At 54.1% G+C, this 449,717-nt stretch overlaps 8 protein-coding genes, 2 long non-coding RNA genes and 1 pseudogene across 29 annotated transcripts; 7 read left to right on the plus strand and 4 right to left on the minus strand.

The window, feature by feature from the left end:
- Window positions 1–6,651: 6,651 nt before the first annotated feature.
- Window positions 6,652–7,386, plus strand: LOC122234618. The gene is made up of 2 exons (XR_006212460.1): window positions 6,652–7,154; window positions 7,255–7,386. It is a non-coding gene; the product is annotated as an uncharacterized LOC122234618 (long non-coding RNA).
- Window positions 7,387–7,745: 359 nt separating this feature from the next.
- On the plus strand, window positions 7,746–9,127 carry LOC122234619. Its single transcript, XR_006212461.1, has 3 exons — window positions 7,746–8,108; window positions 8,372–8,571; window positions 8,678–9,127. It is a non-coding gene; the product is annotated as an uncharacterized LOC122234619 (long non-coding RNA).
- Window positions 9,128–10,714: 1,587 nt separating this feature from the next.
- On the plus strand, window positions 10,715–11,192 carry PRM3 (protamine 3). Its single transcript, XM_015535176.2, has one exon. The coding sequence runs from the start codon at window positions 10,811–10,813 to the stop codon at window positions 11,102–11,104; it is 294 nt and encodes a 97-aa protein (XP_015390662.1). The 5' UTR covers window positions 10,715–10,810; the 3' UTR covers window positions 11,105–11,192.
- Window positions 11,193–14,476: 3,284 nt separating this feature from the next.
- TNP2 (transition protein 2) lies at window positions 14,477–15,880 on the plus strand. The gene is made up of 2 exons (XM_007076868.2): window positions 14,477–14,890; window positions 15,716–15,880. Exons 1-2 carry the CDS (start codon window positions 14,554–14,556, stop codon window positions 15,730–15,732), a joined length of 354 nt encoding a protein of 117 aa, XP_007076930.2. The 5' UTR covers window positions 14,477–14,553; the 3' UTR covers window positions 15,733–15,880.
- An 8,340-nt stretch (window positions 15,881–24,220) lies between these two features.
- On the plus strand, window positions 24,221–27,640 carry SOCS1 (suppressor of cytokine signaling 1). The gene is made up of 2 exons (XM_042971754.1): window positions 24,221–24,805; window positions 26,501–27,640. Exon 2 carries the CDS (start codon window positions 26,551–26,553, stop codon window positions 27,199–27,201), a length of 651 nt encoding a protein of 216 aa, XP_042827688.1. The 5' UTR covers window positions 24,221–24,805; window positions 26,501–26,550; the 3' UTR covers window positions 27,202–27,640.
- Window positions 27,641–74,368: 46,728 nt separating this feature from the next.
- Window positions 74,369–275,988, minus strand: CLEC16A (C-type lectin domain containing 16A). Of its 10 annotated transcripts, none has more exons than XM_042971415.1 (24): window positions 275,718–275,988; window positions 264,071–264,199; window positions 260,682–260,815; window positions 253,431–253,579; window positions 250,290–250,395; window positions 248,431–248,554; window positions 244,608–244,782; window positions 243,036–243,089; window positions 240,826–240,939; window positions 225,187–225,418; window positions 212,025–212,154; window positions 208,087–208,187; window positions 195,309–195,431; window positions 191,989–192,098; window positions 191,196–191,240; window positions 188,549–188,599; window positions 185,167–185,295; window positions 176,664–176,784; window positions 128,311–128,462; window positions 125,381–125,585; window positions 123,520–123,684; window positions 87,782–87,943; window positions 81,317–81,434; window positions 77,930–78,053 (listed from the first exon to the last, which is right to left on the minus strand). In XM_042971415.1, the coding sequence occupies exons 1-24, from the start codon at window positions 275,795–275,797 to the stop codon at window positions 78,020–78,022; spliced, it is 2,943 nt and encodes a 980-aa protein (XP_042827349.1). In that variant the 5' UTR covers window positions 275,798–275,988; the 3' UTR covers window positions 77,930–78,019. The 10 variants fall into 10 exon arrangements, with proteins under 10 accessions (XP_042827346.1, XP_042827345.1, XP_042827348.1 ...); XM_042971417.1 differs by having other exon boundaries at window positions 77,969–78,053; window positions 81,317–81,438; XM_042971413.1 differs by lacking the exon at window positions 77,930–78,053 and adding an exon at window positions 79,413–80,334.
- LOC102967187 lies at window positions 258,866–260,675 on the minus strand (annotated as a pseudogene).
- A 2,151-nt stretch (window positions 275,989–278,139) lies between the features above and the next one.
- DEXI (Dexi homolog) lies at window positions 278,140–290,869 on the plus strand. Its single transcript, XM_007076894.3, has 2 exons — window positions 278,140–279,081; window positions 290,191–290,869. Exon 1 carries the CDS (start codon window positions 278,645–278,647, stop codon window positions 278,930–278,932), a length of 288 nt encoding a protein of 95 aa, XP_007076956.2. The 5' UTR covers window positions 278,140–278,644; the 3' UTR covers window positions 278,933–279,081; window positions 290,191–290,869.
- A 3,277-nt stretch (window positions 290,870–294,146) lies between these two features.
- CIITA (class II major histocompatibility complex transactivator) lies at window positions 294,147–339,988 on the minus strand. 8 transcript variants are annotated; one of them, XM_042971247.1, is made up of 20 exons: window positions 339,643–339,982; window positions 316,802–316,945; window positions 316,468–316,563; window positions 314,208–314,270; window positions 313,952–314,026; window positions 311,579–311,623; window positions 310,857–311,009; window positions 310,294–310,428; window positions 308,844–309,008; window positions 308,266–308,334; window positions 305,866–307,516; window positions 304,887–305,045; window positions 303,930–304,001; window positions 301,328–301,408; window positions 300,664–300,756; window positions 299,015–299,101; window positions 296,541–296,624; window positions 296,275–296,358; window positions 295,571–295,668; window positions 294,147–294,830 (listed from the first exon to the last, which is right to left on the minus strand). In XM_042971247.1, exons 1-19 carry the CDS (start codon window positions 339,923–339,925, stop codon window positions 295,593–295,595), a joined length of 3,615 nt encoding a protein of 1,204 aa, XP_042827181.1. In that variant the 5' UTR covers window positions 339,926–339,982; the 3' UTR covers window positions 294,147–294,830; window positions 295,571–295,592. The 8 variants fall into 8 exon arrangements, with proteins under 8 accessions (XP_042827181.1, XP_042827180.1, XP_042827184.1 ...); XM_042971246.1 differs by having other exon boundaries at window positions 295,562–295,668; window positions 339,643–339,981; XM_042971250.1 differs by lacking the exon at window positions 339,643–339,982 and adding an exon at window positions 331,923–332,170 and having other exon boundaries at window positions 295,562–295,668.
- Window positions 339,989–387,641: 47,653 nt separating this feature from the next.
- On the plus strand, window positions 387,642–415,665 carry TVP23A (trans-golgi network vesicle protein 23 homolog A). Its single transcript, XM_042971340.1, has 7 exons — window positions 387,642–387,719; window positions 387,976–388,055; window positions 413,073–413,217; window positions 413,732–413,821; window positions 413,979–414,107; window positions 415,095–415,223; window positions 415,606–415,665. The coding sequence occupies exons 1-7, from the start codon at window positions 387,711–387,713 to the stop codon at window positions 415,663–415,665; spliced, it is 642 nt and encodes a 213-aa protein (XP_042827274.1). The 5' UTR covers window positions 387,642–387,710.
- NUBP1 (nucleotide binding protein 1) lies at window positions 401,376–436,706 on the minus strand. 4 transcript variants are annotated; one of them, XR_006212349.1, is made up of 13 exons: window positions 436,614–436,706; window positions 436,431–436,535; window positions 434,568–434,701; window positions 427,985–428,053; window positions 425,453–425,485; window positions 424,325–424,415; window positions 423,551–423,705; window positions 420,865–420,975; window positions 420,487–420,589; window positions 417,185–417,268; window positions 416,459–416,625; window positions 410,379–410,497; window positions 409,776–410,191 (listed from the first exon to the last, which is right to left on the minus strand). XR_006212349.1 is itself a non-coding variant. In XM_007076882.3 (11 exons), the coding sequence occupies exons 1-11, from the start codon at window positions 436,630–436,632 to the stop codon at window positions 416,567–416,569; spliced, it is 963 nt and encodes a 320-aa protein (XP_007076944.1). In that variant the 5' UTR covers window positions 436,633–436,706; the 3' UTR covers window positions 416,372–416,566. The 4 variants fall into 4 exon arrangements, 1 of the variants encoding a protein (XP_007076944.1); XR_006212351.1 differs by lacking the exons at window positions 409,776–410,191; window positions 410,379–410,497 and adding an exon at window positions 401,376–401,608; XR_006212350.1 differs by lacking the exons at window positions 409,776–410,191; window positions 410,379–410,497 and adding an exon at window positions 401,376–401,614.
- Between the last annotated feature and the right edge of the window lie 13,011 nt (window positions 436,707–449,717).

Below are 449,717 nucleotides of genomic sequence, written 5' to 3' on the forward strand. Positions count from 1 at the left end.
TGTCTGTGTGCAGAGCGTGACATGGGGCTCGATCCTTAACCGTGAGATCATGACCTGAGCCAAAACCAAGAGCTGGATGCTCAACTGACCGAGCCACCCAGGCACCCCAGAAATGCCTCGTGTTTCACATCTGGTTACTTGAACCACAGGCCTAACTTGGGCACACTGCCTCCTGAAATGACTCTCAACTGACTGAACGTCAGGACTGAGACTGGTTTGTTGAGATAAAACTATCTGCCAACTCAACTTCTGGACAGTGACATTTCTTGGAGAAGTTTCAAAAGTGGGACTGTAGGAGAGCAAAATCGGCCGCCCCAAACTGTGTCTTTTCGTCATGCGGGTTATTGTAGGCTGATTTTTTTTTTTATGTTTATTTATTTTTGAGAGACAGAGCATGAGCAGGAGAGGAGCAGAGAGAAAGGGAGACACAGAATCAGAAGCAGGCTCCAGGCTCTGAGCCGTCAGCACAGAGCCCGATGCAGGGCTTGGACTGGTGAACCACGAGATCGTGACCTGAGCCAAGGTCGGACGCTTAACCGACTGAACCACCCTAGGTGCCCTAGGCCAATTATTTTTAAGAAACAGAAGGCTCAGGAAGAAACTCTGACCATCCCCCTAACTGTCTAAAAGGATTTAGACAGAAGACCTGCTGTGGGAAGGGAGCTGTCCCCACAGACAACTACAACATAGTATGAAGGAAGGCTCTACATGCCGTATAAGCCTGGATTGCCTGACGGCCCGTGGGCCTCCTGTTCTTATGGGGCCCCTGCACATATGTATAACTAAACTTTATTTTCTCCTGTTGATCTGTCTCATGTCAATTTAAGTCAGCCAAAAGAACCTTGAAGGGTAGAGACGAAGAAGATTTTTGTTACCTAAACAAAAAAGGACACGCTTACTGAAAAGAACTCGTGCCGCTCAGCTGGATGGAGTGAGCTGTGGGTGGCCCCTTCCACCAGCCCTGCTCTTTCTAAAGAATGGATAAACGTCTAATCAGGGCTTCTGCCCCAGAGAAGACGGGAACAGATATTTTTCCGGAGAAGACACGCACGCAGATGGCCAATGGGCCCGGGGGAGATGAGTTGGCATCACCCCTCGTCAAGGAAATGCACATCGGAACCATGGGGACATGCAGCCTCGCCCCAGTCTGAATGGCTAGTGTTAGACGAGAGACAACGGGTGTTGGCGAGGGTGTAGGCCAAAGGGACGCCTGCGCTCAGCAGGTGGGAGTGTTGGCTGGCGTAGCCATCCATCCATGATGATGATGGAACCGTCATCACGTTCGCTGCAGCATTATTTATGGTAGCCAAGATACGGAAACAAAGCGCTCATAAATGGGTAAAGACGATGTGGTGTATTCAGTGTAGAAAAAAGAACGGGATCTTGCCATTTGTGACAACGTGGATGGACCCCGAGGACATAATGCTAAGTGACGTGAGTCAGAGAAAAACAAATGCCATATGATCTCACTTATGTGTGAAATCTAGAAAGAACAAAAAGACAAGCTTCTGGACACAGATTGGTGGCGGGGGCGATGGCGGAAGGGGGTCAAAGGGTGCGGACTTCCAGGTATAAAATACATGCTCACACAAAGACTTTATGCGAGAATGTAAAAAGCCGCTTTATTCGTAATAGATTGCATGTCTGTGTGTCCCACCCCAATTCATACATTGAAGCCTCACCCCCAATGGGATGGTGTTAGGAGGTGGGGACTTTGGCAGTCAACTAGGTCATGAGGGTGGAGACCCCATGCATGGGATTCGTGCCCTTATAAGAAGAGATCCCAGGGTCACTAAGCCTCTGACTCTTGATTTTGGCTCAGGTCGTGATCTCCACGTTCATGAGTTCAAGCCCTCGTGAGGCTCCATGCTGATGGTGTGGGGCTTCCTTGGGATTCTCTCTCTCTCCCCTCCCTCTCTCTCTCCCTCTCTCTCTGCCCTTCCCTACCCACCCCCTCTCAAAATGAATTATTTTTTTTAATGCCAAAAAAATTTTTAATGCCCTAGTTTGGGGGAAACTGGGTGAGAGGTATATGGAAAAAGTAACCCCCTCTCCAACTCTTCCCAACAGAAAAAGCTTATTAAAGAAAAAATAAATAACCTCACAGCTAAATGGTGGGACCATGGCACACAACAACTGCTCAGACAATACGGAAATGGGTACCGTTTCCCATTATTTTGTCCTGATCACGGAAATGACTCAACATTCAGCAATGCCCTTAGGTTCATAAATTCTAAGCAATACAAAAACTGATAAAATAGAAAGTGAAACTTACCATAATTCCACACCCCCCCCCCCACTGCTAAATCCATGAATTATATTCTGGACTGTTCCCTACCCCTACGCAAACACTTATTTTAAATTTTTCTACGGACGTGAGATGACGTGTCGCATTCCAGTAATTTGGTCACTGTCGATAGACTCTGGATTTCCTTTTGCATCAAGGTCACCCTACCGGGCTCCTCTACCTGAACGGCCATGAGCTGTTCTGCAACACGAATGTAGCAACTCAGCCACCATTTCCTTAAGACGGACTTTAAGTTATTGCCAATTTTCTCCCTGCAAGCCGCACCCTTGTGAGCACGCTCAGAATTTCTGCAGGACAGACCCCCCCCCCGCCCCCCCCCGCCCCCCCCCCCCCCCCCCGGCCCCGGTGGCAGAATTATAAGTGCAATGGCACATCGATAAGGAGTCACCTGACTGCCACATTGCCCTGACTGTCCCCAGAATCGGCTGGCTCCGCCCCTCCCTAAGGCAGCGGTGGGTGTGATACCCCCCACGCCCGCCTTCACCTCCCTGGTGACTCTGCCCTCAATCAAGGCGGCCATGGGTGGCCACTGTGACATCACAGATGGCGGGGGCTGGGGGGTGGGGGTGGGACAGGACAGCACCTGAAGGGATGCTCCCGGACGTCCTGCTGAGATTCAGCGTGTGTTTGATATGGCAGATCGGGGGCGGCGGGCAGGGAGAGGGTGTGCGACATTTCAAACGTCACACGACGGTACCACGCGCGTTTCATGTTTGGAAAATGACAGTCAAAGAGTTTTATCCTAAAAGCACCCATTTACCAATCACTTCTTCAACACATGTTTGGGTTTCTTCTGTGTGCCGGGTCACTCACAGTAGGAGGCTTGTCACGGTGAACAAAATTCCGTTCCCGACCTCCCGGAACTTGTGTCCTACCTGGAGATAAAGAGCAAACGCGGCGAGTAGAGGCTAGCGGCAAGCGCTACGTTCCGCAGGGTAACAGCCAGCTGCTCGAACAAAACCCCGACATTTCAGATCCAGTGGAGCCCCAGGGGCCCACCTCCTTTCCCCGCCCTTACGACCTATTTGTCCGGTGATCTGATTCACGCAGGGTCTCCTCGGCTAAACCCGAAGGCTTTCTTTCCGTTCCAAGCTTTTCCTGTCCCGCTGCCAGGCCTTCGAACCAACGGACCCCCCGGTTAAGTCTCCGCTCACGCGTCCCCTCCTCAGAGTGGCGCTTCTTAGACCCTGTGCGTGAGCTTCCTGCCAGCCACCCTGCCCACCGCCAGCCGCCGCGTCCCTCCAGCCCTGCGACAGAGGGAGAGGGGGACACTAAAGAATCGTCCTCCCCTTCCACTCCCCTTCCTGCAGCAGCCCCCCGACTCGACCCCCAGGCCTGCCTTGCGCCCCACAGGCCACATGGTCAGCTCCCCCATGGCGTGGGGACAGAAGGGGAGGGGGGTCACTCCCGGGCCAAGGCAGTTAGTTAGAAACAGAGGAGCCTCCTCTACGCTCTCTCCCTGCGTGCGGGGGCTGGACACAGAGGTCAGGACGCCCTCCACGCTGCGTGTCCAAGAAGGCTGAGCTCAGCCCGCAGCCCTGAACGACTGTGTGCTACAGAGCCACCGGCCCCCTCCCCAAAGGGACACCCACACTGCACAGATGTTGGCACAGCTGGTTCCTTATCACTCAGCCCTCGGCTCAAACATCACCTCCTCAAGAGGACTCTCCCAGGGGCGCCTGGGTGGCTCAGTCGGTTAAGCGTCCGACTTCGGCTCAGGTCAGGATCTCGCGGTCCGAGAGTTCGAGTCCCGCATCGGGCTCTGTGCTGACAGCTCAGAGCCTGGAGCCTGCTTCGGATTCTGTGTCTCCCTCTCTCTCTTTGCCCCTCCCCCACTCCGTCTCTCTCTGTCTCTCAAAAATAAATGTTAAAAATAAATTTTTTTTAATCAGATCTATACATGAGTCATTGAATGAAAAGGTACTGTGAACTCCCTTCGTGCCAGGTGTAGCTCTCTTAGTCATTTGGTGGACTTTAGCTTCTAATTCATGGTTTTCCCACCTTGTGGGTTGGGGAGTAGGGTTCTGGAAGTTTCTGGCTGCACCCCCTCTGGAGCAAAATGCACTAACTATCTACTGGCCTGTCTCTCCCTCCAAAGAACCCAGCTTTATCCCCAGGGGCAGGATGCTCTTGAAGTAAGACAAATGATCAGAAGGGAAGTTGCTGGGTGGGGTGTCTGGGAAAGCTCTTTATAGAGTAACGACTCCTTTTGCCCCCCTCCTCCTCTTCCCTGTTGCTTGGACAGTGGATATGGGTGAATTTCCAGCAGGGCTGAGGCTAGCCCTGAGTGTGCTTTTGTTCGAATTAGAAAAAAGACTTCTACTGTGAGCAATGAGAAAACAGCTCCTGTGGGCAGAAGCCTGCCTGTGTGTGCTGGGCCTGGCTTGGCAAGCAGAGCACGGGCTGGATTTCAGTCCCCATTCAATCCCTTTGAGGGCTTTGAGCAGTACACAAAATGCACAACGGTCCACGGTGGCCCTGGCTTTGGACTAAGAGGCAACCTTGGGAACGGAAAGCACTTGTTGAGGGTAGAGCCAAAGATAAAAGAAGCCCAAGGCCCTTCGGAAAGGGGGAGCCCCTACACCAGCCCTGGAAGGCCTTCCTCCCGGGCCCTCTTCCTTTTGTTTTAAAAAATAGTTTTAGAAATTGATTTTGAAATAATTTCAAAGTTCCAGAAAAGCTGCAAAAACCATACAAAGAACCACCTTCACCCAGACTGGTCAAGGGTTAACATTCTATTCCATTTACCCCACTACACCCTCTCCCTCTTTCCCCATGCAGATACCTGTCCATCGCTACTGCTGTTTTTCTGAATCACTTGAGAGCATCTGGCGAAACAGTGCCCCTCATGCCCAAATGTTCCAGTCTGTGAATCCCCAAAACAAGGACACGATCTGCCCAACAACCTCTGACTTTTTTTTTTTAATGCTTATTTATTTTTGAGACAGAGAGAGACAGAGCATGAGAGGGGGAGGGTCAGAGAGAGAGAGGGAGACACAGAGTCTAAAGCGGGCTCCAGGCTCTGAGCTGTCGGCACAGAGCCCGACGCGGGGCTCGAACTCACAGACCGCGAGATCATGACCTGAGCCGAAGTCGGGCGCTCAACTGACTGAGCCACCCGGGCGTCCCAGCACTTCTAACTTCTTAAGTAAAATGTAAAACTCACATCCAGAAGTCAGGTACGTTGGTTTTCGGTTATAACTAACCAAATCTAATGCTAACGGCTACCCTCTTTATCCCTCAAACTCATGCGGGTCGCAGGAAAGATCACACAAAGCTCAGAGTGGGCTGGCCCTGTCTTGCCCAAGCTCGCCCGCGCTCTCTGCCCCACCCACGGGGGTCTCCTTCAATTCCATACACTTGGCAAGCACCTCTCAGCCCCTGGACTTTCGTTTTTTCAATCGAGGTGAAATTCACGTACTGTAAAATTCACCACCGTATGTTTTGGTTTGTGTTGTAAGTAGGTTCCACCCCCAGCACGGAGCCCAACGCGGGCTGAGCTCATGACCCTGAGATAAAGGCCCCGGCCGAGATCAGGAGTCGGACGTTGAACGGACGGGGCCACCCCAGTGCCCCCAATTTCACCATCTTAAAGTGGCTCAGGGGGGCCTGGCCTGGGTGGCTCAGTCAATTAAGCGTCTGGCTCTTGATCCTGGCTCGCGTCATGATCTCATGGTTTCGTGAGCTGGAGCCCTGCATCTGGCTCTGTGCTGATGGCCCGGCGCCTCCTTGGGCTTCTCTCTCTCTCCTTCTCTCTCTGCACACCCCCCACCCATGCTCTCCCTTTCTCTCTCTCTCTCTCTCAACATAAATCAACTCTAAAAAAAGTGATCCAGGGACATTTTGTGTGTTCACACTGTCATGTAACCACCACCACCGAGTTCCAAAAATTTTCGTCATCCAAAAGGAAGCCCTGTGCCCACCAGGCAGCCCTCAACGGTTCCCTGGTGCCAAGTAACCACTGATCGACTTGTGTGTTTATGGATGTCGCTCTTCTGGACCCTTCATATCAATGGAACCCAGGCCGTGTGCTGCCTCTGGACCTCACAGCTGCTGTTCCCGCTCCCGACATGCTTTTCCCTCCCCCGACCCTGACTCAACCTTCAGCAATTCACTTTACCAGCAAACCCCTGGGCAGGTTTCCTATCACCTCCCTGAGGTCGGCTTCCCCCCAACCTATACCCTTGTAAAAAAAACCTCGGGTTTCCCTTCTCAGCATTTTCCACAATCTTAATTATTCCGTGTGGTTCCTTCAGGTTTCCCAGTTAGAGGATAAAGTCGATTAGGCAGCAACACGTCTGCCTTATTTATCGCGGTATGCCAGGGCCTAGCCCAGAATCGAGCACATACTAGGTGTCCAATAATTTTTTTGGTTGTTGACTGACTGACTGAGTGCCCCTGACAGAGAAGTCCTCTTGTCTCCCCTCGCCGGTGACCTGGGGTTGGGGGGGGGTGGGGAGTGACCCCGTGCGCCAGGCCGGGCCAGGCCCCACCCTGCCCTCACCAAGGGCCTCCCACACGCCCATATATGGACGCGATCAGGACAGCTCTGGCAGGGTCTGTGAGGTCAAGGCCTCTGTGCCCTCACAATGCCCAGGGACCCCCCTGTGTCTATAAGAGGCCCACAAGCCGGGCCCCCGGCTCACAGCTCACCAAGTTCCACCTGCTCACAGGTTGGCTGGCTCGACCAAGATAGACCCCCTGCCCTGAGCATCCCGGCCGGATCCATCTAGAGCCATGGCCAGATACAGATGCTGCCGCAGCCACAGCAGGAGCAGGTGCCGTCGCCGCAGACGCCGATGCCACAGACGAAGGAGGCGATGTTGTAGGAGGCCGAGGAAGAGAGGTGAAGGGGCGCGCCCCGGGGCGGGGTGGGGGGTGCGGTGGGGCCGGGCCGGGGATCCCCCAGCCCCGCTGAAACTCCCCCTCCCCGGTTCCCTCCGCAGTGTGTTCCCGCCGCTACAGGGTGGGGAGGTGCAGGAGAAGATGATCCACGCACGGGGTACCGGTCCACCACTCCTGCCCGAAATTCTACCAGCCAGTCAAGACCGACCTGCCGCCTCTGAACATGCCACCAACACCATGACCTGAACAGGAGCCTGCTAACGAACAATGCCACCTGTCAATAAATGTTGAAAAAAAAAAAAGAATCGCGCCCTCGTCTCTCTGTCTTGACGGGGGTTCGGGGTGGGGGGGGATGCCGGGAAGAGGGGACACGAGCGGCGGTCACTGGATCTGGCTCCAAGCTCTCTGTTCCGCCCCGGTCACCACCAAAATCTGCTCCCGCGCCGGCCGGCCCTTTGTGAGTCCCACCGGGGACGGGGGCGGGGGCGGGTCCTGCTGGCGTCGGAGGGCTTCTCCCTGGCTCTGGACTTGCTCCCTGCCCCGCCCCCGGAGAGCCGGGGAAATGCAGCTCCTGCTCAAGGTTTCACTACACCCCAAGTGCCCAGGTGTCTTCTGTTTGAGAACAATGCTGCCGAGACAGCACTGAATGTCTCCCTAGTTCAGGGCACGAGAAAACTTGCCCGTCTCCTCTTGGCCCCTCAACCCACATGATGCACCGGGGGCTTAAAACCCCAGTGAGATGTGGACATTGTTCACGATGGGTTGGGAGACTCTGAGTCTGCTTGGCTCAGTCAGATCCTGGCAAAGCCCAGGGCATTTCGTCAGTCGCAGGGAGCTCGGTGAGAAAGTGACCGCAGAAATGTCGTGGCCGTGACTTCCCTTTATTGAGTGCCATACATTCATCACGTCTGGGGCTCACACTGCAAGATGGGCATAAATGACCCGGTCTTTTCAGGTAAGGACACAGAATGGGACCGAACCCGCTTGCCTGACCCCACGTATCTGACTGTATACGGGCAGGATGGCAGGACGGCTGGACGCAGAACACCCCCTCACTTCCCGGGGCATTTACACTTAGGGCGGCACTAAACAGCATATGAATACTCGGGTGGGATCAAGCCCTCTGTACTGGTTTCCTAAAGAGCCGCTGTTAACAAATCCCCACAAACTTCATTGCTTAAAACGCAAATTTATTATCTTGAATTGGGTTTTCTGGAGGCTCCAGGGGAGAAGAACCAGTTCCCTCATCTTTGGCAGCTCCTAGAAGCCACCTGCATTCCCACACGGACCCAGCCAGAAAGTCCCCCTGCACCTAAGGTGATGTCCACAGGGTTAGAGGTCGGACAGTTGCTCCCACATTCTGGATTTTACTGGGATCCAAAGGACAGTGAGGCCCAGGAGAAAGGAAGATGGCACAGGTGGAGGGGAGCACCACCCGGGCTGGAGGGGAGCACCGCCTGGGGTGGGAAGGGGGCGGAAGGCCAAGGGCACAGACTGATGCCCAGCCTTGCCCCGTATTTGCAGAGTGACCTAGAGCAAGCCACATCACCTCTTCATGGGAAGCAGGAATTGGAAAGTAAATGAATGCAGTAACAACCCATCCAAAACCCCAGGTCGCGGCACAGCCCCAGGGTGGGGAGGAAGCTTCAGGAACGAGTGCGTGAGAATGACACCGGCTGAGATGGATTTGTACCAAATGTTAGCACTGTCCCTGTGGCCTGAGGGACCCACACACATTTTTTAGGCAAGGCAAGGGGGTGGCCCTGCCGGCTGTGAAGGGACTGGCCAGCGTGGGAACAATGGTAGGGTGGGGCCCCCGAGTCACAGTGGGGGGCCCCCTTTATATATAAGCCCGCAAAGAGCGGCCAGCAGACCAGACCAACATTGACGGCAAGAGCAGGCGGGCAGGCCTCAACCCTCCTCCCCTACCCCCAAGGCCAGCCGTGCCCTCAGCCTAAGGCACCTGCCCCGGGACCATGGTCCGATGCTGCAGGAAGAGTCCGAGCGAACACCCACAGCAGGGGCGGGCGCACGGCCAGCATGAGTGCCAGGACAAGGAGCAGGAGCAGGCCGTGAACGCAGAGGACATCCAGGTGGACCAGAGGACCCACAAAGACTGCTGCTGCAGACACAGGCGCTCTTCCCAAAGGCGGCGGTACAGGGCCCGCAGGAGGCGGAGATGCTCCTGCCGGAGGAGAAGGAGCCAGAGAGGTGCCTGCAGGTCCAGAACCGGAGGTGCGGCCAGTCTCCGCCCCTGATGCGCCCAGGCTGGCACGGGAACCCCACCCCCGGGAGGCACCCCCCCCCCAGCCCCACTCCTGACCCGCCCAGGGTGGCCCTGGGACCCCACCCCGTGACACCCGAGTCCTGTCCCCAGAGCCCTGTAACCAGGACTCTTTTCCAAAAGGCCACAGAAGGGTCAGGACAAGGAGGTGCCAGAGGAGACACTAAACCTTCCGGGGTCCATCACACCCCTGGATGGAAATCAAGGAAAAGTCACCCGCCAGAGAACCACCCGGTGAGACCAAAGCAATCCCCTGACGTTGGATGCTCCTTGCCAGCCCACAACATCTTGACTGAAATGCACCAAAGTCATCTGTCAAATAAAGCTTGAGATAATAAATTTGCTGTCCAGTCTCCCTCAGGCACAGATAAAAAAAGTGAACAAAATAAACGGTATCCTCCCGTTACCCAGAGTGGGCAAGGGTGTGCTGGGTGGCTGGGGAATGGGAAGCAGGTCTGGCATGCTCCAGCAAGAGGCGCTGGACTGAGGGAGGCCTTGGGGGCCACTAGAAATATTTTTTAATTTTGTGAGAGAGACAGAGCATGTGCAGGGGAGGGGCTTGAACTCACTGACCGTGCGATTGTGACCTGAGCCAAAGTCGGATGCTTCACCGACTGAGCCGCCCAGGTGCCCCTCGAACTCTTTGGACATTACCACAAATTTTAAATCCCTGTCGTCAGGGCCATGCTCCCTCCGGAGCAGAAAAAGGCAAGAGCTCAGAAATGACTCCTCACCCCCCTCCCATGCACCCTGTGCTGAAATCGTGTGCTATGGGCACGTGCACAAAGACTTGTGACCACAAACAGGAAAACTTCTAGTCTTCCAGAAGTACAGCTTATACACAGGGCACAAGTTATAAGTACACCTGTGCAGCCCTCCCCGCCGCCCCCCCCCCCCGCCTCCACCGCCAGGTCAAGGAACCAGACATTTCCAGCCTCTCTCCTCCCTCAAGCCAACTGCCCCCCAAAGTAACCACTATTCTAACCCATCCTCACATAATGTCAACGGCTCTCTGGGGCTGGGTATTTCTGGAATGTGGGGAGGAGCCTATGTGTTCTCCTGCTTCTGGAAATTCTATCCCCAACTGTCATCTCAGCTAAAAGGGGGACTTTTGCCAGCACAAATGAGGCAAGGTGGCCGGCCTGGAACTCTGACTCCGTCCTGGCCTGTAGGTGGTGGAACCTCGAGGGGGCTGCTGGTGGCTGAGGTCTGAGACAGGTGTCAGCCCAGACTCGGGTGTCCGAGGGCGGGGGGCGGGGCTCCAGGGGCCCCTTTGTGATGTCAGCGCCCTGCCTACTGTCCTCACAGCCCCTCCACTCCCCCCATCTCCAGTGGCCTTCCCTCCTAGTCTGGAGAGGCAGCCAACGCGGGCAATGGGTTCCCGCTGTGCCAAGCTCAGCACTGGCCACGGCCGGGGCTACGAATCCCCCATGAAGAAGCTCATGGCCTGCGTGAGTCAGGATAACTTCTCCTTGTCGTCCGAGGGGGAGGGAGAAGAGGGGGGAGAGGAGGAGGAGGACGAGGAGGAGGAAGAGGAGGAGGACGAGGAGGAGCTCCCAGTGCAGGGCAAGCTGCTGCTGATAGAGGCCGAGCGGCAGGAGAAGGAGGGTGCAGAAGAAGAGCCTGCGGCCCAGCAGAGCCCCGAGCCCAAGCAGACGCACTCCTGACCCACGACGGTGGCCCAGGAAGAGATTCCCACCACTGTTCCGGCGAGAAGAACTTTCTGAAAAGAGTCAATAAAAAGTCTCCCAAGGACTTCGCCTCTCTGGTCTCTCCAACCCCACGCCTGCAGTGCTGCGTGTGTGTGTGTGCGAGCGTGTGCATGTGCGAGCATGCGCCCGTGTGTGCGTAGGGACGGGGAAGAGCAGGGGTCAGGGACCCCTGTTCCTGGTGTCCAGCTGGAAGTTCTCAGGAGGCCCACGCCCCCGTGGCTTCTCAACCACCCTCCCCTGCCTCGGCGGGTAGGAAAAGTGGTAGCCAGGACTGGAAGCTGGCCAGGTCTGTCGGAAATGTCGCTGGGGTCACGGTGGCTGTCTCTGGCCGCCCTGGCCCCGGTTCTGGGGTCAGAGCACATGGAGGGGCCTCCAGTCCTCAGCCACTGACGCTGCTGAAGTCAGGGTGACCACCTGTGCTCCCCGCCGCCAAAGGCTCACGTCTGCCTTCATCAAGGGGTCCAGCTGCCAATGTTCCCATCACAGCAATGGGCAGTGGGAGCCCAGAGAAGGTGCCAGATCCAGACGCAGACCCGGGCCCTTACTCTGGCCTTCAAGAAGCATTGGAACGCGTCTGTTGCCACTCTTGCCCTGGCTCTCTTAACCCTGCTGTTGCCAAAAGGAATAACCAGTGAGGTCTCACCCCCTTCCCTCGGTCCCCCGAGCACCAGGCTCCTGGGCCCGAGAAGGATCCTGGTGGGGGCTGCTGGAGACGGGAGTGCGAGGTGGACAGTATTTCCAGAAGATTCTCAGTGCAAGGAGAGGCCCTGACTTACTCGAAGGGGAGGCCACCGCTGAGGCCCGGAGCAGGCAGAGGGCATGTGATGTCGGGAGGAAGAGACCCTGCTGTCCAGGGCCCCCAACTCCATGCCCCGACCAAGGAACCCGGTGAGCCGGTTCCGTCCCTCTGTCCACGCCCCATAGGTCCGCCTGCCCAGTCATCTGCCCGCAAACATCCCCGTCGAGCCCCTGCTGCATACCAGGCACCATGCCAGGCTTGATGGGCCCTGAGTTGAATAAAACACAGACTCTATCTCACTAGGTACTGGAGGGCCGGGAAGTGGGGAGTCAGCAGTGGAGGGTGGTCAGGAGGGGGGAGGGAAGGGGGGAGGAGAGTGGGGAGAGGGGAGGATGGGGGAGACAGTCCAGAGACCCACAGCCAGTCTTGACAGAGTGGCCCAGCATTGAGAACCCAACTAGCCCCACTGAGCTCACACAAACAGAGCCACCAGGACAGAGAGGGCCACGCGGGCCCTCCGTGACTGAAAGGCAGGACTAGAAGGGGCCAGACCTGGACTGGAATCCTGGCTCGGCCACTGACGAACTGTAGGACTCTGGGCTGGTCTCTCAACCTCTCTGAGCCCGTTTCCCCTTTGTTAAACATAATAATGAGACACCCACCTTCCAGGGTGCATTAGTTTCTTAGGGCTGCTATAATAAATTATTACGGATTTGGTGGCTTAAGACAATGGAGATTTATTCTCTCATAGTCTGGAGGCCAGAGGCATGAAATTAAGGTGTCAACAAGGTCACACCCCCTCCGGAGGTCCTAGGGGAGAATCCTTCCTGCCTCGTTCGGCACACAGGGGCCCCAGGACTTCCTTGGCTTGTGGTCAAGTACCCTCATGGGCTCTGCCCCCACCTGGTTTTTCTCCCTGTGTCTCGTCTCTGTCATAACGACACTTGTCACTGGATTTGGGGCCCACCTGGATAATCCAGGATGCCCTCAAGATCCTTAATTTACTTACATCTGCAAAGATCCACGACAGGTTCCAGGGGTTAGGACGTAGACATATCTTTGCGGGGGGGGGGCACCATTCAGTCTACCGCACAGCGTCCCTGGGAGGCTGGAGGGCAGGGCTGCCTACAGAAAACGTGGGGCCCGGAGGCCAGCCACACAGGAAGCGCTCAGTAGACGAGAGCGGCTTTCGCCACGACTGACGGGACATGCTTAGTAATAACCTGCGACAAAAGCAGGTGGTAGCAAAGCCTCACAACAAGAGGCAAAGCTGTGCATGACCAACAGAGAGAAGCGGGGGTTGGCTGGGGGGGCTGCTGGGGGCGGGGAGGACAGAGGGTGTGGCGTGGCAGCAGGAAATGGGAGCTACAGGCTGAGCGGCCAAGAGCAAAGCCCACGGGCATTGGCCAAGGTGTGGGGGGAGGTAGGCGGCTGCGGACGGAGCACCGAACGGACGAGCGAGCTCCGACGGGGCTGTGTGCAAACGCAGGCACCGGCTTTCTGCTCTAGGAGCTGGGAGGTCTGAGCCGGGCCAGGGTGGTGATTCCAACTGGATGGCGGGGCTCCACCATCAAGGAGGGGAGCAGGGTGAGGATCAGGGAGTCAGGAGAGAGGCAGGCTCTCAAGGCGACCATGCAGTCAGGCTCACAAGAATGCGGCGAAGGAAGGAAAGACATCCCTTTGTTAGATGAGGAAACCGAGCCTTGAAAACCAAAACACGCTACCCAAGATCGGACATAAGCCCAAACCGGCGTTAGAACCAGGTTCTAAATCCCCCAGCTTGAAACATGGCTGGGGAGGTGAGCTCACCAGGCAGACCACCCATCAGTCCATCCGGTACTCTTAACCGCCGTGCGGTAAGCCATCCAGTCGACTCGACGTCTGCCCACCTGCCCGTCTGGCTGTACACCAGTCATCCACCCGACGGGCTGCCCACGAGGCCAGCCAACTGCACCAGGGTCAGAGAGGTGCTCCTGACTTCCACGCTGCGTGGGGGGAATACGGAAGCACACTGGGGATGCTCAGACAGCGGGTATGGAGGTCCTTCTGGGGGCTGGCCCGGAGCCAACCACTGGACGTAGATTCTCTAATTCATCTGATGTCCCGGGAGATCGGTATTCTTATTGCCCCCGTTCTACAAAAGCCAGAGGAAAGCAAGCAGCAGATCAGGGATATGGACCCAGCTCCACCTGACCCCAGGGTCCCTACCGCCTTTTTTTTTGAAGTTTTGTTTATTTTTGAGAGAGACGGAGACAGCGCGAGTGGGGGAGGGGCAGAGAGGGAGGGAGAGAATCCCAAGCAGGCTCCATGCTGTCAGCGCAGAGCCCGATGTGGGGCTCGACCCCACGGACTGTGAAATCATGACCTGAGCCGAAACCAAGAGTCGGACGCTTAACCGACTGAGCCACCTAGGCGCCCCAAGGGTCCCTACTTTTAGCCAACAGATGGGACTCTCCCAGGGCGCCCCTGAAAGCGGCCCCCCCCCGGGGTGAAGGCAAGGGGCAGGGGCTTTGTCCCAGCCTGGCCACATCTGTCACACCCCGGTGGCCTGTGGCATCACAATCAGCCCCAATTATATAAGCAGGGGCTGCCGGGGCCTCTGTAAAGCCGGGCGTGCTGCGAGAGGAGAAGGAGGAGGCCTCTGCCCCTCCAAGCGTGGCCTCCCATGGACACCAAGACGCAGAGCCTTCCCATCACCCACACCCAGCCCCACAGCAACTCTCGGCCCCAAAGCCACACCTGCAGCCAGTGCTGCGGCCGGAGCCGGAGCCGGAGCCGGAGCTCCGGCCACAGCCCAACCGGCCACCAGAGCCAGAGTCCAGACCCCAGCCCACCGCCGAGGCACCAAAAACACAGCATGCGCTCCCACCACTGCCCCCCGCGACCCACCACTCGTTCCTGCAGCTACCCCAAGAACAGAAAGAATTCGGGAGGAAAGGTGAAAAAGAGGAAGGCGGCCAAGAGGAGCCAGCAGGTGTATAAAACAAAGAGGCGGAACTCAGGTACCTTTCAAGCAGGTGGGGAAGGGCCACAGGACCCTCCCCTCCCCCCTCCCCGACCCCAGACGAGGGAGAGCAGCCCAGCTGGACCTTAGGGGGAGCGAGGTAAAGGCTACAGCCTCTAAGCCAGAGCACAGAGGAACCACAGGCAAGGGTGGCCAAGGCGAGGAGACTAGGGAGGTTGTATAGGTGACGCACTGATGGACTAGCTCTTCAGATAGAGTGGGATGATGGGCAGGGTGGCCAGATTGTGGGTTAGCTAGATGGGTGGATGTGAGGCTGGCTGGGTAAACCACTCATTAGAAGGTTGGTCCATAGAGGATTGGGTGACCAAGGTTAGGTGGCTGAGTGGACAGAGGGAGCAAGGGATAGACTGCATCCCCGTCCCCCAACCCCCATGGCTGGTGAATGGATGGTGCATGGGTTGGGCATAGTTTGACAGCTGCAGGAAGAAAGTTGAATTGGTTGATGATGGGCTAGGTGGGTAGATGAGCAGATGAGTGGATGGATAAAAGGGTAGATGAACTGACTGGTCAACTGGAAGCCTGACTGCACCGTGGAAGGAAGACGTTTGGACGGACAGACTGAATGGGTAGCCTGGATCCGGTTTAGTGAAAGGACGTTGGGTAATAGAGGGACTGGGTGAATTCATGGATGGTTGGGTGATAAGTGGGACAAATGGACGGATTCACAGAAGGCAAGAGGAGGTTGACAGTCTAAGCTCCACCCACACCCCCCCCGTATTTAGTTGCTGATGAGCAGTCCAAAACCCAAAGGAGGCAGCGACGCATTCCCAGTTAAAGGTCCTCTCCCCTTCCCATCCCTCAGGGCGGAAATACAACTGAGACAGCACCCCATGGCTTGTTCCTGCATTGGCTGCACCCAAATGAGAAATGCCATCGCGCACTAGAAGGAAGTCAAACTTTTTGCAGGAACGCATTATTACAGTGATTTCTATGCAACGTTGATTAAAGCTTGTACGCTGGATGACCATTCCTGGAGTTGGCGTCTTGGTTTCACGAGAGGGGGCACGTGGTTGGGGGGCCTGGCTTGGAAGCTCAAAGCAGGAAGAGGCTGTGTAAGGAGCAGGGGCGTGGCTCGCGCCGGGACCTCGCGGAAGCGTGCGAACCAACACGAGCACAGGAGCAGAAACTAAGGCGGGCTGGACACCCCAAGAAGCTGGGAAGCAGACGGGCGGAGCCCTCCTCGGCCCTGTACCTCCCACCTCGGTGCACACACACCCGGGATGCCCACAGGCCCACATGTTCATGTGACCCACGTGCCGTAGCCAGCACACAAGAGTGGCAGAAGACAGGCGAGGGGAGGGGTCGGGAATGTGCATTTTGAAGTCCAGAGCACCCCGAGTTTGAACCCTGGCTCCCGCTTCCCTGCTGGTGACGCTCCACAACTTAGCTAAGGGCCCAGGTACGTTCTGGGGCTGTGCTGGGCTCCGGGAACACAGAGGACACACAGGGCCCTGTCCAGAACATTCTGGGCCAAAGGAAGAGTGTGTGGTGGTGGGGCAGTGCCAGGCGGGGGCCAGGTCCTGCGGGGGTTTGCACCGGGAGCCTGGCCGTTCAAGTCACAGCAGGGTCTTAACAGGGTCCTGTGCTCGCTGCCGTGTGGAGACAGAGCTACAGGGAACAGAAGAGCCGGCACAGAGGGAACAGCCATCTGGAATCAGTCTCCTCCTCTGGAGGTGTCGAGGGTGTGAAGGGGCACGCAGGCCTCACACTTTGCACATAGTAGGCACTGAAGGAGCCTTTGCAAAAATAATAAGGCAGACGAAGTACCAGATGGAGGGAATGGTTAGGGCCCCATGTAAATTACCACAAGTGGCTTAGGGTCAGACCCAAGTTCCTCCGAGACCACCCCCGCTCCACATCTAACTGGGTAATCATTTCTCCCCTCACAGTCCAGCAGCCCCGTCACTGCCTGGGAAAGTACCCAGCACAGCACTGGGCACATGGATGCTTGGGATTCCCTTTTGTGTTTCACTGGGCATCTGGGCTAACGGAACCGAGGGGAACCTGTGGAGACGGGTCAGGCGTGGAAGTGCTCGGGGGGTCTGCCGTAGACGGCAAGGAACCAGGAGGGGGCCTTTCAGCGGTAAAGTGCCATCACACTGTATGTCAATTACAGCAAGGCTGACTTTTGCGGGACAGTGGCAGGACCCGGAAGGTCCCCCCTCAGATCTCTGCTGTGCGGCTTTAGAGAGTCATTTTCCCTCTCTGTGCCCTGGTCTCATCTCCCGAGGAGTTACCTGGAGGGGGTGGGGATGTTCCCCGAAATAATGCAGTACAGGGTCAGGTACACAGTGTGTACTTCCTGGGCCCCTGTCCTCCCCACAGCAGGGAGATGTTCCAGGTTGGGACCACGTACCTATGAGAGGATGTGGGGAGGGCCCAGGCGGGCTGGGGAAATTACCATTTACTGAGCACCTATGAGGTGCCAGACGCTTTGACATAAATGTTTCCACTGAATCCACACACCTAAGGCAGGAGACATTACCGCTCCCATGTTATAGATGAAGAAGCTGAGACTCAGAGGTAAAATGGTTTGATAAGGTCTGCAGGAAGGCAGGTGTGAGATCAGACGTTTATGTTTTGCCCCAAACCACCTGGTTTCCTATTAAAAAATGTAAGGCCACATGATGCCATGATAGTCACGGACACCTCAGGGCAGAAGAGTTTGGGGAGCCCTTCTGGGGAGCACACTTTAAGGGAGCAGGTGGAGACAGAGGTCAGGGACTTTAAGTCCCACTCACCAAAGGACCTCCCTATTCCCTGGGCAGTGTCCTTTTATGATATGATCACTGAAGGCAGGAGATCTATTGTGGAGACACAATCTCTGTAATAAGAGAAAGTAGGAAGCCGACAGACTGGGTCACATGTTCCCATGTTTCCAACACTCAGAAAAAAGTTTCACAAGCACACACACACACAGAGATGACCAGTCACATAGACAAAGGGCTCGCCCTTCGAGCCCACTCAGACACGGAGAGAAATTAGGTTTACATGTGAACTCCTTAGCGTGCGCACACACACACACACACACACACACACACACACACCCCTCTTCACATGCCGGCAGGCACTCACAGGCACACGGCGCCCCTCTCGCGCAGACACCGATGACAAGAGGAAAAACAGCAAACCACAGGCTCATTCTTTTACTTGCTTGGTTTCAGGTGGGGAGGCAACAGTTCGGGGGCAGGTCTGCTGGAAACCCAAATTCAGGAAACAGAAACAGCCGCTTTGTTCAGCCACTGGGAAGGTTATGCAGATTCTGAAGGCAACATATCTTGCCTTTCCGGTTGAGAGATTTCATTTGGGTGGGATATTGGGGGTGCGGGGTAGCCTGAGAAATGCCGGGACACAGCCTCGCCTGTGGTGGGGCTGCCATTCCTAAGGGGCCCTGGGGGTCGCTCGGGGGACCCAGCAGTCCTGGGGCACATCCTGGGTTGAGACGCCCCGTCTGAGTACAATTCAGGAGGAAAAATACTGAAACTCTGTAGCCGTACAGACCCAGATTCAAATCCCAGCTCCCTCACTCCCTCGCTGGACGACCCTGGGCCTGGCTCTTAACCTCTCTGAGCCTTATTTGCCTCTCGTACTTTGCGAGGAGGTCCAAGGGGCCCCCTGCTCTTGACTGCTGTATCCCCAGCACCTAGCCCGGGGGCCTATCAGGAGCTCAGTGCACATTCGTTGACTCGGTTAAGAAAAGGAGCAGGCATTAAGGCAACAGCGAGACGCCACCTGTGTGCCCACTGCACGGGCAAAAATGGCAAAGGATGGGTAATAACCAGTGCTGGTGAGGGTAAGGGAAGCAGAGACGGTTGGCTGTGGCTGCTGAGGGCATGATGGTGGTCACACACGCTGGCAGACAAACCAGGCGGCGTCTATTAACATTTGAAGCGCGCAAGGTGTTTCTCACACGTGTGCCGAGAGGAGGCCCAGGGAGGTGCAGGGTCACACTGGTTTGTGAGAGCCAAAAACTGGCAATAACTCACGGGGCGCCTGGGTGGCTCGGTCGGTCGAGCATCCGGCTCTGGCTCACGTCATGATCTCATAGTTTGTGAGTTCGAGCCCCGCGTTGGGATTCTGTCTCTCCTTCTCTCTGCCCCTCCCCAGCTTGTGCGTGCCCTCTCTCTCTCTCTCTCTCAAAATAAACTTCGTTTTTTAAATGTTAAAAAAAAAAAAGAATGGGGGTTGATCTCTCTATTCGGATGGCCGGCAGATGTCATTGGGTGAAAAGAACAAGATGGGGAAAGATCTATCATTTACAGAACAAAGCAGCCTACAAAAAACAACACTGTTTTTATGGGGCAGGGGGCGGAGGGGAAGCACGACATAAGTGCCCACAGAAAGATCTGAAAGTGCAGAGACCAAGCCGGTGCCTGGGGTTACGTCCAGGGAGGGAAAGTGCTTTAATTATTCTATCCAAGGAAACGGAAGAGTAAGTCGAGGAGAAAAACGAAATGAGCATCGGCGAAGCATCCAGCAGGTGCTCGGCAAAGTTTTGCTGACCTTGAAGGGAGAGGGTACAGGTGCGGCGATTATAAACTGAGCACAGAGAACCCATGATTATAAACTGACTGCTCTCCGGCCCACGTTTCTGGGCCTGGTGGTCCAGCCAAGGTGGCCCAGAAGGCTCTCCCCAGAGGCACTCATCATCGCAGGGCAGGGAAAGGCCAAGGACAGCACACGGCCTTCTCCCAGCCAAGCCTCTGCCTATAAACCCTTCCTGCTTAGCCTCATCTCCTGCCACCTGCCACTCGGGTCCTCAGAGTTTTGTCTCCAGGCCTCTGCCTGTGCCGTGCGCCTCCAGAAGCACACTCCCTTCTTGTCCCTTGGCCACGTCCTCCCTGGTCTTTCAAACTCGGGTCCAGGATCACCTCGTCCCAGAGGCCGCTCGGGGCCCTGCCGGCCTGGCCGGGTGCCTCTTCTGTGCCAGCGGGCACCGGGCCTCCCAGGTCACGGGCCACTGTCGAGCCTCCGGAGACGAGATGCCTCCCGAACCTGAGAACGGGGCCCAATTCAAGCCACGGTACCTGCCGTTGGCAGTAGCTTTCTCACAGTGAGCAGCGGGGTGAGGTGAGGAGTCATCCTTGGCCCCGACTCCCGATGTCCCGGCCGGCTGTGCGTGTTTCCGTGTCCGGTTTCACAGCTTTTACACGTTCTCTTTTGCCCTCTGTCCACTGCCAAACGGAACTGCCAGGCCCGCCATGCTTGGAGTTCGTGAGGGTTCTTGGGGCCTCTGGATTAAGTCCATTTGCCCGAAGCCATCACACTTACTGGGGGTGGCCTGGGGGAGCTGGGCCTGGAACCAGGTATGTCTGGGCTCCGTGACCAACGCGCTCAGATATCCTCTTTCCTGCCCCTCCTATTTCGGAGTTATTAATACAATAGCCCCTACTTTCTGCCTACACTTCATCTCTGACCTACCTCTTTCCCCACCTGTCGCAGGGGGATAAAGAGACCGCTGGAAGGTTCTCATCAAGTCTCCCCAGGACCAGGGAGGAGCCCTCCTGTTGTCACTTTGGAGTCCAGTCACCAGCTCGTGCTACCCCTCCTGGCCTGTCGGCCTCCTCTGCTGTAGAGGAGAGCCTTCTCCTTGGACTCGAGGGTCCCGAGGGGCGCACGCGTTCCCTGGAAGCCACGATCATTCCCGCTGTCGGGACCGGCTGGGACCAGGTTCCACGCCCCACAGTGAAGCAGGGGCCTCTCCAGACAGAGGCCTCAGGTGGGGCTCAGCCTCTCCGAAACTCCTGTTCACGTTCCACCAGCTCGCTGAGTAGCGCTCTTCTCCTCTGGTAAATGAGGGCACCTAATTACTGCCACCTCATAAGACCGTGGGAAAGAGCAAGTAAGACAATATGCCAAAAAGTTGTCACCCGGCCCAGAGCTGGGGGCCCGGTAAACTGTGATTCCTCTCCCAAGGTCTCCCGGGAAGTGAGGGCTGACCCCCAGGACTCAGGCCTTGGACTCCCCAAGCAGTGTTCTCTCTTACAATGTCCCCCGGCTGTCCCTTGGTACTGGTTTTGCACCCACTTGGGGGAACTAGGGTGGTGACACCCTGGCGGGTCAGGGACAGTTGTGAGGTATGTCCCAAGGCCTCTAGTGCAGGTTATTGTGGCTAAAGACCCAGCTGTCTGGAAGGTCAGAAGCCAGAGGGTTCTTTCCACATCCAATCCTACAGTATTTCCTGGGCCTCAAGGACTGGCTCCAGCCGTCAGGGTGAAATCCAAGTCCTTCCCACCTCCTATCCGGGACCCGCCGGACAGACTGGACCCCTGCCAACCCCTGTGCTAAAGCACAGGTGAACCCCTGCACTCACCCCCCCTTGCTGTCTACACCAACACTACGCCCTCTCTCGGGTCCTCACACACGCCTATCATTCCCACTGCAGGGCCTTTGCATGAACTGCTTGATCTCTGTGCCTGGAGTCACCTTCAGCCCACTTTTAGAAAGACCTCAACTCCGTCACCATCCAAAAGGCTTTCTCTGCCCGATCTCACTCTTGCCCCAAACCTGCATACCTCTCGTCGCTCCCTGTCCCCACGTTTATTTCCCCCGTGGCACTTAGCACAGCGTGAAATGCTTATGTGAATTCCCTGCCTCCTGTCTGTCTGCCTGAAGACCCCTGAGTTCCCAGTACCTGGCAGACAGCGGGCACTCGACAACTAACCTGCTGAATGAATACTGAAGGAGGGAAATAGATGCGCTCTTACCCCATCCTGCAGATAGGCAAACTGAGGCACAGAGAAACCAAGAAGCTTGCCCCAGGTCCCGTGCTCATTAAGTGACAGGTTTAAACCCAGGCTGATGGTTAGCCGTCTCCACGATATAAGCCCCACTGCTCGGGGCTCCCCAGAGGCACTGCCTCCCATGGGAACCCGGGCTGCTGCCACAGGTTGGAGGCAGGCGGGATGGAGGAACACCGGGGCAGAGGACAACTTCAGGATCGCATGCCCTAGCCAGGGACAGCTTTTCCCGGCAGAACTTGGCCAAAGCTGGAAAGAGAAGCTGAAACACTGAGCCCTGTGGGCCAGGATTTTGATTCCCCACTGCTGCCGGCTGGGGCCCCACATGTCAGGCTGCCGCGCAGCAAGCTGTGGACAGACGGCTGTCCCAACTGCCCTGTGACAAGAAGTCGCTTGTGCCAAGCACCTTCTCTGCTGGGCACTCTGCTTTCGGCTCGGTGTGCACTGCTGCTCTGCCAGGGGCAGAACTTTCAGGGACTGTTTCGCAGACGGGGCAGACAAGGCCCAGAGAAGGCAAGCTGCTTGCCTAAGGTCACACAGCTGGGAAGCAGCAGGCGTGGGATCGGAACGCAACCCTGTCTTGACGTGGAGCCTGAGCTCCTCGGGGCTCCCGCGCTGCCCAGCTTCCTGCGAGCCTGGGGCCAGTCCTCCGGGGAGAAATGCCAAGAAGGCAGATGCCTGTCAGTCAACCGATTTCTTTTTCCCTTTTGGTATCTGGATTTGGTTTCGTTTTGAAGTCAGGGCTTCAGAAAATGAAACCAAAGCTAGAGTGGCTGTCCTGTTGGTGGTAAGTGTCCTGGCCGTGTGCTCAGTGATTTGAGTCTGAGTCACCACGGCTTTCACAAACAGGATCTGGTCAGGGTGGAGGATGGGGCCGAGCCCACTGTACGGGCAAGAAATTGGCGCTCAAGGATGAATTCAGAGCCACAGAGGGCGAGGTGGAGGCCTAGACGCTGACACCTGGGGCCTCCTCAAGCTCCGAAGTGAGAGGGAAGCTGGCAGAACCGTCCCCACTCCTCCCCAGGCAGGCTCAGGATACAGATGAATCTCTGATTTCTCTGGCATCTACTGTTTTTCTAGCAGGCAGACCAGGATTTGAGATCACCAGGAGGAACTGGGGGAGGGAGCTCACAGCACGGTGGACACGGGTGAAAGCTTTGGGGGGTCTGATATATCCTGCAGCTCTGCCCCTTCTGAGCTGTGTGCCCCAAGGCAAGCGATTCCCCTTCTGAGCCTCAGTTTCTCTGTCTGCAAAATGGGAAGATTAGATTGTTACGCCAATCCAATGATCTAAGGACTGTAAAGCATGTGGCACACAGTCACCTCAGGCCAATACGTCACAGGTATGAGTCAATGGGATGGAGGAGGGGGGCTTCCTTCACAGGCATGGGTGGGAGTGTGGCAACAAGACGGGGCTGTGAGAAGGGGGTCCCAGACCCCAAGGAAAGGGGTGGCTCTCCCATAGAGCCATCGAAGCTGCCAGTGGGGGTTAAGGGGGCATACGGACCATCAGCTATTTATAGATTTCCCTCTGCCCAGAGGCCTGCTGAGGAGACTGTTGGCAGGAAGACAGATCATACAGGAGCCAGCCCAGCCTGGCCTTCTCTGGGCCCAGACCACCCCCCCCAGTTCAGGTGAGAGGGAAGCGCTACCCTTTCCCACTGCCAGCATCCAGAGCCCTGGTTTATCCCCACAAAACTCTCGTCCTTCTGCTTCGCCCATGCCTTCTCTGGCCTGTGGCCCTTGGGTTAGGGCTTCTAAAGTGGACACAGGGATGGGGTGCTTGGGTGGCTCAGTCGGTTAAGTGACTTCAGCTCAGGTCATAATCTCATGGTTCGTGAGTTCAGGCCCCGCGTGGGGCTCTGTGCTGACAGCTCGGAGCCTGGAGCCTGCTTCAGGTTCTGTGTCTCCCTCTCTCTGCCCCTCCCCCACTCATGCATGTGCACGTGCGCACGCTCTCTCTTTCAAAAATAAATATTAAAAAGGGGCGCCTGGGTGGCTCAGTCGGTTAAGTGTCCAACTTTGGCTCAGGTCATGATCTCGCGGTCCGTGAGTTCGAGCCCCGCATCGGGCTCTGTGCTGACAGCTCAGACCCTGGAGCTTGCTTCGGATTCTGTGTCTCCCTCTCCCTCTGCTCCTCGGCCACCTGCGCTCAGTCTCTCACTCTCAAAATTAAATAAACATTAAAAAAAATTGAAACAGACACGGCATGAAGCCACGTGGCTACAGGATCTAACACGCTGCCCGCAGGCACCCTCAGAGGAACAGAACAAGACCGAACACCTGCTGAATGCTTATCATTACGAGGGATGGCTCTGAGTGCTTGACCCATAATCCCTATAATCCCTGCTGCTAGGAAGGAGGTACTATTTTTGTTTCTGTTTCACGCATGGAGAAACCATTAATTACACGCTCAGAATCACAAGGCTGGAAAGTGGTACAGGTGAACTGGAATCCATGTAGTCTGGGTCCAAAGTCAGACTTTTAGCCACTACCTTTTTTTTTTTTTTCCACCCCCCACCACAGGACACAGCACCAGCAGGTAGGTGCTCTGGAATACCACAGCACCTGACCACTGGCACATGCACGTCTCCACACCTTGTCTCCCACCTCCTTGCACACTAACGCATGCACACACACACACATATGTATATACACACTCACAACACGGGACAACTACGTTAGTGACCAATACCAGCTCCTGCCAACATGAATTCCGGGAGCTGATGGGGTCCTAAGCAAGGCTGGTTCTGGGCCATCCCCTTGTGTTTAAGAGGAAACGTGGGCAGCCTGGGGCCAGGGAAGGAGAGCACCAAGGGGATGGGCGGGAGGACCTAGAACCCATTAGGGCTTCAAGGAGACGAGAGGGCTGGGCTGCAGTCTGAGAACGGCCTGTAGAGGGCAGTATGTGCCAGCGGGAGGCCACTCGCCAAGCCCCCAGCCAGGTCAGTCTTCTGCGTAACCCCTGAAGAGTCTGGGACTAACGACGCACTAGCCCCGACCCTCATTAGTTCTTTCTTGCCTTCAAAAATACACGTACCAACCAGGCACGTACTCCGTGCTTCTCCACGACAGACAAAGTCACCGGATCACGCACACGGATGTACAAAGTATAGCTGGCACCATCAAGCCCCCATGATCCCAAACCAGAGGTATGAGTGCGGGGTGGCGGCAGTGGCGGCAGATGCTTGACCGAGTAGCGGGAGAGGACTCTGTAAGGTAGTAGTTGGGGGAGAGGAGGGCAGGCCAGGAAAACTCAAGGTAGGTTTTTGGAATCATCACATCAATGAACCATCTTTTCATCCAGCTCCAAAGTGCGTCTGAAGGTGCCCAGCTGTTTCTCTCCCCAAAATAAGAGAGGAGGGCATGCTCATCCAGAACCCCACCCCTCATCTGCCAGTCGCTGCAGATCACAACCCCTCCGCGGGGCCTCAGTTTCTCCAGCTGTCCCCTGGCGGGGAAGCGGAGCCAAAGCTGCCCTTAACGGCCCCGCCCGGTTTCCGAGGAACTCGGATCCGCAGTCGAGGCGCCTTTCTCGCGCTTCCGAAGGGTTCCTCTGAAGCCTGTGGTCAGGCCGCCGCTTCCTGGGAAGCCCAAGCCAAGACCAGGGCCAGTGACGGGCTGGGAGGGGTGCGGGAGGACAGCCGTCCGAGGGTTTGGGGCTGCGGGCGGCAGGGGGACGGCGGGAGCAGCCCCAAGGGGTCCGGGGCCGGATCTCCAGGTGGGACCCCAGAATCGGGAGGTGGGGCCTGGCTACAGGGGAGTGGAGGACAGAGATCTACCGGAGACGGGTGCCGAGATACCTGGTGGGGGGAGGGGAGAGGGGTGTGTCGGAGCCAGTCCAGTGTATATACTAAAAGGGCTTGGCTGCAGAAATCTGCGCCCTAGGGCAGTAGTGGGGGCAAAAGTAGGGGCTCCAGGTGCAAAGGGGGCATCGGAATGGCAGGGGGTCCAGAGCCCTTGATGGAGGGGTCCTAGGATGGGTGTGAGGCTGGGTCAGGGGAGGGGGGTGCCTCCCCGCGGAGGGTCCCTGATGGCGTGCGAAAGGTCGAACTCGCGTGGCCCGCGCCTCGCTCCACCGCCGAAAAAGAAACCGAAAGTGGCGCGGAAGGGCGGGGCCTGCAGCCTTAGGGGGCGGAGCCGCCGCCAGCGGGCCCCACCTCCTACCCAGTTTAAAATAAAAGACTGGTGCAGGGGCGGGCGCGGAGCAGAGCGAGCTGCGGCCGTGGCAGCTGCACGGCTCCCGGCCCCGGAGCATGCGCGAGAGCCGCCCCGGAGCCCCCCGCCGCCCCGCCCGCGGCGCCCCGCGCCCCGCCGCCAGGTGAGCCGGGCACTGGGCAAGGAAGCGGGAGGGAGAGGGGAAGACAGGACAGGAAAGGACGGCCGGGTGTCAGGCCGGCCTCGGGGGCCGCATGATGGGGTCGCGGCCGCCACGCCCCTGGCCCCCGCCGGCCCCACCCTAGCAGCCCCCCGCGCGCGGGGTTCCCGCAGCGCAGCTTCTCTGCCTTGGTCCAAACCGCCCGGACGAGGCGCCAGTCCCCGGCCTGGCCAGCAGGCGGCGGCCGCGAGGCGGCGAGCCGAGGGCCCGGTGGCCGCAGTCGGGGCAGGTTGCTCCCCGCACCTCTCTTCACGCCCCCCTCTCTCACCCAAACTCTGAGCGACCTGGCGGCCGGACTCCGCCCCTGCCGGGCCCCCAACCGCCTGGAGGAGCTCCGCGGACGGGGAGGCCCGTTTGCTAGCTGAGCCCCCTGAGGCTCCCGGGGGCCGCGCCGACTCGCTCCTGCGCCCCTCGGCCCTTTCGGACGGGCCCGCCCCGACTCTCGGCTCACCGCCCGTGTCTCCCCCAGCGCACCCCCGGACGCTATGGCCCACCCCTCCGGCCGGCCCCGCGTGTAGGATGGTAGCACACAACCAGGTGGCAGCCGACAATGCAATCTCCACGGCAGCAGAGTCCCGACGGCGGCCAGAGCCTTCCTCGTCCTCGTCCCCGCCCTCGCCCTCGGCGGCGCCCGCGGTCCCCGCGCGCCCGCGGCCCTGCCCGGCGGCCCCGGCCCCGGCCCCCGGCGACACTCACTTCCGCACGTTCCGCTCTCACGCCGAGTACCGGCGCATCACCCGAGCCAGCGCGCTGCTCGACGCCTGCGGCTTCTACTGGGGGCCCCTGAGCGTGCACGGGGCGCACGAGCGGCTGCGCGCCGAGCCCGTGGGCACCTTCCTGGTGCGCGACAGCCGCCAGCGGAACTGCTTCTTCGCCCTCAGCGTGAAGATGGCCTCGGGCCCCACGAGCATCCGCGTGCACTTCCAGGCCGGCCGCTTCCACCTGGACGGCAGCCGCGAGAGCTTCGACTGCCTCTTCGAGCTGCTGGAGCACTACGTGGCGGCGCCGCGCCGCATGCTCGGGGCCCCGCTGCGCCAGCGCCGCGTGCGGCCGCTGCAGGAGCTGTGTCGCCAGCGCATCGTGGCCACCGTGGGCCGCGAGAACCTGGCGCGCATCCCCCTCAACCCCGTCCTCCGCGACTACTTGAGCTCCTTCCCCTTCCAGATCTGACCGGCCTCGCACGCAGCATTAACTCGAACGCCTTGTTATTATTTTGTATTATTAATTATTATTTCCCTGGAACCACGTGGGTGCCCTCCCCACCTGGGTTGGAGGGAGCGGGTGTGGGGGCGAGGCGCCTCCCCCTCTCCGCTGGAGACGAGGCCGCAGACCCCTCCCCATGTCTTGGGGGCGGGGGCGCACCCCCCACCCCCCCGGTGCTCCCTCTGGATCTCCCTGGTTGTTGTACCAGCTTAACTGTGTATGGGGCCAGGACCTGAATTTGTACCTCCTACCTCTTCATGTTTACATATACCTAGTATCTTTGCACAAACCAGGGGTTGGGGGAGGGTCTCTGGCTTTATTTTTCTGCTGTGCAGAATCCTATTTTATATTTTTTACAGCCAGTTTAGGTAATAAACTTTATTATGAAAGTTTTTTTTTTAAAAGAAAAAAGGTTTCTAGAGCGTGTGCTTTGCTCCCAGGATTTCCCCGGGGTTCTGAACGGGTCCACGGCAGAGTGGTCCTAAGACTGATGGGTTTGGCTGGAGGTGGAGTGTGACCTGTGCCCTGTGGCCGGGGGACCTGCATGGTTCCAGCCCTCAGGGGGAGAGGAGCAGCCGGTCCAGCGTTGGTGTTTCGTGTGGGGTAAAATGGCAGCTCCGTGTTTGAGCCCTTAACGTGTGCCTTGCCCTGTTCTGGGTTTTCCATGCCTCAATCAGACGAGCCTATGAAGCAAGACTCTTCTCATTTTTCCAGAGGAGAAAAGCAAGGCAGGGGGTGAATGTGCCTGTGGCCGTTCCCATGTCAGAGAAGACACCTGGGCGTCTTGTGGCTGTCCACCCAGAATCTGTCTGAAATGGATGACAGAGAGGAAACTTCTTTCATTCTGTGACCACAAAGACTTCCAGGAAGGTGGCGGGGGGGTGGGGGCTTGATGAGTTTTTGGAAGAGGAGGGGCACATTCTGAGACTCAGCCTTGGCGGCGGCGGGGTGGAGGGGCATTTTAGGTGGGGTGGGGGATACAGGACTGGGCCTGACTTCCTTCTTCCCATCCCGTTCTGTCTCGTGTACTTTTTCGGTGAACACCCAACCTGGAGCCAGAAAACTGCTTTGTGGTCTGTGGTGGCAGGAGGGCCCTGCTCGCGGCTTTGGGCAATTCCCTTGGCCTCTCAGGGCCTCAGTGTCTTACCTCTAAAATGGGTTTGCTGGAGGAGGTAGCCCTCAGCAGCAGGTGCCTAGGTGCATCGCGGACACAGGTGAGGCGTTCAGGAGCTGGGGGAGGGAACGAGCGCTCCAGGACGCTGTGGGGCTGGCCCGCCCGGCCAGGAAGTGCCCGTGACACGGGCTTTACGGCTACTCCTGTGTTGGTGGGTTGGTGGGTGGCCTGATGGATAAGCCATGCTGGCAACTGGGCGGCCCCACCTGGTGAACCGAGTCACTTTTGGGTTTAGGGTTCAGCAACCTCACGGACGTGTCGCGCTTCATTTTTAGAAGTTAGACCGGCCCTCTGCAGCCTTGGACGTGCTTATGATGGAGTGTCCTAATATTTAATAATACCTTTCAGACTTGAAAGTGCAACGTAAAACTAACTTGCTGGAGAACTGGAACAGCCCAGGCCTGTCTTGGGGATGAAACAGGTTCCAGCCCTCAAGGTTAAGGGTGGCCTGGAGAGATTTAGGATCTGAGAGAGCCTTGGCAATTGCCTCCTTACAATAAGGTGGGGCGGGAGGGAGGGGTCTCGGCTCTGTGCCCCCAAGGAGAGACTGCTTTTCTCTTCACCACCTCCCTGCCCTTCCTTCATGGCTGCGTGGATCCCCTTGTGACTTTCCCGGTCGCCGGCCCAGCTCGGGCAGTTCCTGGAGAAATCCAAGAAGGCGATGCTGGGGTATACCACAGACGCTCAGGGAGCACTTGCTGTAGGCGGGGTCCTGTGCTAGCTTGTTGAATCCTCACCGCTGGTCTGTGAGTTAGACACCTCTCTCCCATTTTACAGAGAGGAAAACTGAGGCTCAAGAGAGGCAAAGCAGGGCACACGATTGGTGGCGAGGCCCGCGCTTCAGACTGGGTACCGGCTGGGAGGCTGGATATCAGCAGGCAACACAGCCTGCCCGCGAGGGCCTAATATTTATCTATGGCGGTAAGCGTGCAGGTGCCATTCGAGGCCCCTCGCATCTACGCGCAAACACGACCCCCAGCCTTGTGATTTGGCCTTGTGACTTAGGTCCTGTTAACATCCCCATGTGACAGACGGGGAAACAGGTCCTCATCTAAAGAGAAACGAGTTCACAATAGTTTCAGGGCTTTTTCAGCTTCCTAGAAAAAAAAATTTTTTTTTTTTTTAAATTGCATCCTCCCAACACAAACCCATTCCCCTTATAAAACCTGGAACAGAACGGCTAAGAATAAAGGCCCCTCTGATCACATTCCCCAGAGGGGGCCCCTTCTCTTTGTGAGTCATTTTTTAAAGAAGCTACGCTAACATATGTACAGTGACCTGAAGTGACCCCAAAGCCCCCGGGAGCTGCACTCCGCCCCTTGTGGCTGCGATCTTGTGCACACAGCACGGCTGCAGAGGAAAAGGGCTGGGGGTGGGGGTGGGGTGGGGGAGGTGGCAATAGAGAAGCAATGTGTGTGCCATGTGGCTTCCCTGGCGGTGCAGAGTCTGTGTCTCTCTCAAACCTCAGCTTCATGATTCAGCAGCACTGACGTCAATTTACAAGAATGAAAAGTGATAGGAGGGACTGTGTGGGGCGGGGGCCGGGTGGGGGGCCCAGGTGCGGCCGGGAGGGGGTGAGCTGGGCACACAGTGTGGCGCACACAGAACACAGGCAAGCAGCAGATCTGGAGAGTGGCAGGGACGGGTCTTGGACCTGCGGCAAAGCCACCCCTGGGCCGGGGACTCTGGTCCCCGTTTTCGAGATGAGGAAATGGAGGCTCAGAGAAGTACAGTCACTTACTCGGGGTCACACAGCTCGAAAGTGATAGCCAAGACTGGCACCAGGTCCGTCCCACTCTAAAGGCAGTCGGGTTCTTACAGAGGGGAGGAGGGAATATTCATGGGCCTCATGGCCACCTGCTTGGTCCTCCCACCCTCATGAGCAGACGGGTTACTGCCCCACAGACAGGAGGGCTGAGCCTCTCGCTGGGGTCAAGACTGCGCAGAAGCTGGCAATGTCTCCGAATGACGCAGCGCTCACTACGTGATCGCTGAGCTCCGCACAGCGCACGTTCCCGAAGCCCCTACTATGTTCCAGGCGTTACTGTGAGCCCGAAGGATACGGGAATGAACGGTTCCTGCTCCCCTAGCGTTCATGTCCAGGCGTCCAGAGCCTCAGGTGGTAAATAGCAACACAAGAAACTAAAGGAACAAGAACATTCCAAGCAGTGACAGTACTCGGATTAGAGGTCAACAAGGTGGTTGGCCAGTGAGTGGGACTATGCTAGAAAGCGAGCTCAGGAAGGCTCCTATGAGGGGACACTGAAATCCTGCCTGGAATGACAGGAGGAGATAGCCCAGAGGCCACAGTGCAGGCAGAGGGAACCGCGGGGCCATCTCAGGAAACCAGTTCAGCCCGTCAGAGAGCAAGGGCTGGCCAGGCTGGAGGGGATGGGATGGGGTCAAGTGCAGGAGATGAGATGAAACAGGTGGGCAGGGGCCCTACAGGCCATGGCGAGGACGGGGGTCTGACATGTGACGAGGAGCCCGGGGTGACCTGATGGAGTCTGTGTCGTGACCAGACTCTGACTGACTGCCAGGTAGCGACAGACTAAGGCAGGGAGGGAGGCCTGGGGAGATCACTTCAGGCTTCTTGCCTTATGATGTGTGTACTCAGGAGGGGGTGGCATGGGGGAGCAGCTTATTCTTTTTTTCCTTGTTAATGTTTCATTTATTTTTGAGAGCGAGAGAGACAGAGCATGAACGGGGGAGGGTCAGAGAGAGGGGGAGACACAGAATCCGAAGCAGGCTCCAGGCTCCGAGCTGTCGGCACAGAGCCCGACGCGGGGCTCGAACCCACGAACCTTGAGGTCATGACCTGAGCCGAAGTGGGACACTTAACCGACTGAGCCACCCAGGCGCCCCAGGAGTGGCTTGTTTTTTAACCAGAGCCCTCAGCTCTGGGCAGCCAGGCAAGGCAGGGACAGCCGCAGGACCGGCCTGGCTGAATGCTGAGTGTGGCCCAGGCCTGGAGTGACAAGCCCTGGACAGGCCTCAGTCAGAAACCCCAAGCCTGGGTCTGGCCCCCCAGGCTCCAGTGAGGGGCTTCCCGGAGCACGACCGGTGCAGGGCGGGGGCAGAGCCGGCCTCGACGCTGGGGAAGGGGTGCAGAGCACCCAGAGGAGGTGGTGAGGCGCCTGACGCGGCCGACGCGGCCCGTGTTCCCTGCAGGCAGGCTTTGGAGCCCCGTCACCTGGGCAGCCCCCACCTGGCCTCCGCCACCATCATCCAGAGACTCCCCAGGGCTCAACATGGACTCGGCCTGATTCTGGGCGAAGGGGGCGGGGCTCAAGGTCCGGCAGAGAGTGCAGTTTTCAACCAAGCAAATTCACACAGGGGCAGCGGTGGCCGAGGTGGGCGCTCAAACCGCCCCCTCCCAACCGTGGTCTTGGCCCTGAGACCGGGCTGGCAGAAGACCTCATGGGCAGTTCGGATTCCGGCTCTCCCCTGAGCGCTTCCCCACAGTACCAACTACCCCCCTCCCCAACCCCGGCCGCACACTCACAGGCCCCGTGTGGGGTCCAAGCCGCAGTCCTCCCACGCTCCCGCTGTGCTCAGGAGGACGCCCCCTACCCACAAGGCCTCGCGAGGCCTGCAGGTGGCCCACGTGCCTGGCCGCCACACTCACCGCTCCCTTCTGCCCCCGGGACTTCGCACACGCCGGGCCGCGCTCCTGGTACGTCGTGGGTGGCTTGCCGGCCTGGGCACTGGCTCCCGCGCCCGAGAACCCCGAGGGGCTCCCGCGCTCCCCAGCAGCCACAAGCAGCCACGAGCAGCCACGTGCTGCGCGCCCGTGACGTCACCGCTCCTCGTCACCTGCAGGCAATGGACGGGGCCGCAGGCCCAGCTCTGTGGGCGGTGCTCTTCGCCTCCGCTTGGTCCTAACGCCGCCAGGTGCGGGCTGCGGGCGGGCCGTCTTGGGGCTCCCAGGGCTGTGACAGTACCCCTGAGGCCCGCAAGGTCTGGTTATGCCAGATCCAGGCCTTAAGAGGCGGTTCTCGCCACCTACTCCAGTCCTGGGGGACCAAGAAGCACTTGCACCCGATCCCAGCCCACACCGACCCTTGCCTGCCCCAGCTCGCCCGGCCCTTACCTTCCTCGCTTGGAAACAACGGCTAGCTGTACCCGCCCTGTAGGTGAAGTTAAATAAAGGGGTGCCTATAAAGCGCTTCACACGTGATAGTATCTAGTAAAGGGGGCTGGCCCTCTCCGCTTCTCAATTCTTGAATTTCTATTGTCTTGAAATATGGCCATTTCCTAAGCACCTCATGGGTGTTAACACTTCACCCGGGCTGCAAGGCAAGTCTGGAGCGGGTCCCAGAAGGGTGAGGGAATCGCCCCCATCCCTGCAGGTATAAATGGCTAAGGCGCTCTGACTGCAGGAACTTGACGCCCAAGCCCATGATCTTACCCACTGCGATGCTCAACCGCTCCTATGTTTATGCTTCGTCTCTGACACTGAGGACCACCCTGGAGGACGTTCAGAGCCACAGGAGCGGCCAGGGCTCGGAGCATCTCACTTGCCTGCCCGTTCCCCACAGCACAGGCCGGGAAGTCAAGAGAGGCGGTGGGTTGGTAACAGGTGCAAGACTGCATGAGAATTTGGTCAGGAGAACAGCCAGGGCCCCTTGATCAGAAGGGACCCTGGTCAGTGGCTCTGGGGGCAGCCCTTGGCAGGTGGGGGATTGGGATGCCTGATGAGGACGGGTAAGGTTAGGGATGCTGTGAGCCACATCTCTGCTGGATCCTGTGCAAGAGCAGGGCTGGAAGGGAGACATTCAGGGCTGGCCCCGCCTGGGGGCCTGCAGGGGCCTGTGTGGTGAGACATGTATTTCCTACCACACCTGGGTGCATCCGGGAAAGGCAGCCAGAGAGGTATGATGAGGCAGAGGAGGGCACAGGCCTGTGTCAGCCAGCCTCGGAGGGCCCCTCCCCACCGATGTTTTTCTCTGGGAGGCAGCTTGGAGGAGCAGAGAGAGCCGGACCCCGGGACCTGGGTTCGAGTCCTGACCCTGTGGACGGTGTGACTGTGGTGGCTTCATCCACGAAATGAAAATTAGACCCACTCTGTCCTGCTTCACGGGGTCTGGAGGATCCAGGATATAATATAAGTAGAAACAAAATGGATCACCATCCAAATATAGGAATCACAAGAATAACTATTATTTTGCATCACACACACTTCCCAGGTCTGTGGAATTGGCATGGCCGTTAAAGTAGGCAGACCTGGTTTTTTTTTTTTTCTCAGCTTGCCATTTATTAACATCAGCGGCTCCCTGCTCACCACCATCAAATGCTCCCTGGACGCTGGGCATCGTTCTGCATAATTCCTACACAGTATCTCATCTAATCCTTACAAGAACCCTATGAAACAGGTGTCATTATTATTACCCTCATTTTGCAGATGAGGAAACTGAGGCACAGAGAGGTTAAATATAGTGCCCAGGGTCCCACAGCAGGCAGGTAGTGGAGCCCAGGGGATTCTCACCTGGGGAATTCTGATTTTCCAGCCATTTCTCCATTTGAAGCTCCAGGCCGAGGTGGTTAAACCGTCAGACACTGGAGCTCCCCGTTTATGATTTTTGCCAAGTCTATCCAGGTTCCGGCTGTTCTGTTATTCAGTTATTATTTTCTTCAAATCAAGTCACTTGGTTTCCTTAAGTAAGCTTTATTTACGGGGAAATGTATCACTAACACACACAGAAAGCCACAAAGCGGTGAACTCTAAAAAAATGCACTGGGGGCACCTGGGCGGCTCAGTCGCCTGAGCACTCGACCTCAGCTCAGGTCATGATCTTACCGTTCCGGTTCCCGAGTTCGAGCCCCGCATCAGACTCTGTGCTGACAGCTCAGAGCCTGCAGCCTCCTTCAGATTCTGTGTCTCCCTCTCTGTCTCTGCCCCTCCCCTGCTCACTCTCTGTCTCTCTCTGTCTCTCTCTCTCTCTCTCAAAAATAAATGAACATTAAAAATTTTTTAAAAAAGAAAATGAAAATAAAAAATTCAGTGACATCCAAACAATGTTTGAATTGTAGCTGGATCTTGGTGTGTTTGCTCTGCTGGGAGAGAAGGTCTGCTCTGTGTTTGCTCAGGAGAGAGGGAGGAAAGGAGAGACAGGGAGAGAGAGAGGGAGGGAAGTGTCCAATGTCAGAGAGAAATATATATATGTGCATCCAAAGCACCAACAGCTCCCATCTCAGATCTTCTGACCTTAAGCAGAAAGATCACAAGAGAATGAAAATAGGAAATTGTTGTTGCACGGCAAGGGGAAGGCTCAATGTTTTATAAAAGTGTTCTTGGGTCCTGCCTGAAATCGTCTTCTAGAGATTCTCCAGGACACCTGTCCCACACCGGGGAAACACTGCCCAGTGTGACTGCCAGCTGTGTGGCCTGGGCACGCAGTCCCTTCACTGACTCTGAGCCTCACTTGGGAAACGGGTCAAGTGTCTGGATCTCAAAGGACACAGAGGAACAAAAGGAACTGGTCATATACATACATAATATATATATTTTTTAAGTTTGTTTATTTAGAGAGAAAGAGAGGGTGTGCCGGTGAGCAGGAGAAGGGCAGAGAGAGAAGGAGAGAGAGAATCCCACGCAGGCTCCACACTGTCAGCACAGAGCCCAGTGTGGGGCTCGATCCCACGAACTGTGAGATCATGACCTGAGCCGAAACCAAGATTCGGACGCCCAACTGACTGAACCGCCCAGGCACCCCTGAAAGGGAGCGATTATAAACTGTTAAGCACAGAGCACGAGCTCATTAAGAGGCAGGAGTGGGCAGGGCAGGCTGGGCCCGGTATCAGACGATGCTAAAAGTGAACCCAGCCCAGGCTCCTTAGTGCCATCGGTCTCTTCTTTGTTCTCCTTACCAGCTTGGTGACAGGAAGGGCCACAGTTCCTGGAAGGTGAGTCAAAGTGAAACTACCTCCCGTCCAGCCAGGAAGGGCCTGCCAGGCTCCCCCGGCCGGGTGGGCAGGGCTGTGGGGGCAGGGGGCAGAATGCACCCTCAAGCCTTCAAGTGAGCTTCCCCTTTACTGAATTCGAGATGGGGAAACTGAGGACCAGACATGGAGGCCTGAGCCCCCTTTGTAGGCACCAGGGAGGGAATTGGGTGTGATGGCCCATATCGAAGGTTTCATCACCTCACACTGCTGGTCATATACACCCTTAGCTCCCACTGCAAATGAGTGTTACTCTTAGCTCCCCCTTATCTAGCACTTTCTAGGTAGGTACCGTTCTATTGTCTCATTTTACAGACAAGGCACCCGGGGCCACTAGACGTTAAGTTCCTTGTCTACAATCTCACAGGTATTAAAAGTAGTGGGGGCACTTGGGGGGCTCAGTCAGTTAAGCGTCCGACTTCGGCTCAGGTCACGATCTCACTGTCCGTGGGTTCGAGCCCCGCATCGGGCTCTGTGCTGACAGCTCAGAGCCTGGGGCCTGCTTCGGATTTGTGTCTCTGGCTCTCGCTGCCCCTCCCCCATTCACGCTCTGTCCTGTCTCTCTCTCTCTCTCTCTCTCAAAAATGAATAAACATTAAAAAAAAAAAAAAGTAGTAGAGGGAGCGTTTGAACCACGTAGAATGAATCCAGAGCACCTCAGTGGCTCCTAACTGCTAGCTACTAAAATATGACCCCTTTCCCAGGGGCTCTGAAGTCCCCTCACCACCTGGCCCCGAGGTACGTTTCTAGTCCCACAACCTTCCCTTCACATTCCCCATCTCGTTTCATCAGCCTCAATTTCTCATTTCTCAGGCCTTTTGGGCCACCTAGAAAGAAGCCTTTGATGTTTCTCTTGCTTCCTTTTTCACTCCGCAAACTCCTATTCGACCTTCAAAGCCCAGCCCAGTCCTCACTTCCCCCAGCAAGTCCTCCTTGACTCTGCGGAGCCCCCACTGCCTTTGTGAAAGCCCACGTCAGAGCGCCGAGAGATTTGCTCTGTCTTCTACGCTGCGAGTGTCAGCAAGACAGGGCACTTGTTAGCTGTGTGGTACAAGCAAGTTACTTAGCCTCTCTGTGCCTTAGTTTCCCCATTACTATCATCGCTATCTCTCAGGACTGGGAGGGGAGTAACGCATTAATATCTTAAAATGCTCAGAAGCACGTGTCGGACAAAGTTCTCTAGCAATGGAATGACGGTCCCATGGTGAGTACATATGCCAGGCTAAACTGGGGAGCAATGGAAAGAGAGAAGGATTTTCCAGGGCGTGCAGCTGTAGGAGGCTGTAGGTGCAGGCGTGCCGCCCCGGTGCCCCCCGCTCCCACCCCCCCCCCACCCCCCCACCCCCGTATGTCAGGCACAAGACTGGCAAAAATTATCTTACATGTTTATTTCAATGTGCATTCGGGAAAAATGTACCGCATCAAACATGAGATGTTATGGCTATTATCAGCTGAGACAACACTAAAGGAGGTATTTAGATTTTTTAAAAGTTGGGTGAGGGGCATTTGGGTAGAAAATGTGGTAAACATTGTCTTAGGTGAATAGTGGGGTTTGAGAAAGGCAGGACAAATACAAGAAAAAAAAAAAAAAACGGGAGAGACAGATGGGGAGGGGCCAAAGAGACGGGGGAGGGGCCAGAGCCAGGGGGAAGGGCCAGAGAGACAGGCGGGAGGGGAGGGGCCAGAGAGGTGGGGGAGGGGCCAGAGACAAGGGGAGGGCTGGAGAGAGGAGGAAAGGGACCGAGTCCCAGGTAGAGAGAAGGAGCCAGAGACAGACTAGGAGCCACAGTGGGCAGGGGAGAGGACGGAAGGGGAGGGGAGAAGAAAGATGAGAAGGAAAAAAAGGACAGAGAACAGAGAGGGCCTAAGAATAAAAGAAAGGACCCCTGGATGGATGGAGAGTGAGTGAGTGAAGAAATAAATAATCCAAGGCATGTATAAAATAAAGAGCAAAGGAATGTAGGGGAAACGTTGGCCAAGCAGGGCGGCAGGCCCTTAGCCCTCCAGCCCCTAACCCTGCCCTCACAGCTTCGTGCCTGGGGCCCTGCAGGACCCCTCTGGGCTACAGGCCTGGTCCGTGCCCTGAAGTGGTGACTGTGTCCTTGACCCTCCACCCTAGGAAGCCGAGCCTGCCACACCCTCCCCTCCCAACCCAGAACGTCAGGCACCTTCTGCACTCCAGCCCCGAAAACTGAAAGCAAAAGCCATCCTGAGCTTTGCCCCAGCCTTCCTGTTCGTCTGCTGGTTTCTTAGAAATCAGCTGCCTGGGCTTCCAGCTGCCGTCTGGACTTCATCCCTCACCCGATGGCCCTCTCGCCCTGGTGGGTGCCACGCTACCTGAGAGACAGGGCCGGAGGCCTGTGCTGGGGCAGGGGGACCCCAGGAGGCATGGGGGTCATGCCTCCACCCCATGGACGTTTATTCATGCTTCTTAAGGGCTAAGCTTCATAAACTCTGGGCGGTGCAAAGTTAGGAGGACTTAAGGAGGGTTGCTGGGTCTCCGGATCCAGGCCCCGACAGGAAGATGGCTGTGGGGTTTGTGGGAGACACCTAGAGGACAATCACTCACTGGGCCCAGGAATCATGGGGAGGAGGGTGCATCAGACGCAGAATCAGGGAAGGCTTCCTGGAGGGGTTGCCGGCACAGTCTTCAAGTGTGAGTGGGACGGGGTTCACCTGGGCAGCCTCCATGGGAAAGGGCGTCTGAGGCAGAGGGAACAGCGTATTCAAAGTGACCTGCGTCGTTCCCCACGATCCTTATGTAACGTCTCCCGAGTAGGCGCGTGGCTCCGTCTTTTGCAGGTGAACAAACTAAGACTCAAGGACGTGTTGTCATTTATCTGCCCGGGACTCGCAGCTAGAGGGCAGGTCCGGAGGCAGCCCGTGTGCCCAGCGGCTCCCGAGCAACCCTCAAAGAGTACTCGGATCCTCACCATACCTGTGGCGCTCAGAGCCCTCCCTCTGCCCCAGGCTCCTGGGGCTCCCACACACTTCGTTTAAATCCTCGACGCCGCTCTGTGGGAGGGAAACTAAGGCCCACGGAGGTAAAGTGGTCTGCCTAGGTCACACAAGCTGCTGCTGGGGCAGATTTAGGATTCGCACCCGGGTGTGGGGGGCCTCTTCTTACGTGAAGCATCTTACAGAACGCGGACCTGAGCTGACAGTCTCTGTCCCCACATTCTAAGGACATGGAGGGGACAGAGAGTGCAAAGTCTCAGAGGCTGGAAAGCAGGGATCCAAACTGGCCACAGGCGGAGGGACGCCAGACACGGCCCGTCAGAGTTCCCCATGCCTGAATCAGTAGGCACGAGACTGAAGCTGGACCGATCAGAGACCCTTCTGGGGCTTTTCTGCTGAAATAAACAGAGCCCCCCCACCTCCGGCCAGCCATGGTGGCAACAGAGATGAAGAGAAGGAACACAAGACGGACCCTTTATACACCATGTGAACCCTGTATCCAGCCGCACCTGAACTCCACCTCTGGTTACACAAACCACAAAGTTTCCTTTCTGGCTTCTCCCTGTTGGAGTTATGTGTCCGTCCCGAGTAGTCAGAGTTTAAAGAGAAGCAAGGGTCAGGGGGCAGGTCTGGCTGGAGGGAAGGGTGAGCCGGTGACATGGAACCGGGAGTCCTGAAGCCTCCCATCTGGAAGAGGAAAGATGAGTTTTGCCAGGATCTGGGGCCCACAGTGATCCCCACTCTCCCTGGAGTCTGCCCTTGGGGAAAGCCGGACCGCGGACGCTTTCACGGCTCCCGCTTCCCGGTGGTTGTTAATAACCGACGTGTTGTGTGTGTGTGTGTGTTTTTTTTTACTTTGGAAAAAAAAATTCCACACTGAAAAAAACCCATTTCCTTCCCATTTTTTAAAACGGACTATTTTTAGAGCAGTTTACATTGAAATTGAGTGGAAAGGAGAGTTTCCATATACCCACCGCCCCCGACACAACAGCCTCCTCTACCAACATCACAAACCAGTCCACGTTCTTTCTTAATGTCCACATTCGTTTTTCAATTTTTAAAAGAATCTACCCGTGATGGATTAAGTACTATATATAAATATACATATGTGTGTGCGTGTATATATATATATATACATATTTCCTGATTTCTACAGATACGTGCATTTTTTTCTCAAAAAAAGAAAAAAAAAGACACCATTCTTGGTGACCCATATTGCAAACCACTTTTTCCACTTAGCTTTCACGGGCAGCCTTCCAGATCGCTCGGCGACAAGGTAGGGATGATCATGCCCGTGTGAACAGTGAGGCAGCGCGGAACAGGGAAGGGACCCGGTGTTGACACATTTCATGGGATGCTCTCAAGGCTCCGCTGAGGATCTGTTCCCTTTTCACGGACGGGAAAAGTGCAGTTCAGAGAAAGGAAGTTACTCCAGCGAGGGGTGGGCGCGGGGGTGGGGGAGGGGCCGCTGGTCAGCAGCCCTGGAAACTTTGTCCTGAGAGGTAGGGAGGCTGGTCCTCCTCCAGGAAGCCCTCAGAGCCGACGGCGTCAACCTGCATCAGTCAGATTGCTGCTTCTGGGGACACGCTGCTGCCTGGAACCTTCCAGGAGCCGTCTGGTGCAGCAACGCTTTATGCCTCTGGCTCGTTCACACGCCTGACTGTGCGCTCAGGAGCTGCTGTGTCCCAGGCACCGCTGACGGCTGCACGCACACAGTCTCGATTAATCCGTCTCACCACCCTAGAGGGGTAGGGCTGTGATCATCCCCGCTTCTCAGATGAGGAAACTGAGGCCCAGAAAAGTGACATGACTTGCCCGGGGTCACACGGCTAATATGTGGCAAAACCACAACGAGACGTCAGTGAGTTTTGAATCCAGACGGAAGCCTCAACGTCCAGGCTGGGTCTCTGACTTTGTGAGTTGTTAACTACACACACACACACACACACACACACGCATGCCAACCGGCTGACTGGTCTTGAGTGGTGCCCCACAGAGCTCCAGCCTCCGCTGTGTCCTGCCTTCCGCCTTCCTGGACGGCTTCCAGAGACGGTCGACAGCCTGCCTCTTGCCAAGACGGTGCGCCCATTCGCTGGGCGAGAGTCGGAATCCCAAACAAGTCCTGGATTGAGACGGGCAGGTGCAGAGGTGAAATTGAAGACGTTCGTGGGCAGTCCCGCGTGGCGGTAAAAGGAATCAATTGCCCCCCGGACAGGGTGACTTCTAGCCTCAGCGCTGGAGTTGAGGCCAAGCTCGGGATGACCGGTGAGCTCAGTCCAGTGTGACAGCAGCTGCCGTGTGCGTGAATGTTTTGTCCTCCCGTCATCCCTGCCCGGGGCATGTGCTCGGGAATCGCGGGCGACACTGAGTGTGGGTGGCAGTGAAGAAGGCTGACACTCGTCCTGGGCACGCGCCTCGCGCTCAGGAAATGCAAGTCGCTGCGGGCTGGAAAGGGGAGAACGAGCCCAAGCACTGGCGTTGGCATGCGTGTGCCACGATCGTCACTGGTGACATACGATCAGCTAGGAGATATAAAGTTGGTACCGTGATATACTCTAAGGGCTAGTCTCTATCTTTCTTTTCTGTTTTAGAGACAGAGAGAGAAGCCGCACGAGCAGGAGAGAGGGGCAGAGGGAGAGGGAGAGAGAATCTTCAGCAGGCGACTTGGTGTCAGCACAGACCTCCGCCCTGGGGGACTCGATGCCACCATCCTGGGATGTTGACGTGAGCCGAAATCAAGAGTCAGGGGCTCAACCCACTGAGCCACCTGGACACCCAGGTGCCCCTCTTTTAATTCTTGAAACAAACTTCCAGGCTAATCCTGTTTTGGGCTGAATCACACGAACCTGCTGCTTTTGTTAAGTCAAGAGACAGAAGTACCAGCAACTTCTACAGTTCGACCCACTGGCACCTTCACTGTGCCATTAAACCGCCCCTGGCAGGGCCTGGAGGTTTCTGCCCGCTCAGGGGACTCAGCTTGCGTCCCTGGCTTCTCCTCTTCACTCATCCTCTCCTTCTGCCCCCCCCCCACCCCCGGGCACCCACCACCCCGCCCCACTGCGGCAGGGTCTATCTTGGCTGCAGGGGTTTCTGTGAACTGAGGAAGTGACTTAGTCCGAGTCATCGTAGCCACGCACAGATAACAGCATCCATGACCTCGCCCCTGCCAAAGCGGGATTTCACGCCCTTGTCTGGATTCCCAAGGCTCCAAGTAGCAAGACAAAAATCAACGGGGTGCCTGGCTGCCTCGTGGCCCCCGCCCACCGGACAGATGAAATAGGGCAGGAGGTTTGTGTCCATTTACTGCCGGTAACACTGAGGCCCATGTACGCCTGGCCTGATTGCCAGTTGCCCGTGTCGCAGGGCAGGGAGGAGAGGGGAGGGTTTCTGGATGCCCCGGGGGGTCCCGGCCTTGTTCAGCCCAGCCCAAGCATCACAGAGGCTGTCAGGAGGATGCTCTGGACCCCCTGTGCCCGCTGCTCCTGGGGCGTTGCCAAGCTGCGGGCCGAGCTGCAGGGGCGCAGGCCGGAGCGTGGGGGGGGGGGGCGCGTTTCCAGGTAGTCAGACTGAGATGGGGGGCGGCGGCTGCGGGGACAGCGGAGGAGGAAAGGGGCAGCCAGTCCCGGCGCTCACAGCGGCTCTTCGGGGAAGCCGCCCAGTCGGAGTTCCAGGAAACGATAACGCTTGTTGAAACCTCTTTCTTGTGGCCTGGTCGCGTCACATGGCTTGGTGGGGACAAACGTCAGGCAGGGCCACCGCTCTGGGCTGGCTCGCACCCTGCCAGCTGCCGCCACCCTCCACGCTCCCCAGAGGCTAAGGGGGCAGGAGGGGGCCGGGCAGGAAGGCAGGTACCTGCAGGACCCCCAGCGACACACACACCTGGCACAGGCAGGAAGCAGGTGTATTGTCCTCCCCTCCCCAGCTCCCCTGTCCGTTCTCCTCCCCCTCTCCCCTCCCACCCTCCTGTGGCTGCTTCAGCCTCCGACTCCCATCCAGCAAATGGGCTGAAGATTCCTAGGCCAAGGGCTGCCCTGAACGCATACGGCAGGTGCCGAGGAAGAATTTAGAAATTCTCTGCCACTGGCCCACGAAGGCATTCTCCATCCCAGCACTGTTGCCTTTCGGGGCTGGGTCATCCTTGGCGGTGGGGGCTGGCCTGTGTATTGTAGCATCCCTGGGATCCACCCACTAGAGACCAGTAATATCCATAGCCGCCCCCCCTGCCACGCCCCTCCAGTTGCGACACCAGAAAAAAATCTCCAGGCACAGCCAAATGTTCCGTGAGGGACAAAGCCCTGAACTACATTCACTACTCAGCACATAGGAGGTCCTGAGAAATTCGCAGGTCTTCAACCTTGGCAGAGAGCATGTCTGGTTAATTATACCCCACCACCTGGCATCGGGCGGGGGGGTGTCAGGGGATAATCTGGGAAGCCCTCAGCCCTCCAATCTTTAGCAACCTCTCACCACACACCCTTGATAAACATACCATCTAAATAAAAGCTGTTCAGGAGGACTTCGACTTGAGGGTGACAGGCTGAGTTGGGGGGGGGGCGGGCCTGACACAGGGGTGAAGGAAAAGGCCACAGGCCTGCCAGCAAGGCACCCCTTCCCCTATCCCCCTGCTTGGTGCCTGCAAGCCAGCAGCCCTGCTCCCCACCCCACCCCACCCCACCCCACCCCACAGGGGGCTGGGGATTGTCTTCAGAGAAAGCAGCCTGCCCAGGAGAAGACACTTCCCCTGCTGACTCTGGGATCCCACAACGACAGCCAGCCCCTGCCCAGTCTCCTGGGTGAGACTCATCTGTCCACGCGTCCTGCCCACCAGTGTGGAACTTCAATACCCTGTTCTCAGCTCCCTGTGCCTTCATACGAACTCACGGCCAAGGACCCCTGGACACTCGAGCTGGCGTGTCAAATGAGCAGGGGCGCCTGGGTGGCTCAGTCAGTGAGGAGCTGGGAAAATCAAGATGACAAGAAACCCCCAGAGAAATAACCCATGTTGCCTCTCTAAGACAAGAACACGAGGCTTTGCCAAGGAACATTCAGATATTAGCGCCAGAGCAGAAGGTTCCGGAAATATCCGGAAAAGCAAAGAGATCGAAAATACGAGACACTGGATGAGAAAACGAGAGCGTTATTCCACAAGCCGTCGCAGCAGACTCGTCGGAGTTAAAGAGGGAACAGGGAAGACGGAGGGAAGAAAGGTCCTAAAACTGAAAGACGGGAGCTTCCGTGTTGGAATAACTCATCAACTACTGCGTTCGTATTTCATTTCTGCGGAACAAATTACCCCAACTTTTAGCGGTTACGGCAGCCAGAATCCTAAGACAGCCCTGTCATTTCCCGCCACCCTGCCGGATCCCCAGGACGCGCGCAGACTGGATTCTGCCCGTGGGATTGTGTTATGGGGCGAGGCTGGCTCTACAGAAGGGGCATTACCCAGCGGCACTGACTGAATGACACGAAGCCTTTCCCCTGGCTGGTGCCGGAGGGGAGGCGGTCAGAGGTTTGAAGCACAAGAGGTTCCCCAGTCACTGTCGCCGGAATGGGCGGACCAGAGGTCACCTTGAGAAGCGAAGCAGCCCTCGGCTGATAGTCGGCAAGGAAATGGGGGCCCCAGTCCGACAACCACAGGGACTGACTTTTGCCAAAGTCGAGAACGAGCTTGGAAGCAGAGATGGGGAGTCACCTTCCACGAGAAAGATCAGAATAGGACCAAGAGGGATCAAAACAGCAGCCTCAAAGGACCCAGCACGCCTCTCCCGGGTCTGAGGAATGCTCTTTTGTCCCCAGCTCGCACCCTAATAACAGTCGTGCCCAAATCGCCCCTGGGATCTTAGGCTCAAGCACCAGGGGCCCAAGGCGGGGAGCTCACAGAGGGTCTGGGGTCTGAATCGAATGTAAAAGAGAGTCTGACCCCTGGACGGTGAGGGACGCTGTCCTCTCTGGGCTGGTCCAGTCCCTGGGGTTCCCTGCTGTCATCTGCCGGCTGCTCAGAAGGCCTTTGTCCACTTGGGTGACCCTTGGTGACCCATGGCTCTGCTCCAAGTCTCTGTGGCTCTGCCTGTCACGTGCCACCAGCAGAGGACACACGAGACTTCGCAGAGGTAGCAGGAGGGAATGCGCTCTGAATCTGGCCCTGTGTCAGGCCCTGTCTGGCAGCTTCCGGAGCAGGGACGTGATGGAGGATGGGGCAATCTGAGGCCGGGGCTGTGACGTGAGTCCTGGTCCCGAAGTTCAAGGCCTGGAATCTGCGAGCTTCGAGTCCCATCATGGCTGCTGGCCAAGAGCCAGCTGGGAAACTTGCTGGGAGCGAGTTTCCTTCCCTGAGCTGGTAAACAGGGGTCACACTGGCATTCACCGCACAGGGTCACGTATGTGCTCGTTCTCTCAGCCAACATTTATTGAGCACCTACTACGTGCCAGGCATCCTTCCTGGCTCTGAGTTCTTAGCAGAGACAAAAACAGACCAAGTCTCCTACCCTCGAGGATCTTATAGTCTGGCAGGGAGAGACACAGACCCTAACTATTAACCATACAAAGAAAGGTTCCAGATGCAGCTAGGTGCTGGCGGGAGGGCTAGCAGGTGCCAGGTGCGGGTTGCCGTATATTTGGACGGCCGGGGGAGCCTTTCTGAGAAGCAGGTAGCTAAAAGAGGTGAGTGAGCTACCTATTTGCATATGGTAAGAACATTCCAGGCAGAAACAAGAGCAGGTGCAAAGGTCCTGAGGCAGCATGTTCAAAGAAAGAGGCAAGCGTGGCCGGTGCGGTGTGAGTAAGGAGGTGAACAGTAGATGAGGCCAGAGAGGTGGGGGCGGTATTATGAAGGGCTCGTGGATCCTTCAAAGGGGTTTGGTCTTTACTCAGGGTGGGATGGAAGCATGGGGGTGCTCTGAGCAGAGGAGCTTGCTGGGAGTGTTAAATGAGGTACATCTAGAGTTTTCAACTTGCTATTATTAAGCACCGACCATGCAAAAGGTAGGTTTTGTTTCTCCATCTCGTGCAGAGCCACGTAAGGCTCAGAGAGGTTAGGAGACTTGCCTGGGGCAGCACAGTAACTTCTGAACCCAGACTGACGGCCGCTGGTTCAACCATCGGGGCCGAGTGTTTGGTACAGTGGGCAGGTGGTGATCTCAGGGACAAACGGAAGGGCAGAAGCTTGGGTTCCGCCCTGGGGACCCTCGAGCATCGCCAAAGAGAAAAGCCTGGGGCCCCTGAGCTCTGAGCTGGCCCGTTCCAGCAGAGAAGGTTTACAGAGTTCAAAAGAGGTCCCAGGGCATCAGGGAGGACGCCTCTGGTCCAAGCAACAGGAAGCTCGGCGTAGAGTGGGTGTCTGGACGGGCTGATTCAGCAGTGCCACACGGCCGCCCTGGACGCAGCCCCCTTCCACGTCTCTGCTCCAACATCTCGGCACTGGTTGCACCTGAGGAAGGTCCTAGGATGGCTGATGCGGGTCCAGTTACCACATCTGGAAGAAAAACAAAAGCCTTCTTTCCCTGGGGCTCCCTCTTAGGGGCAAAGAAACCCCCAGCAGGCTTTCCTCGTGTCTCATTGGCTAGAATTGGGCCATCTGCCCATTGCGGAAGCCGTCTCGGACGTGGGGCTTGAACTTCCTTAGTTGACACGAAATAAGCATGGGATTGAACAAAATCCATCAGAGCGAACAAAATCCCCTCCATTCCTCCCTGGATCCATGCCTTTGATGATATGACCTAGCTGTTCTTCCCATGAAGAAGTCAGTATCCCCATCCTCCGAACCTGGGCTGCTTTAGCCAAGAGGAAGCAACAAAGGTGACAAACTGCCACTGTGCCACTCCCTTGCCTAGGCCACCTTCTGGCTTCCACCCCGCAGGGAGAACAAGCCTGAGCCGGCCTGCTGGATGATGACAGGTCACACGGAGCAGAGAGGGACCCGTCCGAGCAGAGGCTCTCCCCGAGATCAGCCCCCGCTGGGTGCGCCAGCCAAGATCAGCCTAGCCCTGCCCGGACCAGAAGAACCACTCAGCTGAGCCACAGACTCATAAGCGATACATAGTAAATGCTTATTGTTTGAAGCCACTCATTCTGGAACGTTGGTTACGCAGCAATAGCTAACTGATACAGGGGACCGAAGCCTCAGTTGTTGCCTACTCGCTGGAGGCGAGGCCTTTTAGCGGGCCAGGAAATGTCACTTATTCATTGACATTCCTCCCGCTCCATGTAGGCTCTGTGCCGGATGCAAGAAACTCACGGACGGACAAGGTCTGCCTTCTGCCTCAGAGAGCCGGACTTGTCAGCTGGAGCTGAGAGGCTTCCAGTGGCTTCCGCCCGCTTGGGGAGCAGGGCCTGACCGAGGTTTAGCAGGCTGTATGATCTGCTCCTGAAGACCAGCCTCATTCTCTCCCCCTCCTCCCAACCCCCTGCCCCTGGGCCTTTGCACCTGCCAGCTTCTCCCTCTGGACTGCCGGGGCCCACCTTCCGTGACTTATGTACACCCTGGAAACTCAGCTCAGGTGCCCCCTCCCCCAGGAGCCTTCCCGGAACCACTTCCCACCCGAGTCAAGGGCCCCTCGAGGCTCCCACAGCCCCCTGGGTTTCTTTTAGCTCTGCTTTCATCATCGTGCGTCGTGGCTGTCGATCCTCAGTCCAGATGCCTCACTTCACAGATGTGAAAACTGAGGCCCGCAGAAAGGGGAAGTGACTTGCCCACGGCGGAGCAGAGCTGGGGCCCAGCCCGGGGCTGTCTCGGCCGCCCCCACCCCTGCAGTTTTTGCTGTTTTTCTTTCTCAGCAGCCCGAGCCTCGGGGCGGGGGGGGGGGGGGTAGGGGCACAGTCCAGTCCGGGGTGGGGGCGGGGCGGAAGGCTAGTTGTGCTTCCCCCCCCCCCCCACCGTGTGGTCCCCTCGCAGGGGACACTCTCCCAGGAGCCTCCACCCTCCAACAGCCCCACAGGGTGGACACATCAGCACCTGCTTTCCGGACGGGGACATGAGGCTCAGAGGGAAGAGGCTTGCCAAGGTCACCCAGCCAGGGACGGACGGACGGACGACTGAGACCCGGACCTGCCTGTGCCTTGCCTCTGGCCTCCGTGGCTTGGGGGCTAAGGCGTGGGGAGAGAGGGGCATGGAGGGAAAGCTGAGGCGGGCGGCAAGGGGGAGCGCGGGATGTCGGGGAACCACCGAGGCAGGAAGAGGCAGAGCAGAAAGTGAAAGGGGCCGGAGGCCGAGAATAGCTGTGGGTGACAACCGTGGGGACTACAGTGCCGCCAGAAAGAGAAACCAGGCTGGGTTCCAGGGAGGGAGTGGATGCCACTCCCTGCCTGGGGAGGTGACCCCGGGCCTGGGGAGCCGTGCGGGGGGGGGGGGCTGTGAAGTGGAGGGAGGCAGGGGGCATGAGGGAGGGGGGGTGGGGAGCCTCGGGGGGTGTAGGTGGGGGAAGCGGGTGTCTACCTGGCCGGGGACCTGGTGGACGCCCCAAGCTGTGGGAATGGAGTCGGAGGTGACGGGGCTGTCTGGGGGAGGGGAGGTGGCTGCGGACTCCTGCGCCCCCTGTATCTGCCACCGTGAGCTTGGAGGGTCCGCTGGGTGACAAAACGGCCTGTGAAGCCAGAGCCCGGGGCCGCAGAGAGAACCCTATGTGCTCGGGGGCCCCGTGTCCGGATGGCGCCGTTCCCCGGGTAGGCAGCCTGGGCTCCCTCCGAACGCTGCGGCCGGCTGCTGTGCGACCTCGGGCAGGTCGCTTGGCCCCTCTGGGCCCCTGTGTGCCAGGGCCCTCCTCCAGGGGGCTGTCCTGAGGGTTAGCTGAGCGAGTACCTCTAAAGCACATGGAGCGGCTCAGAGAGAGTGCTCCACAAACAGCTTCCCTTGCACTCTGTCGCCTCCACCGACGGGCTGTCACACACCCGCGGAAAGTCCCTCCGCGGTGGGACTGGTACGAGAGCAGAGGCTTGGTTTTGGTCACGGCTGTGTCTCCAGTGCCCGGCATACAGCAGGTGCCCGATAAACACTTGTGGCAAGAAGGGAGGGAGGAAGGAGAGAGGCAGGGAGAGGCAGTGTCCCCCACTGCCTTCGGGTACGGGACGTCCATTCTGTTGCTCTGTATTTTATGCTTTTGCACATTGCCTCGCACCCCTGAGATTCTTTGGGGAAAAAAGAAACCGTTTTCATGGAGAGCCGGGAGAGGAGGTGTCTTGGAATCTATGAGGGTCTTTCAGCTCGGGAGGCCCCGAGGACCCACCCCCCTCCCCAGTGCCCCCTGCCCCGCCCTCGCTGGGAGCATCAGAGACAGGCCACCAGGCGGTGGGGAGGGTGGGGGAGGTGACAGGAAGCTTGTCAGGACAGGCTGTCCCCAATGTACTGAGAACCTCGGAGCAAGACGACCCGCTGTTCAGGGCTCAGATCTTCGTGTCCCGGCCCCACCCTCCCGGGGAGGCGGGGGGGGGGGGGAAGTGTCACCAGCGTCCAGGGTGGGGACCTCTGCCCCGGCCTGAGGATCTTGTGGCTCTTCTGATCTCTACACGGAACCCGGGGCCAGCTTGCTTTCCAGGAACGCTTCCTGCAACGGCGGGTGATGGCTCACGGCCAAGGTCGAGGAGGGCTGTGTGACCTCGGACAGATGGCTCCCCTCTCGGGGCCTCGGCGTCCTCACCTGCAAGACAAAGAGAAGAGGGCCGCACGCAGGATCGCCTCACCATCAACTATCTTTTAAAATTCTGCAGCAAATGCACGACATATAAGTCCCCATGCTAAAGCGGGCATTTGCAGAGTGGTACAATCATCACCCGTGCCTGGTTCCAGAACATTTTCGTCACCCCGAAATAAAATCCCGTCTGACTTCTTTCACTCACCACGATGCCTGGGAGCTTTAGCCTTGCCCTCACCCAGAGCGGGAACCTGTCCTTTTTCACCGCTGGGTAATATTCCTCCACAGGGCTGCGCCCACTGTGTGTCCATTCTCCCACTGGTGGCCACGAGGGCTGTGTCCAGTCGGGGAGGCTATTGTGGCCATGCTGCTCCGAGCCATGCTGCTTAGAACATCCTTGCACCCGCCCGTGGGGGACGGGAGCGCTCGGGTCCGGGGGTTAACCCGCAGGGGTGGGATCGCTGGGGCCCGAAGGCCGTGCACGGTCAGCCACAGTGGCTCCTGCCAGTTTTCCAGAGGGACGGAATGGCCTCTGTCCTCCCCAGCGGTGCTCAGCGGGGCTCTGCACCCCAGACTACACTCGGCGGGGTCAGCCTCGCTGATTTTAGTTCTCCCATTCTGAGTTACCACTCCTTTATTTATTTACTTAGTTGTTTGCTTGTTTATGTATTTATTTATTGAGAGAGAGAGTACATTTATTTAGAGGCAGGGGGGGCACACAAGCAGGGGAGGGGCAGAGAGAGAGGGAGGGACAGAGAGAGAATCCCAAGCAGGCTCCACACCACCAGCGCAGAGCCCGATGCGGGGCTCGAGCGCCAGCCGGGAGATCATGACCTGAGCCGAAACCAAGAGACAGACGCTTAACCGGCTGAGCCCTCCAGGTACCCCATCACCACATCAAAAATGGCAAGACAATACTTTGCACATCTTCTGAAGCAAACAGAGAACTATTTCCAAAGTGAGCTTTAACCCCGAGGATAGTAAGAGGTGACACACACCAGTTCCCCCACCCCAGCCCTGGGCCAAGCACCATACAAGCACTAACCCCTGGAATCCACACAAGCATCCTGAGCTCTGGTTATTATCTCCATCTCACTGATATGGAGACGGAGGCACAGAAGAGGTTACGTGGGTTGCCTAGATCACAGATTCAGCAAGAGGCAGCTTAGTCTCAGGTAAAGGAATCCTCGACCTTGGCCATAGCTTGGCCTCCAAACCCTCTCCCAGCTTGAGTTCATACAATTTTTTTCATGTCTATTTTTGAAAGAGAGAGAGAGACAGAGCCTGAGCAGGGGGCAGGTAAAGAGGGAATCAGAAGAATCCGAAGCAGGCTCCAGGCTCCAGGCTCTGAGCCATCAGTACAGAGCCCGATGCGGGGCTTGAACTCACGAACCGTGAGATCATGACCTGAGCCGAATCAGATGTTCAACGGACTGAGCCACCCAGGCGTCCCTCCTCCAGCTTGATTTCAGAAAGGATGGACCCTGACCCGCAGCCCCACCCACCCCTACCACACGTCCCCATACACCATAGACACTCATGCACATGCACACTCACTCACACACCACACTCTTACACACACACACACACACACACACACAGGCTTTAGACAGCAGAGCCTTGTCTGTGACACTCCTACAAAAGGCAGGTGGCAGTTAAAGGGACATTTTGCCACCATGCCAACCCCTTCATCCCACCCCCACCCGTCCTCAAGTCTGAGATGGGTCCGGTGGGAACGATGCCCGGTGGGCAGCCCCTGGCAGGCCGGGCGATCGGCCGCAGGGCTCACTCCCCGGGAAGTCTGTGAGGTGGGATGCCACCCCTATTTTACGGGGGAGGAAATCAGGGCCCAGAGCAGAAAGCCACTTGGCCTGTTGTCTCCTGCCCGAGGTGGCATTTAGACAGCGGCCATGCTGGGCACTCGCTTGTGCCATCAGACCCGCCCGCACTCACCCCTGTGTGGAGCTGAGCCACGTTGCTCAGGCTGCCTTGGCCACGGGCTGTGATCGAGCCCTGCCATTGGGAGGGGCGGCAGGGGACTGGAAGATGGCGGGAAGGGTGTTCCTCTGTCTCTTTCGGGGGGGACCTTTGGCAGCAGCTGGGACTTCTCTGTGGCACCAGTTCCTGTGACAAAGTCTCTTCACACTAGCCTGGGAGGCCCCAGCTCCTGGGCTCCCAGGCACTGTCTCTACCTGTTCCCCTTTGGGAAAAAGGGTGCTCACCTCCGGGGGTCACATGGCTCATGCTGACCTTTTTCCTTTGTTTGAAATAGCTGCCGTGGTCTCTGTTTTCCTGACCAACACGCTGCAGGGATTTGAACTCGGATCATCGGACCCCCGAGACGGCAGGTGTAACCGTGACGCAACGCTGCCCCTGACTCGAGCCACCCGTGGAAGCGTGTCCGCATCCCTGATGATGGCCCTGGTGCGTCTGTCTCTGGTGCGTCGCTGATGTCTAGTAGAGCTGAGCTGCAGTTCCACCCGCTGCCAGCAGGGGCGGGGTGTCCCACCTGCTTTGACAGAATTATTCTTTTTCTTAAAAAAAAAAATGTTTTTTAATGTTTTTGAGAGAGAGAGATAGAGCGTGAGCAGGGGAGGCGCAGAGAGAGAGGGAGACACAGCTTCTGAAGAAGGCTCCAGGCTCCGAGCTGTCAGCACAGAGCCCGACGTGGGGCTCGCACTCACGGACTGTGAGATCACGCTCTGAGCTGACCATGACATCACGACGTGAGCCGAAGTGGGACGCCCAACCGACTGAGACCCTCAGGCGCCCCCTGGAATTTTTCTGCTTGGAGAGCTTTCCTGCTGCTGAAGGAAGGAATACCTTCATCTGTTTGCTAATCAGAGGGGTCACGAAGGGCTGGGAAGAAACTCTGTCCAGCCGAGACTCTCAGCGAACAGAGTTCCTGGCAAGGATAGAGAACCGACACGTCCCTCTTGGACTAAACTACGTCGGCAGAGGGAGGGAACGCATAACTTCCAAGTGGCTTTTGCCAAAGAGAGCTCGCAGAGGTCCCAGGCATGGGCCTCCTGACCTAACGCAGCGTGTTCTTTGGATCTAGAAACTCTGTATGGTTGGAATTCTATAGGGCACGTTTGGGACGGTGCGTTGATTCCCTCCTTCGATGGCCCTGTGCCTGGCGGGGGGGGGGGTGGGAGGGAGGGGTGTCTGGAGTCAGGAAAACCCAGGTGAGCACCTCAGCTCTTTCGTCACCGGCCGAGAGGTCACTCAGCCTGAGTTTTACTCCTCCAGGTAGACCGGAAATCATTCCGGTACAAAGGCAGTCGCCTCAGCTCCCACGGTAACAGCAAAGGATGCAGAATGACCCAAAGAGGGGACTCAGTAGGGGACTGGATAAATAAACCGGGGTGCACCCACAGGCCACACTGTGCAGTTGAAAAACGTAACGCCCCTGGGGCGCCTGGGTGGCTCGCTTGGTTGAGGGTCCAGCTCTTGATTTTGGCTTGGGTTACGATCCCGCTGTTTGTGGGATCAAGCCCCGTGTTGGGCTCTAGGCTGACAGTGCAGAGGCTGCTTGGGATTCTCTCTCTCACCCTCTCTCTCTCTCTCCCCACCCCCCACTCATTCTGTCTCTCTCTCTCTCTCTCTCTCTCAAAATAAATACAATCAACATTAAAAAATAAAATAAAACAAAACAGGGGCGCCTGGGTGGCTCTGCCTGTTAGGCGTCCAACGTCAGCTCAGGGCCTGATCTCACAGTTCGTGAGTTCGAGCCCCGCGTCGGGCTCTGTGCTGACAGCTCGGAGCCCGGAGCCTGCTTTCGGATTCTGTGCCTCCCTCTCTCTCGCTGCCCCTCCTCCGCTCGCGCTCTGGGTGTCTCTCTCTCAAAAATGAATAAACCTTTAAAAAAAAATTAAAAACAGACAAAAGAAAACATAAAGCCACTCTCTGTGCATCGATCTAGAACTATTCTGGAGACCACTGTTCGGTGGGGAAAAAGAAAGCAAGGTGTAGGACGATATGTGGGGTAGGCTGCCTCCAGGCGACCCACGGTATTTCTTACGCCCTGGGGTTCGGGCCCCCGCGTGGTCCTCTCCCGCCTCGGGTTGGTCTGTGTCGTTAGTTTGTGCCTTCTGAGGCTAGGTCATACAAGGTAGTGTGGCTTCTACCTGCCCCCCTTTCGACTCGCTCACTTCTGAGGGAGCCAGCAGCTGCGTCGTGAGGCCACTCAAGCCTCCGTGGCCTCCCGCCAACGGCCACATTCGGGTGCCATCTCGGACGCGGCTTCCGCATCCCTCGCGGAGCCTGTGCAAGGTCACGGCCCCGGCCGACATCTTGACTGCAGCCGCCTCGTGCGGGACCCTGAGCCCGAACCGCCCTGCTGGGCTGTTCCCAAGTTGCCGACCCTCGGGAACTGCCAGCTGATGAAGGTTCGTTGGTATTTCAAGCTGCTAAGCGTTGGGGTAACTTGTTACGCGGCAGCAGATACGCGGTGTGTCCGATGCGTAACCGTTCTTGGAGGAAACATTTTTTTTTTTAATGTTTATTTCTTTGAGAAAGCGAGAGCAAGTGGGGGAGGGGCAGAGAGCAAGGGGGAGAGAGAATCCTAAGCAGGTTCCACGCTGTCAGCGCAGAGCCCGACGCGGGGCTCAAACTCGCCAGCCGTGAGATCATGAACTACCACCAACCGAATGTCAGAGAAGTAAGCAACAACGCAGCCAGCCCTCGGAGCAGCTGCCGGGATTATTCATGCCACAAATATCTCTCCAGCTGCCAGAAGGCTTCCCCCCCCATCGCCCCGCCGCCTCGAGTATGCGTGGCTGAACCTGCAGCAAGCTTTTACGGAGAAGAGGAGAGGCTGGGGTTGCCACTCACGTCGGGGCCCCACCACGGACTGGCTGTGTGCCTTCGGGCAGGTCAGTTGACGTCTCTGAGCTTCAGTTCGCTTCTCTGAAAACTGAGGGTCACGAGCACCACTGGAGCCCAACTGCTCAGCCGAGGGCCAGCCACGGCGGAAACACTTCATAGATGTGGCTTGTTATCACCGACGGGATTCAAGGATCCTGCCGTGGAGCCCCCCCAGCCCCACCCCTGGAGGCGGGCTGCGGCAGGTGGCCCTCAGGGGAAGGTAGGAGCTGAGTGGAGGGTTATGAAGGCCAGGGGGGACCCGAGGGAGAGAGAGACCCCACCCCGGGAACACCTGCCCACCGAGCCCCCCCTCCCCCCCGCCCCATCTGGTTCCGGCACGGGACCTGCGGGTGGGACAGCCCATGCCTGCAGCAGCCTGCGCCCCCCATCAGGGCCCGGGGGGGTAAGGGCAGAGCTCCGGCTCCAGAAGGAAGGGGTGCAACCTCTCCCCGGCCCCGGGGTGTGCCGCTGGGCTGTGGCCCCGCCCCAGGCCTCCCCAGCCAGGAGGGGCAGGGCAGGGGCCCACCCAGCACGAGGAACCCTCCGAAGGGCGGGAGGGTTGAGGGGTCCGTGGAGCCCTGAGCTTGGCCGTCTCCCCCTCCGGTGCCGGGAAGCGTGTGTGGATGACAGGCACCCGAGCTCTGCGATGACTCCACGGGGTGCTGGGGTGGAGGGTGGGGGAGACCGGGGAAATTCCCACATGGGAAATCTGGGCATCGGGCTGCCGGAGCAGAAAGGTGTCAGGAAGCTGGGCCGAGGCTCTGTATCGAAGCGTGACTTCGGCGAATCCTGAGGCACCGCCCCCCCCACCCCTCCCCCTCCGGCCGCCCAGTGGGCGCACCCCCGGGGCGCTGTGGGGGTTTATGGGCTGCCTGGGATCAAAGCAGAGATGGCGGGAGGGGTGGCCCACCCCCTGCCCCGGATGGGGGGAGCGGCTCCCTCGGGTTGCTCTGCTCGTGACTCATGCTTTCTGGGACCAGCCTTGTCCCTGGGGAGGCACTTTCCAGGAAGGTCCCCCTCTGGCCCCCTCTGCCCTGTGCAGATTTCCACACCGCGGCCACACCCGGCCCGGGCCAGCAAAAGGCTGGTCAGCGCCCCGCTGGGAGGGGAGCCTGGCTGGGACGGGGGGCACCTTTTTTTCCTGGATGGTGAAGCGCCCGGTGCACCATGGACGACGTGCCCCACACACCGCCTTGTGCATAAGGACACATGGGGGTCACCCGCCCCCGTTCAGTGATCCCAGTCCAGAGCCCCCCATCTCGGGACAGCCTCCGAAGCCGACACCTGGACTCAACCCCTCCCTTCCTCTCGGCCCCCTGATCCGATCAGCGACTGTCCTCATGCGGATTGCCTCGAAGCAGACCGGAGAGGAAGGTTCTGCGTGTTCCCAGGAAGGAGGCTTAGCAAGGGGACGGACCCCACAGAGGGGCTCGCGCTGCAGCAGGGAGGGTCCCCCTGTGGGGGTTCTGATCAGGGCAAGTGAGTTGGAGGGTTTACACCCCCACGTCCCCCGTCTCTGGGGGCATGAATCCCCGCCTCTCTGGCTCTCCATGGAGCCAGCAGGGGACGCGGCTGGGACAAAGAGGGACAGGTGCCAGCTGCTGCGGAGACGGGTCCCGGTCCCGGGAGGCACGGGCGCAGGGCCGGGGAATCCAGGCGGGGCACCCACAGAGCCACTGCAGCTGCCCAGCCTGCTCCCTGTGGCCTCCGATTGTTTCTGAAAGACGTTGCCTTCTCTCCTCCCCCACAGCTGCCCTCGTCTCTCACTGGGATGCCCGGGGGGCCTCCTAACTGGGCCCCCTGCCTCCCTCCGGCCCCACGAACCACTGTCCACATAGCAGTGGGGACTTTCGGGGTCTCAGAGGCTCCGGGGCTCAACTGCCTCCAAGTTCGGTGGCAGAATGAAGGTGACGTGCAAGAATGAAGTGGGGGGGGGCTGTACAAGCCCACAGGGAACCCTTTAGACTGAGGCCGGGGCAGCCACGGGTGGTGGGGGGCATGGGACTCCGCCCAGCCCCGCGGGCCTGGACCCCGGACATGACCACCAGCAAGGCAGGACAGAGACGGGCACTGTGACGGGGGGGGGGGGGGGGCGGGGGGGGCAGGTTTGAGATGGGGGCAAGGCTGTGCTCACTGGCTCACTGTGGGGAGAGTCGGGGGTTGTTGGGGGAGGAGCGGGGACCATCCATCCCAGAAAGCTCCTTACTGTTGCTTCCGGGAGCCCCCGGGCCACTGGGGCAAACAAGCAGGTGGCCCAGCGCCCCAGGGCCCACGGTGGGAGGGGGAGAGTTTCCTCAAGGTAGGAAGGGGGATCAGAGGGTGGGGGGCTCAAAGGTGACCCAACCTGCGGTGTCCTCCCGCCCCCCAGGGTCCCCAGTGCAATATCTGGTCTCTTCGCCACCTCACTCTTCCTCCCTCGTCAACCCTGTAGGACAGGAGGCGCTGGCCCTGCTGCGGGCGGGCATCCGGGAAGGCTTCCTGGAGGTGTGGATGCTGTGCTTGAAGGATGAATAGAAGTAAGAGAAACAAAAGGAGAGGCAACGCCTTCTCCGGAAGAGACAGCAGCTTGAGCCAAGCCACAGACGCACAGGAGGGAGCGCTGAGGAGTTCCGGTGCCACGTGGGGCACCTGCGAGGCAGGGGTGCCAAGGGACGAGGCCGCTGGGGTGACAGGGGCCTGACTACGGGCCGGCTGTGGGGCCCGGATTTGAGCGGGGCTCGGTGCCAGGGCCGTGGAGTGATGTGGTCAGATGTGAGCTTGGACGGTGGCACCTGATGCGGGAGGCTGGGCCCCGAGGCCGCTGAGGCAGCAGGGACAGGAGTTGGGGGGGGGGGGGGTCGGGAGGCCCAGGGGCCGGTGCCAGTGAGCCCCTGGTGCTGGGTGTGGCCAGCTGATTGGAAGAGAGGCGACTGCCAGGCAAGGCCTCGGGCCCACCTGGTCTGGCGTCCTCAGTTTCCTCATTTGTAGCCCAGGGGGTGGGGTGGGGTGGCCTCTGGGACAGGGATCGTGAGCCAGCAAGGTCACCCCTGCTTCCTGCTCCCCACCTGCCAGCTAGGGACGCTGCTGCTGGCATCCGAGGCCGGTCCAGGTGGCCTGGAGACGGCTGGCCCGCCCCGGCCGGGAGCCTCCCTCATCCAGGGCCGAGGGAGAAAAGGGATCTTAGCCATTTACGGCCCCGCCTCTTGCAGGGTGGAGGGGGGTGTGCCCCTGGGGCCAGGTTTCTCAGGACAATCGATGCCATCATTCCGGGAAGCTCGCTCCCGGAGAGGCCCTGGTCCCCCCCCACACACACATTTGCATAGCCACAGTAACAGGAAACAGGACTCCGTGTTGCCTCATCAGCACTGGCTGGGCCTGGCCGGTCCGCTCCCGGCTCAGCTCCGATGACCCAGCCTGGGCGGCCCGCACCCCCACCCCCAGCCCAGCCCTCAGCTCTGCAGGAGCCCCAGCTGGGCGCCCTGAGCGGCAGCCGGACAGGTGGCCGGATACGCACACCTGGACGTCAGGCGGGGACACTCTCAGCGGGCCAGCTGCGTTTCCAGGGAAAAGAGGAAGGAGCCATGAGCGGGGACAGCTGGGTGCTCCCCTGGGGTCAAAGGGCGCCAAGCTATCACCGAACCGTCCCGGTTCCCAGAAACGCTGGGTAGACTTTCCTCTTGCAGGAAGTGTGCCTCTTGGCTACCTGGCCCGTCTGTTCCTTCCCAGCTTCCCGCAGCTCCTTTCCCGAAAGCAAGCCGGACTTTGCGCAGGAAGCCCGTGTCTCGGATGCCCCCAGGAGGTGCCAGGCAAGGCTCAGACCTCCGTGGGCTCGGCTGGGCTCAGAAACCAGGAGAGCGAGGGCGTAGCCTCATCAGCGCCGGGTGGACTCGGGACCCCGGGCCGTCTGGACCTCAGTCTCCCCACCTGACAACAGGGATGCCCGTGGGCACCTCTCAGGGTTGGCGAGGAGGAGGGGACGGTGAGTGGGGGGGCGTCAGAGAAAAGCCAGTTACTGGAACTCTAGGGTTCGCACCCCCCTTGGGCGCCAGCGCTCCGGAGCTCTTCATGGCAACAGTTGAAAAATCAAATTCTGAGATCTGATGAAGCGTGGAGGGTGGGCGCTCTCTGAGATGTTCTGCAGACACAGCCGGGACTGGGTTCGGATCCTGACTCTGGGTCACCGAGCAGGCTCCTTAGCGTCCTTGAGGCTCAGTGTCCGGGTCTGTAAAATGGGGATAAATGGGGGTGCCCTTCCTCCCTCCCCCAGGGTGGACAGGGACCGCATCGGGTGGACACGAGAGGGCCCCGGTGAGAGGAGATGTGTGATAGGGCCAGGTCTGCGGTCCTCAGAGAGATCAGAGTTGAGCAGAGGGGACTAGAAACACCAAGTCTTAGTATACGAGGAATCTGAGGAAGGAGAATGCCCGGCGGGGACATCCAGGGAGGCTTCCTGGAGGAGGGGGTGTCTGAGCTGGTCTTGAGGACCAAAACAGGTTTGCAAACGAGGGTAGCAGGGCAGTCGTCCTGGGCACTCACTGTGCCTCCCCCCAGACCCTCCCTTGCCCCAGGGCTCCTGACCACCCCCCCCCCCCACCTACGCGCTGCCACTCTCTCCCTTGCTCTGGGGTCTTCAGACCCCCATCCATGGGGACACCCCTTTCCCGTGACATGGGAGCCACTATCACAGACAAAGCAGGACAGCTTGGCGGCGCCACGCCTGGTGCCTTTGGCTCCGATTTCTGATTCTGACTCCACTTCCCGGAGCTGTGTGACTCTGGACAGGTTACTCAACCTCTCTGGTTGTTCTTGGCTTCCGGGAAGATAGGGAAAGGGCAAGCAGCCTCTGCTCACGCCTTGTGGGGATGCCTCCTGGACACTCCGTGTGCGAGGCCCTTAGTTAAGCACGGCGCCCCACAGACAGACCAGAGACGCCCCACCCATGGTGTGAGGGGCAACGGTGGCTGTGGTAGTGTTCCTTGAGCCCTGAATTCACGGTCTGGGGAGCGAAGGGTTCGCTTGTGACCACAGTGAGGAAGAGGCAGAGGGAGAACCGCTCCAGGCCTGCCTCCTCCCGTCCCCACCCCTTCCAGAGAATGCCTCTGAATCTCCTTGACTGTGGCTGGTCTCCAAATTCCCAGAACCACCTGGGGCTGGGGGGCCCACGTGCGTGCCTTCGGCCCGTGAGTCCCAGCACCCTAGAAAGGCACCCTCGGGGGAGAAAACCACACTCAGGGCGGCGCTGCCCTCTCCCTGGGTCCCCTTCCCGTGTGCGGATGAATGCCGCAGGGAGGCTGTGCGGACCCGTCTAGCGAGGGCCACCACTGGGGACCGAGGGGCCCCCTGGATGGAGGGGGCAGGACGGAGGCACAACCGCCTCACTCCCGAAGAGGCCCCAGTGAAAAAGCAAGAAAGCCCCAGCCTCAGCCTCCAACTGCTCAAATCCCCAGCACCAAATTCCCCTGTGGCGGGGGTGGCCGCAGGTGGACTTCTGTCCCCAGAGCCCTCGCCACAAGCCTCCTTGCTTCTCTTGTTTGAAACAAGGTTTTCACGTTTATTTATCTCTGAAAGACAGAGACAGACAGAGCGTGAGCAGGGGAGGAGCAGAGAGAGAGGGAGACAGAACCCGCAGCAGGTGCCAGGCTCCGAGCCGTCAGCACAGAGCCCGACGCGGGGCTCGAACTCGCGAGCCGTGAGATCGTGACCTCAGCCGAAGTCGGACGCTCAACCGACTGAGCCACCCAGGCGCCCCAAGCCTCCTTATTTCTGCCCCTCTTCCCCAAGTGCTCCCTGAGGACGTCCCAGTCCCAGGAGGCAGCGCTGTCCCCCCTCCCAGCCCCCTGTCCCGGCTGCTCAGGGGCTCACAGCCTCAGCTTCCCGCAAAAGGCCGGGAGCGAGACCACCAGCAGGAGCGACAGACAGTGCAGCTGGTCAGCCGTGCAGGTCGGAACCAGGTGTCACCTGGGCAAGGTCACGGGCTTCCACCCCGTGCCCGCCCCTGGTGGGAGGAAGAGCCCTGACCGCGGAAGAGAGCAGCGCCCTCGGTTGGGTGCCTGGCTACGTTTATTGCGGTGGGTGGGGCTGACTGTGGGGTGGGACCTCAGCGCCCAGAAGCTCGGCCAGAGCCCCCCAGGGATCCGCGAGGCCCCTGACGTGGGCCAGACACTCCTTGCCGCGTCTTCGATTCTCATTTCTCCCGAACAGCCCTGATTCGTGGTCCGGTGGGGCCGGGAAGGGCTGGGAGGGGACCCTGTGAGTTGGAGGCCCCGAGGCCGCCCGCAGGGAAGGTGACTCAGGGGAGATCCTGCTCGGTCCCTTGGTGTGTTCCCTGGGGTGGGGGTGATTAAGCGGAGAGTCACGGTGAGCGGGGAGCACCAGCCTGGCCTCTGACCTCCTCCTTCGACTCGGGGCTGGCCGCCCGCCCCGTCTCCGCAGGGCCGGGAGGCGGGTACTGCCCCTTTTGCCATTGATTCACGTTTCTCGCCGTCCATTCACGGAGTTGGATCAATCGAAGCGGCTCATTCAGGCGACTCATCAGCTGGGCCGGCCGTTCATTCATCAGTAATAAGGCCAGCAAGCCTTCTGTGCGCCGTGCTCCGGGCAGCTGCCGTGTCAAGGGCAGGCCCCCCAGGCCCCAGGAGGAGGGCTCTCATTGCCCCCTTTATACAGACAGGACGATGGAGGCCACCGTCCCTGCTGGGTTGGGGACGCCCCTCTGTAACAGCCGGAGGGCAGTTCAACCCAGCTCGTGTGAAAAGGGAAGCCGTGACTGGGTCCGCCTTGCCTCAGACCATGTGACATGTGAGGGCTGGGACCTAGGTGGCTGCTGTGACCCTGGGTGACTGCTGCGACCCCGGTGACCACCGCGACCCCAGGTGACTCCCGTGACTCTGGGTGGCCACTGAGCCCCCCCACCGCCAGAAAGACCGCCGTGCCCCCGGGTGGCCACCATGCGCGTGGATGGCTGGGGTGACCGCCATGCACGTGGATGGCTGGGGTGACTGCCATGCCCCCAGGTGACTGCCGTGACCCCAGGGGGCCACCGCACCCCTGGGACCCTCACAGGCTTCCTCATGCTCCGCTCTTGGAGATTTGCTTCATGAAGGCCAACCGTCCCTTGAGGCTCCCCCCCCCCCACCCCAAACCTGCTTTCCCTCCCACCCGCAGGAAGTCCAGCAGCTTCCCTCCAGTTCCCGGAGAACTTCCAGAAACTTCCAGTGTTCCAGCTGTCTCTCCTCTGCACGTGCCCGAGACCCAGGTGAAACACTCAGCCCTTCCTTAAACTCAGAACCAAGCCCACACCCCCACGAGGCACTGGGGAGCAGCAGGGGCTTCCCAGGGTCCGGGGGTGTAGACAGACGGGTCGGCGGCAGGGGTGTGGCTGTGATGTAGATCGACAACCCCACAGCAGATGGCAGAGCGGCCGAACCCTCTAGTAGAGACCACCCAGGGGAGGGTCCTCCTGCAAGGTGCGGTTTCTCTGGCAGCTTCTAAGGGTCACGGGGAGCTCGCCTCGAGCGGGGAGATTCGGGGCGCCCCTGCCTCAGGGTGGGAAGTTTCCCCGCGGGACCCTGTCAGGTTGGCGTTGGCTGGTGCTCCATGGGGTTCACCAGCGGGACGTGGGTTTTCCTAGCGGCGCTTGGACTCGACATGGCAGCAAACCAGGGTGGTACCGATCCAGATCCCGGGCCGCCTGCCCCGGCCCTGCCCTGCATGTCCTAGACTCAGTTTCTCCCCAGAGACGTCCCCTCCCTAGGGTGCACTGCGTCCCCAGGCCAGTGGGCAGAGCGGAGCCCCCTTTCCTGGAGGGCGAGCTCTTCGAAGTCCTGCCTTCATGCTGGTGCCCTGTTCCTGCCCCCTCCACGTTCCGTTCCAGAAAAGCTCACTTTTAGGTCGTGTCCACTTTACCTTGAATTCCTTTTTTTTTCATTAAAGTTTATTTATTTTGAGAGGCACCCCTTGAATTCCTTCTTTATCCCTGGGTCCTGGGATTTCCCTTTCTTTCTTTTAAGCTTAACAATATCTATTTTAAAATTAGTCCTAGGGCCACCCGGGTGGGCTCATTCAGTTGAGCATCTGACTCTCGATGTCGGCTCCGGTCACGATCTCGAGGCACGGAGCCTGCTTGGGACTTTCTCTCTACCTCTCTCTCTGCCCCTCCCCTGCTCTCTCTCTCTCCCAAAATAAACAAACATTAAAAAAAATTAAAATTAGTCGTATTTATTTTACTTTATCCCCCTAACCACCTTCCCCCCCAAGGGCTTCAGGGTAAAGTCGAGCCTCCTTGGAACGGCCCTGCCAGCCCCACGCTGGACTTCATGTGATTTACACAGTTCCAGGAAAGCGGCTGTGTCCACGAACCAGATGGAGAAACTGAGGCACAGAGAGGGGTACGAGGAGCCTGCTTGGTGTGGCCAGCAGAGGTCCACGCCTCCTGCTCTACCCACATCCCGGGTGCCAGGCAGAGGGCCGGGACCCGCAGGAGCCCTGCCCGAGGCTGCCTGACCACTCCCTCCGTCCCCAGAGGTGGACGCGTGTCAGGGCCTGCCAGGATCCACTGGAACCGGTGCCCAGCAGGTAAACATTGGCGTGGCCCTTCCTTCTAGGAACAGGCTTCCTTCAAAGCGGCGGGCAAGGTCCCGCCCATCACGGCTCCCCCCCCCCCCCCCCCCCCCCCCCCCCCGCCCCGGCTGGGCCACTCCCTGTCCCAGGGCTACCTGGACGGCAGCACTGAGAATCCCGGTTTTGCCAGCGAGGACGTGCGTTCACGGGGTGAGATCCTGGGCTCTGAGGGCAGAAGGACTGGGTCCCGGCCCCTGCTCTGCCCTGAGCAGCTCGGGGCCCTCGGGCTGGTTGCCGTCCCCCTCGGGCCCTTGGCTTGCCCGTCTGTACAATGGGCCGGATAACAGCTCCCACTTGGTGAGAGGGAGAGGCCCGGTAGGAAGGTGCTTGGCGGATTCTTATGTTAACCTCTCTGGGCCTCGGTTTCCTCCTCTGTGACATGGGGAAATGGCAGGGCCTCCCCACAGGGTCGGGAGGAGGAAGGAAGGAGCCATCGTGGGCTCAACGCTGGGACAGGGCCAGGCAGCGGTGCGGGCTGCGGATGCTGACTGGGATTATGGGTGCAACCCGGATGGCAGAGAACCTTCTCTTCTCGCTCGCCAGCCTCTCAGGGCGCAAATGCAGTCTCTCCTTCAGGCTAACTCTCCCAGGGCGCCTTGTGTTGGGTTCTTCCCCACGCTGTCCCCTTTCCCGGGCTAACAACCTGGGGAGACAGTACCTTCTGTGACTCTGATGGGCCCCGCCCCGCCCCCTCCCCACCCAGCCCTGGGCGTCCTGTCCAGGTGGCATCTATCTGTCCAGCTGTGGTGTTCACTCCGGGCAGCGGGCTCCCCTGGGGCGCGGGAGACGTCACTCGGGGCCCCCGGCTCTCCTCTCCTCCTGCTCCGGGGCCTTGCTTTGACTCGCGACATGTGAGTAGATGTCATCTGTCCCCTCTGCGCTGATGCACGGAGCTGCCCCGGGGAGGCTCCATCAGTTCACGTGGGTCTCAAGGCCACGGCCGTGGCCGCCTCCGGGTCGCCCCGAGGTTCTGCCCGCCGAGAAGCAGGACGCCGGCCTCCTCTGCTGTCAGCTGTGTCCCTCCATTTTTGGGGGGGCTGCTGCGACCCCACACCCTCCTCCCTTCCCCGGCTGAGCCGGGGTGCTCTCGCGTCTTTCCCCTCCAACCACAGATTTGATCTCTGTTGAGCGTTCTTCTCTTTTCGACAGGGGACATCGTACAGTATTTGTCTTCCCCTGTCTGACTCTCTAGGTTCATCCGGGTTGTCACACACAGCAGGATTTCTTTTCTTTTTTTTTTTTTTACGGCATGGTGTGTAGGGAATGCATTTTCCTCCCCCACCGACCCATCGGTGGTCACTTAGGTTGCTTCCGTGTCTTGGGAATAACGCCGCGGGGACCGTTGGGCAGGCAGGGATCGTTCTGACACAGCGATCGCATTTTCTCTGGATAAACACCCAGAAGTGGGGTTGCCGGATCATGGGGTGGTTTTCCGTGTAAATTTTCGAGGACGCTCCGTGGTCTTTTCCATGGTGCCCCTACCGGTTTACATTCCTACAGCGGTGCACCGGGGTCCCTTTGCCCCACACCCTTGCCAGCACTTGATGTCTCGTCTTTGTGATGACAGCAATGCCGACAGGTGTGATGTGGTATCCTGTTGTGAGGTTGACAAATTCATTTTATTTAATTATTTATTTTTAACTTTTTTTTTTTTTAATGAGACAGAGAGAGACAGAGCCTGAACAGGGGAGGGTCAGAGAGAGAGGGAGACACAGAATCCGAAGCAGGCTCCAGGCTCCGAGCCGTCAGCACAGATCCCGACGCGGGGCTCGAACTCACGAACCGCGAGATCACGACCAGGGCTGAAGTCAGACGCTTAACCGATGAGCCACCCAGGCGCCCCTATTTTTTTTTTTTTATCTTTAAGTTTATTTATTTATTTATTTTGAGAGAGAGAGACAGAACGAGAACGAATGGAGGAGGGGCAGAGAGAGAAGGAGACAGAATCCCAAGCAGCCCGACGCGGAGCTCGAACTGCCGAAAAGCGGGATCGTGACCTGGGCAGAAATCAAGAGCTGGACGCTTAACCAACGGAGCCACCGAGATGCCCCAACACATTTATTTTAAACCCAACACTTTGAAAGGCTGATTTTAACTGAAAAGGACATTTCACACTATTGCCACATGTGGAACACTGGTCTGGCCTGCCTGGTGGGGACTGAAAGAAAGTACGTGCAGGGAAAACCCAAGGAAATAGTCACTCTGGCTGCAGAGGCTGCCTGTTGAAGGGAAGACGGCGGGCGGCCAATGTCTAAAAGTCTATCAAAGACAGAGAAGCACTCAGTGGACACGTGCTTTTTGCCCGAGGGCAGAGATGGACGGGGTGGCTCCCGGCCCCGTGGTCTGAGGTTACGCAGCAGCCGGGGGCCCCCCCTGGAGTCGGAGACCCATGACACCCGTTCCTCGGCCATCGTTCAGCACTTCGCGGAGCAGAGGGTCGGTGTGCGAGCACCGCGGGGGGGGGGGGGCAGCCCCTCGCCGCCCCTCCCCCGCCGGAGTGCCAGGCTTGCCCTCTGGCGCCGTGGGAAGACGTCTGAACTTGCACTTGCCAGGAGGAGACCCCGAGGCTCAGAGGCGGGAAGGCACTGCCCTTGGTCACACAGAAAGTTGATTTTGGAGCCAGGAGGTGAGCCTGGGTCCGTCCGAGCCCAAGGTCTCTATGCATGCACGTGTCAGCACGTGTGTGTGTGTGTGTGTGTGTGTGCGCGTGTGTATGTGCGTGTGTGTGCGTGTGGAGAGCCCTCGCGGCAAAGCTACAGGGACCTGTCACATTGGTGAGCTTGACTTCCGGCAACTGCCCCCTAATTGGCCTCGGGCCTCATCTCACCCTGATTTGTGACCTCCAAGCAGCAACCTGGGTGGTCCTGTTAAAACCCAGGTCATGACATGGCCCCCCTCTCGTCAGAGTCCTCCCAGGGCTACACGCCCCCCCCCCCCGCCCCCAGCCAGAGAAAAGTCCTCGTCCCCTCGTGGCCTCCCAGGACCCCAGGTCTGTCCCATCATCTCTGTCTCCATCCCTCGCCCCTCTCCAGCCACCCAGCACCCACAGTCCCTCCAACATGCCCCAGGGCCTTTGCACCGGCCTTTCCCCCCACCTGGGATACTCTTACCCTCAGACATCCCTTCCCTACCTCCTTTCTTGGCACAACCTTCCCTGATATCCCTGTTTAAAACCGCAGCCCCCCGCGGGGCACTTGGGTGGCTCAGTCGGTTAACCATCTGACATGGGCTCAGGTCATGATCTCGCGACTCGTGAGTTTGAGCCCCGCGTCGGGCTCTGTGCTGACAGCTCGGAGCCTGGAGCCTGCTTCGGATTCTGCGTCCCCCTCCCTCTCTGCACCCCCCCCCCCCCCCCCCCCCCACGCTCTGTTTCTGTCTCAAAAATAAACGTTAGGAAACAAAAAAACCCTGCAGCCCCTTCCTCTCCTCACTGGCTGGCCCAACCCTAATCCCCAGCTCTATCAGTATTTCCCTGTGCACTCAGGGCTTGCTGGGTCTGGCAGAATTTATGTACGTATTTATTTATTTCCTTTCTCGCCTGCCTGCCCCTGCTGGGAGGTCAGCTCCACGGGGCATGGAGCTTTTGGTCCAACTCGTTCACTGCTGCCTCCCCAGGGCCTGGAACGCAGTAGGTGCTCAATCAGTGCTTGCTGAATATAAGTTCAAGCGGCAGACAAAGTGAAATCTCCCTCCCTGCCCACTGGGGCCTCCCAGGGAGAGGCCGGAGGGCAGGGGGGCTTTGCAGTCACCTCTTCTTGGTGACAGGTGCCACCAAGGCCAGGCAGAGGGGACAGTTCCTGAGGGATTTGGGCAGCAGGTACCCCAAAGGACTGTTGCCACCTGGGGCAGATTGGCAAGAAACCCGGAGTTGATAAAGCGAGGGAGATAAGCAGGTTCTCGAGAAAGGAGTGAGATAGGGCCAGGCTGCAAATGGTTCCTGTGAATTCTCTGAGCAGGAGAACGGGGCGGGGGGGGGGGGGGGGGGCGGGGCGTATTCCCTGCCCCAGCAGCTGGAGCTGGTGAGGCCCAGCTCAGGCCCAGGGGACGTCGGCAGGGGTGGGGTGGGGGGGTGGGGACTTCCGGCCTTGCTCTCTTAGAGGCAGACTCGACTCCAACACTTCTCGGCTGGATGACCTTGGACTTTGGGTTCCTCATCTGTAAAATGAGGATAATCATGAGAGCAGCGTGGTAAGGTTTGGGGAGGGTAAACTGAGATCGGGCGTGTGAATCACTTAGCTGGGCTTGGCCTGCAGGACGTCGTTGCTGGGGTGGTGCACCACCACTTAGCAGCTGTGTGACCCTGGGCAAGTCAGGCAGCCTCTCTGGGCTGGGTCTCTCAGTTGCCTGTCTGTAAAAGAGCATAGTGCCAACCTTATAGGTTGTTGGGGGGAGCTTCTCAGCACCTGAGAGAGGCTCAAAATGTGCTGGTCCCCTGGGGCCGGGAGGCTGGGTGGGTGGGGGCTCATGTGCCTCAGAGATTCTGCCCCCGGCTGCACCAGACTTGCAAATGGTACGGCCAGAATCAACCACGGCGGGACCGACTAGGGGCAGGTGGTGGGGGGGTGGGGAGTGGCGACCGGCCCCAGGGATGTGAAGGATGGAGAGGGGAACGCCAAGGAAGCTCCACAGAGGAGGTGAGCTCTGAGCTGCTGGTGAGTGGGAAGGATGTCAAAACTGACGGCACCCGGGGCGCCCGGGGGGCTCCGTCGGTTAAGCGTCCGACTTCGGCACAGGTCACGATCTCTCGGCTTGTGAGTTCGAGCCCCGTGTCGGGGCCGAGGGACAGCCTGGAGCCTGCTTCAGATTCTGTTTCTCTCTCTCTCTCTCTCTCTCTCTCTCTCTCTCTCTCTCTCTCGATCTCTCAAGAAAACCCAAAAACCAAAAACCAAAAAAACCCTTAAAACAGACAACACTCAGTGCTGGGGATGCTGCGGGTGAAATGGCACCTTGCCGCCGGGGGCGCCAATGCTCCGGCCTTTTTGGAAAGTTTGCAGCCAGAACCTCAAAGTGATTTCTGCTTCCACGACCTGGTGATCCCCATGCTCAGAACGTCTTGTAGGGACTGATGATATAAAATGTGGACAAGGGCTTGTGTATCAAGATGTTCACGGTAGGGTGATTCAAACCGATGAAAGTGGAAGCAACATCCGGCACCACTGCTTTGACGTTCTTTGGAAATGGAGCTTCCAGTAACACGGGGAAACGCTGACACCAGGGGGGCTAAGTGTTAAAAGCAGGATGTGAGGTTACACCCACTGTATTATTTCAATCGCTAAAAGGCATAGAAAAAAGCCCGGAAGGGACTCTGCCAGCATCCCACCAGGGGGTGGTCCCTTCGTGGGAAGACGATGGAAAACACGATTTTTCTGTACTTTGCCATATTGTCACCAAAGCTGTGCAATTCGTTGGCAAATCAGTGCAATGGAGAAAAAGACAAAAATTGAACACATCGGGGGCCCCTGGGTGGCTCAGCCAGTTGAGTGTCTGAGCTCAGGTCATAATCTCACTGTTGGTGAGTTCAAGCCCCACGTCGGGCTCTGTGCCGACAGTGCAGAGCCTGCTTGGGATTCTCTCCCTCCCTCCCTCCCTCTCTCTCTCTGCCCCTCCCCTGCTCAGGTGCATGCTCTTTCTCGGTCTCAAAATAAATAAAACAAAAAAATAAAATGCTTCCGAATCAAACCGGACTTCAAAAGCCGAAGGAGGAGAGACAGGGGCACTCCTTTCCACAGCAGTGCTATTCAGTCTCCAAAAGGGTGACACTAGCCAGCAGCCATCGGGAGACAATGCATAACGACAAGTGTACCATCCATATAACCGTGCCCTGCTCAGTCTGGCAGGGGCTGAGATGCTGACACGGGCTACAGCGTGGAAGGAGCCGGTCACAGAAGGTCACATACTGCACGACGTCCCCTGCAGGAAACTGAACAGGCCAGCCCGTAGGGGCAGGAAGGTCTGGGGGGGGGGGGGGGGGGGGGGGGGGGTAGGCAGGGAGGGGAGTGGCTGCTGAGTGGGCCTGGGGTTTCCTTTCGGGGTGAGGAAAACACTGTCCAACTAGATACAGGTGGTGGTGACACCCCACAGTGAACGAACCTGAAGCTGAGGAGTTGTTCGCTTGAACCTGACTCTCTTTTTTTTAATGTTTATTTTTGAGAGGGGGGAGGGGCAGAGAGAGCAGGAGACACAGAATCCAAAGCAGGCTCCAGGCAGGTTTGAGCTGTCAGCACAGAGCCCGACACGGGGCTCGAACCCACGAACTGTGAGATGGTGACCTGAATCGAAGTCGGAGGCTTAACCGACGGAGCCCCCCAGGCGCCCCGAACATGATCCATTCCACGTTGTGTGAATTTCACCTCAATGAAGAACAAGAAGGAGAAACAGCCGAAGAAAGAGTGAGTCCCCAGAGGACATTCCTGTGGCGGTGTGCCCTCATGTTTTTGCTGTCACTGACATTTTTGGGGACCGGCCCGGAGGGAAGCAGAACAAGAGAAAGTGAAAGACCAACGGTAGCCATGGAGTATTTCTCGGGGAGGGGGGAGACCCCAGAGGGTGGCCTCAGTTTACTCCCAGGCGCTGGATGGGTCCCACATGGATTGGCTCGTCCAGCAAATCAGGGGACAGGACGGTGGGCAGACAGACGGGGAGGGCTGGGCTCCCCGGGCCTGACACAGGGGTTGCACACTCGGGGGGGGCAAAGAAAAAATCACTCTGTGGCCACCGGTAACCATGGCTGAGCCCAGGCTCAGCCTGGCTGAGCTCAGTTTGGAACGGGGGCCCGTAGTCCCCAGATTTGATTTTTCGAGAGAAGCCACGAATCTAGGTATTTATCGGAGATCTCCATTTCGAAAATGACGGTTCGGTGCTTCTTTAAGCGCCCGCGCAGGTCACACACAACACGCGGGTAGGCTGCATCGGGTGGTGAGTCACCAGTTTGCAACCCCTGGTTTAACCGGCGCAGACGATGTCTGGGGCCCAGGAACACCTCCCCGCGTCGGCCTCGGAGGCCAGGCCCCCCGGCCCGCCAGCTCCCTACCTCGGGCATCCGATCTTCGGGGCAAAGCAGGGCTGACCGGGGGGCCACATGGGCTCCCACGCAGGGTGGCTGGGGAAGCCGGGCCACTCTCACCCTGGAACGAGTTCAGCCAACAGGGCGGGAGCGTCAGTGGATAGGCGCTGACCTTCTGTCCTCTCTGAGGTCGTTCTGTGAACTTCTGCACGGGGTCCACGGCGGGGCCTGGGCGCCAGATCCCCGCAGCGGTGACCAGTCCAGCCGCACCTCGTTCGCCAGCCTCCCCACTGCCTTCTCTGCCCTTCTGTCGCTCCAGCCCGGCTCCCACCCCTGCTTCCAGGGATCACGCACCGAAAAGCCAGCTGCCAGCCATGTCCTTACCTCTGGCTCTGTTCTCAGCGTTCCGCACACTAGAACAATGGGACTTGGAATAACAGAAACAGAAATAGCTCAGGGTGTGACAAGTGCCAGGAAGGAAACAGGTGGACACTGATGGAAGAAAGCAGGGGACAGCTGACGAGGCTGCTGTGGCGTGGGTGACCAGAGGAGGGCCTATCCTGGGAAAAGAGCTCGGGTCTTCTGGACGTGGCTGCGGTGAGGGACGGAGCGTGGCCAAGGCTCGTTCTCATCTTGACTGCCCTCCAGAGTCGCCTTGGGGCCTCAGAGGGAATCCAGGGCTCGGCCACACCCCAGAGGCGCTGGCTCCCTGGGAAGGGCAGGGCCATCAGCTGTTTTCCAAAGCTCCTCTTTGACTCCAGCTCGGCTGCTGGTGGGGACCTCGGGCCAGGTGACTCTAGGCCGGGTGCTGAGTGCTTGGCTTCCCTGTCCCCACTATACACCTAAGGTCCCTGCCAGGGAGGGTCCCGGGTTCAACCACGCACTCAGGGCCGAGGGGCTGAGACCGGTCTGCTGGCTCCGAAGCCATTGGTCCTGCGAGGGGCTTCAGTGGAGGCAGGGTTGGCAGCTCAGGCACCTGGGGAGGGCCGGGGGACACAACTTCCAATGGTGGCAAAGTAGAGTCCTCAAATGCTCCTGTCCTTGTCAGCTGGCCCTGGCAGATTCTTTCAAAGGTCCCTGGCTTTGCGATTTTGGGACTGCGTCCAAGAATGGCTCCATCCATCCATCCATCCATCCATCCATCCATCCATCCATCCAACGCACGTTCATAGACAGCCCACAGCATGCCCTGTATTCAGCCTCAGGGAGACTGGGTCAAACAAGACATAATCCTTGCCTCTAGGTGAGTCTACTGGAAAAGGAAGATAAAAAAAACAGCCAATCAACCAACCCTGGTTGGAGCCACACTGTGACCAGTGGTCTGTGTATGCCACGGCAGCATCTTCGATCTGGTGGCCCGGAGATGATGTTAAGGGGTACAAGGGCACTGACTTCAGTAACAGAGTCCCAGAGTAAGGTTCTGCCTCTCTTTGATCAGCTCTTCTGATCCTGTCAAAGAGAAAGCCTTGGTTGGGTGCTAGGAGGTCCCTAACATGAGCTGGTCGCCCTGCATACAGAGAGAGGGTGGGCCTTGGGCTCAGAGCCCAAAGTAGGTAATGGGAGGTGGTTAAAATGTAATCATATGGAGGGGCACCTCGGTGGCTCAATCAGTTGAGTGTCTCTTGATTTTGGCTCAAGTCACGATCCCAGGGTCGTGGGACTGAGCCCCCACATTGGGCTCCACACTCAGCATGGAGCCTGCTTAAGATTCTCCCTCTGTCTCTCTCTCACTCTCTCACTCTCCCCTCCCCTGGTTGTGCATGCTCTCTTCTGAAAAGAAATAAAAATGAAAAAAAAAAAAGGAATCATGTTTTTGCTTATTGTATTTACTTGTATGTTATCTTGAATTTCTGGCAAATATAGTGGGTTGAATGGTCACCTCCCACCCTCAAAAGATATGTCCACATCCTACCCCCCAGTACCTGGGGACATGACCTTACTTGGAAACAGTGTCCTTGTATATGTTAAGAAGTTAAGCATCTCTAGGTGAGATCATCCTGGATCAGACAGGGTCCTAAATCAAGCAACTGGTGTCCTCGTAAGAGAAAGGGGGCTTGACACTGAGGGACAAAGGAAGGACAGCGTGGAGACAGAGGCAGAGACTGGAGCGAGGCGGCCATACGTCATGAACACTGGGAACGCCAGCAACATTCGAAGCCAGGAGGGAGGTAGGGAACGGCCTCTCCCTTTGAGCCCCCAGAGGAAGTCAGCCCACATGACCCCTTGATTTCAGACCTCCGGTCTCTAGAATCGTGTAAGGACCTCTCTGTTGTTTGCAGCCACCGAATTGTGGTCATTTGTTACGATGGCCCCAGGAAACACATACAGTGAGTGGTATTGGTTTTGTGTCTTGTTCCCAGGGGTGAAGTCAGTCCCTTTTAAATACAGTAAAACCTTGGTTTGCAGGCATGATTTGCTCCTGAAACATGCCTGTCATCCGAAGCACTCAGATCGAATTGTGAACGGTTGAATCACATCGAGTATCAAATCGAATTGTGATCGGTTGTGACCATGTGACGCTCAGTGTCCCATGCTGCTCGCATGGCAAGATGTCCCTCGTTGATCAAGTTAAAGTTTGTTGGAAACGTGTGCTCGTCTTGCAGAAGGCTCACAGAACAAGGTGCTTGCCATCCGAGGTTTTACTACACTGGAAGGATAAGGTTAGTGCGGAGCTGAAGCGACGTTCGGGTGTCAGGTGTGTGTGTGTGTTCCGGGGGGCACAGGCCGCTGTCCTGGAGGGAAATCGGGCCGAGCTGCGTGACGTGTGGCCCGGGAGCAGGGTGGGCCCAGGGCCTTGGCACCGGGGTTTGGGGCGGGTGAGGTGTCTCAAGGGCACGGGAGGGCTCACGCTGCCCGTCCGCACACTCGAGAGTAAATTCCTGGGAAGCCCCGTGTGTTCCCGTCTTGGTGATTCAGACCTATCTTCCTTCGGAGAGGAGCGCTTCAGATGTTGAAGGTTTTTTCCCACGGCTCTGAGGCGCCACGGGGCGTGAGGACAGGAGGGGAAGGGGGTTTCCAGCAGGCGGCCGCCGAGCAGCCATCTTCCCTGAGTGCAGGGCTCAAGGGCAGCATGCTGCCTGCCCGTGGCTTCCCTGCCTTTCCACGTTCCAGGTGGCACCGGGAGATGCAGGGACAGGCCTGCTGGGCACCTCCACCAGGGCAGACCCCCTGCCCCCCCCCCCCCCGGGGACGCTGGGCCACTTCGTGCCAGAGGGCCCCCAATGCTCTGGGTGAAGCCTCTGCTGAGGGCGCTCCCCAGCTGCCTTACAGACAAGAACCAGAGACTGGGAGAGCCAAGTGGCTGGCCCCAGGCCCCCAAACGAGACCCAGGCCTCTCCCGGGTTTTGAGCCTGGGCTGGGAAGGCGGTGGGGGAAGCTGCCACCGAGGGCGTCATGCCCAGAGCCCCCCAGGCCCCCAGGCCGCCTGCACTTGGCCTGTGTGACTCCCTCCGGCCTAACCACCCACAAGGCGGGCTCCTGTCTTTGCAGACGAGGAAACCCAAGCACAGAGAGGTGACCTGGCCGTGGCCACAAGGCTGGTGAGTGCCAGAGTCTGGTTCTAGATTCTGCCTCCTGACGAGAAGCTGGCATCTCCCTAAGAGCCAGGAGGCAGAGGAGGAAAGAGCCACCTCTCTGTACCCATGTGCACCGTGCAAAGGGCCTTCAGCCAGACAGCACCTCGGGGTCCCGCTGACTAGGTCTGGGGTCGTGACGGTGGACAAGTGTGCCAGATGGTTCCAGCACCCATTCATCCAAGAACTACTGCCTCAACTCCTTCTTCCTGTAAACAGCCCAAAGACACTTGGCCCGGCAGCCAGGGTCTCAGAGTGCGTGGGCAGCACAAAGCACACAGGCCTGGGCTTGTGCTCCAGGGTCCTTGGGAAGGGTGCTGAGCCCCACTGGGCCTCCGTTTCTTCACGTGGGTGAAAGCAGTGCTGTGCTGTGGAGGGGCCCTGGCTGGCACCGGCCCCTCACCACTCACTCCCGGTGCCGGTCTCCACAATGCGGGGGCCTGGCCCTTGGCTGGCCGAGAGACACCCACTTGAGGGAGTCCCCCAGTAGCTGCTATCCCCAGTTCCACCCACCCTGAGGCCTGTCTTCCCCCTTTTCTGGGAGTATCCTTCCAGCAAGTTCCTTTTCCTAAACCGAAGTCATCGAAACACATGAGTGACCGTGTGCCTGCCAGGCAGGGCTACTATGGGGATGGCTGAGGCCGCAGGCCAGGTGTGGCCCGGCACCGGGCACCCAGCAGGCCACGGTGCAGGGCACGATCCAGCCTCGACCCAGGGAACCCCATGCCTTTGCAGCCCCAGCCTCGTGGGCAGGCTTCCTAGGAGCTAAGCCACGCCCTCAGCAGCAGCGGTCACCTTCGACCAGAGATGCTGCAACCCTCGACACAAAGGGGGGGGGGGTGACCGTTTATATTCCGGGGTCACTTCGAGTTTTACCTCATGGCCCAGAAGGTCCCGGCTGTTTCTGAGCCAGGTTTAAGCTGGAGAGCCTGTGAACCCATCCCCAGAGCTCACACTGGTGCACACAGTCTTCTGGAACAGGGCCTGTCCCAGGGCTGACTTCAGCAGACTCTGTCCTCGGTGGGGAGCACTTCCTGCTTCCCGTGGCCAGTGACACGTGCAAGTGGTGACAGAGAGGCTCCCCAAGCTCGTCCTATGAGGTAGGGCCGTAATGGCCCCATTCCACAGATGCAGAACCAGAGGCGTGGAGGGAGAGCCTCCTGCCGACAGCACGGGCCAATCTCATTGCGCCCGGCTAGGCCCGGAGCACCGCCTGAATGCGGCCAGCTCCCTCTCGGGAACCGGGGAATACCTGGCCAGGGTGGGGGCGGGGAGGGCCCCCAGCTGCCACACCCCCACCACGCAGCCGCAACGGGCCAAGGGGGTCAGGCCGCAGAGAACCTTCCCCCTTTGCAGGGTCACGGCCTCGCCACCGCAGCACCACGGAGCAGCCACGTTCTTGGTAACTTTTTCTGTTTTATTGCCAAGTTCAAATTTACCAGGAAGTTCCAGTTTTCATTTCCACCCTCGTGTTGGGAGCCCACCAAGCATGAGTCACGCTGGCGACAGCAGGTTCTTCCCTGGAACGGTCCCTTGGCCCAGAAGCGGGAGGTTTCTCAAGCCCTGCTCTGCCTTGGGCCGAGAATTATTTACATATTTTCACCTCAGAGGAACATAAGGAACCCTGATAGTTTATGCCCAATGTCAACATGACTACATTAAATATTTCTTATTTATTGCATCTAGAAAAGATGAGAATCCGTTCACCCCGTGCCTTTATTTCTAACAGTGCGTCGTGAGACTTTAGGGAAATCTAGTGTATGTCTTTAACGAGGGCTGTCCCTTCCCTCCCGCCTGGGGGTCTTGTTAATTCAGGTGTTTGGGTGGGGGGCTGCCCTCTGCAGAGAGCGGGGTGGGGTTGGGGGGGGGGCAGACAGGCCAGAGGGAGGAGAAGGGAGCAAAGGCCTGCAGTGAGGCAGGCCGTGTCCCGGCCCCTCATCTGCCCCGCATTCCTGCTGTGGCTTTGGGGCTGGTCCTGGGGAGCCCCTGGCCTCACCCCGCCCCACCCTCAGGGAGAGGTGCCCTGGCTCGCTCGGGCCCTTAAGCTGGAAGGACGTATGCTTCTCTCCACAGCAACTTTCACAGCTGAGGTTTGGGGGTTTAGGCGGCGAGCCCTGCCCCTGGCTTGGCAAACTTACTGGGCCCAATGGACTTGAGGCAGGTGGGCTTGGCCCCTCTCTCTGTAGGGACACGGAGATTGTAGGCTGGGTGGGCTTGCCGAGGAGTCCAGAAGGTTTGTGGTCCCCACTCCTGCTCTGCCAGGATTCCCCGCTCTGCCTCCCTCTGCCCGACGCTGGGGTCCAAGTGCCCTCTGCCTGGGCTGGCCTGCCTGGGAGCACCCCGCTCTTAGGCTTGCGGGGTGCTCCTGAAGACGCGGCCGTGCCCAATGCCGCCACGATGGTCAAGACCCAGCCCTCTGATGGTCCTTCATCAGAGCCAACCTCCTCTGGACCCCAGACCTCCTCGCACAAAGCTGTATGCCGCCCCCTCACCAGCAAGGTGCCTGGGAGCCCCTGCTCAAAGGAAGTCCCCACCCCACACCTACAGGTGTCCCACCGAGGTCGCAGGACCCACATCGCAAGCCCACCTCTGGGAGAGGCCTGCCCTTGGCAATCAACACCCTTGCTCAGCTGCTGCTGGAGGCTGGGCTGTGTTCCCGTCTCCCAGCCCCGACAATGCTGCCGCAGGGCCCCCGAGGCATGCTGTGCTCCCATCTCTCCTCCAGGGCTCAGTGGCCACAAAGCCACTTGGAGCCATGGGATTTCTGGTGGCAGGCTGGCGATCCCAGGGCGGGGGGGCGGGGGACCTGCATGGGCTTGTTTTTCCCAATAACGCCCCCGGGCTGGGAAGTTACTCGCCTTCTACTTCTGCCCCACAGCCCCTGCCAAACCAGGGAGCCAGCCTGCTCTTACGTCCCAGCAAAAAATCACATAGAACACAGGACTGCTGACATGCCCTTTCTCCTCCCCTGACCCCTTCCATCCCTTCTGCCTTTCCCTCCTGGGTGGGGGGGAGGGGGGCCCTGCTGATGGGTCATGGCTTGTCCCTCCTCCTGGGGCCCCCAGAATTACTGTCTGAATGGCCTCCTTTCCCGAGCTGGGTCTCTTCCCTGTTGAAGCGGGGTAGGCACACCCACCCAGAGGGCTTCTGATGATGGAGAGCCCCGTCCCCACGGGCACCGTGCCCCTCCTCTGCGGGACCACCGTGTTTCTTTCAGGAGGAGGAGACCTGGCCTCGGCAGGCCCTTCTTCACCAGCAGGATGAGGGAAGCCAGGGAGACCCGCGGTCCTTGAATAGGTAGACTGTGAGGGCTCAGAGCGCCTCCCCAGGCCGCCCGACACCCGGGCCCATGTGTGCTGGGACTCCCGGGGCACAGAGGAGGAGAGTCTGGAGGGTCTCAGCGCTGACCGGAGAGAGGTGAGGGTTGCATGGCTGCACCTGGCCAAGTAGGCGCTTTCTCAGATACGTCGGGGAACCGGCCTGCACGCGTCCAGCTCAAATGGAGAAGCCACTGGGTGGGGGTGGGGGATGGGGTTCATCTTTAAAAATAAGCTTTTGTTTCTGCAGCGGCAGCCGGGAGGAAGGGCGGTGGACCGGAGTTCCCTGGACAGCTCCTCGAACTGGGGCGCGACCCCGCAGCGGGCGTCTCCCCACACTCCCGCCTGGGCGAACACACATGGTGGGGACACGGGCCACGCACAGGACAGCTTCCGTGGCCTTTCCTTTCCATCCCGGCCGCACGGTCCCAAGCGGTTCTTTCTAGACAGAGAGAGACGGCGAGATCTGAAGGTGAAGCTGGGCAGCAGCCCTGACTGGTGTCGGTCCGGAGAGACGAAGGATGGGTCCTGAGTGGGGAGCTGGCCGCACCGGCCCCTTTCCCGGGCAGGCGTTTCAGGAAACGCAAGGCCCCGTGGCTACCACGCCTGAGAAACCTCTGGCCCTCTCAGCTCCGTGTGTACCTGAGAATACGTGGGGTCTCCTTTACTGTTGTTGAAAAAATAATCTAAACTTTCCAGGAAGGTCCTTGAATCATTCCACAGGCTTGCGGAGTTAGCGAGTCATAGAGAAATAAGAAAACGGAGAAAGCCAGACTGAGAACTTTAGAACAAAACGCTGGGAAGTTCAAGGGAAGACGAAAATGAAATCTTAACAGTAACATCGCATGTCTAACATGACGCCAAACCTCAGGGTTGAGGATTTTTTTTTTTTTGGACTTTTTTTTTTTTTTTAAATACACGCTTTTTAAATAAATGCTTTTCATCTGCTGCCGAAAGCGGAAATAAATATCCAAAGGAGATGCTTATCCAAGTTTGTTTCTCTACAAATTCCTACCCAAAGTGACTTGGTCCGCTTCTTCTGTGCACACCAGGCATGGCGGCCAAGGAGCTTCCAGACCGGAGCGGCCGGCTGATGATGAGAGGGTGCGGGGGTCCTGCCACCCCAGGGTCACCGGGCTCAGAGACCGGGAGGCCAACCTCCTCCCGTCCCCTGGGTTCACTGGGGTGTCTCCACCGGGTCCAGCCTGCTCTCCCAAGAGGCGCCAAGTGAAACAGGAATTCAAAATGGAGCAAAGGAGCACAGGAATGGGTGCAGAGATGGTTCCGGGGCCGCGGGGACCGGGGTGCTCCTGATGTGTCTCTGGGTCAGCAGTACTGGGTCCCTGCCGGCGGGGCCACACACACACACACACACACACACACACACACACACACACACATGGGGAGGCCACCCGGCGCCCGCTCAGTGCTCAGCGGGGCCCGCTGGCTCCTCGCCCGGCGTCGCCGTGCCCGCTGCGGGCGTCACAGGTGGTGGGGGGATGCCGGGGAGGGTGCGGAGGCTGTGGGAGTCGACAGGAGGGACGAGGGTCAGCGACTCCACGCTCAGTGTGTCGGCAGTGTCCTCACAGAGCAGGGAGATGGTGGGCTGCCGGGCGGGGATGAGGCTGGGGGACAGGTTGGCTGTCTCCACGTCTGTGCTCCTCGCCAGGCTCTTGCCGGGCCGGGCGTCTGCTTCTGTTTCACTGACGATCACCAGCTGGCTGGGAAGTTTAGGCTGAGGCTGTTCCGTAGTGACGGGGTCGTCTGGGTGGGGGCGGGGGGGGGGGGGCAGAGAGAACAGGAGTACTGAGTTCTGAGATACTCTGCTCACGCGGGCACCCTCTGTCCCGTCCTGAACAAAGGCCCGGGGAAAGCCCGGTGGGAGACGGTGGTGTGGGGGGAACGGCTTGTCTCCACTTCCTCCGTCTGGGGACACAGGAGCTGGAAGCTCCAGTCTGACCTAGGCCTGGGGAGAAATCTGTCGGGGCCCAGGGTTCCTCTGACTTGTGAGGTGAGAGAAAAATTAGGGGCTCGTGCAGAATCGACGAGTGGATTATGGAGCTGGGAAACGGCCCAGGCAGGATCTCCGTCAGGGAGAGTCTTGGAGCCCCTGCCTGACGATGAATACATGTTCGGGGAGGAGATGGGCTTGGATGTGCTTATCACTTCAGGCCATTTCCGGAGCTTACACCTGGTGACGTTTACCCAAGAGGGGACTCGCTGCAGTATTTAAAAAAAAAGAAAAAAAAAGGGAATTCTCTAGAACTTTTCAGCTTGCAAAACCAAACCAAAACCTCAGACTGCTCCTTCTCGGAGAGCCGAGTTAGCAGTCAGAAAGGGGCTGTTACTGCCCCGGGGGCCACTCCTACCCTAACGGTCTCTATAGGGGTCATGGAGAGAGACCAGGCAGGAGGAGGGCAGGAGAAGCTCCGCCCAGCAGTTATTTTTGGAGCGGCAATTTCTTTGTTTTTGGTGCTTTTCAAAATCATTGATGAGATTACAAACAAATGGTCGCTTTGCTTTCCAATGACGAGTGTACCTGGGCGGGAACGGTGGTGGCTGGGGCTGGGCTGGGGGCTCACAGCGGAAAACATCTTCCCGGCTTCCGGGAGTGTCGGCAAGAAAGCTGTGGGCATCTCGCTTGGAAAGCAAACATCGCATTTGTACAGATCTCGGGGTCAACAAGCCATCCGCAGAAGATGCTGATGGGAGGGTGCTGAGCCCTGAGGCCCCCTGGGCCCTGGGAAGGATGGTCGACACAGTTTGTTCCATGGGATTCCAGTTTTTTGGTTTTGTTTTTTTTTTTAAGGCAAGCCAAAACAAAACAGAACTGCAAACTGAACATACAGCAAAAGAATGGGAAAACCAAGAGCAAAATAAAACCGAAGGGCGTATAGAATGGGAGGCAGGAGAGAAGGAGGCTCCCCATCGTGGAGAGAAAGCACAAGCAACAGACTGAGTGTCCCAAAGAATACGGAGAATTTCTTTCCCCAAGGCTCCTGGGCAAGACAAGCTCTCAAAGATCCCTGTTTATTCCTTCCTAAAGCCTTTTGGTTTTCTTTCCTTTTATTTTTATTTTTATTGTTATTATTATTATTATTTTGATTTTTTTCTTTTAAGAGAAATAAGGCCCAGAGAAAACCACCGCATAGGGCTTTGGGTCTGTCCTTGCTCTGTGCTGGGTTACAGAGGTGGCTGTGAGCACCAGTGGAAAACGTGATTCAGGGTGCGAGCTGAGCCCAGAAATGCTGAGTCAACACTCCACGCGCATTCTGGTTTCTCCGAATCTCCGTGAATTTGCTCCACTCGGCCAGGACCCTTGTGGCATGGGCCGCCCGCTTGCAAGGCGCAGGCTCCCGGGTGCTGGTCAGAGCCTACGGTTCCCTTCGGGGGGCTCACCTGCTCTGGCAGGCTTCCACCACGCTTCCAGAAGAGGGGAGCAGGACTACGGGCCCGTGTCCGGATCCACATGTGAGCTTAGCTGCTGACAAGGCAGTTAAGAGAGGACTAATTCTCCAAATGGCACTTTTGTGCCGTCTGGAGACTGAGCTGTGGAGTATTTCCTTCACTCTTCTCCAAACTTCTATGTAAGAGTCTGCATTTGCATGCAGATATTCAAAAAAGCTGGCAAATCTCTTTCCCTGATCCCTAGCGGGGTTTTTGGTGATGAGAATAATCAAGGATACGGGAAATTTGCCACCAAATGTATTAAAAAACCAACCAGCCAACTAACAATACAATAGCACACACACAAAATTGGTTTCTTCAAGAAAAGAACCAACAGTTTTATTAAGAGGGTCGGGTTTTTTTTCCCTTAAAAATAGCCTTTTTCAATTTTTTATGGGAAAAAATAACCTTTTGCCGATCACCCACAACATTTTTTTTTTTTTTTTAAACTAAAAATGAGAACTTTCTCACCAGGGAAAAATTACCCCTCGGGGACCTATTTTCTCGCCCAGTGCTGGGCTGTGAAGGTTACTGCTGAACTCTTGCTTTTGCTGGCCTGCTGGTTTTCAGCTCGAAGGCCACAAGTAGGGGCCTGGCCCTGAAAATGAAAGATTCGGAGAACATTCTGGTTTCCTGGCTAGGAGCCGGGGAGAAGCGTGGAGGCCTGAGCAGAAGTCCTGGACGTCCAGGTTTCCGTGAGAGATGCTGGGCCTCCCACGGCTCTGCCCTTAGCTGACACCAAGGCAGCGGGTCCCCACGTCCCTGGCCAGCACCCTCAGAAGCTGATCCCCGGCTCCGGGGCAGGGGCTCAGCTGGCCCTTGTCAAGTGACATTTTCCAGGAAATCTTTGGGGTTGTGTGCTCAGGCTGGGAGAGTTGGGGGGGGGGGGGTTGTGCAGCAGAGCATAGCAGGTCGAGGGCAGAGCTCAGAGAAAGCAGCTTTTAAATGCAAAAGAAGGCAAAAGGCCCCTGGCTGGCAAGCACCACAGCCAAGCAGGAGGTGCGTGTGGGAAACCCTGAAAGAAACTTTGGGAAGGTGGGAGAGGGAGCATCCGTGGACCCCAGGGCGCAAGCAGCATCGGCAGCTACCTGGAGGACTGCGTGTAAGAAGCGGGGACAAGGGAGTCACCACCCATCAGTGCTCACGAAGGAGCTGCTTTGGCCTCTGGCTGAGGCGGGACTGAATCTACTGCTGAGCTTTGAGCAAAGCTGTGGAGGGGGGGAGGGAGGGGGAGCCGGGGGGTGGAGTGGGGCGCAGGGAGGTAAAAAAGGAAAAGAAAAAAGAAACTAATTGAATTCTTGGTCGCTTTTTGCAAATTCTACTGCTCGACCTTGGTGGCCAAATCCAGGGGGCCCTGTGACGACTGGACTGGAGAACCCCCACCAGCTGGGCGGACGGTGTTTCCAGGGCTGCCGGGGCTCGAGGGAGGGTCGGAGGGGAGGGGGTTCGGTCCTCAGCGGAGGCGAGGCCGGAAGGAGAAGGGAAGCTGGGGAAATGGCCGCTTGGAGGGGGGCTCGCAGCCCTGGTCCCCGGAGGCCCGGCGAGGCCGCGGGCCGCGCAGGCTAATGGGCGAGACCTGCCTGAATTGCCTGCGAGAGCTGCCGTGAGCGCTGCCGTTCGAAGCACTAAACCCAGTGGCCGCCGTGACTGTCGGCCTCCGACAGGCTGAACACTCGCCGGCGTCCTTTCCTGCCACTCCTGACTAGAGGGAAACACAGCGACAGGTCACAGACAGCCTTTAACAACGGGACAGAGAAAGGGCGCACGGAGAGGGGCGCAGAGCAGCGGCGGACGCCAGGCGTGGACGAGCGCGCAAGGGGAGCGTGGCAGGGTCCCAGCGGGTGCCCATGACAGCTGGGGGGGGAGGGGCGTGGTGCCCGAATGGACGAAGCCCCCAACTCCGCCCCACCAGGACGAGGTGCTGTCGGGACGGCCGGGGACCCGACCGTTTGCCCGCACGTGGGGCTCAGTCGAGGATAAAGATGGTGAAGGTTCAGTCCCGCTGGAAAGGAAAGGCTTGGGGTCATCAGTGACACGGGGTGTCGGGGAGGAAACCTCCAGGGACAGAAGAACAGAACTGCCTGTCAGCACCCCATGCGAACCAGCAGTTGGGACGAAAGCCCTGCGTCCCCAGGACAGTGTGAAGAAGGGCGTGTGGTTGGGGGACGGGAGCCGAGCCGGCTAATGAAACAAGCAGATTTCTGGGCCCAACTGATGAGGCCAGTGGTCCCTGCCGTCACCACACTAAAGCCAGCGGTGCAGCTCCTCACGCTCTGGGAAAGAGCCCTGGACGGGCGAGGCGCTCCTGGACCCCCCCCCCCCCCCCGGCCCCGCAGGGCTCCGCTCTCCGGAAGACACGCGGCTGGTCTGAACCTTTGGAACCCCCCCCCCCCCCCCCCCCCCCCCCGAGAAGGAGCCTCAGCAGGAGGGCCCGAGACCAAGGTGCCGAGAGGCGGGGGGCAGGTTGCAACGGCTGCAACAAAAATGTGAGGAGCATCTCCTCGGGAAGGAAGGAGCCATATCTGTGACTCGCACTTGGGATTAGAGCAGAGCTGAAAATTAATGCCGCTATGTGACTATACCTAATGCCACTGCACTATGGGCTTAACAACGGTTAACATGGTTCACACTTTCTGGTATGTACATTCACCGCAGTAAGAAGAAACATCGTGGCGAAGATTGGGGAGAAAAGATCACACGCATGGCTCAGGCGATCTGTCCTTAAAGTCCTGCCTGACTGGTAACCGGGCTTGGTCACACACAGGTCTTGGGCTGTGTGGCCCCCACTGGGCCCAGATGGGACCTGGTGAAGGCCATGTGTTCAGACAGCCCAGGGAGCAGGGGAGGATCAGGAGGCCAGGACCCCACCCCTGCCAGGTGGCGACAATCGGCCTCCAGGAGCCCACCCCTTCCTTCTTCCTATAAAACCCCAGAGAAAAGTCAAAGTGCGCCATAATTCCAGGGGCCTGGCCGACGGACGACGGAAAGAGCAGGCTGGCCTTTACCCTGACTTCGTTTTGTAAGAGACGGTCTTTCCTCCTCAAAGCCGCTCACCCAGGACGTGTGTGAAACACAACCGAGCTGGCCACTGAACTCTTGTCGGAGAAGTGTTCTTACCAGAGCCCCACACAGAGCGGAGGTGTACCAGCATGCGTGTGAGCGACCGTGCACGGGAGTGTGCGAGTGTGCATTCACCTGTGTGGGTGGGTGCGTGCGAGGGACCGCTGTAACCCAGGAGGTAGTTCTGAAGTATTCCTACTCGCCCTTCATCTGGTTCCAAATGGGGTCAATGTCCTCTTTCCTGCTGTATGTTCTCTGCAATTTCAGCTTCTCAAATGAAGTGTTTAAGAAAAGAAGCCCTGCTAATTCCATCCCTGTAATTTTCTCACTGGGGAACAAGCTGAGGCCTATCAAGCCGGCTGCACTGGACGAGCGGGTGATGAGACGCCAGGTTCTGGACGCTTCCGCGGCCCAGGGCACCACCTCTCCTCAGGAAGGCTCAGGGGTCTGCCTGCACGTCAACTCACACATCAGGCGTTAGAACTGGACAATAATTCTCTGGGCACGGCCTTAACAGGGAAAAGACAACGAAAACTAAATACCCTTGCTGCCATTCCTTCCGGTTGGTTTCTCTGGTTACTGGGAAACACACTTGTGACCTTTCCTTCCACTGGGGGTGTCTCTTGGCCCTGATGAGAGCCCCAGCCCCTCTGAAAAAGCCACTCACAAGCATCCACACTCTATATCTGGCATGTGAGGGAGACTCAGAAGCAGGCGCTCCCAGCACAGAGGGCAAACCAGGGTCCAGGCGGGTCCCTTCTCCCTGCGGCGAGGGGCCCTCGGCCAGCACTGGGCCACAGGCCTCAGCCCTCATGGGCACATGGGCTGTCCCTCAAAAACAGACTATATCTGGAAAGACAGAATTTATAGTTAGACCCCAGGGAGAGAACAAAAGCAATCTTCTTGTCTCGTGCCAGATGCCGGGCTTAGCCTGGGTGGGCCTGCGTGAGTTCCAAAGGCCACCTCCTCACAGACCCCGTCCCATGAACCCCTCAGCCTCCGGCTTCCTTTTCCAATGCTCGGTCATCTGACAGAACCTGGCCTCCCCCACACGTCGCTACCCTCTATCCCCAGGGCCTGCGCACAGCAGGGACTCCACAAAAGCCTGTCCAGTGAGAAAACGTTAATCGTTAATCGGGGGATGGGGTCTCTAGGCTGGCACAGAGAAGTCCCAAGAGAGACTGGGCCTGAGGGCCACTCCTGGAGGCACCCTAGTGAGATCAGCTCTGACATCCACAGAAGCTGAGTCAGTCAGACTCAAGACCCCCTGGGAAGCTGAGAGAATCTGTGTTTGGGACAAACAAGGACCTCTTGCAAACCCAGGCAGAAAATTTCAGGTCCCCCGGGCCGGACAGAGGGTGGAGGTGGAAAACAACCCAGTATCAAGAGGGTTCCACGCCCTCATTTGGGGATGAACCCATGTGGGCTGGCAGAGGAGACGTGGCCATCTGTAGTCCATTGCTGATTCGGGGGAACTGCCAGGCTTCCCCCCGACAGGGGCCACCCAGCCCAGCCTTGCTGACTGCGGCTGCACAGTTACCAGGGTCCTGTGGGCCGTGGCTTTTCCTTTGGGTTCTGGACCAACCACGCACACTGGAAGGAGACAGGCATGTACTTCACGGGCCGCCCCCAACCGACATCTGAACCCCGGTCTCTGGAGCGCCACACGGAGGCACCGGAGACAGATTCAGGAGCTGCGTGGATATTCTGCTGGGCTCTCTCGGAAGGCGGGACATGGGTTCTGGAGTCGCCCAGGCTGGAGCTCACGTGTGGGATCCTCTACTTGCGGGCTGCACCGTGGTGGCTGAGCTCTGGGATCTTTCTGAGCCTCCGGGGTTTTCAGCTGCACAGTGTGAGGGGCAGGGTGGCAGGTCTCAACGAGAGGGCATCTGTCAAGTGTTTACGAGCACAGTGCTTGGCCCGTGGGGGGTCAGGGGGCTCGCTGGGGAGGTACAGCCACCGGGGCCCATGGGCAGGTCCACGCCGCGTACCAAGTACACACCGAAAAGGCCGTGTAGGGAGTTCCCAAGCCACAGCGACTGCTAAGACAGTGAGAAGGTCACCCCTGGCTTTCAGGGACATTCTTGGAGCATTCTGGGTTTCAAAACCACAGAGACATGGAAAACTGGGCCTGTCTTGTCCCCTGACGGATGGCGTCTCTCGTATGCTTCCCCGACCGAACACCTGACCGTACAAAGTGTGGCTTCCAGAGCAGAGGCCACTGGAGCTAATTCCGGCTGTGAAGGGCCTAGCAGCTGCACCGGGAACTTCCTGGACTCACAGGCTCTGGAAATACAGGGGGAGGAATGCTTCTGATTCCACACTGTGTCCTCAAAAACCACTTGGAGGACAAGTGGCCCCTTGACTGGGCTGCAGCTGTTGTCTGCTGTCCGGGCCGGGTGGGCTGTGGGGGGGAGGCCCTGGCCCATCCTGGTGCCCGGCCAGCCCTCCAGGGACGCTGCCTGGGGCCGACCATGGCCGGGCCCCGCGGGCGGGGAGTCTGGTGCAGAGGCAGCACAGGGCCGGCCTTTGCCGGTCAGGAGCCCGAACGCTGAGGCCCCGCTCCAGGCCGATATCAAACCAGGAAACTGGCCGAAAAGCACCCGTCCCGACCAAACCTGCCTCCCTTCCACCCTCCGCTTCCTGTTCCGCACGGCCTGGTAAGATGCCAGGCAGACGCTGGAACCATCTGCGTAGGCCTGCTCTTATGAGGAACACGGAACCCTTATGTGCTGCTCTCTGCCTGGACCCAGGAGGCTGAAGCCCGGCCTGGAAGTCTGTCATGGAGAAACTAACGGACTCCTGGAGCCGGGGCCCTGTGGCGGGGAGGAGCTCGCGGGTTCTGATGCTGTTTCTAGGCATCGAGAGCTGGGTCCTCAGTTAAGAGCGAAGTACAAGACGCCTGACAGGCGGGCCCTTCGTCGGGGGGTGAGTTATTTCAGCGCCTGCAGACATGTAGGCAGGCTGGGCCGCAGGCTTTTACTGTCAGGCAAGCATAAAAAATGGGGACTCGTGCACTTGCCTCGGCAGGCCTGCGGGGACGCCCCGAACGGGGGCAGACACCCAGGAGAGCCTGACCGTCACGTATCGACTGGAACTGCCTCGCTACCTGACAGCCAGGCTGACAGCCGCTGTGTTTGTCAGATGAGAAGACCTGTCATTGGCACCGTGCAGGGGATGGTGGGGGTGGGGACGGAGGGGCTGAGGGAGGCCAAGAGAGAAGAAACTCGCATTCTGGGGACCCTGAACCTCCGGGGGAAGGCACAGAGCGGAGCCCCAGGGGGCCACGCTCAGGTGAGTCTGTAAACAGAGGCCCATTTTGATGATTTGGGTCTTTGCCGGTTTTAGTTTTAGACTAAGAAGCACACGGCTCGTTTGTTTAGCCGTTGTCTGTGCTTCCCAAGAATGAAAGCAAGGGATACGTAGCTCCACCAGGAAGAGACCTCATGTGTGTCTGGATGCACACGACACGGACACGGCAACGTGCACAGGCAGGCAGCACGTGGGCGCACACACAAGCAGACGAACACACGGCCCTGGTCCCCAGAGCCGGTTCGAGACCAGGCTTCAGAGGGAGGGGGAGGGCCGTTCCGGGCTTCTGGAGAAAGCTCCGTCTGGACGTCCCGCTACAGGCCTGGGAATGGCAGCCACACATGCAGCCAAGCTCGGATCAGGCTCAGAAGGAGCTCAGACAAGGCGGCTGCCTCCCTAGAGCTGGGGCGGTGGCGGGGCCGGGGGTGGGGGGAGGCGTGGAGCAGGTGCCGAGTGGAAGGGGGTCTAAGTGAGGTGGCTTGAGGGTGACCCCGCTGCCTGGGCCTCGTGAATGTCAATAGTAGATGGACGTAATGGATGCTCGAGGGAGGAGGGGGGCTGCAGGCAGGACGCTGAGATGCCCTGGGCCACAGGCGCGGAGATCGGGCTGGGTTAACCCTTTGCTGGGGGATGGAGAGGCTGAAGATTCCGGAGAAGAGTGGGCCCCGAAGGAGATCTTGGGCTTTGGTGCTGAGGGGACGACATCCAGGGGCCCTTAATTTCCTGGTACCACAGGGGCAGGTGGCTTTTATCAAGCTCCATCCATCCACAACCTAACTAGAGTTTGGTGAGGCGCCCCTGGAACGTGATAGGCGAGGAATGTGGACGGGACCCTGAAGGAACAGCGAAGCACGAGGAGGGTCCCCAAATGAGGGTACAGACCAGAGTCACTGGGGGCTGCCCAAATCAGAGACGCCCGGGGCCCTCCAGACCCACAGAGTTGTGCTGCTGGGGTGGGAAGCCTCGCGCACCATCAAGGCCACCACCAGCAACCGCCCCCCCGCCCTCCGTGCCCTGCTCCTCTGGCTGCGTGGTGGGGCCACGATGCTCAGGAAAAAAGCCTGGTGCCCTCCTCCTGGGATCTCACACAGCACGGTGAGGCGCTCGCGTGACCCACTCACACGTCTCACCGCGGACGCCCCGTTCGCGGGGTCTGCCCGTGCTATGTCTGCACCTGTACGAGGTCCAGGAAGGCGAGATGTGCCTCCAGCACATGCTGACGGACTCTCGAGAGGTGGGCCCTGGGCACAGACGACTGGACTGCACCATTTACAGAGGAGACTGGTACGGTATGAAGGCAAGAAAAAATTAGCAGGGACGCAATTCTTCCGCCAGTTGGAAACAATCTCGTTGGGGAGACCCCTCCTTGTGGGGGTGACAACGGGGCGCATTCAGACTCGGCCGCTCGCCATGTGTCCCCTCCAGCTGTGCGGTCAGGTGAGGGGGGTCAGCGGGGGAGGCCAGCCTGCACAAGGAGTGACTCCTTCCCTGCCGGGAGCTAAACCAGTCGGCCTGTGGGCCACGCCCCATCAGAACGAACCCAGAACCCGGAGCGGCAGTGTCCCCAGACATGGAGGCGAGGAGGAGCTGGGGGTCAGCAGTCTTGACACTGAGGGATCACAGAGCTCCCCGAGGCACCGCCCCTCCCCCGCCCCACGTCACGCGGGCAATACCTGCCGGGCTCTGGATGGCGGAAGGGGTGGACAACAAGCTGGCGCCTCCAGAGTCACAGTGGCTGGTGCTCCCGCTGCCGCTGGGGCTCCCGCTGGCAGACGGCGGTGGCGAGGACAGGGACGGCGAGCTGTGCTGGTTTATGCACTGGGCCACGGCAAAGCCTGCAAGACAGGCGGGGAGGTGACCAAGCAGGAAGAAACACGCTGGCCCGGCAGGAGGGGCGCCGTGCTCCCCAACTGCGTGTGAGACCCCCTGGGGCAAGCCCGCACCTCAAAGGTGGGGCAGGGAGCCTTAAGGCAAAACCAACCCAACCCGGCGCCCTGAAAGTCTGGGTCCGCTCCCCAGAGTGAGCTGACCTCTCTGGTCACACCTGGACACGCTTCAGAGCTGTTTCAAGGAGGAGGGCGCAGCCGGCCGTAGAGCTGAGGGCCGCGAGCCATAAATCTGAGCGCTTGACGCTGGCTCAGCAACGGGCTGGCTGTGCCCTTGAAGGGAACGCGCAGCCTTGGGGCTTCAGAGGCATCGTGGTGAAGTCCACGCAGGGATGTGAGACACCCTCACGGCAAAGTCTTGGGGCCCTTGCGAACGCCCCTGAGTTCTGTCCAAGGCAGGCCACTGGGCGGGAGGGGGAGGAGCCCCCCGGACTCTCCCTGTCCCAGATTTTGCCCCGCTCTGGAGGCTCTGGTGAAAGGCGCCCGTACGTGGGGCTCCACCCCGCCCTTGGAGCGGCTCTGGGTTGAGAGACGGGGACCGCACGTTTGTGAGGCCCGCGAGCGCCACACTTCGGAGACACTCAAGAGCTCTACTCACCACGCGGACGCGGAAGCACACGCGGCCAGCACCACCCTCCGACTGCGGGCTGGGGGTATCACGACCAGGTTCTCGTCACCGCACTGCAGTGGGGGTATAGCGGGGCGCGGGGCACGGGGCACGCGGGGAGAGCAGAGTGTTCTTTATGGCGAGAGGAGCCCCTTTTACAGGGATGTGTGCTTTCTGTCTGCAGACCGTGGCTTCTGCCATTTTCACAGCCTGCTTTTCTCAAGGCCCGTAGCTTCTGATTTTACTCACTAAACGCACGAAGTTCCCATGGAACAAAGGCCTTGCTGACGAGCCCAGGGGACTACATGGACCATGGTGGCTCCTGCTTCAGCCCCCACGAGCTGGGCAGGACCCTGGTCAAGCTGCTTCTGCCCCGTAATTCAGAAGCGGCACCAAATCGGAATGGGAATTGGGGGGCAAGTCCTCCTAGGTGAGAGGGGGGACCCCAACCTCCTGGCCAACCACGTCAAAGCTCTCCACTCCGTAAGCATGCCCGCCCCAGCCAGCCCCAAATCTCATTCGCGCCACCTGCACTGGCTGAACTTCATAGTGCCTGGCTCCCGCTGACACGTCTTCCAGAAGGTTCTCTAGGCCCTGACCTCACCTTTCTCAGAACTCAAGAAGGCGGCAGGGGGGTCAAGCAGCAGTCAGCAAACTACAGCCCACTGTTTTGTAAATAAAGTTCACCTGGAGCACAGCCACGGTTCCTTGCTTGCATACTTAGTCTGTGGTGGCTTTCGAGCTACACTGGCCACACGGAGTAGGGGCCACATGGCCTGCAAAGCCTGAAATATTTTACCCTCTGGCCCTTGACCGAAGCAGCACACGGAGCCTGGACTCTGGTGCCAGGAAAGCTTGGGTTCTACCCCCGATCCGATCCGCTCACTTACCAGCCCGCGGGGCGAGTAACCGTACTGTCCTGAGCCCCTTCCCTTCACCCACCGGTGGGCAAACATGGGCCTGGCTGGGGCGGGGTGGGGGTGGGGGGTGGGAACCTGCTGCTTCGTCCCCGCTTAGGACTAGGGGGAACCGGTACCCGGCCCCTGCGGAGGAGCTATTTGGTATTAATGTTTGTGTGAAGTTATTTTTGCCTGAGGATTGGCTCCTTAAAAACTGGGTCTTTATTATCTTATTTTGATGTGACTTTTTAGTGATTTTTATTTGAGTACAGTTGACACCCAGTGTTCCATTAGTTTCAGGTGTACAACTTAGCGACGAGTCAAGGTTCTACATTATGCTGTGCTCAGCACAAGTGAGGCTACCTTCTGCCCTGTTATATCGTCACATCGCTATTATAACATTCTTTATTCTTTACGCTCTGCTTTTTGTTCCCGTGACTTAACTCGTTCCCTAACTGGAGGCCCGTACCTCCCGCTCCCCTGCACCCACTCTACTCAACCCCTACTCCCCTCCCCTCGGGCGGGCAGGGTCTGTATTTCTACCCCGAGCCAGGCCCTCCGGGCTGTGCAATGTAAGGGCAGGTGGATGTGAGGCCTTGTGGGAGCGGGCTGGGTATTCGCCAGCTTCTCTTTCGTGGCGGACACGACTCCCCATCCCCGGCCTACTGCGCAGGTTTGCTTGCAGGGAGCGCAGGCCGGACGCGCTGGAGTTCCCAGCGAGATGCCGTTACGCGATACACTGTGTCTGTGGCGGAGGGGGAGGCTCGGATGAACTCCGGCAGACGTCGAGGCGAATCCAGACGCCAGGCAGGAAGATTCCCAGGGGGCAATCAGCCGCAGCCCCACAGCACGGGCTTTATAGCTGCTTACTTCTTAATCACTTCAAGCGGTAAACCCCCAAGTTTACAAGCTGTTAACTTGACTCGAAAATGAATCACGCCTTAACAAATCAAAACGTCAAGATGGCTTTTCCCGAGCTGCGCATTTATCGGCGCGACGAACACCGGGGCCGCCAAGAGTGGTAACAGGGTCGGGACTCAGCCTTTTACGCTTCCGACGATGCCCTGGCCGGAATGAACTGACAGCGTGGCCATCACTAAGGTGGTCACCTACCTCTTCTCTTAAGACAACGTCTTCTCTCTCCTGCTCTTTAAAGCCCTGGCTTATGCCCTGGGGCATGTGGGGCAGCAGACAAGGTGATGAAATTCAGCCAGGAGACTAAAGCTCCTTCGTGTGGGGAAGGGGTCAGGGTCAGGCCATAGATCGACCGTAAATACTGCAGACATTTCGTACGTGCCGTGAATTAAACAGACAGAAAAAAAAAAAAAAATCACCAACTTCTGATCCCACCTGTCGGCAGGGTCTAGCTAGGCGGAGGCAACTGAATACATCCTTCCCTTGCTTGTTGCTGTGCACACGGCCCTCCCTCCTCTGCCCTGCTGTGTACTCCTCTCTCCCCGCCCCCTGGCACTGGGGACCCAGAAAGGCTCAGGGACGTTTTCTTTTCTTTTTGCCAGGTGCCCAGATTCTCCCTGTCATTTCAAGGGGCTCCTTCCCAGATGGAAGTGGCAGCCACTTTGAGAGCCAGTGTGACCAGTCAGAGGGTCAGGAAGGCTCTGGAAAGAACTCTGGGGCCGGAGCACCTTGCCGCCGCTTTTTGCTCCATCTCTGCGAGGCGGTTCTTGGTGAATCAACGTCGGCGGAGGTGCCCAGGGGCTTTCTGGGCACGAGTCAAACGCACATGGATGCCAAGTACTTGCAGACGCAGACGTGCCAGACCTGGGACAAGGGCACAGGCAGAGAGGCCTCTGTGAGATCGCCTCCAGCAGATAAAATTCCTGGCTCTCCCTGAGGATGGCTCAAGAACAGCCTGCGCAACGCGTATCAAAGGCCATAGGATTTTCACACCATCTGATGGATTCCACGTCTAGAACTTTATGCTGTGGAAAGCACGTGGGTGGACCCACAGAGGGAACGATACGGATGTTGGAAGCACTGATGTGTGTACGAAATGCCCAACAACACGGAAAGGTCAAATGAACTTGGATACGTCTAGGCGATGAAACCCTCTGCTGCAGTTAAAAATGCTGATTTGAGGGGCACCCGGGGGGGCTCAGTCAGATAAGCGTCTGACTTCGGCTCGGGTCACGATCTCGCTGTTTGTGGGTGGGAGCCCCGCATCGGGCTCTGTGCTGACAGCTCGGAGCCTGGAGCCGGTCTCCCTCTCTCTCTGCCCCTACCCCACTCAATGCTCTCTCTCTCTCTCCAAATAAATAAATAAACATTAAAAACAATTTTCTAAAAAACGCTGGTTGGAGAGAAGATGAACGCTGGAGGAAAACGCCGGACACAGTAAACGAGCAAAGATTAGAAAAAGCATGTCCCACATGTTTCTGTTATTGTAAAAAAAAAAAAAAAAAAAATCAGGCTCTGTCTCCCTCCTTGCAGAGATTGCAGGGATCAAAGCTAAAGTCATGGGTTTTATTACGAGAGTTCTTGTTTCCATTTTTGTGTTTGTCTGATTTTTTTTTTTCAAGATTCTGACTATGATTATTATTTTATACCAGAAAAAGAAGGGAGGGTGAAGGTGGGGACAGGACCTGGGCAGGCTCAAGCTCCCGGGGCCCTAACACACCCCTGGGATCTGTCCTGGCCTCCAAAGCTCTCTCCCCCAGACTAACTGCCTCCGCGAAAACCAGGGCGAGGCGCGGTGCTCCCAGAGCAGGCAGCGTTCTAATGGCGAGACGCGTCCCCTGCTTTCCAGGAGCGCGGGGGTCACAGGGGCAGGCCCAGGTCTTCCTCCCGCCCTCTGGCCCCCTTCTGCCAGTTATTCTGGGAAAATGAACTCATGAGTAACTCTCTGGCTTTGTCAAGCACACAAATACCACAAAAAGGTCAGCCTTCTATTTTAGGCCCACTGATAGAAGGAGCACTGGGCTGGGAGTCAGAACTGCAAGTCTGGTCCAAGCTCTGCCCAAATGGCTTCGCGACCTCTCCTCTGTGGGTCTCCACATCTTTATGTGAAAAACAAGACAGTAAGTGAGAATCTCTTGGCTTAAATGGTCAATACTTTTTACCTACAAACACACATATGATCTGAGCACTGTGACCTTTTTGGGAGCAGGCAAAGGAGAAGACGCTGAAAACTATATGTTGAATACACACCCCACTCTCTGGAAAGGACAGCCACTAAAGCTTTCCCTGGGGAGAAGCAGGTTGCTAAGTGAGTCAGGGTCCAGAGCTGGCCGACAGCAGCCCAGGGGGCTCACAGATGTGTCTTGTTTCTCTCACACCAGGCTTACGGTCTTCTTGTTTTACACTGGGAGATTTTTACATACAAATCTGGACTTCTGGCTTTTTCAAAGACAGAAAGATCCGGGGACGCCTGGGTGGCTCGGCTGGGCGTCCGACTTTGGTTCAGGTCATGATCTCATGGTTCGTGGGTTCGAGCCCCACATCAGGCTCTGTGCTGTTGGTGCAGGGCCCGCTTTGGATCCTCTGTCTCCCTCTCTCTCTCCCCCTCAAAAAAAATTTAATAAATAAATAAAAATTAAAACAAATAGGAAGATCTGGCAGTATGGGGCCCCAGTCCCACATGGCAGCAACGGGAGTGGGGAGCAGACTCCCTCCCCCCAACCTGACTTGCTTTGTGCTCCCAGGTGTCTGGTTGTTACACTCTACTTATGCCCAGATTCTTGGTCAAAGAACTTCCCCGGGACTCAGAGAAGTTCCAGACCCCACAGACCTTTTGTGTCGGCTCCTTCCCCAAACCCTCCCCGCTATGGGATCACTGGCAGGGCATTTGACACGGTGCTGCCTGCCTCCAGCGGCCCGCGTGGGTCCTCAGACCGAGCGACAAGGACCACTCACTCTCTGCCTCAGCTGCGATCTTCCCTTGGTTTAGAAGTCGTCTGTGCCTCTTTTCTGGCTTCATAAATCCTTTCCCCATTCCCTAAAGGTCAGGGACAGCCTGGGCAAGAGTTTCTGCCGCGAGCACGGTTAACTATTCTCTCGTCTGGCTCCTGCAGCCTGCCTCACCGGCTCTACAGGAGTGGCCCTCCCGAGTAGGGCCCTTCCCTGCATAGATGACCCTTCCCTGCATAGATGCCTAGGTGGTTTGTACAACGTTCCTCACTTAACGGGTAACACCTGGGATCCTCTGGGGTCCAGAGGGATTTGGACAGTATTTCTGAGACTATGAGTTGTCTCCAAACACCCAATTTCCCCTTCATTAGTTACAGGACCTGGCAGCTGGGCCTGGCCATGGGGCTAAGCTGTGGACAATGAGACAGAAATGAAAGTGGCACGTCGGATTTTCAGGAAGCCTCCTCCACTGTGCTTCTTGAAACATGGATGTGATAGCTGGAACTCCAGCAGCTGTCTTGGACCACGAGGATGAATCACATATTAGAGATGACAGCACGGAGCCGGTAGAGGTTTGGGTCCCTCACGCTTTGTGCCGTATTTGACGATCTCCACTTCCTCTACTTGAGAGGGAAATAAACATCTCGTCGGGATCTTTCTTTACTGTGTAGTCGAACCTAATCTTAACTGACAGTTGCAAAAAAGCTTTGTTAGTGCAGGGATGTAAGCCGAGCTTTGCAGGGGCAGGGACTAGCTGGTCTCCAGAGCTGGTGGAGGGAAAGCCGGTCTGCGCTTTCTGGGGGATGCTGGGAGCGGCGGGGTGAGCAGAGAGAAGGAAAGGGGGTAACTGAGATGGGAGAGGTGAACTTCCTCACAACCACCTCCACCAATCTTTGGGAAACGCTCCTTCAACTCTTTCCTTGTGAGGTTCAAGTGGATTTTTTAGGTGGAAACCAGGGAAGGGACCGAGTTTCCATCTAGGTTCACACCAGGCCAGGCAGAGATCATGCAAGAGGGCCCAGATCTGAGAGACCAGAAGGTGGGAAGGCTTGCACGTATGCAGCTGGAGAACTGGGGGGTGGGAACCAAAGGTTTCCTAAATCTCTGAGGGGCAGGGAGGTCCCAGCTGACCTCTGTCATCTGCCAAGTGCTTGTGCAGTGTTGCAATGCAATTCCTCGGGGGACATCGCTTACGTGCCACCACTTCTGGTTAAAACCTAGACGATGAGAGAACTACGGCGGCAACCGGGGGATTCCACAGGGACCCCGCGGACAGCTGAAGGGGAAGGAACCCGGCTGGCCCGCCTACAGCTCACCCAGGAGGGATTCGGCACTCTGCTAAATGGCACGCGCCTCGCCCCACTGCCTCAACCCCTACAGATGCTCTTATGTACTACCTGCTTCCAGGAAGGATTTGAGGAGGCTTAGATTTTATGTTATTTTTTTTAAGTTGACTTACTTATTTTGAGAGAGAGAGAGAGAGAGAGAGAGAGAGAGAGAGAGAGAGGGAGAGGGGTGGGGTGGCGTGGGGCACAGAGAGGGAGAGACAGAATCCCAAGCAGGCTCTGTGTTGACCGCAGAGAGCCCGACACAAGGCTCGAACGCACAAACCGCGAGATCGTGACCTGAGCTGAAGTCGGACGCTTAACCGACCGAGCCACCCAGGCACCTCAGTGGCTTAGATTTTAAAACCCAAACCCGAATGCCATAGATACTGAATGCTGAAAGCCACTGAAACACAAACTGAATGATGAGAGTCTACCACTGAAAGGCAGGTGGAAACTGAAAAAGTGCCCCAGAACAGCTGCTGGCTATGGGAAGCTGACCTCACCTGTTTGGCTCTGTGCTTCCTGGGAGCCAAGACCTCAAGGAAAAGCTTCCCCAGTGACCTCACTCTTGTGACACACAGGTTCGCATGCAAGGTTCCTGTCTCTACCCCCTCCTGGAAGACGCCGCTGTCTGCCTGGACATGGGGCCCCATTCTGGAAATGTAATGGCACCTCACGGAGCTTTTCAAACGTCTCTCCCTCACTGTACACGAGCTAAAAGCAGAACCGCCCCAGCTGCAGGGTGCCTTGCCAGGGGTGGGCTTCTGCTGGCTCTTCTGGACACCGGTGCAGGTCCTACCTTTGAACCTCAGAGACACAGCAGGCGGGTCCCTCAGAGCCTGAAGGCTACGGGCCGCAAGCCCGGGCACGGCAGGGCCAGGCCGGTAACGTCGGTGAACGAGGAGGGGCCGTCTCGAAGGGTGAACGGCCCTCCCCACCCGCCACCTGTCTTCCCTTCTTTGGTTATGATGTGGGCTAGTTCCCTTCTGTCACGAAAAGAAACCCATCATGTGGACACTCGGCCGCTGCGTTGGGGGCGGGGGGCAGAAGGGACTGGTCAAGCGCCCGGAGCAAGCGGGAAAGTGAAGCTCCCCAGCCCCTCCCGACCGCCGCTGCCTGAGAGCACTGGCCTTCGCCTGGCCGCGGTTTCCTGTTCTGCCGGGGAAGCTGGATATGCGGATTTTACGTAAAACCTCCTGATTTTCAGTAGCGTTGACAACTTAATTCAAGTTCCATGTTTTAAACAAGCAGCAGACCACCCCAGCCGAGGGAACCAAGGGCGCCCCCCACCTGTGTGGGCCGTGAGCACGTGTGGCCGAGCACCTGCCATGAGGATTCTGCGTCCGGACTACGTGACTCGGGGGCACTACGGTCTCATGAAGCTGTGCCTCACAAAGGCCCAGGCTTTTTCAGGAAAGAGCTCTAAGATTTTGAGGGGGAAAGCGGCCTGCCCTGGCAAAAGCCAGGATTTACTCATGCTCGTTCCACACCGAGAAGCAGAAAATGAAGCCTGCTGAGGGCCGATTCAGGAGAAGCAACCTGTGCATTTTTGGCGTTCTCCAATGTGAATGAGGCCCATGGGGCCAGGTGCCCCCAGCTGGCCTTTTCGTGACAGGTTTTCACGACACAGCGTTCGTGTTTTCTCACCGCCCCAGCGTTGCTGGGAAACGGTCACACATCGGCATGCCTTGTGACCTCCTCACGCAAGGAACCGAAGACAGCAAGCATGGCCGCCGCAGAGTTTCTTCCCTGGATGGTTCCTTCCATCCAGGACGGTTCCTGGATGGTTTCCTCCCTGGATGGTTCTGCCCTTTCCCCTCCCAGTGCAGTCTGACAGGTGTCCGGGCGGGAGGAGGGCTAAGGAGAACTGAGTTTGGAGCCTCAGCCTGCCGGGGGCCCTGGGCAGACCCCAGAGTCCACAGGGTAGGGCCGACAGACCACACGGAGCTTTCTCGTCCACGCTGTGGACTCAGGAGGCTGGCTCTGAAGCCCACCCCCGGAAAGAGGAGAGTGACGCCCAAGGGTGGTGGGGGCTGGGGGCCATGGAGTCGGGGGCCACACCAGAAAAGCCAGATTACCCCACAAGTCTTCCAAGAGCGTGTGCGTGGGGGACTGAGGAGGCAGGGTTCAGATTCAAGCCCAAGAGTAGCACACCCACAACGGGCCAGGCCAGGCCTGGGTGCCCACCCATGGCTCTTCCAAAGAATGCACACAAAATGAAAGCATCTACCAACACGGGTGCCGGGTTCAGAACCCTGCGGGCCAGCAGGACCCTTGGGGCGTCCCCCACAGCTCCCTCCCTTACTGCGAGGACTCTGAGGTGAGGGTGGAAGACGCGGGAATCTGCCCACAGACCCTTCCGGTTTCCCTTCATGACGAACCACACGTGATTTTCTGCTACAGGGGTGTGTGCACAAAGCTCTGGGCTTTAGGGGTGATCTCCGGGCTTCCCCCCGACAGGCCCCTGAGACCGTTTCTGATTTGCTTCATGTGCACCTCCTGTCTGGTCCAGGGGGCAAATCAGGAGCCTGGGAAATGGGGCATTTCTAACGCCTCCTTTGAGCCGAGCCTGAGCAACGGCACCACGGGTCACGTGACCTCTAGATCAGTGACCGGCTGCACCTGAAAACGCCACAAGACTTTTATTTCTGGCTGCATTGAAAGGGGTAACGTGTCCAACGTACAAAAATAGCTGGGACTTGCAGAATCTTTTGGCCTATAGCTTTGCATCCATGGACAAATCCTCTTGGATTCTAAGGACTATACTTGAAAACCTGCAGAAAGGAAAAAACGGCCTTTCAGTATCTTGCTTTCTTTTTGTGCCGTCTCTGCCCCGGCCTTGGCCCTCAAAGTGGTTTTGCTCCCAGGTGAAGCCTGCCTGAGTGGGCCACTACCGACCAGGGAGGCGAAGCCTCGATGGCCCCCTGGCTGCCAGGGAGCGTCTGGGCCGTGTGAACGCCAGCACCTTGCTGTGCCGGCACCCTTTTCGCTGTCTTGAACATGGGACCCTCTCCAGGCCACGGAGGGTCGGCGGCATGTGGGGGGCACGGGGGCACTAGGTCTCTTGAGAGGCTCTTATGGCGGCATCACCTCGCTCTGGAGTTTTAAAACCGAAGGCTGCCGGGATTTGGACTTCATTCCCGAGGCCCGGGCCCCCGCCGCGCCCAGCCCCCTGCCCTTTCTGGTGGTATTACCGTCTGTACATTAGCAAGCAGAGAGCTCCCCAACACTCTCTCAGCAAAGGCATTAGAAAACTCAGCAGTGGCCATCTCGACTGCCTCTCTACTAAGGCAGGAACCAGGGCTGAAAGAGCAGGGAGAGGGAGGCGGATTAGACAGTTGTCAGGGCGGAGGGGTCACCGACCCCTGACTCCTGCGGTCCCAGCGCCCGACGGGGCAGAAGCTGGAGCCACTGGCCAGGGCGGGGGTGGGTCACCTTGCTGGCAAAGGATGCCTCCCCCACCCCCACCCCCCCATCCCCCCACCGCGGCTCTCGCCAGCCTTGGGAGCGCCTGGTTCTTTCTGCTGAATTGTTCGTCTCCCCAGCCGTGCTCTGTGCGCTCGGGCCACAGCAGGGTTAGGGCCACGCCGACGTGCACGCCCGCCTCGTGTGTTCTACAGAGTGGCGGTGTGCACGAGGGCCAGGGAATGCGTGTGGGTCTTCTGCAGAAGGCGCGTGCCCTCGGCACAGACTTAATAAATACGCTCCCAAAGCAGAGCCCCACACCCGCGGCCCCATTGGCGCGTGCACTTTGCGAGGACCCGGGCTCCGCAGAGTCGGGTGGTTAACTTCGGCAGCCGGGCCACGTCACCAAAGCCCCTCCTACCGGGTGCTTTAACGGATCGGGGTTGGGCCCCACCAGCAGATGACGACGTCCCGTTCCACGTCATCTACAAAAAGAACTGGAGACACTCTCTCCAAGTACGCGAGTCCGACAGAATCAGTGTGTCCAGAGCCGTACAGAGATCGCGGTGGAAGGGGGCCCAGAACAATCTTCAAAAGCCATAACCCAGGTCCTCGAGTGGACAGGGACTTTATCGGCTTCTGTCACGGCACACCCGCGGGACACAGGCAAGCGGGCAGCTGTGCACACAGCTCTGTCATCCGTGAGGGAGGAGCCTCGAGATCACACGCTTGGCTCTGGGCCCGTAGGTCCCACTCCAGGCACGGGGCATGGGGCACAGGGTGGAGAAAGAGCCCGGGGTCTGGCCGCCCCACGCGGACGTGCAAGTACAGGGGGGCCGCTTCACGCTGCAGGCCGGTGTGCGCTCCCGTGTCAAGGGGGTGACAGCAGCACACCTGGCCGAATGCGATGACACAGGTCACGTGTTCAGGTGGTGCTGGCCGTTCTGATTACTTAACGGACATGCGTCGCACCTAGACCTCGGGTCCAATGAGGCAAGAATTGAGGATTTTCATCTTTGACTTTTCTTTTTTCCTTTTTACATAAAAAAAATTTTTTTAACGTTTATTTTGTTTTTTTTGAGAGAGAGAGACAGACAGAGTGTGAGCAGGGGAGGGGCAGAGACAGAGGGGGACATGGAACCTGAAGCAGGCTCCAGGCTCTGAGCTGTCAGCACAGAGCCTGACGCAGGGCTCACGACCTGAGCCAAAGTCGGATGCTTTGAGCCACCCAGGTGCCCCTCCCGTGTCTGTGTGTCTTTCCTTACCCGCGGGGGGTCTGTCTCTTGGCTCTCTAGAGAAAACGGCACGACACAAAGCAAGCTTCTTCCTCCTGTGCTCAGTTGTGACCAAAGATCTTAGGAGTCAATGAAGACAAAGTTCAAGAGATGTATATGCAAACTGTAGATAAGAGGATGGGATTCTTGTTATTTTCATCAGGAGCCTTAGAATCTCATCGGTCACGTTTGGGTTCAAGACACGCGTGCCTGTGTTCTGTCTTTGCTTAGGTGGAGCTGAACGCAAGTGTCCTTTTGAAAGATGTGCGCTGGGAAACACTCACGGGAGGAAGGGGAGGTGACAGCCACCTGGGCCTCTGAACGAGTGGCTTTCCCCGGATCTCTGTTCCTCGGTCCCCATCACATCCCGTGTACGTCCGTGTGTAGGTCTGTGTGTCAGTGCAAGCACACGCGTGCTCCCTCCCCAGCTTACAGTCATCTTTTCGTTTCTAAAAGGCAACTGCTTCCAAAAAACGCTTGGAAATGATTTTGGCACTTAAGGGGGCGTGTGTCTTCTCAACAGAAAGCTCCGGGCAAGGGGGCTTGCGAGGCCTTGGAGGGGGCTTCTCTGATGGGCCCCACTTGCCCTGCTTTCTCTTTGTGCTTCCCTGCAAATGCTAAGCTAATGTGTTCGACGCTGAAATCACCCAGGCTATTCTGCATTTGTAGTTTTCACTTATTTTTTTTTTAGTATTATTAATATTTCATCATAAAAGTATTGATTTCCTTTAACTAAGAGACTTTAAAGTTTGCTGCATCCTTAAGCATGATTTTATTATGTCTTGGGGCCAAATGTTTTTTCCTCCCCCCGCCAAAGGAATGCTTTTCCTTTCACATAATGTGTGTCGAGAAGAAAAAAGGAATTGATTCACAGAATTCTGCATTCTAGGCAACTTTTAAGGAACGTATCTAGTAGGTACACTGGATAGACATCTCCTAAACGTGAGCACGGGGTCTCACTGCTGAGCCTTTTTGTTAGAGGTAAGAGCCCGAGCACAAAATTTGTGTTAACATGAGTCAGCTCTAAGAGGAGCTGAAATGGGGCAATTATGACAACTCCAGAGATGACCTTGAAGCTTAAGAAACTCCTCACGGGTACCCCAGGATTCATCGAAGCCCCACTTCTCCCGCGGTCTTCCCTCTTCCTTTCAGAAAGCCAACAGCAAATGAGAAGACGTCCTGCGGGAATAGGTTGCTTAGCAGAGGTTTCGTCTCCCTCCCATGTGGGGCCCCGGTGTCAGAGTCTGGCTGTGGACACAAGCAAAGGGCGCCCGGGTTTCACAGGACCTGTCCAGGAAGCAGGCGGAGGGCACTAACTGGCAAACCAAATGAAGCGCTCTGAAATGTTTAAATATTGAACATCCTCCTTCTCCTTCCTCCACATTCATTATTAAGTGGGACCCACACATCACTGTGCGCCTCGATTTCACTTCTTCCCAAGAATCCATGACCCAGTGGACAGTGCTCGGGGCGGGCGAGTGGGGGTGGGGCTGAGATTTGGGTTTTTTTTTCTTTCATATCCTCGCTGGAAATCCTTTACGGTCAGCTTGTTTTTAGAGCCATGAATTCCTGGAAACGTCTCAGCCTTTCAATGACCCCTGGCGCCCGAATGCAGATGATTAGTGCCCCAAATATTGACAGACCGGACTTTTTTTCCCCTTCCCAACAAGGGAGCAGTGTCAGAGCGAGGCAGTGCAGAAGATGCTGCGGCCACCGGACAAGTGAGGCTGCACCAACGTCACTCACACAGGCGATCTATTATTTGGGACCCTGTGGCTCCCTCGGCCTCACCTAGGTAGGAACAGCGCCCACCGTGCCAATGTCCGAAGTGCCCGGTTTAAAACAAAAAAATCTGTCTACAGCTACTGGATGTCCTTTGCTCAGCTATGAGACACGGGGAGGGAGGCTGGTAGTGACACAAAGCACATCAGATGTCAGCAGTCTGGGCCCGCCGCCAGAAAACTCAAGAGCCGGGCCCGGCGTCACTCCTTGCGAAGAGGAACCTTCGGGACTGGAAAGATAAACCTAAATAAAATCTTTCCATAAAACAAGGCAGCACCTTTTCTTGGGAACAAACAAAGGGGGGCCAGGGCAGGCCATCCGTCACGCCCGTGCGGAGAGCGGCCGCCCTCCTTTGGAGCTGCCCGCGGGGTGAGCTGGTTGCAAGCAGTCGCTGTTCTTGGGCTTTTATCTGTTCAAGTGAAATCGTCCCAAATGACCGGCCTACGGCTTCCACTTTCTTTTAAAAGACAGTACTACATTTGAGATCGATGTTTTCCCCTGAAATGCTGGCTAAATTTATCCTTCCCTGCATCCTGCTCTCTGGTCTCTGCACGAAGCTGGCGAGAGCAACGCCGGCCCGGCCTTGCTGAGTGAAGCGTCTGTCTTGCAACGCTCCCTCGCAGCTGGGAGCGCTCAAGCACCCAGCCCTGCCTGTCCCTTTGGTCACCATGGACACCAAGCCCCCAGGTCTCCTAAGGGTTCCTCTGCTTCCTCACTCTCTGAAGTCCCTGTGAATCAAGGCCCCGGCTCCCCGAGTTCTTTACCCCAGCTCTCCCAATCTACCCCGAAAAGCCATCGGGTTGGCTGGCTTTCAATGGCTCTAGAGGACCCCCTCCCTGGCCGGCCCCCGCCCCCCCAAAGCGGCTGAGTGCTCATTATTGGATTGCCTTTTGAAGCAGCGGGACGACGGAGGCTGCCGTGGGCTTCGCGGGCTGAACTAAACCAGAGAACTTACTTCTCTCTCCTGGTCTGGCTTGGCAAGCTGCCCTGTGAGTGAAATGTCACTGATTGATTTAGTGCCTGATGCCCAGAAAGCCCAGTATTTCTGAAATCTTTATTCCCTATATGCGGTTGCAAGAGAACATGCCCTAAACAGACACTTTGAGCTCCGGCTTCTGTTTTGCTGTTAACCTGTGGACTCTCTTTTTGGCAGGAGTAAGAGATAAAATAGAAATGAGGCTGGACAGAGGAACGCACGCGGCCAGGCCGGCAGGCAGGCGCATGCGTGCTGGGAGGACGGTTCTGCCTGGAGGCACCATGCGGCTGGCCTGTCTGGAGAGCCGTGCTGAGCGCAAGTGTGGGGTACAGGTGTGGGCAGCTGGGCACCCCTTGCCCCACTCCACTTTCTGGACAGCAACCTGGCAAGGCATTGTCAGGAGCCTTCAACAGGGGCATTCTTGCAGACTCTAAGAAGCGGTTTCCAAAGGAGTAACCGGAAGCGTGGACAAAGATTTCTGTACAAGGGTGGTCATCACAGAGCGAGGCATAGTGCACCAGAAACGACCTAAGCAGCCAGCGTAAATGGCCTGGCTAGGTCAATTTCGGCTAAACTTCAGACCGTCAAGAGTTGAACTGTGTCTCCCCCCAAATCCTCATGCTAAAGCCCTTATTCCTCAGAACATGGCCTTATTTGGAAACGAGGTCATCCGCAGACAGGAGTAGTTGAGACGGGGTCTTAAGGGGTGGGCTCTAATGCCTTAGGAAAAGGGACGGCGTGGACACAGAGCTGTGCCGGGGACAGCTGCGTGGGAAGACGAAGGCACACATCGGGGTGACCCCTGCAGGAGCCAAGGAGCAACGAGACTGCCGGCCAGCAAAACGCCAGACGGGGGACGTGATTCTGCCATGACAGCGATGGTGTTAAGAACAAAACCCCACAACCCAGCAGCTCTGATCCTGGGCTGCACGTGTGCACAGAAAGGTGCATCCGAGGATGCCCACGGCAGCGCTGCCCGGGAGAGTGAAAATCTAGAAATGACCCAACGCCCAAAGACACCCCCGCACCCACACTGCACGGCCAGGGAAAGGAATGAGCGAAATCTGTACCCACTGACACGGAAAGCTTTTCACTCACAGTGGTGTCCGAAAATTAAGTTGCAGAAGGATAATCAGGATTAGAATTATTTTCAGGTTTAAGAAAAAGTTGGGGGGGGGTGAACCCACAGCATAAGACAATTACAGATCCATGACTTCTTATCCTAAATCCTTGAGGCCAGACATGTTTTTATTTATTTAGTTAGTTTTTATTTATTTTGAGAGAGAGAGAGAGAGAGAGAGAGAGAGAGAGAGAGAGAGAGAGGGAGAGAGAGAGAGAGGGAGAGAGAGAGAGAGGGAGAGAGAGAGAGAGGGAGAGAGAGAGAGAGGGAGGGAGAGAGAGAGAGAGAGAGAGAGAGAGGGAGGGAGAGAGAGGGAGAGAGAGAGAGAGGAGGGACAGAGAGACGGAGAGAGAATCCCATGCAGGCTCTGCCAGCACAGAGCTCCATGCGGGGCTTGAACCCACAAAGCCATGAGATCATGACCTGAGCTGAAACAGCTTAACCGACTGAGCCACCCAGGCGCCACAGGCCAGATGTGTTTTAAAGCTTAGAATCTTTAAGGGTTAAAGGGCCATGTGGCACACACATATACGTTAAGTCACACCCTTGGCTGGTCTCAGGCAGCCAAAGCCCCAAATATTGCATTTCTGCAAGAAATAAAACACATATATTCACAATAAATGGCATCTGCGACTCTTACAAATAACTCACAAATAGTTCAAGGCAGATTCCGCCACCAAGTGAGTTAGGAAAAATCTTTTTTTTTCCCCCCAGTGCTGTTTGGGCTTCAGAATTGCAGAGAAGGTTATGGGCACACGCAGAGAATGCAACGGCACACAGAAGGCTCTGGAAGGAGAGAAGCCAAACTGTGGGATGTCTGGGGAAGGGTGGGAACAGGGAAGAGTATTTAAAGGGGACTTAAGTCCCATTTGTAATGATATGATTTTTTCTTCTTTTTTTTTTTTTAATGAAGAATCCACTCACGTATTTCTTGGGTGGCTAAAAATCAGGGAAAAAAGAGAAGACACAGATGGGAAGAAAGCGGAAATATTTACAATGCGTTTCTCTCTGGCGGCAGGACTGTGGGGGTTTTTTTCTTCCTGTCCCTCTACGGTTTGCATCGATAATCTTCCACGTCCAGATACGAGCGCACACATGAACAGAGCGGGCCTGCGGTGAAGGCAGGACAGCCGACTGGTGACCGGCCCCGTCCCTCTCTGTCATCGGCAGCTCATCCCCAGGGCCTTGGCGGCCTCGAAGGGCAGCTCTGGGACCCGCCGTCACCACCGCCCCCAGGTCGCTCCTGCTCGGAGACTCTGCGCGCCTCCATCACCGCGAGACACGGCCCCTCCCCGGGGGGCTGCTCACACCCCGGCCACTTTGATTCATCATCTCACTTACTCTCTCTGTCCTTTATTTTTCTGCCCTCGTTGGCCTTTGATTGCTTTTCGGGAGTTTATCATATTGAACTTTTATCCCCTTCCAGGAAACTCTATTCTGTTTTTTTTCTTCCCTGCCACAATTAATAAATAATCGTGAGAGCACTTCTTTGGACAGAAGCACATCCCAGACGGAACTGCCGGACTGTGTCTTTTGGGCCCCTCTGGGCCTGTGAAGGGCACATCGCCTGTCATGGAGAAGGGGCATTTCAGTCTGTCGCCGCACCGGGGGGCAGGGAGGGCGCCAGCGGGGTTCACATTGCGCACATTCTTGACCCTCCAAGACTGCTGTGCTCGCCCGGCCATCCTCCAGGGGGAGGCCGGGCAGGACGAGTGCTGGCCGGGAGGGGGGCACTCAGCGCCGGGGTACAGCCAGGGAAACAGAGTGCAGGGCTGTGGAGACAGGTGGGTTCAAATCCCAGCCTGCTGCGGATGGCCTGTGCGGCCTTGAGCCGCCTTTTCCCTGGGTGCAGTAGGAGAAGGCAATCCCCACCTCACGCATGGCAGACGTGCACAGAGCCACGCTTAGCACAGGCACTGGCGTGTACCAACTGCTTGCCACACGGGAGCCGGCCCCACTAGATGGTAGCACCAGCCACGGCTCTGAGCATTTGTCTCTGGACAACCTTCACCCCTTTCTGCCACTAGCCCTCATCATCTCTCAGCCTTTGGGATCCGATTTGTAATAAGCTTTAAAAAAATGTTTATTATTTTTGCGACAGAGAGAGACAGAGCATGAACGGGGCGGGGCAGAGAGAGAGAGGGAGGCACAGAATCCGAAGCAGGCTCTGGGCTCCGAGTTGTCGGCACAGAGCCCGACGCGGGGCTCGAACCCACGAACCTCAAGATTGTGACCTGAGCCCAAGTCGGACGCTCAGCCGACCGGGCCACCCAGGCGCCCCGAGGGATCATCTTTTTAAAAAGTCCCTGGAGGAGCTGGACAGAGTGGCCGACGTTTCGTCTGCCGGCACCAGGAAGCGACTCCTGAGCGACGAACAGGTGGTGTTCACCTGTTTTCTCTCTCAAACGCGTAACACAAACTGCTGGCCACTTCAGAGATTTTCGACAAATGCTCGAAGCGGTGATTCTAATACCTACTTTCTTTCCCAGAAGTCTTGCTTCTGAGGTCAGACCACAAACAATAGAGATTTCTGGAAAGGTATGAAATACAAACTTATCTCATAATTTACAGGAAAGGAAAGGGAACAAGAGGCTATTTTACCAGTAAGAGCGGAGTATTTTCTTCAAAGTCAAAAGTAATTGGAAAAAAAAGGCAAATTTTAGGGAAGAGGGAGGGTGCCAGGTGAGTCTGGATTGCATCAAGGTTTCCAGATTATTCCTGTGTTGTGCGTTCCAATCCGCCTCCCCCCCCCCCCAATATCCAATATCTGGACCACTTTAAGGAAAATGCTGCATAAACTGGACCATTTTATGATGAAACTAGGATGCAAATGAGAGAACCTGGTCTTTAGAGAACAATGACAGCTTTGGGACAGCCTGAGTAGTTTAGAACTGTTTTAAAAAATACGACAGCTTTACCAAGCCATACTTCACACACTGGACAATCTACGCATTTTCAAGGTACAATCCAGTGATTTTTAGTCTACTCACAGAAATGTGCAATCCCACTACACCGCCCCCTTCTAACTAGTTACGATTATGACTTGTAGCAAGGGGGTTACGAACACATGTACCCCCAGCTCCGCTGAATGAACCTTGCAAAATCCCTCCCACTCACACGGAAAGAGACGTGCTGGGAAGGACCAGGCACCTTCCTGGGAAATAGGGCCAGACTCGGCACCACTCTCATCTGGCCAGGGCGGAAAGTGACAACAGAGGGGAATTCTGTGCCCAAACTGGTGGCAGGCTATCACCCGGACAGCATTGTTTTCATTCTTTGGGGATCTGGGCAGCCTGTGGGCCCAGGCGTCAACAGCTCTCCCGTCTGTGTGGCCTCCTGTCTGGGATGGATTCCTGCCCAGCTCTGCTTCTCCACTTCCTCCCAGGTCAACAACCCTCCCTCGGAGATGCTTTCCTGGACTCTCTGTCCCGGTCGGATCCCTTTGTGGCATAGTATCCTAGCTCTCAGCTGATGCCTTCAGGGCCCTGGCCATGTTTGGCATCTACGGGATCCTCAGGGCCTGGGAGCTCCAAAGGGGACTGGTCTGTTCAGCATACCCCTGGGTCCACAGTGAACAATGTCTAGCACGTAAAGGGGGTATTGAAGATTTGGTGGTTCCATCCATCCATCGATCTCTCTCTCTTCCTCTCCGTACACCCACCCACCCATCCCATGCATCCTTCCATGTATCCATCCACCCACCTGCCCATCCATCCATCTACCCACCCACCCGTCCAGGACTTCCCAAGCACCATCTGTATGGTACCCCATCCCAGTGAAGCTCCGGGAGCTGGGCAATTAGCAGAAAACAAAACACAGTGTCGGCTCTCTTGGAGCTACAGTTCAATAATGGGCTGGGGAAGGACGGGGTGCGGGGTAGGCAGACAACGAAGAAAGGGAAGACACTGGGAGGAAATGAGTGTTCTGACGAGAACTGAGCGGGACAGGGGTACCTGGAGTGCCGGGAGTAGGGCAGGGCTGTGATGTGCACAGGCTGCTCAGGAAGAGCCCGGAGACAGAGAAGTCTGGGGAACAATCCTAAGGCAGTGAGGACAGAGCCACACACGTACCTGGGACGACAGTGCTCAGTGCAGGGGATGGAAAGCAGGGCATGCCCGGCCACATCAAGGCTCGGCCAGAGGCTCCTGTGGCCACCCTGGAGTTCGTCAGGGGGACAGTGGAGAGGGGTGAGGTCTAGAGGGTCTAGATTGTGTGGGACCCCGGGGGCCACTGTAAGGAGTTTGTCTTTCGAGTGAAATGGGAGCCAGTGATGGATTTAGGCAGAAGACACACATGATCTGACTTATACCTGAAAAGGATCTTTCTAGCTATGGTGCTGGGAACATACTGAAGAGGCAGAGATTGTGAAGGCCAAGGTCAGGAGTCAGCAAACAACATCCTGCAGGCCAAATCCCAAATCAGGCAATGGGCCTGTTTTTCTAAGTGAAGTTTCACTGGAAGTGGCCACACCTGCTCATTTACATATTATACAAGGTGCTTTGGCTGCAAAGGCAGTCAGGCTGTGACAAAGACCGCGTGGCCGGCAAAGCCTAAAATATTGACTGCCTGGCCCTTTAAGAAAAGTGAGCCAACCCCAGCCTAGGAGATGGGTACAGGGGTGGGAGGGACTGGATTCTGACCACATTTCCGAGGTGAGGTGCGCTAACAGGCCGGGTGAGCTTTAGCCCTGGAGTGCATGAGTGCTCTGTGTGAGAACTTGTTTCCAGCGGCTGCTTCTTTCCAGCTAAGTATAGGTCATCAGATCCCATGGGCAGCCCAGCCTGGGGCCGATCCCTGGGAATGACGGTCTTCCCGCTCCCAGGGCTGTGGGAGCCCTGGTCAGTTTGGAGGGCAGCCGTAAACACCTGCGCCCTCCTTCCCCGACTTGGAGCCCATGAGCGGCCCCTGTGGCCTCGGTGATGAAGTCCAAGATGGTCAACCCTGCGCAGGAGGTCATTCCCAGGTGGCCTCATCTCCTGCCCCACACATCTCAGGCTGCTTGCGGGACCCACACGCGTACCACGGTTTTCACAGCCCAGAGCCTGCCATCTTCCCAGGATGCCCCGTGTTTAACCTGGCCCATCTGTCAAGACCTCCTTCCAGAACCTTCCTTGCCCTCCAATTCTGGTTGGGCCGGTGCCCCTGTGGGGCTCCCACACCATTGCAGTGAGGCTCAGACTGTGTATTGAGAGCGCGACAGGTGTCCTGGAAGTGTGATGAACACCGGCCTCTCCTGAAACCGGGCCCAGGGCAGCAGATGTATCTGCTCCCAAACTCTGAAGGCCCGGGCAGCCCTCACTCGCTGCTCTGATGGGAGAGAGCCGGTCTGGACGCAAGCCCCGCTCTCCAGGCCGTCAATCCATCTCTGTGCTACAGGTGACGGAGCTGGTAACAGGGGTGCATCAGATCTACGCAGGAGGGACCTCGGTCACGGTGGGCCCCATGCCGCACAACCCAGCGGTAAGAGTGCGGTGAGGATGGGCGGATTAAAGAAACGACAATCAGGCCACGGCATTTCACCCCAGGGGTCGCCCAGACTCTCTTGTAAAGCCACCTGAGAGAAATTCAGTGAGATGCCTTCCTCTCTCATAGCGTTCTCAAGACCGGAGGGCTTTTAGAACAAGTCAGGGAGCCTCACAAAACACCAGTGACCCTCTCCTCACTTTAACTGGGCTGCACCTGGCATGGACACGGGGGCTTTTCAAATGCTCTCAAGGCGATTCTAGAAACGCGTAGCCAGGGCGGGACTCCATGCTGCTAAAAGGCTGTGCTGCTGCCCCCAGGAAACCACAAGGGCGGGTGCCGTGGGCCTCTCCAGCTGAGTGAGGGTGTCCTAGGCGGCTGACTTCCTGACCACCCAGCTGGACAGGCCCACCTGCCCGCAGAGCAAGGAGCTGCCCCAAAGGCCAGGCCGAGCTGAGCAGGCCCCGCTGCCTCTGGCCACAGCAGAACGAGGCCACTCTCCAACCTGAGGCTGGAGGGACGCCCCCGACGCCGCCTGGAGCGCTGGGCCTCTCTCTCCGCTCCTTGGGGAAGGCACTGCTGTGCCTTGTGTGTGATGCAGTCCTGACCAAGGCTCAGGGGGGTGCTTCCTCTAAGCTCGACGGAGCGGGGTCCGGAGCCAAGCTGAGGGGTTTGCTGAAAAAGTGCTGAGCGCCAGGGATAGGACGCACTTGCAAAGTATGGTTTTGGGCTTCCAGCTGTTTGCGAATTAGAGGTCGGGAACTTAGAATTCTCGCCCAATGGGCCTGTTGGCCACGGGATCCTGATCCTTCCGGCAGGCCTCTAAGCCACATGAGCGATAACACAGGACAGGGAGGAAGAGTAACAACCAGGACGTGGAGAAGAGGGAGCCCGGCAAGGGCGCGGGCTGGGGTCAGGCGGAGGTAGGCGGGCGCTGGGGATGCTGACCTGCTGTGCAAGTCCAGGTAAGCCCCCCAGGCTGAGGAAACTTTGACTGCAAAGTGAGCGTAAGCCTGCCGCTCCCTAGGCTCACAAGGCGAGATAACGAACCCACGGAGCAGGCCTGGTACAGAGTTCGGAGCACAAAAGGTGGCCCATCGATGGCAGCAGCAATGGGGAGCCTGGCCTCTGTCACAGTGATGGGAGCCGGGGAGCGCCCTCACTCTGTGCTCAGCTCCCCTGCACACGCCGTCCCCTGCCTGGAACACCTCGTCCCCGCCCATCCAGTTTGCTCCAAGGAATCCTCCCGCCCTCAGCCCCCACCACGTACCCAGGGAAGCCTCCCTGATCCCCGCAGGCTCCCTAGCAGTGGCTAATCATTTACTGGTACAAACGGATGAATAAGGCCTGTTCTTTTTACCAGACTGCGAGCTCCGTGTGGCAGGGCCAGGGGTGTCTGGTAGGCTCCTGGCTGTTACCTCAAACCCAAGCCCAGCACCTGCCACACAGCAGACGCTCGGTGCACGCAGCCTGAACAACAGAATACATGAAAAGGTGAACTTCATGGCCTTCCACAGAAGCCCATCTTTGGGGGGCCATGATGGCAACGAGATGCAGAACTCCCCAAACTCACATGCAGGGGCCCCTGTGTTCAGCTGGTGCACAAGCGTTTCCCACTGCAGGTCGGCGCCTTATTATTGTTACTTTGAAGCGTTCTGGCGGAGAGCCAGCCCAGGCTGCGAAAAGCAGGAGAATAAGCTGTTAATGCCTCACACCTACTGGGCAGATGTCAACTGGCCCGGGGAAGCCTAGACAACCACTTAGTGCTGCCAGCCAAGCGGAGGCATCTCGGGCCTGATTTATCAGCGCGCCTCCACAGGCATGCTCAGAAAACCCTTCCCGGCCCGGGAGCGAAGACGGCTCAGGGACCACGTGTGAAGGGCTGAAGTTGAGAACATGGCCTCCCGGCTTTCAAACGTGGCTGTGCCAAGGCAAGCCTAAGGATTTCTTCAGGTCCCCGGGCCCCCAGGAGGATCCCAGGACAGGGGACTGAGTAGGCCGCGGGGTGAGGTGGCCAAGGAGTGGGTTTCGGCAGCACCCGGGACCACTGTGTGACCCGGGGCAGGTGACTTAACCTCTCTGGGCCTCACATCCCTCACACGTTAAGCAGGGATAGTAACAGGGCCTTCCTCCTCCCCAGGCGGTTGTGATCCCCATCGTGGAGACACCTGGCCAGATGCTGGTGACATGGTGAGCCACAGGAAACGCTCTTCCGTGGTGCGCAAGCCACGCAGACCTTTCCACCTGACGATGGCAAAGCACACTGCGGCTTCTCGGAGGTACGACCCGGACGGTCACCTTGCCTCTTGGGACTCGGCTTCCCCCTTCCCCTGCCCTCAGGGCGTTACTGGGAGTGCCGGTGGGAAAGGCCTTCCCGACCCTACGGTGCTAGCTACACACCTCGCGGGGACAGCGCCATCCTCACGAGCAGATGGCCCTGGGCCTCTAGGTGGCTCGCCTGTCAGCGAACGCCCCCTCCCAGTGACCTGTGGAACAGGGACGCCCCATTTGTACGTCTGCCTCCCCCCCATAGGCTGCCAGCTGCACGAAGACGGGAACGGAGCTGCAAGGGGTGCTCCGTGCGCAATGGCTGGGAGATGCGCGGTGGCTCAGGTGGCCCTGGCTTTGGCGGCTCTAGCAGGGCGGGCACCCGGAAGCCCCCTCGACTGGCAGAGCCCCAGAGCACCAGCCAGAACAGCTGTGAGTGACCTGTAGGGGCTGGGCCAGCTGCCCTGCAAGGGGCGAGAGCCCCGGCCAGGAGGCCCAAAGTGCTGGCCCGCACCGTGCCCACCCCACCCCCCGAGGGCACAACTTGGCCAGGGTGCTCTAGCCCTCAGGGCCCCGGCCTCTCCTCTTCGATGTCAGCGACGGTTACTTACTGGGGCATCGTGAGGCACCTCACAGGTGCCCTGGGCCAAGCTCCCGCCCTTGGGAGGCAGGTTCTATCAGGAGCCCCGTTTTATAGAAGAAGAAACTGAGGCTCAGGGAGCCTTCCAGAACTTCCTGACAGCAATGGGTCAGTGCCAAAAAAGCTGGGTAGGCTAACTCCAGGGCATGTGCCCCAAACCTCCTCACGGCAAGAACGCCCTGGGAGGGCCGGAGCATGGTTTAAACAGCACGGTGGCATCCACCCTTCTGGCATATAGCGGACGTCCAAACGGTGGTAGCTTGTAAGCTGCTTGAAGCTGTGGGTGTCCCAGCAGGCACGAGGGGCCCCTCTGCCGACCCAGTGGGGACAGAAGTCGCTACGGGGGGCCTTCGGCATCTGCTCTCTGCTAGGGTGGCGTGGAGAGGTCAGAGAGGGCGTAGCGAGCAGGCCATGCCTCCACTAGGCCCCGGGCACTGTTTCAGGAGAACAGAACGCTGCTCTGAGCTGTGGGACATTTTCCTTGGGCATCGGGCTGGAAATCTGTTGCTTTCTTTTCTTTTAAGCATTTTTCCAGAACGTCCAAGATGTTATAAATGTCAACTATTTCAGAACATTCTCCAGGATACGAAGGGTAAGGGTGGGAGGAGTGTTTGGGGAGGCTCTTTCCATCAACACCGACTCTTCCTGCCACTGGACTGACCCAATGATTTAGGAGGACCTGTTCCATCCAAGAGGCTGGAGTGCATGTGGTACCCAGTACCTCAGGTTCAACTGTCAGCCTGTGAAGTCAGCATACTCAGAAAGCCACAACAAAGGGCAGCGTTATCTCAGAAGCAACAAAGAACCTTCACGTCAACTTAGCAAGAAAGGAAAGAACACCCAACAAGAGATAACCTTTTTCTCAGGAAGCAGGTAGAAACATTACAAAGAACAGGAGTCTGAAACCAGGCTCAGTCTCTCTGGGACCCTGGAGAAGGGGCTTCTGCGTTGGAGTCTTGGTCGCCCCGGCCGCAGAAGTGGGATTAGCGACATGACGGTTTTTACACACTTCTCTCTTTATCTTATGTAAAGCAACTAGTCTAGTACCTAGCAAGCACAGAGCAGGCATTCAATAAATGGGACTCTCATCCTGGGGCCTTAAAAAAGTCTGTGAAGCTACAAGTATACCGCACATGGCAAGCACCTGAATTTTTACCAAACTTGCAAATATTTTCAGAGGAGTCCTTGCAAATCAGAGCCCAAACTTCGTATTTCACACAGCTGAAGCGCCTACTGCCCGAATCATGTGAATTCAAGGACCTGAGTTCATAGCAGGAAGCAATGGAGACAAACTAAAACAATTCATCGGCCCTGCTTCGATGGGCTTTGGGGTATCTTTTGGCGGTCGCTCCGGGGCTTAAGGAACGGGCTGTTTAAGTGGGAAGAGATGTCACAAGACAGCTGTTCCTGCCACACTGGGATAATATTGACTTTTGGCCCTCTGGGAATTTGAGATGTTGAACAAATAATAGTCTGTATGTGTTTCTGGAGAAAAGCACATTCATACAAAATGCCATGGCTGGCCAGCCACAAATAAAGGGAGCTGTATTGAGTCATGGGATGCTGGCTACAGAGAGGAAAGAATCGAAGAAAGTCCTAACCTCAGTGGAGAAGCCAGGAGGTCAGAGGAGAACCTACTGGGGGTCCCATCATACCATCATGTCCTGTCTGGGATGACAAGCCAAGAGGTGGGTCAGCGAGCCCTTGGAGGCCCCCCGCTCGCTCCTGGGAACCGTTCCAATCATCACAGCTCCTGAAGGCCTCCTGGATAGAACACTACCCACAAGCAATGAGGATTTTGCTCGGGCAGAAGTTGGGATCACCAAAATGCCCTCGCGGGCTAAATGAGAGGAGAGGGTTCAGACATAAAGTGAGAGTCCTTGATATTTTGCCTTAAGCTAGCCCTGGGCCTCCCCCTCCCTCCACCCACGTGCTTCATTGGTCACCCAAGTCCAGTTGGGGCCACGGCCCTAGATATTTCTGGACTCACTTCATGGTTACTTACTCCAGGGAAATCCTTGTGCAAGGGTGTGCAGAGGCGCTCGTTATTTGTCAAGGGCAAAAAACTGGCCACAACCTAAACATCCATCAATGGGGGACTGGCTAAATAAACTGGTGTGCCCACATGATGGATTGCTCTGCAGGAATAAAAACGAAAGCGGGCACTCTCACGAACAGGGAAGAAAAATCTAAGACACAGTGTTGAGTGAAAATGGCGTTCGTTTATGTCAAGAAATAAAAGGGCAACGCAGTAGGCCAGCACAAGCATAGCACGGAAACACGCAGAAAGGGATATGGAAGGACATGCACCAAGCTGAGGAAGGGAGAAGCTCTGCAGAAAGACTTTCTCATCCTTCCCAAGGGCAGAGCACCACCTACAACACAGTTGGTGGGGGGGGTGCCATCGGAAGGGCTGAGAGCATCTTGGGTCTCTCTCCTGCCCACCCCCTTCTCCTCTGCCTTTCCTGACTCCAGTAAAGCAAAAGCCAAGCCCCCTGCCTCCTCGCTCCTTGGCCTTGGCACCTTCAAGGGCTTCCTATTGTTTCCCAAGGTAAAATTTCAACTCCTCAGCAGGCAGAAGCCCTCAGGCGCTCTGACCCCACTGGGCTTTCTAGCCTGTCTCCCTATCACTGTCCCTCATTTGCGAGTGCTCTTTCTCTCTCAAAATAAATAAACTTAAAAAAAAATTTTTTTTAATTAAAAAAAAGGGGCACCTGGGTGGCTCAGTCAGTTGAGCGTCCAACTTTGGCTGAGGTCATGATCTCACGGCTCGTGAGTTCAAGCCCCGCGTCGGGCTCTCTGGTGAGAGCTCAGAGCCTGGAGCCTGCTTCAGATTATGTGTCTCTCTCTTTCCCTGCCTCTCCCTCACTCATGCTCTGTCTCTCTCTCTCTCTCTCTCTTTCTCTCTCTCCAAAGTAAATAAACATCAAACAATTTTTTTCAAAAAAATGCCAGCTCTTCCTTCATCTGTCCCCCTTTCCCTTCTCTCCCTGGTGGTCCCCTACCTGGGCCCTAGGGGCTGCCACGCTCTGAAGAGGCCACGAAGGAACGGGCAGAGAGGAAAGGGACGTGTGGAGGACCCAGTGACTCCCTCCTCTCTGTGAACACTCAGCACTATTCTTGTGTCCCATGCCAGCCTTCTGCTCTGGTTCCTCTCACCCTTAGGAGGGTCCCCGTGAAGTGACAACTCTCGTTTTAGCCATCTGCACACTCAGTGATGCCACTCGGTTGGCACCTCATGCTCTTGGGTCCCAAGGCAGGCACCATGAATGGGTCTTGGGAAGTGGTAAAGTGGTTCTCAAACCCAGTTCCAGGGGGGACCCTAGGGTTCCCTAGGCTAGTCAGAGACATTTTCAGACAAACATCAAACCAACGTGGTCTTTTTCCAATTCCCAGCTAAAATTAAGGGCCGGGGTCTTCTCTGTTTCTGAGTTTTACCCCACAAACGAGCCTTTGATCCTCATCATTTGCTATCACTCGTCTGTTAACGAGAATTTGCAGTTGGTAAAAACAAATGACTCAGCAGCAAAAAAACAAACATCCATAGAAGAAAGAGGCTCATCAAGTTTCTTCACATAATTTTATGGATTTTTCCTTCGGACGCAGACCCCTGCATCCACAGAATACAGTCATGTTTTCTACTGGTTTCCATGCTCCTGGCCCACACGACTGAATGGAATATAATAAAAGTTCTCAGAGTTCCCAAAGCACAGCTGGTTCCCAGGTGTTCTGCCCCTGAATAATCTTCAGGACTGAAGGCTTGGGCTCACGGAGTGGGCCAGGCACTCTCCTTCCCGTGCTCAGGTTTCCTTGTCCGCAGAGTGACCGACGGTGCCAGCCTCCCAGGCCCAGTGTGTGGGTCAGCGAGAACTAAGTGATGGCAGTCAGTACCATGGGGGAGTGGGCACGTGCTGGGCTGGGGCGCTGGGGACGGATCTCCCCTCTTCTCTGGCCCTGGCTCTGCCTCCAGGAGCTGTGGGGCCCTGGCACATCACAGCACCGGAATCCTCCTGGCCCTTCTGCAGGAGGCAAATTCTGCCCCCGCGTTTTATCAGTACCTGATGACAAGCCTTTCTAAATGAGCAAATCTGTACAACTGTGCTGTGTCTTTGGGACGTGCAGCACAGGGAGCTGCTGGGTGATTAACTTCGTGCAAACTGATTGAATGCGTAGAGAGCGAACCTATTATTTGGGGTCCCAAGGGTCAACCGTGACTAATAACAATGACAATAAAAAATACCGAGAGCCTAACCTTCACTGCACACCGCACACGCGTGAGGCATCGTTCTGGGCACTTAGGTGAATTAACTCCTTTCATGCTCACGACAGCCTGATGAGGTGGGTCACATTTTCATCCCCGCTTCTTTTCCCCTTTTTAATTGCGGTAACACACACATACCATAAAGTTGACCCTCTTAACTATTTTTTAGTGCATAGTTCAGTAGTGTTAAGTACACTCATTTTTTTTTTACACGAATAAACAGGTGCTGGCCCAAGGCCACGTAACGGGTAGAAGGTGGAGGGAGGACTTGAACCCAGACTGTCTGCTCCAGGGATGGGCTAAGCCACCTCCTTCTGCTGACCCTTACCCGGGCAAACACTGCTGCTGAGACCAGAAACCCATGCCGGACAAACGGAAAGAACGACGGGCAGGGACGCTGGATGTGTTTCACGGACACCTCAGGGTAGAGAAGTTTAGTGCATCTTGTCTCTTCTCGGTCCTCTTCCACTTTTTCCAGCTGCCCTACAATAAACGCTCGGCTCGTCCTAGGAAGTCTGACAGGACGAGGAACCGGCAGGAGCCGCGTCCTCCAGGGCAGGCACAGGCGTGGGCCGACGCGCACACACAGGCACTCGGCTGTGCCACCTGCTCTGACACATGCCCGCCCATTCCCTGCTGCCAGCGAGGCTGCCCCTCGGGGGCCCACCGGGACCTACGGAAGCCCAAGGGCAGAGTGAAGCCGGGGCTTGGCCTCCTCCCACAGCATCCTGCCCAGGCTCTCCGCTCTCTTCTCCACGAGCAAACGGAGCGGCGTTCCCTTGGGTGCACAAGGCTCCTGGGCACACGGTTGCTTTGACAGTCGGAGGTGGCCAATGACCCCGAAAAGTGAAGCAACACTCAATTCTTTGGAACTCTTTCCTCCTCCTGCCTCCACCCCCAGAGAGGCTCATCTGGGGCCCGAGGCTGGGTCCGCCCGCTGCGCAGCGTTTCGCAAGAGGGCTCCTCAGACACCGAGTGCTAGTGTGTGCACTGGGAAAGCGTCCAGATCTTGGGGCACGTTCCAGGTGAGGGAGCCTCGTGGGCCCTGACTCAGGAACGTGGCTCCTTCGGGGCTGTGTGCTCCCAGCTGCACAACGAGCTCACACTCCCTCTTGGCGGCTTCCCCGGGGGCTCCAACAAGAGGTGTGGAAAGCAGGGACCCTAGGACTCAGCTCAGGGATGAGTTCTGAGTGGGACCTGATCCCCACACCTCCGACCCAACCACGCAAGGGCTACTCTCTTAGAGACCTCTGCCAGAGAGCTCTGAAGAGAGCTCAGATCCTGATTTTACACAGGCAACATTTTTAAGTTTCAATTCTGCTTTTTGCTCTTGATAGACTGGGAACAAATAAATCTATGCCATGATGGGGTCTTTACGCGGCCCCAAGCTCTACCCAGTTTGGAAGTGGTGGTTGCGGGGGGTGGGGGGGAGCGTCTTTCCAGACAGCTGCTTTGCAGGTTTATCCCTGATGCGAGGTGGGGCTTGGAGTGTGTGAGTGCTGCGCATAAGATGGGAATGGGGAATGATCTATCTATGCCAGGGCCGCCCGGCAGGCCCCTCCCTCTCTAATGGGGGTCTGTCTTGCCGACCTCTGGAGACAAGTGGGATTTAGAAGCAGGCAGTGCAGGTACGGCTCTCAGCCTGCCCTGTGTGAGCTCCGCAGCCTTGGTCCAAGACTTGGTTTCCCGTATGTAGAACAGGGCAAGCCACACCAGCTCCCAGCATTATCCAGAGCACGGAATTAACACATACAGAATTAACACGGAATTAACTGTGCCTGGCACAGTAAATTCTTCCGGTCAAACTCTACGCTATGCTCCCAGAAACAGATGATGTTTTCTGCTCAAAACACCCAGAGCAGGGCGCCTGGGTGGCTCAGTTGGTTAAGTGTCCAACTCTTGACCTCGGCTCAGGTCATGATATCCCGTTTGTGGGCTTGAGCCCCGCGTCGAGCTCTACAACTGGCAGCGTGGAGCCTGCTTGGGATTCTGTCTCCCTCTCCCTCTGCCCCTCCCCCACTCACGCTCTCTCTTAAACTTAACACACACACACACACACAAAGGTGTGAAGGTCAGAATGAAGTTTCTGTAAGTCACTGACCCAGTGGCTAGAGTCTCTGGCCAGGGATCCGAAGGCTCGGGAGGGGTTAACAGGGGGTTGAGAAGATTGGAGGAAGGTGCCAGGAGGCTCTCCTTCCTGTCTGACTCCAGAAAGGGCGTTTCTTTTGCCTTGGGGAGCCGGGAGGAGAGAAGTGGCTCCAGTTTTCTAATCGGAAACAAGAAAAATAACAGGCCTAAAAAATTAGTTTCTGGGAAACACTGTCATGAGATGACATTAGCACCTAGTACGTTATCCCAGGAGAGGAGGAAGGACTGAGGTCTATGAATTAAACATTGATTTTTTTTTTTTTTTGGCTGTCAGTTGGAGGCTTCGTGGTCAGCGCGGCTGACTCTGAGCACACTGCGATCTCTGCGTTCTCCCTCAGTTACTCAGCTGCCAGAGGCTGGCTCTGGAACTAAGCTGCCTTTCCACGGAACTTTTAAATGTTCTGGGTCAGTGACCGATAGGGCCGGTTTGTTTGCCTTTCATAAAGATAACACTCGTGGAAAACGCTACACTCCCCCTGTGCTCAGGGATTTAAATGTTTGCCCAGAGACAAATGGTGGCCTGGACCCAGCAGGGACAAGAAGTAGGGACCAGAGAGGAAAGTGGGACGTCCCTGGTGGGATGAAGTCTGACTCTGTGGCTGGCATCCTGAGCCACCACCACCAACTGATGCAGGTGTCAGGGCCGGGAGCAAGACAGCAACGCCCCTGCCGCAGTTCACGGTCTGATGGGAAGACAGGACACTGAACAGCTCATCCAGCCCAGCCTCCATCCACCAATCCACGTCCCCGCCCGCATTCGACAGTCACTGGGCACCTGCTCACTAAGCATCGGCGGTGGAGGGCAAGCCGAACAGTGCCCCGGAGCCTTCCAAGCCAGCGCGGAGCAAGCGACACAGCCGGGAAGACAAATGGGTCAACTGCAGTGGATGGCAAGGGCTCGGGAGGCCGTGGGAAAGGCATTCTACTCCGACAGAGATACCCCGACGGACTGCAAACAGGTGTTCAAATAAAAACTTCCACGTGCATGCTCGCAGCAGCACCGAACACACTTGCCAAAAGGTGGAACCCAGCCACGTGGCCGTCAACGGCGCGAGAATGGACGAATGAAAAGCAGTCTGTCCACACGGGGGAAGCTCGGACACACGCTACCACGTGGAGGAACCTCCACGCAAATGTGATGCTCAGGGAAAGAGACCAGACACAAAGGGCTACACACCATACAATGTATACGAACATCCAGAAAAGAGCAGTCCATAGAGCCAGGAAGCAGAGCGGTGGTGGCCAGGGGCTGGGGAAGGGCGAATGGGGAGGGAGGGCCCAGGGGAACGGGCATTTATTTGCGGGGGGATCAAGGTATTTTGGAACTAGCACAGGTGGTGGTGGCACAAGACCATGAACGTACTAAGTGCCACTGAATCACACGCTTTCTTTTCTGTTATGTGAATTTCACCTCAATTAAAGAAAACCAGCTGTGCCTGGGGGCAGGGGAGGCCCCTGAGCAGGTATCTGATCAGAGTCCTGAGCGCTGAGAAGGAACCAGCCGTGCTGTGTGTGGAAAGATGCCCTTGCGGTCTAGTTTTGGACACCCTGCCTCCCTTGGCAGATTCTGGCAATCGGCGGTCTCTGAGGGCTGGTGGGACAAGGCCTCGAGGGCACCAACGGTGGAGGGCCGCCCCTCGAAGGCAGACTCTAGATCTGGTCACGCCTGCCCACCGGGACACACTGTTTGCTGATGACCGCCCCCTGCCCCGGCCAGGCGGGCACCCACGCCTCTGCCCTCGCAGAGCTGAGCTGAGCTGAGCTGAACCTGCCGCAGGGGCGAGGGCCAGGAACATAAAACCGGCCAATAAATAGGATTTGTGATTTCTCTCCAAGCCCAGTGGAAAAAGAGAAATATACCAAAGTGGCTAGTCACCTAAGAGCCCTGATTTATATTCTACTTTAGTATCTCTTCCAAGGAAATGGAGGGTGTATTTTCATTAAATATAATCATTTACAGCTGGTAAGGGGGAGACACACAGCTCTGTGACCATCACCTGGCCGGCAGATAAAATGGGAAGGGTGGCAAGACAGAGTCAGCCCCTCTGGCAGTCACCCAGAACTGTTTTCCCCATTGTGAAGGATCCCCTCTGGGCAGGAGAGGAGTGGGCATCCCACCCAGGTTTTGCAATCATGTGGCCCATGGCAAGGGACACAGAACAAGACCATTTCCAAAAGGTGGGGGGTGGGGAGACAGCGCTGCACTCATGAGCCCGGAGGCGGCCGTGGCACCACGGCATCAGAGGCCAACCCAGGCCATGCTTTGGAAGCCCCCCTCCGGCCCCACCCCTTGGCTTCTGAAAACTTCCAAGGTGAGGGCGACGAAACCCGGCTGATGCGCAATGGCTCCAAGTCTATCGCATGGGTGCATGTGCCCTGCCCGGGGGGAACATCTCGTTCACTTTGGTGACAGAAATTAAGCGGGAGAATGCTTCCGATCTTCCGGGGTCTCGGTTCCCTTGTGTCCCTTGCTTAGTCCAAGCGCCACAGACCGAACCACCCAAGGTCTATATAAACTATAGCTCTTCGGGATCCTCGATATTTTTTTTACGGGTATAAAGGGGACCCGAGGCCCAAACTCTGCAAAGTGCTGACTTCAAGGAGCAGCAGGGGCCGGTGTGGCCGGGGGGTGGGTGGGGTGGGGGTGGGGGGTGGTGGGATGAAGGAAGCTGGGTGGCTGCGTCTGAGAGGCCAGCTGGGGCCCGTTTCACAACCACCACGCAGGACCAGAGTGAGAGATCTGGGTTTTGTTCCAAGTACAACCGGAAGCTACCGGAGGGTTGCAGGGAGGGGCATGATGTGATGTGACTTATGTTCTAGAAAGATCCCTCTGGCCGAAGGGCAGTGGTGAGGGTGGAAGCCTGAGAAGCTGAGGATACTGCTCCACGATCTAGGGAGAGGGCAGCTGGCTGGCACAGGGAGGTGTCTTCTGGAAGCAGAGCAGGCCAGCAGGGGTGGGACGGTGAAGAGGAGGACCAAGGATGATTCCAGATGCTGGGCGGCTGTGGGGCAGGCTGAGACAGCCAGTGGTGAGGAGGGGAAGGGTGGGGAGAGCTCCCCTCCCTCTCTCTGAGTCACGCTGAGGCTTGGGGATCTCACTTGCTGGTCGGGCCACGAGGGAAGGGAAGGCCACGAGGCCTCTCTACCCAAGGGCCCAGAGCAGCTGCCCCCAGGGCCACATCTGTGAGAGTGTCCCCACTCCCCACACCACACCCGAGTGGCACTTCCAGAGGCTGTCAGGGGACAGATACAGGGAAGGGGCGGAGGGCCAGCTTCGGCAGCTACCTTTGACCCTCCACAGTCCCAACTGGCTCTACCTTAAATACCAGACCCTGGGGCCAGTAGCAGGGCAGTGGGCAACCCCCCCCCCCGCCCCCCCGCCACCACTGGGCAGGCCCAGGCCACAGGAGACAGGCCCATACCCCCAGCATTGGATGACCTCACTTCTCCCTGGGAGCCCAGGGCGGGTAGGAGCACTTGGTAATAAGTCATTGTAAAGCGTTCTGCAAACAAGAGAGATGATTATGCAGATGCTGAAGAATGTGACACTTGGCTCTATTTATTTATTTACACTTGCCTTGTCCAAATAGGACTGAACGGAAGTAATGCCCAGGTTTTTCTTTTTAACCTGTTCGTTCCCAAGAAGAAACCCGAATGATGCTAACGAAATTATTTCTTCGTATGATGTTATATGTCAATTAGATCTCAATTTAAAAAATCACAAGGCGGTGCTTATAGAAATGCTATAATAAATTACAACTCTGTGGAAAGAAAGAAAGAAAGAAAGAAAGAAAGAAAGAAAGAAAGAAAGAAAGAAAGAAAGAAAGAAAGAAAGAAAGAAAGAGAAAGGAAGGAAGGAAGGAAGGAATAAAGAAACGATTTCCTACCAAGGCAATCTACATTTAACCTAGACTCATGGCCATTATTTATGTTTACTTAGCAACCATCTCTACAGAACATGACACAGCCTGAACAAGCTTTGACAAAGGACCCTCCAGACCCTGGAAAAGGCAGCATCACGTCGCATTTCGTAGCTGAAAACAAAAGCGGTGTCACCATCAGCCTTAGAGACTAAGACGGGTCTTAAGAATGAAAACGGTCCAGGCAGTGGGTGGCAGCGTGAGCCGGTGCACTGTCCCAGAGCACATGTTGGGACTACCTGTGTCAAGACGAAAAGCCTCCCCTTGGACCCGGCTAAGAATGTGTCCCACAGACAGTCGAGATTTGCACACTTCTACCGAGACCCCCCAAGGATGTTCAATGACACTGGAGGAGCAAAACGATGGAAGTGACCCAAACACCTGCCAATACAAAACGTTATGAGACATGTTTCTGGTCCAGCCATGTGCTAAAATAACATGTAAGAGTTCATCGTCACCTAGCATGAAGTGAGTCTATGTGCGTTGACGTGGAACACCAAAGTATCCGTGAAAAAAGGCAAGGGGCAGAATCACATAGATGGTATGACTCCGCGTGTAAAAATAGACCGGAAAAACGTGTATGGCATACAAACGAACATTTCTGGAAGCACAGGCAAGAAACTGTTCACAGTGATTACTTCTGGGGGCAAAGCTGACTTATTTCTCATTTTATCACGTCCTGTTTATATCTTAAAATACCACATACTTACAACGTACATATTTCTAAAAAGAATTAATGCAATCAAAGAACGAATATAGAATAAATCATGGAGCAGAAGGAAAACAAGGACCCTGACTTGGGACAGGTCCCGATCGCTGCGTTTTAAATCAACAACTCATCTTCCATCAATAGCCGCTTTTGAAAACATTCTGCAACATTTCAGTGCGAGTTCGAAACCCTAACACGCTTGCAGGGGGCCGCCTGGCCAACTTCGGGAAGTTCTGCAATCAAGAGCGAGGCTCTCTTTCGAAGGACTGGGTGCACGTGGACTTATCTTAGACACACTGGAACAGGAAGGGGAGAGGCTGCCAGCCCTTGGGAGGAGCAAGCGGCACTCGAACTTTCTTTTCATGTTTCTCTTTTCTGGGGAGATGAGCTCTGGAGGAAGTGGGAGCGGTGCTCCCAGCCCCCACAGGGAAGGCCCTGGCACAGCCCTCTCTGTGCTCTCCTTTCTTCAGGGGTTGGAACAGGAACCATGCACACGGCCTCGCTCGTCATCCCGCCTGGAGAAGGAGAGGACTCCCCCACGGCCTCATTACTAACAATCTGAGCATTTCCAAGAAACTCCCAAGAAAGCTCTCAGTCTTAATTCTGAGAAATTCTTCCACATCCCCAGAAAATCTCTGGAAAACCAAACCCAGGCGGCAGAACACCAAACAGAAAGCCAAGATTTATTTCTAGGGCTTGTGTCGCATCTTGAGCTATCCTTTGACGAATTCTAAGAAACGGGTACTTCCGGCCGCCCGGATTCCGACACGGGAAGGGAAGCTTGCTCACACAGACTCAACAGACAAGGTCCCGGAACCCTGGGGCGGGGGCGCGAGGCGGCGCAGGGTCGGGGCGGCTTACCTGGCACCTTGTCCACGGACGCGAACACGGAGCGCTGCACGGTGGGGTCGCTGCTGCCCCGGCGGCACTGGTCGTAGAAGCGGAAAGGCAGGTGCTGGGAGGAAGAGGAGCCGAGTCTAAACCCCAGGACGTCGGTCGTCGGCTGGATCGGGAGGTCCAGGAGGGCTATGTTCAAACAACACCGTGGTTCAGGCTCGTCACATGGGCCGGGGGTGTAGATGCTGGGGCCGCAGCCGGAGCGGCCGCGGCCCCTGCCGGGCACATCGCGTGGATGGCGTCAAGCAGGCGGCCGGCGGCCTCGAGCTGGGGAGACCGGCGCGACACCGAGGTCCCGCCTGAGCTCAGGACACAGCCGGTGCCTCGCGAGGGATTCAGAAATGGACGCTGGCCAGTGTCCACCTCGGACCCTTGGCTTCCACAGGCAAAAAGACCCTCAGCGAGGCTTCGCTGCGGGTACGACTTCAGACCGCAAAGCAAACGGGGCCAATTCTGCCCTGAAAGTTCAGACACGTACACGCGCACGGGGAGGTGCGTGTGAGGGAGAACACATCCGCGCGTGCGCCTGTGTATTTATGAGTTTGTGCTTATCTGTCACGGTTGCTATCTTCCCTCCCAGAAACAAATCTCATGATAGAGCAATTTGGAGGGGCTTTTTAAAATCAATTGAAGGCATACCCGAGGCGTTCATTCTAACAGCCACTTTACGGCATAATTCTCAATTTTCAGATGAAATATTTAGCCTTCGTGCCAGCGCTGAGAAATTGCTTTACATTAAAAAAAAAAAAAAAAAAAAAACAACAACAACCCTCTACAAATAAATCTTAAGAGGAAGGACGGAATGATTTAAGTCACTTTGCACATTACAAAATGCTTCTGTAATGATTTCATAGGCCAAGTTTCAGCTAAGCGAGAAAACAAGGGACGCATGGGACACAGGCCTGTGCAAATCAACGGAGCACGCACGGTAAGTAACGCAATCCAGGGCGTCCAGAAACCCGGCCCGCCAAGGGTTTATTTTTAGGTAATCCCTTTAGAAAGCACCCCTCCTCCTCCCTCACTGGGCTGGAACTGCTCCCAGCAGCCACACCAGGATGACCACTGGTGCTCGAACTGAAAGGCGTTGGTGTCTGGAGAACGGCTATTTATAATTTGGGGAGTTGATAGAATGCCTGCTCCCCCGGGGGAACGCCGTGCCATTGGCCCTGGTGAACGGAATGCCCTCGGTACAGAGCCTTTATTTCTAAGAAAGCTCGGGCCTTCCTGCCCAGGGCGGCGCAAGGCCTCATCACACGTTCACCACAGCCCCTGTGAAACGGACGACTTCCAAATTTAGTGCTGGGTCATCGTGGCGCCCTCACCAAGCAGGGCTGCCTCTCAGGAGAGTTGGAGGGAGGGGGCGAGGGATGGGCTTTCAGGAGGAAGTTCCGCACCGGGCTTCTGTCAACCAGCTGTGCGTGTGACTTTGGGCAAGTCAGAGAGCCTCAGTTTACTCTTCTGTAAAATGCACAGGACAGACCCTCCTGATCTTATTAAGGGTTAAGGATCCAGAGTAGCAGAGGAATGTCCAAGCCTTTTGTACACGTAAGCTAGAAGATTCCTGTGTGTGGGAAGCGAACAGCTGTCCCAAAACGACACCTGTCTGTTCAGGGCCTCTTGCTCGTTCGGGGAGGGTTCTCCTCCCCTCCACGTGGCCCTAGAAACTCTCTAGAAATCACACACCTGGGAAAGGGGAGAGTCTGAGCAGATCCTCTGTTCTGTCACCACAACACGAGTAACTCCTCTAAGCCACACGTGTCCTCCCCGAGCGGTCAGCGTGCGAGCCCGAGGGCCCTGGGGACATCCGCCAGGGCCGGCCACTCACCGGCTATTCTCTGCATCTTCATGCGCCTCGCCTGGATGCGGCCCTTGGCCAGGCGCTGCTTGGCGATGATGCAGCGGATGTGGTCCGAGAAGACGAAGGTGGCCTGGAGGATGGGGAAGGGCTTGGAGTGGGGGCTGGACGCAGGCTTGTGGATGGTGATGTTCAGGGCGCGGCTGTCGTCCTCCACGCCGGTCACCTGCATGTCCTGTGGGGGAAGTGGCAAAAGCAAGGGTGTTCGTTACGTTCGGGAGGAGGGTGGCGGCTCAGAAGCCGTGGGATCCGTGTCTCATCAAGAAAGCGGTTCCCTGGCACTGACTTGGTCAGAAGAGCACACGACTCTTGGTCTTGGGGTCATGAGTTCAAGCCCTACGGTGGGTGTAGAGACTACTTAAATAAATAAATGGGGAGGTTTTTCTTTTTAATGTTTATTTTTGAGAGAGAGAGAGAGAGACAGAGAGAGCACGACTGGGGGAGGAAGGGAGGGAGAGAGAGACACAGACACGCACACACACACACACACAGAATCCAAAGCAGGCTCCAGGCTCTGAGCTGTCAGCAGACAGCCTGACACGGGGCTCAAACTCACAAACTGTGAGATCATGACCTGAGCCGAAGTTGGATGCTTAACCGACTGAGCCACCCAGGCGCCCCAATAAATAGTTTTTAAAAAAGAAAGAAAGAAAGAATAAAAAAGAAAAGAATAGAAAAGGAGTTTCCCCAAATTCCCCCAACTCTGCTTTTGCCCGAAAAGAGCAGCCTCCCAAACCAGACCAGGCCTCGCGAACAGGACATGGCAGGCAACACAGGTGCTCACGGGGAGCCCGCGCTGGCTGGGACCCTGCCCCCGAGGACATGGGCTTGCTAGGGAATAAACGGGCGCACTGGCCTCTCCAAGGGACCTCCAATAGCCGGACTGTGGCAGTCCTTCCTCACTTCTGAGAATACTGGAGACAACAACCCAAAATGCCTGTCGCCATTGGCCATGGTCTGAGATACGTGCACTCATCTACTGACCAGCTTCTTCCTGGCTTCTTTTCAGAAGGGGGGGATCCCTGACACCCACACGCACGTCTCTGAAGAATTTCTGGTCCCTAACAGAGAATGCTAATCCAAGAAGGGACAGGGAGGGCCACTCAGCAGGCAGTGAAGGAAGCTGCATTTGAAGGGTGTAGAAGAAACTCGCCCATAGCAAGCGTCATAAGGATGAATCCCTCTAAAACCTCAGAAAGGATTTTCTGTATAAAGAATCTGCGTCGCACAAGAGTTTGAGGTGATGCAAGATAAAGGCACGAGGCGAGACAGACGTGGAAGTCAGACGTGCTGGAGGAGGTGGGGAACATGAGCTAAAAAGGCTCACGAAGTACGACGGTCGTGTTTGTGGGCATTAAATCGGGCACAGGGTCCTTGGAAATAGTACCTGCCTCAAAATGTGGCAGCAGATTAGATGGGGTGTTCCACATTTAAGGCGGAGAACCTGGCACACAGGAGTGGCCTGACAAGTAAGTAGCAGCTACTGGAAGGCGACCAAAAGGAAAGGTTGATGTGGCTTTCGTCGTCTGACGGAGGACACGTATTAATCCTTCGAGGGAGAAAAACACTTTACTGACACTCAATTCTAAAGGAAATTGATCATAAGTCTAGATACGTAAGACGTACTAAGTCACCTAACGGACAACCTCTTACAGGGTAGTCTTTTTTTTTTTTTAAATGGAAGATTCTTCGTCGAGTTTCTCGCATCCCCCTCTGTAAAAGACCTTTTTTAAAGGGAGAGATCTTCAAAAAGAGGAGGCTGGGGAGAAGGTTGCAACAGCATCCTGGAACACGTGGGCGACTCCCTTAGAGAGCGGGATGCTGACAGTGGGTCACACTGTGCAGAGGGGGGAACGCAGGTCAGCCTGGGCGAGACCTTGCCGGCGACCACGCACTGCCCAGCAAGGGAACGGCCTGCCTTGGAGCAGGGCACGTCTCGGACCTGGAAGGTTCTGCTGCATATCTGGGGACGGGGCGGGGGGGGGGGGAGGGGTGTGTGTGTGTGACAGGGGGTGGGGACTGGAAGGCTGTTTTCAACACTGCTGGTTCTTCCTTTCATTCAGTTATGGAGCTGACATTAGTCACCTGCCAATAAGAAAACCCACAAACCATACGAAAACCCACGTCCCAACTTGCGTTTGGCGACTTAGAGCCCATGCCTCCTAGAAAAGGGGTGAGGACGAGGCCACGCTCCTAAACTGTCAGTGGCAACAATCGCTTTAGAGAGGAATCTGGCAGCGTCTATAAACGCTGAAAATAGGCACGCCCCAGCTTCTTGGAGACCGCCTAGGGAAGCCCTCGCTTGCACGTGGAAATAAGGACGGTTCTCTTCGAGGCAGCATTGTCTGTAAAGGTAACGATCTGGCGACAGCCACGGGGCACTGGCTAACTGTGCCTCAGCTCGGTCACACAGCAGTGAAAAGAACATCAGAGAGCCTGCACATAATACGCGGTCAGCTCTAAGACATATATCTCCTGGGGGGGCGGGGGGAGTTTAGAATACGCTCATCGTGACACTATTAAACACACACACACACACACACACACACACACACACACACACACACACACTCTCTCTCTCTCTCTCTCTCTCAAGTACGTGTTTATAAACAGCATGTGCGGTTATATTTATATGTGCGTTTATTTATATGTGCAGCAGCTCTGGAAGGCCCATACTGATAATGCAGGAGAAAGTTTAAGAATAGAGGGTTTGGGTCAAAGCACACTTGACCCTTATCTGTGCAGTATTTTCATTTTTTTTTCAATAACAATCTGTTCATGTAGTCCTTGTGTCATCAGAAATTAACCGTAGAGACAGATGATTCGTGTGTGTGTGTGTGTGTGTGTATGTGTGTGCACAGCCAGCCAAGAAGAGCTCCCAGGCTTCCTGGCCATCATACCTGCAGCAGGCCTGCGAACTTGACCACTCCCCAGCCAAGCCTGGACACATCGGGTTCCACTAAGCTCATCTGGTAAATATCGACAGCCAGGAATCGCTGGACCATCCCGCCATCCTTGGTGATCACGGTGCACGCGATCAGGTCACTGTTGTCTGTGAACAGGGAGAGGGAGAACAAAATGAGGGGCAGTCCAGCGGCCCAGTCTGACGGAGACGGGCGCTCAGACTGACTCGCTGGGCGGCAGCGTTTGGCGGGCAGAGTCCAGATCTGGAGGCACACACACACCTGAGACTGAGGCCCTCCCCTGAGTCTCGCGGGGCGACCTGGGATGATGCCCACCCCTCTCAAAGTGATGGCTGAGTAAGGTACGTAAGGCATTATTAGTACAATGTTTACCACACACCAGGCGCTCAAACTGTAGCTAAGAAAACTCAACTGAGAATCCTGGTAACGTTTCAGTGCTTCCTTGCAGACAGATGATGGGTGGCAAGCTGTGACGATGTTTGCCTGAATTAAGGGAAGGCGCAGGAGAACAAGAGTGCCCTGCTTGGTTCTAGAACTGTCATACTTCCAATCTGGTGTCTGGCAACTGAGAGCTGACCTTTGTACTAGATGCTGTGTGATTCTGGGCAAGGCACTTGGCCCCTGTGAACCAGAGTTTTCCATCTGTATGATGGGAATAATCTCCCTTATTCTGAGATGCTTGGTGCTTCATGTATACACACACACACACACACACACACACACACACACATATTTTTTTTTTTTTTTTTTGAGAGAGTGAGCGAGACAGGATCTTAAGCAGGCTCCATGCTCAGCACAGACCCCAACAGTGGGCTAGGCTCCACGACCCTGGAATCATGACTAGGGCTGAAATCAAGAGTCGGACACTCAACCGACGGAGCCACCCAGGCTCCCCAAGATGTTTTGTGCTTTAAAGGAGAACCGCATTTAACACAGAATCCTTACCGTGTGCTGGGCCCCTTCTCTTACTTGGAAATCATCCTCAAATTCGAGGTCTAACTTAGTGCCTGTCCTTGATGGCTTTGACATCACCAGAGTAAGACAGGACCGTTAAATCTACTGTCTGCTTTGAATTGCCTCCAATGGAATCCTCTGCCAAATTTTTTTTTTTTTAAATAGCCCAAACAGGAAACAACCTAAATGTCCCCAAACAGGGGAAAAATTTGAGTATGATTTTTTTTCCCATCACATGCAAAATTATCTACCCATTTAAAAATTATGTTTAACCAAACTGTGAACAATAGTTGCCTATGGAAAGGGAAGTGAGAATGGTCGGCGGGGGGTGGGGGGGCGGGGGGAGTGCATATGCGGGGTGGGGGCATCGATGGCAGAACTTAAATCTTTGTACTATATAGCACTGTATTCCTTGAAATTATTTTAAATCGCTATTTTTTGAGACAGAACATGGGAGGAAGGGAAGGGCAGAAAGAGAGGGGGAGAGAGAGAATCCCAAGCAGTCTTCTTGCTCAGTGCAGAGCCTGACTCGGGGCTTAAACCCACGAACCGTGAGATCACGACCTGAGCCGAAACCAAGAGTCGGAGGCTCAAGCGACTGAGTCACCCAGGCGCCCCTCCTTGAAATTATTTTAAAATGAGAAATTACTCAAGATGTACTCTTCAAGTACATATTAAAAACCCAAGTATAAAATCCTATTTACAAATAATTGCAACGGCATTGGAAAAGCCACTGAAATTTGAAATGGAAGAGGAAAAGAACTGTATTATTCTGATTTTGATGCTGTTGTTTTTTAAAGAAGCATCCCTACAAAGAAAACACAAATGCAGAAAATAAAACGGAAACATGAGGAGACGTTTCTGATGACAAGAATTGTAGATGGGTTTTTTTTCTTCTTCTTGGAAGCAGCTTTACGGAGTTATAATTCATATACCATAAAATGCACCCATTTTAAGCGTACAGCTGGAGTTTTAGCAAATTTACAGCTGTGAGTTACTACATTCCAGCTGTGTGATACCTGAAGCGCCCCAGTGGGTTCTGTCGAGAGCACTGTAACCACATATCTGGCTTACGTTATTGGAGGCGGGTGGGTGGGGGAGGGGAGGGAAGGTTACAGAGACAGGAGAACTCTTGGCCCCAGACGCACGTGATGACGAACCTGGGCTCAGGTATTCCCCAAGGATTTACCCCCCCCCCCCCCATTTTTACTCTCCATTAAGATCTAGGAAGGACAGGGAAACTCCTCTCCTCTCTCAGCACCACCTTCCTATATACAGCCCCGTTTTAACCCTCTGAAAGTTAATCCGTTTGGGATTGCGGCTTCACGGGGATGGCTTCCTCTGGGCTTTTAAGGGCTTCATGTCTCTGTGCATTCTCCCAGGGGTAGGCCCACCTAGGACGGCCAGCAGCCCCATGGCAAACACCAACACCAGGTGGGATTAACCCTCGACTTTCTTCATACTCTGTGGCAAGGATCTTGCCCCCTTTCCCAACAACCCAGCCAAGCACCTTAGAAGATTTCTAAAAATTATTTCATCCACAATGTCTAATGTCCCTACTGGCCCTCTGTATTCAGAAGTGGAAGCCAGCATGCCCATTGTTTCCAGCATGTTCTTTGCAGTATGTAGAGTTTATTTTCTTCACTCGGGACTTAAAACGTTTTCCTCAACGACAAGGTTTTACTTTTCTATGTAGAAAACAAAACGGTGAGGGATGCTTTTTCTTTCCCTTTCCCCTTTCTCCCATCCCCTGCCCCCCCCCAACAAGCAGGAAGGCGGAATCCTAGGATTTCTTCTCTCTTCACATCCACAGAGGATGTGCCCCTCACGGCGTGACCGGGGAAGGCAGACACAGCTGTGGTGGCAATGGGCAATGTCAACGGGGTTTTGTCTGAAACAGTGGGATTTGGGCGCAGGCACCACCCTCATAAAGCCTGGGGTCCTTGAGAGCTTCGGGGGGCCAAAAAGGGACTCACTATCTCTGCCCCCAAGAACAAAAAAGGAAGGACAAAACCCCAAAGCGGAACAACGTTCAGAAATGCAATTGAGACATCAACCCCCCCTCCCTCTCCCCGTGAGGCATTTCATAAGAAAAGTAAAAGGCAACCGTCCCCGGGGAGCCAGGACCTCCAGAGTGGGGGAGCCTCTGGCTTTTCAGAAGCTTTGGGGGCACCTAAGGGAAAACAAAGTGGGGTCCTCAGGGAGACCAGGCAATGCTGTGGGGGCTCGTCTGTGGGCCTCCTGGTGTCATCTTGGGGAACTCCTCCCCCGCCCCACCACAGCCCTCTGCTGCTCCCACACTGGCTATGGGTATTCTCATCTAAAGCCCTGGGGACAGGGGCTGTCTGCTCATCTCTGGATGTCTTGGGGGGAGGGGGGCCCAGGGGAGGGGCTGCTGAACGGAACCCAGTCCCACCCACGGTCTAGTCCGAGGGCTGCTGCCTTCACGCAGGCACCCTGGATTTTGCTCCACTACAGAGGGGCCATCAGGGTGGAGGTACTGGGAGGGATGTGGGGACATGGGGAGGACTGTCAGGGTGTGGTGATCCCATGAACCTCCCTGCCTGACCCCCAGGAACAGCCTGTGGCCCCGGGCAGCACGGGCACTGCCCCGATCTTGCTGCCCATGTGAACCTCCTGGGTCCCGCCCCTACCAACTCTACTTTTTCAAAAGGGGTGGAGCCTAGGGTTCTAGTTTAAAATTTTACAGGGGAGCCTGGGTGGCTCAGCTGCTTAAACATCCGACTTCGGCTCAGGTCATGATCTTACCATTCTTGAGTTTGGGGCCGGCACCAAGCTCTGTGCTGACAGCTCAGAGCCTGGAGCCTGCCTCGGCTCCTCTGTCTCCCTCCCTCTCTGCCCCTCCCCCACTCGCTCGCTCTCTTTCGCAAAAAAATAAAACAATAAAATCTAAAATGATAATAAAATAAAATAAATAAATACATAAAAATAAAAATTTACAGGAAGTCGCCAGAAGACAACATAGGGGAATCCTCATGTGATCTTGGGGGCAGGGCAGGGTTTTCTTAAAAAAGAAGTACGAGGGGCACCTGGGTGGCTCAGTCGGTGAAGCATCCGACTTCAGCTCAGGTCATGATCTCACGGTTTATGAGTTCAAGCCCTGCACTGGTCTCAGTGCTGACAGCTCAGAGCCTGGAGCCTGCTTCCAATTCTGTGTCTCCCTCTCTCTCCGCCCCTCCCCTGCTTGCACTTTGTCTCTCTCTCAAAAATAACCATTAAAAAATAAATAAATAAAAAAGAAGAATCAACACATACAAAAAATAAATGAATACAAGATAGGCAAACTGATTACAGCAATGTTAACACTTAACTCCCATATAACAAGTGACTTTATAGGCCGGGCAAAACAGTTGCAAAATACCTCTAAGAGACAAATGATCTTGCAGCAAATGGTGAAGGAGTCCCAGGGGCCATTCAGAGACAGGAGAATGGGGGCAGCCAGTAAACACACAACAAGGTGCTCGGCCTCACGAGAACACAGGGAAAAAGTTTTAAGCAAGACACCACCTTCTACCCATCGACGGGGAGGTGACAGTGGTGAGGACACAGAAAAACTGACAAAGATTTCCCAAGAGCTCTAGGAGAACAAATTAACATAGACATTTTGAAAGGGCAAATTAGCATTCTTTATTTAAAGTGAAACTTTCACACCACATGACCTGGCAACTGGTATGTTCCCAAGAAAAACACACACGAGGGCCAAGAGGCATGAACAAGTATGGTGATGGCAGGATTTGGGTCTAGAGTGACCCAAATGTCCTACAATAAGGGATAGCCTAAAACAAACAAACAAACAAAAAACAAATAACCCAAACAAACAAACAAAAAAAAACACAAAAAACGTGCACGTTCATTCAGCGCAAAAACATGGCAACAACAAGGAACGACTCAGATTCCCGGCAATTTCAACACGGTCAAGTCTCAAGAACATACTGTTGACTGGAAAAAGCAAGCTGCAGCCTGACATGCACAGTGTTAACGCAATTTGTGTAAAATTAAACCTCGCCAAACCGTGCCGTGTATGTTCTATGGGTTCCAGCATGTGGGTGGTAAAAGAGAGAGTGTTAGGAAAACGTCTGGCAGGGTGCACAGTGATTGCCTTTTTGGAGGGGATGAGGTGGGATTAAGGGTGAGGGGGTCAAGGTCATTTTATGCTGTCTGTGGTAGCAAAGAGGAAAGTGAATCTCTTTCCACGTCCCTCCACAAGGGGCCTCGGGCCCTTCTGGGGCCCGACAAGGGTTGGGAAGCAGCACCAGGCTGAGCTGTTGGCCTGGGGGCTCTGCCTGATCTGGAAGGCGGTGACAATCATCACGAACTGAGCGACGACAAGAAGCTGGGGTCTCTCCAACGGCCCCTCTGGGTACACAGGCATGCACATTTCCAAACCGACCGGAAGATGTGTGTGAGCCCGAGAAATCCGGTCAGGCATCGTCCTAGGCGGCCAGACCGAGAAGCACAAGGCTAGCCAGTGCCCCCAGCGTGCTCAGGACCACAGAACACAGCGGAGGCCAAGTCTGCAACTGGGAAGAGACGGCACCCTACAGACACAGGGAGGACAGAGGTCTCCATCGAAGCCCAGGGCCCCGGAGGTGTGGCTTGCCTCCTGGTGGGGCCTCGCTCCAGGGAGACAGGACCGGCCCCCCTACTCCCGGGCACTCACTGCTTCTGTTCCCTTTCTTTGCCATTTTATTTGAAGATATTTAGAGGGTCCTTCTCTTTGCATAACACATTCCTGCGCTCCCACTGAAAAAGCTGTGACCTTCTTGACAGAGGATCATTAAGTCTCCCCTGTCCACCCCCCACCAGAGGCAACCACCATCCCGGTTTATGGGCATCCACCCCCAGCGCATTTCCAAGTGTGGCGACGCTCTCCCCGCCTTGTCCGTCAGTCACAAAGGGGAGGGAGCACAGCACGTGCTCGGCCTCATGCTCCTGCCACGTACCCATGCATTTCGGTGACACATTTGAACACAGGCCCCCCTCACTCCTGGTCACAGCCACGCTCTCTAATGACTCTCTGACCGAACAGCTCCCCAGCTGATGGTCATTCAGGTTGTTCATAAGCTTTGCAGCAACAGAGGAAGGAAACCTCCTTGTCCGTATGTGCACGTGAGAGTAAATCTATAGCAGCAAAGGAGGGCCTATGCTTCCTTCTCTTGAAGGCACTCACGTTCTACTAAAATAAATTTATTTAAAAAGGAAACGTCATATCATTACCATGAGCGAAAAACCAGATTTATGATAAATTGACTGTGAAACAGATTGAGACCCTTTTATTAAATTGTAGCCGAAAGCCTGCTCTTTGGATTCAAAGAGAGACCCAAGAGTTCTACAAGTTCAAAGACAAACTAGAGCCAATCTGAGACCTCCCTGATATAATCGAAGGAACCAGAGGGGCAGTGAAATGGGTTTTCTTATGGACTGTTCCTTTTTTTTTTTTTTTTTTAAGTTTATTTATTTCTCTGAGAGAAAGAGCACACGCATAAGTAGGGAAGGGGCAGAGTGAGAGAGAGAGAGAGAGAGAGAGAGAGAGAGAGAGATTGAGAGAGAGAGAGAGAGAGAGAGAGAGAATCCCAAGCAGGCTCCGTGCTGTCAGCTCAGAGCCTGATGCACGGGGCTTGAACCCATGAACCATAGGATCTTGACCTCAGCAGATATCAAGAGTTAGATGCTTAACTGACTGAGCCCCCAGGGGCTCCCTTATGGACCATTCTTTCCAGCACCAACCCCACCTTACACACTCTTCTTAGAGTGAGGCCTTGGCCCTCTTCCCACCAAGTGCTGGGGTCTATGTCCTTTCTCCTGGAACCTGGGTGGGCCTCTGCGACCGCCTGGACCGAAAGACAACAGTCGACGTGATCCCACGTGGTTTCCAAGGCAAGGTCTCCAAACGCCCTTGGAACCAACTTATCCACCATGCTCTGCAGAAGCCCAAGCAGCCACACGGACACCCGCAGACACAGAGCAAGACCCGGGGCCCAACTTGCCAGCCCCCGGCTGATGCCACGTGGAGCGGAGTAGCGCTGCTGAGCCCCGCTGGGCAAATTATAGACCTGTGAGCAACATGAGTGACCCTAGCTGTTGGAGGTGACCCAAGCCGCTCACTTCTAGGGGTGGTTGTCACTCAGTGGTGAAGAACTGCACGAGTGGTCACCGTGATGGACTGTAATCGTGTGCGGAATCCAGGCACTCCCGAGACGCTGACTTCCTCCGGCGCCACCAAGAGACCGCACACCGTGTCCTGGAAGACTAATCTGGAGAAACAGCTCGGGGCTGGCCAAGCGGGACGCGGGAAAGGTTCTGCAGGGTTTAGCGGCATGGACGGAAAGCAAGGCAGACATGTTCCTGCAGAAGGCGTCGAGGGAGAGGAGGAGAAACGGAACACGTGTGAAGGAGCCACCTTACCACGAAGCACAGGATCGGTACAAGCATCTTGGGCTTGGGGCCGTGGGACCCGGCCTCAAATTCAAGCTCTGCCACTAACAACTATGTGACGCTAAAGCCACTTCCTTCTGTAGGTCCCAGGTTCCTCCCTTAGGAAATCGAGACCTAACCCTTGCAGGGCCGTCGAGGGGATGGGGGAGAGGCCCGGGGCCACTCGGCTCGCAGGGCCCGGCGCGCGTCACGGACACCAGCTGGGCGGCCTTCACCAGCCACGGCTGCTGCCTGGTGGCACCCTAGCTCTCGGGAGCCACGATTCTCTAGTCAGAGCCCTCCGGCCCGGGGCAAAGTCACGCCTTCTGAATGGAGGCTGGAGGGACAAAATGATTCGTGGTCTTGGGTTGTTTCTCAGAACTGCTACGGGCTCACGGGTAGGTGAGTGACAAGGGCCCCTGGCCTCTCTGAGGGCCTCCCCCCCCAATCCGTGGTTGTCCCTCTAACCTGTCACTCTCCACTGCATCTACCCAACTCACCCCCGACCATGCCCCATTGCCTGCCAATATCCCATCTATCCCTTCCCTCCTGGTTGAGGCCCGCTTCCTGTCTAGACATAAGAAGGCCCTAAGAAGGCAGGGCCCTGGCCGGTCTCTTCACTGCTGTGTACCCCCAGGAAGGTTCTGGGCAGGGGGAGGCACTGAAGAAGTCTTTGTCAACGAGATGGAGGGATGCCAGTGTCTTTTGGTCCTCCGGTTTGGAGGCAAAGGACTTCCCGACCAGCTGTCATTTCAGTTTCTGGGCTGAGGCCTTCCTCCACGGCTCCCCCCGACAGGCCGTGGCTCATTACTGAGCAATAAGTGGGGCTGATTGACTTTTGCTGTATTTAAATAATCCCTTCATGATAAAATATGGAAGCCAATACGGTAATTTAATTCTTGGCGTTGGTGGCTCCAAATGCATTTAGAAGCGAAGTCTTGATCCTTACGGTGGGATTTCTAGGCCGGCTGAATCCCGGCGCTTTGAAATCTAATACTCTGGGCTTTAGAGTCAATTCTTGGAACGCCACCACAGCTGGAGTTTAGATTAGCAACTCCGTATCACTACCAAGCCTCTCAGGCTCCTGCTGTTAACCAGAGGTCAGGACGGGTCCCCGGATTCCTTGAGGAAGGCAGGCCACCCTGGGATTCCTAGACACCGGGCCCATCGCGAGACTTCACAGCTGATAGGAGACCAGGATTTCTTGGTGCACAGAAAGCCACATGACTGCTTTCTCGAGGAATGCGGGGTCCAAGAGTGGCCTGGCTTTCTATTCTAGGATCTGTAGGCGTGCCTGGGATCAGAGAGGCTAAGATTAGTTAAAATGGGATTACGGACCCTCCCCGGAGTCAATGGCTCTGTCCAGTGGGGATTTGGTCCTCTATAATTGCATACGGAAAGACTGTCAGGGCTGGGGTTGAGGGTAGGGGACCCCTATCGGCGGCTGCTGGCCTCATGACAACGTGTGTGGAGGGCTCCTGTATAGATGCCGGGCACTGAGTTCCCACTTGACATGCTCCCCAGGATCCTGTAAGGTGGGTTCACCACAGAGGACACAAACGCAGGACATCAAGTAACCTCCCAAGGACACATGACTGATAATGACACGTGCAACAGGAAGCCGGAGTGAACATGGGACCTTCCCACCATCCGGAACAAGCTGATTGTAACCCGGATCCCAGTCCTGTGGATGCGGCCAGAGAGAGGACCGATCCTCGTTTCCCTCAGAAAGGGGGTATCCCCAACCTGGGCTAGCTCCTGAGGATGCAGGACGCTGGCTGGCTCTGGCAGGGGGACAGTCAGATGGCCCGGGCTCTCGACAGAAAGGCCCCAGGGGTTCTCGTCTCCCGGTGGCTGACATCGCGGAGCCACCCACGTGGTCCTGGACCGTTCTCGCGAAGTTTCCCCTTCACCGGGCACTTGGTGGCCCCCTCAAGTGGCAGACCTGGGCCCTTCTCTAGGGGAAGGACAAAAACCGCTTCTCTTTCACCCTGGAGGCTCCCCCTTCCTGCCACGGAAGGTAGACTCATGCTGGGCACTCAGGCCGCCCCTCAGGCTCCGTTCAGGAGCAGGGATACGGTGGGAGCAAGGTAAGCCGAGCCCAGGGGCTCACGGGGTCTCCACACTCGCACACAGATGGCAACCCTCTGGAGCTGTCCGACGCTCTGAAAACTGGCCTGTGTGAGACACAGAAGGTGCTCTATGGCAGTGAATAAAGCTTTGACAGGGGCTCCAGGGAAAGCCAGCCTGGCACGGCTCCCCGATGACAGAATGCAGCTGAGGGGAGAGGCCTTAACTGACCAGCAATGCATGGCTGGGAAGCGACTGATGACTCACCGGGCTCAGGCTGGCTCTCCGGGGGGCCTGGGGGAAGAGTTAGACGCAGGCCCCCGGGGCGGTCCATCAGAAGCCCGGCGGGGAAGGGCGGTCCATCTCCCAGTGTCACCACTCCGTCAACATGCACTACCAAAATGAAAACGACAGACGCGCTGGGGCGTAAGAGATCACACACGCAAGTCCCGAGGGCTCTGAAAAGGGTGCCTCGTGCTGGGGGCAGACAGGCACCGGGCCCTGGCAAATTCTACAGACCCACCCTAGGAGAATGGTCTTGCATGAGCAACCCCAGACCTTCCTGAGCCTGATTAATGCCAGGGGGAGACTCCAGGCAAGACCCGGGACATTCTGATGTCAAAACAAGAATGAGAGTCAACTGTTTCCGCGTAGGGTGCGAACAAGCACACTCAATTAGCTTGGCTGCTTCTCCTGGCAGTCAGATCAATCCTTTGAAGAAAATTAAGTAACCGTTTCTCCATCAACCCACGGACAGCTTATGGGTTATTTGCTCCAAGTAGCAATCAATTACTTTGTCTTCTTTGAAGCTCCCTAAAGCCTTCCTTCCCAGCACAGCTTGGGGGCAGCTGTAAAGTGCTATGCTTCCTGGATGGAGAGCAGGTCTTGGAACATTTCTACCACCAGGCACAGGAGTCAGGTCCCTTCAAGAACAAAGGGAAAAAAAAAAACGCACCGGTGATGGTCCCCTGATGTGCAAAGGGATGCAGATATTAGGACAGGTGCCGGAATCCAGTCACCCGCGGAAACTGTAACCGAGCGCTGGCTCTAGATTTCCACCAGGTCAGCGGGGCTGCCCCAACAGCTGCCACGCTCACCACCTGGCCTTGGGCCCCCTCTCCACGCACCCCTACCAAGAGCACCAAGAGGCGAGCGCCTGAAGCCCTGCTCAGATACCTCTGCGGTCTCGTGCTGCATTCCGACTCTGCCTCTCCCGTAACCACGGCTCTCGACGCGGGGGAGCCACGTGGGGACAGCCACGCGCCAGGCGTCGGGGGCTGCCCGCCTGGAGAGGAGGCGTAGCCCTGCCACTTCCTGGTTGCGGTGACCCCGGGCACGTGACCCGGGGCACACGGCGGCCTCATCTGTAGGCCAGGGTAATAAACCGACTTTATGGCTCCACTTGGTGATGCGTGTGCTGACGTACTGAGGGAGAAGGGTACCGAGGCCTGCAATGTGTCACACGTTGAAACAAAGAAAAGAAGGAAAGCGGTGGTGGATGGAGAAGCAGATACGCGATCAAACGCGCAGAGCGGAAGGGTGGTGGGAGAACCGTTCGGTGTCACCTATCACCGCAAGGCCGTCTGCTGTGCGATTCGTTCAAGTCGGCGGTGTGCTGGACTGTTTTCAGAATAAAACGCCGGGGGCTGAACGGACCTGCTCGGGTTGTCAGGGAAGTCACACAAGCACACAGCGGCGTCGGGACACGGGGCTGGGCAATCAACGGCGCCTACGATGTGATTCTTCACCGACCCCCTGTGTATCACGCTTAATGCGGTTACTGTAGCTCGTCACCCATAGCGCTCTTTCTAGTGATCCCTGACCTTGCAGAATCTTACCATCACCCCGTGGACTCCAGGGCCGCCAAGGACATGACGTCCATGCCGACTGTGTTGATATGGGGCGGGGGGGGGGGGGGTCTGTCATATGTTCATTCAGCAATTACTCAAGCAACGATGTGTCATTGTCTTCGTGACTGTAAATGACCCCAGAGCAACAACCAACTGGAAGGAAGGCACTGGTGCCTTTTCAGACAGGGAAGCCTGAGGCGTGGGGGAGGCTGGCTGTCTGTCCTAGGTGCCCACAGGGTGGGGACAGTCCTAGGCTGGGGACAGTCCTGGGCTGGGGCTCAGCTCCATCTGCTTCCAGAGGAGGGGTTTTCCATGGCCACTTCCTTTCTCTTGCTTGAAAAGCACACGCCATGTCTAGTAAAATAACGTGACCTATTTTCACAAGGTGGCCAAGAAAACCCATCACATGTCTTCACCTTTCCCCCTTGAGAATTTCAAGAGACTTTCTTCTTGGGAGAACAAAAAGGGAGTAATCTGACTTTTCTTGTTCCCTCTCGCCTAGACGTGAGTGTGTGTGTGTGTGGGGGGGGGGGGTGGGGAGCTCCCTCTGACTGCTCGAGACATCAGGAGGACTTTTTTTGTTGTTGCAACTTGCAAAAAAGCCTTATTCCCTGTTCCTTCTTTGTACTAAAGCAAGTTCACAGACAGACAACTTGGTGAAAACGTAATTCCCAGAAACAGAATCCAAATGAGCAGCAATTCCAAGTAGAGCGTGGCACATCCTCTTTCTTATCAAGAGTGACACAGGGGCTGCCACCAGAGGCACCGCGATCTGATCGTTATAATGCACTGGCGACCACACTTATCTCCCAGAATGCCGCATTTGCATGGCACACTGCATAATTTCCTCTCTGAAAATGGCCCTGTTTAGCACGAGTAAATACAGTTACCTAACTCTGAGGCAGCCGAATGGAATACTTGAGACTTCCAAGAAAAGATTTGAATACCTAAGCTCTCCGCTGCACACTGAGAGACAGACGGACACAGAGTCGACTTGCAGCTTTCGGTATGGCTCCCTCCGGCCTGCTACCACTCAGCAGCCTAGCAGCTGATGCAGAAGCCCCAGTGCCCCTCCCCCCACCCCGTGATTCCTCTGCTCTGGGCCCCCCCACCCCCACCCCAGGATGTGGTCAGGCTGACCTGGGCTCGGATCAAGGCTCTGCCTCTCCCTTGTTCTGTTCCTCCACCTGGTCTTTGCCCGGTGGCTCCTACGTGCCAGGCACCGGGCGACATAACTCTCACGCAGTGAAGGAGGAGGAGTCCTTGCTCCGGTGACCTTTCTGAGCCCCAGGTGTTTTCCCCTCATCTGAAGAATGGATTCACCACTTGCTTCACAGCGGCTCTGTGAGGAGCAGAGGAGATGAGGTACAGAAAAATCCTGCGATTTCTCTCCACGAGCATGATTGTGTGGGCACATCTTTCTTCCTTCAGATAGAAGGTTCTCGGAGACAGGGTCAAACCTTCTCTTTCCCCTGACAGTTCATCAGAAAAGTGCACAAGGGTATTCTGGTGAGCAGATCCTGACCCAAGGGACTGTCCCTCCCTGGGCTAGGGAGAGTCCTCCTGACAGGGAATACGAGCTAGAGCATTTTCCCCAAAACCTGTGGGGTTTATACTGTTAATACCACTAGAAAAGGCATCTGTGGGGCATCTGTGCACCCACGGGTGCTGACTAGAATTCAGAGAACTCTTCTGGTCCATGACTCTGAGTTTGATTTTCGAGGCCCTTCCTGGGTGGGGGATGTTCTCTCTTGCTAAGAGTCGACCCAGACCCTGGATGCAAGCAGGCCAGCTGTGGAAGAAGAAAATGGCTTCGTAGCTGGAACCACTGACACCCGCTTTTCCCTTCACTGTCTCAGACTTTCCATTCAAACATTTCTGGGGCATGTTTCCTTGGTGCCACACCCCGTGCTTGACCAAGCGGGCCACAGAGATACACAAGACCTGCCCCCTCAGGAGCTCCTGCTCACTTGGGGAGACCAAGCAAGTAACAATCGCATAGAATCTGACAAAGGCCGTGGCAGGGGGGAAAAAGGCCAGAAGAGGAGTCAGGGAAGGCTTCCTGCAGGAGGTGACATTTTGAACCGCATTCTCCAAGAAGCCCAGACACCTGCCAGAACCGAGCTGAGGCCCCTCTCCGGAGGGCTTGCCGGCTCCTCAGATACTTTCTGACCCTTCCTGGCCCCGCACAGGCTTCCCGGTTTCTGCTAATCCTTTGGGGTTTCCAGGCTCTGCGTTATTTTGGCTGGAATGGCCCGCATTCCCTTGCCTACCACTTGGGTCCTCCCTCCACATCTGTCCCTTCTCTGGACGCTTCCTAGCACCCTAGAGCAGCACAGCCTCAGGGCGAGGAGCACGGGTGGGGGACCCCGGCACGCTGCTGGCTACCCTCGGGTCCTCGGGTCTCTCACCCGGCAAGCGGGGTGGGAACGGCACTTTCCCGGAAGGGCTGCCATGAGCACTAAGGACACCCGTCCGGGGCTAGAAGAGCCCCCCGCACTCGGGAACCATACAATTGTTCCGAGTTCAGAGCAGCGAGCGCGGGCGGGGGTTGGTGAGGACAGAGGGGTGGGAGCAAGGAGAATCCCAGCAGGGCACTTAGGAGGCTTCGGGGCCTCAGTGGAGGCAACTGACCTTTCTGGGTGGGGCCTGAGTTTCCTTCTCCCTCAAATGAAGAGACGGGGTCTAAACCGCACGGCTCTTTTCTGATGGGAAAGAAGGTCTAAATTTCACACCAGGGGACACATTTACGGCCGTTTGGCAGAAATTAGTTCACAGAGTGAATGCTTACCGGCAGAGCAGTCTGATTTTTAATTAGCTTGTGGGAATTCCGTATACATCAAACATTAAAGTAAAATATGGGAGGCCTCTGGTGGAGACAAGCCATACCTTGGGGCTTAAACAAAAGCTGTATACTTCACACACCAAACTGCCTGCTTTTAATCGCTCGTGCTCAAACGGAGTATCAGTAAAACGTTTGGCCCTGGGACAACACTTCCAAGGCACGGGATTTAAAGGGATACGGTTACTATGAAACCAAGTCTGATCAGCCCAACTCTGTATCATCCCACGCACCCAATCACCTGGGCATCTTTACATCATTAAGCTGTTTTGAGCCAAATAAGAATTGAGAATCTCAACTATTTTTCCCTCCGAGGTTTTCTTCTTTGAGGAGGGAACTTGGAACGACGCCAGTAAATTCACGAAGAATCAGAGAAGGGGACTCATTCATTCTACTTTGGTTATTCCAGGCAGGCGGGTCCTCACACAGACTGGGAGGATGTGGGGTCAGCAGAAGCGGGGGCATGTGTCGTGAATCAGAGACAGGTGGGGACAAGGTGAGTTTGAGAAACTTCCGTCCGGCGGGGCTGCAGTGTGTGGAACAGGCAGAGGGGCCGGGGTGGGAGGTGAAGGCTCCAGAGGCTGCGGGCTGGTCAGCAAGGGCTGTTTATTCAAGCCATGCCGCCAAGGAGTATAAACAGATGTCCAGGAAATGGGAGCTAACGGAGGGTTGTCATGGCAACTGAAGGTTTTCCCTGTGATTATTTACTGAAACTTAATTCGGGTCTTTAATTGGAAGTTTATAATGAAGAGCCAGTCTGGGTCTTACAGGATACGTGAAAAAAGGGCTCACCAAGGACATACAGAGAATTCACAAGATTTCCCGGTCATGTCATTTTTTATTATCATTATTAATTCAACAAATATTTACTGTGTCTCTGCTTTGTGCCAAGCACAGTCCCAGGTACTAAGGATGCAGGGGTGAAAGAGAAGGTCCCTGCCCTATGCAGCTTATAGTCTGGTGAGTGCAGTCAGACCACAAAGGAAGAACTGAAATAAATCTATTAGTAGGAATTGTACTAACACAATGGGAAGGGAATGCTTAACCTGCTGTACAGTCTTTTCAAAAGTTCATTTGCAAGTCCTACAGTTAAAGAGACTGGTTTCGAGGGGCGCCTGGGTGGCTCAGTTGGTTGAGTGTCTGACTTCGGCTCAGGTCAGGATCTCATGACCAGTGGGTTCAAGCCCCGCGTCGGGCTCTCTGCTGACAGCTCAGAGCCTGGAGCCTGCCTCAGATTCTGTGTCTCACTCTCTCTCTCTCTGCCCCTTAACCACTCGTACTCTCTCTCTTAAAAATAAACATTAAAAAATTACAAAAAAAAAAAAAAAAAAAAGACTGGTTTCGAAAGCTCCTTTGGCAAATCCTGCAAAAAGACTTTTCCAAAAGTTCCGCTTACAAACGCACACTTATACCAATGTCAAATAATAACAGTTACAGCTCGTAGAACATTTTTATAAGCACTCGGCTCTGTGCTAAGCCCTCAAAACAATCCAAGGAGGAAGGTGCTATTATCACCTGCCGGTTACCGATGAGGAAACGGAGACCCTGACGGGGTTACTGACTTGCCCAAGGTGGTGACACTGTGATTTTCAGTAAAGGTCAGTTCCCAGGACGCCAGGCAGGAAATGCCCATCGTGAGTCAGGGCCAAGTTCCTCCACACACTCGAAACCAACCCCCGGTCGTATAAAAAGGATTCTGTGGGTCACGCTCTGCGCTCAGTTACGTGAATCCGGACCAGCGGAGGAGATGGTGTTTGACCACCCGTGCCCATCTCTTGGCAGAGGAAATCTGCCACCAGGGACAGGGAATGGTTCAAGAATGACAGAGATCTTGGCAGAATGGTAGGAGGGAACAGAAGGTGCCAAGAAAGCCCAGCCCGTAGGAGCGGAGAGCCCCACACATCTTCCTCTTTGCCATAGCGTGGCCGGTGCTGAAAACCCCGTACCTTCTTAAGCTTGAGGCACAGGGCATGTTCTCAGAGCTAGGATGCCAGAGGTTCAAATGTGTTAGGCAAGAGGGAAGCAAAGAAAAGGCCTTTATTTGAAAGCTTGCCAGGCTGTCTCCTGGTAAGTTAGAAGAAAGCCCAGGCAGAGGAAGGAACGGCCAGGCTGCAGAGACCTGCCCGGTCGCTGGGCAGGGGTGCAGCCATGCCTCTGACCGCCCACCCCCCCGCCCCACCCCCAAGAATCACAGGCCCCACCGTTTCTACTGCCTGCCACGTGCTGGGTGTTTACACACAGTGCGGGCTCTGGGCCTCCACTTCCCCATCTGTAAATAGGGGCGATAACAGCACTTAGCACTTATTCCCCAGGCACTGGGGAATAAGCCGGCGGAGGTCAGCGCCCAGCACACATCGTGGTTCTTGTCATCACTGCTTCACCTGCCTCCGGGCCACATACGGGGGTATTTACGGCTTGGCAGGAGCAGGATTCCGAAAAGACTCCCCAAACCTGCGCTCTTCCTGCTTCCTGAGCCCGTCCCTCCCCCACCCGACGGCGCTGCCCAACAGGACTTCGCGCACGGAGGGAAACGTCCTGCGTGCGTACTGTCTGGGGACAGGAGCCGCCAGCCACAGGCAGCTGTTCCAGTGAAAATGAAGTAAAATGAAAATGTTCGTTCTTTGTTGTGCTGACCACCCAGGACCCCGAGCCTCTCAATGGGCCAGGTATGGTTGAGGGGCAGAAACTTTAGTTTTATTCACACTGAATGTGCCCGTCACTCGCTGAATAGACAGCTGCATGCAGGCAGTGGGAACCGAGAAGAAAGGAGTCCCGAGCACTGTGTGGGCTTGTGAGAAACGGCCTGGCTTCAACTCCGGCTAGAAGCTCTGTGTGAAAATGACCTGTCTCGGGAAAGCCGGGGGACAGGAGACGGCGTGACCCTGGGCCGGGGAGCTCCCTGACCCAGAAAGGATGGCTCTCGGCTCACTCAGCGTGGGAGCCTCAGCGCCCACGTGTCAGCCCCATGGCCCCTGCAGATCCCACAGAGGGACACATCCCACCCAGCTCTCTGGAGCACTGGGGATGATGGCACGGCCACGGTCACAGCACCCCTCGGCTCACTCCTGGGCCATCTGCTTCTCTCCGGCGAGGCCTCTGAGGACACACAAGGTTTGGGTGTTCGCTGCCCGGGTGTCTCTGCGTCCTGGCCTCCACATGGGGCTGGGCGCAGCAGAGGGGCAGGAGAGGCCCGTGGGAGAAACAAGCTGCCAAGTTCCTCCCACACACCTAGCCCTTGGAACGACAGCTGGAAAGGCTGCCACGAAGACATCCACCACGGAAGGAGACCCGGTGCTCACGGTGAGGGCCACTGAGAGCCTGACGCGCCCAGGCACCGGCGGTCAGTGCAGGTCTCAGGACTCTGGACTCAGGGGCAGGCCCGGCAGAGGGTGGACAGAGCCCCGACACGATTATGAAGGTTACACTGAGGCTCCTTACTCCTGGCTCTTCAAGGAGAAGCTCTGTAGCCGAGCCCACCCTCCTTGCTGAGGAGCCTGACAGTTTTCCCAGGGGGAAAGGGACTCAGCGGCGACACAGGCCGGGGTGGACATACCTGGTGGCTGTTTAGACTGTCCCGTGGTCCTCCTGTCCCGGGCGTGCACAGGCAACCTTCCCGGCAGGCGGGCTCACGGTCCCTTCTACAGAGAGGAGGCTGAGCAGCACGTGGTTCGGACGCTCTGCGTCTCCTTAAACTGGGTGGGTTTTGTTTTGCGAGCGGGCACTGAGTATCCTGATGGTCACCGTGAGAGGCCTCAGCTAAACCTTACAGCGATGGCTCCCAACTTGGCTGCATATGGAATCTCTTGGGGATTTTTAAAACTACCGATGCCAGCTCCCACTCTGGGCAGTCTGATTTCAGCAGTACGGGGCGCGAGCCGGGCGCGGGGCACCTACCCTGCGCGGGGCACGCGCCAGGCATGGGGAATCTGCTCTGCAGCAAAGCTGCAGACCACTGCCTTCTAGCGTCATCTGAGGGGGCTGGCACCCCTCCCCACTCCCCTGGCCCAGCTTTGGGGAGACAGCCTTGGCCAAGGCCACACCTGATCAACAATGAGCTCAGCCTTGCTGGAGAGGCTCGTGCACCTGCATGAGCATGCAAGGAACCTGCAGCCCGCTGCTCACTGAAAACAAAATGGAACACAAAACCCCTTCCTTTATCTTACTCTGAGACACTGGGGCAAGATGTTACAGGGCCTTCACAAAACAGATGTCCACCGGGGCCAGAAAGCTGGCGAGTTTCTCAGGCACAGTGAGGGCACACTGAAAAAACACCAGTAAATACACGAAGCTATAAAGCCATCCCAGGTCTGACGGATTGCTTACAGCATCCTTGGGAGTTAATTACAACAGCCCTGAACTGGGTCCTATATGTCAGTGCTCTCTGCCATTAATGATTCAAGTAAAGAAAGACGTAAAATAATAGGGCAGGGAAAGAAATTAATTGAGCTAAGCCTTTTAAAAATATTTCTGATACATCAAATTCTAATTAAAGATTAACACACACAATGGAAATATTAAAAGGCACTTACAAAGGCCCCCGGAACACAGTGAGAGCACGAAATCTGGCAAGGGTGAGGGGACTGGTTAAATCTTTCAGATAAGGATTGGTAAGGGATGGGAGGCATTTCCTTACAGCTGTGGATTTAAATCAGGAAAACAGCCCTGGGTTACTCACACTGTTGTTCCAAGCTACAGCTTTCCTGGAGGGCAACTTGGCCACAGGGAAAGAAAACCTTTCAACTGGGCTTGCCCTTGAACCTCCAAGTCCACGTCTAGAATCTCTGTGGCCTCGCAGGAATTCAGCTATAGGGAAGTTCACAGAGAGAGAGAGAGAGCGACAGAGAGGGAGGGACGGAGAGGGAGAGAGAGTGTGTGTAGGGGGCTTAAATGAGGAAAAACTCACCAATTAAGAGGAACATAAATCTTAGCAGACCCTCATCATTGGGTATTACAGAGTCAGTAGGGGAAAATGCTGTTAAAACCGTGTTTCATTTTTGTACCACCCTAAGGATTTTTCCATAGTTGTTCCATCTGTCCCTCCCTTTTAACTTCTATGTATTTTAAAAGGAAACTCTGTATCATTTACACAAGTGCAAAATTAGCATCATCTGTCAACAAGGGGCACAACTATTCATCCGGACTAAACATTCACAGGTGTACCACCCAAGCCATCACGGGGTGGGAGGGGCACCTTGACAAGGACAGCTGAGAAGGACGGCCGAGGACGTGAAAAACAGAACTTACCAAACAGCATGCACAGAACGACCTTGTTACGTGTAAATAACGCAAACTCATGGTTATCTCTGGGTTATGGTAGGATTACAAGCAATCTCTATTTTCTAAACTTTCTACAGGAGCCAATAATACTTTCATAATAAAAAAAATTTTTTTTAATATTTATTTTTGAGAAAGAGAGAGAGAGAGAGAGAGAGAGAGAGAGAGAGAGAGAGAGAGAGGGAGATAGCGAGCGAGCACAAATAGGGGAGAGGCAGAGAGAAAGGGGGACATTGCATCCGAAGTGGGCTCTGTGCTGATAGCAGCCAGCCTGTTCTGGGGCTTGAACTATGAACCGTGAGATCCTGACCTGAGCCTTAGTCAGATGCTTAACTGACTGAGCCACCCAGGTGCCCAAAATGTTTTTAAACTTTAGTGGTCCTGTATTTCTCCTATCGGTCCCTATGTTCTTCTTGGGATATGGCTCTGGAAGGACACACACCTGACTAAAACCTGGTTATGTCTGGGGAAGTGGGGCTGGAGGGGAGGCATCACCTAGTTTTGCTTTCTCACAAGGACAATGTATTTGTACGGTATTTGCGTAATTAGAAGTTACTGAAAACCATGAACTGCCCTTTGGGGCCAGTCTTAGATCATTGCCATGCTTCTAGCTTCTGTGTTTCTTGACCATCAGATGGCATGTAGCCGACTGCCAGGCCTCTGCTCCGGAGGATGGTCCTACTGGGCACACAGCTGACCTAGAGAGGATGCCAGGCCCGATCACAGTAAAGACAAGCAAGCGGAGACAGCTGAGGACCCAGGGCTAGAAGACGATATGGCCAGGCTGGGGTCAGGGCCCATACTGCCTCCAACCTTTACGGGGGCTTTTTCCTGTTCCTTCTGGTTCATTCTCTGCTCCCCTTTCTTCCTGCCACCCTCCCTGTCTTTCTTCTTTCTGGGTTTCGCTCTTAGAGCATGGCCTAGAAAAGGCAAGCTTTCCACGTTCCATAACATTACCGCCCACTTTTTCCTGCTATTTACATCAAAGATCCCAAGATCACACATTTGAAACAGAATGTCATTTAAAAGATTACCAACTTAAAAAAAAAAAAAAAAAAAAGATTTGCAACCGTTCAAAGAAGAAACAAGTCATGGAAAATCTGACTTTCATTCTGGTTCTGCTTGATCACACCTCCCAAGAAGAAAGGAGAAACTTCAAAGGAATCCCGGGGACCGAGGGAGCCCAGAGCCTCGAAAGGTTATGTGCTATGCCGTGCAAATTCACCGGTGGACCACTTTTTCCACCCTGATGAGGGGTGCCATGTTCAAAGGCCCACAGCCCCTCTAAAGTGGCCCCCACTGCTTCATAATAAGGATAACTTGATTCATTCTACAGACTTTATCGATTTAAATGTGATTCATGTAAAATTCATGGCAACCACGCAGAGCTAACTTTTTACAGTTGAGTTATATTATGAACTATACACAGCAGAGGCTGTAGGGAAATGAGAGAAGGCATATTTGGGCAGTGGGGGCCAAGGCAGGCATGCAGGGCCCCGAAGGAAAAAGCGGGGGGGAGGGTTATTTTCTAAAGAACTCAGATGCACACGAGATGCACAAGGTCAGTTCTCAAGAAGGGAAATGGCTGGTTATGTGTGGTCAGCTGTGGCAACAAGAACTTGGACTGGGGGCGGGGAGGGAGTGCCTGAAAAGGCCTCAACCTTGAGCGGCCTGGGCCTCCTGTGGGACTCAGAGGCCCCTGCCTGAGCAGCTGGTGCCTGGGGGGCCCGTTAAGCCACAAAAGCGCCGTCTGCCTCCTCCCACAAACCCTGCACCTGCAGGTGAAGCCTGGCCTTCGTGGATCGGGTAGGGGCCCTTCAAACTGTTTACTGTAATCACACACCAGGCTGGAAACTTCTCAGGCAAGGCCCGACCGGGACTGGCGTGGACCTTCTGGGTCAAGCCCCTGGAATCCCTGACTCACGTCACCTTTGAGTTTTCCTTTGAGGCCCTGGAGCCTGCGTCTTGTGCCACTCAAAGGTGACACAGCAGTGGGGCCCGTTACAAGGTGGTTCATTAGGACCCAGGCTGGGAAGGGCCCTACAGAGCCAGCAGGCTCCCCAGACAAAAGGCTGAGGCTGGGGTGTCCCTTAGAAGAATGGGATCAGTCGTATTTCCCGAAGCCACAGCTATAAAAGAAGATAGAAATAAACCGCCACGGCCCTGAGTGGGCCGGGGAGACCTGCCCATCATTCAAAGGCGCTGGCCCCCACTCCTCCCTCTCTGACAGGTGTCCAGGCCAGGGGCCGCCGCTATCACCCTCCGGCTCCAGGTGCAGTGGGAGGTGCCTCCCCTAGTCCCCGCCTCCAGGCCGGCTACCTCCTGGGTGCCCGCGCCTATGGCTGTGAAAGTGGCCATTCTGGAGCACACATCCCAGGGTGCCACGCCTCTGCTTGAGGCACAGCTTGCCCTTCCTTCCGAGGGTACCCCCTCTCGCCGCCACCATGCTCTCTGTGCCCTCTGCTCTCCCGCCCGAGATGCCGCTCGGCCCTGGGGCCCGTCCTGCCCTTCTCTGGACACACTGTGCCTCCTGCCTGGCGTGCTCCCGCCCACCCCTGAATGCCTGGCTGATGTTTCCTTCTTCAGAAGTAAGCTTACTTTTAAGAGAGATTTAGGTGGTGGCTACCCAGTGCCAGGCAGCATGCAAGCAGAGAGGCCGATCTGCCACTGCCCTCCTTCCACTCAGGGAAGCAGAGAAGAGACAAGGACCACCAGGTCACGCTCCACGGACGGTAATGACAGCTGCCAGGTGCTGGGCATTCACACTACAGGCCAGGTGCTGGACCAGGCACTTCCTGCTCTGTTACGGAGGAATCCTCACGATAGCCCTGTTTTACAAATGAGGAAACGGAGGTCCGCAGAGTTTAAGGAACTTGCCTGGAGTCCTATCACTAACCGATGATAGACCTGGAGCTCAAACCCCTGACAGACTGACTCTGGAAGGAAGCCCTGCTCATACCACTGTGCCCAGAGCAAAAGAACGACAGGAAGAAAAAAAGAAAGGAAAGCACAAGTTTTGTGGAGGGGCGGGGGTGGGGTGGGGTGGGGGGTGGGGGGGGGTGGGACGGGGAAGTGTTCAAATGTTCAAATTTCCATTTGCAAATCAACTTCCAAGGAAATTCTGGAAATGCCCGCAAGCCAGGGAAAGGCCTAAGCGAGTTTTCAAAGAGCTCACTTCCAGCCGTATATGCTGGGCTCCTGTGTATCAGCCCCAACCAGGCCCTCCAGCGAGGAGGGAAGCATTCCGACCAAGGGAACCCACGGCAGTACCAGCTGCCATGTGACATGGCTGGGGACTGCCCCCAGGGGGTCAGAACACCCTTGCTTGGGACCGGGTACATGGGTACCCCTTTCCTGCAAAGAAAGGTAGGTCCTTTAGAAAGGGGACAGGCCGCGGCTCAGTCACCAAAGGCCCAGCAGGTCACATTCTGCAGCCGTCATAAAACTCTGGCTCACATGTCACAGAGGCTTGCCGTGTTTCAGGCACTGTGCTTGGGGCCCTCCTGACAATTTTCATTTTCCAGATGAAGGAAACTCAGGCTCACGCTCAGTGTCATGCCAAAGTCATCTGGTGGGAAGTGGCAGAGCTGGCTCGAGGGCCTCCGGCTGGCGGCCGGCCTCCGGGGCACACCGCTCACCCTCCGCCTCCTCCTGCCCCTGCAGCAGGGCCCCTCCCTATGTGACCTGGGGGACCGGGCTCTGCCCACCCCAAAGTGGCCCTCTTCCTCGAGTGCCTGACACTGAACAGGCCAGAGAGCTTTCACTGAAAGGCACACACAGCTTCCTTCCACCCTCTGGAGTAAGTGATTTCTTCCTCCGCACAGGCTCCCAGTCTCCTGTTTCTTTTAATAGAAGCAGTTCACAGTGCGAGGTGGGGCAGATATAAACATAGAAGGAAAAAGTGCTTACCGCAGGACTTTACTAAGAAAGGAGGCCGGAAGCTTTAAAAGCAAAATCCATCGGACCCCCAAGTCACAGGACTGCGGATTCGCTGGCAGTGGGGCAGGGGAGGGAGGGCAGGGAGGTCAGGGGGGTGGGGAGGTACTGGAAATGGCCCGCCAGCATCCCACTGTTCCCCGAGGATGCTCATGGTGCCAGGATTCTGGTTCTGGTCCCCCACGCTGTCTTTCCTGACCAGTCCCCGAGCACCATCCGGCAAAGCCACAGACATGGGAAAGGAAAGGCGCGCTCCTAAAGCTCTTGAAGCCAAGGATGTCGACGGGGACAGGACATCGACGGGCAGCCCGCGGGACTGACGAGCCTTCATTCTCACGAGGCAGGGCCCCTTCTGTGCTTCTGAGGAGCCAGATTCACGCAGGGGACGTACGCTTTCATGAGACGGGGATCTGGCCAGGAGCCAAGCATATTTCTGGTACTATTTTAAAACTAACATCTGCCGGGCGGAAGACCGGGAACGTCTGAACGGATATTCGGAGAGCGAAGAATGACAGAGGTTTGAGAGGACACAGCTGTGTGTCCTTTAAACACGGATGAGAGAGAGAGTCAGCAATTCCAGCTGTGGGGCTTTTGCAGCACCCCTTTGATGTGCTGAGACAGGGACGGTGGGGGAGACCACAGGGCTGCTTGGTTGCGATGGCACAGTGGGCTGTGGGGGGGGGGGGGGCTGCTGAACCCAGGCTGGGAGCTGGACCCGCGCTCCCTAGCAAGTGGCCTTGCCCTTCTCTGAGCTGGGTCTTCCCACAGGCCGCTTGGGATCTGGGAGGTGGGACTCCCGCGGCTCCCTCTGAATACTCAGGCAGGCTGACAGTGCTTCGGGGCTGGCTGTGTTTCCGTCCCCGAGGTCACACTGACACAGATTCAGAAGGCTCGTGGTGGCTGGGGAGGGGGAGGGTGGAGGCCATGGGCACCCCTTATACTGCCAGCAAGAGGCCCCGGGGGTCCGGCTGCTTTGGTGAAGGTCAGTCTGACGGCAGCTCGCACAGCATCAAGACAGCGACCTCTCACCTGACCCTTTCGCAGCTAGGATTCCCTCCCACCACCGCACGGCACTTGTGAACGGAGCGGGTCCAGAGGCCCGACTCTCCCGGTTCTTTGGGACGGTGGACACCTGGAATCGGTTCACACACCCATCGGTGGGGGCGGCTGCAGGAGGGCGGCGCTCAGGGCACTTCTGTTTAATGCAACAACGCGCAGACGAGTTCCACCCATGTCTCCCACCCGTGTCTCCCAACACAGGAGAGCCCCCGCTTTTTTTTTTTTAAACATTTTCTTAAATGTTTATTTATTTTTGAGAGACAGACACAGAGCGTGAGCAGGCAAGGGGCAGAGAGGGGGAGACACAGAATCCGAAGCAGGCTCCAGGCTCTGAGCTGTCAGCACAGAGCCCGACGCGGGGCTCGAACTCATGAACCGCGAGATCATGACCTGAGCTGAAGTCGGCCGCTTAACCGACTGAGCCACCCAGGCGCCCCAGGAGAGCCCCACTTTTAACTGCAAAAACCCAAGCTGTGGACCAAGCTGTACGTGGTCCATTTGTGTAAAAACTACAGGGACAGTCACATATTTGACAACTATTTATCACGTGCCTACTAAGTGCCAGGCCCCATGTCGGGCTGGGCTGATGGTGGTGAGGGAGACAAGTCTGTGTGCACAGGCACGAACTTATTTCAGGGCAGGTACAGGGAACAGGATCTACGAGGGCACGTGTCTGGAGCGAGCTGGGGTCGCCGCGGGAGTGGCTGGGGGCTCGGGGAAGGCCGGCTGCGGGAAGGTTGGGAGGTGGAAGGGGCACTTTCATTTTTTACACAACGTACCGACTCAGGTTTTTACAACGCGAATGTGCCTCCTTATTGTTCGGTGACGTGAGGTTACTGACTCGATGGCAGGACCTCTGCCTGACTGGGCCCAGGACAGGTACCCACTGTGTGGGTGGACGAGGGGCCACAGATGGCATGATGAACGGGCCAATTTTCCACCCAATGCCAAGGTTTCGACTGTGCATTGTTTCCAGGCCCTTAGGAAAAGAGCAGGTGCGCAGGGCACTAAATCGAGCAGCCCATCAGTCTACTCTGGAGCCTGGAGCGGTGCATCAGAGGGCAAAGGACCCCCTGGCAGGGCTCGGCAGGGGTCACTGTGGGCCTTCTCCAAGCAGCCCTCTCTGGGTGTGAGAAAACACAGAGGTTTTCGGGGCCCGTTCTCCATCCCCAATTCAACGTGGGTGGCCGGTCCCACCACGTCCTAGCCACGTACCCTGGCACCAAGGCGAGACTCTGTCCTCAAGGGCGCAAAACGAAGACGTTACCTGCTTCAAAGATGCAGAAAGTTTCCACAAGAATGCCCCCGACCCCCACCTCAGTGAACCTATGTAAAAGGGGACCAATGAATTGAGGTGCGTCCCCGAACGCCTGGAGCTTTGCATCAAACGCGACCCTGCGCCAATTTATCTGCATTTTCAGTATCTATCCGTGTGACTGTGATACATAATTTGTATGTATTCTCTGCTTCCCTCAACGGTTGATGAGGCAGGAGTAAAACGTTCTTCCCCGGGGCGAACTGGGAATCCTGGGTTGAATCTTACTATTACTGAAACCCAGCCTTCTAAACTAACCCTCAACCAAGCAAAATCTGTCCACGTTTAATATCTCTAGGTGGCCATAAAACAAAACAAAACACCAAAGTAGTTTAGCGTTCACTTGATAAATTAAGAACAACAGTGCTGGACATTAAACGTGGTTTCACAAACTGCCTCTGTCTTGCTGCTCTAGGATGAAAATTACAGCCTGACCCCTAGGGAGGGAGAGGCTTCTTCCTGGACGCCCTGGGCACCAGCCGGGGCCGTGTGGACAGGCAGGGTCCCAGAGGCAGCTGACAAGTAAACCATATGTGCAGCCCCTAGGGGACGTGAGAGGGTTTGAGAAGGCACGCGTGTGAATGGTTGCTTTTATTTTGGTCATTCTGTATTTATCTCCATGTGCAGTAAGGAAAACACACACTGGGCTTATGGATCCCCACATTTCATGGGTCCAGGTGAGGATTCGCCCTGCCTACCCTGGCCCCAGGAGGGAGAAACTGTGACGATGTTAAAATATATATATATATTAAATCAATGATAATACAGTAGGTTCTCTGACACGGCCAACCTCTCCGAGGTGGTGCTTGAATGCCGCCAGTGGGCGGGGGGCGCTGGCACCTGGACACAGAAATGTCTCTGCAGAGCTGGGATGGGCATGAATTGAATGGAAGAGACAGGGCAGCACCGATTCAGAAGAGGACGCCAGGCTTTGGAAGGGCAGGGACTGGGAGCACCCAGGCGGTCACGCCCGTCTCTCTTAGGCAGGGGTACAAAGCGACCCGGCTGCCGCTGCTCTCGGACCTGCACACGTGACACGTCTCGGCGAAGTCTGTAACAGGGAAATCCGCTACCCGGGACTCACTCTCCCCAGGACTCATCACAGCAAAGCACTGTAAAGACAATGTGACTCTCCCACAGAGCCCCTCCTAAGGATACTTCGAAAGGGGGGAACGGTTACCATCCCTGTGGTACAAGTGACGTTAAGTGACCTGCTCAGGGCGCAGAGACAGGAAGTGAGCCGCGAGGGGCCGCAGGGCCCATGCTCCAAACCACCACACCTACGACCCTACCCCTCAGGCCCTGGTGCGAGCCCAGGGACCCCGACTTGAGCCTTCTCCTCGGCTTGGAGCTTTTGTGCAGAAGCCAAAGTTCCCCAGACGGAATCTTCATGGAAACCAAGCCCAAGAACGACGGCAGTGAAGGCAGGAGGGCACTTTCAACAGAGTGGCTCTGTGCTTTACATACGTGGTCTTACATTATCCTCCTGACACCCCTGGTGAGAATCCGTTATTTATTATCCTCCCCACCCCCGCCTCCTGCACAAGGGAGGAGATTGAAAACCTGAGAGGCGAGGTCACTTTCCACGGCACACAGCCACCAAGTGGCAGAGCCAGAAATAAGACCCAGGCCAGCCGGCCCCCAAAGCTCCCGTTCACATCCACCCTGCTCTCCAGCCTCCCTCACCACGCAGGCCTCAGCCTCGTGACCCGTGTTACTAGCTCTCTGGGTGCAAATCAGTCCCGAGCCCCCACAGGGGCAGGCCACCAAAATGCCCAAGATGTGTTCACGCTCTCCCAGCTTCCCTCTTTTCCGGCAGTGGTACTGGGGCGCCAGGGTAACCCAAGGTCAGCTCTGGGCCTTCCCCCGGCACCTGCTGCTCAGCCAGCGACAGGGATGGCTCAGGAACATGATCGCGTGCAAATTACGGCCACATCCCGTCCCTCCCACCTGGCCTCCACAGGCCTGGTCCGTCTCAGCCCAGCCCGGAATTTGCCTCATGTTTCAAAATGGGTCCAGGCAGGCCCTAATTCACCGAGGTCCTCCCTTTCTCTTTCAGTCTGTCTTTGTGCCTCCGTCACTGCCAGCTCCCCAGCTTTCTTTCTGGGTCAGCAGGGGGCAGGCCTGGGTGTCCCCGATCCCCAAACGCCAGCTGCTGACCTCAAGAGGTTCCCAGGGACCAGCAGAGAGGGTGTGCACTCTTGAACGTGGCCGAGACCTTCACCGGATGCCGAGCAGCCATGCCCTCCCCACCCCACACCTGGGAGCCAGGGAGGCAGTCGGGCATCCCTATGGGGCAGGAGGGCCTGGGGGGGGGGGGGCGGTGGTCAGGGCCCTCTGGCTCTTTCACTCCCCTCTGCCCCTCGTGCTAGGACGTGGGTGCCCTTCCCACTGGTGGAGCCTCCACCAACCTGGTCCCTGAGTGATGTGGGGAGCGAGGTACCCACCCCCCCGCCACCGCCCCCCGCAGACCCCTGTAGTGCCAGAGAGGTCTGTGTTGGGTTAAGCCAGCCTGGCCTGACCCGAAGAATAGAGCCCATGACACCTGACACTGGGGTCCCACACACAGTGGGATGAAACCCCTGGAGGTAACGCCACGAAGGTGTCCTTGGCTCTGGCATCCCAAAGCACATCGGCAACAACCGAGTGTTTGTCACACGCATTCCCCCTTAGGGCCACTGTTAGGGTGTCGGGCCTCGTGACTCTCATCTTGCAGATGGGAGAGCAGAGACGTGTAAAGATGAAGGGGGCAGCTGAGGCCTCGTGGCGAGTGACAAGTGTGTCTGCCCTCCCTGGGGGCTCACTCCGAGGCAAGTTTTCTCTCTCCTTCACTAAAATTGTCAGGCCGTTTGTTTTTTATAAGCCACAGATGTGCCCTCTGACCATCCAATTAAGGCTTGCGCTGTGAAAGCGGGTCTGTCCTGTTACGTTCTGACAGCCGGGACAAAAGCCCCTGCCCGTGGTCCCAGCAGGAGCGGCGACAAGGGCTTCGCAGCCCCGTCCGTGGAGGAGCCCTGCGCTTGGCCCAGCTGAGAACGGGTGCTGGAGAGGTGCATTTCAGGGCCCCCTAGACGACGACAGGCTCTGGGAAGAGGGGCTCTGGGGCTGGCTCCCTTCCCCCACCCCTGACAAAGGCACCTGCCTGCTCTCTCCGCAGAAGAACTGATTTATACGCAGGGCCAGGAGAGGCCTCCCAAACCAGGGCCCACACGGCTGTGAGTTATTCCAGCCGACGCACAGCCATCTGGCCGCGGGCCCTCTTTGCCTCCAGAATTGATGGCGCGGTATTAATTTTCCTCGAGGGAATCACCATCCCTGCCTGGGCTGCTGCTTCCTCAGCAGCATCTTCCAGGGGGGCTGCACAAGGGCGGGCATTTCAAGTGACTGGAAGGAACATGAGGTAGAATGCACTGTGATTTACTAGGTATTCTGACGTACCGACGGATCTTTAAGAGTTTCAGATCGCCTCTGCGCACAATGTGGGTGACTCACAAAGGCCGGCGAGTTCCAAAGACTAACGCTGGGCCCTCGAATCCAGCCTCGAGCTCCTTCCGACTTCCCAGTGAGAAGAGACACCAAGCCGGTGTGAGGAACGATGTCAGATGTTTGTGGGACGGCACGTTTACAAGGATGCCCACGTGCCCTTGGAATCACGGCCTGGGGTGTGAAAACAAGGCCAGTGTCCTCATTTATGGGCCCTGCTCCTAAGCCACTTCGCCACCTCCATCCCTCCCTCGCCAGCAAATCTTCACCGGGTGCCCACTGCGCTGTCAGCAACAGGTTCAACTGTGAAGAGTGAGGGTTTCCGCCCCCAGGCACCTCGGTACCCACGCCAATCAAATAACCACACGAACTCAGAAAAGCACAAATGGTGGCCAACGCCACGAAGACAGTGAGAACCCAAAGAGGTTTTGCTGGGAGGTGAGCTATGTGCAGAGGTCTACAGGATGCCGGGGAGATGGCCAAGCAAAGGGACCGCGGTGGCGGAAGAGATCGTCCCAGACAGAGGGGCAGGCTCGTGCGACAGTCAGAAGCAGAGGGGAGCAGCGCCGCGGACCGGAAACAGAGGAGGGCAGCTGGGTCCCAGAGAGAGCAGTGTGGCTGGAGAGCGGCTGAGGATCAGACCGCTCAGGCCCGAGGGCCCGGGGGGTCTCGGGCCTCGACCCTGACAACGCACAGAGAGACAGCGAGGGAGCGCGGAGCTTGCGGGGGCTGCCAACGGGGGCTATGTGTGCCTGCCTCCTGGGCCGGGTGAAAAGCCCGGTGCCCGTTTCCATCCCTGGCCGAGCACAAGCACACACAAGCCAATCAGAGCCGTCCCTTCTCCCTCGGAAGGGCACACCCCATGGCAGGTTCCCCTCAGACGGCCCGCCCGGCCCTCCCTGCCGACAGAGGAGCTCCCCAGGCAGGACCGGGGGCTGGGGCTCAGGGCCGAGGCACCGTGTTTATTCCGGGCTCACAGCCCCACCTTCCACCGCAACCGGCATGGGGGAAGCTGGAGGTGTCATTACATGCGCCGCGGAAGAACCAGGCTTCAGGTGGGGACTGGCCAGGTGGCGTCAGGACGGATCAGAGGTCGGGGAGCGGGGGGCTTGCTGGGTGTGAGCCTGGGAGCCGGAGCGCAGTGGGCCGGGGTCAGGTGCTGGTGGGAACTCTCCCGGCGGGGGGACCTCTAAACGTACATCCTCAGGCAGCACTTGGCAGACGGGTGAGCCGCCAGGGAGGGGCGGCTTCTGCCACCCCCACGCTCCAGGCTGACTTTGAGTCTGCAGGACTTCTCAGAGCCTTTGACTGGGTTCTCCAGGAAGTCGCTGCTATCGCAAGGGGCTGGGGCCAGGAGTTAAACCTGAAGACTTGCCGGGGGAGGAGCTGCGACCAACGGGGAGCCCCCACCATCTCTGTAACTGGGCAAAGAAACCCTTGATGTGCAGCTGACGGTCTACCTCCCACAGTTTCCAAAGCTACACACAGTCTCACGCCCACACACGACCTAACAGCCAAACCGGGATGGAGATTTGCCAAACATGGAAGTTTTAAATCTTGGTGTCCAGGGTGGGAGGGAACCGCTCCCCTGGAGCCCGCTGTGAGCGAGCGACCTCAGGAGGGGTGCGTCCCTTTGGTTTCACGAGAAGAGGCAGAGCCCCTCATCTCTGTGCCCAGGGTCCCGTCGGGCACACGGTAGGGCTTCAGCAGCAGGCTGCTGATCACATTCAGAGTCCTTCCCGACTCTCCAGCAAACCCATCAAGTTAAGCCTTGCCGAGTCTCACCGTCAACCCCAAGGTCTCACCCAAACGAGTACTTGTCCGTGGTGTCACCCAGGGCCACGTACGGGGCGGGGATGGGAGCTGTCACTTATTTTCGAGAGAAACTTTCTTCACAGCAGGCAGAGAAGCGAAAGGCTGGACCTGGGTCTTGGGGAAGGGTGGCCCGGATGGGGAAGTGGTACCACCCGTGAGCCCACGGTCTCAGCCCGAAGGGGTGAACGACGCTGTGCGAGGGGGGTCTGGATTTCCACAAAGCGAGTGACTGCGCTTTCCTGTGACATGCACACACGTACGTGTGTGCGCGTACACAGGTCGTATCCAAGGCTACTGTGGGTTTCTGTTTTAGCGACAGCCATCAAAATCGAGGGAAGCATCTGCAGAATTTGCGGAACCTCAGTTCCCATACGTTATACTTAGGGCCTAAACCAGAATGTTTTTCCACCAAGGTCAACAATGTTCTCATGTCTTGAAACAAAACAAAACACATTTATTTTATTTCATTTTCAAATCCAACCACTTGAGTCCATGACTAACGTTCTGCAACAGACCGTTTAATGACTGGAACTATCTGATCCTTTCCTGGAGAAAGGTCCCTCTCCAAGCCAAACTGGGACTTTTGATTAAAATGCCTTCTGGCCCAAACTCGCTGGAGACAACCACCATCCTCAGCTCTGCCTGCACTACCGGTGTGCAAGAACAAAAAGAAAGGGCCCCGGGGGCCTGAGGACCCAAGGGAGTGGTGCCTTGTGTGTGTGGGGGTGGGGGGGGGGGGTGGGGGGAGGTCTGACATTTGAGCTTTTTAGGGCAAAAGGAGAGTTGTGGGGAGAAGTGAGCCTGGGTTGCCTGGGAGACCACCAACCATGGGAAGAGCCCCAGCAGCAGGAACCGGGGGACAGACAGACAAAACTGGCAGAAAAGGCAGGAAGTGGCTGGGTGCCCGGAACTGGGGGAGACAGCTTGGGGAATGTCAGTGGGCAGAAATCAGGGACATCCCGGGGATAGTGGCTGGGAGTGGGGAGACACAGAGAGAAGAGTCTTAGCCTGTACCACTAAAATAGGGCCCTATGGGCATGCCGCAGCCCTCCGTGGGGCGGGAAGGTCAGAAGGACCTGCCAAGGATGTGGCAGGGGGCAGGGCCCAGGACCCAAGAACATCCAGGGGACAAATGTCCTACCCTGTGCATCTGCTATTGGTTCTTGGAGGCTCCTTCACGCAGGGTGTCACGCAGAGCTCCCGCCCACCTCTCTGTCCCCATCTCCTGCCACTTTCTGCATCCCACCTGTGGTACCTAGAATGATGGCCTCTGAAGGTGGCATGCTTTGATTCCAGAAACCTGTGAACGTGCTCCCTTATAAGAGGATTTTCACAGATGTGATGAAATTAAGGACCTTGAGATGGGGAGGTTACACTGTGAGTATCTGGGTGGGCCCCATCTAATCAGAAAGGGTCTTTAAAAGTGGAAGAGGAGAGGGGCGCCTGGGTGGCTCAGTCGGTTGAGCGGCCGACTTCGGCTCAGGTCACGATCTCGCGGTCCGTGAGTTCGAGCCCCGCGTCGGGCTCTGGGCTGACGGCTCAGAGCCTGGAGCCTGCTTCAGATTCTGCGTCTCCCTCTCTCTGACCCTCCCCTGCTCATGCTCTGTCTCTCTCTATCTCAAAAATAAATAAACATTAAAAAAAATTAAAAAAAAAAAAAGTGGAAGAGGACAGAAGAATGGTTCAACCCATCATGACTAGCTTGGGAGACGGGAGAGGGCCATGAGACAAAGAATGCAGGCGCCTCGGGTAGCTGGAAAAGGCAAGGAAATGAATGAATTCTTCCCTGAGCTCCCAGAAAGGAAAGCAGGTCTGCTGACATGTTGATTTTAGTCCAGTGAGACCCACATCAGACTTCTGACCTACAGAAGCCTAAGACGATAAATGTGCGCCAGGCGAAGTCACCAACTTTGCAGAAATCAGCTACAGCCACAGTAGGAAACGACTAGGCCAGCTGATGTTCCAGACATGGGGTACTGAGCCGGGCTATCACAGGCACTGTTGTGCCCTCACCCAGAACATCCCCTGCCTGGAACATTCTTGCCAAGCTCATCGGCCTGCTGAACACACCCTCAGAACAACTGGCTCAAAAGCTGGGGCTCCCAGAAGCAATCGCTGTCCCCATTCACCACGGCCCCCCACCCCAGTTCTCCCCTCTGTGCTTCGAAGTTTCCCCCAGAGCACCTGTATCCACCTGTTGATGGAAATCCTGCCGGGACACCAGCAGCTGCCTGAAGGGAGGGCTGTGTTTTCTTCTCTGTGTCGTACCACCCGGCACGGTGCCCACTCGGTAAACGGCGGGCGGACGGGTGAGTGGGTGCGTGAATGAACGGAGGAGCCCTAGCCTGGAGTCAGGCGTCCAAGTTCTGCTGTCTGAATGTTGCGTGTGCACCCTGGCGCCCCTGCTGCCTGGCGGCGTGTCTCCAGGCGGCTCGTTCTACCTCTCTGTGCTTAGGTTTCCTCCTCTGCAAGATGGGAAAATAACAGGACCTACTTGGTGGGATGAGAGGGTTTAAATGAGCAAACCCATGCAGAATGCTCACAGTAGCGGCCGACCTGAGAAACGGACCGAGGAATGGTCGCTATCATCACTGCAGAGAATGCCGGGACAGGAAGGGAAGGGGCTGGGGCCCGGGGCGGGGGGGGGGGCAAGGGAGACCTCTGGGAGTGGCGACGAGGCGGCACAAATCTAGCCTAGAACCTTCCCTAGACACTGTCTGGGACTTCCACCTGCAGCCTCCTGACAGTCTGGGACTGGGGCTTCATGAGAGTGGAGGCGGCAGAGGGGAGGGGCCCAGCACAAAATAGAGAAAGCTGTAGACTTTCACCAATTCTGCTGCCCTGGAGAGTGCAACCTATGACTGGAGAGGCGGGTTCTGTGAACGACCAGTTAGAGGGTACAGGTTAACTGGAATCATTTAAATGACATGCGTGTTTCCTGGCTCTGCACGGCTCTGGAAAACCCCGAATGCACTTAGAAAAATGCAAAGCAGATTATCAAACTGGAAGGCCTGGGTACCGATGATGAAAGCAGTGGATGCCAAAGATAATCTGGACATGCCAAACCGAAAACCAGGAAGCTGCACGGGGCTTTTCTGCGCGATTTGGCAATGAGAGGAGAGGTCGATCTCACCTTGAACCTTCTATAAAAAATAGTGGCCCCGAGCAGACCCAGGGAGGAAGGAAGGGAAGACGACAGGATGAGAACTTGTAGCTCTTAATCATAAGCAAATGACTTACAAACACTCGGGAGACCTGGGAAAGGCAGGCTCAGCTCCAGTGACTTCTCAGCCTCCTGGTCTGACTGTCTGCTCCCGAGACATCTTTACGACTCTGCGTGAAACAGAGCAGGCCGTTTCCAGGACTGGCGCTGGTTCAGGACGACCGGAGAGTCAGGGACGGGCTGGCGTTTCAGTGCCGCGGGGACGCTCGGCTCCCACGGGTGGCTCCGGTGCGGCCCGCGTCCATCGTAAACGAGGCCGAGCACGGCTCGGGTTGGGGGCTGCCTGGGCACACGTGTAGCCGGAGGCTGCAGGGCTGGGCCGGGAGCTCCAGCCCGGCCCCCCGGCCCCCCGGCCCCTCCCTCTCTGGAACAAGGGGCCCCGGGTGTGAATCGCTGTTCAACGGAGGCAGAGGCACACCGCATGCGCGGTTAGCTTACACAAACCCAGCCGTGTGCATCCAGGAAGGGACGGGAGAGCGATGGAACAGCTCAAATACCGCGGTTCTGGCCGCGACCCACCGAAGGAGCACGTGCCCCGTGGGCCCGCGGGGCAGACGGGACTCTGCCTCCCTCGTGGGCCCGGCTCCTCCTGCTTCTCCCCTGAGCACCCCCCACAGGGCCCGACGGACTTCTCCCGGAGAGAGACCCCCCCCCCCTCATGCAGCACAGCCGACTTCCTCTTCCTCTGCTGCTGGAGGACAGCCACGGTCTCAGCCCTGGCATCACGACCAGCTGTGTCCGACCCGTGGAGAGACGTCCTTCTCCTACAAGCCACCTTCCCAAGGGGTTTGTAAGGCTGACTGGGACAGGACAAGGTTTCCGCCTTAGAAGCAGACCTCAGAACCTAGAGAGAGACGTGACCGCCGCATCAGGCCGCCAAAGCCAGCGTCCCCGCAACATCCGGTCGATTAGGGGGCTTCGCAAGGAGAGAGCTCCAAGAGGGAACTGGAGCGGCAAAGTAGAGACCAAGTGTTAACTTCCAGAACATTTCTCGTTCAGGCTGACCCGGTGGTTCTCAACACTGACTGCATGATGGAATCCTCTAGGGAGCATCTAAAAATAGAGATGTGAGGTCCTGATCCCTGGAACAAGTGAATCAGAACTTTCTGGAGTGGGGTCTGGGCACAGATAGCTTTTGAAGCTCCTAAATTGACTTTAAGGCACAACTCGGGCAGAGGATCTCCACCGTCACCCTCTTCTGGAAGAGAGAGCCCCAGGCCAGAAACCACCAGCCCTCCCACCAGCCACCCAGGGCTAGGGCCCTGCCCTGGCCTAGGGAGTCAGGGGCAAGTTTGATGCCCGAAAGCAGTTCCTCTGATGCACTTAAGGGCAGCGGAGCAAACCAATTTTCACTTCTATTTTCAGGCAGGTCAAAGCAGAAATGCCAATTTAAACTTTTGAATGTCTCAACATCATTGTTACTAATAGCCTAGCAGAGCAAACACCATTCGACATTCATCTGGAAACCGTCAGTCCAGACCACCGACGTTGCCCCACAACCCACTGGTCACCGGGAAGCAGGGCAATCCCCGTCACAGCCGCCTCTGAAGTCAGGGCTGGTGGCCACCCCACGTTATGCAGGTGCTTCCTATGTCTTGACTTTGGCCTCTCCTTAGGAACTTAGGTGGTAACACCGATCTGAATGGAACACATCTCCCTCCTACGAGGGAGCAGAAAGAAGGTGCTGGTCCCCTTTCCCTGCTTCCTGCACTTCCCAGTGGGGACTGGGGGGAACTGGAGGGTGAGGACTGGCTGAAAGCAGACAGGGCTAGATAGCAGGACCGGTGCTGGGAAAGTGGCACCAGGATCCTGGGCTAGGGGAGAGGACAGGCCCAAGGCTGATGGCCCGTTCCTGCGGGGGACCTTCAATAAAGGTCGCGCTGTGTGTCACTGCTTCAGCCTCCCTAGAGATTTGTTTTGGGTGTTCTGTGGTTGATCAGCTAGCACAGCCAGAAGCCAATCCTCCCCACCTGAGGCCTGGGGAGTCCTGTGTTGTCCCTGGTGGCCGGGTGGGGCCGTGGGTGGGGGGAGGGGACGTGTGGTGGCAGGGAAACCAACAGCTTCGGGGTGAGGAGCCCTGTGTGGGCAGAGCCCCAGACAGTCACATCGAGTGGGCTGGAGTGAGGGATGTCTTGAAACTCAACGTTAACCCTCAACCCCACGCACCCCACGAATTCCTGTTTCCCGTGGCAGCTCGCTGCCCCCGCCAGTCAGCCAGATGTCGTCAAGGAGGCTGGCTCGAGTGAGGCGGCGTCGGGGCTCATCAGCCACCCTCATGCCCGCGGTCTGGGTTGGGGGGGGGCTCTCCCGCGTCCCCGTGACAGGAGTAGCGGAGGGGCGAGAGACGGGGGCACGGGGCGGAGGTGCACCTGTGGGCCACGGGCAGGGCTCTGGAGGGGGGCTCTGGAGGGTTCCGACGGCCACTTTGAAAGGATGCCCTGGGCTCTTGTTGGTGGAGAAGGGCAGGGGAGGAAGCAGGCAAACCAGACAGAGGACAGCGTCCAGGGCCTGGACCAGGGTGCAGGCCTGGAACGTGGTGAGCAGGGGCCAGATCGTGGGTCTACCTGATGCCTGAACCGGCAGGACTGGCAGAGGGCGTGGTCGCAGGGGTGAGAAAAAGAGAGAAGACAGGATACTCCAAGGCTTGTGGCCTGAGTGACTACGCAGATGGAATTCCCATTTATTGACTGGGGAAGACTGTCAAGTGGGAGTAGCTTCTCTGCTGGCCTTTGCTGGCCGGGCCCTATCAGGTCGCACCAGACACTTGCTCAGCAGGCAGCATCCCTCCCTCCCGACGGCCCCATGACGTACAGACAGAGAGATCCAAGGTTAGGGGGACATGCCTGGGTCACAGAGCGTGAGAATGCCGGGGCCGCCCTGGAACAGAGCCGTGTCTGAAATCCGTCCACTTCCCAATGGCCGAGCCGTGCCTCAGAAGGCAGCGCTCCTTGAGCAAATCTAGGCCAGCAGGTCCCCTCTGATCCGAGGAACAAAACCGTGGCCCCATTTGCAAACCCACAGGAAGGACTGGGATGTGGGGAAAAAACACTTGCATCGTGGAGTGTCTTCAGCAGAAATGACGATTTTCAAAGGCAAGGAAGGAAAAAGCTCAAAACCAGTCTCTTTTACTCAGAACGCCTCATTTCCCCAATGCAGAGAACGGAATTTAGAAATTCTGCTTCCTAGAGGGGGAAAAAAAATTGCAAGTTCTGTCTTTTTCCGAAGAACAATCCTGGGGACTACTGACTACACAACCGACAACAGAGGGCACCGTCATTAGGTGACCTTGTGATTTCAGCAGGACACGGCTCTCTAATGTAGCTCAATTATCATTGTAAGTTTATAAAACAGGGAAAGATTACAGGAATATACATTAAACCACATCAATGAGCGCTACTGAGAAGAAAAAAAAATTAGTCCAGCAGACAGGTACCAATCAAATAATCAATACACAGGAAACGGCTACATCACCCTGCTTTAAGAGAACCAAATAATGCTGCAATTGGGTTTACTTTAAAATTTTCCACTTGAACAAAACTGACAGCTGTATTATAACCACATTTCCAGCCACTTTATAAGATACAAATTTCACTGCTCCATATTTCTACTTCATTTCTGAAAAGGGGCCAGCAACATTATTCATCAAGCACACAGAGAAGCAGCCTGATTCATAGAGGGGGGGAAATGCTGTTAATCCCATGTTTTCTGTTCGCTGAGAGAACTGGTGGGTTAATTCAAGCACGCTTTTTTCTGGGCAATCGAGTTCGGGGTTCTAGTATCAAAGAGGGGCAAGGGGGGCGGCAGAAACCCAGTGTTTTACTTCTTAGGTAAGATGACGTAGGCTGGCACAACTATTGACATTAACACAATGTGCATTTTTAGAAAACTCCAAGGTCAGTTTAAGATTCTTGGTATATTTCTCCTGTAGGGGGTGGGGGGATGGGGAGGGCGGTCTGCACTGGGGCCCTGGCTATTCAAACGCAAGGTCAAGACAGTTCAAATGCAGGGTTCTTAACTTGCAATCCAACTGCCTCAAATTACTCAAGACAACATTCAGAAATGCCACGTTCGTGTTAATGAATGTGCCTTAAGCGTTTATGAATAATTAAAGCCACTGCGAAGGCTCTGATCAGTTCAAACCCACAAGCCTTCTCAGAGCGCCTACTGTGTGCCAGGTCCAGCACGAGGCACTAGGGACAGAGAAACTTCAGTCAGGGCAGAGGCAAGGGGGCTGGTGACCCTGGGACCGTGGGGTGGGGTTGGAGCTGGGTCGAGAGTGGTCCCAGTCTGCAGGTCAGGCGACGCCCAGGTGGGGTGCCCGCTGGGGCGCTCTGCCACACGTCCTCATGCAGAGACCGTGTGCGCACTATAGACCTTTTAGAGACACAGAGCAGTCGGGGTGCAGGCTGAAGAGCCACAGACCACACTCAGCTCCGGATGGGACTTCGAAGGCCACATCCACACGTGCCTCTGATTCCACATCAGTCCGCTTCAGCTCCAGTTCTCCTGAGCTCCAGGCACCAACGCTTGCACTGACTTGCCCCCAAGGAGCCATCTGAGTCTGAATCAGGCCTCCCCTGCATGTTTCAGTTCTTTGCCAAATCAGCCAGCACCCACTTTCCTAAAAGTCATCCTTCCAAGAAACCATAGTCTAATCAACGCGCCTGTGTGACCACCTCTGCTTTTCAATGTATCCCATGGACAGAAGCAGTCATGAGGCTCTGGTATGTCAGCACTCCCACAGAGAACATTCTCAAAAGAAAAGTCGTTCCACACCCCGTGTGCTGTCCAGATGACGAATGCGAAGGACGGTTTTCGTATTCCTGAGGGATTCTCTCTTTGAGTCTGCAGAGCAGCCCTGACGCAGTTTATCATCCCCACTTTACAAAGAGGAAGAACAGTTCAGAGAGGTTAACTACTTGGCCCCGGGTCGCACAGCTGGGATTCCAACTCAGCTGTTTTTCCTGAAGTCAAGGCCCCTTCCCTAAGCATGCCACTCCTCGTTAATTAAATGATTTTCAAGGGCTCCATGTCTCTCTTGCCACTTTCTTAAGCTTCTGTGTTGAAAAATTTCAAAGGTCCAGAAAGGTTTAAACAATAGTACAATAAACACACACATGCCCTTCACCTAGATGCACTAACTGTTCACATAAGCTGCGTTTGCTTCCTCTCTCACCCCACCCACACACTCACATTTTTGTGAATCACTCCCGAGTGGCAAGCAGCATTCAGCTTAGCCCTCAACACTTCAGCCTGCACCTCCTAAAAACAAACACGCTCTCCCCCAGAATCACGATGGCGTTACCACACCTAAGAAACATAATGCGGACCTCAATCCTAATACCCGATCACAGTCCACGTGCAAATTTCCCAATCTCAATTTTCAAAAACAAGTCCTTTCAAGCTATTCGTTCCTCTCCGTCTAAGTCAGACCCAACCCAAATGGACAGTGGGGTCTCCTCCGTTTCGAGAATTTAGAACAATAATAGAATGGACGCCCTCCCCTCTTTTTTTTTTCTTTTGGTCTCCCATGGCATTCACAATTTTGAGAAGTTCGAGTCAGCTGTCTTTTAGAATGTCCCACACTCTGGATTTGTGTTTCACAGGCTTCATTAATGATGTCATTTTATCAGTTCTGGCAGGATGAGGCACAGGACAATGACCAGGCCATCAACAAAGCCAGAGAACACGGAGAGTTTTCCAGAACTGACAGATGGGACCACAAGACTATCACTGGCCTTGCAAGAGAAGCAAATCAATGAGCTGACATTTTCATGGACTTACGGTCAAACCACATCACTTGCTTGGGGAGCTTCACAATCCCTTTGCTGGAAAAGAGTATCTTGGCAACGTGATGAATACAGCCAGAACTTCCAAGTGGCCTGCAAACTCTCGCCTGTCAGGGCACTGGGATGAGCACGCAGAATGCTAGGAAATGGGGAAATGGGAAACGCCGCAGGGTCGCTCATGACGTTCACTCTCCTATTCATCAACAAACGAAAGGATAACAGAGACCGGGGGCCTTGGTCCAAACTCAAACACGCATGCGGAATGTGGAGCACGGCTGACACACACGGGTTTCCATGGGTCGTGTAAGTGTCCACAGCTGCACTTGTTCTGGGGAGTGAGTGGTTTGCAGGTGGGGGGCACGGCCAGAGGAAAGGCCCTGAGGTGGGACTGTGCCTGGCGTGTCTGAAGAGAAGCAAGAGAGCAGAGCCAGCCAGACGGCGCTAGGTAATACTCAGCCTCTCAGTCGCCGTAGAGTCAGGGTCGGAAGGAGGCCACTGTGATAAAGGTAGGATGTGACCTGGCTTTTTTTTTTTTTTTTTTTCAAGTTTATTTATTTTGAGAGAGAGAGAGAAAAAGAGCACATGAGCAGGGGAAGGGCAGAGAGAGAGGGAAAGAGAGAGAATCCCAAGCAGGCTCCGTGCTGTCAGCGCAGAACCGGATGCGGGGCTCGAACCCACACACTGTGAGATCACCACCTGAGCCCAAGTCAAGAGCGGACGCCCAACTGGCTGAACCACCCAGGCGGCCCTGGCTTAAGAAGATGACGCTGGACGCTACATCGAGAATAAACTGCAGGGGACAAGGCAGAAGCAAATGACTGGTTACGAGGCCACTACAACAATGCAGGTGACAGATGGCAGGGCACTCGCGGCAGTGGAGCTGAGAGAGGTGGTCAGATCTGGATACAGCTGGACAGAGGGGCCGAACAGGGGTGCTGGCCGACCGGAAGGCGGGTTTGAGAGAAAGAATCAAGGACGAGCCTGGGGTCTGAGCACCGGGACAGAGCCGCTCCCAACTGGGGGACGGGCAGGCTGCAGGAGGCAGGTCGGTGCGGGAGCTCGAGTCCGCTGTGGTGGCAGGCGGGAGGTGCCGAGCGGGCGGCTGGGGTCCAGCGCAGGCCCGCGGCTGGAGACAGCACAAGCTGGTGCGAAGGATGCCCCTGCAAAGAGGCGGCCCACTGCTGCCTGCGGGCGTTTCCGCCCCAAGGGACCAGACCGTTTCACATTCAAAGTGAGAGGTATCTGGGTTTGTGCAGTAAGATACCTCGATTTTAAAATGTTGGCAACATGTTATTGGTATTGAGGTAGGTGTTGTCTTCTGCCCAACATGAGATGCAATAAAACAGAGCATATGATGTTGTAAAAAATAATAAAAAAATTAATAAAAATAAATAAATAAGTAAATAAGTAAGTAAATAAATAAAATGTTGTCAACTAACATAAAATTACACATATTCTGCCAGACACCCAACTACATCCGTGGGCCTGAGGGCCAGATGTTTGCAACCTGTCTGCACAGCTGTTTCCCTGCAAAGGCGGGCACTGCTACTCTCATTTTACAAATGAGGAACCGAGGCTCAGAGAGGTGGATCGATGTGTCTCCAGTCACACAGCGAGGAAGAGGCAGAGCTGGGATCCAGATGTCAGATCCGTCCTCTTCCGAGTCCGCAGTGCTCTGGGACCCAGGGCCTCCTCCACACCCTCAGCTCCCTTGTCAAAACAGGCAGGTCCTGGCCTAGAAACAGCCGGGAGCGCTGGGGGATGGCCCACAGCAGCCTGCCCTGCCGGGCAGGAGACGAGATCAACCAAAATGACATCACTGTTGTTAATAATTAGCTCTGAAGGCACGACGGGTCTGGGTCAGGTTCAAGAGCACAGACTGGATCAAACAGGATGGGCCTCCCAGCAATCAAGAGTCCCTGTACCTGGGCCCTAGAGCAGAAAGCAAGAGCGCTCAGGAACCACTTGCTGGGGCAAACCGGGCTGTGTGAGAAGCCTGTGGGCACCACCTTTCGGACAACGCTTCTGCAGGATCCGTCTCACAGGCCTGGCCTCTCTCCAGGACTCCTGGCTGGAACGCTGCCCCTCACCCCGTAAACCCACCCTCACACTGAGGCCAGAGAGGGCCTTCTGAGATACAAATGCGATCGTATCACCAGGTGAAAAACACTTCTCACTGTTCTTAGGAGAAAGCCCGAACCCCTGATCGACCTGCAAGGCCCACACACTGGGCCCCAGGCAAACGCAGTCCTCTCACCACCCTGCCCTGCCCTCCAGCCACACCGATGCTTCTCATCTTCCTGAACTCCCCCTCAAACCCAGGGCCTTTGCTCCTGCCAGGCACCTGCATGCACACCCAGCCATCAGATGGGTGGTCGCTCCCTCAAAAACCTCTGTGACTTCCAGGCAACCCCTGGGCGCCTTAACACAGTGGCCATCTGACTTTCCTCTGTGTGCGCAGGTGGTCCGTCCTCACCTCCCCTACCAGACGGAGCTCAAAAACGACAGAGACACTTTTGTTCTTGTAATTGGCCTGTACTTGAATTACTTAAAGAAGAGACCCCACTGGGGCACCTGAGCAGCTCAGTAGGTTAAGCGTCTGACTTCGGCTCAGGTCATGATCTCAAGGTTTATGGGTTCAAGCCCCATGCCGGGCTCTGTGCTGACACCTCAGAGCTTGGAGCCTGCCTCGGATTCTGTGTCTCCTTCTCTTTCTGCCCCTCCCCCACTTGCACTCTGTCTTTCTGTCTTTCTGTCTCTCAAAGGTGAATAAAAGAATAGACCCCATTAAAACATAGCACGTTGGCATAGTTCTTGGAAAGTCTGTCCCTTGTTCTGAAATGATGGCCTTCCTACTTATCTGGGATTCCTTTCTTTTATGAAATGGTAGTTCATAAATGCTTTAAAAAAAAAAAAAGACTTCGTAAAATAAAAAGCTGACAATCCCAACCCCAGGGGTTTGTTGGGGTTTTATCGTTTTGGCACAGTACTGGGCAGTGCAGTCCCCAGGTCTAGGAACCACAGGAAACCACTGCTCTACCCTCCACGGGCCTGTTTCCAGGCCCCCACACAGGTGTGTCCAAGTCTGGGCGAGGAGGCAGGCCCAGAGTACAGAGAGCTGCTGGTGTGCAGACCCGCGTTTGGAGGGTTGGGACCCCCTCGCACAGACTGTGCGACCTAGGTTTCTAACTGCTGTGGGCACCTGTGAGCAACAGCCATCTGTGTGGTGACACGGCACAAGGAGAAATGCCACCAGGTATGCAACGGTCCCAGGAGACGCCTCGGCCAATGTTCTACTGCCCGACACGGTAACTGCGAAGTTCGTGACAGTTGTGGAGAACCTCTCCCGAGGACAGTGTCTGCCAACGCCCGACCCTCGCCCTGGGCATCACGGCCGGGCCGCCGCTCAGCACCTCTTCTGTGACCACCCAATTAGGCTTCGTCTCCTCCTCCAGGGCTGGTCCCCTGCTTACGGAGTCGCTGTCCCCCCAGCCCCACCCCTTGCTGCCCACACTGTCGCCAAGCTCAGAGCCCAGAGTCCAGCTGGATCTCCAGCATCGCCACGAAATGCCGTCCGGGCTCCCATCCCCCTTTTCGCACTGCTGGTTGATCCCCGAACCCCGCCGGGCCTTCCAAACGGCTGGCCGGCGAGCGCACCAGGCACTGCTCCAAGCCCTTCACACCTATTAACTCCTTCACTCCTCCCACCGACTCCCATTTCACAGATGAGGAGACTGAGGCACTAAGACACGAAATTTGCTTGTAGAAGGCCATACGCTAGCTCGTTACAAGGGCGAAGCTGGGATTTCACGCCAGACACAGCCTGGTCCCCAAGCCCACGTTCAGAACCACCTCTCACGTGGCCTCTCCAGCCCCTTGGGGCTCTGTTGGGACCAAGTGACCTGGAAGTACACTTTAAGGACCGATGTCCCTGTGGAAATGCTCAGATGGGTTCCCGCTGCCTTGGGCCTGAGTTCTGGTTCATCTCAGCCCCTCATTCCCTTGCTGGCCACACCAGCTGCCGGACACACCACGCTCTCTCCCCTTCCGGCGTCACCTCTGCCATCCCCTCTAACTGGCGGGCCTCGGTTTTGCCTTTTCCCACAATCTTCTGGTCCCTCCTTGCACGGTGCCTGACCAGACAGGCCTCTCTAACCAGCCTAGGAGGTCTCTTCTCCTACTTATTCTCGAGCACAGAGCCCGTCCAACTGCCTCCACAGACCATCTCCGACAACCTGTGATTGTGTACTTACTTCCTTACCTTTGGCGGCCCCCCCCACCCCCACTCCAAACTGGAAGCACCACCAGAGCAGAGAGCAAGCTGGCCTCAGCTCACCATCACATCCCAGCTCCCGTCACTGTGCCTGGCATACAGCAGGCGCCCAACACATCGTGGAATGAATGGATGGATCTGCGGACTGGGTCTAGAAAATCAGGGGACAAGATTAGGTATGGGACGCATATGCTACGGCCACACTATGTAAACGTCAAGTGGCCACATGGAAAAGGCTGGGAAGGAATCCAGGAGTTTCACAAGGATGGCTGGTATCTACTTAGGATATATGGACAAGGGGGGAATTTCTCCCTACCGTGATAGGCCATATTTTCTAGAAACAGGCAAGACTCCTTTTAGAAGGCCCTGGTGCCAATTCTGGCAGGAAGCTGGCTTCTGGTCACAGCCTGCTGTCCTCAGGGCACTCCAGGGGCCTGTCGGTCAGGAGGCCCATCAGGGAGCACGCAGGAGTGCCCTGCCCGGTGCGGCTCCCTTCACTTGGACGCAGGCAGCCAGCGCGGCCTTTCTTACCCCCAAAATGGAGACATCATACAAGTGATGAACTGGTTCAAACATGTCAGGATACGCTCCTCCAAATCGCTGCCAAAGCCGAAGATGCCCGCCCCGCGGACCCCCGCAGTGTGAGCCCTACATCACTTCTCCAGCAGCTGCACCAGGGACGACAGCCAGCTCTCCCCCCACCGAGCATCTACGATGGGCCCAGCACGGCACCGGCAGCTTCACCAACGTGATCTCATCTGATTTTCAACAGCTCCCCGGCAAGTCTTCAGAACCATTTTAGAGGCAAGGCCGCTGAGCCTCAGGAACCCTAAGGCCCTGAGCGATGCCACCAGCCCGATGGCTTGTCGGAGTGGGCACGGTGCCGCGAGCCCTCCCTCCTGCCCGGGCTCCATCTGGAGCTGCAGCGGGGCCGGGCAAGCTCACCATCTGCAAGGGTGGCAACCAATTCAGTTAACAAGAGCAGCCCCCAGTCCTTGTCTGCTAGAGACAAGTATGTATAGATGCGACGTCTTCCATTTGCTTTAATACGCGGGGTGCGGGTATATAAAAAGAGAACTGGTAGGGGCAGTGAGAGTAATAACCTTTGAAGCTGGAGGCGGGGTAGGTGGTGATTCACGGGGCCATTCTCTCTAAAAGTCTGATCTGTTTTATCTAGTCAAGCCAGCCTTCCCTTCCCATCCCCCTTCCCTGCCTCCTGCCCGCCTGCCCTCCCTTCCTTCACGCTGCCAGTCTGTGACCTCTGCCCCAAGCCACTCTCCTCTCCGGCAAAAACAAAAACAAAACAGGCTCGAGCACGGGCAGCTGGCTTCTTTCCGGAGGGGCAGGGGTGAAGGCCTCCACGAGGCTCCTATTCAGGAGCCAGCCTGTCAGAGCTCACCTGCCACACCCGACCCAGAGGCTCACAGCTGGTCTGGAGATATGTGATGGGGCTGTGGTTTCTTATCAACGTGTGACAAGGTCAGTAAATACAGGTTAAGTCACCTCCTCCTGCGATCTGTTGGTCGGCTGGAGCTAGCATTCCTTTGTGCCTGTCCGCCGTATCACATCACCTTCCAGAAAAGTTGACCAGCCCCAGCATTTCTCCCCGAAGTCAGCCTCCTCAAATTACTACGCTCACAAGGAGGATGCCCAGTTTCCAATCGCTTGGCAAATATGAATGCCTTCGTCTAGGTTATGATGTTGCCTACATTTTATGTACATAGAAGGCATTTTGTGACGTGCAGAGCGTGCTGACTTTTCCCCAATGGAAGGGGAGATCCAGCATTTAGGAACAATCGCCAGGAAGAATAAAAAGAAGAAAGAAAAGTCAAACAATAACACATGCATATCTTATTCTAGTACCATGTGCTCATAAAACCCACAATTCCTAGTACTTTCTGGATGGCGCCCTTTAGCGAAGACATAATTTGTGATGGGGCTGGGTAAAGACAGACAGCCATTACTTTCTTAATGGCCAGCTACCCAAAAAGGTTCAGTTAAGTGATCTCAACTAGCAATCTAGTCAATTAAAATTGATAAGTGAAAGACTTTTAACCTTTCTTTCAGCGGGCCATTCCTAGGTGGAGGGGGAAGGAAGCATTCCTTCTTATGAATCTTATGAATTCCCAGCATAAGATTTAATTCCATTTCATGGATGCGAACGTTCTTGCTGCCCATGAAAGCAAGCTGTCTCCCTCCTTCCCTGAATCCAATCAGAGAAAGACTGGTTTATCTTCTCTCCAGTCAGCTTAATCAATTTAAACCCTTAAAGAAATCCCTGTGGCCATCTCTCAAGGAGGAAGGGGCCAAAGGAGATGAGCAGAGAGCGGCCCGTACAGGACACAGCTCCCTTGTTCTTCCAAGAGAGAGAAAACAAAAAGAGAACAAGAAGAAGGCAAGAAGAAGAAGTTAAGACAAACAGGTAAAACCCATCATAATCACTTACGGAGAATCCTCTATTCACGCAGGAAGCTCTGCACTTTCTATGCATCACCTTATTTAATTAGCAGGTAATACAGAGGACTGCAGCTTCCTGAGCACAGTTATACCCTGGACACAATGCTCAGTTGTGTAATATTTCATACGATTTTGCTCAGTTCTCAACACAGGCCCATAATATAAGGAAGTTCATCGCCATTTTACAGGTGAGGAAATAGAAGCGGGGCGGGGGGTGTTTTCCATCGTTGGTTCAAGGGAACACACGGCAGGGCAGGGGTATCCGGCTCAAGTGCCAACCCTCAGGGGTCTACATCAGGATCGTGGGTCACGCAACGGAACGCTTCTGTCAAAACTCATTCAACTGTACGCTAAACCTTGGTGAATTTTATCAGACGTAAACTGATCTCAATAAAGCGGTCTTAAAACAACAGGACCCTGTCTTTACCATATGCTACAAAGGGTGGCCCTCTGCGGGTCCTGCCTGCTCAACTTCCATGTCTTTGAGTTTTCTTTGAGGGCAACCTCCCTCCTCACTCTCAGGTGGAGTCTGAGTCTTTTCTTTCAAAAGAAATGGGCCCCACCTCCCAGCTCCAGGACCAGCCACGAGACCCCGGCCTCGCCCATTAGTGAACCACATTCCTCTGACCACAGATTGGTTCAGGGATGGTCAATGGACCCAAGCCAGACCAATGAGAGCCCTGCTGTGGACCTCCATCAAGTCACAGGAAAGAGCAGCCCTGCCTGTTTCTGGAAGGGCTGCTTAGCCGGTTCAGTAGATTTTGGAACGGCAGACGGCCTCCTTGTCACCATCTGATGAGAGCCCTCCTGAGGATGAAGGCAGAACAAAGGGAAGCCCAGCGGAGACAAAGGGCAGCGGCTTCCTGATGACGCCGCTTAAGTCCCTAGATGCAGCTATACCTGAAGGCAGTGTACTCCTGGACTTCCCAGTGACGTCAGCCAACTCCCCTTTCTGTTCCTGAAGCCAGCCTAAGTTGTGTGTTCCGTCTCTTCTAACCGAAGAATCCTACTATATCACAATGCCACCTTGCCCATCCCTGTGCACGTGCCCTATAGCAAATGGCAGGAAAGAGAGAGCCCTACACGTACGAGAAGGGTTATCGGAACGCAACCAGGCTAATGCCCGTTGTCGCTTTTAATCAAGTCACCCACAGTCACTTTTGAAAGTCCCCCCTCCCCCTTTTTAGCAGCAGAATCTTTAATCATTGGCATCATACAGAAAACCAATCAAACTGGCAGTGCCACGGTCATATGGAGGGCAGGGATCCTGGAGCCGGAGACCCCGATCACCCCGCCCAGACCCCTCGGCGGACGACCTGCACAGCCCCACCTGGGCTGAGGACAGCAGAACCCGCGGACGAGCTTCCGAGCACCCAGAAGGCAGGGCCCTTTCTTGGAGTTTTGTGGGACACGCACGCTCTGTTGGTGCTTGGTGACGGATCAACCGCTGTCCCAAATGCTGGTGGCACACTGACCCTCCCAGCTACGCCTGAGCCGGCAGAGTGGAGCAGACACTGCCCCCTGCCCCGCCCCCTCACCCCTGCCGTGACTCACTCAGATCTAGGACGTCATCGGTTTTGATCAGGTCCTCCTCCCGTGTCAGTGGCAACTGGGTCTCAGGCTCCCCTCGCAGCTGCAGTGACAGGGAACGGAGCATGAAGAACACCCGGATGGCCTGCACAAACAGTTGGGGAGCAGCAAAGAATGAACCTGTAGTTAGTTAGGTGACGTGCTCCATGTGGAGAAACCACACAGTGGCTCTTGATTTCAACAAAAAAAACGAAGTCCACCTCTCCCAGTCCCAGTCCCAGTGCTCTGGTGTTTGCAAAGCAAGACAAAAAAAAAAAGAAGAAGAAAAAGAAGAACAAGAAAAAGAAAGAGAATCAACAGGTGCAGCCTGTTCCCACTTATCCACAAGTGAGGGCACCTCACCTCAACCGAGCACTTGTCATTTGCCAGCACCTCTCCCCTAGTGTCACGTGACCTTCTGACCCCACCCCCACCCCCACCCCCACCCCACACCCCTGCGTCCTCAGCAGGTGGCCCGCTTTGTGGACAAGACACTGAGACCCAAGGAGGTGAAGTTCCCTGCCCCAGGGCATGCATCTAGGGAGGGCTGGAACCTGGCCTCTTCCCACTAAACCGGCACAGAATCTGGAAACGCAAATCCCAAGTGACAGCGTTCCCGCGTCCCACCTACTGAATGTGGGGGCAGAGAGAACAGAGGGTGAACCCTGCGGGGTTCAGGGCGGCCCGACTCGATTAAAAGCTCACCCCTGCCCCTCTTGGGCGAGCCCGTGCACAACAAAGCTTCAGCCCCTTGGCCTTGCACAGGGGCTACGCTGTGGACGGGACGGCAGACCTGGGGCCTGGCAGGTGTGCAGGGACATCGGTGCCCCAAGGGCCCCTCACACTGACCCAGCCAGCTCTCCGGGAACAGAGGCAGCTCCGCGAGCATGGGGATCCCTGGCCCGCGGAAGAGGCGTCCGGGAGGGATCCAGCATGGCCATCGACGCTTCCCAGAGACCGGGAAGAAAGCAGAATCCCAGGCCCCGGAACCGGAGATGTTTGTGCAGAAAGCAGCCTTCACCGCGGGCCCGGCTTGTGCTGGTAGCACGCAAGCTACCCTCAGGTCCCCGACTGGAGCTGAGTGGCCCATCGGTGAGACCAGGAAGCGGAGGGGCAGCCCCTCGCACAGGCCATCTCCCACCTCTTCCCCTGAAGCGTAGCTGACGGGCCTACCTGAGGCCTGAGGGAAACCGCTCTGCAGTCAGACACACGAGGTCTGCGCTGGACTTGCTGGGCAAGGCCCCCGACCCCCGTGAGCTCCAACGTCCACATCCGTGAAATGGGGGTGGTGGCCCCTGCCTCACAGGGCTGCTAGGAGGCTCTGATATAAGGCAGGGGGCGGGGGGCGGGGGCGTGGCTAGCATGTGCTAGTAAAGGGGCAGCCATCCTTCACTGCGGCCACTCGATAGCTGGGCACGGGGGAGGGCACGGGGACAAACCACCGTCACCACTGTCGCCACTGGCGAGCCACACGGCGATGAGCGCCAGCCCACTTTTGGTCTTCTTGTTTATAGTTCTGAGGCTACAGCCTTGGCCCACTGACTGGGGAGGCGGCCCTTCGTAAGACAAGGTGCCTCCCAAAACAAGAGGGGGGCGGGGCGGGGCGGGGAGGCAAATTCCTGCCTCTGCCTCCAAAGAGCGGGGCTTGCGCTGGCTTCCGATGACCCAGGCCACAAGGATACCCACCCGCACGTGGAAAGCCTCATCTGGCCGTGGCCTGCAACTGGCAAGAGACCTGAGCCACTCTCTTGATCTCCTAACGTAGAAAACCGGAAGAACAATCCTATGTCCTGGATGCATTCTGAGGTCACGCCAAAGTACTAGAGGAAGATAAGCTTTTATATCGCAGTGAGAGTGGCAGCTGCATCAGTATCGGTCTGATTGTTCTTATCAGCTTTTTAAAGCACAGTCTTCGTAAGACGTCTGCAACAATCTGAAGAGAAAGAAGTGTGGCTTCGTTTTCTTAAAATCGAAACGGCAATTATGAAGCAGCCACCGCGTGCCAGGCACCGTGGGCACCTCACTGCAGTGTCAAAGCCGTGACACGGGAAGAGACGGAACGGGGAGAGGCAGACTGAACCAAGTTCACAGGGCTGATGATGCCTGAGCTGGGGTTGGAACCGGGAATGTCTGATGCTTGTGGCACTTAACCAAGCACACGAAGAAATTCACACGCCTGTGCCGGCCTGAGCGCAGAAAGCCCAAGATGTGGGTGGTCATTTGAACTACACGGCCATCTGAACTCTCAAATAATGAGTCACGGGCCTCGGATGGGACCAAAAAAGGCCCATCGGTCAGGTCCAAGCTGAGTGAATGGTTCATTTCTGTGTCAAAAACCCATTCCTCCCGGGGTTCTGAGGGCAAAGAAATCAAGCAGGACCCTCCTCGCTGGGGGTTGAGAACAGAAATGTGTGTCGCTTTCTATAGACCATCAGTCTGAGAACCAAAACCTTCCAATATAAAAGTTCAGAACTTGGCTCCTAGGAGAGACCTTTCTGGTAACACATCTGCTTTGGCTCTGCAAGCAACAAATGGCAGGTATTTCCAGAAATACCAAATGATAATAATAATAATAACAATAATAATAGAATAAAAATGTGAAAAATACAGAACATAAAATAAACGCCCCGAAAATACTTTTCCTGGTTCTTGCCCCAGTTAAGAGAAGGAAGAGGGTGTGAAAAGCCCATGCCCACGAGGGAGGACGGACCCCACAGGGCCAGGTGCTCCATTCGGACTAAAGATGGGGGTCCCGTGGGGGTCCTACAGGGTCCACCAGGCACGTTGACTAGCCACACAAGTCCAAGAATCCACAAAAGAGAGGTAAAACACCAGGATCAAGGCCCTCAAATTCATCCCACAGCCCCCTAAACAATAACACCCCCTCTACTCACCAGAGTCCTGCCAGGTACTAGCGAGGCAAGACCGTGACATCTCACTGAAGCCTTTTAACAACTCTGCGTGGTTCCCATTTTACAGACGGGAAAGCAAAGCCCGGGGATGTGAGGCAGCCTGCCCACAGTGACTCGGCTAATAACCAGACTCCAAACTCTGTATTCTTCCAACCATATGCCTTTGCCTTCAAAAGATTTAAGGCTTGGGACCCAGGCTTTTATTGAGCGCTTCTCTGGACTTTGCCAAATAAACATGCAATTTGTCAAGTTTTACTAAAAAGGAAAAAGGACTCATTACTCTTTCTGAAGCTTCCACAGAATGCCAGGAAGGCGGACGGACTCTGGAAGAACACATTCGTTTTGGACAGGAGTGACAGCTGAGCAGGCTCAAGTACCAAGAAGAGACGCATCCTGCGTGCTCCAGTGCCCCCAAGAGCCGAGTTCTACGAGGGGGTCGTGGGGAACGAGTTCGCCAAGTGGGGCAGGACGGCTACGGGCTCAGACGGACCTAGGTGAGTCACACGAATCCCCCGAGCCCAGGTGCGAGTTCTGGGAATGGGGGGTACCCACCGGCCCCGATCTCAGGGGCCACCGCAGAGGCGCAGCCCCCGAGCCCTGGGGCCGCCCCGTATACGGCGCTCAGGTCTAGCCCTCTTGCCACTGCCCCTGCCACACCTGCAAGCCGCGGAGTTTAGGGGACAGTCACCCAGGTTAGAAGCCCACCAGGCTGTGGAAGTGGCCGCCAAGCGTCAGTCCTTCTTTTTTTTTTTTTTTTTTTTTTTTTTAATTTTTTTTTTTTAACGTTTTATTTATTTTTGAGACAGAGAGAGACAGAGCATGAACGGGGGAGGGGCAGAGAGAGAGGGAAACACAGAATCGGAAGCAGGCTCCAGGCTCTGAGCCATCAGCCCAGAGCCCGACGCGGGGCTCGAACCCACGGACCGCGAGATCGTGACCTGAGCTGAAGTCGGCCGCTTAACCGACTGAGCCACCCAGGCGCCCCGCGTCAGTCCTTCTTAATGGGACGCCGAAGCAGTGTAAAGCGGGCACAGCCCGTTGGGAAAGCGCCTTGCCAGGATGTACAGTGTCACGCAAAAAACGTTCATACCCTTTGAAGCGGAAACTCCACTTCTGGGAACTTATCCTAAAGAAATAAGCCAGGAGAAAGAAAACACTGTATTCGTGAAGCTGCTCATGACAGTTTAGCTGAAAATAACGTGATCCCGGAAGCAACCAGGATATCGAACCAGCAGAAAGATGCCTAAGTCATGGCAGAAGTCACCAGATAAACTTTCAGGCCCCGGTAAGAGATTCGACTTGCGACGACCGCGTCACAACAAGGAGAGCTTCCTGATTCTGCTGCAGGATGGAGAAAGGGCAGGGAGGGGCCTGGAAGCGAGGCCACAAGGCACCCTTCCTGCCTCCATGAGAAGACACGCTTGCAAACAAAGGCAGGGAGGAGACGCGAAAAGTGTCTTGGGTGATGAAATCACGGGAAATTCTTTCCCCTCCACTTTTAGAACCTCACAAGATGTTCTTTCATGCGTAATACACGTCCAGAGAGGAAAGCAAAATATCCTATTTCCTCACGGTCAACAGCGATAAACACAAAACCTGTGTGTGGTTTTATGTAGGGATTGGGAACAGAATTCAGGGACAAATAAAATTTCACACAAATACATTTGTTTCCTAATGGCTTCCCAGATTACCACGGAAAGGTAGCTACTGGATTAAAACCAGATTTTGATGTTCACCAAAATTCCTCTAACTCTTCTCTAGCCTTAAGCTTCAGGAGACCACGAAAAACTCTCTTTCCTTCCCTCCTCAGATGCTAGACTGCTTCACCGCACAGTAAGTACTTCCTGAGCACCTTCTGTCTGCCAGGCACCTTGCAGCCCGTCTTTCCAACTACCTTGGGCAGGAGCTGAGACACAGAACACACGAGCAACCTGAGGCTCAATGAGGTTGAACAACTTGCCCAATGTCACACAGCTGGAGCTGGCACTGAACTTGGTTGGTCTCACCGGCCTGTGTTCTTTCTAAACTGCTTCTCTCACTGCCTCTTGGAGGGGCCCAGCCCAAGTCCCCATTTCTGCTTACACGTTCTCATCAGACCCCAGTAGTTCCCAGGACCTTCGTTTCTACGTGAACTTCCCTTACCAGCTGGCATGGCTCAGTGGCTCTCTTGCTATTTTGGTCTCGTTTTATAATCTCCATTCACTGTCTATTCTGGCGTTTTGCGCAGTACCTAGAAAATGCTCAACACATCTGTCGAATGGAAGAATGCGCAAGAGGCACAACGTGACTTTCAGAGCTGGGTGCCTCCCCATGGCCTGCGAGGCCTGGTCACCCTCCTGTCTTATCCCGTTCCCTTCACTCAGCCTGCCGGTCACCCTGCTTCTTGAACATGCCGTGCTCATTCACATCTTGAACTCTGTACTCAAATGTCCCCGCAGCCCGGTTCACTTCTGTGCCCTCGGGCACAGCATCTGGCATACGGTGAGTGTCCAGGGGCTCTCTGAAGAATGTAGGGAGGACTGTTTTACAAGTTAGGAATGATGTATTATTAAGGGTTGTTTGAACTTCCTTCAACAAGTCCTTAAGGAAACAGAAGGGATTTCTGAAAAGGGTCAGCCTCCTAAAAGTTAAAAAAGTTTCCTTGGTGGAAAAAAAAGAAGAAGAAGAAAACCTTTGAATCCAAAAGGATGAAATGGAATGTTCTTTGGATACAAGCAAAGAACTTGAAAGAAACCACATAAGCCCTCAATTGCTTGCTAAACCATACACTTCCTTTAGCTCAAATTCAAAGCACACTGCTGCGTTCTGATGTCTGAAATGGGCTAAGGATTCTGGAGCTTCTGGAGGATTCTAGACAGCTCCTTGAAATAGGAACCGGACTGAGGTGAGTGGCCAAAACTCCCCTTCAGAAATCTGAAGTCACAAAGGAAAGCTTCTCTAAGGTAGATGGCTTTGCTCTGAGATGGCCGGCCCTCTTTTCTACCATTCGGCCACCTTCTCGCGGGCTCTAAACCCAGGGGCCCTGAGGCTTCAGAGTTGCTTTTATAAACTTGTCACACAGACAAAGACTAAAAAAGAGACCCCAGGGAAGCGCAGACATTGCCAACGCTGTCTGCACTCGGTTAGTTGGGCTACGCATCCCATCTGCGGCAAGGGAGGCAGGCCGCTTACAACCAAGTGAGGTGTAAGGGGCAAAGAGAAGAAGGAGGCCCGGACCACCAGCAACTACTACTGGCCTGGGGCGCCTGGGTGGCTCAGTCGGTTAAGCATCTGACTCTTGATTTCGACTCAGGTCACGATCTCACAGTTCATGATTTTGAGCCCCGCCTTGGTCTCTGCACTGACAGTGCAGAGCCTGCTTGGGATTCTCTCTTTCTCCCTCTCTGTCCCTTCCCTGCTCATGCACTCTCTCAAAATAAATAAACTTAAAAAAAACAAAGAAAAGAAAAATATCTATTAAAAAAAAAAAGGACTACTACTGGCCTTTCGTGTTCTGCCTTTCACTGACTCCCCACAATACCTCTGGCAAGGGCAGGGACGTGCTCCTCTCAGATGGGTAAAGGAACCCCAAAGCCCAAGCAACCCTCCCTCTGCCATCTGCCCCACCCCTGAATTTCTCCCATTCTCTCCTGTGGACCATGACCGTCTGCCCTGGGCTGGCAGGGCCTGATGTCAGCAATCAGCTACCAAGGCCAAGGTCCTGGCTGGGCTCTAAGGCCCCTGAGATCAGCTCCCTCCAGCCTCATCACTTCCCATTGGGCCTCCCTCGCTCTGCGCTCCAGCCATGTCCCTTCCCTAGAGGTGTTGGAATGAGCCACATCTCCCTGGTGCTCTGCACCCCCTGGCTGCCCGGCCTATCCCTCTGGTGCCCGTGCCACCTTGCTCCCAGGCGGGATTAAGAGCCTGACCCCATATTCCTTAAACTGATGATGCTGCCTTTCCTACCCTGGCCTCTAGACTCTGACTCCTAGATGACTGAGGCGGTGTATTCCACGTCCCTGGTGCCCAGAACCACGTAGGACTGATAAATATGACGAAGGTGGCAGTAGGGAGTGGCAGGTCAGAGTGGCTAAGAGGGTAGCTCTGGAGGCCACGCTGCCCGAGCCGAGTCCTGGCTCCTGCTACTTATCAGCTGGGGGACCTTGAGCAAATCACTGGACCTCTTCATGCCTCAGTTTCTTCCTCTGTGAGATGGGTTAAATTTAGCACAATCTCCTAGGACAATTGTAAAATTACATCAGGAGGTTCATACTGAGAACTGATATGAAGACTCACTTTCTGTCAGACATGAGCTCCTACAAGCATTAAGAAAACTGGGGGACCACGAACCAGAAAGAAGGCAGTACCAACACAGAGCAGGAGCTCTCAATATTCACAGCCTTCTGGACCTCGCTCTAGCTCAGACAGGGTGGGTCCTGTGGTGAGGTCTGCGGGTCTGGTCAGACGGCAGGGAACGCGGATGGACTTAAAACACACAGGTCCGAACTCCTCTGTGTCCCCCGCCACCCCATGCCTCCAAGGCGAAATCACCGCCTGGGCAGAGGAAGCCCACGGAATCTTCCTGTTTGAGGCCGATCCAGCAGGTGACTCCTGGTTGTCAAAATCCAAGAACGAACACCTCTGTGGCTCTGGTTAGCCTGGGATTAACTCAGAAGAAGAGGGCAAGGGATTCATCTCATTTATCCATTCATGTCTCCAGGGAATGCTTTTCTAGGAAGAGGTGACAGTGCTTTCTAAAGTAGTTTGGTTTTTTTTTTTAATGTTTTTATTTATTTTTGAGACAGAGAGAGACAGAGCGCAAGCAGGGGAGGGGCAGAGAGAGAGGGAGACACAGAATCCCAAGGGGCTCCAGGCTCTGAGCCGTCAGCACAGAGCCCGATGGGGGGCTCAAACTCACAGGCTGTGAGATCACGACCTGAGCTGAAGTCAGACGCTCAACGGACTGAGCCGCCCAGGCGCCCCAAGGTGACGCTGCTTTCTAAGAAAGAAGCTGATCTTACGAGAGAGATAGCATACCGTGAAGAGCCCTGCGAGACTGCTTCAGAAAAAAAGCGCTGATAAGGGGTGGTTCTGAGAACTAATGTGCCCGCCACACACGGAGGCAAGTACGCAGGGCGAGAATCGCAGTCTCCTTAGCGGGTGCCTGCCTGGAGATCCCTCAGATACCTTAACACCACACCATCTCGGGCGGGGGTGCTGAGCCTCTCTGGGCCAGAGTTTCACATGGGCCTCACCTGCGCTGCCTGCCCTCTGTTCACCCCCCTGCCCCCGGTGCCCGCAGCGGCCCGGAGGCTTTCTCTCACAGCCTGGGGCTGGGGGTCGCGCCCTGCACCAGCGAAGGCAGCCTGCCCGGCACCGCGCCGCGGAATTTCAACCCTGCGTTAGCAAGGGGCAGGTCCCCTCGAGAAGTCTGTCCGGGCGGCAGGGCGCGAGGGGGGGAGCCCGTCCGCCCGCTGTCCGGACACGGGGTGGACGGCGGGCTCCCGATCCGGCCGGAAGACCCTCCCTCCCGGCCCCGGCGGCGGCCCCGGCAGACGGCAGCCCAGGAGAGGTGGGTCCCACCTGCGCTCACTCACCCGCCGCGTCTTCTCCACGTCGCCGCACGGCAGCCGCTTCACGAAGTCGATGCCGGTCAGCGGCGTGCCCGTCGGGGGCAGCAGGATAGAGGCGTCCATCATGAGGTACTCCACATTCATGGGCTTCATCTGGAAGAGAGACATCACAGGAAACCTCACCGCAGGGAGGGAGGGGCCGGGGCAGGTTACACGGGCCCCTCATCTCACCCGCCGACAGCCAACGGGTACAGCACGCCCACGTTAAGGCTGGCACGAGGCCTCGAGGCGGCCAGACGTGCGGGACGCAAGCCTTTCTTTCCCGAGACGCAGAGTTTTCCTTCCCCTGAACTGACAGCTCGGACACCCTTGACGAGTTGCCTCCGTGCTGTGGCAAGCTGTGCTTTCCCACCCTCTCGGGCCCCTCCACCCAGCGGGGAGCGGGTCCCTGACCGCAGCCTCCTCCCTCTCTCTGTACTCCCCAGAGTGACGACGACAGACCTGGCGAGGGCAGCCCCCCGTTGGTGGAGAGCAGACCACTGACTGCAGGCAGGCGGTGAGCTACAGATCCTATTTAGTCCCCCCGAAGACTCCGGAAGGGATGTTTCCCAGTCCGCCGACAAGACGGAGACTCAGCTGGCTCCAGACGCCCTACGACTCCTGCCACATGACCACCGACCTACTTCCTTCCTCAGCCGCTCAGCATCTTAGCTGGGATCAGAAAAACAAAGCTACGCAGCGAGCACCTACTAAGTTCCGGGCACCTGTGGGGCTCACCTACCACTGGACGGGAGTGCTGATGCTGTCCCGTGTTACAGAGGGGAACACCGAGCCCTGAGAAAGCGCGTATGCCCACAGCCGCTGGGCCAGACAGGAGCGGGACTGTCTGCCTAGCTCCACACCACTTCCAGGAAGTCTTCTCTGATGACTACGATGAATGGTAACAACATCTCCCCTCCTGGAACTTTGCTGCCTCAGTACTGACACTGAATGTGCATGCATCGTTGGACACAGACACTTCATTTACCAGACACCCTAAAGGAATGACATTTCCTATATAGGTAAATGTCCTAGAGATTTAATTTTACTGTTTCAAGCATCACATGCTGTTTTAGGTGTCTTTTTTTTTTTTTTAATACGTGAGTGATTTTTTTTTTTAATGTTTATTTATTTTAAGATAGAAAGCAAGCGGAGAGAGGCAAAAAGAAAGGGAGAGGCAGAATCCCAAGAAGGCTCTGTGCTGTCAGCACAGAGCCTGACATGGGGCTTGATCCCAGGAACTGTGACATCATCATCTGAGCCAAAATCAAGAGTTGGACGCTTAACCGACTAAGGCGCCCAGGCGCCCCTTTATCTATCTATCTATCTATCTATCTATCTACCTACCTACCTACCTACCTACCTACCTACCTATCTATTTTAAAGAAGGTGGGCTTCAATCCTATCACTTTTTTTCCCTCCTGGAACACACAGCTAACTATACACGGCATGTGTGGTGAGGGCCCAGCTGTCTGTGCTAAGCAGCCAAGGAGACAGCACACCCTGCCTGCCTCTTCCTCTGGGCCGCTGTAAGCAGTTTCCTCCAAAGGCCTGGGGTCCCTCCTCCCAAGTCCCTTTATCCCAGGGCAGGGTGACAGAACCCCATCTCCTGCCCCGGGGCCGCCCTTGGCATCGCCTTCCAGCAGTGCCTTCCGGCCTGCCCTCCACCCCCTGGCAGCCCCCTCCGCGCTGCCCCACCTGTCTCCACCACCTTCCGCAGAACAGCAGACGGCTGCCCTCATTACACCTTCTGCATTAGACAGGAGGTGATTCAGAAATGAATGAAGGTCAAAAATGAAGGCCTGGATTTAGCACAAGGGTCTCCGTGAGCACATCAGCAGCACCCAAGGGCCTATCTCTGCTTCATTTAGCTCAGCGACTGGTTCCTGAAGTCTGACCTAAGGACTAGACTTTCAGGTATGGGGTGTGCCCCCTTTCAGGTTCTCTGGGGTGCCAGACACCGTGCAGGACACACAATGAACATGCGACAAGACAGACAAACGAGGCCGGGGGAGGCCCCTATGGTGGGAGGGAGGGGAACCAAGCACTCATGCACACCGTCTATGGGAGGCACCCCTTCGGTATTACACATCCAGGCCGGGTGCGTGCTGTGGGCCCCATTTTACAGACGGGAAAAATGAAGGCTTAGGATGGAAGCAACCCGTTGAAGGTCACATCGTCAGGAGGTAACAAGAGCAGAAACTGAGCAGGGGTTTAGGACCCCGAGCTTTTCCACATCATCAGGTGACGTACGAGCCTCCCGTTTCAAACAGGAAACCGACCTGTGGAGAACCGCAACGCAGAAGGAGACATCCCGGGGGTGAGACATCCCTAAATCCACTCCACTCCCATTACTGGTCCAAACAAAGAGTAGGACACAGAGACACTCTTCTGGGGGGTCAGGGGAATGATGGGGGGCAGTGGCCACCACCAGGTGTGAGATGCACCTGGGTGACCTACACATCACCAGAGGAGGCCCGGGCACTACTCGGGCACATCTGGAGACGAAGAATGCCAACTTACAACGTTCCCTTTCCGCAGAGGGCCCGGAAGTGCCGAGGGTAGGGGTGTGGTGAGGGCCCAGCAGTCCACCCCTCGGTGAGATGGGCTTGGGAGCCAGGAGCCACTTTGAGCAAGCTGCTTCTGTGTTTGTGACACTGAGGTTCATTGCAACTTCCCAAATCGCTTCACTCTTTGATGAGCAGTGTCCACGAAAAGGACATTTGTCACCTAATTACTGACTGCCAACGAAGGGGCAGGTGTTAGGGATGCAGAGAAATAAACACGACAGAGAGAGCTGCGTGACCCAATCTCTTCCCATGACCGTGCCTGCCGGACGGAGGCAGACGGGGAGGACTCTAAGCCGGTGCCGTGGATTCGAGGACAAGCAACACGCCGGAACATTCCAGGGGCCCAGCAGAGAAGGGCAGGACACTGCAGGGGAACTGCTCTGCCTTGGAATCCTGGCTCTCACCTCCCTGGCTGGGCAGCCTGGGGCCTCACTCAGCCTCTCGCCTCCTGATTGGTGACGGGAGAGAATGACAGCAGCCACTCCCATCAGGGTGACGCGGGCAGCAAGGGCAGAACTACGTACAACATGCTTTACATTCCTGACGTGGCGTGAGACCTCAGTCAGGGACCATTTTGCACCCAAGTGAATCTTTCCGACCCATCTACGGCACGACCCTAACAGGGGGAGTGAGTGTCATCTGAGATTTCAAAAGTGGCAGCGAGCCAGAGGCACCGTTTCCAACTCAGTTCCCCGCCAATCTGTGTCCTTCGGTCAGAAAGGCCCAAGTGAGAATTCTCTCGGTTCCGCAGGACGAGCCGCACAGGCCACGCCAGTGCTTTCTGGCCCCTCACTTACTGTCATGCTCCTGTACTCGTCTTCAAACATATCCAAAAAAATTTCTTCTCCCTAAAAAGGAAGGAAGGGAGGGAGATTATGCATATTTTTTCCATAAACACCAAAGTATTATAAACTCCACTTCACGGCTTGGGGGGCCATCTGGTTCTCATTAGCGAGTTCTAGAAAATCACCAGGAAGTAAAATACACACGTGAGCACAAACACACACGCTCTCTCAAACGAAAGCCCGGATATCATGTTGCGCCTCTCAACGACTCTCTCCCCCCCCTTTTTTTTTAAGCACGTATAGTTAGATCCCTTCTGTCAAGGCAGCTAATTAAAACAGCAACAAAACACCACCACATAAAATTAAAATATAAATGTGGTTAAAATGGCGAGTGTTCAACATCATGTATTTGTCAAGAACGGTGGGAGAGATGGGGAAGCCCGGCTCAGCTGCCGTGTTCAAACCAGGAGGCGCCACACCTCGGAAAGGAAGCGTGTAATTAAGTATACTTAACGCTAAAATTATACAGCCTGGTCCGTTCATTTTTGAGGCACGCCTGTGAGGCTCTGTAGTTCCGCGGGGCTGTGATGGCTAAGAACTTGGGTCTGAGACATGTACACCAGGGGCCGAATCCCAGCTTCACCTCTCAGAGCCTCTCGCTGGCCCGCTGCAAGACCCGAGTGACAGCCCACATCTACGCGGGTCACCGTGAGGGTGGCACGGGTCAACCTGAGCACAGAGCCCGCCGTCCGGCCAGGGCTGCTAAATGTGAGCACGGTCATTATGGGCACCACTGGACGGAGCACAGCTGGGGAGGGGAGGGGAGGGGAGATTCCCCTGAATGCATCTGGACTATTGGAACTGTCCTGTCTCTCTCCTAAGTCCTGAATCACACATCCACAAACACAAATACATGGGCAGGGTGGGAATGGAAGAGATCCTTTATACATTTTTCCAGTATAAGTTCCACGTAAGAACCACAGAAATCACGACCCTGGAAATATCCAACACCTTCTGAGATATTATACTTAGGACCTTACAGGATTGTATTATATGTAAGACCTTATAAGTAAAACTTACAGGATAAAAGAACAATCTGGGTGGGGAGAAGGGAGCTGCAATTCAAATATAGCTCTCCTTTCACTAATGGTGAAGAAAACCCTCTGGGCAAATGTCTACCTATGTATCTCTGTCTTTCGGTTTTTGCAATGCAAGACTTTCTGTGGGGGGTGGGGGGCAGGGGACAAACTAAGAGCAGTTATCCTGGAAAGAGACCCAAAGATGACTAATGCAGCCGTGAGGCCTCCGCTTTCTCCTGGGCTTTGCCGAGGACGTGTATCCTCGCTGAGGCCAAGCCTCTTGCGATGGTCTAAGGGGAGCCTGGGATTTCCTCCCCTGTGCGTGGGGGCCCGCAGGGGTCCACCCTTGGCTGGGTGTGCCCACCATGCTGCAGCTGCACGGGGTCGTCTGAGCCTGACGAGGTGGATCCTAGATTACAAGGCCTGCTTTTCTCTCAATGAACATGGACAATAATGGGCAGTGGCTTAAAAAGCTTCTGGCAAAGAAAAGAGTTCTGGTGCCTATGTGCCTATAATTCATGGCAGTTTAAAGAGAATACAAAAAATCAAAGAGGTTGAACAACAAGAAAATGGCAGCGCTAACACCTTTCTCCTCATCAGCCAAACGACAAGGGGAAACTGTGGCTAACTGGACCTGGAAAGACCTGACGCAGAGGTCGAAAACCAGGAAGGGACTAGGTCCATGTCAATATGGATTAATCCACCTACTGCTGACAAATTACATGCTTCCCTAAGGAATACATCATGCCCTAGATAAGAATGACACAAAACCATCACAAGGAGATATTTCAAAACTAAACATCTGGAATCCGAAGAGGAATCTACAAATTTCTCTGTTACTCAAAGTCATGGTGGTCCTTTACAAAATCTCACTACCCCTAATGATAAACCTCTAGAAGCCTGTACGAGGTTTCCTGGCACACAGGTCTATAAATAATGCACATGCAGGGGTGCCTGGGTGGCTCAGTCGGTTAAGCGTCCGACTTCGGCTCAGGTCATGATCTTGTGGTTTGTGAGTACAAGCCCCGTGTCGGGCTCTGTGCTGACAGCTCGGAGCCTGGAGCCCGTTGGGATTCTGTGTGTCCCTCTCTCTCTGCCCCTTCCCCACTCATGCTTGCTCTCTCTCTCTCTCTCTCTCTTTCTCAAAAATAAAATATTAAAAAAATAATAACGTACATGCATATAATTCATAAATTCACATACAATTCAAAGTTACTTTACGTGAAAAACATAATTCATGCACCTATTAATTTACATATGTGACTTAGTCATGTGCAGGTGTAAGTAATTCACAACTTATATGTAAATTCAGCAATACACAAATTCACACGTGACTGATAAACCGTCCGCAGTAGCACTGAATCCTCAACAGGTGCCCTGGTAAGAGAAGCAGGGGGAGACCAGGGACTGGGGACTGGGACAGCGTCCGGGCACTGGGACGCTGCACACGGGTCACTAGGGAAGCACAGGCACACGGAGCAGCCACGGACTTGTGACCTTCACGTGCGTATGCCCACACACTACAGTCCCAGTTACGTGACCCACACCACACTGCCGTCCCCTGTGCTCTGGCAACGTACCTTATAAAAATGCCGTACCAAGTGAACGCTTTCTTCTCTGGCACCCTGTGAAAACAGAGGGAGGTGGGGAGGGAGGGCAGGGAGTCGCGTGAGTTACTAATTCCAAAATTTGAGAGCATGTAAAACAGGGGAGAGGCCGGGCTAATCTCCTTAAATCTATCTAGTGGTTCGTAATGTGAGAGGGAGGGAGGGTGAGCTCAAAATAAAAACAGGGCAAAAGAGAGGTGATTCAAGGTGGTGACAGGGGAAGGTGGTAACACCGAGTTAGGTGGGGGCAGCGGGTTATAAAATATGGCCATGGTGACTCCGTTTTTATACATGTGTGTGTATCTGGAGAGACACCCAGCAAAGCGTCAACTCGGGTTGCTACTTTTTCCCCCCTGTACTTTCCAAATTTTCTCAAATAAACATGAAAAATAAGGGGAAAGGCAATAAAAACTATTTAAAAACAACAGATGCAGGTATTGGCACAATAAACCGTAAGTAAATAAGAAGCGTGCGTGTGTTTGAATATGTATAAAATCTCTGTAATGCCAAAAGGAGAATAATACAATTCCGGTGACAAATATAAGGCCGGTAACTGTAACAGAAACCACACAAATTCAGTAACTAGGCAGGTTCATCGGGCCAGTCTCAGAGGAAGGGCAGTTCTTCTGGAGACGCATCGGGGCCATTACGCCCTGCTTCTCACTGGTGCCGCGGACGCTGGGGCTCCGATCCGGATCCAGCAGCTTCCTGCCCACCACCTCCATCCCTTCCGGGGGAACACAGGCCGCGGGGGCGGGGCCCTCACCTCCAGGCAGGCCAGGTGCACGTCCTTCATGATGCAGCCCGCGCTGGCCACGACTTGCTGCTTTAGGAGCAGGCAGCTCAGCTCCAGCGTCGCCAACCGGATCTTCCCATCTGCACAGGAAACCTGGGTCAGCCTCGCACACCCTGGCGGGAAGCCCTCAAATACAGCTTCTCGCCTTTATCGCTTTGAGGTTAACAGGTGACGGGCCCTGGACACCCAGTGGGGACACGGAGGGAAACCCACGGGCCAACCCCTCCCCAGTCAATGACAACAGAATGTACCCACACCGCCCATGCCAGGTACTCCTCTGCACCCCCTTTATCAGGGGAGAGGAGGCAGGAAAAAGATTGTTACTATTTATTACTGGAGGCTGAAAAAGTGGCCGTCTGTGGTTGCTCTGCTTGGCTGGGTTCCTTCCTCTTTTCAGGAACAAGCACCCCCACTTTCGTTTGGAGAATCACCAACTCCACTCCTGGGCATGCAATTTGGGTGCAGCTGGTCCCTCCCCTCTGTCCCAGGGACAGGCACATCGGCCAGGCTGGTCAGATGCCCTATCTCTCTGGTCACGGTGACTGAGGGAGGGACGGGTGAGGGAGCCAGTCAGCCAATAAGGCTCAATTCCACACCGTGCTGGAACCACCGGGCAAGAGAACCTCTCCTCGCGCTGGGCCGAGAGCAGCACGGGCACAGTGGTGGGGCCTGAGTGGCACCAGACCGGGATCCACACTGGCCACCCCGCACCCTTGCCGGAGTTTCGAATCTTCTGTTCGGGGTTCTACAAACTGCCCACCCCCTCCCCCACAGCCCACCCTTTCCCCCAGACCGCCCAGAGTATGTCTGGCAGGCCCAGAGCCCGAGGAGAGAAGGGCACACACACAGCGGTAGAGTCCAGAAACAGTCTTAACGACTTGAGCTTCGGTACCCGGCTGCGCCTGAAGCCAGCACTGAAGTCACACAAGACCTCAAGTCACACAAGCCAGTAGTTTTGTTTCTGTCTGGATTGCCTCGGCCAGTCTGAGTATGGGTTTCTGTCCATGACCGATCCACCTGCTATGCTACTGTGAACCGGGCACCGTGCTGGGCACTGTACGGACCCCTCCCTCGAGAAGTCTCTACAAAAACCCACCACTATGGGCACTCTAAAGACTGGGGTTTAGACAAGCGAAGTGACTTGTCCAAAGCTTCACCCCGGGCGGTAGTGGACTCCAGGGGCTCTGAATGCCAAAAGCCCCGTGGAGCACAGCTCCTAGAAGCATCTGTGACTGCCTGATGGGAGGGCACCCTGCTCCCAGGCAGACTCCTCCCTGCGTCTTTAAGCTCGTTTCTGGGGAGACAGCTCGATGTGGAAGAAGGGCCAAGAGAGGAGGAAGTCTCAAGGCTGCAGCCCTGAGGCCCTGGGAACCCTGAGGACCGGGACAGGCTACAGGGAAAAACTCGAGGCAGACGCACGAGTGCTCACCTCCCTGCCCATCCTTTTCCTGCTTCACGTGTCAGGAGGGGAACCGGAGAAGAGGGAAGCATTTACTGGGAGAGGCTGCTTGGTCTCAGCTCCGAGGCTCTCTCTCAGGGCCCCACGGGCCCAGCGTGAACACAGCCCCGCAGGCTGTGCCCACCCACCACCCGCCTCCCACCTCCAGCTCTCCGGGGCTCAGTCTCGCTGCTGCCTGCCCCTCCGCGGAACCCCCCTGGCTCAGCCACGACACCCCTGCGGCCGCCTCCAGGCGACTGGGATGTGATCTTCCACCAAGACCCTTCTTCCTTTGCAAGCTCCTGGCAGGCGCAGACTTCCTGCCACTGGCCCCGTTAAGGGGCTGCCGTCCCTCCCCACCCCGGAGGCTCCTCTCCAACACCCAGACCACGCTCTGCCATCCTCAACCACTGAGCCACACCTGCTGACAGAGCCCCTGCCAACTGCCCCCTGAGCCACTGTCCCCGGGGACGACCTCTGTTCCCCATACTGGACCTTTCGGTAGAAACTGACCCCACCAAGTGCCCTTGGTCCTGAGCCACACCTGTCTCTCTCGCTGCCCCTCTTCTTCCATGTGGGACCCGGCTCAGGCTCCCGTGCTGGCTGTCCCTCTTCATCACCTTGAGATACCTGTAGTGGCCCAGGGCTTGGTCCCCGATATGCCTCTCTTCTCTCCCGTGGCTTTAAACACCACCCCTATGTCTGTGAGTGCCACAGTGTTAGTTCTAGCCCTGAGCGCCCCTGAGCTCGAGATTCTATCTCCTCGTGGAGTCGCAGCAGTCTGGGATGCCCAGCCGTGGCTTCCTGGAAGGCATGAGCCACACCTGTCCTGTACTTCCTGGACCCTCGTCATCTGCACACAGCGGCTGGCATGCAGGAGGCACTCGATCAACATTTCTCCGTGGAGCCATCCCCCCAAGCCTCTGTACACCCTCCCCGAAGTCACGCCGGGCTCTGGCCGCTTCGTGGAGCCCACGCCCCTTGACTTCTGGAGTCCTCACCTGTTATCACGACTCCCACCCTTGCCCTTCTCCTGAGCCTGACATGGGCTCGTCGCCTGACTGCTCCTACTGTACCGCTCAGTGGTTCCCTCTTAACCAGGCCATGTCTCCATTGGGCCCGTTTCTGTGCCCTCTCACACACGCTGATGGCCCATCCCCCTGCCTCTGCAGAGAATCCGCCTGGCAATCAGGGTCCCTCAAGCTCAGCACTGCTGATGTTTTGGGTCAGATAATCCTACGTCATTGGAGGCTGTCCTGTGCACTTGTCCTGTGCAGCATCCCTGACCCCTGGGGGCCAACAGTAACACCTCTTCACATTGTGACAACCAAAAATGTCCCCAGACATTGTCAAACGTCCCCTGCGGGCAAAGGTGTCTCCACTTAGGAATCACTGTGCTTGGTCACCCCTCCTGTTATTTCTAGCCCTTGCCTTGGCTGAGGATCCTTGGCCAAAACCTCAGAACTGGGCTGACAGGTGCCACACGCTGGGCAGGTCTTGTACCATCAAGGGCCCCTGATCCGAACCTTCCAAACTTCCCTCGTGCACACTCTCAGGCTGGTTCGTGCTCAAACGTGGCCTTGGCCTCCCCGAGAGGAGGGTGACACACACTGGCAAAACTGGCACAAGAAGGGTTGGGTGTGGAAGGAGAAGACAGACAGGGGAGGAAGGAGGAGGAGATCCCGAGGAGAAGACGCGGATGGACAGAGCGGTATGGGTGGCCCAGGGAGGAGCTGAAATCTGCCTGCTCTCTCAGAAAGGACAGGCCGAGGACCCAGGGCTCCTGGTGCGTAGTCCGGCGGCCCGGTCCCTCTTACTCTACGGCCCCTGTGAGCAGCCACACCCCAGGCACCTGGCTGGGCAGCGTTGTTCATGATCCTGATGAGTCTTTCGGCCAGGAGATGGTTGTAGGTGGTCTTGTCGGCCGCACTGGGCACCGGGAGCTGGATTTGCTCTAGTTTTTCAGGATCCATGCCTGGAACGCACAAAGGGGCAAGCTGTCAGGGGGCCGCCTCATGAGAACCCCGCTCATCCTGAAAGGCGCCCCAGGAGGCGCTGCCCAACCTCGGCGACCTGGGGTCCATCTCCGTGACTTCTGCCACGACCGGTGCTGCCTGAACTAGAGCTCACTGCACAGTTCTCTGAAATGGAACTTGAATCAGTACATATCAAAACGTATCATTTTCTATCCCCACGTGTAAGCTGGAAATCAACATGCTGCCACGCTGACAGGCAGTGTTAAAAAAAAAAAGACAACGCTTTTACATTTTAGTCAAGGATCGTTGACTTGCGTCAACTCATCGCGGCCCAGGCCTGCTCTCTCTGTTAAAGACGGGGCTCGGCGGATCCTTAGGAGGTGCGGAAGGCACGCCAGCCCCGAAAAGTGACACGCTCCCGGACATAATCGGGGGACACGGGAAAGGAGTGACTTCTGCACGACGTGCCACTCAGCCACCTCATGCTAGGCCTGTGTGCCACCAGAGGCCACCCATAATCGGACACATTCCACGGTGGGGGAAACGCACACGGAGACGAAGCGACCGGACGGAAAGGAAACCGCAGGCACGCCCGGCAGGTGCGCCTCAAGCTCCTGGCAGAGAACTCGATGAGCGGGGCCGGCCACTCGACGAGCACACAGGCGGTGGGTGGGGGGCACCGCACCAGGCGAGGGGCGGTGTCGGCGAAGAGAGACGGGGCTAAGCGCTCGCGACAGAGAGGCGCAAATACAAAGAGGTCGACGGCGCGGATCTACCTTCAAGTGGCCAAGGAATCCTTTTCCTGCCAGTAAACACTGACGGCGTTTCAAACACAACAGACAAGACATGGGAGAGGTGGCTGTGAAGAGGAAACGCGAGGGCACAGAGTCCAGCTGGGCACTGAGTGTCATTTTCCTTGAAGTGGAACCTGGGGGGCCGGGCGAGGGGAAGACCTGTGAGGGCGACTCGGGCAGGCCAGGTGCGGAGAGGGGCCCCGAATCCTTACCCCCCTTCGAAGGTGGCTCTGGAAAAATACACTTACAGAGACAAATGGTTCGCCTGATCCAAGGCTGGAGAGCTGAATGGATTGTTTGCGCTTGAAGCACGTCTTTTCCTGTTATTCTACCAAAGGGGGAAGGTGACACTTCTCGGAACTCTTGAAATACGGCCCCTTGAGTACTAGATGACGCTTCATTTAGAACCTTGACAAAACAGTGGAGGACAGCACTGAAGAGCTGCTTGTCTGGATTCTAAGTAACTCCTCCACACACGCATTGACGTAATAAACCATAACAATATATCTTGCTTTATTGAATTCCTTCCAGCTCCGAACCAAAGGCTAAGCCATGCCGGGGAGATGACACGGGTGAGGGACGGCCTGAGGGCTGGAGCTGGGCCGTTCTCCCTCTCCCGCCTCACCAGCAGCGGCTTCGTCAAGACACTTGACGGCGAGGAAAATTCAATTTGCGGATTCTAGATCCCATTTTGATGCTAAACGTCTAACTCCGAAGCACGCTGCTTTATTAAATGGTAAAAAGAACATCAAGTGAAATTTTTCTGGCGTCTGTTTTCCCTCCCCAGAGATGTCAACGCCATCCTGACATCGCTCTAATCCTCCCATTTCTGGCTCCCTGGGACCTGGCAGCCAGTGGTTCCAGGGGAGAAGTGCTCCTGGGCCGGACCATCTCTCGGCCCCCTTCAGCGAGGATGGCAGGAGGGGCCCAGCCGCTGGCTCCCTCGGGGACGCGGCAGTGATCACCAGAACCGGGACAGTCAGGGACTTGAACCGGTTCTTGGACTTCCATGACGAGCTCCATTTTGTCTCTTTCCTATTAGGGCCCCCAGACCCTGAGAATTTGTCAAAAAATGAGGAAATCTGTGGCCAAATCCTCTCTCGACAGGAAGAAAAACACTCCACGGTTATCGTGACTTTCCTCAAGTGGCGACTCCACTCTCTGTGAAGCGGGAGGGCGGGGGGGTGGAGGGGGGAGGGGACCCCAAGGGACTGAAACAGTTCCTTCTACAACTTCAAAGGACCAGAGTCCAGCACAACCTCCCCCTTTAGTTGGAAAGGAGGGCCCAGAGATGTTAAGTCACGTCTCCAAGGCCACAGAGCAAGGAAGCAGCACGGTTAGAATAGGAAGATTCCAAACGTGGACAAGGTCCAGCTAACTTCTAAATGCTCTTCTGTTTGGGGGCCGACTCAGGGATGCGCCACCCAGGGAGGATCCTGAAGGAGCGAGCATTTGCCTCGAGCTTCACAGGCAGCAGCTGCAAGGCGTGGGCAAGAGCTCGCGGAGGGTGGAGGTGGGGACTCTGGAAGGAAGCGACGAGGTAGACTTTGGGGGAAAGGGACGGGCAAGGCTTGGACGCCAAGATCCCGGGACAGCAGCTAGCGGGAGACGACGTGATCCGGTTGTGCTCCTTCATGCCTACTCTGGAGTGGTCTCCACTGCCCCCCGGCCACTCAAGGCGATCCATCTCCTCAAGGCACTCTTCCCCACACTCTACGTGAGGTGGATTTTACCGCCGGCCAACAGGGAGACAGAGAACGGGATCGACTCCGTATGACACGTGGCAAAACTTTGCAAAAACCCCTTTGAACGTCTCTGTTCCTTCCCCAAAGTTCCTCCTGGGCCAGGTGCCTCACTTCCTCCCCATCTCTCTCTTTCTCTCACCGTGGCCTCTAACCACCACCCCCGCCCCCTGCCGCCCCATTACTCTGAATTATCCCATTCCAGACCTTGGCTTTCAAGGCCCGTGTGGCAATTCAAAAGCTTCATTCTTCTGGGTTCAAACCAATTAGTGGCTGAGGGTTGTTATTAACAAGGCCAATGTCACGGTATGACCAGAACATGCATGTGAACAGGAAAACGGCGCACATGTGTGCATGGACACGCACCCCCTCCACACACCCACACACACACGCACACACACAAGTTTTAGGCACTAAAAGGCAGATTTTGTTGCAAGCCTGACTGAGTTCCTCTGCAAGCCATTTCCAAACTCCGACTGAAGTAAACACTGTGGATAATACACTGTCCTATTTGCTTCAACCCTTCAGTGATGAGCAATAGAGAAATTCCACAGAAACCCAGATGTACTTCACATGGCCTGGGAAGATGTGCGAGCACGTTCAGACTTCCAGCAGACCACACGCTTCCGGGTTCCCTCCCCGCTGGGGTCAGATCCCTCTCTGTCCAAGTGACTCAGAAAGGGTCTCCCTCTGCATTATTTCCACCCAGGGACCACGGGGTTGGGGGGAGGGTGGGGACGGAACTCCCAACTGACCCAGCAAGTCCGAAATGGAAGGCAAGGGTGTGGCTCCATGATGTCAGAAGCTTCCCCTCTAAGTTCTGATTTCTGGATTCTTCCTCCTTAGCAATAGCCCCCATCTGGGACAGGGGTGGAAAAGACCCAGACCAAAGCTCCAGAGAAAGACGGAGACAGACAACCCTGGATAAAGAGACCACAACGGCACCGGGTAAGTGATGGGCAAAAAACTTGTTTTCTTTTGGCCGAGGTCTCCTTGGCTGTAGTCACGCAAGCATTGCCAGCTTTGGAAAACTATAGACCCACTATTTCGAAAGCTAACCAGATGTTGGGCCGATTTCCAATGTACTTCCAGTTCTGATTATGTGTCACTGGAGATCCAGAAGGATGTTTTGCCAGCTCTCTGCATGGCGAAAGCCTCCCTTTATCCTGTTACCTCTCAACCTTTCCCATACCTCTCATCTGTGTTCCAGTAACTTCTCAGCAAGATAAAACAAAACCCAAAAAGCCCAAGATTCCTCTCGGGTAAACAATGATAAATGGAGGGTGCGAGAGGGTGGTGGGTGGAGTAGGGAAGCCTTGAAGAACACGCAAGCTGCAGAACTCACCCCCCTCCCTCGGGCCAGGCCTCTGCAGACCTGACAAAGGAGAGACGGCTGCATTTGCTACTACAGATATGAACCAGAATTCATTATGTGGCCCAATTGAATCACAACGAGTGCCTTCCTCCAACCGGTCAACCCTTTCCACAGTGGGGTATTCATTTCGGTGCAGCATCTAATCTATTATGATTTACTGGAAGGCCTGAGCTAACATTTGGTTTTTATTAACATTGCTTTTATGTTAAAATTGTCTTATGATGAAAAATCTATCGGAGAGAGACCATTTCATTAGGGGCCCTGCTTGGAAGGTATGGATCTAGAAGAGAGAGGCTGAAGGTTAAGTGCGGCTAACTGGCTAACTGCATGCTGCCTAACCAAAAAACCAGCCGACCAACAGCCAAAAGACCCCCATCAAATGCAGACCCTGGGCCCACAGGCCAGGGCTGGAGCATAAGCCAGATGGCAGCTTCCCACTAGGCAGTTTCCTTTGGGGTCCCCCGGGCACCGGGCTCCCAGGTGCCACACCTGAAGCATCCAGCTTCCTCTCCAAACCTGCTCGATGGCCCACGCTCGCTGATTCTAGAAATGACACCACCGGTGGCAGGGTCAGGGACCCGGGCATCACCCAGATTCCTCCTTTGGTGCTCCCTCCCGTCCAAACCAGGCAGGACTCCCTTCCCCCAGCCCCGCTCCTCTCCTTGTCTCCCCATCTTCGTAAATGGCCCCAAACAGTTGCCCGAGTGTCCCGTTCACTCTATCAGCGTGTCCTATTTCTAGGTTCCGAACATATCATAAAACCTTCCAGTCTTCTCCATCTCTACAGCCAACATGCTGATTCAACCCACGTTAGCCCTCACCTGGATGGGTGTGGCGGCTTCCTACTGGGCCTCCCACATCCCCTGCAGCAACCCTCTCCCTCACCCGCCTCGTCTACTTTCCACCCGGTAGCCAGACTGGTCTTCAAAGACGTCCATCTGATCATGTCACTCTTCTACTTAAAAGTCCTTTAGGGTTTCCCACTGCTCTTGGAATGAAATCTAAATTCCTTTTCATAGCCTTCAAGGCCCTCCGAGATCTGGTCCCCACCCGGCTGGTCAGTGCCTCGCTCTGCTTGGCCTCACTTTCTGCTCCTCAAACCTACAAGCTCTCGCCTACATCACGGCCTTTGCACGCACTGTTCCCTTCGCCTGGACCACACCTGCCCCAGATCCTGGCAGAGGGGACTTCTCGCCCTTCAGGCCTCCGCTGTCATATTCTTTCCTCAGGCCAGCGTCCCTTGACCCCCCCTAGCTAGTAACCCTCGCACCACCACCACCACCACCACCGGTGCATTCTCTGTCACAACACGACCCGATTTCTTCTCATTCACTTGATGGAGGCTCATCAGATTGTTCCAGTGCCCAGAACGACGCCTCGCACACAGGAAGTGTGTGGCACGTACCTGAGAGATGACGACAAAGCCCTTCGCTTTCACCTCCTCGACACTGCCCACACCTGCCCATTATCTCTCCATTCTGCCCGTCTTCTGGCTGAACTACGGTGAACCCTTTCTAAGGGGTGCACAGAGGTCAGATCAGTTCCCGGATGAACCCACCTTCAGCACCCCCCACCCCAGCCCATAGGATGCGGTTCACCGTCACTGCCCACCCACTGCCCGCAGACTGGCTCCAGCCCATTCCTTTCTCGGGGCGCCCTGCCCACCCTCGCCTGCTGCCCGCCCGCCTGATGAGCGGACAGCGGTCCCAGCCTCGGTCAGCCTGGAGTCCGTGAGCCCCCAGGCTGAGCACGCTGCCTGGCACACAGCTGTGCCCTTAGTAAGTAACTGAGTAACTTCAGGAACAAATTCTTCGTGACTGACAGTCTTTCAGAACCAAAGGAGATTAGAGACAAAGCGGTCACTTTCAAAAGAAGGTAAACACGGAAGCCATGTAGATTGTGCAACGCTTTCCTGCCTGAACAACCTTCGGAGTTCCCACTGCGTCAGAACACAATCAAAGCTCCTCACCGCCGTGTGTCCCCGCTTGCCTGTCATACTGCCGTCACCTCCCACCCCTCTCGCCCTGCTCCCTCCACAGCAGCCACAGTCACGTCTGTGAAAGTATGTGTTTGGTTCACCACCGCATTCGCAACATTAACCACAGTGCCTGGCATCTAATAAATAAGGCTCCCGAGATCTCTGCTGGGAGGCTGAGGGAAGAAATAAATGAATAGCACCAGCAGGAAATGGAAGAAGGAATTAAATTCCCTCAATTATACACTTCCACTCTTTTAAGAAGAAATCCGCTTCGATGTCGAGGAGGAAGGGGAGAGGAGGAGCCTCAAGAAAGAAAGGGAGGCACCCCAGGCAGGACCTCAGTGGGGTGGTCCCTCCAGGGCCCAGCGCTGGACAAGGGAGTGCCTCCCTCCCAGGTACACAGCTCCGGCTCCAGGAAGGAAGCCCTTCAGGAAAGCCAGCCACCAGAAAGACAAAGTGCCCCTTGGCCCCCTGGAGCCTGGCATCCCCACCCCTAAGACGACACCTCCCCTGCTGAGGCCCCGAGCTCGGGCTACCAGAAAGAGAAAGAGCAGCCCAGCGAAGCCGCCGCACGGCCGAGAGGCGATCAGTCAACACACTTTGGCTGAGTGCCGACCGGCTGCCAGCCATTAAGTTGGGTACCATGGTAGGCCATCGGGACAGACATGGTCTCTGCCTTTAAAGACCAGGCAGTCCGGAATGAAAGCGAAAATATGGAGAGAAAAAGAGATAGAAAAAGTGCCACAGGATCTCCATGGAAATTTAAAAAGGTCTGCTCCTCACAAGACGTTGTTCGCTGAGGAAAAGAAAAGTCACAGACTGGGAGGAAATCCTTGTGACACTCATCTGATAAAGGACCCAGAACATATATTATTAAAAAAAAACCCAAAAACTCAAGGCTCAACAATAAGAAAACGAACAACCCGTAAAAAAATTTGAAATGATATTTCGCCAAAGAAGACACACAGAAAAGGGGCGCCTGGATGTCTCGGTTGGTTAGGTGTCCGACTTTGGCTCAGGTCATGATGTCACAGTTGTGTGAGTTCGAGCCCCGTGTGCTCTGTGCTCACAGCCTGGAACCTGCTTCTGATTCTGTGTCTCTCTCTCTCCCCGCCCCTCCCCTGCTCATGCTCTGTCTCTGTCTCTCTCAAAAATAAACGTTAAAAACTAAAAAAAAAAAAAAAAAAAAAAAAAAAAGAGACACAGAGTGGCAAATGAGGCACACAGAAAGTCATTATCATTAGTCATTAGGAAAATGCAAATTAAAATCATAATGAGACACTGCTACGTACCTATTAGAATGACGAAAATCAAAAGGAGTGCCGTACAAGTATTGCGAAGGATGTGAAAACCCGTCATACGCTGGTGATGGAACGCCAATTATACAGCTACTTAGGGAAAAAATGTGCCAGTTTTTCTTAAAAACAAACAAACCTGGGGTGCCTGGGTGGCTCAGTCAGTTAAGTGTCTTGACTCTTGGTTTTGGCCCAGGTCACGATTTCAGAGTTCCTGAGATCAAGTCCCACGTCGGGCTCTGTGCTGACATCGTGGAGTCTGCTCGGGATTCTCTCTTTCCCTCTCTCTCTGCCCCTCCCCTAAGCATGCTCGCTCGCGCTCTCACTCTCTCTCTCTCTCTCTCAAAATAAGTAAACGTTTAAAAACAAACTTAGACCAATTGTATGATTCAGTATTTACCCAAGAAAAAAGCAAACGTGTCCATAAAAGACTTGTACATGAATGTTCCTAGTACTTTACCCTTAACTGGAAATAAGCCAAGTGCCCATTAACAGACGAATGGATGAACACACGGAGGCCAGCTACTCGGCAGTCAGAAGAAACGAACCGGCGACACACAGAGCAACGTGATGAATCTCAAAATAATCACACCCAATGAAAGAAGCCATACAAAATAAGAGTACCTACTGCACGATTTTATTTATGTGAAATTCTAGGCAGGACAAACTCATTACGGTGACGAGGAACAACTCGGTGCTGCTTGGGGAGAGGGGTGAGAGCGGGCAGGGGGACGGTGACCAAGGGGCAGGAGGAGAGGTTTGGGGTGATGGATATGCACGCTGTCTGGATTGTGGTGATGGTTTCATGGGTGCAAACATAGGTCAGAACTTATCACAGCGTACACTCTCCATATGTGCAGTTTATTGTACATCGATTAGACCACAGTAAAGCTTTTTCAAGTGCCATGGCTTTCAGCCAGGATGGGTTGGATTTAGCCTCCTGATTCAAGCAACTAGAAAACTAGGCAAAATACGTAAAACAGTGATTACGACACACTGGACAGGACAAGCAGCAGCACTGGAGGGTGACCCTGTGAGGGAGGAGACGAAGGCAGCGGGCCCAGGGACCGCTCCAGTTCACGGTCTGGAAAGAGTTTCCAGGCCTTGGCCCAGAAAGAGAAAATCCCAAGAAAGGCCACAGTCTCCCTCTGTCGAGAAGGCAGAGTTTGGAGCTCAGAGGGGCCAAGTGACTGGAACCAAGAAGAGGGAGGACCAGAGAGCTGCAGACGGTCCATCTGAGGCGTCAGCTAAGTCCTGCTCTGTACATGCATGTGACAGAAGGGAAGGACTTTCTGGAACACAGCAGGTGGAACGATCTGGGGCTCACACAACGCTGACAAGAGTTCGTGTTCCCAGCGGCCAGTGTGGAAAGACCACCCAACTGTGGCCCACTGGGTACACTCTTCAGAAAGGGCCTCCCTCAGCAGTGGGGCCAAGTGAGCCTGAGACTAAAGGCTGTTCTGGACCAGCACCAGCAAAGCTTAAAAGCCTCCAAAGGATCAAACCAATTCCAAGTAACTTGACCATGACCCAGGACAGAAAAATCTCTAATAGAGACCAAACCAGGAGGAAATTCTCTAATAGAAACATAACTAGAATTTACACAGATGACACAACAGACAAGAATAAATAAAAGGGAGGTTATAAAATATTTTAAAGTGAATAAAATCAAACCACATCTATCAAAATTTATTGTGCCTAAGCACACACCTAATGTAGTGCTTAGAGGGAAATTTATAGTATTAAACTCTCATCACAAAAGGAAAAAAAAGTTAAATATCTGTGAGTGGTATGGGAAGGGTATGACTGACAAGGAATAATAGCATAAGGGAAGTTTTGGTTGATGGAATCGTAATGAATCCTGATTATGGTGGTATTGACCAAACCCACACCTGTGCTACAATTCATACAACTACAAACAAAAAAGATTAATTTCAGTATATGTTAAATTCTTTCAAAAAAAGAAAAAAACTGATTAGCTTAAAAAATCAATGATCTCAGCGTCCATCTTAAGAAACTACAAAAAGAGGAGTAAATTAATCTGAAGTAAGCAGCTAACAGTAAGAAATAATGAACAGAAAGTAATAAAACAGAAAACAGAAAAAGAGTACAGAAAAATCAATGAAACCAAAAGACAGTTCTTTGAGTATCCATAAAATTAGTATGAAATTGTTAAATCTTTAGCCAAACTGATCAGGAAAAAGAACATGAAGACCTAAACTACCAATACCATGAATTAAAATGGGGACATTACTATAGATCCTACAGACATTGAAAGGATAATAAAGGAACATAATGAACAAGGGTATACCAATAAATTTGACAATTTAGATGTAATGACAAATTCCTTGAAAGACACAAGCGATCAAAGTTCACTCAAGAAGAACAAATAAAGCTTCATTAGCCCTATATCTACTGAAGAATCTGAGTAGCTAAAAATCTTCCCTCAAAGAAAACTCTAGGCCCAGATGGATTCACTGGTGGATTCTACCAAACAGTTAAGGAAGAAATCATACCAGTTCCATAAAAACTGTATACAATCCAGGAGTAGGAAATGGTTCTGAATTTATTCCATAAGGTAAACATAACTCTGAAAGCAAATAGAATGAGAATTACAAGACCATAAACAAATATCACTCTTGAACATAAATGCAAAACTCCTTAACAAAATTTTAGGCAGGTCAAATTCAGTAATGTATAAAATGTGCCTGCCACATTAGATGGGACTAACAAACCCCAAGTGAGTATCACCTGAAGGGATCAGAAAAAACTCCCTTGCAACTAGACCCTTGACAGGCAAGTAGAATCTCAACAGGTGGGGACACTGGGGTCGAGAAAATGGCAGGAAGAAACACAAACGAATGTAAGAAAGTAGAAGACTAGCCAGGAGCAGGTAGGCGTGTTGGCACTGACCGGGATGGCTGCCAGGCTTCCAGAGAAGCTCATTGCTCTGGGAACGGTCCCAGTCCCAGGGCCCTGGGGCCAAGTCTGTGCTATATGACCCTGACCCCCAGCCATGACTGAATGTTCCAGAGTTAGACACACCACCAAAAGCTGCAACAATCAGATCTCTTGCCCAAGAATGTGAAACCTGAATGGAAACAGACTCCCAACCTGGGATCTGCTGGGGCCAAATCACAATCTGCCTTGAGGAAGTCCCCAGAGCTGGTTGGTTCCTGCCCTTCCCTCTGTCTTTCAGCAACTGCTCGGATCCTGGGAGCTGGCCCAGGGGCCTTCCTATAGACTTTCCCTTTTACTGCTTTAAGTTAATGAGAAGTAGTTCCTGTTGCTTGTAACCAGAACTTTAAGGAGTTCGGGGAGTACCGTGTCAGTATCCCCAAGTTTATCTCTGTGAAAGAGTTCTACCACTAGATAAAAATTTGCACCCAAATAAAAATTTGCTTCCCAAAGGTCTGTGAAGGGAAGTCAGAGGAACCAGATCAAGTTGGAATGGTGGGTGCAGTCTGGATACTTAAAATGCCAGGAAGAGGAGGGAGGAGTTTAAGGGAGAGACGAAGGCACGAAGGGATTCTGAACGGGAGGCACATGGTCCACACCGTGTCACAGAGGATCTCCTGGCAGTGCTATGGAGGACGGGTTACGAAACGGCCGTATGTTAGACCCGTACGGAGGCTGGGATAACGGCCACTGGAATGACGTGCCCAGACCTCTCTTGCCCTCGTGCCTCTGGCTCTCACCTGCAGCATCTAGCTTCGAGCCAGGCACCAAGCCACACTTGGTTAAATTCTGCTGATCAGACAGCTGAAGAGGGAGGACTGACAAAGGCTGACGACCAAATGCTAGATCAAAGGAGGGAAGGAGCTAAAGGTCATGGTAGTTTCAGCCTGGTAGGCAATCTGAACCGAACCAGAAACGGCAGAAAGCGTGATGAGGTCAGGGTATACTTCAGGGAACGGCACACATTGTTCCAGGTGCCATTGAAACACCTGAGTAGGAGTCTCCAGCAGGCAGCGGGCAGGAGCTCGGACTGCAGAGGGCACAGAAGTCAGGTGCCGGGGAGCGGTGGGCGGCACCTGGGCGGGAGTCGGTCAGTCTCATGGAGTTCTGCTTCCGCCCAGAAACTGAGGGCTCCTGCGTGCCACTCACCACGCCAGGGGCTGGAGGGGATCGCAGAAGCCACGGGAGCGAGCGAGATGGGAGGAAACGTCAGCAGGATTCCGAGCCTGCTGAGCGCCTCTTAGAGGTCTCTTGCCGGGGGCACAATGACTCACAAATGACAAGAGCCATCACGGTGGGTCCTCTCCAGGGTGGGAAAAGCCTGGAAGGAGTTTCGGTGCTGTTCAATAAGGGGATGATGGCAGAATCAATGATGCACAGACATGACGATCAAAAAGAACAAGGCAGTTCTCTAGGAACATGATACGTGGATACATGACGATGTCAGAAAAACAGGGTATGGACAATTAGGGACACCTTATTTATGGTTCAGTGCGGGGCAGTCGTAGAAATAAAATCCTATACGCTTGTACTTGGGTCTGCATGGAGATCTCTAAAGAGACACGCAAGAAACTGCTAACACGAACTGCCTTGAAGAAGAGGGTGGAGGACAGAGATGGGAGGGGAGGCTTTTTTTTTTTTAACATATATATTTTTGCCACTAGTCCACTTATTTATCAGGGTTAAAGATTTAAGAGTAAATATTTACTATGTCGAGGGCTTCTTAAACGTTTCTAGGCATAGGCTGCCTTAGTAAAACCCACATCCACCTCCACACCTCCCAATTAGCTTATGAAAAACCTCCTAAAACGTCACCTGCTACAAAGTCCCCTCTACGCCAAGCCCAGCTCCTGGCAGAGGCCAGAAAGAATGTTCTTGATTTCTGTGCAGAGATTCTGATGTGGAGGTTTCAGAACCTACCGGTGTCAAGCCAGGTGGGGGGTACACCAGAGGCCGTCCCCAGCGAGGAAGTGAATGAATGAATCCTAACCAGATCTGTCAGTTCCACGGGACTCTGATCCTGACCACTCCACCTCAATGGGGGAAGCCAGAGAACCACACCTTTCTTCAGAAAGGAAACCTACAATTCCACCCAATCTGCCCAGGGTCTATTTTAGCCCTCAACCCAGAGCAAGAACTTCAGCTATTATAAATAGCAAAACCAAGATCACAATTTGACTGATTTCAGTTCTGATGTTAGGAAAAGAGGTCGGGTGCTCAGCCGGTTGTAAAAGCGAGGGGTCGAAAGAAAACCACAGTGTGAAGATAGTCATACCAGGTTAGACGCTCACTTGTACCCTTCCTCCCACCAGCCATATTGCCTGAGTAACCAATTCCTGTGGCTTTGGTCTGTGCAAAAGCACCTGAGAAATTCTGACGAGGCTGAAGAGAAGTTTCGGGGGAGTCTGCCAAAACCAGAAAGGGCATCCCTCAAGGAGAGCGGCTTTCTTTTTTTGTTCCACGAGGCAGAGGAGGGGGATGCCAGGAAGGCGGGAGAGGTGAGAAGGCTTACCTTTGTTATGAGACATGGCATAGAGGAGGCAGAGCACAAACAGTGCGTGGTAGTCGTCGTCCGGGCTGTCCAGGGCGTGGTACACCATATCTAGGAAGGGTCTGGAAAAGAGGAGGGGTGCGCATGAGCCTCCTGGCGCACACGGTGACCACTTCTCTCCCACCAGTGCGTGGCGAGCCCTCTGAGTGCCGCGGCCAACACCAGGCGTTGGGGACGGGCTCTGCCTGTGGGAAGCTATCTCCAGGGGAAAGTGACAGAGGACCAGACCCCTTAGCACACAACAGTCATGCCCCAGCTGTTCTAGACAATGGGGGTAAACGACGCAAAGCCCTGCTCCTGGGGCACTCCCATGCCGGCGAACAGACGGACCACATCATCGCCGAGACGAGTAAGGAGCGAAGGAAGAAAAGGGAGCGGCGAGGGAGACAGACAACACCAGACAGAGCACCAGCAAGTCCGAACAACTGCAGAAGGTGGGCCCTGGAGCCAGACTGCCTGGGTTCCAATTCGGATTCAGCCTCTCCTAGCTGCAAACCCTTGGGTCAGCTACCTAAAACCTGTCCGTTTGCCCATCGGGAAGGTAGGGATTAAACCCTCACAGGGTTCCGGTGAGGGTTCAAGTGAAACCACGAAGGGCCTTGAACACAGGCCCGGGTGCTCAGTGCCAAGCGTCCTGGCGTGGAGCAGCTGACAGAGGATCCCTGTTTTGTGTTTTCCAAGGGCACTTTCTCCACGAGCTCGCTTTGGCAGGTGCTGGCCCAGCAATTTCTTGGACGGACTTTCTCTGACGGGCAAGAAGCGATGTGAGGTCTCAACTCTGATGCTTAGTGGAAATACCACAAACCGCACACCCCAAATGCTGCCCTTCCAAGGGAAGGGCCTGGTCTGGAGAGATAGAACAAGGACGTTCATCACAAGGATGATAGAACACGCACAGATATGGCCGCACAGGCAGGGGGCTCTGAGCCTGTGACCAACGGTGGCCGCCTCTCTGGATGCCAGGCCGAAGCCAAGAAAACAGAGCACCTTGGCGAATGACGGGAGCACACGTAGCTCCTAGAAGGCCACACAGCCACCGTCAACACCACTGTGTAGGGGGCAGTGAAGAGGTGTGGCAGACACACAGGGAGACGCTTCACTGCCTAACCTTTTAGACTTAAAAAAAAAAAAAAAAAATCTGAATCCCATAAACATACCAGTGATTCAAAATATTTAACTGGAAGAGGCCAAAGAGAAAGCAGTGAAAATGTTCTTGTGGCAACATTTCAAATGAACACCGGACACTCGGAAATTGAAGGAAGAACCCTTTTTAGAAGGGGACAATTAGGTCCAGGCTGCTTCTCCAGGGCCCCAGACCTTCCCCGGCCCAGATCCGGCACCTTTCGGATGCCTGAATAGTTTTGCCATGTGCGGATTTGGGTTTCTGTAAGTTCCTGGCAAGAACACTTCCAAACTTAAGAGCAGGATAAAACGTTTTCTTGTAAACCAGCCGCTTGGAATGTGGATTATATTTTCGTTTGGGAGCAATACACATAACCAAATGCCCAGGAACAGAGGGAGGGCCGGGGGGACATAACATCTTCTAGGAGATGAAGTGTCGTGCAGCCATTAGCATTGTGTTTGCTCAGAGTACAGCACACTGAAAAAGATGCCTGGTGTTAGGTATTGAATGGAAAGAAAGAAGACAAAATGATAGGCATGGTAAAGTGTAAGTCCTGGGGGCACGGATGGCACAGTTCCCACTAAACGGGCAATGAAAAACGACGGGCAGGAAATAACCAGGACGCTAGTGACAGCTGCCTTCGAGACTGGCATCACGGAGACCTCTTCCCCTTCTTCATACGTTTTTTCAAAATGTTTTCACGTTTTCTGAATGTGTATTACTTTTGTAATTTTTTTTAACTTTTTTTTTTTTAAAGAAAAGAAAAAAAAAAACTTTTTAAAAACATTTTTCAGTTTCTCAGGCCTGTATTTAACCCCGAATGCAGACATAGGCCCAGGATATACAAGGAGCAGGAGAACAGTTCCGCTTTGTACTTCGCTGTTTCTTCAGACAAGTGGGCCAATGTCAAGATGCGATTCATGTCAAGGAGAACAGTCCGCTCCCTCCCTCCCCCGGAGCGCCCTCCTCCCTGCTCAGTGCCCGGGACCGGGAGGGGAGAAGTCCGCGGCAGTGTTTCTGACAACCAACAACTCGATACCTTCGCAAAGGAGAAGGCAACTATCGACCTGCTCCAGTCTCTCCTTGGATTGGGTCTCAGAGCAAAGCACAGCCCTGACCCAAGGGTTCCCGCGGCCGCAAGCTTGCACGTGGGCCCAACTCGAGGCACCAGGCTCAGCTTCCGTTACAAGCCACGTGGTAAAAGAGGTCAGTTAAAGTCACGGAAAGTTACGAAACAATCTCAATCGACTCTAAGAAAACCCCTCTCTTCACTAAAAATCAGGAAAAAACAAAAAAAGAAAGAAATCTCAACCGAACATTCAAAACATAACAATTTGGTCTGTCGCCTTTTTTTTTTTTTTTAAAGACTACATGCTTATTTTCTTTCGTTTAGCGAAGCTATACTATTACCATACTATGTCAAATATGTGCTCTGTTTCCGTTTATTAGATCCTAAGGAACCCAACATATCCTGACAGTATTCACTTAAAAGCAGCAGCTGACATTCTATCAAGCCGACGCTCCCCCGTTTGCTTATGCGCGCCCCCCCCCCCGCTACTAGTCATTTGTGGTTTTACAATCATTCCTATCCTAACTAATGCTGTGCCAAGCAACTGAAGGTTGTTTTCCCATCCCTTTCTGTGTTGAGAATGATTCCCTTCATTTTCAGAGCTCCAGGAGTTATGTTCTTTGCTGCCAAGCAAAATCAAAAAGGTCTCTGTGAGTTCCAACAACTGATAGCCTGCACCACACTCCAGGGTTTTTTGTTGAAACCAAAGTAAAAATGGCCCCCTTGTGCATCTGATAGAAATTAATCCTGTCTGTTAGATAACTGAAACATTTGCCAAGCCAAGGGATGTGGAGGAAAAAATCAGTGTGCTTCAACTCTCCGCTTCAAGCTGGACGAATAAAGAGGATGGTGTGTGTGTTTCAGCCGCTCCGGCCCGAGAGGCCAGGAAGGGAGTGCTCTGCAGGCCGACGTGCCGTGCGTTTATGAACCCTGAAGGAGGATCAGGACAGTGCGGGGGTCAGCCCGGGGGGCCACCTGTTGAGGAAGTAACTCTGAAACGAAGAAGCCCTCGCAACAGTTCGCCGCACACTTTGAGAGCAAGCTTACGCCCCGTCTCATTCTGGAAGGGGCGGTGCTGCAGCAAGTTTCCGGGAAATGTGGCATCTCCACGGTTTAAGAGGATTTCGCTGCCGCGGGCCATCAGTGAAATGAAAAATCAGGGGAAAAGTTGAAGGTGGACAGCAGCATTAAATCACGCTGGCTAAGCCACGAGGGCACGCCCCACAGGCAGCGGGGTAGCACGGCAGTGAACGAATGAGCCAGGGAGATCCAAACGCGGCTCCCAAGGGGCTCCCTCCTGGGAGCGGCAGGGCACGGCCACGGGGTGGCCCACACCCTTTAGGACAGGGCACAGCCCCAAAGCGCTTGGGGGGGGGGGCGCCATGTCTCAGTCTTCCCCTTTCCAAGGGGTGAGCGCTACAGGGCTGAGTGGCAGCTTCGTTCCTGCGCCTCTCGAGAGGGGCTGTGCCTGTGGTGGCCGAGGGGCTGGAGGAACAGGGAGGAAGCAGGACGACTTTGCGGAGGAGAAGGCACCACACGGGTGGCGGGAAGAGGCCCCCGGTCACCTCTGGGGGGCACCCCGGCCCAGGCAGCCCCCCTCACCGCTCAGCCTACGTCCTCGCCCCAGCGACGGAGCAGCACCCCCCACCCCGACTGGCAGGCGCCCCACCCGCGGCACCAGCCCGAGCGGGGGACGACGGGCTGCACCTGCTCCACTGCACGCTCTCCAAGCCCGTGGCGGCGCTCTTCTCCTCGTCCGTGGTGTTCTGTTCCTGCACGGACGTGCTGGCCGCCAGCTCCGGGAGCTTGCTGCGCTCCATGATCACCATCTCTATCTCTAGGAGCAAACACAGAGACCGGGATGAGCCCAGACAGCTTCACGGACCTGGATTTACAGACACAGCCGGGCCACAGACAAAGCCTGAGGGGACGGCTCCTAACACGTCCAGCAAGGCTCGCCGGCAGTGACGGGAACATCGGCAACAGGCCGGGGACAAATAAGACAGAGGCCAGAACCCCTCTCCCGTCTCATCCCGGCAATGCCAAGAAGCGTGACCCTGACTTTGACCCCCCCCCCAAAAAAAGCACAAATTGCAGTAGCTTATTCAATGTCAAGGTGTTTTTTAAGATACTTATTCTGCTCCACTGATACCACACTTCCTTCCCAAAGGAGTGGAGGCAGCACAAGAAAAATGATACGTGGTTAATAAATCATAACCCGATTCACTGAGAATATTCTGAAACCGTTTACACCGTACAAAAGGCTTTGACGCGCCTGAAGCTTTTGTTTTCCTTTTCCCCCCCGACAACTTCCAGAAGGCAGGGAGAGGTTAGAAACCTCACTGTATTTTTCCCAATTAAATAAGGGCAACTTGAAGCAACGACTGAAGCACGGCGTCCGTGGTTTATTTTCCGAAAGAGATACGAACCAGGAGAGGAAAACATCTTGAACTGGAGATGGTTAGCTGTGGGCCGTAAGGTGTCCGTGTCATGGGGGTCTTTGACATGAGGTGTGGACCTTCAGACAGCTGGTTCTTGGAACCCAGAGTTCAGGTCAACCCCCATCTTCAGGAGACGGAGGAGGGAAAGGACGCTGATGTGTGGACCTGCACTTGTTTCTTGAGGGGCGGGAGCGCGCCCAGGACTCTGGCGGCCCTTGCCAGCCATGGTCTTTCCCTGGACCGGCACAAGGGCCTCCCACCTGGCCGCCGCCTCCCGTCACCCCCAGTTTGTTCTCCACACAGACTCAAGTTATTTCAAGTGGAAATTAGCTCATGTCGCCCTTCTGTTCAGAACTCTCCGCCGCCTTCCCATCACACTCGGGATGATATCCAAACGCCTTCCACGGCGTCGAGGCCTCACACGGCCTGGCCCCTGTCCACCTCTGACCTCACTGCCTGGCCTCCTCTGCCTCACGCCTCTCCAGCTGTGCTGACAGCTTCTTCCACGCTCTTGAGGGGCCCAAGCTTGTTTCTGCCCAGGATCGTTACACGGCTGCTTCCTCTGCCCGGGACGCTTTCACCCCCGGTCTTCCCTACCCTGGCCTGACCCGATCACATCCTTCGAGGCCCAGCTCCAATGCCACCAACCTCAGAGAGGTCTTCTCCGACACCCTCTACACCTGTTTTTCCTTTACCTCTTTATTATTATCTAAAATCCGTATTTCATTCATACTTCCTTAGTTCTTCCCTCCTGTCCACTTCCTGTGCCAGGATCCCATCTAGGGTACCAGGTTGTATCCAGTCACCACGTCCCCTTGGGCTCCTCCCGGCTGTGACCAAGTGTTTGACTTCCTTGCCTCTGGTGACCTAACAGCTTTGAGGAGACAGAACTGGTCAGGTATTTTGCGGAACGTCTCCCAACCTGGGTCTGGTGTTTTCTCATCACTAGACTAGGCTTGCAGGTTCCGGGAGGAAGCCCACGCAGGAGACGTGCCCTTCTCACCCCGCTGCAGCGAGGGTACGGGCTCCCAACACAACGCCGTGTCCGCTTATGTGACATCTACACCACCTGACGGAGCTGACGCTGGTCACACTTCCCCACCGGAGAGTTACCTGCCCTCCTCCTTCCACTCAACACTCGCTGCGAGTGAGTCATTAAGCGCAGCCCACAGCTGAGGAGGGGGAGTTACCACGTTCCAGCTCCTGGAGCAGGCGGTAGCATCCATCAATTACGTGGAATTCTTCTGCATGAATGTGTCCCCTCTGCCCCGTCTCAATTTTACTTCTTGGCATTTGTAACTGCCGGGATTTTCTATGTTCTGTGTATCCGTTTGCTTGCTTCCCGTCTGCCTTCCCCCACTCGAATGGGGGCTTCGTAAGAACAGCTGCCTTGTCTGTCTTGCTCTCCGCTGGGCCTCTGGGGTCGGGCCCAGGGCCTGCGACCAGAGGGCAAGCGCTCAGTGATGGGACGGACAGGGGGACGAGGCTCCGGCTGCACACAGGGCCGGAAGCGACGCATGCACGGCCGCCACAACGTGGAGCAGGTGACCCAGAGCCGCACCCAGTCTGCCCTGAGCCTGCACCGTGTTCTCATGGGAGACATCCCGGGCCCACCACCCTCTGGGACCCCCTCGGGCACGGCTGCACCTGCCACGGTCCTCGGGAGTGGACGAGGGCATCCCCCACCGGTCCACATGGGCCCCGACCGCTAGCCCCTCCTTCTCAGTGTGGCCCGGAGTCAGACACTGCAGACCGGAGCCTCCCACGGGGCCGCCCCCACCACAGACGCGGGGGCCGACCCACGATTTTCAAGTGGTGTCCGGACAGTTTGTTTGCGTAGTTCTGTATTTATTTTCACGCGCACGGGAAGAAAATTCTAACCACACAGAGAACCTGTTCTTCAACCGCGGCTATCACCACTTGAGGGGGCGAAATGTAAGGGGAAGAAAGGGAGTCGATTCACAGGGAGCTATCGAGTCAGCAGGAGTCCGAGCAGCCAGGGCCGCCGCCAAGAGCAGGCGGCGGCACAGACTGGGGGCTGAGAACCACCGCGCCCTCCTGCGTCTGCGCCTTCCCCCCCACCAACCTCCTTCAGTGGCCTCGCAATGAGCCCCACCTCCCTGCTGTGGGGCAGACACCTTATATTTTTAATTATTCTCACCTTTAAAAAACCTGTCCCATTTATGTTGTTTATAACGTTAACACGGCAATACAAATACGTGCAACTTACAACAAACGGACCTGTGTTTGGAAGACGCGTGCTGAAATCGCAGATCTACTTGACTGTTCTGTGTTCCTGATAGAGCATGCCAGCGAAAACATCTGAATACTAGCAGGCTGGCTGTGGTGCCAGCCTCTGGCTTCGACCCTGGGACCCGTGACACGCCTCCCGTACCGCTCGCTGCAAGCTCCCGTGCCTCCCAGCCCGGCTGACAAGGCGGAACTCCGCTCCGAGGACTCCCCGAGGTTACGGGGCCGAGCCCTAGCCCCTCACTCTAGAGAATACGCTGCTCTGACGTGGTAATTCCTTTTGGGTTGTTTCATCTCCCTGGACGCTGGGAACTCTGGAGCAGAGGAGCAGCGAAAGATAAGCCTGTCTCGTGCTCACCAAATTGAGTTAAGGAGTTGCACAATAATTTTGAATGACAATTCCCCATGGCACAGCACCACGATGAGCAGATGGGACCAGAGTCGCTCCAGGTAAAGGGTGGGTGGGCTCCCAGACGTCTCTGACTATGGGTTCCCTCCTGCCCCTGAAGCTCCCTTCTGGAACTCTGTGGAGCTTCACACAGAACTGCTGAAAACCACTGGTTTGGTCCCGGGTACTGAACATGAGGAAACGGAACCCAGAAGCACAGTGCCAATTAACACAGCTAGAAAGGCAGCGGCAGAAGCCAGGACTGCTGCCCTCTCGGCTCCCGGGTCATGTCCTCGCGCGGGACCGGCCCACGAGGGCCTCTCAGCTCCACGCGCAACGATGGTTCTGTCACCCTGGCTCTCACAGCTGTCCCCAGCCTCCTGACCCTCCTGCAGCCAGCACAGCTGTGGAGTGAGCCGCTCGGCTGAGGTTAACTCTCTTGACGAATGTACCACAGTCCTTCCAACGCCAACACAGGTCCCTGCTCCTCCACTGCTTCTTTTTAACCATTTATCCAGACAACCCCCAAGAGCTGTGATTCTTACCCAGGGTCTGTCAACTCCCTGCAACTGCATGCAAAATGCCAAGTGGGCGAAAGAGGGGTGGGTAATAGGTTTTTGGGGAGACGGTCTCTCCACATTCTCACCATTCTAAAATGGAATCTACGTGGGGCGCCTGGGTGGCTCAGTCGGTTAAGCGTCTGACTTCGGCTCAGGTCACGATCTCTTGGTTCACAGGTTCGAGCCCCATGCTGACAGCTCAGAGCCTGGAGCCTGCTTCAGATTCTTTGTCTCCCCCTCACTGCCCCTCCCCCACTCATGTTCTGTAGCTCTCTCTCTCTCTCAAGAGGAAATAAACATTAAAAAAAAATTTTTTTTAATGGATTCTACAGCCATCTTTAAAAGAGGATGAGAAAGAAGATTTGACCTTTCCTTTCCTGGTGATTCAGTGCCAAAGTGAACCTCTCTTTTATGCCAGACCAGATCATCGGGCATGGTTCTATGAACCCTCCGGGGCCCACATCTCTCCGCAGACACAGGCCTGCCTGGGCACAGCCTCGCTCCCCTCCCAGGGCACACGCACCCTGCTGCTGCCACCAAGGAGAGCGGATCAGGGGGCATGCATGCACGGATTTCCACCGACGCTGAGGCCAGGACTCAGGCTCTGATGATGAATTCTCGGGGAGCTCCACCTGACCCTGCTATAATATAGCAGGAGCCCCCATCCCATCCAGGTTTCTGTTCCGGAATGTAAAGGGACCGGGACAATAACCCAGCTCAGCTCTGCTCCAACTTCGGTCATTTGCCTGCCTCTACGATGTGTGCCATATCTATGTGTCGCCCGTCCCATTTGTCACCTACCTAATCATTGTATTTGACCTCATTTTTCTTCTTTTGACTTCAATGCATTTTAAAAGGAAACTTTCAGTCACTATCAATACTCTTCAATTGAGCAACCCCACTTGCAGGGATTTATCTGGAAGATACACCCCTAACAATATGAAAATGCACACGCACAAGAGGGTTCACTGAAGTATTATCTGTAGTTGCAAAATATTGGAAACTACCTAAATGTCCAAGCATAAAGATCGGTTGAATAAACTTGTCCACACACACACACACAAGGCAGCTGCAAACCGGAATGAGGAAAACCGCTGTACTGATACGGGAGAGAAGAGCAAACATATACAGCATGCTACCCTGCGTGTAAGAGAGAAGGGAGAGCAAGAAAACATATATAAATTGGCTTCTTCTTACAAAATGAAATACGGGAAGGATATCCCAGAAAATAATCCAAGGTGGTTATCTACCAGAGGTAGGGGAATGGGTGGAAAGAATATGGAAGGCACCCTTCCTGAACAAACCTTTTTGCACACTTTTGTTCACAGTCCATATATTTTTTCAATAGAAATTAAATCAGTAAAAAATGGGAAGGAAGAACCCTAAACTGAGAAGATTAAAAAAAAAAATAGGACCCCCAATTTTTTTCAAATACATACCATATCTACCCTGACGGAGGGGAAAGAAAAAAGGAGAGGCAGATTAATGTGAATAGCTATAAACAGGATACATGACTCTATGCCCTCAGTTGGGAGATGTGTGAAGCATTTGAGGAGGGAGGGGGAGTTGCAAACCATCCTGAACTCTTGTTTATTACACAATAAACAAACTGAAACTTTTTTAGATGTATTCTAGGACTGAGCAAACAAACGTGTTGATGCTGTTGGGAGGCAAGGCTCCAGCTGAAGAAGTGACACACAGATCTGGAACGGGAGAAGGCAAGAAAGAGCCTTCTGGGTACTGAGCTGCATCGGTATGAATATTAGAGGTGTTGGTATGAATCCACGATTTCTAAAATACACATATGCATACGCGTTTGTACGTATGCATATGCATGCGTGAGGAAATGTGTATTTTGTGTTTATACACGCGTCTATTTTCTAGCTCGTCCACTGAAAGAGCCAAAAAGCAAAGCACCATGGGAGCCATCAGCACATCTGGGACCCAGATTTTGGTCTCTAACACCACTGCCCATGGAGAGGAACCAGGGCTTTGCAGAGAAAGGGTTCATCCTGGGGATGGGCAGCGTAGGTACAAGATGAACCTGGTTAAATTGTCACTCCAGAAGGCATAAAGGCTGCTCAAAAGAAACGAGGGGACTGTATCACAAGGACACAGCAGCCAGGTCAGAAGGGTTCCCAACGGCCAAATCTGGGACAATTTGAGCATCAAATTAATTAAATCAGTAACGAAACACAAACCACTAAAAACTGGAATGCATGGCCTGTGCCAAGAAGTGATAAATAAAGAAACGGGGAGAGGAGGGGTTTTCCCTTACAGCGGAATGCTGAGGGCTGATCTTTAAACGTGGAGAGAGTGCTGACGTTGGAAAATCAACATTTTGTCACCAAGCGGGTAAAGAGTGGCTCAGGCAGGTATCATCAATGAGGAACAAATCCCAGGGGGGCACTTTAATGAGGCACAGGATTAATCTGCATTATCTCTAAGTAGCTCCCCACGGGTTGCTAATTAGTCGTCAAGAAGAGAGAAAGCAAGTATACGGTGGAGAGACCGGGAGATACCTTAGCCAGGTGACCGATATTCACGTCACCCGGGAGGGTCAAAAGCACATCATGTGCCTCGAGATGGGACACACGGGGAAGGACATGCCACCACCTATGCCCGGAATGCATAACCTTCATCTTATCACAAAGAAAACATCAAAGACAGAATGAGGAACGTTTTAGTAAAGCAAAGGAGGGAGAGGTCTTGCGTTCTTCAGAGAGGTCAATGTCGTAAAAGAGAAGGCTGTGGGAAAACGCTCCAGCCTGACGAAGGCCAGGGAGGCACGACAATAAAAGGCACTACCCGACCCTAGACTAGATGTTCTACTGGTGGGGGAAAGATGCTCTGGAGGATGTTATTAGGTCAACGGACAAGCTGAACCGCAGACAGCAGAAAACTCCACTGAGGCGGACAGCTGCACGGCGCTCACCAAAGCGAACGCGCTATCCTTGGCAAACGCGTGCTGACACCGACAGGAGGGAAGGGACGTGATGGGTGCAACTTATCCAGAAAAAAAGTGTGGGGCGGAGGGGCAGGGAGAGGGAAAACAAATAGGAAAGCAAATGGGCTAGAATGTGTTAAAAGATGAAACTGGACAAAAGGTAAACAGGTGATCTTTATACTATTTCTTTTTCCAAACTTTTCTAAGTTTGAAAATGTTTTCAAACGAAAACACGTTTTCATCACTACTATAAGCCTCAAGCCAGTGTCAACAGAAAGCAGGGGGAAAACACACGCATGAAAGGAGCAAGGCCCGCTGTGCGTGCTGGAGAGGGGACGTGTGAAGGACACTAACGCCAGGCTCCCCTGCAGCTGATCTCAACGAGAATCTTCTCACTGCTCCAACTCACCCCGAACCATCCCCAAACCCCGCAGCCGGGGCAAGGCTGATCTGGCCCGATCTCTGCATTTTACGGAAGGGCAAACTGATATACAGAGGGATTGAGGAGGTGGGCCTCTGCCCCCACGACTGTGAGCTCCTCTCCCAGCACTGCCCACCGGCCACGAGCTGGCAAGGAGCACCCGTGTGGCTACAGTTCCGGCACCGGGCACCGTGGCCCATAATCTTGAAGGCTCCAGCGTCCCAGCCTGGGGGGCGGTGCGACCCCTTTACACAACTGGAGTCTTGAGCCTCTGGGAGTGGAGGAACGTCCCTGTGAGGCTGAGCAGCTGGGCGTGGGAACCCGAATCTCCAGCTCCTTTGCCCCAGCCCTCCTTGGCCTCTGTCACTTCCCCAAAAGCCCCCAAAGCAGAAGAGGATTCGCACACTCGTGGACACTGCACTATTCACGATGGCCAAAAGTGGGGAAGCAACTGGATGAGCAAAATGCAGTGTGTGCCCAAAAAAATGGAATATTGCTCGGCCTGAAAAAGGAAATCCCGATACATGTGACACCACGGATGAACCCTGAGGACGTGACGCTAAGTGAAATAAGGCTGTCGCAAAAGGGCAAACGCCGTTGTGATCCCACTGACGTGAACTACCTGGAGTGGTCAGATTCACAGAGACAGGAAGAGGAACGCGATAGCTGCCGGAGAGAGGGAGGATGTGGAGGTAATGCTTAAAGGGGACAGAGTTTCAGTTCAGGAGGAGGGAAAGAATTCTGGAGGCGGTTTTGGATGGCAGTTTTGGTCGTACGGCAGTGTGCGTGCAGAGGAGAGGCCGGAGGACTCTCCACAACCACGGACGTCGACCTCGCCCCCTCCAGACGACAACTCTGGCCAGATCTGTGGGCTTCCCCAATGCTCTGACACTCTGATTTTCTTAAATAACAGCAATAATCCATCAACTTGCCCGGGATGATGTACATTCTAATCTGATTAATATTTGGTAAATGAAGTGCTTTTCAGGGAAATGGCAGGCATGACCTCCCAACAGTCTTTGACTTCACAAATTCAAGGATCCTCTGAGTTGCCCTCTGTGTCCTACATTCCAGGAATCACAACGAGGACAGACCGTAGAAAGGGGGAAGGGGGAAGAAGGCCCTAACAAGACCATTCGGGGAGGGAGGAGGAAGATGCCCTCGCTGGTTACCTAGGAAGTAGGGGAAGGGCCGCGTGCCATTGGCTGGCCTTGGAGCAGAATTTCGAGAGGCAAACGGCACCCGGCCACAACAACAGGGTGTCCAAGGGCTGAGTATTTGGGTGCCTCTTCCTTTGTCTTACTGAGCAGCATGAGGGTGAATTCAGAAGGTGTCTCTTCCCCCCTGGGAAGTTCCTCGTACTAGTGAAGCCTATCTGGAAACTTGGCACTCCCACACCTGTACAATCGTGGGGCTGGCCGCCTAATCCTCTCCTCCCTCCCTTCCCACTGTCCCCCCACCACACACACATGCTCACTCATCCCACTGATTCGTTATACAAATTAACAGAGAACCGGGCTGGCTGCACAGAAACCTGCAGCCGGGGGCGGGGGTACCCAAGCACAAAGTGCCCCCCAGCCCAGCCCCTCGCTCCGCTCTCCACCTTGGCCAGGCTTTCTTTTCAGTGCCCGTGTGACACATGCTGAAGGGCTCAGACACCGTGGATGCTCGTGTTTCTGACAACCCGAGAGCCGGGCATCCTGATGTCCTGCCACTGGTGGAGAAGCGACGATTTGCCCAGGGTCACAGAGCTGCTCAGGAGCAGTCCATCAAGGGTCGGGGGGTTCAGACCGCAACCTCCCAATGGCTAATCCAGGGCTCATCCCAATCAGGAAACTCTGCCAGCCCTGGGGTTGGCTCCGGCTTTCCAAGAGGAGCCAGAAATGAGGCCAGGGCTCCATTTCAACGGAGGCTTCAAAAACAACAAAACAAAACAAAACAAAACAAGACAAAACAAAACACAAAGCTGGGGGGGCACCTGGGTGGCTCAGTCAGTGGAGCATTTTGACTTCAGTTCAGGTTATGATCTCACAGTTCATGGGTTCGAGCCCCGCGTCGGGCTCTGTGCTGTCACTTCAGAGCCTGGATCCTGCTTCAGATTCTCTGTCTCCCTCTCTCTCTGCCCCTCCCCTGCTCTCGTTCTAAGTCTCTCCCAAAAATAAATGAACATTAAAAAAAATTTTTTTTAATTAAAAAAAAACAAAAAAGCAAAGCCGGGGTTCCAGACTTCCAGGCACCCCTCAACTCCCAGCTGACCTGGCAAGTTCAAAGTCAGTGTTGTCCCCTTCATTCCAAGCCCTTGCTGCGATTTAAGAAAAGAGTAGGTTTTGAAGGTCAGTCCACGCAGTTGGTGCCTACTTTTTCCATAGGCCAAAAAAACAAAAGCTAAACCCTATTTTTCAAACGAGAAGTTCAAACAATTCATTTTCGTGCCTGGGGTCTGTTTACTAAGCTACTGTTGCAAGTGACTCCAGAAAGAGAGGACTATCCTTTCAGACTGATGAGACATCTGGGACACAGCGAGCATCGAGTGAACGCTTCTTTGACTACAGGGACTAGGGCACCTGTCTTTTTCCTTTCAGTGTGCAATTGCTGCAGATTGAGGGGCCCTGTGATTTTCTGGTTTCAGAATGAGTCACCCGTCATTTGGGACCTGAGGCTGAGTGGAGGGTCCACATTCATTTCACCCTACTTCCTTGTCTGGGCTTAAATGTGGAGGACGTGTGAATTCTGGTTGCGTTTGTAGAAAAAGAGCACGTTAATGCCACATTTAAATCAGGTCAAGGCAGAACTGCGACCGACTCGCGACCATAAACCTTTGTCTGCCTGTGCCTGATGCTGCCTTTTGAAGACCCCCCACTAACGTGGGGGTGGCAGGCTGTGCAGGGGGAGCTGGTACCACCATCTCCTTTTTCAGTCACCCCTGCCTGCTCGTTACAACCGGGCGGTCCACGAACCCCTAGATCCAGGGGCAAGGCAAGAAGCTTGCTAGAGAAAAAATAATTCGGAGGAGAAATTAGCCACAGATCCACCCCAAACAGTGAGGGGGAAGACAGCCAGGAGGGGGATGAGGGGCACACGGGAGCCCTGTGGCTTTCTAGTGGAGCATCTGCTGCTTCCGCGGGCCCAGCGCGCATGACCCCTCCTTCTGACAAACACACCCTATTTCTCACCGAGGGTGTCACTGTGGGGTCAACACATGACCCAAGCCTGGCCAATCGGCAAAGACCGCCCCTCTACGGCAGTGGGCCAGCCAGGCCCCTCGGTGTCACCAAGCATTGGCCCCTAGCCTTCAGCTCCTTCTCTGCTTGGTGGTGAGCTGGCAGGATGCAAGCCTGGCACTGCCCGTGGTCATCTCTGCACCTGAGGCCAGCCCCGCCCAAGCCTTCCAGTTCTGGGAACAATAATCACCCTTTTGTTGAAGCCAGTCCGAGTTGAATTTCCTCCAACTCTTACAACCACAAGACTCCTAACATATACTCATTTAAAAAAGAAAAAAAAAAGCACCCCACGAATTACATTTTTTATACTCAATTTCCAGATGGGGAAACTGAGGCACGGTTTGAGTTGGGAGACCACTCAAGGTTCCCAGGAAACTGAGACATGACTGCAAGGCCAGTACCCCATCTCCTAGCACCCCCCCCGCCCCACATCAACGCCATGCCTAACACCCTTCCAGGTCACGAATGGTTTCACCCAAACACAGTCTAAGGAGAGAACGCCCCCAGCTGCACCTTAAACCTGAGAATAACTAAGAGATCGGGTACACCATTCACATGACAGCTGCCGCAGCCCAGTTAGGTGCCTCTGCTGGACGGGCCCGAGAGACTCGTGTTTATTTACGGTGAGCTGTGGGGGAAGATGACAGGTCCGTAATGTTTTGGAATGACTAATGTATATCCGGGAAAATGGAGGAGGGCACCAAAATGCCAAGAGGGCTGCTGGGAGCCATGGTCGACCAAACTCTAATGTCACCATCAAGTGTCCAAGTAAAGCCTCTGGGAAAATTCCTGGGCCCCGTCTGATACAACCCGGCCGAGTAACCACGCAGAAAACGGGCTTCTGGAGACCTGTGAACATTTCTCCGCTGGCCCCCCACAGAGGGCAGGCCGGCTCAGCATCTGGGGAGTCGTGACCCCGAGCCCAGCGGTGAGCTGGAACGGTAGCCTTGCCGAGCCGCTGGAGCTCCGCACGCCGGGACCGGGCCGTCCGCTGACTCACTTGACTGTGCTCACCGCCAAGCCTGCCCTGTCCACACCAGGGTTAGTCATGGCCAGGCCTGGTTAGAGAGCAGCCCTTAAAAGGACTGGAATGAAAGAGGTAGCATCCTTCCAAAACAAAATCGACAGGAACACAGAGTGCAAAATGGGAAAATGGGGTGAAATCCTCCTCCCTTTCCCCACTGTGGCCACAGGACAGCTAAACCCCAGCGTTGAAGCAGTTTTCTCCAGAGTTTAAAAAAAAAAAAAAAAAGATCCCAATAAGCAAACTAGGACGGCTTGCTTACCTTGCGTTTGCCCCTCACCTCCCCACCAAAGTGATACTGTTTGTGAGCCAAAAGTGAATTCTGACGCCAAAATGCTTACTGTATACTTTACACAGAAATAAAAGCATGCTGGGATCTCAGCCTTAAAGAGAGAGCAGGGTGGCACTGGAGAGACGCTTTGCTTATACTTATCGGAATGTGATCGTGGCATTCACTGAGAACTGCCAAGAAAATCAGAATGGGGCCCGCAGGGTGGGGACGGGGGTGGGTTTTGGCTCCATAAACGCAGCAAACTCCCCAAAACAAATGAGTTCCCAGTCGGTGATTTACTGAGCTGCTCTGCTCCGTTTTCCAGCTTCAGATGACCTTGACTAGGGAATCACACAGTCCAGGCTGATGGGCCAAGGACAGTTGGCTTGGGAGCAGCCACCACCAGCCCAGGACCCAGGAGGACAGCCCACGGTGGGCGCTGGCGATGGCCTGTGTCTGTCCCAGGAGCGTGGTGGGAGCTCACGTCCAGAGCCGAGCCCCCACCCCACATCTACCCCACCCCCAACCCCACCCTGAGTGCCCACGGCCGTGGCCAGAGACCCCATCTGCGTGGCTGTGCACCCGGCCCATGACACAAGAGACTCCACAGCTGAAGCTTGCTCAGTTCCAGAGCAGACGGTGCTCTCCAGACTGAGAAGGTGTTAGCATTTGAATGAGAGGAAGGTGGAAATCAAACCGGAATCATCCCCAGCACAGGCCAAAAGAGGGAGGAATGATTCTGCTTACTGAACACATGTGCACCACACACAAGTGTACCTCACCCTACACAGGACTTTGAACAAATCTCAATGTGAGACTCTAGGCGATGATACTGGATCATTCGGTTCCAAAACAACGTGATCTCATCAAATGGATATAATTTCACGAAACGCGGCCTGCTTCCTGCAGTGCGCTGGGAAGAATGACTTGTGTCAAAAATCCTCACTGCAGGTTATGGGGAGCAAGAAGAACCCCAAAAAACAGGATGGCACTCGTAGCAGAAATAGCAGCCGCTGCAGCAAACACGTAGGATGCGGGCCGGGCGCCATTCTGGGCGCGGCACACGTGCTCACCATGTCCCCGCCGTCATAGCCAAGTAAATACGGTCTGCTCCCCTGTGTTTACCCACAGGGGAGCGGGCCCGGGTGCGAATAAGAACCTTGCCCCGGGTCCCCCGTCCCATGAGGGCAGGCCTCGCGGCGGACCTGCCCGCAGCTGCCTGCGAATGGCTGGGCCCGTAGAATGAGGTACACCGGCGTGGGGAACGGACACACGACGAGGACCGGACACAGACGGCTGCCTGGCTCGCAGCGCGGGCGCAGGGTGGCGTTCAGGGGGGCACTCACCTTCACTGTCCCCACTCGTCTTGGTGCCTTTTGAACCACCCTCAGTACCTTTAGCCTTCTCAGCGTCTTCCTGGGCGTCCTCGGCGGGCCCCTTCTCCTCATCTTCTTCCTCCCCAACGTTTTTGTAGTTGGGTCTCTTTTGCACCCGCCTCTTGCCCTTGTGCTTATTCATCTCAAGGGACCGCTCTAGCGTCTCGGTGGGTTTAATGAAGCACCGAATGCTGGGCTTGGCCTAGGGAAATCAAGAGACGGATGTGAACCTTGGAATCTCGCCGGATGCTATGGTCCAGCTGCCTGAGAGCTGCTGCCCCAAGAAATGCGGTTCCGAAACAAAAAATGCTGCCTCCTACTTTGTCGTTACACCTATTATTAACGCCATCATTGTTAAATAATCAAAACGATAGCATCAGCTACCATTTACTACCTACCCACCGTCCTAAGTCAGAAACTCTATACATTACCAACACTGGCTCTGTGCTTCTCAAAGGTCACTCATCTGTCTGAGAAACACACATGAGATACAGGGACGCCCCTCCCATTTTACAGATGAGAAAAATAGAGGCTCTGAAGGGCTAAGTAACTTGCCCACTGTCATACAGCTCCTGAGTCAAGAGTCAGATTTCGAATCGAAGCTTGCCCAATCCCCACAGCCCAAGCTCCTCCCGAAAGAAGGGTGCCTCGCCAGGAGCTCAAACTCTGTTGCATACTCAGTACCCCTCAGAAAGTAGTTACATGCAAATGGACCACGTCTAGAAAGGAACCAAGACAAAAGAAAACTGATCGGTTTGGGGCAGGATTCTGAATGAAGCGCTTTTCTCTTTTTGGGGTATGCACGACGTCCAGACGTCATTTTGTCTTTAAAAAGGGAAAAGGTTTTAAGGAGAACGTTTCCATTATCTTGATGTGGTTTATCCATCTTCTGAATGTACCCCAAACAACCATCAACTGTACTCTGAGGCCCACCGTACCTTGCCAATACTAAGCGGGATGTGCTCAAGGAACACAGATTAATTTCAATAACACTCAAGGCAGAACCTAATAGAAAGCCGAATTAGCATCTAAATCTAAACATTCATTTTTATGTACTCACTTTGGATTATTCATCCACAAAAATGACAGATAAATTGAGACATGATCCTCCTGTCCAGGAAACCCAGAGAGCACATTACAGATGCCAACGGCCAAGAGCCCAGAGGTGGCAGCACTCCGAGCATGCACCCCTTGACAGACGGCATCCATCAGAGCTCACTTAGGATGCTGTATGATCGAACGCAGCTCTAGACACCCACACCCCCCCCATCTCCTGCTGAAGGACTCGAACCCAGGGAAACAGGGTCCCAAGATAAAATGCCTGCTTCCTCTGATCACCACCTACTCCCACTGAATCTTGGAACATGGCATACACAATCAAAGCTTTCTGAAACAGAGACCTGAGACTCAATGCAGAGCAAAATACCACCCAGTTGGAAGGTCCAAGCAAAAATTCGCATGGATGGGGGTGCCTGGGTGGCTCAGATCATGATCTCCCGGTCTGTGAGTTCGAGCGCCGCGTCGGGCTCTGTGCCAACGGCTTGGAGCCTGGAGCCTGCCTCGGATTCGGTGTCTCCCTCTCCCTCTGACCTCCCCTGCTCACGCTCTGACTGTCTTTCAATAATAAACAAACGTTTAAAAAAAAAAATGTAAAAAAAAATTCACATGGGTGGATAGAGAAACTTCCCCCTGAGCTGTGTATGAACTTGGATGCACAGAAACGGCAGAATGAGGTGAGTGAAACGGTGTGCAAGGCCCAGGGCCGGTCAGAGCCATGCAACCCCGGCTGAAGGCTATCATGAGCTATGGGTCGACTCTGAGCATCAGAGTCCTTGTCTAAATCACAGGGCAAGTAATCGTGGCCTTCTAGAACTAAACATAGTCACAGACGTAAAGTTCCTGTAGTATGCATCCAACGTATGAGAGTCACCTTCCCTTCCCTGCCTCCTTAAAAAGGAAAGGAAAGGAAAGGAAAGGAAAGGAAAGGAAAGGAAAGGAAAGGAAAGGAAAGGAAAGAAATGAAAAGAAAAGAAAAGAAAAGAAAAGAAAAGAAAAGAAAAGAAAAGAAAAGAAAAGAAAAGAAAAGAAGTCAACTGTGAAAATAAAGTTTAAAACTTTCCAAAGGGATCTGCTTTTCTCGACGATCAGGTGTTGGGAAGACATGCTTACTGGGGAAATTTCAAACTTTTAAAATGCAACCTACCCAGTAAACAACTGGAAATAACCTAAATGTCCATCAAGAGGGGAGTGGTTAGGTAATTATGGCCCGTCCATAGAATGGGAATCCACGTAAATGATAGAGAGACTGAGGCCTTTTGTGCCTACGGACACCAACACAGGACCGGCATCGGGATGAGAAAGCAAGAGCAGGGAACACAGTGGGGTCCCCTTCAGGTAAAGGTTTTCAAAAGCTACGCGTGATGCTGTGAACAGCTCTCCCTAGAAAGCTGCCTAAGAGTATCTTGAGGTTTCACCTTTGGGGGAAAAAGAAGGCAGGTGGTCCACGTACAATTTTTTCATTTCTTTACCTTTCTGCTTTGGTTTCAAATTTCTAATCCTGCACTCATACTAGCTTTTTACAAAAACACATCGAGGATCATTTAGACGTTAGAATTACGGACTTTACGTTCCCTTTTTAATTTTCCTTTGTGTTTAAAAGCCTGTTTGTCTTAATCCCGACAGCATCGAAACCCCCCCAGTTAACATGGAGGAGCTGATCAGGCTTGGCTGGGAAATGTGGACAGAGACTCATGATCATTCCTGCTGCCCCAGTCAAGAGCCTCCTGGCTGCCAGCCTCCCTGGAATCTCCGTGTGACAGCGGACAATCCCAGATGTTCTGGATGGAAAACCCCGGGCGAAGGCGTGCCCACCTCACCCCTCCCCTGTTGCGCTCTCAGCACTAAACCAGGTGCCTGCAGCAGGGCAGGGCCTCAGGGGGCTGCCTGTACCAGACTGGACCCAACATGAGAGGACAACAAAGAAAAGTGAGGGACAGGAGAAAAATAGAAGCCGCACAGCCTCAGGAGATTAGCCCAGGGCAAGAGCAAGCACAGTGAAAGGAACCAAGAGAATGGAAAGGCTCACATCACAGTCACAAATCAGAAGGCTTTGGGGTTCATCGTCTCATAAAGCCAGCACACCACGTGTGCCCCAGAGGAAAGCCTTCTGCACCTCACGCCTGTGTTTCCCAAATGCCGCAAGCTCGGGTGTCACCAAGGGCTCATCTCCCAGGGACCCAGAGCCTGAGCTGCGAGAGGAATGTGGAGATATGGGGCCCTCCCTGCTGACAGCAAAGATTCTGCCACTTACCCAGCCAGGGTATGCAGTGGGAGGGCCCTGGGCCATGCAAGCCGGCTTCCGGGCTCAGGGCCAGCTCAAGGCCAGCAGTGTGATTTCAGGGGTGGCCCGAGGGCCGAAATGCTCCCTAGAGTGTCAGCTCCTGCCTGCAGGTCAACACCACCTTCCTCTTGCCTTCACCCCCTCCAACCTCAGGCTGCTATCTTTGTTTGAAAGGTAAATACTGGAGGGGGTGCCCGGGTGGCTCAGTCGGTTGGGCATCCGACTTTGGCTCAGGTCATGGTCTCACAGTCCGTGGGTTCGAGCCCCACGTCAGGCTCTGCACTGACAGCTCGGAGCCTCGAGCCTGCTTCAGATGCTGCGTCTCCCTCTCTCTCTGCCCCTCCCCCCTCATACTCTGTCTCTCAAAATTGAATAAACATTAAAAAAATTTTTTTAATAATAAACAAATAAAGGGGCGCCTGAGTGGTTCAGTCGGTTAAGCATCTGACTCTTGCTTTCAGCTCACGTCATGATCTCACATTTTCATGAGTTCGAGCCCCGTGCCGATGGCGCAGAGCTTGCTTGGGATTCTTTCTCTCTCTCTCTCTCTCTCTGCACCGCCCCCCCCCCCCCACCTCTTGCGCTTTCTCTCTCTCTCAAAAATAAATAAACCTAAAACAATAAAAATGAAAGGTAAATACTAGAGACGGGGACTCCCCAGGGGTCAGAAGTAACTCAGGCCTTTTGGGGCTGCCCGATGTGAGAGCAGGCTGTGCGCGGCCGGAGGCAGGGGTGTGGAGCAAGGGGTCAGGAAGGAGGGCGCAAACACCTGAGGCCCAGGCAGCTGACCAAGGAGCAGCAGCACCGCCGACAGCCCGGAAGTCAAACGGCGTCCTCCGCGAGGTCTGGACGCCCCCTTAGACCAGGCGCAGACGGCACGTGAAAAAGCAAGTTGCATTCGGGTAACCCATCAAGGAGTCTGCTTACCATCAAAAAACAAAACTGTCAGCGAAAGCACGTACACCTGTACGTGTGGACAGGTGTGTGCACGATGGTCCACACGGCAAGGCTACACATGCTGAAAACAGCTGTTCCTTCTGAAGAGGGCGGTGAGGTTGGGGGAACTTCTACTTTAGGCTCTAGTCGCGTCTATGTCATCCAGTCGCTGTGCCCCAAGGAAGCATGACCAATGCCATTTAAATGTGAAGAATACCTTTAAAGATACGTATTTAATGCCCCTGAACTGTATACTTAAAAATGGTGAATCCATTATTTTTATATGTTTTATCACACACACACACACACACACACACCAAAAAGGCACCTTTAGAAGTCAGCTGCTGAGGGAAAGGTGGGAGAGGAGATTACAGGCTAAGAAGGAGCTACCGGAAATGTCTTTGGAGGCCAGAAATGTACTCTTTTTTTTCAAGTTTATTTACTCTGAGGGAGAGTGAGCCAGAGCTGGGAGACGCAGAGAGGAGGAGAGAGAGAGAATCCCAAGCAGGCTCCGCACTGTCAGTACAGAGCCCCACTCAGGGCTTAAACCCACGAATCATGAAATCGTGACCTGAGCCGAAACCTAGAGCCAGACGCTTAAGTGACTGAACCACCAGTCGCCCCTCGGAAATGTCTTCTGTCTTGACCTAAGTTACATACAAATGTAATCGTAAGTATGAAGCCATTGATACACCGAAGATTACGGCGCCTTAAGTTATCCCTCAATTTAAAAACCACGTACCTAAAGAATTTTCAATAAAATCAGACTGTCCTAATGCCCTAAATGCAAGCCAAGAGCAAATCAGACAGCTCGGGAAGGGGGATTCACTGCAGTCATCAGGGGACTGACCTCATTCACTGAGCCACACTCAACACCAACGGTGAAGCAGCCCTGGGCCTACCGTTCCAGAGCCCACAGCCCAGCCAGCAGGAAGCACGTTCTGCTGTGCGTCCACATGGACGCCGAGGGCAGGGAGGAAGCAGTGGGGAGCTGTGCCAGGTTGGGCGGGAGGGCGGGGGCATGAGGGGGAAGCTCGAAGCTCAGGAGGGCTTCGCGGAGAAGGAAATGACTGATCCAAGTCTTGAATGGTAACGGGAGCTCACCAGAACACTTGGGAGGAGAATGGTTGGAAGGCCAGCTCAGAGCCCTGGCTGTTCACTCTTGAGTGGCCATACAGCTGGTATGTCTGGTGACCGCAGCGGTGTCCCAGGACACTAGGTGCTCGGCCAGCTCCCCAGAGAGCAGCAGACACGCGGCAAGTCAGGGGGTAGTGCTGGACCAGCTGGGCGGCCTCTCCAGCCACCCGTTCACGATGGAGCTCGTGAAGAACCCTAGCTGAGAGGGAAAGGAGGAGGAGACAGGTAGCGAGAGGGGACGGCTAAGGACAAGGACAGATGACGTGGCTCCGGTGTCGGGCTCTGTAGGAGCTGTTGCGATATCTGAGAAAGCTCACCTTCCAGGCTCTCCCGGGCCTAGCCCGCTCACCTCCTGAGGACGCAACTAGAATCCTCCTGTTCCAACAGCTCCGCCGAGGGGTTTGAGAAAGAGGAGAAAGCTTTTCCCCCTAAGCAAGGAGGCAGGCCGCGCTGACTCACAGAAACATGCCCAGCATAAGGGCAGACCTGAGCACGATCTCATTGCACTTACTGGCCCGGTGGCCCTGACCAAATGAGCCTAGGTTTCCTCATCAGTAAAACAGAGACAGTAGCAGCTGCAGCACATGTGGCCACAGAGCTGATATGAGACCCTGAACGCAAACACGCCGGGCACAATGCCCGCCACAAACGGGCGCTCTAGAAATATTTATTCACCTCCGACCCCTGGCAGGTGGATCACCAGCCAGGATGGAAGAGATAAGAGATGGCAGGGGAGGGGCTAACCTCTAAAAACAAACAGTCCCATTCTGTTTTAAACCTGGCTCCCTAGCTCCTAGAAACGTTCTGGTTTGTTAACGGGCTAGACTCGGCCTCCCCCAAGCGCCCCTGGGCCCCCTCCCCAACCCAGCCTCGGGGGCTGGGACCAGCGGGACGGACAGCACGAAGGCGGGGTGGGACCCGTGGAGACGCCGGAGCAGCCGGAGCCCAGGCGCAGGGCCCCACTGCCCACCACCTTCTCGCGGGGCCTCGGTTTCCACGGGCACCAAATCAAATCAGCGCTCCCCCCTCCGGGGCCGCTGTGAGGTGGCAGAAGGGAGCACACGCCCTTGTCACTCGTTTCCAGGTACTCACAACCGTCACTCACACCCAGCGTGCCTCGAACACGCGCCCGGTGCCGCTGTGAGCACTTTGCACGTGCCGACGCGCTTCACTCTCCGTCACACGACTAGGGACGGGGGGAGCAGCAGAGGGGGAGGGACTAGCTTGGGGTCCCGCAGAGGCAGAGCCAGGATCCGGATCCAGGGAGTCTGGCTTCCAGGCCGACCCGTCTGACCACCCGGCCGCACCGCTCGAGAGCTCACCCCCTCGTCAACAAGCACCCACAAGCCTGCCGGCGTGGAGCCAGCCCCGCCCCCGCAGGGTGGACGTGGGGCCCGGCCAGGCCCCAGTCAGGCTGACCGGAGCAGCGGGTGGACGGACCTGTGGGGCAAAAACTCAGGGACAGGTGACTAGGCGGCCTTCCGACCTGACCATCGTCATGACCGACCACGACGCGGAAATATTCCCCGTTTTGTCTCGTATACAGGGAGCTCCACGTGTCACAGGGGGTCACGGTGACCCAGGGGCCTGCACCAACCATAACCAACAGCACGTGGCTTTGCAAGCAGCAGTGAAGGGGAGCTCGGCCGATAACTGCCGCAGAGGGAGCCTCCTCCCGCTCCAGAATGAGGGCACCAGCAAGCAAACGGCAGGGACCGTCAGCTCCGGGGAGCTGCAGGGGTGCACGTGCCGGGTGCCAGACCCTTGGCGACACGGGGCTGCTGACGCGAAGCCCCAGGGCACGTCCGGGACACGCTACCGAAACCACGTCAGCGAGGCGACCGGGCGATGTTGCCAAATGAAACGGGGGAAAACAAAACCCATCGGGGACAAACACGAAGAGTCACAGGCCACTTCCATTAACAAGAGGGACGTGCATGCTTCTCCATCAATCGGCCAATCGTCGGGGAGCGTCGCGGCCACAGGGGCAAAAAAACCAAAGAAGTGCCGTCGGTCTGGACCCGGTGCGCTCTCCAAGCTCGGAAGACTCGCCCCGGGCACACGCCGCCGGGCACCGTCACCGAGACAGAAGCAGCAGCTCACATCCGGAGGCGCCGTGACCGCCTGGAAGACAACCTCCAGGGTGCCGCGAGGCCCGCGGGAGGCCAGGCCCCTCCCATCCCCGGCCGGCTCCACCCAGGCCACCGTTTCTGTCCCCTCAATGCCTAGCATTGCCCAGTCCATCCCTTCAGTGGCAGGCCCGACATTCGATCAAAAGCTGGGGCGCCTGGGTGGCTCAGGCTGTTGAGCTTCCAACTTCGGCTCAGCTCATGATCTCGCGCTCCGTGGGTTCGAGCCCCGCGTCGGGCTCTGTGCCCACAGCTCGGGGCCTGGAGCCTGCTTGGAATTCTGTGTCTCCCTTTCTCTCCGTCCCTCCCCCGTTCACGCTCTGTTTCTCTCTGTCTCAAAAAAATAAATAACTGTTAAGAAAAAAATTTTTTTTTTAAAAAAAGCTAATGAATGCTGTGGAATAAATGAGCTGCAGGACACAATGCTTACGCAAAATAACATACACTCTTCCATCATAACGCCACACGAAGCCCTTGTTTGGCTTTTCTTCAGAAGGACTGTTCTACTACGTCCTATTCTCTCAAAAGAGATCAATGGGGACTCCCCACCACCCGAAACGTTCAGTCCAGAAGCCCACATCTCGCTGCAGACGGCGACAGGACAACAAGAAACGGAAACAGCATGGGGACCTGCGGCGGGATGCCAGTGATCCCCTCACGCGGGGGGACAGCAGAATGATCCCCTAACCTCTGGGGGCGTCGGCCCGCTCACGGGGAGACTGTGACGATGAAGCCACCTCACCAGGTCATCAGGAGCCTAAAAGGAGGAGAACAAGAAGAAAGCCCCACCTGCCCCCCTCCACCCCGACCCAGTGGTTCCGACAGAGCGGCCTCTGTTCCGATCCCAGCCAGGCAGCTCATCCCCACCAAGGTCTCTGACCCACCATTTCCCATGCCTTGCCCACCGCCACGCGCCCCCCTGCCTCCCACTCAGCTCTTTGTCCTTCAGTCCTCAACCCAGGCCTCCTCCGGGAGGCCTTTCGTCACCAGCATCTCTCCAAGCCGGTTTCTACTTCCTGCCAGATCCAAATCTCCCATCTACATGGACGCACTTGTTTACTGTCTGTTTCCCCCGACCAGACAGGTCATGACAGCGACCTTGTCTGTCTTATTCATCCTGTACGCCCTGAGGCCAGCACGGTACCTGCCTGGAAGGTGGGGGTGCTCCAGAAACGCGTGTGGGAAGGACAAGAGGGGTGAGCAAGCCGGGAAGCCTGGCACGCACGATGTGCTCTGCGGACAGGTGCTGCTCTTACTAGGGAATGACCTGTCACGCGAGTGCCCCCCAGGGTGATACTGTGTGAGCACATACAGCCCTGTAGCGGTTTTTCCCCTTCTCTCTGTTCATGAAGCTGGAGAGGGCCCCTGGGGGTAAGGTCATGAGCATCACAGCAAATGGTCAGCAGGCAGGCAATCTCAGGATAGCCAGGAACTCTTAACTCACTGGGGAAAACCCACCAACCGTGTCCTGGGATTACAGTTACAGAAGAGCGGCGGTCTTCAGTTGGGCAGGGAGTGACTCACCCCACACCCCTCCTGGCCCATCGTCATTATGTCGCTGGAGCATCAGACAGGGAAGTGAACGGGGCGGCCCTTTTCTCACCCGAGTGCCGCCCCCTGCCCCCCCCCCCACCCGCCGCGCCCAGCCTCCCATCAGACAAAGCACCCTGAGCAAAACCAAGTCTCCCAGATGGAGGACCTTGGCGCTGACCGAGACTGAATTTCCTGGAGTCGTTCGAGACAAGATGCTCGATTCCCTCACGGTGATTCATTATTTCAAGACAACTGATGTTTACTGCAGGAGCCAGGCTAAACACTGGGGACACAAAGGAAACGAGGCTCCCATTTCTCTTGGTGTAAACTTCGGCGTCTTCCAGTGGCTCCAAAGGCACCACGTGCCTCGGGCTCTCCCTCCCTCCCTGGCCCCACCCCACTACACTCTGCCTTGCCGTGCTGCTCCTGGCGGTTCCTCGGACACACCAGGCACACGCCTGCCTCGGGGCCTTTCGGGCTGGCTGTTCTCTCTGGCCAATGCGCTCTCCCTGCAGAAATCGACATGACTCAGTCCCTCGCTTCCTTCACATCTATGCTCATCTTCCCAGTGAGTCATACCCTGGCCGCTCGATGGAGAACTGCACCCCACTCAAGCCTCTTAGCACTGCCTCCTGTCCCTCCCCGGCTTTCCTGCTGCAGCTTTCCAAAGGCATGCCTCAAATTCTACCATGCTACATGTCCACTAATAATTTCCTCGTTCCCCTCTCTCTTCCCACTCTAAGAGAAGCTCCGGGAGTTCTGGGGCCTTTGCTCTGCTTCCGCCTGCAATGTCCGTACCTAGAACAGACTCTGGTACGTGTCCAATAATACTTGTTAAATAGATGACTAAGTAATGCTGACCTGGCCTCAGAATCTGGTTAAAAGCCTCAAAATGGCCATAGGGGCCAGGCGGCCGATGAAAACTACCCAAGTCCCAGGACAGAGACACCGGAAGCGTGGGTGCCTCATTTTTCTGTCCCCACCCTCGATTTTCTGAATTTTCACAGAAACCTGGGAGAACTCACCAATGGCTCAATGCAGACTAGGGACAGTCCCCATCCAGCATGCGGCATGGCCATACCTCACACCAGAGAGCAGCCTCCAGCCTTGGGGCTGCCCCTGCCCACTCTGGGTCACGCTGCCGGGTGAACACAGAAAAGCCCTGTAGGGTTTGAGTCACAGAATCTCCTCCACCCCCACCCACCCCTCCTATGCCCACTTAGCTTCTCCCTGTTGGCTCCTGCAAGGTATAGCCATTCCAAGAACCCTTGGCCCTTCCCTGGCTCGCCGGACCAGGACCGGCATCCCTGGGCCCCGGGTACCGTCACCTGTAGCCCTGGCTGAAGGCTGTCCCTCCATGAGCCCCCACACCGGGGGACTTCCGGCCCCACCCGCAAAGGAGAAGGAAGAGGACGGTTCCTAAGAGGTCTCTCATCCACGACAACACCGTACGTGGTAAGTGGGAAATGCTGCGCTCCGGATTCTCCTTCATTCTGTCACGTCCTCTTACGCGTGAATCACTCAGTACTTTTGCAGCCAGCGGTGGGGACTGGGAGCCGGAATTCCATTCAGGGATTATGGGGTAGACCACAATGGCCCCGCAAGAAAGGGACAAGACACGACGAGTTCTAATTCTTTTGTGAGAATGTTTGTATCTGTGCCAATGAAGGCCCTTGATTCATCGCGGTCCATTTTTTCCCTTCAGCGTTCGCCATCAACTCTCTCCCAGAAGCCTCTTACCGCTTTCAGGAAGAAGAACGTGTGGCCTTCAGAACCAGCAACGATTAACCGGGGGCACGGGGAAGGTCGGGGTCACCGAAAGATTCAGGGGAACTCGAATTCGGGCTGTAGAGGGGGGCTACTCCGCGTGATGCAGTCAATACACAGGAGGCCCGGCGGCCGTCCGAGTCCAGCCTGGTTTGGAGAGAGAGAGCCCTGCAAGCAGTGACCGGGGGGCCCTGGTCGATCGTGGGCGCGCTGCCTCCACAAACACAGAAGCCAGAGGGGCCAGGCTGCTAGTTTCGCGGCCACCAGCTCCACGGGCCACGAGTGGACGGAGCGCTCTAGCAGGGGATCCGGCTCCCAGGAAGGACAGGCGTCCTGTGAGAGAGCCGGCAGCTCACGTTCTAGGTGTGCACTCGCTCACTCTTCTGGATCCCCAGAGAATCATCTGGCGACCATTCCAGCCGGCTGAACTGGTGCCCACAGAGACGACATCATCATCTGGGGACGAACCATCCCGGCCCAGGATTCTCAGGTCCCACTCTGACTTCACGGCCAGCCAACCACATGAGCACCCACGAGCTGGCTACGTACTTGCACTTGCCGGAGGCCGAATCCGGGGCCGACGTGAGCTGGAGGGCCTGGGATGCACACAGACAGGTCAGCCCACCACCACCAAATGGCAAAGCTTGCTCTTCGTGCTGTCACTGTTACCACTGCTGCTCACACCGGGCCCTCGGCGCCTCTGTGTCTGGTCATAAGGCACCTCCCGAGGGGTACTCTAGGTGTGCCTCCACATTAATCATCCCAGGAAGGGGGGGGGGTCCCCAACTAGGAGACGCAGGGCTGTCGTGCGGCGTCAGAAACTGACGATAACACCTAATATCAGGGCCTGACGTGCGCCAGGCTTTAGGAGAAGCAGCGGACACCGCGTGCATTAGTCTAACTAGAGAAGGGAGGAAACTGAGGCCCGGAGCAGTGGACTAACTTGCCCCGGGGTACACCTAGTGAGACCCGGGGCCAGGATCTGGGGGGCCCGGGCAGTCTGACTCCACAGTCCACTCCACTAGACCGTCCCCGAAGGCGGAACGCAGAACAGCACCAAGACCACCTCGCCCTGACGCTCTTCCCCCGAAGCCTGCCTCTGAGCAGGTGGCGTGGGAGGGTCAGGCTCTGAAGCTGTTTCTGTTTTGAGAGTGATCAAGAACAACATCGTGAGAGCCCGGTGACCCCGCCCCCGGTTCACCCATCGAGTCACTCGTTCCTGCAGCGAGAGCCCCCGGGCATGGGCTGCAAGCCCGTGATGGCACAGTCCCCCTCCGCTCTCAGGGAGTGGGAAGCCCAGCAAGGCCAGCGCTCTCTCCTGCGCACCACCGCATCTCTGTTGCAGGAACGGGACGAAGGAGTGCAAGACGAAGGAAACTATTCTACAGAAATGGAGGGTGAGAAAAGGTTCTTTAAAAAAAAAAAAAAAAAAAAAAAAACAACAAAGTACCCATAGGTAATGATGCATATCCCGTAATCTAATCTATATGTTCGTTGTGCAAAAATAATGAGACGTTAGCAGTTTCAGAATTAGTGTTCTCTTACTCTATTTCCCTCAACACGAAACCTGATCTGCTCTGCATTAGAATTGTAGCAAGAACTCAAGAAGTATCCCCGAGCGGGAACCATATGATTTTTAATGCACAGACGAATTTCAATTCGGCATTCACCTCGCCATGCTGGTGTGTTTTAAATTTAACCCTAAATTACAGACTTTTCAAATAACTCCGCTCTTCCCTCTGCTCCTCTCTCTTCAATTTTGGTTTGGTTTTGCGAAAGGTCTGCTGGTAAAAATGAAGCAATACCAGTAACTTATCTACAAATTACGGGAAGGAGAAAGTAGGTTAAAAAAGACCAAGAAACTTAAAACAAGCACGATCAAACCACATCCGAGTGAGGCAGGAAACAATAGGAGACCGTTCTTGCTCAGAGGGAAGGAAGGTGAGTCTCACCGGGACTGCTATCGAGCGAGTCACCGATGGGGACTCACCTCCACTCCACCCAACTTTCAAGTGCAGTCATCCGAACGCGACACAGTTCGATTCTGCACCCAGGCGAAGGCGATACCCGGAAGCAGAAGGCAGACACTTTCACTTGGGGCTGGCAATTCCTTCCACGCTCAAAAGAATCTCATTTTCAGTTCAGACGCCCACCACGACGAGCCGCTCTGAGTCTGTCACAATGGAGGCAGAAACTTCATCCCCAAAAAGGGGGCCGGCGGGAGAAAGGACGGGTCTCCCGAATGCTGCCTCTCGTCAGAGGGCCCAACCGCCGTGGGTATCCCAGGCTGAGCGGTCGCCAGTAACGTTCTGCAGTTTGCTTCTGCTCAAATTGCAAACCCCAAGCGTCGATGCCAGTACCCTGCTGTGACAGCGTGCTGGAGTTCTGGCAAGATGTGACCACGGGGGGATAACCAGCGAAAGGGTGTGATTATTTCTCGTGGCCGCAGGCCAGTCAAGTGCAATGAGAAAGCCTGCAAACCCCAGCAGCCCAGAGATCTCTGTGTCCGTCCCTCCGAACACCAAGTCCAACTTCGTCACTGAATGTCTCACACGAAGACACTCTGGGACGAAGTCTGAGCAGCCATCTTGGGATATGGAGACCACACGACAAAAGAAAGCCCAAGGCGACTCAACACGGCCCAATGTGATATGAATGGAAATGTCCTAGGAGCGTGCAGCAGGCTGGATGGGGACCGGGCGAGTCTGATGGCAAACACATGCCGACCCGATGGGGACCGCCTCGGAGAAGCGTGCAGCAGAAACGTGTACAATGGGGACCAGACCTTCTGACTGCTGGAACACAATCCCGAGATGCAGATTTTTTGTGTGCGAAACTTCCTAACTGTTAACGTTGGTCATTCATAGAATTCTCTGTTAAATACCACGAACACCAAACCAAATGGCTTTGAGGGCCAGGCTGCAACCTGCCGGGTACCTGATGGACACTTCAGCTGTGTTTCCTCCCCATCCCCACCAAGAGCCCTCCGGAGTAGGACGCGCCCTCTCCGTTTCCTAAATGGGGGGGAGGGAGGACGATGCGCCTGAGGGGGCCCGCTGGCTGGCGGTCATCGGCAGCTCTGCCCTCGAGGCCCTGTGACTCTGCTGGGTCAGCACTCCACCCCTCGCATTCGGTCAGCAGCAGGGAGTTTAAGCAAGTTGGAAAGAAAACTGTCTGGCTCCACGAACACCAGGTCGTCTCCACGTTGCCCCGCCTGAAGTGTCGTGGCACGGGCCCCTAAGGGAGGCTGTCCTGTCCAATACTCGTCACTCCTGGCCCTCTAGGTTACATCCTCTCGCCAAAAACTACTCCTTCCCTTTAGAGCACGTGTGAAACTCGAGACAGTACATTTGTTTGTATATTTACTTGACCGACATCTGTCACTCCTACTAGACTATAAAGCTCCAAAAAGACAGAAACCATTAGGATTTTGTACATCCCCAGAGCCAGCCCGATGCCTGTTCCAAAGAAAGGGCTTCATAAATACTTTCTGAATGAATCAAAGAAGGGACAGACCAGACAGGGGCCGTGAAAGGGCCCCGTTCAATTCAGCAGAACTAACGCCACCACTGACAAGGACAGAGTGTCTGGGAACCTTTTCAAAGGCTCCAAGACTCCCTTCAACAGCAAAAGGGCCCGGCCAAGCCATCGTACGCCAGAAAAACCAGAAGCGCAGGGACCCCTGTCACTGCGCTCCAGGCAGTTCCGGCCTCCCACGCTGCGGGATCCTCCGCCACCTGCTTCCTCAGATATGGCAACAGAGCCGACTGCCCAAGGGCAAGCCTCGCCCTTGGACCTTTCTACCCACTGCCTGAGAAACCGGTTGCAGAGACAGAGTCCTCATGAAACAGCCTTTGTGTGAGACACCGGCTCATCTCAGACACATCCGCCGGGCCCAAGCTGCAGCGGATACAGTGAGACAAGTCGCCTGCCGCGGCTGGGAACGAGGAGCCAGGGCCTCCCAGGCCGGAGGTGTGGTGAAGGCACAGGTGTGCAGGCAGAACCTGGGGGCCTGCAGGGGAAAAGGCAAGCTGGACCAGTACTAAGGAAGCCTGGCGCTCAGCACACATGACGATGGTGGGAGGGAAGACAGATGAGACACACAGGGGCCAAGCGGGAAGAAGCCTTGACTCCCGTCTCCCCATCTCGGGAGTTTCCCGTTAGCAGAGCACAAAATGCAGACGTGCTGTGCTTAGGCCACAGGTGGGTGGTCGTTTCAAACGGGGGAGCATGTGCATCAAAATGAGGATTTCCAGCTTGTCTGGAAACGCGAGGAAACCAGGCAATCCCGCATCTGTGTTCTGGCAGAGCCGCAGGCTGGGGAGGAACCGCAGCTGCTGACAGAGAGCATGTGCTGTCCAATTTGCCGCAGTCCCCACCACTCCCTACTGCCCTCCCACGGGGGTCCGCATCATTCACAGATGTTCTCCGTCCAGTCTCTGCTGGCATTTGTACCTTCGTCAAGGTGTGCTCTCATTCTGTCCCAGTAACAGTGTCTCAAAGATTCGCAACCAGGGCCCAGAGCAGTACAGCTCCCCGTTCGATAACATCCGATCAATCAAATCCGCTCAGTACCCAAACCCAGATGTTCCTGGGGACACGTTTCAAGACCCCGGTCGGGTTCCTCGCGCCTCAGACCAGCTTATACGCCATCATGGCTGCCGTACAGGCAGAATGTCAGTTTCTGGTTTTAGAGAAACACACGCATGAACAAAACGAGCAACGGCCTATCAACGTCTACACACGGTCCCAATGCTAAGGACTTACGCAACTTCGCTGAACATCCTGTTCGCTCTTAGCATACATCTCAGACAGATCACCGTTCAGAATGACTTCTGCTAGTGAGTTCACCAGGGGTGCGTGATGTATAATTAGGAAGACCTGGTGAGAAAGAAGACACCGGGTTTGCGTTACAAGCGTGTGCTCTCTCCGCTTCTCCTTCCTCCATCACAAATAACTAGGCTGAGGTACCCAGGGCCCGTATTGAACAGCAACTCCCGTGAAGCAAAAGCCAAAGAATGGGTCTCATTTAGGAGAAACCGGTTACGCCTTTCTCCTCCCAGGGTTGGCCGCTCCTTCATTCAGACTGTTGCCTATTTGGCTGGCTGCTCCCCGGCGGAAGGAAGTGCATCAAAGCAAGACGGTCCCTCATGGCCGGGGGAGGCCAAATCCCACTGAAGTGGAGCAAAGTGGGAGAGCAGCGGCCAAAGCAGCACACTCCTTCCTCTCCACAGGCATCTCAGCGTCGAATCTGATTACGCTAAGACTGGAAGGCACAGACCCAACATCTCAGTTATACGGGAGGAAGGGGCCGGCGAGTCTCGTTCCCGTCCAGGACTTGGCAAACCGTCGTCTCCAGAGAGAGCCCACGGCTGGCAGGAGCTGGGGCCCCCGCGGTGGGTCTCAGCGCACCAAGATTCCGTGGCGGTGTCGGGAGGTGTGGACGCTGAGGGGAAGAGAAGCCACAGGAGCCAGAGGCAGACGCAGCCGGGCCAGCATGTGGAACGAGAAGGCACTGGGCTGTCTGGGATGGCCCTGCCACCCCACCCCGTGGCCCAACGTTCAGGACAACGGCGCTGGGAATCAGGGTATTCAAAGGTGCCTCGCAAAGCTGGCTCAGACACGCCGGCTACTTTGTTTTACAATATAAAGCCAACAGCAGCAGTGGAGCACAGTGTGGGACGTGCACCGTTTACACAGAAAAAGGGCGTGTGCGCCCATCTGCATTTGCTCACATGCACAGGGAACAGGATTTCCAAGCCCTGGCGCTATGATCCGGCCCTAATTCTTTGTTGTGGGGGGCTGCTGTGTGCACTGTAGGATGTCTGGAAGCATCTCTGGCCTCGACCCAACCAGAAATGTCTCCGGATGTTGGAGGGGGGTGGGGGAGGAAGGGAGGCAAAATCACCCCCAGTTGAAAACCTCTGCAGACAATGTGCCTGGAAGAGTGTAGTAGACTCTGGGGACAGAAATCAGGAGAAGAAACAAAAGTGGACAGAAAACTTGGTCTTCACCTGTTTTGAACTTTTTAACTTAAAAAAAAAAATCTGTTAAAAGACCAAAAAAAAAAAAAAAACATTGTTTAGGGGCTCCTGGGTGGCTAAGTCGGTTAAGCATGTGACTCTTGATTTCAGCTCCGGTCATGATCTCATGGTTCACGACATCGAGCCCTGAGAGAGCCTCTCTCTCTCTCTCTCAGTCCTCCACCTCCAAACGGCCCAGGGACCAAGTTAGAAGGACTTTCTCTCAGCAAAGCAAATACCTGTGCCATTGCAGAAGTGGGAACAGAGCTCTGGTCAAACGTTTGACTATTTGACAGTCTAATGAGATGGCCTGAAAGTCTGGACTGCTTGTAATAAAAATATTTTTAAAGTTATGTAACTGGGTCACCATGGAGTTTTTCCCTTCTTGTAAATATTACATAATTACGAGAAGGAAACACACTTGTTTAAGGAGGGGGAGCAGACAAATTGGCTCAAGACACAAATCTGGGAACGGAGGCTGCTACAAGATACCTTCCAGAAGGTAATCTGGGAACTACAACCACGACAAAAGCCTTTGAAAACAGCCTCATTAGTGGAAATCCGTTCAACGGAGGTTGCTGCAGAGAGATACACACACTGGGTCTTGCAGTTTGGGTTTATTTCAAAACGCCATGAGTAACACCCATGCCGTCCACATTTCCAGAGTATTCCGAACGCCCCTTGGTTGTGTGGAAACCTCAGTCCCCATGGTAAAAACCAAGTACGTAAGGGCCAGGTTTGATTTACTTTCCATTTTCCTTTAAATTTCCATCTATTACCATGAAGAAGATAGCAGCACCTCTATTCAGAGTCTGAAAAGTAGAACCACCCCCCGCCCTTCCTTTTATTGTTTTATTTCAAGATGGGACACAGAGAGAAGACAGGGTGACGTGGCCCGGTCCTCCAAAGGACTCCCAAATGTGGCTGGGGACACAGACAAATGATGACACATACCTGTGACAGGAGATAGAGAGAAACCGGCAGGCTGATTTTCGGGCGTTCTCCTCCCTAGGGAAGGTCAGGCAGAAAGAGAGAGAGAGAGAGAGAGAGAGGGGTCCTGGTCACACACGTGAGCAGCACAAAAGACATGAAGCCAAAAGCCATCTGTCTGAAGGAGAGGCGCCCCGTCCCCCACTTCCTCTGTCACCCTAAGGCTGTTCTTTCCCGGTACCAGTCAGAAGTCCACCCTGCAAAATAAATTCGCAACCTGATCCCATCCAATACCGTCTCAAGGCCTCTATTTTTCTACCTGAGAAGTCCTTCGCCATTAGTCACGGACTAGAGGCTGGGTCCAGGACAAAAATGAGCCCCTTAAATTACCAGGAATGTTAATTTCCCCCAGCTGGGGCACAGAGTGGCTGGCTGGCAGGACGGGCTCTGGAGGCCTGCTCTCAGGAAGAGCGTTCAAAATGGGGCAGGGAGGCGTCGGGGCACTCTGGCTTAGGAAAAACCCCACGTTTGTAACTGAACTTCATTGTGCTCCATCCCGCATCGACCCTGTGAGTACCTTCAGGACCCTCGTTTTGCTCGGGGGGTGGGGGGTGGGGGATGGGGTGGGAGGGGGAGGTCAGCTGCCTTGTCCAAGGTCACAGAGTGAGGAAAGGGAAGAAGCAGAATTTGAGCCCAGGTCTGCAAACTCCAAGTCCCGTGCTTTCTCTCTGCCACCCCCGGCCCCCGCCCCCCCCCCCCAACAGATCTAGTTAGGGCTACAATTTTTTTTTATTTATTTGTTCTTAGGAAGAATCTCCATGTTCCACCTCCAAGAAGAAAGCTCCAAGCCCTGGAGGGACATGTGCAGAGGCTGGAGCCCCCACAGAGTAACCAGCCGACTCCATCCTGCCTCCTGTGGAGGCCTCTGCCCCTGAAATCTGGGAAGGACGGGGCAGAATTCCTCACGGTGGGACCTGAGAGCCACCAGCTCAGAGCCACGTGGCGGACAGGTTCACGATGCAGACTGCCGGTGCACTGCAGACCCGCTGAGCCAGAATCCCTGAGATGGAGAGAGGGCCCCGGAGGACGTGCCTGTCAACACTCACACCGGATTCTGAGCCTAACTGTGGGCAGTCCCTGCTCTGGGATGTTTCCCTAAGGGCGCTCCCTCACCTCCCACCCATCATGTGCAAGTGCTGGGGCTGGCTGGGTCTTCTGCAGATCAGTGAGCTCTGGCAACCGTCAGGAAAAGTTACCAGGCTTTAGAACACCCCAAGAGAAGGATGAACAGAAACCAAAAATCTAAATTCATAGAGGTTTCCTGTTTCCTTCTGATGTCAGTGTTCTCTTCTCATTCACTTTTACAGCCAACCCCCACCCCCAAACACACTCCCTTGCACCCCTCTCTCTCCACCTTAACCGTCCCACCCCTGGGACATAAAAGGAAAGGAAAAGAAAACCAGGACGCTTTGAAAGGAATCTCTCTCGGGCTCAAAGCCTTGGTGGCTGGCAAAGCTTGGTCCTGTTCAAGGTGACTGTTCCTCCCCCTTCTGAAGACAGCCCACAGGCACGGCGGGGCCAGGCCCCCAGACCTACCTTGTCCTGGTTCTCCAGCGAGTACACATAGAGGGGCACGAAGAGCCTGTTCAGCAGGTGGTCCGTGAGCACGTCATTGAGGAACTCACAGTTGATGATCAGGATGTCATTGAGATAGTGCAGGTGGTCCAGGTGCTCGGCCACCAGGTCGCTCAGTTTCCCCCGATTCCGGTGCCTGCCAGGAAAAACAACAGCCTTAGCCGGGAAGCCGAAGCACAGAGCCGTGGAGGTCACTGGGGGTGCTTCATTCACACAACAAATATTCATACAACAAACAAAGGCTCAAGAGCCACTTACAGCGGCCCTCCCAGCGGCATGCACGAAGTGAAAATGGGCAGGTGCACCACGATCGATTTCAGGGGACTCCTGGGATCCCCCCACCCTCTGGGGGCCTCCCTACAACTCGCCCACCACCACCACCCAAGACAAAATGGGTAAATAAAGCAAAACCCAGCTCCCTTAGCAAGCCATTCCACGAGAGCAACCACTACTCAATGTGGCAAGACCCCCTGCCTCCCAAGATAAGCAGTATTAATGCGGCAATAAATCCCGGATGACGAAAACACTCCCGAGGGGTTCCAGGGAGAAAAGCAGGCCTCGGCGGCCACATCCAACCCCCCTGGCCCTGGCTACACATGGGGCACAGCGCAGGGATGGGACACCCCAGCCCCAGGCCCCCAGAGGTCTCTGTCTCCTTTCAGTAAAGCAACAAGCACACTGCTTGGGCCTCTCAGGTTGTCAGCCGCACACCTGCCAAGGACAGAACCCCTAAAAGAGCTAGTCGGCACACCTACACTCCCTCCAAACTGGCATCTGTTGCAAGGGGCAGCGGGGCTGGAGTAAGTCATTTTGTTTGTATCGTAATTACGACCACCATTTCAGAAGGCTTGAAATTAAAGAAGAAAATAGAAGCAAAAAGACGTGAAGGTCTCCTGTAGTCCCACCACTAACAGAGAACATTTGGGGACTTGTCAATGAGGGACCCTACAGTCTGGTTTCCCGTGTCTATGCCTCCGTAGAGTCACATCTAAAAGGCGTGTGTTGGGGCGCCTGGGTGGCGCAGTCGGTTAAGCGTCCGACTTCAGCCAGGTCACGATCTCGCGGTCCGTGAGTTCGAGCCCCGCGTCAGGCTCTGGGCTGATGGCTCGGAGCCTGGAGCCTGTTTCCGATTCTGTGTCTCCCTCTCTCTCTGCCCCTCCCCCGTTCATGCTCTGTCTCTCTCTCTGTCCCAAAAATAAATAAAAAATGTTGAAAAAAAAATTTAAAAAAAAAAAAATAAATAAAAAAATAAAAGGCGTGTGTTAAATATCTATCCATCAAGGCACATAACGTGCTTTAAAAAAATAATAATAATAGGATCAACTTTTCTTCTATGTAACTTTTAATAATTATTCCATAGCATACTTTAACAAGATATATCCCGAATATTTATAGCAAATACACCCTGTAAGCCTAATAGTACTATAATTACCTATGAACCCACCACCCAGCTGAGACCCACAATACTTATTCACAATGTTTTGCAACCTTTTCCCCCATTTAAAAAGATGCTGTGGGAATTTTTCTTTAGCAGAAGAGTTGACGTACTTCATGTCTTAAACCTTTAGTTTGAAAAGTACATGCAGATGGGTTTTTAAAGTTCAGTGGTATTGGGCGCCTGGGTGGCTCAGTCGTTAAGCCTCTGACTTTGGCTCAGGTCATGACGACACGGTTCGTGAGTTTGGGTCCCACAGTGGATGAGCTTGAGCCCTGCTTCTCTCTCTCTTTCTCTCTCTCTCTCTCTCTCTCTCCCCCCCTTGCTCACTTGCACCCTCTCTCTCTCAAAAAATAAAATAAGATACAAATAAAAGTTTAATGGTATTGAGAAGATGATAATAACAAACAGCAGCCCTAGCCCAGCCTCCCCGACCCCTGCCTGATCTCCAGAGAAGGCAGGTGTTAACTTTTTACTTGTTTCTGTGGATAGGCCCCACCCCCCCACCTCCTCCACCTCTACAATCTGCAAAGTCTTCTACTTTGAAGTTGAGCCCTTTCCAATATCACATGGTGGCCTTCTGTTAGGAAGGAACACTTTGCATTCCCTCCCCCCCCCCCCCCACCCGGCCCCAACAACTGATACTGACATCATCACAACCATTCACGGGAGAGCCACGCAGAGGACAAGGAGTCCACTTCCTTCCTGGAATGACTTCTTGTCTTTTCTGGAATCAAGTGCCACGTTATATTTCATTCACATCCGTGACTCTTCATCTCTGTACAGGTCCTGGTTTTCCCGAATGTCCCGTCAGATCCACCACTACTTGCCCAGCCTGGGAGCTACGATTCTATGGCTTTGGGCCCCTCCTCCAGCACCCGTCCTTCCCGGACCCCCGGATCCCTCTGTCATCCTGAGCCTGCCTAGGTGTGCCTCTCACCAGGTCTCTCTGCTCAGCTGTCCCTCCGGGGCAGGGGTTGCCCACTTGCGGTGATTTTGCCTTAAAGGACCCATCTGGCAATGTCTGGAGACATTTTTGGCCGAAACAACTGGAAAAGGGGTGCTCCTGGCATCTGCTGGGCGGAGGCTAGGGAGGCCACTAAATATCCTACTCTGTGCGGGACGACCCCCGACGACACAGAGTTACCCAGTTCCAAAGATCAGTGGTGCCGCTGAAACGGAGAAATCCTGCTCTGGAACTTGTATTCATCGCTCTGGGGCCCGAGTCACCGCCTTAACCTGTGTGTGTTGTTGTTGTTGTTTTTAAACAGGTTTACTGAGCTATAATCCGCATACCATTCACACAGCTGTCCAACCATCCTGACGATCCACTCTCAAACACTTTTAACCCCCCCTCCCAAAAAAGCCCTGTGCTCCCATTTCCCCTTGCGAGTCTGCTCCTCCAGCCCTGGGAAACCACTAGTCGATCCTCGGTCTCTACAGATTGGCCTGTTCTGGGCATTTCCTTTAAACGGGGTCACACGGGGTGCCTGGGTGGCTCAGTCAGCCAAGTGTCCGACTCTTGATCTCGGCTGTCATGATCTCACGGTCGTAAGATCAAGCCCCACCTCAGGCTCCATGCTGACCTTAAAGCCTGCTTAAGATTCTCACTGCCCCTCCCTGGTGTACCACTCCTGCACGCGCTCTCACTCTCGAAGAATAAAATAAAATATGGGGCGTCTGGGTGGTTCAGTCGCTTGAGTGTCTGACCTCAGCTCAGGTCATGATCTCGTGGTTTTGGAGTTCAAGCCCCACGTCGGGCTCTGTGCTGACAGCTCAGAGCCTGGAGCCCGCTTCAGATTCTGTGTCTCCCTCTCTCTCTGCCCCTCCCCCACTCACATGCTTTCTCTCTCAAAAATAAACATTAAAAAAATTTTTTTAATGAAAATAAATAAAAGAAAAGAAAACAGGGTGAGGTAAAACACAGTCCTTTGCATCTGGCTTCTCTCACTGAGCCTCATGCTCCCGAGGTCCAACCGCGGGGCAGCACGTGCCAGAGCTCTGTCCCTTTTTACTCCCGGGCACTACTCCGCCACTGCAAGGACTGCATTTTGTTTATTCGCCCACCAGGTGACGGGTCGTCTTACTCTTTTTACCAGCTGCCTGGCACCCCATCGATGGGGGTGTTGTACTTACCGGTCCTCTTCCCCTCTAGGAGGTCTGCGGGTTGTTTCTAACATGCCGCCGTTACAAAAAGTGGAACGGTGTGAACCTTTCAGCCTATGGAAGTTCACAGGCCGCCTACACACGGGTGGGCGAACTTTGCTCTAGTGTTTACTTTTCCTCAATGGACACGGAAATCTCCCCTAACCACTGTCTGCCTGATAAGCCCCCCAGGTGGTCACTTACTCCTCGTCGGTCTGCACACAGTTATCGAGTTCGATCACGTGGCTCCCGATGAACCAGACCAAATTGGAGAAGTAAGGAACAGCAGTTTTATCTCGGATATAGTGCAGCATGGCCTGGTTATCCACTGAGAAAATTCACAAAAGAACAAGAAAAAAAAGTCAAGCCACCAAAAATAACTTAGGGAGATTTGAAAAAAAAAAAAAAAAGAAAAGAAAAGAAAAGAAAACCACAATGAAAAAGCTCTCTGCTATCATCTGAACCTTTTCTGTCTTTCCTGGGAACACCTGAAAATGGTTAGCTTATTCATTCATGAAATCATACTCATCAAGGCAGTTCTTATGCTATTTTTATAATTAATACAATTAACTGGGCTAAACCTCAATAGTGCAATTAGAAAGCCTACTTTCTCAGCAATGCATTTAGCTTGGCTACAATGAAACTATGCCATTCTCAGGCAAGTTTCCTGTGTTTACATGTAAGGATAAGTTAAGAAAGCAGAAAACCAGAAGTTAATAACTTACATGACACTGGAATAAGGAACACGGGAATCGTCATTGAAGGAAAGGCAAAAAACAGACAACAGTTAACAGGGTTAAGAACTGGGATGGTGAGACAGTTGCTCAGAGAACAGAGAGCTGGGCAGAAGGTGTCTAAAGATACAGGCTGGAAGAGAACAAGAGAGGAGAGAGAGCAGGGGGCCACAGAACCGGGGCTTGGACCAGGGCGCAAACTCAGAAGCCTGCTGGGTGGGCCGGGGGACTCAGTGAGTGAGGCTGGGAGGCCTAGTGTGTGAACCAGGGAGCCCGGTTCACCGGCACCAGCTCACGGCTGCTCTGTGGGACTGTGGGCCCAGAAGGGCCAAATCTCTTTCAAGTCAGAAATGCCGATAGTTACCCGAGTTCTCCCAATGTTTAAATACGGGCAACTATACATCTTTTCAAGGAAAACCTTAGCCAATCGAAACTTGTCTGAGGGCTGGATCCGGCTCTCAGGCCCTCAGTTTGCGACCCTGGGTGGGCCCCCACTAGATTCTTAAAGACACTCTCCAATTTAGTGCGATCCCAGAACTAGGCTGGAGTGAGTCCCTCAGGACCTTTCCCCACCCCAGTAAGGGTTATCTCAAGTAGTAACGTCATGACTCATGCTCGTGAAGGTCAAAGCCCTTTATTCTTTGAGAAAATGGGAGCTCCAGCTCCAGTGCGGTGACTACCGGGGAAATAACCCCCGGGTCGCGCAGAGAAGGTGTGCCCTCCCCGGGCGGCTCCAGGCCAGGAAACTTGCGTCCAGCCGGCCTTTATGCCAATGCCGGCAGGAACCCGCGGAAGGGCCTCCTCTGGAGGGGATGTTGTGGGCATTAAGCACTTCTTGAAGAGAGGAGAATTTGTTGGGCTTTGCAGTCAGTTGAGAATACGATATTGCCCCCTGCTGTCGGTGACACAAAATGAAGCACAAAATGCTTCATTTAAATGTTATTTCAAGATAACATAGCCCCAGGGCCGTATGGAAATCTTACAGCCCGAGACACAAAAATGTAAATATAACTTTTAAGAGGCAGCTTTGCCTTTTCTAGTTATCACATGGCAGCTGGAGTCCCACCTGTGCCTTTCTTAGGACATCACTAGCACTGTGGATCTGGTCTAAGACTTCAACATGCAGAACTGCGTATGCACCAAGAGAGTGGCACAAAATTCACCCAAGGGGCCAGTTAAATGTCCCACGATTACGAGCCTTGCATGACACATGCAACCCCAGCCGTAATAAGGGAGCTCCCCGTGCCACCAGAGAATTTTAAATGCAGACTCATGGGAGCAAGCCCCAGTCAGAAGTCAGACAAGGCGTGAGCTCCTAAGCAGGCCTACCTTTGTAGACATTCAAAGTTATGGTTCTTACAGCAATTCTAACCATGCTTTCGGGGTGGTTGAAAAACTTGATGGCTTCTGTGTACAGGGCAAAGTCGTTAGTGTGCTGAAACAAAAAAGTACCAAAGATGAGTTATGAGCCCGTAGGGCAGGCCTGCCCCCACCCAGCTTTCTGAAGCCTATCAGACTCCCATGAACCTCAGGCCAGGGGTTCACCCCCGGTGGGGAATGGGAAGGGACGGGGAGGTGAGACCATCCCAGAATATTAAAAAAAAAAAAAAAAAAAAAAAAAGCAGGGGGGTGGGGGGGGGAGGGAGTCCAACAATGCCAGACTGGGGCCTGTGCCCTGTTCTACCAGTTCTCAGCTGGGTGCTGTAACAGTTCTGAGCCTCTGTTTCCCCGTCTCTAACACGGAGATAGTAATTCCCACGTCCCGGCCGCTGGCATTCAACGTGAGGATTTCAGGAGCAGAGCCCGCCATGGGACCTCCTACTCAACAAGCACTCAGCCGTAATGCTAGCTCCTACCATCAGATGCCACGTCCACGAATAAAAGGCAAGCGTGAGGTTTTCCTCACATTCCGAATCTCTTCTGGCTGTTACACACTTCTCTGTCTAGAAATACTAGAAGTACACACATTCGCAAGGAGCAGGAGGGTCTCGGGAATCAGCTGGCATGAGAAAGGGATCATGGGAAGGGATCGAAACGGCCCAGAAGCCTGGAACTCCGCTGCTGGAGCCTCAAGAAAAGCAGGATGGGCTCTGCTCCCCTCTTCTGGCCAGGTTTCCCACTTGGCTGCGAGCATGCTCCGAGGGCACCGGTGGGCAGGAGCGTGGGGAAGAAGCAAGAGCCAACCTACAGCAACGTGACAACTGTCAAATGAGGACGATGCCACTGTGAGCACCAGAACTGCACCCGTGGCAGGTGGTGGCTACAGTAGTGGGCCACGTGAAAGAGGAAAGGGGGCCCACCTGAGAAATAAGGCCCCTGCAGCTCCTCTGGTGACCAGAAGGATGTTCTTCCAGAACCATCGCTCGGGTCCAGGAATCCCAGAGTCCTGCCCTCCCACCCTGGTGTCTAGAATTCCAGCTGCAGCTGAGCGGAGGTACCCTCTCTCTGGTCTGAAGTTCACAGGTAGATTTTCATCCACCTGGGTGAGCTGCCAGGACAACCCAAATCTCATCCACGTGTCTCTGGACACATTTAATGAGCACCTACTATCTGCCAGACACAGGGCCACACCATGTCAATTTTTCAAACTGCCACAGATTTGGCGGTTGACGGCTAGTGTGTCTTCCCTTTCAGGCCAATTCTTCCCCACTATTAAACTACACGAGGAAAATCGGGGTTCAGGCTGATGCCGCATCATGTGGGGATAGCTGGATGGAGCTTGCACAGACTCCGAAGGTACGTTTGAGAGTTATGATCTGACTGCAAAGAGAGGCGGGGCAGTGCAAGTGACCACCAATCAGAAGACACTCGTCATTCGGGCCCCTGGCTGGCTCGGCGGGTTAAGCGTCTGACGTTCGGTTTCAGCCCAGGTCATGATCTCGCGTTTCGTGGGTTCAAGCCCCATGTCGGGCTCTGGGCTGACAGCGCGGACAGAGCCTACTTGGGATTCTCTCTCTCCCTCTCTCTGCCCCTCCTGTGCTTTCTCTCTCTCAAAAGAATAAATATACTAAAAAACAGGAAGACCCTGCCATGCAAACAGCACCTGGCCTCCAGGAATTTCCAACGATCCTCACCTCCTGTGTTCACACACTGACATCCTCTCCCACACGGACTCAAGCCTGGCCTGTGTGGCCTCAACAACACAGTGGAAAAGATGGAGTGTGGCCTCTGAGGCTGGGTCATAAAAGGCATTACAGCTTGTCTTGGTCTCCTGGATCGTTCGTTCCGGGGAGAACCAGCTGCCGTGCAGTGACGTGACTCAAGCAGCCACTGGAGAAGCCCGTGTAACTGAGGCCTCCCACCCACGGTCAGCCACGTTGAGTGAGCCACCCTGGAAGCAGCTCTCCCAGCCCCACCCAGCCTTCACGTGACTACCCTCGTGAAAGACTAAGCCAAGCTGTCCCGCCAGGTGGCTCCCAAACTCCGGATGCACCGCAAGAGAAACGTGACATGACTGTGACCGAGAAGGCACAAGAGGAAGTCTGCTGGGTGGGGGGGGTCGGGGGGGGGGGGCTTCTGGGAAAGAAGCGTTTGAAAGTTAGAAAGGAACACAAGAAGGGAAATAAGTGATCTCTTCAGGCTTCTCGGCAGCGGCATGTGAGTATGTGATGTTTGGAGCCGCTGCAGCCATCCTGAGACCATGAGGGGTCGTGCCTGAGGACGGATGCCAACCGTGCGGTCACCAGAGCAGGAAGGGGAGAAAGCCCGGGTCCTCAGTGAAGTGATCGTGCCACAAGATGGATCAGACCCAGGACGGCCAGCATCTGTACCTTCTGGTATGAGATGAACTGACCTTACCAAGCTCCTTTTCAGTGGAAAACGGCAACAATTTATTTTTCAAAATTGCTAGTAATGATCCCAAGGAATACCAGGGACATTCGCTTGTGAAGAATAGTGTGAGCTCTGATTTTAAGGAGCTAGGTACATACTAGGGGCTCCGAAGACATCATCTCCCTTCATTCGATCCCCGGAAAATCCTTCGCTGTAAATCATCATCCCCTTTCTCAGATGAAGAAACTGAGGCTCAGAGGACTGAGACTTCTCTAAGGTCACACAGCAGGGAATTGGCAAAGCTGGGTCTGACCGCATTTCAATCCCAAGTTCACTTTCAGGCACTTCTGCAATGCAATGTTCCTCAGTAGCACAAACTGAATTTTATGTTAAAAACAGGTAACTTTTAAATAAATCAAATATATATATATATATATATATATATATATATATATATATATATGTGTGTGTGTGTGTGTGCGTGTGTGTGTGTGTGTGTGTGTGTGTGTGTATATATATATATATATATATATTTTTTTTTTTTTTAAGCCTGTCAAGGTCAAACACGGTTGCTCTGAAAAATCAGGAAATGGTGAGTGCCCACGCGCTTTGTAAACAGGCACGAGGCCCCCCGGACAGAAGGTGCCCCTCCGATTAGCTAGCTTTCCACCCAAACGCACCCCTCTGGCAGTTACTTACCTCGTTGTAAAAGAAATGGACGGTGTGGTTGTTGAGTTTTAACGAAAGTGTTTTCAGGAACGATATATAATATGCCATAATCTCCTCATCGGAAAAGTCAAACTTATGGACAATGATAGAATTTACATAGTTATTAGAGAGCAAATAATCTAGAGGGAGGGGAAAAGAAAAAAAGGAAGACAGGTTAATTCACGCTGGAGGAAAGTCAAGCAGACAAAATTGGGTAACAGACGACTCTGTGAATGTACTTGAACCCCTCGAGATTCTGGGTCGCCAGGGAGCAGCTTTACCTGTCTACCAGCAAAGAAGTCAGCCAGACATGACGCACAGCCCCAAGAAAGTTCAAGAGCCATGACAGAAGGGCCCGGACTACCCCACCCTCCTACACCAAACAGAAAAAACATTTGAACTTTTTTTTTTTCATTGCTGACAAAGTTCACCAGAGAGCTGGGGGTGGGGCAGATGTGTTAGTGCGTGGGCATTGTCACAAACCACCCACGGGCAAGGGTAAAAACCAACGTATTTTATTAAAAGCTGCTCCATTTTGCCATCAGGAGTCATACTGTCATCCCTGAATGCTACAAAGGGCTACATGGGTTTTTTTCTCCCTATACGGCAACACAGTTTCATAAAAGCTACTTTATGCTAAACCTCCCGGGGACGCCCAGCACCAGGCTGAGCGCTTTACGTTATCGTCGCACCCATCCTGCAGAGCAGGTGGTCTTCTTCCCGTTTTGCAGAAGAGTAAAATAATTCAGAGAGGTCGATTAACTTTCCAGAGGTCACACAGCAGTCTGTCACAGACATGGGATTTAAGGCGGGTCCTCTGTCAAAGCCTGTGTTAGCAGCACGCACTAATGGGAGCCGGTAATGAAATCTGGGTGCCGAGGGCCTGAGGCACTGGAACCGACTGGAGAGTGGCTACCCCCTCCCAGCCCCCAGCCCCTGCAGAGACGCAGACCCAGCATGGTGAGAGCCTTCAACTGTTCGAGGGGCTGGAAAACAGAGGTGAACGTTCCATCTCCTGACTCTGACACGCTGGCCCCTAGGTCGCCTGGTCCTGAAAGCTGTTCTGGTGGCAACATCCGGGGTACGGGCCAGCCGCGGCCTGCGGGGCACAGTCCCGGCCTTGAGTCCTTTCCAGGCATGTCTCCGAATCCTCATCAGCCACCCCGCAAAGCAGGCGCTGCCACCCCCTGTCCTTCGGACGGCCAGCCTGTGAGCTCTGACCCAGCCCACCCACGCACCCCCAGATGGTTAAAGGCAGAACGTGATCAACCCCTGCACCCACAGGCAGGCGTGGTAAGAGCGAAGCTGAGCGGTGTGGAGCCTGGCTACTCAAAGTAGCCCGGCATCACCTGGAGCTCGTCGGACACGTGGAACCTTGGGTCCCAGCCCTGCCCACCTCCTCCGATCTCAGGGGCGGACCCGGCACACTCCATAGGTTAAGGAGTCCTGCATGGCTTCCTGTCGTGCTCACGCGTCTCAGAGGCAGTGTGTCTGAAGGGAACTTGGATCCGCTCTGCCCCTGCCACCTCCCAGCTGGGTGACCCGGGGAAAGCCACTTAGCCTCTCCACTCCCCTGTCTCCTTGTCTAAAAACAGGAGTAACGGCGCCTTCCTCAGGGGTCGGCTGTGAGGATTAAAGGAGATGAGGTACGAAGGGCAGCGACGGGCACAAAGCAAGCACTCAGTAACGGCCGCGGCCACTTTCCATCCAGCACCCTCACGTGGAGCCTCCAGCCACCAGGACTGAACACAGGTGCTCTCAGGGGGAATAGGAAATAAACTGCAGGGGCGCCCGGGTGGCTCAGTCACCTGAGCATCTGACTCGGCCCAGGTCATGATCTCACGGTTCGTGGGTTTGGGCCCCGCATCGGGCTGCGTCGACAGAGCAGAGCCTGCTTCAGATCCTCTGGCCCTTCTCTCTCTGCCCTCCCCGCTTGCATTTTCTCTCTCTCTCTCTCAAAAAATAAACAAACTTAAAGAAAAAACGGAAATAAACCATTATTTGGTGCCAACGAGGTATCCAACGTAAACCGATCAAAGTACTACCGGAAAGGCTGACATCACCAGACGCTCCCCAAAGAGCCATCCGGGAGCACGAGGCCCACAGCCGGGTCCTCCTCAGAAGCCAGCTCTCCAGGAAAGCCGCTGCCTTCCGGAAAGCACGCTGGGTGTCCTCGGCTTTACAGAAGTCTGTAGTCCCAGAACAGTTTTCAGAATCTCCAGATTCTCACAATTCCGGATGCAAATCTTGGGGCCTGCTCCAAGAGAGGGGGCAGCGGGTCGGGGGCGGGGTTCCTAAAAATCTTCATTGACTTAATTGCCAATTTTTTTAAAAAAAATCTTAAATCAACAACTTTTAACAAATTTTTTAAAAAATCAATTTTTAACTGTTCAAAATTGAGGTTACGCGGATCACAAATCTTAAGCGGACAGCTTAATCTATGTGGAAATGTACGTATATGTGGATATAAAGTCTACGTACCTATGTACTTATTCATATATACACACCTCACAAGTCTTGGACATGCAGCTTGAGGAATTTTTGCAAATATATATACCACGTAAGCACCATCCAGGTCAGACAGAGTATGTTTTTTGTTCCCCAGAAGGCTCCCTGATAGCCCTATCCAGTCAATACCCTCTCCCCAACGGCAAGTTCTAGTTTGCCTTGGATCACATAGACTCATTTTGCCTATTTTTTTTAATATTTACTTGTTTTTGAGAGAGAGAGACAGAGACAGAGACAGAGGATGAGCAGGGGAGGGGCAGAGAGAGAGGGAGACACAGAATCCGAAGCAGGCTCTGGGCTCTGAGCTGTCAGCACAGAGCCCGACGTGGGGCTCGAACTCACGGACCATGAGATCATGACCTGAGCCAAAATCGGATGCTTACTCAACTAAGCCACTCAGGTGCCCCTGCCTATTCTTGAACTTCATACCCATGGATCATACGACACGCAGGCCTCTTGTGTCCGGCCCCTGTCATGCGTTACCGCATCTGAGAGTTACCCACAGTGCTGCACGCGGTGGTAACGGTGCATCCCTTTGCTCCTTTTTGCTACGCAGCATTCTACTCTTTACACAGTCGACAATTTAACCACCTGGAACCTTAACTCGGAAGGAGCAGCCCATGTGATGCTGACGCCCAGAGCCCTTCTTTTTCACTGTCCTCCTGGCCGTGGTTGGGGACGCGTTGGCTAGCAGGACAAGGGAGTCCTGAGACGTCCCGTGGAGCCCCGCTGTGACTGGCTGGCAGCTTCCGGGCCATCAGAGGCACAGATGCCTATGCCGTCAGCCTCAGATGTACAACCAGGAGCCTCTGTGCTGTGCTTTCAGCTGGAAAAGTCACACGCTCCAATCATTCCCCAGCGGGGACTTTTCCAGGGCCTCCACGCGATGACTCTGTGGGCGGTGGGGGCCGCCATGGGGGCAGCAGCGGTGCCTCTATTCTTCGGCTGGGATTTTTCCACTGCCCCCTCACCGTGTGGCCGACTTTCTGTGGTATCCTTTTCTAATCAACCCAGGAGTCTGTACGTAATCTCGGTCTCTCGGGCCTCCTGTGACTTAGGTCCCCAAACCCGACGGGCAACAGGTGCACTTGTGAAATGGCTGCTGGTAATAGTGAAAATCCGGAAACCACCTAAATGCCCGTGGTCAAGTTCAATCACTTGGGGCTCGGCAAGATGCCGCCAGTCAACCAAACTAGGTGAGGACACGTGAACGGACCGTATGAACATCTAAGACACATCAGCAGGTGGGGACCGCATAAAGCAGAAGGCAGAACGCGCTGTGTCTACCCAAGTGGCAGGGTGAGGCTCTGCAGAAGTTTTGCTTTCTATATTCTCACGGCGTTTTATTTTTGTTGTTGCTGTTTTATAATCCGGATATTTTCTTTCTATAATTGGAAAAAAAAAATAAAAGCAAAACTCACCGTCCTCCTCACCCCCACAAACCAAAGTTCTGTCAAAGGCGGTGCTGTTGGCCGCTTTTACAGGGCTTATAAAAAGGATTCTGGTGAATTCCCTGTAAAGATACTGGCATCTGTCTGCGTACCTCACAGCACGGTATCCTTCTAAGACCCAATTCAGAAAGCCGTGTGATCCAGAAACTCCAGCGTTTCCTATTGCCCCAACCCCCACCTTCGATCCAGGAGCCCCCGGGCGAGCTGGGCTTAGGAAGGGTAACCAGACAACAGACATCTGGTGGGGGGACGCTGGATTTAATGATAAAACCAGCCTGAGTGGACATTTCCATCTGCCAGACCCCACACCACGTTCCGCACGCCCGCGGTCACGCTTAGTCCTCAAACCACCCCATTCCCCAGATACGAGTGTCATCTCTGCTCCACGGAAGCAGAAGGTGCAGCCTGGAGAGGACAGTTCGCCCCCAGAGCACGTGCAGGGCGAATCCGGCAGAGCCGGGCCCGGGAGCTGGGGGGCTGGAGTCCGGGGCCTGCACCACCGAGCTGGGTCTTCCCCTCTCTCAGTTTTCAGAAACCACACACAATTCGCATCCAGGGAAACAAAAGCTGTTAACACGGGAAACCACTTAGGGAGAGTGAGTCAACTCACATCTGTCAACTCCCATTCATTCACCGGGAAGCGTGAGCGCAGGCTCCTAGGACGGCAGCACCACCTAGTGGCCACTCTGAGAGCCTCCACTCAGCAGCCAGTTCCGGCCTCTCCCCGCTCCCTCCTGATAGGGATGCCACTGTCTTTACCCCTTTCCATCCACCAGAAACTTTTCCTAGACCCTTCTTGGGGACCTAGAGCCTGCTTCTAACACAGACATCCGGTCACTCGTCTTCTCTTCCCTACTCCTGGCGGGCAGGGCCCAGGGATTGCCGATCGCAAAGCGGGCCAGTCAAGCCCGGAGGAGGAGGAGCTAAAGCAACGTTTCCCACCCTGGGCTCTGCTGACAGTCTGAGCTGATAGCCCTTTACCGTGGGGCGCGGTCCTGCGCATCCCAGGACTCCACCCGCCAGAGGCTAACAGCACCCCCAGCCCCTCACCCAATACGACACCGACAAATGTCCTCCTGGGGCACAGTCACCCCCGGGTGCGGGCACTGAACTAACACAGCTGGACTCACACCCCTTCCGGATCCGGGCACCGCTAGAGCGCTCACCAGAGGCTCGTGACGCAAACTCTCCCGGCATGGAGCGAGGGTGCCCACAGCACCTGTCTCCCAGAGCGGCTGTGTCAGAGGAGGAGCCTGGGCTTAGCGAGGCCAGAGAAGGAGCTTGGGTCTCACTCTCGCTTGCTCCTGGGTTGTTCTTCCTCACCCTGCTACCTCCAGGGCCTATTCTGTTGGCTGATTTTTTTTTTTTTTAATAGCAAATGAGTTTTTACTGGAAGTTTAAGAATACCGTAGATTCTGTGGCAACTCACAAATTCGTAATATAATAATTGATACCTCAAACCAAGAAAACGATATAACCAAAACTTCATTTCCAAATGCAAATCAGTTATACTTTGTTGAGGAGTGGCTCACGTGAATGTATAGTTTTTTAAAAAAAGATGACTGTTACAATCCAGTACGTATAACCACTTAGCCATACTTCAGTTCTGTCTGTTAAAAATGTTCTTTTGGAGAATCCAGTGTGAACACCTTCTACTTTCCTTGAGGCATTTTCTCCAGGGACGGAATCACTCTTTAACGGACGGCACTCAGGAAGCTGTTTGATGATACCCAGATCGTACTGGTATCTTGAACACAGGTCTCCAAGGGGGCCCAGCTCAAATTTGCGGAGTAGGTACTAATTGTTATCAAAAATTAACAACTTTAGGTATCTTTGTTTTGGATTTCTGTGGTTCAGGCACATCCAAAATTTCTTCATAGTCTGCACTCGATCCCTTCGCCCAGCGGCCGGCTGTGACCATTCTGTCTGAATTCCGACTCTCAGGGCAATCTCCCTTAAAATGTTCCACAGAACAACAGTCTACAGCAACCACCATCAGCACAGAGTCCCCTGGGATTCTCAGGACAAGATATGGGCAGATGCCCCATCTCTCCACCAACAAAACATTCTACGGGAGGAAATTCACCAAGAGCCGGGTCCACTTTGGCTCCGCCCTAGGTGAGTTCATGCTCTGTGGACCCACACTCCAGTATCTTGATTCTCGAGGATGGCTGGGCGATATGCAATCCCGTGGCCAGGTTTTCTACAGTGGAAACATACCACTGCATTTTTCTTTGCTGCTGGTCTTTTCAGTTTCCTTCCCTTTTAAAAGCAACTGCAATTTCTTCCCTTACCTCCTGAATGTTGCTATCATCTCCCCATTATGAACCACCTGTGAGTTTTGTCTTGGGTATTCCAGAAATCCATTTACACCTTCATTTAAGTACTCCTTTTTCTTTTCTTTTTGTGTTTTGCTTGGGGCGCATCATTTTTAACAGAGAGCCTACTGGCTTCAAGTTGTTTACCCTTTGGTAGGTTTTGGGCTTCGCCCTCAAACGACCCCTTCCTTCGTATCCTCCCATGATGTTGCAGCCAAAGGTCTCTTACTATGCGGTAGTAACTCGTGCCCACCTGGTCATGGTATCATCAAAGGTACCTCGTCAAACACGCAGGAATCCTCCAGGGCAGCTGAGTTAGTGAGCCAGAGAGGCCCCTCCGTGTTGGCTGGTTATTCAGCAACCCCAACGAGTTATAAAGAAAAAAATGTGAACAGCCCAGAACCATTCAGCAGAGAGGAGCCCTCACAGCCCTTCCCAGTACCCCACTACGCAAGGATAAACATGGTTAGGGACTGAACTGCGTGGCCCCCAAATTATCATAGTCAAGCCCCGGCCCCCACTGTGACTGTATTTGGAGACAGAAGCTTTAAGGAGGTAATTAAGGTCAAACAAGGTCCTACCGCAGGACCCTGGTCAAAGGTGGGCGTCCTTAAAAGAGGAAAAGATACCAGAACTCACTACACACACGCGTGCACACCCACACACACACAGAAAGGCCACGTGAGGACACAACGAGAAGACAGTCATCTGCAAACCAGGAAGAAAGGCCTCCCCAGAAACTAACCCTGATGGCACCTTGATCTGGGACTTCTAACGTCCCGAGCTAGGAGAAAATAAATTTCTGTTGTCTAAGTCACCAGGTCTGGGGCATTCTGTGACAGCAGCCCAAGCGCCCTAACACACACGGTAAGCTCAGACGTTCAAAAAGCCACACGAAAACCACGCCAAACTCCAGGCCGCCAAAGCTCAGCAGTGAGGGGGCAGGTATCAGGGGCTATTCTTACAGAGTGAGGTCTCGTGACTGATATTCTCAAAGAGGATGTTCAAGGTCTGCAGCAGCTGAACGCACACGTAGCGGCCTGATTTCTGCCGCAGGATGTTCAAGAAGAAAACAAACATGTTCTTCTCCAAGAAGAAGCTGGGGAGAGAAGGGGAAAGCATCAGAGGTTTGCGGCTACTCCTGGAGATACACGTCACCCCCTGGCTATGTGCACCGCATGTGTGTGGGGGCCGCCCCCGGCCCCCAAAGGCATCCAGAGAGCAGCCGGGTCACACGGCCTGCGTGGCCCCGGCTCCTCGCCTCCCTGGACGCCTCCCTCCGCCACCGCAAAATGCAGCCACTCACGCTCTCTCCCCAGAATCTGAGCACACGGCCAATCCTAGGAAGCCGTGACCTCGATTCCTACAGAAAGGGCGAGATCTTTACCGCCAAAGTGATTACACATTATTCTACCTATGCTTGGAAACCCAACAGGCAGCATTCTCCATCCAATACTCTGTATCCTCAGCTTTCCATACTAGGCCTCTTTCCTTGGCTTTCGTATCTTTGAGTGTTAGTGACAACCAGCATTCCCTCCAATGGGGCAAAACAATGCTACTAAAAGAATATGGGTTTCCAAATCCAGGGAAAAACAACTGGAGGCAATTGAAGGGGCCGATGTGGCAGGGAGACCCTCATGAGTCCCTAAGTCAGCTTCTGCCTTTCTTATTCTGGACAGGACAGCTGTCTGCATGCAGCCCGGGAACACACACTTTTGAGCCACATGTTGGCTCTTTTAGTCTTGAAATGGAGACAGAACCCCCTATGCCTTTCTTTAAAGGAAGAAAATGGGGTTTTCTAGCTACATGTTCTCTGTATGCAAGCTAGGACCAGGTAACCTCTCATTTGGGACACTCACAACAGGTCCCTGCAGTCACATGTATCTGTCACTTAGTTCTCCCCTCGGCTCTCAGCTCCACGGTGGCAGGACCATGGGCCTGGCACTTGCTCGGGGCTACATAACCTCTGTTTGAATTCCTGAAAGGGTAAATGAATAAGGAAACATGACCTGAGAAAACATGACCTCAAACCTTATTCAACTCTGATTCTGGGAGCCTGTCTGCCTACAAAGGTCAGTCACGCTGATCCCAAGAATATTTCTACCATTTGACCCATTTTGTCCACCTGTGCTTCAGGTTGAATAAATCAGTGACTCCCAAGGGTCGCCCAACAGGCTCAGTGCAGCACAATGACCAATGTGGGAACTTGTTAATAATCAGAGTATAAAACAAACATCATGAGCCCATATTGATATAAATAAATGACTGGGGTGCCTGGGTGGCTCAGCCGAACATCCGACTCTTGCTTTTGGCTCAGGTCACAATCTCACTGTGAGATCGAGCCCCGCATTGAGCTCTGTGCTGACAGTCCAGAGCTTGCTTGGGATCCTCTCTCTCTCTCTCTCTCTCTCTCTCTCTCAAAATAAATATTTTTTAAAAAAGAGTCTGTTTCTTAAAAATAAATAACTCACTGAATACATAAATGGGGAAAAGAGACAAATCTATGCAGATTTTCAAATACTGTATATAGCTACTCACCCCTTTCCAGAAGGTTGGAGCTTAATTCCAAGCCCCCAGGTGGGCTACATTGGGTGACTCTTTCAAAGGTGGTGTAGGGAATGGGGAAAAGAGTAACTTTATAGTGGAAAAAACCTGGCTGACACCACTTTAACCAAAAATCAGAGTAACTTCGCTAGAGCGCAGGTGGATGTGGGGGCTGCTGATACGGTGGGCTGAAAAGGACATATTGTGACAGTTATTTCTACCCCAGGCTAATCATGAGAAAAACATCGCAGAAACCCAGATCGGGGTGGGGGGAATGGCCAGTACTTCTCGAAAACACATCAAGGTTTTCTCCTGAAAACAAGAGAAGACTGAAAATCAGTCACAGACCAGAGGTGGCTGGGAGACGCGACACTCTGCGGCACCGTGAGAGCCTGGGCGGGATCTTAATGGAAGAACTGGCAAAATCCAAATCAAGTCAGGGGTCTACCGAACAGTAACGAACCAAGCTTAGCTTCTCAGTTTTGACCAATGCACCCCAGTCATATAAGACGTTAACAGTGGGGGAAACGGGGTGAGGGGTGCTGGGGAACTTTCTGTACTAGCTTTGCAACTTTTCCATAAATCTAAAGTTATTCTAAAAGAAATGAATTAAAAACAAATTCTCCTGGGCACTCCACGGGGGTGCCATTTAGGAAGTACGGGCCAGTTGTTCTGAGACAACAAATGGGCTCAGAAAGTCCACTCTAGTCAAGAGGGACACGGTCTCTAGCCTTTAACCCGAGGGTCTATCTCATCCCCAAAACAGACACCAACCGACCAAGCAGTTCCCCGTGCGTCCTGAGATGCATCTAGTCCCCTCTGCAGGCACCGCCTCCCTCCCTACTCCTGTTTTCCTTTGGGGAAGAGGCCTGCGTCACGGGTTTGCATTTTCCACAAGTACGGATGAAGACAGAAAGCTATCTGGAAAATCAGATTAGCTAATAAGCTAGGCTGGAAATGGAACTCCTTTACTTGTTTCAAAGGGGCTTTTTAAGGGGCCTCAAAGCTTCCAGTTGAGATTATCTTATATAAAAATAAAACCTGTCTTTGGTGGTGGTTGTAACCCGAGTCCCTCTGCACTCAGACACCGAGACAGGTCTCCTGGGGAAGCTGTCCATGGCCTCCAGCCTTTGCTTTTCATCCGTCCAACAGGGACATCTTTCCGAATTACCACGTGCTAACAATTCTGGAGTGCCTCCTCTGTACCGGGCAGTAGGCAGGAACTCTCCTTTAAAGATGAGGAAAGTGAGGCTGGCCTAAAACTGCTCATCTAGGAAGTACGCCAATGAGGAGAAACCCCTTCGTGGGCTCTGGGCGCGAGCTGCCTCATGCCTGCCTACCAGCGGTGTGACAGGAGATTAATGGGGATGCGGACGCCGCCCCCGGGGCAGCTGGGAGACTTAGATTATCTCATCGGGAGCTCAGCACTGTGCCTGCCCAACAGTTAACACAATAAATATGAGCCCTTCGTGTCTCTCCAGGGCAGGGCCCTCTCAGTTCACTTCGAAGCTAACTTCCCAGGACGTTTTCTCCCCTTTGGGGAGGCTGTCAGATGCTACTCGGAAAATCATCCATGATATTTTCAGATTTTTCGGGAGACGCTCATGTCCCTTTCCCATTTTCAGCTTACATTTCTCCAGTGTCTCAAGGACATTTTGTATGGATAGAGATATAGATAGCTATCTGCGCAAGACCAGGCTGGTATCAGATCCTGATGTCATCAAGAATGACTCATGGGATACATTTAGAAAAATAGTCAAAGGAAGGAGAGTCAAAAAACAAAACAAAAAAACACACGAGAAACCCTTACTCAAATACAGAGCTGTCATTTTGATCTCCCCAAATTAGGATCTCGGTGATGGAACGGATGGTCTCCACTAGCAGGTTCCGGTTCTGTTCTGTGACTGTGGTGTTTTTGGTCAAAACGTGGTACAGATACCTGACGAAAAGGAAAGAAAATGAAGCATTACCAACTGAAATGGCCAACCAGGCTCGGTGACCGCCGGCGACGTTTCTGAGGACAACTAGCGGCCCTAGCTCAGATGTGGTTAGCCCAACTCCCGTCCGGAGATGCTACTCACCACCCAAGACACATGGCAGACAGTGTTGTGAAGGGTTAACCAGAAACCCGCCAACCCAAGCTGATGCCGGGGAACCATCAAGCCCTTGAAGACGGCCATCCTCAACCTCCGGGGTGCAACAGAATCACCTGAAGGGTGGATACAGTGGGGCTGCTGGAGCCCATCTGGAGACTCAGAACCAGCAGGACGCGCGGGCCTTGTCACGCTCTCCCCACGTGATCCCGATGCTGGTGGAGCGAGGGCAGGCACACGGCCCAGGCCAAGAGTCTAGCATAAACCCCGCAGCCAGCCGGGCTGGTGCAGGGACTGAGAAAAGGCGGAGTCACAGATTAGGGAGGGTAGGTCCCCAAGCCAGTCGCAGGGGCAAAAGCCACCTGCAGTCAAGACAATCCCACGCCCATCAGAAGTGATAGCTGGACTAAACCCTGCAGCTGGAGGTTCAAGGCACCGACCTCAGGTGCTGAGTGCCCATCAAAGTTAAGTGGGTCTGGGAGGGAGGCTCCTGCACTGTGCCCCATGTTCCCCAAAGGCCTGGGCTGCACCAGGCCTGAGCCCGCCGCGGGGGGAGAGGCAGGCCGACCCGGACCCAGCCTCAGGCCGCTACTGGTGATCGGGACAACCGAAAGAATCACCGAGGCCGGTCCTGGGCAGTGTGGGGACTAGCGTCTGGCCGAGTGCCCTGAGCAGGAGGGGGGGGGGGGGGGGGGGGGGGAGGCACAGCTTGTAAGGGATGGCGTTGCTGCAAATGGCAAAAGCTCCTTCTCTTCTACAGCTGAGTAACAGTCCGTTGTATATACACCACATCTTCAGCCGTTCATCAGTCAGTGGGCACTTGGGCTCTTCCAGAAGTTGGCTATTAGGGACAGTGCGGCTGTCAACACCGGGGGGCCTCTGCCCCCTCGAATTAGTCTTTTTGTATCCGACACAGACGGAGCTTGAGAGTGTTACGCTAAGTGAAATGAGCCAGAGAAAGACAAATACTGTATGATTTCACTCATCTGTAGAATTTAAGAAACAAAACAAACAAACGGCGGGGGTGCAAAAAAAAGGGGCAAACCAAGAAACAGACACTTAACTATAGAGAACTGACAGGTACCAGAGGAGAGGGGGTAGGGGGATGGGTGAGACAGGTGATGGGGATTAAGGCATGCACTTTCCCAGGTGTAAAGTGTTGAACCACTCAATTCTACACCTGAAACGACTCTTAGGCTTGTCAACTGGAATTTATATAAAAACTTGAAGAGTCGTTAAGACGGCGGGGTATCTGCGTAATTCGGTCGGTAAAGCGTCTGACTTTGGCTCAGGTCATGATCTCGCAGTTCCTGAGTTTCGGCCCCGCGTCGGCTCTCTGCCGTCAGCAGAGAGTTCACTTCAGAGCCTGTCTCCCTGTCTCTGCACCCCCCACTCTCGAGCACGTTCGATTTCTCTCTCTCTCTCTCTCTCTCTCTCTCTCGCAAAAAAAAAAAAAAAAAAGAGTTAAAAAAAAGATGGCAACTCTCGAGCACGTTCGATCTCTCTATCTCACAAAAAAAAAAGTTAAAAAAAAGATGGTGACTCTCAAGGACGTTCGATCTCTCTCTCTCTCTCTCTCTCTCGCAAAAAAAAAAAAAAAAAAACGTTAAAAAAAAAAAGATGGCGCCTCCAGGCTAACTTCAGCTGTCACGGTTGGGGAAGGAAAAGGGGACACTAAGAGGAAGTGACTCAAGAAGGGTCACCTCCTGACTTCTTTTATGGCTACCTTCAGTTTGGAGGTGGGGCTGGTGAGAGCAAGGCAGGGAAAGAATAGACAGGATCCTGCCATCGAAGATCTCTAAAAATGGGTAGGGTATAGGGGCACCTGGGTGGCTCAGTCGGTTGACCGTCTGACTTCGGCTCAGGTCATGATCTCGCACTTTGTGAGTTCGAGCCCGGTGTCGGGCTCTGTGCTGACAGCACAGAGCCTGGAGCCTGCTTCAGATTCTGTGTCTCCCCCTCTCTCTGCCCTTCCCATGCTCATGCTCTGTCTCTCTCTGCCTCGATAATAAATAAATGTTAAAAAAAAATTAAAAAGAAATGGGTAGGGTATAAAGAGGTAGAACCTTGCAGATGCAACAGTCAGGATGAATCGGCTTCAGGGGACTGGGTTTTATTTATTAATATTGTTGCTGTTTGTTCGATTTTAAAGACCGTATAATCAGTCACTTAATCATTTCATTAAAGATTGCATGCAACTTTTAACACAACAACTAGAACAGCTCTCCAAAAATAGAGATCTCCACCACCTGTGCCCAAATCTCCGGGCGAGGCTGCATATGGGCCTGGAGGCCAGCTTCCCCCTGTGCCAAGGGACCCCCACACGCTGAAGCTGATGGGGGGGACCCGCTCTTGAATCCATGCCTCCGTTCCCTTCCAGAGCATTTTCGCCAAGAAGCTCAAAGAGCAGAGTTTTTCAAATTGTGCTTCACGGGACCCCGGCATCAGAAACCCCTGTTTCAGCTGCAGATTCTAGCTCCCCACCCCAGACCCACCGAATCTGATTCTGGGGTGCAGACCCCCAAGTCTGCATTCTGAATAAGCTCCCACGCAAGTTTCAGAGTAGTTGCGTCACCCACACCACAGCCATCAGTGACATTCTGGGTACAACCCACAGTGTGCCCCCTACCATGCCAAGGCAGGTGCTGTTGCAGGGGGGGAGGGGGGAGGAGGCAGATCCTCCCCCCTCTGGTGTTTCCTTCTGCCCAGGGGATGGAATCCATTAGCCTCCCACTAACACACTCCTGGCCTCGTAGGAAGCAGCGGCCTGGGGGCCCGGGTAAGCGGCTCTGCTCTGAAAAACCACCATAGGGAGAGGAGAGTTTAAAATCTTATGGTCAGCCCTGGCTTCTAACTCCTGACATCTCTTGGTGAAGCCTTCTGTGTTGAGAAGCAGGAGCTGGTGTGCTGAATTAAGAATATGCAGCTGGGGGCACCTGGGTGGCTCAGTGGTTAAGCGTCAGCCTTCAGCTCAGGCCATGATCTCACAGCTCATGGGTTCAAGCCCCATGTCAGGCTCTGTGCTGACAGCTCAGAGTCAGAGGATTCTGTCTCTACCTCCCTCTGCCCCTCCCCCACTCACACTGTGTCTCTCTCTCTCTCTCTCAAAAACAAGTAAACATTAGAAAAAAACTAAAATATGCAGTTGGATGAAGAGGCAGCGGCCACCCACATGGGGGCGGCAGGTAGCCCCCTTAGTACCGGAGCCTCCACCTTGAGGAAGTGAAACCCGCGGGGGGGAGGAGGGGGGGTCATTTTGTTTGAAGATGTAGTTTCAACACCCACGCAAAGGAAGGAGAGTCACGAGATTGATTACATATGGATCCCAGAAGCTGGGGGCAGGGGTCATGCCATGAGCCAGAGGACCCGCTTCTCCATCCCAGGTGAGGGAGGCAGGAGGTAGAGACAGGGTAGCACCTATTTCCGTGAGGCTCCTTGCCCCTCACACAGTTTGTCTTAGGGTACATCTGGAACCGATTTTTTGTGGATGGTGTAAGATATTGGCCAAAATTCACTTTTTCCATATGGATGTCTAGTTGAGGCAGCATCCTTTGCTAAAAAGGTCCTGCTTTCTCCCATGCACTCTAATGTCCCCTCTGTCGTTTATCAGATGACCACACCTGCAGGGACTTTCCGAATGCTCTAGTTCCACTGATCTATTCATTACCTTTGTGCTGATACCATGATGCCCGATGACTGCAGCTTTATGATAAATCTTACTAGGTGATAATGGAAGGGCTCCTGACTTTTTTCCCTTCTTTCCCCCCCCCCCATATTACACTTGCTATTTTTGGCCCTTTGCATTTCCATATAAATTTGAAAATCACCTACTCAACTTTCACAAAAACACTTGCTAAGATTTCCTTTAAGATTGCCCTAAATCTATAGCTAAATATAGAGGGAACTGACATCTTTACAATAAAGTAACATCATGACATTTACATTTCTTTCAGCGTTTGCTGCAGAGAGATCTTGCCTATCTTTTGTTAAGATTTATTTGTAGGTAACTGATGTTTTTTGATGGTGTTGTAAATGGCAGTGTCTGAAATACTCATTTTCTCGATGTTGGCTGTCGGTTGTTGCAAATACCCACGACATCTCAATCTCTAAATTTCTGTGATGATTGTACCTGCACCTTGCCCATCTTTCACTCCGACTATGGCTGTGCCACAGTTTATGTGCCTCAAGTTTAATAACTTTCTGATTTTGAGTTTAACACTCATTTGAGAAAGGCTGAACACTTCAACAACAATAACAAAGGGGATGTCAATCCTGCCACTGCCCAGACATGAGCGCTGCGGGAGTGTAATGTATTTAGTTGGGTCTCTTCCTTTGCCATGGATATTTACATGGGGGAGCTCATGCTGTATATCATTTCCATGCCCATCTTTCCCCCTTCCCCATACTTAGGGTAGTAAAAGCATTTTTGTTACAACATCGGCAGGCATCTATAATGGCTACATTGTATACCGTTTAGAAAACAAGCACAGGAGTTACTCTTCTGCTGGACATTTGGATTCCTCATTGTTCAGACGATCAACAATGTTACCATGGCCGTGTTTGGGGGCAAGGCTGTGACCCTATCTGAGTTTCCAAGGGCACAAGGACAGATTTTTCTCTTACAGTGATCACTGGTACAAGGAAAACATTTTCTCTCAAACTCTGCATGTGCACATTCTTATCATCACCATCACAAAACAGTTGCAGCCTACTTTCGCTCGGCCCTCCTGACTGCTTCAGATGTAACCACTAATTAAACCCTTACAATAATCCTGCAGGACTGATGCTCTGGGAAGCCAGGGCCTGCACAGAGTCCTGATAGAGGGGACCCAGATGGCCTGACTCCAGATCCCCTGCTTAGAACCATTAGAGTACAGAAAATGCAGACAATGCAGGAAACGCTATTATTAACCAAGCATTTACATGAAGTTATGAATGCCCTACATGCAAGAAAACCGAGCAGATAAACAACAAACCAAAAAGGCATGAAAATACATATCAGATTGTAAAGTCAGTCCTCATAACTGACTCTTACTCTGTTTCTTTGGACAACAGCCAACATCACGGAATCCCCAGCACAGGCTCTGTAGAACGGAGGCTCCCAGGATCAAAACCCTGCCCATGAGCGACCTCTACCTGGAGACCAGCTGAAGAGTCTGAAATGCCTGGCGAGTGGAAAACCACAGCCTACTGCCAGTGTGCAACCAACACACCGGAGGCTCCTCGCCAAGGACAATGGGCTGTAAACAAATTCTGCCCCACAGACCCTGCTCTCTCAAGAACCACTTATCTCACAGGTTAAACCATTATGGTCAACAACAATTATGTCCACTTCAGAGACGGACACACTAAGTTCATACGGGTTTTATGACTTGTATCAGAATATGCCTCTTAGATCGCTCCTACTGGAAGATCCTGAAACTGACCCGTAAGCTGAAGGGTAAGAGGAGTGGCAGAGGCCTAGACGAGAAGTCCACGCCCCCAAAGCCAGGCCCCAAATAACAATGTCGGGGGGCGGGGGGGGGGGGGGAGACAGAGGGACATAGAGCCTTTGTCTATTTGGTCTGCTCAGCACCGGCGGGGGGGGGGGGGGGGGGGGGGGGGGGAGACTACTGCTAACAGCATCCACCCTGCGCCTTGAAAACCACCCCTGGTCAGGGCCCGGCCTTCTGGCCAGCAGCACAAGGCCCAGCTCCTCATGGGCTGCAACCAGACCAGAGGATTGGGGAAAGGTGTTACAGGCGGTGCTTCTCCCGATGAGTCACCCCAGAAAGATGTCAAACTGGGCCAGCCAGCGAGACTGGGTCTGAGATTCGGGGAGCTGGCAACCACACGAGGGTGTAGGCAGGGCTCTCGGCCCTACAGAAAGCCACAGCTCCAGGACGGGCACTGGAACCAAACTGGCCAGAGCAGGCTGGTGTGGAGAAAAGCCTGGCCAGACTTGCCTCTTACACTCACCCTGTGATAAACACTCCTTGATCACTTACCGTGTGCCTGGCCCTGTGCCGGCATCTAACAATTCCCAGGTGGACAAGACACGCCGGTCTCTGTCCTTACGAGGCTTACGTTCAAATGGGGAGAGGCAAACACATGATCACACAAGAGCACTTCTGATGGCAAAAGGACATGCCTGAGGAACCCTGGGCAGCTTCCCGGGCATCTAACTCGCGGCCAGGATAAAGCCTGAAAAGCCCAGAGCCTCTAACAGCTGGTCTACCTCTGGTGACGGTAAGACTGTGCGTGACAGTGGGCACACTGAGCGGGACAGTGGGCACCACAAGTGACATTAGAGATGACAGTAGAGCTTCTTGCCAGCTGAAGTCACAGGGCAGTTTTTATGGAAGAACTGGTACTTCAACGATGCAGGTGGGCGTCTGGACGGGCAGGAAGGGGAGGGGAGCTCCAGGGGAGAGCAAAGATGAAGACAGGTGGGCGTGTGAGGTGTGTGGAACAGGGAGCGAGAGAGGAGGTCCGTGAAGCCGCACAAGAAGCACCCCCGGATTAGGGCCGGCTGCCACCCTCGCTTCCCAGGAGGCCAAGGGGACGCCCACCTCCTGCTGGGCCCTCCCCCAACCTGCTCTCCAACTCTGGCTGCACCGCGGCACTCTGGTTAATTCTTCAACGGCTGCCCACTGTTCTCAGCCTGATGTCCGAATTCCTTCACATAATTTAAGGAGATGTCTCTGTGACCTCTCCCGCGTCATGAGCCTGCTGTGGGGTCCTGCACTGCCCCCTCACCCCACGTACACCACCCTTAGTGAATAACCTGAGCCTTTCTCTCCTCCAGGCTTCTCAAACATGGTTTGGTCTGCCTAAAGTATCGTCCCTCCCACCCCGCCCCTACAGCCCGGCACACCCCTCACTCTTTACGTCCCCATTTAGATGGGTGTCTGCCAGGCGCCTGGGTGGCTCAGTCGGCTGAGCCTCTGACTGGATCTTGGCTCAGGTCTTGATCTTGCAGTTTGTGGGATGGAGCCCCCTGTCGAGCTCTGTGCTGACAGCACAGAGCCTGTGTGGGATGCTCTCTCTCTGCCCCTCTCCCACTCGTGCGTGCTCCCTCTCTCTCTCTCATAAATATATATTTAAAAATAAATAAATAAAATTTAAAAAACTTTTTAAAAACGGGTGTCTGCCTACCAAGGAGGCTCCTGACCCCCTAGCCTGCATTACAGGGCCCTCATGCCGAACTGGATGGATGGGAACAGAGTCTAGAACACTCTGACGGCCTAGAAGAACTCGGACCTGACACGATGGGTGCTTGGGCTCATTATGAGTGATATGGTGATTATGATATCTTAAAAATTATTCTGACAACACTGTACCCTTAAAAATAATCAGTGCTCTCTTAGGCAAAAGTAGACTGTACCAGGAATACATGACCATTTGCCTGCTAGGTATACATTCCTCTTCTCTTTGGGTAATAACCCCTGATTTTCCCAAGGGGAACCTCCCCTGTCTCTCATTCTCTGTCCACTAGCTTGGCGGGGGAGCTGATGCCACCCCAGCTCCAGGCAAGGGCCAAGTACAGCACCAAGGGTCAAGGGCCAAGGGTCAGGGATGGGCATGAGATCCCCAGGTGGTCCAACTATACTCACTTCTGGACTTCTGCTGGCAATATTTAGAAAAGATGCTCCCTTTTCCCCACGGATTGCTAGACGGCTATGATGTAAGCCTGGAGCCCGCTAACGATGGCACCAACACAGGAGATACGCAGAGACAAGAACGGGAAAGAGACAGACTCTGACAGCTTTTGTCTGAACACCTGCACTCAGCCGTGGCGTAGCCAGCGATCGGAGCCAATCCCTTCCATTTGGGGCCTAAGGCAGTTCTAGGTGGGTTTCTGTCCCTTGCGACCAAGACTGTGGACCCCCACACAAAGGTGATCAGAGTGAAGGCAACGAAATAACCTAACACCACAACAGTCCTACCAGCAGCATGCTAACTGGCAGTTTCTGCTAAAGGTGATCTCGCGGTAGCAATCCTGCAAATGCGTCAGCAAAGATTTTCCTTGCTGGTGGGCATTCGGCAGTCACTGTCACAGCCGTGCCACCAGTGTGGGCAGCACACCACCCACCCGTGACATGTAGCAAATAACCTCTTACTATCTCAGTCTCCCTCAACTAAATCGCTAACTCAGGTCGGTAGACAAAGACCACAGGCACACAGTTTTCCGTTATTTAGCAAAAGTAAAATCCTAACAGGCTGCCTCCTTTCCAGGGTGAAAGCGGAGAACATTATGACGAATAACGTGGTTCAAAAGCAATTCCGGCTCTCTCTGTTATTACCCTCTCAATTTTTCTTTACATCTCGAACTGTTCTTAAAAATAGTCTGTTTTGAAAAGGGGGAGGGCTCCTAGATGCCCTGCATGTCAAAAAAAAATTTTTTTTTCAATCCTAAATCCTTTTATTTACCTTAATCTTTCCACCCACACTGCCATGAATATATTAGGACCTGTCACTTGTCAGTGGCAGCCTGACCAATTTGTATCAGGTGCCCAGGACTTTCCCAGTTTTAGTGCTGAAAGTGCCACGTCCTGGGAAATCCCTCCACCCCAGGCACTCCGGGATGGTCACCCTTCGTGTCAGGTGAAGCTCAAGTCCCATTTTACCTCCACCCTTATTTCCTACAACCACCAGCGCCACCTTGAAACTCCACAAACCCAGGGTCCCCCTGCCCACACCCTGCGGCCCCACATGATGGCTCCTGCTTGTCCCTGAAGACTTTGCTCTGGTGTTGCCTCCCCCAGAAGGCTTCCAAGGGTTCCTACAGAACCCTGGACCTACAGAGATCCCGGCATCTGTCACGCTGTATAGTCTGGGCGTTATGGCTGTCTCCCCACCAGCCTGTGAACTCCCTCAGGGAATGAGCTGTTCTGTACCTAAGGCCCAAGATGTTTACTATCGGAGCCAAATGAAGAACGTCACAAGCGCTGGGGTGAGGACCAGCTGTTTATGGCACTCTTTTCCAAGTCATCTTGGGATCTTCCGAGTCCCACACCGATAGGTAAATCGCTGAGTTGCTCAGACTGTAATACGGATTAAGCTCATCTGCCTGACCCAGGACAGGCAGCTTGGGTTTCCAAAAGCACCCAATGGCCTTTCAACCTAAACAGTGAAACTGGGCAGTGCCCAGATACGTAAAAGGAATCTGAGAACCTTTACCATCCCCTTGGCTGCCCGGAGGGTAAATGCTCCTTTGGGCACAGAGACTGAGCCAAGTTGCGAGTCGCTTCCCAAACCAACTTGGGAGGAAGTTTCATTCAGAAAGTGCAGTGGGTACAGGCATCAAGGGCAAACCCTGGCTTTGACCCGTTTCAGCTGTTGTCACCTTGGGGCAAGTGACAGCCTCTTTGAACCTTAGCTTCCCCTTCTATAAAACGGAACCCAGTAACAGTTCCTACACCTCAGAGACTCGCGAGGACTCAGGAATAACACACACAAGTCCTGAGCGAGGACCTGGCAGAGAAAATGCACTCAATAATCATTCAGGTACTTGACAAGGGCTAGAGTCAGGCAGAGCTAGGGGAAAGCCTGCAGGTGACTGGACGCTGGCAGGAGGCCCAACCTCCTTTAGATATTCATCCTTCCCTGTCTCAGACACATCCACCCACTCTCTAAATTCCTGAAATCCTTACGCCTCTCCCTTTCCAGTCCAGCTGCCCTCCCGTTTAAGATTCCTGGCTTCCCTACACACCCCTACCCTGTCTATGCCTCTCTCCTCCCTGTGTCCTCTCTCATCACCCCCCACCCAAAATATTCCTTACTACATCCTGATCCCTGCTGCCTCCTACTCTTCAAGAATCACACACATTTATTAAACGCCTGCTCCACGCTAGAAAGGACACAGCTGAGAAGCAAAGGATCCTCACCCCTGGCCAAATGAGAAGCCCCATCTAATTTCCCTCCCACCAATCCTTTCCCTGGGCCCCCGTCTTCCTTCTACTGCTCCCCGCCTCCCCCCTCCATCCTTCTTCCTTCCCATTAGTAATCTTGGGAGCTCCCTCCGGAAACCAGTCTATTTCTTACCACCAAAGGTTTGCCTTCTCCCAACTCAACTGCCACCCCACACACTATATTTTCCTCCCTGGAGTCATTCCCTCTGCACAACTCTCCATTTTCCATCAGCACCTCCAACCCCCCCCCCCCACACACACACACACACACCAAAAATTCCAGGTTTGTCTACATGTTCTGCACCTGTCCCAATTCATTCATTTTTTTTTCATTCTTTCAGTAGCCACTGAGCTCCTACTGTGTGCCAGGCACACAGCACGAGATGCTGAGAATACCACTGTGAGCAAAAAAAGGGGGTCTCTTCTCCCCTGGCAGTTAACAGTTGAGGAGCAGACAGAAAAGGAGCGAAAACAAGCGGGGTAAGTGCAGACAGTGGAGCTATGCATTGAATAAAATCAAGAGAAAGATCAGATGGAAAGGAATGGAGGCGGGTAAGCACTTGAGGCAGGGTGGTCTAGGAAGGCCTTCCCTAGCTGATAGACACAGTGACCGCCATCAGCCACCTACTGTGTAACAGACACGGGATCAATGTCTCTCCATGCATGACATGACTGAATTCTTGCACAACGGTTCACCATCCCCATTTGCAGAGGGGGCACCAGAGGCTCAAGGAGGCCAAGTAATCTGTCCAAGGTCACACAGCCATTAAGTGCTGGAATCAGGATCTGAATGCAGGTGTGATGCGCTCCTGCTTCCCAGGACCACGTCTGCCACCTGTCCTTCCCCCAGAGCTCTACTTCTGAGAGTCCTCCCCTTAGTCTCCCGCAAGGGGGGAAAAAAAATATTTTCATTACTGCCGTTCATTGAGCCCTCGTGCGTCCTTCCAGTTTTGCGTGCATTCTCTTATCCTCCCCTCAAAACGATAAGAAGCAGGTGCTGTCACTATACCCGTTTTACAACCGAGGAAACTGAGGCCTAAAAATTCACGCACTTACGTTCAAACCCTGATCTGACTCCTGGGTCCAGCTCTCTGACTCCTAAGCTGTCCAGCCTAAGAAGTACCACCCTGGTAAACTCGGTGCCCACCGCTGCCCCCCGGCAACAACGAAGTCTGCATCCATAAACTGAAATCTCCTCCCCTTACTTTACAGACGAGGGTGCCGAGACTCCGAGAAGCTAAGCCACTTGCCCAAGGTCACACAGCGAGGAGCGACGGTGTCAGGGTTCGAATCCAAGCGCCCTGACTCCAGAGCCCTCGCTCTTAACCACCATGCAGTCTTTCCCGGGCGTCTCTCTCCGCCCTCCACCTCGCTCTCACACCTCGCAGAGGCCCCGGCCCGGGGCTATGCGCCTCACTCCCACGTCCAGCCCCGCGGCCTGCCCCCCTCACCCCCCAACAAACACACTCACTTGAGGTGGTCCAAGGAGTGGATGTTGCGGGAAGACTTGCCGTGGCCCCCGCCCACCCAGCTCCGCGAGCGGCCAAACATGTCGGCGGCCCCGACCCGTTGCGCGCCTCACGGCCTCATGCCCGAGCGGCCGAGCGACCGAGCGCCCGCAGCGGCAGCACAAGCGGAGGAGGCAGCGGCGGAGGTGGTAGAGGGACCGCCAACCACCTTCCTCCCCGGCCCACAGCTCCGCACTGACATTCAGCCGGAACCGGCCGTTCGACCGCCGCGCTTTACGGCCGCCGCCACGGGGAATGCTGGGAAATGCAGTCCTCCCGCGAGGCCCCCGCCGAGAGGACTCTGCAAACGAACTACGAGGCCCGGCGTGCATCACGCACCTACGGACCTGAGGCGGAGCGAGAGGAGAGCCCGCAGTATCGTATGGTGGGCGGGAATGGGAAACCTGTGCGCGGAGCCTTGAGGAGGGCATCGGTGAAGTTGGGTGACTCAAAGTAACCGCAGTGTTGATAATTATTAGCTTTTACGATAAGAATAGCTATTGCACTATATATGCTATGTGCCAATGTCCTAAGCGATTTGCATATATTGTTACTTAATTCTAACAACCAGCCTATGACGCGGATACTGTTATCCCCATGCCGCCCCCCTCCTCCCCGGGAAATCTCAATCACAGGTTTAAGGGATTGACTTACCTACGCTCATGGTTCAAACCCTGGCACCCTTATTTAATGCCCCAATAAGCTACTAATCTGTACCAAATTGGTAATGGCCTTGATCTTAACAATTTTTTTCTTTCCCCACATGAGCCAAGAAGTGTATCTAAATTTCTGTCCTGGGGAGTGACAAGCTCCCTGGAGGCAAGACTGCCGTGGTCATTATTCATTCATTCATTTCTATACCAGACAGTTCTCTACAATCTATGGTGTCCCATTAACTGTGTTCAGACTTGGGCTAAGGGCCAATGTTCTCCCCACTTCCTAGCACAAAGTTTTGCACATCATAGGTGCTCAACAAATACTGGCAGAGTGCGGCGCCTGGTGGCTCCGTGGGTTGAGCATCTGACTCTTGGCTTCCCTCAGGTCATAATCTTGAGGGTGACATCCAGCTTGGGATTCTCTCTCTCTGTCTCTCTGCCCCTCCCCTGCTCGTGCTTTCTTTCTCTCCCAAAATAAACCACAACAAAAATATTGGCATAGTGAATGAATGATTGCATGAAGGTTTCACCTTCAGCAGTTGGAGAATTAATGGTTTTCTCTGTAGTTCATCTTTGGGGCAAGAAAACAGCCATGGAGAAAAAGGGCAGGTCTGTTCTCCAAACGCATGCGGACCTAGCATCTTCTTGGGTCCTCCCCTTTCCCTGGGCCTAGATTTCCTGATCTGTAGAAAGTGGTAACATACTACACTACCCCATCTAGCTACAATGAAGCAATGTATGTAAAGCACCCAGCTCAGTGTGGCCTGAGATGTAAAGATCTGTTGAACTGCTCTGGAAGATTGCTTTGGGCAAGATCAGTCTCCTGAAGGATATACAGGGGTTGCTCATGAGGAGGGGAAATCAGTGAGTAGCAGACTCACTTCTCTACGTACTTCTTGGACGTTTTAATGTTTAACCACGTACTGGTTGTTTTTTTTTTTAATGTTTATTTATTTATTTTGAGGAGGAGAGCAGAGAAAGAGCGAGAGAGGGGCGGAGAAAGGGAGACAGTGAATCCCAATCCAGCTCTGCATTATCAGCACAGAGTCCGATACTGGGATCTATCTCACCAACTGTGAGATCATGAGCTGAAATCAAGAGTCAAGAGTCAGACGCTTAACCTACTGAGTCATCCAGGCGCCCCTAACACGGACTGTTTTTAAACATGCTTTACAAAGTAAAAACAAGAAGCAACCCCACTGCTGCAGGTCTGAGCTGCCTGGGAATGTCTTTATTCAGGTGTCCCTGAACCCTATTATGTAGACCCCCGCGATGCAGCCAGAATTTGGAGAGCTCAAGGAGCTCTTCCCCACCACGGAAAATTGCCACTTTGGGAAGTCGGAGAGTTTCACTGATAAATTCACCGCCCCCCATCCTGCCTCCTTTTGACAAGTAAACTGAGTCCCAAAGAGGCGTGACGCCATACCCAAGTCTAGGGGGTTGCTGAGAAGTTTGCGGTTTCCTCCAGCTTTCGTAGCCCTTAGGATACGTGCAGGTTCGAACTGTGTTCTGTCTCTTTCCCCTCCCGCTACTCCGTGGGGGATTCTCAGAGCGAATTGGATTTGAGACCTGGGCGGAGCCCGGAGCCAGGAAAGCAAGTCAGAGGCCAGCACCCCGAGGGGCGGAGCGAAGCGGTACCGCCCCCGGACGTCTCGGACCAATGACCGCGGGCGTCGAGCAGGCCAATGAGCGCGGGCAGCGGGCGGCTGGCCAATGAGCGCGGGGCCGCTTGGGAGGCGGTGCTCGGAACGCGACCAGGAGGGCGACGCGGCGGCCGCAGCCATGGGTGCTGGGCCTGCGGGGCCGCGGAGGGGGCGCGAGGATCTGCCGGGCGGGGCTGAAGAGACAGCCGCCGGGACTGGCCCTCGTCGCTGAGCTGCGGTGGGGCCCCCGCCTGCTCTTGGAGGGCCAGTGAGCGCGAGCGGGGCGCGTCGGAGGAGCCGGGCAGCCGCCGGGCACCTCAGGGGGGCCTCCCTGGCTGCCGGGAGGATCGAGAGGGTCGTGTGGGCACATCTGGGGGTGCGTGGACCCCGCCGGGCGCTTTTCAGGGGCCAGGGAGCGTCTGCAGGGGCCGCGGCACACCGGCGGGGGCACCGCCGGGGCCCAGCGCCGCCTCGGTCGAGCCCCCGGGGCGTCCCTGCATGGCTGAGCTGCCCCCTTGCCGGCCGCCCGGGCGCCGCAGCGGCTGAGATCGCTGGGATCGCCGGGCCGCCGCCGCCCTCGCCGCCCCCTGCATGCCCGGCGCCCGGGTCGCGGCCCACCTGGACGCGCTGGGCCCCCTGGTCCCCTACGTGCCGCCGTCGCTGCTGCCCTCTATGTTCTACGTGGGCCTGTTTTTCGTCAATGTGCTGATCCTATACTACGCCTTCCTCATGGAGTACATTGTCCTCAATGTGGGCCTCGTCTTCCTGCCCGAGGACATGGACCAGGCGCTCGTGGACCTCGGCGTGCTCTCCGACCCCGGTTCGGGCCTCTACGATGCCGACTCGGAGCTCGATGTCTTCGATGGTTACTTGGAGTAGGCTTGGCTACCGTCCTCCCCTCCCCCCCAACGACCCGCAACCCTCGGCCTGGACCGGCCGCCCAAATCCTGCCGCCGCTGCTGGTTGGGGGCATCGTTTGGCCAGGGATGGGACCCCCAGGACGAGGCCCTCTCTGGCCTCCAAGACCTGTAAGTGCCCTTTCTGCGCCAGATGAGGATGGGTTGGGGCGCTGGCGAAGAAGAGGGTGGCATCTCCACACCGGACACACACCCTTCCCCCAGGCTTGGGATTCCTCCATCCACCTCCTGGAGGTCTATTTAAGATGCCAGGAATGGCCAGACCCCTGTTAGGCCCTTAGTTGGGGCTGCAAAGCTTTCCCTGGTGAAGGTGACAGTCGTTGAGGGGAAGGGAGGCTGAGCCTGAATGGTGTTGGGTTAGCCACGGTACCTACTGCCACAGCTTGTGGAAAAGCCTTTGCACCCAGATCCCTTTGAGGCAGATCTGTCAGCACCTCGCCTCTGCCTCTGCCTCCATCTGGCTTGATGGTGACCTTGGTTTTTCCGGAATTCCCATAGTCCCGGAAGGATAAAGACTTGGAGTGTCAGAAGAGCTAACATGCTGGGCACGACCACCTTTGTCCCGTAGCCCTTTCGGGGACTGGGTGGGGACTTGAGAGCAAGGGCTCAGGGCCGAGGGCGTAGGAGGTGAAACCTCCTTCAGCAAAGTCTGCACTTCCTTTTGGCCTTGGGTTTGCTGCTGTTCGGGAGTCGGGTTTCAGGGTGCCGGGCAGTACTGCAGCTTGGATCTGCCAGGGCTGCCAGTTTTGAAGGTTGCTTTTGCAGACTAGGCAAGCTGGGGCTGGCTCCGCCTACGGGGTTTGCAAGATCTCAAGGAGGAGTAGGGGCCACAGGATCTTTGCACTGAGGTGTTAAAGCTCTGCCGCTGGGCTGCGACCAGGAAGCTGCGTGTCCTGCCCCACCTTGTGTGTCGATGGGAGGAACATGAAGGTCCGGGAAGGAGGAGGGCTTGGCCGCAGTCTCCCAGCCAGGAAGAGAGGCGACTGCACAAGATGAGAGGACACGCAGGCACTCTTTGGCTGAGCCCCTCCGCTGTTCGGTGCTGCGGTATCACTAAGCGCAGGACCCGAGTGGCAGCGAAGGGAGGATATCGAGGTAGCAAGGGCTCCTTTGAGAAAACAGACACTAATGCCACTCGCCCCACGCAAGCCGAGTTAACGCCCCTCCTCTTGTCGCCTGTCTTTGCCAAGATGACCATAGTCAGAGGGAATGCCGGATGGGGCAGGACCCACTGGTGGTAGTGCTGGGGGCTGAGGGCTCCCCTGAGGGACGGACGGTGACATTTCTTTGAGAAAAGCTTCACTTGAGCTCAGTGCGACCTTAACAAGAACCAGGTGCCAGGCAGAGTGCCAGCCACTCTTGCATACCTACCCAGTCTGCCTACCTACCTGCCTGCCATCCATCCATCAATCCATGCTTTGATTGAAGAAAAATATTTACTGAGTACATACTGTGCCTCGTGGGTGAACACAGTGAACAAGAGAGACTTAGCCCTGGCCCTCCTGGCACGGGGAGAGAAGACACAAGCAGATTCCCAAGCAAGATATCAGGTTTTCTGGGAGCCATTAAGACATGTGGGAAGGACCTGGGCCATCCTTGTTGAGTTCAGCCCTTAGAACAAGTGCCTGGCATCTAGTAGGTACTCAGTAAATGTCTGTTGAGTGAGTAAAGCAGAATAGAGAGGGGCTGCTTTAGAAAGGGGGCATCAGAGAAGGTCTCTTCCAGGAGATGACATATTTGAGCTAGCCCTAAGTTGGTAGACAGAGCCAGACTGAAGATCTGGGAAAACCAATCCGGGCACAGGCAATGGCTCGTGCCCAGGCAGTAGGGTAGGAGAGCTGGTTTGTGCCGCCACCAAAATGAGGCCACTGTGGCTGGAGAGCAGCCCCAGGAGAGGTCAGTGGGGCAGGTGGGGGCAGACCCTACAGGACCTGGGAGGCCAGGGCCACGAGCAAGGGGAAGCCAGCAGAAGGTTTTAAGCAAGAGATGACTTTGGCAGTTGTGGGCAGAATGGGTCGTCGGCGCGAGTGTGGATCAGGGAAGCCGTTTGGGAAGTGTGTAGTTGCCCAGGCTGGAGGCGGCGGGGGCTTGGAGAAACAGACTGAGAACACCTTGCGAAGCTAGAATCTGTAGACTCTATTCAAAACCCGTCCCGAGTATTGATCGTTCACCGTGCCTGGTGCTAGGCCCTTTGCACCTGCTTCCACCAGGCCCCAGGGCTAGGCCTTGGAGAGCCTAAGATGACTCTCTGCCTCCAAGCCAAGCGCTTGACTTTGAGACAGCGTAAGTTGGTGAAGAATGTCTCATTTTATCTCTTCACCACATCAACAGAAACACTTCCCCTTCCAAATGAAAACATTGGCATGCTCTGAACCCAAAACTTAAGCCCAAATGCTTCGTCAAACTTCACAGCAAAGGCTGTTTGAGCAGAAGCACCAGGAAGCATGTCTCAGGGACACCCTTGCAAAGCTGTCAGAGTGGCGGGGCCCAAGCTGGGAGGCAGGAAGGCCTGGGGCTGGGGGGCAATACTCGAGCCCCATGGAGCGGGGAAGTCAGGCACAGCGGTCCTTCTTCCCCAATCCCGAATGCAGGCCTAGGCGGCCTTGGCCCCGGGACCGGGGAAGCCCAGACCCGGGTAGGGGAGGGTGGCCAGTAACAGGAAAAGCCTCTGGGAGAGATCCAAAAATGGTCCGACTGCACCGCATCTGTGGGCCCCTTTCTGTAAGCAGAGGAACATCAGTAGTCAGATCTCTTTCCTCCTGGCTCGTTCTCACGCGGACACATTCTCAATGTTACGCACGACAAGGTCATAGAAGCACTGACGGGGGTGGAGGGCTGGCCAGGCAGCAGGGACTGGGGAGGATCTCGGGGTGCACTCACTTTCTCTCCTCTTTTTCCTCTTATGTGTGTATGAACATGATACCGTTCATCAAACATTTGTTTGAAGGAGGCAGTATTAGGGTTGTGATTAGGAGCACGTACCTGGTTCAAATCCCACTCTGGGCTGTGACCTTGGGCATGTCACGTCTCTCTCTGTGGGTCAGTTTTCTCTTCTAAGGAGCGGGGGAAATGAAATCTATCTCATTGTGAGGTTTAAATGGGATAGATGTAAAGCTCCTAGGCCCTCCTGTGTCCAGTCAGTGATCATATTCATGTTAACCACTGTTAGCATTAACAGATGTAATGGAAAGTGTGTATGCTCAGGCTTTGGCAAATGTATAAACCTGCCTGTGCACTCCTACATGAATATTCACCTCCCCCAGTGAGCCACGGAGGACTGCCTTCCTGAGCGCTGGGTGGGTTCGGGTCTGGGCTCCTGAAAGAGAATTCCCCCACTGTCTTCCCAGCCCGGGACCCTCAGGAGACCTTTCCCACTGCCTGTGGTCTCCCAGGGCCACCAGATCTGGGCCCCGTAGAGTCGAGGCTGCACTTTTCCTAGAGTGTTAATCATTGCCCAGGAGCAGGAAGTGGGGAATCAGGAGCTCCCTCCTTCCCAGGAGAAAGGCCCCTGCGGCTGGCCTGGGAGCCTTCGGAGAGTCCTCACATGCCAGCGTTTCCGATGCAGAGGCAGGGCAGCTGGATTGATTCGTCCCTGTTCTGGCACGGAGGGAGGGCTGTGGGAGAGAGCCTCTCTGCACCGGAAACGGAGAGCCTACAGGATGTTGCTGTCAGTCACTGGGGCCTGGTGTAGCTCAGATTCGGAGCTCGGGTAACCAGACCGTCGGGCTACCTATTACAGGGTCTCCTGGCTTCCGGGTCCTGACCGGGTGCCACGGCTGCTCCTTCTGATCTACCCGCCCTGGTCCCCTCCGTGCTAGTCGGCAGCCTGTGCCATGAGCAGAACACCCAGGCTGGTGTGTCAGTGCCCTGCTCAGAAACCCAGAATTTCTGCAGGGACGTGGACAATAGATTCAGGTCACGGGAGATCCCTCAGGCAGCTGGTGGAGCTCCTGGGTGGGGGGGGGGGGGTGGGCGGGGAGGGGGAGGAGAAGTGTCACAGCAGAGGAGGGAAACCAGATAGCTGTGGTCCAGGCAAGAGACAGGTGCTGATGGCAAGGGGAGGCAGGTGCACCCCTGGCCTGGCCGACTTTCCACTCTGTCCACCCGCTAGGTTCACCTGGAAGACCGCTGGCCGTGGGACGCGTGGGTGCCGGCTGCCCCTCTGGGCGGAGAAGGCCCCATTAGGGAGGGGTGAGGAGCCAAGGAAGCAAAGCTGAGGAAGACAGCTGAGCTCCCCAACCCAGTGCTGGGTTTGCAGGGGCTCGCGGGGGTGGGGTGGGGGCCTCCCAAATCCCGACCTTGGAATAGCGCTCGCAACTCTCCCAGGCCTGCTGCACAGACCCTGTCGCTCCTTTTTGCTGAGTTTTTTTTAAACCAAACTTTACCTTGAAGTAATTTCCCAATTAGGCAGAAGTTTCAAGAAGAGTGCAGAGAACTCCCCTGTAGTCCCCACCCAAAGTCACCAGTTGCACTGATTGACATGTTGCCACATTTGCTCCCGAACACAACACGTGCTTGCCCTGCGTGTGTGTGTGTGTGTGTGCACATACGTGTATGTGTGCAGTTACTCACCTGAGCCGTTTGAAAACGGATTGCAGACCTCATGTTCCTTTACCCCTAAATGTTTCGCTGGCTGTGTGCTTAGCTCAAGGACATTCACTGCCATGACCACAGTCACAGTTGTCAACATCGGCAAATTTAACACCGTTGCGAGCCTATGAACCAGATTCAGTCTGTGACTTTATTCAGATCTCACCAATTGGCCCAATAGTGGCCCTTTCACAATAGAAAGGCAGAGTTGAGGTCCCAGATCCCATCCCAGATCACCCTTGGCCTTAATTGTTATGTCTTTTGAGTCCTCCTCAATCCCGACCAGCCCCTCATTCTGTCTTAATCTTTCAGGACATTGACATTTTGGAGGAGCACAAGTCTCAATTTGGGTTTATCTGATGTTTACTCTTGAGATTAGGTTCAGATGATGCACTTTTGGCAGGAACCCCGCGGAGAAGTGAGTGAGTGCCCTTCTGAGTGTATGGTTATCAGGAGACACATGACGTCTGTCCCACTACTGGTGATGTTAACTTTGATCTCTGGACTAAGGTGATGTCTACTGGGTCTCTCCACTGTAAAGTTCTTGTTTTTCCCTTTATCACCTGCCGTTGTGATCAAACTAGTTTTAGTATTTCATCTTTCAAAAATCTACTTTTTTATGTGAATTTACTTTTTTATGTTTGTTTATTCTTGAGAGAGAGAGAGAGAGACAGAGCATGAGCAGGGGAAGGGCAGAGAGAGAGAGGGAGACAGAGAATCGGAAGCAGGCTCCAGGCTCTGAGCTGTCCGCACAGGGCGCCACATGGGGCTCGAACTCACGGACCGTGAAATCATGACCTGAGCTGAAGTCGGACGCTCAACCAACTGAGTCACCCAGGCACCCCTATTTAAATTTATTTTTAATGTTTATTTATTTGTGAGAGTGAGAGAGACAGCGTGAGTGGGGGAGGAGCAGAGAGAGAGGGAGACACAGAATCCAAAGCAGGCCCCAGGCACTGAGCTGTCAGCACAGAGCCCAACACAGGGCTCGAACCCGTGAGCCATGAGATCATGACCTGAGCTGAAGTCAGAAGCCCACCTGACTGAGCCACCCAGGCGCCCCTATGTAAATTTATTTTTAAAGGGATGTTTATTTATATCGCTGAAAACAGAAAACCAACATTACTAGGCATGGATGAAAAAGTGAGTGCCAAAGTCATTAACCTCTGGCCGCATACCAAAGCCAGCTAAAGGCCTGGGGCCTCTGGGCTGCTCTTTGTTATGGGAGACCAGCCACTGTCCGTAAGATAGGGTAGTGGTCGCACCTGCGGAAAGGCTCATGCACATTAGATGAGAGTGTGAAGGGGCGTGTAGTCAAATCCTGAATGATGCTGACAGTGTTGATGGTGTGTCAGACCCAGAGGGGACTCAGCCTGGGGCCTTCCCCTTTCCTCCAGTCCTTGTCTCCTCTTGGGGGCCAATTACCAAGGAAGATGTGTCTGTTTGGGTGGCGTTTGAAGCAGCCCTGGGTCAGGCACCCAGTGAGTCGAGGCGATGCTAGTGCCCTCCCAAGCCTGGGAGTGGCTGGGAGCCACTTCCTACTTCCGGTTCCAATCACCACCCCACCACCCCCTCCAAGGGGAAGGCTTCATTCCTGGGATTCCTTCCTGGCCTTGGCTGGGTGGTTAAAAATAGCTGCCTTTCTCACATCTCCTAGCTTCCCCTAAGCGTCACCCATGAAGCAGGCAGGGCTGGGCTCATTAGCTCCACTATACAGGGAGGGAAACTGAGGCTTGGGTATGGTCAGTGACTCAGCCCAGATACCCAGCTATGAGGTGGCCAGTTGGGCCTCCTAGCCTCGCTCCCAGTGCCTCCTTGACGTTCTCTGTCACTCTTGGGCACCTGCTACTTTTCCCTTAGACCAGAGAAACCAGGCTGAGGCTGCTTCACAAGCCAGGGGTATCTGGCTAGCACTAACCGTTGCATTTTCATAGTATTTTTTTTTTTTAGCATTGCCTTCGGTGTGTGACGAATGATACTGTTTTTTATTCATGAGAGTGACATAAAGTTTCCTTTAAAAAAAATTTTTTTTTTGAAGTGCATTGATTTAAAATACCAAATAAATAATACTCCAGGCAGTTCTTAGGCAAGACTCGAGGGCAAAAGCTGCCATGTCTTAGGACCAACCAACTGGAGACACATTTTGGACCAAGAATCATCACAAAACTGACAACTGATGAGTGTCAGCATCTGGCACGGGAACCAGACCTGGGTTCGAGAAACCGACCCTTGCTTCTCCAGAGCGCTGGCTTCCCTGGGGGACACGGGGACCCAGGCGGCTTCTCCTTTCTGAGCCCCTTCCGGCCGTGAACTCTTGGACCAGACAAGGCAGAGGTCCTTCTGCGGCACAGCCCGTCACTGAGACCACAGCGGAGACGCAGGGCGTTTTGCTTCTGGGTGACATCTGTCTGTAGCTGCTTTAATTGGTTGGTTGGTGAGCAGTGGGTTTCCGGTAGGCGAGGTCCTTGGAGGACGAGAGGGCTACTGTTTTCAGAAGGCCCCCAGCACGGAAGAGGTGCCCTGCCTGGTGTGTTTTCTAGCTGGGAAGTGATGGAAGGAGGGGAGGGGCCGCTCCTTACCAATGCCTTATGTATCGTAGGCATTACACCAACGTGATTTCATAGCCTCACCACAAACATTCCAGGGAGGTAGGCACTGTTCTCTGGTTTCAGATGAATAAACAGGCCCCGAGAAATTAAGTTAATTTGCCTGAGGTCACACGGCTAGGAGGGGGCAGAGCCCGAATCCCCACAGATGAGCCTTGCCCTGACTGCCCCTGAGGAAGCCCGCAGGATGGCTGAATCGAGAAGAGAAATCTCCTTTCAGCACGTCCAGGGCATCGCCCCACCAGCACCACTCAAGACACAAGGGCCATTTTCTCACTTAAGCCAAATGCCAAACCAGGCGGCTTCTCCACCGAGGTATTGAGCTGACACATTGTTCTTAAAATGGCTCAAGTGCCCAACTGTCATTCTTAATGACAGAAATGAGTCAGCTGGCCACTCCCTCTGTCCGGATCCGGGGAGTAGCACGGAATGAAAGGTTACAGCTTCAGAAAGAAAGAAAGAAAGAAAGGAAGGAAGGAAGGAAGGAAGGAAGGAAGAAAGAAAGAAAGAAAAAAAAACAGCCATTGGCCAATGAACTGTCTGTCCTGCACTAAAGATACTAGAAGGTTGGAGAACGCCCTGCCTTGGATTCTGCAAGCCGAGGCTCCAGGATGCTTTCAGCCTGAGGCTTTGGGTGCCCTGCAAGAAGGCGATGAATGAACCTCAGATCAGACTGCAGAGGGGAGGTTCAAGTCCTGGCTCTGCCCTCTGCGAGCTGTGTGGCCTTGAACAAATTGCTGAACCCTCTCTGAGCCCCATCTGAAATTCCGGATGATGAGCCTGCTTGGCCCCACCTCCTGAGGTGCTTCTGAGGCGTAAATGAGCTAGGACCTGCGTTAAAGCACATAGCACGAGGTAGAGTTACCACCTGTCGTTGACATGCTCAAGATTCTCGTTGAGGGGCTTGCTGTGAGGCCAGACTTGCAAGTTAAGGAACCAGGGGATCTTTAGCAGCCACGGCAGGTGGCACAGATGAGTGGTCTCAGGACACCCTCCAGAGGACACACAGACCTGGGCTGTCTTCAACTTGCTGTGTGACTTAGGGCAGGTCACCGCCCTCTCTGGGCCCTTTGTGGAATGAGTGGGACTGACTGATCAGGGTCTCTCACACCCCACGTGACACCAACAATCGCTGCTGTAACGTCTGAACTGTTATTTGTGTCACTGTTTTCTTTAAACGAGCTGTTTTTAAAGTGAAGTGATGTCCTGGAAAGACCGGACCCGTATATTCCTATCAGAAGTGAAACCCAGCAACATTTGCCATAAATAGGTGACCCTGCAGATAGCACAGTGAAAACAGAGCCGTGGTGAATACAGCTGGAGCCGGTGCCTGCGGAGCCCCGGGCCTGTTCAGATGGGAGATTAGCCCATGTGAGAGACACAGGCCAGCCAGACCGCCGCTTGCCTGGACCACTGTGCTGGTGGTAGTCACCAGGATTGGGAGAGGAGTGAGTCCCCATCCGGGGGGATGACTGTGTGCTCTGACATCCTGTCCACACAAGTCTGCAATGGGCTTAAGTATGATCCCCGGTGTTGGAGGGCTCTGGAGTGAGCCCTGCTCTCAGGAGCACCCCCGCAGGGAACCCCAGAGGTCCCTCGGAGGGAGGGGAAGCCAGGGACACCTTTCTAGACAGCTGAGCTCCCCAGTGCTCTGGCCACACCCCTGGCTTCCCCTCTCCATGCCAGATCCAGTGGGGAGGGGGGGTGGGGCCCCAGGACGCGAGGACTTGGCCTGTGTCATCAGCGGGAGTCAGGGAAGGTCTCAGAGCAGTGGAAGGGTGTGTTCCCAGCTGGCCTCTAGGATCTGGCAGAGAACGCGAGAAACTTTGCAGATTTGGCCCCTCCCCCTCCTCCATCAAGGCCTGCCTTCTTGCTCCCTTCCCCCACCCCATAGGAACCTGGGGGGGGGGGTGGGGCACGGGTCTAGGACCTGCTGTGCTCTCACTGCCAGCCTGCCCGCCCCCCACCTGGCGTGTTCTTCATGCATGGCCTCACCCAGCCTCTGTGCTCCATCTGTCCCCGTGCTCTGTCCTGTCTTTGACCTTCGGCTCACAAGATTGTGTCTCAAAGGCATGACTGCATTTATCATGGGGTCCCCAGCCCCCGGCTCAGGACCTGGCACACAGGATGTGTGAAATTACGTAGGGTTGAAAATCTCCAGGGGCACGAAGCCCTGGGGAACTGAGCATTCCAGACAAGTTACTTGCTGTCTCTGAACCTCAGTGTCTTCATCTGTAAAATGGAATTGTAATAGTGTGTCCCTCCGGGAGCTGTTAGAGCTGAATGAAATGACGTGTGCCATGGGCCATCTTGGGCATGCTGTCCCAGGAGTGGACCCTGGGACAAAGATTCAAGAGCAAGTCGCTTATTTGGGAGGTGATCCTGGGAATTACTGGTAGGGAGTGGGTCGGTGAGTCGGGAAAGGGTTGTGTCATCCAGTAGGTCACCACTGCAGGCCTGGGCTCAGTCCTGCTCTGGGGACTCTGGGGGCCAATGTAGGGGTCAATATGGCTCAGTTGCCTCAGCTGTGGAGTGCAGGAGCTGGGGCATTGATTCACCACCTTCCTGGCCATCACCGGTTGGAAGGCAGCTGTGGGGGGACCTTGGCTTTGCCTGCGGGACACCAGGCAGCCCTCGGGCAAAGAGGCAGGTCAGCATGCCCTGGAGGGGTGAGTGGATGGAACAAGCCAGGCACCCGCAGCCTACGCCCTGGGCTCGTGGCACTTAGGTGGCTGCTACCTCCTGAGCTTTTACTGATTGTGATTGTTGTTACATCCAGTGCCAACTCCGCCTGTCACAGGTGTGTGACTTAGGCAGGTCACTTGGCGTCTCTGAACCTTGGGGAGATGCATGGTTCTCAGTGGAGGTGGTTCTGCTCCCCCCAGTGGCCCTTGGGAACGGGACAAGGGTACATTTTTAATTGTCGCAGTGCTGGGGGGTGCTACTGGCATTTAGTGGTCAGGGACCCCGGGGGGGGGGGGCGGGGGGGTGCTGACAACCGTCCTGCAGGGCCCAGAACGCCCCCCTCCACCTCAGAGAATTGTTACACCTCACATGTCGGTGAACCACAGTCCGTGTCACATGTTTCGCATAGAAGGTCTATCGAATGCGTGACGGCATTTGCAGAAGTGAGCCGGCAGAGATGAGGCACAGAACTGGGGCAGGAGGGCAGGTGGGGAATGGAAGACGCCGCAGAGACGCCGCCACCCAGCCGGACGCAGAAAGCGGAGGCTACGGGAAACGGCGAGCCGCCGAGGGGCCTGGCCGCGAGGATGATGCCATGTCCTCGGAGGACGAGCCCGGTGGGGCTGCGGAGTAGCTTGGCGACGGCCGGCCGCAGCCTTCCCGTAGCCTGCGTCGCATTTTCCAGGCGGGGCGGGAGGCGGGGCCAAGCCCCGCCCACGACCCGAGCTTGCTCGGCTGCCCTGGGGCTCAAGTGGGCCAGCAGGCTCTGGGTGACCCCTGAGCAGGCTGCCCTCTTTCCTCGGGTCCCGATCCCCCTCGTCCCTCCCAGGGTGGACAGTCCTTCCTCTCCAAAGGGAAACTGCCCTGGTTCTCCAGTCCAGGCTCCTTAGAAATCAGGCGAACTTATTGTTACAAAGTTATCGTAATGGGGGGCGGGGCGGGGGGGGGGCGGTTTCAGTCGGTTAAGCGGCCGACGTCGGCTCAGGTCATGATCTCACGGTTCGTGGGTTTGAGACCCGCTTCGGGCTCTGTGCTGACAGCTCGGAGCCTGCTTCTTATTCTGTGTCTCCCTGTCTCTCTGCCTCTCCCCCACTCACGCTCTGTCTCTCTCGAAAGTAAATAAACTGGGGGGAAAAAAAAGGTATTAGTAAAAGTTGTAGGAAAACACCCCCAGCCCGAATCTGGAACTTCTGATGGTTTCTGAATGCAAGAGATGGGGGAAGGCCTCCCTGCCCGCCTTTCGCCCCCCGGGGCCTGGAGGTCGGACCCAGATACACCACCAAATGGGTGGCAGGGCCGTGCTTCTGTGCCAGTAACACCCCTTTTCCCTTCTCGTTAGGCCTGCTTCCCCCGAGAGCTCCGTGCCAACAGAGAGGTTTCTGTCCGGACCCAGGAGGGTGGGGCAGAGAGATGGAGACTGAGAGCCGAGGCCCGGAAGGCCTGTACCCCTGTCCCCGGGGAAAGGCAGGGGCGTCCGAAGACCTCCCCCCCCCCCCCCCGCCTCAGCGTCGCACAAATGGCCTTGCCTTGGCTTCTGACCTTCGCTGCGGCGATGGATGTTTACAGGAACCCAGCCAGAGTCTGCCTCCCCGCTCTTCACCCCCGACCGCTCCTGCTTCTCCACACTTCATCTTCCGAGAGGATGCTTCAAGCTGCGGACCCACTGCGGAAGCCACTCCCAGCTCCGTTGGAGGCCAGCAGAGCCCAAAGCTTGGCCAGGTTTGGCCCCGAGGCTGGTCTTAGATGCAGCGACTATTTCAGGGAGTAAGTCAGAAGGAAAAGAAGCCAAGGATCGTGTCGGGGGTGAGGGTCGGGCTTGACTTATTCATTTCAAGTTGCTCGTTCTGCATCAAGTTGCCAGGACTGATCCGTCATGCGGGGGGGTGCCTCGCTGCTCCGCTGGCCAGAAATGTTTTTGCAAATGTGAGCGGTATGAATACTTGATGTCGGTAAGCCTGTAAAAGCAATACTTAGGAGGCTGACTTCTTTCAATTAAAAAATGTATGCAACCAACTCCAGCCTGTGGGGGCCCTGCCTATTTTTGGGTTTTTCTCTTTGAGATTTGGGAAAGGAGCCCTGATGCAGGACCCCGTGCTTGACAAAGGGGCAGAAGAGGCCAGGCTTCTCCAGCTTGGGGCCAAGCTGGGCTGGCGTGGGAGTCCAGGCGGAGAGGCTGGGCCCAGCCTGCGGGGCGTGGTGGCCCGGATCCCAGAGACGCACCCAGAGACTTGTGCTAGGGATGATGGAACGAGCGCGGGGAGGGAAGGAGACACCATCACGTGCACACGTGTTAAGCAAGGTACAAGGATTGGTGCATTGTGTGGGTGGGGACACAGGTGAGGGGGGGCGGTCAGGCCGCCCGCAGAACTTCAGGGAAAAGGCAGCTACAGCGCCCCCTGTCTCCCTGTGCTTCTGAGAAAGGGCACCAGGGAAGGTGACCAGGACATATTTGAGAGACCCAAGGAGAGACGTGAGCCTGCGAAGGGAGATGCTTTCATGGGGCGAGAGACCGGAGGGGAAAGCTGAGGATTTATTTAAAAGATGCAGTAGACGTGGAATCAGGCCATCAAGGCACAGCGTGACTCCAGACGGATGCCCCGGCCCCTTCTCCCACCCAGCGAGTGGCGCTCTGGGAGCGATTCCAGCATGCTGTGCCCATGCCTGTGGACACCCACTCCCCCAAGGAAAGCGGAAGGCAGGCTTGCCTCCTGACTCCCTCCTCTACAGGGGTGTGGCCTTAGGCAAGTCACTTCTGAGAAATGGGGACAGTAATTTACGTACCTCATAACGTGACTTGGTGCTGATTACAAAGGTCCCCACTGGGCTCACATGGCTCCATATCAGGACTCACAGCTTGGCAAGCAGAGCCCACAATGGTTTGCAGCCCCCATGTGCCCCCTTGTCCAGGTGCCTTTGTGCAGTGCACAGACTGCCCAATCACACCAGACAGCCCTACCTGGGGAGTTTTTTTTAATTGACTAAAATACATGACTTCCCAGAGCAGGCACCTTGAGCATTCTATTGAGTATGCTACCGCGCCCTCAGCACATGTTTGTGGAATGAAAAAAGCAAAGAAAGCAAAGTGGTGAGGATCATTCATTCCACAAACATTTAGTGAGCACTTACTATGTTCAGGCACCTTGCTGGGTGCAGAGGACAGAGCAACGAACAAAGCAGACAGGTGACCGGCCCTACTGAAGCCCACATCCCAGAACAAAAGCAGACAACACAACAAATAAACATGAAAAAGAAACGACAGACCAATTTGGAGAGTGGGAGTGAGGGACATCTATTCAATAGGGTGGTCTGGTAGACCTTCCTAAGTTGCTGCTGTCCTTTAAACGGAGTCCTACAGGGTCAGAAGTTGTCCCAAGGGCCGGGAAGAACATTCCAGGCAGACGCAGGAAGAAAACACATATTCCTATGTAATAGGGACAGCTAACAAGTATTGAGCTGTATGCCAGCTCTTGTCGTCAGCATATTAGCTCCCTGGAACTCTGCGTAACCTCCATGAAGGGGATACTGTAACTGCCCACTTTTCGTATGATGAGACTGAGGCACAGAGAAGGAATCTGCACAAGTGGTGAGCTGAGCGCTGAGCCCAAGCAGTCTAGCTCTGGGGGTCTGTGCTGCTGGCCCTAGACCGTGGTCCCTTTGAGCAGGAAGGGTTTCACACAGTATTGGCACAAAGTGATCATTACCGATATTTATCGAACACTTACTATATCCCTTGCACGGTGATAAGCACTTTACATGTATCAGCTCATTTAATAAATGGCAGCTATCATTCAAGAGTCCGAACGACGAATAATCACAGCCTCTGATGGGAATGTGTCATCTCTGAACAGACCGAAAGCAGTGGGTATGATGGTGCCCTCCCCACCCGGCTGAGGGGTGCCGGCAGAGGCCTGCACTGGGGTGGGGGGGTGGCTCAGTGCTCACCCCTGTGGCTATACAAACGGGAGCCCGTGGGTGGCCTGCAATCCCCAAATGCCGGGACCCCCTGAGGAGTGATGCCCCAGCTATTTAAAATCCAACCCTGGGGACACCTGGGTGGCTCAGTCGGTTGAGCATCCGACTTTGGCTCAGGTCATGATCCCGCAGTTCGTGAGTTCAAACCCCGCATCGGGCTTCCTGCTGTCAGCGCAGAGCCCGCTTCGGATCCTTTGTCCTCCTCTCTCTGTGTCCCTCCCCCACTCACACACTCTCTCTCAAAAAAACCCCAAAAAACCTGGGTCACAACGCCTGGTGTCCTTTGCAGCTGGGCTGAGAAAAAAGGCCTCCACCTCTTCGCAAGGACCGAATCCCTCTGACCCTCCTAACTCCTGCCCCCCCCCCCAACTTTGGGAAACAGAGAGTTGGGACCCAGGCATCAGGGCTGGTGCAACTATAGCCGAACAGACAGCTCCCACTGCCACCAGGAGAAAGCAGACTTACCCTGAATCAGGACTTCTGACCAAGTGGGTCATGCTCCAGCAAAAAAGCAACAACAAGAGCCAAGCTGGCAGCGCTCTGTGCAGATATGGCAAAGCTTCTGGTCCCTTCCAGGCTCACCTCGGCCAGGGCAGGATTGCAGCTTGACTGAGGAACGGCTCCCAGCATAGAGCAGAGGAAAACACCCCCTCTGCAAGGCTTATGGTGCTTCGACTTACTGATCCCCAAATAACAAACTGTCCACCAAAGCTCAGGATGCCATAGAAAGATCCTTTCCAAATAGACAGGACTTGGGGCCAACATGGACTCTGCTGGGGGTGCTGCGAGGAGTGGGGGGTTGTAGAACCCTGGCCCCTGTGCTACCGAACAAAGAAGAAGGAGTCAGTGATGCTTTGTGACTCCCAAGTCTGGGTTATAAAAAGGATGCTTCTCCCTGTGGTCCATGGTTCCTGTCCCTGTCCCTGTCTTTCTCTTCGGTTTTGGGTGATCGCCCTTCAGCACAGGCACTGTGCTAGGAAGAAGTCCAAAGCAGCCCGCGTGGAAAGGTCCTCCTCTGGCAGTTCCTTAGAGGAACCAAGACCCCAGCCCCCCGACCCCCAGTCAGCACGGAGTGACCGGGCCTTCAAATGATGCCAGTCCCAGCCTTCAAGCTGCCCCGGCTGACACTGAGTGGGGCGGAGACGAGTTGGGCCCCCACACCCCCCAGCACAGCGCACATAACAGGTGTGTGAGCAGAGTAAACGTGTGTGTTGTTTTAACCCACTGCATTTTGGGGTAGTTTGTGATGCATTTAGATAACCGAACAGCGGGCACCCCCCAAAACGGCGATCGTGGTAGAAACTCCAGCCGTGGACATGCCTGTGAGATGCAACGGGCCCTTTATACTGTAGTGAAAAAATGACCCAAGAAGTGAAGGCCGAGAGGCAGGTGTGGTTCCGGCCCACTCCCCTCCCCCCACCATTAGGGCACCGTCAGCTCTTTCCGGCTCAAGTCCAGTGTGTCTGGCCGGGCGGAGCTTCGACCTCGACAAAGTTAGTGCAAAACAGTGAGTCCAGCAGACGGACAGCAGCTGCCACAGGCTCCCCGCCTGTCACAGGGAAATGGGCAGGTGGGGCCAGCCGCCCGTGTCCTGAGAGCACCCGGCATCCTTGTTAGAGCAGTGCAGAGAAGTGACTTCTCCCCAGGCGGACAGGGACCTGGGGAGGCAGAGATGTGGCCGCCTCAATCCCTCACTCCGGCCCGGCCACAGCTGCCAGGAGCGTCCTGCGGGATGCCTCAGGGCCCCTGGGTGGCCTGCGTCACCACCCGTCCGTGCACCCGTCCGTCGGGGCCGGCATCGACCTGGGCCCCGCAGGAGCCTGGAGCCGGGCCTGGGTCCGTCCGCAGAGCAGGCCAAAGGCCTTCCCAGAGCTGGGTGGGGGCCGGCCCTGAGCCGGTAGGGCCAGGCGCCAGGATGCTGAGGCTCACGGGCGATGGCCCAAGAAGCACCGCGTCCACAAACAACCAGTTCAAGGTCCAGCGTGGTCGGCGTCCTCAGAGAACATGCTGTGAGAGGCCAGGAGAAAGGGGTAGGTCAGAAAGCTTTAGACGGGGCAGCTTGACCCAGGATGGAGTGCTGTCAGGACGGGGGGGGGTGGCGCCTGGGTGCCTCAGTCGGTTAAGCGGCCGACTTCGGCTCAGGTCACGATCTCACAGTTCGTGAGTTCAAACCCCGTGTCAGGCTCTGTGCTGACAGCTCGGAGCCTGGAGCCTGGTTCAGATTCTGTGTCTCCCTCTGTCTCTCTGTCGCTCCCCGGCTCATGCCCTGTCTCTCTCTCTCGCTCAAAAAAAAAAAAAAGTTTAATAAAAAAGACGGCATGAGGTGGAGATGATGGAGGAGGGGGACATCACAGGTTGGGGGAGCGCAGAAGTGAGGGGACCGTCATTGCACAGAAACCTGTAGAGCAAATGCCCTATGAAGACACTGCAGGACAGCCAGCAGGCTGAAGCAGCAGGGTGGCTTGGGGACCTCTAGAAACTCTTCTCAAAGCTAAGGGCTGTGGGCCATGGACAGCCACCCCCACGCCCTGCCCCCACCTCCCACGCCTGGCCACAGGGAGGACGCCCAGAGCCTGAGTCCCCAAAGCTTTTAAAGTCACCTCCACCAATCGCAGGGGGACGCCCCAGATGCCGCACGGTCCAGCTCCCACCCGCCGCCCCCGCCCACTTTTTACGGACTCGGACTTGACATCACACTGACCCCAGCAGCCCCTGCGGCTCTCCCCGGCCAAGCCCACCTCAGTCACCTTGTCCCGGGCATCGCAGAAATCACTTCAGGCTGATCCGCGAATCTAGCTGCTGTAGGTGCTCGTGGACGCCAAACGGGATGGTGGGCGTCCACATCCTGCGATGGGCATGGCATGCAGGGGCCGGGTTAGAGGAGAGACGGGGGCCCGGAGTCCCCAGTGCAAGCCCTCAATTCCCTCCTACCACCCTGAGGCCCCTTTCTTTAGACCTGGCTCTGCTAATGACTCGGCTGTGCAACCTCAAAAAGGTTAGTGAGCCTCTCTGTGCCTCGCTCTCCTCATCTGTAAAGTGGGTCTCTTAAGATCTACCTTGGAAGATAGGAGTGGTTCTGCACTGGAAGTGCCTTGGAACAGCATAAAGTACCGACACTGGACATCAGACATCGTTGGGACAAGACAATACATAAGTTGGAACCAAACTGCCACATTTTCCGGGTCCAAAATAATAGAAAACAAGTGCCTTCACAGCGTTCACCCTAATGCATCGGCCATTTTCAGGTACCAGCCGCTGTTCCAAGTGCTTTACACACCTAGATTATTTTAAACCTCAAAAAACTGCTTGGGGGTAAGCATTGTTCTCGCTCCCATTTTACAGACAAAGAAACTGAGGCCAGGTGCCACACTGGTGAGGGCCACAGTGGGATTTGAGCTCAGGGCTCACAGGAGGGCTGGCGGCTCTCTGCCCGCCGCGGGCTGATACTTACGCCAGCGTCTCCACGTGAGGGCACTTTCTCAGGCTGGCGGCCAGCTGCTGGGCCCCGGCGGCTGTGAACTTGTTATACTGGACACTGGGGAGAGACACCCATCCTAGGGTCTGGCCCCCATTCGGGGCTATCCAGCCCCAGGCCACCACGCTCTCAGCAACCAGACCTCAGCCCCGCCCTTCCCAGGGTGCCAGCAGGAGAGCCCGCAGCCCTGCCCCCGCAAGCCCCAGACCCCGGCCACCCACTGCCCAGGCGTCCATACTCACTCCAGCACCCGGAGGGACCCCATGTCTGGAAGCACGTGCGCCAGGCTTTCGGCTCCCATGTCACAGATGCAGTTATTGTATACACTGCCAAAACAGAGGTCGGGGCAGGGGCCGGGGGTGCCGGGAGGTCAGGACCCAGGGGGATCCACACCCAGCTGGATTCCGGCCCCATTTTACGGAGGGGCAAACTGAGGCCCCGAGAGCGGAGGCTGCTCCTCTGGGGTCACACAGTGAGCCCAGGGAAGCAACGGGACTTTAGCCGAAGTAGCTTCCTGGCTGAGACTTCACAGGTTCAAATCCCAGCCTCGGGGCTTGCTGCCTGTGTGACCTTTGGCAAATGACTTAACTCCTCTGTGACTCAACTTACTCCTCCATAAAATAGGCATGAGTAATTGTGGGGAGGAATAAATGAGTTATCGATGGCACAATACCCAGAATAGGACGGGCATGTGGAATGAACTTAATACTAGCTGTGGTTATTACTATGTCTGGGGCTGGGGAGGGGGGGTGGGCTCAGGATTATATGAGTGACCGTGGGTGGTATGACTAGCTGTGGGGATAGTGGGGGAGAGAAACACTCAGGGCCAGCTCGGGTTTCTGCAGCGTATCCCCAGCTGGTAAATAACATGATGGGTGTCACTGGTGCGATAAGCTGTACCCTCATCAACAACCGTCTTTTTAACAAGCCAGGTCTGCCTTGGTCCTCATTTCAAGGCCACGACTTGGCCATGACTCAGCCTCAGGGCCATACCACCAAGCTGCATGTAAAAAGCAGCAGGTCTATACTGCAGCAAAGTGGATTCAGGCTAAGCTCCAGCGTCCCCTGATGTCACAGGTTGGTGGGTACCGAGGGGAGGAAACAGGTAGAGGCTTTGCAGTTTCTTCCTGGGGTGGGTCGTAGGACCCAGGAGGTTCCCTGTCTGCCCAAGGACAGAGGATTCTTCCCATATTTCACTGATGCCAAGATATGCAGGTTCATATTTGAAGATCGTTGAGATCAGGATGTGTCTGATAATGAATGTTTAATCAGCAGCGTGTTGTCCTCTTAATGGGGTCTTACAGTGGATGGCATCTTAGATTGCATAAAGGATGAGGTCTTTTAAAGTGGGAGATCAGAGATTGCCCCGATATGCCCCACCAAAAGCCCCCTCCTGACCTACGAGGGCCTCCCTGCTCAATCTGACCTCCCCTACCTCTCCCACCTCATGTCCCACCCTGTGTCCCTCATTCCCGGGAGCCAGCCACAGTGGCCCTTCTGGCAAAGGCTCTAACTCTTTCCCACCTCAAGGCCTTTGCATCTTCTGTTACCTCCTCCCGGAATGCTTGTCCCTGAGCGACTCCCACAGAAAGGGAAGGGGCTCCTGACCTCCTGGGTGAATTCACTACTCCCATTGTACCCTCTTGGGCCCTTGTTTGTTTCCTTCCCAGCATGAGTCGCTAGTTTAAAATATTTGTGCCTATGCTTACTTATTTATTATGCATGAATAATGCATGAATTTATTATGCATGAATAATATAATGCATGAATTTATTAGGCCTGAAGGCAAGAACCGTATCTGTTTTGTTCATAGCTGAATCTCCAGTTCCTAGCACAAGTTCTGACCCATGGTTGATATTAGAGGCAGTTAGATGCCCTGCACAACTCTACGAAGTGCCGATCCCATAGACTGCAAGTTGCACAATATACGACCCACACAGCTGCACATGGCAACCCTGGCTGGAAGGATAACAAATGGATGTGTCAATAACTAGATGAACCAGATACCATCTCCCTTGGAAACATGACTCTGGCCGTCTTAGGCGGGTGGGGAGGGCTGAGGAAGGAGCAGGAAGCTCCTCCCAGCCTGGGGAGAGAGGAGAGAGACGGAGCTGAATGACTGGGGCTCTGGTCCAAGCTCCCCCACGCCCCAATCTGTCCTGGGACCATCAGGGAGCCAGGAGGGAAGTCATCAAAGAGCAAGAGGTGCTATGCCAAGGCCCACCAGAAGGTGGCGGTGCAGGCACTGTGTGAGCGACTAGAGCCAGCCAAGGCTGCCTTCTAAAACCGGCACCCTGGGCAAAGGCTCAGTCCTGCCCTCCCCTGGGGAAAGAGGACCAGTATCTATGGTGCACCACAGCCAGGCACTGAACCAAGCCCTTTCCATAGGCCACTGGGATAGTACCCGTCTTCCAAAGGAGCCAACAGTCTCGCATGAGTAAGCAACTTGTCTAGTTTGCCAGATGCTCTTTTCCCAGGACCTTCTATCCTCTCGTTGGGGGGTCGTGGCGTGGCCCAGCTGCAGGGGGCTGTGCTCATACTGGATTTTCGGTCAACCCCCCATCACCTACCACAATGGCAAGCAACACAACAGCCTGCAGGAACCGCCTCCGGCCCCAGTGCTGGGCTTTGTACCTGCACAGAGCGGGGCTCTCAGCCCTCCCCCAGCCTGCCAGCTCAGCGCCTGGTCGATGGGGGAGAGGGGGTGCCCACTCACCTGAGCCTGAGGAGGGATGCAGCCAGCGAGGGCAGGGCCTCGGCGAGCTTGCAGGCGCCCACGTCGGTGATGTTGTTCTGGGACAAGCTGCGGGGATGGGACAGCAAGGGCTTAGCACCAAACTTGTGCCCACCCACCCCGGGGTAGAGCCGGGGAACTCTCGTTTCCTCCTCACAGGGTGGCCCGGAGCAGCAAACACGTGCCCATCTGCCTCGAGGACGGTCGTGGGGAACAGGCTGTGAATGGCGCTGTGGGTATTGCGTGCTCTTAATAAAGAGATACTGTTCTGTCCTGTGGCTGAGTGGGAGGCGAGGGTGAGAACCAACGAGAAAGAGATCACACTCCACCCCCCCACCACACACACACACACACCTGTTCTAGGATTGGATACCATCCTCCTTTCCCCTTTGGCCCACAGCTCCACACTGTAAGTGAATAAGTATTCATATTGTTTACTGCCAGGTCTGTTTTGTTCCTGACTGTATCCTTGTGCCCACATCGGTGCAAAGTACATAACAGGTGCTCGGTACATAAGTGGGGAAAAGACAGGAACGAAAGGTAGGACGGGAAGGGAAGGAAGGAGGTGGGGGGCAGGCAGGGAGCGAGGGAGAGCCAGCTTCCCCACAGTGTTACCTAGAATCCTATAAATTAGACAGGATGCCTCAGTGTCCCTGCATTCAAGGAAATCCCCTAGTGAATCCTGCGGCTGTCCTGGGTCCTGATTATGAGGCAGAGCGTGCATAGACTTTGATGACAGTTTCAATAAACGACCATGTAGATTCTCCTACACTGTATCCATCCACTTCCCGAAACCCAGGACAGTGTGTTTGGTTTTTTCATAAATATTTATGGGGTGCCTGGATGGCTCAGTCTGTTAAGCATCCAACTTCAGCTCAGGTCGTGATCTCATGGTTGGTGAGTTCGAGGCCCACGTCAGGCTCTCTGCTGTTCGCGTGGAGCCTGCTTCAGATCCTCTGTCCCCCCACTTCTCTCTCTGCTCCTCCCCCACACCCTCTCTCTCTGTCTCTCTAATAAACATTAAAAAACATAAAGGACTGCTATTTTGGTAATGTTTTGGTGACAAATCCTAGTCCGTTTTTCCTCCCTCACCAGCCCCCTCCTCCCTGTCATTTTCTCTCCCTACGTCTTAATTATGTTCGTCACTGTGCACTTCATAATTATAGATTTATTTGTTTGCTCACTTGTTTACTAGGAGATCCCTGAGGTCAGGGGCATTGTTTTGTTTAAAGCTGGGAAGCTGGGTCTCCAGGCCCTCCAGTGGTGCATTTGCTGATTAAAATCTTTTTTTTTTAATGTTTATTTATTTTTGAGAGAGAGAGAGAGTGTGAGTGGGGGAGGAGCAGACACACACACACACACACACACACACACACACACACACACAGAATCTGAAGCAGGCTCAGCACAGAGCCTGACGCGGGCCTCGAACTCATGAACTGTAAGATCATGAGCTGAGGTCAGACGCTTAACCAACTGAGCCACCCAGGCGCCCCGTGCATTTGCTAATTAGCACGATGCTCAAGCGCACGCGTGATTGCATCAGGAAGCAAGTGAATGATTGCATGGCTGGGTGGACACGAAAGAAAACAAAAGCCAAATGCCACAGGAGGGGCAGCCCCGGCACTCACTTGAGGGTCTCCAGGGCCTTGAGCCGAGGGAAGGTGGCCGACAGCTGCTCGACACCCTCGTCGCCAATCTTGTTCTCGCTCAGCGAGTCCAGGCTGCGGGTGGCATCAGAGGGAGGGGCCGTCAGTCGGCAGTCTGGAGGCCAGCTGACCAGCAGCCCCCTCCCATGCCCACCCCCCCCACCTTGGACACGCCACAGGCAAACTTTTGAGAGCCGGTCTTCATCCCCCAGGGGCGCCAGCTGGCCAACAAGGGGATGAGGTTCTGACTCTCCAGGGAACTGAATCATTCCTCTCCCCCTTCACCCCCAGAGGCCTCCTGAGCTCTAACAGCTGCCTTAACCTCTTGGGATCACCATCGTGCAAGGGGATCATGGTCCCCGACCCCACCTCCCCACGGGGAAGGTGGGAACACACGTGAGATCCGGGACGGAAGAGTCTCAAAGGTCACGAAAGGATTCCACTGTTTTGTTACTGGGGATTCTCATCCATAGCTTCCCTCCGTGGGGGCCTCAGGCCATTCCCACCAGCCATACTGAGGAGGCAGCAGGAGAGAGGGAGGAAGGGCCAGATACAGAAAGACTTTCTTTGCACACCTTCCTCAGGGCCACGGTTTGGGGTTATTGAAACCAGAGATTGCAGGGAAGGTACCCGGGTCCATACTCACTCCAGATGCTGAAGGGAGGAAAAGGCCTCGAGGATCCTCACCAGCTTGGGAAAAGCCTGGGGGCCTGAGACGGGGCCCAGCCTAGGAGGCAAAGAGCAGACGTAAGAGCCTGGAACAGCCATAGCTCTTCATTTGGCCCCAGGGTAGGCTGGAAACGGCACAGAAGGCAGGCTCACCTGAGGTCTCTTCCCCTTCCTGCCTCCCTAGGGCCTTCCCTCCCCTGACCCCCACCAGATGCCACCCAATCCCTTTTGTTCCAAAGCCCCCCAGGCCCCAAGAGGCCAGCTGGGCTCCTGGCCTGCGGACGTGGTTCCCACATTCTGGCCTGACAACCCACCAGTCTTGAAAAAACATGGCTTACTTATTTGCCATTACATTTTACTAACAAATAAAACTGTTTATGGAGCACTTATTATGTGCCAGGCACATGCTGGATCCTTCACTCAGATTAGATTTCATCTCAACTGCACAAGGACTCTGAGCTGAGGGCGCTTCTTAACCCCGTTTTACAGATGGGGAAACTGAGGCACAGAGAGGTTACCTAATCCACACAAGGTCTCACAGCCTGGATCAACGTCCACGCCTGACCTCCAGGGAATGAGAAAAATAAAGACGCCAGAGGGCTGTTTTGTTCTGCTCTTAAAATACAAGGTTAAGTGTCCCCAACGTGAAGACCGGCCTTTGATTCTGAAATGTCATAAAATGCCCCTTCCTAGAGAAAAACTTTTGCTTGTTTGAACGAACGCCCTTGATAAAGACGAAAAGATGGTGACTGAAATCTCAGTCTGGGAACCGCAAGCGTCACTAAAAGGTCACGAGGCGGGAGGAGTCCAAATTCTGATTTGAACTACGGGCGATACCACTTGGCTCCCGTGGGGCCTTGTGGGCAACTCCCTTCACCTCCGTCTCTGTGTCCTCAGATTCAGCCCCCATCTCAAGAGCTTGTCGGAAGGATCACAGAATTCACGCATCGAATGTCGATTACATGTCTACAGACATGTAACAGACAGAAATCCTGGCCCTCATGGAGATGACAGTCTGGGGGTGGGGTCCGGGGGGCAAGACAGATAAAGAAATCGGTAAATTGTCTGGTGCGGGAGACAATAAGTAATACAGAGAAAAGTATGGCAGTGAGGGGGGTGAAATCGTACTTTGAAACATGGGAGCGAAATGGCCTCACTCAGTGGAAACCAGAAGGAAGTGAGAAAGTCTGGGCGTGGGGCATGCAGATACCTGGGGAAGAGCATTGTGCGCAGAAGACAGAGGCCGTGCAAAGGCCCAGAGTCCGGTTAGTGCCTAGTGAGGTTGGAAGCCAACCAGGAGACTCATAGGGCTGGAGTGGAGTGAGCAGGGAAGGCAGCCCGGGAAACTGAAGGGTGGGGAAGCAGATGGGGGCCGAATCCGGGAAGAACCCTCTGCCCCAGCAGAGCCCGTGGCCTCATCTCCAGGCTTATGGGGCCTGCGTACTATCTGGCACCGCGGCTGCCCGTCACACACCCGAAATAGGCCTTTCCTTCCTTCCTTCCTTCCTCAGAACTTTCTCGTGGCTTCTGGCCTCCAGGTGGCTAGTCTCCTGGTTCTGGGCCGTTCCACTTCACAACTCTTGTTCCCCAGAACACAGTTTCGGCCTCAAACTAGGGGCTTTTTATGCTGAAAATACTTCAAAGCCAGAAGGGGCCCTTGGTGATTGTTTTCATACATTTCCTCTTTTCAGCAACACTGCTGTCTGCACAAACGTGGCACCTTGTCTCTGTTCAAAACAAGAAATGCTTGGCTTTTTCTGGGGCGCGGGGGAGCAGAGACCACGAGGAGCGGGCTGCTTGCGGGTGACCAGCCGGGGGCCTTGGGCAAGTCGCTTAACCTCGCTAGGCCTCAGTTTCCTCATCTGTAAAATGGGGGAAGATAGTGACTAGCTCCCGGATCACCTACGAAATGCGTTGAGGACACTGTAGGCATTTAATGATTTCTTCCTAATCATTAGAGGTGACTTTTAGATCCCTAACCAGGATCACCCACGAATTTAGCTTCTTCCTCTGTTGGGGCAAGAGCCCGACTGACCTGACTTCTGTAACTCCGGAGAGTTGACACCCTCTAGGCCTCAGTGTCTTCATCTGTACAATGGGGAGAGAGTAACCATACCTGCATTCTGCATGGCCTCCCCGCCTGGCTCATTCCTCCTCCGTCCTCAAGCTTCAACCCTTCGGTTGCCTTCTCTGCAAAGTCCCCTTTGACCTTCCCCTCAAATCTGTACTCCCAGCCCCTGAGTCACTGCCACTGACCGCAGGAGGTCATAATTGTCTATTTACACTAGACTGCAGCCTCACCGAGGACAGTAGCCTGGGTCAGTTGAGTATATCTGCCCAGTGAACGAACGGGAAGGAGGACGTTCACCGGTAAACGGGCCATGTAGCTTCATGCCCGAGAAACCGCAGCCCCAGCCTTGACCGGCCAGGCCCCGGATGCTGGATGCTGGTGTCCAGAGGGGCGAGGCCAGAGGCTAAGAATGATCTGGGGGACCCATCTCCATCCGGGTGGCACAGGCCCAGCTAATGCTAGATGAGACACCTCGTGGGGACCCGAGATGATTCACTCCTTTGCTTACGCGAACTCCAGCTTCTTTAGATCCCGGACCGCAGGGAGTTCTCCAGCCGTATCTTCTGAAGAACTTCTTGTCCTGGAGAGAACGGGCGGGCAATGTTAACGGGCAGCAGGCTTCTCGCCTGTCACTGAGCCCCTAAGTATTGCAAGATGCCTGCCCCCGTGTCCCCAGATTCCCCAGAAGGTCTGCCTTCCTCGCGACTGTTGTGGTCCTGTTAGAGACACCTCAGGGGGGACGCCCGGGTGGCTGAGGCGGTTAAGTGGCCGACTTCCGCTCAGATCATGACCTCACGGTTCGTAAGTTCCAGCCCTGCATCGGGCTCTCTGCTGGCAGCACAGAGCCTGCTTCAGATCCTGTCTCCCTCTCTCTCTGCTTTTCTCTCTCTCTCTCTCAAAAAAATAAACATTAAAAAAAAAAAAAAAAACCAAAAAACCTCAGACCAGGACATTAGGAAGGGATTACTGCAGGCTTCATGGAAAAGAGCCTCCGGGTAAGCACTTAACAATACCCAGCCCAGACAGCACGTAGTAGGTGCTCAAACAATGGATGAGGACAGAATGAGAAAACGTTGTTCTGTCCTCAAGTTTCCTCTGCCCCCTGGACCTTAGAGCTCTGTCATCCGTAAAATGGGAAGGATCTGGGCCCCGGCTGCCTTGAAAGGTGGCCATCGATATCACTTCTGCTACCAGAAGGACAAGGCATTTCCTTAACTCTAAGCAGGGAATCTCTCGCTGGCTTTGGCTGAGAACGAATGGGGTTCGTGGTGGCAAGTTTTGGATGGCACACAGCGTGATCGGTCCTGGAGGCTCCGCCCGGGGCGGGGAGGGGTGGCCGCTGCCTGGAGGAGGGCACGGGATGTCCCAAAGGAGAGGAGGAACACTAACGGCCAAGTTAATATTGGGTCCTGTCTGTCCTCAACCTGCATGTTCTGAGCCACCTCTCGTGCCTCTTCCTCCTCACCTCTGGATCTGCACGAGGTTGCCCAGATCTTCCACATCCTTCACGGACTTGGCCTTGAAAGGCTCGATGGTGAACTTCTCCTCCACCGCCCGGAGCAGCTTGGCCTCCCCACGCTGCTGTAGAGACTCCCACAGCCCCACCATGTCACTCAGCGCAGCCCTGTGGAGGAAAGGCCTCAGACCCAGGCACAAGGACCGGGCTAGACCATAACGGAGGGGCAGCTCCATGAAGGGACCTCCTACCCTTTCAGATGCTTTCTGTTCCTCAATTGCATCCCTACTTCAGGAAGCCCCCCAAGACCACTCCAGCTCTTATTGATTCCTCCCTTTTCTCAGCTCTCCCAGTGGTTTTGTTTCCCTTTTTGCTTTGGCTACCAGGAAGCCCCGTGCTAAAATCTTGGTGGAACCACTACAGTGGTTTAGGACCTTGCAGCTTGGGTAATGTATGTTTAGGCAGCTGGTGGGAGAGATTCTCTGTAGATTAGGCTGAAGTGATCAAACACATCCCTGAAGGATTTAAATGAGCCAAGTTAAGGAATCAAAGGGCTACATAGAGTATGGTCAGATGTCAGTTCTTGAATAGAAAGCAGAATGGAAAAGGAGAGAATGGAGGTGGGGGGAGGCCAAGGGGTGGCTGTGGCCTCGATCTCCCCATGACAAAATGGTGGCTTGATTAGGGGACAGCGAGAAGAAAATGAATTTGAGCCCAGATCAGTCTTGGATTCTAAATGTGGCCCCATGCCCGGCACGTGACAGGCCTCCAAATAGTGGTGGAAGAGGCTGCTCTTCCCTCGCTGTGTGACCTGGGGAGAGCTGCTATCCTTCTCTGAGCCTTGACTTCCTCATCTTAAAAAAATGGAAGGAATCACCCCTGCCCCTGCCCAGCTACGGTGCATAGGAAGTGACACCCCGCAGAGCCAGCACTGGGCACAGCACCAAGACCGTAAGCGGAGGCCCCCTCCCTCGGCCCCTGCCCCCACCTGAAATGGGTGACGCAGCTGAGTCCCACGAGGCTCCCCAGTCCAGGGGGGTCAATGCCAGTGCTGCAGAGGTCCAGGGAGAAGTCTCGGCCCGCCGCCTCCAAGGCGCTGCCCAGGACATAGGTGTGGGGAGGCGTGAGCCGGGTGCCCACGAAGGAGAGGCGGGCGGGGAGCCCCTGCACCACGTGCTGCCAGAGCCCGGCGTCCAAAGTCTCATGGGTGCAGTGCAGCAGCTCCAGCAGCTGTCCGGCCCGCAGCGTCCCCGGCTGCAGCCGCTTCAGGTACCTGGTGAGCACTTTCTGCTTCCTGTCCTTCAGGGTGGCCGCCGCAGGCCCCGCCAGGGCCCCGAGGCAGTCGGCATGCGGCTGGAAAACCAGCCCCGCCAGGAAGCGCGGCACGCCCTCCAGCCAGTTGTCGTAGGGCCTCTTCTTCCTCGGGGTCAACGCCAAGTACTGTGGCAGCTCCTTGTCCTTGATGTCGCTGCTCAGGGCCAGCCACACGGCCCCCAGGAAGCACTGCAGAAGGAAGCTGGAGAAGGCCAGCCCCACCGCCGCGGCCCCTGGGGCGGGCTGCACCAAGCCCTTGGCCACGGCCCAGGCCCTCGCCTCCGCCGACGGGAACTGGCTCTCCGGCAAGGTGCCCTGGCGTCTGCGGCCCAGCTCCCAGGCCAGCCTGGCCAGTCCCGCCAGGGCCCCCGGGGGGCTGTCGCGGGCGGCAGGGCCGAGCAGGCCCACGTAGAGTCCCGTGAGCGTGGAGGGCAGCTCCGTCTCCCCCCCCAGCTCCAGGAGGGCCTCGGACAGCTGGCCCACGGCCCGGCACAAAGTGGGGCTGTGGCAGTGGCTGAGGAGGAAAGGCTGACCCTGGAGGAGCTCCAGGGCTCTCTCTCGGCGCTCGGTCGCCCCTGCGCGCTCCAAGTAGCGCGTCAGGTAGGTCTTGGCCTGCTCGGCTGAGAAGCCGGCCGCCTCGAACAGAGCGTCGGCCTTGCTCAGGCTCTGGGCCAGGCGGCCCCGGGGCCGGGCCGTGAGCAGCAGGGTGCAGCCCCGCAGCAGCTTACGCTGGAAGAGGCCCGCCAGCAGTCCCCGGACGGAGTGGGGCTCTGTGCACACGGGTCCACACGCGCTGTGCAGGAGGCCGTCCTGGCCTTCGAGGCCCTCGGAGGCATCCAGGATGAGCAGAACCCGGTCGGGCCTCCTCCAGACGTAGCTGAAGACCTCATCGTCCACCGGCAGAGGCCGGGGGCCCAGGGAGAACAGCAGATCCTGCAGGCGGTAGGTGTCCCCCCCACGGTCCAAACAGTGGCAGGGGAGGTAGAAGACGAAGTCGTACTGGGGCAGCTGGCCGCGGGCCCAGGCCCGGCTCGCTTCCCGGGCCCAGCGACTCTTCCCCTGCCCCGCTTTACCCAGCACAGCGATCACCTGCGTCTCCCGCGGCCGCCGGGGGTCACCCCCGGCCAGCAGCACCTCGGCCAGGCCCCCGCGGGCCGGCTGCCGCTCTGCCCAGTCCAGGGTGGCCAGCTCCCTCTCCTGGCTTTTGCTGCTGCTCCTTTCCAGCCGCGCCCTCACCAGTTCCACCTCCACCAGGATGCCTTCCGGGCCCGCGGGCTCAGCCTGGTACACGTCCCGAAGGGCGCTGCAGAACTTCTCCACCCGCTCTGCGAAGACCCAAGGGTGCGTGTGTGTTGGGCGGGGAGGGTGCCGGTGGCAGGGGCGGCCACCACGAGGACAGCCCAGGGGCCAGCCCGACCGTCACCAGCTTCTTCACCCACTGCCTGCTTTGTTGCTGCTTCATTCAGTTACCCAGACATCTGTCCGTCCGTTCGTCCGTTCACTTCCGCACCCATCATTCATTCGCTCGTCTTCTCCCTCGTTTATCCATCCACCTGTGCAGCTGCTCACTAACCCCCTTCTGCTCTTGCTCGCTCGCGACAGGAAGGCCACAGGGCAGGGGGGCGGGGTTAAGGGTTAAGACAGTGGAATCCGCGTATCTGGTTCAAATCCCAGCTCTACCGCTAACTCGCGCGACCTTGAGCCTGTTACGGACCCCGCTACGTCTCGGGGGATGGCCCCGGTCGCTCCTCACGTGCAAAGCGGGGACAACAATAGGGTTGCTCACGGCGTGCATGATTCGATCTGTCTACCGTGCTTGGGAGGGTATGCGGGACGGCATAAGACATAGGGACTGGGCCATTCCCCCATCCCACCTTCCATCAGTCCCCTCCCCAGTGTCGGCTCCTTCCTTCGCCCACTGACCCAATTACCACTCTCCCCTCATTCATGCCCTCAGCCTGGAAAACAAGAGGGGTGGGGCAGAATCAGATGAGCAAGCCAACAAAGACAGGCTGAGTGAATGAGGGAAGTGGGGTCCCCCGCCCCGGGGCACAGAGAGTCAGACAGCACTCACCAGGCCATTTCGGGAGCTGGCTGGAGACCTCGTGAGCTGCCGGGGATCGGGTAGGGGACATCTGCTCCTCTGAAGATGAGAAAGTTAGGGTAAGGGGCGTGCCCTGGGACTGCCCCATCTTCCAGGGGGGCATGCCGTCCCCTGAGCGTCCCAAAGGCAGAACGGACAGGGGAGGAGTGTCCCCCACACAAAGGTCATAAGGTGGTGACCTAAGGTTGTATCCTACCCAAAGACACCTTTCTGGGCCAGCTGCACTGTTAAAAATTTTACCAAAGTTGTAAAACTCACAATAGCTATGGAAAAATCGAGGTTTGCAGACTCTGCTGACAATTCAGAAGATCTGGCCACGCTGGGGCTGCTTTTCTGCCGGGGGGCAATTAGCTAAAGGCCGCGACGCTCCTCGCACACCCTCCCATGCCCCCCATTCCCTGGAGATGCTCCCTGCCTCGTTTTATCCATAAATGCAGCCTGCTTGTCTCTGCGGGTAAGCTCAGCTCACGGACCTGACCGGGGCGATTCCTTCCCCCAGCGCCTCAGTCCTGCTTCCTGTGACTCTCCCGGGCCCCAAGCGTCCTTACCTGTCACATCTGCACGGGAGGTCAGAGCTGGTTCCGGCATTCCGGGAAGGTCAGCCGCAGACGGGGCAAAGGGGCTGGTGGAGCCGGGCCGTTCTGGGGATTTGGGGAGGCTGTGTATGGCGGGGCTGCTGGAAGGAAGCGCCTGGCTGGCCTGGGGCACCTCACCTACATCGGGACCAAGAGAAGTGTCAGAAGAGCCAGGTACCCACCCAGGAACCCACTCGGGTCATCCCCATCCCCATCAGGCTGTGTGGCTTGGGAAGTCTGGGGAGGAGACAGGGGAACTTCCAAAAGAAGACAATTTCAGGACAGGACTGAGAAAAGGCCTCCGGGGTTACATCTAGCTCAGCGACACTTGATTTCCCCATCTGTGAAAGGGACACAGTCAGCTCATAGGGAGCTTAGGGCAAGGGTCCTTCTAACACTCTTCCTGCACTGTGGTCAGGGCTCACGTTCCTGGATGTCAGCGATGTTCCCTACCTCCTGGGGTCCCAGCACATCACACAACAACTGGCATATAACCTCTAAAGGATGCTCTTAAATTGGGTGCAAGTTCCCCACCCCCCTCCGGCTCCACCCACTCTCATGTCCCCGAGAGCCCACACGAGCCTTCCCCAGGACAACTCAGCGCGGTAGGTCAGCAGGGACCATCCTGCGGATCAGAAATGAGGCAATTCCGACAAAGCTGTGCAAGGATGCACACCGCTGTTCACCACACTGCAAAAGACAGCGAGGGACAGCCCCGGCAACTCTTGTAAGCATCTCTTATCGTTTGGCTTGTGAACGAGCACGTATTGAGGTTGTGATCGTAAAATGTAATAAAGTTTCATAAAAAGAAAAAAAAAAAAAGCGGGGTGCCCAGGTGGTTCGGTCGGTTAAGCATCCGACTATTGGTTTCGGCTCGGGTCACGATTCTCATGGTTTCGTGAGTTCGAGACCCACATTGGGCTCTGCGCTGACAGGGTGGAGCCTGCTTGGGATTCTCTCTCTCTCTCTCTCTCTCTCTCTCTCTCTCTCTCTGCCCCTCCCCTGCTCACGCTCTCTCTCTCTCAAAATTAAACATTAATGAAAGAAAAGATCATGCTCTCTCTCTCTCTCAAAATAAATATTAATGAAAGAAAGGAAAGAAAGAAAGAAAGAAAGAAAGAAAGAAAGAAAGAAAGAAAGAAAGAAAGAAAGAAAGAAAGAAAAGCAAAACCCAGACTTAGTGGGGGGAAATGACACTTGGAAGGCCATAGGCACTGGACAGGTCATTCACCCAGACCACCTTGGGGAGCTCTGCTCTTCTCCTTTGATTTGTGGGAAATGGGGTCAGAGGAGGGCGTTCTGGGGAGGTTCACGAGAAGGTGCTAGGCTACAGCTGCCTACTGCCTGAGGTTGGGGAGGACGGGATCAGGGAGTAGTCTGGTAGCAGGGAGAGGGGTGGGGGGGCCAGGCCTCGAACACTCACCTTGATAGATGACCATACCAGATACCCCTGTCCCAGCCCCTGAGATTTGCCAGAGCCCCTGGGGCAGAGTGGGGACGATCTGGATGTGTCCAGCAGAAAGGCTCAGGCAGCTCAGCAAGGAACTTGAAGGGGGCACTGTGAGAGACAAAGGCGGTGAGGCGGGATCCTCTGGAGCACCTGTGTCCGTCTTCCTGTTTTTGTGATTATTTGATTGCCACCTGACTCCCTTTCTAAAGGGCTCTGATGTCCCCCAGAGCGGCAGCTGTGTCTGTCTTGCCCATGGCGGTGTCCCCAACACCGAGCGGAGTGGCCGGGCACAGGGAAGGTGCTTAGTTCATAGCTGACCAGTCCCTGCTATGTCTCCCAGGGATGTGTCTCCTCCCAAAGCACATTCTCTGGGCCGGGCTGAGCTGATGGGGACCCAGAGGATGGGACTGGCTGGGATGGAAGCGGGTGACATGGATGGGGTGGGGGTCCTGTCCCCGGCTGCCCCTGCCTTGACCACTCTTCAGACACCCCCAGGGGTGGGGGGAAGCGTACCCCCCCCCAAGTTCCTAACCTACCAGGCATCAGGATGGTCTCCTTCAGCCACCTCTGGCTGGATGCTGGCTCCTTGTTGAACACAGCAGGGGGTGACAGGCAGGGCAGAGCTGAGGAGTCACTCACGGACCCCACCAGGAAAGTGCCAGTCACCATGGGCACAGCGAGGGGCTCAGCTGTGAGGAAGGAAGTCCTATCAGAATTAGAACTTTCTGAGGGCCAGGACTAGGCTTCCTCCATTCGACTATCAGCTGTTGCCTCACTCCGTCCCCGCTTAGGGGCTGGACTCCCCACCTTTGCAATAACAACTGGGTGGGAGAAGGCGCGGGCCTGGGGGAGAGGCTCACTGAGGCACGGGGGCTCTCAGGAGGCCAGAGGGTGCTGGGTGACCAGCTGACTCTAGGTGACCCTGTACTCTAAAAGGACCAGTGTGGCCTGAAGGGGCAGCGGAGCAAGGCAGGGGGCAGGGTCTCAGCTCTGACTCAGAATTAAGAAGAAGGGGTGTCGGGGGAGAGGCTTTGAAGGAGAAGCTGAATCTCCCAGCCACCCTGAAACTGCAGAGCAGCGGCTATGGAATCATGATCTTGGTCTGAATCCCAACCCCGCCTCTCACTACCTTGTGATCTTGGACAAGTGACTTCACCTCTCTGAGCCTTGGCTTTCAACTGCCAGTTTCTACATGCACCTAAAGAGGCCCTGGCTTTCCTGCCTCAAAGTCTCCCTGGGCACCCCCCACGCGGCTCACCCAGCTTCCTGTGCTTCGAGTCCATGGGCAGCTCCTCTGGGAAGGCTGCAGAGAGAACATCATGGTTAACTGCCCCAAGGAAGGTGTGGCCCAAGCCATGAGCGGCTCATGAACCCCAGCAGCCCGTACGGCCTTGCCCAAACCCCACCTTTCTTTGAGAGAGAGAGTGAGAGAGAGAGAGAGAGAGAATCTCAAGCAGGCTCCATACTCAGCACGGAGCCCAACATGGGGCTCGATCCCATGACCCTAGGACCATGACCTGAGCCAAGATCAAGAGTCAGACGTTGAGCCGACTGAGCCACTCAGGCGCCCCTGCACAGACCACAGCTTGCGGCATCCAGGGAAATGGGGCACTGGCAGAACGCCAGGGTCCCTTCCTAGCTGTATGTCCCTTTGGGTCCCTTCCTAGCTTTATGTCTTTGCAACGTGGCCTCTGTGAGCCTTTGATCGCTCATCTGTGCAACGGGGGCGGGGATCCCTACCTTGCAGGAGCACACTAGGAACCCACAAGGTAAACATCCAGCCCCAGCACACCAAGGGAGGAAAACCCTATGCGTCCCTCAGCAAGGGGCTGATGAAACAAATCATTGTTCACCCACCCAGGGACATTCCACACAGCCCTAAAAAAGAACGAGAAGAATGTCCCCAGAATAAAATGAATGGATGAGTGGGTGGATAAAGACGGACAGATGGATAGAGATGTGTTAAGGCAAATAGAGCCAAACATCAACTGTAGGATGTTCGTGGTGCATACGTGGTTGTTGGCAACACGATTCTTTCACCCTTACTGTATGTTGAAAAAGATCATGATATAATGCCGGGGAAAATATTTATCAAATAAAGCAAAAAAAAAAAAAAAAAAAAAAAAGCCAGCAAGCGAGAGGAACTTTCCAGAGGCACAACCATGTGTTCTCCATCAGGGATACAGAACTGACCTCCCAAACACGTTAAATGAACGTGCAGAACGGCATTTAGTAAAACCGTGATGATGTGTGCGGGAAAAAAATTTTTTTAATGAGTTGGCTGATGGACAAATAGAGTTTTTCCTTCTTTTATGTTTATTATTTATTTTGAGGGAGACGCAGAGAGAGTGAGCAGGCAGAGAGGCAGAGAGAGAGGGAGAGAGAGGGAGTCCCAAGCACGGCCAGCACAGAGACTAACGTGGGGCTCAAACCCAAGAACCGCGAGATCATGACCTGAGCCAAAACCAAGAGTTGGGTGCTCCACCAACCGAACCTCCCAGGTGCCCCAAGACAAACAGAATATTTCTAACAGGGTAAAAAGGAAAGTGGGAACATGGGTTGTTTTCAGGCAGGGAAACTGAGGAGCTGGGGGACAGGGGTGGGAGGGAGATTGGTTTTCACTGAATATTCTTTGCACCTTCTGAATTTCTACAGCATTTTTCTAGCCTGCCCCTGCTCTACCTGTTCAAAAATGAAGAAATAGGTATGAGTCCGACAGAAGGTCCAGAGCACTGGAAGTACTCAATCAACTGTTACGCCCATTTTACAGATATTTGCAGTCAGTGGACATTTATTGACGGGCTACTGCAGGCACTGTGTTAGATTCCTGGGATGCAGTAACGAGTAAGGAAGACAAGACCCCTGTCCTCAGAGCAGGGGACTAGTCTAAAAGGCAATAAATACAATAAGTCCAGATTGTGGCAAGCGCTAAGGGGCGAGGAGGGACACAAAGTAAAAATGAGTGAGGCGATCTCTGTAGAAGGGGAGTCAAAGCAGGCCTCCAGGAGGAGGTGACCGGTTAGCCAAGACCTAAAGAATGCAAAGGAGCCCGCTTGGGAAGACCTGGGGAAAGGGCATTCCAGGCTGAACAGCAAATTCGGGGGGCCCTGAGGCTGGGAAGCGTATGTGGGTTACAGGAACGGAAGGAAGCCAGTGTGGCTGGATGTACTAGCTCGTGGGAAGTTTCGAGAGGTGGGAAGGGCCAGACTGTATAGGCCTCGTGTGTGTATTTTGTGGCCATTGGAGGGTTAGCAGGACAGCAAAATGATCTGCTTTGCATGGAAAAGCCCGTGTTGACTGCCAGGTGAGGGCACGTTAAGGAGGCCTGGAGACTGAGCAGGAGGCTCAGAGAGGTGCAGGCACTTTGCTGAAGGCCACACAGACCATAAACAGCAGACAGAGGATTCAATCCCAGTTCTTGCTGACTCCAGAACCTGTGTTTGAAGACACCTCCCTCAACCACAGGGTCACCAGGGAGGAGCATGAGGGGAGCGGTGGGTGGAACATCCAAAGCCAGCAGAGCAGACAGGACTTAACACGGGAAGCAGCCGGGAGCCACAGCAGGCTCTGGAGCCAAGGCACGGCCAGGAGTCAGGAAGGCTGAGGGCAGATCAGCGAGGGGCCTACTTACATCTTTTCTGACTTTTCTTTTCCTCCAGCGTCTCCACACTCTCGCCGATCATTTCTTCCAATCCTATATGCTCGACTTTGGGGAAAAACCCAAGACACCAACATACGGTCAGTGGGCATCCAAGGTGAGCCTTCACTGTCCCTATATCGGGGCGGGATCTGACCACCCTTCAGAGGGTGACCGTCAGGTGTTACGACGCTCCCCAAGGAACAAGGAGGAAGGAGACGCAGGCTGAACCAAGAATCCCCCAACTTACTGAAAAAGCCTTTGCTCAGACCCTCCAGTTGTGAGTCCTGGAACACGTACTGGTCCAGTTCCGCTGCCAAGATCGGGAAAAGGGCAGTCGGTCAGTGAGTTCTCTGAATGCCTTGTGTGCCAGACCTTGGAGCAGGCACCAAGGAACGGTGGCCCTCCGGGCTTGGCACACACAGTGTTTGCAGAATGAACGATCACACGAACGAAGGGACACGGAACCTTCATGGGCTCTGAATCCCACTTAAGGGATGATACACACCCGTGAAAAGTCACCTATTGCCATAAAGTAGTACAGTGCAGTATAGTACGGTTGTCACAGGGTTTTGAGTTTAAATTCAGCTCCACCCCCATTGGCCCCGTTAGCTGTGCAAACTTGGGCCAATCACTTAACCTCTCGGGGACTCCATTTCCTCATCTGTGTGATGAGAACGCCTGATGCCTACAGTCCAGGGATGGGTGGTCTGGATTAGAGGCTCTACCTCCGAGTTAAGGCATCAAGCGCAGGAAGCCAGCATACCGTAGGAGCTCTTTGCAAAATCCTTTTCTAAACACTTTAGACCAAGCAGCTCATCCAATCCTCAGACATCCCACGAGGCAGGTGTGATTAGGTGATTAGTATACCCATTATGCACCTAGGGAAGCCTTCTTCTAGACCTATGCCAAGATGCTTAGATGACTGCATGCTCAGGCCAGGGCATGGCCTTCTAGAAGCACAGAGAAAGCCCACAGACTCGAGGAACGGACTTGGATGAAGCTTCTGCTTCCCTGGCTTTGGCCGCTTCAACTTCCTGGGAAGATGCTCTCGAGCAGAAAAGCCCCTAAATCCTAAGGAATGCTCAGATCCTTCATCAGTGCCTCCAGTTGTGAAGAAATATGAATGCCCTCAGCACCAAACACTTCTGCTTCCTCAAATAAGTTCCCAGGACGGAAAGGAAGCGGGCAGACTTCTCAGTTCTGTAATTTTTGAGACACACACACAGTTACCACTCCTCTCCATTTTCTGCTTTGTGTGCTACTGGATTAACTGTGCACTGGGGGAAGACTGGCCACATTCATGCTGAGCACAGACCTGCTCAGTGTTGTGGTTCTTGGGTTGCCAGGAAAAGGGCTGCTAAGAACAGTTGTGCAGATTGTTCACTGTACCCGGGTGCCCAGCAAGAGGACAAATGGAGGCCGCATCCTCTGAAGAAGGGACACCTTTTTCTAATTCAACAAAGCCTCTGTATGAGATAGTGGTGATCTTGCTGATGAGGGAGACTTTACCCTACTCCCCTCCGAAACACACACACACACACACACACACAAACAAAAAACAAAAACAAAAACAACGGCAACACCTCTCTCCAAAGAGTTCTGCCCTTATCGGAAAGCAGAGCTCTTTTTAAAGCTGCAAATCAGCCTCTCAGCTTAAGCCTTAGAGAACCTCCCCACCCTAGACGCTTTCCTTTTTGTGGCTAAAAATAAAGACTTTGAAATGAGAAAGACCTAGGTTCAAATCTCACATCTGCCCATCACTATCTCTACTGCAGCCTTGGGTACACGGCTTCGCCTCTTTAAATTTCAGTTTCCTCATTTGTAAGGTGGAGATACTAATGCTGTCTACTTCCTTTGCTGTAAGGATTCAATGCAGTAACACACACACAGTGTCAGCACGTAACAAGGACCCCCCAGGTGGTAGATATGACAAATACTAGAGTAGTTTGGCTTAGAAGCTGGGGAGAAAGGGGGCGGTGCATGGTAAGGACTGTGTAGAAGAAGGAAAGAAGGGCAAGAAATATAAAAAGGTATAGAGGGGCGCCTGGGTGGCTCAGTCGGTTAAGCGCCTGACTCTTGGTTTCGGCTCAGGTCATGATCTCACAGTTCATGGGTTTGAGCCCCGCACTGGGCTCCACGCTGGCAGTACAGAGCCTGCTTGGGATTCTCTCTCTCTCCCTCTGCCCTTTCTCTGCTCCCTCTCTCTCTCTCTCTCAAAATAAATAAATAAACATTAAAAAAATGTATAGATACGGAGGCAGAGGATGTAAAGGTGAGATCCGGTTTGCCTGATAGTTACTAGCGAAGGGGTCGATTTCCCTTACTGTTCTCCATCTCCCTTCTTCCCTGGAGTCTCTGTTTTCTAGCCCTTGGTCTGCATCCTCCTGGTCCTGATTTATGAGGGAGGGGCCTGTTGCGGCTCTTGGTGAATGGATGAGGTTAACAAAAGAGAAAAAGGAACTCTTCCCCTCGACTGGCCTTTTTCTGGGTTCAGAACGCTTCCTCACCGATATTGGCATAAGCCTCCCTGGTCTCTTCATCACCTTCCATGTCACACAACAGTCTGCTGAACTGCTCGCAGTTGATGGTGTCCATGTCGGGTTCTGGAGGGAAAAGTCCCTTGGATGAAGCAGGAAAGTCCCTTGGATGAAGCAGGAGAGAGGGCTGGTGGGGATGGAAGGAGAGGCGGGGAGGGGCCGGGAGCGAGCCCAGGGGTCTGGAGCTGTCCGTGGTGCTGACCAGAGCTCAGCAGCCAGAACGTCCCCTGCCGGCTAACTGTGTCCATTGCAGGCTGAGGGGGTGAGGAAGGACTTGGGAGGGGCCAAAGGGAGGAAAGCCCACCTGAGCAGAGCTCCATCTCTTCTCTAGCCGGGTCCATCTGGTCATAGAGGTGGTAGAGATGCAGGGGGTCAGCATTGCTGTTGAGAAGCTCCAGGTAGCCGCCTTCTAGAGGCCCCAACTCCATGGCGGCACACTGCCCACTGCCTGAAAGGAAGACACGTTCAGTCATCGCATGGAGTGTTGGAAAGGTGTAGACAGTTAACCTACCACAGTTCCTATCTGGGTCACTCGGTGAGGGCCAGGGCTTGGGAGAGCCAATGAAAGTGAGCAAAGGTGCTCATTTGTCACCTCTTACGTGCTCAGGGCAGTGGAAAGAGGAAGCAATATTTCCTTCCTCTAAGGAACTTATGGTCACTCTGGGAAGATGCCCATGATGCAGGAAATGTGCCTGGGGAAATTTAGATTCAAGGCATCTTACACCTGGGAGCCAGGAGTCTTGGGTTCCACAGATGGCGCTACCATGAGTGACAACAGTTAAGATTTGTAGACCGCCTACCATATGCCAGACACGTGGGCTAGCACATTGAATTCTCACATCAACAACCATATGAGGTAGACGCTATTACTATCCTCATTTTCCAGATGAATAAACAGGCTCGGAGAGGTGAAGTGACTTACATAAGATGACCCAAGTCCAAGGGACGCTGGAATTTTGTTCTGGACAGTCTGATGCAAGGATATGCAATTAAGTGTTATGCTCTACTGCCCTGGGTGACCTTGAGCAAGTCTCTGCTCCTTTCTGTGCCTCAGTTTCCTAATATGTAAATTGAAAATTCCTAATCTGTTGAGGCAGATTCTAAGAATCTTCGTTTGGTGAAGATACCCAAATACCCTGGACATGTCCACATAAAAACGTGTATACGAAAGTTCGTAAATGCATAACTCATAATAGCCAAAATATGGAAACAATTCAAATATCTACCAATGAATGAATTAAAAAATGTGATAAATCCATACAATGGAATACCATTCAGCCATAAAAAAAAGAATAAAATACTGATACATGCTGCAACATGAATGAAACTTGAAAACATTATACTAAGTGAAAGAAGTCAGACACAAAGAGCCATATATCGTATACTCCCATTCATCTGAAATGTACAGAATAGCCAAATATTTACAGATAAGTAGATTAGTGGTTGGCTAGGGTTAGGAGAGAGTGGTGGAGAAAATTGGGGAGCAACTGACCATGAGAGTGGGGTTTCTTTTGGGGGGATGCCAAAAATGTTCTTTAGCTGACTGTGGGGATGGTTGCACAACTGTGTGAATACACTAAAAAGATCACCGAATTGTGCATCTTATTTTTTTAGATTTTTTTTGAGAGAGAAAGCACCTGTGAGTGTGGGAGGGGCAGAGGGAGAGGGAGAGAGAGAGAATCCCAAGCAGGCTCCACTTCCAGCACAGAGCCCCATGCAGGGCTCGATCTCACGACCCTGAAACCTGTGCCAAAATCAACAGTTTGACGCTTAACTCACTGAGCCACCCAGGCGCCCACGAACTGTGCATTTTATATGGGCTAATTGTCCGGTATGTGAATTACCTCCCAATAAAGCCATAAAAACAAACGAAACACTGACCCTGGAAAATAAGCATTATTATCTCCATTGTTCAGATGACACCAAGTAGCCTCCCAGATATGCGCAGTTCTTGCTGGCTAGCATCACTCTGAAGCCTTGTCTGTGTGGCTCCAGGTTTCTGCCCCATTCCTAGTGGTCTATGAGTCCATGTAGGGTTCATTTCCTAGAGCTGCGTAAGTGGTTCCATGAAACTGAGGAGCTTAAAACAAGAGAGCCTTAGTCTCTCACAGTTCTGGGGGCTGGAAGTCCAAAATCAAGGTGTTGGCTGAGTCGTGGTCCCTCCAGAGGCTCTAGGGGAGAGTCACTCCTTGCCTCTTGAAGTTTCTGGAAACTGTTAGCATTCCTTTACTTGTGACCTTGTGGCCGAATCACTAAAATCTCTGCCTCAATGGTCCCATCGTCTTCTCTTCGTGTCTCAAATCTTCTGCCTAACTCTTAAAAGGATACCTGTCATTGGATTTAAGGCCCAGCTAAATCCACCATAATCCAGGATGATCTTATTTCCAGAGCCTTAACTGAATTCTACCAGCAAAGACTCTTTTGCCAAATAAGGTCACATTCGCTAGTTCTATATATATTTTGGGGGCCACCATTCAACCTCCTATCCATGAAAAGCAGATGCTTGCTTGAAAGAATCAGACACAGTTTCTTGGAAGAGGTGGCAGGAGAGATGGCCTTGAAGGCCAAAGGACCTGACAGAGCCTTCTGAGTGCCCCTGCCTGGGTCACAAGAAAGTGGGGTTGAAGTGGGAAGGACAGCAGAGGGTAGGACCATGAGAAAACACACACACACACACACACACACACACACACACCTCACCAACACAACACCTTCCAGCTGCTTCTTTTCATTTGACTCATTAACAACGTTCACCACTTATAGAGGGTCTCCATATAGACCACAGATATTACAGAGAATGAACTTTCCAGTCCAACATGTGGCCCTGGCTGGGGCTGCCTGTTGATAACGGGTTGGGTGGGAGTCCAATCATAACCCAACAGGAACCCAAACATAACAGACTTGCCTCAAAGGCCCAGCCAGCCTTGACTGGAGGAAGCAGAACTGAAAGATGGGGCCACCTCCCATTTCTTGTCGTGAGACGAAGCCTGGGGGTTGGGGGAGAAGAATTCCACCACTCCCAGCACATTGGCCTGAGAACCACACAGAAAAATCTACTGTTCTCTCTGGGGAGGTAAGAAAAGAACTCCCTTCCTTAAATCTTGCCTGCAGCCTTCTTCCCCTTTTCAATCCGGGCTACTTATCAATAGCTTATATCGTAGCAATCCGCCTCTTTTTCCAGGCAGTAGGGTCACCTGGTGACAACAGCTCTGGACTGAGCCCAGTAATTTCACAACTGAGTTGGGTGACTTTGGTCAAGTTACCAAAACTGTTTTTTCACAGGGTAACAAACAGGTCTGCCAGGGTCCTTCAAGTTCAACCTCCTTCACTCTGCAGAGGAAATGAGACCCTGAGAAGGCACATAACTCATACAAGGTCGTACAGCCTGCCTCCGGCTGAGCCTGCACCTGTCCCTCCCCAGAACAAGACTCTCAGTCCAGTGCTCTTTCCTGCCAATTGAAACGTTCCCATTCAATGCACAGCCCTGATCATATCTAGGCCTAGGAATAGGGACCAGGTCCTATCACAGATGGGTGATGGCAGGGAGTGCAAAAGGGAGGAGCCGGGAGAAGTTTAACCCAGCCTCACTTATTGAGGGACTCAGCACCAAACTTTGGACAGCGACACCAAATGCCTTCAAACACCAGAGAAATACACCTGACGGAAGAGATAAAAAGCCAACTTGTGTGAGCTCTGGAGTCAAACGGCCTGCGTCTGAAACCACTCCTACCTACCAACTCGCCACAACCTGGGCAAGTTCATTGTATAAACCTCCCGGAGCCTCAGTTTCCTCATCTGTAAAATGGGAACAATAATTGGTCACCCATGAGGATCAGGTGAGTTAATTCTCGTAAAGCCCTCAGAAAGATGACTGGCCCTTAGTAGGCCCTTAGTGAATTGTGGCTTAGAAGGGTATTGGCGCATGCGTGGTGCGCACAACGTGGGTGATCGCCATCGTTATCGTCGTCCTTATTATTATCAATTTGCTTCTAACCTCTGTGAGGTGGACAAAGGGACTCTTTCTCTTTCATTCCCGCCTAAGTCACCACATGGTGAAGCTAAGCTTTCTGTCCTTTGACTCAAGGAGACCCCACGGACCCCACAGGAACTAGAAAGCCCCACGGCCAGCAGTGGGACCTGGGAGGTCTGCTCATGTCCCCCATCACTACCTCTGAGAAGGTGCCTGGGAGAAAAGTCATCCAAACTCTGCGTCATTGGCTAAGCCCAGACAGGAAGACATCTATTCTTAGACACTCTCGACACACGCCTTAGCACCTCCCTTCCTGCTACCCCAGCATGAGCCCTGCACCGGATGCACTTTCTCTTGAGTAGGCAGGAGTTTGCAGTTCACAGTGGGCTTCTGCCTCCACCCCTACCCCTACATCTGAGCTCCAAAGAGCTCTAGGGAGAAGGCAGGATGGAGTATTAATGCCCATTTGATAGAGGAGGATACTCAAAACTTCGGTGAAATGGCTTGTCCTTGGTCACCTGGGTAGAGGGTTTGAGTTTGAATCAAGGCTGGGAGGCATTAAGTGGGTGACTTGACCTCTCTGAGTATCAATTTTCCCACTACTTGATTGGGATAATGACACTTCCCTTGTGGGACCAGTGAAAGGCCAAAAGGGGTCTCGGAGGCCTACAGGAGGCCCACGGGCAAAGGAATCCCATCGTGTTGGGACACTGCAGAGCTGGGACTCAGTCCCAAGAGTCTAGTTGCCCAAATCCATAGAGCCTCCCGTTCACACCAAGATCTACGTACATCTTGACTTGGGACCTCCCAGTATTCCCACAACTATGTTCCCTATGCCTCTAGATGTTTAGGAAGTGCTTCAGAGGCCCCTAATTGGACTCTTTCCCCCAAAGTGCCACTCTAGAGGGGACTGGGGACAGAGATGGCTCAAATCACCCCACTGCAGAGGAGAGAGTCCCCTTCAGTCCCCGAGAGTCCCCAGGGCAGATCATACAGGCCAGGAGTTCTGCGAGGGCAGGAGCCCTGTCTACAGGCCCTAGCCCTGTCTAGCTCACCGATCCCCAGGCTCCAGCATGTTCCTGCACGCAGCGGGCTCTCTCCCTCCATAAAAGTGCTGCGTCACTAGAATTCACAGGTGCCTGCTGAATGCCAGGCAGCAAATGCCATGATGTGCAGACCTCATCCCATTCAGTCTAACACACACGTTTGCGATCCGTATTCCCGTTTCTCGGGTAAAGAAACAGGCTAGTGATCTGGGATCTGAACCAACTGCTTGGCTCCCAAGTCACAGCCCCTTCGAGTCACTCTTGGTCCCCAGCTGCCCCGGGGAGGTGCCCTCGCCTGGTGAAAGAAGGCGTGGGTGGCGTGATGGTTTCTCCTTTTGAGGAGCTGTCTGGGGCCCAGCGGAGAAGTGGTCTGTGTCTTTTTGGTAAACGAGCAGTATTTTTAGAAGGTCCTCTTTGAGCTCACTCTCCCCCCACCCACCCCCCCTGACCCGGGCCACCACCTTCCACATCCAACCTGAGAAAAAGTTCCTAACCTTTTTGCCACCAAAAGCCCCTTTGGGGGCTCACTTCTGTCCCCACTTTGTACAACACCACAGGTTTTGAAAGACGCACGCCCCAAAATCGTATCTAACATAAATGCATTTCTCTCTCCCCCCGGCCGAGGGAAATCAAGTATTGCCAAACTGTTCTAACTCCTACTTAAGTAACTTTACATCCACTGTATACGGCTCTCCCATCTGCCAGTGTCACAGTCCTCCGCTGCTGGGAGACTGTTTTGTGTTTGGGGCTGTGCTGGATACTCTCTATGTATTATCCTGTTTTAATTGTCTGGGAAAGCGGTATTATTATAGTCATTTGACAGGCAATGACAATGAGGCTAGACTCAGTTTATCAGATGCTTTCTTCACAGAAAAGGGGGGGGTGTGTGTGTCCTTGGGGGTCTAAGGTGGCATCGAGAGGGAGAAAGGGGCACCTCTGCTAACCCCAAACTCTTCAGCGCTGCTCTGCCCTGCGATAAAAGAGCATAAGAAAAAATACGTCCCTGTACGTTGACTGTACTTCTCCTCCAGAGGAAGGAATGGAAAATCTTCTAACTGTGTCTAACGATATGGCATTCCATTCTGGCTTCGCCTTTGACCTCCAGCCCTCTCCGAGCCCTAGTGGGTGTGGACACCACTCAGCCGAGGCATTTGGGGATTCTAGACTGCTCATGGCTTGTCAGCCTTTCCCCTCTGCATTCCCCCCCAAAGCCCCCCTGCCCCCGACCACCTTGCTGCCCGCCTTCAGGACAAACTGCTTCCGGAGGTCAGAGGGTGGCAAGAAGCCAGGAGCCTGGGGTCACTTATCTGCCACAACCAGCCCCTAGTCTGTATCTCTGTGGGGCTAACAGATCAAACAAGTTCCTCTTCTCTTGCACCTTGCAGACCTCCAGAGAAACTCTAAAAGACAGGCTGCACTTTTTCCCCCCTCCAAATCTGTAAAACATTGATTTACTAAGCACCTCCTACCAAAAAAAAAAAAAAAAAAATCTGGGGCTCTAAATAGGGTTTTTTTAAAAAAATTTTTAAATGTTTATTTATTTTTGAGACAGAGCACGAGCAGGGGACAGGCAGAGAGAGAGGGAGACACAGAATCTGAAACAGGCTCCAGGCTCTGAGCTGTCAGCCCAGAGTCCGATGCAGGGCTCGAACCCACGGACCGCGAGATCATGCCCTGAGCCAAAGTCAGACGCTCAACCGACTGAGCCACCCAGGCACCCCCCCCAAACAGGTTTAAAACACAGTCCTTGCCAAGAAGCTTGCAATAGAGACTCCGATTCTATCTTAAGAGGGAGAGAAAACATGATAATGAAAATACAGTGGTTAAGAGCGCATGCTCTGGGTTCAAATCGCAGTCCCCCCACTAACTGCGTGACCTCACGTAAGTAAGTCACTGAGCCTCTCCTGGTTGCGAAATCTACTGCCCTTGGTTGGCACGGCGTCTATGTCACTAGGCTGCTGTGTCTTGTCTCAAGTGACCTATCCAGAAAGTGCTCCAAAATAGAAACAGCAAGGCATCACTTGACAGTGTGCGACTGGCCAAAATTAGAAAGCCAGGAAACGCCAAAGGCTGCGGGTAGGAGCGGGCTGGGGCGGCCACCCTGGTGAACAACCCGGCACCACTTAGAAGACCTAAAGATGTGGCGATCCTACAACCTTCCAGTTCAAGGTTGGGCACAGACATCCCAAGGAAATGCTCCCGTGGCCCCACGAAGACACCCACCGGACGACGCACTGTACTGTTTGTGGTGACAGAGTGTGGAGGCCATCGGGGTGTCCGCTGCTGAGGGAGGGACAGTAAAAAGTAGCCACGGCACTCCCTGGAGGGTGATGCCCTGATTAGAAGCAACAGACCATGGGGCGCCGGGGTGGTTCAGTCCGGTGAGCAACCAACTTCGGCTCGGGTCATGATCTCGAGGTCCGTGAGTTCGAGCCCCGCGTCGGGCTCTGTGCTGACGGCTCGGAGCCCGGAGCCTGCTTCGGATTCTGTGTCTCCCTCTCTCTCTGCCCCTCCCCTGCTCGCGCTCTGTCTCTCTCTCTCTCTCTCTCTCTCTCTCTCTCTCTCTCAAAAATAAATAGACATTTTTTTAAATTTAAAAATAAAGAAGCAACAGGCCACATGCACACAGAGCAATGCAGGTGGAACTTAATAACGTAGTAGAGAGCAAAACAGTCAGAAAGAGAATGAGCTCTGAGAGCCCAAATCCAGAAGTGCAGAGTAACGCCCGGGAGAAAAAGCAGCCTAGCTGACCCCTACAAGCACAAGGACACTCCTCGAATGCCTTTGAATGCAAATCTCAGAACAGGGGAGGTGCTTAAAGGGGACTGATGGCCCACAACCTTCCCTCCCCAAAGGGGGCGCCACAAAGAGTACAGTTCAAAGCGACTCCGGATGGAAGTTTAGACCTTGGCCTCTGGAGAGTCAGACTTGACCATTTCAACCGGGAGGGCAGATACTATGGCGAGCTGCTCAGATCAGCCTCTTGAGGTCGAGGTGCCCACCTACCAGCTGCCGGAGGGCAAGGGGCTCACAGCTCTGGGAATAGCTCAAAGTCACATCCGCTTTCCAAGCAGAGCCCACATCCAATGACCGGTCCCATCGGGGTGCAAAGGTCTGGTCCGTGCCTCAGTCTGCAGGAACGCCAAAGGCTATCCCGGCTTCAGCGTGCTGGACCTTCTGTCGAGATTTACAGCAGCCCCAACCTCCCTCTGCCCCATCCTGCCTCTGCCCTCTCCCTTCGGTGCCCACACCTCACATGTCCGCAGTAAACCCCCGACATGTGCAAATCTCCATTTTGGAGTCCGCTTCCTTAGGAACCTCACCTGAACCCAGCTTGTTCTGTTCTTCGGCAAGTGGGGGCTGGAAATCACACGGAACCCCACAAAGGACCCCCCAGAGACTGTCTCTGAGAGCTCGGGTAAAACGCACGTATCTTCTCTGCCTCTCTCTCCAAGGGCATTCACCTCATCGTGACTTGGAAAATTTTGGGGATTCAAGTGATACCTCGGCTGGTGCACGTGCCTATAAATGGCACTGTTACTGGGGGCGAAGGGCCCAGGGGACCCGGGAGGAGAAGGCAGGAGACCCGGCTGCAGCTGGGGGACAAGGGGTGATCAGTGCTTGTCCAGAGCTCAAGTCCCCTTCCAGCTTGGCCGGCCTCTCCTGCCTCCAGGTGGCCTTCCCTCTGTACACCCCAACATTCCTAGCTGCTGCCGTTAATGACCCAGAAAGGAGTCCGACAGGTTTTTCCAAGGAAGACAACCCGAGCCAGGTCCTGGGAAGAGGAGGGGGCAAGAATCAGCAAAGCCAAGCCCTCAGCTCCAGGCCTGACCCTCAGCTTGACCTAACACAGCACCTAAGCCAGTGCCAGACTGAGATGAATCACAGGCCAGCCCTGCCTGCCAGGCTCTGACCTCCGAGATATGCGATTGGCAGGCCTGGCTGCGAATCAAAACTGCCTGGAAAGGACGCTGAATGCACAGCAACCCCGGGCCTGAGTCCCAGAGGCTCTGTTGTTTGTTTTGTTTTTTTTTTCCCAGGGGTTCTGTGTTTTTCAACGAGCACCCGCTCCGGCCCTCTGACGCACACACTTGCCGTGCAGGAATTAAGATAGGTTTTATTTTCAAGGCAGCCTGAATTTCCACTTGCCAAGAAAACCCTGGACCCTCAGCTTCTGTGACTTTTTTTGAACACTGGGAAGCCTGCCATTCTCCTCCCAGCAGGTGAACCTTCCAGAATCTCCATTTCTGCCACCTTTCCACTTCTCCCCAGCCAAGAACCCTGGAATCGGTATGAACCCTTCCTCAGTTCTTCCAGTTTTCCTTCCGAGAGCCCCCCCGCAGCCGTCTCCTTGACGTAGCAGCCCCCAACCCCACAGCCTGGATTGTTACAACAGCTACCAAGCCTTTGCACTAACCTAGTCTCCCAAACCTCGGGTGTTCATCAGCCAGCTCTACAATTTGTTTGGTCACCTCTGCAAAGCACCTGTTCTATAATTTACCTTTGTATTTTCCTTGAAATAGCCTTTTTTTCAAAAAAAAAAAAAAAAAAGAACGCATTTATTTTAAAAGAAAACTTTCCCTGGGGTGCCCAGGTGGCTCCGTCGGTGAAGCATCCCAGCTCTCGATTTCGGCTCAGGTCACTGATCTCACGGTTGGTGAGACAGAGCCCCAGGTCAGGTTCTGCGCTGACAACGTCCCGCTTGGGGTTCCCTCTCTCCCTCCCTCTCTCTCTGCCCCTCGTCCGCTCGCCCGTGTGCGGCGGAATGCACACAAGCACACTCTCTCTCTCAAAATAAATAACGTTTAAAAAAAATGAAAGAAAACTTTCCAGAATTGAAGTCAGGAAATCAAACACGTACCGGCACGTGAATGTTCGTTGCGCACTATTCATGATAGACAAAATGTAGGAACAAGTCAAATGTCCGTCGACAGACGAATGGATAAAACCAACGTGGTCCGTCCAGACACGGGCTATTATCTGGCCATAAAAAGGAATAAAACACTGATGCCTGCTATAACATGGATGAACGTGAAAGATAGGCTAAATGAAAGAAGCCAGTCACCCGAGGACAAATTTTGTATAATTCCACTCATGGGAGGCACCTGGAGTCATCGAATTCATAGAGACAGAAAATACAAGGGCGGTTGCCGGAGGAACGGGGAGTCAGTTTGGGGTGATGAGAAGGTTCTGGAGATGGATGGTGGTGATGCTTGTGGGACAGTATGAATACATGTAACGCAGCTGAACTGTAAACTTAAAAGGGGTTACATTGGTAAATTTTATGTTACCATTAAAAAAAAAAGGAAACTTTGGGGCACCTGGGTGGCTCAGTCGGTTAAGCGTCCGACTTCCGCTCAGGTCACGATCTCGTGGTATGTGAGTTCAAGCCCCGCGTCGGGCTCTGTGCTGACCGCTCAGAGCCTGGAGCCTGTTTCGGATTCTGTGTCTCCCTCTCTCTCTGCCCCTACCCCGTTCATGCTCTGTCTCTCTCTGTCTCAAAAATAAATAAACATTAAAAACAAAATTTAAAAAAAAAAAAAAAGGAAACTTTATCACTACCTCCCATGGTGGGGGCGCAAAGGGGGCAACTATCCTTGCCACTGAAAACAAAACAATGTTATCAAAATAAAGGCAACTGCTCTACTGTTCTGTTGTTCTGTTAACAAGAAACATCAGCAAGCATGAGTGTTGCCAAAGACAGCTACACACAAAAATGAAGAAGGCTTGAAAAAGAATCAGGAAAGCAACCATCTCCGCTCCACGAGAACCAGCGTCAGGTAATACCTCTTTAAGAACCGTCTTTGGACCACCCATCACATATGCCTCCAAGTCTGGAAACCTCCCTTCAGCCCACAACTTCCCCTCAGATCATTCTGTGCAATTCCTCCAGAAGCTATAATGGTTACTCCTGGCACAGGCATAGTCTTTGGTGGTTTTTCCAAAGTACTTCTGTGCATGTCAGTCAATCACCAAGACAGTGCTCTTTGTTTTTGTTGTTGTTGTTATTGGTGGTGTTTGTTTTTTAATGTTTATTTTTGAGAGAGAGGAAGAGAGAGAGAGTGCGCACAAAAGGGAAGGGGAAGGGAGAGAGAGGGAGACACAGAATCTGAAACAGGCTCCAGGCTCTGAGCTGTCAGCCCAGAACCCGAGGCAGGGCTCGAACTTGGGAATGGTGAGATCATGACCTGAGCCGAAATCGGACACTTAACCGACTGAGCCACCCAGGTGCCCCCAACAGTGCTGTTTGTTTGTTTACGGATGAACCTCCGAGAGGGAAGTCATTTGTTCAAGGTGACTGATGGCAAATCTTAGAGTCAATTCCAGGAGCTTCCCCTTCCTCTTCAGGTCACTTCCCTGACTGGCCGGGATTGACCCCAGGCCTTGGTGTTGAGTTCTTTTGTTAATTTCCTGACTACTCTTCACAAAGTACCAGGTGCTGAGGTCTCAAGAGGTAAAACCTGGTCCCTGCCATCAGACAGACTTTGTTGTATCAGCAAGACTCTCTCTGAGTACCCAGGACCTGCCCTGCATTTGTAGAGGCTCCCACTGTAGTCCAGTGCCTGGGCTCTCCACAGTCTTGGGTTCAAATCTTGACTCTACTATGTGGCCTTCGACAAAACCTCCGGGGGAAGTCCCCGTGGTTTTGTAATATGATGACAGTACAAGGTGTAGATCACTCAATGCCTCTCAATGCCTGTATGACCTCTGGACCTCTGACATAGGAGTCACCCAGATAAACAGTTTAGGACAGGCCCAGCCAGTGGAGCCTTGGGGGGTGGGACTTACACACTAAACAGCCTCTCAGGTGATTTCCTTGTGCAGGAAGCCGGGGACCCCTTGGCTCAGTTCTCTCTGAGGATCTTTCCATTGTACATCCTGGGATCTTGGAGACAGGTCCTTGCCTAAGGCAGCCTGGGGTTTGGACAGTGATCCCTTGCTGGGCTCTCCCCCTCTCTCCCCACCGTTCCACCAAGCCTTAGAGCAAGAACCACCCATTTCCTTAAACTTCTGATCGGCCGGGAGTATTTCTTTTCTTGGCTGGTATGGAGGGGGGACTTCACAGAGGGAAGGCGTCCTGCCAAAGTTAGGGACTCCAGGCGGCAAATGCGAGTGGGGTGCTGTGGGGGTGCTGTGGGGCTCTGTGGACCTCTGGGTTCCGACCCCCACCCTGTGTCACCTTGGATGGGGGGGGGGGCGTGGGACTCAGAACACAGCTGTGGGCTTTGAGGGTCCCGGACGGAGCTAGACGTGACAGCTCCAATTCTGGCATTCTGGGGACCCCGGAGACACCCCCCTTTCTGGGGCTCCTTGGTTCCTCCGGTTGGGAGGCGTGGCTCAAGTCCCCAAGGTGAGAATGAGATGCCAACCTTGTTAAAGCAGTCCTGGAACGCTGCACCCCTCACGCGAGATGATCAGAGAGAGGCCGGGAATTGTATCACATTTCCGGACCTAAGAGACTCCATTTTAAAGCCCCGTGTTCCTTTCTGGCTAAGGAACTCCTGACCGGGGCCACAAGTGGCAAGGGTTTCACAAGCAGTTGCTCGTGGAAATGTTAATAAAGGCAACTGGCATCCGGATCCTGTGGGGGCAGTAAAGTTAACACCTACAAAGCACAGTTTCATTCGATGGTACCAACAAAATCATAGGATTCTAATCAGAAATGGCTCAGCTGCTTAACACCAAATCAGCAGAGTTTCCCTCTCTCTCTCTCTCTCTCTCTCTCTCTCTCTCTCTCTCTCTCTCTCTCTCTCTTCTGTTCTTTGCCTCAAGCACATCATAACCCTTCCTTCTTTCCCACAAAACCCCCGGGGCTTTCCCCACATGAGCAAGAACACTTCTCTGTGCTCCCCGAATTGCAATTCTGAGACCTTCAAATAAAGGCCTTTGTTCTTTCTCAGTTTGTCTCCTTTTCTCGGATGACAGAGGTGAGGATTTCTCCAGCAGGCTCGGCTAAAGGTCGGGCTCCCCAGAGCCCTTCCCTGCGCAGGGCACTCCACAGGAGGGCCTGGAACCTGGACTCCTGAGTCAGTTCGCTGAGCCGATCCAGCTGGAAAAGTGAGGCTCAGGGAAGGGCAGCCGGCCCGTGGGGCCCCCGTAGAGGGAAAGCGTTGCGTCCCCCTCAGCGCGGCGCGCATCTCCACGCGACTCTACGAATTCTAGGACGCACAGACAGTGCATGTGGCGCGGGTTTGGTGCCCGTGCCCGTGCTGGTGCCGGGCTCAGCTCTGCGCCCCTCCTGCACCCCAGTCTGTCTGCAGACACTCGGCTCCTGCCGCGCTCCCTGCGCCCCCCGCTCCCCCCACGCCCCCCCTCCACCCCTCCCCCGTGCTCCCTGCGCCCCCCCTGCTCTGGGTACCAGCACCAAACTCAGCTCCCGTCTGCACTCCCGTCCCTGCCTTCCCGGCCACAGATGCTGGAAACAGGACTTTCCGGGCCCACACTCTGCACGTTCCCCTCTCCCTCCTCCCAGCCTTGCTGTGTGGCCTCAGGAAAGTAGCTGCCAGCCTCTGAGCCTCGATTGCCCGGCCGACTTTAGGGGTGCAAGGGGACCCTGGTCACCTACCGCTGCTCCCTGGACTCCCACGGGCTGCCATCGGCCTCGCCCTCCTGCCAGCTCTGGAGCTGCGGCCAGACTGGGGCAGATCGGCTACCCAGCCACCCCACCTCATCCCCTGCAGCCGCCCTTTTCTCTTTCACTTTCTCTCTGCAACTCGGGATTTGGGCCAAGCTGGGGAGTAAGCAGGCACCCACGCCTCCCCCTGCTGCACCCACCACGTGCTTTCTCTGAAGCGCCTGGGTTGTATCCCTCCACTCCTGGGCACTCCCAGAGCGTCTATCGCCTCCTGGAAATGGGCAGTCCCCAGCCTGAGGGGAGCGGGCGCCCACTTGCATGAAATCTGCAAGCCCGTCCCTCTTCCCCTCGCTTCCCCTCGCTTTTGCACGGCCTTCTCTCCAGCTCAGCCCAGCTGTGAAGGTGGCAAACGACCCTCCCAGGACACAGGGACTCAGACACTTGCTCGCTGAGCCATTCACGCCTGGAAAGCCAAATGCCCTTGAGAGGAAAGAGGAAACTCCTCCTCCGGGAACTTAAAGGGCTGGAAACTGAACCTGAGCACCCCTGCCTCCCGGCGCCACACCCCTCACGGACCCGGCCTTCCCCATGCCTCCTCCAGAGGTCTTGGACACCAGCTCCACCCACCATGAGACCTTGGGGAGGTCACCTCCTTTCCCAGGCTTGGATTTCCTGTCTGGAATTGAGGGGGGTGAGTCAGGGTGACTTCTGACCTCTCCTTCCCTAGCCAAACACCCAACAAGCTCTATTCAACAGAGCTGGAAAACTTATCAGAGCGTGGGTTCAGAGAAAGCCACACATTTCAGCGGTGTCTGAGGGAGGGAGTCCCGCCCCTCTCAAACACGCAGCAGCGACACCAATACTGTTGGGCTCCTACGATGACATTTAGTTCCTACAGTGTGACAGGCAGTGTGCCAGATAGACCCTGCTACCCTCCACTGTTATACCCCCCGGCCGTCATAGAGTTTTCCCCTTCTCCTATTTTTAAAATTTTTTTAAATTTTTATTTATTTTTGAGAGACAGAGAGAGAGCACGAGTGGGGAAGGAGCAGCGAGACAGGGAGACGCAGAATTCGAAGCAGGCTCCAGGCTCGGAGCCGTCAGCACAGAGCCCGACGCGGGGCTCGAACTCACGAACCGCGAGATCATGACCTGAACCGAAGACGGACGCTTAACCAGAGCCATCAGGCGCCCCTCCCCTTCTATTTTAACAGCCCAGGGAAACAGTCCCGGAGAAGGTTGGTGACATGTTCTGAGTCACTTTGCACCCAGCCAGCGGTGCAGCTGAGATTCACACACGTCGTGCTGACTTCAGAGCTGGTGCCAGATATCTGTGCTTTGGGGTCTCCCTCCCGCTCTTTCTCATCCCCCACTTCTTCCCCCAAACACAGTCTGGAAATGGGGAGAGGGTAACATCTGTCCAGGCGCCTGGCTATTGCCAGCCCCCTGGCTTCGGTTTCCTGGCTTCCCCGAGGGATGGGGTGGGGTCTGGCAGGGATCCTGTCCTTCAAGGGCACCCCTCAGCGTTTACCTAGTAGAGCGAGGACCTTGTGGTTGGCTGAGCCAGGCCTTCGATGCTGAGAGCTAACAACACGCCTCCCGAATACTGGCCCTTAAGAACCACTTCAGCCTGATAAAGCACTCTCACATGCCAAGCACCTGGGCCGATCTGAATGTCCCTCAAGTGGGAGGAAATAGCCAACTGCCTCGCTTTTTCCAACAGCCCCGACGGGACCAGGGCCCCTCTTTCCGCCCCCATCCCCCAGTTCCGAGATGGCCTCACCCTAAATTGAGAAGCATTCTCAGCCCCAACTTCCTCCACCAGCCTTTTTACCTTGGGGCTCTGGCAGGTAGGACCCCGCAGGGTGTGGAGCGAGGCAACGCATGGTCTGGGCAACGCAGTGAGGCAGCCTCTCTCCCGGAGTCTGGCAGCCCGGCCTGGTGCCCTCAGCCTGCCCAGGGATGCCTCTGAATGCCCAGGTCAGGGGCAGACAGCTTCATCTCGAGTTTATCCCCCCACACACCAGTCCCAGCCCGCCAAACCTAAGCCAGCATGCAAAGGAAGCCAGCAAGGGACCCACAGAAAACTCTCCCCCTATGAAACGGCATCCAACTGTCAGATTTCTCAGGCTAAAAACTCTCTAATTTGCCCACACTCCCTTAAGCCCTCCCCTAGCCTCTGATGTTAATTTCAGTTCCTTGTTGTGGACCAAATGGGGTAATGGGGTGGCTGTAGGAGGTTGAGACTTGTCTCTTGCAGGGGTGGGGGGGTGGGAACCTTTGACACAATGACGGTCTGAAATTATGGTGACCATGCCATCCCCTGCAAGATGAGGTGGGGATCTGAGCCCCACAAATGCCTCGAGACAAGCTGAGCGGGGCCCCACCCCCCAGGGGTCCGGCAGACTTCCCAGATTCCACTTTCCTCTACCCCCCCCCCGCCCCCACACCAAATCGCCCTGAATTTCCTGGGAGATGGTGAGTGGTCCACTCATTATTTTTATTCCAAGACATTGGACTGGAACATGAATTACACATAAAAGGATGCTACCCCAAATGTGCTCTGTTTACAAGCCAGACGGTTTGGGGTGACACATAGATGTGGTTATAAATAGCACTGACTCCCCCCCCCCCGCACCCCCTCTCCGCACACTCCCCCCTCCCACCGAGAAAGTTAGTGTCCTTGCAAGCTTCTCCCCATGCTCCTGATGGCATCTAGGAGAAGGTCTCCATCTGGGGCTATTAGGTCCTTAACACCTCTTCAAATGCATGAAATCCTTGTTTCACAGAGAGCAGCCCCCAGCCTCAAGCCTTCAGGAAGAGATAGCATCTGGCCAGACTTGTGTAAACACTGCTCTGCCTTCCTGTCCCGTAGTTACCTTCTAAGGGTGGCCTTTCTTTTCCTTTATGGTGGACATAAGCCTTTCTTGGAAAACGCGGTTGGATTAAAAAGAAAAGGCGTGTGCTTTGAAAAAACACCTGCCAAGCAAAGAGCAGCATGGAGGGTGTGCAGGAATCACCAGGGTGGTGCTGAAGCGAAGGAAGTTTGGGCAGCCATGAAAAGCATCCCCTGTGTTTTTACTGAAAGAGCACTGCTTTGGGAGTCGCAGGAGCGGGCATCAAGCCCCTGCTGTTATTAGCAGGAGTGTGACCTTGGACCCCTGATTTCCCTCATGTGGGCCTCCGTTGCCCCCATATGACATCAAGATAATAATTTCTTTGTTGGGTGATTATTTTGAAACAGTCACTGCTTTCAGAAGTCCCTGGGAGGAAGTAGGCAGACAAGCGAGAAATGCTAATAGTCAATTTGAAACAGGGTCTTGCCTTGTTAGGTTAATAAAACAGACGTGACAGATATTAGAAATCTCCAGCAGTCTCATCTTCCCATGACCTGATGCCAAGGGAGAGGTACCCCTGGGCATTCAGTCGCCTCGAGGCCACCTATGGGAGTCCTGTCCTGCCCTCGGAAGCAGCCAGTTCTGACAGCCATGGCCAAGGCAGTTCTGAATCGGTTTCGTGCCCGAGCCGAGCTCGCAAGGAGAGTCCTGTCAGGCTGGAGGTGCGCCTGCGTGGATGCCTTCAACTGTCACCTGGTCTGATCTCATCTCTGCTACCTGGTCTTTCCACGTCCTCCCTGCCGCCCTCCAGGCCCACTCTCGAGACCCGAATCTGGCCATGCCTGTGTCGACACAGGTCTCTGGGCCAGGCGGTGATATGTACCAGCCTCTGCACGATTGGCTGATGCCACAGGCTGTAGATGAGCACAAGGAGGGCCTCAGCTCTCAACACCAGGGAGGAGCCATTATAGTGCCCGCCCAGCCAGGAGCTCTTGGGCCCTGGATGTGGGCAGGGGCAGTGGAAACGACGAGAAGAGCCTCGGGCAGGTTGCCATCGTACCACTGAGGGTACCGCTGCTCTAGCAAGGTCCCAGCCAGGACTGAGCTCTTGCCTTCCTTTGAGCCATCCTTCAAGGCCTGAGTTTCTGCCCTCATCACCCATCCAGCTAACAAAGATCTTATACTTTATTCTTTTTTTAGCACCCTTGTGGCCACGTTTTTGGCAAAGCATCTTCCTATTTCATAACTATAGGCTTGCTTGCCTCCAATAAGGTCGGAGTGTTTTATTTTCTAACTTAAAAGTCACACAACCCCGGCGCGCCTGGGTGGTTCAGTCTGTTGAGCATGAGCATCCGACTTCGGCTCAGGTCACGATCTCACGGTTCATGGGTTTGAGCCCCACGTCAGGCTCTGTGCTGACAGCTCGGAGCCTGGAGCCTGCTGGGGATTCTGTGTCTCCCTCTCTCTCTGCCCCTCCCCTGGTCTCTCTCTCTCTCTCTCTCTCTCTCTCTCTCTCTCTCTCTCTCCTGTCAAAAATAAATAAACATTAAAAAAAATTTTTTTTAAAGTCACACCATCCCAAGATTGTTTGAATGAAGGAATGGAGTTTGGATTTGAACGATCCAGGCAGGTTCAAGTTCCAAACGGTGACGGGCCCCCTCTCCTAGGTTGTAAGGGCCTTTTATGCTTTTTTGGTGACCACCATAATCTCTATCAGGTGCAAAAACAGTGATTAAGGAAGAAGAAAGGAAGGATGGAGGGAAGCAGGGAAAAGAGGTCAATAGAAACGCAGGTGAATAAATATGACTAAACTGATAGGTATCCAAATTGGACGGGTAGGAAAGTGCATGAGAACGCAGGCCCGTTGGTGGGTAAATATACGAGTAGTTGATAGGCAGGCAGGTGAGTAAGTTAATACATGAACATATAAAAGAACAGATAAATTGACAAGTGCATATAAGTGGGTTCTAGATCTAAGTTAGTGCATTGGGAAGCCGACATTGGTAGGTGGTTCTGTGGACCAGGTAAGTTGGAGGACAGGCGGGTAGGTGGGTGGGCAGGTGGCCGGAGAGATGAATAGAGACTAGGTAAGGACACAGGTAAGGTGCTTAAGGTAACAGAGAACAGAAACCGTCCCCGGTTGGGTCAGGCGCTAGGCTTAGCGCCAAGCAGGGTATGGAACAGGCCAAAGGTCAGCCTGGGAAAACCCATGGGGAAGTGTCAGCTTCCAGGCTCCTGGGGATAAAGGTGAAGCGCGTCTACGTGGCTGTGGAGCCGCCCCCCCACGCAAGGAGAGCAGCGGTTCTTGCCAACGTGTCTCCTCCTAGGGGGCACAGGAAACCCCCCCCCAGATCAGAGCAGAAGCGGGTCTGGAATGGAAAGGAAAGAGGAGGGCGGGAGGGCACGGCGCCCCTCCTCTCTGAGGTCTGGGTGCTGGTGGCTGTCGCATGCTGAGGGCCAAATGGGGAAGGAAGCTGGAGAGAAATCTGGCAGGCTGAGGCATGTCCCTCCGTTTCCAATAAATCACACAATATCCTAGAGGGAGACTTGGTTCCTCGGTTCCTAGAACAGAGTCCTGGTGCACAGAAATAGCGCCTTGTGAAAACAGAGAACTCCAAGCAAAAGAACGCCAAAGGAAATAATCAAAGATAAAACCAGGGGCTGGGACTTTCCTCCAGCCTCGAGATGCTTGCCCAAAGGCACTGCTGTGCCCACACTCCATTCACAAACCCCGGGGTGGCTGTCACCCTGATGCACCCCTCGGGGCTGACGCTCCCCAAACACCCCTGAGGCTGGTGAGTCGGAGTCTGCTCTCTTCTTGCGGGAAATGCATGTGCCCCAGGTTCGCTGAGGCCCCTGAAGCCTTAGGGCACCACCCTGGGCACTGTTATCGCCTCCATTTTACAAGTGCTGGAAACTGAGGCCCAGCGGGGTTCCAGAAAGTGCTCACAGCCCTACCCCCTTGGAATCAGAGAGCCATGACCAGTCTGAGGGAGGAGACCATGCGATTAGCCATGTGCCAGCCCAACGGTGGGGGCACAGTGATGCATTTCTCAGATATACACAGCCCCCAAGCCCTCAGCGTGGCATAGGTGTCCAGATGTTCTGTGAGACTAAACACAACTGTTTTCTCTGCACCTCAAACCCCTGGGTTATTCTTCCCTGTGCCAACCTCCCCGCTGCCTCCCCACTAGACTTAGCTGTCTAATGCCAAGCACTGCCTTGGATAGTCTCCAGCTTCCGTCTCATTTAACCCTCACTACAGTCCTGGGAGCTTTCTATCCTCACTCCCATTTTCAAGATGAAGAAACCGAGGGTCAGAGTGATCCAGTCATGGTCACGTGGTTTGTAAGGGACAGAGCGTGGCCACAGACCCGGAGCTACCCAGTGTCCGGCCTGGTCTTTCTCCATCACTGCCGTCCTCACTCTCCCTTCTCTGTCCGTGGCTTGCCTTCCACGTGTCGTCACCCACTGTCACCAGAGAATGCCTGAGCGTTTGCTTGGATTCCCCGGGGAAGCTGCTTTGTTCCGTCGGGACAAGGACCTTGGCACCCAGGCCTCCCCCGAGCTTGCCTGGGGTTGGATGCACCTGTGCAGCTTCGTGTCGCACAGAGTCAACCCCCCCACGGGCGCGTCCCCAGAGGTAGGCTTTCTGCACAATTGCAATCGCTGAAGGTGTCTTTTGAATCATGCGCCTGATTTCCGTCTGCAGTGGGCCAACCTGTCTGGGGTAGATTTACGGTACCCCTTGGGTTGTTTTGAAGAGGCAACCAAGCAGAAAGTACAGGGGTAGGTCTGGACTTGTGAGATCCAACAGTCCCCTCCCCGGGCCATGACCTGAGCAAATCTCTTAACCTCTCTGTGCCTCAGTTAACCCATCTGTGAGGTGAGAATAACGATACTATGTGAACCATCCGCCCTTCGGCCGCCCATCTACCTGCTCCCTCTTCCACCCACCCATCCAACCATCCCTCCACGCATCCATTCAACCACCCAACAGTCAACAAATATACATTGCACACCTGCCCAGTGCCAGACATTTGGGACGCGATGGGATCAAAATATAGATCCCTGCCCACGTGGAGCTAATCTTCCAGCAGGAAGGTCAGACAACAAACAACAAACATAATACAAAAGTAAAATATAGGGAGGGCGAAAATGCCAGTCTACGGAGGGGGCTGAGAGTGTGGATGGGGACCTGAGATTCTAAATGGGATGCTCAGGGTAGGCCTCATTGAGAAGGTGAAATCTGGGTAAAGAGCAGAGGAGGCGGGCCAAGAGGCTTTCTGGAGAAGAGGGTTCCAGATAGTGGGACCAGCACGTGCCAAGGTCCTGTGGTCGAGAGCACGCCAGTCTCGTCCCAGGGACACCGGGGGTGCCAGCATGGCTGGAGGACAGAGCACAGGTACGGGATGAGAGCAGAGCAGCGACAAGAACCAGACGGTGATGGGCTTGGCAGGCCACGGTCCAGATTTAGATTTTCCTCTGAATGACGGGGAGCTAGTGCAGGGTTTAGAGCAGTGGAGGGTGAAGATCGTTAAGGGTTGTGGAGAGAGTGACAAAACCTTCACACGATGGTTTCCTTTTCTGAACCCCCCACTGAAACCAAAGTCAGGGCCTTTCTTTACAAAGCACGCGGTTTTCTTTCCTCTTCTCCTTCTTCCCCCTGGAAGGCTGGCTCCCTCCCGGCTTGCACCACACCGGCGCATCTGCCCGCAGTCCTGTGCGCCCCTGGGAGCCCTGGAGGGGAGCTGTCCTGGAGGACACAAGGAAAGAGCACCAGAAGGAGGCCCCTCCTCTGTCTCCCAGCCCCCTAAAGAACACGTCACCCCGAGCCTAGTTCCCTTTCTAGAGTCACATGGGATCAGAAATAAAAATATTACATCCCCGGGGAGGAAGCAGAGTTAAATAACAGGAACCAGCAGATAGAGGAGGGAGGGGCAGTCCCCACTTAAAGCAGCATGCAGTTTACAGGTAGAGGGGATGGCCTTGACCCCCCCGCCCCGCTGCTCCGCCCCGCCCACCCCCGCCCCCCGGGGTGGTTACTGCACCCCCATCCAGACCATGCAGGCAGCTTGCAAATCCCCGTGAAGAAATCAGGGAGATCGTTGGGGGGGTGGGGGGGGGGTGAGACGGGGAGAATAAGAGACGTATTCAAAAAACCAACAGAAACTACCTGGCGAGAACGTAACCACGAGGAAAACCAACCCCATGTAAACTTGGGTCTCGGCCAAAGGGCTAGAGAAAGAAACACACACCGCCCTGGTGGCTGGATAAAGACCATCATTGAAACTGAAGTTTAAAATTTAAAAATTGCCCCTCAAAGCCGGAAGGGGGACAGAGCTGGTCTGCTTTCTGTCCAGCCTCCAGCACTTGCCACCTGAGGACCCGGGTTGGTGTCCCCCCTGGGGGTAGGGGTCCGTTCTCTGCGGCAGGCGATCGCTACGAGTGGCGTGCCTGGCACGCTGGTAAGTACTCGATCGCCGTGGATCGTTGTTATCCTCTCCCATTTTCAAGTTCCCCCGAAGCCACAGAGGGACCAAGCGTGACCAGAATTTGTCACTCCGAGTCCAATAAAATTGGAAAAGCACGTATTTGGGTAAAGCAGGAGAGAATACACACGCGCCTGGAGGAGGAACGTTGTTTGCTGCAAAGCCAGAACCTCTTTGCAAACAGGAGAGGAAGGCGTAAAATGTTTCAGGAGCCAGAGGTGGGGGTGGAAACGGCGACGGGGCGGAGGCTTGTCTTTCTGATTTGAGATGGAGTCAAGTGTCGTCAATACTCTGAAAGTAAGACACTCTTCCTCTCTTCTCTCTGATCTGGTTCCTTTTTTTTTTTTTAATTTTTTTAAATCTTGATTGATTTTTGAGACAGAGAGTGAGCTAGTGAGTGGGGGAGGGGCAGAGAGAGAGGGAGACACAGAATCCGAAGGAGGCTCCAGGCTCCGAGCTGTCAGCACAGAGCCCGACGTGGGGCTCGAACTCGCAAGCCATGAGATCGTGACCTGAGCCGAAGTCGGCCGCTCAACCAACTGAACCACCCAAGCACCCTGACCTGGTTCCTCTTGGGTCTCTGTCTCCCTCTTTCTGTCTCTCTCTTCCCCCCACCTTGTCCCTCTTTGTCCCCCTCCTTCCTTCTGTCCCTTCCTTCCTCCTCTCTGTCTCTCTGTCTTTCTATTCTGTCTCTCCCTTCCTTTCTCTTTCCCTCTTTTGATTTGTGTCTCTTGCTGACAGAGATGCACACACACGAGCGCACACACGGCATCCTCTGCTCTCCGGCGTCGTGGCCCCTCCTCTCTCTGGCGCCTCATTTCTCCATGTTTGAACCGCACTGAGCGCCCGTAGCCACATTCCCCACTGGACCGTGAGCCCCTTGCAGGCGGGAGCCGATCCGTGCCCCCAGCCCCAGTGCCCAGCGCAGTGCCTGACCCCTCAGGGCCGCTCGGAGAGAAAATCGAGCAGGCATTTGATTGCACGCCTCCAGGATGGGCTTCTCTTAAGCAGGGAGGCAAGCACAGCAGATGCGCCCCCCACACCAGCATCACAGACGGAGCTCCCCGGGCACTGGCCGCCTCCCGCCAGCTCACCCAGAGGCCCCGGCTCCTGTGCGGGTCAGCCTTCCCATCCGGGGACAGGGATGCTCACACTGACTTTCCTCCCAGAGAGGAGGGAAGATCCTTGCTCCGCCTAGAGCCGAGCGGAGAGGATGCAGACTTACGGGCACGGTCCTCGTCGTCGGGGTCCCTCTCGGCCAGCGGGGCCTGCCACGTACCCCATGCCCACCTCAAGAGGGCCAAGCCTGGGTCTCCTTTCTCCAGCAGGGTCAAGGAGATCTTCCTGGCCAGGGCCTCGCCGTCAGGCTCGCGGAGCAGAGCGCAGTGGTACTCCCTGGAGAGGAGCTCCCTCTCCAACATGCTGTCCAGGAGGGCCCGGGCCTGGCTCGGCAGATGGCCGGCCAGCAGCATCCGGACCCGAGGCAGGATGGTCTGGAAGTGGTTCATGGCAGTGCTCGGAGGCAGGCCAGCTGCCTGGGCCAAAGCCTGGGATCTCTGCTCACCCGGCCCGCGGCATCCAAAACATGAAGTGAAAACCAGGAGGAGGGAACCTCTGCCGTCAGTTGCCGTCTATTCCCGCTTAGGAAGGTTTCCTCATTTGCGTTGTAGGCTGGGGTGCCTGGTGTCTGGCTGGAAATGGTTCCGACCCCACAGATATTGCTGGTACCGCCCACGTGCCTGCGGCGGAGAAGCCCGCAGCCTCGGGTTCCGCCGGATCCAGCCTGGGATTTAGGAAACGGAAGGGGTCTTGTACAGGGCTAGTCCTTCTGAGATGCTTTATCCTAACAAGAAGGCTGCTGGGGCAGACCGCTCAAGACAATTGGCTTTGGAGCCAACCTGCCGGGGCTCACACCCCACACCTGTTTGCTGATCGTGTGAACTCGACCGTGGCTTTGCTGTTCCGGCCTCCATTCCTCCGCCGGAGAAGGTTGGATGTCAGAAATGGTACATAACCTCACTGAGTTAGGTGGGTTGTCACTAACCATGCTGACCTGGAGTTGCTGGGAGAATTGAATGAGATAATGTCTGGAGAGCACCTAACGCACTATCTACACGGTAATCATAGTTCAATAAATATGAGCCATTATTATGATTATGATTATGATTATGATTATTGCCTTTGTTATTATCGATGAATAGCGCATCCGACTCTGTCGTATGTAATCCAATCTCAAGTTGCCTTGAGGATTAAAAGAAGTAATGCACTGAAAGGGCTTAGCCTTGGACCTCGTAGGCATTTAGTGAACATTGGCTATATAAGAATATCATCCCTGGGGCACCTGGGTGGCTCAGTCCTTTAAGCGACCGGTTAAGCTTCCGACTCTTGGTTTTGGCTCAGGTCATGATCTCATGGTTTGTGAGTTCGAGCCCCGCATCAGGTCCTGAGTTGAAAGCACGGAGCCTCCTTGGGATTCTGTGTCTTCCTGTCTCTCTGCCCCTCCCCTGCTTGTACTTTCTCTCTCTCTTTCTCGCTCTCTCTCTTAAAATAAATAAATAAACTTAAAAAAAAAAAGAATATCATCCCTGATTTACTAATACACAAAACAGAGGTGTAGGGGACAGTCTGTTTTAGGATTCTATTCGAAAAATTCCCACCCAATTTTCTTTTCTTTTCTTTTTTTTATTTAAAAAAATTTCTTAATGTTTATTTGTTTTTGAGAGAGACAGAGACAGAGCATGAGTGGGGGAGGGGCAGAGAGAGAGGGAGACAGAGACTCCAAAGCAGGCTCCAGGCTCTGAGCTATCAGCACAGAGCCTGACAGGGGGCTCGAACCCACGAGCTGTGAGATCATGACTCGAGCTGAAGTCGGACGCTTAACCGACTGAGCCATCCAGGCATCCAGCCCAATTTTCTTTTTAAAAAACTTGGGACGCCTGGGTGGCTCAGTCGGTTAAGCGGCCAACTTCGGCTCAGGTCACGATCTCACGGCTCGCGAGTTCGAGCCCCGCGTCAGGCTCTGTGCTGACAGCTCAGAGCCTGGAGCCTGTTTCAGATTCTGTGTCTCCCTCTCTCTGACCCTCCCCTGTTCATGCTCTGTCTCTCACTGTCTCAAAAATAAATAAAACGTTAAAAAAATTAATTAAAAAAACCCTCATAGCTCGTTGCTCTCCCTGACCATTTTGAAACACACCAGTGACCTCATTTCCCATCCTGGCCTCAGCTTTACCATCTCTCAAATGGGGCCATTTTTGTTGTTCATTTAAGTGGGACAAGTAAGGATTTCGACCTCCGGCTTGCCTGCCTTGCTCCTCTCTGACCCACCCTACCACGGAGGAGAACTAACAATTCTAGAGACAACAAAACCAACAAAAAACAGCTACCTCAAGGCACGGGAGCGTGACCAGAGCCACCAGATGTTGGAAGGGATTCAACACACAGAAGACCAGAGTGTCACTGGCGAATTCTCAGCTCGTGGGTTTAGCCTGAAGGCAGGTCTCCATCAATACTGTGAGAGGCAACTAAAACTCTGTTTTAAAAAAAATGCAAAGTATTAACGCCTTACATAACCAGAGGACAGAATTTAGGGTAACGGTAGCTGCTGGAAAGTGGGAGTCGAAATTTCACACAAGAGAGAGACAGAGGGGAGTTGCCCCAAATTCTGTGGCTGAATGGCCCAAACATCTAGCTGACTTTGGAGCCATGTACACATTCACCATCAGACTCCAAACAGCTCAGCTAAGTCTGCAGGAACTGAAGCGAGAGTTGAGTTGTAACCTACTACAAGGGTGGGGAGGGGGTAGGAGACTTTGCATTTGATTCCAGCCTGTTAAAACAACAACAGCAGCAGCAACAAATTAAACCCTGTTCGGATTATAACAATCCAGAGTGTTTACAACATATGATGTGCAAGATATATCCAAAGTTACTTGACTATAAAGAAACAGAAAAAAGGCTTCCATTCTCAAGAGAAACAGACAATCACTGGACACTGACCTCGAGGTGACCCAGATGTTGAAACTGGCAGACAAAGGTTTTGAAAGCAGCGACTGTGACCCTGAATGTAAAAGACATAGGGGCGCGTGGGTGGCTGACGTCGGCTCAGGTCATGATCTTGCAGTCTGCGAGTTCGTGCCCTGCGTTGGACTCTGTGCTGACAGCTCGGAGCCCGGAGCCTGCTTCGGATTCTGTGTCCCTCTCTCTCTGCTCCTCCCCAGCTTGCACTCTGTCTCTCTCTCAAAAATAAACACTAGAAAACATTAAAAAAAAAAAAAAGACATAAAGAAGGGCACCTGGCTGGCTCTGTTGGTGGAACGTGTGACTCTTGATCCTGGGGTCATGAGTTCAAGCCCCGTGTAGGGGGTAGAGATTACTTAAAAAAATAAAATTAAAAAAAAAAACCATTTCAAGAAAGAAAGAAAGAAAGAAAGAAAGAAAGAAAGAAAGAAAGAAAGGAAGAAACATAAGAGAGAGTAAAATATAGAACACTTTAAGTCGCTGGATGGGATTAACAGCAAAACGGGGAATGACAGAAGAAACAAACTTTGAGATGGAGCGAGAGAAAGTATTTGATCTGAAAAACAGAGAAAAGATTGGGAAAAAGTGAGCTTCGAGAATCTGTAGGATTATATCAATAGCACCAACTTCTGCATATTTGGAACCACAGAAGGAGAAGAGAGCGAACGAGGCAGGAAAAAGATTTGGAGATGCAAAGCCCCAAACTTCTCAAATTTGGCCGAAAGAAAACAAATGTGTGAAGCTCAGGAAACTTCAGGAGGGGTAAATACGAAGAAACCACACCTAGGTACAACACAGTCAAACTGCTGAAAACCAGAGATAAGGAAAAACCCATGAAGAACAGGTTACATCAAAGAGAGAATCTGAAGACTACTGACTTTTCATTAGAAACCATGGAAGCCGGAAGACAGTGGAATGATATCTTCGAAGAGCTGAACTTAACACACATTTCTAAACCCAGTGAAAATACCCTTCAAGAATGCAGGAAAAACAGACACTTTCAGGTAAGGGAAAAACTAAAAGGATGTGTTGCAGCAGGACCTGTATTTCAAGAAATGAGAAAATACGTTCTTTCTGCCGGAGGAAAATGATATCGCTTAGAAACTCAGATCTACAGGGAGGATTAAAGAACATTCAAAGTCAAATATAAAAGATTGGGTTTTTTTTTTCCTCTTAACATGACCACTTAAAGCAAAAATTGGAACATAGTCTTTGGCAATAGGCATAACACATATGATGACTATTGCGCAAAGGATGTTATAACCTGGAGGGTGGTTATTGACCTAAGTTGTTGCAAGATTTCTAGGCTGCCTATCAAAGTGTTAGAATATTACCTCTACGCAGGTTGGGGGAAATAGGAGACGTACATTATAATCCCTCGGGCACCCACCAGAACATAATGCGAAAAGGTAGACCTAAAGAGCAACCAGAAATTAACCCAGAATTCTCAATGAGGTGGGCTCTCCACTCTTGGTTTGAATAAGCAGTCCACCAGGATCCTGATGTTATAAACTTTGTCCAGAAAGGCAGAAGGTAGGGATTCCAAAGCTCTTCTCACCTGACGGAGTGTTTGCACTTTTCAGGAAGCAGAGATGTCCATGTAAATATTATTCCCAGGGCAACACGTTTTCGATTGGGATCATAAAAATTGCATACTTTTGGCAAATCAATAATGCTTGCAGGCTGCGTATTTTAAAAGACTCCTTTGTACAAACGGCATTTTTGAGAATAGTTTTACAATCACAAGACAAAGCATTACTTTTTCACACTTCTCTTGTGACAGGACACTGAGATGGATACTTAGGCAAACGTCCTCAGCTTTATCAGAACTAACTTTGGGATGTGGTGTTCTGACTGCTACAGCCAGAGACAAAGCGGAAACTCTCTCTCTCTTTTTTTTTTCTGAGATTTCTCTTCCCAGCAGTTAGGAGACCCTATAGTTTCTGGGACAAGGCGGTAACGCCCACCAATTAGCCCTGAGAGAAAAGGAGGAGTTTCAAATTTAGAGGAGTTAGGAAAAGAAGGAGCCCAAAGGGAGTTTTAACAGATGGAAAAGATGATATATCATCTTCAGCCATGGCTGTGGAAGAGAAGACAAGGAGTCAGTTACTGGGAGGGATAACGAAACCATGTTCTTTTTTTTTTTTTAATGTTATTTATTTTTGAGAGAGAGACACAGAGCATGAGTAGGGGAGGGGCAGAGAGAGAGAGGGAGACACAGAATGTGAAACAGGCTCCAGGCTCTGAGCCATCAGCACAGAGCCCGACGTGGGGCTTGAACTCAGGAATCTCGAGATCATGACCTGAGCTGAAGTCGGATGCTTAACCGACTGAGTCACCCAGACACCCCAGAAACCGTGTTCTTTAATACTTCATCTCTTAGGCACTTGAGAGAGAGCTCCAAGCCATGAGGACCCATCCTTGTGCACGGGAGGTGGGATGGCGGATAATGGAACAGCAAACAGTGGGGACACAGGACCAGGAGGAAGGGTAGGTTCTCCTAGCCACTTGTGAGACTGCCTTCCTCCTTCCTATCAATGCAGCCACCACCCAGTCGTGTGCTTCATCAGGAAAACCTGAATGCCAGCCTCCACTCGGCCACTGATTCACTGTGTCACCACAGGCAAGACGTTTCCTCTCTCTGGACCACAACGTCGTCACCTGTGAAATAAGTGGGTCAGATTACATGATCGCTAGGATGTCTTCCAGTTTTGAAATACTGAAAGCATCATCTAACTGCAAAGCCGGCCAGCCCCAGAGCTATGTCTCCAGTTATTCGGGTCCCCCCGCAGGGCTTTTCTTCCCTCTCATAATCATAGAGTGTGTACTATCATTTATCTGATGTTCTTGCTTGATTCTGGCTTGTTTATTTATCGCAGAGGGCAATGTCATGGCCCCGTCACAGGTGGAAAGTCACGTCACGTGCCCAAGAGGAGTGAGCAACTGTGACAAACACGTGGAGAGTAAAACGATACAAAAGTTGAGGTTCTCCTGCTGATCGACGCTTCTGCTGCTGACATCCAATCTTTGTGACCGAGCACGGTGAGCAGGCGTTAGAGAGACATGAGAGGTAGACTAGTCCCCATTGGAGCTGCCTGCATATGCGCCCTGGGGAAATTTGTAAAAGCCGTCAGTTAGGCTATAGAAAAATGGAAATTGTCCTGCTCTCCTGGAGGGCATATGCAATGGTGCGATCACCTAGGGTAACGGTTATGCAATATCTATTAAAATGGGAGAAGTGCACACCCAGCGTGCCCACTCCTCAGCATGCACGGCGGAAAAATCCTTACACGTGTGCATGTAACACACGAGGCAGCAGGATTTGTGATGGCAAAAATAAATAAGTAAACAAAAATGAACACAAAAAGAGATATAAATGTCTTCTATAAACATTCTGGAGTAAGTGTGGCTTTAATAAGTTAAATGCAATGGACCCAATGGAAGTGAGGAAGTTAATGGTTTATTTTAAAATAAAGTTCAATCAATTATGCATTGGGATCTAGGGGAAGTTTTAAAGGTTTAATGGTTATGTTTTTACAATTTTTTCTCCTTCTGTTTCACAGCAATGTGCTGTGACACATGAAAACCAATAGCTGGGGCACCTGGGTGGTACAATCAGTTGAGCGTCCAATTCTTGACTTGGCTCAGGTCATGATCTCAGGGTCGTGGGATCGAGCCCCGTGTCAGGCTCCCTGCTGAGTGTGGAGCCTGCTTGAGAGATTCTCTCTCTCTCTAAGAAAAAACCCCAATTGTTGTGACATCCATGAGAATGTCATATTTCTAAGAGACTCTTAAAATAGGTTACTAAGGGCTACGAATTCAGATACAGGCAATCCAGAACCTTCTCATGAGCTCAACAGCTAGTACAATCCCCTCACCTTTTGTGGCATTGGTCACTCGTGATCGCTTGTCTGTAATTTCTTGTAATGATATATATCATTATAAGTCATGGGTCGTTAGAGCCATCTGACTACACTTCCAAGGAAAACTGGTCATTTTAGAGAAAAGTGCTGTGTATTGAAAGATAGTGTCTTTAAATGGCTTCTGTTTGAACATCCCGCAACGGTGAAATGACCAAACTGAACTCTGGTGGGGGACAGCTATTCGGAGCCTAGCAAGGTGTTGGGAGAGTTTGAATTCCACTCCCGATTCTATCTCTAGTCTGTGTTTCTTTAAATTATTTAACTTTCATTACAAAGTTAGATGGTTTTTAAACTCACTGTGAATTTCTGTGTATTGTGTGTGAGGTTTAAGAACGCCCATCCTGGGGCGCCTGAGTGGCTCAGTCGGTTGAGTGTCGTGAGGTCATGATCTCACAGTTTGTGGGTTCAAGCCCCGCATCGGGTTTTGCGCTGACAGTGCAGAGCCTGCTTGGGATTCTCTCTCCCTCTCTCTCTCTGCCCGCTTGTGCTCTCTCTCTCTCTCTCAGAGTCAATAAATAAACTTAAAAAAATAAAAAAAAAAGAACACCCATCTCAGAGAGGAAGGCATTATAATGTTTATGAACGGTGACAAATAACACTGTTCACATCTATAATTTCATTCTTCAATGTTTGCCACTCCATTAGCTCCCTCCTCCTGTGTGATATCACCACACATAGAGTCAGCTAAGCTCTTGTGATGTTTGTGTGGCTTTAGGCTTTGACAATGTGAGAAGAATGTGTAAAGCAAGGTTTTGTGATTATGGCATCAATGTGACTGGCTTTTATTATTGAATGTTGAGCTCGAACAGGCATAAACAAAAACCAGTAAAAGAATACCGTCATTTCATTGATGGTAAAAAAAATCTCCCCAAGAGGGGCGCCCGGGTGGCTCAGTCTTTTAAGCGTCCGACTTCGGCTCAGGTCACGATCTCATGGTCCATGAGTTCAAGCCCCACGTCGGGCTCTGGGCTGACAGCTCAGAGCCTGGAGCCTGCTTCAGATTCTGTGTCTCCCTCTCTCTCTCTCTGCTCCTCCCCATTCATGCTCTGTCTCTGTCTCAAAAATAAATAAACATTTGAAGAAAATATATGTTTAAAAAAAAATCTCCCCAAGAACCTAGAAACAACTCCGCTATCCTTTAAGAGCAGAATAGGTACACAAGGTGTGTATGTTGCCATGATAGAATCCTACCTAACAGTTGAAATACATCAAGTAGGGCTACCTATTGTATAACATGCAAAGCTCAAAAACTTAATGAGTAGAAAACCAACCTGCGTTCTGAAGTCTTATCTAGGGATGACGTACACATGGCGGGGGGGCGGGGGGGGATGATGGGCACGAAAATTGTCTTTTTAAAAATGTTTATTTATCTTGAAAGGGAGAGAGAGCAGAAGCAGGGGAAGGGCAGAGAGAGAGGGAGAGAGGGAGAATCCCAAGCAGGCTCCACACTGTCAGCGCAGAGCCAGACGCAGGGCTCGATCTCTCAAACCGTGAGATCGTGACCTGAGCCGAAGTCAAGAGTTGGACGCTTAACCGACTGAGCCACCCGGGCGCCCCTGTGCATGGAAATGATGGCTTGTCATTTCAGGGCACTGGCTCTTTCTAGAGCAAAGAGGAACCAGCATTACACGGAATGGCATCAGGGAGGGGACATAGACCAATCTTCAATGCTTGACTTCTTTAGCAGAGTTGCAATTATGTGGCTCTTCACGTTCTCAGTCTTCATAATTCTTGTCCGTCTAAAATATCCTATTAGGCTGAGTCATATGAAATTGCTGAAACTTACAAAACCAGCCATTTCATACAGTGAGATCTGATACCGGGAGAATGATGGCTCTGGTAAAGCATGGAAAGGAGGCTCTCTCTCTTGCTATGTGATTCCTATATTTAAAAAAAAAATTTTTTTTAACGTTAATGTATTTTTGAGACAGAGAGAGACAGAGCATGAATGGGGGAGGGTCAGAGAGAGGAAGACACGGTGTGATTCCTATATTTAAAGCTTATTGGTGAACCCGTTCTTCGGTTCCCTGGTGGACGAACCATACTTGGGGAAGCGCTGATTTAGTCAATGTTGTCATGATTCTGTCACAAATCGAGGCCTGGGGTCTGACCTTGGGGATGGCAAATTTGTGGGCTGAGGCTGGAAAGAGAGGGTGCCCAGGGGTCTGCAGAGAGGATTCGGTGCCACCGGGCTCATGATGCAGACCCCCGGACCCAGGTGAGTGTTCGGATCGTCCCTGGGGTCACCAGCCTGCAGAGCAGGAGACAATCTTGCTGCCTCTATCTCCGGCTCCTCCAGCTTGGGGATCGGTGATGAGAATAGTGATGTATTGAAATATTCAGATCCCATTTCTGGAGTGACGATAGTGAACATCTGGCTATCACCAAAGGCACCACAAGGAAGGCATTAATCATCTCCTTTTGCAGAGGAGGCCCAGAGGCGTGAAGTCATGGATGTTGATTGAGCAGGAAGCTGGTGAGAAATGCCGGGCTGTGGATTTCTGAAAGGAGAAGAGGGTAGAACACAATGTCTGCTGGAGTAGCTACTTCCTCCCGAGAGACAAAGGAGACCAGCTCCCTGGGGCCATGGGCCCCGTGAGCATGGCGGGGCTGAGCCCTGTGGCTGCCGTGTGTCTGCCCACAGACCAGGGCGATGGGCGGCTGGTCCCAGCCTGAGTCACCTTGGCCACCGCGCTCGGGGACTTCGCCTACTGCCTGCACTTCCTGGGTTTCCCCCCAAGGCACAGGGAGTCTACTGCTGCCTTGTGATGGTGGAGGTGAAGCGGGGAGAGTAGGTGGGGGCTGGCTGAGGGCTGCGGCATGATGACACCATCCACGGTGGCTCGTGTGGGCCAGAAGCGGGCGGCAGGAGACCTCGGTCCCGCGGATCTCCCCCGCCAGCACCGCCACCTTCACGCCTCCACCATTTCCATGATCCCCGCCATCATGTCCCGCTCCCCCACCCCGCCCTTCATAGCCACCACCCCTCCGCCAGCTCCAGACTTCCTCATGGCAAGCACTATTCCCACCACTGGTATTCTTATTATCACCATGATCTACGCAGCTTGAAAAAGAGTCAAGACCAGATCTATGTGATTCCTTCTGACACTCTTTTCTTAATTTTTTAATGTTTATATTTATTTTTGAGACAGAGAGAGACAGAGCATGAGCAGGGGAGGGGGAGAGAGAGGGAGACCCAGAATCCAAAGCAGGCTCCGGGCTCTGACCTGTCAGCACAGAGCCTGACGCGGGGCTTGAACCCACGAACCGCGAGATCAGGACCAAAGCCAAAGTCAGATGCTCACCCAACCGAGCCACCCAGGTGCCCCTCCTTCTAACACTTTTACCAAGGGAATGTTGGGAGCGCTTATCGACATGGAATTGGACCCAGTATGGAGATGTCACCCATTTCTACCAGTGGGTCAACTCTGGAGATGCAGAGAGGATCCAATCATTCTCTACTATAGGGTTAACACTTAGGCAAGGAATTTGGGGATCACAGGAACCTGAGGCTCAGAGACATCAAGTGCCCTCCTCAAGGTCCCACAGCCAGTAACTGCCAAGACTTAAGGAGCTTGTGTCTGCCGTCGAAGCCTGCAGGGTCACAGCTTAATCTCTGCCTTCGCCACAGAGCAAGGAGTGACACAAGTCCTTCACAACTCTCGAGGCTGTGGCAGCCACAGGGATGTGTCGCCTAGCTCTCTTTGAGAGAACCTGCCATGGGAGGGAGTCAAGGGTGGGAGTCGGCTGACTGTGGCCAGCCATGGATGCCTTGGGCTCTGCCTCAGCTTGCAAATTCAAGCCAGATGCTTCCAGGCAATCCTTGACCAATGGCTGAGCCTGCCAGTGACACAAGGTCTCACCATTTCTGGGCCATACGGGACTCTGCTACAGGCAACCTCCATACCCGGGCTCCCTGTTGACCTTGCCGAGCCTCCCAGAGCTGAACCACGGTCTGAAGCTCTTCCTACATAATCCTCCTGTCTTCCCTTTCTCTTTTCAAAGTGTCAGATCCACCTGCCTATTCCTGTTCTGTCTCCGCTTTATCTTTCAGTGGTACCACCGCCTCCCCCGCCCCCCGAAATCTCTTGTACCCCAACTCTGACTTGGTGTCTGCTTCCTGCAGGACCTCAAATGACATAAAGGTGTAAATCTGTCTTCCCTCCTGGCCTTAAGATTTGACTGTAGACACACACACACTCTTCAACCCTGTGGAGTGAGTATATATTAACTGCTCTGTCTAGAAGCTATACAACTATCATAAATCAACCGCGGTGTCATTAACACTGAACAGACACACACAGGGCCCATGCCAAGTGAAAGGAAGCCATGGGATAAGAGGCAGGGGCTGGTTTGATCATTAGTATAGGTAGATTTGAATCCCTGGTCTACCGAACACACGCTTGAACAAGCCCTTTTGCTTCTCTGTGCCTTCATGCCTTAATTTCCTCATCTCTGACATGATGTTAATATTCCAAACTTCCAGGCCAGGCCTGTTTGGAGGTCTGAATTATTTAAGGTAGCAGAAAACCCGTACACGTGGCCTGGCACATAGTAGGAATCCAACAAATGTATTCTCTCACTGAGCGCCTAACCCAAGCGTGAGGCTAGCATTGGGTGCTGGGGATCCAGCTATGATCAATAAAGACAAAAGTCCTGGCTCTCATGGAATTTATAGTCTTATTAGTTAAAGCTCAATCTGGAGCACCTTGAAGATACTTTACCAGCTGTAAAAAGACAAATAAGATAGGGCTCTCCTTTGAGAAAAGGGAACATGAGACCGGCACTGTGAGTATCCCTTAAGAGGGAAATCAACTTTTGTTAAAGGAAAACAAAAAACAGTCACGTGGAGCTTTGGATGCCCAGTGCTGGGCAGTAAACTCTCTGCCCTGACGATTTAATGGAACATAGACTGAATCATCAGTGTGGGTTGGTTGGATGTAATAAACTAGGGTCAAATGTTCTGAGTCAGAGTGCATTTTGCTTCTTTGTGTGAAGTCCTATTATCTCAAAGTCCAAAGAGATCACTGTTCTCTTGAATGTATACAAAGTCTATGTTTACTTCTTCTAGTTATCGTTTTATTATTTAGTTTTTAAGAATTTTTTTAATGTTATTTTTTTTGAGAGAGAGAGAGACAGAGACAGAATGCGAGTGGGTTAGGGGCAGAGAGAGAGAGGGAGACACAGAATCGGAAGCACGCTCCAGGCTCTGAGCTATCAGCAGGGAGCCTGACACGGGGCTCGAACCCACAAACCATGAGATCAGGACCTGAACCAAAGTCGGATGCTTAACCGGCTTAGCTACCCAGGTGCCCCTCAATGTCCTTTCTTTTTAAAAAACAAAATGTTTATTTACTTATTTTGAGAGAGAGAGAGAGCACAAGTGGGGGAGGAGCAGAGAGAGAACCCCAAACAGACTGCATTGTTAGCACAGAGCCTGACGTGGAGCTCAATCTCATGAACCGTGAGGACATGACCTGAGCAGAAATCAAGCGTCGGACGCTTAACCGACTGAGCCACACAGGCGCCCCTTTCAATGTCCTTTCTGTTCTTTCTGAAATATGTTTAGTTATTCTTGACCATCTCTAGTGCCCCAATTTTTTCCCCCACACTCCTCTTTTCACCTTTAAATATATTCAGTGGTCTTGTGAATGTTGAACAACTAGAGCTCTCTCTAAAACATACATTTGAAAGAAAAAAAGAGAGGAAGAAAGAAAGAAGAAAGAAAAAGAAGAAAGAAAGAAAGAAAGAAAGAAAGAAAGAAAGAAAGAAAGAAAAAAAGAAAGAAGGAAGAAAGAAAGAAAGAAAGAAAGAAAAGAAAAGAAAGAAGAAAGAAAGAAAGGAAGAAAGAAAAAGAAGAAAGAAAGGAAGAAAGAAAAGAAGAAAGAAAGGAAGAAAGAAAAAGAAGAAAGAAAGAAAGAAAAGAAAGAAGAAAGAAAGGAAGAAAAAGAAGAAAGAAAGAAAGAAAGAAAGAAAGAAAGAAAGAAGAGGAAAGAAAGGAAGAAAGAAAGAAGAAAGAAAGAAAGAAAGAAAGAAAGAAAGAAAGAAGAAAGAAAGAAAGAAAGAAAAGAAAGAAAGAAAGAAAGAAGAAAGAAAGAAAGAAAGAAAGAAAAAGAAGAAAGAAAGAAAGAAAGAAGAAAGAAAGAAAGAAAGAAAGAAAGAAAGAAAAAAGAAGAAAGAAAGAAAGAAGAAAGAAAGAAGAAAGAAAGAAAGAAAGAAAAAGAAGAAAGAAAGAAGAAGAAAGAAGGAAAGAGAAAAAAGAAAGAAAGAAAAGAAAGAAGAAAAAGAAAGAAAGAAAGAGAAAAAAGAGGAAAGGAAGGAAGGAAGGAAGGAAGGAAGGTCCATCCTAATCTACCCTGTTTGCCAATTTCCATGGTGTCAATACTCCCCCTGTGGCTGATTTAAAGCTACCAGTGGGGTACTGCTGAACACCGAGCTGGAAAGGGATACTCACCATCAGCCCAAATAAGCTGTTCTGAGCCGGCTTAAGCACATTACTGATTTTAAACTTGCTTTGTGTTTATATTCTGGCATCTGACATCTGGGGGTCTGGTTTTATTGTCTATTATCGCTACTCATTTCCACTCAGTGCTGTGCCTCTTTCCCTCTGGGTGTGGGTTTTTGTTTTGTTTTGTTTTGTTTTGTTTTATCTGTGAGCTACTCATTTCTTTACAACTTCATTGTAGGTGATCTTTGTCCTGGTGTAAAATTAATATCCTTGGGGCGCCCGGGTGGCTCGGTTGGTTAAGCATCCGACTTTGGCTCAGGTCATGATCTCACGGTTCATGGGTTCAAGCACTTGTGCTGACAGCTTAGAGCCTGGAGCCTGCTTCCGATCCCCTGTCTCCCTCCCTCTCTGTCTCTCCCCTGCTTGCTCTCTGTCTGTCTCTCTCTCTCTCTCTCAAAAATAAATATTAAAAAAATTGAACAACAAATTTAGATCCATTAGTAAGTTCTTTGGCATCCAGTTCTATGAAGGGACCTCCTGTTAAATCCTTACCAGGGGTGTGTGCCCAACACTGTGTCCCGTCCTTAGGCTTCTCTAGTCTTGGAAAGGGAAACTGAGATTTTCCAGAGTTTGGAAGAAATCCTCAGGAAAAAGACTGACTTTGGTCACCATGCACCATCTCTGCTTCATATCTGTTGGGACTGTGTAGATTCACTTACTTCGTGTCAACCAGCAATGTGTTTAAAAGATGAATTCAAGTATTTTAACCAGTATTTTAGTTGTTTTGATGGGCACAGCATCAGGGTATCTAATCCCTCCTAGTGCTAGAATTAGATGTCTCTTTATGACTCCTTTTTTTTTTTTTAAGTTTTACTTATTTAAGCAATCTCCACACACAACATGGGGCTCGAACTCACGTTTAGCCACTCACGAATCTCAGCTCCGAATCTGTTCCTCCCTCTTGGTTCCCTGCAACAGTGAAGGACAGTCCCTCTAGCTGGGCACCCAGATCATGACCTGGAGTCCCTCTTCGTCCTTCCTTCTATCTCCCCCCTCCCTGCGGTCTGTTCCCAGATCGTTTGATTACTCGGCCAGTGTATTTCTGGAGTTTCTCATCTACATTCATCCTTTATCTCTACCCATGGTGAAATTTTAATCCTGAATTTATGGATGTATGCATTTATTTATTTACTTCTAAAAGTTTGTTTATTTTGAGAGGGGGGGCGGGCAGGGGAGAGGCAGAGAGAGAGGGAATCCCAAGCAGGCTCTGTACTGCCAGCACAGAGCCCGACGCGGGGCTCGAACTCACGAACCGTGAGATCAGGACCTGAGCCGAAGTCGGATGCTCAACCGACTGAGCCACCCAGGCGCCCCGATCCTTCGTTTAAATCCTTCCCATCGCCTCTCACCTACCTTATTCTGGGTCTTCATCTCCTAGCACCTGATTTGGCAGTTCATCTTCCAGAAATCCCATGAGGTAGGTCCTATTATCATTCCCATTATACAGATGAAGAAGCTGAGGCTTGTAAAGGTGAAGCGAGGGCCCCGGGGCTGCTCAGTGGTAGAGCCTCGTCCACACAGTGGTCCAACCCAGAGCTTATGTGCCGGTTCCTAATCTCTACTTTTTTCATTTTCCTGCCTTCAGCCCCACCTTATCCAATTTGCTCTCCCCTTGGAGCAGCTGGAGGGATCTTTGTAAACTGCAGCTCTGACCATGTACGGCCTCAGCCCCAAACCTTCCAGGGGTTGCCGGCTGCCAGGGGATCGAGCCTTAGCTCGTTACTAAGGCTCATGTTCACAGCCTCTACAGTTTCGTCTCAGCCACACCACAGCCCCCTCACAGCATCCGAAGGGACACCGTGCACCTCCATCCTTCTGTGGCTTCAACTCCCATTGTTGTCTAACTGCCTACCTGCTCGCCTCTCCTTCATTTGGTGAACTCCTACGCATCCCTCAGTACCCTGCCCAAATGTTACTTTGTGGAAGACTCTCCTCATCTCCCCCAGGCAGAACTAGCCATTGTATACTTTGCCTTATAAGACCTTGGCGGGACACTCTTGATCTCTGAGGATCCTTGGTACCAGAAAATTCATGTGAGAGCAAATCCAGATAGAACGGACTACAGTTTCAGAATAAATATTGAGTAACAAAAAAAAAAATTTCACTGATGCTTTCTTTACCACCTTAAAAAAATGAAACTAAGTGAAAGTCATATGTATGGGTATCATTCCAGCTCTAGCTAACAAAATTACAACTGAAATTCTGTACTAATTCTTAGATCAAATTATGAAGCCAGCGCTAATATGTTTTTTTTTTTTCGGTCGAATTTCCTGACAAAAGTGTGCTCGAAGTCATGATATGACACCCGTTTCTACAAGTGACGCACCACGATCACACAGTCATTTTTTGAAAAGATAATGATAATAGGCGGTCAGTTTCCCATCCGGCTTTTCTTAGCCTTTTCAAACTGAAGTTATTTTCTTGCAAGCACCTGTCCTATCTCCTCATCAATATCCTACTGTTTCCTTGTTCCTTGGTCCAAGAATGGGATGGCCCGATGCTCATTTGTCAACGGCTTCCGGGTGCTTTGAGTGGTTCTCCAACATCAACTTCGGGAAATTCTGTAACTTTGCAAGGCTGGCAAGATTATGGTGCAAGAGTGGCAAACCCTCAGACAGGCTGACCAACACCCAAGAAAGAGGGTGTTGATGTCATGGACAGAGCCAGACAATGAGTACAGCAGGGAGGGTTCGGTTAGGAGTCTAGCTAATTCTATAGGCTAGTGCCAATTTCCTGGCTCTGTTACACTATAGTTACATGAGATGTTGCCCTTGGGGGAGGCTGGGCAAGGAACACAGCACACCGCGGGACACTGTTTTTGCAACATCGATGAGTCTATAACGATTTCAAAATAAAGAGTCAAACCTATTCTAAAAACAACTCACAGGGGTGCCTGAGTGGCTCAGTCGGTTAGGCATGCAACTTCAGCTCAGGTCATGATCTCGTGGTCCGTGAGTTCGAGCCCCGTGTCGGGCCCTGTGCTGACAGCCCAGAGCCTGGAGCCTGCTTTGGATTCTGGGTCTCCCTCTCTCTCTGCCCCTCCCCTGCTCATGCTCTGTCTCTCTCTGTCTCAAAAATAAATACATTAATTTTTTTTTTTTTTTTAAAAACAATTCACAGCCAAGAGGAGCCTAAAGGAACGCGGACACTAAATGCATTAGAACTCCTCGGCTCAGAAGTTAAACTTATAAGTGACCAAGGGCGCCTGGGTGACTCCGTGGGTTGAGTGTTCAGCTCAGGTCGTGATCCCAGGGTCATGGGCCCCATCGGGCTCTGCCCTGAGTGTAGACCCTGCTTAAAATTCCCTCTCTCTCTCTCCTGCTGCCCGGCTCCCCAACTTGTACGCACTCTCTTTCTCTCTCTCTCTCTCAAAAAAAAAAATCTTTTTTAATGTTTAAATTTACAAGTGACCTGATACTTCATTAACATTTCCTTTTAAGGGTCTTTTTTGCTCTTCCTGGGCAATCTCGCGGAGCCTTCGGTTTTCACGAAATCCTTCCATGGAGTTCTGTGACTATTTACGTAACTACCCACCTTCTCCCGTTGGACTGTGAGCTCCTGAAAGCCCAGGGGTGTATCTGACCCATCTTTCTGTTTCCAGGGCCCGTCCTCGGGCTTGGCACAGATGAAGCCTCTGGTAAAAACGTAATGAGGGAGTGCGCGAAGGAAAACAGGGACGCAGTTTGGTCCCCGCTCAGCTCAGCCCTGCGAAGGGTGGTGCTGGAGATGTTTCCTCTCGAAGCGTTTGAGTCTCAGAAGTGACGACACTTGCCGCAGGGGATGGGGGGCTGCCGGAAGGGTCCACTCAGCTTTCTCCACGGAGGACGCCTCGGTGAGGAGGGCTTGGGGAATTTCAGGGGTGGTATGTTTGGGAAAGCCCAGTTCTGGGCGAGGCCACCCCACTGTCCCCTGGAAGGTGGCCCTTCCCCTGGCTGCTCACCTGGGGCTCAGTAAGGGGGAGTAGGAGCTGGGCTTGTGTTCCTGAGCACGACTCCGTCTGCCTGGTGGGTATATCAACTCCCCTACTGTCCTGGCCTCCTTTCTTCTCCCCGAAACTGATAAAAAAAAATCCCACTCCCCATGCTTGCTCCTCCCCCTAGGGACAATCTAGGGAGCTCTTCTAACGTCATACTGTACCCACCGGACCGCAACTTGTTTTTCATATTTATGGTTAATGTTTTTTTGACATCTTTCCATGCCCGTGCGTGCAAATCTCCTCCGTTCGTCTTCTTTTTTAAAAAAAAAAAAAAAGTTTATTTATTTTGAGAGAGAGGGGGGCGCCTGGGTGGCTCAGTCAGGCGGGCCTCCGACGTCAGCTCAGGTCATGATCTCGCGGTCCGCGGGTTCGAGCCCCACGTCGGGCTCTGTGCTGACGGCTCGGAGCCGGGAGGCTGCTTTGGATTCTGCGTCTCCCTCTCTCTGCCTGGCCCTCTCCCACTCCCGCTTTGTCTTTCTCTCTCTCAAAAAATAAACATTAAAAACAAAATTTGATATTTTGAGAGAGCGAATGAGTGCAAGTGGGGGCGGGGGACAGAGAGAGAGAGAGAGAGAGAGAGAGAGAGAGAGAGAGAACGGGTCCCAAGCAGGCTCCGCACTGTCAGTGCAGAGCCCGACGCGGGGCTCGAACTCACCAACAGTGAGATCATGACCTGAGCCGGAATCAAGAGTCAGATGCTTAGCTGACTGAGCCCCCCGGGGACCCCGCTCTCCCCGTTCTTCTTAATAGCTCTGTAATATGGCACAGAATGGCTATAGCACTGTTCACGTAAACAGTTCCTCTTCACTTTGGGCCTTGACGTTGACTTGGTTTTGACATAACACAGCAGTGGCCGCACAACTTAAACCGCGCAGACGGTGCCGGCTGGTGCCAGATGCCCTCCCTAAAGGATGCACCAGTTCAGCGAATGGCCACGAAGCCGAGTCTTTCGGAACGAAAAGAAATCCCGATCCCCGTGGTGATGATGGCCACCATGGCAGGAGAAGAATGACCCTCCCTTGACCAGGAGCTTCCTTGGCCCCTTTTCGTGCCACTTTCAGCCCCCTTACAACCTTGTGGGGACCTGGGGACTGGCTTTGCTCTTATCCTTACTGAGCCTACACACAATTAGTGCCAGATTCGTGCTGGATGCCGAGTGGGGGCAGGGCCAGAGCTGGTGACCGCCAGGAGGGGAAGGCGGTCTCCTGAGGTGCTCGGCTGCCTTCCCCTGTAGCCCCTGTGCTGCTTCTCAGCATCCTTTATCTGTAAATTCCTTCCAGCTTTATGACTACAGTTGACATCCAGCATTGTGTAGACTTAAGACGTGAAAGCTTGTATATTACAATACCGTAACTCCAACCAGCCTTAAGGATTGATTTGCTTCCGGGCGCCTGGTTGGCTCAGTCGGTTCAGCGTCCGACTTCCACATAGGTCATGATCTCGCGGTCTGTGATTTCAAGCCCCGCATCGGGCTCTGTGCTGATGGCTCAGAGCCTGGAGTCTGCTTCCGATTCTATGTCTCCCCCTCTCTTCCCCGCCCCCACTTATGCTCTGTCTCTATCAAAAATAAATAAATGTAAAAATAATTAAAAAAAAAACAAAAAAAAAAAGATTGATTTGCTTCTAGCTTATGCTCTCCTTGCTGGCTGACCCAACTCCTTTGGTTTGTAGCAGAATTAATCTCTTTCCTTGAGATTTGCAGGCCCCTGGCCCGGAGGAGGGAAGGACCAGACTTTCCCAGAGGATAAGGACTGACTGTCTTTGAAAACAGCTGCCACTGATTCGAGTCCGCTCAGGGTTCTGTCGACATATGGCTCACTCCCTGGGCACCAGCTCCTCCTGCGTGCAGCCCCTCTCCCCTCCCCCCTGTCCAGGGCCTTCCCCTTACAACCCCTCTGGCTTCTCCTGGACCGGGAAGGCGACCTTTGATGCGATCCTGCACCTTCCCAGCAGGACTTCCCAGGTTGCCGGCTTCCTGCCTAAAGCAGCCTTTCTGTCTGGTAACAACATGGCTGCCACTGCACCTCCATCACATCACACCACCACCATTTCTTTTGGTGACGAGAACATTTAAGGTGTACCGTCTTAGCCACGCTCAGGTAAACAGCACAGTGTTGCTCTGACGGTCCATTACATCCCCAGAACCTCTTCGTCTTCTAACTGGAAGCCTGTGCCCTTTGACCAACGCCTCCCCGTCTCCCCCACGCCCCTGCCCCTGGTAACCCGCTCTCTCTCTCTACGAGCCCAGCTCTTAGTGAGATCTTTCTCTGCCTGACTTCTCTCACTCGGGACCATCCATGTTGTTGCAAACGGCAGAAAACGGATTTCACTCTTTTTTTTGCGGCTCGATAACACTCCGTTGTACATCTTCGGCACATCTTGGTCCCCTCGCCTTTGGGCAGACGCTCGCCGAAGCGAATGATGCCTCAACGAAAGTGGGAGGGCGGGTGTCTCTTCGATACCCTGTTTCCATCTCCTTTGGACGTCTGCCCGGAAGTGAGGTTGCTACATCCTATGTCGGTTTGGTTTTTCATTTTTGGAGGAACCCACTTCCGTACTGTTTCCACAAGGGCCGTCCCAGTTCACCTTCCCACCAACGGTGGGCCAGATCCTCGATTTCCCCACATCCCGCTTCTCTAGCTGCTCTCTTCTCACTCCCCGGCCAGTCGGTCCCAAGGCTTTAAAGACCCCCCGCCACGCTCTGGACTCCAATATAGACGTCACCATCCCAGGCCTCCACCATGAACTTAAACTCTGCGTGTGCAACAGTCTATGCACCTTCTCCATGTGGATGCCCCCAAGACCAGCGCTGACGTAATGCACTCGCCCGTGAGCAGATGCTTGACATCCTAAGTCATCGGGGAAATGCGGACCCACATCACGTCTCACTCACTGGTTGCGAGGGCAATAGAAACGGTGAGTGACAGTGAGTGTCGGCAAGGATGTGAAGAAACCGTATCCCTCCTCCAGTGCTGGTGGGAACGCAAAATGGCACAGCAGCTTTGGAAAAAAGTTTGGCAACCCCTCCGAAGGCTGCACAGGCAGGGGCGCCTGGCTGGCTCGGTCGGAAGAGCGTGTGACTCTTGGTCTCGGGGTCACAAGTTCGAGCCCCATGCTGGGGAGGGCGATTACTGGGACCAAATACATAAATAAACTTTAAAAAGTTACACGATTGTCATGTGACCGAGCAATTCCGCACTCAAGTGTGTTCCCAAGAGGAGGGAGACGGGTCCACACAAACATTTGTGCACAAGTACACGTTAGCATCGTTCAGGATAGCTGAAAGGTAGCTACGACCCAAGAGCCCGTCCGTGGGCGACGAGGGGATGAACAGAATGTGCCAGAGCCACGCAGCGGGGCGTCCATCACCCGCGAAAAGGCACGACGTACTGGCTCACGCTGCCACATGGTGAACCTCAAAAACATGATGCTGGGGGAAAGGCGTTAGTCACAAAGGGTCCCATACTGGATGGTTCCATTTATATGAAATGTGCAGAATACACAAGTCCATGGAGACGGAAGGTGAGTCAGTGGTTCCTAGAGACCGGGAAGACAAGAGGTGGGACTGCGGATGGGAGTTCTTCCGGGGCGATGAAAACGTTCTCACGTTACATAGCGAGGATGGCCGCATCGCTTCGTGAATGTACTAGAAACCCCTGAAGGGGGACACTTCGGAAGGGTGAATCTTATGGTTACGTGAATTTATCTCAATTTTTTAAAACGTGAAAACCCCTTTTGGGGCGCCTGGGTGGTTCCGGAGGTTGAGCGTCCGACTTCGGCTCGGGTCATGATCTCGCGGTCCGTGAGTTCGAGCCCCGCGTCGGGCTCTGTGCTGACGGCTCGGAGCCCGGAGCTGCTTCGGATTCTGTGCCTCCCTCTCTCTCTGCCCCTCCCCCACGCCTGCTCTGTCTCTGTCTCTCAAACCCCTTTCAGAAAAAAACCTTTTTTGTGTAACAAACGATTTCCTCTTCCAAACTGATGCGGCCACCGCTGCCTTTGTCTGTATTCTTCCCGGTTCCTCAAAGCCTCCGTCCAAGCCATCAATGAAGAATGTGAGCTTTCCCTCGGAAATTCCTCCGGAGTCCCAACCCTTGTTACCAGTTCCACCACCACCGTCTGTGTCTGAGCCACTAGCCTGTGTCACCCGTCCTCTCCTGTAGCCACCACCGCGTATCATCCATCCAGCAGCCAAGGGCCCTTCGGTAAGTGTAGATTGCTCCTCTGCGGGCTCACAGCCCCGGTGGCTCCCGTCTTGCCCAGATGCAAAGCCCAGCTCCTCCCTGTGCCCGTGAGAGCCTGACGCCCCAAACTCCCAGCTACCTTCTGACCTCCTCCCAGCCTCCCGTCGCCCACTCTGTTCCAGCCCTGCTGACCTCCCTGCCGTTCCTCAAGTATGACCCACCTGACCCGCCTCAGGGCCTTTGCGCTTGCTAGTCTCTCTGCCTGGAAAGTTCTTCCTCCCGGTTATCGTTGCGGCTGTCTCTTTCTCTACCTTCCTCCCTCAGCTTTATTTTTCTCCGTAACATGTGAGGGAGCTCTACAGGGACAGGGAAGTTTCTGTCTTGTCCACTGTTAAGTCCCCAGGACCTGGCATCTCCTAGTTGCTCAGTAAATGCCTGGGTTTTTTAAAATATTTTTTTTAATGTTCATTTATTTTTGAGAGAAAGAGACAGAGCGTGAGTCCGCACAGAGCCCGATGCGAGACTCGAACCCACGAAGATCATGACCTGAGCTGAAGTCGGTCGCTCAACCGACTGAGCCCCCCAGGCGCCCCAGTAAAGACCTGTTGAATGTGTGAATGACTGATGTTGGGGAGCACCCCCCAGAGGATGGAGAGCAGGAAGCCCGGAGCAGGGAGTTTGTTTCCAGGCTTACTGCAGGAGCTCGACACCGGGGAGTCTGGCCGGTTCAGCTGGAGGAATATGTGACCCTCGATCCTGGGGTTGTGGGTTTGAGCCCCACACTGGGTGTTAGAAGTGACGAAAAAAAGGAAATGCACTTCAAAAGGCAAACAAACAAGGGTTTGATCCTTCCTGTTTCCTATAACCCTCCTAACAGCCCTCTGAGACCGTGAGTAACTCACCTACTTTCAGATGAGGACCCTGGTGCTTAGACATAGCTTGACCGAGTACCCAGCACAGGGCAAGCCTTCGATTAATGTTAACGCTAGTGCGGGGGCCCCTGGGTGGCTCAGTCGGTTGAACGGCCGACTCTGGCTCGGATCACGGTCTCGCAGTTTGTGGGTTCGAGCCCCACATCCGGCTCGATGCTGTCCGCTCCGAGCCCGCTTCGGATCCTCTGCTCCCCTCTCCCTCTGCCCCTCTCCTGCTCATGCTCTGTCTCTCAAAAGTAACTAAACATTAAGAAAACACTATGGTAGTTGTTTTTGTTATCACCCCCCTTCAACCAACTCAGGGCACCTCAGCCTTCTTCCTGAGACAGAGCCAATCTGCTTCCCTGCTCACGGAGTTTGCTAATCCCTCCTCCTTGGTTTTACCGCCATCGATCCCCCCATCTAGAATCCCCTCACCCTGCCTCTCTTCTGGGCAGGAGCCCTAACCCGCGGCGGCGCCGCTGGCTTCACTGGTGCTTCCTCCAGGCAGCCTTCTCAGATTGCCCCGCCCACTGCTCACTACTTCCATATTCTCCTCCTCTCCGCTCCTGGTCCTCTGGCAACATTGTAGCTCTGCTCGAATCTTGCCACCTCACCAAACGTCTTCACGGGTCAAACAGCATTCTTTGGGGAGCCTGGTAAGCCTCTCCCAAGCTGTGTGACCTTGGGCAAGCTGGTTGACTTCTCTGAGCTTCGTTGGTGAAGCGGAAATAAAAAGAAACCCGTGTGTTTTAGGGTTACCGTGGAGCTCACCTGAGACATGGGAAGTGAGACACCTGTGCCCAGCACATAGTGAAGGGCCGGTAAAGATTAGTATTGATTATGATTATGATTATGATTATGATTATGATGAGTTATTACTATCCCAGAACGACCCTGCAAGCTAGATAGATGGTGCGATAGTGAGCTGGGACTGGAGCCCGGTTTCGTGCCCTTCTGCTCGACTTCACCTTTTAGGGCTTCATTTCTGATAGTTTACTTTAGGCCCACCGTGATCTTTGAATCATTCTCCGATGTCTGCCTTCACCCAGCAGTGATGACAACGCCCTGTGGCTTCCGGGCCTTCGTGACTTTCGAGGGCATCCTCCTCTTGGCTGTCACACCTGAACTGCCCAGCCACCTACGGGGCGGGCAGGGCACATCCTCATTTTGCAGACGGGATAACCGAGGCTCGGAGAGGCAAAACCGCTTGCTCACGATGTCACGGCAGAAAGACTAGAAAAGCCGTCTCGAGAAGCAGCCCAGCATTTCGTCCGCTCTCCCGTGCCACCAAAAGGATCCGCCTTCCGCAGCCCCTCAACTCGTGCTTATCTGAAGCTGTCCCGTCCAGAGTGGGTGGTACCAATGTGTGTGGAGCCATCTACAGAGACCCTTGAAGGAGGCGGGAGAAGGGACGGGAGGGGGGAGTTACAGCCTCAGACGCGCTCAGCCCTGGGAAATTCTCGAGTCCTCGAGCCAGTCTCAGGGGACTCGTTCCTCCGCGCATGATCTCGGGTGGCGGGGAGGGGTGATAGCGGTGGCAGTTCTAAGTACCCAACATACTTTAGGAGAAAGTGTCCCAGAAACCAGTTCTGTTTGTTTATTTTTCATGAAACTTCCTCCCAGGACGGAGAAACCACAGCCGGGAGTTCTCCTTTCCAAGTAAACGCATTAATGCGCTTCTCCAAATCGGAACTGCGTGGGGGACAAAGAGTCACCCCAGTACCAGCAAACTCTGGCTCATCTCATCTGGGAAGCTGCCTTATTTATTGCTCACGGTTCTTCAATCAACAAACACCCTGTAGCAGAGCCAGGGGCCCTGGCAGGGGGTGGGGCGGTGAATGTGGTTTGCAGGCAGAATGATTTTTTTTTTCAAGTTCATTGTTATTTATTTTGAGAAAGTAACAGAAAGCCAGTGGGGGAGGGGCAGAGAGAGAAGGAGACACAATCCCAAGCGGGCTCTGAGCTGTTGGCACACGGCCCAAAGCGGGGCTCGAATTCATGAACCATGAGATCATGACCTGAGCAGAGACCAAGAGTCAGATGCTTAAAGGACTGAGCCACCCGGGTGACCCCCCCTTTTTTTTTTTAACACAAAAGGAAATGTTCTCATGAAGAATATTATGAGCTGAGTTAGACGTCCTCCCCAAAGTCCTACACTGAAACCCCGAAAGCCCCAGCACCTCCGAATGCGACTGTATCTTTAAAGAAGTAACAGTTACAGTGAGGTCAGCCATCCAAGGTGACTGGGGTCCTTGTAAGAAGAGGAGATTGGAGCACATACACTCAGAGCGGGAAGACCATCGAGGCACAGGGAGAAGACTGCCATCTGCAAGCCCCACAGAGAAGCCTCAGGAGAAACCAGCCCCATGGACGCCTTGATCTTGGACGTCTGGCCCCAGAATTGTGAGAAAATCCATTTCTGATGTTTAAGCCGCGCAGTCTGTGAGATTTTGCCACGGCGGCTTTAGCAAACGGGTACGGACGAAATGTTCTTCTTGGCGGGCCACAGTCTCCACCGCCCCCTAGTACCTCACACGTGCGTGCATCACTCCTGTACACGGCCTCTTTTCTCCTGGTGGTGTTTGAGTGTAGACCTACGGAATGGTCATTTGTGGAAGTAACACAAGTAGCTACTTTCTCCCCCCTGGATGTTTATTGTGGCGAAATACGCGAAGCCCTACATTTCTCATTGTAACCATGTTTAACGGTGCTGTTCGGGGGTATTGGATCCATTCATGATGTCGTGCTGCGATCACCACCATCCATCTCCAGAACTCTCTCATCTTGTGAACTTGCAACTCTGGACCCGTGCAACGCGAAGACCCCATCCTCCCCCCTTGTCCCCAGCTCCTCGAGATTGCGACCACCGTTTTATGTTGTGCCTCTGCGAACGTGGCTGCTCCAAAGATCTCGTGTAAGTGGGATCATATAGTGTTTGTCTTTCTCTGACTGGCTTGTTTCACTTAACTTTTTGTCCTCAAGTTTCATCCATACTGTAGCCTGGGTCAGAACTTCCTTTTTGAAGGGTGAATAATATTCCACTGTGTGTGTGCATCATGCTTCACTAATTTACTCACTCATCAGTGAACAGGGGTTGCATCTACACCTTAGCTGCTATGAACATGGGGACACAAATATCTCTCTGAGACCCTGCTCTCAGCTTTTTTTGGGGGTATATGCATCCATTTCTGACGTTTAAGCCGCAAAATCTGTGAGATTTTGCTATGGCGGCTTTAGCAAACGGATACAGACGAAATGTTCTCCTTGGAGGGCCACAGTCTCCACCTCCCCATCGTCCCCCCGCTAAAAGTATCTACTTGGTTTTTCTCCATAGGTACACACTCAAACACCGCCAGCAGAAATGGAGTTGCTGGAGCACGTGATGATTCCACTTCTAATTTCTTCTGGAAATTACCGTACTTCTGTGCACGATCGCTGTCCCCTCTGAGAGTCCTGCCACTGAGGCAAAGGGTTCCACCTTTTTGTGTCCTCAGTAACAGTTCTTTCTTGTGGCCATTGTTATAGCAGCCATCCCAACAGGCGTGAGGTGATACCTCCGTGTGGTCTGGATTTGCGTTTCCTTAACGGTTAGCAAGGCTGAGCCCTTCTGCATGGGCTTATGGTTCGTTTGTATATGCTCTTTGGAGAAAGGGCTGTTTATTCTTCGCCCATTTTGGGTCAGGCTGTTGATTGTTTTGTTGCTGGGTTGGAGGGGTCTTCTATATAATCTGGATATTAATCCCTTATCCGATCTATGATTTACAAGTATGTTCGCCCATTCTATGGGTTGCTTCTGTACCCTGTTGATCGTGTCTTTTACAATCGAGGCATGATTGTGTGTGTGTGTGTGTGAGAGAGAGAGAGAGAGAGAGAGACGTCCACTTGTCTATTTCTTCTTTTGTTGCCTGTGCCTTTGGTGTCACATCCAAGAAATCATTGTCAAATATAATGTCGTGAAGCGTTTGCCCTCTGTTTTCTTCCAAGAGTTTAATGGTTTTAAGTCTTACATTTAGGTCTCTGGTAACATTTTGAGTTACTTTCTTGTATATGGTGTGAGGTAAGGGTCCAGCTTCATTCTCTGGCATGCAGATATCCAGTTTTCCCAGCACTATGTTGAAAAGACTGTCCTTTCCCCATTGAATGGTCTTGGAAACCCTCATCAAAAATCATTTGACCAGGGGGGCCTGGGTGGCTCAGTCGGTTTAAGCATCCGACTTTGGCTCAGGTCATGATCTCACAGTGGTTCGTGAGTTCGAGCCCCGTGTCGGGCTCTGTGCTGATAGCTCAGAGCCTGGAGCCTGTTTCTGCTTCTGTGTCTCCCTCTCTCTCTGCCCCTAATCCACTTGCATTCTGTCTCTGTCTCTCTCAAAAATAAAACTAAAACATTAAAAAAAATCATTTGATCACATATGTGAGGGTCTATTTCTAAGCACCCTATTTTGTTTTTTTAATTTTTTATGGGTTTTTTTCCCCAAATCTTTAAATGTTTATTTGTTTTTGAGAGAGAGAGAGAGAGAGAGAGAGAGAACCCAAAGCAGGCTCCAGGCTCCAAGCTGTTAAGCACAGAGCCCGACGTGGGGCTCAAACTCACATGACTGGCGAGATCATGACCTCAACTGAGGTCAGACGCTTACCCAGTTGAGCCACCCAGGTGCCCCAACACCCTATTGTATTCTATTGGTCTATTTGTCTGCCTTTATGCCAAGATAACATTTTGATTACTGGAGCTTTGTAACCAGCTTTGAAATGAAGAAGTATGAGTCCTTCAGCTTTTTTTTTTTTTCAAGATTGTTTTCACTATTTGGGGACCCTTGAGATTCCATATGAATTTTAGCATGGATTTTTCTATTTCTGCCAAAAAACAAACCAATACACTTGGATTTTGATAAGGGACTGCACTGAATCTGTAGATCACTTTGCATAATATTGACATCATAATACTATTAAGTCTTCCACTTCATGAAAATGGACTGTATTTCCATTTATCTGTGTACTTTTTAAAATGTATATTTATTTTTGAGAGAGAGCGAGCGAGAGAGAGCGCACATACGTGCAAACGGGGGAGGGGCACAGAGAGACAGACATAGAATCTGAAGCAGGCTCTGCACTGACAGTAGCATTCAGGGTGTGGAGCTCGAACCCATGAACCTCAAGACCATGACCTGATCACCCCGAAGTCAGACACTCAACTGATTGAGCCACCCAGGCTCCTTATTTATGTACTCTTTAATTTCTTTCAGCAATGTCTTATAGTTTTCATTGTACAAGCCTTTTGTTTCCTTGGTTAATTCCCAAGTATTTTATTCCTTTTGACACTATTATAAATGGAATTATTTTCTTAATTTCTCTTTTGGACTATTCATTGTTAGTGTATAGAAATGCAACTGATTTTTGTGTGTTGGTTTTGTATTTTGCTACTTTGCTGAATTCATTTATTCTAAGTGTGTGTGGGGTGTGTGTGTGTGTAATCTTTAGGGTTTTCTATGTATAAGTTCATATCATCTACATAAAAGAGATCATTTTACTTCTTCCTTTCCAATTTGGATGCCTTTTATTTTGTTTTTCTTGCCTGATCTGGATGGAACTTCCAGTATTATGTTGAACAGAAGCGGCACGAGTGGGTAGGTATCCTTGCCTTTTTCTCATCTTAGAGGAAGAACATTTGGTCTTTCACTGCTGAGTGTAATGTTTGCTATGGGTTTTTCATGTATAGTTTTTATTGTGTTGAGGTAGTTCTCGGCTATTCCTGATTTGTTGGATGTTTTTATCAAGGAATAAAAGGTGGGGAAAGGGTGGGGAATTTTGCCAAATGCTTTTTCTGCATAAAATGAGATGATCACATGACTTTCTCCCCCGTCATTCTATTAGTGGGCCATATTATATTGATCAATTTTTATATGTTGAACCATCCTTGCAATCCAGAAGTAAATCCCACTGGGTCATGGTATATAATCCTTTTAATATGTTGCTGAATTTGGTTTGCTAGTGTTTTGTTGAGGATTTTTGCATCGCTGTTCAAAAGGGATATTTGTCATTTTCTTGAAGTACCTTTGGCTTTGGTATCAGGGTAATGCTGACTTCAAGGAATAAATTTGCCTGACAGTGTTCCCTCCTCTTGCCTATTTTAGAGAAGTTTGAGAAGGATTGGTGTTAGTTCTTTAAATGTTTGGTATAATTCACAGTGAATCCGTCAGGTCTAAGAGCTTTCTTTGTGGAGAAATTTTTTGATTGAATCTCCTTACTTGTTATAGATCTATTCGGATTTTCTGCTTCTTCAGTACTAGTCTTGGTGGGTCTTGTGTTTCTAGGAATTTGTCCATTTTATCGAGGTTGTCCAATATGTTGGCATACATTTGTTCACAGTACTCTCTTATAATCCTTTTTATTTCTGTAGGATTGATAGTAATGCCCCATTGTCATTTCTGATTTTAGTAATTTCAGTCTTCTTGCTTTCTTAACCCGTCCAGCTAATGTTTTGTTAATTTTGTTGATGTTTCCAAAGAACCAAATTGGCTTTCATTGACTTTCTCTGTCACTGTTCTTTTCTCTCTTTTGTTATCTCTGCTCTAATTTTTATTATTTTCTTCTTTCTTCTAGCTTTGGATTTAGTTTGCTCTCTTTTTTCTAAGTTCCTTAAGTTATAAAGTTAGGCTGTTGACTTGACAGCTTTCTTGTTTTGTTTTGTTTTTGAGAGAAAGAGGGAGTGAGGGAGGGAGAGAGAGAGAACTTGTGCACAAGGCAGGGCACGGGGGGAAGAAAGAGAGAATCTTAAGCAGGTCTCACACCTAGCATGGAGCCCACTGCAGGCATGGGGCCCAACGTCACGACCGCAAGATCATGACCTGAGCCGAAATCAAGAGTCAGACACTTCATTGACTGAGCCACCCAGGTGCCCCTTTCTTGTTTTTTAATGTAAACATTTATAGCTGTGAATTTCCCTCTTCATTCTGCTTTCACTGTATAAGTGTTGGTAGGAATTACTCCCGAGTCTCCACCTCCCACGACTGCAAATGGACCATCTTCAACATGCTCTCTCACTCCACTCGTTGGAGCGAGCTATTTTAAGAACCACCATTCATTTGTGTCTCTGTGTCCTTCGGTTCCAGAACATTTTCTTGTGTTATCTTTTTGGTAATTTCCTCTCTTGGCTTTCTCAGTTCTCTTTCTGGAACCCCTTCTCTGCAGATGTTGGTCATCCAGCATCGACCCTCTCATGAGTTTGCCCTTTCCCTCCTGTTTTCTGCCTCCTTTCTTGCCAATTGTCCGGTCTCTCCTTTCCCTACCCTGCCAGTCAGTCACCATCTATTAGCTTTTATCTTCCAAAAATGTGTTCATTTCTCTTGTCTATTTTTATCTCCTTTCCATTCTCTTTCTCTGTTCCCCTCACCTTTTTTTTTTTTTTTTGGTCTATTTCTGTATATGTATGCAGTACATGTAAACGTATATGTATGCAGTATGCAGATAAAGTGATAAAGCCCATTCCCAGAGACCTCCCCGGAAGGAGAACGGTTAAGGCCCACCTGTCTCATGTACCTGCTCCAATTTTCTGTCCCCAGAATGTCTCTTATTCTATCCAGAAAGCAGAATGGTGGAAATAATAGAAACAGGTAGAGTGAGGGCACTCTGAATCCTAACCCCCAGTACTTGTGAATTTGATCTTATTTGGAAATAGGTGCTTTAAAAAAATTTTTTTTTAATGTTTATTTTTGAGACAGAGAGACAGAGTGCAAGTGGGGGAGGGGCAGAGAGGGAAGGAGTCACAGAATCTGAAGCAGGCTCCAGGCTCTGAGCTGTCAGCACAGAGCCTGACAAGGGGCTCAAACCCATGAACCGTGAGATCATGACCTGAGTCAACGTTGGACGCTTAACCAACGGAGCCACCCAGGTGCCTCTGGAAATATGATTTTTGTAGATGTAATGAAGGATCTCCAGGTAGGCTTAGCTTAAAGTGGCAGTGGGCCCGAAACCCAGTGACAGGACAGGAGGAGATCTCCAGGTAGGCTTAGCTTAAAGTGGCAGTGGGCCCGAAACCCAGTGACAGGACAGGAAGGATGTGAAAACACACAGTCACAGGGGAGACGGCCACCTAAAGATGGAGGCACAGGTGTGATGCCTCCATGAGCCAAGGAACACCCAGGATTGATGGTAACCACCAGACCCTGGAGGAGGCAGGGAAAGAGTCTCCCCTAGAGCCTTCGGAGCGAGCATGGTCCAGCTGACACCTTGCTTTTAGACTTCCGGCTGCCAGAAATGTGAGAGAATCAATGTTTATTGTTATTACCCACCCAGCCCTGGAAACTAAAGATAGAGCTGGATTCAAATTCATGTGCCCTTGAACAACTCACTCCACCACTCAAGGACACCTCGCTTCCCACCCCCACCGCCCAGAATGGAAATGGAGACAAGAACATCTCTCTCCCAGCACCACAGAATTCCCTAGAGGGCTTTTGAAAGCCCAACCCCGAACTTTCTGGATCTGGGAATCTGCCGATGGTGTTGGTCTCAGGACCATGGCTGTGGAGGACCCCAGAGCTGGGCCAATTAGAAAAAAACAAATGGCAGAAAACTGAAACTAGGAAGAGCTGAGTGAAGGGAGGGGAGCAGAGACGCAGGGAAGCCACTGGGTTGTGTGTTGGGAGGGAGTTAGCAGGGGATTCAGAAGAGTGGCTTTCAATTGGAGCCGGCTTCGGGCCCAGAGGACACTGCCTGTCTGGAACCCTCTTTGGTTCATACAACTGGGGCAAGTGGTCCTCCTGGCGTCTAGGTGGCGGAGGCAGGGGACTCGGTTAAACATCCTTCGGTGCCCAGGACAGCCCCACCACAGAGGATGCCCTAGCCCTGGATGTCAGTAAACACAGCAGCATAGATCAACGGTTCTGTTGACGGGTGGGCCCCAGCATCCGGGTGACTGCTGCGGGCAGCCACGGTGAGACCAACTGATGGAGACAGTCGAAAGTGGTATTTATCCACAGATCCCGCAGGGACCTTGTTAAAATGCGGATTCGAACTCGAGGGCGGGGCGTCTGGGGCAGGAACTGAGGTTCTGTGTTTCCAACAAGCTCATGTGTGATATGGGCTGCCTTGGTGGGGGTGGGGGTGGGGGGTGTCCCTGGCATCTCAGAGGTTTTTCTACATCTCTTCTCTGTCCTTTGAGATGTAAATCTACCACCGGGAGATCTCTTTCCTCCAACACCGGGGGAGCCATCTCTCCGAAGCTCAAACAGGGAGAGGAAGTTCTCTCCCAGTCCTGGAGGAAGGTTAAGGGCCCAACTCTGTAGGCACCTCCCACCCAGCTGCACCCCTGCCTCCTGGCACAGGGACAGCGGCCCCGTTGGCTTCCTCTCCAGCCAAGTGTGAAAGTCCAGTCACCCAGACAGGGTTCCTTCTCACCCCTCTGCGCCTTTCCCTTAGCCAAAGCCTTTCATTTCAGCCAAGTCCAGTCAAGTTCACGCAGGGCCCTTTTCCTGATTGCAATAGCAGAACTGAATAAATTTGTCCTTTTCACGTTGTTAACCAGCTTCCGGCTGTGCTGGTCTCTGACTCAGGTTTCCAGGGACTCAAACGCGTAAGTAAGCCCCGTCTCTTCCACTGCCCCTTCTCTGCCTCTCCCCGCCTCCACGCTGCTGGGGGCTGGGGACCTGCCTGTGGTCCTGGCTGGTCAGCCACCTGTGCAGAGAGCAGCGGGGAGGTGCGGAGGCATCCGGAGACCAGCACCCTCAGGGCAGCCCGGCCCCGTAAAGGCCCCACTTCTGGAGAACTTGCTCCCAACCACAGGATCCCCGCTCCCACCTGGCTCTGTCTTGACCCCACCGAATCATCTAGCTCTCCCTGTGATTTCTGATGCCAGACCCTTGCAGATGCACCCTCGTGCCTCTCAGACTACACACCATGGCCTTGAAGGTTTGTGTCTGGCCTTTGCCCAAACCCCAGCCAGGAGAGGCAGCAGCCCAGACAGAGCCCCAGCTCTCGGTTTCGGGCTGAGTACAGGTGCTGGAGGCCGAGCTGAGACCAAGAACCTTAGAAGCGATGTCCTGGGTCTCCAACCTCAGGAAACCCCCTAAAACTCCCAGCAGGCAATAGCGGAGGCCCCACAGACCTCCCTCCCTCTCGACTTGGGAGTGTGGTTTCCCTCCTGGCAGCTCCCCAGCCTCCCCAGCCTCCCTGCCTCCTCCCTCCGGGCGTGGAAGCTGGGAGGAGTCCCTGGAGGCGAGGCGGTCAGTTCCTTCTTGGAACTTGCCTGGCTGCTCTTCCCACAGAGAGAGACAGAGAAACCACCTGCAGGCATGCTCAGACCTGGGAAGGATTCCTCTGAGCCTGGAGGGCGGAGGGCCCCCTGTGCTGGGAGGGGGCATGGGGACACACTTATGAGCCGTGGGCCATGACCCCTCTCCAGGATGGAGAATATTTTAAATCCAGAAAGGAAAATGGAACTGTGCTATCGGAAGGCAGGACAGTGGCTCCCCCGAGGGAGGGGCCAGAGGGCTGGATGCTCAGCTTGGGAAAATGCATGAAGTTGACCTTTTTTTTTTTTTAATTAATTAATTTTTAATGTTTATTTTTGAGAGAGAGAAAGCGTGAGCAGTGAGGGGCAGAGAGAGAGAGGGAGACACAGAATCCGAAACAGGCTCCAGGCTCCGAGCTGTCAGCACAGAGCCCGACGTGGGGCTCAAACCCACGGACTGTGGGATCACCACCTAAGCCGAAGTCAGCCGCTTACCCGACCGAGCCGCCCAGGCGTCCCGACCTTTTTGGTTTTGCACTTTTTTGTATGTATGCTATGTTATGCTTCCACAAATTTCTTTTTCACTTCGGTAAGGCTTTGGAGAACAGTCTGGCAGTTCCTGAGAAGGTCCTGGAAAGAGATCCTGAGACAAGGATTCGGGGAGACGTAATTTCTCTAGGAAGGAATCCCAGAAGGGGAAGGAAGCCAGAACAGGCGATGAGCAACCGGGGGTCAGTCCCACCCCAAGGCCAGGGGACCAGGGGGTTTATCCTTCAGCCCAGGCCTGCCCTGGACCATTCGCCCCCTCCCTGCCATCCGCACGGGCTGAGAGCACATGGGCCAGGAGCCCCAGGAGCTTGCGGTGGGGCACTGGGTACCCCAAGGGGCACAGGAGGGCAGCCGCCTCCGCCCCGCCTCTGAGAGCCCTGAGGAGCCGTGGAACCCTGGGTGAGCCCTGTCCCACAGGCCACAGTGTTCTTATCTGGAAAGTCCACAGAGGGACCAATGAGGGCAGTGTTTTCAGCCTGAGTATCGTGCCCCTGAGGTTGGTGGGGGGGACCCCGGGCCGTGCCTGCAGACATATTCAATTGTCCCCTCAACTGGGTAGGGGCACGTCACGGGAGGAGGACAGGGTGCTGGTACACATCCTCCAGGGCACAGGACAGAATTCTGGGACAGAGTTGTCCGGCCCGATGTGACCACAGCATCACAGTTGACCACCCCCAGGCTAGGGGGAAGCTACAAGCCATCTCCAGCTGGAACACGCAAAACCCCAAGTGCACCCACAGCAGGTTGACGCTAACCTCATGCTGGTCGGGAGTGACTGTCCCCTCCCCCTGTGAGGTGCCGGCTGTCCTTCCGAGGCTCCAACACCGCTGTAGACCTTTCCCACCCCCACCCTCGCAACACCGGGGCTCCCCCAGTGGTCAGTGGGGGCTGAAACCAGGACCGTTGCCGGGGCCTGGGGATCGGCCTGGGGGCCTTGACGCCTGAGAACCTGCATTTTGAGGCGGCGTGATTTGGAGGTAAGTGCAGGACTTGAGGTCACACACACCCGGATTCAAGTCCACTCTGCCAGTGGAGCCTTGGCCAACCTGCTTAACCTCTCTACAAAGCAGTCCTTGTATTTGGAGAGTCTGCCCTTGGACCAGGACTCGCATGGAGACCGCTGTTTTGTTGTTGTTGTTGTTGTTGTTGTTGTTGTTGTTGTTTGTGGTCAGCATCTTAATACCGAAGGTCCCTCTCCCTGCGTGGCAGTCCCCAGGATCTCTGATCAGGCCCTTTCTGCCCAGCCCTGGAGCCTGGATGGCTGCCTGTATCTTTAACTTGGGGCACAGAGCAAACATTTTAAGTCAAACCATCCCAAACGTAACCCGCACCGCACGGTGGATGGATATCCATTTAGCCATTTACGCACGGCACGCTGCGGGAGAGAAGACGGAGGGATGGCCGCTCTAACAAAGACCGGTAGAGGCGTGTTTCTCTCTCCTGTAAAAGTACACATGTAAGCCATTCGGAGTAAGTCCTATGGCTCTGTGACTCAGAAACCAGGCTCCCTCTCTTGTTCGGCTTTCTCGGCTTTGCTCATGGCTCCCACCTCATGATCTAAAGCGGCTGCCGCAGCTCCTGTCACCACGACCGTATTCCATCAGGGGGAAAGACATAACCCGGAACCACACTAACCACAGGGGAGGCCAACGAAAGCAGTCTTTAGCTGACTGGGGGAGCACGAGGCAGCGAAAAATTCGCTTTCGGTGGAAGAAGGGATCGGGGTCAGCTAGTACTTTTTGCCACTTCTAACAGAGGGACAGAATAATTTCACCTGCGTGGCTAGGTGAACACACTAATCGAGTGGGGTGGGGAGAAGCCTCCCACGCCCCCCAAGACCCCGGCAGGCTGGTGGGCGAGGGGCCGGAGTGAGGAATGCGCGCCTTTGGCAAAACGGTCAATATTTTCGTGTTGTCGGCCGACACGCGCTGGGTGTGCAGGGCAGGACGAAGCGGAGAAAGGCCTTGCTGCTCCCAGCTGACACGACCGTCAGCGTGTTGCACACCCTCAGTCCCTCCGCCTCTGCTTACGGAACGTCTCTTGCTCGCCGGCCCCGCCACGGAGGGGAAAACAAACCCAGCCTGACCCCAAAAGACTCTCACGATGAGTCTGCAGTGTCCACAAGCCACGTGGGAAAGTCCTTCGGTTAGAGTCACGTCTGCCCAAGCATGGGGGAGGGGGGAGGGGGAGAGTGGGCGGGGTCCTTGCATCCTTCATCAGCACCTGCTGCCTGAGCTCACCATCCCCCCCCCCCCATCCGGCCACATCCCTGCCCCTCTTTTATGACCGAGAGTGTGGAGCTGGCACCCCGGGCCTCCCCTGCAGGCAGTGGGGACCGTTCCCTCTGAAAGCCGCCAAGGCGGGAGTGCGGCTGGTCGAGTGGAATACCACCCGGGTGGCTTGGAGACCACGTAGGGGTCCGACTCACCCCGGGTTGCCGCAGTGATCTTGGTTTTAGCAACCACAAGTCGTGCACCGCAAGTCCACAACCCCTTGGGTCTGGGCAGACTGGGAGGGTTGGTCACGCCCGAACCCTGACCCTGTCTGGTCCCCTCTCCCCGCCCCCCCCCCCAAACTGTCTCTCAACAACCTGGCCGCGCATCGGCATCATCTAGAGGGACTTGGGTTCATTCAGAGTCTCCGGGGTGGGGCGGGGCGCGGGTCTGGTGAAAAAGTCTCCAGAAGATTCTAATGTGCAGCTGGGGTTCGGAGCTCCTGGGTCTGTGCCGAGTTCATTTGGGGATAGATGTTTTTTCCCTTCCAGATCAGGTGGGAGGAGGGGTGAAGGAGGAGCCCTGGCCTGGGGTTCGTCGGTCGTTCGTTCATTCACCGCTTGTACAGACAGCGCCCATCATGAGTCAGGCCCTGTCCTGGGGCTGGAGATGCGGGCCGGGGAAGAGGGCAGTAAGGACCCATGTTCAATGTCGTGGGGACCAGGCCGTTAGCAAAGAGTTCACCTGGATACGTGCCGAGGAAGATGCGCTGTTGAGCCATGTGTGCAGGGAGCCAGGACCAGGGGGTGCGGCTGCCCAGATGCGGTGTTGTTTCCCTCGGGCTGACGTCACAAACCGCCACAGACTGGGGGGGCTTAGACAACACGGATTTATTCTCTCCCAATCTAGGCACTAGAGGCTAAAGTCAAGGGTCCCCATGGCAGCTCTGGAGGGGATGCTGTCCCACACCTCTATCCCAACTTCCGGGGCCTGCCGTGGATCCGTGGCGCTCCTTGGCTCGTAAACACACGACCTCCACCTCCGTGTCCACACGGCCTTCTCCACGTGTCGCTCCGTGTCTCCACTTGGTTCTCTTCCCTCTGTGTCCTCTCTTCTTCTAAGGACGCCGGTCCCTGGATTTAGGGCCCACCCACATAATCCAGGATGGTCTCCTTTTTAGACCCTTCATGACATCCACAAAAACCCTTTTCCCAAATAAGGTCACGTTCTCAGGCTCCAGGGGTTAGGAGGTGGACACATCTTTTCAGGGACGACAACTCAACCTCCTCCAGGTATGGGCGGGCAGGGAAGGTCCCTGTGGACGTGTTCTGGTGGGAATCATCCTAAAGCCAATGCCAGAGCGAAGATGGCGGGGGGGGGGGGCGGGGATCACAGGAAATGCTGCTGGGGACAGGGGAGTGAGGCAAGGGACAGAAGGGACCAGTTGGGGTACACTATTGAGCAGATGACCCCCGTGGGCAACTGGGGCTCAGTCCCGCCAGGGGGCCTCCAGGAACCCACCCGCCTGCAGGTAAGGAACATGGGGCATCAACACACCAGCTCCTACAAGTCACTGGTGGGGACTTTACCAACCCCTGCCCCGCCGCTGGGCCTAGCAGCTTCCGGAGGACAGAGGACACCCCCAAGCAGATCATGGAGGCTGCAGAAATGACGTTTGAGCCGCGGCCCCGGAGGGTGCGACAGGGCCGTGTGACAAGTGTGCCAGAGCACGTGGAGGGAGGGCATGCCAGGCAGAGGAGACGGCAAGGGCAACCCTCCCCTCCCCCCCTCCGGGGCAGGAGCAAGCTCCCTGCGTTCCCAGGACGGCAAGGGTGCTGGGTGGCCGCCTGGAGCCCAACAGTGGGGGAGTTTCCGGGCCCCATCGCACAGAGTCAAGAGCTGAGATTTGATCCTGGATCCTGCCGAGGGGAAGCCTTTGGAGAGTGTTAAGCGGGAGTCCAGCAGGATCTGGTTACTGTTTGACAACAGTCTTATCCAGGATTTCAGGGAGTGGCAGGCAAGGGCGAAACGGAGAAATTGAGCCATGAGGGCTGGGCTCTGTGTCATCCGGCTTCTCATCTGAAAAGGGAGGCCCCCTAGCTGGGCCTCGTCCCTTCAGAAGGGCGTATGGTGACGCTGAGGAGATCCCCGAGAAGTCCCGTGGGCACAGCGGGGTGCGGGGGTCCTGACGCAGGCACCTCAGGCGGAAGTGGCCGTGCCTGGACCCATCAAGTTCAGGGGGAGGCCTTTCTCCAGGTCTCTGCTAACGGCTGAATTTTTCCAAAAGTGAATCGAGCTAAAGCTGTAAATTCTGAGTGCCGTGTCCTGGAGGCAGATAGACCAACCGAGTCTGAGAAGTGAAGACGAGTCTTTGAGGCACCTTGGCCATGTCCAACCAGCCCTGGCCGCCAGGGCTCTGGGAGGCAGGGACTGTGGCCGACAGGTCTGTGTCCCTGCCTCGGCACTCACAGCTGACTGTGAGGAAAGCTGACTTGAATTCCGAGCCCCCAGGAGCGTGGGGTCTCCAGATGGAATCTGAGTGCGGCCGTGGTTCAGTTAATGCCCCCCATCTGGACATGCCCGGACCCCAGCTGCCTGTGGTCCCGTCTTGTCCACGGCGCTCCTCCCCAACTAGAGCCAAGAACCCCGAGCGCGGCTACAAGTGTCCAGGAACTGTGGATACTCGTTGAGCGAGGGTTTGCTGTGTGCCCGGCATCGTGTGAAGCACTTTACCCGAGGAAGGGTGGTTACAGTTCCCATTGCAGAGTCCAGGAGACAGAAACCCAGGGAGGCGGATGCGCCTTGTAGCTTGCCCCCTCGCTCCCTGCTTTGTGCTCCCGGCAGGTGCCCGTGGCGAGGCTGCCCGGGCCTCCGTATACTGCCCGTGGCACTTAAGTGCCAAGGCGGCTGGGCTGGGGACGGATTTTGTCACTGTGCCACGTGGTGCTCCTCTGTTCCTCCCTGCCCCCAGGTTCGGGCTGAGTCAGATTCACCAGACCGGAACCCTCTGTCCTCCCCAGTTAGCCTCATCGCTGATGCCCCTCCTGCACACAGATGATCTGTTTCCCCCGTGGGCTGGGACACCCTGGGTACCCACCAGGAGAGCCAGCTTTCAGAGCTGGGGGTCCTGTCTCTCCCAGGGCCCCTCAGCCCCTCTGGAAATGAGGCTGACAGGTCCGAGGGCCCTGAACACCACCACCCGCTAAGAGTCCTTGAGTGACAGGCACGTCAGGATACATATAGATTGGGGGGGGGGGGTACAACCCTCTTCTGTCCCTGGCAGCTTCAGTCCCCGCTAATGTGGCTTATATGTCGACGAAGGAAGGCACTGAGCGGCCAGTGACACACTTAGGGTCATTCCGAGCCCAGCTAGCGGGTGGCTGACGTGGGGTGACATATCCACCTTCAGTGCATTCGATGCGGGGTGGGCAGCAGAGTTCGAGAAGGTCACCTGGAATAGGGTGGGCCTCCAACCCAATATGACTGGTGTCCTTATAAAAGGGAAATTTGGAGGCGCCTGGGTGGCTCAGTCTAAGTGTCTGACTTCAAATCATGATCTCGCAGTTTGTGAGTTCCAGCCCCGCGTCGGGCTCTGTGCTGACGGCTCGGAGCCTGGAGCCCGTTTCGGATTCTGTGTCTCCCTCTCTCTCTGCCCCTCCCCCCACTGGCGCTCTGTCTCTGTCTCTTTCTCAAAAATAAACAGTGCACAAATTTTTTTTTTTAGAAAGGGGGGAAATTTGGACACAGACATGCACACAGAGAATGCCAGGTGAAGGTCAGTCACGGTGCCAGAAAAGTATCAGAAGTTGGGAGAGAGGGCCCGGAACAGATCCTTGCCTGGCGCCTTTGGAGACACAGCAGACCTGTCAACACCTTGATCTTGGACTTCTGGCCTCCAGAACTGTGAGAAAAACATTTTTTTTCTGTCTAAGCTACTCAACTTGTGGTATTTTATTATAGCGGCCCTAGGACGTGAATACATTTTCCACGGGATTTTGCCTAATAACACATGCCTGCACAGCCTTCCTTCTGGAAGCACGCTCCCGCCTTCCTCCCTGGGGACGCTGCCTGCTGCCTCCTGTTCTCATGAGTCCTTATCACAGGGTGGGGTCCACTCCTGGGCGATACGACCTTTCAGGAGCGATGGCAAACTTAACAGGTCAGAGAACGTGAATGAACAAACTCGTGGCTGGGTGGGGTGAGCCCCGTCTAAAGGGGGACAGTCCCTGCTCAGCTCCTGCCATGGGGGACACGGGCTCCGTGTTGCCTGAACTCGCGGTTTCTCGAGAGAAACCAGAAACGTGGATTTCTGAAACAAATGGTGACATCTGATCTTTGAATATTGGCAGTCGACGCCCCTTTCTTTTGTCCTTTTCACCTCCTTGGGTCCAGCTCCAACACATCTGGAGATCAGATCTGGCCCCATTTGGCAACCTCCGGTCGAGACTGCACACCCCAGCCTTGGGTGACAGGATGGGCTGCGGGCAGGACGTGGGACACGTGAGGCTCTGCTGCTGGTTGGCTGTGCACACCTGCTTCAGAAACCTTCCCGAGCCTCAGTCTCCGCATGCATAAAATGGGTACCGTCTCGCGCACCTTGCTTACCTCCTGGGGTGGTCATGAAGGCGGAGGGACGCGGTTTATTTAGCAAACGGTGCGTGCCGGCAACGTTCTGACCGTGTGGCAAAACAGTCTTCTACTCCACCCCAAGAGCGCTCAGAAGGGGGTGCCGTGAAGACCCTATTTCGTTCGTACAGAGGCTAAGTGACTGCTAAATGTCCCCCAGCCGACAGGCGGGGGCAACGGGCTTTGCGTCCAGGCGAGCGGACGGCCAAGTGTGTGCCCTTAGCCAACGCATTTGGCTGCCTCTTGGGAGGCACTGAAATTCCACACGGTTGTGTCCTCTTTGTTTTTTTTTATAAAGGGTGGGGAGGGATGGGCACCCCTTGGCTTCTTCTTGGGGAGCTCCCTCTCAGCCAGCAGCTGCTGCCCCCGGAGGAACCGGGCGTGGGTTGTCACGGCGGCACAGGCTTCCTGACCCACCTGGCCCGGGGCCAGCGTGCCGGGCCAAACAACCCACCGCCCTTTCTCCTCAGCAGAGGATTTCCCGTAAGCAGCGGCTCCCTGCCTGTTGGCTCACAGACCTGCCAAGATCCACAGTCCTCCTCCACGGGGCTAGACGGCATCCGGGGGCAGGGGACGGAGGGTTGGCGCTTCCCAGCTGGGACCTGGGCTACGCTGCCCACCCCACCCCAGTGTGTGGCTGGTGTGTGGGTGTAAGAAAAACCTAGATCCGGGAGCGCCTGGGTGGCTCAGTCAGCGGAGCGTCCGGCCTCGGCTCAGCTCACGATCTCACGGTTCCTGAGTTCAAGTCCCGCGTCAGGCTCTGTGCTGACAGCTCGGGGCCTGGAGCCCGCCTCAGATTCTGTGTCTCCCTCTCCCCCTGCCCTTACCCCACTCGTGCTCTGTGTCTGTCTGTCTGTCTGTCTCTCTGTCTCTCAAAAATAAATAAACATTAAAAAAAATAGTTTAAGCAAGAAAGAAAAGCCTAGATCCGGACCCCACCCTCCAGGTGGGAATCCAGGCAACCATTCACTTTGATCCCAAACACCCTCAACCACACAATGAGTGGAGATCTGCAACCTGGCACAACTCCCAGAATTGTGCCCTGTTTATTAACTTACTTTAAACCGGACACTTGTCAAACGTTCGTAGCATGCCTGGCCCTGGGCTAGGTGGACAGAAGGAACACCTGCTCTTATGGAGATAATACCCTAATGGTGGAGGGGGGTAGATAAAGGGGGATAAAGATTGTTTAATAAAAAAAAAAACAAGACAACCAGAAATCATGGAAAGTGCCAGAAAGAGGACAAGACATGTTGGGGTCCCAGACCCTGGAGAGGAACTGAGCAATTCGGTGAGACACGAACCGGGAGTTAGGGAAGGCCTCTCTGAGACAGGCCTCATACTTTCAGTCCCAAAAAGACCTGGCAGGGAAAGCAGCAGGTGCAAAGGTCCTGAGGTAGGAAAAGAATTTGCAGTTTCTGAAAACCCTAGAGTCTGGCCAGTGTTACCAGAGCATGAAGAGTGATGGAAGGTGAGGTGGGAAAGGTCTGCAGGTCCCCTCCAAACGGGGCCTGGGGGCGTATGATGGTGGAGAACATCTTCTCTAGAAGGGGGCAACTCACTGGACCTCCAGCTGCTGGGGAGATCCCAGCATGATGCCCCCCCCCCCCCAGCACGGGACCTGGGGGAGGCACCTGCCACCTTCCTGCCACAACCGGAGACCAGAGATGCATGATGGGTAACAGCCACTGCCCCCTCACCCAGCTTCTTTAAAAACATGTTTTTTAACATTTATTTATTTTGAGAGAAAGAGAGACGCAGGCTGTGAGTCGGGGAGGGGCAGAGAGAGGTAGACACAGAATCCGAAGCAGGTTCCAGGCTCTGAGCTGTCAGCACAGAGCCCGACACGGGGCTCGAACTCCCGGACTGCCAGATCGTGACCTGAGCCGAAGTCAGACGCTTAACCGACTGCGCCCCTAGGCGCCCCTCCCAGCGTCTTGACAAGGCCCAGCCTTGCTGGGGACCCACCATCTCTGTCCCTGGTCCCAGCCCTTGAGCAACAAGAGGCTCCCTCTGTCCCCTGATTCCTCCCTGGCCTGGAGGGATGGCACGCTGCCTGGGAGACCAGTGAGTCACAGCAGAGCTTCGCTGACCCTTTTGTCCCCCGGCCTGGAATTTCCCCTCTTGGGGGAGTGTGCCCCGCCGGCCTCAGCAAAGGCCTCGCCCACCCGCCAGGCAAGGGCAGACGGGAGCAGGAAGCGAGCTTCTGGCACAGAAGGAAACTTCATAGGCCTTCAGAGAAGGAGGCCTCAGCATGGAGGGCCTTCGCGGAGGGGACGAGAAGCGGCAGCTGCAGGAGGGAGCGTCGGCACACAGGCCCTCCATGCCAGGCACTAGGCAGAGGTCAACCCCTTGCTCCCACGGGCGGCACCCCCTGAGACCCCACAGCCCAAGGATCTGCCAGCCCGGCCCCTGGTAGGGATGAAGGTCTCCCAGGGGAAACTAAGGCAACTCAGTGACATGGACCTTGAGGGCAACAACAAATCACTTTTTAGTGTAAGTATGTCCCACGCAGTATTTGGGACACGCTTATTCTAAAAACTATCAGTTGCTTCTCTCACATTCAGATCTACCTGGTGTCCAAGGTCCCTCCCTGGCGTCTGGGCAGCTGTCCCTGTGCCTCTCGCCCTCCTGCCTCCCCCAGATGCTCCGCCCATTTCACAGGGCTCCTCCCACCCCACCCCACCTGGCCTCTGTCCTTCATGCTGGCGGCCGGGGCAGTGTGCTCAGGAAGGCAGACCACGGGGCAGCTGGAGGAAGGTGGGTCCCTCCTGTGGGCTGCTCCGGGTCGGGGGGGACCCTGTCCACCTTGTCGGGGGCAGGCGGTGCCCGGGGTGAGCCCTGGATCTCTCCCCAGACAGAGCTCAGCTGTGCCCGGGCCTCTGTGAGATGGAGAGATCATCGCTTCCCTGGACCCTCCCGGGGCCCTTCACCCACTCGCTCACTCTCTCGCTCACCTGCTCTAGGCCATGCACGGGTCTAGGCACATGGGCGCAGCACCTAGAGAGACACATGGGTGCCTGCCTCGCCGGGCCAACGTTCTAGTTGTAGACAGACAAAAACAAGCAATTAAAAACAAGTCACAGAGCTTCTGGCTAAGTGCTCTCAATGCCCCAGACAAAGCCGCCTTATCCGATGTGGGGGCTGCAAGTCACCAGGGAGCCCCTGAGAAGGGTGAGGCCAAACGCAAAGACCTCCAGGAAAAAGAGCAAGCAAAATATGTTTCATAATTTAATAGATTACATGTTAAGAGGATCACGTTTCGGGGACGCCTGGGTGGCTCAGTCAGTTAAGCATCCAACTCTTGATTTCGGCTCAGGTCATGATCTCTCAGTTCGTGAGATCGAGCCCCATGTCAGGCTCTGCAATGACAGTGCGGAGCCTGCTTGGGATTCTCTCTCTCTCTCTCTCTCTCTCTCTCTGCTCCTCCCCAGCTCGAGTGCACACATTCTCTCTCTCAAAATAAATAAGTAAACTTAAAAAAAAAGATGATCATGTTTTGGATAGAATGGGTTCAAAAAAGGGACAATTAAAATCAATTTCCCCTGTTTCTTTTTACTTTAAATTTTTTTAAATATTTATTTATTTAGGGGAGAGCACAAGCGGGGGAGGGGCAGAGAGAGAGGGAGATGCAGAATCCAGAGCAGGCTCCAGGCTCTGAGCCGACAGCAGTGAGCCCGATGTGGGGCTCGAACTCACAAACTGCGGGATCATGACCTGAGCTGAAGTCGGATGCTCAACCGACTGAGCCACCCAGGCGCCCCGCATACAGCCTATCTTTGTACATTGATACACATCGTACTACCCTCTTCCTTATGATATTGAAGGGAGCCCCAATGTCTTATCATTTCACCTTAATATGTGGGCATGTAGCTCTAAACATATCTTGATAAACAAAGGTGCGGACAATTCCACTCATAGATGAGTGCCCGGGAGAACTGGAGGTACATTCAGCCACAGCCATGGGCGGGAATGTTCATAGCATGATTCCTCGTCACCAAAAGGTAGCCAGATGTCCACTGATGGATGAAGGCATAAACAAAACGCCCTCTATCCGTACAAGGAGTCGTACAGCCAAAAAGGAACGAACCCCTGACACCTGCTACGAGGTGGATGAACCCCGTGAACATGATGCTGAGGGAAAGAAGCCAGAAGCAAAAAGCCACATGGTGTAGGATTGCATCTCTACGAGGGATCCAGAAGAGATGAGTCGACAGAGAGACAGGAAGCAGATGAGATGATCGGTTGGCAGGGGCCAGGCGGTGACTAGTATTTAGTAGCGAATTTCCTCTCGGGGTCACGAGAATGTTCTGGAACGAGATGGTGGTGATAGTTACACCACGTTGTGAGTCTACTAAAACCCGCCACACGTTATACTTTAAAAGCGTCACATTTTATGGTATGCGAATTCTATCTCAGCTTTTAAAAACCACCACGTCGTCATTATGCCTTAAAAGAAAAAAATAAATCGTCATCCTTAGTGTTAGGGATCTTGCCCAGCACCCCTTCTAGGGCTCATTCCCTGACTGGCCCATAAGTATCTTTATTTCCCATCGTTGTTTGAATCACATCCTAACAAGGTTCACACGTTGTGTGTGATTAACACATGGATAAAGGTCTTTAAACCAGAAGGTTCTTCTCCCCAGCTCTTTTCTTGCGATGTGTTCGTGGAAGGACCCACGCCCTCTGCCTTTGCATCTTCCCACGGTCTGGGTTCTGTCGTATCCCTGGGGTGGAAGATCCCACATTCCCATTCTGGTTGGCAGCCCGAGCGGGGCACCCCACTCCACCCCCAGGGGCGGCTGGCCAGATGGTTAGACGACCTATCACTGCAAGGTTGGGGCTGGGACCGAGCCAGGGAGCCAGGTGAACAGGAAGGCCTAGGCCGTATCTGTAAAGCATTTGCTGAGTGAATGGGGTTGGTGGTCGGACACCAGGAGGTCCCCAACAAACCAGACCCTTGCAGGCCTTCTTTCCATGGAGCGTGGATTTCGCGGGGCCCTCCCACTGTGGCTGGGGCCATGCTTGGCCCTGCGTGGAGGTCAGGGCAGGACAGTGGGGCCTCTGTCCTCAGCCAGGCGGCTTACACCTGTGCCCTCCCATCAGGTGGCCCCCGAACTCCCATCCTGGCCCACAGAGCCATGCGGGACAGGACGGGCTACCCTCCGCCGGCTGGCCAGTTTGCACCCAATGCTAGGACACGGCCGGGTCTTTCCCTGCTTAGGGCCTTTGCACCTGCTCTTTCCTCGGCATCAGCGCTTGTTCGCCACACATGCTGATGCTCGTGAGCTGAAAATGTGAAGTTCTGTGTCTCCCTCTCAGTGTCTCTCTGCCCCTCCCCACTCGAGCTCGAGCTCGTGCTCTCTCTCTCTCTCTCTCTCAAAAATAAGTACACATTAAAAATGTTAAAAAGTGGGCTTGTTGTTGCCCTCAGGTTCCATTTCGCTGAGCTCTCTTATTATTACTATTTTTAAGTAGGTTTCACACAGCGTGGATCCCGATACGGAGCTCGAAGCCGAAACCCTGAGATCAGGACCTGGGCTGAGATCAAGAGTCGGACGCCCAGCCAGCTGATCCACACGGGCATCCCACGGGCTCCCTTTTTTTTTACTTGGGAGATCCTCAGCCCCACTGAGGAGGAATGACAGGGCCACTATCAGGGTGGGTCTTAACGAGTACCACCCATGGCAATGCAGGCCTAGGGATGATAGGCCTTGGAGGCTGCAGCTTTTGCCCTGCCCGATGTGGGGGACAGGCTTTTCCAGCCCCAGGTGTGACCCCCACCAAGCCTCTGTGCCAGCTGTCTGTCTCCCGCAGGGTAAGGATCAGAACATTCCAGCCAGGCCGACCCCCCTCCCCCCACCACCGCACCCACCTCCCTGGTTGGGCTCTAGGCTCCGGAGTTAAGTCATGTCAGTTCACACACAAGCTGCTGCTTTCTGAGCCAGGGCTTTTGGGGGCCCATCCGGGGGAGAGGATGGTGCTCAGTCCTCTGTCCCCGGGGCCATTTGCCCCGGGGCCCACAGTAGGTGTTTGGGAAAGGGCCACCAAGCTGGGTGTGCAGTTCCTGTACTCCCATTAAGACAGACGTGTCTCAGTGGAAGGAGTGATTCTGATACGGGGCTCACTTCCTATGTGCTGCCCCAGGCCCCTCTGCTGATGACCACGAGTGGCCGTCACCAGAGCCGCTGTTTCCTGAGCCCCAGCTCTGAGGAGGACATTGTCCATGTGCTTTCTCCAGGTCTTGCATCATCTGTGATGACGGGGCAGAGGGAAGGTGTGGCCCCATTTTACAGGTGTGGAGACTGAGGCCAGAGAGGTGAAGTCCCCTGCCCGAGACCATCCAGACAGGAAATGGTGGAGCCGTGTTCCCAGTCTGGCCTGCCCAACTCCAGGTGTTGACCTCCAAGGACCATTCAGAGGCCAGTGGGCGCCTGAGCCTGGAGGCTCTTTCCTTGAGGTTGGTCTGGCCCCAGGGCCAGGGATCAGAGACGAGGCCGCTCTTTGAAACTGCACTCCACGCCCTCCTGAGCCTGGACCGGCAGAAGGTGACAATTGTCAGGATCCCAGTGGCCATATTCAGCGGTAACAGTGCGAAGGGAGAAGGTCTGTGTTTCCCCAAAGTCTCTGCTCTCAGAGATTCTGAGAGCCCATACGAAAGGCAGATGCCCAGGCCCTGGCCCTGGAGATTCAGAAGGCCTGGAGTGGGGCCCGGGAATCTGCCTTTGAACCAGGAGACCCAGGTAAATCCATTGCAGCTGATTTCAAAGTCAATGATGACTTAATTCCCTGCAGAACCCAGGTGTTCCCTGTCTGCCCCTCAAATTCTACTGGCTGACCCTGCCGAGGGCCAGCTGGGAGAGCGTTTCTTCCTGGGGATCAAATGCTGAGCCCCCAGGTCTGGCCCTGGTATCTGCACCCTCAGCTCGTGCCCCGATGTGGACAGGTCAGGAAGGGGCAGAGTGGCACGACCTTGTATTTGTGGGGTGACTTTCACGTGGCAGAGGCACAGCTATTTCTCAAGGCACCCCCCTAACCAGATCGCCAAGAATGACAGTTTGTCCCCAAATGGGATTTCCAAGGGGGGTTTCCTACCTTCTCACCCCCATGGGGACTCTCTGAGCCCCAACTTAACAGATAGCAACAGCTGGTGACTCTCAGAGTCGGAGGAAAAGCCCCTAAATGTTTCGCAACGGCTTCTCACCTCCACCTGCCCTCCCCTGAGTGTCCCACCCCAGGCAGCTGGGGACTAGTGGAGTCAGGAGAGGGGGAGGGCCCTTGTCCTGGGCCAGGAAAGACTCAGGCGGCCAGCCTTCCTTCCTGGGAGATAACCTGGGGAGGCCTTAACATCCGGAATCACTGCCATCACTGCTAATAATACTTATTTTGTGCTCAGTGTGTCTGGCCCCCGGATGAGTGAAGATCTCACTGTGCGCAACAGTGGTTGTTGGTTGCAGCAGATTCACCTGTTGAAAGACAGGTTCCAGGGTCTGCATTCCAGGCCTTCCCAATCTCCAGGGTTGGGCCTGGAAATCTGCTTTTCATAAGGGCCCAGGGGGTGGGGGTGGGGGGGCAGAATTCTTGGGATCAGAGACGTTTGGGAAACATTGGCCTTCTCCAGACGCCGAATGAGGCTGCGCATCACTGGCATTCGTTCACGATTCGCTAGTTCGCTAGCCCATATGACAGTTATGGGACCTCCGCCTCATTCACTGGCCCACCCGCTCTGTGCCTCCCAGAATCAGTTCGTGGTCCCCAAATGCGCCTCTGAGCCCGAATCGTCCCCTCCAGGCGGCTGCTCGGTCCTCCTTCCCTCCACTTTGGGCGACAGCTCTTTCTCTCCTAGGCGCCATCCGCAGTGAGCCCCGCCCCCGGACCCCCGCCCCGCCCCGCCCCCGGACCCCCGCCCCGCCCCGCCCCCGGACCCTCGCCAGCCCCGCCCCCGGACCCTCGCCAGCCTCGCCCCCGCCCGGTCGGCCGAGCCCACCTCCCCCAGCCCGCGGCTGCGCTCTGGGCCCCGCGCGCCCCGCCTCCACCCGCGACCTGCACCGAGGCAGCACCGCGGAGCGCAAGCTCCCCCCGCCGCTCCCCACCGGGCCGAAGGCAGCGAGAGGCGGAGTCCTTGAGCCTGGGCCGTGGGCTCCAGGTGGGCTCTGGGGAGAGGATGAAGCAGGTAGGGCCGCGGGGAGGCCGGGGGCAGGAGGGTGGGGGAGATGACAGGCGGAGCCTGCGGGAGCGCTGGGGGAAGCGAGGAGGAGGGATGCGCAGGCCCGGGCCTGGGCCTGGGCCGGACCCCAAGTGGTCCTCCTGGACCCAGGAGGGTGGAAGGCCTGGGATTGCAGCCGCGGGGGAGGGGCCCTGCCGGCGAGGGGGTGGGGTGGGGATGTGCACCGCCTGCCTGCCTGCCACCTCTGTTTGGTGTCCCCCAGGCCCTGGTGGACGATACTGAGGACGTGTCCCTGGACTTCAGCAACGAAGAGGAGCTGGCCTTTCGGAAAGCCAAGATTAGGTATGTTAGGGACCCGGCTTTGGCAAGCATCACCCAAAGCTGCAAATTCACTTAATTACGTTGACTCACGCACCCATTCATTCATTCATTCATTCAGAATGTGTTGAGCACCTAGTGTGTGCCAGGCATAGGACTAGGGACATACCCTGGGCAGGTCAGACAAGGTCCCTACCCTCCTGGGGCCTGAAGTCTGGGGTGCTGGGGGAGTAACAGTGAACAGGCATATGAAGATGGTCATGAGATAATGACAGAGTATGAGAAGATTTGGGAAGAAACTCAGCAGGTGATGAGGGAAGGCCGCGCAGTCAGGAAGGGCCTCTCTGGGGAGGTGACATTTGAACTGTGACCTGAATGCTGAGAAGCCAGCCATGGGAGACTCTGGAGGAAGACTGTTCCAAGCAGAAGAACAGCAGGTGCAAAGGCCCTGGGGCTGTGTTGGAAGGTTGGAGAAAGGCCCCTGTGTCTGAGGGTGGTGGGGAAAGGAGAGGGGTTGGCAGCAGGCTGGAGAGCGGGACAGGGGCTTAACTTTTTATTCTTACCCCTGCGTCAGCACCAGGCAGACTAACATAGTATCCTGGGTTGAGTCACTTGCCTACCAGAGATCTTCCCAGAAGGTGGCAGGACTAGGGTGTGAGGAATGACCCACAGACATGGTTGCCGATGACCCGGGCAGCTGCCACATCTAGAAACGCCCATGGCTCAGCTACCCTTACTCCCATCTCTCCTTCCAGCCCTCCGAGTCAGCGGGGTGGGGGCCTGGTGCCTACCTGCCGTTCCTTTTCAGTTCTCGATCCAAATCTACTGAAGCCCAAATTGGAATATGACTGCACTGGGCTACGACGACAAATTACTATAAACTTGTTGGCTTAAAAAGAGCAGAAATTTATTCTCTCACGCTTCTGTAGGCCGGAGGTCCAAAATCTGTGTCACTAGGCCAAAAAAAGGCGTCGGCAGGACCATACCCCGCCGGAGGCTGTCGGGGAAAATCTGGCCCTTGCCTTTTGCAGCTTCCGGTGGGTGCTAGGCCAGCACCGTACCATCTCTGAATCTCTCTCCGCTCCGTTTCACGCTGCCTTTTCTGTGTCAAACGTCCCTGTCTTCCTCCGCTAGGGTTGCTTGTGAATGCATTTGGGGCCCGTCCGGATTATTGAGGATAAGCCCTCCATCTCAAGATCCTTCACTTAATCACACAAGCAGAGTCCCTTTTGCCACGTCAAGTGACATCCACAGGTTCCAGGGATTAGGACCTGGGTATTTGGGGAGGGGCATTCTTCAGCCTGCCATAATGACCCGTGACTAATTGTCTTTCAGGAAAGACACTGTAAGGGAACTGGAATCCTGGGAGAAAATCTTGTAGAGCATCCGTACTCATTGTATGGCCCACTCTGGGCTGGTGGCTGGGACTACATACATACAGGACACGCTCCCTTCCTTTATGGAGTTGTCCGGTCTGGAGCAGGGATGGTCAACCCCAACATGGCCGACATCTTGGGCTGGATGATTCTTTGTTGTAGGGGTTGTCCTGTGCATTGTAGGATACTAGCAGTGTTCCTGGCCTCTACCCACCGGATGCCAGTATTATCTTACCAGTAATGAATCTAGACACTGGCAGGTGTCCCCCTGGGGGCAGACTTGCCCCTAGCTGACAATCGCTGGTGAGGGGGTAATGGGCGTAGGTGTTCCCGTGGCTGTTGTGTCTCAGTGTTTAAATGCCATGGTGGGCAAGAGCGTGAGCAGTTGTCCTGGTTAGGGGAGCGGCGGCAGCTGAGACCTGAAGGGTGGGGAGGAGTTAGCCAAGCAGGGAAGGCAGGAAGGGTATGACACGCGCTGGTTTGGAGGTGAGAGCATGAGTTTAAGGAGTTGACAGTGGTTCACTGTGACTCAAGACCAAGGACGCCGGGAGGGGTCTGAGCAGAGGATGCGGCCAGACCCCGAAAGGCTCGTAAGCACATTTGTAGAGCTCTGCTGTCCACTAGAACTTTCTCTGGGGATGGGAATGTGCTGTATCTGTGCTGTCCAATATGGTAGCCACCAGCCACCCTGTGGCTCTTGACCGTTTGGTATGTGGCTAGTGCGAACTTTGGGCGGAACTTTGGACATTTGATCTTACTTTGTTTATTTTTTAAAGATTTTATTATTTTATTTATTAATTTATTTTGAGAGAGAGCGTGAGCACAGGTAGAGAGAGAGGGAGGCAGAGAGAATCCCAAGCAGGATCGGCACCATCAGCGCCAGAGCGTCACATGGGGCTGGAACTCCCAAGCCGTGAGATCATGACCTGAATCGAAATCAAGAGTCACACTCCACCCACTGAGCTGCCCCGGTGCCCGTAAAGATTGTATCGTTTTAAGTAATCTCTACACCCAACATGGGGCTCGAACTCACAACCCTGAGATCAAGAATTCCATGCTCCACCAGCTGAGCCAGCCAGGCGCCCCTAATTGTGTTTAAATTTCATTAACCACATGCAGCTACCATATTGGATAGTGCAGTTCTAGAGTTTGGTCACCACTGTAGAGCTTTCCTCCGGGAGGTGACAGGATCGGAGTTGCGGGACGGAGGATGGACGGTAGAGGAAGGTGGAAACGGAGCAGAAGCTTGGACCGCGGTGCTGGCAGGGGTGATGGAGGGCAGTGGGGGTGCCCAGAGGCACATAGGCAGTAGAATCAGCCAGCCTTGGTGATGGTCAAGATGTAGGGTGGGGACAGGGACAGTAAAGGGCGATGCCCGGGTTTCTGGCCTAGTGATCCCTGCAAAGGAACACTTCTGGGGTCACGGATGTTGGGTTCAGGAAGTCCTTGTTGGATTGTACTGGAATGTCTACTAGCCGGGTCTCGTGGGCAGCTGGGGTAGAGAAGCTAGGAGCTGGAGGGATCATCTGGGCAGCATTCAGAGGTCAGGGGGGCCACAGCTCACGAACCCAAATGTGTCTCAGAGCCACCAATCCCAGAATCCTCTGGTGTGCCTCATGCAGGTTTCTGGGCCCAGCTCTGCACGTACTTAACCGGATCCACAGGGCACGGGCCTGGGAACGTGAATTTAAAATAGCATCTCTCCTTGACTCTGATGATCAAGAATATGGAGATGGCTGGAAATTCTTGAGGATAAATGAGCTCCTGGATAGCAGGGCAGAAAGGGGGTTCTAAATGTGGTCAATGGAGGGGTTTCACGGGGTCCAGGAACCCTCTGAAAACTAGTGTCTAAGTTTCCTATGTGTTGCTTTAGGAAAAGGGTTGAGACTTTTATTAGATTGCCAAATGAGCCCATGATCCAAAGAAGTTAAGAGGCACTGGTACAGGGCAAGGATCACTTGGGAATGTCCTGTTGAAATGGATGCCAGGTTGACTTTGAAGGGAGGTGACGTGACGGAAGGGGCCCTATAGCAGGAGTCTGGGATATTGGGGCCACTGCTTTTACTGCTCGCTGTCTTTGTGGTTTTGGAAAGGTCACCTTGTTTCGCTGAGCCTCCTTAACCTGTCTGTAAAATGGGTATAATTGTACCAGCTTGACCTCACCGTGTGGATTTTATACACTTTGTTGAGCAAATAATTAGCCAACATCTGCTGGATATCAGGTGCTGAGCCATGGGGTAGAGACCAGACCTGTTCCTCCCCTTCCTGTCCCCAGTTCTAGGTCATCGAGGTGCAGTGTTGTGGAAGGGGGTCTTGGGGGGGGGCACCTGGCAGTATCGGGGGAGGATGCGATCCCACAGCACACCTGGGCAGGTAGAGGAACTGTTAGCCAAGTTCTCTGAGTGTGTGTGTGTGTGTGTGTGTGTGTGTGTGTGTGTGTGTTCCTCACTGGCTTCCTTTTCCTCTTTCTTTCTTCCTCCCTTTTCTTTCTTTCTTTCTTTCTTTCTTTCTTTCTTTCTTTCTCCCTTTTCTTTTCTTTCTTTCTTTCTCTTTTCTTTCTTTCTTTCTTTCTTTCTTCCTTTTCTTTCCTTTCCTTTCTTTCTTTCTTTCTTTCTTTCTTTCTTTCTTTCTTTCTTTCTTTCTCCCTTTTCTTCCTTCCTTCCTCCTTTCCTTTCCTTTCCTTTCCTTTCCTTTCCTTTCCTTTCCTTTCCTTTCCTTTCCCCCTCTCTCTCGCTTTCTTTCTTTCCTTTTTTTTAATTGTGGAAAAACCCCACAACCTGAAAGTTACCAGTTTTAACGACTTTTAAGCCTACCATTCAGTAGCATTAAATATATTTGTGCTGTTGTGCAGCACCCCTCCAGAACTTTCTTGCAGATCTGAAGCTCAGTACCCATTAAACACCTCCCCCTTTCCCCCGCCCCAGTCCTTGGCAACCAGCTTTCTTCTTTCAGTCCCTCTGAATGTGACAACTTCAGATACTTCGTGTAAGTGGAATCATATAGAATCTGTGCCTGGCTCGTTTCACTTAACATAAATGTCCTTGAGGTACGTCCATATTTTAGCAGGTGTCAGAATTTCCTTCCTTTTTAAAGGCTGAGCAGTGATATACCACACTGAGTCCTTCCGTTTTTCTGTCGGTGGACCCTGGCTTGCTTCTTGGGTTTAGCTCTTGCGAATAGTACCTCCAGGAACGTGGATACACACATATATCTTCCAGACCCTGCTCTCAGTGCATACCCAGCTGTGGAACTGCTGTGTCCTGAGGAAATTCTGTGTGTAATTTTTTGGGGAACTTCCGTACCATTTTCCATAACACTTGTATCATTTGGCACTTCTGCCAGCGATGGGCAGGACCAATTTCTCCACATCTTCACCAGCACTTGTTATTTTCTGGGTTTTTTTTTTTCATAGTAGCCATCCCGATGGATGTGGGGTGTCTCATGGGGTGTCGATTGACATTTCGTTGGTGATTGTTGATGAGAATCTTCTACTGCGCCTGTTGGCTATTTGTATGTCTTCCTTCGAGAAATGTACATCCAAGTCCTTTGTTCATGTCTTTTTAAAAATTGTTCTTAATGTTATTCATTTTTGAGAGATGGAGAGAGACAGAGCATGAGTGGGGGAGGAGCAGAGAGAGAGGGAGACACAGAATCTGAAGCAGGTTCCAGGCTCCGAGCTGTCAGCACAGACCTGGACGTGGGGCTTGAACTCATGAACCGGGAGATCGTGACCTGAGCCAAAGTCAGATGCCTCTCTTTGCTCATTTTTTAATCGGGTGGAGTTTTTGCCGTTGAGTTGTAGGACTTCTTTATATACTGTGTATGTTAATCCCTTATGAGATATGTGATTTGCAGATATTCTCTCCCATTCCATAGGTTGTCTTTCCACTCTGTTGATTGTGTCCTTTGATGCACAAAAGTTTTTTAGTTGGACGTAGTTCCCTTTGTCTATTTTTACTTCCGTTATTGTTGCTTTTGGTGTCCTATTGTGTTGTGTGTGTTTTAAATTGGAATATAACTCACATATCATAAACCAGCTTTTAAAGTTTATGTTTTTTAATTTATTTTGAGAGACAGATAGAGAGCAAGTGGGGAGGGGGCAGAGAGAGAGAGGGAGACAGAATTCCAAGGAGGCTTCACACCGTCAGTGCAGAGCCCGATGCTAGATTCGAAGTCACGAATCGTGTGATCGTGACCTGAGCCGAAATCAAGTCAGATGCTTAACCGACTGAGCGCATAGACTACCCTTGTAAAGAATACACCTCAGTGTGGTTTTCAGTATATTCACAAGGTTGTGCAGCCGTCTCCACTGACTGGTTCCAGAACTTTTTCATCTCCCCAGACAGGAACCCTGTACCCATTCAGCACTTACTTTCCCCACGTCTCCCCCCGCCCAGCCCCTGGCGACCATCCATCTACATTCTGCCCCTACAAATTTGCCAGCTCTGGACGTCTCATAGAAATGGAATCACCTAGTCTGTGGCCTTTTGTCTTTCTTCTTTTGCTAAGTGTCATGTTTTCCGGGTTTGACCATGTTTGCACATTTCTTCGTTCCTTTTTATGGCTGAATAATATTTCATCGTATGGCTAAAGCACATGCTGTTTTTCCGTTTGTAAGTTGATGGACATTTGCATTATTTCTGCTCTTTAGGTCTTTAAAAAAAATTTTTTTAATGTTTATTTATTTTTGAGAGAGAGTGCAAGCTGGGGAGGGGCAGAGAGAGGGAGACACAGAATCCAAAGCAGGCTCCAGGCTCTGAGCTGTCAGCACAGAGCCCGACGCGGGGCTGAGATCACAAACCTTGAGATCATGACCTGAGCCAAAGCCGGACGCTTAACCATATGAGCCACCCAGGCGCCCCTCTGCTCTTTGGTTCTTACGAAAAGTGCTGCTGTGAACATTCGTGTACAAGTGTTTCTGTGGACATTTGTTTTTCACCTCTCTAGGGCGTAAACCTAGGAGGGAGATTGCTGAGCCCTACAGCAGACTCTCTGTTTTAGCCACGCTGTGTTACAGACCCGCTTTGATTGAGTCTTCTGGGCTTCCAGCCGCCTCGGGGAAGAGCCCAGACTCGAGATCAGACAGACCCAGGTTTGAATCTTGTGTCCACCGATCTCCAGCCAGGGTTCACTGAAGTCCAGGCCTGCCTGTTAGGTCCTTTCCTCCAACCCACAGGCAATTCCACGCTACCAGCGGGCAAATAACACTGCCCTGGGAGACCCAGGACATTCCCAGGAAGACCTGATGGTAACCCTGTACTCGCAGTGACCTTGACCAAGTCAGAGCACCTCCTAGATCCCCATCTTCTCGTCTGTCCAGGGGGATCATGTTGGCTCTATCGTAGGGTTGCGTAAAGGGGACTAGGTGAGGCGACAGACGTATATAGCCAGCTGAGTGGGACCCCTGGCGCCTTGTGTGGCTTTCATAAATGGTGCCTGTTATCCGCCTTCTGGTGACTTCTGTGTCCTGCTGCTGTGGGCAGGGCCAGGGTGGGGGCGTGTCCTCAGGTGGAACAGGACATCACACTGCGGCTGTCCCTGGAGCAGGAGACTGTCTCCTGTTGAAAGTTATGTCTATACTTTCAAGGCACCGTCTTTACACAATGCGCGTAGACCCAAAGGCCATGGGGTCCCGCGGATCCCCCTGAGTAGGATGGTTTCCTCTTGCCGCGGACAGAGTTCTTACATCTGATTTTGGTCCTAATTGTCAGGGCTGGTTTGTTGGCGGGGTTCAGTCGGTGTTGCATGGCTGGTCCTCACCCGGCCCAGGGTCTCGAGTTGAGGAGGATGCTGTCCCGTGGTCCCAGATGCCCCAGGGAGTCACATGTTAGCGGGGGCCAGGCCCTCAGGCAAAAATCACAAGGAGTCAAAACTACCCCCACAAATCCCTGACCAGTCCGTCAAGCAGAATAATGTTCTGCCTCTCAGGAAGCCTCTCCGCTGTCGCTTTGTGTTCCTGGGCGGGATATAAAGCCTGCTCATCCAAATGAGCCACCGATGGAATTGTTGGCTGTTTCTGAGGGGAAGTTAGAGGGAATGAAAAGTAATAGTAATAACAAACACCGACCCAGCAATTACGATTCATTTAATCTGTATCGCGAACCCGTGAAATGGATACGATGGTTTTTAGTGCTTCCAGGGCGAAGGCAATTGACAGACTGGAGGGAGTTGCTCAGGGGCGCGCTGCTAGGAGGCTGCAGATTTGAGCCCTAGAGTCTGAATCTTGCACCACACCCTGCTGAGGGGGCCAGATGCTCACGCAGGGAGGGACACTTGGGGATGAACCATGGGAACAGCACTTGTAGGGCTTCCGTGTGGGGGGGAATACGTTACATTGTCCCCTGTGTCCGTGGGAGTGCTGCATTGCTTCCGGTGTTCAGAGCGGGTTTTCTTGACGTCAGCACTAATTGCTATTTGGGATCGATAATTCTGCCTTGTGGGGGTTGTCTTGTGCATTGTACGATTTTAGCAACAGTAGCATTGCACCCTATCCCCAAGTGACAGCCAGGAAAGTCTCCAGAGTGGCCAGATGTCTCCTAGGGGCAAAATTACCCCTGTTGAGAACCCTGATTGGGTTATTCTCCCTCCCTCCCTCCCTCTAGGGTTTGGATTTGGATTTGGATAAGTTAAATTTGCATTTGAGGGGAGTCAGAGCATTCCCAACCCCTCTACGTTTGACATTGACCCAAGGGAAGCTGGTGGGGTGGGCATGTGACCACAGACAGAGCCTTGGTGGCCACCTGCAATGCTCTGAAATCAACACAGGTGCATCTCTAATTGCCACACACACACACACACACACACACACGTGCGCGTACACACACACACACACATACATACACACACACCCCATGCTCCAACACAGAAAGGAGGAGAAGAATTTCGGTTTTTCTTTGTTGTTATCCCAGAAAGTGTTCGCCTCAGTAATTGAGGACCCCTCCCCTGGACCCCTGTCCCCAGTGACCTTGGGGAGGTCGTGCTGCCCCTCCCCCCACCCTGAAATCTATTTTAAACATCTAGAAATACAACACGTAAGCAGGTCCCACCAAGAGCTGAGGGTTTAATTTTAAGGAAGGTCCATGATTACCAAGGAAAACAGCCTGCAGAATCAGGGAACTGGACAAATTTCGGTTCTCTTTGATTAGAGCACAGAATTCATATTTTGAAATTAACTCCTGTATCAACAGCAGCCTAACTTCCCCTTACTTACATTTCTTGCTAACATGAAATCGATTGCATAAGACCCGCCAACAATAAAATCACCAGAAGGAGATTTTTGCTCAAGTGTGGCCCACACAATCAGGGAGGGCACTGGGGATGGTGGTCAGGTTCTGATGTTTGATATTGGACAGGAGGCTAATCGTGTGGACCCATAGGATTTAATTCACTCATTCATTTATTCTGGGCTGATGCTACTGACGTGTGGGGCCAGACGTTCTTTTTTTATTTTTTTAAGTTTAGTTACTTATTTTGAGACAGACAGAGACCGTGTGAGTGGGGGAGGGGCAGAGAACGAGAGACAGAGGGGGGGAGCGGGGAGAGAGAATCCCAAGCAGGCTCCGCAAGGTCAGCGCAGAGCCTGATGCAGGGCTTGAACCTGAGCCGTGAGATCATGACCGGAGCCGAAACCAAGAATCAGACGCTGAACCGACTGAGCCACCCGGCTGCTCCCAGGGCCTGACATTCTTTGTTGAGAGGACTGTCTTGTGCACCGTAGCAGCGTTTCTTGGCCACTACCCCACTGGATCGTAGCGGTCCCCGAGTTGTGGCAACCGAAAATGTCTCCAGATATTTATTGCTTTTGCAAAAGGAGCAAAATGACTTCCCTTTCGAGAACCACTGGTTTATTCTTGCGCGCACTTCATTTGTTCGTTAAATCAACAGAAACTTTCTAGAGCCTCTGTGTGCTGAACACTGTGCTGGGGGTCACAGAGAAAACCAGACAGGCCTGGTTCTGGTCCTCACGGAACTGACATTTTAACTAAGGAGAAGGCAGTGACCATCTAAGCAAGTATCTATTAAACAAAGAAACTTTAGAGAGGGATAGTCCCAGGAAGGGAAAGCCAGCAATGTAGGAAGTGAGGAGTGAGAGGGAGAGACAGTTGGAGATTGATTAGGGGGATGGACATGTGAGGCTTTGAAGAGCCCAGTGGCGAATTTGGAATTTCATCTGCGTCTGATGGGCGATCTTTGTAGAGATTTGAGCAGGGAGGGGATGGTGTGATCTGACCGACGCTTGAGAAAGTTGCCTGTGACTGGCATGTGGCCATAGGGCAAGGGTGGAAGCAGCGAGATGTGTTAAGAGGCTGGTGAAGGGGCCAGAGTGGAAGTTGCTGGTGGCCTGGACTGGCTGAACTCCAGGCACACACTTGGGGACTTGGCTCAGATGGACCTTTGTGCAGATTCTTTCAGCTCCAGGGGTGGGAGTCCAAGGTCAGAGAGACATGGTTGGAAGCGGTGGGGTGGGGAGCTTAGATGCAGGTCTTGGAGTCTCGGGGTCCCAACTTCATCAGCATCTCCGGGGACCTCAAAGAAGGGACAAGACTTCGGGTCCTCAGGCCCCATCCCTGAAGATGCCGACTCAGTCCCTGTGGATATGGGTGTGGAAACCTCCGGCAGCAAAGCTTTTCTGTGTCCCAGGCCCCTCGGGAGATTTTTCTCGGTTGTCCCTTTGTGGATGATAGGGAGTGTGCCCACTGTCTTCGGCACGGGAGGGTGGGTACAGATACCAAGCTTAGCCCTCAATTTTGCCAGGTGGTGCTCGTGAATTTCCTTAGTAGAGACCAACTCAGTAGGTCTGGGTGAGAATGTGATGGGCCAGCTCTGGGGCTGGCCCTTCCGTGGCCCTGAGGAAATCCTCTCACACCGGGGCTCAGCCTTCGGTGTCCCGGGGCGGCCTAGTCACTCCTCACTCATTACAGGAGCAAGGTACTTTCAGGGTGACTCAGATGCAGCCACAGCTCGTGGTAGCAGATCCTGACCTTCTTCCTGCGTTGCAATACATATGACTCTCTGCCCTGGATTTTAAAGTACTTTACAATCGAAATTGCAGAGGAATAGTCAGGGGTACTGATTCCAACCTTCTGACATACTCTCTTAGGCCAGGAAAGTATTTTAAATGAGTTTGATTTTACCTATTTATTTACTTGTTTATTTATACATTTTTTTATGTTTATTCATTTTTGAGAGAGGGAGAGAGACGGAGCGTGAGCGGGGGAGGGGCAGAGAGCGAGGCAGACACAGAATCCGAAGCAGGCTCCAGGCTCCGACCTGTCCGCACAGAGCCCGACGTGGGGCTCGAACTCATGGACTGTGAGATCATGACCTGAGCCGAAGTCGGATGCTTAATCGCTGAGCCACCCTGGCGCCTCTAAAAATTACTTATTTCTTAAACAATTTTGAAGATCAGTTCAAAACATTTGTATGTTGATTGCAAGTTTAATTCCATGTCCTTGGACAACTTAAACTACAGTTTTCATTGTAGCATTAGTCATTGTTTGGGCACCAAATTGACCCACAAACACCTGCATACATACACATGCGCAGCAGTGACGAAACTTAACTGCTCTCGATGTGATGGTTTGTGGGCCCCAGATGAAGAAATCATAAAACACAGCAACAGCATACGTTGATAGAAAATAATATTTTGGGGGCACCTGGGTGGCTCAGTCGGTTAAGCGACTGGCTCTTAATTTTGGTTCAGGTTGTGAGCTCACAGTTTGTGAAATCAAGCCCCACGTCAGGCTGACAGTGCAGAGCCTGCTTGGGATTCTCGCCCTCCCTCTCTGCCCCTCCCCTGCTTGTGCTCTGTCTCTCTCTCTCTCTTACTCTCAAAATAAATAAACATGAAAAAAATTTTTTAAAGAAAATATTTTGAATCAACATCCTGAAAAGGACTTAAAAACCTTTCTACTTTGAAATAAATTCAAACTTATCAGAAAGCAAGAACAGTACAGAGAACTAACACATGCCCTTGACCTGGGTTTACCAGCAGTTAATACTTTGTGTGTGTGTGTGTGTGTGTGTGTGTGTGTGTGTGTGTAGGTGTGTATGCATACCAACCCAGGATTACCCACTGCATTTAGTTATTCTGGAATATTCCTAGCCTTCCTTTTTTTAATTTTTTATTTTAGAGAGAGAGCACGCGTGCGAGCAGAAGAGAAGGGCAGAGGGAGGGAGAGACAGACGACAGAGAGACCGGAGAGAAGGGGAGACAGAATCCCAAGCAGGCTCTGCACTATCAGCACAGAGTCCCATGTGGGGCTTGAGCTCACGAGCTGTGAGATTGTGACCTGAGCCAAAATCGAGGGGCAGATGCTTAACCGACCGAGCCACCCAGGCACCTCTCAAGCTCTGTCACTATTGAATAGGTGGCCCAGAAATGGCATTTTTTTGCCCTCCCCCACCTCTGAGCTGCACCCCAGCCCCCAGAATGGTCTTTGGTTCTCTTCACCAAAGAACCCAGGGTTCCTTAGAGAGGAACCGGTTCCAAATCTGGATGCAGAAACCGGTCTGTCTGCATGTGGCAAATTCTTTTGTTGCCAGAAAGAACAGGTATGTTTTGAAATGTCACACAAATTCTAAAGAACCCAGTTTAACAGGGCTCCCACGGGCCGTGCTGGTGATTTGGTATCTGCTGAATGAATTGACAGTTAAGTTCATTAATATGAATTAATATGATTTCTGTTCTCCCATTAAATAACCTACAAGTTGGGTCCTACCACCCACGGCCTTTGTTTCCAAGGTGCTGTTGTAAGATGCACGTTCAGTTATAGCTGTTGGGGGTGTGGGGCAAGAAATGAATACCACGTTAATGATTGCGTCCATTCGTGCGTACGTCCTGATTGCAGAAACGTTAAAATGGCCAAAATGGGGGCGCCTGGGTGGCTCAGTCGGTTGGGCGTCCGACTTCGGCTCAGGTCATGATCTCACAGTCCGTGCGTTTGAGCCCCGCGTCGGGCTCTGTGCTGACAGCTCAGGGCCTGGAGCCTGCTTCGGATTCTGTTTCTCCCTCTCTCTCTCGCCATCCCCTGCTCATGCTCTGTCTCTCTCTGTCTCAAAAATAAATAAAAACAATAAAAAAAAATTTTTTTAGGGGCGCCTGGGTGGCTCAGTCGGTTGAGCGGCCGACTTCGGCTCAGGTCACGATCTTGCGGTCCGTGAGTTCGAGCCCCACGTCGGGCTCTGTGCTGACAGCTCAGAGCCTGGAGCCTGTTTCAGATTCTGTGTCCCCCTCTCTCTGACCCTCCCCTGTCCATGCTCTGTCTCTCCCTCTCTCAAAAATAAATAAAACGTTAAAAAATTTAAAAAAAAATTTTTTTTAAAAAATGGCCAAAATGGAAGGAAAGACCGGATTCTCTCCATTTTGTGGATGAGGCAGCTGAAGCTTCCAAGATTCAGGCAAGAGACCCAACCTCACACAATAGCTAACATTTGATGCCTTCAAATGCTGCCCTTTCTGGCAAAATCTAGTAGCTCTTGAGAAATAAAAGCACATACATGGGTGAGTTAGGTGAATTCTGCTTTCTATTTTCAGTGCCCAAAGAAAGCACCCCACTCAGATCCAGGGTAAAAACAAATAACAATACAGATTTCTTACCTTGTTCGACCTCTCTGAGGTGCCTGCCACCTGCTCTAAAATACCTTTGTGCTGGCTTCTACTCCAGCCTTCTGGAAAATCAGTCCTTTCTCTCCTTTGGTTAATAACTCTAGGTCTCCCATTTAAAAGAGGTGAGCGTAACAGCATCTGCCCCCACGGCCTCATCCCCCTACCCCCACCTCTCTCCAAGTAAGCCTGGGACCCTTCATTTTACCACCTGGATTCTTAGAGGAACCTGACTCTCCTTGTCCTTCCTCCCTTTGAAACCACCTGACAAAACATAACGTGGGTTACAGTTAAAACTCTTCAACATTAGAGCCTGTATCAGTTAGCTCCTGCTGCATAACAAATTACGTCAGACTTAGTGGGTTCAGACAGCAAACATTTATTATCTCACACTGTGAAGGTCAGCAGTGTGGGAGCAGCTTAGCTGAGTGGTTCTGGTTCTGGGTCTCAAGTGATTAGCCAAGGCTGAGGTCATCTGAAGGCCCAACTGGGGCTGGAGGAGCCACTTCCAAGATGGCGCCTTCACATGGCTGTTGGTTGGGCGCCTCAGCTCCTTGCCATGTGGGCCTCTCCATGGTGCTGACAACAGAAGACAGCTGGCTCTCCCAGGGAGAGAGAGGAAGAGAGCAAGAGAAAGTGACCAATCTCAGAAGTGACATACAGTCATTTGTAGTATAATCTATCAGTCATGCAGACCAGCCCTGGTTCACTGTGGGAGGTGACTATACAAGAGTGTGAACACCAGGAGATTGGGATCACTGGGGAACATCTCAGAGGCTGGGTACTTACAGAGCCCAGCCCAAAGAAGGAACGGACGTGCGCGTGGGCACAGAGTGCCCCCCGGGCTCCAGGCACTGGTATGAAGTAGATATGATTATCACCATTTTTCGGTGGAGGAAGCTGGACCAGGAAGGTAGAGTCACTTGTCTAAGGTCACACAGTAAATAGGAGAACTGAAATTTGCAAGGCAGTCATCTACTTCCCTGCCTACTTAAAAAAAAATTATGTGTGTGTATATATATATATATATATATATATATATATATATGTATATATTATAGAGAGTTCCAAACACACACACCACATAGAATAAAATCATGAACCCCATGGACCCATCACTCAGCTTCAGGAATGATAAACTCATGGCCAGTTCTTTGAATTATCCCCTGGTTATTTTGAAGCAAACTCCAGACATCACATCACGTCACTTCAAGCATAATTTGATATGTTCTCTCTAAAAGAAAACTCATTTTTATTTTTTTAAAGGACATTTTCTTTTTCTTTTTCTTTTTTTTTTTGAGTTTATTTATTTTGAGAGAGAGGGCCAGAGTGCATGCAGGGGAGGGGCAGAGAAAGAGGGAGAGAGAATCCCAAGCAGGCTCTGCACTGTCAGTGCACAGCCTGACGTGGGGCTTGATCCCATGAACTGCGAGATTGTGACCTGAGCTGAAATCAAGAGTCAGACGCTTAACCGACTGAGCCACCCAAGTGCCCCGAGAAAGGTAATTTTTAAAAGCAGAACCACAGTAGCATTTCTCACTTAAAAATAATAATTCGCAAATACTGTGAAATACCCAGCCAGTGTCCAAAGTTTCTTGATTGTCTCGTAATTTTATTTACTTATTTGTTGGAACCGCAGCCCAGTAACATTCCCACGTTGCCGGATTCCTTAGGTCCTTTTAACCCATAGCCTTCCCAGTCTCCTTCTGTCTTTTCTAACCCTTTGCCATTGCTTTGATGGTCTGTAGAGCTTCCTCCAGTCTGGATTTTGTTTGTCCTTCAGTATTTTCCTTGGCCCCCTAGATTTCTTGCACGTTAGTAGTTGGAGCCGGAGGCTGGATGGGATTCCGCTGTGGTTGATTTGACGCCAGTTTCAAGGGGCGGGGGGTGGGGTGTCCTTCCACCGGGGGCTCCTGATGCCTGCTTGTCCTCAGCTCTGTCCCTCCCTGAGTCCTCTCAGTGTGAACTGTAGTGATCTACAGTCTCCCCCCAATGACGTTTTGGTCATTGGCAGGTGTACATTACAGAGACAGGGCACATTGTGTGTTAGATTCTTGCCCTTCATTCTCCTGTGTTGTAGACACGATCGGGGTCATTCTCCTGTGTTGTAGACACGATCGCGTCCTCTTTTTTCTCCCATAGGTGAGCGAAGGGCTTGTAAGTATCAGATGAGTTGCAGATTGTTTCTCAGATGGTCCCACCGGTGGCCGGGCAGGAGCCTCTTCCAGCCGGTTTTCGAGTCTTTTGTCTGACTTCCATGGTCTGTGACAGCCTCCTTGCTACCTGGGGTGTACGGATGCCCCGGGCTTGTGTGCGTTTGTCCATCTGTGCCTGGAATCCCCCGCGTGGAGTCCAGAGGTCAGCGTCTGGGTGCGTCTCTGGCCTCAGCTCCCAGGTTCTGTGGCCACACAGTGTGTCAGGTGGACCCGGACTCATCTCTTAGTGGATGTATTGGGGGGAGGGGTTTCACCAATGTCTGTGGCTCAGCGGGGGGCAGCTGACAGGTGCGGCAGCCTGGAAACTCTAGGCTGAAATGAAGGACTTGGGTTCTGGTGCAGAGTCTGCCGCTCAGAGCAGCTGCTAGCACTTAGCGAGCCTTCCCGACCCTTCTTTGGGCAGACCCGCTTCCCTCCGGGGCGTGAAGCCAGAGAGAGGGGAGGTGGGGCCTGATTCCAGCTGCCGTTACCTGCATAAATGCTTCTTTGCTCAGAGCCTGGGGCGATTCACTTCACCTTGCTTCCTGGCTTCCTCATCTGCAAGATGCCTCTCTGTCCCCTTCCTACCTGGCTTCCTTGGGCTCATTTGTCCCAAGGTGGGTGTTATGGGTTGACTCGTCTCCTCTCCCCCCAGAAAAGATCTGTGGAAGTTCTAACCTCTAGTCCCACAAAAGGTGAGCTTATTTGGTAAGAGGGTCTTTGCGTTTGCAGATAGGATTAGTTAAGATGAGGTCACACTGGAGCAGGGTGGGCTGCTAATGCAGAGTGACTGGTGTCCTTATAAAAAGCCAACCCCGGGAAGGCAGGCTCGTTGAGGACGCCGTGCGACACTGGGGGCAGAGATTGGGGTGAGGCAGCCACAAGCCCAGGCACGCCACCAGAAGGTAGAGGAGCGGCACGGGACGGATCGTCCCCCATGGCCCTCAGCGGGAACCAGCCCGGTCCACGCTGTGAGTTTGGATTTCTGGCCTCCGGGTGGGCAGGGAGAACTTTCTGTTGTTTTAAGTCACCCCGCTGCTGGTGCTTTGTTCACAGTACCTCCAGGAGACGAATACAGCGGGTGGCTGCTTTCCCCGGTTCCTGCCCCCCCCAGGTTGCTCTGAGGCCCCAGCAGCACTGGCATCACCTGGATGCTCATTGAGATGCAGACTCTCGCCCCACCCCCGCCCCGGACCTCCCGAATCAGAATCCTGATTGAACGAGGGACCCAGGTGATCCGTCTGAGGAAGAAGGGGGTGGAATGGCGAGTCCCCGATGCACTGTGTCTGGGAGCAGCTGGCATTTATTGAAGCCCCGCTGCCCGCCAGGCAGTGCCCCAAGCCCTCAGGGACATTATCGTCCCCTCGTGGTTTCCCCGCGTCCCCCTGGAGTCAGCACTGCTACCGTGCACGTGCTGCTCCGCTTGGGGCACGTGATTTACGTGAACTACGCCTGATTGGCACCCCACCCCCACCCCAGCAGCCCTTCTCACCCCGTTTCATGGGTGAGGAGAACGGGACTCTCACAGAGAGGTTAAGCCACCTGCTCAGGGTCACCCAGGTCTTCGGTGGTGGAGCTGGGATGTGAACCCGGCCAGACCTCTGATCAGCGTGTCCCAACTTGTACCCAGAGCCGCTACTCCCCCGCTCCCCCCCACGCCCCCTTCTTTGGGAGAGCTCCTGAGGGCAGCTCTCATTTCCCCATTTCTTTTCTCTGGCTTGGAAGTTGTGGTAAACTACACATCATGTAAAATTGGCCATTTTTAACCATTTAAAGTGAACGATTCTGTGACAGGCGTGGAACCATCACCATTGTCTGGTTCTAGAACCTTTGCATCCCCCCAAAAGGAATCCCCCTTGCCCATTGAACACAAACTCCCCGTTCCCCTGTCCCCCTGCCCCCTGCAGCCTCTCCTGTGCTTGCCGTCCCTCTAGATCGGCCTGTTCCGGATGTTTCCCAGGAGTGGGAATCCTACCCTATGTGCCCCGGCTGCTTTGGCTCAGCATTTCCGTTTGTTTTCCAGGTTCCTCTGCGTTGTAGCAGGTGTTAGCCCTTCGTCCCTTCTTATTTTTCATGTTTTTTATTGTGGTTACATATGCATCATCTAAAGTGAACCATTGCGACCATTTCCAAGTACAGCTCGGTGCTGGTAAGTACGTTCACACTGTTGTGCAAGCGTCACCACCGTCCGTCTGCCAAACCGAAACTCGGTACACATTGAGCAATGACTCTGTTCCCTCGCCGTCCTGCTTTGCTGGCTGTGTGAACCTTCCTGCTCTAGATTCCTCGTGCAGGTGGATCCGACAGTATCTCTGCCTTTCTGTCTGGCTTTTTTCACTTAAGCCTCACGCTTTCAAGGTTTGTCCTCCCGATGGCCTGTGTTCATGCTTCCTTCCTCTCTCTGGCCGTATAAGGTCCCGCTGTGTGGATCGGTCCTATTTTGTTCATCTACCTAGCACTGGACACGTTTCGGCCATCGGGAAGGTTGCTGCTGTGCAGACACACGTGCAGGTTTTTGCTGGAAGACAGGTTTTCCGTTGTTTTGGCTTCCAGTTGTGAAAACTCTAGGCTCTGTGGCTGGGGGAGGGGAGGGTGTCTCTGCCTTGGTGCTCTCCTGGGAAAGAGGGGAGGATCCCCCCAGAGGGCCCGCATGGGCCGATCAGCCAGGGGCCCACTGACTTGTCTCTGGGGGTCCACTTTAACTTGCTGCTAAGCCTGTCCAGCCTCTAAAGTTGGGATGCCTCTTTAAGAAGAAATAAAGAACAGAAACAAGTTACAACCCTGGCGACCAGAGGGAAGTCTGGTTATTTTGTTTGTTTGTTTAAATTTGCTAAAACACTCAGACTTCTGTCGTGCTGATCTTTGAATCCAAGCCGTGAGGACATAGCGGTCCGCATCTGTGTAGGCGTCCCAACTGTCTGAAAACCTGCCTTCCCGGGCTCAGTTGACAGAGGTGGAAGGGGGACATTGTCATTTGAGGCAACGAGGGACTCTGCAGGACAGAGGTGTGAACACTACCTCTGGGGCATTCTGGAGAAGAAACCTCCAATTCTCTGCAGACGGTTCGCCCCCCTGGCTGGCCAGGCCCACGGGGTTTCAGAAGGGCACAGAGGGGTCCCCGCTTTTAGAGGCCGGAGGGACCCACACCTGTTTTTTTTTTTTTTTGCTCCTGGAGCTGAGTCCATGTTGAGGAAGGAGTAGGGAGGGCCCCTTGATTGAGAGGAGCCCATGAGTCCCCTGAGGTGTAGTTAAAATGCAGATGGGGGCTCAGGAGGCCTGGTGGGGGTCTGCTGATCACACGTTTCCAGCCAGACCCCAGCAGTCGAGGGGAGCGGATGAGGGATGGGCAGGCGGCGTTGCGCCTGGGGGTCCCCTTCCTCCCACGTCTTCGTGCTGGCACGCTGCTGGGAGCGGAAGAGACACCTGACTCTAAGTGGGCGTCGGGGCTGAAGAAATAAATAGCACGCTGCTCATTTTTAACAGTTGGGGGAAAACCTCTGACAGAGGATGTCTAAAAGGAGCATCCCCAGCCCAGGCTTTCTCCCCGCCCACCCCCCCCCCCCCGCCCCATCCCCCCCCCCCCCCAACAAATTGTAACCATGAATGAGAAACAGTGATTAGCCACAGCCACCTCATGCCCCCTCTGGTCTGGTGTCCTAGGGATTTCCTGTCCAGGAACCTCAGGCACCTGGGGCAGATGTTGTCCTCCCATCTTACAGATGAGTAAACCAAGGCCCTGAGCCTCGGCCAGGGCCGTACATTCACTCGGCAAGGATGGTGTGCGAGCGTGGGTCTAGGCTCTCTGGCTCTCCCTGCCCCCACTGTCTGGGTGGGGGCTGGGCAGGCATTTATGTTGCAAGTAGGAGTGGCCTTTTGTTGGTTGGTTGGTTGGTGGTTTCTTTCTTTCTTTCCTTTTCTTTTTTTTTTTTTTTTGTGCGAGGAGCTGGTAAGCCCAGAAGAAAGGACCTGCTTTCTGGAATTTTCCTCATGCATCCAACTGTAATGGTCAATTACTCAGTTGGGGATTTTTAGGTCTGGATTTTTATTGTGACCACAGATAACCCCTAGAATATCAATTCGTGGGCTTGGTTTATTCTTGCCTCAATGCAAAGTTGAGGTTGCCTCTGATTTCTTTTTCTACTTTTTAATTTTAATTTACATAAAAGTACAGAGAACAGTGAGCCTCCATTGGGATCAGCACGTGGCCAGTGTTACATCCTCACCCCTGCATCCACTCCAGCCCCTGGGTCATTGGGACGCAAATTCTAGGCACAACCTCATATGCTTGGTTGGTTGGTTGGTTGGTTGGTTGGTTGTGGCAGAGTAAACCGAGGAGTAAAGATACGGTCTTTCCTCAGCCTTTGTCCCAGTGAAAAGCAGAGCTTTCCCCAGTGTCTGAAGGATGATATATAGGACATATATAGGATATATATGATATATATGTTATATATGATATATGTATATTTTATAATCTAATTAAATATATATAGTTTCTGTTTTTGTTTTAAGTATGCTTCATGCCCAGTGGGGAGCCCAATATGGGGCTTGAACTCACGACCCTGACATCAAGAGTCGGATGCTTCACTGACTGAGTCACCCGGGTACCCCTGAAGGAGGAGGTTTTAAATTAAAGGAAGAGAACGTAAAATACAATGTTTGCTGAGGAATTCAAGCTGGAGATAGTCTTTAAAAACCAGAGCATGATTTTCAAAGTAATTTAAACAAACACAAGACAATTTTTTAAGATACTGTTCAATCTCTGCTGAATTTGGGATTAAACCAACCTTTCCCCTCAAGTCAGACCTGCCTTAGAAGCGTATGGGAGGGACGCCTGGGTAGTTCGGTCGGTTAGGCGTCTGACTCTTGATTTCAGCTCAGGTCATGATGTCACAGTTTGTGACATCGAGCCCCCTGTCGGGCTTTGCACTGATAGCCCGGAGCCTGCTTGGGATTCTCTCTCTCCCTCTCTCTTTCTCTTTCTTTCCCTCCCCTGCTCACCTTCTCAAAATTAACCTTAAAAAAAAAAAAATGGGACAGGGGACTTGTGTCCTTGTGGGACCTCCCCCTATTTTATTTTATTTACTTTGTTTAGACACAGCCTCTCCCCAACCCCCATCCACCACCCTCTGTGTCCATTTTTTAGAGCAGTTTTAGGTTTACAGAAAAATTGAGCAAACAGTACAGAGTCCCCATGAGCCCTCCCCCGCCCCAAAGTTTCCCCTATTAACAGCTTACATTAGTGTCTTGGATGTGTTACAAACCAACACGGCATTGTTACCTACAGTCCCTTGTTTACATGAGGGTCCGTGCTGGTGGTGGGTATTTTCTAGGCTTTGACATAAGCATAATGACATGTATCCACCATTGTGTCGTGGAGAGTATTTCACTGCCCTGAAAGTCCCCATATTCTTCTCTCCCTTCCCCCCACTGTCCACAAACCCTAGCAACTTTTTTTTTTTTTTTTTTAACTGTGTCTACCGTTCAGTTTTTCCCAGAATGTCCCTAGTGTTGGAGTCCTACAGTAAGCAGCCTTTTCACACTGGCTTGATTTTGTAACATGCATTTAAGGTTCCTCTTGGCCTTTTCATGGCTTGAGAGCTCATTGCTTTTTAGGGCTGAATAACATTCCCCTGTGTGGAAGGACCCACAGCCGATCGATTCACCTATTGAGGACATCTTGGGTCACTCGCAGTTTGGGGCAGTGATGCATAAGGTTGCTGTAAATATCTGTGTCCTGTGGTAGGTGTGGACTGAAGTTTTAGACTCATTTGAGTAAATCCTGAGCAGCGTGATTACTGGATTGTATCACATGCAGAGTTTTTAGGGTGATTTGCAAAGATTTCTCTGGTCAGGAGCTTCAAGCAAAACTTTTCAAAGGTATGATGTACATTAAGTACGCTAAAGTAGATGGTTTGAACTTTTTTTTTTAAGTTTGTTTATTTTGAGGAGGAGAGAGACGGAGAGAGAAAGAATTTCAGGCAGGCTCTGCACCATCGTGTAGAACCCAATGTGGGGCTCGAACCCAAGAACTGTGAGATCATGACCTGAGCCGAAGTTGGATGCTTAACCAACTGGGCCACCCAGGTGTCCCTGGTTTGAACTTTTATACGTGTATCCACACGAGATGGAGATACAGAGTGTCTCCAGCACCTTGGTCACCTTCTCAGTCACCCTCCCCTCAACCACCCCCAGAGAAAAAGATGCTCTGATTTCTAGCACGATCCATTGGTTCTGCCAGCCAGCCAGCCAGCTCCCAACCTGCAGCTTCTGAAAGCAGATGTTTTGCGGGGGGGGGGGGGGGGGGGGGGGGGGGGAGTGGAGGGGGGAGGTGGGGGGCCATTAGTAGCAATTAGCTTTAGTTTGGTTTGTTTTTAAAAATTTTTTCACTTTTATTTATTTTAGAGCATGAGCTCTCCAGTGAACAGGGAGGGAGGGAGACAGAATATGAAGGAGAGAATAAGAATCTCAAGCAGGCTCCCTGCTCCGCGTGGAGCCGGACACAGGGCTTGTTCGTACAACCCTGGGATCCTGGCCTGAGCCGAAATCGAAATCAAGACTCAGATGCTCAACCCACCGAGCCAGCCAGGCGCCCCTATTTTGATTTGTTTTGAATAGCGCCCAGTATCATCATTGTTCATGCCGGTCTGGGGCAGAGGCTGGCATACTTCCTGGGTAAGAACATTGTCGACTTGGCAGGCTAGCGAATGAGTAAGCGTGGCTGTTCCAATAAAACTTTACTTAGAAGACAGAAGTGGGCCAGATTGGGCTCCTGGGCCAGAGTTTATGAGCCCAGGGTACAGTGGTGCTTTTCCTATGCAAAATTCAGGTCTGGGCTGCGCTGCAGGCCCGGCCCCGCCTGCCCTGGGAGGGGGTAGTAGCCTGGCGCACACCTTTATGCTTCCTCAGGTGGCTTGCACGCGCCTTCAGGGCCGAGAACCTTCCACATCCCCTCCGAGGGGAAGACCGCAGCTGTGGGGCACAGAACTGTGAACATGGATTTACGCTAAAACACAAGGCCGTAAGGATTCGACCCCCCCCCCCCCCCCCCCCCCCCCGCCTTGACCGCATCTGAAGCAATTTCATTTCCCCTCCTCTCCTCTCCCCTCCTCCTCCTCCTCCTCTCCTCTGGGCCTGGCCTGCCGAGGGTGGCCTACCGAGCGGAAAGTGCTACCTGTTCAAGCTGAGGAATGGAGAAGGTTCTTCGGTGAAATGGAGGGATGGGGGGCAGGCTGGATCTGGAGAGGTCAGGAGTCTCGGGGGATCCCTGCAGAGACAAAGGTCTGCCCCTGGCTAGTGAGAGAGAAAGTTGTGGTCTTGAGGGGAATTTCACAGCTGGGTTCCTTGGAGGTAGATGGGTTTCGAGTGACTGAGGGCTGAGGTAAGCCAGTCACGGTCTGTGAGCACGATCTGTGTTTCAAGCACTTTTGACGTGCCACCTTCCACTTGATCTTTTAATAGCTAGGATGTGGCTGGTGTTGGCATTCCCATTTTACACAAGTGGAGATTGAGTGCCCAGAGGTTGAGTGGCTGAGGGAGGGCAGCGGAGCCGCTCCGAGGTCGGAGTGGGATTTGAACGCGGGCAGTCTGGCACCTCAGGACTGGTTGCCTCTCGAGGGGCAAGCGGGTGGGTGCCTGGGAGGGTGGAGTTGGAAGCCAGTGGCCTTGGGATGTGGAGGTGACTGTCAGGGTGCTCTGTGGCCATGGAGGTGGCAGAGAGAACCCCGGGGGGTGGCAGGCTGCCCCCCCTCCCCCCACCGTCCCCCGGCAGGGAAAGGCAGACAGGTGAAAGCCATGGCCCTCACTGCTCTCAAGACCAGGAAGCTCCCCCTGTGAGTGCTGGCGGGGGACAGAGGCGGACCGAAGGAGGGTTTGGAGGGCGGCCCAGAGGACAGCCTGCATCGGACAGGATGAAAGCCGTATTTGAGAGTGCAGGAGGCATCCTTTTTTTACTTTGGCCTTTGAATAATGATGGCCACGATAATAGTACTTTCCATTATAAATTAAGGAAATCATTTGACGGGTACCTAACTAAGCAGAACCTTCCAACAATGGGAATTTTTCTGCATTTGTTAGGAAACCACAGCCAAAAAAAGTGGGTGGGCAGGGGATTTATTCGAATGCATGAAATTCCAGGTTTTAGCCTGGATCCGTGGACGTGGGTGGGTGTCTCCTACGTCTTTTACGTCTACACTGTCCTACAATATAAACTCAGCTCCATGACTTGGCACGACAAATATTTGCCGAGAATCTTAAATGCCAGGTACGATTATCAGGCATGTAAAATGATCTCAAACATGGCTTTTTCCCTGAAAGAACTTTCATTTCTGGAAAGAGGACTTCTTTATCTTCAAGGTGGAGGCATTAAGATTGTATTAAGACATTTAGTTAAAAGATTCTCAAGATTTAAGGTTAGGGGCGCCTGGGTGGTTCAGCTGATTAAGCATCTGAGTCTTGATCTCAGGTCATGATCTCAAGGTTTGCGAGTTCAAGCCGCGCGTCGGGCTCTGTGCTCTCTGCTTCGGATCCTGTCTCCGTTTCTGGCCCTCTCCGTTCACGTATGTGTACTCCCTCACGAACATTTAAAAAAAAGATTTATGGTTAAAAGGGCGTCAGAGACTGCTGAGGGTCTTATGTTCGGGAATATTCCAGATCTGGACAGTCTATGAGATCACATCTGATTCTTCAGGGCTAGGTACATGTCCCCGGCTGGCTTGCACCCCAGCCACCAGGAGAGCTCAGGATATGAAAGGGACAGAGGAGAAGTGTTCTGGCGAATGGCCGGTGGTTTGGCACCTCTCGCTCCTCCTTTGGAACACCAGGAGTAAATTTAGAAGCCACTATGAATTCCGGTTCTCAATCAGTTCACGTTCCCTTGAGAGTCAGAAACCGCACAATTACACAGGAACCCAGTTCGCTTATTCTGTGCGGTCCTTCTTGGAAAGAATGAGCAGGTGCCTGCCTGATGCCACTGCCAGTTAGAGGCTCATGGGCCAATATGAAACACGGCCTGTGATATTTTATTAATCGTATCAGTCTCTGTCCTTTAAAAATATTTTCCCGTTGCAACTTTTAATTTCTGGCTTCTCTTGCAAATACCAGATCCAGCAGAGCTGGGTGAGGAGGCCTGCCCCTTCCTCCCCTCCCTCCCCTCCCTCCCCTCCCTCCAGAGCCCTGGCTGGTGCTTTACCTGCCAACCACCGTCCCCCTTGCAGGGCTGCTTTCTCCATCTTGGCTGCTTGTTTCTTCCCGTGCTCTATCAAAGTACATGCCAGAAGGGTCCCCTACCTGGTCCGTGTCACCCACCACCAGCACCTGCCTGACCCCTATAGGTCTTTGTTCTCTCCGCCCTGGATACGTGGGTGGCCTCGTCATCCATCTAACCTTGGGTCTCTGGTCTCTCAGACTTTTTTCTTTATAAATTGCTGCGAGACGAGTCAGGATTTCCCTCTCTCCAGGAACACGCGTTCCCCGGTGACACGAGACTGCACCCACGGGCTGCACGTGGACTGCTCTGTTACTGGTGGAATAACCCAACCTTTACCTTTAGGGAACTGGTCCTTATCACTGCCAGGTGGGGAGGCAGTGACCACTGTCCTGTTTCACTTCAGAGGTACCCAAGTTTCGAAGAAGGCAAGTGATCTTTGAGATCGAGTTAGGGGAAAGTACTGGATTCTTCGAGAGGGGAGAGATGCTAGTATACTAATGACTGTTTCAGAACTTGTGACTTACGGACGTTTGCAGAGCTGCGGCCTGAGTCGGGCTCGCAGTGCACTGGGGACAACGCGGAAAGTCAGAACCCACAGAGTGAGCTCGGTGACTGCCCTCTTGGCCTTTGCAGTGAGGGGGCTTCTGGGTTCTTTCCTAGGCACCCGTTGGCCACCTTTTTCCATCTGTTTTTCCGAGTGAGCGCCATCGTCACCTATGTGTGCTGTGACTGGTTCAGCAGAAGCTTTGTGGGCTGCTTTGTCACCGTGCTTCTCCTCCTGTCCTTTGACTTCTGGTCTGTGAAGGTAAGGCCCCTTCGCTCATGATGCCGTCGTTCCAGAAACACAAGGGCTGTGTTTCTAGATGGTGACCCTCCGGCGGCACGTGGCCGATTTGAGCCGAGAGGTACTTTCCTTGAAACTGCAAATACATACTGAGCCGACATTACTTGAAATTCAAGTTAAAACCCATTGTTCAGAGTTGAACGATGGTTCTGGTCCCCACTTGTCATCGCTGGAAGGACGTGTCTTATGCAAGTGACTGCTCCACCTGGCTTTGGATTTTTGGCAAACCTGGCATACATTTAAAATATGCCACATATTTTTGGAGGGGGGGGTGTGTGTGGTGGTGGGGGGAGTCACTTACAGGTAAACTGAGTTGAAAATTAGGAGACTCCCACGGATTCTCAGAACCTGCCACGGTTCAGTTCCCCTCTCCCCCTGCTCCCGGGACAAGTTCAACACGAACGGACTTTTTGTCAGTGAAAAGACGACTCGTTCTTTACGGCGTGCCTGGGGTCCTTCTGTCCATGTCCCCCAGAACGTGACCGGGAGACTGCTGGTGGGCCTCCGCTGGTGGAACCACATAGACGAAGACGGGAAGGGCCGCTGGATTTTTGAGGCCAGAAAGGTACCGTCCGCTAGGGGTCCGCCTCGCAGCGGGGACGTGGCTGTGGAAGTTTGCGCGGGTCCCCTCTGGGCTCCATGCGGGTCTGGTGGCCGCCGCATGCAAAGAGCGAGAACGGGAGTGCGCTCCCGTTGAAGACGGGGCCCTCCCTCCCCGGCAGGCGTCCCCGCAGCGCAGCGTGGCCACAGAAGCGGAGGCGCGCATCTTCTGGCTTGGCCTCATCATCTGCCCGCTGATTTGGACCGTGTTCTTCTTCAGCACCTTGTTCTCCTTGAAGCTCGAGTGGCTGGTAAGGCACCGCCCGGCCCTGGCGTGGCTTCGCCATCTGCGCGCAACAGGCGGCACGAGCGGGTTCCGTTGTCGTCTGCCAATTGGTTGGAAACCGCTTTCCTAGATGGTTCACGTACCGGGCCATTCACCCATTTAGCGTGTGCCATTCGCCGGGTTTCCAGGGGATTCACTGTGGTGCCGGCAACACCAAGCCAGTGTGGGGGTCGTTTCATCCCCCCAGAAAGAAACCCTGTACCTTTTAGCCCTCACTCCCTCCTGGCCCTGCTCCTCGTTCTTCTGTTTCAATAGGTTCACCTATTGCAGGTACTTTCTATAACTAGAATTCTAGAACATGATTGCTTGTGATCTTCTCTCACTTAACATGGGATTTTCAAGGTTCGTCGGTGTTGCAGCATTTATCAGTATTTCTTTCCTTTTCTATGGCTGTGTAATAGCCCCCTCTACGGCCACGCTACGTTTGCTTTATCCATTCCCCCACCGATGGCCATGGGCTGGATCTTTTGGATGCGTAGGAATAATGCTGAGGAAGGAGTTGAAAGCAAAGCATGTGCTAGCCTACTCTGGAACCTTCCTCAATAGGAATAAGCTCACCTCAGAGTTATGAAGTTTCATTTCAGTTTTCTTACCATCTCAGTGCTGTGATCTGCCTCACTTACTGGGAAAACAAAATACCCACAGACCGTAGGAGCAGCAGTATAATTAAAAGCAGGGGCTCTGGAGTTTGGATGCTGGTCCAGCCCTGCATCGGCTCTGGGACTGTGCGCAACTTTGATTCTCTGGGCTTCACTTTCTTCCCTGTAAAATGGGATGATAATGGCACCAACCTCTTGGGTTGTTGACAAGGTACCTGTGATGATCGGCGAGTGCTCAGAGAAGGTTGGCTGTGACTAGGTACAGGCCAGAGTTGCTTCTATGTGGTTTGGGGGGAGTGGGTGGGTGGGGTTCAATATATGCTCTTAAAAGAATTTGCTTTGTCTGAGCGCAGGCCCTTGTGATAGCTGGGATTTCTCTCCAAGCTGCTAACCTCTATGGCTACGTCCTTTGTAAGATGGGAGGTGAGAGGGACATCAGCAAAATCACAGCCAGTTTTCTGTCCCAGATGGTGTTCCAGACGGTGAGTTACTAGAGTCTTCCTCCCGCACCCCTGCACTCCAGACGCCGAAAGGGAAGGAGGCCCACTAGCCAATGCCATTTTAACATTTTCTGTATCAACCAAGCTACCCTGTCAGTACCCCCCAAAAATACCACACAAAAATATTTTTTTTAACTTTGCATAGATTTCTACACGTGAGAGTAATCTTTGAAATTTGACCAGGCTCTTCTTACAACTGGTTGAACCATCTTAAAATCTGACCAGGGCTGCTTTAGACCAAGACATTGAGCGATGAGCTCTGTGGGCTTTTGGTTACATCGTGGGTTTGCTCTGGCCCCTGAATCAGCAGAATCAGGCCCCTCACTTGTGAGGACAAAGCCACAGCTGACTTTTCCCCTTGCAGGCCAGCCCAAGGGACTTCCAGAAGCCTGGCCTCAAGGGGCTGGAGATTCACAAGCATTAGGTAAGAGGTGGGATCAAGGTGGGGGCCCGGGCACAGAGCCAGGGGAGAGCCAGCCTGTGTCCTCCGGGTTTTGTCGGCCTCCCCCCTGCCCTTTCCTCACACTGAACACATACAAAATCAACCATATGTGCAGGCATGAAGGGAGGGGGCAGGAAATGAGAGAAAGGGAGAGAACGAGGGATTTGCCCATCTGTCTGCCCACGCCCCGAGAGAGATGGGAAACGGGAATTCACTCTTCCCTCGGTGTCCATTCCTGCACATCTCCTGGCAATGAAGAGAATTCTAGAATTTACATGGGTGTCTCCTTTTATGTAATTAAAAAAAACCAAAAACCCTATAAGCTGTCTTATAGGATGCTAGAAATTACTGGCTATAGTGTGCACTAGGTACAGACACAGATGACCTCTTCTGTTTCCATGGGTGATTTAAGAGCTTTTTAAGGGCTTCTGGGGACTAATTTTTCCCTCATTCTGAAGCAGCATTTGGACTGTGCTACTTGAAGCCATGACTGGGTTTTGCAGTGAAGCCACACATCCATCACCGGGGTTCTTTTTTAGGCTTATCTTCTGAGGCAGCAGTGGCTTGAGGGAGAAGTTCTGTAACTGCACAAGCTTCCAGCAGAGAATTCCCTGACCAATAAGCCGTTGGCTCTTTCCTGGAAGCAGGCCTTGGGGGAGAGGTTTGAGGTTCTTATTTTTAAGAGGCGTGTTTGTAAAGAATGCCTTTATGTGTGTTGAAAAGTATACAAATCCTATGACTCAAGCATCTCTAAAAAAATGACTTCATGCCATACCAGAGTCTGGTCCCTTTCTGCCTGTGACCCCACTTTGTCCCCATGCTGCTCAGGCTGGAGTGCAAGTGCGGCTTGCGTCTTGAATGTTCTCGAATGTTCTCTTGTGTTTCAGGAGCTGATGAGGTGCTCTTCTTTTGGCTGATGGAGACCACAGAACTCCTGGATTTCTGGAACACGAGACACAGAAGCAGTGACGATGAGGCAGTGTCTCCGGCAGCTGTGCCTGTGCTGGTGAGGGCTGAACCCCCAGACGGCCTAACTCCCAAAACAGCCCTGTTCTGCTGCTGCCCTAACTCTTCAAAAGCGCTCACCCATGGTCCTATCTGGCTGAAGTCTCCCATTGGCTCCTTCCACAGATCAAGAATCCTGGGAATGCTGGTATTGGCCCCGGACACCATCTTCCTAGGTAAAAGGAACTCTACTGTGCGCCATGAGCCTATACGCTTTAACAACTGACTGCTCCCAGCCCCCCTAAAATCCAGGCTTCCAATGGCCGCCCACCAATGTAGTCAGGTCGGCACAGGTTTGTTTTTTTTTCCTTTAACCAGTTTCTCACAGACGCCTGGCTTCCTGGGCTGAGGGTCATCCCAGCCCCTACTAGCCCTCCCGTCCCCACCCGAGGCTACATGGCAGTGACCCTAATGCTCCACAGATGACCCTAGACAGGATCTTATCCCACTCAGCCCCACAGCCCTCTGAGTTCCCGGGACTCGCACGCACACGTACTTTGAATGATACCTCTGTAGGCTAAAGCAGCTGGGGAATCCGGTGCATCAATCAAAAAAGACTGTCCTTTGTCACAACTCTTACCTTAAGGAGATAAAGGAGAAAACATCGGTGAAGACAGTGGCCACACGAACTGGGGGTTCTTTCTGGTCGTGTGACCTTAGGAAGGCCTTGAGCCTCACCGGACAAGAGCAAAGCTGAGAAACACACAAAATGAACAGGAGCGTACAAGACGTGGGTTCCACCTGGTGCGTTTTCCACGGCAGCGGCCACCTGTCTGCTGGGCTTTCCCAGCACCCTCCCAAGGACACACAGTGGGGTCCTAGGATCCAGGTGCCATGGTGCAGGGACCTCTGGCAGTGGTCGGAGACCCTGCCAGGCAGGTGCTCTTTTCTTCTCCCCCTATCCTGGGCAGAACCCCATCAGCCTACCCAGCACTGCTGGAGAAGCAGGTCTGTGGTTCTGCTCCCCAACCTTAGGTGGGCCGTGGCAAGGCCAAGTGCCGAACTATCCCTTTCTCACTTCCCCTCGTACTTGGGCACAGGGCCAGGGAAACCGAGTTGGGGGGGGGGGTGCAGGGAGGATCCAAGAGGAGAGGGGGTTGGCAGAGGTGGAGCCCAGATGAGCCCAGGCTACCCTGGGACCATGGCAGAAATGGGGTAGCTAGACTAGGTCTGGGGAATCCCAGCACAGTCCCGTGATGGCCACGATGTTCTCAAGTCTTCCCTTCCCCAGTAGGCCCTCCCCTTCCAAAGGTACCCTGGTTCATTCCCCATTTTCGAGGCTCCCCTTTCCTCTGACTGTGCTCTAAGAACAGTCCTGTCAGAAGAGCTTGTTGCTGAGGCTTTCTGGTGTCCTCTGGGGACATCGAGGCAGCAGCAGCCCCCCCGGCAGGGATGGGGGGCATTGTTATCACCCCCTCTTACAGAGGCGGCTGTCAGGACTTGGAGCCTCCAGCCGGCGGTGGGGAGAAGCAGGACTGAGGCCTGGGAGGGGCTGAGAACCCCAGGGCCAGTGAGGTGGCCTTACCTCCTGCCCCAGGGCTCCCACCCAGGCTGGACCGCAAGCTTCATCCCTTCCTGTCTGTGTCCGGGCATCCACCTTGGCTCCCGCTGGACAAAAGAGTTCACGAGGGTCACAGTGCCCTCACCGCCTTGTCCTCCTTTCCACTGTACGAACGTGCTAACCCCCCTTCCTCACTGGTCTCCTGATTTCAACGACAAATGAGGCTCGGGGACATGTAACATCACACGGTACTGCTCCCTAGAAGACACTTCATTCTCTTAGCTTCAGACTGAGCTGCAGCCACCCCCGAGGGCCTCTGCTAGCAGCTCTTGTAAAGTGCTAGAACTTTGCTTCTTTGTGACTAGTGGACGGAGTCAGGCAGGAGGGCAGCTGCCTCCCTCCCTCACATGGGCTGGGACCTGCACACTGGCTTGGGGCTCCCCGAGCCTGGATAGGCTCTTCCGGGCCCCTCCCGTCCTATCATAGGGATCTGAGGGACCTGGCCTCCAGCTAGGGTACAGGCTCACAGCAGCGGGTACGCCCGGAGCCACTGCCCAGCCTGTCCCTCAGCAGCACCCCTGTGCTCCAGCTGCCGCTGGGGACCTTTAGCAGGAGACCTGTGCTCTGACCACCCGAGGGAAAAGGGTGAACTCAGCACCATGCCTGGTCGGCGCACAGTGGTTAATCTCCCTGGGTGTTTGCCCCTCCCTAAAAGAACAGCTGGGATTTCCTGTGGTACCTGGGGTCCCCCAGCGCAGAGTGCTTCTCAAGGGGGAGCAAAGGCTCCCAGGATATTCTCCTGGGCCCCAGGGTTCCAGAGAGGCACGCAGTCCTGGGGCAGCCCCACCTCCTTCCAGCCCCCCAACAATCTGGCCTGCCTGGGCGTGGCCCACACAGCTCCCCAGCCTGCTGCCAACCCTCAAGCCTCCCCTGCCTCTAAGAAGCAGTACGGGAGTAGGAACCTGGCCCTCCCCACACCCGTGTCTCCCATGGTCATCATGGCTGCCCATCGGCCCCAGCTCCTAGATGGCTGGGACCTCAGCCAACTTTCTCCCCAACCATCAAGTCCTGTCCCCTTCCCTCTCCTGCACGTCCCTTCCTCCACATGGCAACGCCCAGCCCCAGGCAAGTCCTACCCTCCTCCCCACTCCCCTGCAGAGCCGCCTGCAGGTCTCCCTCTCAGCACTCGCCCCTGTGCCCTGGCTCGGGGTCTGATTCTCATTTCCCAACTGCTGCAGGCCCAGCAGCCAAGCTTGGCTGCAAAGCTGTCCACACCCGGGCTCCAGCCTGCCTTCCAGCCTTCGCCCCTTGGCTTCCTGCAGGCCCAGGCCCCTCTGCTCGTGCTCCCACCCCACGGCTTCTGCACGTCCCCGGCACAGCCGACATACCCAAGTTCAACTCTGTGGTCCCCGGGAAACAAATGTGGAGGCAGGTATAACTTAAAAGGTGTGGACTGCCCTCCCCACCATGCCACTTAGCAACAGTGAACACACAATGGGGATGGGGTCCACCATTCCCTCCTCCAGGCTCACTGCCGCTCACAGGGTTGTCTAGAGGGGATGCGCGCGACTCTGGCATTAAAAACGGGGCATTTGTGGGGCACATGGTGGCTCAAGTGGGTTAAGTGTCCCACTTGAGCTCAGGTCGCAATCTCGCGGTCTGTGAGTTGGAGCCCCGCATCGGGTTCTGTGCTGATAGCTCGCAACCTGGAGCCTGCTTCGGATTCTGTGTCTCCCTCTCTGAACCTCCCCTGCTCTTGCTCTGTCTCTGTATCTCAAGAATGAACATTAAAATAATCTTTTTAAAAAGGGGGCATTTTTTCATGCAACATAGCCCCTGAAGGCAGACCAACACCCTCACCTAGTGCTGAGAGACAGGGCCCTCGGTGCTGTGCCGGACCTCCCAAGAGGCAGAAAGTCTTCCTAAGGGGTTTTCCAGGCTAATTGTGTTCAGGACTTTCACCTCAGAACCTAATTCCTGAGATGGGACCGCCCAGCATACCCCTGCCCAGTCCCCCTCCGGCCCCCTCGCCTTGGGTGAATTCCTCTCCCGTGGCCTCCCGGCATCTTGCAGACAGTCGTGACCCACGTTCCAGGCCCCACGCGGCCCCCTCGTGACCCAGAGGTTTACTCGTGCTGACTACACACCCAGGGGGCCTACGGTTTCCCTCGCCTGGAGATGAGCACCTGAAAGCAGGCCCTTCATCTGTGGCCCCACGGTCCACGGTCGCGGCCGTGCGGGGTGTGAACACCCCGCTTGGCGACACAAAGTTGAAATCGGCGCTCAGACTCACCCACCTATGTGTGGGTCCAGAGGCACTTTTCCGAGGAGAGGGATCTTCAGGTCCTGGCACAAGACCTCCGCACCCCCCGTCGTCGGTGGGAATATCTGAGACTCTTTCTAGGAGGCAAGTTAAAAGGGAAGAGTTAGGACTTTGTTTTCAGAATTAAAACTGGACATTTTAAAGCAACTTTAAAAAATGGCTGTTTGAATATGAAACAGTAACCACCCCAGCAGAGTTTTCCTTAAATCAGCAGTATTTTGTGTGTGTATGATCCCACTTCCCAAAATGAGGGGGAAAGCAGAAACTGTGTCACAGAAACCGTGTCCCAGGCTTTCCTCCACCACTACGAGGAAGGGCCTGGGCGGCCGGGCCCGGGCCACCGCATTCCCACCTTGCATTTGGGGCAGACGAAAACACTCATGTTCTCCACCACTCCGATGATGGGCAGCTTCACCTTGTGGCAGAAGCTGATTTCTTTGCGGACGTCCTGGAGGGACACCTCCTGTCAAGGTTCAAAACACCATTTATTTCAAGATCAAAGTGAAGACAGACCGTGTGCGGGCAGGGGCGGCACTGCAGTGGACTCGGCACCAGAAAGCCTCACGTTTAATAAGTATTTGGGCCCGACCATGTAGTGACGCCTGTTCGGGGCATGGACTCCCACAAACCCCGAAAGGATAAACCTGAACAGCCAAATGGTAAACATACAATGAACGTGCAGAATAATAACCTTTTACGACACCTCAGGGTTGTTTTCTCAGCAGTACACGACTGTGCACCATTGTCTAGATCGGGGGAAAGTGGGCCCCATCTGGCCGCCTGCCTGTTTTTAGAAACTTCTGGACGCAGCCACGCCCGTTCCTTCACATCTCATCCCAGGCTGCCTTTGTCCTCCAGTGGTACAAAGGAGTAGCTGTGACAGGATGTAGGAGACATAAAGCCTAAAATATTTATATCTGGCCTTTAAAAAAAAAAAAAAAAAAGGTTTGCTAACCTCTGATCTCAACTTTTGAACACAGCTTTATGGACAAGAAACTAAGGCACATTCCCGTATTGAGACTGAATTCACTTCTGAACTCTGAAAGTTCGTCTGACAGCGTGAGCACTGTGTGTAATCCTTGCTTAGTATCCTCTCCACGCCCCGGTGCCACATTATTGCAGACACGTCTGTGGCTTTACCACGTGGGGGTGCCCGGAGGCTCAAGGCTCCCAGTCCTCCCTCTCTCCTGAGCACACCTTTGGTTCTCGGTCTGTCTGGCACGGAGGGAGAGACACAAAGACATTAAGGGAGAAGGTCAGCTGGTAAGAGTCCCCGCATCTCCCTGCACCTCTGTCGTTCTCTCCTTGGTGGCGCCGCTGTGTCAAAAATGCCCCCCAAAAGGGTCCGCTGCCTGTAACGGTGGCTGTGAAGGGCTCTGAGAAACCAGGAGACCCTGCTGTCGTGTCACACTCTGCCGAGAGGTTCTGGAGGAAGGGCACACGAATGTGGAGCGTCCTTCCATGGCTTCCCGGAGAAGGGCCAGCCTCTGCTCTTGCTGTGCCTCTCTTGTTGAGCCCAAGGGGCAGTCTGTGCTCTCTTTCACAGTCAAGTTGCCTTAGCCTTTTTTTTTTTTTTTAACGTCTCTTCATTTTTGAGAGAGCAAGCATGAGTGGGCTAGGGGCAGAGAGAAGGGGACGGACGATCCAAAGCAGGCTGAGCCGACAGCCCAACGTGGGACTGAAACTCATGAACCTGAGCTGAAAATCGGATGCTCAACTGACTGAGCCACCCAGGCGGCCCTGAAGAAGCCACCTTGATGCAAAGTGGATTTCTGTGGTTTCTCAACAGATGATCTTGAACCAGTTCACAACAAAACTGAACACCAAGAGTTCCTGTATGCTCCCTGTGCCCACCCCCCTAACGCCTCCCCACTATCAACATCCCACGGCATGGCGCTGCATTCCGAACAGATGCTTTTCCTTTGCGGTAACCTGTTGGGACCACACTCAATCGTGTGGCCGGCCTGGAGTGGCCCCGACCAGCCTAAGGACAAAGCCACCCTCCCTCCACTGCCGCTCCCTGGGACGGGTGCTCCCTCCGCTGCAGCCACCAGAGGGGCGTATCTGCTTCTCTGCACGCCCCCCAGAGGCCCCCTGACCAGCACCAGAGCCCTCTCTCACGCCTGTCGCGTCGTCCACTCCCTGACCCAGGCACCCCCACGTGGCCCGCCGTGGTCACCCCCGCTTGTCGGAGCGCCACGAACGCACTGCGTCCGGCACCCACGTTCCTCCATGAACCGCACAGGCCCTGAGGGAGGACCGGCCTTTTCCCTCCCTGGCGCCTGGCCCGGGGCGTGTTCGTAGTGGGTGCTCGGCACAGGTCTGACAAGGGGTGATACTGACTGCCTCACAGACAAAAACCTACTTTCTTGTGCTTTCTTAGGAGTGGAGGAGAGTACCGTGACAGGCGTAACTCATTTCTTGGGACCCTGTGAGAGCAATGACAAGAACAGAGCATATCGCAAACCTGACCGTGTTTGTTCACTGCTGGGCTCACTCAGGCTGACGCTACGGCTCTCTCCTCAGCGTGCGCCCAGCACGGCCTGCGTGCGACTGGGACAGGAGGACCCGGGCGTCGCTAAAGAAGGGGCAAGGGCTGTAGCAGCTAATCCAGAAGCCTGTCTATACCCGAAGATGGCTGTACGGAAAACCAGACTTCCTCTGTTTGTCGGAGACGTGAACAGAAGCACTGCAGGGGGACGGATGCGGGGGCACAGTGGGGGGGGAGGTGACCACGAGGGACAGGCTGAATTCTAACAGCACCAGTGGCCTTGCGGGCTTGGTGAAGGACACTTCAAAGCAATTTCGAGCCGCTACCGTTTAATCTGTGGACAGAATTGCGGCATGCTCATTTTGTACACAGCAAACGCCTGGACCACAGACAAAACGTTTCACAAGTTTCTGCAGATCCAAACCGAGGGCGGTCGGAGCACGTGTTGGCGGGAGCTGCTTCAAGAAAAGGGGCTCGAGACCGCACGAGAAAGAAACCGTTCGACAGGGCACAGCGTGGCGCCCTCTCTGCGCGGGCGCTCGCTCACCTGAGGAGTAGTGATGATCACCGCCCCATCGACGTGTGCCGCGGACAGGTACTGGACGGCCGAGAGGTGTTCATCCGACGTGCCCGGCGGGGTGTCCACAATGAGGTAGTCGACCTCTCCCCAGTCCACGTCCCGAAGGAACTGCTTGATCATGCCTGGAAAGAGATCCAGGTGAGGCCCCTTCTCTTTCTCGTTTCCGTACTCACGACTCTCTAGAGGTGGTTCAGGATTTTCACGTACACTTGGTCTGTGCTCTAAATCAGGGGCATCTGCCTACGGCTGGGGTGGGGCGTGCTACTGGCATCTGGCAGCTAGAGGCCGGGGTGCCGGCACCCTAGAAGGCAGAACACAGTCCACCCCTCCCCTAACAGAGAATTCTCTTGGCCCCAGAAGTCACGAGGGCCTGGGCTCAGGAGCCCTGTCCTCAAAGACACTTTTGCGTGGTTACCTTAAGCCTCAGCGGCCCAATCACCTTGCTGTGATGTCACCTCACACGTTTCTTGGGCATAGAAAAGCTACTATAAAACCACAGTGAAAATAATTTCAGGGTTACAGAGGTCTTAAGGAGAAAAAACCCATCATAGATGTTAAAAATTGTCAAACAGCCCCTGGTATTTCTGTTCGGCTCTCTTCAACCAGTGAAGGCAACAACAGAGGCCATGAGATGCTTACAAATGATACCGTGCAAAAGCCCGGCAGATCACAGTTGCCATCCTGACGGGCCAGGCTGCCCTTGGAAGATGGTAAGCAAAGAGAAAAAGTGGAGTGGCAAACCATTCTTCTTTGGTCCCCTCCAGATAACGGCATCGTCAGGACTGCTGAGCAAGAAACCCACGGACATCACCCCCAGGTTGTCTTCCAAGAACTAAACAGGATGAAACAAGAAACATTTAAAACCACAGGGCAAGGCACTTCCTTGTCATTTATCTGAGCTCAAAATGAAAAAACCATTTGGGGAACTAAATGACCACGTGACTTATGGGTCTAGTCATTATTTTTTGCCAGTTTATTATTTATTTTGAGAGAGGGAGGGACGGACGGAGAGAGAGACGGGGAGAGAGAGAATTCCAAGTAGGCTCTGCATTGTCAGCACGGAGCCTGACCTCACAAACCGTGAGCTCACGACCTGAGCTGAAACCAAGAGTGAGGCCATTAACCGAGAGCCACCCAGGCGCCTTGGGTCTATTCATTCTTTAAACCCACAAATCGTTTTGAGCAGGAGGAGAAGAAGGGTTACCATACGGGGGGGGGGGGGGGGGGGAACTTGAAAGAGGTCCCCTGGGGCCCTGTGCTGCAGCCTAACCTCAGTTGAAGCATCCTTTAACTGCTCTCACCTGGGTTGGCAAACCTTAGCTTCCAGGCCAAATCTGGCCCACCTTCTGCTTTCGTACGTCAAGTTTTGTTGGAATACAACCGTGGTCATTCATTCACGTATTATCACCTTCACACTTCAACAGCAGGTAGCGTACCATCCCTGAACTGCAAATATTTACTATCTGACCCTTCGGAGAAACAGTTTGCCAGTCCCTGATCTTAACTGTATTCCCTGCACCTAAAACAGTCCTTCGATAGTAAGTATCTGCTGACTGAGTGTTGGGTTGAGGAAAGTGTTGCCAGCCCAACCCACATCTGTTACGTACACATGACACACTACCCTGAAAACAAGGCAAAGAGAAATAATAGGGTGCTTGTGTGGCTCAGTCAGTTAAGCCTCTGACTTCAGCTCAGGTCACGACCTCACGGTTCGTGTGTTCGAGCCCCGCATCGGGCTCTGTGCTGACAGCTCGGAGCCTGGAGCCTGCTTTGGAATCCGTGTCTCCCTCCCCACCCCCCGCCCCCACGACTTATGCGCACTCTCTCTCTCAAAAATAAACACTGAAAAACAAAACAAAACCAACTCACCACTGGAGACCAGCCCGAGCCACTCTGGTGAACCTGCACAAACACAAACATGGACACACGCATTTATAAGAAATGACACACTTAGGCACACTTCTCACACAGACCAATTTACACATTAAGAAAACAACTTCATAAAACAATTCATCCTCTCAAATGCTACCACTAAATCCTTACTAGAGAGTGAACAGCTGGGGAGAGGCCATGGGTCATAGAAGCTCTATTTCTCAACCCCCCACCCTCCCTGAGTTGGGTTATTTTGAAACCCTGTCTGGCTATGTCTAGTCAGGTTCAAATATAACCTGGGGCCGGGGTATTTTACAGGTGTGACAGCAACCAGGCGGGGGTTGTGGAGGATGTGCAGGGGACTGTGGCGCAGCAAGGCCGTCTCTGTAAAAGGCCAAGTGTGAAGCAGCAACACAGACCCTGGCCCGTTGGCAGCCGGGGTGTCAGCCTGTGGGCACAAGAACTGTGGGGGGGGGGAGGGGGGCGCGGACAGGGGAGAGGCGTCGACAGGAAGCTCAGGGGCCACTTCATGATTCACACTCTCTTTCCAGCAGACGTTCGTTAACAGCCGGCGTTCCACCCCGCCCCGCCTCTTCCTCGTCAAGCTGGACCTGACTCGACTTCCAAGTACACGGCAGTCTTAGCAGCTGTGTCGCCGGGCAGCACAGGAGCCCTACTGTTAAAACGCTCTCCGGGGATCTCATTCCCACGCCACGTCAGTCTCCCACAGCCAACAGCTCAGTGGCTTTCGGGATATTCGCGGGAGCTGGGCCCCCACCACCAGTCAGTTTCAGAACATTTTCGTCACCCCTTAGCGGTCGTCCCCGATCCTTCCACCTCCCCCCCATCCTAGATGACCACCACCCACCCTTGTCTCTACAGAGGTGCCTGTTCTGGACATTTCACAGACGTGCAACCATATACCAGATGGTCTCTGATGACTGGCTTTAAGGGTTTTTTAGCTTTTCTTTTTTTTAATTCATACCACAGCGACTCTACAATTCCATCTGCAACTCTGCTCATCACAACAGGTGTGTCCTTGGTCCCCCTTCACCCATTTCACCCAGGTCTTCATTTAAAAAAAAAACGGGCGCCCGGGGTCTCAAGAGGTTGAGCATCCGACTTCGGCTTAGGTCATGATCTCACGGTTCATGGGTTCGAGCCCCGCATCAGGCTCTGTGCTAACAACTCAGATCCTAGAGACTGCTTCGGATTCTGTGTCTCCCTCTCTCTCTCTCTGCCCCTCCCCCGCTTGCACTCTCTCTCTCTCAAAAATAAACAAAGATTAAAACAAACAAACAAAACAACAAACCTTCTTCCCTATTTAAACTCATCCTCCACAATGGCAGGCTTAAAAGAGGGGGTAAAAAACATAATAACCCCAACAGGGTATGAGAAGAAAACAGCATCACTTCTATTTTATCTCACCATGTAAAAAATTCAGGGTCTATAAAATACTCACCTGTTGGTACATTCAGTGCTATGTGCCCGTAACTGACAAGTAAACACAGAGCCGTGCTGTGGGCGTGTGCGAAGAAGCTGGTCACTGACGGCACATGAGCACACGTGTTGGACCCCTAAGCTCTTCCTCCCTCCTGGATGGTGTCATGCCCCTTCCCGAGGCGCCCTCAGCAGCAAATCCCAGCCCTGAGTAGCGCCCATAGGCCTGGCCTGCCTGCCTCTGGCTACTGTCCAGCTCCCCTACCTGTCACCCTGCCACTAGTCATTGTGCTGGTGACACTCCTGCTCCAGGGCTCCTGCACCTGGCTCCCTCAGCCCAGGAGGCTCTTCCCCAGCAGGATGCCCTGGACCACACCCTCCTAAGCAGCAGTTCCCCTTGCTCCTCCCATCCCCCCTACCCTGCTCTCATTATCTTTGATCTGTCAGCTGCCCCCCTCCCACCAGGGCTGGACGTTTATTTGCCTTGTTGACTACTCTCCCCCAGCTCGCGCACGGCGCCCAGCAGTTATGTGAAGAGTGAGCCAATCTAACACCCTGGGAACATCCTAGCTCTCTGGCCTCACTTTAATGCACTGTCTTCAAGGGGGACCCTTTCTGGGACTGCTTCTTACCACCTAGGATGGAGAGATCAGCACCTGTACAGACTGCTATAGGGCTGAGGCCCTCCTCCGTGTCAGTCGCCCGCCTTGCAGCCTCAGCTCCCTAGGGGTGACAACGAGGGCAAAACATTCCCCTATTTCCAAGGGTATGGACCCCTGGCAAAGACCGGCCTAGCTTTCCCAGGCAGAGTGAAGTTTCTGTGTCCTACTTCTGCATTTCACTCGTGTTTCCCTTCCCCTCCAAGAAGGCATTGAAACTAATACTTCTCAAAGGGCGTGGGTGGACTTTATATACAATGCCACCCCCCCACTGTTCACAGCTGTCGTTCACGTAGACGGACCAGTGAATGTTTGTCTGGTTTCAGCATGGCCGGGTGGGGACGCACGGCTCTGCTCCGTCTGGGATCAGCCGCTCGGCCCAGCCATCTGCCGTGAGGATACTGGCTATGGTGTGCATGACAGTTCTCACCTGTTCTCCTTCCAATCCCATCATCTTGGGAATCGATGGCCCACATATATCAATGTCCAGAAGGGCGACCTGGGAAACAAGAAGAGACCAGAGCAATGATGCGACTGAGTGTGCAGTCCTCCAGATGTGCACTACTGGGAAAGAAACGGGGCTTGAGGAAAAGAGGAAGTGCAGAAGATAGAAACTAAGTCAGATGTGGACCAAACGGAAGCTCAGGGGAGTTACGGCATGCAGCTTCCAGGCGACGGAGACACAGTCGAGAACTCCTAAAGAGGACGTAGCACAGTCCATCAACGCCAATGATTTCAGCACCCACCCCCAGGTCTGGCCCAACTCCAGGGTGATCTAACAACCCAATGTCTGGTCAAAGATTCGGGTGCAGCCACGGCTCACTGTTCACTCGGCCTTGACCGTGTGCCCGAAGGGGAGGTGGGTATCATTATCCCTGCTTTACAGAAAACAAAACTGAGGTTCAGAGAGGCCCACTGACTTGTTCAATAAGCAAGAAGAGCTGGGACGTAAACCAAGGTCTCCCGACTCCAACACCGGGCCCCCTTCCGTGACCCCGTGGGGCCCGGAGAGGAGGGCCAGAGTGGAGGCTCTCGCTGACCTCTGACCAAGCTGCACTGCACTGTGATCGTGAAAGTTAGTGATGGCTTCCCCTTAACGCCTAACAGGAAACTGAAGGTAAGAAGGAAGTCGAGGGAAGCTGTGTGAAGGCTGGGAGGACTCCTCCCTCCCCAAATGCCCCAGCTTCTCCGCGTGACACAGGACAGGCTGGGAGACGCCTTCAGGAACCCTCTGAAGAGCAGGAGGGCTGGTATTCCTCTCAAGACTTCGACGTCAACAATCCAGAGTGCAGCACCTCCGGGTAACTTTTGAACTTGCTCCAAATCCGCTTGTTGCTTCCTCTTCCCTGCTCCCAGCAGACCCCAGCCTCCACTTCCTCACTCTGCTCACCCTGGATCAGGAACCGATTCATGATCAGATCAGCCTCTTGGCTCCCCCGCCCCCTGCTGGGCCACCTGGAGAACGCAGCCCAACGATTCTCAAGCTGAGGACCCGGTTTCCTTCCCTTCACACTGGCACTCGAGGCTGGTGGGTGTTAATGATCTAGACCTTTTACCTCAGGGCCTCACGACTCAGGAAATCACACCATCACTGCAATCCTAACAGGCTTTCCTCGCACTCTCGGTTTCTAGTCACTCAGTCTCTGCACCCTTTCTTAGGAGAACGATTTTATCAGTTTAGAGGAACCAGGCGCCCCACAACCAAGGGGGCAAATCCTCAGTGCAAAGATGCAGGAGTGCAAGAAACACATCCCATGCATTCTCTTCCCTGGTGGTGTCCAAAAAGACTGACATGTCTCTGCTATCCAGACCTCTGGGCGGCCATGTATCCTGTCCCCTTCACACTTCCTTTTGAACCTGTCACTAACCCAGAACCGATCCAACTAACTCCCTTTCTGCTCAAGCCAGAGAACCCTAGTAGAGACAAACGTGCCTGAGTAAAGCTTACTGGGGCCTCTGTGGAAGGTTCTAGAAGCCTGATGAAACAAGCAGGCTTTGCCACAACCATCTCCCAGCCAGAGACTGGGGGAACAGGGTACCATCAGGATCCCAAACTTCCCCTTAAGAAAAGGTGATGGGGACACCTGGGTGACTCAGTCGGTTAAGTATCTGACTTCTGATGAGGTCATGATCTCACAGTTCGTGAGTTCGAGCCTGGTACTGGGGTCTGTGCTGACAGCACAGAGCCTGGAGCCTGCTTCGAATTCTGTGTCTCCCTCTTCTCCCTGCTCCTCCCCTGCTCACACTCTGTCTCCCTCTCTCTTTCTCACAAAAATAAACCTTAAAAAAATTAAATTAAATTAAAAAAAAAAAAAAAAAAAGTGATGGGAGGTAAGCTGTAGCCCTGATGGCATTCCATCCAGTCACCTGTGTGGACTGTTCTCTCCACCCCAACCGTCATAGCTCCTGATCCCAGAAGCCAATGTTCAGGAGACCATCGGACCCCGTCCAATCTCTCAAGTCTACAAGCCCCGGACACATGCCTTATTCAGTCCAGAAGCCCCCAGAGAGCGCCCGCGAAGGCTATAATCCCCTTTCGGATCACAAAGCAAGATGACCACTTGGTCCCTTGTGGGAGTCGGTGACTCTGCCGTGGAAAGACAGTGTGTGAGCTTTTGTGGTCTCCCAGCTGAGGTGTCACTTTTGAAGCTTCTGCTCCCTTCACCACGACTCACAAAATCCCAGACTGCCGGTGATCCGTGGGAGCAGGGGGGGGGGGGGGGGTGCGTCGTCCTAGTTCTGTTCCCTCGTGGCTCAAGACCCTTCGCTAACAAGTTGTTGGGACACCTGCCTGCCTTGAGGGCTAACACAGAACAGTCCTGCTGAGAGTCAGGGATGCGCTTCCCCGAGACAGTGGACAGAAAAGGGACCAGAACTGCCCCCCTGAATTTAGGGAAGGAAGGAACATGTGCTATTTGAGATTAATCAACACAAGAGATGCAGAGTCTACAGTCCATCCGTCAACAGCCTCCAGCCTTTGGAGACAGTGACGTTCCCAGTCATGAGAAGGATCTATGGGGAAATACACTTTCCTGAGTGCAGACTTTTTTTTTTTTTTTTTTTTTTTGTAAGCCACCAGTGCATCAAGAAATCCAGCCTATCAGCCCTATTTCCACACTGGATGGTGTGTTTCCGCTCAGTTGTGGAGCCCAGACAACTACTTCAGAACGTAGCTACGTGGAAGCATCGTTGTGTGTAAACGACAGTCTCCTTCCAAGCGGTTACTTGCCTCTGGCCTGGTTAAAGCCCATCTTCGGAGAGCCGTTTAAGAATATGCCTGACCGCTTCTAAAAGCAAGAGAGCATTCTGGTTAATGTGGATATTCTCTCAGGGAAACCATCACAGTTTTTGGCTGACCAACTGGCCAATGTAAATGCGATCCTCAAACGGCAAGGGACAGACAGAAGAATAAGTCAACAAGTAGATTTCGAACGTCCTCAGCACGGTGCTTGGGGTAGGCTAAAGTCGAAATCGTCACCACCTCCCCCTCCTGTTCCAGTTAGTGGATGAAGCAGTAAGGATGGCCGTCACAGAATTTACTGAGCACTTCCCACGCCATCAGCCACCATACTGAGCCCTTTACATTTACAGCCATTACTTCCTTTGGTCCTGACGCTCATTTTACAGAGAAAAGGGAGGCAGAGAGCCTGGGAGCCTGCACGAGGTCACAGACGCGGTGTGGACGAAGCCGTGATGGGAACCCAGGCAGTCTGACTCCAGAGCCGGTATTCCTGCCCACCACACTCTACAGCACCCCCCACCCTGGAGCTCCGATTCTGCCCTTTCTCCAAAAGCGGTAAGGCCCTGCTTCTTCAGTCTCCTGGGCTCTCCCTTCATTTGTTCCCTGGCCACTGTTCCACCCACTGCCCTACTCCGGGTCCTCCAGGAGCAGCCGCAAACGCCGCCTCCCGCCTGGCTTCCTGTCCCCTCTAATGATACTCGGTCACATGCTTGGCCGACTTCAGTGCAATGCTCTTAACACAACGCTCAAATCCTACCTCTTTGCTCGCCAAATGTCTTACCAGGTCATTCAAAGCCTCCCTGGTCTGGCTCAGCCTCGTCTGTGGCTCCCTTCCCTGGAGGAACCCCACCAGACTGCCTGCCACACACATTTCCCTCAGTCCCTGCCAGAGTCCAGAGGCCGCCTTCTCCAAGCCCAGGGGTCCCTCCAAGTTCTCTCTCCTATGTCCCAAATCCCTAGAGCACATCTTGGAGGGTGGACGCCAAATTCCAGAGAAGCCCACCTCAGCCACTGGAGGCCGGCAGGAACAGCTCCAGCACCAGCAAACGATCAGAACAGGAAGAAGGAAGAAGGAAGAAGGAAGAAGGGAGAATTCAGAGCCTGGGTGAGTCAGAGAACACCGAGCGTTTCAGATGACCCAGCCCAGCCGCTTCACTCCCGGCCTGTGGCCTCCCCAAGGGTTCAGCCTTCCTCCAAAGAGGCACTTCCCCTGCCAGCACCGGTGCTTCTGGTGCTGCAAACCAAACTGGGGGCCAGTAAACTACAATCTGGGTGCCAAACCCAGCCCGTTACCTGTTTCTGTACAGCCCACAAAGTAAGAACGGTTATTACGTTTTTAGAAGGGTGGAGACGGGGAATTACACAGTTTCATGCTATAAAATTCAAGTACCAGTGACAATAAAATTGTATTAGAACATGGCCATGTTGGTTTCTTTACAGATTGTCTATGGCTGCACTTATGTTTAAGGGCAGGACTAAATACTTGCTACAGAAACGATTTAGTCTTTGTAGGCCTTCCTATGGCCTGTGAAACCTAAAATATTCACATTTTGTGTAAAATGTTCTTCACACAAAAGTTTGCCAACCCCTGGAGCAAACTCTAATTTCTTTTTTTTGTTGTTGTTTTTTGTTTAATGTTTACTTACATTTGAGAGAGACAGAGACAGAATGCAAGTGAGTTAAGGGCAGAGAGAGAGGGAGACACAGAATCCGAAGCAGACTCTGAGCTGCCAGCACAGAGCCCAACGTGGGTCTTGAACTCCCAAGCTGTGACATCATGACCTGAGCTGAAGTCGGCTGCTCACCGGACTGAGCCACCCAGGCGCCCCGCAAACTCTAACTCCTTAATCCGGTGATTTGAAAAATGTATTCCTAGAGTCCCTGGATACTGGCGAGGTGTCTCAGTGGCCCCCGTGTATATTGAGGGCATGTCAAAATGGTAGGCTTGATCTCCTACCCACTGTAGCTGGCTTTTTTGCAGAAATGAAGCCTTCTGTTAAGATCTTACGGTGGTTATTTCACACTAACGTAGAATGGTTTATCTCCTACAAGGATAAAACGCTGAAATTCACCCAGCTTTCAGAATTTAAAAATAAACACATGGCAGTTTTGAAACTTCGATATTAAATTAATTGACTTCTACATTCCCTTCTGGCACTTTTTAATTTTTTTTTAAAGTCAAAAAGCGGAGGGCCATTTATCAGAGTTGGAAAAGAAATCTGAACTGAAACTCAGCCCTCGTATATAAAAAAGTAACTCCATATTCAAAACGCACAAAGAGAAAACTAATACCCAAAGATAAGTCCATGTACGAAAGGAGGCACAAAGACCACGGGAAGAACGGACAGAAGAAATGGCTTTCAACACGAACAAAATACAACTGTTTTTCCACGTAGGCCCTGAAGAGTATCCTGATGCACCAGAGTGCAGTCAGTTGCCAATTCACGTCCAGAGAACAGCAGGCTCTCTGACCCACAGCACGCACAGGGCCAGGCGAGTCACAAGCCTTCGGCGAGGGCTGTCGTTTCAGGGTCAACCTACCAGAGACTTGGAGTCTAAGAGACACCCAGGCTATTCTAGTAACTCTGATGTGTTAAGTATTTATTGGAATTTTAAACAAAATTTCATTCTAGAAAAAACCAAAAACACAGAATGTGTTCTGTGTTAAAACACACACACACATACACACACACACACACACAAATCATAAACCGCAGTATCCATGGTTTTATTAGGCATAAAGTGGCAACTAAAGTGAATAGGAGGGTCATTTTTCTAAGGTCAATGCAAAATTATCTCGACTCCCATGAATAATCCAACATATTTTTAAAAATCGCAGGGACTGTAAATTTCCGTTTGAACTTTGTGGTAAAAACATTTTTCCCCCCTCTTCCTCACCACATCACACCTTTCATTAAGGCTGAAATCCAGAGAGCAGGCCCAGGCAGCTGGGAGTTTTCACGCCCATGTGTACACTTGGCCAGGAGTGAGTGGCCCAGTTCAGGGGTTGGCAGATGTTTTCTTCCTCAAGGGCCAAATAGAAAATACAGTTGACCTTTGAGCAAGACAACCCGTGTGCAGTCGAAAATCCATACAGAACCTTTGACTCCCCCCAACTTTAACTACCAATAGCCTACTGCTGACCGGAAGCCTTACACATTAATAGTCAATTAGCACTTACTTTTGTGTTACATTGCAACTATATTCTTACACTACAGTAAGCTAGAGAAAAAAAGGTTACTAAAAAACTCATGAGGAAGAGAAAATACATTTATGGCACCATAAAAAACCCACATGTAAGTGGAACCATGCAGTTCAAACCCCTGCTGTTCAAGGATAAACTGCATTTTAGGCTTTGTGGGCAAAATCAAGGATGCTATTTACCGCTTTAAAAGCAACCGTTTTTAAATGTAAACACCATTCCAGCTCACAGGCCATAAAAAGAGAGGGGCTGTATTTGCCCTTGGGCTATAGTTTGTAGACTCCTGGCCTAGAAACAGGCAGAAAGGGGCTAATAAAGAGAAAGAAGTCTGAACTTGACAAAATCCTCAGCACACCAAGAGATTAAATGTCCACCTGCTGTCCATTTTCATAGCTGGAAAATCTAACAAAATATTTCATTTCACTGTTTAACAGCTATGCTTTCCTCCTTCTCTCTACAAGGATCTAGATTCCAAGGAAGCCAATCCAACTTAGTCTAAGGAAACCGTTCTCTACAAACCCTCAGGAACCCTCACACAGGAGTCTCTCCCAGTTTTGCCCAAGGTCCCACCTGTGTGTTTTCATCCTCTGCTAGGCCGTGGGCAAGGTGGGCACTGAATGTGCTTTTTCCAACACCACCTTTCCCGGATAACACCAAGATTTTGTGTTTCACGGTCTTCAATTTTTCTTTGATTTCTTCTATGGCTGCAAAGAAAGCAAATCAGGTGATGAAGCCTCTGACCAAATGGACTTGCGAGAGCTAAATCCTTGGGGCTCTTTCAAGGGATCGTGGGCCAAATACAACCTAGCTAACGGCGATAATAAGGACTGCCAAGAAAATAAGGCAATTAGCGCATCTGAAATCTTCTCGTTTCTCGGTTGACCGGTCTGTGTCCTCTTTCTAGAACATCAGCTCCAGGAGGACAGAGACTGCAGCATCCACTGCTACATTCCCAGCTCTAGAAGAGCTTCACCCACATTAACACGTCCCAACCGGGGACAAAATCTGCCTGGGAACATTTTTGGTTGTCACAAGGAAGGGGTGCTATTGACATGTAGTGCGTAGAGGCCACGATGCTGTGACATGTCTAATAACGGGCAGGACGGTCCCCCACCCCCCAAAGAATGATCCAGATCCAAAGTTCAGTGGTGCCAAGGCAAAGAAACTCTCACAAACAGCAGGCACTTAGGATGACCACGGATGACGATCACATACACATTTACTACACATTCAATGTTTCACCTTCCTGCAAATCCTTAAAATGCCCCCATGAGAGAACTACTGCCCCTACACACACTTATTTAAAAAGTAGGCTCCTGGGGCGCCTGGGTGGCTCAGTCGGTTAAGCGTCCGACTTCGGCTCAGGTCATGATCTCACGGTCCGTGAGTTCGAGGCCCGCGTCGGGCTCTGTGCTGACCGCTCAGAGCCTGGAGCCTGTTTCAGATTCTGTGTCTCCCTCTCTCTCTGCCCCTCCCCTGTTCATGCTCTGTCTCTGTCTCAAAAATAAATAAACGTTAAAAAAAAATAAAAAAATAAAAAATAAATAAAAAGTAGGCTCCAAGCCCAACGTGGGGCTTGAACTCATGACCTTGCGATGGACAGTCGCAGGCTCTAGTGAGCCAGCCAGGTGCCCCTTGCCTGTTTTTGAGGAGAAAATGGAGGCCCAGAGAAGTTAAGACCCTCGCTCAAGGTCATACTGTTTGTGGGACCCAAGAACCAAACCCAAGTCTCTTTGAACACCTTCAAAATTGTCCCAGCCTCCTGCTTTTTAAGATCTTTCTGTAAGTCCCCGGAGTCTTCCCCCACCCTCCCATTTATCCTTCGTACTGATTGCTGTGATGAGTTATTTGCTTGGTTGCTTATTGTGAGTCTCGCCTGTTAAACTAACATCCACTGGGGCAGTGACCCCGTCTGTCTCATTCACAGTACCCCCAACACAGACCATTGTGCCCAGGAGGTGATGGATGCATATTTCTGTTAAATGAACGCGAGAATTGCTCCTTTTTCAAAGGAAGACGATGTTGTCCAAAGAATAAGCCCGAGCCCCGCCTCCCCCACCCCCCAAGTTCAAAGTCTATACCCTACTCCTCGTGCTGCAGGCCTCCTCCGACCACTGCCGGTCAGTGTCACTCAAACCTCCGGCCCCGCCCACACTTCGCCCGGACTCCGCTCACTGATCCTTCAGGCTCCTCCCCAGCCGCTACTTCCCTTTACTCTTCCATGACTGAAGGCCCCGCCCCAACCCTGACTTTTCCACGCCCCGCCTCCTCTGGGACCACCCCTCCTAACAGGCCCCGCCTAACAGGTCCCGCCTCTGTCACTCAACCTTTGGGCCGTCCCTCATCACCATCAACCATCAGCTGTCCCCGCACGCCCCACCTCTTCCCGGCTGGCGCCCTTCACTTCCGGCTCAGGTCTCGCCCCTTCCTCACCTGGGTCCGGAGCGGCGCCGGCTCCGGAGGCGCAGAGCCGCTGGTTGGGGCACCCCTGACATGAGGCCCCTCGGCCCGCCTGGGCGCTGCCGGTCCCGGGACAGCCTGCACGGGGACAAGGTCACAGTTAGAGGGGTTCCTGTCCCTCCAACCCCCCTATCCATGCCCCCTCCGCGCGCTCACCCTGAGGCACCTCCTCCATTCCGGCTGTCTTCGACGTCTGCGCGGGTCACCGGAAGCCGCCCTTACGTATTTCCGCCCCTTGGAGCCCAATCTGACTCCAGCCGCGCGAAATAAGTCTCAGCAAGAGGGCTGCGTGCATGCGCAGATCTTGTCTGAGCCGCTGCGAGTTCTGAGCTGCAGAGATCCTTTGGGAATTCTTCAGCACCTATCTCCTGGGAACAAAGGCATTATCCTACGTGATCTCAATGCCATTTCATACCCAAGAAATACTGATGCAAAATTGTTAGCTAACATACACTTTATATTCAAATTTAAGAGCCATTTAATCCGTGGTCCCAGATAAAACTTGCCCTCCACACCCCCATCCTGGATCCAATCAAAGGTCCTATCTTCCTTTTGTTCTCTCTTTAGCCTCTTTTAAATTGTTTTCATTTTTTTAAATTAAAAAAAGTGTTTGAATTTATAAGAGCGAGCCCCCCCCCCCCCCAAGTACACATGAAACGGAGAGCGGGGTGGGGGGCATCCCAAGTAGGCTCCTCACTGAGCCCAATCTGGGGCTGGAACTCACTAGCTGTGAGAGCGTGATCTGAGCCGAAATCAAGAGTCAGACAACAGACTAAGCCACCCAGGTGCCCCATTAGTCTTTTCAAATAGAGAACAGCCTTCCTCCTTCCCATGTTACCCTTGTTTTGTCTTTCAGGACATTGATAAATTTGGATAGTCCAGGCCAATTGCCTTATAGAATACCCCATTATCTTGATTTGTCTGATCCCCTGCCCTTATGATTAGATTCAGGTTAGAAGTTTTCGGCAGAACATACTTGAGTAATGTGCTTTATTGTTGTATCACAGCTCGATGCCCCGAATTCCCAGTGGGAATGTGAGGGCTTGGTCACCTGGGGAAGCGGCTGTTACTCCGGAGAACGGTATCCTTTTCCATTTGTAATGAATAAAGATTGGGAGGTGATTCGTTCAGAGCATGTGACTAGCCTGCTCATCAACGTGCCACTCTGGTTTTAGCATCGTTATTGCCTAAATCCGTTATACCTGTGTTCCAAAATTGTGCCTTTGGAGGAGAAAAGCTCACGGTCAAAATAGTTTACTTTTCCTGAGGTCACACAGTTCATGGCAAGGAAGCCAGAGGGATGAACCTCGGCCTCCCAGCTCCAGAGCCTGCAAGGTCATCCGTAACATATGCCAGGTGACTCCGTGTGAGGTGCTGGTGCCACCAAAGTGCCCTGATTCCTGTCGCTCTGGTGCCCGTCTGGTTGGGACAGCAGATAATAAAGCAGGGAATTACAGAATTATAAATGCTATGGCAGAACACAAACGGGGAAGAGTCAGGGAGGAATTCCTTAAAGCTGAGCAGGATACATAGATTAGGACAGGGCGGTGGCATTGACAAGTGGGGTCTCAGACGGAATGAACAGTGTGAACAAGCCCAGAGAGGAATTCTGACCTCTTAGGCAGGGACTGTTGGGATCTCCAGTTTGCAGATAAGACAAGGTCAGAGAGAGGGACTTGCCCGAGGTCTTAGAGCAGGAGGCTGCACAGCCGGGCTTCCAACAGAGTAGGGCCTGGGCTCTCGACCACTAGGCCACACGTTGGGACCCAGGAGGCAGATTCCTCTTTGTGAGACTCAGAGAAGCGAAGGGACTTGGCCCTGGGCCTCCCAGCCAGCAGGCCTCACTTGACTCTTGTGACCACAGGCCCTTTTCCCCTCGGCCACACAGCAGAGGGCTGAGGCCAGCCCCCCACTTCAGATCTTCCTTACTGATGTCCCCCAAGATATTTCCAGCGTATTCCTCCCAGCTCTTTCCAGCAGCCCTACTGCTTCATAGCTCTCTTCTGTCTCTTGTGACCCACGGGCCCGCCCACGCAGCAAGTCTGCTCAGTGGCAGCAAAGAAAGATGTTCTGTTCTTCAACCCCTGTCTCGCTACTCATTCCTCACCACCAGGCTATAGAAACGATCTCCTTCCACACTAAAAAGTGAAATCGGGGCGTCTTGGTGGCTCAGTTGGCTGAGCGTCGGACTCTTGATTGTGGCTCGGGTCATGATTTCATGGTTCGTGAGATAGAGCCTCACATCAGGCTCTGCGCCGAGCACGAAGCCTGCTTGGGACTCTCTCTCTCTCTTTCTCTCTCTTCCTCTCTCTTCCTCCCTCCCTCTCGTGCTCCAACTAAACTCTTTTCTTTAAGTAAAATCAAATAAACCTCTCAGCTTTGCTCTAGGTCTCTCCTCCTCTCCCCAAACTCCTGTCTCACCTGGGATGGAATTTTCCATCTGTGGGAGGGGGAGCAGATGGGCAGCAACTAGGCTGCAAAGCAGATTCCCAGGCCCATCCTGACCTCCTCAATCAAAAACTTCAAGGGCTGGGCCAGGGACTCCTCATCTTTACCCACTCACTAGGTAGTAATTATATTCGCTAAAGCTTGAGAACCACTTCTGAAGACAAGTACACCTCAACACTCAGTTCTTGGCCCATTTCCGGTCACACTGTCCACATCCTCCCAGGATGACCAGCTTTATGTTGATGGCATCCTCCACTATCCAGAGGAAACATTCTCCAGTCTCCAGCTCATTTCTTCCTAAGTTCAGACACATGTCTCCCAGTCAACACCTGATGGATTTTACTCCATGGGTGTCCCTCAGCTGTAACCAACTTCCATCCACAACTTTTTCCCCCAAACTAGTTCCTCCTTCCGGAGTTCTGATCTCAGAGAACAGTCCCACCACTGCCCTATGAACGTGAGTCCAAAATCTGAGCATCAGCCTTGCTTTCTTCTCACCATCTCCCTTGTATCAGTCATCCACTGCTGTGTAAAGAGTCACCCCAAATATATGTAGTGGTTAAAACAATGGTTTATTTCTCACGAGTCTTCCGTTTTTATCTGGGCTCACTCGTGTGGCATCGTTCAGAGGAGAACGGAGAAGATTCTCAGGTGTGCCTCCATTTCCCTCCACATGGCCCCGTATCTCTACACGGTCTCTCATCAGCGCCTTTCCACAGCAGCTGTACAAGTCTGCAAACAGGTGTAGGGTCACTTTCCCACACTGTGCTGGTCACATCAAGTGACAAGGACAGACTAGGCTCAAGGGGCAGAGAAACAGAGGCCACATCTTGATGGGTAGAGTGGCAGGTGCATAAAAGAGAGGGCGGTCAAGACTGGTGGCCATCGCTGGAAACATTCTTGAGGTCTCCCTTCAGGTCCGATCAGGGATCAAGTCCCATGGCACACACCTGTGTGTGATGCGATGGCCTCCCTGCCCAAATGCCCCAGTTCCTCCCCCCCTTGGTGCATCTGTGCCCTCCCACTGTGAACAGGGCCTTCTATTCCCGGACTCTGTGCTCAGGCATGTGACTTACTTTGCCAATGTGATGTGTTAGCCAACGTGACCTAACAGAAAACATACATTTGCCCGTTTTCCCTTTCTTGCCCCTCTGCCATCGCCAGGAGAACATGTCTGGGCTGGTCTGTGAACGTAAGATGTGGGACAGAGCCACCTACCCAGACCCACAGGTGACCACGGATGTGGGAGTCCAGAAGGACCATCCAGTCGACCCACAGACTCATGAGCCAAATAAACACTGGTTGTTTTGAGCCCTCAAGTTTGGGGGAGCAACAGACCAGTGATGTCTCCTTGCTGCCTTCCTCCCAGACCTCATCCTCCTGGGCCTTAGCAGGCCTCGCTAGGCTGTGCTGCCAGAATGAACACCCTCCAGACCGCAGAGGCTCAAGGCAACAGTTTATTTCTTGCTCCTTCTACTTGTACAGCTTCACTGGCAGAGACCTGTTCGTTGTCGTTCCTCGACGATACAGAGGACAGAGGCCCAACCATCTCCTGTCGACACTGTCTGAACACAAGCCTCTAAAGATCGTGTGATTTGGGGGCGCCTGGGTGGCTCAGTCGGCCAAGTGTCCACCTTCAGCTCAGGCCATGATCTGACGGTTTGTGGGTTCGAGCCCCACGTCGGGCTCTGTGCTGACAGCTCAGAGCCTGGAGCCTGCCTCAGATTCTGTGTCTCTGCCTCTCCCTGCCCTTCCCAGCAACCTGTTCTCTCTTGAGCGCGCACGCTCTCACTCTCTTTCTCAAAAATAAACATTAAAAAAAAAAAGAAAAACAGCGTGATGTACACGCTGCTTCTGAAATGCTTCCAGCCAGAAGTGTCCTCTATTTGTATACCTTCCGTTCCAACGAACACATGGTCATACCCAAAAAGGTGTGGGGAGTGTGGTCAGTTGCATGTGCTGGAAGGAGAGGAAACCCAGACCGGCACAGAATCATCTCTGTGGTTTCTCGGGGTTTCTCTCCTACACGTCTTACGGTCCTTTCCCCTTCCAGTTCAGACTGGGTTACTCTGCTACTCTGACACCTTCAATGGCTCCCTATGGCCCAGGCTAGCACCAATCTGGATGTGGTTTGCAGTGGCCTCCATGACCAAGTTTATTCCTCTGGCCCCACTTCTCGCTGGGTGCCAGTGTGCATGCCAAGCTCTATCTAAAATGTCTCTCCAGCAGACATTTCCCCGGGCACCCCAAGCCATCACTCACACAGGTCCTTTGACAGGAATGTCCTACCTGCTGGCCCTTGCCCCGTCCTGTGACGTCTCAGCTTTCCACACCATCCCACGGAAGTCATTTCTGGCCTGTGGAATCCACGGCATTCTCCTTTCCTGAACACAGAGTGTTCCAGAAGCCTGTGCCCAGTTTTCTGTTTTAGTAACTTGGGAGGTGTGAATGCTACAAACTTCCCAGAATCAGCGTTTCAAAGTATATTTACATCTCCTTTACATTTACTTACTTTGGGGAGTTTGATAGATTTTAAATTTAAGATTTTTATTTCGGTCCCCCTGATTGAAGATGGCAAGGAGGACGAAAACAACAAAGCGAAAGCTGGAAATTTTGTCGTTTTCAATGTAGAAAACTTAGCAAGTGCCAGAAGATTTAATTAGCTACATTTTTAAATGCTTTTAAAAATAAGTTTGGAAAACTAGAGACACAGCAGAACGATCAGTGATTGCCAGGGGTTGGGGAGGGAGGGACGAACCCGCAGAGCACAGGGGATTTTCAGGGCAGGGAAACTTACTGTGTGACACCATCAGAGTGGGCACTTGACATGATGCAGGGGTCAAATCTCACAACCTTACAGCACCTAGTGTGAGCTCTAACTCAAACTGTAGACTTTAGATAATAATAACGTATCAATATTATGGTTCACCAATTGTAACAAATGACCACACCAATGCCCGGTGTTAATAACAGGGGAAATTGGGGTGGGGGAGGCAGAGAAGGAACGTTTGGGAACTTTCTGACCTTCCTGATAAATTGTTCTGTGTGCCTAAAACTGCTCTGAAAGCCAAGTCTCATACTTCTGAAGTTGTTAGGGCTCAAATGAGCACTGGGAGGGCTGGGACACGCGTGTGTATACCTCCTGGAGGTGGTGTTTCTCAACCTACCCACATACTATGATCACCTGGGGGCTCCTCTGCCGAGGACCTGCTCCCCCCACCACCCGTTAAGTTAGAGTCCTGGGCAAGGGCCCGGGCATGTAAAGGGGTGCTGAACCCCGTTTCCAATGTGGGGTTGCGGTTTCCCCAAACCAGTAACACTGCGGGCGCCAGCCAGGTGGTCCAACAATTCAACTCAGTTTCTCCATTCTGAGGCTCTTTACCCGGAGATAGCATTTGGTTCCGCAGGATGCGGACTGCCTCCCCACCCGCACCCCTCCCCTTCGCTGACTCCAAAAGCCAGTTGCAAGCCTAGGCTGTCACCTGTGCTTTGGACTGCCCGGCTGTGGAGTGGGAATCCCAACCTCCTTGGACGTCAGACGCCTGTCCAAAGTCCAGCTTGCTCGGTCTTCTGACCGACTAGCTACCAATCAGCTTTTCCAGGACCTCCCCCGCTTTGGATTCGATTAGTTTGCTGGAACGGCCCACAGAACTCAGAAAAAACGTGTCACTTACCAGATTACTGTTTTTGTTTTTATAGAAGGAGAGAATTCAGAAACAGCCAGACGGGAGAAATGCACGGGGTGAGGTTACGGGGAGAGACTGCAGGAGCGTCTGTGTCCTCTCCAGGCACGGCTCTCTCCCCAGTTCACCAAACTGGAAACTCTCCACACTCGGTCCTTTCGGAGGTTATGGAGGCTCCATTACACAGGCACGCTAGATGAAATCATTGGCTGTTGGTGATTGGCTCAAATTCCAGCCCCCGGGCGGTGTTGGGAGGGTTGGGTGGGGAGGGATGGAAAGTTCTAACCCCGCAAAAGTTTAGTTGGTTCCCTGGCAACCAGCCCCTTCCTCCCCTGGAGGTCAGAGATCACTTCGTTAACATAACAAGAGACACCTTAATCGCTCTCTTCGGAAATTACTAGGGTTTTAGGAGCCCCTTGTTGGTAAGGGGAGGAAAATTCCTGACTCCAATTCTTTTGTTGTTGTTGTTTATTTTTGAGGGAGAGAGTGAGCAGGACTGGGGGAGAGGAAGAGACCGAGAAAGACAGAATCCAAAGCGGGCTCCAGGCTCTGGGCTGTGAGCGGTCAGCACAGAGCCCAACGCGAGTCTCAAATTCACAAACCGTGAGATCATGGCAGGAGCCGAAGTCGGAAGCTTAACCAACTGAACCACCCAGGTGCCGCTCCTGACTACAAATCTTATGAGGTGAATAACACTGGCCAAGTGCCTTCCTATCTGCAGCCTCCGTTTGCTGGTTTGTAAAATGGGGATGATAAAAGCATTTGCCCCGTGAGGTTGCTGTGGGGGCTAAAACACTATAACTCAGGTAAAACACCAAGTACAGACCATCCCCCGAGAGCAAAGCTGGTCCAATACAGGCTCGTGTTTAAGTAAACTTAGGGTTGTAGGTGAGAACTACAGAGGTTTTTTTGCAAACGGGGGGACAGAGGCCTAGGCAGGGAAAGTTGCCCGAAATCAAACTGCAGGCTAGTGGATGAAACAAGACTAGCACCTGGGTGAAACTGGTTAGACATTTAGACGCTCATTCAGCAGGACGGGAGCATTTTAAACACAGGCAGGTGGAGAAAACCTGCCCTTTTGAAGTGCAAGGGAGCTGCCTGCAGTTCCGCCTTTGACCAGTGGGTGGCGCTCTCCTCCCGCCTATGATCAAAGTAGTCAGGCAAGACCCGGAAAAATTAAGTAAGTCTAGGTGTAGAGAATTTTCTACCTCTTCCCTTGGATCCAGCAAAAATATCTAAGAAAGAGCTATCTACACACACCGTGGGCACTTAATATACAATTGAGTCGAAAAATATGGTTCAGATCTCGTGTATATAGGGAAGCCTCCTCGGGTGTAGGCTTCCAAGAACAAGGGTTCTAGAATCCGGGTGTCTGCGTTCAAATCCCATTTACCAGCTCTTGTGTCTTTTCTTCAGGCCACAGCTTCTTCCTCTGTCAAATAGCAATAATGATATTAACTACCTCAAAGGGTTAGTTGTCGGGAGGATTAAACACGTTGACATTCCAGTAGGTGAACAGTGATATCTTGCTGTGGCTTTAATTTGCATTTCCCTAGTGTGTAATTATGTTGAACATCTTTTCATGTGCTCATTTGCCGTGAGCATATCTTCTAAACCGAAATGTCGGTTCAGATCTTAAGCCCATTTAAAAACCTTTTTTGGGTGTTTCATTTTGTGTTTCAAGAATACTGTATGTTCTGTATACAAGTCCTTTATCAATTATATGGTTGGCAAATACTTCCTCCTAGTCTGTGGCTTGTCTTTCTCTTCTCTTTAGGATGTCTTTTGGGGTGCCTGGCTGCCAGTCGGTAAAGCAGGCAATTCTTGATCTCCAGGTTGTAGGTTCAAGCCCCATGTTGGATGTAGAGATGACTTAAAAAAAAAAATCTTGGGGCACCTGGGTGGCTCAGTTGGTTAAGCGTCCGATTTTGGTTCAGGTCACGATCTCACTGTTGGGTTCATGGTTTGAGGCCCGTGTCAGGCTCTGTACTTACAGCTCGGAGCCTGGAGCCTGCAGCCTGCTTCGGATTCTGCTTTTTCCTCCCTGCCTCTGTCCCTCCCCTGCCTGTACTCTGTCTCTCTCTCTCAAAAACAAATAAACACTAAAAAACATTTTTTAAATAAAATCTTGAAAAAAAAACAATGACTTTTGAAGAGACATTCTTAATTTCGATGAAATCCAGTTTGTCCTTTTTTTCTCTTATGGATTGTTTTCAATAGCTCATCTGGGAACTCTTTGCCTAACATAATGTCACAAAGATTTTCTGTTTCTTTCTAGAATCTTTATATTTAGGTCTGTGACCCATTTGGAGTTAGTTTTTGTATATAATTTTGGTATACAGTGCAAGATGTGGGTTGAAATCCATTTTTTTTATATGTATGGACATCCCATTGTTCTAGCACCATTTGTTGAAAAGACTATTCTTTCTCCACAGAATTAACTTTGTGCCTTTGTTGAAAGTCAGTTGACTGTGAATATGTGGGTATATTTCTGGATTCTCTATTCTGCATTGATCTCTTGGAACTCTGTGCTGTTCCATTGATCTTTGTCTATCTTTATGCCGATACCATACTGTACCTTTATAATAAGTCTCAAAGTCAGAAAGTCTAAATCCTCCTACTTTTTTCTTTTCAAAGTTGTTTTTGGGTATTTTAGGTCCTTTGAGTTTGCATTTAAATTTTAGAATCAGTTTATTAATTTCTATCTACCCCCCCCCCCCCAAAAAAAAAAAGCCTGCTGGGATTTTCATTGGGTTTGCTTTGATTCTAACTTTCAATAGGGGAAGAACTGACATCTTAATGCTATTGAGGCTTCCACACATAATACATTTCTCTATTTAGGTCCTTTTTCATTTCTCTCAGAAATATTTTATACTTATTTTTTCCCCCGTCTTTCTTTTCTCTGTTACTTGTTGGAAACTTTCTGTTGCTGTGTCTTCAATCTCACTGATTTTTTTTTTTCTTCTGCGTTGTCTAATCTGCCTCGTTATGGACTGAATGCTTGTTCCCCCACATTCACCCCTAATGCATATGTTGATTCACCCCTAATGCATATGTTGAAGCCCTGACTCCCAAAGTGATGGAGTTAGGAGGTAGGCCTTGGGGAGGTGATAAGTGTGGTCATGAGGTAGGGTCTTAGGATGGGATTAGGGACCTTATAAGAAAGGAGTGACACCAGACCTCTCACTTTCTCCACACGAGGAAAGGCCACGTGAGGACAAAGAGAGAAGGGGGACATCGATAAGCCAGCAAGAGAGCCTCACCAGAGCCAAGGAGGCTGGTACCCTGATCTTGGACTTCCAGGTTCCAGAACTATGAGAACTATGTCTCTGTTGTTCATAAGCCACCCCAGCGTGTGGTACTTGGTCATGGCAGCCCCAGGTAACTGAAACACGCCTTCAATCCCATCTTGTGTATTTTTCATCTCAGACATTATACTTCCTTCTCTCAATGTTCAATTCATGTGTGTGTGTGTATGTGTGTATATATATCTGCCCTGTTTCCATTCAATGAGTCCTATCTTTTCCCTAACCTCTCAAATACGTGTAATGCAGTTGTATATTTTTTAAAAGTACATTTTGTAATATTTATTTATTTTTGGGAGAGAGAAAGAGAGAGACTGCATGCACACAAGTGGGGGAGGGGCAGAGAGAGAGAGGGGAGACACAGAATCTGAAGCAGGCTTCAGGCTCAGAGCTATCAGCACGGAGCCTGACCCAGGGCCTGAACTCACAAACCGTGAGATAATGACCTGAGCCGAAGTTGGATGCTTAAGGAACTGAGCCACCCAGGCGCCCCATAGAAACATTTTTATCATTTGAGATCTTGCTTTTAAGCTTTGTTAGACAGGACCAGAGAGGTATTTAAGTCCGTGGCTAATTTTGCCCTAACACTGAGGCAAAAACCCTTCTGAGTATTTGACTTGAGGCTGCCCAAATTATGAAATTTTCTACTGTGGTTGGTGGGATGGAGAGCTATTCCCAGCTCTGGGGATTGTTCCCTCTAATCTCTCAGGATGATTCTCTCCCCAGCCCAGGGCTGTGTCTGCACACCTGTGCTCTGCTGATGCTCTGCTGGAGGGGGCCCCCTCTGCATATCTCCGGAGCTCGCTCTAGGTAGCCCTCTCCTCTTTGGAGCTCTGTCCTTCAGACTCCAGCCACCCTGGCGTTCCACTTTCCCAGCTCTGTCCCCTCCATTCAGGGCATTCCCCATACCTGTGCTATGGCTTGGAATCTGTGTCCAGGCAGTGAGCTGGGGTAACTGTTGGACTCACTTCGTGTGTTTCTCGTCCCTCAGGAATGACTGTCCTTCATGGCCTGATGTCCACTGACGTAAAGATCACTGCTCTATGGGGCACCCAGGTGGCTCAGTTGGCTAAACATCAGACTCTTGATTTCAGTTCAGGTCATGATCTCACAGTTCCGGAGATCGAGTTCTGAGTAGGCCTCTGCACTGACAGCATGGAGCCTGCTTGGAATTCTCTCTCTCCCTTGCTCTCTGCCCCTCCCCTGATCACTCTCTCTCTCTCTCAAAATAATAAACTTTAAAAACTCATTGCTCACTCTCTCTCTCTCTGTCTCTCTGCCCCTCCTGGGATTTTCTCTCTCTCCTTCTCTCTGTCTGCCTCTCACTTGTGCCCTCTCTCTCTCTCTCTCTCAAAAAAAAAAAAAAATCATTCCTTTATATAGTTTGAGTGTTTTTGAATTTTCTCAGTTGAGGGGTACAGCCAATCTCTATTACGTGATCTTGACCAAATGTGGAAGTCCTATTAAATTATAAGTATGCAAATTATAAGTATAAATATAAACTATAATATATAATATGCACTAGACAATATATACTATATATGCTAGTATATATGAAACATATACACAAAAATAAAACTATGATATATATAGCTTAATCTAATCAATCTAATCTAATCTAACTGATTAAACTATACATATCATAGTTTTATTTGCAGTTTTATATATATACATATATACATATATATACATATATACATATATATACATATACACACATATATACACATATACATAAGTATGTATATGTACATGTATGTGTGTGTGTGTGTATATATATATATACATATACATATATAGCTTAATCAAAAATTAAAAGCCTCCCTCTGTGCCCCTAACCCCCCAATTTCATTCTTGCCCCTGCTAGGGGTAAGCACTCTGGCACTGGTTCCTGCATACCCTTCCAGAAGTGTTTCTGTTTGTACAAGTACATATGTATCTGTTGTAAGTGGTATCGTACCATGTAAATGGTCCTGTATCTTGCTTCCTTCGCTTATATCTTAGAAATCTCTTCCTACCGGCACCTACAGGCCTATCTACCCTTTATGCTGCAGCGTATTTCTTACAGTGAGTGTTCTGTATTTTATTTAGCCATCCCGTACTGATGGACGTCAGTTCTCCTTTTTTTCTCACTGCCACAGTCAATGCAGCGGTGAATACAGATACATATATGCATGCACTTAGCACCCATGCAGGCATGTATCTGCAGGGAGATTCCCAGAAAGATTGCCAGAAAGCCGGGGCTGGTGCTCTCAGCGCCAAAAAGATACCTTTTGAAATTCAAAGGGGGGGGGGGGAATGCCTTACTGTAAAATGCGCTTTTGTTTTTGAGAGATACGGTCTCACACAGAGGCTGCCTTGAAGACAGCTTCTTCCCGGATTTTCTATCTTCCCCACATTTTGCTGGTTTTTTTCAGCACTGCTTGCAGCCACCTCCGGTCACTAATTTCGGCGCGGGTGAAGGATTGCTGCTTACCCACAGGGGGCACCCAAGGAATGCTTGCTGATTTGATTTGCTCGCTGCAGAAAGTTCTAACCAGACTGTGCTGCTTCAGCAACACCTAAGTAAGATGGTCTGATATGAGGGAGGGGAAGGGGCAGAGAGAGAGGGAGATACAGAATCCCAAGCAGGTTTCAGGCTCTGTCAGCACAGAGCTCCGCTTGGGGCTCGAACCCACAAGCTGTGAGGTCATGACCTGAGCGGAAGTCGGACGCTTCACCAACTGAGCCACCCAGGCGCCCCTACATCTCAGTTTTAAAGGCTCTGCATTCAGGAAAGGTTTCATGTGTGAACTAAAACGTCCACTTTCCAGGGTGCCTGGGTGGTTCATTTGGTGAAACGTCTGACTTCAGCTTAGGTCATGATAATGCGGTTTTCGAGTTCCAGCCCGGCGTCGGGCTCTTTGCTGGCATCGCAGAGCCTGGAGCCTGCTTTGGATTCTATGTCTCCCCCTCTCACTGCCCCTCCCTCACTCATGCTCTCTCTCTCTCTCTCTCTCTCTCTCTCTCTCAAAAATAAATAATAAAACATTAAAAAAAATTTAAATGTCCTCTCTCCAAATAAAATTATTACACCTCGAAGGTTACACTCTGCTTCACCATTCATTGTCCGTTGTGGGCACAAGTGGTCACACAGAATGACGGAATGGAGGTAACCAAGTTTTGTTTTCTTCCCATCTCGGCTCTCCTCGCGTATCTCTGGTCTGCTATCTGAACAGAGGTGTACAAAGCACGCCGGGGGGTTGGAGACGGAAACCGCACCCAAAGACAGTGCCCTGATTCCCAACCGTTAGGAACTTACTCTCAAAACAGAACACAGGGAGTCTGCATGTAGGAGGGCAGACAGGGTAGTCAGGGGTTCCCTGAATGAACTTCTACGTGTACTATATTTAATAGAGAAGAAGCAATAAAAATGCGCGAATTTGAACCTTACATCTTATTAAAACTCAACAGTAACTTCAAGAGGGTTACCACAGGACCCAACAATTCCCCCCCTTGATATATAGTCAAGAGCATCGCACGCATATGTTCACAACAGCATTATTCATGATACCTGAAAAGTGGAAACAACCTAAATGTCCACCGACAGATGAATGAGTAAACAAGAGTGGCCCATCCACACCATGGAATGTTATTCAGCTTTTAAAAGTAATAAAAGGGGCACCTGGGTGGCTCAGTCGGTTAAGCGTCCAACTCTTGATTTCAGCTCAGGTCATGGTCTCACGGTTCGTGAGTTCGAGCCCTGCATCAGGCTCTGCGCTGACAGCATTGAGCTTGCTTTGGAGTCTCTCTCCTCTCTCTCTCTCTCTCTGCCCCTCCCCTGC

This window comes from Panthera tigris, chromosome E3, assembly GCF_018350195.1.
Source record: "Panthera tigris isolate Pti1 chromosome E3, P.tigris_Pti1_mat1.1, whole genome shotgun sequence".
NCBI lineage: Eukaryota > Metazoa > Chordata > Mammalia > Carnivora > Felidae > Panthera > Panthera tigris.

Bases quoted from the DNA above. Each gene is read 5' to 3' on its own strand.
- NUBP1 (XM_007076882.3), bottom strand. The intron at 428,054-434,567 runs GTGGGACCTTGG...CTTGTTTCCCAG, and splicing joins CAGAGGATGAAAACACACAG to GTCGCCCTTCTGGACATTGA. The intron at 425,486-427,984 runs GTGAGAACTGTC...GTGTTTGTGCAG, and splicing joins TGGGATTGGAAGGAGAACAG to GTTCACCAGAGTGGCTCGGG.
- CLEC16A (XM_042971411.1), bottom strand. From the start codon at position 275,797: ATGTTTGGCCGCTCGCGGAGCTGGGTGGGCGGGGGCCACGGCAAGTCT. The intron at 248,555-250,289 runs GTAGGCCTGCTT...GAATTTTCTCAG, and splicing joins AACTTTGAATGTCTACAAAG to TGGATAACCAGGCCATGCTG. The intron at 185,296-188,548 runs GTAAGTGAGGGG...TCTCTCTTCCAG, and splicing joins ACGAGTACAGGAGCATGACA to ATGAAGCCCATGAATGTGGA.
- PRM3 (XM_015535176.2), top strand. From the start codon at position 10,811: ATGGGTTCCCGCTGTGCCAAGCTCAGCACTGGCCACGGCCGGGGCTAC.
- DEXI (XM_007076894.3), top strand. From the start codon at position 278,645: ATGCCCGGCGCCCGGGTCGCGGCCCACCTGGACGCGCTGGGCCCCCTG.
- TVP23A (XM_042971340.1), top strand. The intron at 413,218-413,731 runs GTAAGGCCCCTT...CATGTCCCCCAG, and splicing joins TTGACTTCTGGTCTGTGAAG to AACGTGACCGGGAGACTGCT. The intron at 414,108-415,094 runs GTAAGGCACCGC...GTCTGAGCGCAG, and splicing joins CCTTGAAGCTCGAGTGGCTG to GCCCTTGTGATAGCTGGGAT.
- CIITA (XM_042971247.1), bottom strand. From the start codon at position 339,925: ATGAACCACTTCCAGACCATCCTGCCTCGGGTCCGGATGCTGCTGGCC. The intron at 311,624-313,951 runs GTAAGTAGGCCC...TTCTCTCTGCAG, and splicing joins AAAGAAAAGTCAGAAAAGAT to CCTTCCCAGAGGAGCTGCCC. The intron at 304,002-304,886 runs GTGAGGAGGAAG...CGTTCTCTCCAG, and splicing joins AACCTCGTGCAGATCCAGAG to GACAAGAAGTTCTTCAGAAG.
- SOCS1 (XM_042971754.1), top strand. From the start codon at position 26,551: ATGGTAGCACACAACCAGGTGGCAGCCGACAATGCAATCTCCACGGCA.
- TNP2 (XM_007076868.2), top strand. From the start codon at position 14,554: ATGGACACCAAGACGCAGAGCCTTCCCATCACCCACACCCAGCCCCAC.